Raw genomic sequence first — 533,928 nt, 5'->3', positions numbered from 1 at the left:
GAAGATATGTCACCTATGGAAAGTCTCGACTCATTCTGAATCATGCACGTATTTTGGAAGGTAAACAGTATGGCGGACTGGGGCGCCTCCTTCGCAGCTTATTACTCCGGAGTCTTTTTATGGAATGGCACCGACCCATTTCGCAGGGTTTCTCTCGTGTTTTGCATTTTGATTGCTCGTGGCGGCGTACTCACATTCGGATGTAGTGAGATACCGTTAAATAAAAAAAAAAAAAAAAAGATTAGTGTGATGCTTGGCCGGTTCCCATCCAGCAGGGTAGAGATTTTTGTTATATAAAAAAAAGTTGAATATTTTCTTATCGAGATGATAAGAGAGTTGATAAGGTCAATCTACACTTCCAGACAAGATATCATGGAGGAATCGGCCAGTTGGCTTCCTCAGCCTGTATCTTTTAAGAGCATATTGAAAACGAAGCATCAATCCCAACCTGTAAATCTGTTGGTTTGCTAGAAAATAAAAACTCATGCATTGCATTTGTCCATGCTCGAAGACGAGAACATGCATGATATATTTGGAGCCCCATATCACCCATCTATGTATGAGTTACACTCACCATCAGTGGCAAGACAAATACGTTCCAATCTAAACTACAATCCCCCCAAAAATTAACTATCATTAATTCAACATATTTGATGAGATTTGTTGCTGCCAATCTCAAATCGATAACATGGAATGCTTCTATAGATCTACGTGGCAATAGACAATGTTAGAGAGCTCGCGATATTAGCTCCGCCGAACCCTCCGATGGTTAAACTGAAAATAGTTTCTCGGAGGAGAGATGAGAAAGAAGATAAAAAGAATAAAGAGCTTAGTAATGCCAGTATTAGGGATGCTTGGGTCGTTAAGAGGACTCATATACTTTTTTTTAAGAGGCTTATAGCCTATATATAGCCGCAGAATTTCAAATATTTTGCGAATCGTATCTTAACAGAGCTATATTGTAACTATTTGGGACTACACTGCACCCCGACTTGATAGAGGGAACGCTCTTCCGCATAAAGTGAAAAATGAAAAAAAAAACTAGCTGAGATGAGAGGATTCAGGTTGGTACAGGATGGATGCTAAGCTGAAAGAGTGCTCAAGCTGTGAAGCTTCACCTCGTAGGTCTTTTTACTCTGCTTGTCTAGCTCCTCAACTAGATAAGATCAACCTGGTTTGGCCACGTGGAGCATCATATTAGCTCTGAGTTGGACCAATCTAGTCATGTCTTTTTTTTTTTCTAATAAAAAGGGGTAGGGGGAGGAAGGGACCAGCCCACCCCCACATAGCAGCCCCACGCACTGGGCTTCCGCCCCACCAGGAGAATGTTCGATATGGGTGGACACCGTTTTACTCAAACTCTCCCCACCTGAAGGTGAGTACGTCACACCTCGCACCATCAAACTACATGTGGAAGGAAAGCATAACCGCCAACGAGCCAACCGGGCGTGGGGCATCCGGTCCCCGAATTTAATCGACGCCCGCGCATTTCGAACCCGGGCAACTCAGACAGAATTATCGTCCCCTTACCACCAGGCTAACATCTTGGTGGCTAGTCATGCTATATTACCAGGCTTGTTTTCCACTACAAACAAATAAGATCCATTCAATATTTATAGAAAAAACTATACGGACATATACTTTTGTACTTGGATTGGTAGTATTTAAAAGGTCTTACATGCGAAATAAAGGTCATAACATTCGCCTTACTTCCACCACATGATCAATTGGCCTTGTTGGAAAATCAAAGGTCTTGAAGAATTCCACATGTTCTCGATGCAAATAAAAGAACAAAATCAACAAAGTGACTTGAAGAACATAGATGATGAGAATGGACCCCTCAGTCAAAGCGTGTCCCCAAGCGCGTGTTTTATTTTTTTATTTTTTATTTTTTTTTTTTTGCTTAAAACGGGTGCTTCAGACAATGCGTGTCCGAATGCACCCAAGAACATCAAAATACAAAATCTCGCGTAGTGTCGATGGCAACTCCCGCTCTCCTGTCCACAGGACGTATCCCGAATGGTGTGCTGCATATGCAGCTACCCAATCAGCCGCCCCGTTGGCCTCCCTGAATACATGCTTAGCCTCAAAGGCCACACCATCCCTCACCATCATCCTAATATTCCGGATCAAAGGATGGACAGTGCTCTCCCGCCGAATCCACCCTATGACAGTGGATGAGTCGCCCTCCAAGATGATCGAGCTAGCCCGCAGTACCCGCCGCGCATGGCAAAGGCCGGTCCAGGCAGCTCGCAGCTCCGCCTCTGGCACTGATATGTCGAATAGCCGGCAGCCGCCCGCTGCCACTACCCTGGAGTGAGGGTCCCGTATGACGAAGCCGGCACCACCTCGTGTACCACTGTCTAGTACCGAACCATCAAAATTGACCTTGAGGAAACTCGGGGGTGGGGGCTCCCAGGTGAAGAACACCGTCCGAAGAGCTGCCTGAGCAGAGAAAGAACCCCAGGTGTCCCGAGCTATCAAGGTCGTATCTGAAGGACTGGTAAGTCTGGACTCCATCGCCAATACTCGAGCAGACTCCGCAATGAACCTCGGCGACATCCTACGCTCGGCAAAGGTGCGAGCGTTCCTCGCCAACCAGATCTGGTGGGCGGTGCAAATCGCTCGGATAGCCTCCTGACATGTCTGGGGACTAACCAGCCACTGACGTATCATCTGTAGGAACAGTCCCCTCTCCCGCCAAACCTCCTCTGGGATACCCGTCCACTGCCATGTCAGCCTCGCCCAAAAACATCCAAATAGTACATGGTCAACTGACTCATCCGCACCGCAGGCCCCATACTCTGCAGGGATCCCCAAACCACGTCGGCTCAGCACAGCTCTCGTCGGAAGGCGGTCCCACATCACCTTCCATAGAAAAAGTGCTGCTCTCGGATGGAGCCTAGACCTCCAAATCCAGGCACCGTCCCATCCACTCTCATGCTCACGCTGAATCACCCGGGCCAGATCACCCAGCCTAACACTGGCCCTGCATGAAGTGCTCCAAACCCTGACATATGGGCCCTCGCATCCTGGTACTGGAAGAGAAAGGATCCTCTCGGCTAGATGTGCCCCGAACAACTGATGGAGTCTGTCCACGTCCCACTCCGCCCTTCCTGGTGCTAAGAGGTCGCACACCCGGAGCCCCGCTGCTGCGTGTTTTATTCGTTGCATGCTCATTTGCTCAAAATATACAAAAATTGCAGTTCCAACTATCCTTTAACCTTTATGTTGTGCTGTCATGTTCCAAAACGGCAGTTGCAGTAGAACCATCAATACGCACTAGAAGGGCATTAATAAAACAATTTTGGCATTGAAGATGAAATATCATGCATCTTGTGACAATGTTCGTAAAGTATTCTTTAAACTTTTATTGCCGATCTTACACAAGAATCTAGACCTAGCAATTGGACATGGTCTACATCCATGTATGGAGCTTTAGATGTCTTGCAATGAATTTTGTTTTATTTTAACTGGTTATGCAATTAATAACTTGATTACCATGTGAAAATGGGCAACCAATTTGGTTGTGCTTGAAATCACCAACAAAACAAGAGGAAAAAAGAGGTGAATCAGAGAGATATAAGATGATGACAATGATGATGATTACTTATGCGTTATATATTTTATTTATTATAATTAATTTTATGTTTAGCCACTGACAAAAAAATTGCATCATTTAATGATAATCGAATAATCAATTATTATGCATATAGGATGACTATTCTCAATTCCATCGCATCTAATCAACAATAGCATAATAAGGTACTAGATGAGTTCCTAGTAGATAATGCTCATGAATCATTGCTAGCAAATATATTTTGTTTAGTAAATATTTAGAGGTTGACTTGTATTGAAACACGCGATATCTTAAGCATAGACTAGGAAATTTGGAAGTCTTACTTTTTTCTTTTTGAGATTTTGAACATTATCTCACTACGACGAACTCTCACAAAAATAATTAATAGTTGTTATAATGATTATAATGGCCATTATTTTTCTCAAAAATTAACTTCTCAAAATTTTAACATTAGAATAATCATTGGAATAATGGTCATTATACCGGTATTATAATAAATAATGAATAATATTAGAAAATAATTGCATTATTTTCTATTACACTTTGTATTAAATAAATTAATATTTTTTTTGAACCATATAATCATTTTTGAAGGGAATTTTGAGAAAAAAATGAATTTTAAAATATTATTTTATATAAAAGAAAATATAAATAAAAATAGGTATATGTAATGCGCGCGGCCACACGCACACTCACACGCCCATCTCCGTTCTTATCCGGAGTCGGCAATATCTTCGTAAAGAACGCCGACTTGATATAAAGTGGATCTCACCGGTGCGGCCTCTTTAACCTCCGAAACCCTTCCATTCTCCCGTCTCTGCCATATCCCCAAATCCGTCGTTCTCCCCACCACCAGAGATTTCTCATCCGCCGCTCGCGGACATGGAGAGCCCTCCCGCGAACCGACTCCCGGAAGCGGACTCGTTGCCAGACGGCTTCGTCGAGAGCTCCGCCGAGGCCCCGGCGGCGCCGCCCGATTACATGGACGCGTTGCTCGATCTTGGTCCCTCCGGCGAGCCGGGAGACGGATCGTCGCTCTGCGGCGCGGCCAAGACCGTAAATCTCGACAGCGTAGCGGATGGGTTGGGAAGGTTGACAACTTCCACTGATTCCTCGTCGCAGAAAGACATGGGAGTGGAAGATAGGACCTCGATGCACGAACCAGGCAATGATCCCTCGGAGAAATCGAAGGAGATGAACGAGATCTCGGTAGCATCGTCTGCAGAAGAAAGTCGAGGGGACTGTCAGTCTTCTGAAGAAGGTTTTAAATTTTAACCTGCATCTGTTTTTTCTTGAGTAGCCAAGTGACTGGAAGAAAGAAGCAGGTCATCATTTTTATCTTTCTAGGGTTCTAAGACCAGTCTTTTTATCATTTTCTTGAAACGAAGTATGTAAATTACGTTAACTCATGATTACTTCTGTCGGAGAACAAACGGACACTGAGATTCGTTCTAGAAAGCTTGCTATACCTAAGAAGTTCTCTCAAAATGAGACCCATTTCCTTTTTGTCTCCCCTCCTGATTTTGGGATTATCTGATTTAATGATTTGTATTTGCGAACCCCTCCTTGTCGAAGGGATTTACTAGGAAAACAATGAGTTCCTAAGGAAAAGCTAAGGTCAAGTGACTTAATGGACATAGGAATACTGATTTTTATGTTTTACTTTATCTTATTTATTTTTTTTATTTTTCTTTTTTGAGAAAACAAACCTAGGAAGAGAGAGGTGATAATTTCAAGAGATTGTGGCTAATGTCAATATTTTGAGAAAGTGGTGGAAGTTTGTAGGGAGTTCGGAGAATTATTCTATAAATGTTTTAGTGAGGGATTTGGTGGCGGCCTAAAGATAAAGGATCTTAGCAAGCTGGATCCATTTAGATGATACAGAAAAATGATAAGAAAAGTTAGAGGTGCTATCTGTTTTGAATGAGGATATGCAGGATATGTACGGAGAAGAGAAAAGAAAAAGAAAAGAGAACTAAGGAAAGAACAGCTGCATGGATTGAATGACTAATCTGCATGGTAGTTCGTGCTTTTCATCATTGTTTGATTCTGATAAATATTGGTTGTCTCATATTAGAATAATAGATATCGGCCCTCATTCAAGTAAGACACTGACTAAGATAACATGCAGATTAACATCAAAATATTATTCTATTGATATCATCTTCAACAAGGTTAGCTGACGCTATATTTATATGCTGTGAGAAAGTGCTAGTAAATTCGAATTCAAAAAAAAGAGAGAAAACATTAACTGAAATTGGGAACACACGTAATGGGAAAATTTAAATGTGTCCACAATGGCCAATTGGAAAACTCCTTTATAATACTTTTTCGGTTGCATAAATAGATGTTTTATGAAGACATTTATAAATATGAAAGATCATGGATGTTTGAGCAAATTTTAAACAAGCTGCTTTAAGAAGGTACTTCATAGAGGCATCAGTTTTAGCCAAAAAAAATGACTCATAGAAATAATTGTAATTCTTGGTCAAAAAAGAAAAAAAAAAGAAAAGAAAACTAAAGACTTGTATATTAAGTGGCATTGGTGTTTGCTAATGAAGTAAGTATGTGGAGTTTCTTTTTTTGAGTACTACCTAGGGGAATGTGCTGCTCTATGTTTCTAGCCTTTAAGTGTTGAAGAAGCCAATGAATCTTAGCTAATGATTTTAATTTCACAGAAACTTACGTTGAACCGTCAGCTATATTGATTCTTGTGTTTTCTTTTCCATGGTTTTTGCAAATGCTGAAGGGTGCTTGGAGTTACACACCACCAATTCGAAGGAAAGATGCTCCATAGAATATGCTGATAGTTTAAAACATCAAAAGGTATTCACTAGTGTTGTACTTCTCTTGATGTGTTATGCTTAAATCAATTCTGCAATGCTGAGGAATAAAAATTAGTTGGAGATTGTCATGCACCAACTTATCTTTACCATGTTTCTTTCTAAATTTGTGGTTGATAGCATAGACAATTTAATGATTCATCATCTGTAGGTCTGGTTTAGCAGTGGTTTTATGACACTTGAATGACTCTTTTAATGATGTTTACAATGGTGATAAAATGCAATATGCTTGCAATACTGGCTGTAGCAATTGTATATTTGTATTAGCTTGATTTTGCTATAATATATTTTCTTTTTCCTTTTCCTTTTTTTCCTTTTTTTGGGAAGGGCTCTATTTCCCTTGCCACCTTGTTTCAGTGAGCTGGTTGTTGCCTATGCCTTCTCTCTGTGTTGCCTAGGTATTTTGGCTTCCTTGTTTTCTTCCAGGAGTTTTTTGGTCTATTTCAACATTTGAATTATAGGCTAATATCATTATGTACTACCTTATTTCTCTCCTAAATTTTTTTCCTCCCCAGGAGGACATAAGAATTACATGAATCAGTTTGTTGTGTTAAAGCAACAAGTCCTTTGATTTTTGCAAATTGTGGGTTCATGACATAGAAAATCGGCTATTTGCTTTTGATATCTTAACTTGTTTCTTTTTAAGCACTTTCAGCGCTTGAATTGCAGAGTGACATCAGTTTGTACCTCATGGTCTTTTCAGGAAAATACTGAAACAAAACGTAAAGCTGGAAAGCGTGGCATAAAGTCGGAAAAAGAGCTGTTAGAGTTTACTTTGAATTATCAGAAAGTTATAGCAGAAAGAGATGCAGGCAAGTGTTAAAATATTACTTTATTAACTTTTGAGATATGACATGCAATGTAACTGAGCCTGAACTAGAAACATTTAATATGATCATAATTCATCTTCTGTCCGTTTGATGGTGCCACCCATCTTTCACGAAATATAAATCACACTTGTGACAATAACCTTTTTTGTGCTCCTCATTTAAATGTTTGTTAAATCATCATGTATGACCCTTTCTGGTTAATTTTATTTTTGCAAAAAAAGAGAGTTCTTTTTGAATGTCTTAGTGGGCTTGAAGATATCATTTCAGTAGTGACCACAGTTAGTCAGAATTCCCGATCCTGGAATATGACTGTATTGGTGCTCTGTGAAAGTTGGAATCATAAAGAATGCCAGATTTAAATTCCTTCTTGGTCCCATATTTATCGGCCTGTTCTCTGATGTTTTTTCACTCCCTGCATTTAGTTATTTTAAGTAGAAAAGCTCATTGAATAAGTAGCAAAGCCCTCTATCTCCTGCCAACACATTTTTATTCTAATTATGTTACACCTGATTTTTTGTGTTCAATTTACTCGCATCTTGAAGCTGTTGCTGTTCGAGAAAGGCTTGAGTCACTTTGTAGAGAGCTGCAGCGTCAGAATAAGATGCTTATGGTACATTCTGCAATTCAAAGATACAATCAGATCATAATGGCATATTTTCTAATATGCTTTTCACCTATGTGTATACTTGCTTTACTTTTTTTGCAGGATGAATGCCGAAGAGTATCAACTGAGGGACAGAATATGAGACTAGACTTGTCTACAAAATTTAATGATGCAATCAAGGTATGCTCATACTATACAATCGTCATAGTTTATGCTTATCTCATTAAAAAAATACAGGTTGCATGAACAATAAAATAATAATATCAGCTACACAAGACAAACTCTGTAATGAAAATTTTGATATTCAAATGGTGACTTATGGGATACCAAAATACAGCAAAAGCACATTGCTACTGTATTTACAAACAATATTTAACCAATATGGGGTTATTGATGTAAAGTAGCAAAACAGCTATGTGTTTTGTTTCTTTTCTCTTCTTTTCTTTTTTATTAAATGGTTTGTATCAACGAGATGTAACATTTCAATAAGTTACCCTATGACTAGGTCGTATGTAGATCAAAGAAGAACAGCAAAATTGTAAAGGAAAAAAGAGGATCTCATTTGTAAAGCAGAAGCAGAGAGAAGATGGAGGACTATATGAAGGAAAAAGTTCTGCATCCAAAAACTGATTATCCTTGAATGTGTATAAGTGACCTCCAAGACCCTGAATCAAGATATTGGCCCTATAGCTTGTTACTGACAGCAAAACTCTTTCGAACATCCCTTGTGTAGATCTAGCCTTTCCTTCAATATTAGACTGTTGGGACCTCTTCTATAGTTTTGAATATGGCTTCTTGGGTCTCTGCCAAGTCAAGATCCCAAGAGAGGTTCCTGGAAAAAGAGGTGCCTTCTGAATCAGTTCCTATTTCTCTATGCAATGACACCCCATGTGCACATTGTAAACAAACTCAACCACATTTTCACACAAAATCAACTGCTAGGTGCAAGCATCCTTCTGAAGGTCATGGATCAGCATCCTATTGAAAACCACCACACACACAAATATAATGGAATTTAAGTCATATAAAAAACAATCAGTTTCTTTCAGACTCCAAGAGTCAAAATGATATGTATGAAAGCAGCTTCATTGTGAATGTTATATTCTTTGTCCACCCTATATTAGCCTTAAATTGCGAGCAAAGTCTAATTATAGGTTACTAATTTCTCATGAAGGTTATTGCTCAATCTTCTTTTCTAGTCACCTAAATTTCAGCAGAATTGGGGGCCTAACTTTCTGTATTTTTTATTGATCGATAACTTCCAATGTCTTCCATGGTGGCAAAGTATCTTGTGCATGTACCTATGGAAAAATATTTTGTGCAAATGCAAGATACTAGGCAGAATAATGAAGAAAAAAGGGTTAAGATTGTTATTAAAATTTTGAGTGTTTGAGGATAGGGACATTGTGATAAAGGCCAGCAAGGCCATTTATGCAAGTCTTGTGCATTGTGGAAGGAAACCATGAGCATACCTTTTAGTAAATGTATTTATACTGAGATCTGCCATTGTACACTTTAAGAGAAAAGGAAAGCAACCTAGATTTCCTCATTAGCACTAGTATATATGTAGACACCAATAAAAAAAGAAAAACAAAAGAAAGGAACATTAACAAGTAGAATTTTCGGGTATTTTCATTTCAGTGCTTGTTACAGGGGACAGAATTTTCTCTCCATGATACTTGAATGTTCGGTCTGCTCGGATAATTTCAGCTTCCAGAATGTTAAGGAAGTGTATTCTAAGTATTTTTCATGTAATCAAGTTTTTGTCATCTTTTACTTTCTACTTTGTTATTGTTGTTGATTGCTCTCTCTCTCCCTCCCTCGAGGTGGGCGGGCCATGGGAGGGTGGTACAAGTTTTGGTTTTATTAGATCCATTTTGAGCTCTTGTTGGGTTATTATTTGACATCATTTTTACTAGTAGATCGATATTCTGCTAAATTACCTGCTTCACTTCAGCAACATCACTGGCAATTTGTTGTTTAATGGAGAACAACATAGATGATACTGGTCGATAAATGGTATGTCTTCCTTTGTTTATTGCAAGATTACTTGAGGAAAAGCATACATAAAATTCACTAGGTAACTCCATGTTTTGATTAGAACCTCATCAACTTCATGTTGATTGTTTGCCTTGCCATATGCCTTTGACCCATTTCCAAGTTTTTCATATTATTTGCTTTGCATTTGTATTGTTCTTTTCTTATTGTTTCTCTGGTTTCTAGCAACTAATATTTCAATAGTGATCTCTGCATTGTGTTATAGGATGTAAGCATTAAGCTCGAGGAGCAGAAAGATGAGTGCCTTTCTCAACTCAAGGAGAATGAGATGTAAGATGTTATTTATGAAGGATAAAATATGTTTAGATTGAATACTTAACAGCAAAAATATGTTTTCATAATTACATTTTAAATTAACACTTTTGGAGAGTACTCTTTATCATCTTGTTTTGGCTAAGCATGAATTTTTTCAGTAGATTTATTAGTCACCACTATGAAGTGGATAATACTTGTTGATCATTAATAGAAGTTTTACCGTATACAATATACAAAGTTGATCTAATTAGGGAGAAAATATGTCTCTAACCGGTCTAGCCAGTTATCTAGCTTTTCCATATTAACAACCCCATCATATACAGGGATCTAGATTCGAGCCTCAACTTTAAAAGGTTGAAGAGAGATTTTTCATACCCGTAAGTCGCTCATTCTCATCCTCTTCGCTGGATGGTATTTCTTCATCTCGAGCCATAGGAGATAACTTCGCAACAAGAGTTGCTGGTGCTTGTGCTGAAGGTATCGCCAATCTCGAGATGATCATGATGAGTTGGACAATCTTCTTTTCTAGTTGTATGAGACATTCCTTCGTCTCATCATCACCCATTGAGGAAGAGTTAGTAGCCATACTCGTCTTTGTCCTTCGATGTGCTTGAAGAACGGATAACCCTTCTTTTAATTGCTTCTATTGCTCACACGTATGAACTATGAACAGAGGCTCCCACAGATATAGAAGACCGAAGCTCTGATATCAACTTGATCCAATTATGGAGAAGAAAGATTTTTTTCAACCCGCTCAACTTAAATCTCCCAAAAAAAACTATAAGAAATCTTAAAAGTAGGATTTAAAGTCTCCTTTTCTTTTATTAATTCTTAAAAAAAGAGGTGCATAGCCTCTATTTATAATGTGAGGTCCGCCTAATACAATTTGGGTCGGATTTCTTTTTCTAATCCTAATAATATTCTTTTTTCTAAAATAAACATTTCTAGTAGAAAAAAACTAAAAGACTCGGAGAGATAGATCTCGACTTCTACATCAACTTTGCCTTTAGTCACTCTGCCAGATTCTTATCAGATAGAGAGCTACGCCCGATCAAAGTCTTATCCGAAAAGAAAACTTTCGGTTTGACCGGTCTATTTCGGGGTGTAACGGTGGAATTTCATCCCAATTCAACCTCTTAGTTGTAGATCTCAAAAAGATACTCTATTTCAAGAAAAAAGATTATTTTAATCGAGTATCGTATGACCAAGTTATGGCCTCCGGAAGTTTGGCGGCGACTTGGCTTCCCGATTGGCAAATCTCGCTCTTGAACTTTGTCCAACCCCGCTCATAGTGGTCAAAGTGGTCCACGTCAAGTCTGAGGATTCTCCTGGATCAAAAGTACCAGAAAATTGGTCAATTTGATGGGTGGAACCACATAGCCTTTTGAACATCTATTAAAAGAATGGTCTGAGAATTACCAAATTTGATGTCATTATGAAGGACCTCGGACCAAAGCCTATTATTAAAATTATAATTTGACGTGTTTTTATTGATGTGATGTACAGTTTTGCTCAATGATGTGACGTCTGTGTCAAAATAATTGATGATTTTGGAGATTCCTTCTAACTTGTCCTCAGTCATCTCGAGAGTCATGATCTGTGGTTTTGGTTTGTAGATTGTAATCATTTCATGATTAACATTAGCCAAGACTCGTAGTGGAAGACATGCTGATTTTTCGTTTTTGAAAAAAAGAATTTGCATTTATCATTATTTTCCAATCTCAAATTGAAGAAAACTCAACTTTTCTGGGACATCAAACCTCCTAACATTTTTTGCTACGCAGACAATATTTGGAGTTGTATTCTCTGTTTTTCTTTCTTTAATCACTCTTCTATCTTTACTCAATGCTATATATTTGACAGTTTCATATCTAGTTCAGTCATAATGAATATGGAATATTCTTTTCCCAGCAGCAAACATCTTTCTTTTTTGAACAGATTATGCACCTGTCATGATAGTATATTTCATGTGACTTTTTAATCTCCATGGTGTTTGCTACTTTGGAATTTTTTCCCTTTGTTTATTCATTTTTTAGACATTTTAATATCTTTTTCCCCCCTATATTTCGTTCATTTAGGCTTTCATTATATTTCTCATGTTTCCTTCTGGACCGCACTAAGTTTTTTGAGATTCTTGTAGGCTGAGAAATAAGTTAAAACATCTTGCTGACCAATATGCTCTCTCTGAACAACAGTTCGCCCAGAAAGTAAGATCTTCTATAATTCTCACCAATTTTTAACATGTTGATTATAAGGCTGACTAGTTTTCCTGTTTAAAAAATTCATACACAGTTGAAACAGAAAACACTGGAACTTCAGCTTGCTGATCTGAAAATTCAAAAACAGCAAGAGAAGTCTACTCAAGAACAAACCCACATGCAATTGTATGCTGAACAAGTTGCGCAACTTATGGCCACCGAGAAGAGTTTGCGTTTACAGCTTGCAGCTGATGGAGAAAAATTTCAGCAATTTCAGGTACTTTTTTCATATCTAAGTTTGTCAATCTAAAGGTTCTTCAGACAAGCCAAGTGCGAGGTCTATGGTTCCATAAGAATTTTGAACCTTCTCCTTATTCACAATTTTTACATGAAAACACCATCTTTTCTAGCTCTGCAGTACCCTATTATTGCATTGTGTAGGTTAGAAGTCATCCTTAATTCCTAGTTATTAGGCACATCCATTTGGTATTCTTATTTCTATAGCACTGTCATATGGGCGTGGAATTTTTATGTTGCCCAATTTCTAGCTGAAAATTCAAATTTTTGTATTCGTAAAGTTTGATGAATCGGCAAAAAGGCAGTCAGTCACTGTCTAAGGTCATGAGCATCAAATAAGCACCACTTACTGAATAATTGATGTAAGCATGAGCACATCTGGCTCACACTTGTTCTGCATTAATTGATTAACTGGGAGGAGGAAACTCTAAGCACACTGGTTGAAGGATGTAACCTCTTTTTCTTTTTGAGAAAGATTAGGCTAAAGCCTGATCCCCTTCATTAAAAAGAAGGATGTAACTTATAAGTGCACCTTCCAGCCTGATTATCCTTATCTTGGAATTTGTACCATTTCCATCAAGCAACCAAATGTTTAGAATCTAAAACCACCAGCTGCATCATTATTCTTATGCTTGCCAGATAATTTGTCTTCTTTTTGCATGGATAAAGCAGGAATAAAACTAATTTTTAAATGTATACTGTCTCTTCAGGAAGCTTTGTCAAAAAGCAACGAGGTCTTCGAAGCATTTAAGCAGGAGATGGAAAAGGTATTTTTGCCTTTGAGTTGGGATTTCATATTTATATGAAGTAATAGACCCAAACTTTTTGAAGATATAATTTTATGTATATCTTCTCTCTTTTCCTCTCATATATATTAACTAAAATTGTTTCTTTGGCACTTCATATAATCAGATGGCAAAGTTGATAAAGGAACTCAAGAAGGAGAATGATTTTTTAAAAAGCAAGTGTGAGAAGTCAGATATTGCCCTTGTGAAGCTTGTTGAGGAGGTAAGCTGAGCATCCATGTTAAAATCAATTGCTAGTTTTTTGGGGTTTTTTAAACCCTCCAGATGTCACTAGTCACTATGCCACTGAGAATCCAATGATAATAGGTATTTGCTATGCAGAAAAACTTTGGTCCATTTTTTTTGCTGGTTCCCAAGTCAATTAGACATGAAATATTGTTGGTTTTGTCATCTTCTTACATTGACTATTGTTGCTGGTAGTATGCTACCAGTATCAAAGTAAATTTGTAAACAAAAAAAAAGGTGAAAGATTGTCTTTTTCGTAAAGAACTACCTAAACTTCAGGTCTCTAAGTCATTCAATGGCAAGTGTTCTCTTTTTTACCATCAATAGTTTTGTTTTGTTATGCCGGCTGGTATAACTGGCACAGAAACCATCCATAGCCCTTTAAGAATGACTTCAGAAATGTCATATTCCCATCATTTCCAAAAAATACATGATCTGTCAGAATGAGCATCTTCCCACCTACTCCACCCCGAAAATTATGCTTCATCTACCTCTACATTTTAAATTGCAATGCTTCATTTGTTCATGCATTTTCTGACTTCCTGCTCAGTTGAAGTACAATGCAGATGGTTTTCCACTTCTTTTTATGGTACTAAGATAGATCCCACCTTCCTTGGATGTACATCCAGATACCTATGTTTTTAAGTTTTTTTTTTTTATACTTAATAATCTGTTTGTCTTCCCTCCACAGATACCTGGATTCTATTCATAATTTTGCTTACAGATGGGCTTAGATTTATATGGGACCCTTTTAGCTAGTCACACCACAGATACAATATGGAAGCTAATATTGATATCTGAAGTAAGTATCCATCAAGAAGCGGTAAAAATAATGGGTAACTCAATGATGAAATTTGGTCATGCTCTAGAAAAATAATATGTACTTAGGGGAAAATTACAAGGTACAAGCTTTATCTCATATATTTACGGCCAATTTGAATGTATGATATCCTGCCAAAATACCCATGCAACTTCCTTTATTGCTTCTCGGAGTCTAATTGTCAAGTATTTGTGCCCTCTTATCTAATATTTTCTCGCATGTATCTGTAGCTAACCTATTCATTCAGAAGATGTTTATCTTGAAACTTTTTTCTTAATGTTTGAATTTGTGAAGAATAAAGGAGTGAAACATCAAAAATATATGCTTGAATCTTGATGCCTGTTTCTACCGGTGGAGAACCCAATTTAAAGGGGGGTGATACATGATTCGACATTAGGCAAATCTTACAAATCTTTTTATTAGATTATGGGAACAGTTACTTTTCTAGATCAAATATGGAAGCTTATGTTGGTAAGGAACATATTAACTCTCTCTAACACTAACACGGAATGTGAATATGAGCGATGTGATAGAACTCACTGAAAATCCTGGTGTAAAAATAAAACCTACTAGTCCAAATGTATTCATAGGGGATAGCTCATGCTTCATCTATTTTGGGTTGCCCTTCATGAACAAAGTGTAGATGTGATGGCTGCCTTTGTTTTCTTTTTTCTTTACAACAGCCATTTTCAGTTAGAAAATCATATGATTCGAAGTTGAGAATTTTCATGAGAGTGGGTTTTGTTGCCAAAACACAAGGAGTTGAGTATGAAGTTGAAAGTTGCAAGTAGAACTTATTTTATTTTTAAATCTCTTAAATCCATTTTAACATCAAGTGTGTTTGCCCTGCTAAAGAAAACCATGAAATTTGTCTTATAGTTTGGCCCTAACATTTTGTTTGTTTTCAAAGGTTCTAAGACTGTTGCATGCAGTTATTTTTCCCCTCCCTTTTGACAAAGGACAATCCTACTAATTCTACTCTTCTTTCTCATCTTCAAGCGTGAACTTATGAAGAAACAGCTAGAAAAAGTGAAGAATCAGAAAGAAAAGCTTGAATCTTTGTGTCGATCACTACAGGCAGAAAGGAAACAAAATTTAGCTGGCAGCAGCACAGATCCAGTTATTATGCAAGTCAAAGGAGCTTCATCAAATGAAGATTCCCAAAGCTAATGGATTCTCCCAGTTGTCACTAGCAAAAGCTTGCCTGAAATTTTAGATTTTCAGTGTCAGAATATAAGGCTATGGAGCAAAGACGGTATTCTAGGAGCTCTCAAATCTCATTATGTATTGAGATTGTTTTGTAAACCAATCATATTACGGGGAAGATATCTCAGTGTGAAAAATGAGAAAATGGATTTTTTGTGACAGCTTCATCCATAGAGTGAAATCTGCATGAATTTTTTTATATCGCTGTTGACAGATGCAAAGCTTAACTCGGCTACTGTTATCTCTAGTTGTTTCTTTTAAATTATTTCTGGTGTTTTCTCTCCTTATCCTGTCAGAAACTTGTTATTTTGAAGGGTACCTTGTCGGCTTGACCATTCCTTGATCAAGAGCTGTTCTTTTAGACCGGCTATTGGTTTATTAATTCTTGAAAAGTAAATTACAAAATCCATCCTGAGATTAGAGATAAATTATACTTACATCCAATAGGATGAAAAATCTATACTTAACTTTTTAATATTTATTTTTATTCAATATTTCAATCCATAATTTAGCAGAATGTTAGTTAAATCGTTAACTTTTAATAGGATTTAAATGCTATGCCAGAAAATTTGCAAATGATGGCAATAACTTTACAAAAACTTTCATAAGATTTATCTTTATTACATTACATCCAATATTTTGTAAAAATCTATACTTATACTCATTTAAATTAATAGCATAGATGAAACTGTTTATTTATTGGAAAAAGTCAAATTATCTCTATAAAAAAAATAAAGCTCTTTTTTTACTTTTCTGACTCTTAGAACTATTACTATATATTCAAAAGTCTTCTTCTCTTCGATATTAAGTGGCTAGGAGTTTTTTTCTACTTTACCACTCTAGCACAAGCATCACTTTCCAACGAGCATCCCTTTTCGATGAGCAACCAATAACAAACTTTCTTCCTAACTGGCATCCGACGATAAGCATCTTTCTCGACCAACCTCTATCTTTCCTGATCAGGTTTTGTTCTTCCTTCTTTGCCCATCACATCATGGAGATCGGAAATATCGGTATATTATTTGCTGATTTTGAATTCTACTTGTCTAATACAGTAGATATAATTTTTTAACATTGATGCTTTGAATGAGAATTTCTATATCTATATATGGAGCTATAATAGCTCTGGTAGCCCATCATCAAAAGAATCCAAATCAATACGGTTCTTTTTGGCGGGTGCATTAGTTGTGGTTGCATAATCTGGCTTGGACCATGGAAAGGTCGGCTCAAGTGACAAAACTCTTAATGTTAGTTCCCTGGAACAGAAAATTGTAAAGACATCTACTTGCTTGAGAGATCTAGATTGCTTATTCCTTAGCACATGGCTTTTTTCTGATAATTCATCAAGATCAAGCTCAGATCCATAGTGCCTTGCGACTGTCTCCTCCTTGAGTGGATGTTATATCACTTAAGGCTACTTTGGTCATTTTTTAAATTTTTTCCGACATAACATTTAGTCTCATTTAAGTTAATAGTTTGGCTAACATTCTGTTAGGTTATTGGTTAAAACATTAGATAAAAACAAACTTCAGGGGGATAAGCATAGATTTTTCAAACTATTTAATGTAAGTATAGTTTATCCCTAATCTTAGAAGCTTTTTATAATTTACTCATCACGCAAGAGCAATTTTGACTTTTTATATGAGATAAACGGATTCACTAACATCGTTAATTTAACTAGATTCTCTAGGTTTTACAAACCAGTGAGTATAAGTGTAATAAATGTAAACCTCAAGAGGATTTTTTTAATTTACTCATTCTTTAAAATGGGCATAAAATAAAAAGTTTTTTTTGCATAAATACCCTCCTAAAGATCGAATTTTGCATGAATGCCTTCCCAAAATTGATATTTGCATGTATACCTTCATAAAATACTTGTTTTGCTATTCTATTCTTTTTTATCCTTATTTTTATATATGTACCCATGCTATCTAACGTCGTTAAAAAATTAACGGTTTCAAATTAAAATGACTAAAATTTCTTAATGGGTACATGTGGAAAAAAAACATTTATAAAGCGATCGCGATGGAGGATAAAAAAGTAATTTTAAATTTTTATTTTATTTTTAATTAAAATAAATATGGTTTTTATTAATAGTGTTAAAAGAACCATTATATTAGGGGTATTTGTGCAAAAATAGTGTTTTATGAGGGTAGAGAAATAAATATAAATTTTAAGAGGATATTCATACAAATTTGAATTTTTAGAAGGATATTCATATAAAAAAAACTCAAAAATAAATTAGGTATATCTGATTTCTTTGATATGGGTAAGCTAGGGGAGTTCCACTTTCAATCCTTTTCCATATGTGGCCTCTCTTATAATAAGAGGTTTGCTTTATTAATTCATTCTTCCCTCTCATTTTCAGTATCATCTTCTCTATCACCCAAAGCCGAAAGCATTTGGAAATTTGAAAATTTTCTCAGAACTTATGGTGCTTAAGTGCTGCTGCTGCTGCTGCTACTGTTTTTGTGCTCAACAGCCTTCAGTGAAAGACAAAAGGATTTAAGCAAAAAAAAAAGACAAAAGGAGGGGAAGTCGAGATTTGGACAGATAAGTATACGAGAGCTTTTATACGAGTGCTTTTAGCGAGGACAAAAATGAAAGGAAGAGAAACGTAGAGCATTTATTCCTCTAGGTTGGGCCTACATGATCAATTGGTATGCAAGCCGAAGCCTGGTACGGCTGAGCCCAAGCATGTGCGATGCACGTGCATGTATGAACAGCTGTGATTGTGGTTCGACTGAAAAATTGGAAAAAAGAGACACCCAGGTGTGAGAGGAGAGGGATGTAGAATATATCTCTCTCGTGAAGAAATATTTGTAGAGAATTAATTTTAGTGAAGAAATACTTGTAGAGAATTAATTTTTAGTTAAATTAAAAGAAGTGTTGGGTATATAAAAACTTTAATTAGAAAAGGAAATTTTTTATTCTCATAGAGGAACTTCTTTTATTTCTGAGCCCCTGTTCCTCTCTCTTCTTCTTTGTCCGTCCCTTGCTCAGGCCCTAACTTTCATCCACCATATTTCAGCACTCAGCAGTGACTATCTCACCTCTCCCTCTCTTCTTGGCCCTCGAAAACGTCATCACCTGCTCCTTTCTGATCCCGATGCTTAAATGGTGGTGGTTGAGATTTATTTGAGAGCGTTGATAATGCTCGTGGTTGGAACTCTGTCATGAATCCAATGGCCTTGATAGCACTAAGGTAAAGTAAGTCATTTCACTTGGCTCTGCAATTTGACCTGTGACATTGGTTTTATGCTTGTGGACATTTCAAACGGTTTCATGCATAAGATATTCAGCATTGGAATCCTAGACAAAGGGCAATAAATTGTTGGAAGTCATCTTGGTTTTCGCTGTATTCAGCATATAAAACCTTTCATTACAATCATTGAGTGTTTCATGATCAAAGAAGTGACAAAAGAATACATTCGGGGTCCATCATTGAATTCAAGCTGTAGCTTAGCACATATATCAGTAGTTGTTGCTGCTTTTCATTGATGGCAACTTCATTAAAAGATTTTGGTACTCTTTAACTTGTATAATTTATATAGAATACCTACTCACGGAAAGGAGGGAAATGGAGCTGAGAGTGGTTCCGCTTGTGATTGATGCAGTTGCTAAAATTTTTAGCCATGACTGCATACAGTTATTATTGTCCGAAGTAAAGGTAAGTAATCTGGTTGATATTGGAAATTTACAATCTCTCTATGCGATCTGTTAAACACTTTCAAGTCTGTTAATTAAAAATACAACAATACTAATGCATCTTTCTACCATATCCCAAGATTAAAAGAGAGCAAACTCGAGCTTATCAGGCCAAATGCTAACATTGAATGGACTATTTTTTCAACCATGCAATTAGAGGCCAGAATGGATTACTTTGAAGTTTTCTGTCCAAACTGGCAGTACCGCAAAATTTGGGTTCCAGTAAAGATCAATGGATATAATGACAAAAAATAATGTAATACGTAAACCTAAGGGCAGTCCTTAAAATGTGGACCTCAAAGTTAATTATTGTAACAATGCGTTTCGCTATCCGACCATCGAGTCTTAAATAATAACAAATCAAAGCCATTTGGACTACCAGTCACAAGATCCTGATACAGACACCAATCCCCAGCTCTCTTCTGCATGCCTGTAAATACTCGGCCATGCGTGCACCATGAGCTTAGTGCCAAGACTGCTGCATTAGCTAGATTAGACAATGCTCCTTATCACGAATAGGTATGTCATCAGATAGAGTAACCTGCGTCAATATAGGAAAACCACTTGAATTTCAGCCAGATGTGATGTTTTAAATGATTGAACTTTGCAACCCATTATTTAGTAGGACTAGATATAGATATGCTAAAAGCGGTACATTAAATAATAGAACTGCTTATATCTTCCAATCCTCCCAAAGTCAAACACCAATCTAACAAATACTCACATGATCAGACAATACAGAATCAGTTGTCTTTAAGAATTTGTCTGACATTAAAATCTACACATGATTCAATTGAACTTTCAGAATGTGCCTGAGATCCAATATTTGGTCACTTGTATCTGAAACTTAGGATTCCCATTTCTGATTTTTCAGGAACTCTGGAACATCTATTAGGCTTTAAGTCTTAATAGATGCTTTTATAACTTGTTTTTCCCAGTCACCTAAGCTTTCAGATGTTTTTAACCTCCATCTTCCTTAAAATTCAGTCATTTTTTTCAAAAAAAAAAAGTGGATGGATTCAGTCCTGTATATAAGATACTTACGAAAAAAGTCATCTGCTGGATCCTAAAATCAAAAGTACATTGGATCTCTAGGATTAAACTTAGGTAGGAGGGACCTTTCTGTACATGGGATATGGACAGCAGAAGCTTCATAATTGATCTGGCACTGCAAATGTGCAATTTTGTGGGAATGCCCTACTTTGAAGGGGCTAACAATTGCAGCAGCTTATCTGTCCAACTCATAAGGCAGGAACTAATTGGTTGGATCGGATCCATAGATAGACTCAAAACCAATTCGGGTTTCATCCAAGTCCAGGTCCCAAGAAGAAGCCAAAATCAACTTTGACCAAACTTAGCGCTTACCAGACATGTGAGAAGTACACTTCAGATATACCAATATTCTCAAAACAAGCTCTCAACGCATGCAAAATCAAACATGCCCTTGATCGGCTTCATTTGACTGATGCACTGCTGCTGTGGCCAGTATAGTTATCAAATGCTTACAAATTTAAGGACCAAGCATAGTCTCCAAACAAATAGAAGCATTGAATTTTTATAGGATAAGATTCCACCTGCAGAATGCAGATACTTGGTGTGAAGGGCCAAATAATCGTACAATCTCCAGCACCCTGGCGACTGTAGGTTTGCCTTCAACAATCTCCAATCAGAAATACTCTGACTGAATTATATTAGCCGTCACAGTAGAACAGCTTTCTGACCACCATCAGCACTTGGTTCCCATTTTGTTTCTAATTTCATCACAGAATAATTGAGATCACAGAAATCTGTAGAAACCTAATCTATTGAAACTTGAAAGGAAATGAAAGTAACTTCAAATTTGTCATAGGGTCTTTGTAAAGAAGTTGACCATTTAGCAAAATAATTAGTACTTAACTCAGGCTTCAGTACACTTGACCTGCTTTAGTGCACAAAGAGCAATCAGGCATGTGCAATCTGGGTTGATATTTCTTCAACAAACTGTATATTTTCATTCGGCTCATTTATAATTCTAAAGCTCCCTCACTTGAATGCATAATCCTCCTAGGACAGAAAAACACCTTCAGTGCACCAAAAATGACTCCTTAGTCTGTTCAGAAAGAAACCAGTGTTTCAGCACTCCCAATGTCTGTTCTCTTCTTTCGAGACCTCTTCTATAATGCTTCAAATAACCGTCGTGGCCACTCTCATTTTAACCACCTCTTTCACTTTTCACAAGCAAATTAATTTTCCAAAGCATATCATGTTTCAAAATAAGTTTATGCTAAATACCCACACTAGAGCCAGAGTCTTGCTGCGTCTAGATTAAGCATCATAACTGAATAAGCTTAATATTATCCCCTCCCCTACAAATTTGATGTCATTAATTTGAATGTTCTGCAAGTGAATTTCCTGCAGTAGCTTAATTTCAAATATATCTAAAATTGAAAATCAACTGATGGGATACAAAAAATAATCAACCTCCCACCGTAAGTTAAGAGTTGCATCATTCAGACATCTAGACCCCTTAGGTTCTCCTTTTGGAATATAACCCCTCACCCTGTAAAGTTCGGAAGATATTTGAAATATTTCTGAAATTGAAAATTAACTGATGGGATACAAAAAAAAAAAAAATCAAACTCCCACCATAAGTTAAAAGTTGCATCATTCAAACATATAGACCCCTTAGGTGCTCCTTTGGGAATATAACCCTGACCATGTAAAGGTTGGCAGATATTTCTTCCTAGAGATTACAGCAGTAAGGACAGGGGCAAACTATACAAGTTAAATTCACCCACCACTATAGAATTTCCCTGTTCTTACTAGCCAAGAGATGGCCCAAAGTTTGCGAACTCTAGTAAACATGTACATGTTAACACTTGCAGCATACACATCCTCAAATAATTTATAAGAAGGGGTAGACAGAAGATTTACTGTAATTCATAGGCATGTAAATATCACACCATATCCTTTATGAATAATTCAATTAATAAGCATGCTACAAGTGGAAAAAAAGATTGTGCATGCATAGTTGATGGGCTTTATTTTGTTAGGTCAAGGACAAGATCCCAAGATTATAAGGCAGAGCTACTGGGACCTCTTTGTAACTATAATCTAGTCCCCATAGGCCAGAAAGAAAGTGGTTGCTCAACAAATCTAACCATGGGTCTCTTCAGCGTTGATTCAAACTCAGAGGAAATCCCAGGAACATCCCGAATAAAGGGCATCGTGGATGATACACCATCTATCGCAGTAAAATTCAATCCAACCCTTTGGAGGTCTGCATGAGTATAAGGCCGATATTCTGACCCTCATTAAAGATTTAATACGTCAAAGAAAATTGAAGAGGGTTGTGTAGTTGTAAAGGAGAACATACAAGTGGGATAGCTGACTTCCAATAACTCTCCTTGGAAAGCCATATGTTGCGCAGAAGAGAAGACATGATTATTTGACAATTGAGTTTGATATTTTTATTATAGTAGAGTGGAGACTAACACTGACACTTCAGTCGATGTTCTTATTAGAAGTGGAATGTTCAAGGAATCAGAGATGGTTAGTAACCTCAGTCTAGAAACAAGATTAGATTATAGTTTAACTGACTGTATGTCTGAATTACTTCAATGATATGGTTTCTGAATGGTGGTGTTTCTCTTTCCCCTTTATTCATTATATAATGAATATGTAATTTACATTTTTACTTACACATATTTTTGATTCATAGGACCAAAAATAACAACAATCATATCAAATGACATAGAACAAGAAAGAGAGACTTTGAACCAAGATTAAATATTTTAAGACACATTAATGTGGAGTAGAAGACAAAGCAAAAAGGAAAATGATACTTACAAAGGGAACAAACCTTGATGATGCTAAAAGAAAAGGCAAAGAATGTAAAATTATAAAATTAAAAATGAAAAGGGCAAACACCCAATGTTGCATGGAATAGACAAGAATCAGATTCAAACACATGTTCAAGTCTTAGACTTGGCTAGGGCAATAAAAGGAACTGTTCGAATATGTAGAAAAAAGTAATACGTATATTTATATAAAATAGTAAAAGATATTATTTGTTAAGGTCTTCCCATATAAATGTTTCCCATCCAAATTTCCTAACTGGCTTAAAGATTTTTTGAAAAAAAAAAACACTTTCCAAAGGTATTTCAATATCTACACTCTTAACTCTCTAAAAAAACAAAAACTTATTTTTAAAATTATTACAGTGAGTCAAACTCATAGTTGGAGCAGTCCAACTCTTTACCAATTCTTAAGATCTACAAATAAAAAACAAATGAAAAAACTGATAAGTATCCAAGTGTTTGATGCAAATCTGATTTGGATGCATATCAAAATGGATTCTGGGCACTGGACACAAGTATCCAGGTAACACAACGAATAAATAATATTACATTACACAAAATGTAAAAAGTCAATTTGTCCCAAAATATACAAGAGTAGTAGGTGGACTAAAACGAAGCACTAAAAATAATATCAGAGTCAGAAAAAGCATTATTAAAAATTACATAAAACGGAGAATAGAGGTCCATTTCAAGAGAACTAAGCAAAATTGGGGGAAAAAATGGGCAGCAAGAAAAAAGTGACCAAGTTTTCTTTATGTAGTATCACAAGCACAACACAAGCAGTTCGTAAAGAAATATTTTAAGTATTTTCCGGCCAAGTCGGTTTGTCCGCCAGCATGCATCATGCTGGGCCAATACTAGCACCCAGCACGAATTGGCATGCACCTATTGGACCCTTGTTTAAGTTTTACTAATTACAAAATGATATTTATATCTTTTTTGACATGAGAAGGTGCACATACATGCATGCTGGCAGGTGACTGGCACACCCACCGGCACTGATACTTCAAAAGAAGTGAGAAAAGTAACATCAAATGGAATAACTAACCTCTTTAGGATTTTTGCTCATAATATAAGATGCAGCAATTCAGGGAGGTGGCTAAATGACTAGAATGCCCTCTTAATGGTTTATTACTAAAAGATAAGGCCCAATAAGAGTAAAAGCAATACAAAATGGTGCTCAAGACATTATTTGTCCAATGTATGGGTCCAAGATGCTCTAGCATTTTCCACAAAAGTAGGTGATGCATAAATATCAATCATCCCCAAATTCCTATGAAGATCATTTTCTGCCACTAAGGGCTCGTTTGGTTTGCGGGAAAAAAAAGGGGGAAAAGTGTGGTCAACGGAAAAGTAATGAGATGCCTCTTGTTTGGTTGGAGTTTTCAAAGGAGAGAGACAGGAAAGTTATATTCCTATGGGAATATGATTCCCATATTTTATGGGAAAGTCTTTTCCATGAGAAACATGGAAAAGTTACTTTCCCATGAGGCGGGAATCACTCCATTTTTTTCTCTCCAAAAAGTCCCTTCAGCATTAAAGAAGCATTAAAGAGGCATTAAAGACCTAACTTTTATTAAGGGCATAATAAGAATTATACATAACTTTTCTAGATAAGTGGATGGCCAACCAAACATAAGCACTTTGGAAATTTGTCACTTTTCCATGGTCAACCAAACATGCCAAAAGTACTTTTCTAGGCATCCTCTTCCTAGGAATTTGTTTTCCAGAAATCATATTCCTAAGAGGGAAAATGCTTCCCGCGAACCAAACGAGCCCTAAGCCTTTGATGAAGAAAAAGGTGGCATGGCCTTCAAAATGAATAAAAGCGCCATTGACCTCTTTTTCCATCCAACTTTTCTCAAAAAAGGTGATAATCAGCTTCCATATGTCTTGGTGCATTTGTAGCAGATAGGATATGAAGCAATGTGAATAGCAGCCACACTATCACATTGTAGCTCTAGAGTTTCTTTTACATTCAACATTCGGCTGAAACTCTTGCATGAATTTTTATGCCTTAATTAACTCAGCTTTTGCCAGCATTACCACCACATAACTCAACCAAGCTAGTAGCAACGGCCAGAAGATAGCTGATAGAACTAAGTGGAATAATGACAAAAAGCCTTCTGAAACAACATAGCTTTGTATTAAGAAGATCATCCACAAAGACTGCCTTCATGAATAGCTAAGTGACGGAACGAGGTCCTGAAAAGAGAGAAACTTTAACGGACTTGTATTTGTATGAGAGATGGCTTGATAGGCATTGAGGAAAAAGGTCCTTCCCCCTTCTTTTATCAACAAGAAAAAAGGTTTATTCAAGGAACATATTTAAGTTATCGAAAACATGGTTAAAGGGCTATGTGTTGCAATTCAAATGAATCTTTATTTACAGAGGATCAAAACGAAGCACCAGCATAAGTTCCTATTTAACTTGTCATAAACAAATAAGATATTTAAAAAACCGGTTCCATCAAGTTTGTTGAATAATATGGTTTCAATTAATACATGAAATTTGCACTTTATGTGAAGAAATAAATGCCAAGAAGACCCCCTTCGGAATTAATGGAAAAGACATGAACTAACTTTTTCTATTATCATGATCCTCTCATGTAGCCAACATCTAACTTAATTGAGGGCCCTGGACGACCCAGATAGAACTTAAAAGATTATAAAGTTATTTGTACAAATCAACATGCTAGGCAACATAAAACTAGTTTTCCGATGATGAAAAATATGAGACAGATGTGTGTCAAAACCTGGAAGCAAAGAGTCAGAAATAAACATTTAAATGGATGCAAGAGCTGCACCAATTAGGAACAACGCGGTGGACGATCAACTGAAACTGGTTCTTTTACAGAAAGCACTTGCTCCTTCACATAAATTATGAAAAAAAAAAGAAAAAAGGAAAAAAGGAAAACAGAAAGATAAGATTCTGCAGACAAAGAATGCAATTAGTGGCAAGAATGCACGCGGACGACAAATTAAGAGGACAAATCCAAACAATTGGAACAAGGTTTGCTAGCTAGAGTCGTAGTTTTCTCTATTGAATGATTATATGCTTGCATAATAGTAAGATGTAGCACAAGTAGGTAGAAAAATCATCGCTCCACAACATACAAGCGCTATGCACAAAGCACCAGCACGATTAAAAAGAAAAAAAAAACAAAATGCATCGAAATGCAGCAAATAGATCCAACTTACAGCATCAATCCTGAGCCAGCTTCTTCCGAGCAGCCCTCGCATTATCATACTCAAACTGGAGCACATCCGGTATATGCGACGTGTCCTTGATGTACAAGAACCTCCCCACCGCACTCTCCTCGATCGCGGGGAAATAGTCCACCAGTATACCGTTCACGATCCAGAACCACCCCACCCCGAGCACCAGCCCTATCGTCGCCCCCGCGAACACCTAACCACCATTTCAAATGAGATGAACAAAGTCCATCATCAAGCCACAACCCTCGACTTGGGATGAAAACGAGAAGAGAAAGCAAGAGCCTGACCTGGGCGACGGTGTGGTAGCCCAGGTAAACCCTGGAGTACATGGTGAGCACCGCCGGGGGCCACGGGAGGACGGCAAAGAAGAGCCGGGAGTGGGGGGAGGAGGCGCCGACGACGCCTTTGTAGCAGAGGAGGGTGAGGTAGGCGGCGCAGAAGAACATGTACTGGGAGTGGGAGGAGGGCCAACCGTGGGAGTCGCACATCTCGAGGGCGGCGCAGGTGGCCGGGCGGGACTGCTGGACGGAGGTCTTGATGAGCTCGCTGAGGACCTGCGACACGAGGAGGCCCACCGCGAAGCACAAGCCCTGGAGCTCCCGCCGGAAGATGAAGTGGGTCACGAAACCCCCCAGGCTTATGAACACCGGGATCAAGGAGACCCAGGCCAGGAAGTGGCCCAGCGAGTCGCCCCGCCGGTACCGGACGTGGGTCAGGGTCACCGCCTTCAGCGCCGCCGCCACCGGCGGCGAGGGACTCGCCATTCCGTTTGAAGGCGTTTGCTAGAGTCGGCGTTGCAGATCGAAGAGCGATCTCGCCACCACTTTCTCTTTTCTTTTATTATTTTTTCAGTTCTAGGTTTAAAGATTCCAAGAGGTGAGGAGGAGAGGACGGTTGAGGTTTGACATTTCGGGAAGTGACGATGCAGTGGGAGGAGGGATGGAGGATTGGGTGTGGGGATACGGATAGAGAGGACGGTGGTTAGTGCGTGCGTCCGAGACACGTGGATTGGATGTGGAATTAGGTTCCGGTGGGGTGGTTGCTGGATTGGTGTTTTCTGTTTTGTCGTGGGAGGCGGAGAGGTGATTTGATGCCCTTTCCTGCGTTTGGGAGTGCCGGGCCATCCGGGACTGGGAGGAGTGGAAAACCGTTGGTTGAGCGGTGGTGGTCTCGCCGCGCATACGATGGTGCTGACCAATGGTTTAAAGCGAGGTCCCTGTCGACTTCTTAATTATTATTTTTTTTTCCTTTCCTTCGTACAGTGATCTCCAAAAGATTTTATGTTGAATATATGGGACAGATTAAGTTTTGATAAAAAAAAATGGTCATTCTGATCTCAGACTGTTTCAATTCCCGGGACCTCGATCTTAACTGAGATGAATGGCCTTCGCATTGACCGGTGTGTTGTGTTGGTCGGTTTACCCATGGAGTAACACTAAAGAATATTAAAAGAGTTGCAATTATGGTCTTGGCAGCAGTTGATCAAGCTAGACCATAAATATACAACCAGCAAAATTAACATTACAGAAATATTACAAAGAATTGTTGCCATATAAGTATTGTGCCTTCCGATGAATGAGAAGATGGATACTCACTCGTCCCATATATAGAAGTGGTCGGGGACCGTCAGATAAGCACTCTCGAGTATTCTTTCGTTCACTCTCTCTCTCTTCCATTATTGCTCTAGGTTTTTGCTAACTTAAGTATTAGAGGATCCTCCATCGAAAATCTTCTGGCAAGCGGACTTCTTTACAGATCGCGCTAAAGCATCAATGTTGGTCCATCGGCATCCTAAAGCTACCTTTTAGCTCTTCGCCAATCCGTCTTCATCTTGATATCTACTAACTTTCGCATAGCTCGGGCCTCTTAGCTCTTGATATGACCGACCTCAGCTTGAATTCTAGCAGCAACCAGTTCAAAACTTAAAATAATATTTTTATTGGTTTTGAGATTATATATATGTCCATATTCTTCGCTTCACATTTTTAATGGATCTCACAACATTATAGTTGTCGCTACGTGATTCTTCAAATGCTTGTTGATGACTAATTATTAGTCAGCACATGAAATTTACTTTTTTTTCTCTTCGTCCTTATAGTTATTTGAAAATCACAATTACAAGGCTTATGCTAATATCATCGAAATTGAGCAAGTTTATAAATATACTGTATAAACTTCTTTGCTAATGACTGGGATAGGAGGAAGTTGGGATGAAACTGAATCACAGCGAAGTCAAATTCAGGTTACTAGGTTCAACATCCAGTGATTCAATTGGTTGCCATCACCAAATTACCAAATTTATGTACGTATTGAAATCTTAATTACAAAAACAAAAAATATGGACTCGACACATCTCCATGGAATCCAGGTTTTACTGTAAGGGAATGAACATAGACATCATTTCTTGGATTTGATTCATAATTAGGTACATTAGTTAAGCATCATAGGTCAAAGTTTTATTGCGTGTTCGTAAAATTTCCTGGATATGGGCTCGATAAGGTCCACTGTCAATGGGATTCAGATTAGGATTGTCGAGTGAAGCTCCATACTGTTAATAAAAACACCCATCATTTCTTAAAGACATCCAGAAATGGGACCCCTCTTTGCTACTATAGTGCCTGATTTGCTCTTATTTCTTGGGAGCTCCCAACCCCTGGCCACTTTACGGTGAATTTTTATAGGAGCCTACCCTCTAAGGGCAGAAGTGCAGGAGTGGCATTTATGATCAGAGACCATTGCTTCATGATGATTGCAGTAGGAAGATGTTATTCCTTCGAGGATTCAGTGTTTGGGGCAGAGCTTAAGGCTGTATGGGAGGGACTCTTATATGTGAGACACGTACTTGATGCTAGTTGTATCATACTAGAGGGAGACTCAGTCATGTTGATTGAGTACTTACGGAAGGTGGGGTAGGGGGAGGGTGAGGAGCAAGTTGAGGGAGTGTCGTGCTGCCCAGGTCAGACACGTCTTTCGGGAGGTGAACCAAGCTACAGATTGGATCGCCTCATTTGTTGCCCATCACTCTATAGATTTTCTATGGACCCAACAGTTCTTTGTTCCTTCTAGTTTATGTAGTCTTTTTGATAGTGATACAGTTGGCTGTACTCATATCAGAGCAGTGTGAGCAGCCCAGAAATCAGGATCGTGATGCATGATCGCATCCAAACCTCACGATGATTAATCTTTGACGGATAAGATTGCAGCGTCGAACGGTCCTTGATCGATGAGTTCGGGTGCTGTACCCCCGTGCTCGCTCGATACTCATCTCGTCCCGGGTGTCACCGCCGGAATCCACGAGCATTCCATGGCCTCGACGGCTCTCCTAAACCCGGCTTTCGCTATCCGCCCCTCGCCTTCCCTTCTCCGCCTTCCCAAACCCCACGCCACTCTCATCTTCTGCGGCCCCCGGGACAACCGCGGCCCGCTCCGCCGCGGCCGGACCCTCAGCTCCGAGGCCATCCTTGCCATCCAGGCCCTCAAGCGCGCCCGCGGCGACGAGCACAAGGTCGAACACATCGTCTCCACCACTCTTAGCCGACTTATCAAGGCCGACCTCCTCGCCGCCCTCGCCGAGCTCCAACGCCAGGACCAGTGGCGCCTCGCCCTCACCGTCTTCGCCGCCGCCGGCCGCGAGCCCTGGTACAAGCCCGACTTCTCCCTCTACGCGGCGATGGTCTCCACCCTGGCGAGGTGCGGGGTGGCGGAGGAGATCGATGTCTTGGTGTCGAATTTGTTGAAGGAGAAGGAGATGGAGGGAGGGATCTCGTTGGAGGACATCCGGGGACTCACCCAGCTCTCGAAGGCATTGGTTGCGGCTGGGAGGGGGAAGGTTTTGAGGGACATTTATAGGGAGATAAAGAGAGGGGGTTGCGACCCCGATGAATACTTGTTTAAGCTTATGATCAGAGGGTTGAGGAGCTTAGGAGAAGGAGAGGCTGCCGACGAGGTGGAGAAGGATTACGAGGTGTGGTTTGAGGGTGGTGCATTGACCCAGCCGCTACCTGTTTGATGAAATGTTTCACCGAGCAGTAAGGTTAGCTGCCTTGTGGTAGATCTCCAACCCTGGTGCTCCTTCTTCCTGATGTGTGATTCAGTAGTAAACTCCAACCCAGAGATCAGTTGGTTGAGTAGGCTATATATATATATATATTCTGGAGTCATGTATAGATGGAAAACTTATTACAGCGCGATAAGACAATTTCTTTACAACATGTTGCTCTTCTTTTCCCTCTTTCCTGAAGAAGTCTAGATGCTTAGGATTTGATATGTTTCATGATAGTTGCATGTTTTGATTCCAAATGTATAGCTTTTAAGTGGATTCGCAATTGCGCATGGCTTATGCTTGCATGCCTGAGTCTACCTCCAGGTACTAGACTCGATACTGCAATGTGCACACTTCCAAGACACTTGGGAGCACAACTGTTTATTTCCTTAACATCTGCTTGTGGTCTTTAAGGTGCTAGTATGTATGTATGTATGTGTGTGTGTGTGTATGTATGTATGTATGTATGTATGTATGTAGAAGTGCGAGAGGAATGTGAAAACAACAATAGTTCCGCATGAAGATCTTTCTCTGGAATGTAAGAAGGATCAGTAAAGTCTAGAAGCAGGGAGAGGCCAAAGATTATATAAGAGCGTAAGAGGCAGATTTATTTGGCTTGGTGGAAACCAAAGTTAGGAGTGCAAACGCGGCAAGAATGACCAGATGCTTGGGAAAGAATTATAAAGCTATTAATGCGGAGAATGCAGCAGGGAACGGCAGAATTTGACTGATCCGGAATAGAAATAGCAATAAAATAAACGAGATACATATCTCTGCTGGGACAAAAGAATTGAGAAATTTTTTGTTTCTTACTTTTGTCTATGCCTCAAACCTATATATATGACATGCCAGCGAAAGAATATGACTGATTACCCATTTTTATCCATTTGAAGTACTATTTGCAGGCACATTAATTTGTTTACGTGATGCAGTTAGCAGAAATATGAAAGTTGGTAATAAGTCAGGAAATGAAAACTAAATATGCATGTCTTGTTTTTCTTTTCTTTTCTTTTTTTCGGGTGGTTGGGTGTTGTTGGGGATCTGATGGGTATTGGAGCAGAAAAAAACTTATGCAAGTAATAAAGTGAATCGAGGAAGATTTTTTGTTTTGATCATGTGACTCTTTTAGGTTCAACATGTCAAATAAATGCATAGCTTGCGACAGGATCTGGAGACCTGGCAATATCTTCACACATTCCTTAACAGAGTGCATGCGTTGATCCATGCTAACTTGTTAATTAGGCAAAGATTTCTCCGTTTGCTAGCAAATTTGTTTGAAAAATGGTGCAGCAGACCTTCAGCACTGAGATAACCTTGCAGGAGATCGTTGTCTCTATCTCTAATGGCCGGCTCATCTCTGGGCTTGGATGATTTCCATTCCTTCGTAAGCTTTCTTGGCTATTGATCAAACATGAAAAAAAAAAAAAAGAAACAAAGAAAAAGGAAAACCTCTAGGGACTCTGATTTGTTTTCCCACTTCATCAATGGGACTGTTTCTTGAGACCTATATTGTTTGTCTCAAGGATATCTCTTTCAAAATTGCGATGGACCTGTATGTGCCTCAGTCGTTTCACTTAGTATTTCCCATTATAGAATGACCTTCTGAGATGCAGTTGCATTAAACAGTTTGCTTTGCATGTACTAGTGATTTGTAAACAATAACCTTACAAATATAAGCAGTAGATGAAAATCAGTAGATTGGTGACTTTAAGTATCGCAGATTGTTTAACGTACCAATTATCTCCCATGGGGATTTCAGTATTATCTGTTTGGCCTGAGAGTGCCTATGAGCATCTTTCACCAAAAACAAAAAGAAAAGGATATTAACAGTACATGGAGCAAGTCTGTGGCCCCGGAACGCTAAAACAAGCCATTCATCGGTAAGTAATAATTACCTTACACCTTTCAAAACCAGTAAAATATTCTATACAACTTTACAGCATGATGTAGCAACGAACAATTGACCATATTGCAGATAATAAGTGATCCTATGTTCAAATTGGTGGTCGTATCCACACTATTTACTCGAAGGAAAGAAAAATAAAAAGAGTGGCGCTGTAATGGCATTCCCTCAAGCACATAGTAATAGCATTAAAGCAAGCACTAGCTGAATTTTTTAGCAACTCCAATCTACATTGATTTCCAACTAAGCATAGTTAATGCCAAATCAAACGGTAAACTTTCAAGGTTTCCGAGCTTAACATATAACCAGACCTCGAGAGGTAAAATTTTTAAAGTATCTGAACTAGACATACAACTAAACTGAGCATCAACACTATCATCAAGATTTCTCATTTTTGAAGGCAATGCTTTTTACTCTCCCGGAGCAGAGACCCCTTGCTTAAGCTTTTCCCTCTTCAACTTCTTTTTGGAGACAGGCTTCTTCTTCTTTTGTGGAAGGGTCTTTTGTGCATACATGTAGAGAGCATAGTTTCCAAGAAGGAAAAACAGCACAAGACCGCCAACAACGAGCAAGACCACCAGGCCTGGGTTCAACCCTTTTGTCGCCTCCTCCCTGACCAAATTTTCCTGCCCAAAAGTATGATGGCCATCTTGTCACAGAAATGAAGAATTAATAGAGAGGAATCAAGGAAAATAGAAATGCCTCTGTTCAAACCACAGCCACAATCATAACTCATTGCTAAATAGATGAAAAATAAACCATATTCAGATTTAGAGAGAGAGAGAGAGAGAGCACTCAGATAAATGAGATTAGAATAAAAAAGAATGAAGATCAAACATAATAAACCATGAGGATAAGGTATGAAAGGTTCAAATTATATTTCCTTAACTACTTAAAAGTTCACCAGAAACTAAAGGACAAAAAAAAGAAAAGCAAACCAAGTACAGATATTCAATTTCATTAAAGTTGTGGTAAGATCAGGGAAAAATTCAAATAGAAGGACCATAAATAGTAATGAAATTTCTTCAACACGGCTGTTTCTTCCAAGGTGCAAAGAAATTCTTCAAATCATGAAATATTCAAAGAACTAATGCACATAACTAATGGCTTTCACACCATTAACATTGATAAGTTAGAATACAACCTTCAGATGTAAAGCAAAATGATTCAGCAGAATTCAAGTGTACAATACCTTATCACAGTCTCATCCCCATGAAAATGGATATATGCATAACATGGAAAATTGTGGTCAGCAATCAACTAGCTGAATCAAAAACATTATGCACCCAGAAATGGGCATTGATAAAATATTGCAATCAAGTTTTTGGTTATGTCTGTATTTCAAGACTATAATTCCTTCTTCTGATAATACAGAGAAGGGCTTTACATCATTAGAATCACCAACAATGCAGCATATCAACAACCTTTTCCTGACTAGCTGTTGCAGCAAATCCTGTTGGGCTTTCTTACTAAATTATATAGAGAGAGAAGGTAGGTGGGGAAGGTTCCAATCACAAATATCCATGGGATCACAATGCAACAGATAAAAATTGGAGATCTCTAGATGGTTTGGAGATTTTTGAATGCCTGCAACCATTATACCAAAAAACTTTTATTTGAAAATGTCCGTGCGCTCTAGTACGGCCTCATTAGATCACCTCTCTCGACAAAAAAGGAAAAAAATGGCTGCATGAACTCACCACCTGGGCAATTCAACTCAAGAAACTTAACTCTGCAATGTGCACATTATGACGGGTAAAAAGAATTAACCTCTAACAAAATGTGCCTTACAAACTGAACCATTAGTTCTCAAACTATCAAATTCACAATAATTCCCTAAATTGCAAGCACATGATTAATAAGCAGTAGCTGCATTGAATGCTGAACATGCACAACCACATGATCAAGGATGATCATGAAACTATATTCAAAGAACAGAAAAGCAAATGGTTTCCAATCAACTCTGATTTAAATTTCAGCCAACTGATACATGCAATACCTTGTATGGGTGAAAGCACGGTAGCCCTCTTTCCCCTCTCCTCTTCACCCAAAGGAACTGTTCTGTTGGGTCTATGAAAGGACCTGTTCTGTTGCAGCTAAAGGGAATTTCCAAGAGGTTTTGTTTTCCTTTTTTGGCAAAAGAGGATTTATTGATGTGGCTCATTCACAATATGGCATATTATCTAACATAATGCACGATCAAGTTTCAGGTCTAAGTAATGGATATCTTCTCATGTTGATGGAGAAGTCTCGGAGTGCCGAATGGAGTAAATGGACTGTGGGGCAGAAAGACCTCTACTCAAGAATTAGGATCCCCTAAAAGGGATTCACAAGTCAAATACATTATCTCAAATTATTCAATTGCAGAGATTTAACGCAATCTAGTATGTGTATGCTAATTTTTCAGTGTACTACTTATTCACCTCTGAAATTTTAATAACCAGGACATACAGATTAGAGAGGTTTCTTCGGATGGAGGGGAGAGGAAACAGTGGTATGATTTAGGAAAACTTTTGTTCTACCTTTTGGGATGCTCCTTAGATTGCCGGAAAGAGATAGAGTGTGGGTGATGTGATTCCCAGGTGTCAAATGAAATGCAAGGGATACGGATTTTAATTTCCTTTACTAACCCATCTCACTTGATAGGGGAATACAAATTTTATTAGAATGAGAAACAAATCATAAATTCTTTACAACTTGCAAATTTAAAACCATCTCATCAACCTGCACTGTAGGTTGCAACAAAATTGTTGTGAATCCGAAGGTCCTCAGCTAAGTTAAACTTTCATGCAGTTCTTAGAGAGCAAAGTAGCAAGAGTAAAAAAAAAAAAGAGAAAAAGTTGTAGCGAATAGAGGATACAAGAGTATTGTCGAGAAAACAGAAAATCTTAATAATATATGTGTGAGAGCCCGTGCGGGCATGTTTAGTCCCACATCGGTTATTCGTCGAGAAAATCTTGGATACTTATACGGGACTAAGAAACGCAAAAAATATATCATCTGGCTAGCTTTTTTGGGTAAGGTTCTGGGTTGTAATAAATGTTTTTAGAGTGAACTCGGCTCGTAGCTTATGTGGACTAGAAAACACTATAGCACTAGTTTATGAAGGCCGACCATAGACCGATTGTGGTTAGATTTGAATACACTTGAACCCTTAGCCTGAGGACATTGGGGCTTGAATGGGGGAGTACGTAAGAACCCGTGCAGAACATACCCTCCCGCAAAATGCATCTTTAGGTGCACTGGACAGCTAAAAAAAAAGAGAGCTTGAAATAGCTAACATGGACACCTTTAAGAAAAATAATTTATTGGTGAGATCAAACCTAGCCAAGATTGGAAGGAGAATAACGATAATAAAAAACCTAGATCTTACAGAGGATTAGACTATAAGCATAGGAATTTTGCTGCGATAAAGAGAGATCAAAACGGATCGAATTACTCCATTTTACTGTTAATATAATTATAAATGCCAGAGTTAACTGTGCCAAATCATATGACCAATGTCCAGACATTTTTAAATGTTTTGAAGAAAATGTTTATATCAGCAATATTAAATTAGATCATCTATACGATCGAACAGATTATCCTAAAAAGAATAATAAGAATTCAATGAAATAAAAGAATAACGAATTACAACTGGATCTGGAAAGATTGCTCAAGATCGAGCACCGATCGATCCATGCCGAGATTTTAGACAAGCAAAAGGATGAAGAAGACATATCAAGACTCGTACCGCACTACCAGAGAATTGCTCGTCCATGGTGCGAGATCCCACCACGCCGCCTTCGATCCCTTCACTGCCTTCCGATTTGGACACAAAATATTTCAGAAATCTATATACACCGCATGAAAAGATTGGAAAAAAAAAACGAAAAACGAGAATCCCTAACCAGATCAGAATAAAGGAAAAACGAATCGGTGATCCTCGAATCAAGAGTTTTTGGGGATCAAGAATCTAAAGAGATTATGGAAGGGAAAATAAGGGGAGGAGAGAGAGGAAGTACCTTTTAGCTCCCGATCTCTCTCCAATGCATGCGTGCCCTCTTTCAAGTTTTCATTTTCCCCACCCTTTTTATTATTAATGCGGTGGCCGGGACACGGTATCCAACTCGGACGTGGTCCCATAGCACCGGATTAGTTCTCTAATTGCATCCGTGCCTTGTTTTATGTTTTCACCGGTTGGAGACCGGTTTGGGTTCATTGCACTCGATTTGATATGCATACATAAAATTTGTAAATGAGGATAAGTTTTGATTGGATTAAATTTTATAAACTTACCAAAAATAAATTTTTTATTATAAATTATAAGATTTTTTGCATGAATATCCTACTATATATCAAATTTTGCATGAATATCATTCCAAAGTGATATTTGCATGTATATCCTCGTAAAATATTTGTTTTGCTATTTTTTATTTTTTTATTCTTATTTTTGCGTATGTATCTACACCATCTAACATCGTTAAAAAATTAACAATTTTAAATTAAAATAACTAAAATATCCTTAATAGATAGATGCATAAAAAAATATTTATAAGACGATCACGTTGAAAAAATAATTTTAAATTTTATTTTATTTTTAATTAAAATAAATATAGTTTTTATTAATGGTATTAGAATAATCAGTATATTAAGAACATTTGTGCAAAAACAGTATTTCATGAGAACTCAAAAATAAATATAAGTTTAAGAGGATATTTACGTAAATTTAGATTTTTTTAAAAAAATTCATGCAAAAAAATCCTAAATTATAAAATTGATGATGCCCTGGTGCTTGGTGAAGCAGCAGTGAATGGCGAGTTTGAAAGACCTCGGGCATTTTGTATTTCTTTCTCAATATTTCCATATTTTTTTGGATACATTCTATTTATTATTAATATTTTCATATCTTTCTATGCCTTGCTTCTTTTAAAAATTTATAAAAGTCTTTCGATTAAAATTTTATTTATTACTCTAAACAAATATATCTTTAATATATGCGCCGAAGGCCCGAAGATGAAGGTACTGAAACTTTTTAATTTTTTCGAAACACTCACCTATGAAATTTTCTAAAAGAAGATTAATACTTAGCTTTTATTTTAATTAATTTGTGCTAAATAGATGACATATTTTTAATCTTTCGAAAGTCATTCGATTGTTATTTTATTGATTAGTCTATATACATGTCTCATCAATTTATGCGGTGCAAACCAAATGAAGATATTTAGGGAATTTTTAGGGAAAGATTGATAGATAACTTTATTTTAAAAAATATCTGCTGAATAGATAGCAGATTTTTACTATGAATATTGGGCAATATTTGCTATGGATACTTGGCAAGATTGTATGCAATCCCCTTTTTTTTATATTATATTTTCTCATGTCTCCCATCTTATCGAAGGAACTGATATTGGTGGCCCAGCCCACTTGAACATTGTCCGGGGGTCAAATTATGTGGATGCTATTCAATACTTGTGCCCCAATTTGAGTCCGTTGGTATGTGGCAAGTGTTTATTGACTGACCCCAAATTTTGTGTTGATGGTATCAAATGGGACATGTAAATCTTTCTTACCATTTTTTTCAGGGTGCAAAATTTACTTGCTTTTTAATTGCACAAAACTTGCCATGTATATATTACTAGCAAGAAAAAAAAATTATGTAGATGTGTATATTAGGTCTACCCAACATTGAAATAAATCACCTATGGTTTAGGTAGAGATAGCAATTGGATCGGGTTGGACCTAATGTGGATCGGCTTGGATACAAGGTAGATCAAAATTCACCGGCCCAAATCTAACTTATTTATTAAATGGGTCCAAAATCAAAATCCGATCTTGTTTTTAAATAGGTAATCTAACTCGACTTGCGGCCGTTGAACCGAGTTAAACGTGTTAAATTGTTAGTATTACCACCCCTAAGTTTAGATGGCTTCATACCCCAAATCTAATTTGCATCTATATTGATCAAGAGTTTGGGAACAAATTATACGTGATCATGTAGAGAAATCATGATTGGCCGTTGTTATTCAGATAAGAGGTCATATATGAGTGGTGGTATATCGCAAGAGTCAACTTATTAAAAAAAATAAGGAAGTTATTTGTAAAAATAATCATCCAAAAGAGTCACTTATATAATGGATCCATCAGTAACAAGTATTTAAAGGAAGTCATTTGCCAGAAATTACTCTCTCTTTTCTTAATGAAGGCAAGAATACTTCATTTGAGTCTCCTCTCCAATATACTTGATACTACAACAATACTACTAAACATCAATCGCCTCCTATCTTGAATTATATATCCTGCAGAACGTTTGGTTTGAACGACCCCTGTTTAGGATTTTAGGAACTGAAATTTTCCTTAATCGTAAGGATTTTAAAACCATGAATAGACTGGCTTCAATTATGCCCATAGATGAAAGATTCAACCTCTTCACCCATGGATGTGGGGCATTCCATGGTGTGGAGATTCAATATGGTAGCACGTGAATGTCAAATGATACATAAAGTGGAGATTCAACCAATTGTCATATAGATCTTGTTTGGTTCGCGGGAAAAGAGGAAGAAAAAGTGTAGTAAAAAAAAAAAAAGACCTTTTATTTAGTTCGAGTTTTCAAATGAGAAAAATAAAAAGATAGCATTCTCATGAAAATAAGATTTTCATATTTTATGGAAAAGAAAAACTCATGAGGAACATGAGAAAGCTACTTTCTCATCGATTGAAAATTAATTTTTTTTTCAATAAGGCATCAAAATCTATGGATAATGTTTTTTCCTTTATTAAGGATATAATAGATATTTTATACAACTTTCTCAGAAAAGTAGATACTCAACCAAATATAAACCACTTTTGAATGTGCCATTTTTTCATAGTCAACCAAACATACCAAAACTATTTTTCTAGACATTATATTCTTGAAAATTAGCTTTTCAGAAGGAAAAAATTTAGTAAAAAAATTTCTTTTCACAAACCAAACAAATATATAGAGATCAACGAACTCATGAAGCGGAGGTTCAACTTGCTCATATTGAGTTCGAGTAAGTTTTGATATTGACGCCGGATGCCTTTCTATCCTCAGGAGTCAAGTTACTCCCCTTTCCATTTGAGGTTAAATGGCAGAGTTGATCATGATCGAATCCAACCTATACGTTTTATCACAATCATTTTATTAACCAAATTTATTTGCTCTTTTCCTTATCTCTCTTTTTTTTTATTTTCTTTATATTAATTGCTCGGCAAAATTTTAAGTTCCTCTCTCGCTTGAGGCATAAAAAGAACTAGACATTCCTCAAGTCAGTTTAAATCACAACGAATCATGCTGGACAAAGTTAAAAATGTGAACATAGGGTCCGACCTAATCTATTAACTCAGAGCAAATGGAATTTTTGTTAGGATACACCTTCTTCAACTTTTGCACAGAAATAACCAACGATAACCAACGTTTTAAAAATTTGAATTTACCTGTCACCTCTCATCCAAAGTCTATAACATTACAAGCTAATTATCTGACCTCCAGGGGCAAGCATTAGCGACTTGCAGGCCACTCCCCACATTGTAGCGATCCAACTAAAGATTTTGATTCCAGTGGGGACAGCTATGATCATGATAGCTGCGGTGAAGTAGGTACGCGTATCAACGTCTAAGCCCACAGTAAACATATGATGAGCCCAAACAAGAGATCCGGACCTGTAATTAATCTGGCTGTTCGGGTTAAAGGGAAGGGCCTCGTCGAAATCATCGGCTTTCTGCCCAACGCCACGGTCGTGGCCCGGTTATTGAAGAGAATTTTCCAGCGGTGGATCGAGTATAAGGCCAGCGCTCTGGTTTTGTAGAATATCTAAGAAAACCAGCTTTACGAACTCTCATAGAGAGCTGCAAAGACGTCAGTCCAAGATTTCAAAACACCGGCATCCATACAATCGTAGGCACCAAAGACCAACTGCAAAAGAATAACCTAATTCTTTTAGTCAAGGTAGGGGTTCAGATCTCACCCTAGCGCTTGCTTTGTCTCTGCCTATGCTCCAGCTGCTGCCATCTTTGCTCCAACCTTTACCTCTGTGAGATCCACTGGCATTGGTTCTTGAACTGCAACTGAAAATGTAACCAAAAACTCTGCCTTTGCTGCATGCTCCGCATCACGACTTTTTTCCTAGATAGAATATTAGCGTGCCCTACCTCAAGCGCAACGAGGCATTGCTCGCACTTCCTTTCAAAGGGAATGTTAGCTCGGCGTGCACCTATGATTGGTTGCTCTTTGGTTAATGTCTCCCACCCGGGACTCGTTTGCACTTTTTTGTCGAATGCATGAGACATCCTTGCTTGGTATGCTTCAAGCGTTTGCTGAGTTTTTTAGTGAGAGCACCGCAGATCAAACCTTTAACTTTCGGTTGTTGGTTCAGCTTCTAGCTCTAGTTCAGGCGGTAAGCCAGTACAAAAGGTGGGCTCTCCCAACCTACGGGCTTATAAGGACGGATCACGATACAGAAACAAACAAAGATGCCAATGTGAATGAAAAGTGCATTTCCTCTTGTAGCCGGTAGAAATGAAATTCAAAGCCTACGTTCTGAATTGCGTTTTTATAAAGGAAGGCCTCAAGCCAACTCATTTGAAAGAAAGAAAAAAATGGGTTATAACAAACTGAAGCTTAAATAAAAAAAAGGACCTTATCAATCCTATTCTAAACTCACTTCAGCTGCCAGTCCTTCCACCAGTGAATGCCGGCACGCGCTACTTCCCGAACCTTCGTGTCTAGGTCCTGCCAAAAAAGACTGTAAATGATTTACCATTTATCCCACTCATATAGGTACATTATCGGATGAATCGGATCGAGAAATAGATCGAAGCGCGCGAAATGGTCGCCGCGGAATACAGGGCATGAAGCTTTATGCTTTCAACTTCTAACTTAATGCGACCCGGACAAATGGAATGGGACCCACTGGATTCAAGAAGGCATTGTTGTCTTGTGACCAATCCGGGATATCTAATGAGGGTTGTGTCGCTCCCCGAGCATGAAAGGTTCCCTTGCGGTTGGACATGGGGTCAGCCTCTTTAAGCCATAACAGCTGGGCCACTTATCACATGATCATTTTACCCCAAGAAGGCTCTTATCTCTATCTGGATTAAAAATAAGGGGGTCCGTTAACATAGCGAGAAAAACGACACGTAAAATCTAATCTCACATATCAGTGATCTCGGGCTGTCTATGATTTGAGAAAATAATTTAATTAAGCAAATGCATGCCATCTATAGATTCTTCTCTATGCAAAGATAGTATGTTGGTTTGTTTAGTTAATTAAACCATAAAGTGGGACGACATAGAAAGCTTCCAAGAAAAGAAGTAAATCTCTAGTTGGTAGAAATGTTTAGCGGAAGTGAGACGCGTGTTAGTAGCAGTGCAAATAGGTCGGGTTGGCTCGAGTCATGAATGGCCTCGACCCAATCCGATTTCTTGTTCGGATTCTAATTTTAGATCCAGATCCAACCCAATAGAAATCGGGTTCGGTCAGATCCATCACTACAATTTTTGATCCAATGGATTATTTAGGTCGAGTCAGGTCCATGTATAATCCGGACCCAATCCAAAAAATTCGGATCTGATTCGGGTTCGGGTTGAGTCTGATTCAAGTTAACCCATTTTGGCTTTAGAACTTGTTTGCACCCCTGCGAGCTGTGGCCCGCAGGCTTAAATAATTTTACAGATTTTAGTCGGTTCGGGTCGTAAGATTGAACATCCAAAATTACCCGAATTTCAAATGGGTCGGATCGAGTCGGGTCTGAATCCAGTAAATCTAGACCTGACCCAAAAAATGGAACGAGTCTAGTTATAGGATCCGACCCGGCTCTAATTTTAGAATCCGACTCGGCCCCATGAACCCTCCAAAACAGGTCGGGTCGCGGGACAACCCGACCCATTTGTAACCTTAGGTATTAGCTATAGGACGCTTACTCTCGGGGTACATTGCATTTTACTCAAGAGTAACTCAGCGATGGTAATTGGATGGATTATGAAATGGGCATCGGTAACGGATGAACCCCAAGAAATCTGAAGAATGGTAGAAAGTTGCACCTCCTTTCGAGCCACGCACGGGTCGCCTCATATGTAGCGAAGCACTAAAATGGAGTCCTTTGGGCAAACCATAATACTGTTCCTCCTCCTCCTCTTCGTGACACTTTATTTTCTAATTTTGTTGGATTTATGTTTCGTAGCATGCATGGATCTTTCTATTTATCATCTTTAACTAACATGTCTAGAAATGTAATGCCGAGGTACTCGCCTGGCATCATGCATAGCTTTTTGGTAGGAGCAACACCCATGACCTCGGTCCAACAAGGGACGCAATAAAGATGCCAAATTTTGTGGCTGTCATGAATGCCATTTTGAGGGACGCTCCGGACTTTGATCATGTTATTTGTCGCAAATTCAACATTACCTCTTAATTAAAAGTTTTGGCATCCGGTCACAATTCACAAAGAATCCCAAGCATCAAGTAAAGACACGAAAGAATAGATGCTGTGACGTCCATGATCGAATCCACTTGCAGGAAACGTACAGCCAGAAAGCCACCATCAACCCGCTTATTTATTAGATTTGGAAGTTCTTAAAGGACGTGGCATTCAACATCGAGAAAACTATGGATAATTATGTTTTTATCCGTTTCTTTTGAAGGACAAATATCCTCTAATTTTTCTTTCTTTTTTTTATTCCTTTGATCTTTTTCTTTTTCCATTATGTATTGTGGCATGTTTCATACGCACCAGTGTACAAATTGTGTAGATTTATTAGTGCATTATATACAGGCAAAGTGCATGAACTATTTAGAAACAATGACCCCTTGTACTGTTGTAAAAAGAAATTCTATCTGTAGTCCAAAGATTGGAAGGAGTCTGAAATCAGAATACTTTGCACGATGGTATGGCCGGGATGGATCCGACCAACAAGTGGGCAGGGGTGCACATCAGGTCGTGCCTAAAAGTAGTAGTTGTTTGGCACAAGGAATAAGGAGGATCTCTAGTATTTGAAACCGGTCTTGTAGCGTGAATTAACATTATTCTTAAGCGAATTTTGCCCCTACTATGTTGTTGTTGGTGATCCAGCAAATTCGCTCCAGAATACAACAAAATCGAAATAAAATCTTAGCCAGCAAAACTAGAATTCTCCAGAACAACTGAATGAAAGATTTTGTAGAAGAAGTTATATTAATCTCTGAATTACATTGGCTATTTATAATCCTGAACTAAACTCTGAACCAACACAACTATTGGAACAGTGTCTGTTCAAAATATAATTGCTCGTGCAGTTATTTTGTGCAAAACAGATAAAACTTCCAATCTGAATTTTATTTTTTATATTAATCTTTGATTAATATAATATTGGCTTTTTCTCTACAAATTTCCACTCAAAAGTTACTTTAACATGTGTAGAATATGAATGCTTATAAAGTTATCTAAAAAAACTCTACACAAGCAATGTAGGACTAAAACTTCTCTCAAAGAAAGGAGACTTCCAACACCTTTTAGTAGATCACATACCTAAGACAAGCTGTCACCTCAATAAATAGATCAACATTGAAGAGACTTCCTGCCATGCACGAACGTGCATGAATTAGCTCTGGCGGAACGTTCGATACTAAGGTGACATGGTCAATAAGATAGGGTTATTGTTAGGTGGAGCTATTTCGTACACCAACTCTTGCTTCAATAAACCACTTGTATTGTTAGGTGCATTTCAGATATCATGTGTTTGGCAATTTTCCTCAGCCGATTTTGCATGACGAAAAAATTATTTAGTTATTGATTCAATAAATATGTACTAGTTGTTTTAAATTTATGTATTGCTTGTCTCATACTTATAGCCGAGAGCAAAATTATCCAAAAAAATTCTAAATATATATCGTTCTACAAAAAATAATTTCAAAATTTTTTTAATGCAAACTTACTTTGCCTTAGATCATTGTAAGGCAAAAGTTTTACAAAAATAAAATACATGTAAATCATCGGAAATTTTTGGTCCACACAAAATTAAAAAAAAGTAAAAAAAACTCCAAATTATTATTATTTATAAAATATTTTACTATTGCAGGAGTTTTCTACTTTCACGGTGGTGATAGTAAATACTGAAGAAGATGATGATCCAATAGTCGAAGCATGTCAACATGCAACTTGCCGCGAATATTGAATTCATATTAGATGACCAATTAAGCAATCAAATTAGAATACGTTACCTCAGAATTAGAATAGTCAAGATGCTAAAATAGTATAACGAAAAAATCACTATAAGATGCCACAATCAATGGCCGACCTCATGATTCAATGGGAGCAACAAGAATACACGAAATCATCCGAGAGTGCAATTGACTTCTTTTTAGGTGATATTTGTGAATGATTTAAATATTTTTGATAACATGAAGTCCTGGAATCTTACAAGAAGCCTCCAAGAAACATAGCCAGCCTGTGTAAAATTTTCAGGCATGTGCATGACAGCATGTTTCATTCGCACGTGCAAGGCCTCTCCCCTCTACATGGCAGGTGTGAAATGGGAAGCTCTACGCATGGATGAGCTGGAGATCAATTGTGACAACGAATCTGGACTTAAATATTAAATGCTCATTCAATGCCAAATATATTTATATACATGTATATATATCATCACCTGCCGTTCACTCCATGCCAACTCAGGCCGGCCCCGCGACGCAATCAAGTTTGACCGCGTGTTAACTCACCTCGCGCGTTTTTCCGCCAATCAACCGACGCGGCGCGAACAGGATGATACAGGGCACTATAGAATTAATATTATATAGGACATAATTTTTATTTTGTCATTTTTTAATATATAAATTAAAAAAATTTAAAAGTAAAATAGAAATAAAACTACTACTAACAGAGACTCCGCCTATCTCATAATTTTAAAAAATAAAAAAAATTACATATGCCAAGAAAGATGACCTATGGAGAAAGATTCTCCGCATCCTTTTTTTTTTCTTCCTCATCCAGCTTCTCTATCTATTTCTTTATTATCGAGCCCTCTATCCTATCCGGAAGGTCTTCCTTCTCACTCCGAGTCTTTTTCTTCTGCTGCAAATTTCACTATCTTTTTTATGATCTTTGCACTTAAGAGTTAGTGGAATCTAAGAAATGATATATAGGTAATTTCTTATATTAAACAAAAATAGAAAACTATATATTGGTACTGATGAGTACTATGTTCTGAAAGCTATGTATCAATTAACCTAAAAAACGATATACCAATTAACTAGATGTGTGTATTGCTTGCAAGATGATTAATTTGCTTGGCATATATCACCTGACTATATAATATGTATAGGTAAAAAGTGTGTTATGAAAACCGTGCATCAATTTATCCGAAGGTATGCATTGGATCACTGCTGGATTTATATCAAATAAACTTGCAGTATGTATCAGTAAATCGACAAGTGTGTATTACAAACTGTATATCGGTGCTGATGAGTACTATATTTTGAAAATAATGTATCAATTTATGTACAAGTGTGTATTAGACTGCGAGATAATTAAATTGTTAGGTGTGTATCACCTGACTATATAATATGTACTAATAAATCGTATATTCTGAATGCTGTTGATGTACCAATTTATTTAGATGTGTGTATCGAATCACTGCTAGGTATGCATCAAATAAGCTTACAATATGTATCAGTAAGTCGACAAGTGTGTCTATACTGATACCGATCATATAGTGTGTATTCATAAATCTGATATTCTGAAAACTATGTATTAATCTGCTTAGAGGTGTATATTTATTTTCTACATAGCTAATTTACTAAGTGCGTATCATCGAACCATGAATACCATATTCTAAGAACTATGTATCGATTTATCCATATGTGTGTATTGTCTTATTAAATAACTATTTTTTTTTTAGTGTGTATTATTTGGCCATATCATATATATCATAACTTCTTTTTTTTTTTTAATCATAGGACCAACGAGCTATCAGTAAAAAAAAAAATCTATAATTTTTATTTTTTTAAAAAAATAAATACTAAAAAAATATAGTAAAATAAGATATTCATCTCATATTTGTTTTTTCTCGCCTGCCCGCCCGATATGATTTTTGTTCGCGCGGACAACGGGACCAATGCCGTTGAACATCATCCATCCTTTTCCCTTAACCTGTCCAAAAGGCGCCTCCCCTGTTCCCATCCTGAGCTGCTCCATCATCCCATCCCCACCCACATCGCGCTCTCTCTCTCTCTTCCCCTGCTTTCCTTTCCATCATCCTCCTAATCTTTCTTCTACGTTCACCCACTCCTCAGTCAATGCCCAGCCCCATGTGCTCTTGGCCTTTAAAATAAATCCAAGAGGAGGAAGAAGAAGAACAACAACAATAGAAAAAATTCTACGCCAATTCTCTTCTTACTGCGGCTAAGTAAAATTTTGTCAGCCGCTCATTCCATCCTGTGTTTTTGTTTCTGCCTTCTATGGGCCCTACTGGCCTCGTCTCTTCTTCCTCCTCTCCTCCCCTTTTAGGGAGATCACCACTCCTCGGGCGTCAGAGACTTGGCGAATCCCAGGGAGGCAAAAGGGGCCAATGGGGGGCTCCTCCATGTCCTTCTTGCAGTCCTCTCTCCTCTCCTCCACTGTTTCCACTGTTTCTTTATCCTTCTTCTTGTCATTGGCTTTGGTGCTGAATTATGGGGTGGCCGGTGGTTTGGCGGCCAGCCAGGAGAGTGACCGGATCACCTGGCTCCCCGGCCAGCCCCCAGTGGGATTCTCCCAGTACTCTGGCTATGTTACAGTGGATGCCAGGGCCGGCCGGGCGCTGTTCTATTGGTTCATCGAGGCGCCGCCGGCCGCCCAGCCTGCGCCACTCATCCTCTGGCTCAATGGCGGGCCGGGTTGCTCGTCAATAGCCTACGGTGCTTCGGAGGAGCTCGGCCCCTTCCACATCCACCCGGATGGAAAGACCCTCTTCCTGAATCCATATGCTTGGAACAGCGGTAAGTTTCTGAAAGCTGCGATTTTTATGCGGACGTGTGGTCTGAATTCATGTAAAAATCTCTCCTTTTTGAGTCTTTCTGATTCGATGGGGTGTCGGCAGCGGCGAATTTGCTCTTCTTGGAGTCCCCGGCTGGTGTGGGCTTCTCCTATTCCAACACCTCGTCAGATCTCTATACTGCTGGAGACCGGAGAACAGGTTTGTCTCTTACTTGAATCCTATATTCCTTCTTGTGTACATCGATAGAATGATTCTGAGGTCATTAGTTAAAGCTTTAACTTTTCTCTGTAGCTATGGATGCATACAATTTTCTCGTGAATTGGTTTGAGAGGTTCCCCCAGTACAAATATCGGGATTTCTACATCACTGGAGAAAGCTACGCAGGTGTTCTGTCACTGATAAACGCCTTGACCCAATCTTTTTTGATCCATTTAAAGCGATCCATTCTTGCTTGCTGACTCGATCTCTTTCTAATTTCCCTTCAGGGCACTACGTTCCTCAATTATCTCAAATAGTATACAGGAAGAACAAGGGCATTCGGAACCCCATCATTAATTTCAAGGGGTTCATGGTAAGCTTTGGAAACCTTGCACTAATTTCTCCACTTGCTTCTGGTGCTTCTTGCAGTAAGTTCTGACGATTTCATTATTTTGGATCATGGATGAAGGTTGGCAATGGTGTTACTGATGATTACCATGATTTTGTCGGCACTTTCGAGTATTGGTGGACTCATGGCCTGATATCTGATGACACTTATCGTGATCTGAGGGTCACCTGTGACCTTCAATCCTCACAACACCCTTCAGCGGGGTGTCTGAAGGTTCTTGAGGCCGCTGCTAACGAGCTGGGGAACATCGACCCGTACAGTATATACACAAGGGCTTGCAATGAGACTACTACTCTTAAGCGCAAATTAAGGGGTCATTATGTGAGCACTTTGGACCCCATTTTTTTTCTAACCTCAAGGAGAAAACAAAAATCAGTTTGGCTGCTGAGTTTTATTGATCTTGTGATTACTTTGACACACACACACACACACACACACACGCACACAAAAAAAGAGTGAAAATGCTCAAGGCTGTGCCTTTGAAGTTTCAACATCTGCATATTAACATGAGATGGAAGCCAGTAGTAAACTCCTTGCAGAATAACTTTTGACTTCGGTCTGAGTCAATTGAAGTTGTTTAAGATGACGAAGATTTTATTTCAATTTAATTTTAGCCTGCATCTTATAATATGCTATTCAAACTCAGCCTTGGATGTCCAGAGCTTATGATCCCTGTACTGAAAATTATGCCGAAGTGTACTATAACCGCCCTGAGGTGCAGATGGCACTCCATGCCAATGTTACTGGTATACCTTATCCTTGGAATACATGCAGGTTTGTTATCTCTGTGGATATAATTGATTTACCTTTTTCTTTTGGTACTTTATGAATTCAAGAAGCTTTCTTTGATAAGTTGTAGTTACACTTGATTTCTTGTTGACCCCATGGCAGCAATATTGTTGGGAATCACTGGGCAGATTCTCCTAGATCCATGCTTCCTATATACCGAGAACTTATTGCAGCTGGCCTAAGGATATGGGTGTTCAGGTACCTTTTGTTCTCATTCATACATACATATACATGTATACACATACACATACATTCATTTGGAAATACATTCCTTAAGTTGGATAGATGGGTCGAGTCGTGCCCCAGGATTTTTGAAGCAATCTACAGTTGTCCATATGAAATTATGCTAAGGAGCCACCCTTAATCAGGCTTTTATGTAGGCTGGATGAGGAGGAACTGTTTCTGTGTTGTGTTAAATTTTGTCCAAATTGAACTGCATTAGATTTTTGCTGAGGATGAGGCTAACAGATATTCTTCTGCTGTAGTGTTTGTTCCCTGTTAGATGAATCAAAGCTTGTGGAATCTGGTATTGATGTATTCTACCTAGAAAGAGTAACCCATGCGTTTGATTCAAATAGAATGGAACTTGTTGAGTAGTTGGAGACGTCAATGCTTCTATCTAATTTTTACAAGTTTTAATATTAATCTTCATGGCACTGGCACTGAAAGTACCTGTTCTAATGAAGCACAATGCACAAGAACTCAGTGCATTAAAAAAATAGATTTAGAGCTTGGATCAGTTAATACTTTTTCGGAACAAGAAGAAAATGAAGAAAAATATTTAAAAGAAAAAGGAATTTCAGAAAATATGCAAGTGACACATAAATATAATATGCAGGAAGTCTTTCAATGCCCAATTCCAGCTTTCTGCATATGAAAGTAAACTACAAGTAGTTCCACATTTTTTACTAAGGATTTATTGATAACAGCACTAAGGCATAAACAGAGACTAACAGTGTATAAACAAACAAATTCAGGAATTAATATTATGAATAGTTGGAATAATGGATGCATGACTTACTAAACTTGAGGGTGCGAACCGGCCAAATTGGTAAAATCTCTTGTATTGATACAAACGACATGGATTTGATTCCGTCCTCACATTGCTATTTAGCGAAGCTTCCACTGATTTTAGTTCTTTTTTTCTTTCCAAGGGGGAAAAAAAAAAACTTAGGCCAATATAAGAAATATTTCATAAATTATTTTTCAAAATTTGGTCTACATTAAAAAAAAAAACTTTTTGATAAGATAGGCAGGGAACTTTTAAGTCTTAGTTGTTTTGCAAATATTAAAAAACATTTCAAGTACAACTACATAAGTTAATTTACTCCTCTTATACATGAATACTCAGAGTAAGATACTATTACATAATTCTTTTAGGAGATTGCGTATATAGATAATTAATGAGTATGCAAATACAACTTAAAATTGCAAATAACAAATTAAGCAACCAATAGCATGAAAATCTAGGGCAACTAAGACAACTAATAGCATGAAAAATCAAACAAATAGGAGATTATGGTTGCACGTGAGATGGTCCGTCCACAGTGAGAGAACGTTGAAGATTGTACCATAAATTTTTCATGTTCATTTGATTATTTTTACTTGTTGGCCGCTGCCATTTTGAGTCCTGTTTTTCACTCGAATTGTAATTGCATCTGTTTGGCAGTGGAGACACTGATTCTGTAGTGCCCGTGACTGCAACAAGATATTCAATCGATGCTCTCAACCTTTCAACTGTCATCAGCTGGTATCCTTGGTATGACAATGGAAAGGTTAGTCTAACAATCTAATTTTCAGATATTTCCATGCTATTGTTTAAGCTACAGGCATTACCTTTTATCTCCTTCCTCTTTGCTGTGTACTAGGTTGGCGGATGGACTCAAGTTTACGAAGGCCTGACCTTCGTGACTGTCAGAGGAGCAGGCCATGAGGTTCCTCTCCATCGTCCTCGACAAGCTCTTGTACTGTTTAAACATTTCTTACAGAACAGGCCCATGCCAGCTGAAACCTAAGAACTCGCCGTCAATTGAAGCAGGAAGAGAGCAGGAGGTTCAAAGCAGCATGAACATTCATTTCCACCAAGTGCCCACCTTTGGTGCTTGGTGAATATTTATATCATCTTTTGTCAGCCTTCAATTTATTGGTTTCCATATAGTATTCTCCAGTGTATCTGTATTTTTAGCAGCCATTGATATAAGTATGTCCATCAGGGCTGGACAATAGCAAGTTATAAGGAGGCCAGTGCAACTGTGCATATTTCTGTAGCTGGACAATAGCAAGTAAAAAGGAGGCTAATGCAACTGTGCATATTCTATACATGTATCAGCTAAGAATGAAGGTCTACTTGTATTTGAGTTGGTTATTGGAGTTCTCAGAATTTCCTCCTAAGTATGAATTATTTATTCTTTTTGTAGAGGATCTCATGATTTTGGATGACTAAAATCTTAGAAGTCATCAATTGGAATGTCATCGTATGTCTCTAACTATCATGCTGCACTAGACCAGATAAAATTCTGTTTCGTTTTGGAATCCATTATAAAGAATCGTGTTTATCAGCCTGAATTAAGTTTATCAGGTCCATGCACCATGGCTATGGAGAAGATTTTTTAAGACCATGATTCATTGCTGTTGAGAAGATTTTTAAGGCGACAGTTCATGATTCTATACCTTGCTCGTATTCACTGCATCACTCTACTAAACTTGTTAATATGAACTTGTTGAGGCTGCTGAGGAATGAGGAAGGTGGTTTTTACTGAAAACTAAAAAGACTTTGCCGTAATACTAACACCTGTTAGGGGGTAAAATTCAAAAAAAAACAAAGACCTTCGTGCCTGGCCTTATCTGGTCCCACATGCGGCCGGCCGGCCGGACTAGTTTGTAAATTGTAAGTTCAGATAAGTGTTAATGCATTGTTATATAAAACCCTCTATAGATCATAAATATTATAGATAAGTTCTCTTGGTTTATGGAAACTTTGAACCAGCCACATCAAATGGCGCGCCTGGAATTAATTCAAACTTCAAAGTTGACATAATCATTATTATATAAAACCCTCCATAGAACCTAAATACTTCAGAATTTTTTTTTCTCGCAGATTTTGTAAAACAATACTTTATACTAAGTTGGAACTACAATCACTCATGGAGCATGTGCATCATAAATAAATCCTTTAAATAACTTAATGCTAGATATACAAGGTTGATATCCTGTAAAGAGTCCCTATGAAATCTTCATTTGTTATTAATTTTTGGCATGACCATGAATGTGAAATGATGAGCTGATGATAGGGTTTAGATCCACCCTGTCCTGAATGCACTTCGGAAATAATATTTCAGAAAAATTAGTTCCAGCCTCCTGACTAAAGACTTGAGTTGACTAAACCCACAAGCCAAGCAGTTCTTTTTGTAGAAACAGATCTGGAATGGTGGATCAAGAGAGGTGCGCAGTTAGAGATCTACTCTTCCTCCATAAAAAACCGAAGTGATGTGTATCATTTGCAAGCTGAAGCTTGCTTGTCCAAAGCTCTCAAAAGACAATAAGCAATAGCTAGTAGTTCATCTGTGCGAGTAGATGGGTCATGTCTCCTTCCTATAGAACCACTGAACCAGAGCTCGCGGTCCCCCGACGAGCCCGAGACGGTGCATTAGCACTGTTCCGGCCCCAATAATATCGAACCATTACGAGAAGAACGTTTCATGCCTGCAACTCAATAATATCTACGACCAGTTTCAAACTAGAATTCAGCACGTAGTTGGTTAGTTCACGACAGACATCCGAACCAGTAATCTTTCTTTTGAGCGCCGTCGCGAGCGTATCCTCCCTCCCTTCCTCCCACGCACTTGCTTCGCAGCCGCCACGGATGTCCATCCCATCCCATCCCACCCCCTTCGCTGGTAATTACTACTTCGCTTCTTGTTTCTCTAATGAAATCTTGAATCTCTTGTAACTTTTCAATGGTGGGCACACCAGACCATGGTGCACAGAGTTGCAGCCAGTGTAGGCTTGACAAGCTCAAGTATTCAGCATTCTGTTACAGCTGCATTCTTCCACCTCGCCTTGGAGTGCCATGCCCAGGTACAGTGCCTCTTCTTGAAGGACCTCCTCAGCTTTCATTTGCTTTCTCATAATGCATGCCTTGGATCTAAATTATCACACTCTTTCCTATTTCTACTTGTCAGCCATTTCATAGGCTTCAGAGTGTAACAAATCAGAACCTCACCCAAAAAGACTAATTGGAAATTTTTTTTTGCATTTCTTAGTCCTGTATAAGTACTCAAATTTTCCCACCGATGTAGGACTAAACTGATGGGTGCTCACATAGGAGTGAGCTCAAACTTTATATGGGACAACACCAAATCAATTTTGAGTGATCTTTGTAAGGCTTATGGACTATCAAATGACCAACCAAATGCTGATTCTTGTAAATTCGATAAGTGTGACCCTTCCTTAGCTGAGGAGAAGGATCCCGAACCTGATGCTGGAGAGGAACTAATAAGATGTGAGACGAATAAAAATAGTCGTTTGGAATATTCTGATGACGATAACCCGCCAGGAGATTAAAGAGAGGAAGCATCTGACGAGGACATGGATATTAATAGCACTAAACTGAAAGATGGTTCTGGCAAAGAGGAACCTATGGATGGAAAGCCGGGCACTTGATCCATCTAAGGCTCCTTTGCTGAGAATAAGAATTCTGAGACCATGACCATTTCCCATGAAAGTGCGAAGGGATGTTTGGGGGAAAATGCATCTGGAAAAGTCGGCTAACAGAGGCACCAGGCTCTCCATGCAAATTTCATCTTTAAATATCAAGGCACAAATCATCTGACAGTTCTGTTCACAAGTGTCAGAGTTCATCTAAGAAAACAAAAGCAGAGTCTGAGTTCTCTGTTAGGGAGCAAATGAGGACTGATGGAGCCAAAAGTGGTAGGAGTGGCCAACTTAGGAGCAAAGACAGAAGACGAGAAGGGTACTAGCCCCGATTCAAGTCACTAGACTGAACTAATTTTCATGCTGCATTTCTCATGCTCAATGACTTATTTTGATCTTCTGTTCTATCACATGTTAGGTGACGATTTCAATTCCAATGTTTTTGGAGAAGATGAAATAACAAATCAGGTTTGAACTTTTTTCTCTCACACTTTTTAAGGAGTTATAGCTCACACAAAGATGCAATGCTAGATGTAGCTTCTCCACCTAGCTGGTTAAATATCATCCTGCATGCCGATTTAGAAAAGGGAACTAGGCAGTATAGTTTACCAAGAACTTTGTACCACTCTGAATTTCTCATTCCATAGACTTGCTGGCGAGATGAAATCATTCTAAATGATTCATAGAATACATAATTCTTGTTCTGCAATGAAGCATCATGTGCATTTGACAAATGGGTCCATTTAGAAGCATTTCTTGATAACTCCATTTTTACCCTTACCATCCTTTACTAATTAATAACATGTTATATTGTTGCTAGTCCCCTTATATTGGCTGGGTTTGCCAATTACTATGTTGCTTCGAAAGATAACATCTACCTCACTTTTACAGAGTGCTTAGCCATGGGACTTCAGATGGGACAAACCATGCAGAAGATTATAGCTGTAGCTGTGCCACTGATTATATTGTTTAGTGTGTATGGTTGTATCGTATGTGCGTGTGGAGTGTTTTGCAGTTTTAACCAAAAGTGTAAACTTGCAATTTGCATTTATGACATAGATTGATTGATTGGTGTGGATATGCTATTTTGTGTGGATTTGGCTTTTGTTGCAAATACACTTGATATATCTGAATGCACCTGTTCTTAGTTTATGAACACGATCCTTCTAGAAAACCATGATTGCCTAAGGCTACGAGGATTTTGTCGATGTTCTGTAACTATTCAATGATGCACTATGAATGACACAAGGTGTCATTTTAAGGTATCACTTTCTAGACGAAATCGCGCTATAACGCGATTTCTTCACTCCAACGAGGTCTAAATTTGCTTGTAGTTTTGGTACTCAAATTGAATTAGTAAGATGGTTTCCACTTTATTCTTGTTGATTTGTTGGACTTTGCTTAGTACTAGGTGCTTCGTGGTGAGCATTTTTATATCCTTACTTTTGAAATTTCAACTATATGCTAATAAGTTTGAAAAGAAGACTTATTCTTCACTTCATTCTATGTCCTTGTCAGTCATGTATTTAGGAAGGCCAGCTGAGCTGGTTGGCTCTCCAAAGAGGCTCTTACTCATTGAGTTACCTCTTGCTAAGGGAATGAACTTATAGCCACGTTTAAAATGAAGACTGTTAGTTCTGTTTTGTTTTATCACAATATCCATGAAACTACTTAGGCTTTGTCTTTGACAGCAGAAAGAAAAGGTTAAAGAAAGAGGTTTTCATTAAGCATTAATTTTGGAACTTAATAACTGCAAAAACATGTTGAGATGGCCTCTCTGATACCGTTCCTTCTATCTGAAATTATACTTCTGTTTTGAACCTTCTTTACAAGCTTGCCATTGCAAATTTGTTATCCTAGTCTTTTGAGGTAAGTTAACAGTTGATTTAGTTAAAAGGACATATGATTCTTCTCAGGAAAAAAAAAAAGCAGAGTGGAACGGTCACTATTGAGAACTATTAGAGGAGCTGCTTAAGATTTTGGATTGATGTCCCTTGGGACAAGTATCTTTTCATTCCTCTGCCTTGAAAATCCAACCAGGAATGGAAACCAAACCCACCAGCCACTGGCCCCCTATGTTCATGTGTCTAGAGTTGATTACAAAGCCATAACCAATCTGCTTCTTATTGTCAGGTGAAAGCAGTACCCATTTCAGTCATGCATTCCTACCCAAGTATAAAAATATAATGTTTATCATTGTTATAATGCATTTCTAGAATCTTGTTGATGGTTGGAATAATTTAGATTGTTATATGATCGTCACGAGTTATATGATGGCATAGGATCGCACTTATTAGAAGCTTTCCTATCATTTTGGTGCCACCTAAGCTTATTTAAGAGTGAATGGATGAAGCATATCTTAAAGATAAAGATGATGTAATTGTCTTCTTTTGCTATATCGTGTTTGACAAGCAGAATGTGTTGAGAATGGGACCTCCTAAAATGTGTAAGGCAACTTTATGCATATTATGTGGTATAGTACCTATAAGTGGTGATTATACTAAGAAATTAGCAAACAATTTCTTTTGTGAAAAGTGTATGGTAATCAGAAGGAAGCATACATAACAAACAAAAATAAGCTGCACCTTTGTTTTCATCCTTTTGTACTGTGATATTTATCCAAACTGAATAGCTTTTTGTTCATATAATTTTCCTTAAATATTGGAGCACATTTCCGAAGCTTATATGCCCTATGATCTATTTTTTTTCTAGCTTAACACATTTGCTGATAGGGGTTATGGTCGGAGGAAAACAAAGAAAATGTGCCCTTACCAATACTTGCACAAGCAAGCATTATTTCCAAACCCTTTCATGGACAGTGAGTCTCCCGACTAAAAGTTTTCAATCATCTTAGTTTTTGTGACTTTGACATGTTGACTAATCCTGAGACTCGCCTGTTTTCTGCATGTATCAGATTGCAGCTGATAGTTGAAGAATTGACAGAAAGGCCATATATATTGATGGCGTACATGATTTATTTTTTAATTCATACATCTCCTTAATCTATTCTTCAGAAGTTTTTTTTTTCTTTATCTGAGAATGGTTCTGCTTTTAATCTCCTTAGGAGTATCAGAAGAAAAAAAAGGTCATATTTCAATATTCTGAAAAGAGATGAACATAAATATCCTGTTTTCCAGCCAAAAAACTTACATTTTATGAACCAGACTGTCAGTATTAAGGGCTATATATGGACTAATATGAGAAAAATATCGGTCATCGGAAAGATCAGGCAAGAACAAGGCAATGGTTAAAAAGAAAATAATAAAAAATTGATCTCTTTGGGGTAAAAAGAAAAGTGATCTTTCAACAAATCTTAAAAACTCTAAATCAATCACAACTCTCACAAACACGGTGATGGATGGATTAGGATAGAATTCATGTCATAATAAAAATCTACCAATTTGCCCGAGCAATCACATATTACAAGAAATTAAGATACGATAAATCATGAGAATTCAAATACAGAAATCAAAGCAGTTGTATCATGGCATTACAAACCTGGCTGCATAATTGGAAAATTTGTATGCAACAATCCAACTCCGATGTGCTGAAAATTCCTGCAAAACACACAGTAACACAATATCACGTTTTAAAGATCCATACAAACAGTTCTGATTATTTCAGCAATGGTTGTTCTGTCCTGGAGGGATTGGTTATAAGGGCCAGATTCAGCAAGATTTAAGATTTGAAAAGAGCCTAATAGAAGCGAGCTACCTTACCAATCAAGGACAGTCTTCTGCGAAACTCCATGATCTTTGAGTTTGTGGAAGATGATTTCATAACTTGTGAAAAGTCCAAGAAGCTTACAGTAGATTCTCTTGGTCCAAAAACAGTAGAAGTCCCTCCATACTAGTTGGCACGCTGTACTCGACACCCAGAATCGGGCCCTTATCCTATCAAGCACAGGTCACTTCATGTTCTGATTCTTTAGAACGCTTGACCCATCCTAAAGCAGTAAAGTGATCACAGTGTGGTTCATTCTTATCAAAAGCATGCTGCTGAAACTGTGATCTTATCCCTAAAAGCATCATTATATGCACTAAACAATGATAAGAATCTCCACTAAGAATCCATAAAGTGAAAGGCGTAGAGCAACCTCCCTCCATTCTTTCTTAACATCCAAGTAAGAAAAGATCTGCCCACAGGGCACTCGAAAATTTAAAATCCTGTTCAGAATGCTCTGGACCAGGAAAAGGGAAGCATCATTACAACACCCTACAAAACTAGGAAAGGTGGCCCCTTTTTTTTGAAAAAAAAGAAAAACCGAAACCACATTACCAAGGCAGTCCAATCTCCAAGCTCAAAACAATATAAAGAAAGAAAAAAGAAGTGGAAAGTAATCCCCACTCCCAGACCCAGCAGTCCAAGAAAGAAAGCAAGCAAAGAAGCAAGAACAATACCAACCAGTCTGAGAGAGAGAGAGAGAAGAAAAAGAGGAGTTGAGATGGCTGTGTACCGATTCAGCAACACGGTGATCGGATACTTGAATCTTTTGACGCTACTGGCGTCGATTCCGATCATCGGAGGGGGGCTGTGGCTGGCGCGGAGCTCGGCGACGTGCGAGTCGTCGCTGCAGACGCCGCTGCTGGTGCTGGGTTTCGTGGTGCTGCTAGTGTCGCTGGCGGGGTTCGTGGGGGCGTGCTTCAACGTGGCGTGGGCGCTGTGGCTCTACCTCCTGGTGATGCTCGTCCTCATCGCCGCGCTGCTAGGGCTGACGGTGTTCGGGTTCGCCGTCACCGGCGGCGGCGGCGGGGTACAGGTGCCTGGCCGGGGGTACAGGGAATACCACATGGAGGACTACTCCGGGTGGCTTCGGCGGCGGATCACGGAGGACCGGTACTGGACGGCGGCGCGGGCCTGCGTCGTGGGCTCCAAGGCCTGCGCCAAGATTGCGCTCTGGACTCCCTTGGACTACCTCCAGAAGGACCTCACGCCGATCCAGGTAACCAATTCCTACGATCAGCTTTCACAACCGTCCGATCTGTTATTACTCCTGCACGTAGGACTCGGCAAGATGATCAAGATCTCGGCCTTTCTCTATTGAGATGATGCATAATTATTATTAGTCCTATTTTTTATCAATCGCTTGGTGGTTTCAATATTATCTTTTGAGACCATCTAATTTCAGCATCTGACCTAAGTTGCCAGAGATCTCTGCTCTTCTTCTTGTTTTTTTTTTTTTTAGTGATTCTAGATGCCGAGCGATAGTAGTTACATGAAGCTAGAGTTACAAGGATCCATAATAATATAATTCTGATTATTTTGCCAATTAATTGTGCAGCTGTTTGGCAGTTCTGGGAGCTGCTATTGAAATCTTGAGCTGCATGGTAAACTTAGGTGTCGTTAGGATAGCAACATCTTTTTGCTACTCATCACATCTTGGGTTTCTGATGAAGTCCAATTGTGAACATCTCTCTCTCTCTCTCTCCAAATTAGACACATTTTAATCTCACTCTTATGAATTATGAAGGCAGATGTTAGTGAGCCAGCTATTTTAGAGTTAGCTGCAGCTTTGCTTTGTTCTCAAAAATTGATACGAACAGAGGAAAGTAAAGAAAATTATAAGCTTCCTTGCGTTACTTTCGAGTTGGCCAGGATTATCATTTTTGTTTGTTTCTTGCGTAATTTGTGTTACTGTTGACTTAGCCATGATTGAGCTAATGCAAATTATATCTAGTGAGCATTCGTACGGACGTGTATTTAATCCTACATTAGTTATTTGTCGAAAAAAATTTGAATGCTTATATAAAACTAAAAAACTACAAAAATACCTCTCAACTAGTTTTTTTGGATGAAGTTCGAGATTGTTATAAATAGTATCAGAGTGAACTTGACCCGTGACCTATGTGGATTAGAGGACATCGAGTGGTGCTTGTGATTAGATTTGAATGAATTTAAATCTTTAGCCTGACGAGAAAGTTAGGACTTGAAAGAACAGAGAGAGACATGCACTCCAATTTAGAGGGAGAGGGAGAGAGAGAGAGAGAGAGAGAGAGAAAGAAAGAGTGAGTGAGTTTATGAAGAAGAGAGCTCAATATGCAGAGTATACAATCTTTTATCTTGTTCTATGTTGCATTGGCTGCATGCAGTCCGGGTGCTGCAAGCCACCGACGTCGTGCACGTACAGCGCGGGGACGGCGATGGCGGCACAGGACGAGGACTGCTACCGGTGGAACAACGCGGCGAGCGTGCTGTGCTACGGCTGTGACTCGTGCAAGGCCGGCGTGCTGGAGCAGGTCCGGCGGGACTGGCACAAGCTTTCCGTCCTCAACGTCGTCGTCCTCGTCTTTCTCATCGCCATCTACTCCATTGGCTGCTGCGCCTTCCGCAACGCCCGCCGGGCCGAATCCGAGCACCCCTACGGCGAGAACCGCATGTCCAAAATCCGACCCCGCTGGGACTACTACTGGTGCTCCAATATCATCATTCCCCTCCCTTCCTTCTTGCTCTCCATATCAACTCAAACTCTTCCTATATATTTGCTTGCTCACATTGGAATCAATTCAAATTTTACTGGATAATAGTACTTGATATACCAAAGCTAGAATGAGGGACCTCAATGGTTCTTTCCTTGCAGGTGGAGGTGGTGGCGTGACAGAAGGGAACAGCTCTATTAGCTCCCTGCTTCGCGTCTCTGCTCTGTGTCATGACAGATGGTATCATGAAGGCTGTGCTGGGTTTCTTTAAGCTGTAGATTTTGGTTGTGTATAGAGTGGTAGTGCTAGGAGACGGATGAAGCTCCATTGGGATGCATGCTGAGGAGGATTTTGGAAGGGAATGATTTGTTTGTCCAGGACTCTGCTGCGAAATGATGGTGATTGGCTGCATCGCTCATTAACATGGCATCTACATCAGATGGAGATAGTTGAGAGCAGGCATCGTCCCAAGTTGTGGAGAATGCATGCTGAGAATAGATTCCATATTGACAAAAGAATGGATGCTTGCTCCAATGTTGAGAACAAAATGGGCACAATTCTAGTTGGAGACCACGGATGATGTACAAATGCAGTTGTGTATGAGCTTTTTTTTGATGAAATTCCATTATCTTTTATACCCATCGCCATGTCAATAAGCTGATAATATCCTTCCATTCGGTGAAGCTGCGATCAGATGATGCTTTTCATCTCTTTCACCATCTTAATATCTGCATTATTACACGAGATAAAAACTGCATTAACCAACGTTTGCCATTACATCAACTCCTAGAGCTTATCAAAGAATTGCTGCCCATTCCTCTTTAAGTATCAATTTAAAAAAAAAAATCAAGAAAGACCCTGCTATCTTCAAACCATGTTACTCTATAATCCCTTGGTGAGATTACTACAGTCTTCACCGAGGAATGTAGTACAGTTCTCCCGCTGTGTGATAACTAAAGAACCGCAAAATTTCTCTCTCAAACATCCAAATGCCAACATTGTGAAATTACACAAGGAAACATTAGGTTTGCATTTAGCACTCAGACAAACAAAGAGCTCCTTCTCTTGCTGCCCTCATTCTTGGAAATGGGAAAAATGCAATCTAATCTAAATCGGAGCATCAAAATCAACACTTGCCATGGCAGCTCGCCCGCCCGCGACTTCTGAGAATACTGCAAAACCTTCATCATTCAACAGAAATACCCATCTGAAGAGGACCTCTCTAGTTAAGGTCAGGCTCCAAAGGCTGCAAAAATATTCTCTCAGTAATAGAATACAAATACCAAAACCACTGCAGGTAATCACCAAAAAAAAGGGCAGATCCAACCTACAATGGATGCAAATGGCAAAAGATAACAGCACAGATAGGCATCTGGGCTTCCAGTTCATGGGCTTCCCATATATTATGATAATATAGCAACTTAAAAAAAAGAAGATATAATTTGATCTAGAAAATGCATAAGTTAGCAACTATACTAGAGTGCAGAAGTGGTTCTCTCACATATAAGCAAGCAGCACAATTTTAAAGAAGCCTGCATTGCAGGTTTTCAGGTGTCACGACTGCACAGAGACTGGATCAGGACATCATCAATCAGTGAAAGCATTCTTATGATCTAAATGCATGATGGCATCCAAACCAGTTCATTAAGAACCCTGAATGTAGGGATAAAAAAGTAACAGCGCGCATGTGCATGTCATGTGAAACATAGAGAGACATATCCAAATTGTGATGCACAAATTATAAATAGTATCTTCAATGCAAGTCAGCAGAACATAGCCCAGTGGCGCTACACCATTTAATATGTATGGTCGTACCGAGTTGTTATCCAGCCATTGCCGCCTTCTTTGCTTCTTCAAGCTGCTGCAATTCTAACAACCTTTGAGCCCAAGCTTTTTCCCTTGCCACTGCAGCCATCTTCCTCTCAATCCTCTTCATGTCCCTCTTCTTCCTAGCCTCTGCCCACTGAGCTTTGCGTTTCTTTTTCTCAGACTGTTCATACACAAATACCAAAAAGCAATCGAATTAGCTAAGAGATTAGATGAAATGGTGTTCATCATCCTCATTACACTAGCAGATACGAATTTACACATGAATGATTTATCTAATAGAACAAAAAAAAAAAATGGCATACACATTTAACCAGGTAAGGCGGTATACTTTCAAAAGCCAAGGAGATGCAGGAATCACAGTTGACATATGCAATCACTCTTTCAATAGCTACTCATAGAAAGCTGAGTATGACTTTAAACTTGGGTTTTATATCAACAGAATGCAACATTTTATTCAACAAGAATACAGTTTATCCAATTAGTCGGCAAATCTCAGGCTATCAAATACTGTAACCCATTTTTAGCTGAACCTAAGGGCATTGGATGAAGAGTCCACTCCATTCCCCATAAAGCACATTGGATGAGTTAGCGACTAACAAGGTCAAATATAGAAGCATATTTAATGTCATATGACTCAAACAGACCATCTCATTTGGACAAAAACTTCAATTACATGCCACCTGAGAAGTCCAATCACACACCAATTTTACTGAGGAGCATATTCCTCTGGGTTTAGAAATAACACATCCAAAAAAATATTACCAAAAAATCAAAATAAATATGTATGCAAACGTTTTCATTATTTCCACCTTCTATACTCTCTTATAGTTTATCTTCTTAATTGTTATAAAATATGCTTCCTTGCTTTCCTCAGTCATATAGAGACTGCTTGCTAGTTTAGGAAAGTATATGTGCTCTGGTTGGAGAGTTCTTCATTGTCACAGATGCCTAAATTTTGCTGACACATATTCCAATGACTATGATATATCCAAGAATGACTTAGTGAACTGATCTAAGTCTCATCAAAATGGGAACAAAAAAATGATGTATACAAAGCAATAAATTTCTTTCAAAAAATTTTCTCCTAAAATTCCGCAGATATGAGAAAAATCGACCTGGCACATTCAATTTGTGCTATGTTATAATATATGGATTATTTACCAAGTCAACCGGCCAACCTTAGAACACACTTAAAAACATAGTTATAATAATTATATCTTATAAAAAATTAAGAATATGAACAATATAAGGATTTAATTGTTAAAGGTATCCGTAACAAAGTTAACAAAATATGGATATACCATATTTTGTAAGAAAATAAAATATTAGCAATCTTCAATAACCTGATACTTTGAATAAAACAAAAGTATAAATAAGATCATCATGATTTTACAAGATAGATTCAGAAGAGACGTCATCATGTGCATGTTGGCATTCAAAACTCAACAGGATATGCAACTATGAAAGGATATGCATTCAAAACGAGACCACAATGCATAAAATGAACAAAGCCTGGCAGATGGAACATCAACCAGATACAAGAACTGCCGAGACGGTTTAAAGCAGAAATTTGTTTAGCAGCAATTGCATGTGTTCGAAAGAATAACTAATTTTAATCCTAATGGAAAATGATAATCGATGGCATTGTGGTAGACAAGGTGATGATATAATCAACAATAATCAATCAATAATGGAATATAAATAAATACTACTCCCTATCACAAAAGAATAAAATCCACAAAATGAAATTATTTGGAAATGTACCAATATAAATGCCTTCAATTGCTTGATGCGCTTCTTTCGCTTCCTTCCCTGAACACTTCCTTCATTGGGTCGACTTCTAGGTATTGGTTCTCCAGGAACATACTGAACCCAAGCATAAGGGCCTGCAATTTTCATCCCAGCGTTAGTATATATATGTAGAAACAGAAAAGAAACAAATTTTCAGAGTCTAAAAGGATAGCATGTAACATATGGTAATAAAACCAGTTATAAGAGTTATGATTTAGCGGAAACCAGTGATGACTTAAAACGTGAATGCAAATTGTAGAAATTTCCCAATGATGATAATAGGGAAAAGGAAGACTTTTCCCACATTCAGAAAAGACTTTTACCAGGCTAGACCTGAAAAATAACCTCCGTTCCCAGTTCAAGTAATTGTAACCATATGCCTAACCAGCCCTTGAAAGAAACACAACAAGAGACTTCTGGAACATGTAATTAAATTATTGATAATATGCAGGTATGTGAGATATGCTGAAGGTATTGATTCTTCTAAACTCAAGAAGAAGAAAAAAGAGGAAGGAGTGTGAGACTTAAATCTATGAACCTAGACTAATGATAAAAAAGAAGTACTTTGTCCCTCAGGACAACTGGTATCAAGCATAATTTAACCCAGATGTCATCATACCAGATGCTCTGTAGAGCACAAAGCACCTCAAGATAAAGAAAAAAATGATAGCTCGCTTTCAGAGTGCCTCAAACAACGACGAACAAAGTTGTGGTAAGTATCAGCATTTTCAGGATATACATAAGGAGGTAATCAGATAACAACAACAATAATAATAAATAATAAATAACCGTATCCCAGCTATCTGAACTCTTTCATCTTTCATTATATTTTCAGGTTGAACCTCTGCAAATGAGAGCCTTCCGGTGCTTGTAGATTAAATTATGTTGTCAAAAGAAGACTAGAGATCAAAACAAAATTGTCAGAGTGTCGACCACATCGAACTGTATGATTTGGAACCGCCATATCTAGAATAGGCTTCAAATATTTTTAGTCTAATATTTTTCTGATACTACAAAAAACAAAACAAGTAGCATGGTTTGGTGATCAAGCAGCATCAAATTAAAGAAACCAGTCATCATACGAATCATGGTCACCACATGCAGTTTCTTCCTATATAAACATCCAATGAATTTTTTTTTTGTATTCAGTTTCCGTCAAACCTGACTCCATCCAACTGTCAAAAAAAAAATCAAAATTATTAAATTTTACAAAACAAAATAATATGCCTCAAATATGCTTCTTAAGATTATGCAGACATTAGATCCAGACTCATGGGAACAAGGTAAAAGAACAACTTATATTTAAAAAGTATGATATCTGGATTAGTTAAGAACATTCATCCTCCCACATTTGCGACGGCCTACAAACAAACTCTGACATGGTATCAGCCTATTAACAAACTTGGCTACCAACTTACATTAAGCAAAAGATCATGGTCCTGGCAAAGAAGGCTAAGGCACAGATTAAGAGAGAAGGTAATTAAACAGGTGAGAGGATTTAAATCCAGACCTGGAGGTCTGAGGCTGCTTCGTTTCCGTCGAGGCTTGGTTCCCGGCCTTCTCTTCGGGGACCGATTATCAGTCAAGCTGCTAAAGACTGCACCTGCTGTAGAAGTCGAAAAGAATCTTTCCAAGACAAGCCCCGGTGCACATCAGAGAAAAATGTTGGGCGAGCTCCACTGGCACGAGCAACAGGGAAAGGAGCGAAGACCTTTTCAGATTGTGGGAGCGAAAGCCGCAGAAAACATCGAACTGACAAGGGGCGAATGCTGTTCCGCAAAACTCCGGCTAGAGCCATCTTTCTTTCTTTCTTTCAGCTATTTATACAGTGCGGACCGAACTTCGGCTGGCTTTAGGTTTACCAAAACAGCAGCAGGAAATCTGACACGGAAACATTTGTCACATCTATAACAAAAACGCAAGCAATAAGGCATTGAAACAATAGAGAACAGATTGCTGAGAAGGGATTAGATATCCAAATTTAGATTATCGGAATGAACTGTCAAAAATATAAAGCACACATTGCTAAGATTACTTCGCATATCGATGGCAAATTAAATCAAAGGAGCCAACGGTGTTGTACGGGAATTTTCCTATGCGGACCAAGAAGTAACGTTATAAGGATGTTCAGGATAATCAAATACCATACCCAAGAATGAAACTAAATCATGAATTTAATAGACTTACACAGACGTGGGGGGAGAGAGAGAGAGAGGGGTAAGTTTTGGCCGCTCGCCGGAGCCGGGGAAGAAAGAAGGCAAGGACGAGAGAGTGGAAATGTTCGTCGTAGCTGATAGCGCTCGATGAACAATATGAGACTTTGTCTCGAAACCTAGGGTTAGGGTTGGGTTCTTCCTCACCTTTTTTTTTTTTAGCTAGCTACCAGCTACAGCCTCATAAGGGCTCAGCACATCAGCTCCGCAGGACAAAATCCGGGCCTCGAAAGGCCTGTACGGGCAGATAAGTTTTACTCAATATCCTCTCCATCCGTGGGAAAACCCACCAATATGGCAGCCCCTTTTACCTATGAGGGCTCGTTTGGTTCGCGGGAAGTATTTTCCCTCCTAGGAATATGATTCCTGGGAATCAGATTCCTAGGAAAAGGATACCTAGGAAAGTACTTTTGACATGTTTGGTTAACCATGGGAAAGTGACTAATTTCCAAAGTGCTTATGTTTGGTTGACCATCCACTTTCCTAGGAAAGTTATGTATAATTCCTATTATGCCCTTAATAAAAATTAGGTCTTTAATGCCTCTTTAATGCTTCTTTAATGCTGAAGGATTTTTTTGGGAAAAAATAAAAAAGGAGTGATTCCCACCTCATGGGAAAGTAACTTTCCCATGTTTCTCATGGGAAAGACTTTCCCATGAAATGTGGGAATCATATTCCCATGGGAATACAACTTTCCCATCTCTCTCCTTTGAAAACTCCAACCAAACAAGAGGCATTTCATTACTTTCCCGTTGACCACACTTTCCCCCTTCGTTTTTCTGCGAACCAAACGAGCCCTGAGTATGTCTAAGTACTAACAGACCAGATGATGACTCCATCGAGCAAATCAAGCGGAAGACATCCGGACTCTGCATTTAATAAACGCCCAAGCGTTTCGAACTCCGGTAAAATTTTAGCTCGTTATTTTCTTTAACCAGCCAAAAGGGCAACCAAAACCCACATCTGGCAGTTAAGTCAAATAGCCCGACCGATGCAGACTTATCTATGAACATCATTAAAAAATATGCATGCCAGAAAAATAAAATAAAATAAAATGCTGTTAATCCAAATAATTTATCAAGGTGAACTTTGAAAGAAGAATATGCGACAATTGATCTTATATCACCAACAAATATTACACATATCCTCTGCAACAAGCATGCGCATAACTCCGCATCACAAAAACCTACCAAAATAAGTTACTAGAAAGGATAAAAAATAAGAATAAAAATAGTTAAAACCATTTTCATATCCAAATCTATCCGAACATGAAAAAAAATTTAAGCATATGTATTAGTCAAAAAAAAAACATATATGAATATGAATAAACAATTATCCAATCCATATCTAATTCTATTTATAATTTTATTTAATTTTATATAATACTCATAATTTTTTTAAAAAAAAATAAACAACCATATTATCCACTTAATAATATTTTTAATTTTATAATTATAAAATTTAATTATTCAATTTATATTCAAATTTATATCCATATTTTTGGCATCCAATTTATATCTCTATTTATTTAAATTAAATATAAATATAAAATTTTACCTCCAACCAACACCCAATTTCATATATGTACTCATCAAATAAAATAAATATTAATATAAATATATTAATATCTGAACTGCATTTAATCTAATTTCAACCCTAATAAAAAGCCATTCACATGATTTCATGCCTTCCTTGTCAATGAAAAAGATTTTTCAGTCTCGCTATAAACCACAACCGAAGACTGATGAAGCTTGTTAACACCGCGGACGTAAAGGATCCTCTATAAACCACAACTGAAGACTGATAAAGCTTGTTAAATGGACGTAAAGGATAATTGCCTATACGCACGCACGAATGATTCGTTAACCACAGTTTAAATGCAAAAGGAGGACAAACTCTGCAATACAACAGGCACGAATGATAAAGGATATTAAGACAAAATGATGAAGTAAGAAAGGCCCATCTGAACTAAAATCCCGGGCACTCAGAGGGAAGTCAAAAGAATGGAAGGCAACTACATGAAAGACTAGAGAATATGAACAGGAAAGCCATTCACTCCCCCCTGTTTGATTTCATTCAAGTTACAAAAAGTAAATATGATACAGTAGGGCGTCAAGACCACGCCTCCTTCCGAAACCACCATTTTCTCGGCGACCCTTTCTACTGCCAGCAATCACCCACCCCTATTTTCCTATTCAAATAAGCGTATACTATCTCCCACCAATATCTCCCCTCCATGACTCTAATTCACCGCTAAGCACCTTGGCCCTTGCGGCATAATGCATTTTTAAGGCAGCCACAGGATCTGACACCCCTCCACCACCGCTGCCGCCGCCACCACCGCCGCTGCCGCCGCCGAGTATTCCTCCCCCCACCATGTTGGATCCTAACCTTGCAACCCTCCCTTGCTGCTGGAACCCTGAAACCGTCTCAATCCCATTCCTCTTCTGCAGCTCACAGAAGCTCTGAAGCCGCTTCTCGTCCGATGACAGGTGCTGCATATAAGACTGCTGATAGTCCGTCAAAATCCTATTGCGGCTGGGAACGCTCTCTTTGGCAGAGTAAAATGACATTCCTGCCAGTGATCCTTGATATTTTGCCAGCATAACAGCAGAGTCTGGCAAGGATGAGAACCCAGCCTGTATTCTATTCCCATCCCAGAAGCCATAACTTCTTAGCGGCAGTTCCCCCAGACCCCCGTGGCCACTACTTCCAGGCCTAGATGCAAACAGTGCACCAGCTCTTCCACCATTTGATGATTTCAAATTCGAAGACCAGTTCATTTTCGGCGAGGAGGGCTTGCTGTTGCAGTCATGTGAAGAAGAATTCGATTTTTGTGAGGACGACGGATGGCAGATAATTTTCCCAAACAGTTTGACATCCCCAGTTGGGTGTGCCTGCTCCTCAGGCTCAGAGCAAGAATTCTGAGAGCAATGTTTTAGCTGAGCTTCTGGTTGGGCCTCATTCCTTGGGGGAAATAGTACCCCTGGCGTCAAATGGGAAAGGTTTGAACCATTGCAATGGTCGCCATACATCTCTGATGTAAAGAACTGATTCGATTGGGAAACCCCATTTCTCTTGGGGTGGCTTTCCATGAAAACTGCATTCTCGCCGATCAGAGGATCTGCTTCTTTCTCGACAGGATTTAACACCTGCAGCGGATAACCTCTGAGAATATGCAAGGGCTGATCGACCTGATTCAGTGATGGATTTCTCATCATATGCAAGGGCTGATCAACCTGGTACAGCTCTCTGGCTACAGGATTCTGATGTCGCTTGTTCCCCTGCTCCTCAAAATTCGAAGTAGCCTGGGAAGCTACAAGACGGGGGCCCTCAAAGCAAGCAGAAGATGGATCAGGCAACAATGAGTTCAATGGTACAGAATGGGGATTCTCCTGCTTCAATGAGAAGCCCTGAGGTTTATTCTGTAGACATGGGAGTAAATCCAGTTGTATCTGATGGTGGTAGATGGGGGCAAATGTCGATCTGGGGCAAACATCATCTTTACTTCCTGGGTGCAAAGCATTTGCATCTGCCTCGGAATCACTTACAGAGCAAATTGTGCCACTGTTAGTTGCACCTAAGTCTACCGACTGCTGTCTATTCCTTGACCCAGTCTCAGGCACCAGTAATGAAACATCCACTTCCTTTTTCGACACATCAGCCGATCCTCCAGTGTCTTTTTGCTCGACCACATCATCAATGTGTGATTTGGACTCAACTTCCATACATACCATCAAGAAAGGTTCAACTGGTGAAACAATAGGACTCCTTCCCTCCATCTTCATTTCTGCATCAACACTCACTACAGCTTCATGCTGTACAGATGCATTACATCTTAATGCAGCATCAGCATCCTGCATAGCTTGAGGATTGCCCACTTCACTCGCCAGCTTATTATCATGAAGAACAGATGCCTGCTTATCAACCTTCCCTTCATCTTCCTCCAAATTTATTCCTCCCACCACATCCTGTTCACTTGATTTATCAGTTTCAGCCTGCAGGGGGGTGCTTGCTGCATGAACAAACCCTTCACTGCTAATGTTGGCCACAGACTGAGATACATCAGTATCCATTTTGGAACAAGACTGTGTACTGCAAATTGCTGAATCCATCTCAGCAGCATAAGCATCATCAGTATCACTCCTTCCTCCATTTGTATCATTCATTGGCATTCCCCCATTGCCAGTTCCTTGATAGATCACATCCAGACCAAGGCATTTTCTAGCTTTGCTAAAGAAGATCTTGCACTGCTCCCTCGATCTTGTCCCCACACACCGTGAGATCATGGCAAAATCTTTGCCATACATGCTCAAAGCTCGAATAAACATGGACTTCTCCTCATCAGTCCAATCACCTGAGTCCAATTCACCACAGCCTTCATCCGAACAAGTGTCGTCCTCATCAAAGTTCTGAGTAACTTCTGGAGTCAAGGGCCGCTCCTTTGCCATGTAGTTCATCTTCTCAACAGGGTCAACAGCACTGGTAACACAAGAGCTCATTGCCTCTAGAGCACCACATATGCCCGCCAAGACATCAGCAGCTACAGTTTCTCTCTCATGCCCCGGTATTTCAACACATCTAACCTTGTCCAATGATCCATAACTCCCACAAGACACTTTCAAGCCATGATGGGCTCCATGTCCAGCATACCTTTGTTGGCTCATTACATTACCATTGCTGTGTGCGGCTACCACTGACGCAGCCCCCAACATATCTAGCGAAGCAGCATTTACCTCGCGATTCCACTTCTTTCCTGATGTTCCAAGATAACTGCTGGTGGGTAAGCGTTGCCACTGCTTTTTAAGATTTAGCCGTTTCTTAACTTCTCTGAAACTTTCAGACTTATGGTTCTTGTAATAAAACTCAATGCAGTCTGCTGTTGTTTTGTGGTTAAGAAAAGAAGAAATCTTTGTAAAATCTTTACCAAATGTGGCAAGCATCTCCATGAAGACTTCTTTTTCTCCTTGCGTCCATGGGTTTATCATCGCTCTTTCCTTCTCAAAGGAATTTGGATCTTCTATTAATCCATTATGTGTTTTAAACTTTGTTTGCTTCCTCTCCTTCTCATCCAAAATTAGAGATGGCATCTTCAGATTATTCCTGTAAAGCTTGATTTGGGAATCTGACAGCAACTTGCTTGTAAATTCTACTATTTCTGTGGTTGGAACGAGAGTTAAATTACCTGCTGCAGGGAGAAAAAAATTAAAACTTCAGATGACAGGAAAAGATAAAACAACAAAGTGTTGCAGAATTTGACAAAATAAAAGATAATTCATAACAACAATCTCGACACTCAGTAAAATCATATGGAGATGGCGTACAACAAAAAGCACGAAAACAACACAGCAATTCAACATGGATAACATCATGACAATCAAGAAATCACCAAATAATGTTGTTACACAATGAAACTTATTAAAAAAACTGTGACCACAAAGACATTAATATGAAAATCTAAGCAAATGCATAAACACTCTTGTACATGTGAATCATCCTTGAAATAATTTAGAGAGAGGACAAGAAAAACACCGACCACAAGTCCTAAAGCAGATCAAGATGAGTAGTTTACATCACTTTATGCTGTCTCCAAATTTCCAGAAGTATATAATTATCTGATATGAAGATTCCACCTTACCACATTAAACTCATCATACTTCAGGAGTATAATATTTTATGTATAGCGCTAGCCTATTTATCACTTTCAGCTACATATACAGCATCTTATTTATAGGTGCTTTAGTCTACAGCAATGTCTGAAGTTTCAGCCGATATCTCTATCCCCAAGCCAAGTTTGACGATGGCGGGCATTACAATTATAATAGCAATAAGAACATCCTATTGCATATGGTCATCAGCAGTCTCAGATAGTTTTACACAACAACCATGAAACATATTTGTACACTATAACAATGAAAATACAACTTTTCACACATCCATCTTTACTGTCTATCATAAGTGCATTGCAGAGAGAATTTGGCCTATATCATTTCAAACAGCAGCTGCTGAAGTAGAGCCCAGACACACTAATTAATGTAAAAAAGTTTATAAACTATATGGAATTAAAATATAGCAGTGCATATAAAAATAGACAGAGAATAGTGCACAAAAGTGTGTTTTATGCAAGAAGCTAGAACATAAAACTCTCTTGTGACTAAACTTACCTGTCAGGTTGCCAGCCTCCAACCCACATAAGTAAACTCTATGACAAGACAATGTCCAGAAATAAGGTAAACACTGTGCACTAATATTTTCTGATCTCTCACATGCAATGACAACCATCAACTCATTAGCAATGAACATATGGAATGCAAACGTCCACCTAGAAAATATACAAAAAACTGACCAAATGCCACAAAAAAAATTTACTTCACAGCACACTTTATAACGCAAGCACACTAAAATAACACTCTAGGATATAATTGCTTAACAAATTATCCACTCATAACGCATGATTGCTAGTCATTCGAGCAACACCCATACACTATTGTCAAAATCAGAGGGGACAAACTAAAAGAATAAAACAACCATGGAAATACCTATCAGGAGGTTTTTTTAAAGAATTTATCAGTAAATATTTTTGACAAAATGATAAACAGGAATGTGAAAAATTCTAGTGTATTCCTTCTAATCTAGTATATTCCTTCTAAAACGTAATTTATCAGCAACTTTCACAAAACTTTGCAACACACTATGGACTACAAAACTTATAACTCGTGACACTGGAAATGTGAAAGCAGTGATATGAACTTTAGAGAAGTTTCCGATTGCATCATAAAATGTAAAATTGCTGGTGCAGTAAATGTATGATCAGAGTCTGCGTCCACAATATAACAATTAGTGATTAAAAAAATTCTTGAGCAAAATTTATGAATATATACCTTGAAATCATAAAAAAAAATATCGAAGGAACATCTGCCTATTCACATGTTTGGAAAATACCCAGTTATTCTAACTTGTGCCTTGATGCAAGACAGGTCTCTACTAAGCAGACTTCCATGCAAACTTCGTCTCCAGTACTTGAGATCAGCACAAGTTTTTAATACATTCTCAAATTTAATGTGTTTTACGCAGAAGCTTAAGTCACATATTTTCTTCTTTTCTAACCCTTATAAAGTTCTTCTCAAGACTTCCTTTGATCCTTGGTAACCAAAAGCATGTTATTGCTATCAGTTACTCATTACTTTGTATAGCAAAATAAATTTCAGACTTATCCAGTTTCAGATGTTCATTGAACAGCCTACATACCATGTGCAACTTAAAACATTACCTTTTTTCAACGACGACTATATATAGAAGAACTTCCGCTTAATAATAACCCACAAAATTAGGCAGTAGCTCTAAATCTCATCAGGAAGTTCAGTAACCAACTGATCAGATAAAAGCCATACTCCAAGAGGATCCTTGACCATCAAAATTTGATTTACAAAAAAAAAATACTAAAAAGAACTATCCACTCAAGCAATTTTAATGACTGAATCGCTTTGCTAAAGAGCTAGCTCATGTCCTTGATGTACCACATGCTATAACAAGAGAGTGTCTATTGCACGATGGCAATTGGAGACCTAAAATCCATTTATAGACAGTAAGATACATAAAAATAAATAGTCGCACCCTAACATAATGAACAACAATTAGCATATAACAACCTCTAAATCTTGCTCAAGTGAAAACTGATGAAAGAGCCAATCATCAAGGTACTTCAACGGTTTTAAATAAAGAACAATGGCACATTATTGCAAGGATGCAATTGCAAATAAGGAAGTGAAATTATACTCATGCTATTGCTTGGAACTGTTATTATATATTTTCAAAGCAATGTTTGTGCACGTGCAGAAGCACTTCATTACCATATTATTTTAGCTATGCTTGGTGATAAAAAAAATTCCATTTTAGAAGCATGCTACGTTCACAAGTACATGGCATCAAAAATTTATTTATGAAAAAGATCTCAATATCTGAAAAGCATGAGGTGAAATTGAAGACTGACCAGGCAATGCAAAACGGGATCGGATAGAACAACGTTGCTTTTGAGAACCACCCTGTGATGCACGACTACTTAATTCAAAACGCCTACTTGACTTTGTACGAAGTTTTCTTATAGAAAGCAATCGCAGATCCTCCTTCCACAAATGGTGGAGCGCCCTGAATTTAAGAGTAAGAACACGCTCTTTGAATTTCAGCAAGCGCTTGTGAATAGCAAGCTTTTCTTTGATTCTGTGATCATTTTGCCTGTGCGACAAAAGTTTATCTGATCCCCAAACATCTAACTGAGGTGGACTAGTCGGCCATGCCTTATGAAATACCTGTGAAGCTTTTTTTGCAGCATCCCTGTTAGAAGCCATAATTAAGGTTATTAAATTACAGTCTGTCTTTCCATGTAAGCTTGCTTCAGAGTTACCATTATCATTGCTACTTCCTGCCTCTCCACGACTCCCATCTCCAAGATCGCATACAGTTGCAGTTCTTTCCACATCATCTGATAATACAAAATGTTGGATTTCTGGGACCTTGAACCTGTCATTCTCAACAATCTTGGAGCATTCAGCCAATTTTTCAGTCTCATGATCACAAACTCCCTTTCTGGAGGATGCTGAATTGTTAAATCTCAATAACACAGCCTGTAGGCTATCCACATCTACACCTTTAAGTTCAGCATCATGTTCATTTAAGGCAATGGTAGGTAGGGCATCATTCTCTACTAATGTTACTGCTGAGGAAGTAAATTCATGATCCTTTGAAGGATTAGAATCTTTTGATGCAACATTAGATGATGCTATACAAAGTTCTGGTGCAATATTAGCTGGCGATGTAACAGAACTTTGACGAGGATCATTTTCTGGATCAGTATTGAGGGACTTGAGCTCATTTTCAAACAAATCAATTTCCCATTCAGTTTTCTCCAATTCCTTAGAAATATCTTCTTTTAATAACAGCAACTTATTCATAGCAGTTTGTCTTGAGAAAGTGCAATCCCCAGCAAAAGCATCATCAGGTTGCCACAAATCAGCAAGCAGGGTTGTCAGCATGTTAATAGGATTACCCTCCATATGACCTAACTTATTTGAGAATTCCTCAGGTGAAACCCCATAATGACTTGTATCATTATCACCATTCACTACCTTGCTGCAAGGCTTCTCCTCTATGCCTGCTGCAAAATATCAACAATTAAAAAAAAGTTAGATTCTCAATCACCACTGAGAAACAAGTATTTGAATGCCTCAAGTTAGTTATGTAATCAATTTAAATTAAAATTCCATAGAACCCAGAGAAGATCAGGCATGAGATGAAGATTAACCAAACTCAACTCCCACCACCATATAGCTCATAAAATTTTACTTGCATAACAGCTTTTTAAAGTTGATACATATATATATGGCATTATAAACATATCATACAACAGAAATATCAGCTCACATTAAAGCAGAAACATGGAGAGAGTGGTGCAGGCACTAACAGTTCTGAGGAGAAGGCATTTATTGAACAAATAACATTCAGCCTTTAAGATAATCATGAAGATGAAAATCAGTTATGTTCACAATCAACAACATCGTGTTCACTGTTTCTAATCTAAGGTAAGGGATGATGAACATCTGACAAATATGCTATAAGTCAAAAATAAAACAAAATGGAGTTGAAAAAACAAGCTCAAAGTGTAATTCTGTAACAATAGAAGATAAGATGCTCTGACAGCAAATAACCAAAGTATTAGTTAATCAAAGGCAAGTGTCAACATAAATAGTTTGGCTGCGCAGGCATCATTGTGTTTAATGTAACCATTACTTCACCACAAAACTGTAATGTTGTGCAATCATGATATCTAACCTGATTATAACTATCCCTTGCTTTAGCCTTTCATCATACAGAAGCACATCCAACTCTCACTTTAGTTTCAGTTTCAATTCTTCCAATTGCTAAGTACAAGATATGCCAAAATTCTATGGGTTGTGAAAAACATTTTGAATTTTCACAGAAATTAACTAAAATACTGAATCTGCAAAATAATGTTTTTGAAAATATTCTTAGCCACACAACAAAAAATTTGGATTAATTAACCACCTGACTGAAATTGTCCATCAATTTCACATGGACTTCTTTTGGGTCCCAAGCTGACTAAACTGGATCCGGTACCACAGGCACCACAAGCTGAAGGCCTTGAGTAAGAAAAATCATAATTAAAAAACAGCATAATACAAACTTTAAAAATAAGGGAAAAATTAACCTCGTTATAGACAGGAAGCTAAATTCCAAGTTTACAAGTTATAGCCACCATGCTTGCAAAAAGGAAAAACATTCCAAGTCCACAAGTTATAGCCACCATGCTTGCAAAAAGGACAGTTTTCGTATTCCAATCAAGGTCTCGCTATGATAGGCACCCACCGAAACCATTATTGACTGACATAACAGTTGTGGCGGCCATCATTTAACTCATAAAACAACTTGTTATTTTTTTAAAATAATCACTGAAATAATGGCTGTTATAACAGTGTATAACAGGAAACAATAGACAATAATTGGAAAAAAAAAAACAAACTTATCTTTTGAAAGTTGAAAAAATGATATATTTTTTGGGGCTGTACCATTGTTCTTGGAGGTAATTTTAAGGGAAATTTTGAAAGTTGAAAAAATAATGTAAAGAAAGTACAAGTGAAAATAATGGCTATTATTTATATTATAAAAGTTCATTATAACAGAAAATAATGGGGAAAATGGCTGTTATATGGTTATAATACCATTATTATTTAAAACCATCATTCCAATTGTTTACAACTATCCAACAAGAACTACCGGCAAATGAAACTGTAGGGGGGTGATGCCCACCAATCACTAAGCAAATGAAAGCAACCTGGAATTGGATACACAAGACAGGTGTATATGTATCACTTGGCCCAAAAATACTAATTATATTTTTCCCTCAACTAAATGTTATAATAAACGTCAACCTGCCTCCAGAATCGAGTCAAGTCTGGCATACCGAAAGAGCAGCAGCCAAACTAAGCACAATACCATAGAAATGGGGTATATCTACCGAACTTTCCCAATGGTAGAAGAATGAACCAGCCAAAGGCAGATAGTAATGGATTCACAATAATCACATTCAACATTTGAAGATGGGCAGCATAAAAATAGAAGAAATTTAATGCTAAACCTTTTTCAGCCACATGTAAAAGATGAAAAAGCTAATGAGGAATGTATACCAAGATCAAGAGGTTTGCATCAACTATCTACCATTTTGAAACTTTCCAGTTGATGGTGCATTTCAACAATGATTCATGGCAAAAAAATCAAGACCAAGGGGTACAAAATGAAACATCTATTTGCAAGCATCCAAGAAAAACTCCCAAAAAAATCTATCGGCAACCTACGGAACAAACTAACATATCAAGAAAAAAAAATACAAAAAAAAGGGAGAGCCTCATCTTGCCTGGAGATGAACTGCAAGTAACTGATCCTGGAGTTGCGGGAGAGGGGCATCCAGCAAGACCCACAACTTTCGGGCTTGTTTCATTAAGAGCTCCCTTGGCAGCAGTCCCAGAAACATCTAGAGATCCTTCCACCTTCTGCTTCTCATACTTTGCCAACCCCTGGCCCCACCCAAGACGCGGCTTCTTTTTAGAAGCACCCTCATCAGAAGGCACAGGAGACGTTACTGGAGATCGGATCGGAGTCTCCTTCCCAGTAGGAACCAACACCTCAAGACCGGTCTCCTCCGACTCAGATCTACCAGTCTTCGTGGAGGAAAGGCTACCGGCACGGCTCCACTTGAGGGGCTTCCACGACATCGCACCCAACGAATGGTCCCGATCGAATCTGTGGCCTGTGCCCGAGCCATCATCGACAGCACCACCGGTCTTATCATTCTGATCTTTTAAGGGAGGTTGAGATGCGGGGGAGATCGGAACTGCGACTGACCTCTGAGCGGTCACAGGGGGGTCGTGATGCTGCTGCCGAGAGAAGTCGCTGGAATCCCAATAAGGGGACCGCCGGAAAGATCCCCGGCTCTCCCTGCTGCCTCCACTGCTGCTCCGGCCGCCGCCACCACCATATCTTCCAGAAGAAGGCCTGAAGCCCTCATCTTCCAACCAAAATCTATCTGAGCGAGAAGGGGTGCACCCATGGGCGCCCGGATTCTCGGGATAAAGTTGATGGTAACCGCCGCCCTGCCGGTACTGACCTTTAGAAGAAGAAATTTTACCAAGAATGAGAATAATCATGAGGAAAACAAGATGAAAAAAAAAAGGAGATGAGGGACCCTGGATTTCTCAGATCTGCGTCGGTTTTGGGTCAGTACCTGGTGGAGGCCGACGAGGGGAAGCGCGAGGGAAGTCACGAGGCCCGTGGTACGGCTCCCTCCACCGAGTGGTAGAGGACGAGGAGCCGCCGCCTAGCGCATCGGAGCCCGCCCCTCTCTCGTGCTTCCTGTCCTTGAACACGAAGTCCTTGCGATCCCAAGGCACCGGTTCCGGAGGCATCAAATACGCCACTCACAAAGGGCATCGACGCCCCAAAAACCACGAGAAAAAAACTACGGACACCAGTCCTAGAAAGCCCTCTTTGATCCAAAGGCCTTCCTCGGAGCTACCTGCTAAAATTTCTCGGGTTTTTTTCGGTTCAAAGATCCAAATCCCGTCCGAAAACGGGCATCCACAAGAATTTTTTCTAGGGTTCGTTCCCGTGTCGGTGGAGCAAAACCGGATCTACACCCTCAAAAAGAACGAATCCAGATCAAAATCAAACAACAGAGAGCAAGAAAAGGGAGCCAAGAAGCGATTTTTCCTACCTTTGGAAGAACGGAAGAGGATTCGTGAAGCCTTAGAGGGCGAGAAGAGCCCGCCGGAGGAGACGGATGCGATCGACGTCGGAGGAGACCGTGCCGTTTTCCTTTTCGTTCCGTCCCGTCGCGCGGCGCTAGTAGGCCTTCGGAGGCGTCGTCTCTCTCTCTTTCTCTCTAGCTGTGTGGAAGGAAATGCGCCGAGCTGCGGCGAAAGCGGAAAACGTGAGCCGATAAAGGAGACAACCCAGCCTGGATTTCAATGCCGCTTCGCACAGGCGCCATAAACCCGAATTCAATCTCTCCTCACGTCCGCTAAAATTTCTATTATTAAAATAATATCCTCTTCCCCCACCATTATTCGTCGTCCCCTGTTTCCCCTCTCTCGCTTTCTTCCCCTGGCGTCATGCGGACTCCTCCCTCTTTCCCTATATACCCCCTCTCTTCCCGGAATTACATCCGAACCCCCAATCCCCGCGTGATCTTTCAGATATGGAGGGATTCTATGATCGAGAAAGGGTCATCCGTTCGATTCAACATTAGCGGCTGGGATTTCGAGACTTTCTCCGAGGCTGTTACCGAGGGAGGCGCGAATTGTGACAGGGAGCACGGAGGGGCCGTTTCGTAAATTATGGCTGGGAGGGGGAACCTTTCGGGAAGCGTGGGGGAGCTGCAAGGTTTCGGAATTCTTCCAAGGAGGCGCCCGGTCAACCGCAAGGGGACAGAGGATCGGATCCGGGTCGGCGACCTCGCGTGCGACCGCGGGGCGTCGCACACGTGCGAGCGCTCGCACCGCGCACGGAGCCCGGGGGCAGGAGCCCGGCTCGTGCGAGTAATCTCGCGTGGCGGAGGGTTAGGGCTGACGTGGCGGGCCGCGTACCTCACAGCGTGGGACAAGGGCGGCATGGGAAGTCCGGTCCGGCCAGGGGCATCTCCGGAACCCTCGTGACTAGTTTAACACTCTTCTTTCGATAATTTTATATTCAGTTTTTTCTTTTCATAAATACTTTCTTAAAAAATTAAATTTATCTAAACATTCTCCTCAATTTTATATTTATTTCTATATCTTTATGAAATACTATTTTTACACAAATACCCATAATTCTTCTAACACCATTAATAAAAATCATATTTATTTTAATTAAAAATAAAATAAAATTTTTGAAATTATCTTTTGCTCTTCATCGCAATCGCTTTATAAATATTTTTTTTATTCCTATTCATTAAAAATATTTTAGTTATTTTAATTTAAAATTGTTAAATTTTTTTATCTATGTTAGCTTCCATGGATACATATGCAAAAATAAGAATAAAAAAGGGTAAAACAGCAAAATAAGTACTTTACGACGATATACATGCAAATATCAATTTTTTGAGTGGATGTTTATACAAAATTTGATATTTAAAAAAGTATTTATGAAAAAAAACTCTTTTATATTATGTTTAGGATTTTTGAATTTTAAAGTCAGAGATTAAAAAGGTAAAGCTGCGCGAGAAAATCAAATCTTTAAAATTATAAAAATTAAAGGGACGCGAGATATTCTTTGTCTCGTTGACAAGCGTGGCGGGGACCACAGGCGGGGTGGTGCGAGCGACGGCTTTCTGCCATTCGGGTGGGGAAGGGGAGAGGAAACGGGAGGGAGAAAGCGAGAGCCGCGGCTTTGGACGGTCCAGATGGCACCGATCGCCGGGGGGAGAGACAAAAAAAGGGAAAGCGACGCTAGGGTTTGGAAAGGTTTTGCATTTTGGACGGTTTTGCCCTCGTTCACGATGTAAATATTTTGCTCCACGGTAAAAAGACGAGAGGTTGGAATCAATCTGTAAATGACCTCGCGAGCTTGCTTGCACCAAACTAGCTAGCTTGTATGTGGCTTGTTTTTTTATGGACGTAAGTAAGTTGAGAGTATCTAATTACTGGAGGTTGCTCTCCAAATATCATGACTTGTTAACACACGTCATTTCTTCTCCGTGCCTATGAGAAATATGCGACATAAGTGTCACTCTTCATCCAGGATTGCAAGTGATTGAAAGTTTAGGATGATCAGAAATATTTTTTTCTAGTTGTGTTTTTCTTATAATTTAAAGGATATATGACCATTTTTGATAAAAGTACCTTCATTTATTTTTTTTGTTTATAGAGAGAAAGAGTTGTTAGGGTGCTACCAATAAAGTGAGTATGGTCGTGATCAAATCTATTAAAAATTTTACACTCTTATGTGGCCCGCACATGCATGTCATTTCACCGAATATAATGGATTTTTAAATTCAAAATATCAAGGTAGCTTATTCATTTGAGCCTCATTAGAGTTCGAAGAGAATTTTGATGATGAATTATAAATTTGAAAGTAAATCAAATAACTTGCGAATGTTGATATATGCATATCCATGAATTGAGCATTATCATGTTGACTTGCATATAAATGTGGCATTCATTTATCAATGTCTGGATGGTGAGCTTGACCTCAATAATGCACAAATATTAAATGTCAGCTATATGATCACTTTTTACATGATAGAAAATTTTTACCTCATCCGGGAGATATATGTTAAATTTGTTTCTAGAAACTTGCTATGCTACTTTTCAAGGCTTTAATTAAGTTGGCTTCAAATAACTTCGAGTGTTCTCCATCTTTTGTATACAACAATAAGCCCTTCTTTTTATATGCTTCCCAATCTATCATTGTCATCCTTCTAACCGTCTCATTTTTTTTTTTTCATATGCTCTTATTAATGTCATTTTCTACATTCTAACTTTTTTACTACTGAAATGGCAAATTATGAAGATGGTTGACAAATTGAAAAATACAAAATTTTCAATTTTGGTGAAAATTTTTATTTTCTCCATGGAAACTTTTAATTTTCCTTTTTCTTTTTAGACGCTCTTCGAGTAAACAAGCATGGCTTCCAAATATCATGAAATTAGAGGTCGACTGCATGTTGATGAGAATTAGCTTTAATTTGAAATTGAATGTTTAGTTGTATCACTTTTACCAACAAAACGATGCATGATTTGTACGCGATATACATTCTAGATAATGGTTAAGAGGTATGCGAGGAAATATATGGTTCTAAACGGGAGGGCGGTGATATAGATTGATGAATTGTCTTCTTTAGTCCTAAAAGATATAACAAAAACTAGTTGCTTAAGGTTTTACATCTAAAAGTAATATCTTAACGAAAAGTGAGAAGATGGATTTTCAATAGTTGTTATCTAATTAGTTGTTGATTTAGGGTATCCAAGTCAAGTCGAAGATATCTGGAGATAGATTGTTAATTTAGTAACCTAATTTTGACTATTTGCTATGTGTTTATTTTTATTTTCATTGTTTAAGATGATTTAACAAGTATTGTCACATAATCAGCGTATTGATGATATTTGCTTTTTTCACATTCCATGCAACAATACTACTATATTTTATATGTCACTTTAGCAACTTGAAATTAAAAGCATTTGTAATAGAAGAGTTTAAATTCCCGTTACCGCTTTTGTCTTTTTTTATGCTAGTAACTCTACTTCCTCTCTCGATGCAAAGTCAAGAGGTCCATCTCAATCAAAAATATCTTCATCATCGACTAACATCACTTTGTACTACCTTCAATAAAGCCATATTTTGATGGGAAAGCACCATGATGAAGGCAACCTTTGTTGGAATATTCTTTGATCTCATATTGTGCTCGAGCTTGATTTATGCTCTTCTAGTCTATGCTCAGTCAATATTTCCATTCTTTTGATCCATTTATAATCATTTTCTCCTAATGTACTAGAAAACGCTAGCGGTAAATGGCGCCTACTCTAATTGCAAAAAAACTCCTCTTTTTTGGAAAAAAAAAGGACGGCAATGTTGACCTATTTAACTTGTTTTATATGATTCAACCATAGATCAGACCGGGTTATCTATTTTTTAAAATGATTAGGTTCGAGTTTGAATTTTTGATATGCTTAATAAAAATATCGAGTTCGGATCGATATATTATTAATTTATCATATACCCGATTTGGCCCTTATATTGTTTGACTCGACTCGATTGTCATCTTTAAGAAAAAAAGTTATGCACCTCTTATCTATTGCTTACTACTAGTACAACTAAAGTTTTGTGATACATAAACCACAATATATCAAAGAAAAGTTGCCCAATCAACTTCTTGTGCTTTTTTTTTTTGGTACAACAGCGGTTCACACCAATCAAGTGTAAGTATGGCCAACAAAATCAGAAAAGAGGAGACAACATAGAGGTTGAGGTACTAATGCACAGCTGTCCTAGATGAAACCACCAGAGTGGTGCGCCGCATATGAGGCAACCCAGTCAACAACACCGTTTGCTTTCTTGTAGACATGCGTCGCCTGATATGAACTGCACTCTTCTAGGAGTCTGTGAACGTCAGTTGTGCTTTTATCATATCTACTATCACCTTATATTTGCAAGACAAATAGCAATAGCATTTACCTTGTTGTATACATGTTGTATACCATAGTCATGTACACGTTGCAACCAAAAAGAAACCAATAACAGTAAGTTGGATGGTCCAAAAGGTCTTCTCACCCATAGTAAAATCATAGAAAGGGCGAGCGAGTCACTTTTAACAACCACCAAAATAAACTGCATCTCTATGGCCACCAAAAAAAGAGTGTTTAACTAATGGCCGGCATGGCAACGCAATAAAAATATTTCAGATAGAATTTAAGCATTAGAGGTCTAAAGAACCCATACACACCATATATACACACACACACACACACACAATATATATATACATACATGCATACATACATCTCTCTCTATATGTATATAAGCCGGTTACAACTGCAATTATAGAGCTAAATTTGCCTCCATGATCCATTATAATTGGATGTTGCCAGGTGGGTCGCCGTGGGTCGTGCATCTTTGATTGCGGCTATCTCAATCTTCGCGTCCATTAATAACACCAAGTTCAACAAGCTGCCTCCGGTTCAAATAAAATCCAACGGCAAATTCCAAACATCTACAAATCTGGAAGGTCCATCCGTTACTGTACTTATCCTTGTCTCACATGCTCCGCCGGACCACCAGAACGCTCTTCTTGCTAGACTCTTCCGACCGCCCGGCGAGGGGGAGATGTTCGGATCTTATGGTAACGAAGCGGTAAAAGAAAGCTAAATCAAAACCATCTTCCGTTCTCTCTCAAAAGTCAAAGCCATCTCCTTTTTCTCTCTCTTCCTGCCGTCATTCCAAGAAGCTCAACTATGGCGAGGGGTTCGCAGTCGCAGGCATCGTCGAACGCGGGGGGTGCGCGGCCGGTGACGGTGGGGCCGCGGGGGTCGGCGGCGGCGGCCGCGGGGATGCGGAGGAGGAGGCTGGGGGCCGGCGGCGGCGGCGGGGGAGGGGCCTCCGCTGGCGGGTTCTCCGGCGGAGGGAGCAACATGCTGAGGTTTTACACCGACGACGCCCCGGGGCTCAAGATGACGCCCACGGTCGTGCTGGTGATGAGTCTCTGCTTCATCGGCTTCGTTACGGCCCTCCACGTCTTCGGCAAGCTCTACCGCTATCGATCCACGGCTACCGGCGGTTCTTGATCCGCCCGCCGCCTGATCTGTCTGTAAAAGATCTAAGCTTTCTTGTTTTCGTTTCCTTCCTTTTTAGGTCAAGCTCAAGCTTTCCTTTTGGACGATCCTTCAAGACTGAAATTTTCTGTCCTAGAATAGATCGTTTCCAGTTCATGGTTCGATCTAGATCTTTCTTTATGCGATAAAGATTCTGTCTTTTTTTTGTGTCTATCATTTTGCTGATCGGCTTACGTTCTTGGATGGTGGATTTGCTTGCAATTTATGGATGAGATGATGATTGATAAATGTCAAAGGCTGTAGATATACCTGAATTCGGGCTGATGTATGTGTGGGAACGTTATGATGATATTTCTGCATATAGAAAATAAGCAATGAATTCATTAGAAGAGCATATTTGTTAATTTATCTATGAAGCAATAAACCAATACATTATTTTGCAGTCTTCATCATCTAGCATTTAATAAATCTCAACATTCATGATCCCCGTTTGCAGATCTGCTGGCTTTTATTATTATGGATCTGTTAATTTGACCTCCTTTATTTCTGCATTGATTTGTATATAACTTCGAATCTTAATGAACCAAAATCCTTTTATCATTTTCTTTCTCGTGATTCTGCTGCTCTCTTTGGGGGAGTTTGCATTTTTTTCCCCCCTCCAAAAGCCAAAAAATTATTAACTAGATATAGGTCAAGTAACAGCAGTTGCTATGCAAGTGATGAAATAATTTTGATGCAGTATTTGTTGTGAATGGTTCCCAGATTAGGAGTCCTGAATATTTAACCTATTGCTTATCAGCTTTAGATGCGAATGCGCTTTGCGACAGAGAGTGGTAGGCTTGCATTTTTGCATAAATTTGAATAAAGCAGAAATTATATGGGATTATTAAACTTCCCAATCTTTAGAGTGCAATGGCTTTTGAGTATCAAGGGCGAGGACATGCCAAAATGGGAGGCTTGCAAGGTTGTCACTGCCAGGTCACGTTTACCTATTGATATAAGAGTGTGATCTGAGAATCCCATCAAAGAGTAAAGAGTTTAGCTAAATGCCTATATCAGGAGGATAATCCCATGTAACAACCATAGGAGGTATCTATGTTGAAAGCAACAACTAGTAGAGTCAGGGGAATAGGAATTACTTCCTAATCATATGTAATTCGACCTAATCTATTGTCTGTATTCTATGGCTTGTAGGCTCTTCCTTCACTTACTGTGGTGAAGAATTGGTTTCTACAAGTGGATCTCCTACTACTCACTCCCGTATCCTAAACAGTTAAATGTATGGAAAGTGAGAAGAAAAGAATTTTACTTGCATGCAAGGCCCTCACATTTTTTCCCTTTTTACTTTTTATCTTCTTGCCGGCAGGTTTATATTAATGTTTTCTGCTTCCTCTCACCTGCTGGTGCATTGTTTTGCTCAATTTTTTTATTGATTTGTTTTCTCTTCTGTTGTTTAATATCTTTTGTCCTCTTCTGAGGTGCCCTTGCCTTATTATCCTCTTTCTAATTGGCATTTTGCTCCCTCTTTTCCATCTTATATAGATTTGTCTGTTCCCTTTTCTTTTTCTCTTTTAAAATAGAGTTTATCATTTTAAACAAGTAGTCCATTATTATGTTAATTTGAAGTATGTTACAGAGAAGAGTGTGAATGCATGCACAATGTATTCGGTAGAATTATGAATATTGAGATGGACGTTCTGTGAAATTGGGGAGAATAAAGAGTATGATGGAGGAGGAGGCTTATGGGCGGAGTTGCTGAGAACTTAGTTATGGAATCCATATATTGATGGTTTGGCCCCAACTACTGAGGGATTAAGTTAACATGGATAAGAGAGGAGGGGGGCTATAGAATAATGGACTAGAGTTGTCATGAATGCTTTTCAAAAGTCATTAAGTGGAAAGAGAAGGACTTATGCATCTAATCCTGTATAATTGGATAAGAATTGTTGCTAATTGTCATGGTATGCTTTCCTCTCAGACTTGTTCTTGACATGGTTTAGAGCTATTAAGTCAATGCAGGGGATCAGAATCCCAGATAGAAGGTTTCATCTAACATCTGTTGGAGTTTGCTTCTTGGTAGTGATTGATCTATATATAGAAGACCTATTGGTTCTAGATTACCAGGCCTTGAAAGAGTTTACAAAGAACAAGAAAGCAAAGTGCTTTACCAAAATTTTATAAGAAAGTCAATAGGACAGGAGATAGCATTCGTATGCTTCTGCTTTTCTATACACAATAAGAAAATCTCTTTAGGGAGACATAAGAATGAAATTTGGTAATGGATGCAAAATTGTTTTCTAAAAATGTCCGTGGACCAAGCTAGTTTCCATGCTTTAAATGAGTACCCGTAAAAGCAAATTAGACCTAATTGTTATGATGAAATTGCATTCAGTTCTCTGTTGACATTTTTGAACTATGTATGGATAAGTTCTTTGTTCAAGATGTAGATTGTCACAGTTTTTTTTGTCCCATTATCATCTTTGATTAAAAGAAAATGCTAATCACAAGTTCTTCCAGATTGCCTTTATGGAGTTCTGGAATTTCTTTTTGGTGCCGCTTTTCATTTCTTTAATCATATCAATTATTTCTTGCACACCCCCCTTCCTTCCACTCCCCCTCAAAGCATTTAAGTCTAGATTTTGACAATACTGTAAGTTTGTCAGAAGAAAAATATATCATATGATGGCAGTGGGAATAACTGCACTGTGCATGTGAATGTCTGGTTTGCTTGTACTCATAAGACTCGGACATGTACACAAAAGACAGAAACAGAAACATGCATGCACATCTACATTTTTATTTACTCTTATTGATGAGATCCTTAGAGATTTACCTGAGTATCATTTCTCCTGTTGAGGATGAAGGTGAGATCCTTGGGCTTTTATATTCAATTGTCATTTCTGTTGCCTGGAATAAAAGAGATATTAAAACAATTAATTGGAGCCATGTCCATTTTATTGATCATTGCCATAGATCTGTGACTCTGTCGGCAAGGTTTGCCATGTGTGATGTGGAAATGAATGCTTAACCTGAGATCAGTAGGGTGAAGAGGAGGCAGAGAGTTCTTTTGCTTGGCAACTTATTTTTTTCCCCTATAGTATTTTGTTTTGCAATTTTTCCCCTGGTAAGTCTGCAGTATCTTTCCCAACTTAAATTAGTCCTATTATCCAGTGTGGTCTTTTGCATTCTATGTAGCTTTAATTTTCCACGTTTCGTCGTTGATCCCTCTTTGTGCATTTGGTATTTGAGTTTTGTCTGATCTCTGTTTTGTTATTTTACTTTTATCTATATAGCAGTTATGTTCGAAAACACTGATTCTCTATCTGGTTAAAATTGTTCTTTTGCCTATTAAAATGTTCGGATCAGATCGCTTAGGATTATCCTAATCTTTGTTCCTGCCAAATCTGTCATCCTAGACTGGATCCAATTTTTTTTCCATCAAATCTTGGATTATCAATCAATCGATGATATCATCAAATATACATCTCCTAGAAATAAAAAGAAAATCTGACCATTATATTCTCATACCAGGTATCTTTTTTTGGTTCACATCACCTAGCATTACCCTACTTTTAGTTTTGCTTTCATTTTATTAATGCTTTTTGAGGGAATTCATTTTATAAATGTGTTCATTGAATAGAAGCCTGACCTGCATATTATCTCAAGCGCCCTTGCACCTTCTTTGAGTCCGCACCTTCCTCAGAAACTCAGGCATCCAGACCGTTTTGTTCGGCCATTCCCTATGCTCTAAAAATTTAGGAACAGGCTCCTGAGATTCAAATACAGCGAAAGCCCAGGTGAGATTGGCTGCCAATCACCAGCAATAAGGCTATCGGCTTTTGTAAGCTGCCAGCTAGCTTGATGGTAAGATCTTTTGGTGGTTATGCTTGAGACTTCGGAAGTGATTTTGGTCTGCCTTAAAAAAAAAAAAAAAAGGAGCTGAGTAGCCAAAGATCATTAAGATTTAATGTTTCCTTTCTTTCTTTGCTGCTTTTTTCCCTGAGGGCTGCAGAAAAACTTTTTTGAGTATGTTGGAGGATTTATGCCATCGATCATTGGATTCACTGTTGCATGCATGCTAGCCAGTCAGCTGTAAAATCTTATAAAGATAACAGAAAATGGCTGCAGCTGAAAAAGAAAAATCTTCACACAGAATGAAACTTTTATGAGTATGGATTGCCTGGATATCATGAAAGAGTTTGCATAAAGCTATTTCATGCGTAATTCTATGGAAATCTGCTTTCTCTCTTCTTTGATAATAGTTTGATATGTCTACACAGCTAATCTACGAGCTCTTTGCTTTTTTTCTATAATTTTGCCATATTTCTCCCATTGTCCAGTCATCTTTGATCTATTTTACATGGAATACTACTGTAAAGGTATTCCGGTAAAATATCCTCTCATTGCTTTCTGGTTTTCCAACCATCTGCGTTTCCACCAATAATAACACAGCGAGTCTCTATTACTGTATGATTTATAGTCTATTGATTCTCTGTTCTTTCACAGGATACCACGTTGATTGGGGTGGTTCTCTTTGACAAAAAAAAAAAAATAAAAAAAAAATGAAACTCTTAAATCATTTCAAGTATTTCTTCATCTCACCACCATTTGAGCAGTAGCACCACTTAAAATTTTGCAGGATTGTGCGCGGTGAACGTTGCGGGTCCACCGTCGCCAACTTGTGAGCCTCGACGTAAGCCGCAACTCCGTAAAGTGGAGGGAAACATCTAGCCGTTTAACTTTCAACGTAACCTGGAAGTCCTCGTTGAACCTAATTGCCAATCGGTCTACTTACGAAAGCTTTTTGGTAGGTTGAGTACATGGTGGCTTCACGTCTCCGATCTGGATTGGCTTTGCCATTCTGGATGTCTTGGTCCCCAGCACTAATAGCGAGGTTGCTTGTAGGAGGTGAAGAGGTTTTCTTCTTCTTCTTCTCTTTCTTTTTTTGGGTGGAGGAAGAGGTTTTCTTGTTTCAAGAGTTTGTTAGGCCAAAGTTAAATATTTAATAACAAGAAAAACCTCATAGTCAAAGATACTATTGTTAAATAACACATCTTTTCCTTATATAGAAGTCCGACTAAATATTGATCTTTAGTGCATCTTAGTGTTTATAAGCCTGGGGCAGGTTCCTCTGGTAGTTAAGTGTTCTCCATCATGAGTTTGCAATAAGTGGTATTAGAGCTGTGCTCAATGTCTGACACAATTATTATAAAATTGCAAGCTTATTTCTAGTTGGGAAGTGCCATGTTGGCTTGGTGGCTAGCTTAATTATAGTTTCGGATTTTTACATTTGCATATTAACTAAAAACCACTCCAAAATCTAAATTTTATGATCTGCATTCTTGAATTATATTATCGTCATTTTTAGCCATCTAGATGAAATCAACAGTTTCAAATCTCAATAAAATTAGCAATTTCAAATCCCAATTAGTCGAGGCTTTGGTTTCTGTATTGCGAAATCTTTATGATATTAATATATATAAATTTAGATTCCAATCACAATTAAGATTAGATAGATTAGAGCATATGCAAACCTAACGTGAACAAACTTCTTAGTAGATTCAAGCAGCTAAAGACATGATCATACTCGACTCAACCGATTCTCAACTTTTCCATCTCTTCTACGGTGTCACCAACGTGCTCAAAGCCATCTAGTTTACATATTACCGACTACATAGCGAAGACTTTAGGTGCCATAAAATCCAAACTTTTTTTTTTTTTTGAGACACGCCAAGAACCATATAATTATCACATAATGATCCAATATCTAGCGATCCCAATTGAATAGAAAAAATCATATAAATGAATCTTTAAGAATGACCATCATTTTGTTAACCTTACAATTTATCAACTACATCTACCAAGGCTTCTCATCCTTCAATCAACATCTTCCAAGATTTTTCAATGCCCCAACCGGGACTACTTGCTTCAAATCTATTTAAGTGGGCTGGTCTTGTGACAAGTGAACACCTGGTTTTCCCTGAATCCGGACAACACGGGGGAAGGGAAGCCGACCTTGTCCTATCTGAATCCACGTGGCACACAATCATTGGTGTCTGCGACGTGTAATGGTGAGAATCCGGAGTACTAACCAGGCGTATCAGCATCCGCCCGTCCGATTCCGAATCGGATCCCGAAGGTTGAAACAACAAGCCTTCAACGGCGGCATCCGGTCGCCGGGTGGGCGGGTCTTCCGAATCGTTTGGGGACTTGGATTTGGGGCTTCCTTCTTCTCTTCGCTTCGGAAACGGGAAGGAAAAGATGGCGGCGAAGTTCTCCGGCTCTGGGGGACTGGTCGTCGTGCCTCTTCTCCTCCTCTACTTGTGTTGTTCCTCCCAACCCCCCCTCGTCTCTGGCCAAGGTAGGCCCTTTCCACCCCCGTCTGATGAATCTATTGGGATTTCGTTTTCATGAGCTGATCCGGGATTGATATGGATGATCTTTATGTTAGATTGCTGTAACTAGGATGGTACTTTTCAGGAAACGATTCCGTCCAAGATGAGGGTGATATACCGCTTTGGATCTTTGAATTTTCACTGTTTTTTAGGTTTCTTTAAATCTGAAAGATAGAAGTTCAACAAAGATGAATCTTGATTCTTGAAACTCTGGATTCCTATTCTTGATTTTCTTGATTCAAGTCGATCTGGTCGATTCTTTACCATCATTGTTCCTCATTGGACAGTTTACGCAACTGCATTGGTTGTTCGTGGGTTAATATGGGACGATTTCAGTGTTCTGAACGTATTGGAATTGATGAGAAACCTTCGAGATTCGGAATTAAAGGCGTAGGTTGACCTTGTCTGCTGCCATCGGTTTTTCTTTTGATCGGAAAGGAAGGTATGCTGGTATTGGGAGGCGGATATCGCTGGATTTTGCTTTCTGGGCTGAGTTTTGGAATCTGTTTCCGTACTGGGATATTTCTGTGATAATACAGTTTTCCGTCTTATCTTCTTGGATCTGAAAGGGAACCATAGCAAGACTGATCTCTAGAGTCTTGCTTTCTATCCACTTTCTTGGTGCATAACTCTGTTACTCTTTCTCATACTCAAATTCTCTTCCATACCTGTTCCTGATTCGAGTAACCTTCCATAGGCCTCTAACGTAATCCTAGAAGCTAGCTAGCATGGTTAAAAATGAAGCATTAGGTGTTTCTTGTCTTTACCTCCCTGAGACATATCTAACTGCATTGCAGCAAGAGGATACCGCTAGAAGCACTCAAAGATTTTATGTCAGCAATCCCCTTGGGCCAAAACTAGCTAACATGGTTAAATATGAAGTCTCAGGGATTTCGTCTTCTCCATCCCAAGACATATCTAACTGCCTTGCAGCAAGAGGATACTGCTAGAAGCACCCAAGGATTTCATGTCAGCAGACATGGTTAAATATGAAGCATCAGGGGTTGCCTGTCTTCACCTCCCCAGGTCATTTAACTGCCTCGCAGCCAGAGGATACTGTTAGAACACCCAACAATTTCATTTCAGCAAACATGGTTACTATGAAGCCTCAGGGGTTGCATGTCTTCACCTCCCCAAGACATTTAACTGCCTCGCAGCAAGAAGATACCGCTAGAAGCACTCAAAAATTTCATGCCAGAAAACATGGTTAAATATGAAGCCTCAGGGTTTGCCTGTCTTCACCTCCCCAAGACATTTAACTGCCTCGCAGCAAGAGGATACTGGGTACCAATAGAAGCACTCAAAAATTTCATGCCAGAAAACATGGTTAAATATGAAGCCTCAGGGTTTGCCTGTCTTCGCCTCCACAAACATATCCAACTGCCTCTCAGCAAGAGGATAGCGCTAAAGGCACTCAAAGATTTCATGTCAGAAATTTCCTTGGGTGTCGCACATTTAGAATTTCATACACCTAGTTACCAACTTGAGGATGCTTTATGCAAGCAGTAGATACATATCATTAGCGACAAAAATCCAAACCACTTGCTTCCTCATAGTGCTACATCATTCCTGATACACATTATATAACTTCTATGTTTTCCCGAAACAACACCATCTACATTTCCTCCCTCAGGGTTTTGTTTTATGCTTAAAAATGATGAGGTATTGTAATTAGCCACTCCCTTCTGCCTTTTTTAAGTTTTCTATTGCGTCAGTTCATTTTTCCAACTTCATGGCCTCTCTTACCCGCCCAATGTTACCTGGACAGTTCAAATTCTGAGTTTTTGCTGTAATTGGACACTTAAGACACTTGGACACTTTGTTACTCTTCTTGACAGTTCAAATCAGTGCACCATTATATCATCATAATTACAACTCAACTTTTGGCACTTATACCTAGAAATTTATGAGCATGGTACACTGTACCAATCGGTATCAGTGCGTACTAAATATACTGTACTGTATTGGTGCCGAACCGGCATATGGTACAGAGGGCGTATCGAGTGTCCGTATGCCAAATGACCCTCATACACCGAGCATACTGACATTGTGCCAAGTTATTTCCAGTACGGAGTTCGGTGCCGAGACAATATATCTTGTATACAAGTCTAACATCATAGAAGCAAAATTTTACGAATTCTATTGTGCAAAATAATTGGTCCAACAAATTAGTCTTTATATGCATACATGTGTGCATATCCATAAACATATCTATATAGTATTGGACGTATCCAATTTTTTTTTTAAGATTCCATGTTCAATTGGGACAACCATGTCATGTATCCAGGTAACATTGATCCCCACCTAAGAAGCCTTGTAATAAGATTAGGAAGTCAGCCAGCAAAATCTGTTTCACGCACATAGAGCCTATCATGGGAAGTGCCTTCTTTTGCTTTAATAATGCATTCTATCGAGTGAAGCAATCTTGCAAAAGGACACTCTCCATTTGCAGCATTGTGAACTTGAATCCATTATTCTATATTATATATGCATTTGAAAATAGTTTTAAGTTTTCATAACTTTTCTAATTAGATTATATGAATAATAATATAAAATGCCAGTTTCTGGACATTTTGTACCATTCTTTCCTCTTTAAAGATCAGTATATATACCTTATTACACAGAGTAATGTCAACGAACTTTTTCTTTAAGTTGTTTTTTCAAATTTTGTGACGGATATGTTGATATCTATTTTGATATTATATTGGCTTGTCTAATATGCAGAAAGCCAAAAAGATGATGCTATGAGTTTATTGAAAAGAGCTTCTGACATGATAAAGGTGAAGCAGTATAATGATGCACTTGGACTTCTCAATGGCGCAATAGAAGCAAATCCATATCTTTCAGAAGCTTATTCACAGCATGCATCTGTTCTTCGTCACTTATGCAGGTGTTTTTCTGCTATATGTAATTTTTGACAACACTTGCATGTATTTGAAATGTCTGACTTTTTGTTTGCAATGTAGTATCCATGGAAATTGGGGGGGGGGGGGGGGAGGCGTCTGTGCCTTCATTTGGTCTTTTTTCCCCTCCATTTTTCTACACCAGAGGCCTGAGGTCTTTAATATGAATTCAATGAACTTTGTCAATTCAGAAATTATCAGTCCAATAACATTTTATGCATGTACAACATGATGTTATTTTGCTTGGGATCCTATGATAGGGGCATATAATTCTTAACCCATGGATTTGATAACTCCAGGTGTTGATACAAGTAGCTATACAGAAAAATTGAACTATCAATTTTACCTTCATTTAAAACCCGTGCATGTTGCCATTAATGCATAGAGCTGAAGAATATGACATTATTCTTTGTTTGAAAAGGTTTGAAGTCAACTTGAAGGTTTTCTGATGTCAAGCTACTAAATATTTTGAGTACATTGACAAAATACCATCACATAGCAAATATTGTTGATGTAAATTGTGGGTTGTAGCATGCTCTATGTGGTGTGCTTGATACAGTATAATGATTTCCCCCCCAAAAAAATAATAATTGACCCATTCTTCATGATTATATAGTTGACCGTATGCAATTGACACTCTCATGTATACTAAAGTAAATGTATATTAATTGATAATATAAAGGACAATGTTATAAAGAAAGAAATTGTTTAATTGGGAAGATTTAATCTGACAGAATTGTCTTAGGGCATGTCTCACTTGTGCAAAACACTATGATTTTAAAATAAATGCTATCTAACTCACGTATTCTGATGCAGATTTGAGGAATCTGAGAAAAACTATAAAAAATTTCTAGAGCTAAAACCTGGGATGTCTTCAGTGGAGAAGGAGCTCTCTCAGTTATTGCAGGCCCAAAGCGCATTGGACTCCGCATACAATCATTTTGAGTCTGGTGATTTTTCAAAAGCTTTGGATTATATTGACAAAATTGTCCTTGTCTTTTCTCCAGGATGCTTACGGGTACCATTTATGGATTACTGATGTTTGTCTGTGCTTGTTAAATTAGATAGAGATTGTACCAATAAGCTGCAATCTTACTTCAGTGAAGCATGTCCTTTGCAGGCAAAAATTCTCAAGGTGAAATTGTTGTTAGCACTGAAAGACTACTCAAATGCTATTTCAGAGATTGGATACATACTTAAACAAGATGAAGATAATTTGGAGGCACTACTGCTCCGTGGCCGTTGTTATTATTATCTCTCAGACCATGATGTTGCTACAAGGTTTGATTCATGAAACTTCCTATACAGATGTATGTTAAAAGTTTCAAACTTTGTGTTATATGTGCACTCTTTTGCACTTTGCTGCAATGATGTTCTCCTTTTATTTAAGCTGCAGTTATTAGCTCAACTCTGCAGACTATCACTTCCAAACATTTGCAATGTCTAATGTCTACACATGTTTAATATTCTGTTGCATATTAGAGCTAATTTATTCTAGTGCTTTTGGTATGTCAAGAAAAAGTGAACAAAAAGAACATGACAAGTTGTCCATTGTTCAGAAGAAAGCTTAAGATGCAGGCAGTACTATATCTATGTTGGTAACTATGCATATTGTTCAGGCACTTTCAGAAGGGACTCCGTCTAGATCCAGAACATAGTGAACTGAAGAAAGCATATTTTGGATTAAAAAATCTCCTAAAGAAGACTAAGAGTGTAAGGCTATTATTCTGGAGCTTCTATGTGAATCTGAATATTACCATTTTATTGTATATTCATTAAATGTAAGTTGATGGGACTATTGCAGGCAGAAGACAATGTTGCGAAGGGTAAGCTACGATTGGCTGTTGAGGACTTCAAGGCTGCCCTTGCAATGGACCCCGGTCATAGTGCTTATAATGTACATCTTCATCTTGGTTTATGTAAGGTCTTGGTTAAACTTGGTAGAGGAAAGGATGCTATCAAAAGTTGCACAGATGCACTGGAGATTGATGGAGAGCTTGTTGAAGCATTGTCTCAGGTTTGCTATGGCGTTTCAAACTTCAGCATCTTCTTGGAATGCTTTGTTCAGTCTTTCTGAACTAAATGCGTCCTAAGCCTTAACAGGATTTGGTTGGCTTTTGGATGGCCTGAAAACTTTGATATCTAGATCCTAACATCATTAGGTAGCATTTTTGTGCTATACTAGTGCCATCAGCTACGCTAGTGCCATTTGGTCCGGAAAATGAAGCCAGTCTTTGTGCAAGGTTGATGCAGTAATCACCATAAATATCCATGTATTACATTGTGAATCTTATGAAGACATTTCATAAAAGGTTAAGAAGTCCTGTTCTAAATAGTAATAGGTCTTGTTTAAGGACAGTTTGTTTATGAAATACGAACTTGTGCAGAGGGAATGTCAGGCCTTGGCATGCCAGCTCCTATCCCAGCTCTTCAATTTAGGGATGTGAGCATAGTGACTATAAGCTTATGTATCCATTATCTGCTGTAGATTCTGATTACCCTAATTCATCTGGAAAGTTGACCTAATTATTGCATACCCCTATTTATACTCACTATTATGCCTTGAGATGATTTTTTATTATTCACAACCACAAAACCTGCAGTGTTCCACTAAGTTTGACTGTCACAATCTGTTGTAATGAGTGTCTTAAAAATAATGGAGCCTTCATTTAGTCAGTTGTGTTGGTGAGGCAACACTGCTATAACTATAACCATTGAGCCTTTTCCCAACTATTTGGAGAAAAGTTATGGACATATTTTTATGACTGGCTGTCTAACCTGACGTTCACCCTCCTCCTTTCTCATCCAGGCTTGGGACTAGCCACGATGGAGGCAATTTTTTCTCCAACCTCCTAGCTGGCATGCCTTTTGCTAAAGGTGGCTTTCCTACATCATTTTACTATCAGCACCCATCTGATTGTCCCTTTATAATAATCATTCTCCCTTTAGTCTAATTCTGTTTGTTTTGCTGCTAATATCCAGATAATTGTTTCAAATATATGGGTTTGAAACAATTTTACCATTCTGTTTACTTTTCTCAAACGTTGTTGCCCTGCTGCAATACTTCTGCTGGAAAAGGATAATGATGGTTCAGTAGATTTTGAGTTGAAAATGGGTGAGCCATTTCAGATGAGTATATTTGATATGAAAGGAAGCTCTTGACTATTTGCTACAGCATATTGTACTTACCCAAACCCCAGACTGCTCCTTCCCCAAGGAAGAAAGTTTGTTTTTCCATATTTGAATGTATGTGCAATATTTTATGTGATTATGGTTTGGCCATCTAGTAAGCATGCTGCTATATATAGATAAATATTTGTGTCCATGCATCCCCATGTCATAACATAAAACCTATAGGTACATCCCCTAGTTATTATTATATTTTTTCTTCTTTTCAACTTAACATATTAGAAAGAAATCATGCCAGCATGTAAAGGAAGCAATAGTCTTTATTCTATCAGTTTCAAAAAACACTGCAGCACCACCTACAAAAACAGCCTAAATCATTTCTGAGTACATTCTCAACGTGGTGCCTGCTCATCTAACTCTTCCATTTATTGATAAAAGTTTAAAACTTTCCACATGTAAATTTGGAGGAAAAAAAGAAGCAAAACAGTAACATTCCAAATTTATAATGTTTTGCATGAGTCCTTGAGGTTCATATTTATAAATGCACTGTCCATTAGTTTGTGCTGCCATTTTCTTACTCTCTCCTGATAATGTTTAAAAGAAATAAGATCTCATCAATCAAAAGTGGTAGTGTACTCATCAACTGGCATTAATAAAAATCAAGGGAAAAAGTCTAGTCCTTAACATTTTACTGGCTGATGAGCTCTCACATATCAATCAAGTAGTCCTTCCTTTTTGAGCCAGACATTTAAATATAAGTGTCAAGTGCTAGCACCAATCAACTTTGGTATGGAATGTGTAAATAGATTAATTGGAGTTTAAACTATCTGTTTGCTTTCGAAGAAATGAGGTAGTAAAGTTTTATCACAATTGACCTTTGTGGAGCCAGAGATGCAGAGTCAAGTGAGCTATATATGTTAAACTTGAAGTATCTGTCTGTTTTACTGCTCAACATTCAGGACACCAATACCACCTAGTTTAAATGATTTTCACTGTTGCAGAATTGAAATAAGGGCCTATACATTAATGGGCCCTTTTGCCTTCCAAATGTAGCTGGTTATGGTCTTGCATTTCTTAGAATATTGTTGCTTGAGAAGACCAATCTGTTGAATAGCAATCTAATGGCTTTTTTATAATTTTTTTATGGACATAAATATCATGTAAGCAAAATAGGATTAGGACTCTCCACTATGTGAATCCTCTACTAACCTAGTGGTTTAAACACCATGAACGTCTTTAGTTTTAACAAACTTAGATGATGGAAGTTCTGGAGGTTAAAGTTTTGTTGGTCCTTTGCCTTTCTGCTAACATTGAGTGCAGGCATCTTCTACTATTCCTTACAGATAATAACTGCTCCATGAGTCTGATCCTGTCCTTTCGGAGAAATTGTTTATGCATCTAAGAAGGATGAATTTGCGAAGATACAAAATACTTCTGTGATTAATTTTAATTACTAGTTGGTGCCACAGTTCATAGTCTGTCTAATAGATGTGTTAATTGTGAAATGGTAGAGTTTGGATATGTCAGAATTGCCTAGCACATCATGAATACCTTGTCTTCCACAAGTTATACATCTACCATGACAATCTTTTGTGCTTGAAATTGGTGATATTTATCTGACAGGCCTAGCTGTCTCTCTGCAGAGAGGCGAGGCTAAACTTATAGCAGAAGATTGGGAGGGAGCTGTAGAAGATTTAAAAATAGCTGCTCAAAAATCTCCACAGGTTCGTTATATAGTTCAAATTTTCATTGAGCATTATTGGAAATAATATAACTCTTTTTTTACTACTACTACTTTAGAAAAAAAAAATCCCTTTTCCTCTTTTCTAATTGTTGGCTCCCTGAATACTTGACATTGTATTGATTAAAACTCTGTTGATTCATGTTGTGGTTACAATACTTTTCCTACTACTTGATTTAGGAATTAGGGTATCTATAGCATGATTATTATGTGGATCTCGAGCTCTTCTTTATCTGCTGATTGTTTCTCTCATTCTATATGCTCTCTCTATTTAAAGTTATTCTTTCCCCTGAATTTGTTTCAAACTAATTTGAATAGATGGACATTGTCAACTTGTAATAATTTACAATTTTTCAGGATATGAATATTCGAGAAGCACTTTTGAGGGCTGAAAAATCACTGAAGTTAAGTAAACGCAAGGACTGGTACAAAATCCTGGGGATTTCAAGAACTGCTTCTATTACAGAGATTAAACGGGCCTACAAGAAACTTGCTTTACAGTGGCATCCAGATAAGAATGTTGATAACAGAGAGGAAGCAGAGGCCCAATTTCGAGAAATTGCTGCTGCCTATGAGGTAATATAAACATAATATGTTAGCAGTAGTCTTGTTTATCAGCTTTTTAGCGGCTGTACTAAAGATGAACGTCCCGTGTTTTATCATCCAACAATTAACCATCTTTATTTTAATGCATCATATTGAAATGCATGAAATTGACTGTGCTTGTATCTATGCCCAATATTGTAACAAAATCCAAAACAGCATTGTCTTCCATCTGTTTTGCAACAAAGAATGCTTAAACTTGTATATTGTAGGTGGGCCAGAATTTTCAATGTTCAAAATTATTTGAGAAATCTGTCCATATGCTGCCAATTCACTTTAGAAAATTAGATAAACCTTGAAAGAACGTAGAAAAGGCAGCAAGATCAGATAAAATACCTCTAGAAGTATGGGGTTATGGGGGGGAGTTGAATTTGGTCAAACAGCTAACGTGATATGAAGGATCGTTATGGTCTTTAAGCTTGTTGAACAAGTCCTATCTGAAGATATAAGATAGTTTGTTATTTTCAAAATTCAAGCACTTGCAGTATCCAAGATGACGTTGTTTCATTTTATCTGGCATTGCCTGCCCCATTTTATTGAGGTGCTTAGGTTCGCCAATTGTTCTTGCTTCACTTGTCTTATTCAAAATTTGCTTTGAAGCCGTTCCTATCATATGCATCATATTTCTGTTTTATCTTTGTTTGATTCAGAATCTTTGCTTACCTGCTATTCTGACTCTTCTAATCTCCCTGCAAAGGTACTTGGTGATGAAGAGAAACGTACAAGATATGACCGAGGTGAGGATGTAGAGGATATGGGTATGGGAATGGGAGGTGGAGGTTTTAACCCTTTTGCTGGTGGAGGACAACAATTCACTTTTCACTTTGAAGGAGGATTCCCAGGTGGAGGATTCCCTGGGGGCGGTTTCCCTGGAGGATTTGAGTTCAATTTTTGATCACACCCATGTGTTATTTCATTCTTTACTCAAGTTTCTCAGATGTTTACTGACCCAAAGAGGTGCTGCAGAAGTCGGAGGTTGAGCAACGAAAGGAATTGAGACATAATCGAGACAATGGAATATTTGAGTTGGGTGCTGACTGCTAACAGGTATTGGATTTTGGAGGAAAAACCCAAGTGAGGCTTGTTAGAAATGAGATTGGGTGGGAATTAAGTTAGAAGATGTTGCAACCCATGGTGCCAAAACCCATGTTGTTTATAATGTATTGATTTTTTTTTGGAAGAAGGTCTCACTTTGTTATAATTACTTTCTGGGGATGTCCCAATGGAAATGCTGACTTGTATAGAATTTGCATCAGTAATCACATAACAGTTCTTATTCCAGAAGCATAATGGTAGTGCATGCCTTTTTTCCTCTCTCTGTCTCCCATTGGATCATTTGTGTTCTCATGGTTATATATTTGATAGATCTTCGACTTGAGGCAGAAGGCAAACCAAGCAGCCTAACAACTGGAATTTTATCAACACCTTGTTTTTTACCTTGAGGGAATCAATTAGGACGGTGGATCACCTGCAGGTCGTCTTGCACTCCTGCGAGACCCACAGTAATAGGTATCCTCTGGCTGGGAAGAAATTCAGGAGTCAATTATAGTGTTAAACATCACAAATTGGTTCGCCCTTGGGTTGTTAAAGAGGGTTAGTAATAATAGTACGGTATTGCCATAAGGTGCTGTCACAAGACTCACAACAATTCTCATAAGAAAATAAGCCTTCTATCAGTCTTATGATGCCTCACCACCTCCCTCATCTGTAAAAGACCCCAAAAGATCATCACTTATGAACCAAAATACATTACAATATATCCTAATAATGGATAAGCCAAGCCATGCAAGAGGCTTGAGGAATGCTCTAATCCTTTAAGCTGCCGCTGCCTTTTCTTCTTCTTCTGCTGCTGCTGCTGCTGCTGCTTCTTTTTTATAAATTAGTAGCAGTCAGAAGTCAGAACTCAATTTTCTAGTTCATGTTTCTTCCAAAGCAGGTTCTCAGAACAAACAAGAGTTACTGCTCTTCGACAAAATCCTATATTTTAGGTGTCCTTTTTCCTAATGCTTCTCCTAAAAAAGATACACCGTCCAATTCTGTGTGGTGGAACAAAAGGATCCATTTAACTGTTCATGAACATGTAGTTTAACAGAGATCCGATAATTACATGTTTGACATTCATGAATATTATTTAGAAGGAAGACAGTAGCAAGGAAACATGCATTACTGTTAGCATAATCCATGGACGAGGAAGCAAGTTCATGCAAAACATCGAACATTATCGGAGCATTACTACACAACTTAATCACAATAGCATGCATCAAACCTCCCATATCATTCTTTCCGATTTATCACCCATCCATTGTATTCTCTCTCTTTTTTTTAAAAAAATTATTTTTAATCACCATTTAGCATTGCATCCTGTCAGAAGCGGCCTTGCAACTGTACATATTATTTTATGGGATCTTTCTGTAATTTTCATATACTTATAGCAAATTTGCACCATTAAAAATAAAGAACTCCACCGGAAACAACAGATATTAGAAAATAAATAGATCCCAAGAGAAACAAACCATTCTTGTGTTTATTTTCAACATTCTAGACTATATGAACTTGTTTAGATAAGAATTAGTAAATGAGAAACAATATAGAACATGATTCACTCGAAAAACTTTACCAGCTTCTTGTTCCAGTATATACCTCAAACAAGACTCTTTCCAATTTGATGATGTTGTATTCTTGGATAAGCATGGTATCTAGCGTATAGACACAAGTCAGCAATTGAGCAGATGATGAACAGGACCACCCTTTTTTTGTGGAATATTAAGGAAAAAATAAACAGAAGAGGATGACCAACCATTGTTTACAAGACAGCCCAACAAACTAGGCTGCCTGCCTATTTCCATATTTAAAATCATATCAACAAATCTGTACAGTGAAAATATATAGAAGAAGAGGAGACAGAATAACTGAAGGGTAGAAGGCAATCCATCATCAAGAGCATTCAACCTCCCTCTGTTACTGCACTGATGCTTTTTGTGAAAGAATCCTTGCACCAATGTTAAGGCCATACCTCACTGTATTTGCTAACATTCTAAGCAAACCAGTTGCAGCATCTTATTAAGTTTGGTGCTGGAGACCACCCCACCACCAACCACCTGACCCCTCCACTCCCTCTTCCCATTACCATATAAGGCCACCGTAGCTGCAGCCACCAATGCAGAAGAAGAAGAAGAAGAGAGAGAGAGAGAGAGAGGATAAAGAGAACCTATCACAAAAAGCTGATATCTATAACCCTTCTTTATCCCCTCCCTCTTGAAGCCAGGAAGAAGAGAGCAAGAAAATCAATGGAACATATCACCATCTATGCCATTACCCTGCCCTTTCTCCTCTTCATGACTCAAACTTTAGCTCAGCCTGCAGCAGCTCCAGCTCCACCAGGCCCAACAAACATCACGAAAATACTTGAGAAGGCAGGGCAGTTCACTACATTCATGCGGCTGCTTAAGAGTACCCAAGTTGGTGACCAGATCAACCAGCAGCTCAACAACTCCAACTCCGGCCTCACTGTTTTTGCACCGTCTGACAATGCCTTCTCCAGCCTCTCTGCAGGCATTCTCAACTCCCTTACCGACCAGCAGAAGGTTGCACTAATCCAGTTCCATGTGCTTCCTTCCTTCATCTCGACGACTCAGTTCCAAACAGTGAGCAACCCACTCCGAACACAGGCTGGCGATGTAAACAACGGGCAGTTCCCACTCAATGTGACAACCACGGGGAACACGGTGAACATAACAACAGGGATTGTCAACACCACAGTGTCCAACACCATCTACTCAGATAACCAGCTGGCTGTGTACCAAGTTGATCAGGTGCTCCTCCCATTGGATATCTTCGGACCCCATGCCCCCGCTCCTGCACCTTCCATACCTAAAAAGAAAAAGGCTGCTCCAATCGCTGAAGGGCCTTCAAGCACTTCAAAAGATTCTGCTGCTGTCAGTTTGAATTGGAGAGCATCCGCAGCTGCCATTGCCTTTGCAGCAGCTGTGACTTCTCTCTGGTGGAGTCTCTGAGTGTTACTGCTATTCTTTTCTATCTTTTGCTGAGTGGTGGTCTGTGTCGGGTATGAAGGCTTGCATTTTTCAGGTGTCCTTTTAACTTTGCCTTGTTTCATCACTGCCACAGATTTTGTAATGCTATTTCATTTATGTATGTGCTAAAATAAAGATGAGAGTAATAACGTAAACATCATGTGTTCGTATAGCCTATGAATATCAGAACTAATTTGGGTTATGAGATCTATTTGACAAAGTACAGGTAACTGATCTGCTTTTGGAAACTCAGTTGACAGCTTAACTCCAGTGAAAGACAAGAACATTTTGGTCAAACCTTGTAGAAAGTAGGTGTAGATTTAACCTGCAAACTCGATATGCTACCTAGTGTCAAGAGTATAACAAAGTTGTCAGCAGCCAAATGTAAAACATTCTAAAGTGCTGCCGGTATATAGAAATGGAAGTCAGCAATATCAGCTCATTTTTTAATGTGTGCACCGTGTAAGAATCTACAAGGGTGAGATAAAGAGCTCTGACATGGGTATTTCGGATCTATAACTTTTGCAGTCTATAGATCATTTAACCCTCTAGTAGTTGGTTGGAACTTGCAATCAACATCCAACATCATCCCCTAATACCTGAGAGGTATCTACTGAAATCATTCATAGTGCCATTGCTCTCTCTCTCTCTCTCAATAATGTTCACATGAATTGAGCATTCAGGATATGATAATTTTAGTCTCATAAGGTGCATCTAGTAGTTCAATTGACATTTTTAGCGGCATTAGGTTCAATTTGAGGTCATCTTACTGTAAAAGCTAAATGAAAGCAAAGGTACTGCAATACAAGAAATTGGTGGTCATTCTCCTATATATTTTAAATATCTCATAAGGATTTTGTATGGCTTGCTCTCTACTGGATCTTGGGAGTATTTTCACATAGATTTGAATATGAGAGCATAATGGTCATAATCTCTTTTAGCCGGGAAGGTATCATCAACATCAAATTTAATCAGCATTTGAGTATGTACAATGAATAACATCCATTTGATTGACATCAAAGTCTAAAAGGAGTGATATGACCTCCTTAAGATGCCAACTCAGAAATGATAGCATGCGTGCTCAAGTATACAATGTAATGGCCCAATTTCCCTTTAAAAAAATGTATAATATAATGAATTGCAATAGCGATTGCTAAATATTCTTTGTAGCATGTGTGGCTCATGCACAAACATAAAAAAATTAGGCATGCCATTCCTAGTTTGAAGATGCCAGATTGCTGACCCAGCCTGATGAAAAAATTGGAGGATTGATAATAAGCCATCCAAAGGGGTCAGACAACCAATGCTTGTGCATTCATTATAACCAACACACCTCATTGTGAGCTGGTTATGGCAATTAATGCAATGAACTGTGATCGAAGACTTGAGATTTAATGAATGAGGAAAAGGACTCAGACCAACTCGAATAACATGAAGTCCTCATGTATATTACCATGAATCAACAAAAATATAAGGTTTCATGTCATTCCTCATGTCTTTCATTTTAATTATTAAGAGCAAAAGTTTATGCTGTGGAAAAGCTAACTCAATAATGATGAAAGTGCTGATCAAATGTTTCATGGTCAATAAAAAGCAAACAAGTTGGTATGAGTTGTCAAAAGTTGTCATTAAGATATCAGTTGTCAAATTCAAGTTGTTGACATGTCATCTCCAAATGAACTGATCACATGTACATGGTGTGCAGGTTGTCCTGCCTACCAATCAAGAAATCTGTCACAAGATGCCACTAAGGTCAATGAATTGCAGTTCAGAAAAACCTTTTAAGTGCAGACCTGTGACAGAAAAATCCACAGATTATCAACACTAACCTCTATAAGGTATAGATCCAGACCCCACAAGCTTAGGAAATATACAATCTTAGCAATGTCGTGTATGTGAGCAAGGGATAACAAATGAAAAACCCCATGTAAATCCATCATCTTGGACAAAAGCAATGCTGAGAAAGTTCAAGGCATAAAGATCTTATATCGACAAGTGACAACATGTGCTTTACAACATATAGGCTTGATTCATGCATACAAGTAACACCGTCTAAATAGTCTTGCTCTCAAAGCATGAGCAAAGTTGACCCAGGCAAGAACATCAATGCATTTAATAGTACAAGAAAATAATAGACATGCTTGTAGCGCATGTCTACAACATATGATATTTGATAAGTTTAACAGGTAGGATGAATAAACTAACAAGAAGTTGAGAATGTTGTATCAGATATGAATATGCTGTCTAGCTTGCTGGTGATAAATCACAACAATTGATAGCCTTGAAGTTTCTCTCCATAGATAATTTGCCCACACCTTTTTTTTTTTTAAAAAAAAAACTTTTTTCTAGGTGTATTCCTCACCAAGTTATAACCACTACAACAATAACTGCCCAACTCTTGATTAAACATTGTAACTGCTCCACTCTTTATCTTTGTTGCCAATCTCAAGCTCGTTTTTCCACTTCTCAAGATCAATGTAACAAAATGTGAAAAAGATAAACTCCTGGACTTGGATTGGACCCATTTGTTACAAAATAACCAATGCTATTGGTCAGGAATTAGAATTCAAATCGCATCCACACCGAAAACAAAATACTGCTCTGTTGTATCCAAAAAATGAAATTGTAGAAGAACAGAAAACACTGAACAGCAAAACTAAATATGCCAATCATACTAAGAACTTTTTTCTTTTTTCTTTTGTCATTGAAATCATCATGAGCACAAAATCAAAAGGCAGATTAAGACCACAACAGTAACCATTTATCCATAACGAATGCAATCGTACAAAGAGGTCTTAAAGAACTACAAAGAGAACAAAGCCTTTTGTTTACATCTTGCGTCCAAGTTTCTTTCTTTTTTGCTACAACCACTTCAAGAACCAACCTCCACATCATGTGCGAAGAGGAATACCTGACTCTTTGGCGGAGGAGGGCTTCAATGCATTAATCTTGATATGATACTTGCTCCAGCTCGTCCCCATTTCCAGAGCTTGAAACCGAGCTAGCCGATCCAATGGGAGAAGCGCTGCCCATGAAATTCCCACAGTTTCGGCGGTGCAAGTTGGTCCTCCCGCCCGAACAGCCCCCACAAGTGCTTGGCGTTGCAGCAATCTGGTCTCGTCTACCGAGAAGAAAGATGCCATCTTTTTCACGATAACCCTCCCACTCTGCGTCGATGAATAATAGCCGATGATCTTAGCTCACGAGCCCATCTATCTAAATATTTAGAATTTAAATAAATTCTTAACCTGGTATGTAGGTCCTTCCATACTTTTTATCCACAAAAACTTTTGTATTATGAGTCCCGAAAAACATTTGGCTCATGGAAAATTTTTTTTCTTACCGAAATATTAGTCCCAAAAGGCCGATGACTAAATAATTTTTATTTATTTAACTGACCATAAAAAAAATAGAATGATCCGTCGGGTATCTATTTTTTAAAAAATTCTATAAAATACCTGCTATATTTTTAATAAAGAAGAAAACTATTCATTATATTTAAAAGCTTAACAATATTTTTGGAAAAAAATATCTAATTTTTAATTGGAAAAAATTGAACTTTTTTTATGTTCCATATAGATTCTTTTCTTTATAGAATATGAGAATTTTATTTCTATATAAATTTCCTTTTTTTTTTTTTTTAAACTCCAAGCAAATATGAAGCATTTCTCCGTTGTCCTTCTTTTTCTACCAGCCAAACGAGTCTTAAATGATCAGATTTTAAATAAGCTCTTAACAAGTTGAATAGATGCCGGTGGTATTCGGTCAGAGGAGCTCAAGTTCCATGATAGAAACGGCAGAATTAAATCCTCCACCTTATACATATACCAAGTGGGGATAGAAACAATAAACAAGAGTACATCTCGAAAAATTATTACGCGGATCGGATTTATGAAATGAATCCATTTAGGGTTAATTTTACCCTATTATAATTTTTATTAAGTGTTCATCTTATCGATCCACCATGGATAGACTGGCGGGTCCGGACACCGATATACAGCTAGACTGCCGCGTTTCATTGAAGCCCACGTCGACCTCCAGGCCCAGGGCTATCTCAAAGCTATGGCCCATGACAGCAACAGCATCGCTGTCATAAAATCGTCGATAATATCGAATTACATGCTCTATATTTCTATCATCACATGCTATGGGCCCCAATAATAATACAAAGTAGTTCTTCTGGTATACGGCACAAATAATTGGCATATTAACGGCGCTGATGCGAAGCATCAAGCTGTGAGCCAAACGTGTCAGGCGTTTAACCGTTGATATGCGTTCAGGAAGATAAATAAAAGGATAGCTTCGAACAAACTCTTCGAATATCGCGCCGGAGAAACATTCTCTCTTACCAAAATATAAAAGGCGAAAAAAGGAAAGAAGCTCTTCGGGCAGTTCGGGCAGTTATTGCACGTCCTTTCGACGCCGCTCTCCCTTCCTCTTTTCTCCCGTCCAGCTTCCTCCAAAGCAGTAGATAAGAAGAGAAACCGGAAGCAAACAGCAAGGGAATCGGAGGAGAAGAAGATAAAAAGAAAGCCGATAGAACGAACGAACGAAAGAAAGATAGGGAGGGATCGAGGTAGAGGAGGAGAATGGAAAGCTACAAGTACTGCTTGTGTTTCTCGAGGAAGTTCCGGTGGGTTGAGGCGCAGCCGCCGGAGGACGTGAAGGAGGCGTTCACGGCGTACGCGGAGCGAGGGTCCCACATCAACGCCGAGCAGCTCCGGCGGTTCCTCGCCGACGCCCAGGGCGACGCCGGTGCCACCGCAGCCGACGCCGAGCGGGTGATGGAGCAGGCCTACCAGCTCCGCCATCGCCACACTCTCGTCAAGCTCTCCAAGCCCCTGCTTGCCCTCGAGGACTTCCACCAATTCCTCTTCTCCGAGGACCTCAACCCTCCTTTCCGATCCCAGGTCCCTCCTCCTTGCCCTTGATTGATAACTATGAAAGCTCGCACCTTTCCGAACGACTCCGGTCCGTCGTCGCTTGCTGGATCCGTGTTTGGATCTGGAGGTGTCGATGTTGGTTCTCGTCTCGTTGGAAGGGTTTCTACGAATCCAAATATTTTGGCCAATTTGATTGCTTTCCGTTATCTATTTCGTGTATAAGGTATCTAATTGCTAATCTATAGATCATAAATTTAATCTTATCAGAGTTTAATTTCTATATATTCTAATTAAGGAAGCAAGAGGGTGAGCCTTGGCACAATGACGAGGTTGCTCCATTATGTGCTGGAGGTCATGGGTTCAGAGCATGGAAATAGCCTCTCTACATACAGAGTTAAGGCTAATACATCTGACCATCTCCAGATCCTGCAATAGCGGGAGCCTAATGCACTAGGCCACCCTTTTTTTCCTCTAGTTAAGGAAGCAGCTTAGATGAATGAGTGAATGGAATTTAAAGCATACATTCGCAGTATTTAATGCATATTAATATGTGAATTCATGATTGCTCTTGATTGCTTATTGGATTTTTTTTTTTGCTCCTTCAAAATTTTTAACGATTTTGTTGGGACATATGAATATGTGTTTTTTCTTGAAATTTTTGATTTGAGAATCAAAGTGGAAGTCAACTGGCTGATGGTACGCCTATCAGTATTTATTTATTTGGTTTTTGGTTTTTACCTCAACTACAATGATTGTGAGTAGTAAACAGTGGTAGGCTGTTCATGAATTCTTAACAGTTTGAGAAAAAACAATCTGTGAATTAGGGAATAGAACACTTCTCATGATAGATATTTCCATCAAGATTAAGTTAGTTCATTACTGTAGATCCACATTGTCATGGCGTAACAGAGTTTGCCCTTGCCAACAACAAAGTTTAGAGGTGTTGGATTACTTAATCGACATTTATGTGCAGCTAAGTACAAGGAAGTCCATCATATTTAAGAGTCTTATGTCCTTGCTTCAGGTCATCTGTAAAGGCAGCAAGAATCATCCTGGAGATGCATGTATTTATGTTTATGCCTTTTGTGATTTGTTGGGCATTGTTCCATACTTCCTTGGAGGAGGAGGGAAGAATAAAAAGAGAGATGTGATGCGGGTTCCTAACTTTCAATTCAGAATATGATTAAAGACATGGTTGGGAGTATAGGGATGCTACGTAATAGAACTTGTTTCAAGATGAGATGATCTAGGAGGATCACCAGATCTGTGATGGACTACTTTGGCCACCTCGGGTAGGTTTGGGAGCAAAGCTGGCTTGATCCGAGGCTGAATTACGTATCAAACTATCAAAAGTCATAACTTTACCGTATGACATCCGATTGAAGTGTTTTTTTTTCGAAAAAAAAAATTGGGTTACTTTCCAAGATCTACAAGGGTGCGGCAACCATAAGAGATTAATGATACCTAGCTGATAAAAATATTACTTCCAATTCAGGTAAAACTTTAAATAGGCATATCTTCCAATTCGGAAGGAATTAGATGATATGGCAATATATAAAGTTGATATAGAAGTCGAGATCTAGCTCCTAAAATTTTTTAACTTTTTGTGATTAGCTCTACCAAGCACTTGCTATTTAGAGAAAATTGTAACATCTTCTAACTATAAGAGGAATTCCTATATGGCTGAACTCACTAGTACAAATAGCGGACACTGTAGCAATTTTATTTGTCTTTAATGAAAATAAAAGGCTTAAAACCATGTTTTTACAAATTCTTCTTATTATCTAATATTTTATTTTAAGAGATTCAAGTTGAGTGGGTTAAAAAAAATTCTTTCTTCTTCCCAATCGGATCATAAGGTTGAAGGTGTTCTTTCTTCTCCCTGACTGGATCACAAGGTTGAAGGTGTTTTGTGTTTTGCTGAGGCCTAACATTGGTTGTAGCTATCTATGTGGTGCCTTTATAATCTTTTGTTTTTTTGGGGTTGATTTGGGGTGGGGGGGGGGGGTCGTCTCTCTCTCTCTCTCTCTCTCTCTCTCTCTCTCTCTACATTCAAGCATTCTCACGTATTTAGAGCATTTGTTTTGTGTAGACATGATTTAGGCTTGTTACGCATGGATTAAGCTAGGTATTTTTTCAAGATGTGGCTGATATTTGGTCATCTGTATGAATTAAAATATGTTGCATTTACCATCATTTTTGAATAATAGAGGTGGCAGTTTATGATGATCATAAACAACCTTTTAGTTGTATTACATAGCCATGTGTATCTGGACCATGACAGCTGTAGAGGGGCATATATTATCTGATACGTGGCTGACCTAGTCTTTTTTATGTGTCTCCTTTGGAAAATTTATGCAAATGCTCATTCTGGCTAGCATGTACTCATTTCCCCCTCCTGTTTCTTATTTGCGGGTAATTGTGGAAAGCTACCAATCATTTCAAAAGAAAAATGATGCAACAATTACTTGTATCAACTACTCAAGGAATATGTTTGAACGGAGAACCTCCATTCAACGAGGGGTGCAAACATTGAACTATAGCCCATTTTCTGGTTGGCATGGACAATTAATTAACGGACTTTTCTATATGTTATTCAGGATTGAAATACTTTCTCCTCTGTTTTTTATGTTTAATCCTTCAATTTTTTTCTTAATATATTCTGTGATAGAAATGAAATAAATCCATTATTTGAAATTTGAGATAATTAAGTAGACTAAAATTTCTCATTATTTTGTGAAAAACTTGTTTGCAAGTTCTATAACTTTATTAGACAAGCAGGATGTGTTGCTCATAGTATAATGTTAGTGGCATCATAAGATGATACAATGTATGCATGTGCACTGGACCACACGTGATATGACATTTTTCATGTTTATACATTCCTTTTTTCGCTAATTGACAATCCAACCTGTTTGCACAGATACAAAAGGCTAATATTACCTGCAAACATTTAACTAAGTAGGCCACACATAGAGATTGGTTTATATGTCAGATAATCCTTGACAGGAAATCATTTATCCCAGGTTCACCAAGAAATGACTGCTCCGTTATCCCATTATTACATATACACAGGCCATAATTCATATTTAACTGGGAACCAGCTCAGCAGTGATTGCAGCGATGTTCCGATTATAAAAGCACTGGAGAGAGGTGTTCGAGTGATTGAACTGGATATCTGGCCAAATTCTACAAAAGACGGCATTAATGTTCTTCATGGGAGGTATTTACGCAATGTCCATTACCGCATTCCTAAACCCTTTTTTTTTTTTGGTTAAAATTGGTTTGTCATCTTGAACAATGCAGTCCTGAGTGATCCTTGGATATATCTAAAGAAATATGTGAAACACTAATCAAGGCAATATAGATGTATTCTAGCCACTCAGTTTGGATAGAATCTCAAATGAAAACTATTCTTAACTTGGCAGTGGAATTAATTGAATACTGCAGTGCTTCAGTCTTTTGGCTTTTGTTGTTTCAAAGAGGACTCAAAGACCCTATCTCTTCTAGCGGTAGCTTGATATGTAATTAGCTACTATAGACAACCTTTTGTACATATTTTTATCCTTTCCTCGCTTATTAGAGAACTGTGACTTTTCAAATCCAGACTTCGGTCCCAAATGCTTGATGGTAAAGAATCTGAAGGATCCTAACAAGGATTGAAGTACCATACTGGTACTAGTTGGGGGCCAGGTTGGTATAATACCGGTTGGGGGACAGTTTGTGGTGCCAATACCCATAGTAGTGCCCAATGTTTCTTTCGTTCCTTCTTTCTATCTGTCTGCCTGTTTCTCTGTCTTGCCTTTTGTCCTTCTTTGTTTTTTTTCCTTTTCTGTTGTTTTAATATAAATGTAAGAAAGAACTTCATATGGTTTGTTTGTGCACTTAAAATTGCATTAATAAATCACTGGTGGGTGCGATTGTAGCACAACCATTAGCCTGAATCACTATGTAATTTAGACATATAAAAAAACATGATCTCTTGTAAAATACCTTGCCACTTAATCTCTTAAAAGATAAGCCTGCTTTCTTGCCATCATTTGTCTAGACCATATAAAACCAATTATTCCCAACCCTTTCAGGATTGTGGTAATACTAGGAAGCCTACCATTCAGAAAGTTCTCGTATGGAGATAGGACAAAAATTTTATTATCAAGCATCTGCAGTCCATATGAGATTAAGATGGGAATCATTGTCCATGTGAATTTTTTCTGGAAAGGAGCTCTCTTGCTGAGTTTCTTGGTCTAATATGTATTATTGAAAATAAGTGAGATGGATGAATTAGATTGGTAATATTCATGCATATTGTTCTTCCGGTATTGTTCATTGGGTTGATTCTCTAGCTGGAACCAGTGTATAAATGCCACTTTCTTTTTCCCACAATGAATGATTGAAGAAACAATTTGTTAAAAGGTTGTGGACAAATAATACATTACCGAGCAATTTGTTTCACGCAAATATCCAAATGCTTTGAATTCTTTACCTAATATGGCGACTACTGCACATATAAACAATCCAATTTCCTCTGGTAGTTTACTCTAGTTTTTTCTTAACCAGATGAACTGGAATTCAGATGTAGACTATTACTGTATCCTTTTAAGGCTGTTTGGCATTTTGCTTTAGTTGCATCAATCTATTGATAAAAAACTACATATGAGATGTCAATAATACAAAGTACTGAAACTGTGCTTGTTATTACTCTGCAATCATGTTGCCAAATATTATCTTATTCAATCTGTTGTAATTTACAGTTGCATGTTTAACTTTGTAGGACATTGACTACTCCAGTGGAACTTATCAAATGTTTAAGGTCCATTAAAGAATATGCCTTTACTGCATCTCCATATCCTGTGATCATAACTCTAGAAGACCACCTTACTCCTGATCTTCAGGCTAAAGTAGCTGAGGTAAATCTTTTTTTTTTTTCTTTGCTAATTTTTTTTAGCAAATATTTTTTCCTCTGAATCGACATTTGATTAGATAATTGAAATTTTGTCTAGATGGTTACCGAAACATTTGGAGACATGCTGTATTACCCTGACAAGGATTCAATTGAAGAATTCCCTTCACCAGAAGCTCTGAAGAGAAGAATTATTCTTTCAACCAAACCACCAAAAGAGTACCTTGAAGCTAAGGATGATAAGGACAAAGATGGTGCACCTCAAAATGGGAAGGTTTCGAATGAAGAAGAAGCATGGGGAAAGGAGGTCCCTGATCTGCAATATGAGTTGGAATCTGCTGATAAGGTTATAAACTTCCAATGCGTTTCTTTAGTTGTTCTATTGCAGAACTAATGCCTAATAACAAACTAGTTCTTATATTATCATTCTGTAGCAGAATGAGAATGATCAGATTGAAGATGAGGAAGACGATGACGACGACAATGATGACGACGACCCCAAAGTGCACCAGAATTCAGCACCTGAGTACAAGCATCTGATCACTATCAGGGCTGGAAAACCTAAAGGTCGGTTAAGTGACTCATTAAAAGTGGATCCTGATAAAGTTAGACGTCTTAGTTTGAGTGAACAAGAACTTGCAAAGGCAGCAATAACTCATGGGGCTGATCTAGTAAGGTATTTTTTTTAATATTAAGAATAGTTTAATTATTGGAGATTAAAGTGTCTGGATTATTCAGATGGATGAGTTTCTTTGGTTGTCATGATATAAAGTCACCATATATCAAGATAATTCAAACTCTAGATTATCTTTAATATCAATGAGTTAGATGGTTGCTAGGTTTACTGTTTAAAATATCTTAGCCTATATAGTGATTGCATCTTTAACTGGATGTCAACTTACGGCTTTTCTTCTTAGAACAATCTCTGCAGTTGCTTAATATGCTTGGCTTTTTCTTCTATTTTTGTAGGTTTACTCAGAAAAATCTACTCAGGATATACCCAAAGGGGACACGCTTTAATTCTTCTAATTACAATCCATTTATTGGTTGGATGCATGGTGCTCAGATGGTTGCATTTAATATGCAGGTTGGCTTCTATGCTCAAGATATAGAATATAATACTAGTAAACATCTTGCTGTTAATTTAGCTGATAAATTCTTCTTGTCTAATGCATGCATCAGTTATTTTATGGGACTTATTTTATAATTTTTATTATGTAACAAGATATGATAAAATACCTTATATATCATACCATTGGTTCTAAGGAGGAAATGTATGCATTTGTTGAAAACAAATTTTGGAATCTGGTGGCTTCATAGCCGCTCCAAACATGCTAGTAGGTCAACATAAAAAAATAAAACAAAAGCTTAGCAGGCTTCTTAGATGTGATTCCATGCTTTTTATCACAAAGAGGAAATTTTGGGAAGAAATATGATTCAAGAATTCATGAGGAAACTGCTTTGGATGGAGAAAGAATTAGCCCAAACATCCATCTGGAATATTTCTAAAAAAAAAAATTGTAGTTCATAAGTCAGCTCGTAGGTGTACAGATTCCGAAAATTTCATATATAATTTGAGATTTGGCCCTGTTCTAACTGAAATCTCTTCAAATAAGCCTTTCAACACATCAAACTAACAAATTCGAGTTCTGGACTATGACCGCTTATGCCATATTACAGAGTTGTGCTACAAATAGGATCTTACAGATAAGCAAATAGGATCTTACAGATAGCAAATTTAAGTTGTGCATAAGTTAACCGACTTTGCAAGATTATTCTTAGTTATTTCTCTCCCGTTTCCTTATAAGAGGAACTTTCATTTATGCAAGACTTCGACAATTCTTTTCTTAAAAGTCACACTCGATTTTTTATTCTCTTCTGAAAGGGATATGGAAGATCACTATGGTTGATGCATGGATTCTACAAAGCCAACGGGGGATGTGGTTATGTAAAGAAACCTGATTTCTTGCTGAAGACTGGTCCGAACAGGGAGGTTTTTCATCCTACAGCAAATTTACCTGTGAAGAAAACTTTGAAGGTATGAATCATTTAAAGATTCAAACAAATTTTGAATATCAATCCACATCTTGTTTTCCCTTTTTCTGAAAGTCAAAGTTCGAATTTCTGTGGTCCGACAGGTCAAAGTGTACATGGGAGATGGTTGGCGTAAGGACTTTAGTCAGACCCATTTTGATGCATATTCCCCTCCAGACTTCTATACAAGGGTACTGAAACTAGATTCTCTATTTTGGTTCCATACATTTTCTACATCATATTCTTCTATATGTCCATTTTTAGCAATCCATTGCATCTCCATTGGATGAGATGTCGGGTGAGATAAACAACAGCGTCTTTTGCCACCAAACTTAGAGAGGGGGACATGCAAACTAAACCTGTCTAATGTTGCTTGTTCAAAAAAAAAAAAGAAAATTATGCAGCAGCTGATTGATTAATTACAGGTAGGGATAGCTGGGGTTCCAGCAGATGCTGTAATGAAGAAAACAAAGGCAATAGAGGACGACTGGACACCAGTTTGGAATGAGGAGTTTACTTTCCCATTGACCGTGCCCGAACTGGCTTTGCTTCGGATTGAAGTACATGAGTATGATATGTCTGAGAAGGATGACTTTGGTGGTCAGACCTGCTTGCCGGTATCAGAGTTGAGACCAGGGATCCGAGCTGTGCCTCTTTTTGATCGCAAAGGAATGAAGTTCAAGTCCGTAAAGCTGCTTGTGCGGTTCGAGTTTGTTTGATGTTTCTGTTGAATGTGTGGTTGTGCTATATCCTTGGAGAGGGTCGGATGTTGTATTATGGCATACTATTTTGCAGATGGATTTCATACTCTGTGTAAACATAGAATGATGTTATCATGGTGAAGTGGTATCATTGCATTATTGATGTACATATGGTAATAAATATAGTAATACTATTTTTTTGGAACTTTATGCAGGGTTTTTAAATGGAATCTGGCCAATCCATTGTGCGACCACACCGAGATGAACTAGGACCATATTTATCTCGGATGAGACGGAAGGTGTGCAAAAATTGAAAACAAGCAAGACATTTCAAAATCTTGGTTTATATTTTGAAAGTCAACCAATACATTGGGATCAAGATTGACTATTATGTTTTAAGCATGAAATTTTGATACCTCAACAATTATGGGATTCATTTGAGATAATAAAATAAATATGAAAAAAAAACTGAGTATAGCATCAACTGACATCTCAGGATATATGAGGTTGTACTGGCTGAGGTAATAGGTGTATGAGATTTTATCATGTATTTTATCGATGGCGGAGATGAAAGCCTTGACTTCAGGTGGAAAGCGTTTTGGTAATAATTTGATGAACTAATAGTTATTCTCCATGTCTTTTTAGCTTTCCTCTGGTGGTGATCTAACCTTCTTTCTCTTGATAGATCCTTCAGCTTGGCTGCTCGACCCGGCTATATTTTTAGTGAACTGCCTGTGAAACAGTCTATAGAATAGTTTTGGCTATTGTAAAATAGACAATTTGCTGCAAGTAGATTTTTTATTCTAGTTTGCTGCAAGTATATTTTTGGAATCCTTTATGCAAGTAGATCTGACAGTTATTCTAGTTTTCTTATTTTGTAGTGGCTATATGCTAATCTAAATTACACTTTGCAGCCGGAGTTTAATGGTTTTGAAAACTTTGAATTTTCAGAATTCTATAAGAAAACTCATACCAAGAAGAACAAAGAGTGGATTGATCCTATTTGCGCCGTGAAACATGTAGGTATCTAAAATTTCAATAATCATTTAAATCAGTTTCTACTTTTGCAAGGTTATATACATTTAATTCTGTTGTTACCTTTGCATTGACAGTCAAAGATGTTGAGCTTGCGAGAAGAATCTTCCCAATCCGGTGTGCAAAGCCTTTTGTTTACATCTTGCGTCCAAGTTTCTTTCTTTTTTGCTACAACCACTTCAAGAACCAACCTCCACATCATGTGCGAAGAGGAATACCTGACTCTTCGGCGGAGGAGGGCTTCAATGCATTAATCTTGATATGATACTTGCTCCAGCTCGTCCCCATTTCCAGAGCTTGAAACCGAGCTAGCCGATCCAATGGGAGAAGCGCTGCCCATGAAATTCCCACAGTTTCGGCGGTGAAAGTTGGTCCTCCCGCCCGAACAGCCCCCACAAGTGCTTGGCGTTGCGGCAATCTGGCCTCGTCTGCCGAGAAGAAAAATGTCATCTTTTTCACGATAACCCTCCCACTCTGCGTCGATGAATAATAGCCGATGATCTTAGCTCACGAGCCCATCTATCTAAATATTTAGAATTTAAATAAATTCTTAACCGGTCCTTCCATATTTTTTATCTATAAAAACTTTAGTATTATTAGTCCCCGAAAAATATTTGGCTCATAGAAAAAAAAATTTCTTACCGAAATATTAGTCCCAAAAAACCTTGACTAAATAATTTTTATTTATTTGATTGACCATAAAAAAAATAAAATGATCTATATTTGGCCGCATATCTATTTTTTAAAAAAATATATAAAATACTTACTATATTTTTAATAAAGGAAAAACTTTTCATTATATTTAACAGCTTAAGTTATTTCTAGAAAAAAATCTCAATTTTTAATCGGTGAAAATTAGATTTTTGTATGTTCTATATAATTTTTTTTTCTTATAGAATATGAGAAGCTTATTTCTATGCAAAATCTCTATTTTTATTTTTTAAAAACTCCAATTAAATATAAAATATTCCTTCGTCGTTCTTCTCCTCCCACAGGCAAAATGAGTCTTAAATGACCAGATTTTAAATGAGATCTTAACAACTTGAATGGATGCTGGTAGTATTCTGGTCGGAGGAGCTCAAGTAGTCAAGTTCCATGATAGAAACGGCAGAATTAAATCCTCCATCTTATACATATACCAAGTGGGGATAGAAACAATAAAGAAGAATACATCTTGAAAAATTATTACGCGGATCGGATTTATGAAATGAATCCATTTAGGGTTAATTTTACCCTATTATAATTTTTATTAAGTGTTCATCTTATAGATCCACCATGGATAGACTGGCGGGTCCGGACACCGATATACAGCTAGACTGCCGCGTTCTGCTCGCACCTAGCCGCTGGTCCCGTCACCCCCCTCGTCTTACCCGACGACCCCGACCCTCTCGTATTTTCCTCTGGCAGCACCGAAGAAGCCGGCCCAAAACCCACACTATGGACATCATATCCATCATCGAAGCCCACGTCGACCTCCAGGCCCAGGGCTGTCTCAAAGCTATGGCCCATGACGGCAACAGCATCGCTGTCATAAAATCGTCGATAATATCGAATTCATGCTCTATATTTCTATCATAGATGCTGTGGGGCCCAATAACAATACCAAAGAAGTTCTTCTGGTATACGGCACAAATAATTGGCATATTAACGGCGCTGATGCGAAGCACCAAGCTGTGAGCCAAACGTGTCAGGCGCTTAACCGTTGATATGCGTTCATGGAAGATAAATAAGGGGGTAGCTTCGAACAAACTCTTCGAACATCGCGCCGGAGAAACATTCTCTCTTACCAAAATATAAAAGGCGAAAAAAGGAAAGAAGCTCTTCGGGCAGTTCGGGCAGTTATTGCACGTCCTTTCGACGCCGCTCTCCCTTCCTCTTTTCTCCCGTCCAGCTTCCTCCAAAGCAGTAGATAAGAAGAGAAACCGGAAGCAAACAGCAAGGGAATCGGAGGAGAAGAAGATAAAAAGAAAGCCGATAGAACGAACGAACGAAAGAAAGATAGGGAGGGATCGAGGTAGAGGAGGAGAATGGAAAGCTACAAGTACTGCTTGTGTTTCTCGAGGAAGTTCCGGTGGGTTGAGGCGCAGCCGCCGGAGGACGTGAAGGAGGCGTTCACGGCGTACGCGGAGGGAGGGTCCCACATCAACGCCGAGCAGCTCCGGCGGTTCCTCGCCGACGCCCAGGGCGACGCCGGTGCCACCGCAGCCGACGCCGAGCGGGTGATGGAGCAGGCCTACCAGCTCCACCATCGCCACACTCTCGGCAAGCTCTCCAAGCCCCTGCTTGCCCTCGAGGACTTCCACCAATTCCTCTTCTCCGAGGACCTCAACCCTCCTCTCCGATCCCAGGTCCCTCCTCCTTACCCTTGATTGATAACTATGAAAGCTCGCACCTTTCCGAACGACTCCGGTCCGTCGTCGCTTGCTGGATCCGTGTTTGGATCTGGAGGTGTCGATGTTGGTTCTCGTCTCGTTGGAAGGGTTTCTACGAATCCAAATATTTTGGCCAATTTGATTGCTTTCCGTTATCTATTTCGTGTATAAGGTATCTAATTGCTAATCTATAGATCATAAATTTAATCTTATCAGAGTTTAATTTCTGTATATTCTAATTAAGGAAGCAAAAGGGTGAGCCTTGGCACAATGACGAGGTTGCTCCATTATGTGCTGGAGGTCATGGGTTCAGAGCATGGAAATAGCCTCTCTACATACAGAGTTAAGGCTAATACATCTGACCATCTCCAGATCCTGCAATAGCGGGAGCCTAATGCACTAGGCCACCCTTTTTTTCCTCTAGTTAAGGAAGCAGCTTAGATGAATGAGTGAATGGAATTTAAAGCATACATTCGCAGTATTTAATGCATATTAATATGTGAATTCATGATTGCTCTTGATTGCTTATTGGATTTTTTTTTTTGCTCCTTCAAAATTTTTAACGATTTTGTTGGGGCATATGAATATGTGTTTTTTCTTGAAATTTTTGATTTGAGAATCAAAGTGGAAGTCAAATGGCTGATGGTACGCCTATCAGTATTTATTTATTTGGTTTTTGGTTTTTACCTCAACTACAATGATTGTGAGTAGTAAACAGTGGTAGGCTGTTCATGAATTCTTAACAGTTCGAGAAACAAACAATCTGTGAATTATGGAATAGAATACTTCTCATGATAGATATTTCCATCAAGATTAAGTTAGTTCATTACTGTAGATCCACATTGTCATGGCGTAACAGAGTTTGCCCTTGCCAACAACAAAGTTTAGAGGTGTTGGATTACTTAATCGACATTTATGTGCAGCTAAGTACAAGGAAGTCCATCATATTTAAGAGTCTTATGTCCTTGCTTCAGGTCATCTGTAAAGGCAGCAAGCATCATCCTGCAGATGCATGTATTTATGTTTATGCCTTTTGTGATTTGTTGGGCATTGTTCCATACTTCCTTGAAGAAGGAGGGAAGAATAAAAAGAGAGATGTGATGCGGGTTCCTAACTTTCAATTCAGAATATGATTAAAGACATGGTTGGGAGTATAGGGATGCCACGTTATAGAACTTGTTTCAAGATGAGATGATCTAGGAGGATCACCAGATCTGTGATGGACTACTTTGGCCACCTCGGGTAGGTTTGGGAGCAAAGCTAGCTAGATCCGAGGCTGAATTACGTATCAAAACTATCAAAAGTCATAACTTTACCGTATGACATCTAAAGTGTTTTTTTTTTTTTGAAGAAAAAAATTGGGTTACTTTCCAAGATCTACAAGGGTGCGGCAACCATAAGAGATTAATGATACCTAGCTGATAAAAATGTTACTTCCAATTCAGGTAAAACTTTAAATAGGCATATCTTCCAAGTCAGAAGGAATTGAATGATATGGCAATATATAAAGCTGATATAGAAGTCGAGATCTAGCTCCTAAAAAAATTTAACTTTTTGTGATTAGCTCTACCAATCACTTGCTATTTAGAGAAAATTGTAACATCTTCTAACTATAAGAGGAATTCGACCTGGATTCTATATGGCTGAACTCACTAGTATAAATAGCGGACACTGTAGCAATTTTATTTGTCTTTAATGAAAATAAAAGGCTTAAAACCATGTTTTTACAAATTCTTCTTATTATCTAATATTTTATTTTAAGAGATTCAAGTTGAGTGGGTTAAAAGAAATTCTTTCTTCTTCCCAATCGGATTATAAGGTTGAAGGTGTTCATTCTTCTCCCTGACTGGATCACAAGGTTGAAGGTGTTCTGTGTTTTGCTGAGGCCTAACATTGGTTGTAGCTATTTATGTGGTGCTTTTATAATCTTTTGTTTTTTTTGGGTTGATTTGGGGTGGGTGGGGGGGGGGGATCGTCTCTCTCTCTCTCTCTCTACATTCAAGCATTCTCACGTATTTAGAGCATTTGTTTTGTGTAGACATGATTTAGGCTTGTTACGCATGGATTAAGCTAGGTATTTTTTCAAGATGTGGCTGATATTTGGTCATATGTATGAATTAAAATATGTTGCATTTACCATCATTTTTGAATAATAGCGGTGGCAGTTTATGATGATCATAAACAACCTTTTAGTTGTATTACATTGCCATGTGCATCTGTACCATGACAGCTGTAGAGGGGCATATTATTATCTGATACGTGGCTGACCTAGTCTTTTTTATGTGTCTCCTTTGGAAAATTTATGCAAATGCTCATTCTGGCTAGCATGTACTCATTTCCCCCTCCTGTTTCTTATTTGCGGGTAATTATGGAAAGCTACCAATCATTTCAAAAGAAAAATGATGCAACAATTACTTGTATCAACTACTCAAGGAATATGTTTGAACGGAGAACCTCCATTCAACGAGGGGTGCAAACATTGGACTATAGCCCATTTTCTGGTTGTCATGGACAATTAATTAACGGACTTTTCTATATGTTATTCAGGATTGAAATACTTTCTCCTCTGTTTTTTATGTTTAATCCTTCAATTTTTTTCTTAATATATTCTGTGATAGAAATGAAATAAATCCATTATTTGAAATTTGAGATAATTAAGTAGACTGAAATTTCTCATTATTTTGTGAAAAACTTGCTTGCAAGTTCTATAACTTTATTAGACAAGCAGGATGTGTTGCTCATAGTATAATGTTAGTGGCATCATAAGATGATACAATGTATGAATGTGCACCGGACCACACGTGATATGACATTTTTCATGTTTATACATTCCTTTTTTTGCTAATTGACAATCCAACCTGTTTGCACAGATACAAAAGGCTAATATTACCTGCAAACATTTAACTAAGTAGCCCACACATAGAGATTGGTTTATATGTCAGATAATCCTTGACAGGAAATCATTTATCCCAGGTTCACCAAGAAATGACTGCTCCGTTATCCCATTATTACATATACACAGGCCATAAATCATATTTGACTGGGAACCAGCTCAGCAGTGATTGCAGCGATGTTCCGATTATAAAAGCACTGGAGAGAGGTGTTCGAGTGATTGAACTGGATATCTGGCCAAATTCTACAAAAGATGGCATTAATGTTCTTCATGGGAGGTATTTACGCAATGTCCATTACTGCATTCCTAAACCCTTTTTTTTTTGGTTAAAATTGGTTTGTCATCTTGAACAGTGCAGTCCTAAGTGATCCTTGGATGTATCTAAAGAAATATGTGAAACACTAATCAAGGCAATATAGATGTATTCTAGCCACGCAGTTTGGATAGAATCTCAAATGAAAACTATTCTTAACTTGGCAGTGGAATTAATTGAATACTGCAGTGCTTCAGTCTTTTGGCTTTTGTTGTTTCAAAGAGGACTCAAAGACCCTATCTTTCTAGCGGTAGCTTGATATGTAATTAGCTACTATAGACAACCTTTTGTACATATTTTTATCCTTTCCTCGCTTGTTAGAGAACTGTGACTTTTCAAATCCAGACTTCGGTCCCAAATGCTTGATGGTAAAGAATCTGAAGGATCCTAACAAGGATTGAAGTACCATACTGGTACTAGTTGGGGGCCAGGTTGGTCTAATACCAGTTGGGGGACAGTTTGTGGTGCCAATACCCATAGTAGTACCCAATGTTTCTTTTGTTCCTTCTTTCTATCTGTCTGCCTGTTTCTCTGTCTTGCCTTTTGTCCTTCTTTGTTTTTTTTCCTTTTCTGTTGTTTTAATATAAATGTGAGAAAGAACTTCATATGGTTTGTTTGTGCACTTAAAATTGCATTAATAAATCACTGATGGGTATGATTGTAGCATAACCATTAGCCTGAATCACTATGTAATTTAGACATATAAAAAAACATGATCTCTTGTAAAATACCTTGCCACTTAATCACTTAAAAGATAAGCCTGCTTTCTTGCCATCATTTGTCTAGACCATATAAAACCAATTATTCCCAACCCTCCTTTCAGGATTGTGGTAATACTAGGAAGCCTACCATTCAGAAAGTTCTCATATGGGGATAGGACAAAAATTTTATTATCAAGCATCTGCAGTCCATATGAGACTAAGATGGGAATCATTGTCCATGTGGATTTTTTCTGGAAAGGAGCTCTCTTGCTGAGTTTCTTGGTCTAATATGTATTATTGAAAATAAGTGAGACGGATGAATTAGATTGGTAATATTCATGCATATTGTTCTTCCAGTATTGTTCATTGGGTTGATTCTCTAGCTGGAACCAGTGTATAAATGCCACTTTCTTTTTCCCACAATGAATGATTGAAGAAACAATTTGTTAAAAGGTTGTGGACAAATAATACATTACCGAGCAATTTGTTTCACGCAAATATCCAAATGCTTTGAATTCTTTACCTAATATGGCGACTACTGCACATATAAACAATCCAATTTCCTCTGGTAGTTTACTCTAGTTTTTTCTTAACCAGATGAACTGGAATTCAGATGTAGACTATTACTGTATCCTTTTAAGGCTGTTTGGCATTTTGCTTTAGTTGCATCAATCTATTGATAAAAAACTACAAATGAGATGTCGATAATACAAAGTACTGAAACTGTGCTTGTTATTACTCTGCAATCATGTTGCCAAATATTATCTTATTCAATCTGTTGTAATTTACAGGTGCATGTTTAACTTTGTAGGACATTGACTACTCCAGTGGAACTTATCAAATGTTTAAGGTCCATTAAAGAATATGCCTTTACTGCATCTCCATATCCTGTGATCATAACTCTAGAAGGCCACCTTACTCCTGATCTTCAGGCTAAAGTAGCTGAGGTAAATCTTTTTTTTTTCTTTGCTAGAAATTTTTAGCAAATATTTTTTCCTCTGAATCGACATTTGATTAGATAATTGAAATTTTGTCTAGATGGTTACCGAAACATTTGGAGACATGCTGTATTACCCTGACAAGGATTCTATTGAAGAATTCCCTTCACCAGAAGCTCTGAAGAAAAGAATTATTCTTTCAACCAAACCACCAAAAGAGTACCTTGAAGCTAAGGATGATAAGGACAGAGATGGTGCACCTCAAAATGGGAAGGTTTCGAATGAAGAAGAAGCATGGGGAAAGGAGGTCCCTGATCTGCAATATGAGTTGGAATCTGCTGATAAGGTTATAAACTTCCAATGCGTTTCTTTAGTTGTTCAATTGCAAAACTAATGCCTAATAACAAACTAGTTCTTATATTATCATCCTGTAGCAGAATGAGAATGATCAGACTGAAGATGAGGAAGACGATGACGACGACAATGATGACGACGACCCCAAAGTGCGCCAGAATTCAGCACCTGAGTACAAGCATCTGATCACTATCTGGGCTGGAAAACCTAAAGGTCGGTTAAGTGACTCATTAAAAGTGGATCCTGATAAAGTTAGACGTCTTAGTTTGAGCGAATGAGAACTTGCAAAGGCAGCAATAACTCATGGGGCTGATCTAGTAAGGTATTTTTTTTAATATTCAGAATAGTTTAATTATTGGAGATTAAAGTGTCTGGATTATTCAGATGAATGAGTTTCTTTGGTTGTCATGATATAAAGTCACCATATATCAAGATAATTCAAACTCTAGATTATCTTTAATATCAATGAGTTAGATGGTTGCTAGGTTTACTGTTTAAAATATCTTAGCCTATATGGTGATTGCATCTTTAACTGGATGTCAACTTACGGCTTTTCTTCTTAGAACAATCTCTGCAGTTGCTTAATATGCTTGGCTTTTTCTTCTATTTTTGTAGGTTTACTCAGAGAAATCTACTCAGGATATACCCAAAGTGGACACGCTTTAATTCTTCTAATTACAATCCATTTATTGGTTGGATGCATGGTGCTCAGATGGTTGCATTTAATATGCAGGTTGGCTTCTATGCTCAAGATATAGAATATAATACTAGTAAACATCTTGCTGTTAATTTAGCTGATAAATTCTTCTTGTCTAATGCATGCATCAGTTATTTTATGGGACTTATTTTATAATTTTTATTATGTAACAAGATATGATAAAATACCTTATATATCATACCATTGGTTCTAAGGAAGAAATGTATGCATTTGTTGAAAACAAATTTTGGAATCTGGTGGCTTCATAGCCGCTCCAAACATGCTAGTAGGTCAACATAAAAAAATAAAACAAAAGCTTAGCAGGCTTCTTAGATGTGATTCCATGCTTTTTATCACAAAGAGGAAAGTTGTGGAAGAAATATGATTCAAGAATTCATGAGGAAACTGCTTTGGATGGAGAAAGAATTAGCCCAAACATCCATCTGGAATATTTCTAAAAAAAAAAATTTGTAGTTCATAAGTCAGCTCGTAGGTGTACAGATTCCGGAAATTTCAGATATAACTTGAGATTTGGCCCTGTTCTAACTGAAATCTCTTCAAATAATCCTTTCAACACATCAAACTAACAAATTCGAGTTCTGGACTATGACCGCTTATGCCATATTACAGAGTTGTGCTACAAATAGGATCTTACAGATAAGCAAATAGGATCTTACAGATAGCAAATTTAAGTTGTGCATAAGTTAACTGACTTTGCAAGATTATTCTTAGTTATTTCTCTCCCGTTTCTTTATAAGAGGAACTTTCATTTATGAAAGAGTTTGACAATTCTATTCTTAAAAGTCACACTCGATTTTATCGTCTCTTCTGGAAGGGACATGGAAGATCACTATGGTTGATGCATGGATTCTACAAAGCCAACGGGGGCTGTGGTTATGTAAAGAAACCTGATTTCTTGCTGAAGACTGGTCCAAACAGGGAGGTTTTTGATCCTACAGCAAATTTACCTGTGAAGAAAACCTTGAAGGTATGAATCATTTAAAGATTCAAACAAATTTTGAATTTCAATCCACATCTTGTTTTCCCTTTTTCTGAATGTCAAAGTTCGAATTTCTGTGGTCCGACAGGTCAAAGTGTACATGGGAGATGGTTGGCGTATGGACTTTAGTCAGACCCATTTTGATGCATATTCCCCTCCAGACTTCTATACAAGGGTACTGAAACTAGATTCTCTATTTTGGTTCCATACATTTTCTACATCATATTCTTCTATGTGTCCATTTTTAGCAATCCATTGCATCTTCATTGGATGAGATGTCGGGTGAGATAAACAACAGCGTCTTTTGCCACCAAACTTAGAGAGGGGGACATGCAAACTAAACCTGTCTATGTTGCTTGTTCAAAAAAAAAAAAAAAATTATGCAGCAGCTGATTGATTAATTACAGGTAGGGATAGCTGGGGTTCCAGCAGATGCTGTAATGAAGAAAACAAAGGCAATAGAGGATGACTGGACACCAGTTTGGAATGAGGAGTTTACTTTCCCATTGACCGTGCCCGAACTGGCTTTGCTTCGGATTGAAGTACATGAGTATCATATGTCTGAGAAGGATGACTTTGGTGGTCAGACGTGCTTGCCAGTATCAGAGTTGAGACCAGGGATCCGAGCTGTGCCTCTTTTTGATCGCAAAGGAATGAAGTTCAAGTCCGTAAAGCTGCTTGTGCGGTTCGAGTTTGTTTGATGTTTCTGTTGAATGTGTGGTTGTGCTATATCCTTGGAGAGGGTCGGATGTTGTATTATGGCTTACTATTTTGCAGATGGATTTCATACTCTGTGTAAACATAGAATGATGTTATCATGGTGAAGTGGTATCATTGCATTATTGATGTCCATATAGTAATAAATATAAAAAGTCCATTTGTAAGAGCTTTTGAATCTCCTCATCTTTTTTTTTTTGGAACTTTATGCAGGGTTTTTAAATGGAATCTGGCCAATCCATTGTGCGACCACACCGAGATGAACTAGGATCATATTTATCTCGGATGAGACGGAAGGTGCGCAAAAATTGAAAACAAGCAAGACATTTCAAAATCTTGGTTTATATTTTGAAAGTCAACCAATACATTGGGATCAAGATTGACTATTATGTTTTAAGCATGAAATTTTGATACCTCAACAATTATGGAATTCATTTGAGACAATAAAATAAATATGAAAAAAAACTGAGTATAGCATCAACTGACATCTCAGGATATATGAGGTTGTACTGGCTGAGGTAATAGGTGTATGAGATTTTATCATGTATTTTATGGATGGCGGAGATGAAAGCCTTGACTTCAGGTGGAAAGCGTTTTGGTAATAATTTGATGAACTAATAGTTATTCTCCATGTCTTTTTAGCTTTCCTCTGGTGGTGATCTAACCTTCTCTCTCTTGACAGAGCATTCAGCTTGGCTGCTCTTCCTGGCATCCAAGTGTTCCTGTTTCAACTCGCCTTCACCTCTCTGGCCATGATCTTGAGCTGCATCATACCGGCGAAAAGTAAGATTTGGGATAGCTATTCCTATTCTCAAGTATTCTTATTGTTCAAGAAATAGTAAGATAAGTTGGAATTCTGTTCATTCAAAGATGATATGACATATAATTTAGAAGGTGCAATGGAATTAAATACTGCTCCTCTCAAGGAGCAAATCATTTTCCACCCCTTCTCATGGTGCACTTAATTTTAATTCTAATCTCAAATAATTTTGAATTGATGGATGATGTTTGGCACAGCTAGGTGCCATCCTCCTCGGCTCCTCTCCAACCAACCAAACAAGGTCTTACCATGAACTGAATCGATGAAAAAAATTAATTTATTTGATGCTGATGGCAACTGATTACCTAGCAGCAGCACAAGCCATTCTCATTGTGCTGCCACGTTTCCACTGTGACAACTACCTGAATTAATTAATATTATTTTGTTTACTTCCATGGATGAACACAGGATCAGAGTCATGAAATTATACTGCAGTGGGTCCTCTATCATCTATATGCAGAGATATTCCATGGAGCAAGATTTAGGTTCTTCTACACTTGGTGCCCGTCGAATTTATGTCCTTGTCGTGGCCACAAGTGCGTCTCCACCATCCGCGCACGTCCATATCGAAGATTTTATAGCAGGCATGGAGACTGCCACGTATAACTAATCAGTCTTGACTTGAACTACCATGAGGTATGTGACACCTGTTGTTGTGATTGTAGAAATGCTTCTTGTTTTTTATTTTTAAACAGGCACTAACCTTGACCTTTGAGGCTTTACTGTGAGGAAGAGAGTTGATAGTTAGTTCAGCCCTTTTCATAGGAACTGCAATTCTGATGGCCAGGGCTTTCCTCCTTAATCTCAAACAAGACTTCGGCCCGATGGGAAGCAGTTCATTTAGATCATCCTATGATCATCAGTGTCTCTCTCTCTCATTTTTTTGATGGAAAAGGAGGCTAAGCAAGTAGCCACCCGGCCTTTATTATTACGTATAGATAAAAAAGCTGTAAAAGGAGGAGGTGATCAGTTCACCAGTTGCAAGTACAGAGGGGCAAGAGAACATAAACAAAATGGAAGCAATTTGACGGAGGGCTACCAAAACCAATCAAAGTGCTGACTAGCCTAACCTCCACAACCAGTTTATTAGATCAGATTTTCTGAACATCAGAAATCCTGAAAGCAGGGAACATCTGAAGTCGGTCAATCTTCGACAAACAAGAAAACCAGATAGATTCAAATCAGAATCAGCACTACAGAAGCTCAAAATTGGGACATGAATCGTTCAAATCTGATAGCTCTTCATCCAGGGAATAAGATAAAAATGTTGCAGTGGAACCATCATACCATAATAAAAAAATCGACACTCCAAAGCTAGCCTCCAACGAACATAGTCCTCAGCCTATGATCACCATTGTTGTAGGTGCGCTCTAGCAAATCTAACTATTTGGTCACATGATTCACGACAGCCATAGGAGTTGCAAGTACTTTGCCACCAGATGCAACCCGTTTATGTTTGTAGTCATTGGATTGTCAGCTATTTTACATCCATGACGACATTAATTCTAGGCTATCGTGACCTAAGCAGCCTCCTTGCATTGGATGGTTTATCAAGGGCTTATACAATGCTGTGCTTTTTTCAAGCTTTCTTATGAATTTCTAAAGGAATATTAAGTTCGAAGATTGAGACTTGGGAGTCGATGGTGCAGGGTGTAGTTCATTCCCATTATTGGAGGCAAAATATCAAGGAATTCACACTAGATGCGACTCATGTTTTGACTAAAGTGTAGGCAGGAAATCTTACATCCGGAATGTGTTCCACGCGCTGTTTTGTTGGATAGCAAACTGATCATGATGTGATTAATTAACATTGCATTGTTGACAGCACATTGTTTTGTTCTACTTTTCTAAAGCTTTGACTCTTCATTGCTTTAGGGGGAAGTATCTTCCTCCTTTACACCTCACAAAAAACAATAAAAAAAGACTTCTCATTGCTTTATTTATCAAGGCAGGAAGATGTAAGCATCAAAACATGTCTCACAGGGATAAGCCTAGCCTACTATAAATTATGCAGTCTTTTATTATTGTCTTGTTGTTCTTTCTTTGATTCGCCTATCTTCCAATGCGTAACAAGCTAAGGAAAGTGATTCCGGGTAGGTCATTATTGGAATGTGGATGGTAACGCAAGAAATTTGAAAAAAAGTCAGATGCTCCGTGGAAAGTAGATTGAAGCAAGGTTGCAAAAACAATATTCCTTTCTATCCACGCTTGGAATCCTTTTTTCCACTGAAGCTGGTACTTCTTTAACCTTTCTAAGATTAATTTTATACGTTTAGTTTTTGATATGATTAATTAATTATATCACTTCCAATCAGATGAAATTTAGACTCCCCATCTTTACTGTATTTAATTTTGAACTCTAGAATCAATCTTGTTTAGAACAGTCAAACAAAAGTTTATCAACTTATGCAAAATTAATCTTCATGGATGTTTAAACTCTGCACCAACTTTTTGAGAGGAGTGCGAAACGTAAACTTCTACGTGTACGTACATGCCGAAGCCACTTGCATGCGGAATAAGCCGCACTGATCGATGGAGGCTCCAACTTTTCTGAAGGAAAAGTTTGTGCTTCGCGTTGAGAGCGAGGTGACTTTCTCCAACACAAGCATCTAAGTTCGGCATCTTCTTTTTGTGATCACCACTCCTACGGTCGTCGGATGAGAGAATAAAGGCCTTCGTAGGTCATGGATGTACGGTAGTATATTAGCCAATCCATCGTATGGGATAAAGCTTTATTCTGTATGGCCCACATGGAAGGTTCCATATGAGCTCTAAGTTTACACCTGCCCCCCCTCAAACACAGTACATCTACATCCATATCTTTACTCCTGTAATAAAATAGATAAATGACAAATATGAGGAATGATTTCTTAAGTTTTCTAGGAGTAAAACTAAGAGATAATGTTGTCACGCCGTCACAAAAGGTGGCACTTGTGCATTGGATGCGTTATCCGTTGTCTGTATTTTAATTTTCTCATGCCATCACTCTGAGTTGTCCTTTCCGAAGCTGTCGATCGATGACTAGGCATAATAAGTCATCAATGTTCTGAGCTCAGCTATTACGTATAACAACAATACATTAGTAGATAACCATAAAAAAATATCTATATTCAATATTGTCGCTCTTTATAAAATAAAAAAGTTAACACAGAAATAACAAAATAATATTTGTCTTGAATCATAAAAGAGATTAACTAATTATCATTATTTGTACGCTAGAAGATTACAACAATCGTCACGTGGTAACTCAAAAAAATTACTTGAAAAAATCATTCAACTCTCTTGCACCAATCACTTTGCTTCATTACGTGTTCATGATAAGAATACAAAAGGAACATTGCGGATAAACCAATTACTAAGTCAAACTAAAGAAAGCAGTGATTAAAATTTGAGTAGGTTCAGCTTGGAGATGATTTTAATGTTGCAATTTTTTGTATTAATACATTAATACCATCAAAATGTACAGCAACTTATGTCTGCCGTGAAGCTAATTAGATGATGAATTGAATTGCCGAACATGCATGGATAAGAATATTGGCATGAATTCCGCAACCGCAAATCTACAAAGCTTTCGGGAGATGCCATGGACTTCAGTTTACGAGAAAGATTATTTTGGATTTTTTTTTTCTAAAGTGTTGCCTCCTAATGCAACACGCGCGCACAAAAAAAAGAAAAAGCCATGCAAGAAATTGCGCTCCGGCCTCAAACGACCGTTAACAGCAAAAGTAAACAACGACAAAACGCCAACGGAGGAGCAGAAGCGAATGGCGAATAAAAACAGTACCAGAAGCATTGATGGCTGCTCACCGAAAGGAAGAAAAAAAGGGTAATATCTGCTGGTCTCAAGCCCCAAAGTCCGGATTCCGGGCCCGGAGCAGCGACAGCGACGGCCGGCCGAGCACGGCAGACGTGACCGTCCGCGGAGGGAAAGGCATCCTCTGGAACCCACCCTTCATGAAAAAAAAAGAGAAAAAAAGAAAAGAAAACCAAAGTAGTCCACCTGCCACTCAACGCTCCGATACCCGTCCCCCTTTATTTAAACCGTCCTAACCAGCTCCCACAATGTGACGGCTGCTTGATATCCCACATTGGGGATGACGACGTATTATAGAGTTTGCTTCTGCTTCCGGCGACGGTTCCTGCCGGCGACGAACGAGCCGCCGGCGGGGGTGAAGGAGGTGTTCCAGAAGTACTCGGAGGGTGGGGTGATGGGGGCGGAGCAGCTGCAGCGGTTCCTGGTAGAGGTCCAGGGGGAGCCCAAGGCCACCAGGGAGGCCGCGCAGGCCGTGATCGACGGCATGAGGGAGCTGAAGCACCTCGGTGTTTTCCAGAAGAAGGGGCTCTCCCTCGACGCCTTCTTCCGGTACCTCACCGGCGACGATAATTCCGCTCTCTCCCATTCTCTTGGAGTACGTGCGCCTTTCCCTTCTCCGGACTGGATCCTAATTCTATACGTGTTTTGCTTTTGTTAATTAGGGCTTGGTTCTTTCCTTTTGCCGAGAAAAGATCGAATCTTGGATGGTTGCTAACTGCATGAGACCCGGCAGGGTTTTAGAATGATACCTGCGAGTCTAACTAAGATTCGAGGACTATATGTTTTTACTTTGTTCTTATTAACAAAAAAGAAAACCAGTTCGTTTTCTTAAAAGAATATGGTTTTGGATGCCTTCTTGGCTAAAGTTTGTACTTTGGTGCCTGCCGGGTACCACATGGCACGGGACAAGGAAGGGTGCAAAACTGGGCTGGATAAAGGATATTGGTGGGTTGGGATGAGCCTCTGGGCCCAGCTTCAAGCTATAGCTTGATCTGGGGCATAAACTTGGTACTTGTGAACTGGTTCTGCATGCATGGATGTGTATCTCAGAGTTCCAAATGTAAATTGTTAGAGATTAAAGGATGCACTTACTAGCTGAAACTTAGAACAACTTGATCATCAACGGGGGAAAAAAAGAAGAAGGAAAAACAAAACAGAGAAGCAATTAGAATAGCTAAAAGCGATTTATATTGCATCTTGGTATGGTGATGAGGAACAGGACAGGACCTCGTCTCTTTAGGCGTGTTTTGGTTGCCTGGCAATGAGAAGACCATATATTGGAGTTCAGCGGCTGCACAGGTGATTTAATTTACTAAGACTGCCTTCCCATTACCTTGCAAGTTTAGTTTATTATGGTATTCCATGTACAAGATAAAATCAACATCTTTCTAGATATAGATGGATGTGCTGAAATAACACATATTTGTGAAGAAGAAGATAAGAGCTACTGTGACAAAAATAATGAGTTTATTAGTGCTTTGTTATGTTCGGTCTACTCCAGGAAGATCAACAGGCAATATGTTGGTGTTCTCATAGGGTCGTGCTAGACCTATTCTTTAACAGAACCTGCCTTGCGAAGCATGCCAGCTGTTGAAAACCCCTTGCAGACATTATTTTATCAGCTGTCTGATGCATAATTAAAGGGCAAAGTTTGCCAGTGGAAGACTAGACTTGGTTGTTTGTGATGTATTTGCAGCAACAAGCCAAAGATCATTCACGGGAGTAGAGTTTATAGGGAGCCATTTACGCATCAAGCGGTTCACTCTGGCAAAGATTAAGCAATCTGATGATAGTCTTTTGTAAAATTGTGATGAGAATTAAGCCCAGGCCACTGCTGCAAGAAGACATTTATTTCTTATAGATAGAAGATGATTGGATGATCTAGATGATTGAGATGAGTGCTGTTTGGAATGTTTCAGGTAACAATGACTAGATGCCATGAGGAATAACTTAACCTTGAAACAAGCTAAATTCAAGGGGGAAATGATGATGTGCCCACAAGGATTTCAGTGTGTGAATAAGTATTCTATTTTGAGACACATAAATAGGTAGTCTTTGTACTCTGGATGTGAGATCTTTTCAAAATTGCAAGACCACTGTCTGTCTACTGTAGAGATTTCTGTTTCTCATAAATTTAATTGTAGAAACTATTAATTATGAACTTTATTCTGTTCATAAATCTATCAACTTATGCATGTCAAACCAGCTTCTTTTTTTTTTCTTCAAGTTTTTCGAACTATTCAGCATTTAATAGCTTGGGCATATATATTTTTGTTCCAGGTTCACCAAGATATGAGGGCTCCCTTATCCCACTATTTCATATATACGGGCCATAACTCTTATTTAACAGGGAACCAACTCAGTAGCGACTGCAGTGACATCCCCATCATAAAAGCACTGCGAAGAGGAGTGAGAGTAATTGAATTGGACATATGGCCAAACTCTACAAAAGATGATGTGGAAGTCCGTCATGGGGGGTACGCGATCTGTCCAGAAAACTTTTAATGATCTGTGACTCTACTTTTATTGATCGAACTTTTCATATTGCATCCATGCTGCGACTAATTTGTGTAACACCTATGAAGTACTTTAGACACACTTAAGATGCCATGGTTTGCCATACTGACCCATACCACCCAATAATGGGTGTGTCATATGTACTAGTAAAGTACCAATATAGTACCAAGGTTCGATACTGCGTAAGGACCAAACAGGCCTTTACGAGTGTAACAGATTGATTCCACCTAGTTTCATATTGTACTGATCTGTATTGTTCGGTTTCGAGTGGTACCGACTGCATGTGAGAAAAGGGTCTTGCAATCCCATGCTAGTACGAGGGTGTACCCTACCGCACCTTTGCATATATGTGCGTATAGACTATATACAAATACGGTGTTGGGAGTATAGATAATTCTTATCCATCAGTTATCTTTTATAATATGTAGTGGTGAAAAAAAACACATTCCAATGCACAGGCTCCCACCACTATAGGACCTGGGAAGAGTCAAATATACATAGACTTGCTCTCATGTGCCAAGTGCTTGTTTCTGTGTTTCGAGTCCGTGACACCGAATTCACAATAGATCAACCTTATCGTTGCGACAAGGCCCACCCTCTCACAATATACAGTTGTAAGATAATCTGTATCAGTACCAATAATATATATGTATAAAGTTTTTGAAAGAGTGTGCAAAGGGTTGATCTCCTTCTGCCTTCCCTTGTTCTTCTATGCAGCCATTCTAAACCCAGCTCAAACTCTTTACTAGGTTTGTCAAATTGACCAATTTGATGATTCTATCCGGGAATTAAAGTCTTTGGGGGCCAAGGCTCATGCGACCAAAGATCAGCCGCTATTGGGGTTTTAAATCCCCCATGACCTTCTTAACCTTTTTTCTGTAGTCTTGAATGTTTAGAAAGCATGGAAACCTCAAGCAATTCAAGAAAATTGTTTTGGTTTTTTTTTCCATGATTTTGGTGTGCTAGACTTTTTGATTGGGACTATGCACTTCAGTGCCCCAACATTTATCATGTAATGGCCTCGTTTTCCTACATTTTACTAAAATTTCCTGTTATCAATCATCTTAATGTTTTTGCTTCGATTTTCATGTTGGAACCCACATGCTGGCAAGCTATCTTAGCAATTCGTAGGAAAGATGTCAGTATCATGCCTTGAGCTTGTAATGGACCTCAATGCCTTTTTACCCATATGAATTCCTTAAGTGATAAGCAAATGAATAAGGGTTTCCTTTAACTTGTATTTCCGATCCTTTGACTTGACCTATTGGTTTCTATAACAGCCACACTTCTTTTTTCTGTGGACCAACCGGCTATCTATAAGTCTTGTCATTGGTTACACCGAAGAATTGATCTATGGACATGTTTTGTGCACCAGAAAGCCAACCTAGTTCTGGTATGAGATAATGTCAACATAGACCACTTTGTGAATGCTATTGAAACACTTGCAGTAAGTGTCAGAATGGTGTGAGCCTGATGAGGTCAGGTACCTTCCATCAGAATGTAATCACTCTCTAGACACCTGCGACCTGATTTGCAGCCAACTCAATATAGCAGAAGCAGAAGCCATGTTACCTATTTCATCCCCAATGAAATGTGTGGTTGTCTCTCTTACCTTTTTGCTCAAAAAATTAGAACAAAAGGCAGAAGCAGACAACTACTTTGTGGAGAAGGCTTGACAGACTTCTTGACCTCAATCCTTTTGTTCTGTTTGTGAGCAAATCTAAAGCATGTAAGCTATAAATTTTGATTTTGAATTCCCTGATTGAGTTAGTTACTTAACCTTTCAGCATGCATACATATTCTCAAACTTTGCTTGCATTTGGCATGGAATTGATTCAAAAATCATTATATTTGCATTATTTGTTTGTTGTACATCTGTTGTACCAATGTTGACTATGGAAAAATTTAACCATGGCATGGAGGTATAATATGCTTAACTGTTGCAAGAATAATGGAGGTTTTTTGATGATTCAATTTGTTGTGACTTTATTTATTTGTGACTGTAGGACACTGACCACTCCTGTAGAACTTCTCAAATGCTTGCAGTCCATTAAGGAGCATGCTTTTAGCATATCTTCATACCCAGTTATAATTACTCTTGAGGATCATTTGACTCCAAAACTTCAGGCTAAAGTAGCTGAGGTAGATGATAATTTTTTTTGTCAGGCCTTTGTGTGTCAAAAATCCCCTCTGATCTTTCTTTTTTTCAATATAGATGATAACCGATACTTACGGAGAAATGCTGTTTACGGCAAAATCAGAATTTTTGGAAGAACTCCCTTCACCTGAGGCATTAAAGATGAGGATCCTAATATCAACCAAACCACCAAAAGAATACCTTGAATCCAAGATCATCAAGGAAGAAGACCAAGCAATACAAAAAGGAACTGAAGATGAAGCATGGGGTACAGAAGTCCCAGATCTTAAAGCTGAAATTGGTGATATAAGTAAGGTGCAATAAGAAAGCAAAATGTTTGCTTAGTTACTACTCAATTTTTTGTCTGTAATTTTGCAACTTTGATGGATTCCTGTTTTACTTGCAGGTTGAGCATGTGCATAGTGAACACCACCATGAAGAAGAAGATCCTGATGAAGGTGATAAAAAACCACATCAGATAGTTGCACCTGAGTACAAGCATCTAATAGCAATTGCTGCCAAAAAAAGAAAGGGAGAACTAAGTGATGCATTTAAGGTTGATCCTGATAAAGCAACTCGTCTTAGCCTAAGTGAGCTAGTGTTTGAGAAGGCTGTAATTTCTCATGGAACTGAAATTATCAGGTATCGTGGAAAGAGAAAGGGTGTTTTTAGGTGATATTTCAGATGATCTTTTTCTTGTATCTTGGTGTGAGAATGCATGGGCCATTGGTTGCATACCTTCCATTTAAGTCAAATAGTTAAAAAGTGAAGAGACTGCAGGTTATCTTAATTATTGCATGTTTCAGTGTTTTTATCTCATGGAACTAAATTTTGCCTTATAAATTTCTGCATAAATCTTTTTTCTAGGTTCACTCGAAAGAATCTATTGAGGATTTACCCAAAGGGTACACGTATCACCTCCTCTAATTACAACCCATTGCTTGGTTGGATGCATGGAGCTCAGATGGTTGCATTGAATATGCAGGTATTAATTCTTCTCTAGTGATCCAGATTTTTTTAGGAAAAGAAATACTGCATCAGGCTAACCATTTCTTTATTCATATATAGGTTTTGTTCATGTTTGTTCTCGAAATTCATCATGCTATAAATATGAAAATACCGTACCAGGGCTCCAGATGGTCCTCCTAGGTGTATATAGTGGGATGGCCACGTTTTGCATGAGGATGAACTCTAGTACTTACATGGCTACTTTTCAGGAAACTGTGTGTGAAATCTTTTTGGATCTCAGCAGTTTTCTGGCTAGACCATCTTTCCATGAAAACATTAATTCCTTCATTGCATTGAGGAACTGGGTTTGATGATAGCCATATTTAGAGCGTTTGCTGATGATTGCAGAACCAAAACAAAGGTCTAGGAGATTTTCAAGGCCATTTTAAATAAGTTTACTTTTATGAGCTTATGATAGAACTCAGTTTTATGGACCAAAGGATGGTGATTATTCATGCTGCTTAGATGCTTTTAGGAGCCAGAGTCAGCCTTTCACATTGATGGAGGTACTGAAACCTTGAAGACATAGAGATATAAATTTGATGGCAAAGTGACACTTCTTTTGGCTTTTCAATTACCTATTATGATTGTGATGATCAATCTTCTGTATATAGATATTTATTGATATTATATTAGATTGCTGGAAGTCTGTGATATTGGAGAGCTTTCAATCAAATAACTACTGTTGAGATGACCACATCAATTTGCCATAAAAATGCACATCTTTCTGAGTCTGATATCTGAACCTTAATGGTGATTTTACTGTGTTGGTCTTTCACATTTAAGAATTATGATCCCTTAGCTTGATGTATCAGGGTGGACTTGGTGCATATTTTTTTATTTAAATTATAAGGGAGAGAAGTAGAGTTTCTTTAAAACATTTCATTAGCTGAATAAGGTATATTTTGAGAAAAAAAAAATCTGTCGAGAAGAGAACTATGATACTCTACATAGTGCAGAGTAACATATAAGCTATGAAAGTAGAATGACCAAAGATGAAACACGCCAGTTCTGAACGAAATCAGTTGATATGCATGCTAATATGCTATTATTCTTTTTCCCAAGAAAATATGTCATAATATTTGACATCTTATAGAGCACCCTAACTTGAGCATCTCTTCCAAATTGTACACCATCCAAACTCTCTGATGTAATGAAAATTTGATTCATTTCCTATGTATCAGAGCGTAGAGCCTGCATGGAGGCCTTTAATCCTAGTGGTTTTCTCCATGGTGCCTCTGCATTGATTCCTACTTGCTCATATCTGGACCTGCTTATGGTTAACTTTGGCAGAGTTAACTTTGATTTGTAGGTCTAACGCGAGCATTGCTTTTGAATTATTAACTGCGGTCCAAATCTCTCTCTCTCTCTCTCTCTCATCTCTCTCTCTCTCTCTCTCATATGCACGCGCGCAGCATGTATGGACAGCAGAATTTTTTGTTTTCACTAGCTGATACTACTAATTCTCATCCCTTTTGCAAAGTCATCATTGCATTGCTGCAGTAAATTTTAATTAGCACCACATTTGGTGAAACTTCCAAACAATGAAGTTTGTGAGGTTTTTATATCCATTATAACTCTCTTTTATTGATTGCTTGAGAAGGACTCTTGCAGAAGAATCTACACCATTTGCATCCGAGTGGTGTAGCTATTTGCTTCTCTAAAAATTCTTTGATTCAGTGCTGGTTTCTTAAATTTAATCTTCAACCTTTCTGAATTAACTAATCAAGTTTACCAACAAAACTGATATTGGTGCAAGCTAATTGCATGCAAAAATTTGACTTCAATATTCACTTTTGTTTACTTGATCATGTGTTCCATTATCTGATAGGGGTATGGGAGGGCACTCTGGTTGGTGCATGGTATGTTTAGAGCTAATGGAGGGTGTGGTTATGTAAAGAAACCAGATTTTCTGTTCGATAATGTTCCATATCATATCTTTGATCCTAAAGTTGCATTGCCAGTCAAGAAAACATTGAAGGTGAACCCTTGTCTCTGCTTTAAGTTTTGTAAGTTCTTATTTACGTTTTCTTGTTCATTCACATCCCAGTTAATGCCACCATGAAACAGGTGAAGGTATACATGGGAGATGGATGGCGCTACGATTTTCATCACACACATTTCGATACATACTCACCACCTGACTTCTACACAAGGGTAAGATTTGGAAAATAAATAATGTTATATCAATAGATCTCAGGTAAGATAACATACCATCCCTTGTGATCGAGATCACAGTTTACCTGATTTAGCCAACTTGCAATCTGCATGATGTGATAAACACAAAGGGTTTGAACATGAAGGAGAACTTATACTATAAGTTGGTCATATTTTCAATTATAAATGTTGTAAATGAAAGCTGATGGACAAGCAATCCATCCTTGTGCATGTAGGTTGGCATAGCCGGAGTCCCAGCTGATACAGTAATGAAAAGAACAAAAGCAGTAGAAGACAACTGGACGCCAGTTTGGGATGAGGAGTTCCAATTCCCCTTGACTGTTCCAGAACTTGCCTTGCTTCGAATCGAAGTTCATGAGTATGATATGTCTGAGAAGGATGATTTTGGTGGCCAGACTTGTTTGCCTGTGTGGGAGTTGAGGCCGGGGATTCGGTCTGTCCCGCTCTGTGACCGCGAGGGAGAGGCTCTGAAGTCTGTAAAGCTACTAATGCATTTCGAATTCCTTTGAGATCTTTGTGGATCCTTCTATCTGTAGTAATGAAGACCGATGTGTATATACGAATGCAAGGCTTTCGACCTCCTGTTCTTGTGCTTGAACTATTGTGCTATTTATTCTTAATGAAGATCATCTTCTTCAGAAAGTCTAATTTTGGATTACGAGTCTATTTTTAGAGGCAATCAGCTGCTGATTCAGTCGCTCTCAGTGGTACATTTCTGCAGTAGGGTGCCATGTTTTCTATTTGAAATTAGTAATGCTTCTGTGCTTTTCTGAGACAGCTTGATACTGCAACACTTTTATCTTACAGATGGTGGTTAGAAAAGTTTTGGTCTTCATCATTGAGCCCATCAACCATTCGCACAAGCCATTATTGTTTGACGTGCCGATACTCGAACTCATAGCCATGTCTCAGAAAAGATATGATTTCGGCAAATCTGTACATATGCCGGCTTCGTGTAACGCCGAGTCGCCAACTTTTTTTCACCTTGTGCATTCTTTTTCTCTATTCGATAAATTCTGCAGGGGCGGTTCCTCACTTCCTCCAGTTTACGGTAAAAAAAAAATTTTAAAAAAAAAGAAAACAAGAAACCCTGGGAGGGATCGCTCGTTAAGGGCATCAATCTCTCGTCGCCGGTGTTCTCATCGTCGTGAGAGAGAACCAGCGAGTTTTTTTTCCCTCACAATGGCCGCCGCCACCTCCGGCACGGCGGTGATGAGGACTCGATCTTCGCCGGCTACCTCCAGATATCCGGCCGCTTCGCCTCGGGCCTCTCCAAGATCCGATCTTTCCTGGCCTCCGCCTCCGGCCGTGGCCCCTTCCTCTCTCCTGCGTCATCGGCCTCTCCGACCCCGCCTGGTCCTGCTCCTTCGGCTGCGCTATGCCCTCTTCCACGTCCTCTTCATCCCGAGCTGGGCCCACCAGCCCTCCGGCCGGCCCCCCCTCCGCCATCCAGCCCGCCGCCGCCTCAACCGGCTGGCCCTGTCCCAAATGCCTACCTCTGCTTCTGGGCCATGTGTCGAACATGTACGGCTTTTGTCGTCAAGTCTTGCTGCTGTGGGAGCTCGAAGGAGGAGGTTCGTCTTGGTTGCCCATGATCTTATTATGAATTCAAAGTTTTAGTCTTTTGTTCATTGCGTTCAAGGAAATCATATGGGATCTCTGCCCCTTATACGAGCTCTCGCAGAAGTATGCTCAGGTTGAAGTCACCACTTTCATGAAAAAATGAGTTAAACAAAGAAGGTTAAGGTGTACGGCTAAGCATTCGTCTTATAGGATGAAAGCCATAAATGAGATGGTGAGAGTTTCTCAAGTTCATCCAATTGTTGAGTTGGAGAGATTTTTACAAGGATGAGTTGGAGGGATGAGAACATTGAATAGAATTTACTCATTTGCAATGAAAGATGGAGACAAACTAGAGATTTTTTGTGAAGTTCATCTACATGATAAGTCTAAAAAAATTGAGGAGTGCAGGCTAGCATATGAAAATTAAATAGAGAAATTAGGTTTCCATATGCTAATGGACCATGGAGCTCGTAAATAATTTAGGCCTTTTGAACTTAGGGAGCTTGCACTGGCTTAGGATCATGGGATTTAATTTGGAAATGTGAGAAAGAGAAAAAAAATGAAGTAAAGTGTGTCCAATGATTAGGGTCCTTTGGTTTGTAAGGCCCAAATGATATGAGGTGGATCATGCTAACCTCAATTGAGCTTGGAGCTGGGCTTGGGTAGGGGTAATGGGTTGGACTGCTTACCTAGATTGGTTATTTATCTTGGATAAATTATGGGTTGGGCTTCAATTGGTTACCAGGATTGACTTTGGGTTAAGTTGAAGGGAGATGTAGGTCAAGGAGAAGCGCAAGGATACTTCAGTGCTGATCATGATTCTTAAGATTTAAGATATTATTAAAAGACAATGGAGGTCGGTCTGCTTCAATGTTGTGGAGCTGGTGAGATCAAGGTATCTGTTGTTATTTGTTGCAGTAAGTTTACTTCCTCATAATTTCCTTTAATCCATCCATTTTTGCTGGATTAAGTACTAGCACTTGGAAAGACTTGAATACTGTTAAGCCATAGGGTTTTTTTTTTCACTATTTCCCAACAGTGAATGAGGAAAAGGAGGATGACAAAACCTTGGAGGTGGTTGATTTTACACTTCCAGAAAGGAGTCAGAAACTTCATTAGCATTGGCAATCCTGGAATTGAGTTAAACATGCAGATCCTATAACCACACCGAATTGAAGAGCTCCATGAACCTGCCTAACTAACCATCTGAGGACCCTGAATTGGTGGAATTGGGTATGAGGTACTGGCTTGAATCGGACGGCATGCCCAAAACACTTTATTTGGTGACCTTCATCCTTATGAGGTGGCGGTGTTTGAACCCAACCAGATTGCATTCAGGCTCATGCATGCTTCTTTGCTCATTTCAGTCATGCAAGCTCGATGATGATCAATCTTGGCTAAGACCCCCTCATCTTTCTGTATGTATGTATGTTTGTATGTGCTAAGATAGACGTACATCTAAGAGAGTAAGAGAGTCAGAAAGCAGCAAGTTCCTAAAAGCTCTCAGAGCAAGTATCACATCAGTTCAAAGCGCTTCACGAGAGTGGTCAGCTACGAAAGAGACTACCCAATCTACAATCCTATTCGTCTTCTGGCAAAGGCGGCGCTCTTTCTCACCGAAGTCTTAAGCCCGCTTGTTTTGATATTTTCTCAATAGGGAACATCTCTAGCTGTGTGAAGTGAGGAGCATGATTGCTATCCTATGTGGCTGTGCTACAAAGGTATCCTGTGCTCACTTTTCGGCACAATGTTTAAACATTGGGAGCAAAGCATATGTACATGTGCCGGCCAACTACATAGATTTGTTTATGTAAAAGAGCTGGGAGCCGCCTCTTCCCAGAGGAGGTTAGTGATGCCGTCACATGTGAGTATGCGATAGCCTCTGATTTGTCGATGGTCAGGATTCGGATTCACATCCGATAAATTCTTTTGAGTTAGAAATTTAAAGTTATGTACGTCAAAGTTATCTTCCGAACATGAGCTCTATAATGGCTACTTGTGTCCTGCAGCAAGAATCAAGAAGGTATCGATTTAACTCATCAGCTAAATTTCTTGATGGTTGTACCAGTACTTTGGTTTTAAATTCCACCCATATGATAGTGGAAGCTTTTTTTTCTTCTAAAAATATGATTCATGGGAAGCAAATTTCTAGGAAGAGAATGTCTGGAAAGTACTTTGGCATATTTGGTTGATCATGAAAAAGTGACAGATTTTCAGAATTCTTATGTTTAGTTGACCATCCATTTTTCTGAAAAAGTTATGTATAATTCTTATTATATTTTTAATAAAAATTAAGTCTTTAATACCTCTTTAATGTTAATGGGCCTTTTTGAAAAAAAATAAAAATGAAGTGATTTCCGATTCATGGAAAAGTAACTTTTTCATGTCTTTCATGTGAAAAACTTTTCCATGAAATGTGAGAATCATATTTTTATGGGCATACAAGTTTTCTGTCTTTTTTCTTTGAAATCTCCAACCAAATAAGAGGCATTTCATTACTTTTTTATTGATCATACTTTTTTTCTCTTTTTTTTTTCCCGAATCAAACAAGCTCTTGAGGGAGGGCTGCCTCTGTTTTGTAGCCCATTTTTACCAACCAAGAGAAGTCAAACGTTCAGGCTATCTCGTGGACTCGTGTGCATGGTCTCCATGATATAACTAAGATTTGAGCATGATTGCTTGTGATTCGCACAATGAGATCCATGCGGCAAGGATCGCACCTCATTGATGATGGGAAAGACTCGAGGATTCTCCGGTAACGTAGAAGAAGGGAGTACAGAGAAAGATACGGCTTGCATCCTTAGTTCCCGCTTTCTGGGTACTTTCCTTTTGACCATTGTGCGCTGCAGCATCAACTAGCCATCCCATCCAAGCAGTGGGACGGATGGTAGAACTTACAGCACCGTGCACATCTTGAAGTCAACATGGACATCTCGCCGTATGATCCAACAAAGGATCCAACCGTGTCTTGACTCAGTCTTCAATTCATTGCTGCAGCAGGCACATATGGAAGCCCCTATATTTAGGATCTGTTTATTTTCTCACTTTTATTTCCATTTTTCTTTTTTCAGATCTTTTCTGCCAACAGCTCTGAAAACTTTACATCCAAGTTCTTAGAGAAAGCAGAAAAACATGCTCAGGTAGTTAATTTTTCTTGGACTTTTTAAAATGAGAACAGAAGACAAAGGCAGTACCGAAGGGAGCTTTGTTCTTAGTGTTTTTTTTTTATATTATATTAGTTGCTTATATTAATCTTGCATGAGTACGATCAACTGAATTCATAAAAAGAAGATTACATAGTGATAGAGGAACAAAAAAAATTTCTTCAAAATATTAGATAGTAAATAAAGCGATTCAATCAGTAGCTTTGCTTATCTCGATCCGAAAAATATAATACTTCTCCGGTACCTCGGATGTCATGTAGAGGTAGATGCTCTGCCTTTTTTAAGCTACATGTTGCATGTCATATTTGAATTACCGGGTGCGTTCTAAGCTGGTGGGAGATCGAGTAGGTTAACTCGGTTTCTGCACCCCGGGTGGACTAACCTCCCTTCTGCTCAGAAAAAATTAAAAAAAAACTTGGTTTCTGCACCTTTTACCAGGTCCAATACGAGTAACCGCGGGAGGCAGGACCGACGGATTGGGTGGCGGCGGCGACGAGTTCGGCGAGCGGGCTGGACGTCGCATCCACGTGTCGCACAAATTATCCTCCACCAATTCCATCACCTATCAATAACTGCAAGTAGCTTCCGGAACCAGAGAGCACGATGCCGTCACCGCCCGGTTTTTAATAGCCTTATCCCATACCATTCCCACTCTATGCGGTACTTGCACTTGGTCGCCCCCGCTGATCCCTTCTCGGCTTTGACCCAATGGAAGCAGCCACTTTGACTATTGACCGGGCCAGACAACAATAAGGATTAGTCCGAGTCCACGCGAGAATATTATCTGATCGTAGAACCGGACAGTCTTGTAGCAGTTGGTCAGTCCCCCACTCTTGGTCGCGCTCGACGCTTCTCTAAGACCAGATAGCGATTTTATTAAAAGTTTAAAACTTTTTATAAAATCAAATGAAAACGAATTAGATGGTACGCTGCTTGGACGGTAGGGATATATATGATCGAGTCTCAAGATATGTGCCGCGCGTACCAATTAATTGGGGCAATGAAGGCCGGTGGACCTGGTAGCTTGTTTCCTGCCTCCATACCACCGTTTCTCATAAATTCAAAGAGAAAAGTAAAATACCAGTGGTGGGCTCCAACTTTTCTCAACTCTTTTATGCCTTCCCCTCCGTTGATTTGGCTCTCATGCCCAAATCTTTTCCTTTTTCTAATCCCTTTCCTCCCGTCCGTTTACGAGTTTTCTAAATCAACCCCCGCGTTTCCTTATACCTCGTTAAATTTTAAAATTTCTCTCTCTCTTTCTCTCAAGAATATTTGGTTCTTAAAGGCTATCCCTCTGTCGACCCTCTCCTCTCGTATGCTTTCCTGATGAGGGAACAACGAAGGGAAGGGTTGCGTGGTCTCTCCCCTGGCCTCATCAGGACCGTCTGATGAGGCTCGCCGTCACCGCAGCGGCGGTGACGATAGCTGCAGTCATGCTCGCCCTCTTCTGCACCGCCGCGGATGGGCTGGGCTCCGCCGCCACCCTTGCCATCAGCTCCGGCACCGGCACCGTCTGTGGCGTCCTCGCCGATGCCGCACCGCGGAGCATCCAGTGTGCCCGCGGGACGCGGCCGGCCTTCTCGATACCGCCGAGCGTCTCCTTCGACTCCGTCTCTGGCGGCCGGGACTTCCTCTGCGGGCTCAAGACCGGCGGCGACGCCTTATTCTGCTGGGACGCCAGCAACGCCTCCTCCACCGACCTTCCCCAGAAGCGCGTCTACAAAGGGCCCCCCGCGTTGACGAACCTCACCGTCGGCGAGGACCAGATCGCCGCCGTCGACCGGAATGGCACGGCGATCCAGTGGTGGCGGGGCGACGGCAGCTTCCCCCCCTCCGGCGTCAACGGGTCCTACCAGTCGCTCACCTCGGGACGCGGCTTCTCCTGCGCCATTCACGCCAACAACACCGTCCAATGTTGGGGAAGGCGCGGCACGGAGATCCAAAGAGATTTTTTGAACATGTCCATGGCGAGCATCGTCGCAGGGGACTCCCACGTCTGCGGTCTAAACACCACAGGTTTCTTGCTCTGCAGGGGAAATAATAGTTTTGGGCAATCGGACGCGCCCTCCGGCCCGGCATTCGAGTTCTCCAGCCTCGCTTTGGGGGAGAGCCAGTCGTGCGCGGTTCGGCAAAGCAACGGCACGGTAGTCTGCTGGGGCGGCGACGGCGGTGGGAGCGGGAGCTACTCTCCGGTAAACACTACTGCGTTCGTGTTCGTTGTGGCCGGGGACAATCTCACCTGCGGCCTCACCACGTCGAACTTTTCGGTGGTGTGCTGGGGGACGAACCGGAGTAATCCGGCGGTGACCACGCTTCAACTGCCGAGAATTCTTCCGGGTATTTGTACTGCTGATCAGGGTTCCTGCAAATGTAACACCTTTCCGGATTCGGCGAGTCTCTGCTCTGGTTCTGGAGTTATTTGCAATCCCTGCCCAGTTCCGTCGCCACCGCCCCCACCGCCGGCACCACCTTCGCCGCCGGCACCACCGTCGAGAAAGACTAGCAAGGGATGGCTGGTTTTCGCGATCGTGGGATCAGTCGGCACCTTCGCCGGAGTTTGTACAATAGTCTACTGGCTATGGAGACGGGTGTGCCGGAACAAAAAGGTCTACAACTCAGTACAGCCCACCATCTCCGCCGCCGGAAATGGAGGAGCCAATGCGGCGGCAACTTCGGGTGCCGGAGCTGGAGCATCGACCCTTTCAGGCCCTTTCATCTCCCCTTCGGGGTCCAGGTCCCGAATATTCCGGCGGCAGGGTTCGCGGGTCATGCGGCGGCAGAGGAGCGGTCCGTCGTCGTTCAAGGACAGGGCGGAGGAGTTCACCTTCGCGGAGCTCGACGCCGCCACTAAAAGTTTCTCCTGGGAAACCAAGATCGGCGCCGGGAGCTTCGGGACGGTGTACAAAGGCAAGCTCTCCGACGGGCGCGAGGTGGCGATCAAAAGAAGCGAGTCCGGTCCGAGAACCAAGAAGTTCCAAGAGAAAGAGAGCGCCTTTCAGTCGGAACTGGCCTTCCTCTCGCGACTCCATCACAAACACCTGGTGGGCCTGGTGGGATACTGCGAGGAGGAGGAGGAGAGGCTCCTGGTCTACGAGTATATGAAGAACGGGGCTCTCTACGACCACCTCCACTCCAAGGAGAGCACCTCCACCGTCCTCAACTCTTGGAAGATGAGGATAAAGGTGTTATTAGACGCGGCGAGGGGCATCGAATACCTCCACAACTACGCCGTTCCGCCGATCATCCACAGAGACATCAAATCGTCGAACATCCTTCTGGACGGGAACTGCGTGGCGAGGGTGTCGGACTTCGGGCTGTCGCTGATGGAGCCGGAGTCGGATGACGGGCACCACTCGGCGAGGGCGGCGGGGACGGTGGGGTACATGGACCCCGAGTACTACGGGCTCCACCATTTGACGGTGAAGAGCGACGTCTACGGGCTTGGGGTGGTGATGCTGGAGGTGTTGACGGGCAAAAGAGCGATCTTTAAGGATGGGGAGGATGGGGAGCCCACGAGCGTGGTGGACTACGCGGTGCCGAGCATCGTAGCCGGGGCGGTGGCGCGGGTGCTGGATTCCCGGGTGTCGCCGCCGGGGGCGCAAGAGGCGGAGGCGGTGGAGCTGGTGGCGTACACCGCGGTGCACTGCGTCAGCCTCGAGGGGAAGGAGCGACCCTTCATGGCCGACGTCGTCGCCAACCTCGAGAGCGCCCTCGCGCTCTGCGAGGACAGCCATGGCAGCATCTCCAGCGCCAGCATCTCCCTCGCCTCCGTCGATTGATTTTTTTTTTTCCCTTTTATTTTTCCCTCATTCTTCCTCCATTTTCCCCAAATATTTTGATTTCGATACCTTATTTTTGATGCTTGTAAATGAGTTTCTTCTGAAATCCGACCGTTGGAACGGTGGCTGCTGAAATTTTCTCTTTGTTTCCTCCTTTTTTTTTTCTTAAAAAAAAAATCCATGTAGTTGAGCTTTTTAGGTTAAACTAATACACAATTAATTTTCAGAATTTTGACTGTCAAATTTTTGTTAGATGTGGGGTTTGGGAAGGAGATGCCATGTTTGTCTCATGATTAGTACGGTGTCTTTGGCTTAAAAAAAAAAAAGAAAAAGAAAAAAAAAAGAAAAAAAAAGTGGGGATGGGTGCAGAGGAAGAAAAGTTGTCTTTGTGGACCTCTGCTTTGAATTTTTGTCAAAGAGAGTTGTTTGGACTGTTCATCTCTTTCTCTTTCCATCTGGTCCTGGTCATAGACAAAGGAGGGTCTTACTTAATAAACAGGGAGGGCCGACATGAGCTTATTTACTGGAAATATATGCTCACTTGACCGTGTGTGTTTCAAAATTGACGGCCAATGCCAACACCAACATGTCACGTTTCTAGTTTCACCTCTCAAATGATGGCAGCTGATGGTGCCTCTCTTTTGATCTGTCCAAAGTTCTTCAAAGCATACATCTGTTCTATAATGTTGTCAAAGAGTTTTTCAACTCGATCGACCCAAAACCTAAAGCCATCCAAAGGCATAGGCAGACTACGTCTAATCCCTACCTACTTAGAAGATCTGTCGATGTATTACCGGCATGATTGTTACTAATTATACATTTTTTCCCCTCCATATTATTTTGAGGAGTGGATTGTCTAATTAGCATATTTTAGTCTAATTATCTAACGCAATGCAAGTTAGTTGCGTCGACATGAGAAGGGTTTCCGATAATTTGTTGCCACAATCTATTATTGTTTTTCTGCATTTGAGGTGTGTTTGCAAGACCAGTGTCAAGCCTAAGATTTTCTAGACAACTTCTTCTTTTCTGATTTCATGCATCACAATCTTCTGACTTTCAAGTTAGTTTGAATTCCTAAGCATGGACTATCTTAAAGATTTGCTTCTTTAGAGTAGTTGTGCTACTTTTGCATTAGAAAAAGTTCATGATTCACTTGAGGCAGATGACATGCTCAAATTTATGACTTGAATTATGAATCTTTGACAATGTATATAAGACAGGCCGCCTTCTAAATAATTCAAGCTAGCTAAGTTGAATTTCATGATAGGCAATTTTGGGTTTCAAATTATATATATATATATCCAAATGCTGCTTAAGCTGGTCCTCTCACTTCGTACATCTAGCAAAGAGTATTATGTCACCAACTCGCCAACTACTTCGCTATAATACCTTTTAGTACTCTTGATGGATTCAAATGGGAACACAAGAGGCAGTGGAAACAGAAGGCCTCTTTCACACTACACCATTGCTCCCATTTGAGTTGTGCAACATATCACATTTTCGTAGGGTTAGGTAGAAACCACTCTCTAGTTTTCAGCATGCTGCTACTTTCCCACAGCAGTCCATGCTATATTTATGCATCTCACAAAGCTTTTAAGCGTGGGTGGTATTCTTTTCTCTAGAGTAGTAAACTAGAGAAGAAAAGGTGTAAGAGATTCTTAGGAAGGTATAACCCACTGAAACACATGCTTGTGAAACAGTGGAGCAATGGCGATAAGAAATTGCTTAGGCTTCGCCAAATTGAGCTTTATGTGGATCGAAACCAATGGGTGTGGGTTCTAAGATTTAGACCTACATCCTGCTGATTAACTTGGCAAACCGGGTCAAGTAAGGTCCCTTTCTAGATCCAGTTGATCTGGACGTATGAATTGATTAATTCTATTTTGAGCCTATTGGAGATTCTTTTAAGGTGTTTGGAGTAGATTCTTTTAAATGGTTTGTATTTGGAATCTCTCATTGAACAAACAATACAAATTTGAGAACAGAAAATAGTGAGCTTGAAGAATAATTTAATACTGCAAAAAAAACTCAAATTGAGAATTGAGGATGATCGATATGTATAATTGAGAAGCGTTGAGTCAGATGATTAGATCCAAAACCTAATGAAAGTTAAGATTTTTGGCTGAGTTGGGTTCCGACATATATAGCAAGTCTTATTCATACTTGGACTCTCCTAGGCAACTCTCCAAGTTATCAAGGAGCCACAATTAATGATTTTTGTGGAAAAAAATTGGCATGCCATGTGCACTGATAAAAGTTACAATGTTCAAACTGAAATGGAAGGTCCCATGCAGGCATTCTTTCCACACCATAAAAAAATGTACCTAAAACTAATGATTCCCAAGAATAAGATTCAGATCTTCAACTTGCAGCTCAGTTATCATCATATAATCTTTAGCTGCTAGAAAATAAAAAAAAAATAATACCTTGCAGCTATGACACCAAGGAGCTGATGCCACCATGAAAAAAAGAAAAAAAATGAAAAAAAAAAGAAGAAAGGAGAACATTAATAAATGTTGGTTTCAGTACAGTGGTATAAGTACAAATCACAATTAGGAGTTTACCAAAAAAAAAAAAAAAAGGGAGTTTACTATGCAGCCAATCTGGTACAAGTACCCAACAATAACACCCAACATCTTAAAGCATCCCTCATGAACCTTCAACAGCACACCGATTTGTTATTTCCACTATGAAAACTTGCAACATTAAGGAATATTGTGTAATGATTGTATGGCAAAATCAATAGAAATTGCTCCTTAAATGCAGTGCTATAAATACTATTTAAGTAGCACCAAAATATAATTGCATCACAACGTCGTATTTTAAATGGGTGGAATGAGGGCCAATTGAACTCCAAAGAATGACATGTTTGTAACAGTGCTTGAGAAATTATAGGTCTGAAATCCTTCTGGAGAAAAATGTACTCAAAGAAGCCGAAGAAGAACAACCTTAAGCTGATCAACACCATATATGATGACAAGAGATAAAAACTCCAACAATTTCTCTCTCTCTCTCTCTCTCTCTTTTTGAAAAAAAAAATCTAGTGAGGAAATTGCACTATACGGAGAAAGGGAGTTCCTGTTGGAGTTACGAGCCTGAAACCAAATGGAGATTAATTCCATAACATCGGAAATAAAAATGGATTTGAAGATTCAGAACCAACGGTAGTTTCAGTTATGCTTCGAGTTGAAACAGCTTGTGAATTACTAACTTATTTCTCGGATAAGTTTCTACTTGAATTTTTAAATTAAGTTCCTTAATTACTATAGCTTGCAACAACCCACTCCATAGTTTATGTGGGCTGTGTGTGGGTGGGTGGGTGCAGGTGTGTGTGGGGAAGCCATACAATTATTTGTAGCATGGTGTGGTTAAGTGTGAAACAAGAAGAAGTGAAAGAAGACAACAGCCTTGGTTTGTTTGATTATTTTCATGATCTTACTTGAGTGTGGGTTGTGATCCATCCTTGTACTAACCACCCAAGTCCAACTCCAGAATTGCTTGGTAGTAACTGTTGAGATAGCAAGATACTTAATGAAATATTTAACTTACATAAAAAAAAATTTAACAATTGTAATAAAACAGTAGCAAAGAGATATCTGGCCTGTGAGGTGTGAGAGGCACGCTAAAAGATCTCTTTAAAACTTTTAAAACTCATTCAAATTTCAATAGTAACAGTCACTAGTACATCATCCACCGGCAGCAGACCGGCCGCCTCCACTGAAATCTAAATTGCACTTCCTGAATCCCTACTGTCTTCCAACCATCTGCGTCAAAACATCTAGCCGTGATCAAATACATATCTACAGGAGAAATCCAAGATAATATCCCTAGAATACCTCAAAATGTATCACACGCTGGCCTCTAGGTTTTCGTAGAAACAGCCCAAAATGTAGTGAATGATACAAATGTTTTCTTTTGTGGGTGTGTGCCCCTGTATTTCTGTGAGACTGGGATATGATAGATTTGTCTAGCTCAAATGTAATGAGAAGGAGGCAAACAATTTATTCATGGACAGGTTGGCGTTAAGAAGAAGAAGAAAAGGAACCTATCTTCCAGTTGGAACAATTCAAATCAAGTAGTATAGCTTTCATCGCCAAGAATGGCATATCTTTTTGAGGGAAAGAAGACTAATGATGGCAATACCAAAAAGCAATTTTGTTGATGTGGAGGCAGCATAATGTAGAACTTGTGTCATAAATTCTTCTTTCAAAGAGAGGAACTTCCATGAAAGACCAACTCCTTCATATCCCCACCAAGACATCCCACACTATTATGTAAGGTCATTGCGCTATAATAACTCCATGCAAAAAAAGAAAGCCAGACATGTAAGCAAATTTTGATGCCTTCTCTACCTCCAATATTTTCGCATTTGTGATACCGCTTATTTGGGCCCGGTCTATTTGACCGCCCAGGGTGCTTGGCCCAAATGTGCGATGTGCATGCAGGAGGTAGGGAAGAAAACTCAGCCGGAGTCTTCCTCGTTCCTGATCGTGCCAGAGATTGGAAGTTCATCGTGATCCAAAGATCGACCAGATAAGGTCGAGATTATCTATTTAAAGACATTCCCCTCCTCCTTCGAGTTCACCCGAGATCAATCCATTGATCCCAAATGCCTCTTACGGTTCTTCTTCCTCAATTTATCGCTGGAAGGAGCTATCAAACCACCTCGTCGGACCAAGATATGTGCTCCTCTTCTTCTTCTCTTCTCTCCTCATTGGACCGAGGTTGGAATCCTTATTTTTGTTTATTTTGGCGTTGTCGGCTGCTTGTTGGTCGGCCATGGGTTCCTAACCCTGGGTATCATCTGCAACCACCCTCGTTCTTCCTCTTTCTTGGTTAGAGAGAAGCTTTCTTTCTCTCTCTTTTTTCTCTCACCCCCCATCCTTTCTCTCTCTTATTTTTCTCTCTGCAAAGTTTTTTTCTCTTGACTCAAGAGCCAGACATGTTGTTTGATCTAGGTTGACCCATGCTGCTGACAACCAAACCTAGACTCTCGATTGAACCCAGATTGAGATTCTCTCTTCTCTACTCTTTCTCTCTCTATAAAGTTTTTCTCTCCATCTGGACTTTTTCTCTCTAGAGTTGATTTGACCCCATAAGTACGATTTTTAGTGATTTTTAGATCGACCTAGGTGGAGGGTCCTGATCTAGGATTATTGGATGGCATGCCAATGCCCACCTTGGCCCTTACTAAATATTGTTAGGTTTGATCATCCCCGATCTCTATTGAACTATTTGTTTCCTAAGCCAAACATGATTGGATGAAATCACCTTGATCGGACCGACCCGGATGTCGGGCACCACTGCTTGGTTTGCCCTATAAGAATTTTAGAATTTAGGGTTTTTTATTTTTAAAAATAATTATGGTAAAATTTTAATGAAAAATATAACTTTTGAATATTAGGCTCCGAGAAAAAAATTTGGAATTAATTGGCGATAAAATTTGATTGCCTTCGCAAGGTAAGTAATGTAACTCTTTTTTCTAAATCTATCGGCAAATTATAGATATTTTTTTAATCAAATTATTCTTAATTCATGAAGTTGATGCATAGTGTTTTATTCTTATATATGCCTCCTTTTAGAATATTGTATGATTCTTAATTGAACGTAGTTAATTCGATATGTATTATATTCGATTGATTTCGATGTCGTATGAATTTATATATCTTACAATTTGAAACACTGAATATGAGAAAAGAAGTTTTTGATTCGAAATGTATATGGACTTGCAACCAAACTATGTATCAATATCCTAGAGTGGAGGTTATTTGCCGATATATTGATATCCTACCAATGAGGGTTATTCGCTAGCGTATCGACACTCTGCCAATGGAGATTATATGTTGGTATATTAACACTCTGCCGATGAGAGTTTTATATTGGCATATCAATACCTTGTCAGTGGGAGTTATATATTGGCACTTTGATGAGCTCATATTCTAGTCCAGCCACAAGGTATAAATGTGGTCATAGTTTATGACTGTCGAGATGAGCTTGATGGTTTGAAAGAAATTGGTTTATAAAAAAAATTTGAAATTTAAAATAACTGGATAGCGTATCGATTTAGTTTTGAATTGATGTATTTTGCATGCTTAATTTCAGTATATTATTATTATTTTATTGCTTATTTATCTAACTAAAATATTCATTGCTTGCTGGGTTATTTAGCTCATCATACGATTTCTTACCGTTTTTACAAATCCAAAGAATTAGCTTGAGTTGGGATTTATTATGGGAGAGCGATTAGAGACAATATTTTGATATCTTTATTTAGACTAGATTTTATTTTAGAGTTGATAAAATATTTTGAAATATTATTGATTTTGTAAGACTTTTAATTTTATGATTTAATTAAAATTTGAAAGTTATTATTTAAATTTTTTCTACTGCCTGATTATGATATCAGGCATGAATATGCGGCGGTTGCTGCGACTATTAACTCGTGTTCTCGGATCGGAGGAAGAAAGGAAGAGAAGTAAACCTCTAGTAGCAGGAAAGAGAAGTAGTAAGCACCTGATCCTCTCATGAAAACAGAAAAGAATAGTAAGAAGCCCAGGATCACAAAAGCACAACGCATGAAGGAGGTCCGTGATAGCTTCCAATAGAAAGATGAGGAGGCGAAGGTATCCTAGAAGACACCAAGGCTGGATTCTCAACTATGATCATCTTATGTACTCGAGATCCTTCGAAAGTTCCTTCAATTTCCATTACAGCTCAAATTCCTCGATTCAATCAAGCGTGTCAGCTGCAACACGTCGAATCTGACCTCCACCTAAACTATTTTGGCTAACCATAAAATCCAATCCAACTTCATTCTTTCGATTCAATAATTCAGCAATCCTGGCAAAATGAATGCATACGAGCGGTGAACCAGAATTCCCGTCCATTTATGTGAGGAAAACTAAAAAGGAGGGATTTCTACATCAAGCTGAGAAGAGAGAATAAAAAAGGAGGGATTTTTACGTTAAACTGGGAAGAGAAAACAAAAAAGAAGGGATTTTTACATCGAAGTGAGAAGAGATACTGGACCGAAGCAATACCGTGAACATATCGAAGGGATTGCTGGAGACGGAGTGAAGGCCGGAGATGGAGAGGTACGGAAGGAAGGAGAGGAGATTAGCCGGCTCCTCCATCTGAAGGGGACACGTGTCAGCACGTGGGCCAGTCCTATCAAACCTACGTTACAAAATTTATAGATGAGTCCCATTTTTAATATAGGCTCAAAATTTATATACAGATAGTACATCTTGGTTGAAATTTAAAATTACATGCCAACTGGGATATCAACTTCCACCCAAATGAGCAAGGCTTAATTTAAGGCATGTTTCACTGCATTTACAAGTGCTGGTATAAGTTATGATATCCTTGGGGGGAATCAAGACTTTTTTGGTGCCTTCTTTCTCTTTGGGATGAATGAATCTTGGGATAAGCCTCCTCCTCCTCCTCCTCCTCCTCCTCCTTCTTCTTCTTCTTCTTCTTCTTCTTCTTCTTCTTTATCTTGCTAGGAGGAGATCAAAAAGGAGAATTCCCCATGAATTAGAGCTCTCCTCTCTTTTTTTTTTTCCTACTCTAACCTGGATATAGATTCAAGAGGTTTTCAAAATTTTAAATGCAAGAGTTTTTTGTGAGGTTCAAAAAGGTCTCTTCTTGGCTCGGGTTAGGATGTGAATTTAGTGACTAAACCAGGATCTAATGTTCAAATAGCCAATTGTGGCAAGTAGCTGATCACTTTGATGCAATTTTAGGAGATGGTAGAGAGGATGTCAGGGTAGGCGTTGATTAATTTTTCGGAAAAGGTTTGAGTGAATCTGATTAGAAGTCAAAGCCAACCAAACACGAGCGTGTACGTTTTCATGAATTTGTACTAGTTTCGGGAATTCAATTGCCGCAACCAGAACTCTTATCCTATCCCGCGAGACAATATACTGGGACTCGTTAGCTCACTTCTAAAACCTGCGACCGAAAACCCTAGCCGCCGTCCCCCAATAAAAGAGAGAGCTTGGCGGATCCATTCCAGGGAAGAGACAACGAGAGGGAGATCGCCATGGTTTCGGGTTCGGGGATCTGTGCGAAGAGAGTGCTGGTGGACGCGCGCCACCACATGCTCGGCCGTCTGGCGTCGATCGTGGCGAAGGAGCTCCTCAACGGGCAGCGGGTGGTGGTCGTGCGGTGCGAGGAGATCTGCCTCTCTGGCGGCCTCGTCCGCCAGAAGATGAAGTACCTCCGCTTCCTCCGCAAGCGCATGAACACCAAGCCCTCCCACGGTCCCATCCACTTCCGCGCTCCGGCCAAGATCCTCTGGCGCACCATCCGCGGGTCAGTAAGCTCCCTTCATTCTCTCTAAATTAAGGTAATGGTCGGTTCTTTTCGGAATCTCATCCGATTTGATCGTTCTTTCTGCAGGATGATCCCCCACAAGACGAAGCGCGGCGCGGCGGCGCTGGCCAGGCTGAAGGCCTACGACGGGGTGCCTCCTCCGTACGATAGGATGAAGAGGATGGTGATTCCGGACGCTCTCAAGTATGAACGAGCTACTACTGTTATTCTGATCTAGAAAAAGTTTCCATTTTTGCCGGATCTATTGATGTTTTGCTGGTTTTCTTGTGTGCAATCAGGGTTTTGAGGCTTCAGGCTGGGCACAAGTACTGCTTGCTCGGGCGGCTTTCCTCGGAGGTTGGATGGAATCACTATGATACTATTAAGGTCAGACCATCTTCTCTATTAATTTCTTTGCGTGTTTAATTATTATCTGGTGAACTGTGTGCCGACAGTTAGACGTTTTTATAACTCCTCGTTGCTGCTGATCGTTTGATGTGGGACATGTCTCTGTGTATAATGGTCTTGTATTGGTGTACAGGTTTTGCAATATGTAGTTTTGCATTTTTTTTTCTTTTCTTGATTATTGTATCTTCATACTTTTACTGATTTGTTATGCTGATAACTTCTGCAGTAGCTTGCCCAGCTCTTTGAATATTTAAAAATGACAAAAGGTGCAATTATGAATTAAATGAACAATGAGCTTGGGTTTGTTGTATGTCTTCTTTTGTGGTCTGTATGTTTAGGATGTTATATGCTGATAATTTGTCAATTGGAGGGTCGAAATTGGGAAATTGGAAGTACATGCAAGTATTGATTTATAGATTTGGAGGTTGTTTCCTTTTTTAAATAATCTGTACATGTTCTCAGAATGGAATATTAGATATGTAAGATTAGTGAACTAATACTTTACTGGATGTTAGTTTTGGAGGATGTTGGAGTCTTGTAGGGGATCACTGAAAGCTTAATGACTGCTCATAGCAAGGGCTCTGTGGTCTGTATGGTTCAAATACATAATTTTTTTTCTTTTTTCATTTCGAGGTGATGGGTTGTGTTAACGATTCTCTTTTAGAAAAAAGGCAGTCTTGCTTCTTTTTTTTTTTTGTTTGGGGGGGTGGGGTGGGGGGCTATATCAAGTATTATCCAACTTCCATTATTTCCATTCTATCACTTCTAATAAAATTACAATTTGGTTTAGCTGTAAGAAATAACCTTGTGATATGGATTTCCATATTGCCCTTTAAAAAGTATATGGGATCTCTGGACATTATTTTTACAAATTATTACCAGATAAATTCTCCAGCTATTGGTATATATAATCCTGAGATGAAGATCTAGAATTTGATGCCATTGGGTGCTCAATATAGATGTCTAGTCATGCCAGTGCACCAAAAGCCAACCTTCCCCCCTTCCCTCTCTCCACCCCATTGCACACCAAGTACTTAATAGCACAATGATTTGTACAACTTCATGTAATGTGGGGCCAAAGTTACTTGCAGTGAAAACAGCAGGCTTTGAGTTAACTAGGATGAACATTTCTATTTGGGGCAAAATATTTCCATCAAAAAATTTGTGTACGAGGGTCTTCCCAACTGCATTACTCAGATATCGTCCCGGTTATATTGCAAGTCTAAAGGTCCATCATGTCATAGACAATCACAACTAAACATATTTTGGAATGTTTAGCCCTTGTCCAATTTTCATGCAGCACAAACATTGCAATTTTCTATGACAAGTCTATTACACCATTTTTTTTTATCATCTGGGACCAGCTATGTTTTCATATGGGATGAGGTTGAACAGTGCTACTTGAAACTTTGCTCTTGTTTTCTTCACTTTGGAGTTTATACACCAAAAATTAGTCAAGTTTCGTAACACCATATTTTAGCTGGATAGAAAAACCAAATAATTGTGGGATATGCATGTGGAAAAATATTTTATTTTGATAAAATGTTAGTTTATCCATTTGTCTTTTACATATTAATGTATATATATCATTTATGATTGAAATGTATCTTGCTGCTTAAAGGTAAATCTTTTTTTTTGTATAAATGGCTACAAATTTGAATTAACTTTTGCATTGTATGTTGATAGTAAGAGGTATTTTTTGTCTCTGATACCCATGTTACTGCAGTCGTTGGTTTTTTGAGTCAAACACCATTAAGTTATTTTGGCCTCTAAAAACTTTGGTCTCTTTTAGAGCCATTCGGACATGGCACATCATGTTATGTTAATAAAATGTACTGGAAAGTGGGTTAGTCCCAGCTTCATCCTGCTTGGCTAAGAGTCTGAAATAAGCTTCTTGGAAAGGGAGGTGTTCATTAAGACTATTATGTTTTTGATTGCTGCTGTGCAAGTTACTGGTGCGATGCTGGTTTTCTATTTTTGCTATACTTAAGATGGCATGTGGTAGATGTTTTTTTTTCATCTTTTGATGTTTATGCTTCACCACATGAATTTAAGAGTCTTGAAGGGCTTTTACCATTTTAAGTCTCATCAACAAAGGATGCCTATGATTCCTTCACAGGAGCTGGAGGCAAAGAGGAAACAGAGGTCTCAGGTGGCATATGAAAGGAGAAAGCAACTAGCGAAGCTTAGGTTGAAGGCTGAAAAGGCTGTTGAAGAGAAGCTTGGTTCCCAGCTTGACATCCTTGCCCCACTGAAATACTGAGACTGTTTTCACCGAGGTTTATTTTATGTGGAACAATGATAGCAATCCTTTTTGTTATTCACTATTTGGTCATTCTCTCTGAGTTGGAACTTGCAATAGTAGTCTATTTTGACTACGTTTACATGAGTTTAAGTTTGGACTGCAACTGTTGGCCCTTTCATGCATTGATTTTCCTTGCAGAATATTTTTCTCAGGTCTATTCCTTTAAATCAGCATTATTTGGAATACACCTTAGATTGTCTTATATAGTATTGTAGTAGAATGCTGGTAATGCAATTGCGCGTTCTTCTGATAATGGGCAACAACAAACTAAAGACCTGCAAATTTGGGCAGCTGGTCAAGTAACAGGTGCTATAAATTGTTAGGGGGCATGCTCTTTTTTTTTTCAGTGAACTTTGTTTAGCTTAGGAAAGGCGTCAGCCTATGTTTTCAGCGGATGTTATCTCATAGTTCCTTATCAGTTCAATTCCTGGAATTACTCTTTGCATTTTGAGCAATTGCTGGAAGCCTGGGAGACTGTCTTCAATGGCTGCTTTCGAGCAGGTCTACAGTAAGTGGCCCCAGGGTTGGCTGCTTTCAATTCCTATTGCTGCGCTTCAGTGTTCATCTCCTTTTTCACACTGCTATCTTTTGGGGCTCTAACCAAGGAAGGTCATAGATTTTGTTCTGGATGTTTGATACTTTCTCCCCTGATTTCCTGTCACTTTGTGGTTAGATTGTCTATGATTCCTTGTCACTTGGCAGCTGCTATTTCTCGTTGGCCAAAACTTGGCCTGCTTGTATCCATTTGACAACACTTTGTCCGTATCATCATCTATGTGTCTGGTTGCAGTTCTTCGTCAGAGAAAGGCGAGACGAGGTTGCAGTGTTGTTGTTGTTGTGTAGGCTGGAGGAACCTTCACCTTGCAGTAATATTGAAGCTGAGCTCCAGATTAAACCCAGCCCTACTAGTTACTCTTCTGGACTAAAGACAGTAATTGTTGGGAGATAATTCCTTCCATTTCTCTATCTCCTCGGTGATAGATGGTATATGTAGGCTGATTTTGGATAAACCTAACCAGCTTGCGGAGGGTTGAGATCCATTTCTCAACCTTTGGGTGAAAGATAGGAGCTACCTTTGCCTGTGGCCAAGCTCATTTTCTGTTTGTTGATGCTTCTCATGATTCATGATGGAGATCTTCATGCAGGAACTGAGCTGTTTCATGTATCACAAAATGAGTGGTGATTGAGCTCTCTTTGTTTCATGGTTCACAGAGTTGCTGATAGAAACTGGAGCTCTCCTGTTCATCCGTGAACAAAGGAAGTATGTCGATCAAATGCCGGACTCTCGAACTTGTTACAATTATTGTATGCTTTGTATCACAGCTAAATTGCACCATGCTGCTGCACATATTATCGCATGTATCATGCGAAACCTATATGCCAAGGCCTGCGTAGCATACATGGATGGTTATGATTGTTGCATGGTTTTAAATAACAAGTTTAAACATAATTTTAAATTATATAATAGTACAGTGATTGTTGAAGTAATGATTGTTATACTGATGTTATAAAAGAAAATAATAGAAAGTTAATGGCTGTATTTTCTTCATTTTTATTAGATAAAATAATGGATTTTTGAACCATGCAATTAATTTTGGAGAGAATTTCAAGGGAAAGAATTGAAATTAAAAAAAAGTATTTTATTTAAAAGAATGCACAACTGAAAATAATGATTATTATTTATGCTGTAATGCTCCGTTATAATAAAAAAATAATGAAATATAATGATTCTTATATTTTTCATAATATTTATACGACTCGTCATAGTTATCCCGAGACACGAGGCTGATGGTATTGATTTTTTTTTTTTTTTCGTTTTTAACTATCGGCGGTATCTTGGCCACTTCTCTCTCTCCAAGCACGTGTCTCACACATGCTAAACTTCCGGTACCAGACTTGGCCTATTCGCAGGATCCAAAGATTCAGATCCCCAAGATTCTACAAGCGGAAGCTTGAATTCGGTTTCCATCCAAAACCCTTTTTTCCCTTCTCCTGCGCCTCTCTCTCTCAACTCTTTACTCTCTCTCCACCTCTGAAACCAAACAAACCAATCCAAGAGGAGCAGTCGTAAAAAGGCACAGAGAGAGCATAAGAGCGAAAGATAAGCCAAAAGGGCACAGAAATTTAAAAGAAATGGAGAGGAAGAAGAAGAAAAAAGCCCAGCAGATAGAGATATAAAAAGAGGAGACGGAGAGACCGAGGTAAAGAGAAGAGAAAGAGGAGGAGATGGGGGTGGACTACTACAAGATCCTCGGAGTCGACCGGAACGCCAAGGACGACGACCTCAAGAAGGCCTACCGCAAGCTCGCCATGAAGTGGCACCCCGACAAGAACCCCAACAACAAGAAGGACGCCGAGGCCAAGTTCAAGCAAATCTCCGAAGCCTATGATGTCCGTCTCTCTCTCTCTCTCTCTCTGAGCCGTTGCTCTTCTCTCTTTGGCCAAAAACCCTACATTAAAACCCTGGAGTTCGACTTTTTTTCCTTTCTTGGTCCTTCTTGAAATTAGGTTTTGAGCGACACGCAGAAGAGGGCGATCTACGACCAGTACGGTGAGGAAGGGCTCAACGGGCAGGTGCCCTCGCCGAGCGGCGGGGCCTCGGGGTACCACGGCGGCGCCGCCCAGTTCCGGTTCAACCCCCGGAGCGCCGACGAGATCTTCTCCGAGTTCTTCGGCTTCTCCGGCCCGTTCGGCGCGGCAGCCGGTGGGGGCATGGGGGACGCCGCAGCAGGTGGATCCCGCGGCGGCGGTGCTCGGTTCCCGGGAGGCATCTTTGGGGAGGATATCTTCTCTGCGTTTGGCGGAGGGAGAAGGGGCGGGGAGGCGTCCGCCAGGAAAGCGCCGCAGATCGAGCGGACGTTGCTTTGCAGCCTCGAGGATCTGTACAAGGGGACGACGAAGAAGATGAAGATCTCGAGGGATGTGATGGATTCCAATGGGTGAGTCGAGTTGCTCAATTTCTTCGTCCGATGCCCAAAATACTTTGCTTCTATATGCCTTTGCTAATCTATTTCTGCGTATCTTTCTATTTTCTGTTATTGATGTGTTAATTCTCTTATGTAATAGTATAGCTTATGCAATGCATCATTTTTATGAGTTTTAGCTCAACCCAGGAATTAGGTTGATGGAGCTACCGTATTGCATTATATGATGTGTTCCTTTTTTTGTTCCAATAAATGTGGTTCAGACCCCTATGTCTCTAGGGGGAACGGAGTCATATTGTTCTGGTATAAGGGATAACTGGTCGATGATTTTTCTTGTATCTGCATGCACTATTCGATATACTTTAGTGCACTATAATGTATAATGCACTATAATGTATAATGCTGTTAAGCATTATTGCATTTCAGGTGGTTAAAAGCCATATACATTACATTGCAGTACAACATTATCAGTTTAATAAGTATATTTTTAGTTTTTCTACATGACACTGATTTCTGATGAGTGAAGGAATAACACTGATATATGTTAGGGCTACTGCACAAACTTTATTTGTATAACTACGTATTGCCTAATGCACCACAACAAATTGTAGCACTGTCGAATAACATCCTAGATACACAATTTAACATTCCACCTGGAACCAAATCCACTCACCTGTGCTGGGAGGTTGTCTATTGATGCATACTGGTTATATCTCACAATTCATTTACACCTATGTGCAAGAGGGATCAGGGTTGTATCTTTCATGTGAAAGAAGGATTTACCTTCTTTCGTGCAAATCCACCATTGGACCACCCACCATACAGATCTCAAAGCACTCCCAACTACATCCTTCATCCGCTTGCACAACTCTCAATGCGATTAGTGGATGATCCAACAGTGATTCATGCGAAGGAAGGTGAATCCTGCTTTCGTATGAAAGATACACCCCCAACCCATGCCTGGGTAGAGTTAGAGAGGTTACATGCTATAGGAACTATATAATCTATACTCAATGTTGCCATGGTATCATTGACATTATACTTTAGGGCAATATTGGAGTGGTAATAATCCTACATAACAAGGACACTTAACATTTAGGAGTGCAGTGGATAGATAACATCTGATAACAAATGGATAGATTACAGGTTTCCTTCACTTGTTATATCTTCAATGAGTGATCCATGGGAATGTGTGCTATTTTATGGCGAAGTGTTTTTTATTATCTTGATGATAGGATTATCTTGTATAGAGTCTTGATGTTGGGAGTATTTTGTGCAAGGTCTCTCAATTTCCATCTGATACTTGATGCTTAATGTCAAGGTACACATGTTTATGGTTTTCAAGATCTGTAGGTTTTTTGATTTTACTGCCATACCATATATGTTCTTTGATGTTAATATATGAGATAGAATTGTTAATACAGTGCATCCTATGACTATGTTTAGAATTTCTGGGATGTATAATTTGTCTGGTCAAATGTGCGTTTTAATGTTTAGGGGACACAAACAGTTTTTGATCATAAAGTGATCAAACATGCATCTGTATCGTTAGAATTTTGTTTGGGTACATAGCTATCCACGTTGGAGTGTGCCAGTGTTGGTACAATGTGGTGCATGAAACTGAATGCTTTAGGCATGGTGATGAGCTGGCTTGATTGTATGTCAATTCTAGTTGTTGGCCTATTAGAGATGGCATCACAAACTAGTCATTGTTTTTAGGTGAATGCTTACACTGCAAACTTAATTTATTCCTCCACTTCTATAATGCTTACTAAGTCATCCCACGCCAATTCTGAGTAGTAGGAATCTAACATGTAAGTTCCATCTTTATCTATCTATTGCTTCTGTTGATTTGTCTCTTATTGCTGATTTCAGTATTCTTATGCTCCCACTTCTCATCTAAAAAAAAAAAACTGTCCACCATTGCTACTTCCCTTTGTTAACTTAATTGTTTCAAAGAATTCATGCTTGCAAACAAATGATATCATGCCACTTCGTATAATTGTACTGCAAATAATATTAGTCATTTCGATTGGTTCACTTTTTCATGCTTCATTACTAGTGTATCTTAATTTATAAAATATGCTTTGTCCATAGCTAACAAAGCTCATTAAACTATCGTCTTCTTTGTTCTTCTTTTGCAGATCATATAGATTTATTGTGAGCTTCAATGAAAATGTGAAATCATTTTTGAAAAAGGTTATTTCAAAAAATGATTCAATATGTATAATTTCAGAATATTACATTTTGTAGCTCATATTCACCCATATTCTTAGCTTCTGGTACAAGATCCTGTGTTTTATCAGTCATGAGTGTTGATTCATTTTCTTTTCTTGCATGCCATTCTTTGTCACCGTTAAGTAAGCTTGGTGATCTAGTGAGCATGGAGTAGGTTTTGTTGGTGCCACAAATAACGGTGATAATTATACACATTTCATTTCAAACTCAACTAAAAGCCATATTTAGGCCTTTGATTCCTTGTGTATGAATAATCCTCTCACTTACTGTATTGAGTTCATGTGTGGGCACAAATATGGCAACTCATTTTTTCCTTATAATCCACCCATGTTGCTTAAATGGCAGTATAAATGTCAGTGTCAAACACTAGTACAAGGTGTTTCGCCGCTACAGTTTTACTTCGTATAAAAAAGTGTGCAGTCGTATGCATTGTTAAGTTTCAAATAATGATCAAAATAAGTAAGTGTTGTTACGTTTATTACTAGATATTACTAGTGAAGAGACAAGTTACATATTAATGTAAGGAAACATCCATCACTGATGCGGCCTAAATGTTGCAAAGATAAGCCATAGGAGGTATGTCTGATAGGTTTGATGGGTCAATCTGAGAACAGAATCATTGTAATGGTCCTATTGTTTCTTAATGTCTTTTGAGTTCCTTTGATGTTCAATGGAGCTTGTGGTTTAGAGATAATATATCAAGTTGAATTCTTTGAGATCTGGTTGTCAGAATCATGTGATTACACGAAGTATGAACAAAATGGATTTAGGAGTGGGGAACTGTTGTCCTATCTTGAATAGATAAAATATGTTTGATGTGGTCGTAATGTGCATTTAAGTTGAGTCACCAAAGCTGTTGCATATTGGCCCTTAAACATATCTGCATGGAACGTTATGATACAGGTCATCGCTTTAGTGATGTGGGCAATTCTCTCTGGCACTCAGTGGAGCCCCTTCATGTCTTGTAAATAAGTCATTGATATGGTATGCACCATATGATAAGGTATGGTGTTGGTTTTGGGTCCTGTTTCATTAAAGCAGTCATGCTGAAGCATTTTGCCCTTGAACTTGGTCAAAATGTTCTTTGAAATCAAATATTGGGTGAATAAAAGTTACTTGTGCTTAGTTCATTGCATTAACTGTGCACTTTTAATCTATATTGGCAATATCCTGGAGATGTATACAATTACAGGCTCCATATACTTGAGTGTGGTTTTCCGCCCAGTGCGATTGTAAAACAATCATACCATTTCTGTAACATCTTTTCTCTCCTCTTGGATGAGCTCATGATACAGGTTTTTCCATATTAGGTCCTATCACTATTCAATTTGGCCATATTAAAAAGGGAACTGCCTGTACTAGTTAATGGTACAGCTTTGGATCTATTGTTACAAAATTTGCTTGCCTTGTGCAATCTTTTCAGTTGATTTTAACTTAGTTCCTTGAGCTCTTCTCTGGTTAATGAGGTCTTCACAACTCTGGAGAGAAGCATGTAACTTGGGGTTACACATTAAAAAGGTAGAAATGAAATGCTCCAGTTTCCTTTTCATGATAATGTATTGATAAGTTGACGCTTCTCTTAAATATTAACAGTTCTTGATAATCTCCAGAACCAAAGGCTTTTCTTCAAGAAACTCCTGAATTCTACTCACCCCTACTCTAAATTTGTTCAGTTTAGATTGAATGTGGACTGCAGATAGTAGACCATAAAACTGTTGACTGGTGAGTCTAGGTCCATCGGCTCCTGTAATTGTTAATGTTACATGTGGTATGCAATGTGATTTTACACCAACCAAACTATAAATGTAGCTCTCCAGTTTTTCAAGTGTCATTATACAAGAGGCATGTGTGGTTACCACATAGTTGCTGCTGCATTAATTCAGTATACTGCTTAAATTATTTATTTCTTTAATCACAAAATCTCATATGCTGAAACATATAATTGGACTGAAAAGGTAAATCGCATGCCCACCATTTTCCCAATTACCTGTACAGTCATTATTGGAGTTTGTTCCAAGTTATTTATGTCGCTTCTGGATATATTGGTATACAGTGTACAATTGGCTGAACTCTAGCTGCAAATGAGTTTGAGAGTTGTTGTTGAGTTTACGTCTTGTGGAGTTTAATTACCTTGCTTTTTGTTGCTCCTTTATCCTATGTCTTCTATTTATCCAAAAAAAAGATTATATTATATTTATTACCAAATCTAAGAAAATACATATCCTCTGTTTTGAGTGCGAGTGCCTTTTTTTTCTGTTGTTGTTTTGTTTGTGCACCAGGATGTTTTTTTTCCTTTCCTTTTTTTTTTGTGTGCGTGTTGGGGGGGTGGGGGTTGTGGAGGGCGCTCCTGCATCCTACAAATATGTTTATACTTCAATTTGGGGTGGAAGGCCATATTGTGAATACTCACTGATTATCATAAACTGCAGCAAAGAGAGTTCCATAGGACTAGACCTTAGGGGGAAACCAATCATCTGGTTGATATCTTGTATATTTCTTTTGTAGGAGGCCAACTACTGTGGAGGAGATTTTGACAATTGATATCAAACCTGGCTGGAAGAAAGGTACAAAGATTACATTTCCAGAGAAAGGCAATGAGCTGCATAACTTAATACCTGCAGATCTGATTTTCATCATTGATGAAAGGCCTCATGGTGTCTTTAAGCGGGATGGGAATGATTTGATTGTCACCGAGAAGATCTCACTTGTTGAAGCTCTCACAGGTTACACTGTACAGCTGACAACTCTTGATGGTCAAAATTTAACCATTCCCATCAATACCATAATCAGCCCCACTTATGAGGAAATCGTACAAGGTGAAGGGATGCCGATTACAAAAGATCCATCTAAGAAAGGGAACTTGAGGATTAAATTTCAAATCAAGTTCCCCTCTAGAATTACACCAGAGCAGAAGGCTGGCATCAAGCGGTTGTTAGCTCCTTCTTGACTGGTGGAAATTTATGGCTTTATGCTTTTTCTTTTTTGTAGTTTTGTTGAAAATACAACTCTATATCGTGACTTTGTGGAGAAGTTCTAACAGTTGCAAGATGGTATTTATTTGTATTAACTGTAGCAGAACTGTCCTTACAGTTGGCTTACGAGTTGACAGTGTCTGAAGAATTTGTTCCGTGTGATTTTTTGACCCTGTGAATTAGAGAGAAGAATGACTCTTCTTTCATGGTGCGTGAATTGCCGCAGTGGAGCATTTAGAACTATGTGCGGAAGAAAAGATGATATACTGCAAATGTCAGGTTTCATTCAGATGCTCTTTTACTACTCCGTGGTAATTGCTTTTTAAGATTTGTTGGTAATTTTTTATGTATAAGCTTGGCTTTTTTTTTGGTAAGTTACAATGATAATCTGTGTCAGCAAGTTCACTAGCAACTATTGCGGAACCATTAAACTATGTCAGGTTGGTCTGTTACAGGAAATACCACAGATTTTGGGAGCATGGTTGGGTTGAAGGTACAGAAGGACTGAGGCAAAGCAGTTGGCAGATACTTGTGGCCATGCAGCTGGTGTATGGTAGGAGCTTTGTTGAGGTGAGACAAAGGTACCCATCCCAGCTGGCTGTGTCCTGAAATTTGTTACATGTAAAGAAGCAACATACATATAGAAGAGCATGGAGTCTTCCCTCAAGGACCATTTTAGAATGACCACGTAGAGTTTGATAACATTACTTGTATATTGCATCATTGGATTTCTCCTAGCAAGTAACTATAACCAACCTTTGCAAAATGTTTTCTCCTCAAGTTTTAGTAGGTTTATCTATCTGTCTTGGCTGGACATTTAGTTCGAGTATCGTCTCATTCTCTGCATAAATACATGTTTCTCATAAAAGAGGATAAGGTTAGTTTTCTCCAAGTCTAAAGTCTTCTAATCACTTCAAGGATCTTAAAATCTCATCACAGTTTTACGTATGGATTGAAATATGATCTTTAAAGTACGAGAGTACCTTCTGGATCATTCCATAAAGTGACTTCGGTTTGGTATATTTTTACAAAGACAAACAATGTAGCCTTCATCTGAGCTAGACATGATTGTTTGTGGGGCTGGGGAGAGCGGTCGCCGGGGGCGCAGAGAGACGAAGATAGAGGGGGAGGGGCAGACGAGAGGAGAGAATTAGGTTTTAGGATTAGAGTTTTAAGTTTCCCTTTTTAAAATTCATATAAACATTTATGCATAAAATTTCATATAATGAATAAGCTTGGCAGGTTAAAAAATAAGCCCGAGCTCGCCTTGAATACCGTCGGGTCTAAAAAGTTGAGGCTCGGCCTGATCTAAAAGACTGAAAATCTCAGTCCAAGCTTGGCAAAAATTGAGCCAAGTGGATTGAGTCTACTTTGCACAGGTCTACTCCAAGCTTGGCGTCAAAGAGGATTTTATTTTATTGATATGAGAACATTTGAATGGCATTTATTTTCTGTTCGTGGAGCTAAAACATGGGAGAGCAGGCTTATGTTTGTGGAGCAAAGTGAGACATGGTAGAGCAGCCTTCTATACCATGACCACCCTAGACGAGGGAATTATTGCTTGTCATACTGTCAGCATCCATTCTCTTATGATAAAAATTCTTTCTGACTAGACTAGGGACTCGTTTGGTTCGCAGGAAAAGAAGGAGGGAAAGTGTGGTTAACAGGAAAGTAATGAGATACCTCTTGTTTGGTTGGAGTTTTCAAAGGAGAGAGATGGTATTCCCTGGAAATATGATTCCCACATTTCATGGAAAAGTCTTTCTCATGAGAAACACAGGAAAGTTACTTTTCCATGAGGTGGAAATCACTCTTTTTTTATTTTTTTCCAAAAAGACCCTTCAACATTAAAGAAGCATTAAAAAGGCATTAAAGACCTAATTTTTATTAAGAGCATAATAGAAATTATACATAACTTTTTCAAGAAAGTGGATGGTTAACCAAACATAAGCACTTTGAAAATTTGTCATTTTTCCATGATCAATCAAACATGCCAAAAGTACTTTCCTATGTATTCTCTTCCTAAAAATCTGATTTCCAGGAATTAGATTCTTAGGAGGAAAAATACTTCCCGCGAACCAAACGAGCGCTGGGTATCCAAGGATGGGCCATGCCAATGTCCCAGGGCACTCTCTTCTGATAAGAACTCTTTTAGACCCATTTGGATCAGGGCCAATCTAATATAACCCAAATCTTGCTACTTTCGAGTAGAGCTGATCGGGCTGGGACTTAGACTGCATTCATTTTTATTTGAGCTTCAGATTGAGCTTATAGAAAATTTGGTATTTTTTTGTACCCTAATCCGACCCAGCTATACCTTATGGATCTCCTCCCCGGCCGCCCGCTGTGAAAACATCGTTCTTCTTAAGGAATTGGTTAGCTTCTGTCCGACGCAGAAAGGTCCACGTGGTATCTCACGATACGTGGTCTCCATCGGGTGAAAAGGTTGGAAAAAGGATAAAACTTTCCCTTTATTTTCTCCTTCTCCAACTCCACCTCGAAATCCTTTTTTTAATCGATCGAGCGCCGCTCTCTCTCTCTCCGCTGCTTTCAGCGAGCGCTGCATGCCTTCGTTCCCAATCTTCCGTCCTCCTCCTCCTCCTTCTTGTTCTCGTCTTCGGAGCGGCTGATAACGGCGGATCTGTCCCTCTGATCTCCGCCGTCAATCATGGAAGTGGGCTGGATCTCCTCCACTCCTCGCACCGTCGAGGAAATCTTCAGAGATTATAGCTGCCGGAGGACCGCCATCGTCCGTGCTCTCACCGAAGGTCGGACTTTATATTCTTCTCCCTTTGTTTTAGTGCTCGTAATCTTCTTTCCGCTAACCCTTCTTTCACCTTCTCTCAGATGTCAATGCCTTCTACGCGCAGTGCCGTCCAGGTGACCTCGATTGCTTCGATCCCATATCGGATCTCTCTTGGTTACGATTTTCTCAAATTTAGGGTTCATTTGTGCCGGAATTTGCGGTAACCGTTGCTACTTTTCTTTTCTCTTTTTTGCCCTTTTGGTTCCATGGGATAGAAAGGGAGAATCTTTGTCTGTACGGGCACCCGAACGAGACGTGGGAGGTGAATCTCCCGGCGGAGGAGGTGCCGCCGGAGCTGCCGGAGCCGTTGCTCGGGATCAATTTCGCGAGGGACGGGATGGACCGCAAGGACTGGCTGTCCCTAGTCGCCGTGCACAGCGACTCCTGGCTCCTTTCCGTCGCCTTCTATCTCGGGGTCCGCCTGAACCGAAATGAGAGGTGTTTGTGGTGACTTTTGGCTTTCGCGACTCTCTTTCCTTTAATTTGTTAGATATAGTTTTGCCTTGTTATTATAGTGTGTTTCTTTGTGTTTCATGATTTATGGAAGAAAAGAGATGTGCTCTTATGTTGCTGATTATGTGATATAGAGTGATGAGGATGGCTGGTTATTCGCTTGCAAAACTTTAGAAATTTTCTCAAAACCTGATTGTGAATCTATTGGATGTGGTTGTGCATATTTTTGTGAAAATTATTGAAGAAAAGTGGTGTGATAATTCTGGCGTGATGTAAATTTCTCATTTTTTCTACAGCTAATCTCTTGTACACTTTTACATATATTAGATTGAGGATGAGGATGCAAACTCTATTTAGTACAGTAGGAGAATCAGGTGCACCACTTCGATATTCTATTTGTGATAAGCCTTATACATTGTTTGTAGTTTTGTATTTTTTTTTGGATAACATGTAACATTAATGATCTGTCATGATAGTGTTAAGTGTCCTTTTATAATCCAAGTTAATAATAATGCATGTGGATATTGACGATAATGAATAGTTTGCCTGTATCATTATACATTGTTCTGAGGATGATAGTGTGATTTTTGTGGAAACTATTTATCATGTTCTGTTTTCTTGGGTGAGAGGTGACTATAACCTACTTGTCATGTACTTGTAATTAGGTGTGATTTCTTATGGAGATGGGTTCTGGTTAGGCCTCTCGGACCCTTATGTCATAATAAATTAAACAATAGTAACATTGATCAAGGTGGCTTGCCTATATCTTAGAGTTTACATTGGTATGTTGCCTTTGTAACTACTCAAGGAGGGGCTCTGGTTATTGCTGGTATAGGCTTCTTGAGGGCATCTACCACTTCTCCTTAGAATATAATTTGTCTGAATGCTAAGGTTGGGCATGAGCGTCAGTAACTACTCAAGAAAGGGCCTTTGCTGATGCTTACTGACCCAGGCCTCTTGAGGTTGTCTGCGTTTCTCCTTAGAATTTAAAGTGCTTATCCTTCTGACTTACTATTGGCATATATGTTTTGGTGCCTGTCTATTAGCTGGCTTCTGGTAGTAATAACGACCGAAAGGCTTTTACCATTACTAGAAATTGGTGCTTTTAAATGGTAAGTTAACTTTCATGGATGATGTTAGAGGGTTTGATGTAACTGTTACAGGATTGATTCAGGATAGGTGAAAATGATGCTGCCCTTTATAGAGTTGCCAGAGATCGAACCCACAAGAGGCCTACCTATCATGCCTCCAACAATTGGAGGATGTATTTATGTTAGATCCGTCTTCACAGCTGAAGCAAAAGTTTCTTTCTTTCAAATAGTTTTGCATACTAAGATGGATTGTGGTTTTGGCGTCCATCAAAATTTCTACTACTGATTTTTCTTGATTGTGGACTAGTCTTATTCTAAACTTATCGATCTTCCTATACCTCAAGGGTCTTCAAATGGCCACTCAGGTGTGAGTCTTCTAAATATGGTGGACCTCTAACACCAAAGTCGTGTGATGCTTCATTTTACTTCAGCGATTTGGAATTTGTATGAGTGTATTGAATGTATTTTCTTTATTCTTCTTTTCCAACAGACATCATGAGATTTCTCTTAGTGACCTTCTTGAAACTTCTTGACAGAAGGAAGGGCTCAAAAGAAGCTTAGAAACAGAGGTGTATATGAGTTGAGATAGAGCAACTGAAATGTAGCTCAAGTTTTTTTTTTTTTTTTTCCTTTAAAGATCTAGTCAAGTTTTTTAAATTAGATATACTCCGAGCTAGTTTTCCCACCATATCTCAATATTATAATTGAAATACATTTTTAAATGTGATTCATATTAATCTTTTATATCATATAGAAACAGTTTTATTTGTAAATAATAATATAATATATTGTCTGTCCATTTATTTCTATTTCAAACTTAATCGAGCTAGTCTTAAGCAAGCCAAGCGTAGCTCTAGCTTCACTGGGTTGCTAATCAAGCCAGCTGTTGAGCCAAACATAAGCTGCTCACGAACAATACTCTTGTTTGACAATCCTCCTGAGGTAGCAAAAAAAAATTTGCAACTTATTTTCAAACATTACTAAACTATTCTTATATTTGACATACATGAACTATTTCGTGCATTAAGTTGATCTCCTGTTGGTTTTTAAACTGAAGGGCAAATAGGGAGCAGCACCGTCTCTCAGGTCCTTTGTGGTTTCCTCTTTCTTTTTTTTTTTGGTTTGGGACGGTTGGGGCGGGGGGGGGGGGGGGGGGGGGGGGGAGTAAGACACTCAGTACCTATCAGGGAAGAGGGACATTCCAAGAGGGGTACAAGAGACTTAGTTGAAGGTCTCTCAACTTGTAGCTGATTCTAGGATTAGATCTGATGTAGATTTGGCACAAATCGCCTTTATGTCCAGGCTTTGAACCTAGATATAACTCATTTTCTTAACAGTTCAAAGTTTGGGTTGGCTTTATTTCAGTTGACTCAACTGTATTCAGTTAGGCCCAATTTGTTGGACAAGTAATTGAAATGATTGGAGTTTTCTAGGTTCGGGAGCCACAATCAATGAGTCCATGATATGGATCTAGCTCGCATTAATTATTAGCTCTACGTATTGGTACCAAATTTTCTGGTAAGAGCAACTCTACTTAAAAGAAAGAGCTCTTCAAAAGAAAGTTGAAGGTTAAATCGGTGTTTAGAAAGGACTGTTTTATTAGGTTCTGTATTTTAAGCTTGCGCAACATGGTAAAAACCGCTTCTGTTGGGTGTACTCATTAATCGTCCACGAGTAGGATGCATGCAGTCATATAAGGTATATTGGCTCGATGTTCTTGTTGGTGCCTGGTGTTGATTTGTTTGGAATTGCCAGATTGCAATCTGACCTACTTTGTACTTCAAATATGGTTGCAAACACTGTAGGATTTTATTAAATTATCTTTGCCATATCAACAGGAAACTTTTGTTTAGCATGATCAATGATCTTCCAACTATCTTTGAAGTGATAATGGATAGTGGGCAATTGAACGAGAGGTCTGGCATGGATAATGGAAGTAAATCCAAACTCTCAACAAAGGTAAGACATTTTGGAGGTCTTAGTAGTTATGTCTTTCTTTTTAGTAAATAAATTTGTCGATCATTCTTTGTTTCCTCAGAGGTCAAGCGATGGACAGCCAAAAAGCAATTCAAAGACAGTTGATGAGGGGTACGGTGAAGATGATGATGATGAACACAGTGAAACTCTTTGTGGCGCTTGTGGTGGCAGCTATGCTGCAGATGAGTTTTGGATTGGTTGTGATATATGTGAGAGGTGGTTCCATGGCAAGTGCGTGAAGATAACTCCAGCAAAAGCTCAGAACATAAAGCAATACAAATGCCCCAACTGCAATTCAAAGAAAGGAAGGCAGTAACTTAAAAATCCTGCTGTCCGGTATTTTGCCATTTCAGACCAGTAAATTAGCTTGACTTTGTTCTCGTTAACATTTATAGCTTAGGTGTGACAGTCCATATTTTGTATTGTTTTTCGTGCTCATCTAGAAAGAGATTTGTGCTATTATGATGCAGGAAGCTCCAGTCATCTATAATTCACAGTAACATTTGAGAAACGAATTTTACTTTTTCACCCTTTTATCAACCAAGCTTGACTATTTTGCATGTTTGGGTTAATTGTAGGAAAACGCTTCTGAATATCCATTACATCTGAACGTTGCTTAATTTTGTATTCTCTGTCAATAGCATGGAAAACAAAGATCTATTTATGGCAACTTATTTATACTTGGGCAATGACATAATTAGCTGCCTGATTTCCTACCGGGAGATATTGCAGGTTGATAGCTTCAAAATATTACATTTGAAAATTCAGTGATTTGTGGTAGTTTACCGAAAAGAAAGAAAGAAAGAAAGAAAAGAAGAAAAAGGACCCGTCCTAAATATGGCTCTCTTGATTTTATGTTGGTTGAAGACTTGGATGTGATCCAAAAAGAGTGCTGGGAGGAAGGCATTTACCAGGAAATGATGTATTCCACCCAAAACTATCCAGATTTGATCTCTGGTCACCTAAAGGTGGGCATGGGTCCCTCGACCTTGCATGAAATGGTTGATATAATCCTGAAGTCATTCGGAAAAGATGTCTCTCTATGGCTTTGAAAACCGAGATGGAATTTGTTGTTGTAAAAATTTCCCTTGGTTAGCTTGTAGCCCTCTGGGGAATGTCTGAAAATGTGGTTATAACTTATATGGTGGCTGGATAAATGAATATGGATTGGTATAAACCAATGCATGCAGTTCATACTCATAATTCACAGTTTAAGTTGTATAAGCTCTCTAGTGCATGCTCACATGCACACACTCTGATGACTCCGTTTATGATGTTAAAAGTTCTCACAACTTTCTTCACATGGTAAAGAAGACATTGCTTCAGGATTCAAATGGACACCATATAGGTACTTCGTGGAATCTTGTTGATCATAATCTCGTCTTCTTTGGAAGTGATAAGTGATCACATTTGGAGGCCAGCTCAGCCTGTTTCAAGATAAAGTGGTGGAAAAATTAAAAAGAAAAAGAAGAAAAAGGTGATGCTCTACCTGTTCATCGTTGCTTCTAAACATTAATTAGGCAGCACATGATTTGAAGGTGTCACCTCAGGGAGTTGGGGTGGCCATTGGGTCGGGTTGAACCAAATACGGATTGGATTGGATACAAAGGTGAATCTAAAATCTATCAACCCGAACTTGATCCGCTTGTCAAACGGATGAAAAATCCGAATCCAAACCTAACCTTTTTTTATTAAATAAGTAATTTAACCCAACTTACAGCAACCTGGATCAATTTAAAATGGGCTCAAGGGTTAAGCATCGCTATCCCTAAGGGCCAGATATTTTTTGTCTTCTTTTCCCTACAGCTATCGGGCCCGCAACCCCCAGGATATCCCTCTCGAGCGCCTCTTTTCTTGTCAGGGCCAATAAGGATCTGGCTTCCTAAATGGGCTGGACCCGGGATGCAGGTATCCTAACCCAGTATCAGCACGTAATCGACTCTCAGTATTAGGCCCTGTATGGTTTAGCGTAAGTGGGCTCAATGGGAGCCCACTTTTAGTCCCAAGGAGAGACGAAGCCCCTTGGGCCATTATATATATATATATATATATATATATATATATATATATATCTTTGTGAGACATCTTGCGATCCACCACTCCCTCTCGACCGATTCATTCAACTTCAAATGTCTAGGTAACAGGTCACGAAACAGGCTTTTAGACTATGTCAATTTAAATCCAATCTAATTAATAAGTTCAGTTATATTTAAAGCAATGAATCTGAAGAATGCCGTCCATTTGCCATGGTTAGGAAGCTCAGGAAACAGCTGTTTGTTGGTCCAGGCACCCTGTGAATTTTGTGATGATCGTGTGGACCTAGGTCCAAGGAAGAGAATGGGGAAAGTTGGTGGCTTAAATAGCAAGAAGATTACAATGAAGGGTAGTTAAGGCTATTAAAAGATGGAATCATGATCCTCTACAATGAGACTTTTGCACCAGAAATTCCTATACCATTGTGGATAGCCGCCACATCATTCATCTAAGATACAGGCGGCTCTCCACCATCGCAACATGCTGTATATTGCACTAATGGTGCCTTTGTTGTATCTGAGGAATGAATGAGGGCTAGCTGTCTTAGAGATGGATGATGTGGTGGCTATTCATAATAGTATAGGACCGCGGTGCAATAGTAGCACTGCAACGGACGTGGACTCTTAAAAGATGATGTTGTCTCCTTCATGACGCATTCATCGGTGGTGTGCTCGTCTACATGATGGTACCATTCCTACACGTTCTAAAAGGTCAGACACATTTAGTCAGCACCAAATAGCTGCACTACAAGGTTTTTAAGAATAGTTTTCCGCAATCTGATCATGGTTCACGACTGTCTGCTATATTGACTTGTATATATCCCTGTTACTTCTGGTTGGTTGGTTGGTTGGTTGGTTTGTCCTGTCAGGTGACGAGTTTTGTCCGTGAAGCTGATCCTCACATCACCACGGATAGGAAAAAGAGAGAGATGTGGGTGATGCCGATCCTGGAGAAGTTGCAAGGATAAAGAGGATGCATGCCGGCCACTAGCTGCACCAGCAAATGGATTCTATCATGCCGAAGTTACTGTGCGATTCAAGACCTGAAAGCTGGCACACATGTAAATGCTGCATCTTTTACACCGAAAGCCAACATGGATTACCATATAAAAATCATTAGGAGATCAGAGCTGACATAAGCTGTGGACGAAGCCATGTCGTAGTGCAGGCGTCTTTTTCTTTTGCTTGGTGGTCAGCAGTGCGAGCATCACACGAGAATATATACCAGTGGATTGAAATTTGAGAGCCCGTCTCATTTTTGATGCAGGAATCCTAGAACAGTTGGGGAACGTCACGTTGTTCTTTCATCGGTCTGAACTATTAGTTGGTCTGCTATCCAACTCATGTGTCCCCCCCATGAACTGCTTCCACCAAGTACACTTGTGGCTGAGAAGAAAGATCCCCTCCATGATAGAAAGGCAGAAGAGGCCTCTTGGCATTAGTGTTAGACGTTCATCCACTTGCCCAATACGGTGTGTTCGGCAATTATCACTTTGAGGAACAGTGCTGCTCTGCGGCTTGTGGGACTCGGTCGTTGAAGCATTTTAGCTTGTTTTGATTGGTCTTGTGGCTTTGTGAGGTTTATTTCTGGAGGTGGCACATGATGATGATTCGGTTGAAACTGCAAGGAGAGGCAAAGGAAAAGCATCAAAAGAAGGCCGGCCATCTCCAAAGTCAAATCAATGGGAGCTATGGCCGGTGGTCTATTGCATGCTGTGTGATTTAAGTGGCTGCTGTTTCTACGTAATCATTATAATCAAGAATGAGCTTTTCTATACTCGAGAGCAAGGAATTCCTGTCTACCGAGGAAACTAGCCGGTGGTTTTTTCCTTTCTTTACTTTTTTGGTAGATGATTGTGGTTTTACTGGGTGCCAGTATTACAGCTTCAGAGACAAACCTACTCGTCCCATCGTCCTTTGAGAGCCCAGCCCTCATATCATTCAAAAGAGCCTAATCCTCTGCCATGATTTGAGGACATCAATACAGATATATTTGTACCTTGTTTGCGTATCTTTCACCATGTTGGATTCCGTTGTATGGGGAACTGTATAATTATTTCCGCTGCAGGGAATTTTATGTTATAGGGCTGCAAACCACGATCGATGCAGGCATTTATTTAGTCCCACACCGACTATGTACTACGAAAATTTTGGATATTTATACAAAATTAATGAATCTAAATAATATCTTTTAATTAGCATTTTTGGATAGAGTGTTAGATATGAATAAGATGAGAAATTACTGGGTCAACACAAAGTTACTTAGTTCACTATGTCAAGTTCAAACTGTCATATACCTAAACATATTTGAGCTAAACTTTTATTAGTCACTTGAAATGGTCTTAAAGTGAAGTTCAAAAACTTCCTAGAGATGTTAGCACATTTTATCTCCTTAAATGGATATTAATTTGCATTAATTTTCTATATATTCCTTGGATTCTTATTTTTCTTCCCCAATTTAAAACGACCATGTTAAATTATTTTTCATTAAAAGTGTATTTAAGTCATTTTCAGGTTTGGAATCCTGAGATTTCCTTCTTTTGAAATATTGTTTGTTTTATTGTCTTAATGGAACGGGTGGCTCTTTTCTCGCTTTTTTCTAGATAAAGAAATCATTAAGAGAGAGGGGAAGAGAAATATGATGAAAGTTGCAGGTCCAATGTTTTGACAAGCGAGCTCTTCATCCATTCCAAAAAAAAAAGACAAATGAGCTCTTCATGACGAGCATGGAGACCAATATGTGTGATGAAATCCAAGGAGATCAATATTGCCCTTGCTCTATTTTTATTTTGGAACAACCCAAGAAGATGAATAAACTAGTCGACTAATGAACAATATGTGTGATGAAACCCCTTTCTTTAGATTGTTTGTAAGATCTTTCAAACATTTGGAAGCAAAGTTTGATTACGTCCTCTAAATCAAGGAATAGGAAATGTTTTGTGCAAATACTATTTTCAACATCAAAATATATATATAACCTACTCTCTGTTATGGTAGGTTATCAATCTACCTATTTTTCATTGGACAAAAAATACCCTTACCTATTTGTCTTTTTACAATCTCACATTAACTCACCCTCTCAACCCCCAATTAATACTCTCTCTCTCTCTCTCTCACACACACACACACACACACACATATATATATATAAAGAAACATACAAACAAACAAACAAACATACATACCTAGATGTATGTATGTATATATATACATGTATATATATGTACACACATACATACATACATACATATACATACCTATACATATATACATACATACATATACATACCTACACACACACACACACACACATATATATATATATATATGGAGGAGAGAGAGAGTATTAATTGGGGGTTGAGAGGGTGAGTTAATGTGGGATTGTAAAAAGATATAAAATATTCTTAAAAATTATAAAAAGTAAGGATATTTTTGTCTACGAAAAAAGGGTAGATTGATAACCTACTACCAATCCCCTATATATATATATATATGCAATATATACTTATTTATTTTGAGCAATCAAATATCCAGGATTTGAATCATGGATCTTCTAAAAGACAAGTCCTCAAGGATGAGGTGCTCACCAATTAAATACTCCATTCATTTATGGAGTAACAAATAGATAAGAACAACAACAATGCCAAAGAAGCCCCAAGTTTTTTTCTTTACACCTATCATCCTAAAAATTATCCTATCTCACGTTAAAAGATCCATATCCAACAAACAGGTGCGACTCCTTGCTAGCGACGGGTTGAGTTCTTCGTCATGTAGAAGTTCGGGTATGTCAAAGATATATTGAAATATATTTGGAAACTTTTGCTGTAAAAAAAAAGGAAGCTGCACATATCTGATAATAACAACAATATATCATGAAGTAGAAAGGAATAATGTTTAGAATCACTCAAGATTGTTGGAGGATGCTAGATAATTGCTCATGCCGACATTGGACCTAGCTAGACTTCATAGGGGCAACATGAAAAAACAAACCACCATATTTGAATAGCCCTTTAATTTCTTTTTTTTCGGAGGAAGTTTTATATGTTTATTTCTTCTTGGCCATATTTCTTGGCCATATAAACATATTTTATATGTTTATTTGAATAGCCCTTTATTTCTTCTTGCTGACATGCGAGACCTTATCGGCCATAAAATTGACAGCATATCTGAGACACCTACCAATACAAGAACCAACCATATAAAAGGGGTTAAGAATATTGTCACGCCTCGCACCCAACACCTGAGTTGGCTATGTGATGCGGTTGCATACTCTATAGCGCAAAGCCCTAGAAAATATAGAAGGCCTGAAAATTTATTACAATCTCGATATCATTGAACAATAATGATCTCAATTCATAATAATTAACAAAACTAGTACAATTATAAAATTTAATCATTCAACCAGTATCAGTGATGGTCTATCTACTCATCCTTTCACTTAATTATAGCCTAGTACCAAGTCACCTGCAACATTGACAGGAATAAAGAAGAGATGGTGTGAACTTTAGAGACCAGTAAGAATTCCCACACATTTATACCAACATAATAATATAAGTTTGACAATAGCAGGAAATTGTTACTAAAATCACAAACCGACTATCAAAAATACTCGAATAAATAGTATACATATGTACACCAAATATGAATAGAAATCCAACTACTCAAGAGTGATATATTATACGATATCTCATCAATCTTCAATAATATTTTTAAGCAGCTTTTCATTCCATTCCTATTTAACCCAATCCGGATCCAGAATCAATTATCTTTTCGACTTTGGCCAAATTTTGATCATATTTTTGGCCTATGACGGACAATCAATAGGTCACGTTTTTAGCCTGCGACGGGGCAATTGATGATAACGAAATCGGCCTAAAGTCCTTGTTCATTTAATCAAGTTCACATACACACATCAATTTATGTTATTTCTGGCTTTAGACTAACCACGGTCACGTTTCCGACCCAAGACAAGGCAATCAATAAGTGTCACATTTTCAGTCTATGACAAGGCAATCGATAAGTGTCATATTTTTCATCCGCGATGGCGCAATCAATATAACATGGTTAGTCCAGAGCACCACATTCATTAGTACGATTATGCAATTGCAAATTATACTCATATATGCATCTATCATGCTATCAATCACAAGCATACATGATCATAATATTATTTAATACGGAAACCATCACAAAAAATTTCTTGTATCTTACTTATCTTGATCATTAGCATATCAAATGTATGTGTACAAAATATCTATAATTATCCAGGCGAGTGTACAAGGATTCTTACCTCTTTGCTAACAACCCAAACAGACTAATCACCTACCCACGCTGCAATCTCTGGACCGAGGTGCGCAAAACCCTGCTTGACGTAAAGGGTCCACCACCAAGTAGTAACTCAGGACTACCCACCAATCTCTTTTAATCAAGAATTTTTTTGGATCAACTAGAGAGAGAAAACACCGAGATAGAGAGAGAAGTCATCCCCAAAACTTGAGACCCCTTGTACAGTCGTATAACGCCGACCTGGAATCCTTCCTATGGCTACATAATGCCGACCTTAAACCAATACCTGCTTGAAGCTCTAGGTCATACAACAATGGCCATGACTCTTTTAAGGATCAACTTGATTTTACAAAGTATCTAGACCCGCCATTGGTCCACTAAAATATGTAGCGAGAGAACGAGTAGAGAGAGAAAGAGTGATAAACCGAGAGAGAGCAAGAGAGAGAAGTGTTGCCCAGATAGACAACCCAAGAGGGGGGGTGAATTGGGTTTTAAAATAATTTTGCAATTAAAACGTTGTGGATGACTAATTAATGCTTTACCAAGATGGTTAATTAATTGCTATGTGCTGTGAATGAAATGAGAGTAAAAGAAAGAGATAAACAATCACAAACACAAGGCTTTTATAGTGGTTCGAAGCTAACCCTTGCTCCTACGTCCACTCCTCAAGTCTCACTTGGGAATTCACTATAACCCCTTGGATTACAGCCGGTTGTTTTACAAGCTCACAACCAAACTTGTTGTTTTACGAGCTCACAACGAACTCGGTCGGTTTTTCCTGGCTCACCGACTAGAACCACCCCGATTGTTTTCCCGGGATCACAATCGAACCCTTACACGTTGGTTTTACACTCGGCTCACCAACCAACCTCTACACCCTTGATTCAATCCCCCGATTGAACCAAGCAAAGACAATATGGAAAGAATAAGAAACAAACAGAAAAACTGAGCTTCTTAAAAAGCAGATTTGCTACAATATAAACTAGAGAGAAGTTAAGAGCCCTCAAACACTTTTGAGTTGGAGTAGAGTAGGGCTTCTTGAACTTTGAGTCTCCTCTGGAATGTCTGGTCGACTTGAATGCAGGAGGAGGCTTCTTTAAAATGCTGGGAAGAGGAAGTTGGATGGAGTTAATGGCGCTCTTTCTTCTTTTCGTTGAAGACAAGTATGCAGAGAATGAATGCTTGATTTCTTTGAATGGAATGGTGCTTCTCTGCCTTGCTACAGTCCTCTGTGGCTATTTAAGCCATCCCCCACGGAAACTAGCCGTTAGACACCTTTTTCTGCCCGTTCTGCACATTCTGCACAAACTGACAATATGTCCGTTGGGGGTCGGAGTCGACTCGCGCGATCAGGAGTCGACTCGGCTGTAGCGGGAGTCGACTCATGCTTTTCTGGAGTCGACTCGGCAACTGTTCCGGATTTGAATTAAAGTGGCCTCTTCGACTGGGAGTCGACTCGACTTGACCCGGAGTCGACTCGCCAACTTCTGGAGTTGACTTGGCATTTTCGGAGTCGGCTCATCCCATGAAGTCCACGGAGCCAATTTTCAACCTGGCCCACTCGAGTCGACTCGACAATCCTGGGAGTCGACTCGGCGCTCAGAGCCCGAACTCCCGATCTTCTGTCTTTTGGCTCGTCCAGTCTTGGAGTCGACTCGGACTGTTCTGGAGTCGACTCGGCTCTCAGTTTCCGAAACATGGCCTTCTGCCTTTTTGGTGTAGCGCTGCCTTGGGGTCGACTCGAGCTGTCTGAGAGTCGACTCGGCTCTCAGAGACAATAATTCGGTCTTCTGTCTTTTTGGGGTCGCGCTGTCTCGGAGTCGACTCGCGCATTGCGGGAGTCGACTCGAATCTCAGAGTCCGAAAACTGCTCTCTGACTTTTGCCTTGTGAACCACTGAGAGTCGACTCTCGCTTTCTTTGGAGTCGACCTACCAACCATCGGAGTCGACTCGCGTTCCACAAGAGTCGACTCGAATCTCAGGGTCGAAATTCGCTCTCTGACTTTTCTGTCTGTAACTCCTTGGAGTCGACTCATACTACTCCGGAGTCGACTCGGTAAACATCGGAGTCGACTCGGTAAACATCGGAGTCGACTCGCGCACTTCAGGAGTCGACTCGCTGACAGGTTTTGAGTTGATGCTTTCTGCTCGTCTGTCTGTTCTCAGTCGGAGTCAACTCGTAATGATCCGGAGTCGACTCGAGCTCGTGCCAGTGATTCTGATACGCTTGGAGTCGACTCGTAATACTCTGGAGTCGACTCGAGTCTCAGACTTTGGTTCAAACTGACTTCTTAACTTATCCAAAATATTATGAACCAAGTCTAGAAACACTTTAGACAAGATTTTCACTGAAACACTCAATTGAATTCATTAGTAAACAAGAGATATACTCAGATGCTTTGAGCTCATCAAAATCAAATAGGGTTATGATCAATCACTCCACAAGAAGAACTAGAGAGAGGAGAGAGAAAATAAGGGAAGAAGAAGAAGAGAGCTATGAGGCCCTCTCTGCTTCCCTCTCTCTCCTTTCTAAAATAGAGGAAAGCTCTCAACGGTGCTCGTGGTCAGCGACCCCCAGCGACCGACAACCCATGGTGGTGTCAGTGACGTGCCACACCTGGCAACGACTGTTGAAACAGAAGACAAGATGTATCAAAATAGGGAAGATTTTGCCTGTGATCAATCCAGCAATTCGCCGGCCAAATTCAAGGGAGAAAACGATGGTTGTAGTGGTTCCTGGGGTCAAGGGACCCACGGCCAACTAATGGCAACCAGTGATGATTGGCGCCGACAACACCAATTTTATCAAAGAAATAAGGGTTCTGATCCCTTAAACTAAGAAAATCAAGCATCCCCATAGTTGGAACTCTGGCCATGGTCTCCAGCCACTGTGAGGGATCGGAGGAAGACCCCAGCGGCGGAAACAGCTGGAATCAAGAAAAATATAAGTTCCATTAGTCAAAACATGAAAAATAGAGTTTTCTCCTTCTCAGCCAAAATCCGGCGATCATCGGCCGACATTGGAGCTCCCAACGACCCCAAAAGAAAGGAGAGGATAGCTCAAGGGGGTGAGGTCCTTACCTGGTTTTTCGATGATATTTGGCCGCCGAGTTTATAAGAATCGAGATATCAATTATATGATATTGGTTTGTATCCATCCAAACTAATTCCTCGGCCAACATATTAGAACTGATACCTCAGCCGAAACATTAGTCGGCCAAGATGAAAAGCCTTGGAACGAGTCTGCTAGGGTGGATCCTTCTCAATTAAGCAAGGAGGCCGCTCTAGCATGGATTTGTTTACCGTACTGAGCAATTAGGACCAACTAGATCGGTAGCACAAGTTAAAATCGCACCACGATAGGTATTTAAGTCAATTAACTTCCTATGCCTCGAACCCTCCTCACCGTCCAAATAATAATAAATGAACAACAATACAACGTCATGGCCTAAATGTAGTTCTCAAAGGATATTTCTCTTCATTGATGCGAGATTTCCAATTTTATCACAATTATTGATAGAGCTTTAAATCAAACGCCATCTTCTAATCAAAGTTGTCCTACTCTATCTATTTTTCTTTTTATTTTTTTATTTGAGCAATATCTGTTTTTTTATTAAAAAAAATTAACACTAGAATAATTTACTTAAATGGCTATCTTATCCAAACAAGAAAGTATATCATGGCCATCCCTATATGTTCTCTATGGAACAGAGCACATGTATTGTACATGCCTGTCGCATTCGTATAATAGGATATACGCATGCTTGCTTCTAGATGAAATAATAATAATATCATGCACCTTATGATGACGTGCGCACTTGCGTGTGGCTCATTGGTTCTTTTAAATTAAGAATTTCTTAACATCTTAATCATCAACTTAGACATCCATGACATCGTTAGATCACTATCAATCTGAATTAATGGACATGTTTAAGTTTGTTCGTTCATCATCATCAACATCATCATCTCTCTACACTTCTCCAATGGACTATGTATCCATATCTGCCATTGGATTCTAAGGGCAGGTTTGGTCTTTCTGATGCCCCAAGCTCAACCACCTTGAGGCGCCACATGCCTCTCTCGGGTCTTCGAGGCATTGGTCGGGGGTTGGGGAGGATCAGCTGGGATCTCATTTTGGGTAGGTGCAGGCCTGCTGTGTCTTTGTCATGGATCTCTCAGATCTCAATTGGACACTGTTTTGATTTGGAACTCTGGAGATTTAATTTGAAGCATATGGATTTATTCAATCCCTTCTTTTCTTCTTTGAACTTTGATCAAATTCATATGCATCAATCGGTCTCAAGTAATAACGGAGCTAAACATGATCAAATCAAAGCATGCGAATATTAACAATCTCGAAGAGGTAGACATGAATTTCAATTTTATTAGAAGTTTTGACTGTAAAACCTAACTTTAATTTGGTCATCGAAAGATAACCATCTATAATAATTATGAAAGGTTATGTGCATCAGCCGTCTAAATTGTACTTAGAATCGCCAATCTTTCGTAAGCCAAAGTGATCTTTATGAAAAACTAGAGATGACTATTGACTTGATGCTAGTTAACAAAAATTCTGAATGTCATTCTGGTCGGCTTGAAGTTACAAAATGGAATAATATAGTTACATGGGATGTTGTTTTTTGATGTGGGCTCCAAACATTTTTCTGCCCATGCACGTCAGTCCCTTTAAAGGCTACCTTGGCTGTTTCCTTCAGGCCACGTTGATAGCTGCTGCGCCCTTTACATGCTATACTTCCTTGGGCTGTGATGATTTATTCTACTCTTCAGGCAATTAGGAATAATTAGGATGCATAGGATGTATGGCTGCCGGGAGACCTATGACTTTGGCACTATATTAGTTATATATAAGCCTTAAAGTCCTCAGCACAGGATAGCAAGCTTACAGTTTTGTTTGTTACCTTATGCATCTTCTTTAAGACAAACATCATCATCTTTTCATCTAAATGTAAATTGGAAAAAGCCATTGGATCTCTCTAATGCAACTGGGCCCTCTTCAGCCTGGAAAAGTACTGAAAACTAGCGGCCAACCACATAACTCCAATATCTGCAAGCACGGGAATGTGAGCCCGATCGACCTGGCCAATTCAATTAGCCGTTAATGCCGTGGCAACCTAGTTAGCCAACTCATTCAACTCTAAGCCGATTGACCGAACCAACTCCGACCCATTGCATCCGGCCGACCTTCAAGAATCAACAACGTCTATGTCAAAGGGATGGCCATGGGCCCACCGAAGAAAAATAAGTAAATAAATAGGTATCCATGCCAACCTCCCACATACTCAAAAACATTCATGGGTCGGCCATGACCATGAAGCTATATGTGAAGACGCCGTTGAGGGGATGAACGGATTCAAAGGCAGCCAAGTTGGCATAAAGCCGTGCCGCAAATTGGTTCCTCCCACCCAACTGCTCTCTCCCCCATAACGCTAGCTGCTGGAAGGAAGACTAACAAGAAGTCATTATACCACGCGATTTTGAACACCTCTCTCTCTCTCTCTGTGAATTGTATCCCTCGAATCAGTGTAGGGTATAATTTCTCTGTTCTCAGGCTCGTGCATGTCGGCTTTGTCAACGTCCTAATCTTATGAGGACAAAGCCTTCTCTTGTTGAATAAAAAAAAAAATCCAAGACAAGACAAAGACGAGAGCATCCCATTTGTTATTCCGCATTTAAATCACGTTTGCGTCTACGTCCCTTTCGTCCAGCAGTACCACTCATAGACCTTCCACCTCTTCCACAGCATAGCTAGCCACCCCTTTTCCCCCTCCTTTTACTCTCTGCACCATTCCCCTTATCCCTCCTCCTCCTTTTCTCTCTCAAGTGTTCTTCTTCTTCTACGTCTCCCTCAATCTCTTTATATATGAGATAGATCCTATCATGGTTGGCCGAAAAAAGTCGTGCCATAGCATCATCCTCGTACTACCCTTTTGTACTTGTTGTATCGTAGAATCTGATCTCGGCGATCGGAGGAGTTGATATTTGCTGCGCATGGATTGCCTCCAAGACTGGCCCGAACCAGTCGTCCGCGTCCAGTCCCTGTCGGACAGCGGCGCCAACACGATCCCCGGCAGATACGTAAAGCCGCCCTCCGACCGCCCTTCTTCGGCCCCGTGCGCCGACCTCAGCATCCCTGTCGTCGACCTCGCCTCGCTCGCCGGAGATGGCACCGTCGACTGCGCGGCGGTCGTCCAGGCGGTGTCGAGCGCGTGCAGGGACTGGGGGTTCTTCCAGGTGGTGAACCATGGGGTGGACCCAGGTTTGATGAGAAGGATGAGGCAAGTGTGGAGGGGCTTCTTCCACCTACCCATGGAAGCGAAGCAGGTGTATGCCAATTCCCCGAAGACTTACGAGGGCTACGGCAGCCGCCTCGGGATCCAGAAGGGTGCCATTCTCGACTGGGGTGACTACTACTTCCTCCACGTCCTCCCCCAATCCCTCAAAAGCCATACCAAGTGGCCCGCCCTTCCTTCTACCTTGAGGTATTAACGAACCATGTTCTTTCTCGTTCTTTAAAAAGCATCGGATCGATTATTCTTCTTTCTCTTAAAGTTGAAGATGGCATATGTCCAACATAATGAAAAAGAAAGCAATATTAAACATACCGGTCGATTTGGATCAGCAGGGAGACTACCGACGAGTATGGACATGAATTGATAAAGCTGTGCGAGAGAGTGATGAAGGTGCTGTCGTTAGGCCTGGGACTGAACGCCGATTTCCTGCAGAAGGCGTTCGGCGGGGATGACGCTGGAGCCTGCATGAGGGTCAATTTCTACCCCAAGTGCCCCCAACCGGACCTCACCCTTGGCCTCTCCTCGCATTCGGACCCCGGCGGCATAACCGTCCTCCTGGCCGACGACCGCGTCAAGGGCCTTCAGGTTCGCCGAGGCGATGCTTGGGTCACCGTTCAGCCGGTTCCCGATTCCTTCATCATCAACGTCGGAGATCAAGTTCAGGTATAGCAATCACCTCGTGTCTCAGCCTGTCGCCATGACCGGGCCACCTAGCTACAAGGTTTTGAGTAGTTGGTCTCTATCCTTCCCTGCTGCTTCTTCTTTCTGTGATCAAAGCGCAGCGAGTGATCAAGGACGACTCGGACCAGCGCCCTGCAGTCTCCTCCTTCGTCCGTAACCAAAAGGCCAAGAACCTTTTTCTCGCTACGGCCGCTAGTCCAGTTCTGTGCTCTCACACGTCTCTGTTCGTCGTTTTCTTCCCCCTTGTCTCATCCCTGCCTCTAATGGCACTTTTCTATTATCAAAGCCCTTTCCATGAAAGCCCGCTTATTATAATTGCTTCCCAGGCTATATCACCTTAACGCTGAGGCGGATATGATCAGTTTCTCTTAATTAGAAAAATAACAGCGGGTTTATCTTAATTGGAAGATAAATTTCAGCAATGGACAAGCATCTCATTTTCCACGCTTCCAGAAGAGTTGATACTTCAAAGAGGCGAGGCAAAGGGTAATTTTTGGTTGGTTCTCTCCCTCGCTCCAAGTTCAAACACACGTGCTCCTTCCATTGTTTCAACGTACCCTTGCTCGTCCCCGCATGCCACGCCTCCCATTACTTGGTCCAACCCATATCCGTCATCAACAACGCCTCATGACATCATGGCTCCTCTAATTATTATTAGGAAATTATTAATTGAGTATAGCCTTTGGGACTCCCATAGGATGCGACACTTTTGGATTGGCCATGGCATGACACAACCTTACATGTTAAAGCCAAAATTCTAAATTAGACGTGATTCTAAAATCCATGTGACATTATCAACCTTACGATCGCACAGTTGTTTACTAAGTATATCAATATAATTTCTGGCAGGTGTTAAGCAATGCGACGTACAAGAGCGTAGAGCACAGGGTGGTGGTGAATTCGGAAGCGGAGCGGCTATCTTTCGCCTTCTTCTACAACCCAAAGAGTGACTTGCTAATAGGACCAGCCCCCGAGCTGGTGACACCCGATCGCCCTGCTCTCTACCAGCCTATGACATTCGACGAGTATCGCCTCTACATCAGGAGGAAGGGCCCTCGTGGAAAATCTCAAGTCGAATCACTCAAGGCTGCCCGATGATGATGATTCCTTTGATCTCCTCTCCTCTTGCCTCTTCTTTTTGTTTATCAAAAATAAGAGTGCGGCATCCGCTGACTTTTGGATGAGTGCATTTTTCATTAGGCTATCCATGCCTACATAGAGATAAATAGTGCGGCGGATTGGATGATTTCCTTCATGGCTTAGCATTTAAGAGATTTCATTTGGGACAACCACGCTTTGGCCTTTCCTGTATTCAAGAGCTGCATTCACACACATGTATGAGTAGCCGCTGTACCAAAAAATAAAAAACTAATATAAATGTATATATATATCCTGAGGTGGGGCCCACGAGGTGGTCTCTAAAACGCGCAAAAAAAAAAAATAAATGGAAAATTTTGATGGCCTGGGACCCACCGATGCTTGTGGCGTCGTTAGTAGTCCTTCCCTACGTGGCGGGGCCCACCGCGGGGACGCGGAAGCAATTATGGATGAGCTCCATTTGGACCACGTTGGATGCGTGCGTAAAAGGCTAGCACTTGTATCAGAGACCGCTCTCACCGTCCAATTCCACGTGAAACCAATTCCACCGACCTAGTGGTGCCTAATATTTTTTTAAAAAAAAATTCCCAACAGCCACGTGTAACATGATGGGAAGAGGCGAAATAGTCAGTTATCCGAGTTTTCCACAACCTAATTAATGGTAGGAAGTTTCCACGATGCTAACTCGCGGCACATCTTTTCTCCGGAGGTGCGCGCCGGAAAAAAAAATTCTCCCTATCATGGGGATGAAAAAATTAATAGATTTATCAAATTTTTTATGTATATTTAACTAAGGCTACAAATAGGTTGAAGTGGCCCATGACCATCTAACCCATGATCCAATCGGATCCAACTTGACCTAATTCATTTTGAAGAATCTGTGGGGTTGGATCGGATTCTAAAATTGGACCCATTTTATTTTCTGGATTGAATCTAGGTTTACTGAAATCTGACCCAATCCGATCCGGCCCAACCGATTTGAAACTTAGATAATTTTGGATTTTCAATCTTATGACTCGCTCCCACTTGATCCGACCAAAATCTGTAAAATTATTTGAGCTCGCAGGTTGTAGCCTGCAGAGGTGCAAACAAATTCTGAAATCATATATGGGTTGACCCGAACTAGATCCAAATTTTTTGGGTTAGGTCCAGGTTATACATGGACCCAACCCAACCCGAATGATGTGTTGGGTCAAAAATTGTAACGACGGATCCGATCTGATCCAACCCGATCTTCTATTGAATTGGGTTTGAATCTAAAATTAGAACCCGAAAAAAAAACTGAATTAGGTCAGAGTCATTCATGACCTAACCTAATCTGACCCATTTGCATCTCTACATTTAACTGATACTTTCAGAGCATTCTACGATTTCTATCGACCTCAACACCTGCCAAGATCTTTGGCCGTCAACCATCTTTAAAACTTTACAAAAATTTGGAAACTTGATATTTAGACTCACTATTGATGACTTGGGATGCGTATTTATCGTATCAATCCAACCTGCAATAAGCCCGTGAAGTTGAAAATATATATGGTGACATGTTTGCAAGAAACAAAAATAGTGATCCCGTGAAGTTGGAAAATATATGCTGACATGTTCATCAGAATATGGTCGCATGACAAGCTAGAAAAATAACCTAGCACGATGGGAAAGGATTAGAACCATAAAGTATGCGATTGTTCGAACTTTCAACTAAGCCTTTCGTTCGATATAGTATTACATCTGATAGTTTCTCAAGGTTGCTTCTCATTTATATGCCATGCGATTAAATTAAGTGCAGGATTTGGAAAAATTATTGTTTAGAAACTGCTATATCTTTATTTTATAGAAGAATTATAAAGAAATAATCTACTACAATAAAATCAAAAGATTGAAAAAAGTTTATTTGGATCGAGGCGTGTGATATACACTGCCTTAAGAACGTGATTCGCCTCCTACGTGCAGATTTGCAGCGATCTTGTTCCCAATGTACAACAATCCAGCTTAACCCGATCCTCCTCTAACCAGCACAATCGCTGGGAGGTTTGACCCGATTGTGGAATAAACTCTCGCAAGACAGAGTACCAGTGAGAAAGAGAGATTAGATCGAAAATACCGTATCTTTTCGGAAGCTAATGTTCCTTTCCGAGTCATATTGTTAGTAGAAGGGCATGATTCATGGTATACGTAAACGTATGCTAAATTGGAAGCAAGTTGGGCCCGGCACCCACTAGGTTATCTGACGATTCAATGAAGATTTCTCCAACTCCATTGAGAGGCCACCGAGTCATTCCGCTTAGCTGCCAGAGTATGGATCGCAGTAAAGGAGGCTAAGAGGAGTTGGGTCAATCCACGAATCTTTCCAAAATCTGACATTCTCTCCATTACTAAGTTTGAAAGAGGTGCAATTCTAGAAAGACTGGAGGCTTGTGCTTATCTACAAATGGAACAGTGGCAAAGTCTGATGGATATTCTCTTCCTAATCTTGCCTTCAAGAATTGCTGATTCCCTGATTTGGAAGCTTTCTAGCGATGGCTCCTTCATGGTGGACTCCTACAAATTCATCAACAAAGGCGGCCTCCAGGTCATTCAGAAAGCAGCGGTTCCCAAGAATATCGAAGTCTTTTTTTGGCTTGCTTTAAAAAAAGGAACTTTGCATAGAGGAGATATTAGCTAGGAAAGGGTGGTTGGTGAGCCATATTTTTCTTAGATGCCCTTCGATCAAAAGTATTTGAACCACCTTCAAAATTTGTGTCTATTATAGAGATTGCCAATCAATTTTGCATTCCTTGTGGACCACTTGGGAGGACAAAGAATTCTCAGTTTGCCTTGGGAAAATCTTGGGATCAGCATCTGATGGCTTTGTTTTGGCACAATGGCTTGAAGGGAATGGTAGGATCTTCCTTCGCAAGCAGCACTGTTCTCAGTCCTAGAGAAAACCCTCCACACCTTTCATCTTTTGGAAGAATCTTGGGTCTGCAAAAATTAAAGAAGTGCACAGAAGTATGTGGAGATGTTTTTCTTCTTTGGTGACTAAAACTTGACCTCGCACTCCTTGTTTGGAGGCTTCATGTACATTCTTTCATCCCCCATCTTCATGTACATAATTTTCTACTCTAATAATTTTGGAGGAAGTTGTTCGCTTCCTCCTTCTAAACTCCAAAAAAAAAAACAAAAGAATTCTTGTCTGGTTGTGAATGTAACCAGACAAGAAGGCTTCAGCACCCATTGAGACCAGCATGTGGCTGTGAGTGTCTGGTTGCCGAAACTTACAGATGATTCCTATCAATTTTTTCTTGTCCTGTTACGTGATGGAAGATGCCTCACCAAATCAGGCCATGCACAACCAAGACACGCAGCTAAAGCCATCACCAACAGAAGTATCAGAAGCTCACAAGAAACCCAAATTTGTGAATTTCTGCATTCAACATAAAGTGAAAGGTTAGTCAAGCAGCATAATCTTTACATTGAAAGAATACAAGGCAGTGGCACTCTACACATTCTGGCAGCAGACAGACAAATTATATGGAAAGGTCAATCAGGAGCAATCAAGCAAGACTCCCTCCTGACCAAAATAATCGAAAAAAAAAGAGTAAAAGATATGTGCGTGTGGAAAGGTTTGAACGAAACATGTAATCAGCAAACACTTTCAGTATTTAGAAAACCATCTTTCATGAATTCGATACTGAGACCTTTGAATTTCCACTTGAATAATGTCACAAAGCCCTTCTCCAATCAGTTCCTGCTCTCAACATATCTACAAACTCATCACAGCTTATCCGTCCATCCTGCAAAAAGTTGAAGAAGTATAACCCTGAGAAATGAGGGGAAAGAACATATTGTTCAGCGGCATAGAGATTTGGTTCACCTTGTCAGTGAATGCTTGCAAGAAGATATTAATTGCGATATCTGTGCTGTCAGCAGCTCCATTTTCCACCAAGCCTCTCGAAGCTCCTCTAGCTCAATGTAGCCATTCCCATCTTTATCAAAGTAAGGAAATGCCCTATCGAGATGTTCACCATTTGCCATCCACTGTAGATGAAGAGAAACGGCAACAGATTCTCCTTAATTAAGCACTTCTTTTTCATTGTTATCTACCTGTTTGAAGGAAACATCTCTGGTAAAAACCTACAGCTTTTTCTGCTGAGCAAGAGATGGTGGTGAAAGTCTGTACATTCTGTACAAACAGCATATAGATTGATGCATATACCCAAATCTAAGCACATTACTGACAAAAAAGTAACAAATAAAACAAAGAATCTTTTCCCAAAATGAATCTTGCTAAATCTTTTCCGATCATAAGCAAGATGCTGCAAAGAATTCTCCAAACGATGCTTCAATCAACTTCAAATGTTATCAGGATAAAAAATTTGGTGTTTGGTTGAGGATTCTAGTTATGTATCAATTAGTCATATAGGTCCAATGCATTTGGCATGGATAAATTACGCAAAAATTGCGGGCAAGTCAAGAAAATGTTGAAGATAAATATCTGGCAAGAAAGAAAAAAAAAGGAGGAATATGAGGACAATTTCTATAAAAAGGAGAAATTGACCTAATCAGCTAACTGGTTCCCTTTGGTCATATGAACATCAGATCAGCAACCACATCCAAATCCACTACATCTCAGCAACCAAATATAAATCCAGATATCTCTGCCAATGTATGCAGCTAGACAAGGCATTCAGCTTCAAGGTTTACGTATCAAATCACCAAATGCTCCAGGGAACAGCCTACAAGCTGGGAGGGTGACCAGGGCTGGTAACGATGATAAAGGCAATGCTTGGCTAATCCATTCCCAGCAGTTATTTCTTCTGGATATATTCTTCGGTTTACAGACATTTGAATCAAAATGTCTGTAAACCGAAGACTGAATGATGGTCATTGACAATATTATTATTCTTGATGATAAGGAGGCTAAAAAGGAAGCCACCCAATTTTTATTAATTTAAGGAAGAGAATGTACAAAAAGATGATCTGTTCCTAATTGGAGCAGTCACAAAAAGATTTACATGTCTCTGAACTTTCACAAGAACAAAGGAAAGGATTTTGCTCTACTACAAGGTATGCCCTGTTTATCAACTGATATGAGAAAATGAAAGAAGCATAGACTGTTTATTCACAAAGCAGAATATAGTAGGAAGCCTTTTTTAAAAAAAAAAGAAAATATTTATGTGACAACAGAAATAAAATTGAACAAGGGATATAAGACCAGGATGCAATTTTAACATGCTTTAAAAAAATAATCAGATGAATTTTACTAACGTAAAATTTAATATGTTTTTTTGAATCACATGTTCCTACCCTTTTCTGACAGATGATGGCATGAAGTTTTAATGGATGTTCTAACCAGCTTTAAGTCTATTGCAATAATTAAAATTTTTTGCTTCATGAAATTCATTTCAATAATAAGACTAAACATTTGAAAGCCAAGAAGAATGTCTACATTAAATTACACCAACATTAACAATAAGAAAATCGAGCCTATAATTTTTTTCAACTTATATAGTTGATTAACATTTTTGCAAAACAACATTTGGGAAACCCTTCTTTTCTATGTTTTCTATCTAAAATTCACTTTCTCTCATGATGTCTGCTTTACATGCTCTACATCCCATTTAACATCAATAGCTCAGTGTGCACCTGCCAAAAAGAAGGAAAAAGAATGTGTGAATAGACATTTTGCCTTCCTACCCGGGTGCTTCTTCAGAGTAGTTTATCATGGAAGTTTTGCAGATCCTAGTCATTGATGCAGTACATACTGTGCATTTATATTCATAAACACTAGCATTCATGTAGATGCATGATCTTCAGTACATGTTTCATCTTGAGTATCTGCAGATACAAGACATGGTTGTGTAACTTCTGTATCAATTTGAGCTAGAAATTAGCATTAGTGGGAATGGGATAGATTCATCTAAGTATCAGGTAATATGTAGTAATCACCATTGATGTCATTTGATCTAGATATTAGCGCAGTGGACATGGGATGGATTAGCCTCAGTGTCAGGTGTATGAATTAATCAACATCAACAACATTGCAGAACACTTTGTGAGTTTTTGGAAGCTTGATGTGCACAAACACATACAGATCTCCTCTTAAAGCACTAATCTTCTGACACCATACTAAAAGTTGGTCTAGGAAATTTGTCCCATGTTGTTGGGAAGTCATTTAAGTTTTTGTTGTTATGAAGAACTTTCTGAGGATTTTTAAGAGCTTGATGCGCACATATACCCAAAGATCTCCTTTAAAGCGCTAATCTTCTTATGCTACACAAAAGGAAGAACCAAAGAGAAGAAAGCTGTCCATGCTGCCGCTAAAAAAAGAGAGAGAGAGAGAACATGTTAGTCTGATGGAAGTCGTTTAAGGTTTCAAAGAAAAAAGTGCGTATTTGAAACACAGAGAAATTTAACATATCCATTTTGATATTTAAATTTCTTTTAGTGATATTATTTTCTTTTAGTGCCATTTATGGTACCAAGAAACTACTCTTATAAGTTGTTACGAATCCCCCTCCCACAAAAAACTCTCAAAAGAAAAAAAGCTCACAACTATATTTCATCATATCAAAGATAATAAGTTACCATTATCAGCTTGTTGGAAAGGTGGTCAACACATCTATGTCATTTGTCATTTTATCTGTTTTTTCCAAATAGAGTTACATAGAAGGATACGTATTTTAAATATTTTGGGAGCCTTAAGATGCATAATTTTCAAACAAACATCCTGTTGCTGCACATCTTTTAATATTTTATATTAGCAGGTTTAGAATCCAACCAACAGATACAGGGTATAGGTTAAACTGTTAAAGATTGACGTAATACATGTATAGGTAGACGTAAACTTACAGCTTCAAGCAGCATCTGCACTTCAGACTCCGCAAGCTCGGACTTGGATTTTGCAAGGCCAGTTTTTAGTTCATCACAAGAAACAATGCCATAATTATCTGTGTCAATTATCTTAAACATTTCTTTTATGTCTTCAACTTCTTGAACCTTCAGCAAAAATCATTGACACCAAATATATAGATGTTTACACAACAGGTGTAGGAACAAGAAGAACAGCAGGGAGAAGAAAAGAACTAATATTATAGGACCCAGAAGTTGAAACTTCACCAACCCTAATAGCTCTCCTTTTGAATCTATTCATCATCGGAAACTGCTTAAGTTGGCTTGACAACATCTCCAAGAGGAACATATATTGGCAATCCAAATTATAGATGTGCTCCAGAATGCTAGCAAACAGCTTCATTAGGCAGCATGCTTATTGATGGCAATTCATGGTACAGGCACTTGTTTTGCAGTTGGCCCAAGTTTTGGGCAGGCTCCAACTACGCCGGACCAGATCCTTGGCACTTTCTGAAATGTTTGGCCAGGGTTCACACTTAATAAGTCCACCGAGAATGGCTTGTGCAAACCCCTGCTCAGAGTCCATCAATATACTAGTTCAGAAGGCAGTAAATTTACATTAGAAAAGTAAAAAAAAATAAAAATAAAAAAGAACTGCATAAAATCTTATCTTCTCAAAAAATGTGGTACTAAAAGTGCCTCTTTACAACAATATAGCAGGCAAAGAGTCTTACCAGCCCAAAAGGGAGGACTCCACATAACAAAATATAGAGAATAACCCCAGCACCCCAAATATTTGTTTCTAGTCCATAATTGCGCTTCACTACTTCAGGAGCCACGTCAGGAGCCATGTAATAGGGACTTCCAACAATTTACGAGAACCTTTCACCTATTAGTTAAAAAACTAATGTTAAGGGAAAAGATACACAAAGTATTTAAACTACGAACACTCTGTATAAAGAAGTTGGATATTGACCGTTCATTTTTTTAGCACTTTGAGATACAGAAAAATGAATGTTTAAGAATGCTTATCTGCAGTTCAGACCTTTTCAGATTCATCCTAATTATGTCATTAACTCTAATTAAATAGAGTCCTACTTAAAATAAATGAATAAAGACATCGTGAGTACCAACTTTCTAAGTATCCCAAAGTGCATGAAACTTGAATATACCAAAAACCTCTCATTCAAGCACATCTGTACAATACAAAGACATAAGCACACAAAAATGTGTTCACCATTAGAACAAACAGGTTAGACAGCAACATGTTCTTCCATAGCAGATATTAAATAGTGTAAAGCTTTATCAAAATTCTAGGCACTACATACTAATATTCTTTTGCACATCAAATAGAAGACAGTTGATGTCACGCCCCGAACCCGGGGGCCCGGGGCGCGAGCAGACGCCGCGCACCTGCAGGGCGGACCCCGCAGGCACGCAAGGCAGATAAATCTAATCAACCATCAATAACTAATTAAAGATAACTTCCAGTTTTCATATCAAATGTCCATATATACATAAGTCAAAAGAGAAAGTCAATATCCACTAGCTAATTACATCATGATCACTCTATCCCGTAATCCCCATAATCATATATCATCACCTGCAAAAATGTAAATGGTAGGAGTGAGCTAACAGCTCAGTAGGCAACATCATGCAATAAAGTCATCATATAACATGTCATGATGCATATAAAAAGCAGCTAAAACTCATGAATCCAAAATCCACACGACAATCCGTAAATCCGATCCGAGACTCAAAATAACTCAACCGCATGACTACGGCCACATCACCCAGTGGCATGGTTACACCGAAGTGCCAATACAACTCTCCGAAGAGCCGCTCCACTGAGTCAATGCACCACTGTGCCGCACCCCCTGGTGCCAAACTCACGCTCCACCGAGCCGCTCCGAAGAGCAAAACGCACCCCTGTGCCGCCACTATTCTATCACCGGTGGTCGCGGTGTCGGAACTAGTTCCTCAGTACAAGTCGACAAGGCCAACGTATCATCCCATTGGCGGGGCCTAGACTATAGTCACGCGGATTTTAAAAATCAATAAATCAACTTTCCAAATTAAAGTCATAATCATACTCCCATCAGTAAAGCATATAACAATTTATGAAATTTAAATATTTAATTTTAAATCTAACACATAATGCCAATAATAAAACATAACATCAACATATGCAAGATACATGTTAAAATTCTACTTTAAAGCAATAGGTCACCTACCTGGGCTCGCTTAAAAATCCCTGCCACAGATATCACGAACCCCTGATTAAACATAAATATTAATTATTTAATTAATTAAGAAACATAATTTAAACTAATTTCAATCCTTAAACTCCTAAGCTCATAAATCCAAGAATGGGCCCCCAAAATCAAACATATACCCTAAAATCAGAATCCTTTAAACCCAAGTTAATTGTGGCCCAAAACAGATTAGGCCCAATTGAACCAAACCAGGTATCAGGTCCAAATCAGATTTCGGGCCCAAACCAACCCAGCCCACAGATCCAATTAGGTTCAACTCAGCCCAACACATATTAGGCCCAATTGAACCAAACCACATTACAGATCTAGATCAAACTGGCCCACACCAAACCAGCTCTGATCAGCCCAGATTAGATCAAGCTTAACAAACCAGATTACACTCAAATTAGACCAACCCAAGTCTAGACCAAATCCACAGTCAGAAGATGGTTCAATCAAATCAAAGTTCATTTGCGTCTGGTTTGTGACACCAACAGAGCACGGAAATTGATGCAAGGGAAACACCCAAAGTTCATTTGTGTGGTTTGAGACACCAATAGGGCACGGAAAACGATGCAAGGAAAGCACCCAGCCGGAAGAAGAAGAAGAAGAAGAAGAAGGAGAAGAGGAAGAAGAAGGAGAGAAGAAGAAGAAAGGAAGAGGGGGGGTGGCTGGTAGCCCCGGTCGGCCCTCGGCGGCCGACCGTGGCCCTCGGCGGCGGCGCTCGGCCAGCCGCCGTCGGCCATCCCACCTTCACGGGCGGCGCCGGACGGGAAGAAGAAGAGAAGAAGGAGAGAGAGAGAGAGAGGAAGAAAAGGGAGGAAAGAGAGGGAGACCGGGGCTGGAAGCCCGGCCCCCGTTCACCCACCTCCGGCCGAACCCATTTCGGCCGGATTGACCCCGGCCGGCCACCATCGGCCGGCCGAATCCCACAAAAAAAAATTTCCCAAAAACAGGGAAATAAAGCCGGTTGACATCCCTCTTTCTTTTCCCTTTTAAATCCATAAAAAAAAGATAGATGGTTGTCTTCCTCACCTCCGGTCGTCGACGATGGATCTCCGGCGGCGTTGGCGGCTCCGGCGACCGTCTCTAGAAGAGGGAAAAATGAGGAGGAAAAAAAAATGAAATGGGAAAGGATTGGGGTTCTCAGAGAAGAGAGAAAGGGAGAGAGAGAGAGAGAGAGAGAGGGAGAGGGAAGAGGGGAAGAGGGAAGAGGGGGGGGTGTGCGGAGATCCCGCTGGCCGTTCGGCCGGCGTGGTCGTCGTGGGGACGACCACGATGAACCAACTGAAGTCGGCACTCCTTGCCGACTTCAGTTCGGATCTTCACACTCTAACCAACTAAAAAGAAATTTCGTCCTCGAAATTAAAACATACCTCAATCCGAAAACAGGGCAGGAAACTTCTCTCTCATCTCCTCCTCCAGCTCCCAAGTAGCTTCTCTCTCACTGTGATTGCTCCACTGCACCTTTACATAAGGAATCGTGCGCTTCCTCAAAACTTGGTCCTTCCTATCCACTATACGGATAGGCTGCTCAACATAAGAAAGATCTGCGCGGAGCTGCAACGGTGCCACTTCAATCACATGACTGGGATCAGCAATATACCTCCTCAACATAGAGACATGAAAAACAGAATGAACCCCCGATAAAGCAGGTGGAAGTGCCAGCTTATAAGCAACAGCTCCAACTCTCTCGAGAATCTCGAATGGTCCCACATATCTCGGGCTGAGCTTACCCGAACTCCAAATCGCATTACCCCTTTAGAAGGGGACACTCTGAGAAAAACATGATCTCCGATTTGGAATTCCAGATCCTGCCTCCTGATATCAGCATAACTCTTCTGTCTGCTCTGAGCTGCCCGAAGTCGTTCTCTGATCAGCTGAACCTTCTCCACTGTCTGCTGAATAATCTCTGGACCCAGAATTTTCCTCTCCCCCACATCATCCCAACAGATAGGTGATCTACACTTCCTACTATACAACACCTCATAAGGAGCCATCTAAATACTTGCCTGGTAGCTATTGTTATAAGCAAACTCTACCAACGGCAAATGATGATCCCAAGAACCCCTCATGTCAATAGAACAGGCTCTCAGCATATCCTCCAGAATCTGAATGGTCCTCTCGGACTGCCCATCTGTCTGTGGATGAAAAGCTGTACTGAAGCTAAGAGTGGTCCCCAAAGCTTTGTGCAAACTGCCCCAGAAATGAGCCACAAATCGGAAGTCTCTGTCAGACATATAGATACTGGAACTTCATGCAGCCGCACGATCTGCTCAATGTACAACTCTGCAAATCTCTCTAGTGTCATCCCAGTCTTAAATGCTAGAAAATGTGCTGATTTGGTCAATCTGTCTACAATCACCCAGACTGAATCATTACCTCTGAGGGTACGAGGTAACCCTGACACAAAATCCATAGTAATATGCTCCCACTTCCACTCTGGGATCGGCAGGGGCTGAAGCATACCAGCTGGTCTCTGATGCTCAATCTTAACTTGCTGACAAGTTAAGCATTGAGATACAAATTGGGCAATCTCTCTCTTCATATTGTTCCACCAGAACACAACTTTCAGATCTCTATACATTTTTGTACTACCAGGATGCACTGTATATCCCGTACTGTGAGCCTCCTCCATAATTTCCTTCTTCAGACTAGGATCATCTGGAACACAAACTCTGTCAATGAACCTCAATGAGCCATCCTCATGTATATGAAAATCAGGCTGAGATCTAGACTCAACATCTTTCTTGATCTTCTGGAGCCGAGAGTCATCCACTTGCGCTGCCTTAATTCTGTCAATGAGTATAGGCTGGACTCGCAAGTTTGCCAACTTCAAGGTAGCATCCTGCAGATATACCTCTATTTCTGCCCTTCTCAGATCCTCCAGGATATTTCTCTGAGTAGTAATCAAGGCTGCAACATTTTCTGAAGATTTTCTACTTAGAGCATCTGCTACCACATTTGCCTTCCCAGGGTGATAATGTATAGATAAATCATAATCCTTCAGTAATTCCAGCCACCTTCTCTGTCTCATGTTCAGCTCCTTCTGAGTGAAAAGATACTTCAAACTTTTATGATCAGTGAATACCTGGCATGTCTCTCCATACAGATAATGTCTCCAGATCTTTAAGGCAAAAACCACAGCTGCAAGCTCAAGATCATGAGTGGGATAATTCTCTTCATAGGGCTTAAGCTGTCGGGAGGCATAAGCAATAACCTTCCCATTTTGCATTAACACACAACCCAAACCCTTCTTGGAAGCATCACTGTAAATGGTAAAATCAGTACCGGTAACTGGTAGGGTCAGAATAGGTGCTGATACTAGACGGTGTTTCAATTCCTTGAAACTTTTCTCATACTGATCCGACCATTCAAACTTTACTCCTTTGCGAGTGAGTCGAGTGAGGGGTCCAGCAATACTAGAGAAGCCCTCCACAAACCTTCTGTAATAACCGGCTAGTCCAAGGAAGCTGCGAATCTCAGACACATTACTCGGTCTGCTCCAGTCAACCACAGCTTCAATCTTCTTTGGGTCAACCATAATTCCATCCTTAGAGATAACATGCCCCAAAAACATCACCCTGTCCAACCAAAATTCACATTTCTTTAATTTACCATACAACTGATTCTGCCTCAGAGTCTCCAAAACAATCTTCAAGTGATGCTCATGCTCTGCCTGACTCCTTGAATATATCAGAATATCATCAATAAATATTATGACAAATTTATCCAGAAAAGGCTTAAATACTCTGTTCATCATGTCCATAAACGCTGCTGGTGCATTAGTCAAACCAAAAGGCATCACAAGGAACTCATAGTGTCCATACCTGGTACGGAAGGCAGTCTTGGCTATGTCAGACTCTTTTATCCTCAGCTGATGATATCCAGATCGAAGATCAATCTTGGAAAATACCTGAGCACCCTGAAGCTGGTCAAATAAATCATCAATCCGGGGTAGAGGGTACCTATTCTTAATAGTCACTTTATTAATTTCCCGGTAATCAATACACAGTCTCATGCTACCATCTTTCTTTCTGACAAATAATACTGGAGCACCCCAAGGAGAGACACTAGGTCGAATGAAACCTAGATCCAATAGCTCCTGTAATTGGTCCTTCAGCTCCTTTAGTTCAGCAGGGGCCATTCTATAAGGAGCTTTAGACAAAGGTGCAGTACCAGGGATTATATCAATAGCAAACTCGACATCTCTATCAGGAGGTAAGCCAGGCAGATCATCAGGAAAGACATCAGGGTACTCACTGACTACTGGTATATCCTCAATTCTCTGTTCAGACTGCTCAGAATCTGCAATTGCGGCCATAAAGATGGGAAACTCCTTTCTAAGAGATCTTATGCCCTGCATAGCAGACACTACCTGAGAAGAGACACCCCAGTCATCACCCATAAAACTGAACTCATCAGTACCCGAGATCCGGAAAGTCACCCTCTTCAGAAAACAGTCTATGGTAGCGTGGTATGCAGCCAACCAATCCATACCCAGGATTACATCAAAGTCACGTAAATTCATAACAATCAAATTAGCTCTCAAATCTCTATCCTCAACTAGTACTGGACAGGAAATGCAGATCTGACTAACTGTCATCGTAACCCCAGCTGGAGTACTAATACATAATTCCCTCTCTAAGGAAGAGTAGTGTAAATCGCACTTATGCACATATGAAGATGAGATAAAAGAATGCGTAGCACCAGAATCAAATAACACATAAGCATAAGTGGAAGATACTAACAGTGTACCTGTCACTACAGTGTTGGATGCCTGAGCATCCTGCTGGGTCAGTGCATAAACTCGTCCCTGGGTACGAGATCCTCCTCCCCTTTGCTGCCTGGGGACAGCTGACTGGGTAGCCTGTACTGGAGTGAAGGAAGTCTGTCGTTGAGGAGCTATAGACGTCGGTGGCCTCTGCGCGGATCTAGTACGAGGACAACTGGAAATCCTGTGACCCGGCTGACCACACCCGAAACAAACTCCAGAAAAAGTCTGAGTCTGAGGGCACTCAGCTATCCGGTGGCCCTGCTGACCACACCTGAAACATGCTCCAATACCAGGTCGTGTCTGACGACACTCAACAGCTCTATGTCCAGTCTGGCCACACCTGAAGCACACTCCTGATATCCCCCTGCGATCCGGTGCAGTCCTCCCATATGGAACTCGCTGCCCTGCTCCTGGACGAAACTGCATAGGTCGGCGCAGATGCCGCTCACCGTCAGAATCAAAGTCCCTGGTCCTCTTCGACTTCCCTTTCTGAGCATCCTGTGTCTCCTTCCAGATGATCTCCATATTTTTAGCTCTGTCAACTAGATCATCATAATCAGTCGAGTGAACAGCAGCTAAACCCTGACGCAGGCGAGGCCTCAGTCCTTCCTCAAATCTACTCATCCTAGATTTAGGGTCTTGGACAAGAGATGGTGCAAAGCGGGACAACCGATCAAACTCAGCCTCATAGTCCTCCACAGTCATACTCCCCTGAGAGAGGCTCAGAAACTCCCTCTCCAGCTCCCTGATACGACTGGAAGGGAAATACTTGGAGTAGAAGGCCATGCGGAATCCCGGCCAGGTCACAGATCCTGCATCCTGCATCATGGTCCTCTCTACAGACTCCCACCAATGATGAGCCCGGTCCTGAAGCATATATGTGGCAAATCTGATCTTCTCCTCCTCAGTACAACCCATGGCCCTGAAGGCCTTCTCCATCTCATCTATCCACCATTCGGCCTCTTGGGGATCGGTAGTTTCCTTGAAGGCCGGAGGAGCTAACTTCCTGAACTCTGCTATACTCCTCCCCTGATCTGAAGAACTAGCAGAGGGAAATAGCTGCTGTGGTCCCCTCTGCTGTCGGACTAACCCAACAACCTCTCTGATCAGCTCCATCACCTGGGTCGGACCTCCCATCCTGCTCTCCTGGCCATGATCTGGTCCATCCAGTACTGTCTGATCAGCCTCATCCTCCTGGACTCTCTCAGTCGGATGAGAAGTGGCTGGATCACTCCCGATAGTCTCGATCAGGCGGCGAGGTGCCACACGTGCACGGCGGGGCGGCATGCTGATACATACACAAATAACACAACATCAGGGTTAGATCCATCCACTGTAAAATTTTCTACTCCACTATCATTTCTTCACATGTGTCCCTATATTCCCTTTCTTTTCTTTTTTCTTTTTTTTTTTTTAAATAACACGTCATTAGTGTTAGATTCACCGACCCATAAGATTTTCTACCCCACTCTCATTTCTTCACATGTGTCCCTATATTCCTAAGTTTTTTTTTTTTAATTATTATTATTTATTATTATTTATTATTATATTTATTATGATTTTGTTTTAATGTCCCTAGTGATCTTTAACCTATGCTCTGATACCAATAAATCTGTCATGCCCCGAACCCGGGGGCTCGGGGCGCGAGCAGACGCCGCGCACCTGCAGGGCGGACCCCGCAGGCACGCAAGGCAGATAAATCTAATCAACCATCAATAACTAATTAAAGATAACTTCCAGTTTTCATATCAAATGTCCATATATACATAAGTCAAAAGAGAAAGTCAATATCCACTAGCTAATTACATCATGATCACTCTATCCCGTAATCCCCATAATCATATATCATCACCTGCAAAAATGTAAATGGTAGGAGTGAGCTAACAGCTCAGTAGGCAACATCATGCAATAAAGTCATCATATAACATGTCATGATGCATATAAAAAGCAGCTAAAACTCATGAATCCAAAATCCACACGACAATCCGTAAACCCGATCCGAGACTCAAAATAACTCAACCGCATGACTACGGCCACATCACCCAGTGGCATGGTTACACCGAAGTGCCAATACAACTCTCCGAAGAGCCGCTCCACTGAGCCAACGCACCACTGTGCCGCACAAAAAAATTTTCCCAAAAACAGGGAAATAAAGCCGGTTGACATCCCTCTTTCTTTTCCCTTTTAAATCCATAAAAAAAAGATAGATGGTTGTCTTCCTCACCTCCGGTCGTCGACGATGGATCCCCGGCGGCGTTGGCGGCTCCGGCGGCGACTACGGCTCCGGCGACCGTCTCTAGAAGAGGGAAAAATGAGGAGGAAAAAAAAATGAAATGGGAAAGGATTGGGGTTCTCAGAGAAGAGAGAAAGGGAGAGAGAGAGAGAGAGAGGGAGAGGGAAGAGGGGAAGAGGGAAGAGGGGGGGGGTGTGCGGAGATCCCGCTGGCCGTTCGGCCGGCGTGGTCGTCGTGGGGACGACCACGATGAACCAACTGAAGTCGGCACTCCTTGCCGACTTCAGTTCGGATCTTCACAGTTGAAGTGCCAAGTCTTGCACTAAAATGCAGTTTAGTGTCGTGCACCATGTCTATACCAGGTGATGGTGCTTCCAACCAATGTAAGCATAGCACTCTCTTTGAATGCAAAGGAATGTGCGCTTGTGCTGCATTGCGATTGCATCCAAGTGCAAAAGTGCTAGAACTCCTAAATTCTTAAACACTGAATTGTCCAGAATTATTTTGTCCAAGGGTCATTTATTATGGTACAAATTAGGAATCTTGGTGAAGTTTGCACAAAGCAGGGTTATGATCAAGTGGATCCTTGATCTATTGTGGCATGATGCTCAAACATGTGGAATGTTGATACATCTAATCCATGTGCTGAATGACAATATCAACTTCTTTTTGTCTAGAAACATGCGAGTATAGATTAATAGGCTGCTCTCTCTCTCTCTCTCTTCTACACACACATCAGAGAGAGAGAGAGAGAGAGAAAGAGAGAGAGAGCATGCCTAAACCCTTCCAAACCCCCATTTGGTATTATATGCATGATGTATAAGACTGGATATTTAATGCTTTGCAACCAAGAAGCCTTGATAATTTTCTATATTGGGCTCACCACATGTTAGTGACTGAACCAAGCAGTTTAATATGATATTCACCATGGATTGGTCTGAGTCCACAATGTCATGTAGTTTGAATATTTTTGTGAACATCCAGACCAGGCCCACAATCAATAATCACAACCGAAACAAATAATCATAACGAAGAAGACGTGAATGAAGTATTATTGTGAGACATTTATCAATCACTCTCTGCCAACAATTCTTACTAAGTGCTAGCTATACCAGCATTTTTGGAGCCTTTTCTCACAAAATATATACAAGCGATTAGCTTAGGTCTTCTCCACATCTTTTCAGACCCTCGGATATATAGTTCAAGTCACTCTCCTTTTCAAGGTTTTCAAAGACCTTAGCTTTAATTGCCAATACCGTTCGAGTTGGATCCCCAGCATTATAACCTCATTTGTTGCGAGCCCCATCTCTGCTTTAATGCAGCCAACTATGACTCTAGGCTCAATCCTTTCTAATATTTCCACAGATCCACCTTCACATTCTCAGCTATCCTTAGAACATTTTGGACCTTATTATTACTAATTCCATTGGTATCTCCTTTCCAATGTACAAACAATTAAGAGATTCCCCACATTCTGTTTTATTAGGAGCAGGCATTGACTCCACATTATACAATGCAGCTCCCAAAATCGAATTTTTTAAACCATAAAAATTCTTCAAAACCAAACATAATTCAAGCAAAATTATCAGACTCGCAAACAATAGAACACTCACCGGACTTGAAGAATATGGACAACCCGAAATCGATGGCATTTAGTGGCAAATTCTCCTCCTTTTTGGCAAATAGAAGGTTCTCCGACTTGAGGTCGCCGTGGCTCACCCCGCGCCGGTGGCAGAGCTGCACGACCTCACGGTCGTCCGGGTCACAGCCGCTGGCGTTCTTGGGGAGGGGGCGCGGGATGGCGGCCTCGCGGCGGACGTCCTCCACGTCGACGGCGGCGGAGGGGATGACGGTGAGGCGCTAGGGGCGGCCGCCGGCGCCGGCGGCATTGTGGTGGTGGGGTGGGAGTTGGCGTCCTCGCGGGCGGCGGCAGTCGCCCGTCCCCGCCGTGAAGCTGGAGTTTTTGAAGAGGGCGAGGAATAAAACAAATAGCCCGGACCGTCCGGATGCATCACGGCCGTTCCACAATATACGGAAGGCCGTGATTGCGGAGCTTGACAGGATCCGAACTCGACAACAAATAGCCCGAAAAGCGGCACCAAATAAATGCGTGAAGACCCAAACGACCATCCGGTCCAAGTTTTCTCGCCAGGGGTCTGGTAACGTGTGGGTTCTCGCAAGTTGAGAAAAAATAAATAATGATTGCAAACAAAGTGGATGCGGGTTGTGATTTTGTTTCGGATCTGGACTTTGGTTCTTGTCCCGAATCGGGTGATAATCTTAGAGTGATGGAAACCTGATACAAGTTGATAAGCATGTTAAGAGGTTAAAAAGGGTTAGCATCAGATTCAAGGCACTAATAGGTGTTCTTTGAAGGCCTGCTTGGATGATTTAGGTTTAAAAGACCCATCGAATTTTTTCTTTCTTTCTTTCTATAAATTTTGGATCGGCCCATTCCAAAGCTACTCCTAAGTATTTATAAATATTAGTTTAGCCCAGCATATAATTTTATAATTTTGCCAATTGTACTATTTCTATCCACTAATTTCATAAGATTTTTAGTCCAATTATCCAAATAAATTCTAAGTTTTCTTTTTTATTTTAATGTAGGTCTAAGGTACGAGGATGGGCTGCTTTGACAGGATCTGAATTCCTCAAACCAGGACTTGATATGCTCATTTTTAGTTCTAGGTTGAGCCATACATAACTTCTGTGTCCAGAATTATTTTGTCCTGCTTATGGATGGAGCCTTCCTCAGGTCTTCCTCTAGCAGCCAACTTGCATTGGCCACTCTCTTCTAGCCATATGTTGGTTTTATCTTAAATCTGAATTCATATGGTTACTCTCTAATAATACCGCTAAAACTAAATTTGTGAAGTTAATAAATTCACAGATTTTTTTTGTATGGATATCCTTCTAAATGTCGAATTTTGCATGAATATCCTTCTAAAATTGATATTTACGTATATACCCTCATAAAACTCTGTTATTGTACAAATACCCGTAATATAACAGTTGTTCTAACGGTGTTAAGAAAAATAATATTTATATTAATTAAAAATAAAATAAAATTTTAAAATTATGCTATTGTCCCTTTTTTCTTTTCCTACTATCGACATCGCGATCTATTTGCATGTCTACCCATTAAGGGTATTTTACTCATTTTAATTTGAAACCGTTAATTTTTTAATATCGTTAGATAGCATGGGTACATATGTAAAAATAAAAATAAAAAAAGGTAGAATCACAAAATAAATGTTTTACGAGGATATACATGCAACAATCAATTTCGAAAAGGTATTCATGTAAAATCCAATATTTAGGAGGGTATTCTATAACAATAACTTGATAAGAGCCATATATAGCTTGGTTTTGAACATTATTGTACTCAAGCTAGAAAATGCCAAACAACAATAATGTGGGAGGTGGTTTTCGTAACGTCTGAAGCAAGAAGAGTCTTCCCTCTACAAGCAACAATTATTTTAGGAGAAGCAATCCTTTATAGTATATTGAGTTGGACATTCAAATGTCAGTTGGATGTTACGATCAATTAAACATGATTATCAAAAGATACTGCTATGATTGGCCATCTAATACATCAGGTTTGATTTCAAACGAAATTGTAATTATATGCACTAAATTCAGTCATAGTCGATATCAGTTTAAAATTTAGCAAAAAAAGAGTGAGTAGACCACAAATAATGGAATCCTGAGTTTGCATCATTGGCACCATCAGTGGACCATGCATTAAAGGATTCTCTCTTATCATGATAGGGTTCTACGTCAAGTGCGAATACAAGTTGACGAGCTCACGCATCTCAGAAAGGTAATTCATTATTCAAATCATTGAAAACTCAACTCCTATAGATCCCATACCCGTGAAAAGTTTGGATCAAGTTAGTCGAGTTCTTGAGTTAATTTATTAATATAATTTAGTGAATCTCAAATAATCTAAAGTTAGAATCCTTCTTATCCTAGTTATCTTTATGTGCGACTATTGACTTATAGAACATTAATTTTTTTTAAGAAAAAAGAAAAAGGGAGGAGTCTTGCTCCACTAATTTCATTAACTTATAAAAAAATAATTAAATTTGACATCCTAAAATGGTCAAATTCACACATCAGTTGTCCTTACATAATTGATTTTAATGCAAGGTCTTTCAAGATTTTCATGATCTACTGAAGTTGGAAAGCACAAGCTACTAAAACTGCATTTATCCATTTTTTTTTAAAAAAAGGACCAACTTGTTTAATATATATTTAAAAAGTGTTTCCACGCCTAATCTAGCTCCTTGGCCTTTGTCATCCAAAGGATTAAAATGATTCTTTATCTAAACAGCCTTGTATACATTAAATATCTATATCTCTCTCCCCCTTTTCTTTTCTCATGCCAAACATCACTGCCTATGCACATGCATGCAAACTGTTCCATAATTTCATTTACTTTGGATATCTAAGTCGCATCTACTAATTAGAGCCACCAATTTCTATATATGATATCAACCAAAATTGATGGCATTAGATGCTTCGATTGTTTTCGAACATGCATACCAATGTTCATATGCTCGCTCTCTCTCTCTCTCTCTCTCTCTCTCTCTCTCTCTCTCTCTCTCTCTCTCTCTCTCTCTCTCTATATATATATATATATATATATATATATATATATATATATACACACACAAAGAAAGGAAGAGGGGTACGTACCAACCCATTACCTAGGTGGAGGCAAGACTGAAACCCTAGTCATTAATTATAACCAGACCTTAGTCACTTTATGTGGCATGCATTTGCATATTGATGCTAGTTCTTAAAGTCTCGCATGTCAGTTATATACGGAGCATTAAATAAAATTCAAATGGTGTGGGTTCTAGGAGCTATATATGATGAAGTTCTAGTCATGCATAGTTTAGATGTCCTAGTTTTCCAATTTGTCAAGGTTCATTGAAGCAATATGAGGTGTCGCCAACTGTTGCCACATAAGAGTAGGAGCAAAAGCCAGCTAATGTGAAGGCTGGACCTATAAAACCTTTTAAAATCAGCACCCAAGATCCAAGGCAAGTAGCCATGGTTAACCTAGAAATCAGTACAAGATCCGGCCAACGGAACCAAGCTAAGCTGCGTTCACCTCATCAGCCCGGTGCGTGATTACGATCAGAAAGCAAACGCCATTCGCAAATCCTCCGTTTCATACAACGCCTGTCCGAACCACGCGTGGAAATCCGCCCGCCACCCGCAGATATCTAATGGCGTTTCCAAAATCCACGCCGCAAATACTTAGCAACCAAGGCATGGCGAAAACGGTTGCCGACGCGGCTCCGGATCGTGCAAGAACGCCGTTCCATGCTGACGTGGGAAACGGCGATTGGCGCATCTCTCGGAGAGTAATCTGTTACGTGGCGGTGATTGGAAAGTTGTTTGCCAAACCAGCAGCATGCGGACGGGCGCTTCTTTGGTGAAATCAGCCGTCGCGTAAGCGTGACGCCACCCCGACGCATGCGCTCGCACAAAGCAATGGGAAAGCGAACGGTTTCCGCGTTGACAGATAGAATGCGACCACGACTTCCACGTCCCCACCTTCTTCCCCTCTCACAGATCTCTCGATTCCCCACAACCCCTTCCCCCTCTCCCCTTCATCGCCACCCCCACCACCCTCAGTTCACACCCTTTCTCGATCGATCTCCTTTCTCACTCACTTCCCTTCTCTATAACTATCTCAAGCTAGCTAGCCATGGAGCTGCACCACCTCTTCAACCCTTATTACCTCAACGTGAATCCCCCGACCGAGGGTGGCGACGGAGATCGAGATCGAGATCGAGATCGGGAGCGAGACCGAGACCGGTTCCCCCAATGGACCCACGCCGAGACCAAGGAGTTCTTGGCCATCCGGGCCGAGCTCGATCGGAGCTTCATGGAGACCAAGCGTAACAAGCCGTTGTGGCGAGCCATCTCCGCGCGGCTGGAGCAGAAGGGTTTCAACCGCACCCCGGAGCAGTGCAAGTCCAAGTGGAAGAATCTCGTCACTCGTTTCAAGGTGAACTCTGTTATTTCCTTTCTCTTTCTTTTCTTCCTTATTGGAAGTCCTTTTTTTTCCCCCTTTCTTTCTTTTTGTTTCTCATATCTGGCTTTGTTTTGAGCAGGGGACGGAGGCCGCGGAGGGGGAGGGCAGCAGGCAGTTCCCCTTCTACGAGGAGATGCGGATGATATTCTCGGAGAGGATGGAGAGGCTGCTGGCATTGGACAGAGACAAAGGGAAGGGAGTGCAAGTCCAGGGAGAGGAGTGGGGGGAGGAGGAGGTGGAGCAGGAGGAGGAGAAGGTGGGGGAGAGTAAAAAGAAGAGGAAGGTGGAGAGGAAGAGGGTATCTGAAGGAGAGGTGGAGAATGCTCTCAGGGAGTTTGCGAGGCGGCAGCTGGAAATGGAGGCTCGATGGATGGAGGCCGCGGAGGCGAGGGAGGCAGAGAGGAGGGCTAAAGAAGAGGAGTGGAGGAGAGCGATGGAGGCTTTGGAGGAGGAGAGGAGGGTGATGGAGAGGAGGTGGAGGGAGAGGGAGGAGGAGCGGCGAGCCAGGGAGGAGGCCCGGGCCGAGAGGCGGGATGCCTTGGTAACCGCCCTTCTTGCTAAGCTATCAAAAGAAGGGTTGTAGTTTTGTTAGGGTTGTAGCTCATTGTTAAGCAATATAGGGCTAGCTTCCGTATCGATCCTGGAATGAAACGTGGAAGGAAAAGAGAAACAAATTAAAAGGTTTGCACTTTGAACTTGGCCTTTGATTTTGAATCTAATGCTGCTATTTACTTTTGTTTTTTCTTTCGTTTCTCCTACCTTTGGTTAGTAAAGATGTTAGGGTTTATTAAAAAAAAAAAAAAAGGGAAAGAGACTATGTACTCGACTATCTTTGAGTGATTTGCTCAGAAAAGATTATCTTTGAGAGATGCTTTGCTCGCCATGAGAGAAGAGTATCAGTACCGTGATCTAGTACTAGAAGTATGCAAATGCTTTTCTTCCCACTAAATCATTTACCTTTAAGACTCCTGAAAAGGGGAAAGAAATAATGATCTTCTTTTATGATGGGTTAGCTCTTTAACAACACTGCTTTCTTAACTCAAACCAAAGCAGCCTGGATATGTTCTTTAGGGCTCATTGTATTCAGAATTTTAGTAAAGGCGAGTAACACTGGAGTATTACATGATACTGGAATCTCTAAACTATTGCATCGCTTATATCCACCTCCAAAGTTCTCCCAAAAGAAAATCTAAGATAATGTATATGGAGTGTGTGCGTGAGAGAGAGAGAGAGAGAGGAACACGCCTTTGTTTATGACATACATGTTCGGATACATTATTTTAGTTTATTCTTCTTACTTCTCTAGAGCTTATCTTAAGCTGAAATTTCTTTCTAAGGAAAATACCTTATTCTTGTTTTTTTTCCGGAATATTTCTTTCAGATAGGGTCGAAAACGTATGAGAATATTGTTTCATAGATTGGTTGAAGGATAACCAGCAATTCATATGTAAACCCATGCGTAATATAAACTTTGTGAGCAAACTAATATTGAGAACTTAGCAGGCGAACTAAGTAGAATATTAGATATGGACAGAACTATGGAGAGGTGCAGAATAAATTCGACAGCGGCAACCAAATGAGGTTTGGGAACTCTCACAATTTCTACTGATCACTTGAGAATATGGCATGAGGTGCGTAAAAATATAAGCCCAAATGAAATAATCAAATCTTTTTTTTTTCTTTTTCTAAAATAGCCGTCAAGCTCAGTGATCAAAGAAACGATAGGTTTTCAGTGCTGAAATATCTAGCTATGCACCAACATACAGAAGAATTTTAATTCAAAACAATATGGATATAATTTTATATGTTTGTGAAGTGGGGCACACACTTTCAAATACAAGAGAACTAATTTTTCTGATTGTTTTTCAAAGGTATTATATGTTAATTTTCGTTTAGTAAAATTTGTCTTCCTATTTCACATAAGCATGAGAGATGGGTAATGCATTCTGGTCTCAAGCCCACTTCATATAAAATGAGGTAGTGGTGGAATTCCATCAATTGATAATCTTGATAGAGTAAAAAGCAAACTCAAATAGGTAACTATAAATAAGAAGTGAACCAAATGATCATGTCTATGCATAACATTTGGTCAAATTAGTAAAATATTGTCAAAATCCTCAAGCAAAAAATGAATCTTAAAAGAGAAAATCTCGATGACTAAGATTAAATTTTGATTTTGTATTAAGAAGTACAGGATATACTTGATTAATTCGATTGACAAAATATATTTATATTTACTGTTACTGAATGAGAGACAATGATGGAAAAATGGAAGTGCAAATGATCAAATGGAGTGGCACAGTGATGCAAGTTTAAACAACAAAGACATAAAATTACATTGGCTATCATGGATTCCGACTTCTTTTTTCTCCTAAATTATCCATCAAGCCCTTGGTATCAAACATATGAGCCGACACTTAAAATTACAGGAGAGGGCCTAATGTTGATCAACATGAGTTGTAATAGTTGAGAGCATCTTCCTCATGCCTATACCGAGAAGGTTTCATGGGGGATGTTGTTTTGCACGACTAATTAACTAGATTTTGCAGAATAAAGTGCTAAATTAGTTTCAAAATGTACTTTTAGATGTACTAGACATGATCATTTGATGGCCAGTAATAAGAAGGAACCATGTAAGCAATTTGTGGACAACAATGAGTGGATATACAAGGTTACGAGACTTCAAATATCACATAGATATCCTACTGTGCTATTATTTATAATTTTTGCTGTTGTTTGTTATTGTTATTATTATTGTTGTTGTTTTTGTTTTCGTAAAAATTATTATTGCTGTTTCTTTTGTCTACGGATGTGAATTTAAGTGATAATTTTAATTAGGACATGAAAAAAAAAGATCAGAAGGAACGCTTCAGCTGTTTGAGTCACAAACACAAACAAGCAAGGAAATAAATGCAGACCAATAGCTAGTCCATATAAAAGATGGAAGAGTGATTTAGAAGTGAGTCACAAGGTGGAACTGTACACACTTCCTTTCTTTTCGATGTAAGACGGGACCATATTTGTCACTTATGTGTGCTTGATAAATAGCTTTGGGTAATGATTTTTATTGACTTTTTTTTTTTTTGTGTCAGCTCCATTTTTAACAAGAGATCCATAAAACGCGTTAGCATTAATAGGTGGAGTGGGGTTATGGGAATGGAGAATGATACAATGAGTGCATGACTGACAGATGACAGTGGCACGTAGGCAAGATACAAATGAGAGTCATGATTGGATCATGAAAGTGGCGAAGGAGACGGAGGATAGCCTCGTGAATAACAGGAGCAAGAAGAGGTCATCGTTCCGTATGAGGATGAGATCTTGAGATTACAGCAGTACAAAGTGATTGGGAAACAATGATGCCAGTTTTTTCACATGCTGTGTCTCAGGTACTCTTCTGGGAAAATGGTCTAATTTAGGATGAAGAAAGATTATGCGTGAATGGCCAACGCTTTATAAGAATAAATAATGCTTTTCAGTTCCCATGTTGCTTTTTTGCTCTGAAAAAGGGAGAAAAAACTATATTCTCTTCCTTTAAAAAGAAAAATAGTACTCACGAAAGCAGACAGGCACAGAAGTATATGAATGTAACGGTCGCAGGAGTATCCTTGATAGCTAGAAAAATTAATGGTTCTTTGTTTGTATATTTTGTGATCCCAAGGATGTCTTATTTCACCTAGGAGCCACTACTTTTGATTTTTTTTGAAAGTTAATCTTGATGGTAGTGTGTTAAATAGAGGTAATTTTGGTGGAATAAATTTTGTTATCCAAAATATGAGCGGAGCATTAATGACAGCAGGTGCCAGGTTGTTTAACACCATAGTTTCTATAAAAGAATATAAAAAAATTGTGGGTTGCACACGAAGGTATGCCATACACAACTAAAATTTTAAAGACTTCTCGTATCATTCTGAAAGTGGACTTTTTGACAGTTATTAGGTGGCTTTCTGGTTCAATACCTTCAAATATTAGTATGTATCATTTGAGACAGAATTGTTGGAGAATGAGAGCAACTCTTCAGTCTTATAGAGAAATTAATAGTGTTTGGATGGTGTCGCAATCATATGTCGCTAATTGTATAAAATTTACTCTATAGATGGCTATGCTAGATATTCTTTTTAAATTATTAGATATTTTAATTTCGGATGCCCATGGATATATTTGATTTAGGTTGATTTAATAAATTTGATTTACTAAAAAACAAAAAAAGACGAACTGACCTTCTGTTAGTTGCTTGGCACCCCTTTTGTAAGGGCTTACTGTTTCAAATCCTGGACTTCCCCTTTGAAGAGACTAGGGTTCAAATGCTAGTGGTGGCAAATATCACTTTGCTCCAATATACACTCAAAAGGTGAGAAAACAATATTAATTATAGATGCCAGGTGATCACTTCTCTTAATATTACACTTTTTTCTTTCCAACTTCTCACTTCTGCAATTTTGAACATGAGCTCCATGAGTGGATATGAGTAGTTGTTATTTTTTTGTTCTATATTTTTATCTGGTCATATTATGTTGGCCACTTCACATGATCGAGAAGATCGAACAATTTCAAGTTTGTTGAGAGTGATCAGGAAAATGTTTACCTAGCATTGGAGATGACTCAGTAAACAATATTGTGCAGCTAGCATTAGCCATATGCAAGATAGTTCATGTGAACATCTTCCTAGCCACTATACGATTTTTGACAGTGCCATTCATCAGTGCTCATCCACAAGAGCAGATATTCTCCAGCAGGAACCGTATATTGTAGGAACAATTGGTTTTATGGTCTTGCAAGTACTGAATAGAAGATTTCCATAAACAAGTACTGAATAATAAAGCTTGAGATGTTTTCACTAAGTAGCAAAGCATCCAGTAATATAAATTACAGCATTGCTCTGACCTTTTAAGGCATGTTTCAGTCTTTCATACTACCTGGGGGATTGAGTTAACCAATGAAATCAAGAAAACATTAAAGATATTAGTTTCTCCACTGTAAATCTAAAGTTCTAGCTTGACCATACGTCCATACTTTCTTTAACAGTTTACAAGCCTTAAATCTATAGTAGCTTGACTGTTTTCCGCAGTATAGATCAGTATTACTTGATCATCCTAGTTCCTGCCTCGAAGCTTTTCTCCTCTAAACATTCTTGTTATTGGGTGGACTACACCACCTAGTTTTGGACAACAGCAGACGAAATTGGGCAGCATGTCTAGGAGCTGTTAAGGATCAAGGGAGAAAGGTTCTTGTCCCATAATTTGCAGAATTATAAGATGCTTGTCTAAATAAAATTTTGCCCAGAGTTATAAAGGTTGAATTTCCTAAGTTGTTTCCTATTCATCATACTGAAAACTTATTTGTCCATGAGAGGGTGGCATAGTTTTTTAGGCCTGCCACAACTTTTATTCTCCATGATAATGTTGGTAGTCCATCTAAGAGGTCTTTGAGGCTCCTGACCTTTGCTACGTGTGTACAAAGAAGTTTTATTAAAGAGAAATATAGTCCCAAAACCAAATTAAAGATATAGTTAGTTGTTGTGGGAATAAAGGGTCCGAACTTAGTCCCACATCGACTAGATAACGGAGAGGTCTGTTCCTTAAATAGAGAGGGATACCCCTTTTTTTTCAGAGGCGCCCTCTGAGGAGGGACAAAGCCATGCGGGGTGACGGCACCCTAAAGAGCCCGTAAGGCCCGAGGATGACCGAACTCCAAAGCGGACAATACTAAGCGGGGATGAGCTCTACCGACTGAGCTGCAAAAGCCAGCGTGTATCTCTCACCATAGAGGCGCTTTTTGCGGGGCAAAACCGTATGTTGGGAAGAGACTATCAAACTCCCTTCAAAACGGACAATACCTTTGAGGAGAAGCAGTCGCTTCCGCTTTTTGAGACCAGTGGGGACTGAGATCTGGGGCTCGGGGGATACCTTCCGACCTTATCAATGGTGCTTTCGTTGAGAGCCCTTGACCCCGGCACAGATCCCTCCGCTGGGGAGGCTATATTGTAGGAATAAAGGGTCCGAACTTAATCCCACATCGACTAGATAGCGGAGAGGTCTGTTCCTTAAATGGAGGGGGGCTACCCCTTTCTCTTCAGAGGCGCCCTCTCAGAAGGGACAAAGTTGTGAGGGGTGACGGCACCCCAAAGAGCCCGTAAGGCCCAAGGGTGACCGAACCCCAAAGCGGACAATACCAAGTGGGGATGAGCTCTACCGATTGAGCTACGAAAAACATCGTGTATCTCTCACCGTAGATGCGCCTTTTGTAGGGCAAAACCGTGCTTTGGAAAAGACTATGAAACCCTCTTCAAAGCGGATAATACCTCTGAGGAGAAGCAATCGCTTCCACTGTCTAAAACTGATGGGGACTAAGCTCTGGGGCTCGGGGGGATACCCTTCGACCTCATCATTAGTCATTAGTCGAAAGTTGGCATAGATCAACTGCTTTTGATATTTGGAGAGTATAATATGTTGTAGTACATATCATTGTTGATTGTTGATCCTTGATTGAAATAAATTTTGCAATTGCATTGCAAAGGATCACAGGTTACATATAGAATCAAAATTTCACTTACAACTCCTGTTTGACAAGCATGGTCTCTAAATGGACTCAATCTTAGAATATGTCTAGGAAAAACCTAATCGCGTAACCTTTTGTTTGATGTTTGGAAGTGGGACTATGAGACTGACATAAAATTAACAATCAAATGTATTAAAATCACCATTTGTCCTAAAAGCTTAAGCTGATAGAATGAAGTAGATTTATTTATATATTTTTATATTTTTTTACACTCCTCCTCACATGTGGGCCAGATTTTTTTGTAATGGATAAGCCCAACATGTGAATTTTTTAATAATTGGGTTCAAGAGTGCGGAGACAGGGTTTGAACTTAGGACCTCTGCTCTGATACCATGTTAAAATTACCATTTGTTTTAAAAGCTTAAGCTAATGGAATGTGGTATATTTATTTATATATTTTATATTTTCTTACAAAATGGAATATTTTAGGATTGCTCTACATGTGCATCAATAAAGGTACATATTTGTTTGGTACATATTTGTTTGCAACATTAGATGCCACACTGGTCGCATCCCTCCTCTAATGTTAAGTTTAGACCTATGAGGTGTTGATCTAATCGAAGAGAATGAAGACTTACGGTCAATCCGCTTAATTTGAATCTCTCAAAAAGATTTAGATAAAGTTGAAAATTTACTGATCAAGGGGACCGAAGACTTACCTCAACCAACTCAACATAAATCTCTCAAGAGATTTAGAAAAAAAGTAAAAAATTTGCCGAAAGTATGGTCTAGGTACCCTTTTCCTTCATTGATGATTCATAAACTGAGATAGATAGCCTTTATTTATGCTAGTGAGGTACGTCATTGCACAATTCGAGTTGGATCCCTCTTCTGGTTCTAACGGGCACAACTTTTCTAAAATATACATGACTAGTAAAAATAAATATAAAAAAGCAAAAATTCTATAAGAGGCAGATCTCGACTTCTACATCGACTTTGTTTTCAGTCGCTCTACCTAAATCTTTCTAGGTTGGGAGAGACATTTGGTTCAAATATTTTTCGAAAAGAAAAGTTTTGGTTTGATCAGCTAATTTTAGAGTCCAAATGATGGAATTTTGGTATGATCTCTCAGTGCATGGTATTTTTTTAAGAGGACGTCATGTCATGGTGTTTGAAAAATTATCTATTTTTTTTTAATAAAAAGATTGTCTCAATTGTGCATTATACAACCAAGTACTAGTTTCCGAAAGTTTGGCATGCACTTTACCTTCTCGATGTCGCAGATCTCACTCATAAATTTTGTCCAGTTCCATTCATAGTGGCCAAAATGATCTATATCAAGTGTAGTTATCCACATAAATCAGTCGCATCTAAAGATTTGGACTATAGTGTACAGGCAGTCACCAACCCATGAAGGCCTTGATTTAATGCTTAAATCTGTTAAACTTGAAGATTAATGATGCTGAAATCTTAGCACTTGAAGGCTAAATAAGGCTTTCACTTAGCTAGTGGAGTGCTCAGGACCAATCTGATCTCCTAGGAGCCCCCAACCCCTGGCTTCCTTAAGATTAACTTTGATGGCAGTATCATTGATGACAAAGATAAAGATGGAGTGAGCTTTGTGATCAGAAATCATGAGTTCAGGCTTATTGCGGCCGGAGGATGACACGTCTTCAATGAGTCAGTTAGTGGTGCAGAACTGAGAGTTGCATGGGAGGGCATCATCTTTGCCAGATTGGTCCTAGGGGCAACCTATATCCATCTTGAAGGTGATGTGGCCCTGATGATCAACTGGATTTAGGAGAGTACTGACAGGCACAGGCGTCTGGATAGGCACCTGCTCCTGTGGGATATATGTGAGATTGTGGAAGGGCTTGTAGCATTCCAAGCCACCCATGTTTATCGGAAGGCGAATAGTGCGGCCGACTGAGTCGCCTCCTACGCGGCGCACCAGTCAGGAGGATTTCACTGGAAGAGCATGGAGTCTGCTCTCTCACCCCTTCGCCAACTTTTTCTTTTTGACTCTAATAGGTACTCATGTGCGTACGGTATGAGTTACCGTTGTATCAAAAACAAAAAAAAGGCTAAGTAATATCGGGCCTGCTTGATGAGCATTTGAATTAGCTTTGGGCCTCCCATGTTGGGCGTCACCCAGAAGCCCTTTAACTCACCTAAATATACTCTAAAAGATGGACACCACCTTGAAACAAGATTATGATTCTCCTAATCAGAGTGCACTGGACCCATGCATTACCTCCAACGCTCCTACAAAGGCCCAGGTGATCTTTTCAAGGAAGCCATTTGAAAGCCCATTAGAACTTAATCGTGAGCTTGTGCCCATCAAAACTGAATGGCCCCGCAATAACGTTAACCTTTGAAATCTGGGTGCAATTAGTTTTGGTCTTGTTGAATTGGCTTCAAATCTAGTCCCTCTAATTAACTAGCAAACCCATGCATTCAGATGTCCCCACTTCTGAACAGTAGCAACTGAATGTTCCACCGTGGACTGACATGGATCCCAGCACCAATTCAATCATCTAACACCAAGTGAGACCTCCAAAGTAGTAGATGAATGATGGTTGATTTCCTTGGGGTCTTTTGCACCAGAAACCAAATTGAAGAGGATCCGAATTAACTTGTGAGACATGAACATCTCTGAAGTTTACTTACATGAGAACTTCCATGAGACCTATCAATGTCTCTAAATGCATCATTCATCGTGCGCGATTCTGAAATCATTCGACATCCATCCTCCTTGAGAGAAAATCCTATTTCCACTTTACAGCAAGTGATCCTTTGTTTGACTGACATTCGAATTTTACTCCTTACATGCTAGATCATTCTACCTTTACATCCAACTAAGTCATGTTGTTACACAGAGTTAGGAGCCCCAAAAACCGATCTGACCTAAATATCTGACTAGAATATACCCTCTTTTGGGCTGTGCTTTGATCAGAATGTTTTTGTTTTGGGGTCAACTACAGGCTAAACTTTTCATATGACATCAAAGCAAGTCAAGAATGCCCGCCAACTCGAGTCATGGGTTAAAGTCCTGACTCGAGTTGGCTGGTTATATTCTTACCGGCTGGTTAATAAGATCATTGAACTTGGGTTAAATAAAAAGTAAATTCATGCTATTAATGGTTAGATGATTTAGAGTGCTTGTGTGATTAATTTGTGGGTAGATATGGATCAAGGGTCGAAAGCTGATGTTGGATCAGGTTACATATGGTCGAGATTATATATATATATATACAATATATCTACGTCAAACCCGACCTAATCTAATTCAATCTACTGTTATTTTTCCATGCAGCAGATCTGTTTTGCATGCAGGCTAAAAATTAAAATAAACTAAAATGGCCATAACAATCGAAGGTTCGGAGTAAGAAGACCAAATAATAAGGTATAAACATAAAATGACGATCAATCAATCTAGCTATGACGCAGATGTTAATTCTTTTTCTTGTGTTTGTTCTATGGTTTGTATTTTTCTATTCGCCTCTGTAAGCTTAAGAAAAAATCTGGATATATGGTCACCAGGAGCACAGCATCCACAGGTCTCAATCCATTGTCTACTGGCGCCAGGTCAGGATTAGATTCTTCTTCATCCGGATTGAGCTAAGAGTTGGCCGTGGCAACCATTCCACTCAACGGTCAACCTTTGGTGCATTACATTATCTTTCTTCTTTGCTTTAGCTAGCACGCTTCCCATTATCATATTGCTAAACATCCAACAAATAAAATTTTATGAGAACGAAATGCATCGTAATTAAGTTTTAATATCCATGATCGAATATGATTCGGATTCCACTCAGCCCATGAAAAAGTTCTTCAATACATATATACACATACAAAGACATCGAATGCTTCGTGTCTGATTTGTGGACGGAGAATTTAATTGTGCTTGCCCTCAATCTAAATTGAGACCTTCATGGCATGGACTTAAGTAGCCACTTGCTGCTGGAAGCAATCAATGGCTCCGGATGGATGGTAATACAAATACATCATATACCGCATGCACTTATGGTTTTATCGCCGCCTTTCAGGCTAGACATGATGCATGTCGAACGTATATCAAGTATGGAATAATCTAGACGAAAGTCAAGGTTGAGATTAGGTCATCGGACTTAAATGTCAGGTGCAAACATGGTTCATCTGAAGGAACTTTACATTGCATGCAGATTATGATTAATTCAAATTTTACGTCGATGTTAGGTTAATTTTTAATATTTGAACCAACTTAATAGGGGTATATAAATTAAAAGAAAACTAGATGGATGTCAACAATGTTCAGATGATTGGTACCCTGATGAGGGGGACATTACCATCATACTACTTAACAAAAAGGATGGTTGAACTTTTTTTAGTTAGTATTATGATATTTTTGAGACCATTTGTCGCTTCGATCTATTAATACATATTGTCATTAATTGCAGCCAAGTCATGAGCCTTTGGCTAGTTTATTAGTACTATAACCAAACCCTCCTCCTTCAACATGTATCTCCTTACTGGGTGAAATTTATCATGACCGAACTCTTATCCAATTCAACAAGAGTATTGGCTCTCATTTGCTCTGATTCTATCAACCCTGATCCACGTGATACTTGCTCATGTCCTCGGCTAAGTTTGTTTAGTAGATTATAAACATAGTATATAGCCGGTTTGCATGGCTTGAGACCCCACCTTAACTCTTAAATGAGAATCTCAATATCCAATGTGTACATCTGCTTAAAAAATCATAATATGATAGCTAATCCCATTACAAATTATACGCATTATTATCAGCAATCCAGTGGTATGCTTTAAAAAAAAAAAAGACAAGCACCAACAACCAGTTTGCACGGCTTAAGAACCCACCTAAAATATTAATATTAAAATTTTGATGGATCCTGATGTTTCTCACCCTATATCGGAGGATTTGAGGAGGATGATTGCCACTCTGAGCTCCTTCAAGACTATTCATGTTTATAGAAAGAGAGAAAAAGGATAACAGATTAGGTAGCTTCCTTTGTGGCTAACTATTCAGGCTCCATCTTCTGGTGGAAGTCGATCCAATTTTTTTTACTTAAGCTGTTATATATGAATGTAAGTGGATGTATTCATTATAACATTATATAATCATTCCACTTTAACGAGACAAAAAAAAATGCAAGCACTAGATTTTTAGCTCAAGGGACTAGGAAGTGGCTTACGTGACACTGTGACAGAGATTTGCTTGAGTAAATGTGGCTGCAAACTATAGCTATCATGGTAGGATTTATTGACCAAATACAAAGGTCTTAGTAACCATCACTCAAGGACCAAAATAAATAAATAGTACATGGAGCTCTAATAAAATGCCTAGCCAATCACAACTTTTGTTGTTTCATGCGCAAATGCCCCAATGGAGTTCAGAATCATTTTGATTGGAATGTGGAAGGTGCAATTTACAGGAAAACCCTTCTCTCTGGTATATTTAACCATTTCATTCTTTGTTTACATGCTCTGATCTATCTCTAGGAAAGAGGGAAAAATTTGGTAAAGTATAAAATGAAGAAACAGTAGACTTGAAAAATATTTTCACGCTTGTTATTTGAGAATGTGGTTGCAGAAATCCATGTAACAGAAGTGACATTGACCAATTCTATAGCTGCTATGAAAAAGCTATCGTTAATATAGTATGGTTGATTAGGTTTTCCTTCCTCCTTTGCCGTAGTCAAATTATTGTAGTTAAACATTTCTCACTTTCATGTTAATTTTAATTTAAAAAGATTAATAGTTTTATAGTATTAATTTTATCTACTTTAATATGATATCGTACATTTATAACAAATTAAAAGAAGTATGATAACATCAAGACACTTTCAATTTCCTGAAGTTACGACTAACTCTTCCATAAATTTCTCTTTCATGGAAGACCTTTTCTTTGATCGCTCTATGTGCATGTGTTAAAAAATATCTATTGTATTTAAAACTTGGATAGCAATGGAAATCAATATTTTGCACATCAAACTGCATTTTTGTGGCTAACTTACATGTTTTTTTGCTGGTAATAATGGTCGTGGCAATGCCTAACCATTTAATCTATTTAACTTGATTTAGCTTGTTGTAGATCGGGCTATTTAATAAAAATAGTTAAATTTTGGTTTGGATTTTTGATTCATTAAATGAATAGGTTGGGTCCTATGCAATAATGCGATATTTGTTTTTTATGAAGTGCTTTTGGAGTAGCTATAAACAACTTAAGTAAAAAAAAAAAAGAAGAAGTGTTAATTAAGCTATTTATCCTAATCATGACTAATTATCAAGAGATCTCCTTTCTAGAATGGGTTATTTGCATTCTATATGCTTATTAACTGTATTTTCATATCTAAGTGCATATATTGATTCATAGCTTATTCTTGGGAACAAATATGTGAAGCCATATTTGCCCTAGACAAATATGTGAAGACATTTTTGCCCTAGACAACTGGTTGAGTGGGCTTGGTTTAATTGAATTTAAAACGAGCTCCTTCCCTTTTTTTTTTTTTTTTTTTTTGGTCAAAAAAATAGGAGGGGGATAGACCAGCCCATCCACGTAGCAGTCCTCAGTAGGCTCCCTTTTCACCAAAAAATATTCGATACATATTACAGATTTTGTGTGTCTTCCCTAATTCGTGGGTTTATTTCATTAGACTCATCGTCTTACATATGAATATATCATTCCAGCGTCATCTCGGTACAGATTAAAGAAAAATATATCCACTAACGAGCCGTTGCGTTTCGAAAGCGGGCAGTCAAGATGAAAATGAACCCGCCAAAGATGAAAACAAGATGGCTTCCGTCACGTTGGAAATCGCACGGACGTTGAAATAAATAAAAATAGAATCCTGCTGATTGATGGCGACTGGGCTCCACGTGGCGTCACCTCGAGACAGTGGGGAAAAAGATGGCAAACATTATCTCTCCGTTCGTTGACTTGGCCACGACAAGGACGATTACTAGCCATTCCCGCGGTCCCGTTGCCGTTCGATCCTGACCGTTCGTTTTGTGCACCCCATCCATCATCATAAGCGAAGTCCGCCGGATCCATCTGGTTATTGTCACCTCCCGCTGCTGCCGCCCGTCTCCCTGCTCCCCACTTACGGCGACGTTTAGAATAACGCCCGTTGTAACGGTCAATATAAAGGGTTTATGATCTAAATAACACTTACGGTTTCTCTGCATTATTCATCTTATTGAATTTATATTGCTTAATAAGTTATAATTTTTATTAAGTAAATCTCATTTTTTTATACAATATTAGCTCAAAATGAGAAAAGAAAATATGATATAGAGAATAAGGCATAGACACGTGATTTTTCTAGATGAAGCATTTAGAATGGTGAACAATAAAAAAGGTCATTCAGTCAATAACGCTATTCATCTTTTTGTAGATATGTATGATTTGATAGAAATCATACTCATGAATATCGTGGAGCGGCAATCTAGAACTAGCGTCATGTCTCCAATTTCGAATCTATTTGATCATGGTGGCTGAATCTATTTCGAGGGGAATATGGTCTGCACTTAGCGGACGCGTAACTCCATTTTCTTTTTCGTAGCCTTATGGGGCGTGAAAGCTAGCCACTAGTGGCGTTGGTAAGGCCACCGAGAGTGTCCGGATCCGCACCCGCGTGGAGAGAGAGAGAGCATTTGGTCACGTTACCCGGCCTTGGAGCCAGTAGCTGGAGCAAGGCAGAGAAGAGCGCGTTGCATTTAATAATTTAATAACTTAATAATATTATAATAATAATAATTAAATTAGTGGAAGGCGGTATGGCGGAACCTGACGCTCATTGGGTGCAGTAACTGCAGTTGGGAAGGAACTGGAACGCCGACCACGCAACAACTTCCCACGTCACCCTTGTGGGGAAGCGCGCGACGCGTGAGCAGTGAGCACCCCACATCCGGTCAAATCGGCAGTGAAACGACACGTGTCCTTTTTCTTTTTAAAAAAACTCCACTGGGTGGGGAGATATCGGCGTGGATTGGACAGGTGGCGGGCGGATCCGTTCCTGCTCCCTCCGCCTTTAGTACCACCGGCGAGTGCGGAAGGAAAAAGTTCGGCACACCGTTTGCAGACATTAAGGGCCTGGGACCCACCTCCCTCTCTCCTGACATATTATCAGGGGCGGTGGATTAGAGCTTCATGTTTGGGTTGGTTAATTATGTCTTTTAAGAGTAATGAGTTACTTTGTTATTATTTATGTAAGTTCTTCAAAAAAAAAGAAAAAAAAGCTGGGTCAAGTTACGAAAAGGTTGGATCATGCTTGATTACATCAAAGACGGCTTGGATCTGCATGAGATGGGAAATAGAGTCATATTATTAAATAGAGCAATACTGGGTCCGCCTATCAAGTGGCAGCAGGCGTTGAGAAGAAGATAGGATATGAGCGAGTGACGTTAGACCGGACCCTTGAGAGTTGATTCCTACCAACGCGGACCGCATCCAGGAGTCCCGACAGTCTCAGGTTCTGGAATTCAAATTTGATTTACATTTGCATCTCACATAGCTGAAATGTGCGTTTCATTTTGATGACGGGGGGAGGGGAAGGGGAAGGCGGAAAGAAGGCAGCTTCGGAGCGTTGCCTTTTTGACCAGCACCAAAGGAAGGGAAAGAGAGACCCGACCTTCTTCCCCATTTCCCTTATCTCTTTCCGCCCCCCTTTATTTTATTCTCTCCCCCCGACTACAAAAGCCGCACCCGGCGACCAAACACCCCGCGGCCTCCTTCCCCTCTTCCCTCTCTTCGCTTCCCCTCCAAACTCTCTCTCTCTGTGGAGTCCTAAAAGAAGATATGTGCAGCGGCCCCCGGAAGCCCTCTCCGCCTCCGTCTCCCTCCACGGGCCCCGCCGACATGAACGCCGGCGGCGACCCGAAGAAGCACGACGAGGCCGCCGTCCTCCTCGAGCTCTCCGCCTCCGACGACCTTCACGCCTTCAAGCGCGCCGTGGAGGAAGACGGCCTTCCCCTCGACTCCACCGCTCCCTGGTACTGCCGCTCCCCCGGCCGACGGACGATGGGCTTCGAACAGCGGACCCCACTCATGATCGCCGCCCTCTACGGCAGCCCCACCGTGCTCGCCTACATCCTCGCCGCCCGCCCCGCCGAGGCCTCTCGCCGCTCCCCCTCAGACGGCGCCACCCCCCTCCACTGCGCCGCTTCCGGCGGCTCCTCCTCCTCTCTCGAAACCGTCAAGATGCTCATCGACGCCTCCGCCGACGTCGACTCCCTCGATGCCGCCGGAAACCGCCCCGGCGACGTCATCGCCCGCCACTTCTCCAACTCCACCACTCGATCCCTCGAAGTTGTCCTCAAAGCCTCCTGCCCGAGGGTTTCCTCCCCAGGAGGAGCAAAAGAAGTGGAGACGAAGTCCGGCGAGAAGAAAGAATACCCACCCGACATCACCCTCCCCGATATCAAGAACGGGATCTACAGCACGGACGAGTTCCGTATGTACACCTTCAAGGTCAAGCCTTGCTCCAGGGCCTACTCCCACGACTGGACGGAGTGCCCCTTCGTCCACCCGGGAGAGAACGCCCGGCGCCGCGACCCCCGGAAGTATCTCTACAGCTGCGTCCCCTGCCCGGAGTTCCGGAAAGGTTCGTGCCGGAACGGCGATGCTTGCGAGTACGCCCATGGGGTGTTCGAGAGCTGGCTTCACCCGGCCCAGTACCGGACCCGCCTCTGCAAGGACGAAATCGGCTGCAACCGCCGCGTCTGCTTCTTCGCCCACAAGCCGGAGGAGCTGAGGACCGTCAACCCCTCGGCCGCCTCCGTCACTGGGATGGTGCTCCCCTCTCCGAGGTCATCGTCGCCGGGGCTTTCGTCGTTGGACATGGCTACGGCTTTGATGTTGATGCAGCAGCCGGGATCGCCCATGTCACCTTCCACTTCGTCAGGATTGGGCGGGGCGACGGCCTGGACGAGCCAGCCGGGCAGCTTGATGACGCCGCCCTCCCTGCAGCTGCCAAATAGCAGGCTGAAGGCGTCGCTGAGCGCCAGAGATTTGAGTTTCGACCTGGATTTGCTCGGGCTCGAAGAGTACCAGCAGAAGCTGATCGATGAGATCTCGTGCACCGCCTCGCCCAGGGCCAATCGGACCCCGAACTCACGAGCCGCCGCCGCCGCCTCTCGCGCATTGGATTATAACGAGCTATTTGGTTCTCTTGATCCATCGCTGTTGTCTCAGTTGCAGGGGCTTTCTCTGAAACAGGCGGCAGCCGCCTCGGCCTCGGCTGGAGCTCAATTCCAATCGCCCACCGGAGTCCAGATGCATCAGTCTCCGTTACTTTCTGGCTATGGAGGCAACTTGCCTTCTTCCCCAAACGTGAGTGCCTCTTCCTCCTATGGGCTCGATCATTCGATGGCGAAGGCCATCATGAACTCGAGGGCTTCCGCGTTTGGAAAGCGCAGCCAGAGCTTTATCGACCGGGGCGCAACGGCGAGTCGCCAATCGACCCTCTCTTCGATGACGACTGCTGCAGCAGCAGCGGCTTCATCGGTTCTTTCCGACTGGGGCTCGCCGGATGGGAAGTTGGATTGGGGAATTCAAGGGGAGGAGCTGAACAAGCTCAGGAAGTCGGCATCTTTTAACTTCCGAAACAATCAGGCCGGAAGTGGCTTCGGAGGGGCGGCCCCGACGAGCGCGGTGCCGGTGGGCTTGGATGAGCCCGACCTTTCTTGGATGCAGTCTCTGGTTAAGGATGGACCGGCAGCACCTATTGGCCGGCGCGCCATGGAACAGCAGCAGAAGGGGTACCAACTCAACGGTGGTGGAGGCGAATTCCATGGATCGGGGCTCTTCTCTCCTTGGGAGGAGAAGATTATGGCGTAAACGCCATCAACCAATACTTTCCTGACAAAAAGTTCTTTTCTTCCTTGTGTTCTTTGAATCAATTATAATCCTAGCAGCGGCTGTCTCGTCCGGAAGACAACAAGCCCGAAGGGTATCTGAGCTGATTAGAGACCGTCCACATCGTTCTTTCATTTTCATTTATATATGTAGCTTAAAAATATGGATGTATATAGGTAGAAGATGGGTTTCCTGAAGATTATGAAGGAGCGGATAAACAAAGAGTTGCAGAAGTTTTTCTTCTTCTTATTGTTGTTGTTATTATTATTATTTTTACGGTCTTCTGCTAAAAGACCATGGAATCATGTCATCCCTGAGTCCTGTATTTGTTGTGCCGATCGCACTTTGTATGGGCCGGGGTTTGTATCGTATAAGATGTTTAATGTTCACAGTTTCTTTTATTTGAGCACACGTTTGCCACTTATCCTTCTTTATGGAACAATAATTTTTTTTTTTTAAGTAAATTGGCTACTCACACTGCTCTCCACAGCATAGCCAGCTATATCATTAGCAAGAAGGCTATATAAAGCAGAAGAAGAAGTATGCTGGGTCTATAGAAAATCTCCAGGATGATGAGCAGCAAATGAGGCGACTTAATTTGCAGTTTGGTTCGCCTCCTGAAGAATATGCCTGACTTGGACAACATGGTACTTCCGTGGAGAATCGGTTGCTTCCTCGCGCTTCTCCTTCCGTAATCGCTTAATCAATGCGGCTGAGTCCCTCCTCCAAGATGATGCGGCCAGCCTCTATTACACGTCTCGCGAAGAAGAATCCCTCCTATGCTATTTCGAGCTCCGTTCCAAAAGCTCGAGCTCCGTTCCAAAAGCTGAAGCCTCGAAGGAACGGCGTCCCTTTGCAGCAATCAACTTGGAGCCGTGATTTCTGATCACAAATGTCACTCCAGTCATATCATCATCGGCGAGCAAGTCCTCATCAAAATTCGCTTTAAGATGGCCAAAAGATGGGAGCTTCCAAGAAACAAAGACACTTGGGCGCTCTGATAACAAGAACAATAATCTCTTAATCAGATTTTTTTTGTTGTGTCCTTTTTGGTTTTGGCTACAGCTTTCATTTGTCATCTTATGTTTATAGTAGGGTATCTGATAACGTTGAATCCGCAAGTTTTTTATTATTATTATTGTTAGGTTGAGATGGTTTGGTCCAATAATTGCGTCCAGGCAGTGTGGTTTTGGCTTAGTAGAACTGCAATTTTCCTCCTCCGTCTGAACTGAATAATGATATCCTCCACTTTCTCCGTCTCCTCGGAATCCTTGAGCAATTTGAGCGGGCCCCATCCACCATTTCTTAGTGCTGCCAAAGTGGAAATATATTCGTTTCTATCGTGGAGTTTGGGTTCTTCCGGGAAAAAAAGGTTGCTCCATGATCATAAATCATAATCTTTTGCTGTCCCGCACCTTAGGTCACCTTTCTGCTGTCATTTTCTTAGGACACAGCTTTTGATTGCTTTGGACACAGCTTCCAGTCCATGGCAGGTAAGGTAGTAGCTGTAGGTCACAAGAGTTCCTGTGACTAAATGTTACCAGAATAAAAAACATCTGGGATTGGGTCATGTTATTCCTTGCTTAAGATAATACATGCATCATCTGGGATGGTTTTACCTAACCCGCAACAAATCAAAGGTGCATGCAGTTAAATTAGCCCGGAGTCCGATTTGAATACATATAAATCTTTATAAAAAAGTTTTGTAGCTTTTCACGGTCCGATCCATCCAATGCAACCTATCTAATTCTACCTGCTCTGTCTTGCTCCGAAAAAAGTAGGACATGAATGGGTAATGACTTTTCCGACCAATGCTCAATCCGAAGGATTTCCTTCCTCTTTTTTAAGAGGTTATTAACTAATAAGCATAGAAGGAATCGTTCATCGTCGATAGGATATGACATCAAAAGATCTTTCTTATGTGGAGTAACATAATTGACCTCATCTTGTTGAACCTTTCCAACGTCTTCTTCATACTTCTATTTCGCCTGCAGCTAGTTCTATATATCCGCATCAGTTAGACTGCAAATTGACAACTATTTGTGATGAACCGCATCTCCAAAAATATCTGAGCCATGGTCACGGTACTTCTATTGTGTGTGGAAGACATGACTACTATTTATCCAGTACCTAAAATTTGTTGTTTTCCTACTGCAATCATGTTTCAAATGCTACATGTCTCTTTATAATTGTTCAAATGATCTGGCATTCAACCTGGGCACTCATAAGATTTGGATTCCAAAATGCCTTGCCACAGTTTTTATCAGCCATAGTATTTTATACAAAAAATTTTAACTTTTCATCCACCCATCCATCCATCTATGAATACATACACATGCATACATATTAATAGATAGATGGGTAGATAGATAGATCGATAGACAGAAAGATATTTTGATTATTTTTTGTGCGTGTGTTTCTGTGTCAGTGTGATTTATTCGACCTACCAAATTCATTTTGCTCTGGAAGTCAGGTATATCAGGTATCCCATGTATGCAAATAAAAAACTCAGTCCATTTGAATAAGACACGATAATTGGAAATCGTTACTTTGACTATGAAATTTTCTACATCGGTTCACATGTCCACTAAAGAAATTTGCAGGGCAGAGAAGAAGTCCTATGTACAATTTCATTATGTAATGTAGTTAGGTAATTCGCATACTGCCTCGTAGAGAAGTAGATCAAGCATCTGTAGCCCAAGATCAGCTGCAATATCTCCAGCACGTTCTGGCCTCGAAGTTTCTTTCGTAATCCATGCAGAATTCTTGAGATCCTCCTCCGCTAGCCTGCAAATCTTTCCCCAGATGTCTGAAAAATCTGGACAAGCTTGCTCTTGATAACTCGATCTCTTGCGTTCCATATCGACTGACCTCATTCCTCCATCCCTGGAGAACGTAACAAGGCCCATGCTTGGAGATAAGCAGCTGGCATTCTCGAAGTTCGGTGGCAGCTTTCTTCTCGAGCTCTGCTGTATTGGTTTCTTCTGTTCTCCTGTATCATAGTTGGATTAGCTAAAATACTGTACTTCAGAAACTATATTTCACTACGTAATATAACGGTACCAGTAGATGGAGAGTTGGTGTCGATGCAGCAGTCATCGTCGATGTATGCGAGATCCAAAACTGAAACAGGGCTGGAATTCTGGGAGCTGCATTCCAGTTCCACTTTCCCTCGAGCATTTTGTGGCTTCTTTTTTACAGCATTGGACTTGTCTAAGATGATCGGCATTTCTCTTTGCTTCATGGGCTTAATGGAATTCGCTGCTTTGGTACCAAGTTTCCTCTCGGGCGAGTTCTCCTTGCGACAGTGCTGCCGCTCGACTCTCTTGTTTTTGTTCTTCTTTTCTCTGATTCTTCCCTCTGTTCTGCTCTCCCTTTCCACTCTAGCCTTGCGCTCGCTCTTTTTTCTCTCCTTCGTTTCTCGAGACTCCATCCTGCGTCTCATTCCATTGGATGCCATGGCCTCCTCTCTATCATCAGGCGTGAAGCTCAGAAGCAGGAAATCATCATTCTCCTGCCTCAAGTACGTCGGTGCCTCACGAAAAGACTGCGGTGTCCTGAACTGCGGGCTGTGGCTTCTCTCGGAGAGAAACCCGGGCCAGCTCTCGAGCGAGTTTGCAGACCGGCTTCGCCCGACCAACTCAGAAGCAGCGCATGGATGCACCGGCGTCGACTCTAAGCCCATTAAGCGCGCTACGATGCCAGGACTCGGCATCATCTCCCGCTCGGCCTTCCACTCTCGGCCAAAAGCAGCGTCGATCCCATGGCCTTCTTCGCCCTCTCTGCAAGCGTTGCCGCGGAGACTCCCGCAAAGAAACCGGCGCAGAATTCCCGACAGGCAGCCTGCAGCGGCAGCGTCATTTGAGCGGAAATCCAAGGAGGAAGAGATCTTCATGAGGAGAGGAATCTGGAGAAGGGAAAACGGGAATGATGGGCTTTAACATCAGTTGATGATGGCTAAAGAGCGAGAATTTGTAGCAAAATTTGTGCTGGGAAAGAGGGGATGAGGCAGGGAAGCACTGGGGGAGAGCGACGTGTGAGTGGGGTGAAAAAGTGGGGGCGGCACGGTTAAAAATTAAATAGATCAACTGAATCCGACCTATTTAGTAAGCAGATAATCTAACTCAATTTATATATTTTATTTATTAAATAAATCAAATTAAATTAAATAATTAAATATTTTTAATAAATTAAATAAATTTAAATAGATTTAATAGATTTAATAGGACGGATTAAGCCGATTAAAAATGGATTAAGCAAGTTTCAAACAGAATAAATAGATTAAATTATGGTTCGATACTACTATTAAACCGGTCAAGATAATTTGGACATACTAAAGATCTAAATTTGAAACCAACGCATTTATTAGTTAACTCATTTATGATCTAAATATATTAATATCAAATTTAAATTAACAAAGTGGATCATAAATTGTCAAATTTGTTGATGAGGCCAGCTCGTTTGAAGATAAATATAGTGGGATGGGAAACTGTCCTTGGTGTGAAAGGTCATTGAGGCGTGGGGCCATCGGTCTCCCACTTATCTGGCCATCTGGTCTAACATTTCCCATCTGTGTTGGGTCCAAAAAAAAAAACAAAAGGTAGAAGGGGAGGGGGGGAGAGAGAGAGAGCGCGAGAGTTGGGTGAGGATAAGGGTGGTCGAAAGGTTGCGACCCGACGGCGGCAGATTCGGGTGTGGCACGAGCCGATGTTTCTGACTCGCGTGATCTGGATGCAGTCAACATGGTGGGGCCCTCCCATTTGTGTCGTACAGTCAAAGCACCGACTCATGTCTTTGAATAATTGACCGGTCGCCGACGGGGCCGAGCCAGCATGAAAGTATGAAACTTGTGGTTTGGTTTGGTTTGGTTTTGGTTTATGGGAGAATTCTTTTGGGGGAAATAAGTGGGGGCACGTCGAGATTTTTTTGCTAAATAGTATGTCTCGTATACATCCTTGGAAACAGGCTCCGGCTTAAGTGGAACTTTTGTGTTGAACGAGACCTAGAAGGACACCCACGAAAAGAATTATCTTATGATTTATACAATGTATAGGCGTTTCCATCTAGGAGACCATGCGAAAGGAAAATTCCATTTATTAGTCTAAGGTTGGATATCTTGATCTGAAGAAGAAGAAGAAGAAGAAGAAGTGGCATACTTTTATTGTTCCTCAGGTGTAGGAATCTTAATCTAAAATAAATACATGGTTAGCTTGCTCATAACTAGATTTTACTATGGATAATGAGTATCTTGCCCGGGACATGCACTTGATGAACTATCGTAATGAAGTGGCAATTTTTTTTTAATTATCAGGCACTCCTTTTTTTCTTTTGTTAAGTTTGAAAATGGTTGTTGCATATAATTCTGAAGTAGGTCTTGTCTCAACCATAGAAACTCTCCATCTCTTCTGAAACATTCAGTATATCTTAATTTTGACATTATAGAATAGCAAAAATACTTGTCAACTTTTAAATTCATATGCTGCTCCAATTAGATTATGTCATTTAAAGCCCAACTTTCATTTTTATGGGAACCTTAGCCCATTGCTGGGGGAAACTAAGTCGGGCTTTAATTTTCTAATCTTAGCCCAGGCCTGGGTCGGCACTTGTTCACCTGTGGTAAGATCTAGTGGAGTAAAAATAGGATGCGGATGATGTTATTTGGGAGTTGGGAGAAACAGTTTGCATCTCTTCTCTGCTATATATATGCTATCTAGATTGCATCCCAAAATACATTTTTTTGAGAATACTTAGATTCTTCTAAAAGAAAAATTGAAGGACTTCAACCATAGACCAAAGTAAAGAAACTGGTAGGTGATCTTGGTGCAGCTGCTTGTGAACCATTTTGCTTTAAGAGAAAGATTTATTTCTCAATTTAGATTCACTAATAATTTACATGCAAATTCTTTCCAAAGGATTTCACATAGTGAGTCATGATTATTTGGAATTTAAATTTAGAAGGTGAAATCCAGAAGTCTTTTTCTCTAATGGCCAACTCAAATGATTTTCTTGAGTGACTGATTTATAATTAATTATGGCCTTTCTGCAGATATCAAGGGAAGGTTACGGGTTAAAGTCTCTAAGAATCTCTCACTATACAAGTGAGAGATGTAATGTTGCTGCACCTAACTACTAATCTCAACTTATTTTTTGCAGCTTGGAAAAAGAACACATAGAATGACCTTGCGCTTTGTCGCCCAACTTACTTTAATAGAACTAGTTTTAGCGCATGCTTGTGATTCATCTATCTCAGGTTCCGTATAGGTCCAAGCACGTTTGTAAAAGAAAAAAGTTTTGGTGTAAATGAAAGAAACCAATCTCAGAAGCAATGCTGGCCACCTGAAATTTTTTCCCTCGAGGGCCTTGCCGTCCAAGTAAGTGGCTTTGCCCCTGAATCGTGATTACTTGGCCATTAACACACAAACAATGCACTCAAGAGTTTATAAGTATTTTTGTCAACTTCTCTCTCGGTACAACGTGCAGTAAAGTAACTTCTGCAACTTTTTCTCTCCCATTCGTATTGTCATACTGATAAATAAGGTTACTGCTGACAAACAAAAGACTTTTGAGCTACCATGAGATCCAACTCTCCGAGGAACTGGCCCGAAATTTCAAAAATAATGAAACAAAGTTTGTGATAGAGCTCAATGAAGCAGCCAATTAGGTGTTTGGTTAAAATATATGACCAATGCAGGGGTTTGATCTACATAGCTAGCTTTCCCACCTGTGTTGGTCCATCAAAGCTTATCGAGATCACATTAGTAATCAAATACAAGTTTGTTTTCGTCAAGCGAGAATGTCATCAGAACAGCTCCTGCCACATGGAACAAGGGTGCATCTGCTTCTTGAGAGAGATGGGTGGAAACTGATGTATCCATCCCTTCACTATTTTTTTTGGTCAGCCATCAGCTTCAAGAGAATACTGTCAAGCGGGGACGAGAGGAATGAGTGGAGTCGACTTCCTCTCTCCCAGGAAACAACAGGTTAGGAGCATATCAGACTCAATCAACGGAAGCCTCATCATATTTTCATTCACCAATGATGAGCACACAAGACTTGGAAATGAAGGGTGTTAGGAACAGTTACCAGCAGACAAAAACATTATTTTGTTTTCCCCTTTCCTCTTTGCTTTGAAAGTTTCACATAAAACAACTATAGCTTTGCAACGCCGGTGATGATATTTCCGAGCAGCTTAACAAAGAATACAAAGTCGTGTTTGTTATATACCATAATAGATTCATTTGAGGATAAATTTCCTACACCTCTTTCCTTTTATTTGGAAGAGAAAAGAATGGATGGTAGGACTTGGAAGCTGTGCACAAAAATTCCAGCTTTAAGGAATGCTGGAGACAGGATCAGTTGTGAATCAGCTATCTTCCCATGCCAGTCAAGCAAGTTTCAATCCGATTTCTGAGGAAAACTATTTAATTCGATGGTCGGTCTGATAGTAGACGACATCTCCAGTATCACTGACATAGTGATCACGTCTCAAGCTCTTTGCCAAGACGCCAAATAGGTGAAACGGCAAAGGACCAGATTTCTCAGGTTCTCTATAGTACTTTCCGAGCACCGGCTTTGCTGCCTCAGTCTGATACATCAATGGAAGGTTTATGAGTAATTATGATTAGCATTCTTCTCGCTTATCTTTCTGCGGAATGTCGAAGAAAAGGCAACAAGTCAGTGCTACTCACAGCTTCCACTAGATGGTAATGTGGTATCTGAGGGAAGAGGTGATGTATCACATGAGTCCCGATATCATGGTGTATGTTGTTGATCCATCCATAATCCCGATCCAGCGTCGTCAGCCCTCCGCGGAGATAACTCCATTCCTGGAGGAGGAGAAGAGAAGTATTTGTTACCTCATAAACACAAGCGCAGTCAGGAATGAAGCAGCCCAGTACAAAAATTCACCCATAAACTAGTGTTACAACTTTGGCAGCCTAACATGTCTTACAGATTTACTAGGATTTGAAACTAATTCATTTTCTGTGACTGAACAGAGGAAATGGAACAATATGCATAACAAGATAATGGTTTAATATGCAATGCTTGCATATATGAAGGTGCAGAAACCAGTTTGCCATATACTACATGATGAATGCTTGCTTTAAGATGTTTATAAATTAAGCTCCTGAACATAATTGTGTTTTTTTTTCTTTCTAAATGGTTTGGGACTGATAGATGCACATTGCAAAGGAGGACAGGTATATGATTTTACACCTTTTCGCGATACCAGGGAAGTTTCTCATCATGCCCGTGATGATGCAAATATGTCACACAATCCAACCACATAACGAACATCTGCATCCAAAACCACAATTAATTGTTACAAAGTTCGCAACCAAATATTCGCGAATGCTTTCATCAACAGTATTCATATATCAAATAGTTGATAAGCCTACCAAATAGGGAATTCCATACAGTTTAATCATTGGAACAAGGCCAAATTTCCATGCTAATCCTGCAAGCGCCGCCGCCATTGCCGACCAGCAAACTGTTGATGTTACCACATCCTTCCTCTCTTTTGGAACAAATAGATCACTATCTGGATGGAAGTGAGAACCTTTCTTCCCTGGACTCCTTTTCCACTGTAAATGGACATATAGATTAAGAATTTAGTTAAACTGAAATCCAGAGTGTAAAAAGTCGATCCAATTGAAGTGAGGATGCGCGGGTGCTCACCAGGTACAAGGGATATGCAAGCATTGGGAAAGGCAATGTGAAACGCAGAATCCGAGTTGCAGAATCCAAACTCTTATATGACTTCTCAGGTAACTGCAAGTAATCCAAAGTGATAAAAACCCATCATCAGTTAAAATGTTCGAGGAAAACAGCAATCATTCTTAAAAGACAAGTACGAGCAAGCCACTAACAGGGTGCCAGGACTCGTCATTCTCGACGTGTCCATGGTTCTGGTGATGAGTCCTGTGACTAATCCTCCTGCAGAATTTAGCAGTAATGCTCCAATGTTAATAAGACAGACAAAGGGACAACAAGCAATTTCTTCTACTTCGATGAAATCCAGCTAACTTCCATAGCTCGGATTGGAAACGGGGGACATACCAGCCATGGTAAGGCACGAGAATGGACGAATGGAGCAAATGCCCAACCACACTGTTCAGCTTCGGGCTGCTCGAAAAGCTACCGTGTCCGCTGCCAAAGATTCAATCTTTATAAGAAAACAAAACGAGAGTTTGGCTTCATCTTGAAGGGAAAAAGACTAAAAATGCGATCTTGGAGGCAGAAATCCGCACCAGTCATGGCCAAGAACGAAGAAAGCCCAGAACATGGTGCCCTGAGCCACCCAATAGAGCGGCCACACCATCCAGTTATTGAAGTAGGCGGCGGCGGCCGTGAGCCCAAACACAACAACCACATCCCGGACCACATAGCTCATAGATCTCCAAGGGTCCTTCACCCAGCAGTGCTTGGGGATGGCCGCCCGGATCTCCGCCAGCCCGAATGGCGGCGGCATCGCGGGATCGAACTCCGACACCTCTATCTCACTCCCATTCGCCCGTTTCCCATTTACCTCCCCTCCTTCCCCCTCCTCCTCCGCCGTCGCCACCCTCAGCGCCCAGTCCCGGTGGAGCGCCCGACTTCCGAGGCAGGTCGGGCGGCGGCGAAAATCCACGTCGCGAGGGGGCGGACAAGGGAGGCTCCGCCGCGGCGGCTGGAGCCTAGATTTGGGCCGGGAGTAATCCGCCGGCAGCTGTCTTATACCACGGCATTCCGATAGAACCCAACTCGCCATCGGAAAAAACTAAATAACAAACCCTGCTTTCCCTCCTTCCGCTTCCTTCTTCCCAGAGTTTGAGCGTGTTTCGCGACGAGGCTTTTGAAAGGCAAAGGAGAAGGCTTGGAGGAGAAGAGATGAGAATCTAGCGGCCGCTCGTCCTCCTCCTACGAGAGCCTCTCGTTTGCCCCCCTCTCTCTCCGTGGCGAGTTGCCGTGGAGCAGGCGTGCGTTCGGATCCATGGATTTATAATCAAATCTAATAATATATCTATATATGATGATGATGAGATCAGCCTGTGGGTATTGGGATCGAGGGGAAGATGGACGGAGAAGCGGGAACAGCGTGGACGAGTAAAAATTCGTTCCTCGACGGCGTCAGCACGTGAGAAACGGCCGCCCCAGGGATTTTGATCATTTGACCTATTCTCTTCGCACGTGAGTCAGAAACTGGGATTCGACGCGGACGTGTTCGGCTCCGCAGTGGACGTGTTCGCATCCGGACCGTTGACCTCGACACGCATGCCGACGCTCATACCGTCGCTTGGGGTTTTTGGTGATTGCAGGCGATCGTCGACAGCCAGAGCATAAAATATAATTCTTGCGTTGAAAAGGTGATTCGCGTGGATCACCTTTTCTCCTGCGATGTACGATGTAGTGACGCGGCATAAACGATGAGGTGAAAGAGGCTGCTTTGGATCTCCACAGCGTGCTGTGGCTTGAAATGGTTGGGTGAAGAAAAAAAATCCCCACCTTGTTCTACTAATAAAACAAAACAAATGTCATGGGATCGCATGGTAGAATGGCATCATACGCGTCAGAAACAAGAGATAGGTTGACCAGGAAAACAATTTGTCAGTGATCTCCACCATCATCCATTACTGTTGACAACCTCTGCTGCTATCCACCGTCACTGCCACTACCATTACTTACCATCGTTAGTAATCTCCACTAGTATTCAAACCATCAATTTTTACTACCATCCATAGACACCAATAATCTTCGTTGCTACCCACTACCATCAAACAATATCCACAATTGTCTGCCACCATCTATAATCTCATTATTTTCTCATGAATAGCATTTACCAACAAAATATATAAAAAAAAAATCTTATCCACCTGAAAGATGAAAGATGGATAAATCATTTTTCCATCAGTCAAAAAAACAACTTTTTTTACTTATACCCCTAATTCTATTATAATAATTTTATATATGATATATAATATTATATAATATAGATTATATATAATCATATTTATATAATAACAGATATTATGAAAAATAAGATTACATCTTAGCATGTTATCCAGTAAAATAGTAATATAAAAGAACATGAATAATAAATTATGAAGCTATTTTTCAATGTATAAAATAATATAAATAAAATATTTTTCTGTCTAAAATATTGTCCACAAAATATTTATCCAAAAAAATATATAAATTTCTGAATAAATTTTTTCCTTAAGAACGGGCCTTAAAATTTTAAAGCATAACCTCTCTCTCTCTCTCTCTCTCTCTCTCTCTCTCTCTCACACACACACACACACACACACACACACACACACAATCTGCCTTTGGTCCGTCCAAACTCCAGAAGTATCAAGTATCATACAGTGTCTCACGCTGGTCAAACTTGGATCTCGTTAGGTTCAGCAGCTTCCTAAGCGAACTTCGGGAATAGTAAAAGCTAATTTGCTCACCCACCAACCATTTGATCTCGGCTCCACGTCGAATACTTTTACAGACAAACGAAAGGAAGCACTCTCTCTTTAGCTGCCAGCTCCACATAGCAGCATCGACCCAGAAACTCGAGAACCAACACAGCTGATAGCATGCATCATCGAGTCATCCCGAATCCCGCTGCCGAAAAAAAAAAAAAATTTCTTTTCCCCTTTTTAACCCGTGAGTTTTCTGATCCAACGTGCAACAGGGAAACACAAGGAGGAACGGGCCAAGTCCTAGTGAAACTTCAAAAGAACTGCACAAATTTCCAAAATAAAATACTTGTTATCTTGAATAAAATCACTGTTGTGGATGGCTACAAAAAATTGTATAGCTCATGGATTTCAATATATTGACGACTCGGACCTTTTATCTAACAGGCAAAGCCGATAAATAAACAATGTCAGATTTTGTAAACAGGTGTAATTCCAAGAAGATAAAAGCACTTCCTCATGACCACAGCCGTTGCCTCACATAACAACAATCTGCTTGTTTCTTCTGCTGAACCAACCACCTGCCAATTACCACAACTAAGCTATTACGAAGAATACTTGTTAGCAACAAATAATATTCTTAACATGCACAATGAGTCTCACTTTTTATCCTCAAGTACGCGATAGGGTGAACTAGGGCCTTACCAATAGAATCAGTTACTAGTGCTCTTAATCTTTTTTTCTAAGAATTCTTTCTATTATAGGAAATAAAAAATATTCTAAAGAAACATTTTAGTTACTATTTTTTAGGCCAGCCAACAATACAATCTGAATCAATCTGACATAAATGTATGGATAACTTCATGACTTCTCCCTGTTTTTACCATCTTTCAGCTGCAATCAATCTTATATTCTCTTCACCATTTTCTCTGCTTAAGTTTCATTCTTACCGTTGATCGCCTTCTTCCTATCCAGTTAAAACCCTACTCTGTCTGTAAAGAGATCATCAAGGTCTACAATAGGGATGGTACCTTCCACAAATAGCTCATAGATTAAGCATTGTAACTCCAAGTAGTCCTCGCACACCACAAATATCTTCACTAATATTTTGATTACGAGTACAATGCTGCATCTAACCAAATGCTGAGGAAAATACTTTGGTTGGATAGAGGAATAGATGTATCATCATTTTTAGGGCTGGAAGTGGGCTCGGGCCGCCCGCGGGCCGGGCTATGGGCTGAATAATTAAGCCCATTTCTATTTCGGGCCGGGCTCGGGTTGAATAATTAAGCCCATTTCTATTTCGGGCCGGGCTCGGGTATCTCATTGGCCCGGCCCGGGCCCGACCCAAGCCCGAGTGGGGGAGGAGGAGGTCGGCGGGGAGAAGGGGCAGTCGGAGGCGAGGGAGAGGAGGGAGGAGCGGAGGAGGAGGAGGTCGGCGGGGGAACATGTCGACAGCGAGAGGGTCGGCGGATGGGAGGCAGGGGAGGAGTTGGAGGAAGGGGGAGGGCCAGAGGGTGGGGTACTCGAGGCGGATGAGGGCGGCGATGACCTGAGCGAGCTTATTGCGGAGGAAGGAAGGGGATGAGGGTGGGAAGGGGCAGTCGGAGGCGAGGGAGAGGAGGGAGGAGCGAAGAAGGAGGAGGTCGGCGGGGGAACATGTCGACAGCGAGAGGGTCGGGGGATGGGATGCAGGGGAGGAGTTGGAGGAAGGGGGAGGGCCAGAGGGTGGGGTACTCGAAGCGGATGAGGGCGGTGATGACCTGAGCGAGCTTGTTGCGGAGGAAGGAAGAGGATGAGGGTGGGAAGGGGCAGTCGGAGGCGAGGGAGAGGAGGGAGGGGCGAAGAAGGAGGAGGTCGGCGGGGGAACATGTCGACAGCGAGAGGGTCGGGGGATGGGATGCAGGGGAGGAGTTGGAGGAAGGGGGAGGGCCAGAGGGTGGGGTACTCGAAGCGGATGAGGGCGGTGATGACCTGAGCGAGCTTGTTGCGGAGGAAGGAAGAGGATGAGGGTGGGAAGGGGCAGTCGGAGGTGAGGGAGAGGAGGGAGGAGCGGAGAAGGAGGAGGTCGGTGGGGGAAAGGCAAGAGTACCGGCCTCGCACACGATGGACCTCCGCGAAGACCTGGGTCTCTCCACCGCCGTCAAGGTATTCGCCCCTTGAATACCCACCTCTAGGGAATGCGACGAGGGAGAGATTCGAAGCGAAGGAAAGAGATTCGGGCTGGCCCAATTGGGCTCGGGCCGGGCTCGGGTCGGGCTCGGGCCGGGCTCGGGCCGGGCTCGGGCCGAGTTTCTGTAAAACTGTTCGGGCCTAGGCCCGGCCCGAAGCCCGGAAAATAATTTCGGGCTGGGCTTGGGTAGAGGTGTGGCCCGGCTTGGCCCGGCCCACTTCCAGCCCTAATCATTTTAGATAAACCTAGGGTGATCCTATTTTTTGCTTATATCAAACAAGAAAGATTTGTTCAAGTGCGACAGGAAAGCTGAAGCTTTCCTTTGCTATTTCATCAAAAAAATAAACAAATATGTTCTAATGACTTGAGGGGAAGTGAATTGCATGAATAAAAACAATAATTGGAATCATTACTGCATGCATGTTACAAACAGAGACAGAAGTAAACATACCGGACATCTGCTATAAAATCCTGTGAATTTTTCAGATAAGTTGTACAGGTACTCGCACAAAATATTTGGTAGGAGATTGGTGCAAGCCTCTTCAACAACCTGCAATAAAGTAAATAATGGCATATTTGTAACCATCAGAAGCTGAAATATCATCCAATAGTCATAACAATGGAACATTGAAGAAGCAAGTTAAACAAGCACATTATGAAGGTTAAATCCATGATTGCGGCATCAAATTTGGACATTATGGTATCATTTAATAAATATGAAGTACTATTTAAAAGATCGTATATACCAGCAGTAATAAGAAAATGGAATTCAAAAAAGATTTAATCATGGTAATGGTTTTAAGAGAGTTCATGAGAAAGGCTTTGTTTAAACATTGATTTACAAGATTTATCACCTCTATAATGAATAGACATTGGACATTATATGGTGTACTCCTTCAGCCAGAAAGGAAAAGAGTGCATGGGCAAGTGAAAGAAAGGTTATTTATGAACTCCACTGATCATGAACTGTTTCTATTATATAATTTCAAACAGTTCAGAAATGGTTAGAGAAAATGGCATCTTTCAATTTTCAAATACCTGTGTAAATTTTAGCAAACTGAGACCAGCTACTGCACGATGGTAAATTTGGTGCAGTCAATATGTTTATCATACACACACAGACACAAGTGTACTGATGCTCATTAAAGAACAACCCTGACTGCATCGATGTTAGTCACACATGCACAATCTGACACAAATGGCTCTGTTTTATGCAGAGGTGGAGCCCGCACTTTGCTTAAGGGAAATCAATAATTTTCCTTTTCTTCTCCCTGGAGGCCTCGGAGAATTAGACATTGTCACTAGGTCGTCAGACATTGTCACTCGGTCGTCGAAGAATTTATACAAATAACAGTATGGAGAGATGTTTTTAAATGAGAGTTCACTTCCACACAGATACCATTTGAAGTTTCTTTCTAGCTCCACAAGTGGTCGTCGGGCCTCAGTAGGGTTGCAACTTGGACTGTAGGGTTGAATAGAAGGCTAACCAAAGACAACACAACCAAACCTGTGCTTGGGATTTCTCTAAGCCCAATCCAATCCCATGCAAGCTAAATTTAGATCAGGTTGGGCTAGAGGATTTAGAGGATTTTTTAAGCTGGGAGCTCGGTCCAGTCTCCTATTCCCAAATGGAAGAGGCGAGAAATCCATTGCTGGCCAGAATTCCAGGATTTTTTTTAAGAAAAAATGGCACAATCTACCATGTAATCTAGATTTTTCCCAATATATTGTGCAAAGCTAGAAGCAAGATCTCTTTTCCTTATGGGATAATGGACGAAACAAGATCTCTCCATTTCCTCAAGAACACCTACAAACTGGACCATTCTGTCTGCCTCATAAAACATGTTTTTCTCTATATATATGGATATATTCTTTACGGTTCATATCATGCTGTTCAATGAGATTAATAGCCATCCATCTTCATATATGTGCATTGTATGTGCCAAACATCACCATGAAGGGAAATATGATCTTATATCTGAAGCTTAAAGATGCATACAAGTCCTACTCAAAGAGCCATGGAGGCTGGCTTCGCACAGCTGGCCTCCATAGCGACCCCACCCACTAAAGAAAAAAAAAAAGGGAAAGAACTCCAAAAAGGAAAATAACACATACTCTCCGCTTCAGACACAAAAGATGGGTTGGAATCCAATATCACGATTGCATAGGCAACTAGGTAAAGGTGTAAATTATAGTTATTAAGATTGCAAGAGATTAATCTAGCCAAGAGTATCATTGATCGGACTGGATTTGTAAAATAAAAATATATAATATAGAAATAATCAAGAATTATCTATTTTACAGAGAATTTGTAAGAAAAATTATATATCGATGTAAAATTATGTTATATGTATTGATATTTTTAAATATTTTACACAACAAAGTTTTGATAATATCAATAGAATAAAGTGAAATATTTCTTTTCTATCATAGCAAAAAGATTGATTTTTACAAAGAATTAATAAAAACATATAAAATATGTTGCTTTTATGATGTGAACAAGTTTTAAATATGTATAATAAAATATTAATAACAAAAGAAATGAATGTTGTCTCAGCTGCTTGAAATAAAAAAATTTTGAAAGAGAATTTTAACTGGCAATGCTATTCCCTCAATCATGTAAAGTACAGTAGTCATTGCATCAACTTTCCCCACAGATTATTAATCATTATTGCCTAACACAGGCTAGAACACTGCATATAATGAAACAAAGCCTGATGTTTTCCACTCCATCCTAGAAGTGTCCATGCTCATTTCACCCTACCATAATATGGACAATTCACCCGTCATAAAGCCCCTTTTGTTTACTTATGTTGCTCATACTGCTCATGGACTAATTGAACTATTTCTCTCACCAAACTGTGTCGAAAAGGTATATCTCCAATCAATATAAGGCTTAAAAGCCACCTGTTCCTTTGCATCAGTGCAACCATAAAAACAGAGCTCCTTTTCTTTTGGTTGTAAACTACATTGGCCCTAAATAATACTCGAAAATATTTCCTGGCTTCAAAAATTATAAACCAATCATGTGAGCTAAAATTTAGGTTTACTTATGCATGGCTCAAATAGAGAGGGGGGTCCCAATTCTTGAGGCTCCCGCCACAACAGGGTCTGGAAAGGGTCAAAAAACGCAGCCTAACCCATGTGTAGAATGGTTATTTCTGTGTTTCAAACCCATGACACGTAGGTCAATGGCGTCATCTTACTATTGCACCAAGACATGCACTCATATCTCAAATAAAAATGATATCTTATATTTTAAATATGTCATCAACAAACAATATATCTAAAAAAGAAAAATAACTAAAAGTTTATATACGACATAAATATTATAATTACATGGAAAGGCACTTAATAGGTCAAAATTTAAGGTTCTCCCAACTATTTTGGTTCATTTAAAGATAAACAATGGCATCGAAAAAGACAATAAGAACTGATGAAATTATAAGGACTGAAAAACAATAAATCATTTCATTCACACGTCCATACTATTTGTACCTCTGCAAATTTAATGAGATGAAGTCCCAAGATACGCTCATCTGGTTCACCCAGCACAATATTTCCTGTCTGCAAACACCAGTATACGCCTAAGAAAACATTGCAAGATATACGGTATATCAAAAGCAACTGCCGATACAGTTTTAAAGGATGAGGGAGCAGCAATAGTTACTACTTCACAAGTTTAACAGAAGACTTACTTTCTTTAGCTCTTCTACATCTCTACCAGATTTCCTTATAATGGAACAAATACGTGCATGCGCATACAAGAGATAAACAGCAGTATTTCCCTGCTCAAGGATGAAAATGGTAGGTAAAGGATTAGTCAAGAAAGAAGAAGGTAATTTCCAAGAAGCATTAAATTTAATAGTTATGTGCTTCCAAAACCAAGGACCATATACTCATTGGAATACACAATAACAAAGAAATAGGCAAATTATATATAAGATCAAACAGCAGGAGCAAGTTCATAGAAGCACAGGAATCCACAGAAAAGAATGTGGCGCTGGGTGGATGTTTGACAGTAAGCTTGCATGCAACACAGAGAGAGAGAGAGAGAGAGAGAGAGAGAGAGAGAGAGAGTGCCCACATGGCATTTCAGTATATTGGTATATTTTCAGAAGTTCTTAGTGTAGAAGATCATGAAGACAGCACATACACATGGACAAACTGCTTCGTGCCAGGAAACAGTGTACATAGAATATTTTACACCGAAATACATTAGATCTTCTATGTAATGTAATAAGCACACAGCCACCACCCATAGGAATCAAACATAATGACCATCAACCGACAGATGAGAAAGTCGAGAAAAAAAATCCAATGTTATCTAAATTACCTACCCAAATGATCAAAAATATGAAGATAATACTGTACCTTATCATTTAGCATCTGATCAAAACTAAATGTATAATTAGTCAGCCGATTGTTCTTCAGATCTGCATATCTGTTTCAAGATGAAATTACACTAATATCAAGATGTGAAGATAATTCAAGCCAACAGGAATTGAGATGCGCTGTCTGTTAAACTTTACTCATCAACCCAAAGTAATATAGCCAGCAGAAAAAAGAATTGGTAAAGCACTAGTTTCTAAATATTGTTTTCCCAGCCAAAAGGAAATATCCTTTCATATCAAAAAAATGGTAATAAGGAGAATCCGCATCTAGCATCATGACTAAAAAATAAGTCTCTGATATTTCCATTAACAAAGCAATTTGCTTACCAACTGACGGTTTTAAGATGCTTTATAGAGATTGTGTTTGAAGCTTAGAGACAACTTGCAAGAGTGCATATTCATATACTAAACAGGTATAAGTGCAGCAACTGAGAAAACACGTCGAGTAGCAACGTGTAAAAGCTTTGCCAGCAGGATTATCTATCTATAGAGGACAATTGAAGCTAGATGTGCAAAGACAAGTTTTAGAGAGCATACTTGATAGCGCCATAGCCAATTGCTTCAGCAGTTTTCTCAAGCTCCTCGTCCGTCCACTCTGCCATTTTACCTGATCCAAGGTAATGAATTGTTATATACCACTCATATATAACTTGTAAAATAATTCCAACATGCTTTGATTGTACTTGATTAAGCATCCAAAAAAAGGATGGTTCATACTGGTAAGAACTAACTGAATTTCAAGGCTTCGTTAAAAAAAACCAAATAAAGACAAACTGAAGAATAAGCCAGGCTATCTTAATACCATTCTCCTTGAGACGCTTCTGAAGTTCAGTTTTACTGCGACTTTTAGCTTCATCGAGTAACTCTACCAATCGAACAACTTCTGAGCTGCGAGTTCGAAAGCGTTTGCCATCCGATCCAAGAACAAGGCCAAACCCAACGTGGCTTGCTTTGGGATATAAATTTCCATCGGAATCTGGAAGCCAACCAGCTCGTCTAGCAGCCTGAAATACAGGATTACAGCATAAGCGTTATGACAACCATTCATTTTAGTTTATCAGGAAAAAGTAATATAATCATTACTACATAACTAAAATGAAACTTGAAGTTCATATCTAAGCATTAAAAGTAGACAGCTAACTGAGGATACTTACCAGTACTAAGCTGCAAGCGAGGAGAATAAAAAGATGATGAATTACATTACCAAGATGGATAAAAAGATATTATCATTGGCTAAAGAAAAATGAATTCACGATACTCACACTGAAAAACATATCAAAGTGCTGTGACTGACCCACATCTGTTACATATATTATCCAATTTGCTTTCTCAATGTTAAGACGATACCTTCAAAAGGTTAGAAAGCAATGTCAAATAGCCATCTTGACCATACATACAACTTCAGATGCACATCATGAATCAGATGAAAATTAGAAAGTTGAATGAAATAAAATAGATGTGTCATTTTCATGTAAAAGCATATAAAAGATGGAGCATCAGTAGAATAAAAAAATGTCGGTCCATGATAATTCAGCTAAAATGGACAAATCACAATTGAAATTCACCAAGGAATTAAAGCAATCCAGTAAGATATGTTACAATAATATCTGGCAGAAATTAACATGAATCAACAAACAAACAGATGCACAAGTTAAAAAACAATCACAAGTACTCCACAAGTTATACTGCACAAGAACTATCATTCTAGAAAGATTGTGGTTAACAAATAGACACATGCATTGGGTAGGAACCAAAAACAGTGCCACAATCTAGATTATCCCCAAGAGCTAAACACCTATGCATTTCAACTACCACATAACATCTATGCATCTATACTACAAAATATAAAGAGAGAATTATAGTCCCTGGAAAAAGGATATGACCAGCAAACTACCAATTTAAAAATTCACCCTTCTCTTCCCCACCCCAAACAAAATAAAAGGGACAAATAAGAAAAAGAAAGAACCTCACCAACCAAAATATCTAAAATAGCAAACACCCACAAAGGCCAAATCCAGAGAAAAAAATCTTAAATGGATGTCAAAGGGTTGGCTGCACAAAAGTCCCTGTCTGAAAGCAAAAGAGGACTTAATACAAATCAGTTTTGTGCACCATGTCTATTAAAAAGGATCATTAAACACTACAATCTAAATAGGAGCCTTGAGATGAGGGGAAAAAATCTTTAGAATAACTTGAGTAAGATAAGAGTGGTGAGATTTGACTGAAATGGGATGACAAGAGCCCCAACAGAATATATGTCCAACAGGTACAAGTAAACTAAATTGAACTGAAGCAACGATGATGCTAATTTTCAACAACAGAGGAAATCCTAAGAGCCCTTCAAATCAGCTCGAGCACCACGGGGGGCTTGTGACCATGAGAGGCTAGAAATAGCAATCACAGTCACCATAGAGACAGGCAATGAACACTCACTTTAAGTGCCAATAAAGCATTGATGACCAACACCATCATAAAATCATCCCCTAAACAACATTCAGAACCCTATAGTTCAGGCTAAATTTAATAATTTTCTTTCCACTGTTACAAAATAGGCGATTAGGTTTATGTGGCAATACGATGGAACTAAGTGATGGTCTAACTTGGTGAAAACACAGCCACAAACTTAAATTACTCAACAAAGAAAATCACAAATAAGTAGTCAGCTTCTAATGACACATCTTTGAGGTTTTCTTGAAGTTCGTAAGAAGAACCCTAGGCTCATTTACCATGCAATCAAAGGAATAAAAGTTGGAACAAATAAAGACCTACTACAGGTGTGCTATCTAAATAGGGATTCAAGCCCAAAACTTGCATTTGCAGATAACCTGTGCCCCATGAAAAATGCAGCATGCTTAAGGAAGCATGCACAGAGAACAAGACTGATGCAAGATCTTCATATGAAAGTCATATAAAGAATAAGGAATTTATATAAACAGCAAACTAAACATGTCTCTCACAATGTTTAATAGGATGCATGCTACTAGACCTGCCCTAACAATACTAAGTGGAATCATATGATGCTCAAAAAGATGTATACTAAACAAGTACGAGTAATACAGATAGAATTTATCAAGCGTCTATAACAATACTCATGGATACAGACATGATACATTGTTCTTTGGCTTGCTTGATACTCTAATCTTAATTATAAAAACATTATTCTAACAAACATCTAGCCATAGTTTATTAGGCTAAATAGGAAGAAGAAATACAAACATAAAGCAATTGTGACTGATTCTCAAACAAACTAACCAAAGAGCAGCTAAATCAGTTGAGGCATAGTTGTATCCTCCATCTCTCTTAACAACAATCAAAGGGATCTGATGTCCTTCAATGAATATCACACGTGCGCCATCACTTTCCTCGATCAACCCTTTATTAGACAGTTCCCCCAAAACACCTGGAATATAAGGATTATAAAAGCTTTCCCCCTGACAAAGAAATTAACATCTTAGATGTTGCTTTACTGTCCAAGTCTGAAAAAAATAATTCAAATGAAGCATAGCATGGAATAACAGAGACATAAAAGAATATAAACTTTTTACACGTCAATGACAGAACTGTTCTTATAAATGGGTCAGGTAACACTCATTTTGGCTCCTTAATAGTGTTAATGGGAAGGGGAGAAAACAATTGCTTCTTACATTAAGCAGCGTGCCTGTAAAGGGTATGTTTGTAGTATTAGAACATCCAAGCAGCAAAAGTAAATGGCATCCTGATTAAGGTAGAGTGTTGTTCATGCCAGCCTTGACGAGTATATTTCTGATTTCAGAAGGGGAAAAATAAACCATCACTTCTATTTGAGTCTCCATGTATCTGACTTTATTTAATCAATTAAGCATGCATCTAGACATTATATTACCATACTTATAATGATGAATTTCATTTTTATGAAGCTTGCCACAAGCACAACATAATAAATCAAAAGAAACAAACGATCTAAAAACAATCATGAGCATAAACTAAAAGACAAAACATGTCAAAATCCTTGATGTGGGAAATCAATCAATGGGTACTCTTAAAAAACTCCAATTAATAGTTCAGGCTACACCAGTGGCTAAGATTCTTGCAGCACTAAATATTCCTTCCAATTCATGTATCAGGTTTACATGTTAATTTCTTTGCAGTTCCTACAAAAAGACAAGGTAATTTTTGGAAAACAAAAGGCATCCTTTGAATAAATATCTCCAAGGCCCCTCCAATATCGCAAGTCCTTCCAAAACATAAACTTGATCTTAAGATCACAAACTTCATGTGAGCGTCACATATGCTCCAATTAGAAACCTATCGATCATATGCAAATAATCATGTCGAAACCCAAAAGCACAAATGTGGTCCAAACTCCAAACAACTCATAAATATCAATGCTCATACACAACAACCAATAATCATATTATCAATAACCATTTTTTGATATTTTTCATAATCAACTAAGCAAAATTTGAAAGCAAGCCAGAATTGCACCCAAAAAAAAAGGCAAGCAATTCCTTAAGTTCAACGTAAGCAACATTAAATAAATGATTTTTTTGCATATCACACTCAAGATTTTATCAGGATTAGGTATAACATTTCCCCTTTTTCCTCTTTACAAATCCATACTAATAAACTCAAATTGTATATGCAACGGTCCCACTAAATGCCATGGCCATCCACTCATCTGTTAGAGTTAACCTAACCACAGGGGATTCTTGCAAATACAATCAAGTTTATCTAGGTTGATTTGTATATAGGGATAAGAGGAAGTCCTATACATAATATTGATACAATCCTGGGTGTGATATGCAAAATTCCTAAATAACAAGATACTTTCAAAAGACAAAGCCAAGTAGTTCATTTCTAATTAAATATACCTTTTCCTCCAAATGAACCCCAAGGCACTGATACACCAGGTCAAATTCCTTCCTGCTTATTTCACATATTTTTTTCCAAGCATCTCTATATCTGGCCTCCCCACCCTGTGATACAACAGATCAAGCAAATAAGAAGATAATTGCAATCGAATAAAGACAACAAACTCCAACGAATAATATTATTTTGTCAAACAAAAATCCAAAATAGAAACCTTCACAAAACAAATTGCGAAAATTGTAATGCCTTCTTATTAACTCATATGGCAAGCAGTATCATGTCGCATAGCAAAAGCAAAATGTTCACCTGCAATCGAACCACTGCCTTTTGTGCTTTTTCCATGAAAGTCGAATCATCATCAAACCTACGTTTTGATGCCTTATAGAATTCCTGACCATCCAATGAGAAGAACAATCAGAGAATTCATAAGTCAAGACTGTAAAATACAAACTTTTAAATTGCTCATTGATACAATGGCTGAGTATGCATCCTGTATGCAAACCAGGCATTTGGGCCAACATTTGTATAACAAACAGTTTGCTTAATCATTGTAGACTTCTAAAACGAGTTAAATATTTTTTGTTTCTCTAACAACAAGTTTTACAAGAAAAAGGTGGTGCAAGTGAAAAAATAAAAGAAAGCATATGTTTCCATTATTCCATGACACTAAGATTGCAAAAGGAATAAACCAACCCAATACTGACCCCCTGAGGACCTAAACTTGGACCTATTGGATCAAAACCAGCATGCACAAAAATTAACCTAGCAAGACTATAAGATTTGGGCACCAAATAATATTTGACACAACACAATTGAAGTAGAAAAGGAAACAAAGCGGACATGCTATACTGCCTCTCTCATTTGCCAACTGGACCAAGTTAACTGTGATACACCATGTGCAGTCATAAAATATTATTACTGTGCACAACAGAAAGGTATTATGTTATGAAGGGCAGGCAACAAGAGTCTCTGCCAAGATGATGCTATACCATTTCTTTATGTATCTCTTGTTCTAAACAACTGGCCAACTTAAATCAGTCCATAAATAAAAGTGCCAAAATCACAAATTAGCCCTGACTTTGTTCATCATTTAATGACCCTAAGTCTGGCAGCATACACATAACCAGCTTCAATTATTTACTGTATCCAGCCTTGATGATATTACAGGATCATTTGAAACATTTTGCAGGGCAGGCGGGGAGAGGGGGAGAGGGGAGGATGAGGGGGAGGATCTTCAAAGGTCCAATTTCTCTACAAGTTGCTTGCGGTGTACTCTGCATAATCAGGAAGTATAAACACCCAAGCACATCCAAGTAAAATTAGAAAGTTTCAACCATTTAACTTAGGTGAATCAGAATTAGTTCATATTTATCACCGGATGCAGCAAAAGAAGTTATTTTCTCAATCAAAATGCTTGGTAGAACAGATTCATAAAGCATAATATTCAGGGTATATACAGCAGCAAGTGATACCATATAATTTGGCCAATGAAGCAATTATAAAAATGGAATTAGCAGAGGCACACAGCATAGAACAAAGTGTCTTTTGTCCCTAATGATGCACTTAAATTTTATATAGAAACCATGCAGCATTAAGACATACACATTATTATTCTTCCATTGTACATGTATGATGCTCATGCAGAGACGAGTTGCTCTAAAAGTAGAAATGTGATGAACCAGCTCTCTAACTGCATGTCAAAATGTCATGTAAGACATATAAGTCAGTAAATCACAGGGGTGACACCTACATTGCTAATATATGTAGTTTGACTATCCAGATTTTCAGCTACAAATTAAATCAGTTAAGCAAATCCAAACATTGATAAATATTTACTTAGAATGTTAATATGAACGGGCAGAGAAACAACACTCTTATATAGATCAAAGCCCATGCTAAAATACCAATCACAATGGTAGGTGTAAAACTCAGAAGGATGTCTTGAGAGAAGTGCTAATAGTAAGAATACTTAAAATTTTGTTATAAAAATAAAGTGTTCTTCTCTCAAAAAAAGGGCCTTTTCACTTATCTCAATTTCTCGTATAAATGCAATAGTACTTTTTTTAACATCATTATTAAACTAAATACACATATAAACTTTAAATGACTTCTAAATCTCCACTGAAGTATTAAAAAATTATGCGATTAATGTGTAGTAACAATGGAACCTGAAGTGAAACTTCTCGATATTGGTATCATTATTGGTGGCTTTTATTAGAATATCTAAAATATAAGAGGAAGCAGTGCAATATTCATGCTGTTTCACCATGACTAACATTCTACATCCTCTTAACTAGATTCAAAATTCACTTTCCAATTTCAACCAAAGCATGCATGCCACGGAAAGCATCACTCAGCTATTTCATGGATGTGCTTTAGAAAGTATACAGGTGTCTGGAGCAGTATATGATTTTAAGGCATGGCCAGATGTCCAGAACCACATAAAATAAAATATCCTGTCAGAACATGGAGCTATTATAACATCCATACGACTTCCCAGCTCACCTGGAGATCACCTATGGCTTGCTCACCAGCTTCCTCCCAGTTTGGGAATTTATCGAATAAATGTTCAATCAACATGCCAAACTGTAGAAGATTATATGGACAAATCAATCAGAACTATTACGATCTCATAGTTATGATTAGAAATGAATTAATGTGTGACAAATTGGTATTCATAAATCATGCTGACAAAATGACAAGAATAAATCATGTTTTCTTACTGACAAAGTTAAGCAAAAGAAAGTATCTCAAATATAGCTGATTTCAATAATACACTTTAAGGAACTATGTGTTTCCAAATATTTTATAGAAAACTAAATAACACACTAGAAGCTACAAAATGTATAACATCACTTGATTTTGCCATATATTTTCCCTTTCCTGCAGTTTTTAAACAGCATGCACATAAGACATGCCAACCAAGTCTTCAATAAGATAGCACAACTTACTGTTCCATGAGTAGCAACTTACCAGATTATCCATGAAAATATGAAGATTTTATATGTAGACAAAAAAAAAAGATTAAAAAGTCAAATGAATTGCAATAATGCAAAAACATCCAGTCTTGTGCTGACAATTAGACTGGTCAGTTTCACCACAAGGGTGAAGGCCTTGTTGAATTCAAGATACTTTATACAAATTGATTTTGCATGTGTAGTAAAATTATTTATTATAGGCAAGAAAAAAGGAATCAAAAAGAGTCCAGGATGAAGAATAAAAGAGATGAGAATTTGATTTGAGATTAAACAGTTGGTGCAAATATGGTATCATCATGGAACAAATGCATTTGCATCAGAGAGAGATGTCAATAAGATGGCAATGCAAGAGACCACTAATCAAAGATGTTTTTCAAATTAAAATACAAGAAGTTAATCTCCATGGATGAATATACTGAATCTCAAAAAGGTTTACCTGTGTACCCCAGTCACCCACATGGTTTCGTCGAAGAACCTCGACATTTGAGAACTCCAACATGCGAGCAAGAGTATCACCAATTATTGTAGATCTTAAATGGCCCACATGCATTTCCTTCGCAATATTCGGTGATGAGAAGTCCACAACTGCCTTGGGAACTGATAGAATTGGTGCCCATGTCCCAATGCCACTTAACAGCATCTGTTGTATACTCTGTACTAAGAAACTTAGATTTATCAAGACAAGTAATAAAAGATAAAGGTCTAAATATATACACATTATTTCAAATTTGTCCTTCTAACCTGAGCTACCCATTTGTCCGACAAAACTATATTCACAAATCCAGGTCCTGCAACAGAGGTGGACTCAATAATATCTGATGGAGGGAGATTTCTTGCAATAGCCTGCAAAAATATAATATACAAAGAACTGAAACGAGAGCAGAACAACCAACACCAATATTAAAGGGGAAAAAAAGAAAAGAAAAGCTATATTATAGTCACATGATAAATCATAATCATTTTATAAGTCATATATGTTGATTCTGCTCAACAATGTAAGTAGCACCTGGCCAACAGAATTGGGATTTTTGAATTCTGTCGACTTTCCTTTTATTCTTGACCACAGCCCCATCGCATTATTACTGCATCGGAGATAATAACAATTTACCATCATTTATTGATCAAAAGTAAATCCAGAGCATTAAACTGACAAATTCCATGTTACTTACAGTAATGATGCCATCAGTGATGAGGCAGTAATTTTAATCATAACTAGTACAGTTAACAGTTAACTTGATCATTTCCTAATTAAATATTTTGTCAGATTAATCAAAGAGAATGTTTTTAGTTTGAATGGCTAGATTTATAAAGTGTGAAGATCAAAGGGTAAAAAATGTACCACTGATAGTCGCCAAACTTTGCCGTGCAAACTTCAACCAATGGCTCTATATTTGGCTCATCTGGGACTGTTGCACTAAGGGATGCTTTGAATAATCTTGACAGCTGCTGTTTGACACTTCCAGCTCTATCTCCACCCTGCCACATACATGATCCAGCCAAGTGGAAAATAAATGTAAGCCATTGTCTTTAAAGGTGGTCTACAAGTAAACTTCCAAAATGAATTCAAGAACTTCAAATATCTGCAAGGTTTCCCAACGTGACCCATTAATAAAAAATTTAACAGCTATTATATGCAAAACTCAGCATCAGATGACAATAAGAAGCAATCAAAGTTGATCGCTTCGCAAAGTCTCTAAGAAAAGAATCAAGCTAACAGACAAAAAATAGAAATGGAAAAGTTATACATGCAGGAATTATGCATCATTCCCTCAGTTCTCATGCTTTCAAGCAGCCAATGTTCATTGCTTTGCAAAGTATCTAAGAAAAGAATCAAGCTAACAGACAAAATAATAGAAGTAGAAAAATTATATATGCTGGCTTTATGCATCATTCACTCAGTGTTCATGCTTTCAAGCAGCAATTTTGATCAAAGAATTAAAGTGGCACCCTGAAACTCTGCAATTGTGGCTTAAATCTAGCCTTGATATAGCCAGCTCCATAATCTACAAATAAATCCAGGACATGCTCTGACTTGTAAATTGGAAATTTAAATGGAGACTTCTTAAAGACAGCTCCCATCAGATTAGATGAAACAAAATTAAAAGCAAGTTAATATAACTGACAAAAGAAACTGCTTCCGAAGAAAGTAGGAAGCTATCAATTTGAAGTCCTAAATTAGACCAAAATAAGCTATCGGTTATCCATGTTTTCTAAGTTCATCACCAACATAAATCTGAGTTCGAATGCCCGCTGGAAACAAAAGATTAAAAAAAAAAATGTTAAACCAAAAGTCATAAAAATAAAGTATGAAAATATCCTGGTTAGTAGCATTCAACCAGAAGAATCAAAATCAAGTCATGGTTGGCACAAATCACTCACATCTTCTGCTGCTTGCCCTTGCAAAGGAGCAGAACCGGAAGCGTCACCGCTCATGGCTGATGGCAATTCTGTCTTCTTTGTCGCAAGAAACCTCCTAGAAGCCGCCCTGTAGTAACCTGTCTAGTTCCACCAACAAAGCACCAAAAGAATCCAATTAATACTCAAAAGCTAATCAATCTGGATCTTGTTTCAGGTATTTAACAGTGAGAATCAAACGAGGGTCCCTCCAAGGAAGATGACACCAAAAGCCGCATTCTAACCAAAATTAACTCAAGAAAACCCCCACATTCCCTATAATTTCTGAAAAAATTCCTCAAGAATCAGGCAAAGTAACAATAAAGATCAAGAAGACAAGACAGCAAAAGAAGAGGAAAAGAAGGGGAGTTTTCTTGGCGGAGAGGAGAAGGAAGAAGAGGGGAGAACGCTGTTTTTACCGGAGGGAGCGAGGGGGCAACGGCGGCGGAGGGAATGGAAGGAACGGGATGCGGAAGAGAAAGAAGAGAAGAGTGCTGCCGTCATCGTTAAATATACCCTGCCCACTCCTGATCCTAATGGGTTTTGGGGGGTTTCCGTGATTACTACTAGGGTCTCTCGGCTTTCTTCAGTTTCTTGGTATCCAGCTTATTAGGGCCACTGTGTACCATTTTTATGTGGACCAACATGTTCGAGTGCTGCTGGGCCGGATCATTTGAGAGGGACCCAATTGATGGATTCGACCCATCAGTATGAACAGGTAATGCAGCCCGGCCCAGAGACTTGAGTCATGTTTGGAAATGGAGCTTAGGTTCTATTAATCTAGGCTCTCATAAAAATCTAATTATTCATGGAATTGTATCTCGACGTGAATCAAATACTTGGATTTTTCTATGCTGCTTGACACCAATGATAAAAAAAGGGAAAAAAACCATTCAAGCCGGATGGTGAAATAATCTAATATTTTTGTTGCAGTAAATGGTCTTGTGTGTGTTTCTCTCTCACACGCGTGTTGGATCCCTTTAAAGGTGTATTGGATCGGGTTGGCACTGCAAGCGAGGCCTTCACCTTCTAGCTTGGAACAATGTCCGTCAGCCTCTGATACTGGTTGTGTAATCTATAGAGGATCAAAGATAGACGCACTGCCTTGTTGTTGAAGCCATTGGGAAGTGCTGCCGCCAAAATCCAAGGCCAACAGTGTGGACATGAGGTGAAGTTGAGGTCGACTTGTAATCTAAGGTGAAGACGTCGGATTAACTAAGATAGCACTGTGATTGGTATGTTGATCTGACCTAAAAAAATATCCACTTGCTGAAGATTTTCCGACGGAGGAACCCTTTGACACTCAATTCGGTCAAACTTAGGTAAACAGTGAGAGAGAGAAAAAGAAAGAAAATGATTTGAAAAGCTAGAATGATTTACCTAAAAGTTTCTCAAATCTCTCTATATAAGGATGGGATCAGCGTCGGATGAACAGGACTAGCAAAAACTGCATGGTAATGGCTCCCACATTATGCACATGGTGATAATTGGGTCAATCGTGCAATTATTGACCGAGCTGGTATAACTGTTGCTGAGACAACGAACGGTCTTTAAGGGTATACATGGTGCTTCTTTTCTGCTTGATCGAAGTAGAACCATACATCGGCTACTACCGAGGTACCACATTATTGTTATTATTATTATTTTTATTTTTATTTTTATTTTGGCTGAAACGAATGATTCATATCTAGTACGGATACATCCAAAAAGGTCAAAAGACAAAATATCTCGAAGCGCACCAGACAACTCCCTCTCTCCAACCCAAAGAGTGTCTCCATAGTGGTTGGCCACGTATGGACCACTCAATCTGTAGCCTCGTTTACTTCTCTATAGATGTGCTTAGCCTGAAAGGCCATCTCACCACAAACTATGGCTCAAATGTCTCGAATCAAGGAGTGGCACTCGCCCATACTGCTAGCGCTCCGCCGAACCCATCCAATAACCGTAGCCAAATCTCCCACAAGATACCACACTTCAAGCAATACCGAGGTTAATGTTCTCCGCATCAGGAAGAGCGCTCCTACAACCAGACTTCTGAAGTGGGACGGTTCGCGCCAAATGTGGTACATAAACTAGCTGGCCACCTATTCTTAGCAAGTGTGGAAGGTGCTCGCCTATCTGGAGATCCATTTGCCATGACCTGGAGTACTTCTCCAGACAATTTATCTCGACGTCGGGGAACGGTAATTCCATTTCACTCGTTGATGATCTTTTTGAAGCCAACTGGGATAAGGCAGCTCATCCAAAGGTTTTAGATTTATGGCTTAACGGAAAAATTTGGAACACGGATTTGCTATCCCAGCTTGCATACCTGGCTCAAACTTTTGCAGCCTTTCCCATTCCTCGGGGCAAATGGCTTGATAAGCTGTGCTGGTGCTCGTGAATGGTTATGCTGCCAAATCGTATATTCTGGATATTTATGTTGTTTAGTATTCCATAACATCCATGTCCATTTCTTGTCCACCGTATAACGGGGGGATTACAATTCCGTGCTGTCCATTTTGAGCTTTATTTACATTTCATAGCCAAATATTATGCAGTCTTAAACTATTACAACGATATGTGACCGAGAATGAAAATAAGCTGGTCTTTATCCCATCAGAATAACCCATTGATACAATAAATTCTAACATAACATAGATTTTGGGCTGATCTTCTTCACGCAACACTATCCTGTTGTTGTTGAACCCAGTTGCACTTAGAGTCTTTCAGTAGCCATCATCAATTCTATGGTCCATGCCCCGTATGCTCCGATCGCAGGATTTTAACTGAAATTAAGGCTTGCATGCGCTTATGCCACTGAAATTAAAGGCGACTTGCCTTTCCCAACACAGCAGGTTTGAAGCTTGCAATCCCTGTGATTTCTCTAGCTGTCACCAAACTGTTGATATCATAGGTGCCTTCATATGAGAAAACGGGCTCCATATCACAGAATGCCTGAAATCACAAAATTATAGGAATTAGACAACGTTCAAACTTCAGATATCATGCACCTTCGCCATAGTGTTGATGAAAGAACAATTTCTAGACAGCAAATGTTGAACACAAACTGTCAGTCCATAATTTGGATTTCAATCCCAGAAGTTTTATCTCCCGGTAGACATTGGAAGAAGGAAGATGAGGATTATTGTGGCAACAAAAGGAGTTGCACGTGTTGATTAAAATGGAATGCCAATAATTCGTAGGAGCGAATGGAGAGCAAAAATCATTAAGATGTTTATGTATATGGGACAAGACTTACTGGTTATGAAATTTTTGCAATTAAAAAATTACATTCCTCAGAAGAAAAAAAATATATAGATGATTATATCTAATTTAGAATATATTTTTTTCCCAAAAAGTATGTGTCATCCTAGGATAAGGGGATAACAGGATTAAAAGGCATTACGGATAAGTTTATATAATGTTAAAAAGGTTTCATGATATTCAGAAAGCTGTATATATTCTTTCAAAATTTTCCCAGATTACTCCTTCAACTTAAGGGATTTCATGCACTTAATTTCCCTGAACATGCAGATATCGAAAGTAGAAGCTATATTAATTGGTGCAAACCAGTGATGACATAAGATTCAGAATTGGAGGGGAAAAAAAGAAAACTATAGACAAGAATCTGCTGTACCTTTGCCACTAGAAAATCAGTCAAGATTCCATTGCCACCAAGTAATTCTCGACCAAGAGAGACAGTCTCCCTTGCCTTCAAGGAAGTCCATGCCTGAAGAACAAAAGTGCATGATTGCAGTGACTGATTGCTATGGAAATTGGTTCTATTAACAAAATGACAACCAAAAAGAAGTGCCTTGATCATACGCAACTTTTCCCAAGCTAGCATGACCTGGAGTCATCTTTCCAGATTCGTACAATTTGCATAAGCGCCAACCTATGAGAAGCATTGCTTGAATATTACCTAGCATGCGCACAAGCTTCTCTTGGTTAATCTGAAATGCCGCCAATGGAACTCCGAATTGCTTCCTCTCCTTTAGGTACCTATGCCATCTGATCTCTTAGAACATGCATATAAGATTTGCAGATATCAATTGAATTTGTTATACCTGTGGCACATGTCAAATACACCCATTGATATGCCAATAGGTTGCCATGCAACTATAACACGAGAAACAGCAAGGACCTGCTTCAAGCAGGCAGAAATATAAGTGCTCCACATCGTGAAAATTATGTATTCATATTGAAAGTGCAATTGCTATTTCTGGGTCAAAATAGCATATAAAAAGGAGCACAAGGGTGACATACATGGAGAGCAAGAGAAAATGTTATGTAAGGAAAAGGTGGGGATAAGCAATTTCAGCACAGACAACATTGATGTTGACCAGCTCCAAATCATAAAATACATCACCTACTAAAATTCTTGATTTTCTGCGATATATATTCGGTAGCTCGTGCCCCTTTTTTGTAGATATGAAATTCACCTTCTTAGAGTGCAAATCATTTGATCATTTTGATAAAAAGTGAAAACAAGAATACTGGTATGTCAGAGCAGATTCTGATCAGTCATCATGCAAAACTCATTCATATTTGGTTTAATGTTGATAGCAGAATCCAGTTTGTCTTGAAGCCTATCCTATGACTACCAAATCTCACTCCATGAAATTGGAGAAGAGCTGGCAAAGAACTCAACTCCACCCAGATTTGTTACAAAAGGCAAATCTGCTGCTTCGATCAACTCAGGCATCAAAGCTTACTACCTATTACCTGAAAGTTCTGAATAAGGCCTCATTTATATGTAAAAATAATAATGAGTAATGAAGGAGAAGCAAATAGTTTTTTTTTTTTAACAAGTCTACGAAGAACAAGAATTTATTTTCAATTCAGGTATGAGTTAAATCATAATGCTCAACTCAACTCAACTAAGCGTTATCCCCAAACTAGTTGGGGCTGGCTACATGAATCCTTTTCCTCCATTCCACACGATTTAGGACCATATTTTCTGAGAGGTGTTAAGATATTCAGTCTATTCTTACTCCTCTATACCATTTATTGATCAACCAAAACAAGCCAAAAGATAAATCATGGACCAGTACCTTGTTTGTATCCTGGAAAGAATTAACACCTGGCAACCTGTCTTCATCAGGAACAAAAACTTTCTTAAAGAGAATATCACAATTCTGAACAATCCTCATGCCAATTTTATTCTCAATTTTTGTGGTCCTCAATCCAGGGGCATCTTTCTTCACAATGAACCTGGAAGCAATAAAAAAAAGATGGAAGCATTTCACTGCAATAAATCTGGCGTCTCAAAGTGTTTCAGTTCCTTAATACCAGGATAATGAGTTTGCACTCCAAATTTTTTTTTGCGCAAGCACTAATTCAAAAGCTCCATTATTTCACTGCAAATGCACTCACATACAATTAAGAAAGTACAGTACAATTTACCCATTTATCTGGTTTGTGCTTGTGTTTCTAGCAAAAACAACTAACACATCAGCAAAAGTACTGTTTGCTATCCAACGCTTTTGGCCATCTATTATCCAACCTCCTGCAACCTGTTCCACCACAATATTTGACATACCATAAATACTAGGCAATTGAAACTGAGCTCATAAGGAACGACAGCAATTTGCAAGTATTTAGTAAACGATCGTATGTGGTATAAGATGGTATAACTAATCAATATAATACTTAAGTATCAAACCTTTGTTGCCATGGTTCTCAAAGAGCTTGCATCACTTCCATAGTCTGGCTCAGTCAAAGCCTGTGATATATAACTTGATTAATGAAAAACCATACTGATTCTCACTGAACATATCAAATATGTATTTTGCACTTACCCAGCAAGCAACAGTATGCAACTGAGCTAATGATGGTAAGTATTTCTGTTTTTGTGCCTCTGACCCACACAGTGCTATTCTTGACAAAAAAGAACAAGATATGCAAAGAAAAAACTCAGTTTTCAAAAATCTGTTCCTCAGCATTCTCATGAAACTAACAAGTGGCCATAAAATCTGGACATATCAACTGGAATTTTTACCAATTGTAAGCATGGCCAAGGAAGAATGTGCCAAAATAAAGGTGGAACAGCTTGCATCTACTCTGGCAATTTCTGCTGTAGCAATAGCACTTCCAGTAATAGAGAGCCCCGGGCATCCATAGCCCTGTTGAGAACAATGTCTAAAATGCCTCTTTGCACAGTTTTAAGCCTCAGTCAAGGATGAATATGGAACAGTACCTTTATAGTTCCTCCAGCAACACTCAAGGTAGCAAGCTTAGGAATTACATGAAAAGGAAACTCTGCCTTCTCCCAATACTAAGGAACAAAGTTTGTGCCAATCACATATATGGAAGCACCAACTCCAGAAACAGTTGTCTTACATTGAGGAGCTTAGATATTGAGATAAACAAATAACGAAGAAATACTAATATAGCAAACAACAAAAATAAACTAGCACTCACAGTTGATCTAGTCTACATCACCTGAAACTGAAGCTTGCATAGAGGTGTCAAAGCGGCAAATATGGTTACTTTAATATGCATAATACATCAAGAGCTCCATTCAATAAACTAAGCAAAGTGCTAATGAAGTGAAAAGGAAGGCAAATGTTAGGTGTAGGAAGAAGAATGCCAAGACTACATAACTTATGTCTGGGCTTATTATGCATAGCTGGAAAAAAAAAAGCATTACATAAGTTTTACATATAAAGTAGAAAACCCTCATGATATAACTTAACAGAGTGAAATACCCTTCTTTACAAGATACAAGATAAAACTAAACTAAGCGAAATAATACATGTCAAAAGAATTTAAACACACAAGTACACAACCAGTTGCACCCAATTCAAGAATTCTCAACTACACTTGGTAGCATCTTTTCATAGTAGTCATCAGTATCATTCTTAGTCTCCTACTGATCTTTTAAGCTCTTCTAGAAGATATCATTATAATTTTCGTAACTCATGGACTAACTGAATGTTTACAAGAAAATTATGTTCACAAGAAAATTATGTTCACAACCTGTCGACCACCTTAGTTGGATGAGGAAGGAAAAAAAGCAATCAGCGTCAGCAAAATATGATTGTTGATGCATCACTACATGTCTACAAGCTGAATTCAGTGATCTTGCAAAACACTATATCACAATCTTTTTCCTGTTTGATGTTTGAAGCACCAAGGTTATTGAAATGACAGTTAACATTTGACGCACTGACAGCTTGAGGTAGTTCAGAGTGCTGGATATTTTTTTCTTTTTTCCAGATTTTCCATGGGAATGGCTATGATATTTGAGATAATGGGAATTCCTTCAATGAGGTGCTTTCAGTTATTTACAGATTGAATAACCTAATAGAATCACTTTTGGAACTGTTCTTGAAAGTTCATAGGCTAAATAAAGGAGTTTCAAAAAGATTGAACCGTGCTATAATTATATTTCAAACAATGCATGTGTTTGAGCAGATTAATTTACAGAAACAACAAAAATTCTGTATCCTAATACTACCATGAATTACTACATCTAGATTCAGAAAAGCAGGTTGTATGGATGACATTCAAATCCGTGTGCATAGGCACTTATGTAGATTGTGTGAAAACAATAGCCTTGATGAAGGAAGAAAACATTAGAAATTGAAATATCTCCAGCATATAAGTTATGATGAATGGTGTCCAAAGCAAAAAGCATTTGGTATTTAGAAAAAAAAAACGCATGAAAAGAAAACAACTACCGGCGCTATTATGGGAGCTACTTCTTTTTCCATGACCTCTCGGACTTTTCTTTGCAAAGCCTTTACTTCAGGGCTTAACAGATCATCAAATTGGTAATAATCTGATGCTGCAAATGACAATGAAAATTCAATATGTTATCATGAAGTTAAATAAGAAAGGGTGGGGGGCAGAGGGGGGCAAAGGGGAGGGGGGAGATTTTTTTAATAGATTCAATCTGTTTCAGGTCCAATAACAACAAACATTTCGCCCAATTTAATAGGGCTTTATTCCGACCAAAATAGGATGTTCATGACAGGTCATAGTATGGTATTTAATTTGGACTCTCCAACGATATACATATATAGGATAACTTGTTCTTTTCTGAAGGTGATCTCCAGTAATTTGAGAATCTTGGTGGTGCAGGTTATGCAGCCTCCTTCAATTCCCCCTCCATCCCTCTCAAATGAGTTGAAGGCTCAAATTGCATTTCTTACATACAGATAAGAGTTTGTACAAATATATAACAGAATCCAGACAGGCCCTTTTTAATGGATCAGCTAAATAACACAATGGACCCCTGCATGCAATTGTCAATATTGATGCATTATTAAATCTCACGGAATCTTCATCAATAGTCCGAAACATTGCTAGATGCGAGGCAGCCAATATTCTAGGTAACAACACCTACACAAAACAAGCCCCTATGCCTACCATTTCATAGGGTAAAGATATTCACAAAAAAGTTTCAACTTTTGAACTTGACCATGAAATGCACTTTGAATTTCATGGGAGCGTCTTAAGCAATAGGACTTAACTTTCATGTAGGATTCACAAAGAAATACTGAACAGCAGAATGAGAGTCATGCGAAAGCCCATATATCAATTGTTTTGCGCTGATGATGGGGCAGATCTTAATTGTCAGTAATTAGTGTAAGCTATTGATAATTACAAATATTACCTGATGGAGGAAAAATTGATGCAGGTGTTGCCTGAGGAAATGCAGCAGAGATGTCTAGTGCTGGCAATCCAATACGTGAACTCGTAACTTCCTTCGAACAACTACCTGATGTGTGAGTGAAAAAACTCTTCATTTGACTGATTATACATGGATCAGTCGCTTGATCATTCAAATATTTATATCATGCAACAATATCATAGCTCTACCGCCAAATTGAGCACCATGGATTTGACTTTTCCATAAGAAGAAACATAGTGATACCAAACAAAGTAATCACATACAGCTAGCTATAATGTTCTAAAATCTAACATGATGTAGCATGCATGATGTTATAACATTTTCTGTCAAAAGATTGAAAAGGTCATGTTCATGACCACACACAGGAATCACTTGACGTTTGCACACAGGATAACCATGTGCATCAAGCAGCTTGTCAGATTTGCTTGTATCTCGAGAATAAATTTATAAGAAGTTGTCTCTTTGATAGGAGAGGTGAGCTAATTAAAGTTAAATTGAATTTAGATAAACAATGAAAGGGCAATTTCCTCAAATTTGAAAAGGCACACATATATATTTGCGGTGGAGATGTGTCTACTATTTTCTCTTTCTTGTCCCCTCTCTAACAAGTATAACTGCCAACTCTATAGCATTCCTTTGAATGTTAATTAGTAGACACTACTCAATCACCTATTTCGCTTTTATCGAAAGAAATCAAGCAATTCTCAGAAAACCAAGATACCTAGTGCCAATGCAATCCTTTCATAATCAGTTTGAGCCTTCCATTAATAAACCTCAAACAAGAACACTTGCAGTCCTGCTTCCGACTTTCACCACAGGACTTTCCCTTTAACTTGCCCCTGGATTTCTTTATAATAGGGTGAGGAATGCTATAACAGGATTTCTTTATAACGGGACAATTTCAGTAAGACAGCTGATGTGGCATGACTTTTGCATCAGCAGGACATTGGCTGGGTGGACAAAACTTACATTTTGATATCACGTACGAGCCTAGATAATGCCATGCTGATGCAAGAAAAGTAACACCACATCCCAAAAAGTGTTCCACCAAGAATTCTCCTTTTCTTATCAATCATCTTTACCAATGTTTTGGTGAAATCCATCTTAGTTCTTGATAAACCAGGACACAAGAATACAAACGGTTCCTCAAATCCATTTAGTTTTGCTTTGACTTGAAAAGCAACAAGTTGTCGCTGTTTTTTCATCATATCATTGCGACGATCTTTCCCACGTGAAGAAACTTTGTCTTCGATAAAAATCGATTCTTTTATATGTTTTTTCCTTCTCAAAAACCCATTAAGCTCGTCTCCTTCGACAAAGACCACTTTCCCCCAATTAAGTAACGTACTCCTATAATTCTAAAGTACAAAACTCTCATAAATCACACTGTTTCTAAATACATCAAAGATGGAACTTCCATTTCCCTATTAAACGATCTGTACCTGCCGACTAAATTATTTACAGCATCGGATCAAAGTCACAAGTAAAATCAAAATGAAGGCCTAGGCATCGCGGGATGAACAGAGGAATACGTCATATGACATTAAAGAACGCCAAACCTTGGTTTGGAGTAGAGGTGGCCATGACTGGAGCTCGGAGGATGGATCGAAGATCAAGATCTCACTTGGGCCTTGGTTAGATTGGAGGAGGAGGAGGAGAAGCGGGAGAGAGAGGCTCGTGGAAGGATTTAAGAAACGGTGGGGCTGGACGAGGCACAGAGTTTGAGGATGCGGGAGGCTGCGATGCCCAGCTCTATCCTACGTTTTCCGCGACCGGGACAGCGGGCTCCAATTTCTCGCTAGATTCGATGAGACTCTAGTTTACACGTCAACAGCCTCGGGCACGTGTTTAGTCAGACTCTGTCAATTGGGAAAAAAAAAAAGCTTCAACTTTATCTAAAGACTGTTAAGTCAATTAATACGTGGCACTTTGTACTTCGCAATAATAAATATGAGATGCACCAGCTTCTATTTTTTTTAATTATATTTAAATTATAATATAACATTTTGATAAATTATAATAAATAAAAAAATAAATAAATGTATATTGATTGTACATCAAATAATTAATTTTAATTACAGCCGAGCAGGAACCCTAAACATTAAAACTAGCATTCAAAAAAAAAAAAAAAAAATCTGCATCAAAAGAATCTTAACAAAGAAACTCTGAGCATTAAACATAGGTGTTATTATTTTCAGCCCGTACAATACGTAAGATATGATTTTTTTAATTATTTTTAAAATATATTACATAGACATATTAAATTATAATAAATACAAAATTTCAATAGCCAAAATTTTATATAATGAATTTTGATGATAGAGTAGAAACTTCCATCATTAGTACCAACTTGATTAATATCACCATCTACATGGAGAATGAAGAGCACAATCCTTGCTACAGAAATTATTGTAATTAACATTGACCCCAATAATACTGACTCATATAACGTGCTTTTTTTTTATTTAATATGCAATACGTGCTAATGACGTTGGTATAAGTGCACTCCACCATCATTAAAGTTTATTGCATAATGTATATTAGAAATTTGGCTATTGAAGGAGAAAGTAGACAACTGAGTTAAAAGACTGCTAATAGTATATAAATTTCTTGCCATTCCAACGCCCTTGGTTTATACCTCTCAGCAAAAACAAATCTACAGGCGCTCTATCTGAATGGTGACATGACTGATGCTACACTCCCTCCTGATATATCCTGTCGCCTCATCGAGTATGCGATCAGCGTCTGCCTCTGGTGTGATTGTTACATGGCAAGCTAACAGGACCTTTCCCATGGTGATGGCCCATATGTGCAGCTCGTGGATGGCAACCACACCATCCATCTTGCACAGCCCCTTCTCAATCCTCGTTGCATCAATCTCTCGGGGGGTGCTCTCCATGAGGACCTCCAGGATGTTCCCTAGCATCTTGATCGTAGTCAACAGCACTACAACAGAGAAGATGAGCGTACATATCAGATCGATGATCTTCCATTCAGGCTCGTACCATATGATAGCCCCTCCTATCATCACTCCAATGCTTTGAATGGAGTCTCCAAGCACATGCAGATAAGCACTGTGCACATTTATGTTCCTTTGCTTCTTCTTCTTCTTCTTCTCCCTAGTTCCCTCGAAACCAGAATTCTGATCCTGGGAGTCCTCAGAGTGCTTATGTAGTGGTTCATGCTCGTCCTCGAGTACTTCCTGCTTTGAATAATGGTGATGAGTTGGGATGCTAATGCCACGGCCATGACTATGCTCTGCACCATGTGAATGGTCGTGGTCGTGGTCATCGTCATGGTGAGAGTGATCATGGTCGGATGCACCTTGACCGTGACTGTGTCCACCATGACCACGACTGTCCCCAGCATGGCCATGATCATGGCCCAGCACAACAGCCATGACAATGTTAACCAACAAACCAAAGGCTGCAACAGCAAACATTAGGAAGCCATGGACCTCTCCATTGTCATAAATAATTCTTGCCATGGCTTCATAAACTAGTATGCCAGATAAAAGCCAGATCAGCTGAATAGAAACCAGCGCTCCAAGCATCTCTATTCGAAAGAAACCGTATGACTGCTGTGGTGTTGCCTCCCATCCTGAAACCCAGAGTGAGAACAAGGATATAGCAAAAGATGCAATATCAGAAAGGAGATGAGCAGCATCAGTTAAGATTGCAAGGCTGTTAGCTTTAATGCCTCCAGCAACTTCTACACTCATAAATATGATGCAGAGCACAACAGCAACTAGAAGCTTCCTCATGGATGCAGATCTCTCTTTGGCATCTTTTGAACTGGTTTTAGAATCAGAGAAAACACAAGCAGCACCTCCACAAATCTTGTTCCCGCATAGGCCAGACACCTCCACAGGCATGTCCACATTTACTTCAATGATCTGAGCTGTCTGGGAATTTGATGTTTCCATCTGAATTCATATGAGATAAAGCACTACAACAGTCAGTGCTAAAAAGAGTAGAACCATATCTTCTTCTATAAGGATACATCAAATCATATATCATTTTATTGCTAGCAAATAATGTGGAAAAATGAGCATTCTGCAACAAGAGATAGAGCATCGGCGAAAATAAGCATCGACATATATCATGAATGACAGGAGAAACTTTCTTTCAACAAAAAAGCAGCACTGGAGTGTAAACAGGTTTCAAATTATAAATTGTCAGTCAGAACCTCAAAAATGACAGAGCTTCTTAACAAACATACTATGTTTCCATAAAGAGGGTGAAAAACGAAACTGATTTGCATCGCTCAAAGCTGAATTCACCTAACAGAATCCTGTTGAGCTATTTTTCTCATCTAAATTAGTCCATAGCATGCTTGGGAAATGCCTTCCTTGCCCAAGTACTAAACAAGTGACTGATGGACCCACCTGAAAACAGAAATGTCATTACACATGCTATAATTGCATCTAACTCCACCCATATCACAAAGGGAGGTAACTCCATCATTTATCCTATTCCACAGGAAATGCAAAGTCAGTCTCAGAATTGAGTCCAAATATTAACTTCAAAGCAGATGAAGAGATTTCAAGTTCAATTTTGACTCTCCAGCAAGACAGAGTAGGAGACATATATTCCAGTTAACTTATAGAATATGGAAAAATTAAAAAAAACTCTGGAACAAATCAACTACCTAGACCTTGTGCACCAGGTTACTCCATCCAAATTTCTATTCAAAGTTTGAAAGCATCAGAAAGATCTCTGAGGTTTTCCTGCCTTTCAATTTCAAAAAAAGCAAACTCAATTCATGCATACAAAGTCTCTAATGGTCCAGCTCTTGATAATAAGTTTTACATTGGAATCAGGAGCTTAAATGGGAGCGTGAACGGCTATGAAATTCTATAGATTTGACGCTGGGTTTGGCTTCTAAACTGGATCCTATGCCTGTTTCTTCATTTCATTAGTTCAATGAAATGTTTGGTGTTCCCACCATTTTGCTCAAAAAAAATCTATATTGTTGCAATCAAAGTGACAAACAGAACAAATGCAACAAAAACAGCATGTTAATGGCTCAAAAACAGGCCCAACACAGTAATTTAGTGTTCATGCTTCAGTGACTGATCTGATGGTTCTCATGAGCATCAAGCAGTGGTAAACTAGAAGCTGACCATACGAACTTCTGTTTAAATGTAAAGCACTTAGATTTCAAGCACATAACTGTATTATATCCACTTCGATTTCAGGGAACAGATCTTTATATGCTTATATTAATAAGTGAACCATAAGGAAATTATGATGAGCTGATGCATGATCTGTCCCAGAGACTATCATGCACAGAAGGATGAGTACGATGAAAAATAAAATAGAATGGATATATTCCTTAAGATCAGTGTGATGAGGTCAAGGGAAAGCCTTGTTTCCATTTACCAATGCATGAGCAGTAGCTACCCACCTCGAATACATAAAATGCATCAAATGCTTCTTATCAGTTTTGATTATAACACCCTTTTGAAAAGCAAGGTGACATCTGTAGGGATATATAGGTGGGAACAAAGGCATATGCGAAAGGGATTATACCCCACTCACCAACAGGAAGATGACAGGAGGTACAAAAAAAGTAGAGATGGCCAAATCCATAACACCATGACAGGAAGAGAAATACAAAACCCTTAACCTCCCCATCAGATTATTCTGAAAGGATCCCGTCACCCAATACCACTCAATTTTAGACTTCCCTAAAACAAATTAGGCTTATTTTCCTACCGCATACCCACCATCTAGTACTTGAATTAAATCATTACTTGAGAAAACGTTTGCCATTAAACCCTAATTCGAAATACAAAGTTTGATAGACTGGGTATCGAGGAAGTGGACAAGAATCTAGAATAGTATGATAGTGATATATTCTTGCCTTTATCCTCTGTCATTTTTAATTATACAGATTATTTGCTAGTTAATATCCCTAGCTAACAACAGGCTAAGAAACAAGGAAATTCTTAATCAGCTTCTAAAGATCAAAATAGACATAAAAATTCCTTTTCCTTAGCCTCCCACGTCCAAATAGAGCCTTTAAACAGGTAAAGGCAAATGCATAACCATATAAAGCCTCAAGAAGCCTTCCTTCCTCAAACTCCACCATAATGATGGGAAAGAAACCATTTCATCTCCTTTACCATGGTACATCTTGAATTCAGTTAGAAACTGATATATCTAAGTAATTCCTACTTCCCTTCCACCTTAAATTGCAAAGAAATATGTGTGTGTATATTAGAGCAAATCTTCTCATCAAAAACTTGAAGTCAAATTACCATTTAAATTAATTGTAAAGAAGGGAAAACAATGACAACATAAGCAAAGCCTAAAGAAGCATAATAGCAGATCCAGAAGAAGTAAATAAAATCACATCATCCAACATCAGAAAACCAATTCCTAACAAGCGTATATTACTCATCAAGAACTCCAGAGGGGCAAAAAAAAAAAATAATTGCACTGTATTACCATGCTGAAACACATGAAACCCCAAAAAAACTAAGCAAAAAAGGAAACAAACTTCAAGAAACAATACCCAGAAGATAATTGCATTAGAGTGATCATGGTCACTCTCTGATGTCTGGAAAAACTACAACCCAAACTCCAAAAATAGAAAAGAAAAAACAGACGAATTCAAGACTTTCACGACGATTACAATGAGGTAAAGAAACGAAAAAGCGCACCGAAGTATACAAAGAATCGAAGACTGATAAAAAAGAAACGGTGGAAAGGAAGAAGTACCGAAGGAGGGTTTTCCTTTTTTTAGTGTGTGTTTTATTTTTCTTCCGTCGGCGATACGGGCTCGAGAACGAGTGTGTTCTGGGGCGGAGGAACGGCGAGGCGAGAGATTTCTGGGGGCGCGCTCGACATGCACGGCCACGGCAGACGAGGGAGAAAACCAACTCGTTTCGGAAACAGCTACCTTACAAGGCAAACCATTACACACACACACACATACATATATATATATATATATATATACCGCACTATAAAACCTGAAGAAACTATGCCCAAGGTGGCCATGAAGCGGACAAATTATATCCTACACTATATGAAATGCAGAGATACACCATATCAATCATGGATGCTCCTTTTGATAAATCAACCATCAAGACAAATGATTGATGAATGAGATGAGATACACAACAATCTTTTTTTGACATAGTGCATATGGTATAGAATATAATTTTTTATGGTATACCTAGTTTTAATAAGACAAGTTGGTTGATATGGTGCATATTATTCGATTCAAATTAAGGATTCGTTTGGCTTTTTTTTTTCCCATGCACTTTTTTAGTTTTAGTGGCCCTAGGTATCCCTAAAAGTAAACAATTTGTAGTTTTGATGGTCCTTGTAATTGTCCAAAATATCCCATTACAACTTCGTAAATGTGTTCAATTCTTCTCACTATAGATGGACATATTTAATTAGTTTAAACATAAAAGATTAAAATTAATTGCTTTATGATATATATAAACATGGAATCTCAGCTTGCCATAATTATCACTGCTTCACTAGCATGTCGTAGACACCGAATATGCTAAAACTTATTCTTATGGCCTCAACTCCATCAATGTATCTTCTTAAGGCGTCATATTTATTAAAGCCGAATTTGATATCTATAATTTTTTATTATTTTTTTCGAAGGATAAGGCCATTTTTGAGGACATAATCTAGCTTTGCTTAATTCATAGTGTGAACTTACATTTTTTCAGTCACCCTACTGTTTGAACCGAATTGTGATGATGGAGGTGTCTTAATGGTTACCATATATTAATTTTAGTCTACTTATGGTTGTCAATAAAAGTTGCCTTGATTTATTAGAAAAAAATCATATTGCTGATAGAAAAGATCTTTTCCTTTTTTTGTTTCAAAGGACTTATGAATTTCATTCTAAATCAACTACTTCGGTGCACCACTTCGGTTCATTTGGTCAGAATAAGTCAGATTATAGAATAATCTGATAATTTCTTGGAATATTTTAGCTAAAAAAATGATTGAGGGAGAAAATAAAATTTACCATATTTGGTTGATAGAAAAAAATACTCCAAAAATGGCATTTGAAAATGATTGTTATGTTTGATTAGAGGTAATCTTATATAGAAATATTATCACATTTCCAACGATACCTTAAATAAATGATTCAATTTATAATAGTTTTTTTTTTGTTTAGTCCATTTGATAGCTATTTATAGGTCACTTACATAACCCCTATCAACATGGACCATTTCCAATAGTGAAATATATTTATATGAGTTAATAAATATTTTTAAATTAATTATAATATATTAATTTTTTTATTAATAATTTTTAGTATATTTTTGGTATATTAATAAATATATTGATTATAACTTTTATAAATATATTTATTAAGAAATAAATACGTCAATTATCGTTTATGTATTTCTAGCATAAAGCTTTCGTTCTCAATCGCAGAGCGAGAGCCATGACGTTGTTACGTTTAAATATTCCTCTGCGCAGCTCAGCAACAGAGCCTTGTAGAGCATATATAACAGAGGCTTTGTAGTTCGTCTTAATTAACGAATAAAAACCCCAAGAAGTCTTCGACAAGATCGATCACCGATGGGACAACACCACCTTCGCGATCGTGAGACGTTTGAATGTTCCATATTGCTCCCATGATCGTCCCTGAGAAGCTGTGCCCTGATTCTGACTGCTGGAATCTAATGGTGACAATAAAACAAATGGATGCAGATATGGTAAGTTCACATCTTAAAGTCAGCAGTCAAGCAACGCTATTATGGAAGCTGGACCACATCAATTTATGTGACATGTTTCTCACATTTAGATGATTTCTTTTCTTTTTCTTTCTTTTTTTCCTTTTTTTTCATAAGGCCATGGCAAGCCAGCTCAAACATGAAATCACTTAAAGTTGCCTCGAGAATTCATTAATGAGGAGTTATCCCAAGAGCCTAACTCCTGAAGTGGGCATTCTTCCAGTAGACTCTCATTGCAGCAAGAGCCTCAGCAGTCAGCAATCACGTCAGCATGCATGCTGTTGATGAGGCCCCTGTGACTTTTTTAAGAAGTTTTCCCAGTTGAATGAACCATGAGATTTGTGACAGGTTCTCTGCATATTATGTGTCATCTTAGGTATGCTCTATGCCTCTGCATTCTTATATTGCATTATATGTACCACTATTGTGGCCCTACTACTATGAGCACCCGTGTAGACACGTGTTTAGTTCAACATCGGTTATTCGTCGAGAAGGTTTTAGGTATTTATATTGAACTAAGGAATCCAAAAAATACCAGTTAATGCATACAACACCTCCTCTCTGACTCTTGTTCTCCTCGTAACATGATGATTAACTCCGCTATTAGAACTCCAAGAGTGCTTATAACATGATGATTAACTTCTATATAGGCAGTTCCCTTTGTCAAGTAAGAAGTTTGCATCCTCACCATTAAATCATTAATGTATTCATATTGCCACCAGCATGACTTGATAGAGTATTTGTTGAATTTGTAATTTGAGCAGTACTGGTGGCTACCAGAAAGTTCTAGGTTTAACAAAATTTATAAGATTCCAATTTTCACCCGTGTCGCTTGCTCTATATTGGACTCATTTTTTTTCATCTATAGTGTCCGGTCAGATCAACCACTGCCGTGTGTCTTCTGGTTAATATTCTACCAGAACTTGATTGCTTTGTCTTCACAGTTGAAATCTTCGCATTGGATCCATAATCCAAACAAGACATATCTGACCATCATTTTTCTGCATGTTGGATCGAATTCTGCTAAGAAAAAGGATTTGCTAAATTATGGTGTCAGACCATTCTAAATTGCTATTCTTTCTCACTCCTCCACCTATCATTTTCATTTATGGTAAAAATAAAATTTATTAGTCACACATCGGAATTTAAGGAGCCGAGCTATCCTTGGTACTCGTCTAGCCGACCTCGCCAAACACATAATATGACCTCTCGATAGATTCGAACTCGCCAACAGCCGCACCCATGTATGCGCCCACGCCCTCTTACGTGGTACATTGCAATGCTACCGCGCTACGCTTCGATAGCTGGCCCTCGACAGTCAAAGAATAACACCATGACTACTCCGACCATACCCTGTTACGACTGCCAACATCTTACTGTTCTCAAGAACAGACGGTGCCACACGCCACCGGCCCAGTTGCACGCCATTTGACTCAGAGCCACCCCCCTCTCATGATGAGGGCGGACAATGCCTCTGTCATCTGGGCCTCTCCACCGGGACTATAAATAGTCCGGTCGGATAACTTCTAAGGGACTTTTAGCTGGACCAAGTTTACCCCACTTTAATTTGATCGTTGAAAGGTCCTCACTGAAAATACCGGTGAGACTTTGTACAGGTCCGCAGTCGCTGCTGCGCAGGAGGTGGCCCCCGTCTTCTTCTTCCAACCACCGGTGGCTCCCTCGACTCCTCCAACGTGGTCACCCTCGGGCCAAATTTGAACCACAACAGCGGTTATAGAACATTTTAAGATTTTTAGCTTTGACAGATTCTGATTTGCTAGACCTTTTTTTTGGTGGAGGCATCAGATATTTATTTCTTTGATTCATCCCCCTAATCATTCTTCGTGCTTAGCTCGGCACAGTTTTAATTGGAGCCTGTTGAGGATTCTTGGGGGTGACTTCCTGTTTTACTTGGATCATGGTTCTTGCAAACCAATTTTTACCAAGCGTTGGAACTTTTGAACCTTAATCTAGCTAACCTTGCAATCATGTGGGTGTATTTAAGAGTCAATGAGGTCTATTTCACTTTGTTTGTGAGCTCTTGATGGACATTTAATTGCTCTCTGTCTTTAATTTTTTGAAATATTCTAGATGATAGATTTTATTACTTGGTCATTGTTTATCAGTTGGATTCAATCACTCCATCTTTTTATGCGTTGGGACATATATTGTACCTTGCAACTTTGCATCAAAAAAAAAAAAAAAAAAAAACTGGTGATTGGATCACCCAAACTCAATTTTTAGATAATGTCGCTAGTCTTGGTAACAAAACTGAGTTTGATTAGTGTTCTTTGTCATTATGTCCACCACTCTGTTTACGAATAAAATCATGAATTCTTCTTTTATTGTAAAATTAGCAATCATATAACTTAAATCATTTTAATATAGTTAACTTCTCCTACTTTCCAAGCTTCACTATATATCATTATTCCATTGCGATACTTTCCTAGTCCCTTTCAGCTCTTCGGACTACTTTCCAGACTTTTTTATTTTACTAGCATCGCATGAGATCCTTTTCATGGGACATCTATTTCTATTTGAAACCATATCACTATCAATATTAAATTACAATTATTTCATGACTTGAATCATGTCGTCAATGGGGTATCATTTCCTCGCAATCTAACCTAGGCTTACTGTAGTCTCTCACGGATATATTAAATTGGAGTTTGAATCTTCCACAACCTTAGATTGTTATGGAAATTGGAGTCCACCTATCCTCTCTCATCTTTATCATATTATTATTATTATTATTATTTTTAACATTCATACAGTAAATCTCATATAGATTTGATATATTCAGAAGTCAAGCAACGTGTTCGAGGTCCAGGGTTCAGAGGAGGAGCAAATCCAGGGATGAGACAGAAATCTAACACTGTTAGGCAGAAGTCCAGCTCGCGGGATCACCCCCCAACAACTCCCGAAGACTAGGACATGGAAAGTCCATCCAACTGTGCTGCAGACATCATGACCCTCGATTTCGTAATCCCTACCCCATGATCACGCCCATTAAGTGGGCCCCACTCAGGCCTCCATTCCACCTGAAAGTGGGAGCGCGTCCAAAAATCATATGGCCATTAGGCTTTATTTGGGGAGTTTTTGAAAAGCTAAAAAGTGTTTTCTGTTCCTATAAAAATATTTTTAGATAAAAAATATTTAATAAAATTTTTAAAAAATTATTTTAGTTTTTTCAGAAAATTTTTAGTTTTCTAAAATTAGCTTTATTTTAGAGATTTTCAAAAAAAAATATTTTAAGCTTTGTTACAATAATATATTATAGAAATCGGACTTGTTGGCCCGTTAGTCCATAATTATTTGAAAATTCATCAAATTTCGCCGAGTCTGAACGTTTTCTCAAGATGATGATTTTCTCGCTCAGCTATAACCGTAGATCCTCTGAGGAGCCTTTCTCGCCTCTCACAACTCATATGGTCATTTTTCTAGCCCGTTGATCTTGCTATCTATTTGCAAGAAAAAATTAAAAAAATATATATTTTTTAAAACAAATGACTCATATAGTTCTAATACCAAATCTTAAAAAAAAAAAAGAGTTATGAAGCACTCTAAGTAGCGCTCTCTCTCCAACCTATAGTGCACTTTTGGAATAATTAGCTATATACGAAGTCATCTAGTTTGCGTTGCTTTTATATAAACATGCGTGATCTAGCGTGCTACGGGGTCACCAATTCGGATCTAAATGTTGTGAAGCAAAAATGGTACCTATGAGTGAAACTCAGGCTAAAAGAACATTGAATCAATATGAAAATAGAAAACAAATCATAAAAGTTTTTTTTTTTTTTTTTATCCCTATGATCCGTTGGGACTGCATAAGGGTTGGATTAACATGTACCGTTCCCAAAATAGACTACCTAGTTCATGAACCATGCGTATATTGAGTGGGTCCCACGCTTCATGAGCCCCACGTGGCTCCTGTGGGAGCGCATCGTACGGGGGTTATCCTGCTGCCCTGATGGCGAATCTTGGCGGGGCCCACCTACCACTACTTATTTCTCCACTCCCCTGCAGTAGCTCTTTCTTCTTCTTCATTTTTTTTTTTCGCTGAAAAAAAAAAAAAAAGAAAGGGACAAGCCCACTTCTGAGTAGCAGCCTCCACTGGCCCTCATCCCGCCATGAGAATACTCGATACGGACAGAAATAATCGTGTGTTGGGCACCCCAACCGATTTTATTCATACCCTCTCCACCTATGGGCCCGGTTTGATTACTCCTCTAAGCTCCGGCACGAATATCACGTATGAGTACGTCATATCTGGCATCATCAAGGCTACTAGTAGAGCGATACGCCCTTTTATATTTCGTATCCGAGCAGAAAGCATCCGATCTTCATAATTTAATCGACGCCCGTACATTTTGAACTCGGAAGTACTTGGTTGGAAGTAAGGCAACGCTCCAACAAAGCTACCACCTTGGTGGTACCTACCTGCCTCTTTGGCCTTCCTTCTCGGTTCGGCTTCGGTGCGTCTTGGGCCGCAGAGCGGGAGCGTGCGAGGAGCGGCGCTCGCGTATTTATCCTGATTCCATCACCCCGAGAGAGAGCCGGCGACGAAGAAACCCTAGAATTGCAAAACCCTAGCGTCCACAGCGAGGTAGTTCTTTTACATCTTTTCGTCTCTCTCGCTTTGATGGAATTCCGTTTGAGAAATGGCGCTTTTAATGGAAAGAATCGAGTATAGTTTTAACCAAGATGGAGCCTTTTCTCTAAAATCTTTTTGCTTGATTAGTTGTTGCATGATTTCATCTCTCTGTATGCAAGTTATGTTTTGGTTTTGACGGCGGCGAGCCTTCTCTTTGTGCCCCCCACCCTGGGGGAATTTGTAGTCTTGTTCTTGTCTGAGATAGAGGAGGGTGGAGAATTATGGCGATCGCTTCCCGCCTGCCTCCTGACCAGATTCGTTGGTCTGAGATGTTAAATTATCCTAGTGGTGTCGAGTGTAATGCTATCTTGAAGGAGAGGCGGCTAAAAGTGAGGGGGAATCTTGTGGGGTTTAGTGATTTGAAGAGGAATGTGGAAAGAAGGTCGGAAAGGCTGCATTTCAATGTTGTTGGGTCCAGAAGAGGGCAGCGGATGGTCGTTGCTGCAAGCCCTCCTACCGAGGATGCGGTGGTTATGACGGAGCCTTTGACAAAGGAGGATCTTGTTCAGTACCTTGCTTCCGGTTGCAAGCCAAAGGAAGAATGGAGGTATGCCTCGTGATTCGCTACAGAATCTCTGTCATTTCTGTTTCTTTATTCAATCGTGACATCGTCTCTCACGCATGCTGCTCATCCAAGTTTGTGCATATGTAACTTTAGATGTCATTATTTGGTGTCTCCTTACGTAGTTTATTTACATGAGCCATTTGATTTGGTATATCCTGCTCTTCCTTTAGTTTCCACATTCCATGGATAGAGAGAAAGAATCATTTTTGTCCAGTCGGCATTTTGTCCCAATTTGTGATTATGCTGGTTTTCCCGCATTTCCAGTATTCTCTAAAAAATGTGGTGTGTATAGTTCTATTCTGTGTTCCTTGTTGGTTTAGAAACGAACAATACAATGGGGATCCTGTTTCGTGCAGACCAAAGGTTCTACTGTCACGAGGTGCAGGGGGATTAGTGTAAATTCCAGAAATTACTGCAGCACGGGGATAGTTGAATGCAGGGTCAGCGGAATTGTCCCAAACCAGACGGTTCTGGCCATTGTGAGCCATACCAGCGGCTTACTGGTATGCCTCCGGTGATGGAAATGAAAACCATTGTCGGAGCTGGAGAAGAAAAAGGAAAAAGAGAGCGAGCAGAGGAGGGAGGGAGGGAGAGGGAGAAGGAGGGTGGTGGAAGGTCGGCGAAGGCCACGGTCGAATTCCTGCTTTGTTCAAAATAGAAGAATCGGCCACTGCCGGACCTCTGTTTCGTTCGAAATAGGGGAACTGGCTGCAGCCTCATCACCGCCAGTCTCCACCGGCCCTCCGCTAGCATCCACCACCATCCGCCGGCCTTCTTCTTTCTCCCCCTCTCTCCCCTCTTCTTTCTCTCTCTTTTTTTCTCTCTCCCACGGTCTGCATGCCCTCTCCTCTGTCGGTACAGGCTTGGCACGGCACGACGCGGTCTTGTACCAACTTGTGCCATCGGAGAACCGGTACGGTGCCCGGTACCATGCCCGGTACCGGTTCTGCCGACCTTGGTTGAATGTGTAGTTGTCATGCTAGCAAAAGTGGGGCCATGTATCTTTTTGTGTGCACATAGCGGGCACGTCATAGCATTTTCTTTTATAAATAGCCATGTTATTGGTCAATTATAATGGTTTTGAGTTTTGACTGTTGCAACATTGCTCTGCAGGCATATAATGAGTAAATGTGCACATATTATTTGCAGATTCTCATATAATTTTGTTTTGACAGAATTGGTACCGAGCATGAAAAATTTGGTTTTGAAGTTGCCACTCTACGCCCAATAAAATATGAACAAATTGCAGACTTGCTCAATGGTCTTGCGGAGAGATTTGATTGGGATAAAATAATGGAAGGAGATTATGTTATTGGTCTCAAACAGGTGAACATGTTGTTCTCTTTTATAGTGAAACATTTTTGCCAATTTTAGACACATTTGTTTCTTAAGTCTGGAACGTATTTTCAGCTTGTGTGAACATTGTCTTCAATCCGACTGTTTGCCAACTTCCCCCCGTTAATTGATAGTTTTCTGCCATCTCAGGCTTTGTATGTTTAATCTTGTAACTTTATTTTGGTCTCCTTACATGTACCTCATTTGTTTTCTTACAAGTCCAAGTAGATCTAAGCCTCTATTAATAAGGGTGCTTCTGATGGTCTTATTTATAACGATCATCCCACCAATCAGCTCTTTTCTTCAACTCTCTAACACTATGTTTGGGCGTGGACTGAGGGTTGAAATCGGAAAAAAATTCCAGGTTTGGCCCCATTCCAATATTTGGTTAAGCGACAAGTAATAGAATTAAAACAGGAGTGGTCATTCCCATTGGATATTTTTGGTAAGCAGAATTCATGGCATAAACAAGGAATTAATAATATTTGTGGTATGAATTTACTAGAAGCATCTATTGTATAGACTGGAAATAAATTACTTAATTATGACTTACATTACAAAACATTATTTAACTTCAGTTATATTTGTCAGTCAAAGATTTATCTGAAAAGTTCATGTGGAATTAAGGAGTTGGAGATTTTATACCACCACTACAGAGGGCTAATGTGTCTCACGAGCATTGGATTTGCTAGGCTGATTGAGATCTCCAAGCCCACCATGTTAATCGTGAGATTGTCATCAACAGGGGCGGAGCCGTGAATTTTCCCTTGGGGGCCAAGATGATGTTAGTAAATCATAATAAACCGATATGTGTTCCGCATTAATATATTCCAGTCGTTAGCAAATCGATTAGCTATATGCACATGTATGGGTATATGTTTGCATATTTTTAAAATTACAAATCCATGATATCTAATTTTTGTTTCTGTCCTACAGCATGTATTACTAGATTACTTTCATAATTAAAAGAATATATAAGAGGATAAAGGAAACAATATACAAGCATTGTAACATGGTTTCTTCCAACACAATAACCTAAGAGGATAAAGGAAACAATAACCTAGAAAAAAATATGGCATGAAAGCTAAAAGAATACAAGATTTCCAGAAATTGGAGACAATTGGAGTTGGGACAAAAGAGATGGCTCATAACTCATAGACATTACAAGCACACTCTTTTGCATGCTCAAGCCATTAACCATTCCTTCCTAGTTAACCTCCTTTGGTAATTAAGATATGGATTCTTTTTTTTTCGAGAAAAGGGAGGGGATTAGCGCCTACCCAGCCACCCAGGTGTAGGTGAGATTCAAATCTAGGTCATTGAATAGTATAGCTCAATAACTTTACCAACTACACTAGTTGCCACCCGTAAGATGCATAATCTTATTCCCTCTAAATTAGAAAAAAAAATCTGCCTTTATTCAAGCATAGGGTAGAAGAAGACAATGATGGACATTAAAATTGGTTAGTTGCTTAATATATGATATAGAACACATGATAAAAATACTTGAAGGAACTTGTATGCTGACTACAAATCATGATGTTTCTCTTTATGCCCCTACATTTCTGAAGGAATCCCACACATATGCCTAGTTCTAGAAATCATCAATTATTTGTTGTTGTGAATGTGATATAAAATTTACAATCAATCAGCATGATCACCTCTTTGGGGGAGTCAAGAGAAGCTCAAAAGTTTCCTTTTTTGTGATTGGTGGACAACGTATAAGGTGGAGATTAGAGATCCTTGTGGATTTGCAACTGCCTAGAGAAAGGCTCACTTAAGTAACGATTTTAACAAGAGTACTTGGTTTTGGGATGAAATGCTAAGTAGGATTTATTTGGAGGAATAATATTATCTAGATTTTTAGGTACTGTTTAAAAGGAAAGAAAAAACTGATTACTAGGAGGGGCCATAGGATAAATATGCTGTTAGTTTTGGTTTTGGGGGAGGTGGGGGGGCAATGAGATATAGTTAAGACTCAGCACAAGTGTATGTAAGGGGAACACGTGGATTTTTTTTGAATCTTGGGGCACCCATGGCTCCCCACTAGTCACCCCCCTCCCCAATTGGATGATCTCGATCTCGCACTGAGGGATTCTTTTCAATACATAACCCGCCCACGTCTATAATGATCTAGGATCTCATTCAAGAAAGCCAGCCAGAAGTTATTATTTGACTTCCTTAGTTCTTTATAAGTACCCAAGATCTCCCCGGTGCACAATTACACCCACACGGTCATCACAATATTCTCTCATCGAATTTGCATTCTTAGAACTCCTAATTTAGAGACCCCAAAATTGCCTTCTCCTTGTGACAAGCATTCTTTCCCATATTGGAAACTCCACCTAGTATGCGTTCATGCCTAGGAACACTCTTCTGTCCCTCATTGCATAGAGCTTACCAAAGGTTGCCTAACAGTAAAAATCAAGGAGAAGGGTGCATTGTGAAAAATTAAAATGGATAGGCGAATGAATTTGTACTACTTGGATTCGATTGCTTTGTCAAAACAAGAACTGATTTGATCATAAATATCAGTTTATGGGTGGCAGGAATAGTGGATGACCTCCGAGAGGTTTTGGAATGGGTGGTTGGAAACCATTAGAAGGTGAATCAGATGTGGCCACAGTGTGGAATGAGAGACATGGAAAACTCCATGTTGGAGGATGTTTCATATGCTGGAAGAGAGGGCACAACCAATTTGAGGAGGGACTTTTAAGCAAGTGATTGGTGCCCAATAGACAAGTAAAGATTCTCTAAGATTTTTCAGGTGACCAGCTGATTGGATGTGTTTGGAGATTTTGATCAACCTAGTAAATTAAATCATTATGAGAGGAGGCAGTGCGGATTAACTAACCGTAATGGTATTATGAAATCCCTTAGTCCAAAAATTAATCTCATTTAGAATATAACTAGCTAAATCAAACTATTTCTAGGAAAAAAAAAAGAAATTAAACATTAGAATGAAATAATCCATCTATTTCCCCACATTTCTGAATTCCTTATTTTTCATTCCCTTTCCATTCTGATTCTATTATGATTCCTTTTTATTCCTGTGAACCATAGTGCAAGTTTCCTCTTATGTGTTTGTTCATACCTCTATTGTTCACCATATGCTTGGTCTTGTGATACTCACCTGGCATGCCTTCTCTTTGTAACGTTTTGTTCCTTTACAACTTACAACTGCTTACCTGTAAGATTTTCTTGAAGGTTAACCTGCAATAACTAAAATTTAATGTCCTCATCAAAGTGCTTGATCTTCAATTTGATTTTAAAGGAAGAAGTTGGTTTCTGACTGAACAGGCAAAACAAAGCATTTCATTGGAGCCTGGTGGCCAATTTGAGCTCAGTGGTGCACCTCTTGAGACATTGCATCAAACTTGTGCCGAGGTTAATTGTCATCTTTATCAGGTCAGTTTTAATTAGTTTTAGCTTCTCTGTGCTGGAAGCCTGTTTGTCTCTCAGTTTGGTTTAAAGCATAAACCTTTAACAGCAGATAGTAGAAAATACCTTACATGCAATCCTCAATGACATCTTCATAGCTTCATGTCCAGTCTGTCTCATTAGTTGATCATCAACTAAAACATAACGCAAACAACTTTTAAATTCTGCACAGTTTTATCTAGTAAAGTTTTTTTCTATTTACCTGTGTATTTTCTTACTAAGAAAATTTGTTCATGTTGTTCATTTTAGCTTGTTTATACCCAACTTTAATTCTTTCTGTTCTTGTGTCTCCTTAATTTGTGACAATTCTTTCAGCAAAGAAGCATGGCTGCAACTATGCAGCAGAGGGCTTAAAATTCAGTTTCTGATAATTTTATTTAGTTTTCACTTTTCATTATCCTTTGCACTACTATTTGATAGGTGAAAGCTGTGGCAGAGGAAATGGGGATAGGCTTTTTAGGAATTGGTTTTCAGCCAAAGTGGGGACGAAAAGATATTCCTATAATGCCGAAGGTGCAAATTTCTTTTTCATTTTTATATACGACGTGCATAGATAATGCATGCATAAGAGTTTCACATAGACATGATTGAGTTTATTCCATCTCTGCTTTACTGCTAGTGGTTTCTTTTCTAATTGTTTCAGGTGTTCTGACAAGTAGGGTGTGTACCCTATCAAGTAATAGTTTATAAACCAGTCAATCGTATGAACTAGTAATTTTTTTGAGGAACAAAGTTAGATGTATGAATAATATTTGATGTTCCTATTATTGTTATTATTATATTTTATGTTTCTGAGTGATATTTAATTATGAATGTATAATGTTAGGTACTGCGCCTTAAAATTGTAAATAAATTATAGAAAGCCTCATATAAATACACCCGTATTGCAATTTATTTTTCCTATCTACCAAGGAGCTTTTTAGATTTCATGACAGTTCCTCTTATTGATTGCCTTGAGCAGTAATTTGACTACGATGTAGAGGTGTAGGCTTGAGAGCCATTTGCAAAACATATTCATGCTTTTATGATCACATCTTGAAGCATGGGCTCAACATGTCTCCCCCCTCTCCCAAAAGAAAAAGGAAAAAAGCCCACCCACCACCAACGAATGAAAGAAAGAAGGGCACTAACCAAATCTTGTTAATAAAATTTAGACTCTAAAGATGTTTTAAAGCATGAAAAGAATGTAATTGTGTTAAATTTTTATAACATCTCATAATCGTCAGTGGCTAGTTATTTTTCTTTCCACTATAATCCTTGTTTAAAGAGCCTGCTGCAGTACATTCTATGTTTTCCATGTATCATAACCTTGGGAATTATTATTTCTCCTTATCTGGTTATACACAATTTCTTGCTTTGGAATTTTCTGACTGATGTAAATTAACCAGTCTGTACTTATCTGTCTCCCAAGGTACCACATGGAACACTTTTCTCTGTGGACATGGTCTATTTAAATTTTATGTCTCGACTTCTTAATTAGGTTTTTGTATTAAGAGACTATTTTCTGCAGGGAAGGTATGAGATTATGAGGAACTACATGCCAAAAGTGGGTTCTCTTGGGCTCGATATGATGTTACGCACTTGTACGGTTCAGGTGAATCTTGTCTTCAGTTTAAAAACATTCTACGTCACATCTTAATCTACAGTAAAAATCTAATCTTTATGATAATTATGCTTCATAGCAAAAAATTCTTGCAATTGTAGAGGAAGAATGTTGTTAGCAGATTATTTATTAAGAAAGTAGTTCATAGAATGTTCTCTATTCTATAGGTAAACCTTGACTTCAGTTCTGAGTTAGATATGGTCAGAAAATTCCGTGCTGGTCTTGCTTTGCAGCCTGTGAGTATTTATGGCATATCTTCTGCCATTGAGAACTTCCTTTATTTCTTTAATGTTTAGTCTCTGACTAGTTCTTGAAACAGATTGCAACAGCAGTGTTTGCAAATTCACCTTTCACCGAAGGAAAGCCAAATGGTTATCTTAGTATGAGAAGGTCTGTCATTTTTTTTAATGAATTTTTCACTTGATATACTGGCTATGCAGATATCTTCTAAAACTCTAATCATTGTTGCAGCCATGTTTGGACTGACACAGATAATAATCGTACTGGAATGCTTCCTTTTGTTTTTGATGATTCTTTTGAGTAAGAACCCAACCCCCTTCCCTCTTCCTTCTTTCCCCCGCTTTTCCTCTTGATTTGGGCTTTTTGCAAACTATGAAATCTTTTCCAAATATTTTGACTTAATGTTTATCATTTTACTGGATATCTCTTGTAAGAGAATATTCTTTATGTTTAATGAGTAAATCAAATATATAGAGAAAACACTCGGATGTTTTATTTAACTGGCCTTTAAAACTTGCAAGTAGATATAATAAATTGTATTTAATTGTTAAATCCGTTCCATATGGTACTTATCTTGTCGATCTTGTTTGCAAGAGCAAGGACAAAACAACCCATTAGTAAAGCTGAATTGGTCATATGTTAATTTGTTAACTCTATTACCTTGAATGTAGTTCTTGACTGCAGTTGAGGATCTAGGTCAAATATTTAATGGTTACAAGATCTTTTATCGTCTAAATGAATTTTGTTGCCATCAAATACTTGACAATAATCATTTTCATTGCTTTCCTTTCCATATGATCCAATGCTTATGCAATTGCCATCTTCTTGTTGAAGCCTTGTTATTTTATCTTTGTTTGAGAGGACATCTATTTATCAGAGAGGTGAAGGGTGCTGTGCAAACTCTCATATTTAACCATCGATAGAAGGGTTGTCCTGTTGAAAATTTGGTTTTAGTGAATAGTCTAGAACTATAGATAATTAGATACTTCTTCCCCTTGCACTAGTCCCTTCATGCTTTCTGATATCACCATAAAGTAGTTGAACTATTATTATAATGATAATAATCACCAAACTTTACCTCTTATATTTGCTGCCTGATGTATGCGTTGGTTACATCTACCTTTCAAGGCTTTTACATCTATTCAATTGCACAAAATATTTGGAAACACTGTCCTGAAGTTTTTCACTCCAATGACACCTTTATTTTCCCTCTTTTCTTCCTGTTTTTCTGCTTGTCTTTAAGGAGAAGGGCTTCGTTCCAAATGCTATATGCTGGTCTTGTATGTATTCTGTGACCCTCTAATATAAGGGGGGAACATGAACCACTTTTATATTTATTGGTCATTGATTGCACAGTCAATATTAAAGACTGGCAGCTGCTTTTGATTGGAAAACTGGGTTGCTCATCGCACACTTTGCAAACTCAGTTTCATATATCACTACTAACTGCTACTCTATGCACCTTATATCACTACGCACCTTGATTGGACCTGTACGTTTTGTGGCTTGGGATCTGATCTTTTTATTTTTACATATTAAGGATTGTTCCCCCTTGCTGCTACCAGCTTGAGTTCATTCTGAACAAATTCTTGGTTGTTTAGATGCTATTTTGTTTCTATATTTTTCTTTCAACTAGAAAGTAAAGCAGCTAACGTGACACATTTTAAAAAATTAAATTTTATTGTTTCCCTATTACTTTGTTTTTTTATTACTAAGAAGGCTTATTGTTAATCAGCTTGGTTTAATTCTTGGTTTTTTTTCTTACAGATTTGAACAGTATGTGGAATATGCTCTAGATGTTCCCATGTATTTTGTCTATCGAAATAAGAAGTATATTGATTGTACGGGAATGTCCTTCCGGGTATCTTTTCTATTTTTAACCTCTTGAATTGGGTTGTCTTTGTGTTTTTTTTTTGTAATATTACTTCACAATTGAGCTGCAAGTTAAAATCTTCATTGCTCATTTTTTGTTGTATTAATTTGAAAAATGGTACTTATTACTTAACATATGTTATGTGCAGGATTTTATGGTAGGAAAACTTCCTTCCATTCCTGGGGAGCTACCAACATTGAATGACTGGGAGAATCATCTAACAACAATTTTCCCTGAGGTTTCCTTCATTAGACAATCACTTTGAGAATGATGAAACTTACTATTGCAGTATTTAAAGATCACCAGTGCAAAGTTATTTTCTTATTTGCAGGTTAGGTTGAAAAGATATCTGGAAATGAGGGGTGCGGATGGTGGTCCATGGAGGAGATTATGCGCTTTGCCAGCATTCTGGGTATTGTGGCTTTCCACAATGATTTTAAAATTCTATTCAAAGGATATAGTGATGCAGCTGGCTGTTACAGACTTGGCAATGCCCAATGCATGCTTGATCATAAATGTTGCACTGGGAACTTATTTGGACCAAGGTTTGTCGAACCGGTTCCGAGACCCGTACTGGTCGGCAGCCGGTACGGGTCGGTACTGGTTCGAATCGATTGGCTGCGGCAATTGCATAAGTGGCACAACCCCACAGCGGGGGCCCGGATCTGGTGCGAACCGAATTCGAGTCAAACTGGTTCGGTCCGGTTCCGGCCAAATTCAATCAGGTTTCGACCTTTAGGGGGCCGAAACTGTTTTCCATTGGAGAACCAACCCGGTCGGAGACGGGGTCGCCTCAGTTCAGGCGGAACCGGCCGGTTCGGCTCGGTTCAGCAATCATTGGTTTGGACTTAATTACGTTGATAATTTGCTCTGTAATATTTAACTATAGCAAGTCTGTTCTGTTTGCAGGTAGGGTTATTATATGATGAGGTTTCATTACAAAATGTTTTAGACATGACTGCTGATTGGACAGAACAAGAAAGAGAGATGCTAAGGAGAAAGGTATTAAAGAGAATTCAAATTCCCTACATCTGCATCACCATTATTAAGTGCATGTATCTGACAGCTTAATTATTTTTGTGTTATTTTATGTATTTCAACTAGTTTGTTTCCGGAACATACAAGGATAAGGATTCTAAAATTATTATTTAGCATGGCACCATCAAGTTGAGGATATATTTATGTAATTACAATATGCTAGAATGGATAGTTATACTCTATATTTGAATGTTTACCTTTTTTAAGAATCTGATCATAATTATGGGCTATAATAGGTACCGGTGACTGGCTTAAAGACACCATTCCGAGATGGACTGTTAAGACATGTTGCTGAAGAAGTTTTAAAGTTGGCGAAGGTTATTTAATTAGACACTTAATGGCAGTAAATGTTGATGGATTGCATAATATATGATTTTTCCTTAAACATCCTTTTGATAATGTCGCAGGATGGCTTGGAAAGAAGAGGTTACAAAGAAGCTGGATTTTTGAAGGAAGTGACTGAGGTGGTTAGCACAGGTAGCCCCTTTCGTCAGTTAATATATTGTTATAACTTGTAAATTGCCTGTTTCATCCAAATTAGCATGTGATTGATGGGATTAGTAAGTTAATTTGTTTACTTTTGAAATTTAAATAAGTGAATTGTCTTTACTCTGAATTACATTCTACGCTGGGGATTTGTTTAAGTAAACCGCTTGTCTTAAACTGGGAATAATATGCAATAATAACCCACACAAAAATTGGTTTTCTGCTCGATACAAAAGGTAAGGGGAACAGACAGAAAGGTGGAAGATGTATAAATGCTTCATTTCCTTGGGGACCGGGATAGTTTATTGCCAAGTTTTCATGAAGGGTATGGTGCAGGTTTTTGCATCAAATATTGAATTCGAGATATGCTGAATGTTTTGGTCCTGCTAATTGATTTTGTAACAGCATGTTTATCATTTTGTAGATAGTTTATACTCGTCCTATTTAGCACTCCTGATCCAATTAGTCATGTGACAGGAGTTACACCAGCTGAGAAGCTTTTGGAGTTGTATCATGGAAAATGGGGATGCAGCGTCGATCCTGTTTTTGAAGAGTTGTTGTATTGAGGTGTAAAAGGTGTCCTCTTTCAGGTGCTTTCTATGACAAGCGAACGACCGCTCCCGACTATATGAGATCCATGAAGGAACCAGATTTAGTGCCTAATAATCCTCATTTGGGAGGAAAGACCTTGTTGCTAGAGAGGGGCTGGCCCCTCTATGGGCAGAAAATTCTTGAAGTTGGAAGGAGATTTGCCAGGGTAATGGGAAAGTCTACGCTTGCAGAGAAATGCTCTTCTTTGGCAGTGGCCCTGCTTTACATTGGCAATATTGCAACCAGTTTGCTTATCCAATAATTGTAATCCATCTGAAGGAACCTTGCTAGATCTGCATCTCATGGCGGTGTCATTTTGTAAACTGTTCCACCTCAGCCATCATTCAGGGAAATGCATGCTGAAACTTATTCTGATGGGTATACTGCACAGGCTTTGTGGCCATGGTCATTTTCTTATAATAACAAAAAAATTACTGCAGATACAGATTTTATTCTTTGAAAGCAACCGAGCCATCAAATGCTACATAAAATGCTAACAGTAGGGTTCATCATTCCTTTGATATATTATCTATAATTCTCGATCCAGATATCAGATACCTGACATTTTTATTTGACCATCGTCAACCCCAGAAAAAGTGGCAAAAAAGATTGCAGCTGAAATTTACCCGAGCCATTGGATCAGATGGTCTTGGCAAACAAGGCCTGCTTCTTATTTTGAAGAAGTGAGAGCTGCAAAGTTTAATGCTGAACGATCAAGTGAGAAATCATGAGGCGACTGTTTAAGAAGAGATGGGGAATGTTGCCAAGTTCAATAAATATTTCTTGAATATAGATGGCCGCATTAGCCTAGCGGTGGCTTTCCATTGCTGAAAACATAGAGCAGTCTTCATTGCTTCAGGCTATTTTTATGTGTTTATTGGATATCATCAATACTTACAGTCCTACCGTACGTTAAGCAAAGAACATGAAAGGGAGAATGAGCCAATTCTGCTGTCATACTTCTACAGGGCGAGCCCGGGGAATGGTGCCCATCACAAAGCATTTTCCTGATCTCATTTTCAGGGCCTCTACAGAGATATCCATACTAGAGCAAATCAATCAGACTAGGTATGTTACATAAGTTGTTTCTCATTGAGTTTGAGCAAACCCATTAAACTCATACTCGTACCTACAACCATTGACAACCTTGCATCCATAGCCAGTAGCAAACTAAAGCCACCAAGTTCAAGCCGGGCCTCGAGTTGTTATCAGTTATTTATGGGGTTATATATCCTGAATGCGATGTGAGGTAAAAGGACAAGGCCGAAGCCCGACTAGTGGAGAGATGAGAGGGGGGAGAGCTATCACTGGTAGTTGCTCTTCCTTATGTCTCCCGTCCATGTTTGCAGAACCGCCATGGCCAACTTCACCACAGTAAAGACAGAAGAGGAAACCTTAGGACACTATAGATGGAATGAAAGGAGATGGTTCTTGACCGAGCCCAATCAAACCCGACCAATAACTTGTTGGGTCTTTATCTTTTTCCTTTCAAGCCCGTTTGGTTTGCAAAAGAGGCAAAAAAAGTTTGCTCAATAGAAAAATAAAAAAAATATTTTTTACTTGATTGGAGTTTTCAAAGAAAAAAATATAAAAGTAACCGTTGTAGTTCAAATTTGCCCTGTGAGTGACCGCACTGGAGGAGTCGGAAGAGCTGCCAATCGAGAATGAGATAAGATGCCACCTTCCATGCGCCGACATACCTGCACAAAGCCTTACTGGGTTTTCCGGTGAGTGCCCTCCGATGCTTAAGTTAACGTGAAGTATTTGTTTGCTAAAAGTTTTTTAAGTGTTACCTGATGAGGCTATTTAAAGTCCCTGCAGAGGTGCCCAGGTAGCGGAGGTGCGGCCTATCCTCATTATGAGAGGAGATGGTGTTGGCCAGGTTGCACGCAGCCACGGCTTGCTTGAGGCATACAGTTTGAGTTGTCCCTACGTGCGGTATGGCGCTGGTATGCGCCGTAGGGCATGACCCTTGTCAGCAGGAATGGCTGGGGCAGCAAGACGTAGTCCTTTATTGACGTGTCGCGGCGTGGCCATCAAGCAAAGCATAGTGTGGTGAGGTTGCCGTAGGGCATGACCGCGGTGTGTACTGGCCGAGCTTAGCTCGACCTTTGGCAGGGGTCGAGTTCGACTTTGCTCGCTTGGCTGGGTGCTGAGGTTGATCCGACATAGGGGGCCACGACAAATATTCGATGAGGTTGGCTCGGTAGGCATTGAGGTCGGGCCGACTTGGGGGCCACGATATGTTTGATGAGATCGGCCTGGCGAGCCCTGAGATCGGCCTATCCTCTTTGACTTGAGGTCTGCTCAGCAGAGCGCCTCCTTGACTTTGAGGTCTGCTCAGTAGAGCGCCCCAAGCTCGGGCCGGGGCTCGTCGTCGCATAAGGTGCCCCGAATTTGGCCGGGGCGCATCGTCATATAAGGCGCCTCGAGCTCGAGCCCGGGACGTCGTTATAGGCACCAGAAGAGGTTGCTGCAGGTCGTAGTGGAGAGATCTGGACGAGGTCGGCATGGCCTTCGACGATGTTCGAGGTTGGACCGGCTCTAAGCGGGACCGAGATCCCGCTCGGTCGGCGCCGAGGTCTACTTGGCCAGAATGAGGTGGTCCTGTCTTGAGCTGGACGATCCATTTTGCCTCCTATTAGTAATGTTCTTATGAAAATAAAAATCATGAAAAAAAATTCATGGAGGATATGAGAAAGCTACTTTTCTACTAGTTGAAAATTAGAATTTTTTTCAAAAATATTTTTAAACCATCAAAATTTATAGATAAGATTTTTTTTAAATTAAGTATATAATAGATATTTTATATAAATTTTTTTAAAAAATAGATGTCCAGTTAAATATAGGCCATTCTGAGGCGTGCTATAATTTTTTCAGACATATATTCTTAAAAATTATTATTTAAAAAATATTTTAATTTGGAAACTGGAGGTGTCTGTTTTTTTATTTTATTTTATTTATTTTATTTTAAGATCCGTATGCTTCATCACAGACCCGATCGATAAGAGGAGAACATTTGTCCACCTTCAAGTTCTCGGACGATGGATGGCAGTTTCTATTACTCCAGGAGTGCAAAACTTTAAAGGCGGTACTTTTGTTTTTTCTGTATTTCGTTACCAATGTTTTTTTAATTAAACTGATATTTTGACTAGTATTGAGTATCTGACCGACGAGTCGACGACCGCGTTCTGAAATTATATCTTTTTCTTTAAAAAAATTATTTTTTGCGAGAAAATAGGGGCCTGCGAGGTTCCATCCCTCTCGACCTGCACTCCCCCGCGACTCTCTCGATATGGAAGCGTTGAACCGGAAACTGCTCTTCTTCTTCGCCCAAAACCCTCATCTTTTGGAAACCTCAAAACCCTAAATCCCATCCTTTTTCTCGTTCATTAGTTTATCCCTCGAATGATATTTTCAGGCCTTTCATCATTGCCGCATATTCTCTGGGAATCGCTTCTTTTGATCCGTTTCCCATTCTTAGGGCATCCAATCTCGAATTTATCCTCTTCTTGATTGATTTCAATTTCCTTCTCAAGGACGCGAATCGTTTATAAAACCTTCTTTCCTTTGGTCATTCATGGGTGGGGAAAAACTGAGAGAAATATAGCTTGGAGGGCAAAAGTTTGATTTTTTTTTGGAAGCAATTTCTTAGTTCTTAGCTAAATCCCGGTTTTGCATCAATTGAATCGAGTATTTGTAGTTTGTATCAGATTGTCCTCGAAGTTTTGCTCTGATTAGTTTAATTAGGGAGGAAAGTTATTGAATGTGAAGCCTTTTTCCCTTTTTAGGGACAAAGATGAATTCTCTCCAACTCCAATCCTTTCAGGCCTCTTCCATTTCCTCAGCAACCGACCTCCCTGGCCTTTTTAGGCTACAGAGGGCGAGGAGGGTATCATCAGCTGGACTCCGTATTCCGCGCGTTTCCTCATGTCTCGCTTCGGAAACAAAGAAGAAGGCAGATCCTTCAAGCTCTGGGAAGCCGGTATCCAAGGAGACCAAAGAGGTCATGGAGACAGAAGGGAGCGTCTTTGTGCGGACATATGCTCGAGCACCTTTGGTGTTGAAGAGCGGCAGAGGATGCAAACTCTATGACGTTGATGGAAGAGAGTATTTGGACATGACGGCTGGGATCGCGGTCAATTCTCTCGGGCATGGCGACCCGGACTGGGTGAAGGCGGTGGTCGAGCAGGCCAATACTCTTACTCATGTCAGCAATGTCTTCTACTCAGTCCCTCAGGTAAGGCTTTCTGGCCTTGGAAAGGGTTTTATTGGCTGCGCCAAAATCTGGACTTGATAGTTATATATGAACAGTGATATATTCGTATGTTACACCTTCCAGGTATTTGATAAAAGGGTGCTACTGTTTCTTCATGAAAGGTTTTCATTTGTTGTTACTTGTGGACTGCATACCATATTTTGTCAATTTGGTTTCTTAACTATCAGGTGCATTAGGTTTCTTTGGATGTTTGAGTATGCATAACGGTACCTGGTCTTTCATTTTTGTCAGCCAAAGATATTAATTTTTTGCTTAAAACTGCATGACTAAAGCCACACTGTGAATAACATGCCTGATTCCATCTATTCAGGGCTACATTTGTAGAAGATATGTCGATAAATAAGTGCAATGGAGGTGAGAGTATGATGTTTAGTTAATGCAGGAAGTATCTGCTTGGAACAGGTTAGGCTGAGACAGTGCTACCTCTTCTGTTGGTCTATAGGCTTAGTGGTGCCAAGAGAAATTCCAAGATATTCCATGGAACAGAAGCTCCCTTGTTTTAATCACAAAAGTTTTTTTTTTCCTTTCCTTTTTTCTGTGGTGATGGTTGGGTGGGGGTAGCAGGGTTTGGGTGGGTAGATGAGCAGGGGGGCCTTCATCAATGGGAATTAGCTTTGTAGTTTAGGTGCAGATTATGCTTCTATATTTTAAGTTTGTAAGTCTGAGAAATTTTCATGATATTCCAGATACTGCAAGACTCTTTAACCAACAAATATGGCTGCACTATTTGTTTAATTAATTAAGAAGGCTGCATAATCTACAGCCACATTTTGATCACATTTATATTGCATAAAATAGAAACTATTTTATGAATGAAGAACTTGTATCTTCTTTTTGGACATCTTTTGTTTCCTTTTTCTGAGTATATTTTTTTACCTTCTTTTAGTTGCTGTTCATGACCGTGTTTGGTTTTGCTGTTAATAAGTTGATCCTCCTGCTTATCCTGCATAAAGACATAAGTTAATATGCAATTCCTTTGAGATACTTATTACCTTATCCAGATATTGGTGAAATAAAATATAACACCTTTGAGGAAATCATAATACAACTGTCTGCAACATTATTATCTTATGCGGGACTGTCGATTAACAAGTAGTGGTTCCTTTTTTAAGTCCTGTACGTGCTTTTCAGTTTACTGGCAGTTAACATGCATATATCATGTGGCATGCATATATCATGTGGCTGCAGGTGACACTTGGAAAATGCCTGGTGGAGTGCTCTTTTGCTGACCGTGTTTTCTTTTCAAACTCTGGGACAGAAGCAAATGAAGCAGCTATAAAATTTGCTAGGAAATTTCAAAGATACTTACATGCTGATGAGAAGCATCCTGCTACAGAGTTTATTGCTTTTACTAATAGTTTTCATGGAAGGACGATGGGTGCACTTGCCCTCACTAGTAAAGAACAATATAGGCTACCTTTTGAACCTGTCATGCCTGGGGTCACGTTCATAGAATATGGGAATATTGAAGAATTCAAGAAAACAATAAAATCTGGCAAAACAGCAGCAGTTTTTGTGGAGCCTATTCAGGGTGAAGGTGGAATATATAGCGCTACCAAGGATTTTTTGCAGACGCTGCGTACAGGCTGTGATGATGCAGGAGCTCTTCTGGTTTTTGATGAGGTATGCAATTTAAGTTATTGCTTTATATAAATGCTTACAATCTTTCTTTTTTTGCTTATTTGATTATCTTCATGTTACTGTTTGAGCCATTAATGCTTTGTGCCATCACTATGACCTGTTTAAATATATTAGGTGTTGTAGCTAACAAATACTTTTCTTTCTAGGTTGTGCCATCTATTGTACTTTTTGAAAGGTTATGATAGGCTAATCTTTATATCTGGTAACCTGAGGTTTGCAAATTTTTAGCCATAATGGATAGAACCTCTACAGCAAACCATTCTTTTCACTAAATAGAAAATGTGCATCATTTTGAGTGCTATATGAGAAAATTAACTTTCTTCTTTCTTTTCAATAGGATTGATTTTTAAAAAAAAGAAAAACAAGATATTTAAAGAAACTAACTTATTATTATTGGGCGTGGACGTATGTAATGGGAGATTCTTACTTTTTGGCAGATGTTTATCTGCCACTGTCTGTAGATTTGGCATACCCTGATGGCAGTGTTATTTACAGATTGATACTTGATCTGCTAGTTTATATCGATTGGTTAGCATTTTCATAAAATTACTTGTCAGAAAATAATAGTATAAATCACTAATTTTTGTTGCCTCGCGACATATAATTTTCCGAGAGAGCATTAAAAAATGCGAATACTTTTGAGTTCCTCCAATTGCTACTGGAGCCATCTTTTGTTGGACTAGTATCTAATAAATATAACAGAACTGCCTTATCAGTTGTCAAGTTTACCTCATATCTTGGCAGTCTGATTAAATGATGTAAATACAGAAGACTGAGACCTTATGCTAACAAGGAAATATATGCCATACTCATATCTGGATTAAATGTTAGGTAGAATTCACCATTTTGTGCCATGAAAATTTTAAATTAGTAAAAGCAAGAGTTCAGGTTTGCAGTTATGTACTATACTCATATGTAGATTGGTGCTTCCTTGTGACATGTCATTGTGCATAAACTTGCCTGGAGAAGAGTGAAAGCAAGCAGCCTATAGTGGGGTTGATTGGCACTGCTCAACTTGCAATTACCATCTTGTCTGGGTAGCTAGTCATTTGCTGTTATCATAGTTGTACCTGACCTGGTTTTGGAAGTTAGTTCTATTGTGACATCAGATCTTGTCTCCTTCCTTCTCCATCTGGGCTCTTGCCAAATCTAGGCAATTCTGGTTGTTTCCTGTTCAGTCACATAAATTGCGTAACCAACAGGGTCGGGCGTTCGCCTCCAAATGCCCGTTATGGTTTCATGGCTGAACCCTCTTCTCCCTAGAGTAACTGTCAAGAATTTGGTACCAATTTAGAGGATTACCAGTCATGAAATGTTCTCGAACTTTGATGGATCTCTCCTTGATCTATGTATGACTCTATGTGAACGGAATATGGCTTGTTGGTTAAGGTTTTAAAATGCAGTGGTCTGGCTGGCGTCATTTCCAATTCTAAATACCTGATCGTGCCTGTTCAATGATGCTTTTCTAGGAATTCCAATGTGAATGGGTACCAAAACAATGCCCTGTAGCATGGGTGGAAAGTTGCAAATCAAGAACCCAGGTTGTTAGGTCAGTATAATATTCATGAGACAGATTAACTTATTTTTGGTGATTTTATTATGTTATTAGATCTTGGCTGGACATGTTAATTTTGACACTCTCTTACAACTAACAATTGTAAGTTGTGCTCAGTGGTTATCAATTAAAATTAAAAGGCTATTCATTTCTGTACCCAAAACAAGGGGAGGGAGGGAGAGAGAGAGAGAGAGAGAGAGGATATCTGCAGAAAAAAATATCATCCATTGGCCTTTATATTTTTTATATATTTGCCAATCTTTTATCAATATTTAACTCATCGGGCTTGATATTTGAATGTGGCCTTAAGTAAACAACTGGACTTGAGCAGTTATGATAATAGGATTTGTGAAGGTTGAGTCCTATTAGGTGAGATAAGGTTGGCAAATGGTGGCATCTTCTGCAAAACCACAGGAATATAATTAGGGACGCCATACTATCAAATTTACCTATAAAAAATGATATGCAGATAGCTGTTTTGTTTCTGTCGAGAACAACTACAAATGGACAATGGGATGGTCATTTGCATGATATGTGGCAGTCCAGTTGCCATCATACTTAGAATGAAGTTTTGCTTAACCTGCTTGCCCAGATCATTAAACTCTGAATATGTTGTGGTTAAATAATATGAAAATTGCCATGTTCTATCATGACAGACCTTGGGATTTGTTTTATTTGTCCTACCCTTTCATAGTTCTATTTTTAATACTACTTGCCTGTTAGTCTGGATCTGTGAAATCTAGAACATTTTCATCTTTCAATTAATTTTTCCATTTTTATTAATACTATGCAGATCCAGTGCGGGTTAGGCCGAACAGGTCACCTCTGGGCCCATGAGGCATTTGGTGTGACACCTGATATAATGACCCTTGCCAAACCCCTTGCTGGTGGTCTACCAATTGGTGCTGTCTTGACAACTGAAAGGGTTGCAGCTGCCATAAGCTCTGGGGACCATGGAAGCACTTTTGCCGGTGCGCCTCTTGTATGTCATGCTGCCCTTGCAGTGCTGGATAAAATCCGAGAGCCCAGCTTCTTGGCTGGTGTAACCAAGAAAGGCCTCTACCTCAAGGAACTATTGATTCAGAAACTGGGAGACAGCCAACATGTGAAAGAAGTGCGTGGACTTGGGCTTATTGTTGGGATTGAGCTCGATGTGCAAGCTTCTCCTCTTGTCGACGCATGCAGGGATGCTGGCCTTCTGGTTTTGACAGCTGGGAAAGGAAATGTCATAAGGCTGGTACCTCCACTGATCATATCTGAGAAGGAGCTGGAGCAGGCAGCTGAAGTTTTAAGGGAATGTTTGCCTGTACTTGATGCTAATATACCAAATTAAGGGATAGACCCGGCAGGCTTGTAGAAGTTCTGTATTTTTAATTTGGTTTTATTCTTGGGAGGGGAGGGAATATGCAGTGCAGATGGTGGAAACTGAACTCTGATCCATGGAGTGACCATTGTGATCCTATGCATCCTAGTTGACCATATGATTATGGCGCTAAATATGCAAATGAAGTAGCAAAGTATTAAGAATCCTAGTATGTTAATTCTACAGATGATTATTCAGCCAAGTAATTGCTGGTACTTGACATTTGTGGTTGATACTTTCAGCTTGATTTATATGTGCTAGCACTCGTGATGTTAATATGTAATGCTGTCACGAGCCTATGTGCTTTGCTTCTGTTCTATTATGTAGATGCATTTATCAACACAAAGTCTCTCTGTAATGTGTGTTTTCTTAGTTTCATGATGGCATTTCTTCTTTTTACCAAAGTCTTAATTTTTTTGTCACCAGCCAAGCACTGAAACTTGTTTTGCCATCCTGGATCAACAAAGTTGCCCGGACAGGCGGCTGCTAAGCATGAGCATTTTTTCCGAGCACTGCATGCTTCCAACTTTTTTATTTCTTGTTTTTGTATTCTATTTAGATTGCATATAACTTACATTGCTATTTCGCAGGTGTGATGGGTAGCAGCAATCTTATAATGATACGTTTTAGTTAGATTGGCACATACAATTCAACATGACAGTGCATCAAATGAATGTTTGTGATCCCATCATGCAGTGCAAATGACTGATTTAGAGGTACTGTGTATTCAATGGATGATTTTGATCTCAACAAATATTTTCATTCAAGCATGTACTCAATAGATGGTTGTGCAATTCCAATTGTTTAAAGGCATTTCCGTAAATTGGCAGAACTGACCATTACCAAGTAAAATAAAACTAATTTGTAAAATATTAACAAATATCAAATATTGTTCAAAAAGAACACTATATTCTTCTATGAAGAAATTTTATATAAAGTGCTCAAAAATTGTACAGTCTAGATAAAACTATAAATATATTTTTAATTACTTGATGCATAGATTAGGGATCTCCAAATTACATAATTTTTAGTGTGTAAATAATTTAGATATAGTAAATTATTATTCAATATAGATTTGATTGGATATGCTTGGAGATCCATATGAGTGTAGCCTTATATAGCCTATGTTTCGATATGAAGTCCAGTAATGAAAAATAGGGATCTCTATTCTGCTGCATTTTGTGTTTTTCCGTACCTTTCAAAGCTACTCTGATCGCCTGGTGGGGATATGTTACGTTTTCTTTTATGATGTTATCAACGATCCAGATTCTCATTACTTAATTGGTTTGCCCAGGAATGGTTCTCATCTTATAAAAGGACATAGATGCTGAATCTGTGTCTCTTTATACTTCACGAATCGTGATTAGTGGGACCATTGATCATATTGTTAACTCATATGGATGGTCGATCCAGTAATCTGGAAAACATGGACAGCATTAGCATAGTGAGTGTGAACTAAAGGATGAGAGTCTCTGGTTCTGGCAAAGTTGGTGCCTAGGGTAATATTATCATGTAGTGCAGAGCATTTGAACTGTAAATGATTCATATACTTCTGAGGTAACCATGAAAATGGATGCGCATGAAGCAATCTTTTTAAAGAGCTGCCCTACTTCATCTAGCCTACTGCGCAATGGCTTCGTGTACTGTTCTAGAGAATTTAATGGAAAATTCACACCAAAAGATTTAGTGGTAGTGTAACAACTGGGGCCTGGGGTCCTCAGTCCTGATTAATTAGGTCACCTTCAAGTTTCAGTGATTGAGGTTACAGATCTTCTTTAAAGGTTCACTCAAGATTAATCAGTCCATGTTCATGTTCTTGAAGAGTATGAGGACAAATGGGCCAATCCTGCTGCATTTTGATATCTACTCCAGTTCCCAATAATTTTCTTAGTATTCTTATGGTGGTGGAGAGTATCATATTTTTCCATATGACAAAAGGGAAAAGTCTAAAGAAGTTCCATATATATTAATAATAATTTGGTACAACAATTTTTTTCATTGTCAAAGATTACCATTGCCACATGATTGCTTAGGATATAGTGTTTTTAATTATCAGGAGTCTTCTAATTGTTCACCTTCCCTAGCTTAATTGATAAGGTAGTAAATAAGGTGTCTTAGGAAATAAGGTTTAGTTTTCAAAGCCTGCAACTGGAAGAATCTTCTCACACATTTTACTGTTTTTAGTGTTTTGGAGTGTTGAGACACAACTGCAATGGAGGTAAATGGGTATAGCAACCTGAACTGAAACTGATAAGGGTGATTTGAGCAACGCAAGGAGTTTTCTTTCCACCCTTCTATCATAACCAGAATTTTAGTGACTATCAGAACAATATACTGAGGTTTATCTTTGGCATTGAGGGTGTCTGAATTGGCTTTTCATGCTTATGATGACATCCTGGGTCAGCGATAGACAACCATCTGATGGAGATAGTTCTGATAGGCAAATTGCCAAGGCAATCTAAGGTTAAAAAAAAAAAAAAGAGAGTAGGTGACTGAACACAGGTTATGATCAAGATGAAAACCCATTGGAGCGAGGATTGCTTCGAGATCAAAGGACTTGTTATGTCTGCCTTTATCAGGGCAAGCTTGGTAAGGTCTTTTTGTCTATTTATCCAGTACCACATAAGCATGATCGTAAATGTGTCGTTCTTTTATATTTACCTTGTTTTTTAAGAACTCTTTTTGGGTGAGATTATATTATGGTGAGAATGAGGTTGCAACATCAATAAATTATTTGTTTTGTTTTAAGGAGCCCAAAGAGCAGCATACCCTATCCTTTTTTTGCAATTTCGCACTAAAACTATAGTTTTAGCCATTATTGTTGTTGATTGATCTTTTTTTTATATAACATAAAGAAATACAAGATTCACCTGCTGCCTTGGTCCCACTTGATGCATGGAGTGCAGTCAGTCTGCGTAGAATGCTTGCTTGTTCACTGCATGGTGCCTATAAGTAGGTGGTTCTTCTAATGTGTACATCTAATCTCTTTCATGTATCTTTATAGTATTTACACAGTCTCGCTTGTATTGATTTTTAGAAATCTTTTAAAAATTAATCCTATTTATTATTGGTAAGCAGGGGAACATCATCTTTACTTTCTTATTCAGCTAAGTATCATCATTGTTACTGCTCCAGTTATGTTCAATAAAAGGCTCTTGCATAATTTTAACAATGAAGTTCTCAGAAAAGACTAACCAAATGTTTGAAACCAGAACATTGGCTCAAGGCTGTAAAGATTTTATACTACCTGCATTTAATGGAATTGTTTGGTTTCGGATGTCTCCAACAGCAGGTGTTCAAGAATCCCTTTGTTACCATTTATTCAGTTACCAAACTGATTGGATCTTCCTCATAAAGGCCGTGGAACAACTGATCGATATTGGTTCGTTGTGATGGAGCAGTGTCAGGTGGATGTGCCAAGTGTTTCAAGTGGTCTTTTCTCAGTTGCTGCAACATCACCTGATTCAGAACTGATTGCGACTCAGTAAAGAAAACATGGAACATCGAGAGTGGTCAGAAGGATTTAGAGAGAGAGAGAATGAATCTTCAGCTCCTAGTCCGGTACGTGAAGTTTAGTTTAATGAGCAATTCTACGCTATGATAAGCCTGTATCCGAGGCCATTGAAAGCTTGTTGTAGGACACAGGTCTCAACAAGAAGTTCCTCCATGCGGCAAGTAGAGCAAAGGGAAACATGATGGGATTGGAGATACGCTTGATGATGCTACTGCTGCAGTGTGAAACTTTGAGGAAGGATTTTCCAGAATGGTAAAGAACTTGTTGAAGATAAAACTCTGTTACCCAAAAAACAAGATAATACTGGTCACCATAAAGACCAAAGCACTGGTCAAATCACTAAAGTAGAGTTAAAAAAAAGTAACCCTCATCCATTTGACTGCCATATTACTTGTCATAAATTGAGAATCGATTAACATATATGCTGTAAAATTTTTCTTATTCAGCTGTATGACAACTTGTGCTCGTCTTCAGTACATTGTATGACAGCTCTCGGTTGTATTTGTTCTTCGTTTGAACTTCTAATGTTTTCTTGTACAATAGCAGTCTCCATGATTGTCTCCAGATTCTCATTTGTTAGTGCAGACTACTGAATGCATATTGGCAACTCTGATGATCATGAGCAGATCCTTCCATCGAAAAAGAAAGATGCATATTGGCATGATAATAAATTTCCCGAACTTCTTTGGAAAGAAGTATAGGGATTAGAGCTGCTGTCCATTACCCACAGCACGTCCATATGCGAATGTTTATTTTGGCATCACTGAGCTTATTATCTTGCAGTGTGAGAGGATCAAGGGTCATACATGTGCATCTTTGAGAAGGGAAAAAAAAGAGAGAGAAATTAAAATTTACATCAATAAAGGAACAAGAAAGCAAGGTAAAATTATTTGCCAATATTCCTCTCCTGCTGGGCTAATGGTGAAAGGTAGTGATCTTTTCTTCGGAGGGGACAAAAGAAAGTTGGGCAATTTTTTGATTCATCTGAAGATCAATCTTGACAAGAATGGGCATCTCCTTCTTTAATCTGAAGAGTAATCTCGACAAGAGAAGGGCTGCTAAGGACAATGGAACATTTAGTATGGTCACAAAGGATGATGTAGTTCGCCACTTCATAATTTACAGAACGAAATCTTCAAATCTACTTTTTTAAATCAAACGTAGTCTTGACTACTAAAATATGTAAACAAAAGGATTTACAACATGAGAAGGGAAAGCTGCTCGAATTATCTAACTGTAATTATTCTCATTAGTGCTTTTCCTTACTTCATATCACCCAAGTAGAGAAGCATGGCCATCTAAAAATAATATTTACACCTTTATTTCTGTATCATAAAATCCAATGCAATCATTAAACTAGAGAGCCATAGTCACCCAAATCCTTAAAGACACCACACGGTGAGGACTTCCATAATACCATCTAAGCGATGCACTGGTGAGTGGGGCGAGGGGGTCGCTGGATGTTGCAGAAGAAAAAGGCAGCAGCTGTTCCGAGCAACTGGGTCAGACTCTCGAACCTGAACATGATCAATGGCTGTCAAAGATGGGCCTCGGATATAGCAGTCAGCTACCTTAGTAACTTAAGGTGGCTGAATCAAAAATTGATCCTTGTCTTCGATATAACCCTCCATGAAAGAAACATATAACACTTCGCGAGAGAGCAGGTGTAATAGTGAAGAGTAGGAGAGATGAAGCTTTCAGTTGGTACGCTAAGCTTTCCATTTTGATGTAAATGAGCTCAAAAGGTGCTTGAAAGCAAAAAATTATCAGTGGTTGGAGCTGCATTGCCTTTTGAGAGCAGAAAATAATGAGCAATATTGGTGGGAGCAGCAGTCTACTTCGCTTTTGCTTTACTCTTACTCAATGACCATTAACGAACCCCACACAGCACATAATTTTTCTTCTCCTTTCTTTTTTCTCATCATTTCTGTAGCACCACCGCACCACCACCCTGATGTTCCCATTGCCTCTATATCCTTACACCGGAAGAAGCAGTCCTCACCTTCTGCCTCCACTCTGCGTCGATTCGATGAAGATATCAAGAGGGAAGCTCCCGCTTTCCGTCATGGCAATCGTCATCAGCGCCGTAGCATTGGTTGGGGTGATCTTCACCGAGGACCTCCGAGCTTTAACTGGTACGTCCATCTTTAATTAAGCTTAGATCTTGTTCTAGAAAGGATGCAGTTATCAATTCTAGTAAGGTGTCTTCAGGTAACTGCACCTTGTATCGAGTTCGCACCATTCTAAATGCTGCACTGTGATTTTTTATATGAATTGTTCTTGTTCTTACCAGAGGAAAAAGAAAAGCCTTCCAATGAAGATGACACTATCGATGAAGATAGAATCACATTCGATCCCAACGAGTGCAGTGTGATGAATGGGAAGTGGGTTTTCAACAGTTCTAGGAAGCCTCCCTATACTGATCAGACTTGCCCATATGTCGACAGACAAGTGGCATGTACGAGGAATGGAAGGCCCGATACGGATTACCTGTACTGGGAATGGCAACTAGATGATTGCAATTTACCAAGGTTAGTGTATTGAAATCACACTTAGCTATGCAGTCTTAGGAGTGCTTGGAAAAGGGCTATCCTTATCCATCATATAATGTAAAACATTATATCTCATAGATTTGATGCTGCTGCCATGCTTGAAAAGCTGAGAGGAAAGCGGTTGATGTTTGTCGGAGATTCGCTGCAGAGGGGACAATGGCAGTCATTTGTCTGCCTGGTGCAATCTCAGATACCGGAAGAACAAAAATCCATGAATCGCAGTCGAACTTTATCCGTCTTCAGGGCAAAGGTATTGCCATTTGACAACTCTTGAAGTAGATGGTGCTGCAGCTCTAGAGCTGATGCTGCTCTGACTAAGCAGGCTCTTCAATTGATTGATAGGAGTACAATGCTACAATCGAGTTCTACTGGGCACCGTTTCTTATCGAGTCCAATTCTGATGCCAACGTTATCATCGACACAAGCAGGAGAATTTTACATGTAGATTCCGTTTCCAAGCATGCACAACATTGGATAGGAGCCGATATCCTTGTTTTTAACACCTATGTTTGGTGGATGACCGGCCACAGGATCAAGTCTGTGTAAGTGCTGATTTCTCACAATGCTCTTCATTGGGTAATTTTTCTTCGCTGTGCAACGTTTTATATTTAAATCTAGCAAGTAAGCATACTTTATCGTGTAGTTATTGTGTCTTCATGATGTTACTGGGTTCAGGTGGGGTTCATTTGCTAATGGGGATGAAGGGTTTGAGGAGCTGGATATTCATGTTGCTTATAGAATTGGTCTGAAGACATGGGCCAATTGGATAGATTCTAATGTGAATCCAAATGTGACTAGAGTGTTCTTTACTACAATGTCCCCCACACACTTAAGGTATCTCAATTATTCCTGAGCTTTTAAGAAAGTTGATTACTGAAATGTGAGCTCAAAATTTTTGGTTTTTTTTTTCCTCCCACTCATTGCAGGAGCTCAGACTGGAACCACAAGAATGGGATCAAATGCTACAATGAAACAAGACCTGTCATGAAAAGAGGACACTGGGGGAGCGGATCAGACAAAAGGATGATGCAGGTGGTTGCAAGTGTTATCAGACGAATGAAAGTCCCTGTCGCTTTGCTGAACATAACACAACTTTCAGAGCACCGAATCGATGGTCATTCATCAGTCTACACAGAAGCGCAAGGACAGATGTTAACCGATAAGCAGAAGGCCAACCCAAGATACTACGCTGATTGCATTCACTGGTGCTTGCCAGGAGTTCCAGATACATGGAATCAGCTCCTTTATGCTTATTTGTTAAATGAAGAGCTAAACAAAGACATGTAACGATTCGATACAAATTTCATAGGTTTCTATCCATCCCAGTACCATAATGATTTAATGACATGATTACATCGGCTAATCAATATCATATGAAACAACTAAGACAATAGATTAAGCTACACCTAAAAATCAACCACCATAGATATCTTCTAAAGAAAATTAGGTACTGATGATGAGTCCTGCAGTTGCCGCTTCGACCATTCTTGGCTTCAAGCAGACCATCTTGGCAGGGGACTTCCTAGTGGCAAGAGAAGTAGGTAGAAGGAGATCATAGGCTGAAACATGAACACCAATTGCAGCTCTTCGTAAGGGATCAAGATTGTTTGACAACTAAGCATCCCACTCGATAGCCTTGGCGGCGCTGCAAGCCACACTTGGACCCCCAGGGACCGTCAATCTCACAGAATTCTGCAGCATCAAAATTATAACAAAATCTTGTCATGCTCTTTTAGGAATGTCTGATGGAAGTAGAAGATGGCCTTAAGGTTAACCACCTGCGGGGAAAAAACTTTCAAAGATCATTCTCTAGTAGTAGGCCTTTTTTATGGTGGGTGTATTTTGTGGGTATATGTGCTGCATCATTCAGTCTTTTTTTCTTTTTTGGCACATCGGCGGCTCACATGCGACGACGGATGTGAATGTGGCCAACAAAATCAAAAAACAGAGAAGATAATAGAGCTAACACCATCATTTTTTTTTCAGTCCTTGACCTGTGATGAAGATAGAAGTATCTTGGTGATAACAAAGCTAGAGACAGAAAACAGAGATAATAGAAAAATGATAGATAAAAAGATTACTAGACAAATTACATGTTTTGCTGCATAAGTCTTCAGTCCATCAATCCAACTGCAGCTAACACCAGCACTAAACTGCTCCTTCTGCCTACAGAGAATATGCTGCAGAGTCAAGAGATGCAATTCTGAGTTTCTTTGCTGTGCAAGATCATCAAATTTTTTAATATTATTACCTGTTTTTCCTTTAGAGACAACATGTTTTAATTAGTTATCTAGTTCTGATAGGATATTTCTTAAACGTTTCTGTTTAAATATGAAAAGTTATATCTCATAAAGAAAAGTTAGCATGGACGCTACAATGAAACGTTCTCAGGCCTTTGGCGGATAGGCGTTTTCATCATCATCAAAGGCTTTCCTCAATAGCCACTTCTCTATTCGCCCCACATCAGGTTTGATCTGCTCATAAATGCAGAGTGTTTACCACCTTGGAAATCACTGTAAGAATTTTGCCTAAAGGAAAAAAATAAGACTAAGTGGTTTATTGAACTTTCCATTTTATATTCAGGATCAGTGCTCATTGCAACACTAATGAATTCCTTATCCAAGAAAGGCACACGAGCTTCCACTCCCCATGCAGATGTAGCTTTACTAGCTCTTAAGCAATCATACAGGTGAAGAGGTTTTATCTGTAGATGACATGATACAAGTGAAATCATCATTAAAACCACACTTGTTAGGTGCCTTATGGAAATATAAATAGCCTCCAAAAAGCTCATCTAAGCCTTTGCCAGAGATCACCAACGTCACTTCTAGTGACTTGATCTTCCGAGCCATAAGAAACATGAGCATACTACCATGGTTGTATTGGCATCATTCATGTCGATGTGATAGATTTCATCCTCGATAAATCGATGCCATCCTATCAGTTAATATGAAACCCAGAATTCTTGTAATTTTCAGAGTTCACCTTTACAGAGAAGGCACATGAGGAGGCCTACTGCTTTCCAGTACCTGAACAGTGAAGTACTCATGGTGGACAGTTCCCAAATAATCAGCAACCTCCTTTGCAGCCAGCAAATCTGCTGAACCCTGCAAGAAAAGGGGGATATGATCAAAACTGCAGAACTTCCATGTTTCTTAGGAAAATTGAAGGAAAAAGATTATGGAGCCTTCTATCGACATCTAAGCCTTTTAATTCTTGATCTGATAGACTCGACTGATCGATCTTCAGACTTTATCTGACACCTGCATTTTAAACAGTGGAAGTTGGAGTCTGCATCCTGGTTCGACTCAAAATTTACATTTAGTTTCCACAGATGGCATTTTATTCTTGAGCTATTATTTCAGTAGCCATTTAATATTAAGTCTCTGATCCTTGCATAAAATGAGCCTGACTGTGTATTAAGGACTAATGTAAAATAATTAACTGTGCAAAGACCAGGTGTCTAATAGCAGTCAAGCAAAAGACCAGGTGCTAAGTTCCCATATAAGTACAGGTTGGTCATGAGCCAAAATCCCTTTCTTGGACATATGTCAGCAAGGATATGCAATGCCAAATCCAAATGATTCACCCAAATTCCTCTCTTTTTTTTTGACTGAAAACATGATCTAAATATCACTGCTACGCGACTCGCTACGCTTGATAACTTAATCTCTCTCTCTTTTTCTTTTTGAGAGAAAGTATGCCACTAACTATCAAACAGAATTACTTCAGTTTGTAACCTAGATTTGGTTCTCAAAATCTTGGTCTAGGTTATATAGTTCATCAAGGCACAAGATGTGTCATGGTAAATCTCGGGCTTATCTTTCATGCCATGGTCCCGAAACAAAATGTTAAAGCTATCTCATGACTTAAAACAGGTGGATATAGGTCTCTCTTAAAAGTATTTAAGCAGGTGGATATAGGTCCCTCTTAGCAAGTATTTAAACAGGTGGATGTAGGTCACTCTTAGCAAGTATTCTAGCACATTGGTTGCCACAAACAACCACTGATTCTTTCCTATTGTGACTAGCAAGATTGCTTTGAGTTGTTATTCAGTAGTAAACAAGCGAAAGTTATGCTGTTGCTGGAACAGAAAGCAATCATAGTTTATTGGTTATAGTTAGTATGGAAAGGTAAGAATGAAAAGAAAATAATATTACGTGTAATAGTGGGAAGTAGGAAAAGGATTAGCGTAGAAAACAATCTTTCAATTTAACATGTTCTCCACTGTAGAAAGAAGGATTCAGACAGATTAAATCTACGGCAATTCTTTGGACGGAAGATGCCAAAGCGTGGTTGGTTCAAGACTGATGCAGCAAGGGAACATGAGAAAAGTTCTGGAAAAGTAGTGTACTTGAGTGACCACATAGGAAAGCCAGTCTGAGCTGTGGCCAGTTAGTGTTAGGTGGAAGAGGTTCGAAAGTTCGAGTTATTGACAACTAGAAAAAAAGTATGCAAACAGCAAGATATGAAGGCGTTGGATGCTTGTAAGTGGTGTCTGGATTGGTTTCTTGCCTAACTACAGAGTCTTGGCAAGGCTAATTTGGAATTCATTCTCTAGGAGATTACATAGTTCTAACACTTCAAAACTATGTCATTACCATTGTATACTTCAGGCTAGTTCTGTGAAATATCGTTCTTCAAAACAGAAAAATATCAGGAACTAACATTCTCTATTGGATATGATCATGCATCAAATAGTTCAAATTGGGTTTCTAAGCTTGTATACAACACCAATACGATGCAGCAAATTTTGGAACAACAGTTGGATCATCCATGGGTCGCTTCGAGGCCTGTGCAGGCGGACGAACGATAGAGTTTGGAGCACTTTGAGATCTGCGATGGAAATATATACAACCTTGATAAAGAGCTAGGATTCATGGTCTTAACATTTGGGAGCACTGCCAAGCAGCAGGAAGGGACTGAAGAGTTTGTTCCATCCAATGCATTGATCACCATGCATTAATATTATACCACAGTTAATTAACAAGTATATTCCCATCAAAATTTGTTTAGTTTTACACCTCAGTTACGACTCTCATTAGTTGCAGCCTCGCCAACCGAGTGAGATGCGTCTCATCGTGAAAGTGATACTTCAATGAACGCGAACACGCTCATTGGGTCCTGACATTCCTCGAAGGTTGCAAACAACTGGTAGGAGAGGACGGATCCTCTCACTTCAGTTGGCGTTCGCTCTCACTTGAAAAGGGAGTGACTTCCCTCCAGCCATTCCTAAAAGCAGAACGCCTTGTAATTCCTCACATAATAAGCATATGATGAGTATATGAAAATTAGAGGGTTGCCTTGTTTTGACTTTGTTCAAATATAAAGCTACAGAGTAGTTTTTATACTGGAATTTATTAATCATTACTGTTCATCCATAGTCCCTCCTCAAACCTTGGTGAGATTAGTTGAAGGCTCCCACGAGCATGTTGTTTGAGGATGCGCTTCTGAATCAACCAGAATCCTCTGTGGTGCGCAGGCTGCATCATAGAGTGTTGTGCAGTTCTTGATGGCTGCTATGAGAAAATGAACAGCCATCAAATAATATATCTTATGTATGATAAGGTATGTGTTTGTGAACTATTTTGTTTGATGGCTGTCTATCTGCTTGATTACCTAAAAAGGTGTGGGTACAGCTTGCAGTACATGTTTGGTGCAGATCAACTTTATCTGAAAGGGAGTGGGCTTGTCCGATATTATGCAGGACCATCAAAGACCATATGATCTCCTTGGATGTCATCCTCCAACCCGAACCATTAGATTTAGTGAAAGAAATTTAAAAATATAAGAGTATTAACTGTGATACATCTGAACACTTTTTTGATGGGTATTACATGTGGTCCGTCCTCCAAGTGAGAATAATCTACTAAATGGATTGTTTCAGATTTGACGGGCAAATGAATTGATACTGACTGTATAATATAACTCCCATAGTTAGTGTGCTGATTATACTGCAATTAGAAGTGGAAACATCATCATGTCGGTCTTATAGGTTTTCAAGTTTGATAATTTTACAGACTCGGTCTCCTTCTTTCTATATTCATATTATACCTAATACAAGCGTATACCATCAACTCTATCGGTTATTCAATAATCTCAAAGGAATTAATGTTAGAACAAAATCAATTACTCAATAATCTCAAATCCGAACCAGTAGTTGATCATATCCGGTCATCAGGTACCCAATAGAAGTTGGGACCTGCATAGGATCCAAACCTAAGCTCATGGATCCGTCAGGGACAACAACAATCTTGATGAGTCCATGATGCAAGATAGAAGAACAGAGAAGTAGGAAGGAGAGAGAGAGAGAGAGAGAGAGAGAGAGAGAGAGAGAGAGAGGAGGAGGAGGAAGACTCAATACTTTCAAATTTTAAATCTCATTAATGCAAACTATCTTCACAATTACATAGCCATAAGTTTGAATAAACCCAAAATTCTAATAGGAATATGTGTAGAAATAAAATAGTGAGATGCTTGTAACATTCCAATCCTAGAATCTATATGTATAAATATGTTTTTTTTTAATTTTTAGATAAAAATGTTAATTTTTATATTTGTACTTTATGGAAGTGCGTCTAAAATTTTTTTAAAAAAATAGAAAAGTAACATTTCCACGAGAATAAAATTCTCATGTTTTATAAAAAAAAAAAGAATTCCTAAGTAATATGGAAAAACTACTTTCACACCCGTTAGAAATTAATTTTTTTTAAAAAATATTTTTAAGCCATAAAAATTTATGAATAAAATTTTGGTTATTATGATATAATAGATATTTTATACAATTTTTTTAGAAAAACAGATACTTAACTAAATATAAGCTAATTTGAAATATATTATTTTTTATAATCAATTAAATATGTCAAAGTTATTTTTTACAGGCATCATGTCATTAGAATTATTTTTTAAAAAAAAATATATTTAGATGAAAACCAAAAAAAGTCCTAAAAATGAGAGGTGACTGTCCGGCCATTGCCGTTGACCGCAGAACCATACACGAAGAACTAGCGTCCAATGAAAGCGAGAATGCTCCTGCCGAGGGGACCAGTTCCGTAGAAGTAGCATCATGCGCGACTTTTTGTGTATTATTTTTCTCTATTTTATATCCCAAATGAATCAGAGCCCAATTGCATTGCTTGCTAAACGCCGCAAGAGTCCACCCACCGCACTTGCTTCGCATCCGGCAAATGCAATCATACTGATAGCAGCTTCTTGTACCAAAGGCACCCACCGAATAAAGAGAACTCCCATTTCGTAAGCTTGCATGTTACTCCTTCACCTCCCATCGCCTTCTTCATCAGCTGGATTCTTAAAAGAGTGTTCTTTCGTTTAGCCTTTAGTGGGGACTGAATAAAGAAAAGGAATGCATCATCCTTCACCATCCAAATTACTAGACGAGCCCCTCCCTTGAGGAAGCCTCATCCCACCAAACCCCTTTATTGATATCCAAATTACTAGATTTTGACTCACATGACCAATCGTGGTTGGTTACTGGATGGTTATAGGTCAAGAGGGAGAAAAGATTTTCACTATTCAGATTAAGATAATTCAAAGATTTATGTTTACAGCCTCATCCCACCAAACCCCTTTCTCTATATCCACTCCTCCATCTCCTCCCCCGCTCTTTGGTGCTCTCCGATGCTTTTTGCTCGCCGGAAGTCATAATCGCCTTTCGTGCCGGAGCCGTTCATGCTGAAGCACGCGGCATTATTCAATGGCCGGAAGAACGGCAACCTCTCGATCTTTGTCGTTGTCTTCTCGGTCGTCCTCTTGGTCTTGTTCATGTACAACGAAGACATCAAGTCCGTTGCCGAGTTCCCCTCCTCCTCCAGCACTGGAGCCAAATCCCAGGAGGTCACTCACCAATACCAAGACCCCTCCTCCATCCAAGAAGACTTCCAGGTCAAGAACCACCACCAAGTTCGAAAGACCAAGAGCAATAAGAGCGCAATAACAGAGGCGGAGGCGCAGCAAGAAGAGCAAGAGGAGAGTCCCATCAAGGCGGTTTTCGCGGATGAGGACGGTCCCAGGGTTCAGCTACCGTTGCTCGAGGAGGAGGCCCGCGAGGAGCGAGCAGCCGAGTCCGGGCCTAAGGGGAGGAAGGTCAGAAAAGAGGAGAGCTTGGCCGAGGCGGAGTTTGAGGAGGATCGGGGAGCGGTGCTGGATAGGACGGTGGTCGGCGTGCCGGAGGGGTGCGACCTCTTCGCCGGCGAGTGGGTGTACGACAACATCACGCGCCCAATTTACGAGGAGCAGGACTGCGAGTTCCTCACGGAGCAGGTTACGTGCATGGGGAATGGCAGGAAGGACGATTCCTACCAGAAGTGGAGGTGGCAGCCTCGCGATTGCAACCTGCCTCGGTGAGTATATGAGCGTGTTTTAGTAATTAACATCATTGTTTTGATTTGGTTCGATTCAAGGACACGGTTATGAGTTGGAATTTGTTATGTGAATCGAGAATTTCAACTCGAGTTTATGTGATTTTTGTTTTTTTTAATTCTCCTTTAAAATATAAGGTTTGATGCGAGGATACTCTTGGAGAGGCTGAGAGGGAAGAGGCTGATGTTTGTAGGGGACTCGTTGAACCGGAACCAGTGGGAGTCCATGGTGTGCCTGGTCCAGTCTGCGGTTCCTCCAGGCAAGAAGACACTCGTTAAGAACGGCTCGCTCAATGTCTTCCGGGCCGAGGTGACTTATTTATTTTTGATTCATTGATATGGAAAGTTATCTGCAGCGATTTGATTGAAATTGTTTGGAATGCGAAGGAGTACGATGCTACGGTGGAGTTCTACTGGGCACCGTTCCTGGTGGAATCGAACTCGGACGATCCGAACTTTCACAGCATTCAGAACCGGATCATCATGCCAGAATCAATCAAGAAGCATGGGAAAAATTGGAAGAAAGTAGACTACCTCATCTTTAATACCTACATCTGGTGGATGAACACCCGTAACATGAAAGTCCTGTGAGTATTTGTCTAAGAAATTTGGTATGCTTTCATGTTCTGACGGTGGATGTTTTGTCAACGGCATTCTGCTTTGGAGTAAACAGGAGAGGATCATTCGATGAGGGAGCCACGGAGTATGATGAGGTAGACCGGCCAGAAGCCTACAGGAGGGTCCTCAAAACATGGGCTAAGTGGGTGGAAAAGAATGTGGATCCCCAGCGAACAATGGTGTTCTTCATGAGCACGTCTCCTAATCATTTCAAGTAACGAAAACATCTCTATAACTTGACCATTTAGGTGCATATTAGATTCTGTGCCGGCGTGTGTTTAGTTTCATACCAATTATTTATCCAAAAAAATTTGGATACTTATACATGACTAAAAAACCTAAAAAATATCTTCCATTCGATCATTATGGATCTGGATACCATAATTTTTGTCGTGAAGCAACCCTTGGTTGCTCTTGCCACGCTACATCAATTATTGACATCACATGTTATCTTGTTATCATAATCAATTAACCATAAAGTCTAGATCATTTGTATCTCTCGTTTGGGCCGAGTAGGATTGGAATAAATTATTACGTCTCATGTGATGCTCATTATAGGAGTGAGGCGTGGGACAACCCGAGCGGGATAAAGTGCGCAATGGAGACGAAACCGGTGATAAACCCGCGGCACGCGCTGGACCTGGGGACGGACTGGAGGCTGTTCGAGGTGGCGAGCAACGTGACGAGGTCGATGAGGAAAGTGCCGGTGTGGTTCGTGAGCATCACCGCGCTGTCGGAGCTCCGGAAGGACGCGCACACCTCCGTCCACACGCTGCGGCAGGGGAAGCTGCTGACGCCGGAGCAGCAGGCGGACCCGGCCAAGTTCGCCGACTGCATCCACTGGTGCCTCCCGGGCCTCCCGGACACTTGGAACGAGTTCCTTTACGCCCGCATCGTCTCCGGTCCTCGGCTCATCTGACCGATGATACCTGCACCCCTTTTTCTTCTTATAATTGTTTCCTCTTTTTTTTCTTTTTTTCTTTCCATCCTGTTCATATTTCCTATTTGAACAATTAGGCAGTACAATCAATAATATCATGAGTTACAAAATGGGCTAAGCCTATATTTATGGTATACTCAAAAATAACTTTAGAATGAGTCGACCTAAATCCCATGAAAAAAAAAAAAAATCTCAGCAATTTTTTTTTATATAAAATTTGGGCTGATCTATTTCAGAACTATTTTTAGATATTTTATAAATGTAGGCCTAAATCAGCCGGTAAATTATGATCGTAGTGATTGCACTGTCTCAATTTAGATATTTTATGAAATTTTCAGCTTAATTTTTTAGAAAAATTCAAACAAATTTTTATTTATATTTTAGCGTGGACGAAAGCTAAAGGGGAAAAGAGATTGTTACGCTATAGGGAAAGAGCTGGCGATGACGTCGACATGTTAAGCTATGGTTGTCACCGCCATGGGGGGCTGTTATGAATCACTTCCTCGGACTGTATATTTGATTTGCAAATGGAGAGGAGAATAAGGGCAAACGCTAAAGCAAAAGGTTAATTTTGCCTGTTACTCATTGCACAAATGGAGACTATTGTAAAATATATTTGGTGGAACTGCCCCGCTTAATCTTATCCGACTAAACAACCATGGAAAGCAAAAAATATATTAGAAAAAGAAATAAAACCTGTTGTGTGTGTGCGTGTGTGTGTAGAGAGAAAGAAAGATTTATTTTGGTTAATGTTTGTTGGACTTTTATCACTGAAATGGATATAGAAAAATCACCAAACTCAATGTGGAGTATTTTGCTACTACAAATAGAGTTGAATAGGTCCATGAGTAAAATTTGCCATACCAAAAAGCCGAGGAGTCAAATTTTCTAAAACTATAATTTGGCAATATAATGTCTCATTGCGATAATTTTTTTTTAAAAAAATGGATAACTTTTCTAGATCTACGATGTGGTACCTTCTGATGATTTGGCCCAAATACTATCGTTGTGCTCCGAAATAAGTTTGTTAAACTGAAATTTTATTTTGATAGATTCAAGTTAAACGGATTGAGAAAATTCTTTCTTCTTTTAATCAAATCAAAAACAGAATATTTTCTTTTCGGAGAGAGGGATGGGTTAGGGGTAAAGAAAATAGAATTGTAACAACTCGGAACCTCGCCCAAAAAGGTTAACCAAAAGGTATTTTTTGGGTTCCTTAGTGCTATATAGGTACCCAAGATCTCTTTGATTAATAACCGATATGAGATTAAACACACGTCTACACAAGTCCTTATATATCCCATATCGATTATTCACTGGGTAGATCTTGGATACTTATATAGAATCAAGGAACCCAAATAATACCTTCCAACTAGCTATTTTGGATAATGTTCTAAGTTGTTACAGAAAGTTTTTAAGAACTTATATGGAAGTTACGGCCCGCCACCTTGGCTCAAGTTAGAATAGATTCGTGGGGTTTATCAGGGTTAGTTTAGTTAGACTATGTCCGATTAGTTAGACACCAAGTGCATAAAGCAAGAGAATCACAAGGCGATGGTGCCACCTTTGAATCTACATATCGTTTTGCACTGAGCATGTGGTGCCATCTTCCTGGACACGATTTTAGGCTTGCGACTAGATTGTGAGATTGTAGGTTTAGGAGCAGTTGACTACTAAGAACTAAGTATGCTTCTTGTCCATTTATCCTCCAAAGATAGACATGAGCAAATTACATGCAATAATGCCTCTTGATGGTCTCACACGCCGACAGAGAAAAGGGTCATGGTGCATATGGTTTCCAGGTGAATTGCCCAAGAAATTTATACTAAGATATCGGTCTGCTTGTCAAAGAATTCCCACGGATGGTCAAGAAAGTGAACTTGATGTGAGACAACTAAAAACAGAGTAGATAGGATTAGAGATTGGAATCATCCTGAAGGTTTTGGAAGGGAAAAATCTCAAATAGTAAAAAGACTTGGACATAAGTAATGCAAAAGACATTTGAATCTGCTCTTGATTTCAAAGCGCCCAGACCTCAGTGAAAATTGCTAGTGGTGTGGGATCCATAAAACAATTCAACGATAGATATGATAGGGCTTTTTATTTTACTAAATTACAGAACCCCCGTAGAAAATACAGAAGATTGGATCAACCACACTATGAATGTCTCCCATCAATCGGTAGCAGATGCAAAACAAAAGACCTTCTTTGACTAAGGACAACTTTCTCATGGGATGTGCAGAGAAAACTTAAGGTAGATTTGCTTCGACACTCATTTCTTAGTTAAGATTAGAATTAGCTTAACAACTTTTGTCACCGGATGTGAAGAGAAAATTGAAGGTAGATTACGTTCAACACTTGTTTCTTTTTTTTTAATCCAGATCAAAATTTGCTTTTCTTTTAGTAAATCAGATAAATTAAACTATTCGAGTATAAATACAAATGTGAGAATCAGCAACCAAAATGTTTAATTGAACGAAAAGATTTGCTGAAGAATTTCGTAATATAGTTACAGTGTGATTGGCCACATAAGACGTCATCTAATTAGCTGCACTATTAGCTTTCCTACATATATATATATATATATGTGTGTGTGTGTGTGTGTGTGTGTGTGTGTGTGTGTGTGTGTGTGTGTGTGTGTGTGAAAATCTTAATAAAAAGTAATGTGTGCATCAATCGCCAACAATCTAAAGAAGGAGATGGAATCTGCTATCAGTAGACTATGAATCTGAAAGTCATTTAATAACTGTCAAGCAATCTCTCTCTGAAGAAATATGGGATGCTCTCGATGTCTCTATAGCTTAAATCAACCCCTCCCACACCGCACGCAGTTTTGTCATTGGAATAATCATATCAAAAATTTAGACACTATCTACAGCTACTAAAGCACCACAAGCACTCCTGATATTAAAGCTAGCTCCACCGAAAACACCTCTCTCGTGTGCATTACCAACAAAGTTGACCTCACAACTCAATAATTTGCTTAACCAATTGCTATAGAGAGTATCTCCTCTCATTGGCAAGATACAAAACTTTTAGAAAGAGTGATAGCAATCATTACAAGAACATAAAGACCATGTATGGGAAAACGCTATCAAATACCTTCAAACAGATTGTGCTTCATAATTGTCTACAGTCACATACCCTCGAACAACTTCTTTCTACTTTTTTAAGCACACATATGATTGATCAGAGATTTTGATGGTATTATGTTCATTTGTTAACTACTTAAAAGAGATCGTGTACATTATTCGCACCATTTTCTAATATCAAAGAAAGAAAGAAAAAAGAAATGGGAGAAAAAGTAGAAAAAAACAAACTCACTCCGGAGAGAACCCAGACAAAAACTCTGGTGATCCCCGATTACCTTCCGAGACCATGTGGAGCCGAGGCAGGCTCCGGTGGTCGTCCTCGGCGGGCCCCGCCGCCGCCCTGAACGGCCCTTTAATCGCCAGTCGCATCTGCTTCTCCTCCTCCTCCTTCTCCCCGTCGACCTCAGCCGCCAGTATGACGTCCGGCGAAGACGTCGACCCGCCGCGGCGGCGGTAGTACCCCGCCCCCTTCCGGCGGTGGTGCTTTTGCTTTCCACGCCGCAAGGACGCCCTCCGGTAGGTCTCTCCATCCATCTCCACTCCCCCGTCCTCGTGGCCGCCTCCGGCGGCGGCCGCTCGCTCGCGCTCCACCGACCGCGCGAACTCCAGCAACTGGCTAAGGGTTTTGCGGTGCATGTAGTAGGCCGAGACGGCCACGAAGGAAGCGCCGACCAGCGCCGCCATGGCGAGGTGGAGCGCGTATGCGTCCATCGCTTCGCAAGAAGAGAGCACAGGGAAGAAGAAAGAGTGGCGAATGGAGAAACAGCATCTGATTCATTCGGACGAGGGGAAGATGGGCCTATTTATAGACGGGGCGAAGGGTGAGAATCTTTTCATGGTCTCCATCGCGGAAAATTCTACCTTGGTCCGGTCCAATCCGGATAAATCATCGCCCGTCGATCCAAGTTCGATCTCCGTAACCAGCGGTGGAGATTTAACGGAGGGAAAAAGAATCCCAAACTCGGGAGATCGCGTTCGAGTTGGGCTGGAATCCGATGCGGCAGTGAGTGCCATTCCGCTGGGCGCTTAGTTGTTCCCATTATTTGTTTGTGCCGCTTCCAATTATTAGGTTGGGTTCCGTTAGTAATATATGCTCGTGTTGAGCATGGGTGCACGAGCGGAATCGGCGATTGGTGCCAGCGTTGCTTAGGAAAGCACGGCATCTTGGACTGTTTCTGATGCTGCTGTCAATTGCTCGTGGTACTGCCTCCAATGAATTGATAAAAAGCACTTTAATCTAGCCTTATCTCCATATCTAGGTCGAAATGTGATAAGTTTACTGTTGTAGAGATAAGAGATAAATAAATTACATATTTCATTATGGTGCTATCAAACTCACATTAATAGTTCTTGTTTTTTAATTTAGATACATCCATGGCATCCAATAAACTTAAGAATTCACTTTAACGGGGAATTCTAAACTATGACCCTAGCATAAAACTTACATGTAACATGGCCAACATGTTATAGCATCATTATACTGTATAAATGAGGCCATGTGATATGGCATTGGACTAAGCAAGTTAGTTACTAAAATCCATAATTTTTGGATTACCATGTCACGCCCTAAATTCGGAGTATGATATGGCATTGGACTAAGCAAGTTAGTTACTAAAAGCATATGCTTTGTCTCCCATGAATTAATTAAACGAATGCAGTAGCGTAGAAGAGATTAAGGTTGCATAGTGCTGCAAGAGATGCTTCTTTCACAATAATATACAAAAATGATTCCTGCTTTCTAAGATGCTACAAAGGAGGCAGGGAAATGAAAAAAGGAGAAGAAATTATTATGTTGATAAAATCCATCCTAGATCTAGGATGAAACATTTTAGGTGGATTTATTTCATCCTAGATTCACGGTGAATTGATTCATAATAGTCAATCAATTTGTAGATTCTTGTGAAGGAGATGGAAATAGTAAAGAGGCCTAAGGTCCTTTTCCTTCATCGATGCGCCATGGTTGTGCGATATAGCGTTCCCTTGCTTTTCTTTCATCATCCTTTGTTCCTTTTGTTCTTGTGGGCCACAAGAATCGGATTTAGTTGGTGACAGCGGTCTACGAATAATATTTGGATGGTGGCTGCCCGTGCTTGTTTGCCATTAATTAAGTTGGCCTTTTCTTTCCTTTGTGACGGCGCCGTTTTCCACCGGCTGTAACTATAAACCGAAAGGGTGCCCAAAAGCGACGCAGCGCCCGGCAAAACCCATTGGTTTTAAGGGATAACTTAGAATATGTTGGGGTGGATTTGGCTAGCATGAAATCTACGAATCCTAACCCATGAACCCAAAAAAAAAAAAGCAAAGAAAAAAGGTACCAAACTTAGTCTGTGGTTCTCCTTTTCTCTGCTTATCAATCATGAAAGCTCTTTCTTAGCCTCTCATTAAAAAAAATATTCAAAGCGAAAAGGCCTCCCCCAGATTGGCAGGGACGAGTAAGGTGTTCATGGAATAGGATAGGTTGCGTATTAAGATTGAGATCCTTGCAACCATAGTGGTATTTTGCCTGATTTATGTATTATAGATTATGGAGAAAGCTAAGCGATTATAAAGTTTCTTAAAAAAGACCAGACCTTTGGCTGTGGTATCCATGTTTTAACTTGGAAGGAGGACCAGATACAGTGGGCTTGATAAGATGCTCTCATGGGATGATGTATCTGTGCAACAAACAATGTCATTTGTGAAAAAAACAATCAATCTCGAGTGTTACGTAAAAAATCATTTTCTTCTCTGTGTACAAGCTTATATAAACAAAAGAAGGGTGATATATCCATTTCATCAACAACAACAAAAAAAAAACAATGCCATTTGCAGGGGCCCAACTTATTAGAAATTTAGCTTAGAGAAAATTTAGTGTGTGTTGCTCGATTATCTGAAACCAAATCCCGTAGTATATTTGTAGTTTGTTTCACTTACCCATCAAGGAGAACAATGTATTGCTGACTAGCCATAACCTGATACGAATATATTGCTGTCCAAAGACAAGCTCGTTGATATAGTCCCGCTGTATCCAAGCAGATTAGTTCAGACCAGAGATCTTGATATTGCATAGAAGTCCACGACTCTTTTTAAGAGAAACTTTAATCTCCGGATGGAGATTGAAACTTTAATTACCCAGGTTCAAATATGCACCAAAGAAGATTCAATCTCCGGAACTCTAATGGCTAAGCATATGGTTGTGACCACTGGGATGAGCCTCGAATCGAAGTTTGATATAACATTAAACTCAACTCCGAGTTTAAAAGAGAAATTAAGAAAAAGAGAGTTTTTTTTTTTTTTGAAGGGCCGCGTAAAAGAAAGTTGTGTTGCCAGATGAACCCTATCTAGCTAATTCGCTAGAAGACTCTATTGCATGCAGTTGCTCAGAGTTTGTCCCTCTTGTAATTCTTTATCACGGTCCATTTTCTTGCCACGTGGCTTACTAATGACCAACTTATGACGAGTTAGTCAAGTAGCCGTTGCTCCAAACATCAAGTTGGTCAAAGCTTGGTCATCTCATTAGGAGCCTGGAAATGGATAACCATCTCTAAATCCGTAAGACCCTATGGCATCTTATCTGACCTACCATCAGCTCCTAATCTCTCGCCTCATCTGATCAAGCTTACTACGTTCGCTGTGGCCGAAATCTCGAGTTGAGAACCAAAGCCCGGTTAAAAGTAAAGAACGGTTTCTAGATTTTCTTCATCTTATTAATCCATGCAATGATGAGAGGATCAGTTTGGGCTATCTGGGAAAGCACGGGCGGTTGTTCTTGACTGGACCACTGAATCTGAGACAAATCAGTTGTTTAGGTTGGAAATAAATAAATTTAGATTATACATGGATTGATATATATGATTACCAGCTTATCAAATAGGCTGGGTTCAGAGGAGGATGGCAATGGATCAAACTGAATTCGATCAGAATAGGCAAGGGGGAGGAGATGGATTATCACCCCAAACTCGAGCCTAATCGCAGGTTCAGAAATCAAAACTTGAATATGGTGTGTTCACAGCGAACCTTCGCCTGATAGTATATATTTGGTTGCATATGAACTAGAAATGACTCGTTCGACCATCAATCTGGACCAATTTGCAATGCAGTGTTTGGCTAAACACTGGGAAATATGGTAAACTCAGTGCAGGATATGTAAAGGATACGTTTAACCCATGCTTGACATCAAATATAAAACTGTATCTATGCAGCCGAGATGCACAAAGCGTTGAGCCATTGCCTTGGATACGAGAGAGAGTGGATTAGATACACTATACACACTATCAGTGCATTAGAACCAAGCAACAAGTCACACTATCAGTGCATTAAAACCAAGCGCAGCAAGTCACGTTCAAGGCTCACGAGGCTCAAGATGCCTGCTAAAACCCTACCACCACATAAACCCAACACCAAACAGGCAACCCGACGACACCAACTCGACGCAAACACAAACTAAACAAACTCAGCACCAAACAAAGGAAACCCAACGACACCAGCTCGACGCAAACACAAACTATAAACCCTGCTACCGACTTCCAACTACAATTAAACCATATCCTATTAGTCCACGCCCCTACAGTCGAGACACAGCAGCTCTAATTAAGGCCTAAACTTGGACCCGTCGATATCGATCCCTTCACGGGCTGCTCGCTCCCCTCCGGACTCGTCCATGGTGCTGATCCCGCCCTTGCGGCCCATCTCCCGGTATCCCTCCGTCCCCAGCTGCTCCCTCCTCGTTTGCCCTCCACGGCTACGACCTAGAACTCTCACCAAATAACAGCATAAGAAGAGGATGATAGATGTTAGAAGTCTCACCAGATAACAGCATAAACGTCAACCAAACCCCCCTTTTTTCGGCATTGCAAAAGAGTTATCAAATGCTTGAGACTTCTAACATACCTTCAGCCAAATGCTCTTGGGCCTCAAGGCTCTTACCTCCGGTCCCCACCTGGGACCACAGTCTCTCCTTGCTTCGCCCTGGCATCGAGCTCAGCCCTCTCCTGCTCAGTTGCCATTCTCTTGGCTCTTACAAAGCACTGCTCACTCTCTGAAAACCAAGCGAAAGAAAGGAAGACGTATTTAATCTGATGTCCAGCGACTTGACTCAACTTTCCTGTGTTCGACGCAGGGAGTTGGAGTGGTTACTTATAAGGGTGGAGGGCGGTGGGAGGTGGAAGGACATGCATGGCGCCACGTTATGGGTAGACGCGGAGGAACGGGAGGGGGTGAGAAATGTCGCGGTGACACGTTTGGTATAACGGTGAAACTTCGAAAGTAGAGACGAGATTGCATGCCTGCGTGTTGGTCGGCAGTGGATAAGTTTGGCTTGGTGACTCTCCAAAGGAGTCCTTTACGATCTTTTATTGGCCACACCTCGAATCGAACCCATCAGTTAACATGTCGAAATGCCTGAAAAATAGTGGAATAGTTTACGTGAGATGAGTGATGTGTACCTGGGTCCTCTGAAAGGAGGAATCATGATTCTGATAGAGTTGGACTCTTAAAAGTCCCAAATAGAGAAGAGGGCTGTCTCCTTGTCCGGATTTATCCAATGTCTTCCAGTTGAAATAAATCATTCTGTGTGCCACATGTCAGGCTGTAATTGGATTTCAAATTCAGACTACATCACATATATTACGAGTTGAAATCGGTGTTTGAAAGAGAGAGCTAATAGGTTTACCAAAAAAAAAAACAGAGAGAGAGAGAGAGAGCTAATATGTAGTAGGATTCGTTTAGTGTGGGACCTGGACCTTCCACACTAAATGTGGAGCCTCGTTGTGGAGCCTCGTTGTCCGCTCTCCTCTTCCATCTCTGGGTATCTGCGGAGATGAGCCAAATAAATTGCCCTGTTCATCTCTACCTCCACTGAATAGCAATCCATAAAGGAATAGATTTTTTTAAAAAAAAAAAGCAAAAAAAAGGAATAAGTTTAATTAGAATGTTGCATACTTGTGCCTGCGCAACTTGGTGCGATATGTAAAATCTGTAAATAGGATCATAAACAAATCATGAAAGGGTAGCGTACCTGAATCCATGGATGACTGAACGATCAAAACTTGTTTCTCCCTCTTGACACCCGCATTAATCACACCCGGGGTGGAGACAGGTTCTATGAATTTCTAATAGGCAGAGGGAGAGACCCATTCGTATATCCTACTATCAAGGATATGGAAGCTTCCATTTTTTTAGGAGTCAGTTACTATAACCATCCAGTAACTGACCATGTTATGGTCATGTGGGTCAAAACTAACATGACACTCCTTTATCATCTACAAAAATAGAACTCAAGCTTTTATCCCAACAGCAACAAAAGAAAAAAGAGAGGGAGTCTGGATTCTTGATCCCCAAGATGCAACCATATTAACAGTGATGGCAATCAAATGATTTGAAGAAGCTAGTTCTATCTAGGTTCCATACACATCGGGGAGAAAAAATCTTTTGATATCATTATATTGGTCCATCAGAAGATTTTATCGAGGATCACATGGAATTATATATGAAACGTACCAATAGACGATTTTTGTTATCAAGGAAGATCTTGACACCATCATGGAGCTAGAAATTCATCATCAACAAAGCCTTTAATCTATTGATAATTTGCCGATTGAAGCATGTATCATAAGCTTTTCTAGAAATCCCATAGCCAGGCAGCTCCCCACTCCAATGTTTCCCGAACCAATTGGGTTCAAGTTTAGTGGTTGTATCTCTCCGTGCCAGCTACACATATACCGAGAAGAAAATAAACGAGGACCTGATGTACAATTACACAACAATTATCGGAGTGAAGGTTCGTTCAGGACGGGTATAAATGTGCATGGTTTGGTTCAGGCAGCATGCATTAAGGCAGTTTGGTCGCAAGTGAAGCGATTTAGCACAAGTTAGCATGGTTCATGTCAGGCGGAGGAAAAAAAAAAAACTTAACTTGGAGCTAGATGAAATGCCGTTTTTACCAAAAAAAAAAAAAAAAAAAAAAAAAAAAACTCCGAACCCAGTGGCATAATGTTTGTTCCCCTTCTTGGGGCCTCTAACTGTTACTTAACCCGCCCTCTCCTCCAATGGTCAACTCCGAAATTCTATTACTCTCTTTTTTTATATCTTGGTCTCCCGGCTGTCCGCAAAAATGCAATCAACAAATCATCTCAACCCATTGAAATAGCAAAAATTGGAATTCACAAATTGACCAATAACCAAAAATTATGCCATTTCTTCAGCTAATTCATTGTTATTCGTGTCACCGCTCTTCATTTCGTTTAGAAGCTATCATCTGACTTTTTCTTAGTCTACATAGTTTTAAAAATTTAATTACAAGCACCACGATTCATAGCAGTATCTTCTAGTTCATATAAGTTATGGGTCGAGTTTATTATAATATCATTCATAACAATTCAGAAATTTATACAAAAGCTAGCCGAAAGATATTTTTTTTTAAATTCTTAATCCTATATAAGAACCTAATATCTCTTCGATCAATCAATGCGGAACTAAATGCATGCTTGTATGGTCCATACAATTCTCCAACCCTAGAGATATAAAAGGTCGCCTCCATGAGGGGAAAGGACGGCTATAAGGAACAATATCTTTCTCTGTTGCGATTGCGAACTCTTTGGTGTACTCGCCTTTCCGGATCCCTCTTTCTTGCAAGGGCTCCCTCGAAACCCTAAGCCTAAGCAACAAGGTATTCAAAGACGATGCCCTTGCAGACCGGAGCGCCGGCGAGAAATCGAACTCCTCTTGTAATGAGCGATGCTAGGGTTAGATTTTTTTTTTTCGGTAAACCAAACGAGTCTATAATTTTTTCTAACTAGGAAAACGAAGACTGATATTCGTTTGCGAGTTTCGTCGTGTCGTTCTTTTGCGTGCGAGACAAATTACCGGACAATCTCTCCATGTTTAAATTTTATGCGGACTCCCGCTCTGCTGTCCTTTTTTATTCCCAAAATCGATATAAGCGGCGGATCAAGAGTTCGCATTGAAAAAACTCCGCGAGGTCCGCATCTCTTGCCGAATGGTAGCCGTTCAAACATAATAGCGGGTGTGAGACCAACGGTCCTGATCCCTAGAAAGTTATTAAGTCCCCGTAACTCTACAGGCTGCTGGAAATCCTCCTCCTTTTTTCTTTCTTTGTACTCTCTCTCCCCTCACCGCCGCCCCCTTCGTCCCTGATGGCTCCAGCGGGCGGACGAGAGTCCTCCGCCGGGGACGGTGGTGGAGGAGGACGGAAGGCCGAGGCGGCGGAGGAAGAGTGGAGGGCGCGGAGGGAGTCGATCCCACCGTACATGAGGGCGGTGTCGGGGTCCCTGGGGGGGGTCGTGGAGGCGTGCTGCCTGCAGCCGATCGACGTGATCAAGACGCGGCTGCAGCTGGACCGGTCCGGGAACTACCGGGGGATCGCGCATTGCGGGGCGACGGTGGTGCGGACGGAGGGGGTACGGGCGCTCTGGAAGGGGCTCACCCCCTTCGCCACCCACCTCACCCTCAAGTACGCCCTCCGCATGGGCTCCAACGCCCTCTTCCAGTCTGCCTTCAAGGACTCCTCCACCGGTCACCTCTCCAACCGCGGCCGCGTCCTCTCCGGCTTCGGCGCTGGTGTCCTCGAGGCCCTCGTCATCGTCACCCCCTTTGAGGCAAGCCCCTTCTTCATTTTTCTTTCTTTCTTATGGCTACTTCTTCTGTCAAAATGATTCGGTTCTTTAAGGTTTTCCTTGGTTTCTTGTTTTTTCACCTAAATCTTTGCCGCGCTTCTCTATTAAACTTTTTTCAGTTCTTTGATCGTTACGTAGTCTTCTACTGGTTTCTTTAGGGTTCCTCACAGAACTCGATTGTTTCAGGTGTAGCGATCTTTGATGGGTTTCAAGAAAGATATGTCATGTATTGAATTCTACATATATTTTGGAGTTGGAGATGGGGGGAAGCAATGAAATAATGCTAGTCGGAAACTAAATAAAATTCTTTTGATTACTGTGGTGCTGAACTTTAGGGTTATGTTTTACAAGGTCTAACACATTAAAGGTGTGCAGTTTTACAAAGTAAGTGACCAGCCTGACCAGATGGCAAGTGATAGTGTAACTTTATTTCAGACGTCTGCCACCAGGACTAGCGATTATAAGCCGGAATGAACTCTTGCTGTTGTCCTTGTGTCGCATAACTTATGGAATAGGATCGTAATGAATTGAATAGACCGCATAGGATTCTCCAGTTTGGATCCATCTCTGACCTGAAATCTGAAAACAAATCTGGATTTACCAAAATTAGACCTCATTTTCCTAATGAGTTTTGAGTTTAGATTGCTTAACATTAGCAGACACTTACATGGCATTATCGGAAAAATCCTCAGGCCATAAATTAACATTACGAAAAAAATAAAAAATCCCAGGCAAACTTGACATTTCCAGTGGGTTTTAATCTGGTTAGTATGAAGGCTCCTGTATCTTTGCATATCAGCTGATGTTGCAATTTAGATTAGTTTGACGGATACTTGGTGGATATAGGTTCTTGTCGATACATATGCCAATGTAGATCATGGTTTTTAGGTAACAAATTTTGTGATGTGGTGCTTCTTACCATGTTTAACAGCAGTCTTGCATTGTAGATGCACCATCATGGAGAAAAGTCAGATTCCATCTGATCACAATTATTGATCCTTGATCTGCCATGGAGTTGTCCAGTGATTGGACAAATCATACAGTTCAAGATAGCTGGTTTTAGAGTTCATTTATGGACTGTCTAGATTGGGTAATCATGACTATCCATCTCAATCATGTTTAAAGAGTGACAGTGTAACACATCTTTGACATCATGCATCATGATTTACGTTTTCGAAACTTTCTTGATTTGCATGTTTGTTCTATATATGCAAGAAGAAATGCTCTTGAACAGGCATTGGTAATATTGAAGGTGCTGATGAGAATGTGCTTGCTATGCTTGCAAGTGGTCTTTTCATTCTCTATTGCTCATTCCATGGGAAACTTTGCAATTAGCAGTTGTACTATGTTTCAAATTTCAGGGACCTATTCAATTTTACCTTCAAAAAGGCCTTCTTTTGTTGGACTCAGATATCCAATGTTTGGATGGGCTAGAAAAAAATAACTGAAAAAATTTCAAATATGATTTCTTTTTGTTATAATGTTACCACAATATTAACTGGAATCATCTATTGTTCAACCAATGGCTATGAATGAGGCTATAAACTTAAAAGGGTAATCTTTTGTTTTTCCATTGTTGTTATTTAAAGATGTTAAGGTAAAATTAAGAAGGCACTGGAACTATTAGATGATGCATTTTAATGATCGAATTGATAAAATGAGAAAAACTCTCTTACTCGGACCTTACTGAGAAAGCGGGATATGGGTGATGCATGTCAATGATTGAATTGATAAAATGAGAAAAAATCTGTTTCTCTGACCTTATTGAGAAAGCGGGATGTGGTATGGTCATGCTACTTCGTTCATCTATTGAGATTGTCAATGTGTTTATGGATCAAGAATTGTTTTGGCTGAGGTTCAAGATCATAAGCTTCTCTGAATGATAGTTTATGCATGTCAAGGAGGATGATAATGCAACTAATGATAGGATTGGTGCTAATTTTCTTCAAAAGAATAAAGATACCGAGGGTTTGCAAAGGAATTCTATTCATTGTTCGGGTATGTGAAGAGGGTACGAAACTCTGTATTAGGCATTCTTGTTAAAGATGGTGATCGTAGAAATTGTTTTTTCCTTCAGGAAGGGGTACCAACTATTGTATGTGAAGAATATTTATCTGAGTAAAAGCCTTGTTGTTGGAATGGTGGATATGATATTGGCCCTTGTTTTAGAAAAAAAAATTGTAAGTGTTGCTTGCATTTAACTCTTTTCCCTGAGATGATTTTCTTTGACTTCTGTCTACCAGAGCAAGTTTAATGCAATTACATTGTCAATCCTGGATAAAGATTAAAGGTCCATGTGGAAGGGCATCACAATGTGAAAGATTTAGGGCATGGAAGGACATTCCAAGAGATAATTGTTTATATTTTCCCCTTCTTTTGATGCGGCATAGCAATTGAAACTGCCTTTTCTATCTTAAATTGTGTGGATCAGTTCGGGCATTGGATCTAAATAATTATTGCCCTTGGGAAAGAGGAAGTTCACAGTTTTGAATTGGAAAAATGATGCCTTCTTTTAGCCATTGCTGTCATAATAAGGGAAGTGCCTATATGTGAACCCAAGTGAAACAAGTCCCTCTTTTTTTCTTGGCAGGGAAGGAAAATGCATCATTACATAGAATTTATTTATCATTAGAAGGGAGATCAATCTGAAATAATGATTTGTAAGTCAATTTTGGTTTCACCCAGATGGAATACTAGTAACAGGGAGATCGTAAGATTAACGAAAATGAAAAAAAGAGGGTAAGGAATAACAAGTAGATAAATATTCCTCTTGTATGTTCTAGGATTGGTGAGAGCAGGTGGGATATGTAGATCTATTGCAAATTCACATAAAGGATCAGTTTTTGAGAGAATGGGAGTTAAGCAGTTCCAAAAGGCATGTGTTTCTATTAGGGTTACAACTTGGACAGGTTGGGTCAGGTTGAGGACTGACCTAACACAACCCAGCCTCAAATTCTCCCAATCCAACCAGAACTCAGACTGGGATTTATTCCATCGAACCAACATCATCTTCGGCTAAATCTGGTTTGGATCGGGTTAGTGCTGGCTTGGTTTGGATTTACTGGGTTAGGTTGGATTATTTAGGTAATTTAAGATTAGGGAAAGGTCTCGGACATTTTTGTGAGGTCGGTACTCGGTTGGTTGACATCTTATTTAGATGCAATTTTGCAACATAATTACTCAGTAATGCTAAATATATGGTTAACTGAAAAATATAAATATTTCATGGGAAACATATATAAATTTATCTACTTGTCTTGGGTCAGGGTGAGGTTTGAGTTGGGATTTTTGAGCAGCTTAGCTGGTCTGGTTCAGGTTGAGCCAAAGTTTCGACAATTTTTTTTTTGCTTCCATTTGTTTCATTAAATAAATGATATACTTCAAGTTTACAAACATGTTATATTAAATTCTTTAAATTCTTTATGTTTATTTTCTTTTCGCAGATTTTTAACTGCTATAGGTTTGTTGATATGGACTGGAAGAAATTAATGTATTTGATTCACAGTTATAGAAGACTAAATATTTTTATGTCATGAATACAGGTGGTTAAGATCAGATTGCAACAGCAAAAAGGTTTGAGCCGTGAGCTTTTAAAGTACAAGGGTCCTATACACTGTGCAAGGATGATCATTCATGAAGAAGGCATTTTTGGGCTCTGGGCAGGAGCAGCACCCACTGTTATGCGTAATGGAACAAACCAAGCTGCGATGTTCACAGCCAAGAATGCATTTGATATCATTCTTTGGAAGAAACATGAAGGGGATGGAAGAGTGCTTCAGCCATGGCAGTCTATGATTTCTGGGTTCCTGGCAGGGACTGTAGGTCCTGTCTGTACAGGGCCCTTTGATGTTGTTAAGACAAGATTAATGGCCCAAAGCAGATCAGGTGGTGAGGTCAAATACAAAGGCATGATCCATGCAATTAGAACAATATTTGCGGAAGAGGGACTGCTTGCTCTTTGGAAAGGGTTGCTTCCTAGGCTTATGAGGATTCCGCCTGGGCAGGCTATAATGTGGGCTGTTGCTGATCAAGTGACCGGACTCTATGAAAGAAGATACCTACAGAACGCTCACTTATGAATTTTTTTTTTACTAATCCGGCATCATCAGAATTCAAGAATAAAAATATTTTTTCCCTTTTCCTTTCAAAAGCCTTGCTGGGCTTACCCTCTTGATCAGGGATAAGGGGTAGGCTGAGGGTTAAAAATTACATTTGTTATTTAGGCAAACTTGTCAGTCTTCTCAATGCCAAGATAACTGCTCATAGATGTAGCTGGAATCTACCAGATATTGCTTGGCTTTCAGCATCTGTTTACGTTGTGGTGGCATCGGTGGCTTGCATTTAAATCAGTGCAGCTGTCTCACTACTATAACTAGAGTTCTTTGCTCCATGTTGTAGAATTTCTTTAACAAGATCTCTATGTTCAGGTATACCTTCACTGCTATAGACATGTATTCGATAAATTGTGATGATGATAAAATTTTTTTGGGTAAGCTACACCTTTGATTTTTTTTTGTCAAATAAGCTATTCAATAAGTGTTAAATAGCTTTATTGCGACTGTAGAATCAGTAAGCTACACTCATTCTTTTCAAGAAATTGTGATGATAACATGGTTTCATTTGAAAATTCATCAAGTTACTTGGCTTCTTGTGCATAAACATGTATTCAGCTGAGGTATCATCAGTGATAGGGGTGGATTTCACCTTGTGAATCAGTGCACTCTGATCGTTATAGCATCTTATATCAGCAGCAGCCATTAGGATAGATTTTTGTGTGCATTGTTGCTTGAAGTTTGCATGATACTTTAGCTTACCAATATTTACTTGATCATGCTTGTCTTATTTGGTTATGCCTCTAAAGTAATCATAAAGACCATATATTGGAGTATCTGGTAAATGCAGCCAACCCTGCATTTTCTTCTTGCCATTCATAAAGCTTGTGTGGTTAGCTGATTAAGATATATGTTGATGAGCATGCACTGAAATCAAAACTAGCTTTGGTTTTAGCCTCTCGCTGCGAAAAGTGAGTCTGATGACAGGCGTAGATGAGGTTGCTACTGTTTAACTCGTATAAAGGTTTTTTTTAATGGGTCATTGCTTGGTGCTATCTCACTGTGGCAGCAGCACGAATCACAGGATTCTCTGTATTGCCCTGTTGTGCGGACATTTAAAAACTGGGACGGAGTTCATGTTTCAGAAATAGGTTTTGATCAAATTGGACAAATAACAATTCCCCAGGAATAAAGTGCGATTAGAAACCGGCCTTTTGCCCAGATTCCTGAGCAGTTCAGTTGTGGGCTAGAGTCAAATTGTCCGGTATCGTGTGTATTATAATATGTTATGAAAATCAACCAAAATTTAAAGAAATATCAAAAGTTTGGAAGGGACGGTCAAGAATAAAGTCAGGGCTTGGCTTTTAAAACAAGAGGGTTACAGAAAACGACTTGAAAGTGGTGAGGAGCAGCGTGAAGATTGAACAGTTTTGATCTAATGGTACGCATTAAGTAGAAAAGAATTAGCAAATACGGGCAGGAAAAAGAGGGAAGAAAAAATGGGAGCAAAAGATCTAGATCAGATAGTTCCTCTGGAACTATCCAGCCTTCAACCAAGGCATGGGCACACTTACGCTTGCATATGCACCTAATGGGATTATAAGGAAGAGGTAACCATAGGCTTGGCATAAACTTAAAAGAGGAAATATATACAGCTTTCTTTAGAAGGCTAACTAATCTTCTTGATGACATTTAATCGATATCGTCCATGAATAGTTCCATTCAGTATGTAATTTTGTTGTTGACATATATTTTATAGCTTGCCCACGGAAGAAACTTGATGTAAAACTTGTAGAATATAACATCATGAAGATATTGAATCAGTACTGTTGCTTCCCAAAATCTGACCTAATGGAGTTGGTGGAGCTGGTGCTAGTGATTGGTCAGCTCTGATAAGGTTAGTCTACACATTGTAATATTTGATTTGCAAATAGAAAGATAATCAGATGTTGCGGGAACTCATCCGATAAGAGATTCTCTAATGCTTAAATTAGACAGAATGTTAGTGCAACAAAATTTAATTAAAGAGAAAGGAGAGTTGAAGAATATGAGCTACAAGCTTTAAGCAAGGTAAAAGATCTTATACCTAGAGTCATCTAGCTTGGCTTATATAAGAAGAAGGGCAAGAGTTTGTGTGATCTGATTGCGAAATTCTTAGACAAATTGTTAACTCTCTTTCCTTATTTGCTGCCTTGAGGTTGCGCCGATCTATAACTGTTCATGCTATTTGCTCGAAAGTCCGCTTGTGTGCTGATTATGTGCACCACATGTTGCTCGGTCATTGGTCAGCCGAGCTGGCAGTTGCGATTTTAATGGGCATCCAATTTGGACCATATCAAACACAAAAGTTGATAAATCTTGAGAACATTGTTATATTTTTAGTGCTTTATTAAAATATCTAGCAACCATTAGAAGAGATTCCAATAGTGATTCTTGTGATATTTAGTGATTGCAGCTTGTGACATTCAGAACAGATCCAAAATGCCTTTGACCACTTTGATCCTTGTAGAAGGACATAAAAATATCAAAACTTGAAGGTTTTCCAGGATGATAAGATCTCTAGCAAGTAGCAAGTTATTCCCTCCCATGACTAGGCCTAATTTTTTTTCACAAACACTCCAGTGGCTTCATGGAAGTTTGACAGACCAAATTGTGAGACTTGATGTCAGACCACTGTTTTCTTGCAGTAGAATATCCAGGAAGTCAAGGTTGGCACTTGGCATAAACGGGCAGAAACAGTTTGGCCAACCTGAATTCGGGATCAAGTCAGGCTATGCGCGAACCCGACATGGGATCCACTCTTTGCTGTGAATCCGCGGCGTATGTGGTTTGCTCGTCTTGGAGCATGTGCCGGCCCAGTTATCCGGTCAGATTCGTCACGTGAACCGGGAGAGATATGTCCCTTTTCCTAGAAAACGACTCCCCAAAAACGAAGGCACGAAGGCCTCTCTCTTTTTTGACGGCCGCAACCACACGCCAAGGCCAGCACGAGGGAGGTTCGCCTCTTGTCCCCACCTCTATTCTAGCTTTCAATGTCACACAACCAATGCCATATGAGATGAATATAAGAATACGAGATTATATACGATGGCTGTTAATCACGAGGTTGATGTTTGAAATCTTTCCTCTAACATCAACCTGTTATTGTCAAATATTTGTGGTCTTTGCATTCTGTGGGAAGATGAGAAGGCATGAAGAGGGACCCTCTTATACCTTTAAGCCTTTTTTTCTTTCTTCTTTTTTTGTGGGGTTTGGCTATGGTTGCGTATGAACTTTATGGATATTGTGATTACGGTGGTGATAAGCTGAAGTTGCTGCCTGGCTCAGGTACCTCATGTTTTCTTGTTCCATTGTGGTCCTTGGAAGAAGACTAGTGGAATGGATTTGATGACCACTTTGTGCCATTTTATCTCGACCATATCCATTCTCCTATCCACTCTATCCATTATTTAGTCATCATCTACTTGGTTGTAGTTTGACGTAACTGGAGTGCATGAACCAACCATAAATACCGAGAATGAGTTCATAGGTACTAGTGATGATTTATCCATGATAGAAAGGATTGCACGCAATAAGGATCAGGACTTGATAGCCCTTTCTGGAAGGAAGTGGTTCTTACTTACTTGCGGGGTTTGCTTTGCAGTTTGCCCAATCTCTTTCATTTTCTCCCCAGAATCCATCCTTAATCTCGAAGCATTAATTGTGGTTCTTTATATAGCCCTCTGCTGTTGTTCTGTTCCTGCCCACAAGCTTTTCCAAGCAGCCAGATGGACCGGATCATGAAGCATTAAATCAAAGGCCCACTTTTAAATAGATCTCTCTCTCACACACGGCAATTGGAATTGCACGTATTGGCGGGTGTTCGTTAGTCTAGATTTTTTCTTTCTTTCTTTGCTGAATGCCACGAACTTCCTCTTCCAATGTACATGGTCACGCGCACCGATCCATAAATATCACCGGCCAGTCTGGCCAAATCGCCGGACCCAATTCGCCCTTTCCACTGCGCAGATGCGGCGATTGGTTCGGTCCCTGTCCCGCGGGGTAAGCGCGCGCCTGCCCCACCCGTGCCAATTTAATACTCTCGGTGCGTGCTTCCCGAGAACACCCGCCGTTCTCTCGTTTCACGGGCCATGTCTCCCCTCACGCACACCATCTCTTCCTTTGAACCAAAAAATGATCATCCTCCCTCATGTCATCGTCTTTTTTTTAATCAAGCCATGGACCCCCGCCATCTCCATGGTGTGCAACCGCCGCATAGTGGCTGATGTTAGCCGGTCGGACTTTCCGGCGACTCGGTTCGCCTTCGCCTCTCTGTCTCGCCCTTCCCCAACATTCGGCCCGGTGGTCCGCTCGCTGCCCAGTATCCAATCTTACATTGCGATCTAATCTTCTTGTATCCGACACCAATGGTGGTGTCATGTCATCCATTCAACGAAATTTAGGAGCCTCCTTCTCGTTTTGGACCGTAGCACGTGCATGTGCCCTTGGATCTAACTCGACAAAGAGGAAGAGGCGTCATGCATTTATCTTGGCTAGCGCTCGTGCACGTCTCCTCCACCCAACTCCCACCGCAAAAGCTCTCGACCAACTGCATCTCGCCACGTCTTGACACCCTGTGGGGCTGGATGTATAATTGCTGAGACACGGAAGTGGAGACTTGCAAGTAAATCCAAGGCCTAACTCTCATTTACCCCGCCATGTGGACGGCTGTGATCCGCTTCCACCTCGGATAAGGATGATGATTTGACGTCTCCTCTCAATAAACCGTTCGGTACACGTGGATTTATTTAAACTAGAAACGCTGTCTCCATGTATAAAGGCTCATCCGCTGTTCGAAAATTGTGACGCGCAGCACAAGCGCTCTGGTTCGCCTCGCTGCTCCTCCTTTTTCTCTCTGTTTATTTCGGAGCTCGAAGAACAGTTTCAAATGGAAAGAGAGGTTGGCGTCTGTTGTAGGAATTGGGTGAGGGGGAGCGGCATCGGAAAGGGCTCGTTTGGCGCTCTGAGCCTGGCCATGGACACGTCCAACGGTCAAGTTTTCGCGGTGAAGTCTGTTGATTTGAATTCCTCCCCTGTTGCTTCCATTGAGGCTTTGGAGAACGAGATCCAAATCCTCCGCTCCCTAAGCTCGCCTTACATCGTCTCCTACTTCGGCGACGACACCACCCAGGAATCTCCTATCGCCACGTGCCGGAACCTACACTTGGAGTACATGCCCGGCGGGACTGTCGCAGACTTGGCAGCCACGAATGGAGCCGTCGGCGAGCCGGAGGTGCGGAGCTACACCCGATGCGTAGCCCGCGCGCTGCACCACCTCCACTCCTTCGCCGGCGTCGTGCACTGCGACGTCAAGGGCCGGAATGTGCTGATAGGCCCGAGCTGGGGCGCGGCGAAGCTCGCCGATTTCGGCTCTGCCATGAGGATTTCCGATGGCGTGGAGCAGTGGACGTGGGGAACGCCGCTGTGGATGGCGCCTGAGGTTGTCAGAGGCGAGCGGCCCACGCCGGCATCCGATGTCTGGTCCCTCGGGTGCACGGTCATCGAAATGGTCACCGGAGCCCAACCATGGCATGATTCTGGACCAGACGCTCTGCTCCGAATCGGTTTCAGCGCTGAGGTGCCTAAATTCCCAGATCATCTATCCAAGATCGGTCGAGATTTCCTCGACAAGTGCTTGAGAAGGGATGCCACCGAGCGGTGGACCAGCGAGCAATTGCTGCAGCATCCCTTCCTATCCGACGACGACATGAGCGCCACCGGGCCATCGCCGAGGAGTGTGCTCGACTTGGCTACTTCGGAATTCTGCGACGACGATGATTCCAGCAAGGAAAATGATCCTCGGCCCAGTTCTGGCCATGGTACGGATTCTGGCGAGGTCATGGATCGTGGGAGGGAGAGAGTGAGGGAATTGGCTTTGGACAGAACGACGGTCATGAGCTGGGAGAGCAATGGGTGGGAGATGGTTAGATCGGCGGGCGAGCCCACTTCGGTGGGGCATCGGGAAGGGGGAGGGTTATGCCGGGAATATTTGGATTGTTTTGGTGGGGAACCGCCGGAATGGAGTGGGAGCGACGGTGAGGCGAGTTGGGGTTGGCTGTCCGATGGAACGAGATGCTCTGCTTCCCCTTGTCGTTGTTGTGGAGTAAGCTTGGCGTTTGTTCTTGGTTGGTGCGATTCGTTGTTACTGCATACGGTGCTGGTTAATGCAATACCTTTTTTCTTTTCTCTGGTCTTCCACACTTTTTTTCTTGCATTGATGCGTACTTCTCTCGTGAGCCAGAAATCTTTTGCTCTCCTGATGATTGATTCAATGAAAATAACCGGATGACCCTTGTCTCCTATTGATCCAGGATTATCCACATCGAACCTATGACTAAACCATTCTATTTTTTTATTTTTATTTTTTTGCATGTGTACCTACGCCATCTAAAGCCGTTGAAAAATTAATAGTTTCAAAATAAAATGACTAAAGTGTCTTTAATGGATAGATGTGTAAAAAAAATATTTAGCCGAAAAAAAAAGATGATCACGATAATAAAAAATATTTTTAATTTTTAATTTTATTTTTAATTAAAATAAATATGATTTTTAGTAATGATGCTAGTAGGTGGGTATTTATGTAAAAATAATATTTTATAAAGGTACAAAAATAAATATAAATTTTAAAAAAATATTTATGTTAATTTAAATTTTTGAACCTGAGGCCTCTTCTACGGGAAGCGAGGGACAAACCAGCTGAGGTAGGCTTTACAGAAAAGTAGGCGCTATTTTGTTAATTGGCTTGGTACGGTCCAATCGAAAGTGGGCTGGTACTTCCAATAGCAGCACGTAACTGAAGCCTCGTTAAAACTGAAATAAATGGGCTGGGCTTGGGCGGGATCACGTCTTGCAAATATTTGTAAAGCAGATGCGTAAGTGCACATCGGTCTTGGATTTCTCATCTGATTTCTTTTAAGGAGCTCTCGGTGTACGCAAGACATTCGTTACTCTTTATATCATGATAACTTTGCAGCATCTGATTTCTTGTAAGGAGCCTGTGTTAGAGCGATCCTTGCTCCAATTCACTTCGAGGATGACCGAGTTTAGCCTTCCGGGGTATTCCTAGAGCCAAGATACTCTGGCTGCCCCGACTTCAATTTGAGTTCAATGGGACCATTTTGCTGTCATTGCATTTGGCGATGCCACCCTTCTTACATGTTCACTTAGATTAAAGGCTTAGTTGACGGCCTATTTATTTGGTGTGGGACCGACTATAGCGGTCATATTAATTCTACTAAGTTATTTAGAATCGAACATTCAGTAATCAAATCATTCATTCCATAGATCTTTTAAAAAAATTGATTAATCAGACGAGAATATTTCAAAATCAAAAGAGCGATCGAGTTGCAAAAATAATTTTTTTTTTACCTTCTTGTAACATAACGAACATAAACCAATTGAAGACGCTTTTATAGAATCTATATCTGCAACAATTTTCACTTCTGATTCTGGAATGAATTTATAGTTGTATAACCATGAAAATAATCTAATTTGAGCCTAGAAACTTGACAAAGTTTATTTAAATATGTTTCAAATTTTTTTTTCATACTTATTTCCAAATCATAAAATAAATCTAAATAGATTTTATTTTCTCAAAAGTTAATACTAATAATATTATTATTAATAGTGCTATTTTTTTTTGGATTAAAATGGAGGTATTACCATCCGGTACTTTATTGATATGGTAATAAATAGTAATAAATAATAGTAGTAAACAAGAGGTGGTGGCTCATCTATTTAATTACCCTTGCGGACGGGGGACACTGTAGCCACCCCCCACCGAATCGGTGGACGTTCCTTGATCCTGAGGTGACAAGTGATCCATCGATCAGACAGCGTTGACTGGCGAATTGGTAGATACCTGTACTTCATGATTCACTACAGTGTTCATATATATTTACCCCAAACTCACAAGTTTGTTTTTTAATTATTTTTTGTTGACGGCCATCTTAAATATCGTCCATTTTTTCAACTAATAAAAATTTATTTTCAATTAACCTAAAAATCCAAAATGTTGACATATAACAATAATCACGGCCTTGGAATGATTTTAGATTTCCCTGGCGACCTTCATCTTGAAATAACCTGATTTCCGTCAATCCAAAATTATCATATTTAGTATGCTATATTTTAGCAACAAAATTTTTTAGAATTTTCATGACTGTTCTTAATATATGTCATAAAAATATATTTATTAATTATATAATTATATTATAATAAAATAATATTATATTTATTATATTAATTATTGATATAATTCATAAAATTATATTCACTAGTCCTATAAATTATTAATTATATAAAAATATATTAATTATAATTATAGAATTAATATTTTAATTTATAATCATGATATATTATTTTTTAATACTTATATTTATTTTCATTAAAAAAATAAGGTAAATAGAAATAATATATTAAATAAATTTATTATATAAGTATAAAGTACAATAATATATTTCTACTATAATTTAAAATTCTTATTAAATAATAATATAATAAATAATATATTATAGTATAATATATATCATGAATATAAAATATATAATATCATATATGATGTAATATAATATATTAATAGTATGTTCATATATTAATTTTTTGCTAAATTAAAAAAAAATATTTTAATCTTTAAATTTTAGGTTTAGATCACTGCTCTCAAGTGACCTTGGATTTCCAACATCAAATATTTTATCACTGGATTGTATGATAATCTAAAAACTATGCTATAAAATTACCATAGTGCAACCAAATATAATTATTTTATTATTTTTTTAATTTTTTGGGGGGCTGGTCACACTATAGTAAAAGCCTCCGCGCGATCTCACCATCTCTACCGATATCACAATTGATACTGGGTCGATCACCGCTAAATGCCTCTACGTGACCCACCGCTTCTCCTCGCTCTCCCGCTTCTCTTCTTCTCGACGAAAGGTTTTCGAGCTGCGTGAACCCTAGCCCCGAGGAAAACGCTGAACTTTGGATGCCGATCCGGGAGCCATGGCCGCGGCCAACCCTCCGATCACCATGGGAGAGTTCCTGACTGTGAGTTCCGCCCTTTCTTGATATCCTCTTGTTCTCGCAGCGGTGTCTTTTTGGTCTTTTCGTTTTTTTTGCTGGTTTTGTTTCATTTTGAATTCTTTCCCGACGGAGAATTTGAGTAAAGGCCGGAGAAGCGTAAATCTCGATTATTGTATTCTCCATTTGTTCTGCGGTGAATTCGTTGGGGAATCGCGAATCTGTTCAGATCCATCGAAGGGCATGATTCGAAACGCTCGTGAACTAAACTTTGAACTTTTCGTGGAACTTTTCTTGGTTCTTGATTGTTTGTTTTGATTTGCGTTGATGCCAGCTTCCAAATCTGGGGATAAAGCCACATTTCATCACTTTTATGCATGTAACGATGGAGCCAGAGAAATACACATAGGGAGACTTCTCTGCAGAACAGTGTTGTTATCTCGACATGAACATGCCGATGCAGCCGTTGAGGAGCCCTGTCACTGGGGACTCGGCATTGATGAATCCAAACAGCAGGATTCTTGCTCTCAAAGGTTTCCACTTGCTGTCTTTGTGATCTAAATTTGCTGGATTTGGGAATGGAGTTGCTTACTCTATTGCTTACTCTGCTAGATGGACTAGAGATGATGGACTAGAGAATAGAGATACTTTGATATAATTGGTCTCACTATATTGTATTCTTTATTAAAGAATGGAAAGATATATGGAGACACATCTATTAGATTAGCGCTTGGTAAATGGAGTAGAGAGGTGTTTTTGGGGTGTTATGTGACAATGCAGATCTTAGCAATTTGAGGAAAAATCTGTATCATGTCAATAAGGCTCAAATATTATGGCTCATAATGTTTCGTGATAGGGATGGGTACAAAGAAACAAGGTGAATGCGGTAGAAGTGAGAATGTTGGGATGGATGTGAGGTAAGGGTGTGAAGGATGAGTGAGGAACAAGCGGGTTAGAAGAGAGGTGGGAATTACATGATTAGCTAGAACGTTATAGAGAATTATTTGAGACAGCATAGACATATGCAACAGAGATTTGGGGTTGCTTTCATATGGCGAGGTGCTCAAAATTTATCAAAAGGCTTAACAAGGGGGTAGGGGGATCTGAGGTAGTATGGATGTGAATTGTGATGCAGGACTTGAGAATATGACAATAATACTAGTGGAGCAAGCTTTCAAGGATAGAGATATAGCCCTTTCCAGTAGGTTTCATGGATAAGGATGCCTAAAGATGAAGCATATAGTTAGGGCAAGGCTTGATAGTTGTGGCTATTCTGGTTGTCAATGATTTTGCTTATTGCCAACGATGCTTATTCTATCTGTTTATACCCTCAATTATTTATTTTACTAGGCTATTACATTTTTTTACTTGTATGTGTACTCAATTTATTGGTTATTGATGTAGCTAAACTACCGGGAACTACTCGGGACCACATACAAATATTCAATATTGAGGCAAAAGTAAAAATTAAATCACACAAGATTCCAAAACAGGTAAAATTGCTCTGTTAAAAACTTTTGATGACTATTTTAGCTGCTTATTTTCCTTGTTTTTATGATTTATCCCAAATTCAGATACATTAATTCTGTATGGATTTGGATGTGCAGGTTGTCTTTTGGAAGTGGATCACTTCAAAGATCACGCAAACCTCAGTGTATCATTGGTCAATAGAAGGTAATGATCCATGTAATACGCAAGGTTATGCAATTAGATTGTTACATATTAATTTATTGACAGTATAAGTTCTATATTTTTAAGGAGTTGCTATCATTAAGTAGCATGCCTGCATATCAAATATGCAGGTGACTCAAAGACCTTGAAATGTAGATAGAACAGCTAATTTGGAAAAATAGTGAGATCATCAACTATCGGTGTGGCCCAACTGAAAAGTGGCTGGTTCTGATTGGAACTGCACCTGGTGCTCCTGAGTTATTCTGATTTTATCATTGTTGGCCTGTGTTTCAGTATTTCAGAATAGTATGGGTTTTTATGGTGGTTTGATAGACATTTTTTATGGAGTTCTGCTTGGTCTGTGCAGTATCATTTCATTTTATTGTGTCCCTATCTGCATCTATCAAAATCTACCATTGTTCAAGTTGCGTATCATCTATGAAATAAATTGGAGGTACAAAGTGAGAGTTACAAGGGCATTTACTTAAGTTTGCTTGTTAGAAGGGAATATTTACTTTTTACCATTTCTAAATCAGCCAATTACATACAAATTGTGCCTTCTTTTTTCTCTGTTTTTTTTTTATTTTTATTTTTGGGTGGCGGTATTGTGTGGATATGGGCAATTTCGAGTCATTATTGCATGGAAGTGAACAATCTGATGAATATTTTGGGGCTTCCATGGAACAACTCCATGCTAAAATAATTTATGGCATAATTCATGATTGCCACCTGTTAAAAATGAAAATTCACCGAGACTGATGATACATGCAAGTATGGGGTAGAATTTGTGGAGCCTTACTGACATGGTGAAAAACTAGGAGAGTCTTACCCAACTACTGCTTTTTTAATCGAACATGCTACCAAGTACCATTGGGTCTAATCTTTGAATATAGAGTACAATCTGTGTGGCTCGCTCAAGACTTGAAGACAACATAAGCTTGCCTACAGGTCTACTTAGTTTCTTTCTTTTCATTATTCAGCCTTGGTGTTGGAACAATCACATTGTCTTTGATAGTGATTTTGTCAATTTTACAATCTCAACCACAAGAAATTCCCCTTCATAATTTAGTGGATGTCATATGTTGCAAAGTCACTAGCTTGTGGACCAAAAACTATTTGAGTGAATATTGGCTTACCATCATAGCAAAGATATAGCTGTTTGATTATTTAGGAGTCAGGATCAATACAAATGACAGGCCCGTTATTGGAAAATATCTTGAATAGGTATGACAATTATAGGTCGCAGATTTGACATTGAGTTGGGTGGACATCGTGAAATTTCAGTTGCCAATTTTCAGCACCATTCCTCCATTTTCTTGTTTTGACCTTACAAAATCATCTTCGTCTTTGTATGCTTTTAGCCAACCTCGGAATGGTAATTGTGTCAGAATTTAGGCATTGTCCCCTAGATTTTGTAAAGAAGCAATCTACTGGTCCTATTCATTCCATAAACTTGGGTCGGCAAAATGTGGTCTTACAGAAGTCATGCATTGCCATCTTCACATGTAGTGGAGGGTTTGGCGAACCATTTTCGTATATATTGTATTTTCATTGGGATGATTTTGATCAGTATACCTAATTTTTTTCAGCAATGTTTTAGATCATCCTTTATTTCACTTTCTATACTAAACTTGATATTTAGCTTTGTCTTCTACCAGTTAAGTGTAAGGAATTGGAGCGTAACTCTCATATCTCTGTGGCAAAGCTTTTCATGATAGCATTTTTATTAAACTAGGCAAAAAACATTTTCGTAGCTTTAGTATTGAAGAAAAATGTTTCGTGAGAAGATTGCATTAGAAAGTAGGATGGGTCTCTGAATTTAAAAACTTATCTGCAAGCGCGCTTATTGAGTTATCTCTATTCTTACTTGTTTGCTTCAAAGACCTATGCCGGACGTGTAACTTTGAAGCTGCATATGATAGAACTTGGTACCTAGCCCGGTTGATCTACATAATTACAGCATATTCTATTAGATCGAGATGCTTTTAAAGTAATTTGTTTCATATCTTAATACTTACCACTTATTCTTGGTATTGCTATTGCTACCTCTTGTAGGTTACAGCTAAGATTCAAGAGTTTTTTTTGGGTATGCCCAGTTGCTGCCTCTTGCATTGCCCCAGGCATGGGTGGACCTTTTCGCGGCCGCACCACCAGTGGATGGGATGGGGATGCCTCCAATGCCACTCTTTGGCACATCTCCGTTGGGAAGTTACTAAAAAATTTGATGTTTGTCCACAGTTGTGTTAGGTGATACACATTTGGTACTGGTGAACAATTTATAATTTATTGCAGCAGCAGGTGGTCAGTCAAGAAAAAGTATAACAACATTTGTAATTTTAATATAGGCATTGGTTTTGCATTGGTACCCGGCAATTTTTTTGGGTGCCGTGCAATACTGTGCTTAGGATTCTGTTTGGTGACTGATCTCTTTTTGATGTAACTGGTGACTGATCTCCTGCGATGAGCAGATGCAGCTGAGTTTTGTGAGAGCATAGTCAGTAGCTGGTTTCTTGTGTATAGGTGGTACTCAATACTTTCATTAAATGGTATATTTTCTACTTATTGCCTATGTTGCTTTCGAAAGCACCTTTAATTGCCGTATTATTTCCATTTTTGTTGCCTTATCTTCTATTTTCCAAGTGAGCAGATAAGTTGACCCTACACTTTGTGCCTCATGAGACATATTGCTAGATATTTTTTTTCATATTCTCCTGCTTCAATGAATAGTTATGAGTACCGTTTGAAGTTATATGCATTCTTTGTTCTATTTGTTTCGCTTGACTATGTATCAGGGATGGTGTTGATGCCTGGCCTTTCTACGTTAAATTTACAGGATCGGATGGCTTATAAAGCCATATCTGATGTACTACAGTGGGAAAATGAGCACTTGGATTGCATTCTTTCTGCGGACTGCAGCATTGCTCGAAGAATTCCATCATCTAGAGCATTGGTAATGGGCCACTGATATCTCTTTCATCATTCGCATGCTTGACGGCCTTGAATGTTTCGGTGATGGTATGCAACCGGAAATTCTTCTCCGCCATAGTTTTATTATTATTGAAGTCATTGTATGTATGCTTAAAATAACTAGATGAAGAATGTTATTATTCAGGGTTAACTACAAATTGAACTTGTCCTTTGAAGCATTTATATTGATATATCATCTCATTGCTCGGATCTACTTTTGATGAGCCTGCTAGTAAAGATGTGTTGCAACGGAAGAATGGTTTTCTCCCCAAGGAAACATGATATCTCTGCAACAGGAGGATAAATCACACCCTACAATGAAAAGGCTATTTCATACGCCTTCTGTGTAAACCTTCTGTGGGAGCGAGCAGACAACTTGTAGAATGGTTATAGCTTAGTTTGGGTTCGGCTCCTGGGTCTGCATGTGGTACTATTGAGTCATTTAATTTCCAATTTGGGCGGGCCATCGTATTAGAATCGTCATTCCCATCTCATCTCTCAGAGCCATAGCTGAGGTACTTTTCTTGGTTCCATCATTCCCATCCCATTTAACGGAAGTGAGGTACCTTTATATGAGAGGCGTGTCTGTGTCTCGAGGAGGATGGTGGATGTGGAACTAAACTTCAAATTAATAACGGTTTGCAGGTTAAACAATTTATGTACTCCCAAATTTAGTCCTTGCTCCCTGATTGGGTGTCCATTGGAAGCCCTCATGAGTTCCCCATATGGATGGATAAAATTGTGCATTTGGCAGCCAAACGCACACTTTGGCATGAAATATGTTATTTTATATTTTTGGTACATCAGCTATTCACACTAATTTCGTATGAGCACAACTAGCTAAATTTATGAAAATAAGATTATACAGTAGAGAAGGAATAGACACATGTCAAGTACAGAGAATCTTTCTAAAATATTAGACAGTAAATAAGGCGATTCAATCAACAATTCTATTCGCTCCCTTTCTTATTGGTTAGAGGGAGCTCTGCAAATATCTCTTTGGGGGCCATCCGACACGTTTGTACGCGTGAAAGGATGCAAGATGGCTAACTGAATCCTACCGCCACCTAGCGAGACCCCGGGTCGGGACGGGGAGGGCGGGGGGCACCGTTTCCACGTGCACCACGCGTGACGTCTCCTTTTTTTTTTTTTTTTTTGCTTAAATGTGACGTCTGCTTCCCTCGGCCCTATATACGCACAAAGAAACGGCGTGTTGCCCTAAACTGCCTCACACTCTTGAGTCCTTTTCGACCCCGTTCTTTCCTCTCTTTACGGGCCGAAACCCCAAAATTGAAACCTTGCCTCCATTCCCTTTTATGCCTCTAAACGAGCGGAGATCGCCGCGATAGACTTGTCTGCATTGAATTTCTAGCGCTGAGAGTAGCTTCTCTCCTCTCCATCGTTGCTGAAGGTCTGTACTCTGTTGATATTGTTGGTAATGAATTTACCCTAGGTTTTGGTGGTTCTTTATATGCAGCGTTTTCTTTTGTTTGAATATGTTCTTGGAACTTTTTCTCTTTGTGTCGGCTAGGGTTTAGCTGGCTTGGAGAGATGTCGGACGACGAGGCAAGGGAGGAGAAGGAGTTGGACCTCACTTCCCCTGACGTCGTTACCAAGTATAAGTGTGCCGCCGAGATCGTCAACAGTAATAATCTCTATTTCTTGTTTCCCCCCTTTTTCTCCGCGTCGGATGAGAAAAATCGTGTCACTTTTCAATTTCCTTGGCTTTTTAATATGTCTTCTTGTACAAATTCGATGCGAACAGAGGCTCTTCAGCTGGTCGTATCAGAGTGCAAGCCGAAGGCCAAAATTGTAGACATTTGCGAGAAGGGAGATGCCTTCATTAAAGAGTTAGGCTTTTTTTTTGGCTAAATTTGCAAATAATTTAGATTTTGTGTTAAATGTTATCTAAATTTGTGGAATCGTGATGTTTGGTTAGGCAAACTGGCAACGTATATAAGAACGTGAAGAAAAAGATTGAGAAGGGTATAGCATTCCCGACATGCATCTCTGTGAACAACACTGTTTGCCATTTTTCGCCGCTTGGCAGTGATGAGACTGTTTTGGAAGCAAACGATGTAGTAAAAATGTATGATAACTGGGTCGTTGTAATCGTCAGTTGTGACCGTTTGGTGTCAATTTAAAATTTATGTGTTTCTGCTGCAGAGATATGGGTTGTCATATAGATGGATTTATTGCTGTAGTGGCCCATACACATGTCCTTCAAGATGGCTCAATCACTGGGAGAGCAGCGGATGTAATTGCAGCCGCAAACACTGCAGCAGAGGTTGCTCTGAGGCTCGTGAGGCCCGGAAAGAAGGTATTTGCTATGCAAAGTAATTTACAGAATTTCAGTGTCGGGTATTTATTAAAGAAAGTTCTTTTTTATGATCTCTTTCGGAAAATTTGCTTGTTCAGGTTCCTCTTCTAGATCATTCCATCCATTGCCTGATCAAGATAGAAGATTTTTGTTTTTGAGTACTCTTCCACCTTGCTATTAGGATATTAGTACTTAAGGGCCATCTCTTGCCTAAGTGGTCAAACTGAACTCCCATTTGGAGGAACTTATTTTAGCGACAATTCGAGACATTATGGACCTAAGTGAACATTTGTTCGAGCAAACCTACCCGAACTTGCAATATTTGATTTGGTCATCCAAGCACTGATTCAGAAAGTCGTGTGTGCAGCTGCATATGTCAGTGCCTCCCTTGATCATAACACATTCCCTTAATGCAGTGGCTACGTGCAGCAAGGCTGCATGTGAGCTGAATATGCATTCTCTTTTAGCGCTATGTACTTGCATATGCAATCTGTGTAGTAATATGCGGTCACATATGCAACCTCCTCTTATTTGAGCTTGTGCAAGTGGCATGGATGTAGTTGGTTGCTAGTTGGATGTGGGTATTGCTGGTAATATCATAAATATTGCTATTAAATAATATGCAATAAACATTAAGTTGTAATTGTTAGTTATCATTTATGAATATTGCTGTTATTACTATTGTCAATATTTATATTAAAACTATTTATTTTTAATATATTTAAAAATGCTTCATATTCTCCTGAATATTGCATATGGCTCTGTGCAAATCTCTTGTCTGTTTGTATACCATGCCGCTTTATGTACACTATGTCCAAGTTCCCGATTTTCTCCCCCAATCCCTTTCAAGCCAACTTGCATGCTGAAGGGTTGCATTTGCTTGACAATGCAGAAAATACCAAATTAATCATAGTTTGAGACCTAATATTTGTTGGGTGAAGGGATTTTAAAGGTTTTTTTTTTTTGCTATCCTAACATGTATATTTTAGTTGATTTTCAAAAGAAATTGAGGAATGAACTCAACCCATGCATTTGCTCAAAAATATACATGAATGATCAATCTATGCTCTCAATGCTTGTCCATTGATGGATTTTTGGTTTAAAACTTGGTTTCCTTTTGCTTCCCTAAGCTTTTATGCTATGTTTGGTTTGTGGAATGAGGGTTTGAATGGAAAAGGAATTCCGGCCTTGGCCCATTCTAATATTTGGTTTGCACAAGAAGTGAAATCATGATTCCTTTGGAATCATCATTTCTTAAATAGAGGAATTGTTATGCCGTTTTTAAGTGGGAGGAATGGTCCTTCCTATGGGAATGGGGATAATTAACATTTTTGGTCTGATGAACTAAAATGATTTGTGTTATAAAGAGAGAATGAATGATATATTTGATATGAAGCAATGGCATTTATGGTATGAAAGGGAATAGATGATTTAGTCAGTATTCAAATTTTAAAATTATTTTTAGAAAACGTAAAACAATGACCATTATAACATATATTGAAGTTTGTTATGTGTGTGTATATCATTGTGAGATGCCTCCAATAAATACCCTTAGGATTGTTGTATCTTGCTTTCTATCAAGCGTACTTTGGTTAGATAATCAGGCTGATATTTATCGTCTTTTCCATATATTAATATTTTGATATTATTGTATGGTGTCTATTATTTTTTACCTTAGAATTGGACTGAAGTGATGTTGGGAGGACATGAATACTCTAAGTGATGAAACTTATCATACGCAACGGACTAATGTCCAAATGATGCTTCTGTCATAGTTACACTGATAGAGTACCATGTTCTTGCTTTCTTTCTTTTCAATTTTTTATGGCTTTTGTTGGCTGAGTAATTCTTTTTTCTGTCCTTTTTGTTTTGTCACTATAATATTTTGGAACATGTCCAGAATGTTTTGTGAAACATACAACAATATTATACATTTTTTTAAAAAAATAATTGGAGAGTGCTTTTTTTATTATATCAAAATATTTTCCTAGTTGATATTATTTCATATTAACCTTTTGAGGGGTCAATTTAGTAAATGTGTAACTTTCTGCCTTGTATCAGGTTTATTTTGTTTTAGGAACGTGTATTTTTTCTTTTTGAAGAGTTACTATTAATAATGGTCTAAATCATCATGTTCTTTCCAACGTTGAATGAACCAATAATGAGCATGCACTGAGGGACTTGCAAGAAGTGGAGTATTCTAAGGATTAACCTAAAGCTATGCACTGCTTGGGTTATGTGGCTTCTACTGTTTGCTTCCTCTTAATGAAATGGGATTTAGAGAGAGAATTCCATGGTTTAAGGAAATTATTTTCCTTAGTGGTTAGCTTGGAGAGAGAGAGAGAGAGAGAGAGAGAGAGAGAGAGAGAGATTGGATGGTAGGATTGGATCATGTTTGATTTGGGGCGGAAATGATATAGTAAAGGTTGATTATTGTTATCTTGAGGGGTGGAGGCAAAGGAAATCTTAAAGGGTAAGGGAATCTTCTAAGGGCAGAGGAATATTATGATGAGAGATTTAGATTCAAAAGGATAAATTGCTTGGTAAATGTGAAAGGGTGCATGGATGAAGAGTTGTAGGCATAGAGCATGGTCCTAGTTAGGAGGAATAAGGTTGCTTTACAACCAAGATTAATTCATTTGTGTTGAAGGGGAAAGATGGTGTGGTGAAGGTTAGCTAGGTTCAACTAAGGGAGTCTAAAGGGCTTCTAGAAGGCCAAGGTCATTGCCTAAGGGGTTAGGAGGATGCATGGATGAGAGTGGTTTAGTTAATGGTAAAGGAATGTGTAGGGATAAGTGGAAGTTGGGACAAAATGGATGATGGATAAAAGGATATTTAGATGAAAAAGATACTTAGGGGCCTAGAAATAAAGGACACAATGGAGAATGATGACGGGAGGTGTCATGTTGCTTAGCTGTCACTAGGCTGTGGATGGGTGTAGAAGTGGGTGTGATCACAGGTTTGTGGAGGATTGATGTAGGTAAAGATGTGAGGCCATAACATGCTGTTCAGTATGGCAGTTAGGCTTCTCATGGGCTTGTGGGTCATATAGCTCTAAGATGTTTTGGACCTATTGGGCATAGAGAACAATTTTGAGTTTGGGATTTTGGGGTTAGGTGGGGGCATATGGCACAGGCGGATGTGGAATTTTGGAAGTGGTATAAGTGAAGCCAAGGGTGACTAATGTAAATTTCAGCTAGTGTGATTTCCAAATCCCAAGTCCCAAGTTGATGTTAGATGAACTTTGTAAGGTTGGTCCGATGGAGCTCCAGGATAGGTGAGGTTGGTTGGTTGGTTGAAATTGGGCTAAGGGTTTGGTTTGGGTCGGGTCCAAGTTAACCTTCCATATTGGGGAGAGATCCTTATTGGATTAAGGAGAAAAACAAGGTCTCGGAGTGTGAGTATGTGTGCGCGTATTACTTAGAGTTTTCAGCAAATTGTATTTTAGATTTGAATTCAGTGCTTAATGATTTTAAGTGACACCTTTCTAAGTTGTAAGCTTTTAATATTCCCTCCTATTATATTGCTTCTTACAAAAACCAGAAAGCAAGCAATTTAGTCTAGTGGAGTTAACTTTCAGCCAGAGTAAGATATGATTTTTGAGTATTAATCATTTGAAGTGATTTGTATATAGATGAATATGCTTTAAATATAAGTTGTATGTCTTTGTCATTGACTTACAAATTACAATGATAAAAATGTGTGAAGTGGATCAATGTGGCATAAGTACAAACGTAAGTACAAACCCAAAGCCCTAATCCCTAAACCTTGAACCCTAAATCCCTAAACCTTAAACCCTAAACCCTCAAACCTAAAATCTTAAACCCTAAACCCTAACCCTAAGTCCTAGGGGTCTTGAAGTTGACATGCCACTACCTGAACCCATTTATAAATTGGTTGGGCCTGATTTTTGGATCTTTGTTGAGCAAGTCCTCTTCTCAACTATGACAGGTTAATTTTCAAAGGTTGCTAGCAAACTCATAAATAATTATTATTGTTATGGTACAGGGTGGCATATTGATTGAGTTTGAAAGTTAGCGTGTTAATATAAGTTAATGCAAACCCTTTATGATGTTTTTTTTTTGGGGTTCAACTGCCCAATCCTGTTGAAAATGTTATTGTTCAAGATTGCTTAACTACTGAACCAGTATGACATTTTTGTAATTTAATTTGACATCTGAACAATAATATGTTTTCTTGTAGCTGCTATTCACACCCCCCTCCTCCCCTTTTTTTTTTGGTCCCACAAGGGGGGGAGCGGGGCTGTCATGCGATCACCTAAAAAATTAAGGAAATGCTTTTTTTCTCCTAATTTATTGCTTGTGATGTTCTCAAGAGCTTTCGTTCCTATCATGCTATTTCTTGTTTTGTAGAATAAAGATGTTGCAGAAGCTATTCAGAAAGTAGCTGCTGCCTATGATTGCAAAGTTGTTGAAGGAGTGCTTAGTCACCAGATTAAACAGTTCGTCATTGATGGAAACAAAGTCGTACTTAGTGTATCTAATCCTGATACCAGAGTTGATGATGCAGAGTTTGAGGAGAATGAAGTCTATGCAATTGATATAGTCACTAGCACAGGTGAAGGGAAGGTAATATTTATGCTAATCAATATCATATGCTGTATTTCTGCTTCCTTTGTTCTGACATTGTGATGAGAGACTATCCTTATGTGCAGCCAAGGCTCTTAGACGAGAAACAAACTACTATCTATAAAAGAGCTGTGGACAAAAATTATCACTTAAAAATGAAAGCATCAAGATTTATTTTTAGTGAAATAAATCAGAAGTTTCCAATCTTGCCGTTTACTGCAAGGTTTGCTATTCTTGTCACGTGGTCTTATATCTGAAGTTTTCTTCTTCATAAACTTTTCCCTTTGCCTCCTAGAGCATTGGAAGAGAAGCGTGCTCGGCTGGGACTAGTAGAGTGTGTCAACCATGATCTCTTGCAGCCATACCCTGTTCTGCATGAGAAGCCAGGTAAAGATTTACATTCATGCAAACAGTTAAAGCATCCAAGTAGGTTGAACTCTCAGTTTTGCTTGGTTATGCCAAGAATAATGATACTGCTGGTTATGGAACTATAGTAGATGCCAAAAGGCAGTATGATATTGTATTATGGTTAGTGACTGCGAAAGGATTCATCGTGTGAAATTGATTTCTACTAAGGTTTTTGACTTAATGTAGCAGAATTGGTACTTTTAATTGCTGATTACCTCGTGTACCCACTGAATTTGAAATCTAGATGTTGCTGGGGCTGTTAAAGGAGTAATGACTTTTCTAGTTGGAAGCTTGTCCCAATTTCTGTAGCAGGAAGCTTTGTAGTTTTTCATTCCGAAAAACAGGTTGAATAGAGTCTTTTTAACCAAATTGTGGACTGCTATTCCTTGCAGTCTTTGTTTGTTCTCTTTTTCATATTATTAGGAACCAACTACACTTGTTATTCTGATTAAACAGGTATGTTTCAGATGGTTGATGTCATTTAAATTGACGTACATTGCAGGAGACCTTGTTGCTCATATTAAGTTCACGGTATTGTTAATGCCAAACGGGTCTGACAGGATAACCTCCCATCCATTGCAAGAGTTGAAACCTACCAGGTCCATTGATGACAATCCTGAGATCAAGGCATGGCTTGCTTTGGGCACAAAAACGAAGAAAAAAGGTGGAGGAAAGAAGAAGAAAGGTGTGTGATAGGGTGATTGATCACCATTTTCTTTTAGGTCATGTTTATTCATCTTGAAATTCCTTCTATCGTTTTATGCAAAAGTGACCGTTCTCAGAGTTTACCAATATGACATTGCACTTAAGAGTTGGAGCTGCCTATGTGGCTTGGTGTATACTGTTTCTTTCTTCTTTTTTTATGCTTTTGAGAAGAAGTCTGGAATCTCTGGATCCTGGTTTCTGTTTTTTCTTTTCTTTTTTTTTTTTTTTTTTTAAAGAAAGGGTCTGGAATCTGTGGAACCAGGTTGTTCTGTTGAAGACTAGAATCTGGAGAACATTTGAAGCTGTGTATTTTTTGTATCTTTACTCGGCTTATAAAATGCTACACTTAGTAATTCAAATGTCTTTCATAAAAGTGAGCAAAAGACTGAGCATTATGTTACGTCCAACTTGGATCTTAACTGCCCATTTTATCTCGTGTAGGTAAAAAAACTGAAGCTAAAGATGATGCAGCAGAGGCAGAACCCATGGATGAAGCATCAGATGGTCCAGCTTCTCAAGGATGAGAAATTACAGTTTTGGTGTTTTCTTCATTTGCTATTAGAATTTTCTAGGTGCCTTCCCTGTCATCTCAAGATTTTCATCACATTTGGATGCAAAAATTCAGGGTGTTCTAAACATGAGAAAAGATTGCTGCATTGAGGAGGTCAGCAAAGCGTCTGCAGGACTATGGCATGGTGGCACAATAAATTCTTTATAATATGCTGAACGAATTCTTGTGGGATGTGTTAGTTTAAAAACAAAAAAAAAGAGGTGCTAATTCTCTATTTTGTGTGGGATGTTTCCTGGATATCTCTGGCTGAATTCCTGTTGTATGATGAGCAAAAGAGGTTGTGGAGGCAAAGCTATTTCATTTTGACGCTCATTTTGCTGTTTGTAGGTTATTTCAGTAATGCTTATAGCCTTCTTTGTGGAGTGCATTTGCCCAGGAAGCAAATGCAAAAGTATGAGATGAGTGAAATTAATAGATTGAACAGAGTGCTGCTTGTAAAATCCACCAGAGGGGTTCCTATCGCCATGCGAGCCCTAACCAGCCTGGTTTAGCTGGTGACCAGGGCAGGCTGCACTGCGGGGTCCTGCAAGCCTCCCTTCTTAATCCCCCGCTGCTCTCTTGTTTCTCGCCCTTAACATGGCAGTGTTATTTTGTGAAAAATCAGTATGGATTATATGCAGTGTGTTGTCAATATGTTATAACTTTGGGTTGCTATATTTACATTTTCTTCAATTAATATAAAGTTGCCCTTTTGAACTTTATTCTGCCTTAATTGCCTCTCATCCATTACTTGGACAATTTCTTAACCTTTCCCCTTCTCCTTCCTTGCACATCACCGCATCGGCCACACCGCCATCTCGAACCGTGCGATTTGGAGTATACCGTGTCATACTAATAGTAGATTGAGATGGTTAGAGAGGAGAGAGAGTAGGGGAAAGAAGAAGAGAAAGGACAAGAGATACACAGAGGATGACAGCCGATCGGCGGAGGGTGGGAGAGCCACACGGAGGGGCAAAGGAAGTGTTCTATCTCTGTTTCTCTATTTCGTTTGAAAAAAGAATCCTATAGGAGGTCCTCCGCCAACCTTCTCTTTTCTTTTTGCTCTCCTCTTTTTTCTTTTTTTTTTTGATTTTTCTTTTTTTCGGTTTTTTTCAGTTTTATTTTTTACCTCCTCTATTGTATCGGTACAGATCCAGCACGACATAGCATGGGGGCACACTGACCCGTGCAGTCAGACAATCCTGGGCCCGGGGTCTTGCATAGCAATTCTTGTTTAGGATAGATGTTTCTTTCATTAAGATTGTATTTGGAGCTATAGTTGAATTTTCTGACTATAAAGAAGTCATGCAAGAGAAATATGATGATCTTCACTATGTATATATAACTGTCTTCTGTTAAATAACAGTTGATGGATAGGACATAAGCAGTAAATTCTAGCAGCCCCTGGTATCTAGTGGTAAGCATCTTTGCGTGACATCAAAGCACTCTGTTCCGGAGGAAAAAACCGCATATATATTCCTAGCACGTACCCCAAGCCCGCTTTCCCTTCTAAAGAATTATTTTTCATTCCAGTTTATTACAGAGGCTGCATGAGTGCCCAAGCACCAAAAATCTCTTCCATATAATGAACTTATAATGGGTGATTTCTAGTGACTTCCCAAAATTTGTCTCCATGTTTGTTTGATGATGTGCAACCCTTACAGTTAAAAAGAGTTAAACATAACTGTGTGTTTTTCATTGCTTGCCTCCTGCTTAATATTCATTTAACTTTGATCCTTTGTTTTTTTTTCTTTTTCAGATTAATATTCAATTCAGTTATCCATGTATTCTCCAGAGTATGAATCTACTGTATAAGCACGTATTATCATTTTTAAGCAAGGAAAATATAATTATTTATCTACTCTCTTATATCAGTTTTCTTTAAAATAAATATTTTAATCATACAATTTCCATATGCGTTATGTACCCCGTCAGCCCATTAGTTTTCCTCACAACACAATATCAAAAATTTTACGGGGAGCATCCCTTAAACATATTGTATATGTAATTCTTTATTTCGTGCCACGTGTATGTTTCACAAATTTTACAGGTACACGTGCCTCAGATAGACCAGACCCCATCCACTCTGTCGAACGATATTTATTTCCATCTTATTTTCGGGAATCTTAGAAATGTCAGGGACGGCCACATAATATTGAACAAGACAAGGGGTTAATCATAAATTTCTCCCGCCATTCCAACTCTAGCCATCTAACTTCTGTATGATAAAATAAAACCCTAGCACCATCCCCTCACTCTCACGTCACGCTTGCCTGCCCATCGCTGCTCGCGTCTCCCGCTGCAGCGTATTTCGTTTTCTCTTTCGATCTCCACTGCTCGCCGCCATGGCCAGCACGGATCCCGAGCGCAGAGACGAAGGGGAGACTGAGGCCGCCGGCGGCGACGACGAGGACACCGGCGCCCAGGTCGCCCCCATCGTCCGGCTCGAGGAGGTCGCCGTCACCACCGGCGAGGAGGACGAAGACTCCCTTCTCGACCTGTAAGCCCCGATCACCTCTCCTCCCCTCACGTCCTAGTTTTTTTCACGTGAGATCCTAGGGTTTCACCTTCCAAAGATGATCGGTTCTTGATTTCAGGAAGGCGAAGCTCTACCGATTCGACAAAGAGGGGAACCAGTGGAAGGAGCGGGGCCATGGGAGCGTGAAGCTTCTGAAGCACAACGAGACGGGAAAGGTCCGGCTGGTCATGAGGCAGGCCAAGACTCTCAAAATCTGTGCCAATCATCTAGGTCTTTGTCTTGTTCCTGTCTTATTCCTTTGATTAATGATTTAATTTTTATCTCTGATGTATGGAATTGTCCCTTGTTTTTTTGCTTGATTTCTGGTCGGCAGTTCTTCCAACGACTAAGATGCAGGAGCATGCTGGGAATGATAAATCCTGCGTGTGGCATGCCACGGATTTTTCCGATGGCGAACTGAAGGAGGAGATGTTTGCTATTCGCTTTGGATCTGTAGAAAGTGAGTGTCCTTTGATTTCTATGTTTACTTTCCTCACAGTTGTAAAATAGGAACTTCTTCTAATTGGGTGCTTCTATGTTGAAGACTGTGTAGTCTTAGTTCTGCCTTCTATTCCCGATAGCAGGGAGGTGATTGTAGAGTTTGTTTAGTAGTATCTATCTCAAGTTTGCTATCTATTTAAGTGCCTGATGCATGTGATAATATCGGGATGGACTGGTTTCTTTTTTCCCCAGTGTTCAGAATATTATTCCTATGTTTTCAGGAGCACATAAATATTCCCCCCCCCCCCCCCCCCCACATCCAAAGTGTATTTGCATAAGAAAAGTTTGAGCGGACAATAGGTGTCTAGGGCTACTTGGACGCATTTGAAATTTGTTATGCGAGCATTATAGAAAAGATACAGGTGGGTGCTTGTAAATTATGGTAATAATGTCGACGTCCTGAACTAGTATGTAAAACTAATCTATGCGGTTAATCTCTAGAAGATTGCAGCATATTTGGAATCTTTGTAATAATTGTAAACCATTTCTGTGATACTGTCCAAATAAAATCGTGATGCCATTGGTAATTGATATCTTTTATTTCAAGGCATTGCTTGAATATGTTATGCCAGCTGTATTCTCAATATGATGAGCTAATGAAAAAAATCTTTTTGTTTATTTAGTCTTATCGTGGAGGATACTATTTATCTTGAAATATAATTTTAGTAGGAATTTCTCTTTATTTTTTTATATGAGTTATGCCTTGACATATTTAATAGCTACTGCTTTTAGTAAGATGGAAGGAAAATGGTTATTACTGGCAATTTTAGTAAGTATACATATTCAGTTGATAGCCTCTGCCTATTTAGATTCATAGTCAGAATTATAACCAAAAACCTTACAACATATGTTGGTTTTTTCAATCCTTGTCTTTGTTTCATTTGTATTGTTGGCTTGACAAATCCTTTACATGGCTTCCATGTTGGGTTCTTGCTTCTATTCATTTATTACCCCTTTGAAATAATTAAACTCTTCATCATGCTTAGAGCTGTCTCTCGCTCTCTCTCTCTCTGTTTTGTTAATCATATAGTTTTTCCATGTATAACGATAAGTATCAATTTCTTTATTTCTTAATCTTCTCCTGGTGCAATTTTTAAGCTTCCTGCAGTATATTCATGTATAATTTTATCAGTCAACCCACCTTAACTTTCACATGTTTGCAACTTCCATTGCTTTTTGACACCTTTCATTGCCCAGCATTCTGATTTATGTGACATTTCCCATGCTATTTGTACGGATTCTCGCTGGCATATCCCTTTGCTTTGCTATAACTCTGTTATTAAAATTCTTTAGTTTTCTTCATTGTTTTTGCGCAATGGATCCAGAATTATTTAACTAGTTACTTTGCTGTGTCCAAGATCTGTTGGTTTGTGGTTCATCTCCATGGTATCTCTGGGAGTTTATGTGTATTTACTTCTTATTGTGTCTCCACATTGGATATATGTTAGACTTGTGTGATAACTCGTCATGTTTGCTATGAATGAACTTCAAGTGTGTGACCATGCAAACATCCTGTGATTTCTTTCCTAGGTGCTTATCTGGTGTTTTATGTTTCATTCTAAGACTATTTAATATTCATGTGCAATTGATCACCATTTCGCTAAGTCTAATCATGATCCAACCAGTACTATATTGCTATCTATGTTTGTCTCCAGTTTCTGAGGCATAATATTGTGTATATATATCACATTTTATCTTGGAAAATTGAATATAACTATCCTTCTTCGCCACACAATTTCATGCAATTTTAGATGTCATTCTCTTTCTGATTAATTTGTTGTTTATGATACCTACTTAGACATCAATAAATGGAACAGGTTCTTGCTATACTTTAACTCTTGCCATTATTGTCATCAACCACACCAGTAGAGTGGTTTTCTTATTGATTCTTTTACTTTCTTTGTTGTTAATTTTTTTTTTATTTTGAAAATTTAGTGAGTAGGAAGCAAATCATCCAAGAGGAGGGGATTAAGTTTACACAGGACCAGCTAAATAAATATGGGCCACATCGTGTGTTTTGGGCAAAAATTAGAATTTGTTTATGTGATCCAAATTGCATTAAAATCTTAAATCCATATTATGAGCGGCCAGTACCTAGGATGTTATGTATTTATCCATCTTGGCATATTGTGTTCATTAGAACACCAATCTCATAATGGATTTAGTCAGTTCAATAGGTGTTGAACTTATGCCACACTTCACCATTTCCTCATACCTACTGGCATTACTTTTCTGCGAGCAAATAAATGCAGTTTAGCCTCCATCTGGGGGACAGCTGCTATTCTGCTTTGTCTCTTGTGCAATTAGGAAGCTACTTAAAGTTTTGTCAATTCTCAGTTTTTCGTGCTATATGAGGCCTATTACTGTATTTGTTGAGCATTACAACCAAGTATTTGGATGCACTGTTTGTATATGGTCAGTTTGTTGGAAGATGTGATAAAGAGGTGGCAACATTTGTCTTTTAGTAGTTTCTATCACTTGTATAAACGTAAGAAGCAAGCATCGGTCCATCTTCTTTGAATCCATTAAAGAGATGATGTGGTTATTTGAATATGGTTTCAAATGGTGTAACATCATTATACTTTCTCAATTTAAGCTGTCTTGTTGCTGTTTGCAATCAAAATAATTGCTCAAAGAAACACAGTGGTTTGCTGTGAGCTATGAACTTATACTTGCTGGAAACTCATCTTCTGCTAAAATTATGGGTCACTGAAATTTGTATGAGGAACTATTTACGTTAAATTCTATGCAATTATATGCTGCAATGTTTTTGCAAACTGAACTGGACACAGTCATCTCTTGTCTTGTTCATTGAACTTTTATGTATGGGTTGTTAAAATGATTGTTTAGATGCCTCGCAACTACGATGACAACTATGTTTTATAGGCATGTATCGTTCATACAATTGGAGAAGCCATACGAGTTAAACTGGTGATATAAGATACATATCTGTAAAGGAGCTAGTAATACAAAGGCTTATGAGTCTTTTGGGGAGTTTCTATTCAAGTAGTAGCATTGTCTTGTATCACTAGTATTGACTTTATGATTCACACCCAAGAATCTCCTGATGAAATGGCGTGCTTGAATGAACTAATATATAGGTGAGTGCACAAGGTTTTGCATTTTCATTGTGAAATTAGTATTTTTATTTTACTATTAAGTAGAAGGATTATGTTATTTGTTCTCTTAGGAAAGTGGGTTCAAGTCAGTTTATGCATTATCTGTTAGAAGCCGGGTTGCTAATAAGAAATGCCTTAAGGTTTTTTTATGAAAATCTTTTAACTTTAATCTTTATTAGCTCTTAATACTCAAATCAGTCTTCCATTTCATGGGTTCCTTTTTAGAAGGTGTTACTGCTGCCATGATCATAGCCAACAAACCTGGTCCTTATGGGTATTATGAGAAATTCATGCTAGTCCAGAATCAGGAACTAGATGGATCATGAGCTATTTCAGAATGTTGTTCAATGATCTGTTTTCTTTAGGCAAGATGTAATTAGGAAAAGTATGTGGTTAGAGGTAGAGATATATATCGGTAAATCTTCTTAATTATGCTTTGTGGAACTTTCAAAGCTATCTACTTCATCTTAAATTGGAAAATTCTTCATAATTTGCATCATAAGACTTTTTCATTAAATCAACGTTTATATGTTACTATAATATACAAAAGGTTCCTTTTCCTTATATTTTTGTCTTCCAGAAGGTATTGTGGGTAAGCATTTCATTTTTTCTAATAAAAACTTTGATTTAAAAATGGGTTTCATTTGCTCACCTATGACATGGAAGTTGCACTTGTAGTATAATGATTCATTCCTCTGTTGGACCTGTTCAACCTAATTGTTGAAGAACTGTGAAATGTGTTAGAAGCTTTAAGGAAGAAAATACAAGGGAAGGATAGGAAGAATGAAAGGAACAAATACTTTTATGAAGGATTACTTTCTATTCAGTTTTGGTGTTTCTTCTTCATAATCTGATGCCCATGGTGAAGATTCTCAGCCAGAACCTTTGAGATTGGATTTGCAGCATGTATACAGTAATATTGCATTTGCAACAAATAATTGCAATCACTACATGCTGTGTCTAAGTGAATATTTTACAAGAGAAAATCAGTACTGACATTCCAAGGACATTGTGTTTTCACGATAATTTAGGTGGATGCATGAGTAAATTGAACAGATAAAATCATACAGTAGGACTTCCAGGTTGCAGAAATGATGTATAGATAGCCGGAATTTGAGTTTGCTATGGTTATGTATTTACAAAGGGGGACTGAATTATGATTTCTAAAGGAGAGGGGTTTGGATTTTCCCTTGATGATCAGAGAGGAGATAAATCTAGGAGTGCATGATGACAGCTTTGATGAATGACTTGATGGCATCACTGGATGACTCGGAGAATTATTCGGAAAGCCAACCCTTGATATTTACATTGTGCAGCCATGTGTAACGGCACTTTGGAAGATCATTTGTGATTCTGTCCTCAAGGATTCTAATTCTACTTAAGCATGACTTTTAAACATGTTGAAGGTAAACTGAGAGATGTAGAGTTGTTTTGCCCTGATAAGGAAAACAGGTCAGCTTTGAGGCTGAATCCTAAACTTTAGCTTATTGGATCCACATAAGTCAACCAGCTTTGCAACATTAGTTGCAGCTGCCCTGCTTTTGTAGTGCATGAGTTTATGATTTTGCCCAACCTGTTGTGTTTTGCTTTCTGTTTTTCTTGATTTTGTGCTGGTTGACTACGTAAATTCTTGCAATTCCATTAGTTGCATTCCTTTATATGTAGTGTTGTATCATTTTCTTGAAACTTGTATATTCCATCAATGATATAGTCTGTAATTTTTTTTTTGTAAGACTGCAAGAAATTCATGGAAAAGGTTGAAGAGATTGCTGAATCACTCGGCAAAAATGAAGAGAAAGAGAGTAAGGATGCCTCAGCTGCTGCAGGTCTTATGGAAAAGTTGACTGTCGGTGAAAGCAAAACCGAGGAAAATGCAAAAAAAGAGGTGCCTATTGCTGCTGATGAAAAGAAGGAAGAAGAGAAACCAAAGACAGAAACAAAAGCTGAAGAACCATCTTCTGCAGCTTAGGCCTGATGGTGTTATGCTTTTGAAGAGCACATTATATATTTTCCTCACCTTCTCTTTAGGGTTTGTGGTCTATCTTCACAAACTTCTTAGTTATATCAGAGACTGGAAAGTGGGACAAAATGTGATCAGATAGAATGGCCGAGTCAGTCTGTCTTCAGAGTCAGTTGTCTGAAATCTTGTCATGTAATTAGTTGCTCAAACTTTCAATGCTCTTTTTTTTTTTTTTTGGTAAAAATGCTCTTTTTAAAGGTCAGGTCTGGTGAGTGAGGGAATGGTTGGCATCTTGGATATATTTGTTTTAATGTTTGTTTGGTTTTGTGATGGTCATCTGTAAGTTTGTCCAGTTTTTGCGTATTGGGCTGCATGTCTTTTGATTCTCCATTTTGATATCTGAATAGGGCTTCAATGGGAATGTAGTGCAATTGTTGGAACACTTCAAACTTTCCACATTGGATTGGAAATAAAATGATGATTTTATTTGAGTCGCTTTTGATCAAAATTTTTTGCTCATGCTTAGAATTCCATCATCCAAGTTGGTTATATACCCATCCAATATTTATCTGAAATTTCAGCCTTTCTTCTATATCCCCTTCCTTTTTTTCTTAGACATCCATTATAGATGCCAGATTTTAGTTGGTAATTACATGCTCTTGTATCTGCCATGCTATATATAATGATAATGTGTAATGTTTTTAGTTTTTCTTTCCAAAACTTTTTTTCGATTCCACCTATGGTATTTCAATTTATTTTTTACGCCTTTGATATCGTTGTTTTGCTTTAGAATACTGGTAGTACTGTTTATTCGGGATCTCCATACTGCTTATGGAGCTTGATGATATTTTGTCTAGTCATAAGCATTAGGCCCAATTTGGTATTGCTTTTGAAGGGGCAAATAGTGCTTCTTAGTGGGCTAAAAGCACTTTTGAATGATTTTGTGGTATGTGATAAAAAGTTTGAAACAGCTTTCTAATTCCTCTAAAAACTGAAGATAGGAAAAAGCTTCAATTGGGAGTGTTTAGGCACAAGTTCTGTTTAAGACATTGAAATTTTTTTTAAAAGAAAAGCTTGCCAGAGAGATTTAGGTTCAAGTCTCGGCAAAAAAAAATAATAATAATTTAAAATATTTTTTTATTGTGATGATTATTTATGTTTTTTCAATGTTTGCAACATGAATATTACAAAATATTTGTGCACATATATATTGCTATTATGGCTGTGGATATGTGAGCAATTGTATTGCCACTTTATATTTGAGCGAACAAAGTCAAACATTTATGTGATTATAAGAATCAAGAACTACCTAATTTGCTATGATGATATTTTTTGTTGCTTGATAATTACTGATAAAAAAATTTATTATTTATTAAAGTATTTAGATTGTAATATAAAAATAATTTATAAATTAATAATATTTATAATAATAGTTTTAATAGTATAATGATTATATTATATTATATTATATGATAATATAATAATATAATAATATTATAAATTGAGTTTTTGATAGTATGAACAACCAAGTAATTGAAATATTATATGATTTTCTTTACTATCATTTTTGATATTAAACGTGCTTTTTTAATTTGATTACCAAATAAATGTTAGAGTTTCATTGTACTTCACAAATGTAGCTAGCAAATAGTAAACAACGTTTTACTAAAGCTTTATTAACAATATCTCTATTACTAAAAGCTTTATAGATAAAAATTTTACTATCTACAATAATGCCAAATGGGGTCTTAGTTTGGCAATGCAGTCAATGGTGCCATTAGTTCTGTATTAGGTAAAAATGTTAGTGGTCAAAAATATTAGAGGTGGAGGTCAAAGGTGGTGCTAGCAGCGATGACGACGAACCAGCATGAAAATGAATAAACTGATTCCTTTAACTTGTTTATCTTTAGCACTCTCTCTTGTCTCTCTCGGCTTGTTTAACTTTGGTTGATGCAATAGCATGCTTATGCTTTGATAAGAGTTTGTTCAGCCAAGGTCGTTTAATGAACCACATCAGCAATAGCATAGCCATAGTAATTCTATGATATCCAATCATATATATTTGATCCTAATTTCATGAGTTTTGAACAATTGCAGACTTCTTGCAAGGAAGATGATTCTCTGATTTCAAATCATGATTAAATGAAGTTCTCAAAGCAGAATGTAAAATCAAGGATCCAAAATAAGTGTTGTTTGACTTTTTTATGAAAGTCTTGATATTTCCATATATGAACATTTATAGCTTCACCATTGACCTCAGTTGAAAAGCTACATCTTTCATGAGAAATTATACCCTACATCAGGTACATCACGCTAGTCAAATCTTTTGTTTCTGCGAGCTGCATCTCATTTTGGAGAAATTATTAGATGAACCAAGTTCAGTAGATTAGTCCAATGGTCTAAAATTGTTGCATTATCATCTCAGATTGTTTGTGTGGTTCACTGCTGAGATGATGCACCTGATGCAGAGTATAATTTGTGCCGTCCTCTTATTTTAGATTGTCTATGTGGCTCATTGCTGATATGATGCATTTGGTGTAGGGTATAATTTGTGCACCTACCACCCTCAAAAGGTGTCTCTCATTTGACCGCCAAAAGCACTCCCGAAGTCCCTAGGGGCGGACATATCACCCCTTAATCATTATTTTCATTAAATCAAGAACAATACTACGATTTATTACACTAATCTCCCTTACGTCTTTTTATTACCCAAAATACCTCGGATCGGCTGTCGAAGGAGGGCCTTACCGTGAAATACCCAAAATTTGTGGTTCTTTTTATGTGTGTTATTCTTTCTTCCTTTCTATTCCGAAATTACACCTCGCTCTTCTTCGTTTCCGATCCTTCCATTCGAAAGACTGATATACACTGCTCCTACCGATAATAACTCTAATAAGTAGGAGAAAAAGAAAGGGAGGAAAAAAAAATCCAAAACCCCTATTCTTCTCTCGCGACGATCGCCTTCGTTCCCACCTGCTCTGAGGTGAGTCTCGTCTTTGATTGCTTCTCTTTCAGATTTTCTTTCTAAGCAAAACGCTGGAATCTTATCTTTTCTCTCCAATCTCTTCGATCAAATAGATGAAGTTTCCTCTTTTTTTCGGGCTTTAGTTGCTTTTATGATGGGTTTTCTTAGTTGTGATATATTTACGTCAGTGCGGATTCATCTTCTGCTAGGGTTTTTTGTAGCTTTGATTATGAGAAATTTTGATGCGGTTTGAGCTGGTTAGGGAATTTATTTTTAAGGTTTTCCAGTTTTATTTTTAAAGCAGTTGATGCTAAAGATCGGCAGACAGTCACTTATTAACGCGTGCTTTAGAGGGTTCATGTTATATGAGTACCTTTAGTAGCTTTTTTTCATCTTTGTTAAATGGTATGCGATTGTACGTTCTCGGGTTTGATTTGATAGGGGCAAGGAGTATTGTAAATTATGGGTTTCATGTGGGGCCAAACAGAGTCGGATTATGATAACTGGGCTATGTTAATGCACTACTGTTTTCGTGAGAGTGATTCAGACCTTCTGCGAGAAGATCGAATGATTTTGTTTTGTTATGTTCTTTTTTCTTTGTTCTTCTACTCATCATGTTAATTCGCTTGCTGATATGTTGCTGTTCGGAGAGTGCTTGGTAGGCTATTATGGAAGGAACTTTCTATATGTCAACTGAGTCCGGTTTTCTGTTGAATCTGTTCGTCATGACTAGAGATCCACTGAAAAGCCAGGAAAAGAAAAGAAAAGAAGATAACAGTTATTCTGAATTAGAGGAAAAATCATTGAACTATAATGCACTGTTTGTTTTTTAGTTGTCTTTTTTGTGCTGTAAATTCCATTTCAGCACATTTTACTTTTCACTTGTTTCTTCTTCTGTCTTTCTCCTTGCCTTCAACATCTAGGTGTGTCTACCTAATTGGATTTGGTGCTTTTAGATTGGGGCTTGAAGTTCATAATGCTCTTTTTTTTCTGAGCTTGCATTGATATTCGACAGATGTGCTGGTTTTTCTGTTCAGCCTAGCCATCCTGTGATCTTGGCTTCAATGGTTATAAGCTTTTGGTCGTTCCTTCATTTCATGTGCCAACCTCTTTACCATTTTAGTATGTTAGAGACCCTGAAGATATCAAAGGAATGGCAGCTACTAGCAAATTCCATTTATCTTCCAGCAGCCCTGATGGGACCACCTACATGAATGGGAAATATGGACCATATGCAGCTGGTTCAATGGAAAGGTCAGGAAGCATCCGTGAAGGCATGGATAGCCGACTCCCATCGTCACTTCCAAGCACATTGAGGTCTGGTTTGGTATCATCCCAAGGTGACACAGTCGCTTCGTTTCAGTCTCTTCTTGTTGACCTGAGAGTGATCGATCAAAAGCTCCCTCGAACAAGCGACCTTGAGATGGGCTCTATTGTTGGCATCTCCTCAGAAGAATCTTTGCCTGCAACATTTAATACGAGGCATTTAACTTCTTCATCCATGGAGGAGATCAAACGCACAAAGAGTAATCTTCATGAGGGCACTACAAGGGCAAGGTATTTCTGCCTCCCTCCTTCCCTCTCTCTCTCACTCTTTCTCCCTTATAAAAAAGTTTTACATTATTAAGTAGCTGAAATATTTATCCTAATGATATTTCACAAATTTCTTCTTTCTTTATTGACATTATATGGTTCAGTTTCCATCTTTATTGTGATGTCAATGTAACAAACATGACTTTCCCTACTTATGTTCTTATGATTTTTTCCCACATTGTGCCATGTGATTCTAGTTGACGTTTTACTTTCCTCAACTAGTTTACATTGGACTCTGTTTGCTCATCCATTGCTATCATAACACTTTTTGCCATTTATATTTTTACATCGTGGATTCTTAGATCAAATGAGCTCTAAGTTAGTCTCCGATGTTCGAATTGATAGGGATCGAGCAAAAGCCTGCAGTGAGGCTGCTTTGAAAATTGATAAGTATTGCAACACTCTTTCAAAAAAACATTCCAGAGCTGATACTTCATCAAATGAGCGGTGTGGTACATCGACATCAAGAGGAAGCATCCCTAAGACTAACCCTCAAAGCCATCTGACTTCACGTGGTCTCGACCTTGGGCCTCGGAAATCAGAAGAAAGGTCCAAGAGCACTGTACCAAACAGACGAATTCGAACTTCTATGGTGGAAGTATGGGTTTGTATCTCCTTCTTGCCTTTCCTTGATTGTGATTATGTCATATATATGTATTTTAGTTGCCTGTGCAGACAAGAATATGGTTAGTTCATTTGTCACGATACTTTATTTTTCCATGCATTATAAATGGTACATGTTGTTAACTGATATATTTTGTAAATTCTCATTACGTTTTATGTGCAGAAGAAAATGAAATTGTTTTTTCTTTACTGTAATATCCTGTTAATCAATTTCTTGATTCTTGAAGAATAGTGCCAAGTAGGATTAACTGTTATAGGTTATTTGCTCTGGATTCTATGCAGGTTGAGTTGCACTATAGAAGTTATTTGTCAATCTTTGCATGGAGAATCTCCCTTTTATAGTGATTTCAGATCATCTGTTTCTTTTTTACTGATGGACTTACGTATTATATTGATTGGTTAGATGGATGTAAGGGCCAATGGTATTGTGAGACCATCTTCACCGGTGAATAAGGATAGAGATGCCAGTATACTTGTAAATGATGGCATGGCATTATCAGAAGACAAGGGCCGAGAAATATTTACCAGTGTTGATGGCTGGGAAAAATCAAAGATGAAGAAAAAACGCTCTGTCATAAAGTCTGATGTTTCTGCAATTGCACCTTTGACTAGATTGCCGGATGCTGATAGAGAACCCAAACGAGGAATGCAGCAGAAGCTTGGTACTGATGCTCGACCAAGGGCGAATAATGCCCATGGCTTCAGGTTTGATACTATACCATGCAACTTGATTGCACCTTGTATCATTATGTCATCACTTATGAATCTTAATTGTTTGATTAAGCTTGTTAGTCGCTTGATAGAAAAAACTTGTTGCAATGTTGAGATAGTATCTAAGTCACATTTAGCTTCAGCTCAAGTTTTGGAGTCTCGACAGGATGGGGGGCATCTTGGCCATCCCATCTCATTCCTGTGAGATAATGGGACCTGGGATGGATGCAAGGCTCTGAAACCCATATCCGCGGGCCATCTCACCCATCCTGCCTTCGTACCAAGTAGGTCGCACACCGAAATGGGCGATTCGTCCATCTATCCTAGTGGAGAGAAATTAAAAAATTAAAATAAATCTTTCTCCAACCAATAATCATATCTTTCTTCTCAAAAACCTCAAACATTCTCGTTGAGCTACGTCCATGACTTCCATTGTCGGAGGTGCCTTGCCATTGCCACCGCTAACTGCTGGTCCACCTCGCGATTGAGGGTGCCATCAAGGAAGCAACAGAAGTTGAGAGTGGATGTTCCAGATCCAGCGACCAACATCCTCCGTGAGTGTCGAAGGGGTAGAGAGAGGAAGAAGCGAAGTGATCCATGGGAGGGAAGGAGGGAGGAGGAGAAGCAAGGAAAGAAAAAGGGGGACGGAGAATGGAAGCTTTTGGATGGGGCAAGAAACTTTTTTTCTGTTTTTTTTTTAAAGTACGCAGATCTAAATGTTTTAAGTTAATCATTATCTACGCTTTTAGGTCATGCTTAGCGGTTGGCTCGAGTAGTTAGGGGGTGAGACTTAACACCATGCATATGTCTATGTGCACGAGTTCATAAATTTTTTTCCGCAAAATAATATTATATAAAAAGCCAAAAAAATTAAAACATAAACAATATTAGAAGATATTAATTTTTTCCTCAAAATAACATTATTTTAAAAATAAAAATATAAAAAAGGAATATATTATATATATAACATCATATATTCTTAAAAATAATATTGTATAAAAATAAAAAAAAATGATCATCCTGCTTTTTAACAACAATAATTTCAAACTTATAAGAATGGGTCACTATGTTAATTGATTGGTGAAATAATTTAAGAAAATTAAGCAACAATAAAATAATTATGTAGATACACTTAAGGTTATTTTGTTATACAATATGACAGTCTTGGTTACCTTATTGCCACTCATGTGGCACCTAAGCATCAATTTGTAAATTTCAACACTAGAGTACTAAAGGTGAAGTGAGTGGTTATGTGACTGAGCTTTGTGCAGTAATTATTGCCACATTTTCCATCAAATCGTATCATTTTTGTCTTATGAAGCGCTTATGCAGTATCATTACTAGGTAATCAAAGAAGGATCTCCAATATTCTAGAAAGCCACGATAAATTATAGTGTCAGTTTAAAATATATGAACTAGATAACACATTCAGAAAGTGTCAGAATATTTAATCATAAAGTTTTAGCACATGATGGATCAATATAAATAGATTGCCTTAGCTTACAAATATTTGTTGTAATGAAATCTAACAGTAGCAAATCTTAATGCAACCTAGTCAACATTGATCAATATTAGCTGGCATTGTTTGATCAACAAAGAAACACTAATAAGCAGTATTCAGATAATTATATTTCCATTTGTATAGCTTCTCACTGTAGATAATTATATTTCCATTCAGATAATAAGCAGTATTCAGAAACACAGTCAATTTATCTTAAATATATTACTTTTAAAGTTCAAATATGTTTCAAAATAAATAAAACAGTAAAACTTCACAAATAAATTAAGAAAGAAATGAAAAATATAAAAAAAGCATCCTAAGCAAGTACTAGGATGCTCGATCGGGATGGCTGCTAGAAGGATACAGGACGGGGGCATCGTGTTCTGTGGGGAAATTGGGACACCTATGTCCTATGGGACCTTGCTTCGGCTTCTTCTCATATCTAGAAAATAAATCTCTTTCCTAAAAAACATTATCTATGAGCTGTATTAAAAGATTAAATTAAACTTGCCACATTGGGCAAGTGTCACTAGCATCATTACGCAGCTATGGCAATTATTATAAAATTTTTGGATAGGGCAATACACTGCTTTAGAGAACATGTATGCTTATTGTTTCTACACATCAAGGGACATCTTTCAAGTTTTAGTGACAATTAGACCCATGGTGCCAAATTCCTGTCTGAGGTAAGGCAAGAGGTGGGCCTAAAACTATAGACACAGTTGGCTCGTAGGTAGTCTACATTATTTGCTGTGGGTTAAGCTCCATTATCCCTCCCAAGATGCTGTAAACTTTGAAAGAGTCTAGACAAAGTGGGAAGTTAACTTTTGATATCAGAAGCTGTGTCAATTGCTAGAGCAAAGTTAAGCCAAGTAGCCAAATAAGAGGCATATCAATACATACACACATGTGAAGGGTTGGACTACACACTTTCTATTTTCATACTGTATTTAGCCATTTTTCACAATTTAAGTGCACTCAACTTTATTCAAAGAAAATTGCCAATAATTTAATGAACGTACCCCATTCCTCTACAAGTATATTAGCTTCTATGCACACATGTAAATAGATAGATAGGAGGACACCCATATATTTTCAATAGACATGCCAACATGTATATGTTCACTTAAGATTTGTGATACATGTGCTAATTAAAGAAAATATATAGGAATGTAATTGTAGTTGAATTTTTTATGATGCCTACATTTTGTTCAAAATGGTAGGATATATTAAAATATATGTTATTTTGCTATTATTTATAAAGAATGAAAAGATAGATGGGTTGCTCTAGTAAAACTAGAGTGAGGTGGATGAAATGTTGATATAGTTCGTTTCAACTGTAGTGTGTTTCATGGGGTGCCTGTCTTCAGTCATCTATTATCACTCGAAACCTGGCTTGTGTGATTCGGTCTTCTGAATTAATCTGGCTTAATCATCTGGGATTCGCTTATTTTGTTGGATAAAACAGTATATATCTTTTCTGAGAATCTTAATATTCAGGTCAGGGCCTGCTTCTGGAGTTTCTGGAGTTGGAATATTAGATTCGGCTTCTCAACAATCTGGTCTCGGTATGCGTCCCTCAGCTAGAAATGATCAAGACAACTGCCCTCTTACTAATGATAGAAGAGATCGGCTTGCAGGTCTAGATAAAGATGGTTCCCATCTTAAATCTGTTAACAAGTAAGACATATCCTTTTCATATATTTGTTGCCAGAACCCTCACTATAATGTTTCTGTCATTTTTCTCTTGCTGGAAATGACGTTTATTATCTTCTAGCTGCCGTCACTTAGAATGTTTGTTGATTTCTCTTTACATATAACCTGCATTTATCTTTCTATATAATCTGACATCCTAATATTATCTTTCTTTCATTGTATCTCAGGCCTAATGGCCATGAAGATAATTTTTCTGCTAGTCCTAACTCCATAACAAAGCTGAATGCGCCTGCCCGGGGGCCACGATCAAATTCAGGTTCACTGTCCAAGGCATCCCCAAGCATTCATCGAGTGGTGGGAAATTCTGATGATTGGGAACATTCTCAGAGTATAAACAAGAGTAGTTCTGTTGGTGGGGCTGTCAATCACAAACGCGGGGCAGCTATGTGCTCTGCATCACCCCCTGTACAGTGGGGTGGACAAAGACCTCAGAAGATCTCACGTGGTGCAAGACGATCAAATTTTTCTCCTCTTATATCAAGCCACGATGAAGCACCTGCATCAGATATGGTAGATAATGCAGGCATCCATCAGGCTGGATTAGGATTGACAAGACGCTTATCTTCTAATGGTTCTCAGCAAATTAAATTAAAAGGCGATGGTGTACAAACTGCTGGTTTATCAGAAAGCGAGGAGTCTGGAGTTGCTGATAACAAGTCAAGGGACAAGAGTAAGAAATATGAAGAGAATATTGGTCAGTCCGTGCATAAGTTTGTAGGACTTGTGTTGCCTCCAAGAAAGAACAAGGTGACTGCTGATGAAGATATTGGAGATGGTGTCCGGAGACTCAGGAGGATTGGACGAGCTTTTGCTCCGACAAGGTCTGGCATGGCCGGGCCAATTGAGAAGCTAGACAATACTGCCACTGTGAAGCAACAGAGAAGCACAAGAGTTGGTTCTGAGAGGATTGAAAGGTAATGCGGGATATCCTAGCCTATTAACTGGCTGCTGGTAGTCAATTCATGTTCTACTTCAGTTTTCACTGAGATTATGCTATTGATGTTCTCTGTCCCAGTAAACCTGGTCGCCCACCTGCCAGAAAATTGTCTGAGCGGAATGGGTGCACACGGCCACGGCATTCAGTGAACAGTGCACCTTTGAAGTTTTTTGGTACTTTTCTATGTATTGAACGGACAGAGTTGTGGAACAATGTTTTTTCAATTTCCCCATGCAAGTTGTGGAACAATGAATTTTTAAATTCCCCTAAAAAATGAACTTATTATTGACTATTTGATACTCTTTTCAGGACAATCAGATGATGACCATGAAGAGCTTTTAGCTGCTGCGAATGCTGCTCTGCATACAGGTATTAATTTTATATCTGTAATGCTTGGGTATCTTCTTTTACCCTTCATTGTGCAAATAAAGTTAGAACTTTGCTTCAGGGAGTGCTTGTTCCAGTCCTTTTTGGAAGCAAATGGAGCCAATTATTGGTCTTCTTTCTTCAGAGGATCTCACCTATTTGGACCAGGTTGTCTTTCTGTCTTGTTAAGATGGCTCCTAGACTAAGTTTATACATTTAATTTTGATGTTCCAAAATTATTATTACCAACCAGATTTGTTGGATGGACGAGTCTTCTCCAAGTCCTCTTGTTGCTGGGAACGATGGTCAGGACTTGAAGGTATTTTATTTGTTGTTGATCAAAACAATGGAACTTGTTTGAAGTTTGAACTATCGGGTTTATGGAGTTATTTTCAATTGTAAATTTCCAGCTACCATATTCACATGATTCTAATGCATTTGGGTTTTGAGCTGTTGACAACCTAATGCGTAAACATTTCTTTTGGCAATTTTATTGGACTGCATTTCTTTGTTTTCCCATGAGTTAGCATTGCTACTAATACTGATGAGCATTGCTACTTTTAAGTTGCTATTTTTCTGGATTCCAATATAAATTACATACAGAGAAGTTATGAATAACTGCATTGTTTTTTTGTTCATACATCTTGTCTATAAGACAATAACTTAATGTTCTTTCATGTCATTTTTATCTGCTTGATAACAAATTCTTATCACCTTCTTTTGCAGGGTGATGTTGAATACATATCCTTACCATCAACTCCAGTTGCTGCTGGCAGAGATGATTTCAGTGCCATCTCAAATGGAATTACCTTTAGTGCACGTGAGAGGAAACCAGAGCTTGCATGGGAAACAGAGAATGTTGAGCCTTTCCTAGAGCAATTAATACAGGGAATTGCGGGTCGAAGTGGGGTTTCAATTTGCCAAGCACTTCTTTCGGCTATAATTGAAGAAGAAGAGGTTGAAAATATTAACTACGACAACAGCAGAGAAGAATACTTGCATGAGTCTCATGGAATTTATTTTGGGGCCGAGAGTGGATTGAAATCAAAGGGTTCAAATTTTCACTCATCGAGAACATTTCTAACTGCAGAGAGAGGCCCTTCTAATGGCTTGAACGGAAATGCTGGGTGGAGATACCATGATGAATTGACACATGAGAAATTAGAAAGTGGTGTTATCTTATTAGACTCTAGCACAGTATGCACAAAATTTCAATATAACCAAATGTGCATCGATGATAGAATCCTCCTGGAGCTCAGTCAAATTGGACTTTATCCAGACCCTGTGGTGAGTATCATATCCAATATCTCTCAGTTGTCTTTTGCTTCCAGTACAAACTTTTGGGGTTGCAAAGGTGGCTGTAAGCATATGCTGGTCGTTGCAATGTTTGTATAAATGCTGACTTACTGAATTTATTGCTTTTTGCTAGCATGCTATTACTGTTATAAACATGCCCTGGATTTTCCGTATTTCGGGTCACTTCATTATGGTGTTCTATCCACTGCCATTAAAACTTATTTTCTTTAAATCCTGTCCATTTTTTCTGGTTTTTTTTTAGTGCAGCTTCAAAATTTTCACCATCACCTTTTCCACTATCGGTGCACCACTCAGCTTTCTCTAGATTATTGTTATGTTTTCTATCAAATCTATTTACCCCAACATTTTCCTGTCTTTTTAGTAGCTGTAACTTTCTGATTTATAAGTTATTGAAAGGTTTACCATATTTATTGTAGTCTTCATGCAATAGCGACATAAAATTCAAAAAATAATAGAACCTCATTTAATCCATATAGTTCTCTTAAAAAACAAAATGTTTCTTCATCATCCATTTCTTCTATATAGTAGGTTTGAGAGCTCATAATATGTAATCAAGGACAGCTCTTGGTCTTTAACAGAGATTGAGCCTGATATTTATTTGTGAAGGTAATTGCATTACACAGACATGCATTGAGTGGTCAAAAATGAACAGTTGAAATAACATGAAATAATGATTTTTTACTACTTGATGTATAGGTTAGGGTCTCCAAATCATATTATGTTTGGTATTCAAGCAGGTTAAAGGTAGTAGATCATATAATAGATCACATCCGATGGCTCAGAGTGTTAGCGTCAGACCTCACATTCACTATATGCACCAAAAAAAATGAACAACTCAAATAACATGAACAATGATTTTTACCACTCGATGAATAGACTAGGATTTCTGAATCACATGATTTTTGGTGTACAAGTAGTGTAGAGGTAACATCTGATGGCTTGGATCATCAATGTCAGACCTCCATCGTTTAGACTGACCGGATCGGAGTTAAAATTCACTTATTTTTAACTCCTTATTTTCTAAAATGCAGTTTATCTATGTTTTTGTTAGAACCTAAAAAGTACAAGACTGATTTTTCTTTGGCATCTATACTAGCAGCTTTGCCATAGTTGTCATGTTCTATGCCCCTTATTAGCTTTATCAATGATCTATACATTGTTGAAAACAGAGTGGAACTTGTTCTGGTTTCCTTCATTGATTTTGTAGGGAGCGCTTTTCTGTGAGCTGGTTTGTTGCATAAACAATAGTCATGATGGTTTAAGACATAAGTGTATATTGCCGATTGCATTTTAGTTACCTTTCTGCAGAAGTATTGTTTAGCTGGCTTAATCATTTTGCAAAAAATTATTCTAGTGTGACATTGTGCTTCCATCTCGTTTCAGCCTGATTTAGCGCCGAGTGAAGATGAAGATATTAATGATGAAGTCAATAGATTAGAGGAAGAACTCCATGAGAAGGTATGATTGTTCATAGTTATTCAGCCTCTTCTTTCTCAGTTTCTTTAGAAAAGATCTCCTCTGCTAGGTAAAATCATGTCAATATGTGCCATGCACTGACTGCTGTCCCTCATTGCTAGGTAAAATCATGTCACTTTACCCTTTGTGGTATGACTCAAGGAGCAACATGCATTTCTTGCTTGGTGCTTTTCCAGGATTTAGTGGCATCTAGTTACTTTTCTTCTGACTAGTGCTGGAGTAGCTAGTTATTTAAATGCAATTTACTGCTTATTCTTGACCTGGGTGTATGATGGCAGTTGTTACGGAGACCTGCTAAAAAGGATTTGATTCTGATTTGGCAAAGTCCAGGTCGAGCGAACGTGACCTAGTTCAGAATGTTGTTTGTTAATGCAATGGCGATGTCTTACCACCAGCTTTATCTTTGTCTTCGTTCGCTTTGCCTTTGCTGACAATGTCCTTGATTGTTCTGAGACCTAGCCCAAACTCAAAACCCTAGCTCTAGGTAGGCTAATGATGGCATTGTTTGGGGAAGGAAAGGAGGAACCAGAGGGCTGGATTGGAGAAGGGAGAAAGAGGGAGAGAGAGAGAAAGAGTTTGTCTCGTAGTTACATATGGAAGTGGGTTGGTTAAAGTGTTTATTTTAATTGTTATTTTTTTCCATTATTTATTTGCTCTTATTCAAATTGAACCAGAAAGATAGAAGATCAGTATGAGTTTTCCCATTCTCGACCCAGTCAAATATGGGTAAGGCTCGAGATGAGCATCTTTTAGCCTGAACCACATCCAACTCAACCAAACAAGAGTTCTTTTCCTTTTTCTTTTCTTTTCTTTCTTTTTTTTCTGCATAGACATTATTCTACACATGTTTGGATGAGCTAAGGAGTCCATCAACTTGATGGCTGATGGACAACACATATATTGAGAAGGGAAAGCTGCACCTCTACTAGAACCAAGGTTTTATGTCTACTGCTGATGCTACTCGACGAGGTTGAGTTCTTCCTGCATGTGGAAGCTAATGGGTTGCCAATGACAGATCACAACTAGATTTTGACAATCACTTTGTTATTGTCAGCAGTTATTGAAGTCATTAACAGTGTTACTCATAATTATGCTCAAGGCGTATAACTACTTGACTATGTTGCAACATTATGGAAGAATTTTGTAAAGTGAGGTCTACCATGAGCCATTTAGATTGGACCAGGGGTTGATTTGAACGGATGAAAGGTTGATATTAACTCTTCGCTGACACTTTGTCCCAATAACCCACTATAAAGCTTCCAACCAAATTGAGGATAGGTGCCCACATTGGTGGTCCTCATTTCTCTCTTCTCACACCTCTCTCATAACTTCTGCCCTTTCTCACGTGCATGACAACAATGCTTGCTAGATCATGGTGGCATCTCTCTTGGTAAGCCATCTCTCTTCTCCAGCATCCTCTCTTCTATATTTTCATCATCTGGCCTTCCTTTGCAATACCTTTGCTTGTTTAAAACATTATTTTCATTCTTCACTGTATCTATTTAATATCACCCTACTCTCTCTGTCACTGTATCTCCGTCGCTGTATCTATTTGAGACTGTATTTTACTTTAAGGATATCGATGCTGATTAATACTTGCAGTTCCGATTCTCGGCCCTTCACTAAATGGTCTTCAAGCACTTGTATGGTTGCTTTTAGCTGTAGCCTGCATCATGTTCGGTAGTGGAACCAATCAACAAACCAGGAAGAACTTGTTCTCGTTTTGCCGACTTTGGAGGATTCCTCAATCACAAAAAATTCTAACATGAGTGCATAGTGTTTGCAGCTTGTAAATTTTATGCCCTCCAAGTTGAATCTCCTAAAACAGGAGAACCGACGATTTTCGTTGTGGAAGAGACAATGGGAGCTAAAAGATAGGTCTTCAATTTTCTTTTGCTCCAAATTCTTGAATTATAATTTATATTTTGTATCATTGGAATGGTGAATATAAGATCAGTCAAAAGTTGCAGTTTCTGTAGAAGTTCTCATTCAGTTGATTAGGAAATTTACTGGCTAGTTGTTTATGTGCTCATGAGTCCTATTCTGAGTAGGTTTGGTGTCAAGAACTCCTATTTATTTTTAGACTGTCAAGGTAGTTCTCGAGTCATCATGATTGTTGTAATAAATCCAAGGGTCCGTAGATATTGGACTCTGTGGGCTTCTAGATTTTGTTATCTAAGAATTTATGGGTATATGATGTTGAGATTCCATCCTCCCTACTGCTGCTCTTCTTTCTGCTTTCTTCTCACAAATCCTCAAGCTCATCTTTCTTCATTTTCTCATTCTTCTTTTGCGATCCTTCCCCCTTTAGGTTTGCCATCTTTGTTTATCTGCTTCCTAGTTTTTCTCTTCTGCTTCCCAACTCCTTGTTATCTTCTCTAAATTGTCTCTTCTTTTATAACACAGGGCTTGTTTCCTCTATTAAATTATCATTCCTCCCATCATTTTTCATTGCATGGTTCCTTTGTCTGCTTGCTACTTGTCTGCTAATAGCTACTGTAGTTTCTTGACAGGTCAATTGCATACGACTAGCTTACTTCAATCAGTTAGAAAGAAGTGTTCTTACCAACTGAAATAGAGATGAAATTGTGCAATCTCGTTGCACATTGCTCAACTTTCCATCAAAATTGGATGTGCATCTTCCTCTCTGAGAATGTAATCCTGTTTCTGTATGAACAGAAAATCTAGATTTAGCGTATCATGTGCAAATGTATATTGTATCTAAAAGTCTAAGATGCACTTTTTCAAAATGTATGAACTGAAATGACTATACACAGCAATGGTATTTTTAGGTAGGTATACTGTTTAATTAATAGCTTTAACTAAAGCTTATGCTATCTTAACCTTAAACTACCGAGTCGGCTGAAATTTGTGCAACATACATTGTTAACATACTTGCTGTGCATGATATACTTTTAGAGAATTGAATAATTGCGATAGAAATTCCTTTGATGCTATTGGAGGGGAAAAACTTTTATGCCAGAAGTTACGTGGTTGCAATATCTATCTCATACTTTATACCTTCCAACATGTATCATGAAAATAATCTCTTCCCTGTTACATAATTTTTTCTGTTGATAAAGGTTATGAAGAAGAAAAATCGTCTGTTGAAACTGGAGAAGGCTGTTATGGAAGCAAGGGAGTCTCAACAGAGGTATGCTGTGAGAGCATGTTCATGTGATTGTTGCTTTTTGCATTTCTGAATTGTTCTCATATATCATTTGTACATACATTCTTATATACATATATATTGTTCTTTTTGTGTGTAGAATACTAGAGCGTATAGCTTTGGACAGACTTGTAGAAATGGCGTATGAGAAATATGTGGTAATTTCTGATTCCTCAATATCAAATAAATCTCTTAAATAATAATTATCGGTACAGCTCATTCTACATATTGGCTTTCCTGTGATGCATGTTTCCGGCTTTTGAATCTTCTGTCACATAGCTTGAAGTTGGAAAATGCCAAAATAGTCTGTTTTTTAACCATCATAATATTACACAAACACAAAAATCCTTATACTATTAGTTTTGGTTCATCAGAAAAGTGAGTGAGCTCGTAAGATATGTGAATAATAAGTAATAATTATTGCATTATCTAGAAGGTTTACTTATTCCAATGTCATCAGTGAGTGCTCCCATGGCACTATTTAAGATCAGATGCCCTGATCAAGACTAAATGCATGGCTAGTTCTGGTAGGCACTTACATGAGAGTTTTTAATTTATGAAAAATCTTTTTTATGTATAAGGAATTTGAAATACCATAATCTTTCTATAACACCTCATTGCATCCTGATAAAGACAAAATGCATCACTGTTCCTGTCTCCTGCCTCTCCTTTCTTTCTCATAATTGATATCACCTTCCTTATTCTAATAGTAGTTTTCCTTCTGCAATCAGAAAGGACATTAGTATAATATATGGTCGGATGAGTTGGGAATAGGAGATAGTTATATATTTATAAAAGGTGTAATGAGTGTGAAGTTGCAGAGTGGGAGATACTATGGAGATTATTTGATCTTTGATTTACATGTTAAACCACATCATTGCTTGAACAGTGGTATTCGTGTTAACTGATGCTAATTTAAGGTGAAGTATGGGCACTTTTACCATCTTTTGCAAGCATAAGCACTAATTGCTTGGAGAGTGCAACTCTTGCATATAGATGCTATAGCCCTGCAATGAAGGGACGTCATAAGGATTTTATTCTGAATTGCTGTGATTGGCTAATCATTGGAGAATGCTTCACACGACAGGCATATTGGGGTCCTAACGCTTCTAGTAGCAAGAATGTGAACAAGCTTAACAAACATGCTGCCTTGGCTTTTGTCAAACGAACATTAGCACGATGTAAGAAATTTGAGGACTCAGGGACTGGCTGTTTTGATGAGCCTCCTTTCAGGGATATGTTTCTTTCTGTATCTTCTTACAGCAGCGGTGCAGAATGTATACACATATCTGCGGGTGGAGAGGCTGCCAATCGTTTCACTGCCATGCTGCATCCACAAAATACTTTAGCAGGTAACCCAAATTCTATGCTACAATATTCAATCCGGGGCTCCATGCATGTACACTTAAGCCTGTAGATCATGCACAGACCTGTCTCAGAATTTCCAAAAGATATAGCTTCATCAATTTTCATGAAATTTCATACGTTGGTTGTATATATTCTTCAAGGTTTATGGTTAATATATATGAATCTAAATTGCTTTCTGAATGCACTCTGTACTAAATGATTAATGTTGCTCTCTTTGCAGATTCTAATCCTAATGCGACCTCAAAACCAGTTGAAAGAGTAGATGCCTGTGACAAGTATTCTGATGCTTTTCGGTCAGATAATCATTTCACAGAACAAACAGTCGGTAAAGAGGAGCAGTGGTCAAACAAAATCAAAAAGAGGGACTTGTTGGTTGATGATGTTGTTGGTAGAACCCCGGTCACTTATCTGAGAACATCTTCAGCTCTTGGGAATTCTCCTGTAAGTGGTATAAAAGGAAAGAGGAGCGAGAGAGATAGGGAAGGAAAGGAGCAAAACAGAGATGCAGCCTCAAGAAATAGCATTGGTAGAATTGGTCGTCCAGCTTTATCCAATGTCAAAGGTGAAAGAAAGCACAAGGCACAGCCCAAACAGAAGACAGCCCAGTTATCTGCTTCTGTCAACAGCCTTATTTCTAAGGCCGCAGAGTTACCTAATGCATTGTTGCCTTCGGACCTAAAATCTCGTGATATGATTGTAGGTGGAATTACCAAGAAGGATGATTTAGCTGTGCTTTCCAGCTCTGCCAAGATGCAGGATATGCCAAATGATGCTCAGGCCATTGACTTGCCCAATTTGCAACCACCAGAGGTAGATGTTGGTGATCTTGATGGTCATGGGCAGGATATTGGTTCATGGTTGAACATTGTTGATGATGATGGACTGCAAGACCATGATTTTATGGGTCTTCAGATTCCCATGGATGACCTTTCAGACGTTAACATGATAATATAAAGGTGGTATATTTTTATATTTTTCAGTGCAATATGCAGTTTCTAAACATACTGGCATTACCGTCGCGGTTTACCATCTGACAGCCAGTTCTGTAAGTAGTCTAAGTAGTCAATAGATTATTTCAGGGGCTTTTAGAGAAGTTTATGTGGAGCAAATTTTTTGATCGGTGTAATTTGCTCTTGTAATATTTTCGCAACCTTGATTGTGCATATGTTGCTCGTCAGTTTCTAGGTCGCAAGTGTGGCTGTTATCATCTTTGCAGGAGTTATATCCTGAAATCGTACATCCATTTATATCTGAAATAAAAAGCTACAATTAATGAAAAACCCTTTTTGAAGGAGCGGTGCCGTGCTCAATTCATAATCCAAATCAGATATTGTGCTTTTAAGAAATGCTGTATTGATTTTCCTATTGAACTTATGGAGCGAAGGGAAGTAAATAATTTCCATTTTTTCAATATTAATATTAGATTGGACTTTGTGTTGCCTAATCAGTATAAAGTAATCCTATATCAGTATAAAGTAATTACAATCAAGAGCAGAGAAACTCTGTAGTATGCTCAAACAAGTGTAAGGCTACCTGCATCAAGAAGTAGATCCGTGTGTCACAAAACTTCCACTACCACAGCTTTCATAACTGCCAATTGATATGTCCAGCCCAGCAACAATTTCAGTCATAAAGGCAACTTCGGAATAATTAATCAATAACATGGCAAACTAAGGTACGGTATATCCAGAAAATCTTTGGGCGGTCACTCAGCACTATCAGAATATGAGAATTGCAGAAAGCATGCAAATAATATTAAAATGCTAAGGATCAAAGGAACTAATTAAAACCTAAGAGCTTAGGCTGCGTAAACTGTGTTCACGACAGGATGCAATTTCAGAGACATGATGCAGGTTCAAGCCCTCTTCCAGCATAAGCCATTCAATCAGCTCAACAAACGAGCTGCAATAAGAAAAAGGTTTTTTCACACTCTTTGAACTGTGATGGGTACAATTACATCATTTACAATTACATCATTACAAGCACTCCTTTTATAATCATAAACACGGGCAAGCATCTATCAGAGACGCACCATTTGCATGTATTAGAACTTGAAACAGGCTCATTTAGACCAAGATATCATGGTTCAAAGTGTGATGACAAGTATCAGGACACAAATGTCTTTTCATAATATCTTATTCATAGATATCTAGGCATATGCCCCGCATAAAGAACTTTTCCACTCATAAATCTCGCACCTAACCAAGGGGCATATACCTGGATAACTAACTCCACTTGATTGTTTTTTTCCATTTTTTCATCTCAGCTTTTTATCAATTTCACTGAAGGGCATCCTGGATAGTGCCAGTTTTTGGCTTGGCTCTAAGAAGAATGTTGATTTCTATTTTAATTCTAATTATTGTAGAAAAGGCTCATTAGACTCTTCAGATTTGTCGTTTCAAGAAAAGAGCTAATCTCATACTATTAACTGTTGTTTTTTCAGAAGGCCTAGAAATTATCCTACAATTTTCTATGCGTAAAGACAACTCTTTGTCCACTTTTTTATCAACCACAGTAAAATCCAGTACCGAAAACTAGCCGATCATAGTTCAAGAATTTTACAGCAAACATAGACTAAATAGTAAAAGTCATAAATCACCCAATTTCTTATTTAAGAATCATGCAGCCAGTCATAATACAGCAGGCCCTCTTTCTTAGGAGCTAAGAAGATGAAGCACATAAAAGTGATAAAAGTTACCTAGATTTGGAGTGCAAAAAGGGAGAAAAACATCCTTTCAAATATAGTGGACAATACATGACTAAAGGAACTAAAAAAGATGAACTGAAATGCAAGTTGAATGTTGCCTAATGAGACAGATTTAACATTCACATTGATCTATCAGAAACAACATAGAATAACAGACAACACAATAGAAAGAAACAAGGTTAGTACATATTCATTGTTGAAAAAGACAAACATACCTTTGAGAAGTTCCTCTGGTCTGAACTAGGATGTTTTTTTGACAGGTCTCTTAAAGTTTGAAAAAGAACCAGAAAAACCTATTGGAAGCAAGCATATCAGCAGGCTGGAGCTGTTGCACCAAAAAAAGAGAAGATCCCTGGCCTATGGATAATTCATCCAGCAAATATTATTAAAAAGACACTTTCCATTAACCGCAAATCGCGATGCTTTACATGGTCATGCTATAATCAACAAGACCATGCAACACTAGCAAAGTATATCAAAACCACTATTCTAACATAATGCATGAAAAGAAGTTGAATACATTTGGATTAACAGGACTATCCAGTAAGTGTACCTAGATTTTTTCATAGCTTCATGCTGCTAAGAAAATTCCAGTAACAATAAAGTTCTAGTCTAAAAATTTGAAATAAATGAAAACAATAGTAGATTAGAACATAACCATAAATCTAACAAAAAGCATGAAACCTTAGTTGGATAGATTTAAATTAACAAGTAGTGGGTGGAACTATTGAGTAAACAGTAAATAAATGGCTTCCTGTGAACATTTGATGAATAAATGAGAATAGGAGTAGATTATCAACAACTGAATACACTGCATAGCACCTCAAATTTCCAAATGACCATGATACCAGAATGGATGATTTCCATAAAACACAGATCTGAGTAGCTTCCCTATTTGTAAATTTTTTGGAACTTGATCTCAACGAATGTCTGCTAGATCAGCATGAGAATCCTTGCCAATTTTTGTTTCAAAAAGAGGATTTAAAGTCCCAGCACTTCCACAACCATTCTATGCTTTAGTATTTGCCTCCCTTTCCTCCCATCGCATGAAAGAATATTGGTGAATTGCAATCCTTGTCCCTTCTCGAAAAAGAAAATGCAATCTTCGTCACAGAACAGTCAACCCTACCTGTGCCCATAAATCCACCACCCATTTTGTGGTTGACTTTAGACCCACCATCAGTGAGTAGTGACTCACCTGAGGGCATCTTCAGGTCTACCACTACCTTACCACGCCTTAGTGCTGAACAAAATCCCACAGAATGTTTCACTATTGGGACTCAATCCACAATCGCAGAGGTTGTCCAAGACCATTGATCGCATAGCACAAGATGGTTTTCTGACAACCCACTACTTGTATTACCTACCCTATCATGCAGTAAGTAGCTCATCCATTCAATCTCATTATGCATTCTTCTCATAGATCTGTCTGCTTTTATGTTCTAGATAAGCACAAGAAGACAGTACCTGTACATCTATGTACATCCTAGAAGTAATCCACTGACAAAATCCTGGTTCAAAATATTTTCAACATAATGCTTTGCAATTCTCTCTCTCTCTCTCTCTCTCTCTCTCTCTCTCTCTCCTCTCTCAATCCTGAGCTAACTTAATATCCTTCAGAACTCTATTATAGTGCAGCTTATTGCATCAATTAGCATCATATCTCTGCTGCATCTGGATTTTCATATGTCCCTATATGCTAACTGATGTTAGTTATTCTCAATTTCATTGACAGCCTTCACAATCAAATTTGTAATATGTATGCACATTCACAATTCATTATTCTTATGACCACTTCTCAAAACAATCTGACATGTGAACTATACAGATCAAACGATCAATTTAAGCTCCACTTTTCTGTTTCAATTAGTCATCTCTTAAGAGCACTTTACTTTTAGAATCCACGACATCATTTGTGAGCTTCTTACTAAGTTGCCTATATCTTCTTGTCCACATTAGACATGCATGTATAACAACCTATGCCATCAGGCCAAACCACCGAAATATAGTTCACATGATAATTATTCTTAAGAAAAACAGTGTGGCATATTTAATTTGACAAAGATAATGTTGCAATTTGGTGAACTTGATGTGTCCCTGTCATCTAGTTCAGAAATGGGACCAATTATGCTAAAACAAACATGGATGTTCATTGGAATACCAATTTAGGCACCAGAGCATCTTTTGAAGCATCAAGCACCATCCAATAACCACAACTGCAACTAACAAGCCTAGTTTGATGCATTAATTGATTGGATATATAGATCCTTTTTTTCACTGCTCTTTGAAATAAAGAATTGCATCCTATATACCAACTTGACATTGCCCTTCTTCAAATCTTTTTCACGACATCCACACAAAAAATCAATGTTTTATAGTCTTTGTTGAGACTCTTAAAACATATTCTAACTATTTCATTACCAAACCTCCCTTGCTCCTTGTTGAATGTGCTCATGTTATTAATTCATGACCATCTTATTTAATGGTCACGAGAAATGTTGTATCAACTGAATTGAATACGTCCTTTATTGAGTTGCCAATTCTCACAAACTTTGCCTATAATAACCTTCAATTCCTTTGGTTATGTTTTGTCACCTATCTGCCATATTTTTTCTTTCATAACTCCGATTCATACTTCACCATTATCCTGGTCGTAGCACATACCGCTATATCATTTCAAAGAACAAGAAATCATAAATCCATGGGGACTCTTCCCAAATGTCAATAGCCGATTCATTTATGTGAACCTGAAGACAAGGTCTGAAGGCAAAGCCTCAAAATAGGCTTATTCTTATAGTTGAAACACCAGCCATTGCATCTTCTTTCTTGTGCATGCATTCTTAGCTGCAATTATATAACTTGATACTTCTTGCACATTTGCACCCTACTCCATGTTTATAAAAACCATGTTTTAATGTTATTTTCAGTCGTTACTTAGCCAAAATGAACAGCAATACTTGCAAACTATTAAAGGATGGTTTTTCTGAGCAAGATTCGTCGTCTCAGTACCCGACCCCGTACAAATGCCACACTAGCACTGTGTCGATACGGTATGGTACGAGACTTTTCGGCATACCGACCCCGTACCAAGTGTTGGTACACTACCTGCACTGGGTACCAGTACTGAACCAGTACGGTATGGTACGCCGCATACTGCCCGGTACGACAAACCATATTCCTGAGCCTATTGTTCTCAGAGTTCTCATTCAACAATTTCTAGGAATATATTATTCATTTTATTTTGGTCTAACTGAGTATAGTTGAAGGTTAACAAAAATGGAGCAAATTGCTACACATAGTCAAAAAGTATTTGCTGCTACCATGGGAAGTACTAAGTTAACAAAATGAGCTGATGTTTTATGCAATTGGCAACTAAGAAATTGACTAGCCATAAGCAGTGTTCTCCACCATAACACAAAAAGGATAACTGAAATATCAAATGGTATTATAAAGCAATGTCAGCAATAAGGATGTTCGTTATTCAATCTTTCCTCCTTTATTTGATCAATTAAGTCCATCAATCAGTTTCCTAGATTTTCATGTTTTCATAGCTGGTGTAGAACCGGGTCCGGGAAGGATGACTGCAGTGGTGACAATGTACTCTTGGGATTACTGCTGTACGTTGTAGCTTTAAAATGGAAACAGAAGAAGAGGGAGAAGAGAAGGAGGAAGAGGAAGAGGAAGAGGGGAAGACGTGGGGGGGAAATTTTAATCACTTCATTAAACCCTAATCATGAAAATAGTTCCCTATATATAGGGCCCAAATATACAATTTGCATAAATCCCCTTACATAGAAATAAATCCTAATAAGCCCTAAAATGCAAATAAGCCCAGAAATAAAAATAAAATAAATATGCAAATAAAATGGTGGCCTAGTTGATGTCCCCATCAACTCCTTCCGGGTGGAAAAATAATGGACCAAATCCGAGTCTGACTCAATCCGGAGGTTCAAGATCATCTGGATGAAGGGCTCTGATATCCCCATCAATAGCTTTATGCAACAAATATCCTACATCATAATAAAAAAAATGGACCATACAAGAGTTGCTAAGAGAATACTATTTATATTCACTAATCAAAAAGGAGGGAAGGGGAAAAAATAAGTGGATGCAATAGATGCACAAAGACTTCAAACTGAAATATAAGACGGTTTAATGTATATAAACTTTATAAATTGCAGCTAGAAAATTTATTTATGAACTGCAAGTATATGATCTTAAGCCAACCCCATATAGTTGGCAAGAGGCTAAATGGTTATGGTTATAGTATGCATATGATCTTGCAAGAAAATCACAAGTAAAATTTTACCATTCTTTTGGATAAATCAATGCATGCAATTTTGGAGACAAGAACGGCCATTTGAAGTGCTATCTGTGCCAAGACATGCATAAATAAAAAGCAGAATTAGCAGAGGGATGCTGCTTCTCCTATTGAAAAAAACTCCCAAAAACATCTGGATTATTTTTGACGTATGTGTAACAGCAATTTCTTTCAGAGATGAATCTTTTCCTCATTGTTGATGCCTCTGCACAAAAAAATTATAGGATACTTACAAGATCAAAAAGGAAAGATCTTCGTAGACAAAAAAAGTTTGATGGATCTAACAACATCATATGATAATAAAACATAATCCAGCAAAGAAGTAATAAAATTACAATAATGATATACCAATGAATTTGAAACACATATAAGATTATCCAGATCAGCACAAAAACTTGGAGAAAGCTAGTAGTTCACTTTCTAGCATGGGTAGTAAGTTGAAGATTTGAACATCTTTGCCCATTTTCATGAGCTCACCTCTCAAGCTGCGCTCTCTGCTGAGTATTGTGATCATCCTTGATGTTATTGACCTAGATATTATCGTTTTGACCAAGTCTCTGACCTAGATTTAGCTTTTGCAAGTGCCAATTTTTGTGATTTTTCATCTTGACCATGTCTCCAACCAACACTCTCGCTCTTCCGTTTCTTTTCCTCATTATCTCGATCTTCCTCTATTGCATTTTTTGTCACATCTGCTCTCTCTTTTTACTCCTAAAATTGATAATAATATTATCCCCGTTATAAAATTTTAAAATAGTTTAGATCCATTCGAGCCACTGTATTCACTAGCCTAGGTTTCTATTATATTACACAAAGTGGCTTAGTTGTAGATTTTTTTACCCTCTAAGCACTTAACCATTTACATAGTCCATTCAAACTCATAAACCAATTTATGATTAGGGATAGAAGAACAGTTAGCAACTAAATTATGTTGACAAACATGATTATCACCTTGAACAGGGAACGGTGTTGACTAGAAAGAAAGAAGGAAAAGATCATTTGGATCAAAAAGATATCAGGTCGTGCAAGTAAAAGGAATCAACTGTAAACAAATAAGTGGAAGAGTAAGTTATGATCGATCACCAAAAAAAAAAAAAAAAAAGTCTGTATAAGGAAAAAAGAAACAATCATAAACGAATAAGTGATCGAGAAAGCCAAGAAAACAACTCACGGGCTATCGCGTGCTGCTCTTGAAGTACACCGAAGCCAGAATCCGGACATCATCACGGCAGGCCAAATCCCTCGCGGAAATTATCTCCTGCGTCCTCCTCCGTCAATGGGTCTCCAAAACGCATCTTCTTGATTAAAAGGAACGTAGAACAGCGAATGGAAGAAGAAAAACCCAAGAAATCAAGAAAGACGGAGAGAGGGCGAGAGAATACGAGGAGTCAGGAGCAGAAGGCGAGGCGGTTCTCGCACTGCGCAAGGGCAGCCTCGGCCGGCTTGCGGAGGGACTCGTCGGAGCACATTGAGCTAGAGAGAAGAGAGTAAACGATTTGGACGTCGGAGCACATCGAGCTATAGAGATCTCCACCCCTTGTTCTTGAAATGGGGGAGACGGGCAGCGAGCGATCGCATACTCCGAGACGATCGGCGAAGGGCGAGGAGGAAAGAGAGGGAAAGTGCTTTCCACCGAGAGCCGGAGAGGAGAATGGCGAGTGGGGTCGGGATTTATGGAAACGCTGGCCGCTGGGGTTGCGCCGGACAGAGGCGAAGGGGGCCAGCGCCAAGGGTTTTTAAAAATAAAAGAAATAAGGGACTGGCGTCGGTCATGGACCTCATGGTTTTAAAATGCTCCGCTGAGTTAATTGCTGTTCTACCCGAGAAGGGAACCGTAGGCTTGCTGCGATGCTACCTATAAATCGCCGGATATATGTAGTCGTTATGTGACTCGGTGCGTTTGAAGTCGATTCATCATACGATTCCCTGCAATATGGAAAGTTTTATGTTCCGACGAATCGGATTTGAGGGGCTTCTGAGTTCTGAAATTGTGAACTTCAGACTCCTAATAAGAGGGGAAGCTAGCTAGAACTAGGTTCTTGTGCCATTGAAAAAATAAGGAAGTGATTGATCGACAAAGAAAAATGGATAATTATTGAAAATTTTTTTCTAAAATCTCCCAAACAAAACTGATTCCAACAAGCAAAACATATAAATCATCTTGATAGGCGCATTTTTGGTTTTTTCTCGTTCAAAATATTTTTACGGCATAAGATTCCAAATTCTACATATCTTGATCAATCTAGATATTCCTTTTAAACTATTGGATTATGCCTCACATTGATCTCAAAGCACTTCGAACTTTTCTTTTATCCATTTGCACAAATCTTATGTCGGCTACTGCGCAATGCAACGGTGCACATCGCAAAGAAAAGTGAACATTCTTTCGCCCGGAAGATACAATCCAAACACCCCTAACTCTATTCCTGTTGTACTTTGTTCATAAGTAGACAACAAATTCCAAATTACGGACCTAAGCTCCTTTCAAATATCTAGTTTCAAGTAACTAAGAGCCTGAGTTATAGATCCATGCCCAGCCATGCAGATTAGAGAGGCTATTTGGGTCTCCCTAAGCACAAGAACAATCCCTCATTTCAATTGCGTGCAAGCATCATATATCTTGCGTGCATGGCTCAGCCTGGACTAAATGCTTCTCAGGCCGTAGCAGTGGCACCAACACCCTGCTCATTTATTCAGCATTGCTAAAGCCAAATGTGGTGCCTATATAATTTATATGTCAAGGTTTGAGCAACACTAATTTCCTGAAAGAATGGACTCCGTCCTTAACTGTTCAAAAACAGCGATCATTTGCTTAGATCTGCCTGGAGCAGGGAAATCTGGAAGGAAGTGATCATTGTGACTGCAACGATTATTTGCTATTATAATCAAAAGTAATAAATGAAAAAGGGACTGTTCTTATAAATCACTGTCTAAGGGAAAAATCTTTTTATCAACAGGCTTAGAAATAAAAGAGAATAGATAACCAAAGAAGAGAGTTCAAGGCATTTTGCCTACTAGATCAAGAAAGGGGGCTTTGATAAGTGCGTGGTTATCTAACTCAGCTGCTAGTTATTGGTTGGTATAAACCAATGTTTGTCTACTAATTCTTGTGAACTCTCAGATTTTCATATTTTTACTGACCGCACAAGATTGTTTTGGAGGATATCTTACAAATATAGAGTGATATGGGTTGACAAGAGTGTTGGAGTTTTAATTAAAAATAAATAAATATTTTTATCTCTTAAATTTTAGTTGTTTTAAATATTTTAAAATATTTTTTTTTTTGTGAGGCACTTTTTTTTTTTGAAAAAGTTGCAACTCTTATATATTGATTTTCAAAACATTACGTATCTTCGGAACCATCACGTCTCTTCGATTTTTCGAATAGAATCTATAAATAGACTCATCCGAAATTAATTCAAAAATAATCCAATCCCCTTCTCTCTCACTGGTACTCTATCTTCGGAAAGTTTCTTTCACAAACAAAAAGTTCTTCCACTCTTCAACTTTTTACTTTCTATTTTTTCTTTTTTTTTGGACATCGGAATGAGTCGGTCGGGCCAAACCTTCTTAATAATCGTGCTTATTATACGAGGATCGAGCTAAGCCAGATTGATTGTACTCTGCGGACGAAATCGTCGCAAATCTGCATGTAGAGGATGGATCATGTTTTTAAGGTAATGTATATCATCCAGACAACAAGCTATTTTCAATCTTCTAATTTTATTCTAGTAGAATATTTTTTTATAATATTTTTATAAAATAAAAATTTAACAGTTTTTAGGCATAATATTTTCAACAAAGAGCATATCCGAGACCAAAAAGAAAAAAAAAACGCATCTCACGTAGAAGGGCTCCATGCACTGTGTATCATGTCTTCCAAATGATTTCTTGTGTATATGTATATGCTTATATAATTACCTAAAAGACACCTACAAATAAATAAATATAAGTGATAGGCTGATAAAAGTGGGGTTTTTTAAAACTTTGATTGATGCCCTGGCGAGCGATTTCCGACCGGTTTCAGCTTCCTCTCCGGGTTCAACCGGCTTGGTTTTCGTTCCCAGATCATGCTTTCGGACCCGCTGTATGGCTGGCGTGTCGGTTTTTTTTTTTGGGTACAAAAGGCAAAAAGCTCCCCGTTTGTAGTAATTTTATTCATGATATTCTGGCCTCAGAAAACCAATCCCCAACGCCCAGGCGCTCTCCCCTTTGGCTCCCTCCTTCGCGGGTAGCAAAGTAGCAGATGATTGGATGATGGCTATCACAATGAACTCCCCGTTGAATTTCGGCACGGCGGTAAGCTCTGAGCCTCCTCACTCTCCGTTGCTGCTTTGGGTTTATCTCTCTGCTCTGCCCGTTTATATTTCGGAATGAATGGCAGGGTGGTAGGACGAGGGCGAAGGGGACTTTTGCTCTTTCTCTTCGCTTTCTGTTTCCTTCGTGGTAGTTTTATCTATATTTGGACATTAAAACTCTATCTTGCCAATGATATTATATTTTTATAATTGGAGATGGGACGAATTTAGACCGACTAGATCCTGTGTCGGATTCTATGTTTAATTGAGGGACTGAAAGATGACTAAAAGAACCGTATAGTGGATCGAATTTTATTGTGCACACCTTGATTTTGACCCGAGGGAAAGAAGATAGAACTGCGATGTTTTCGGAGGATTTAGATGTTACCACTAGGGGAAGAGCCATGGCTTGGTATCTTGATTTTGGTTCGTGATTTGTAGCATCGGTAGGGATTCACGTCTTGGAATCTTTTGGTTGGATTCTCATAATTGGCTTTACAAAATAAGCAATCGGCTGGCTATGTAAACACGCATGGTGGGGATGAGACTCTGTTGTACCATGGCAACACACGGTTTCCAAAATTCCTCTTTCTCTCATTTTTATCTTGGAAGATGGTTGCTGGTTTTGCGTACGAAGGCGGTCGATGAAATATCAAGTTGGAGTATGATGCCTTCCTCCCTCTCCATGCCCTCATGGTGAGACATCAATCTCTGATGGCATATCTACCTCTGGTGCCATTTTCAAATCTTCTTCTATCTTTGTTCTCAACATGTGTCAATATCAAATCATCAGATTAGTTGCATATAGTGACATGCTTTCTCTGTCAAATGCAAAACCCCTTCTTGTTCCTGTACCTTATTTCCTTCCTCTTTTATTCTTGATTTGATGGATAAGCTGGGATCTTATTATGAGGAACTAGCGAGCGTAATCTAGGGTTAGCCTAGAAGTCTAAATGACCTGATAAGTCTTACTTTGGATACTAGCAAAGCCCAAATTCATGTTTTTTTTTTTTTGGAGGGGGGGGGGGGGGGGGGGGGAATTTGTGGGGTGTGGAATAGGAGTACTTTATTGGCATGGTCCTATGTGAAAGGGGACGAAGATGTCGAAAATGATTTATTATCAAACCGCCCATTCCTATCATGCAACATTCTGAGTCCCAATTGGTTGGATTGGTTTTGTTTGCCAGCCAATATTTGTGATGGAGGTGCAGCTGTATGCTTGAAGCAAGAACAGCGATCCTAGAGTACCTGATGATGGAGGTTCTTCTCTATTTGTTACCTGTTATAGTTGATCTTTTATTTGATATTCGTATGAAGAAACTTTTTCTTAGGGAGGATAAAACAATTTCCTTGTGTAGTTTGATGGGTCCTTGTATTTTATTCTTATACTTATGCATTTTTGTTCAGCAATTTTAATTTTCCATTGAAATTTTTTCGCTTTGTTTGGTCCGATGTTATGTAATTATGAGTCTTTTATAATCATAAGGTTTGACATTTTCTTTTCTTTGGTGGCATGAAATGACTCAGCAGCTGGACAAGAAATAATGAATCATATTATGAAATAAAATACAATGCTCTTATGTTGAAGCCCACCATGTTAATTGAACTGTCCCAGTTGTGGTGTGAGTCATTTTTGACTTTTACAATTAATCCAGCTAGGTGAAGAACCTCCTTCATACAACCAAACTAGGGGAAGCATCTATCTTTCCAATCTCTTAGGATTTGGCTGCAAGCAGGCTCTAAAGTATTGTTCTGATCATTGTATACCGTACTGGCCTGAACCGGATGGTAAGGGACGTACCATACCATATGGTTCGGGACTAATATTCAGTACAGGTGGCAAACTGATACTCCGTACGTCAAAAAAACTTCGTACCTGTACCGACACTGTGCTAGTGTGGCACCGGTTTGGGGTCCGGTACCGAGATGACGAACCTTGGTTCTAATCATATGCGTCTAACCAAATGAAACATCCATCATTCTGGGACTTGGCTATCCTATCCCTAAGTTCTTCAATACCTAAGTTAACTACATGCCCGGAATGTGAATTCGGCAACATAGGGTTGTGCTACTTTAGCTGCATTGAGAAAATGAGATAATAAATTTAATTACTATAGTTTTTTCACATGGAAAATTCCTTGTTAAGCTTGGCAAGTATGATTTTCAGAGATAAAGGTGCGGGGCACTCAATAAGATGGTATGAACTTGTATACAGAAGGTTTAAAGGAGATCTTTTAGCCATGTTTTGATCCAATTAGGCTGGGTTTGAGACATATCTGAGAGTAGCAACCCTCTCACACTTCCTAGGCCACTCTAGTAAGTTCAATAAGACAAAAGGGGTATCTTTCTAAATGTATCTTCCTCCAATTCTCACTGCCTGATGGCTTCAGAAAACCAGTCATCAATGCCTGAGTGCTCTCCTCTTTCCTTCTCCTTTTTTGTGCTTTGCACTGCAGCAGATGACTGAAAGATGGCTATCACAATGAACTGTGGCATTTCAATACAATTGTAAACTTTGAGCCCCCCACTCATTGCTGCTTTTCATTTATGCTTGTTGGGCAATTCTCGCAACTCATTTACTTTTCTGTCTGAATAGTTGGCTGGTATGAGCAAAGGCAAGGGGCCCTCTGGTTTTCCTTTTCCCTTTTTGTGTTTTTCTATACTTGATACACTGTAACCATGTTTTGCCAAGGATTTAGGCTTTTCTCAGAGGAGATGAATTTGCACTAACCAGATCTTTAGTATGATTATATATTATTATGTTTAGTTGAGGGATTGAACAGAGATTATTATTGAGGGGTTGAACAAAGACCAAATAAACTGCACGGTGGATCAAACTCTATAATGCAGATATTGATTTTAATATAAGGGAAATAATGTAGACCTACCGTATCTTCTCAGGATATGGATATCAATATGAGGGGAAAAACCAAGGCATGGTATCTTGATTTTGGTTTGTTAATTGCAGTATCAATACAAATTTGCATCTTGAAAATATTTTGGTCGGATTCTTGTATCCGTCTCTCCATAATAAGCATCCCATTAGCTCTATAAGCCCATGTGTTGGGCATGAGACTCTTGTTGTACCATGGCAACATACACTTTCTCAAGGTTCCCTCTCTCATTTTATCTTTGATGATGCTTGCCACTTTTGTCCCAAGTCGACTGATGAAATATCAAACTGAACTCTGATGTCTTCCAACCTGTCCATTCATGGAAGGTGAGGTTGCAATTCTGGATGGCCTACCTATGTCTTTGGCCACTTTAAGGCTTCATTTTACTTTTCTCTTTACTGAGCTATTAGATTAGGTAAAGACCATTAGATCAATCTTTCTCTCTCAACCTCGAGCCCCTTCTTGTTCTTGTATTTTATTTCTTTCCTCCTGTTATTCTTCATTAATGTGTAAGTTGAGATCAGAATTTGTAAATGTGAAATTTGTTGTAAAGGAACAAAGGTCTAAAGATCCTTGAGAAAGGTCAAGAGAGGAACCTAAGTTGCTAGATTAATCTTACTTTGATCTTACCGAAGTCCAAAATCATGCTTAGGAGGGGAAATTGGACATTTATTTTCATTTTCCTTCATGAAATGGAAGGAAAAGGTTGAATTGACATTGTAAAATCACCTAATTGGGTCGTGCAGGATTGAATGATCAAGGATTGGAGTGCACAGCAGCAGATGAGTTGAGTTAGAGTTATCCTTGGCCAAGAAATATATGACTAATAGAATCTGAGGAATCTCCTAGTATCATAATTTGCCTCAACACCTCTGTCTTGTTGATGATATCTCAAGTTTTCTTTTGATTACTGAGAGAATGGAATTGTGATAAGCCAAATAATCTCTTGCCTAAAAAATTAACCCTTGTTCTTTATATATGCCAGAACAAGAGAGGAGCTTTACAATGAATGCTTGAGTATTTATAAATAGTGTAAATTGCCCTGGCTGGTTTGGTGTGAGTAAGAATGCACTGAATTTGGATCTGGAGAAATGTAATGCATGATAACATAAAACTTTTAGAGGGATGGATTAATATCTAAAAATGGTTTTGGGTGTCGATTTAGAGACAAAATAAACCAGATTGGGATGAGAGAGGTTTCAAGAGGTGTCCCTTCTCCAAGTGCTTAGGGAGGAATTGCCCCCTCAAAAGAGCTTTTTAGCATTTGATAAGAAGCTCATTCTCTTTAAACCTGTTCTTTTCCTTTTCTCTTTAAGTTCATTCATTCAAATTCCCTGAAACAAATTTCAGTACTTGATGACATCTATTTTGAAGTATCCTGCTATTTTTACAGGTAAGAATCCCAAGTGTCCAAGGATATTCAGCAGGGTGCAATCAGCCTTCAGTATGGATGAAACCTCCTCATGGGAAGGTAAACTTTGTTGAGATTCCATTTAGGCTATGTCTTGGGCCAAAGAGGTACAAAAAAGATGTTAGATGGCGCAAAGTCCCTTCGGCAACAGATAGTAATAAGGCAGCTGCAGAACCAAACACCACAGACTCTGCAAATACTGAAACAACTGTAACCAACAATCAGCTCCCATCATCTAATGTTCAGCTTGATGTGAATGGTAGTGGCAAAACCTCCCCTAAAATGCAGGAGCCCACACCAAAAAGATCACCTTTGACAGCAAGGGAGAAGCTAAGGGCGGCGCGTGTCCTCAGTAAATATGCAGAATCGCAGCCTTCCAAACCAAAACCTGGTAGTACAGTATTGGATGCATTAAGAGAGAGCGATAAAGGTAAGAAAAGGTCTGGCCTCCCAGAAGCTCCCACAGATCTATTAGATGATAGCAAGCGTGGGCTTCCAAAGCAAGGATTGACCTTTGATCTGCCTGGGGGCACCGATCTGTTCCTCATTGTCTTCTCTTTCGTCTTCATTAGCACAGTCATGTTTGCGACAACTTACGTTGTGTGGAGATCCGGTGCTATACATTTTAATGAATACTGAAGAGGAAGCAGCCTCTATACTCAAAACAGTGGAAGCAACCTTGCAGTTCTCTTCATATCCTGATAGCTGTTTGAAAGCAAAATAATAGGAGAGGTGATGGCAAGTACAATACTACTCAGTAACAGATTGTTTGTAATGCATTGGTGCTTGTCTGTAGAATCATTTTAGGCCATTGTGAGTTGCACAAGTACTGGCTTTACAATTCTTTACAATTCTATTGCTTAAGATGGCAGTGTGTCTGCGAAAAGAGAGTAATTGTAAATTTTACTCGACCTTTTGCATCTCAAGGTGGGAGAAATTATATATATATATATATATATATATATATATATATATATATATATATATATATATATATATATATATATATATGAAAACTATTAGCCAGGCAAGGCACAGCTCCAGGTATAGGGATATGTTATCATGGTTCTCTAAGCCACCGATTTATCATGTCTATTTATGGATGGGTACCCGTACCACCACTTTCCTGGTTACTTGTATGAGTTCCAAGTAATTGGGACGTAGCTCGCTAGCTGTCAAGTGTAACTATGTGGCCTGGTCAAAAGCATTGTGTGATACCTACGTGACAAGTATGTACATACTAAATTACATGTGAAAGAAGGGAACTACAGGAACCCAATCAATTTTAGAGTTCAAGATTTCTGAGAAGACTGCTGCAAATTTAAACACTGTAATCGAATTTGCAGCTTGTCCAGTTTCAAACAACCAAACAACTCCTAAATGAAAAAATATACTGAAACAATTTTAAATATCTTATAAATTTTATAATCGTACGATTATGCTTGCATTTAGATACGACTCTATTGCATCTGGATGCAGATAATTACCACATGGAATGAGGACATGATTTAATGAGGCTACAAGATACCAGTTGGCGTTCCACATTCCTTGCGATCCATCAAAGATGATTTGCATCTGAAATTAGACGAGACCAAACCTTGTGGAAGATATCCAGTGGATACGACATTCTAAACTCGAGACAGACCAACAATTCCTTAAAAAATTAAATCTTATATATTTAGAAAACTAAGTTATTTGGAAGTCTAAGATAAGTTTTTATATCTAACTAAGTTCATCCTAACAAGTTGTTATAGGATGACAGGAGAAGCACTATTTAATTCGGATATAATTATTCCGTAGCCCCATTCTGGTAAAAGTGCTTTTTAATGCAACGGTATGAGGAAGGATAATTATTTTTAATGGGTTCGTAGCTAATTGGGTTGGGTGTTCATCCATTGCCGCAACTTATGAGATTGGGCTATCTCTAGAACACTCATAAAACTAAGATACTAACACAAGGCTGAAAATTGTTAGCCCAAATGAACTTGACAATAACCAGAACTATATGTGTGGCATGTGAAATTTGTATCAAAGATCCTAGTTCAAGACTCTGATCACTATGGACTCTATAAATGGAATATGTTAACACTAAATAAAGGTTAAAACCCACAAGGTATCTTTACCTATTGCACAGCATTCTTAGTTTAGCTGTATTTTGTATGTGTTATACGATTTTCAAAATTTTAAATTATGTGGAGAGTTGTTAGTTTATTACTGAAATATTTAATTAATAAACCAACACAATTAGCCTAGGATAATTTGAGGAATAATATGCACAAGGCATCTTTATGGATTTATAGTGGCAATTTTCAGATTTACATCGACAAAAACTGCCTCGTAGGCGGAATTTTATTTTAAAAGTATGATAAAAATAAATGCCTTTTTTTTTGATAAAACAGATGAACCATATAAATCTAGTATAAGTACATTCAAAAAGTTAGAAAGTAAAATATTCCGAAAAAAGATAGCAAGGATGTATCATCCGTCCACGGTATCTTGCTGAAATAATCGGTAAGAAAGTATGGAAGGCGGCTCTATTCGCTTTGTTTTTAAAAAGGAGATTCCGTACAAAAAAATTGAAACTACCGACAAACGACTAATTGCGGGTTTTCAAAAATAATCCCAATAAATAGCCCCATAAGAAACCTGTGGAGAAGATTTTATTAAAAAATATATACAATCAAATAAAAAAGGTTGTGAATATAAAATTTCAAAACAAAGAGAAAAAAAAGAGAACAAATGATGAATTAATTGTATCTCAACCCAAAGCCATTTTAATAATAACATTCCTATATATGCTGCAAGAAGAGGAGAAACTCAGATTTAGAGGCTGCTGCTTGCAGGACTACATCATCATGACTTTAAACTCGTCAAAGCTAATCACCCCATCCCCATTAAGGTCAAACCTACAAATCATAGCCCGGCACTCCTCCAGCTCCCTGGACGCGCCCAGCCGGCTCAGCATCCGCTTCAGGCTCCTGGGCGTGATGCACCCCTCCCCCTCCATCTCGTACATCCCGAACGCCTCCATCAGCTCCCTCTCCTTCTCCTCTTCCTCCACCCCCACCAACCCCACAAACTCCTCCAGGTCCAGCAACCCGTTGCCGTCCTTGTCGGCCGACCTCACCACCGCCTCGGCCTCCTCGAGGCTCATCTCCTCGCCGACAGCCCTCATGATAAGTCGAAGCTCGGCCGATGAGATCTTTGCATCGCCATCCACATCGAATCGGCCGAAGACTCGTTCGAGTTCCGAATGATCACCGATCTTTTCCGAAGATGATGGATTGGGAGAAGGACTAGCTTCTTTCTCTGTCTTAGAATTCGAGCAGGAAGCCATTCCAATTAAGTATTCTCTGTGTTGAGATTTTTAGTGATTTTAGAGGAAAGAGAGGAGCAGAAGAAAGATTAGGAGGCAATTGGATATAGGTACACACACACACACACACACACACACACACACACATATATATATATATATATATATATATATAGAGAGAGAGAGAGAGAGAGAGAGAGAGAGAGACGTGCATGCAGAGTTTTGGAGAAAACGTCAGAGGCATGCACGGAAATTAGAAGTTTTGAAGGGGAGGGACGAGGTCGTACACGGGCTTGGTCGCTTTGACGTGGATATATACGTCTGGAAGGTTGGGAGAGGAGATTGGAGGCTGGCACGCGATGAAAGCCGTTTGAAAGGGTCTGACTCTGGACCCTGGGAATGGAGAGGTCCAAAATGCTGTGCAACTTTGGGACGAAAGGAGCAGATATTGGACGGTCTGGATTGCTTAATCAGTACCGGGATTTCTGGTGGGCCAACGAAACGGTCGAATGGCGTGAAGAGTCAAACTGATGCCATTTTCTTGACGCCGCTGATGATGCCATGATTGATGGCTGGACTGACGGTCGATCGTTTCCCACGATGGAATTGGTTTCTCGGAAGCTTCAATGATGGTTGAATTCGATTTGACTTCCTCGTACCATGGGGAACTGCGAGCGTGACGAGAAACGCGTCCAAGCCGTAGGAAGAAGTCGAAACCCCACGGGAGAGTAGTTTCTGTCATTCCTCGCGTCTTACCCGACGTTTTCCGATTTGAAGGTATCTAATTTGGTGATTTCCTCGTTTCCCACCTGATCAGTTGCCGGTTCCCAGTATATTTTGATGGGTTCTCATTAGATGGGTACATTCTTTCTCATTTTTAATGAAAAAGAATCTATGTATGCATATCGATCCCTATTTTTTAATTTTATTTTAGTTTCTGAAATTCTGTAATTAGTATTTAATACATCCCTCATGTTAAGAACAAAATATTTTACTTTTTTTTTTCAATGACATTAAAATCATATTTATTGGATATTTTTTGCCCCCGTTCTCAAGTCCAGAGCAACATTCCTTCTAAAATGGGAACATTTTTGGCCTATTGTAAGCTGGTTGAGGAGGACTACAAATGTAATTGTCGAGTTGTGCATTGAGCAGGTTTGGCTTGAAGGTGACTCTGTTACGGTCATTTCTTAGCTTAATAATTCATTCAAATACAAATTAAATCTTATGCCAGTTACATCTCTCATGTCTACCGTGAGCCTAATCAAGCAGCCGACTGTATGGCAAGTCATGTTCTGCGAGGGAATGTTGTGTGGACTCATGGGGATGTTCTGGATCCTCCATTTGCGGCCATCCTTCATGCTGATGGGTACAATGCTCATTATATTGGAAATGTATAAGGTCCTTTGTGATCATAGTATCAAGCCAGTTATGGCAGCAGACTCTTGGAAATTAATTTTGCTTTTACCTTCAGGTTGTCTTATTTGCTCTTTTGATACAGTATGCCTCTATGAATGATGTGGGCAAGCATTGGAACCTCTGTCTGATTTCTATCTTCATAAATTTATTATGCTCTGTTTCTCGAAAGGAAGGGCATGATCTTTCAATCTCTAGAATCTTTTATATAAATCTTTAAGGATTGTTTACAATGATCTTGATAGCCTTGCAGGTATTCCAGGAAGTTTTTTAGCAAATACACAAGGCAATATGTTCCTTTGGGTCCTCTTATTTTGTCTTCAGGCTATCATGAGATTTGCTAGGAATTACAACTACCTAGAATCTATAGGTCTGAATTTCTGTCAGCCAGTTTGCTTCTCCATTGTTTTCCAAATGGTGTCTTCTTTACCATATGCTAGGCTTAGAGCCAGATATCCTTTACTGCTGAATGGGATGCAGAGCTTTATATATTTATAGGACTTGTTTATATCTTTCTTTATTTCTGTAAGGCGGAAGCTGAACCTATTGGGAACAGGGGTTGTGCTCTTCTCAAGATCTAAGATTGTTGACTTATATGCATTGCCAATTTCAAGTTGGACTGAAGCAGTCGATTTTCACTGGGATGCTAGAAAGAAACGAGCATAAAAGGAAGAGATAGTTTTGAATTGTTTGGCTTGATTACTATTTGCTTGTATCTCAGTTCAATATATAGAGATTTACAAGTAACAGAATTCAGTATCTAAAGGAGTACAGTTAGGATTCACAACAGCTACATTTGTTACAGACGTTAGGAAGAGTTCGAATTTGTCAAACTGATTGAGATGGCAAAACTGATTGAGATTTTTCTGCATAATTTTTGCACTGCTCCCTGACTGGGCCTTGTGATACTCTAACACCCCCTTGCAAACTGATGGGGAGGGCATACACCATTAGTTTGTGACGCAAAAACTGAAATCGAGCTGTTGGATGACCTTTTGTGAATATGTCAGCAACCTGATCATGTGTGGATACATGCTTCACCTGAATGTCACGATTAACCATCTTCTCCCTAATGAAATGGTAATCGACTTCTATATGTTTTGTTCTTGCATGAAATACTGGATTTGAGGCTAATGCAATGGCTCCAATATTATCACACCATAAGATTGGTGAAGAGGCCAAAATAACATGTAATTCTTTTAGTAACATGCGAATCCAATGCATCTCTGCAGTTGCCAAGGCCATGCTTCTATATTCAGCTTCTGTACTTGATCTGGACACAATCCCTTGTTTTTTTGCACTCCAGGAGATAAGGTTCCTGCCAAGAAAAATACCATATCCACTTGTACTTTTCCTGTCATCTGGATTTCCAGCAAAGTCAGAATCACAAAATGCATTCAAAGTAATAGTAGATGGTGAATAATGAAGACCAAAATCAACCGTCCCTTTTAAATAGCGGAGCACTCTTTTGACAGCAACCCAGTGAGGTTCCCTCGAACTATGCATAAACTGACACTGTTGGTTTACGGCATAGGATATATCTGGTCTAGAAATTGTGCAATATTGAAGAGCTCCAACAACACATCTGTACTCAGTCGGATCAAGAAGCAATTCACCTTGTTGAGACGACAATTTCGTACCAGATATGATAGGACACGCCAATGGTTTGGCGCCAATCATTTTGGTACTTTCCAGCAAATCAGTAATGTATTGTGCTTGCCTTAGGTGCAGACCCAAGGTGTCTCTAGATGCCTGAACACCGAGAAAATAGCTCAACTCTCCCAGGTCCTTGATGTGAAAACTCAACTTCAACTGTTCAATAAACTTGAGAATTGCCTCTTTGTATGAACCTGTTATAATGATGTCATCTACATATACCAACACAAACATTTTTAATTTGTCAGTACAGTAGGTGAATAAGAAATAGTCAACTTTGGATTCAGAAAATCCAAAATCAAGAAGTTGCTGGGAGAGCCTACGAAACCAAGCTCTAGGGGCTTGTTTGAGCCCGTAGAGTGACTTGTGGAGGCGACAGACAAAATCTGGATTATTTTCATCTATGAAACCACGGGGCTGTTCCATGACTTCTTCATCTAGGACACCATGCAAGAAGGCATTGGAAACATCTAACTGCCTTATATTCCAACTGAAAGTCACTGCAAGTGCTAACACCAACCGAATTGTGGTAGGTTTCACAGCTGGAGAGAATGTTTCATAGTAATCTATACCAGAACGTTGATCAAATCCTTTCGCTACCAACCTCGCTTTGTAGCGTTCAATGCTACCATCTGGATTCCGCTTGATTTTATACACCCATTTGTTCCTCACAACATGTTTATTTGATGGTCTTGGACAGAGGGACCATGTTCCATTCTCCATCAATGCATCAAATTCACACCCCATAGCAGTACGCCACTCTGGTTTTGACACTGCCTGTGTGTAGCAAGATGGCATAATTTCAGGAACAATACTGGACAGAACTTTGAGAGGATATCGAGTAGCATAAAAGGTCTTATAATCAGGATACTGTTTTGGTTTGGAATTTCCAGTTTTGGACCGAGTTATGATTTCTCGATGGGTAGTGGAAGTTGTTGTGGTTTCTGTCGTTGGCTGAGTGAATGGAATCAAAACAGGTGGGTTCAACTCAGGCAGGGTAAGTGACTGTGAGGTTGGAGTTGAGTTGGACTCAAGAACTGGTATTCCTGCATGTGATGGAGATATATTGTTATCTCCAAAATTATACGGTGTAGATTCCTGTAAAATAGGAAGAGGCATATGTGGAATGGTCTCTGATTGGTTATCAGAATTCTGGTGCACAAGGATATCTTCATAAGAATTACTTTGCACATTTGACAATAAAGGAACTGAAATTGGTATAAGAGACATACCTGGTGACATATCACTCATTTTGACTGATGAGATTGAGCATTTATCCATTGCAGGAAAAGAGTCTTCATTAAATACTACATGTCTCGACACATACACTCTTCCTGTGTCCAAGTCTAAGCATCTATATCCTTTCTGTTGGCTGGCATATCCTAGAAACACACATTGCTTGCTTCGAAAGATAATTTGTGGTTTTCATAGGGTCTTAAAAATGGATAACAGGAACACCCAAAGATTCTAAGATCAGAATAATTCGGCATCTTTTTATGAAGAACAAAATATGGTGATAAATTATTCAAGATCCTCGTAGGTAAACGGTTTATTAAAAATACTGATGTTATGAAAGCATCAACCCAGTAATTATTCGGTAGGTGTGCTTTTGCTAAAAGAGATAAACCTATTTCTTGAATATGTCGATGTTTTCTCTCAGCAATGCCATTTTGCTGAGAGGTATGTAGACAAGTTAAATGATGAAGTATCCCGTGCATTGATAAAAATTCTTTAAATTCGTTTGACAAATATTCTCCACCGTTATCTGATTGTAATTGCTGAATCTTACAAGTAAATAAATTTTCGACAAGGGGAAAATACATCAGATTTATAACGCATGGGATACATCTATGTGAATCTGCTAAAATCATCGACAAATAAAACATAATAGCGGCAACCACCAACCGAGGTTACTGGGGATATCCAAACATCAGAATGGATGAGAGCTAAAGGTCTTGTAGATTGCCGTGTGGAATCACTAAAGGGTAGGCATTTAGCTTTTCCTAGTTGACAGGACTTACAAAAACTTAACTTATTGGCAGATTCCTTAACCGACAGATAACCAAGTAAATGGTCTAAAGTTGATTTTGAAGGGTGTCCTAACCTATCATGCCAATGATCCAATTGTAGTCTTTATTCCCAGCTTTGCAATGAGACATCGAAGTTTATTTGAAGCACTCTTGTGTCCAACAAACGGATAAAGGCCATTCTCAACCAGCCCGTGGAGCAATAGTCGCCCTGTCTTGTTCTCCTTTACACAAAAATCAACCCCAGTCAGTATAAAGTAACAATCATTATCAAGACAAAATTTATTAATGGATAAAAGATTGGTGGAAGCATTTGGGCAGTGAAGGATGTTGTTAAGATTAAAGGATGATTTGCCAATGTCTATGGAGGTTGATCCAGTGTTTTGAATCACTAAACCTGAGCCATTGCCCACCGTGACAGTGTCTTGACCTTCGTAGGGCTGCTGGTTTGTCAAATTTGCAGCATTGGCGGTGATATGAGCATTTGCCCCACTATCAGCATACCAAACTTGTTGATCATAAGTGTTGTTGGCCTCTGCTGCCATGGCTGCAAGATCAACTGGTTTGAAGGGAGTCCCAAACCTGTTTGGATGTCTTCATACCATAGACAGAAGATACTAGCTTTTCTGTAATTGAAGCCAGTAACCAACTTAAGACACAGGTGTCTTTCTTGAACCACACTGCGTAAGCTGGGTTTGATGTTCCATCTGGAAGAGTTTTTGCTGGAGCAGGATCAGCTCCATCCATGATGCCAACAAGATCGTGGCTCCTCAGAAAGACAAGGAATTGGATGCTCCATGGCAGATAATTGGAGCCGACCAATTTGTGAGACACAGGTTGAGAATTTGTCTAAATGGATGGATTTGGTAGGTTGGTAGATTCAAGTGAGGCCATTGGACTTGTGTTTTGATGTTTTGGTGCGGAAGCGTATTGACTAGGATTAGGCGTTTGCCTTTGAGGGCTCTGATACCAAGAAAGAAACGAGCATAAAAGGAAGAGAGAGTTTTGAATTGTGGCTTGATTACTATTTGCTTGTATCTTAGTTCAATATATAGAGATTTACAAGTAACAGAATTCAGTATCTAAAGGAGTACAGTTAGGATTCACAACAGCTACATTTGTTACAGACGTTAGGAAGAGTTCGAATTTGTCAAACTGATTGAGATGGCAAAACTGATTGAGATTTTTCTGCATAATTTTTGCACTGCTCCCTGACTGGGCCTTGTGATACTCTAACAATGCTATGATATGGTTTCTCTTCCTTAACACAGTCTTACTCGTTTATTTTCCTGCTCTTTTGCCTATTCGTACTCAACAGGGCCTCTCCATGTATCCTGAATTCAAGCAGCTACGGGAAATTGTCTGGAACTTTAATATTATAAAAGATTTCTGCTCTATTTCTCAGGGGAGGTTGAACGATTATTTTACCCTTGGAACGTTTGCCACACAGTTGTATGGGATGCCAAGGCCAAACTAGAATGTCCTGCAATTATTCAGTCCATATTAATAGCTGCTGCACCCTTTACTGTGCTTTCTTGGGCTGTCATGATCTATTCTACTCTTCAGGCCATTAGGATGCATAGGATGTATCACTGCCGGGAGACTATGACTTTGGTGCTATATCAGTTATATGTATTGTGGGAATAAAGAGTCTCGAACTTAGTTCCACATCTGTTAGATAGCGAAAAAGGTCTGTGCCTTAAATGGATGGAGGAACCATTTCCCTCGCAATGCGCCTTTTTGTAGGACAAAACCGTGCGAGGGGAAGAGGCTTTGAAACCCCTCCCCAAAGTAGACAATATCTTGCGAGGGATGCAGCCATTTTTCTATCTACGATCGGTGAGGACTAAGATTTGAGGCCTGCATACCCTCGACCTCATCATTGGTGCTTTCGTTGAGAGCCCTTGAGCCTGGTACAGACCTTCCCGCTGAGAGGGCTGATATTGTGGGACTAAAGGATCTCGAACTTAGTCTTATATCGGTTAGGTAGCGGAAAGATATGTGTCTTAAATGGATAGGAGAACCCTTTTCCTCGCAAGACGCCTTTTGTGGGGCAAAACCGCGCGGAGGGAAGAGACTATGAAATTCCTCCCCAAAGCGGACAATATTTTGTGAGGGACGCAGCTATTCTTCTGCTTACGATCGGTGGGGACTAAGATCTGAGGCCGGGGGATACCCTCGACCTCATCAACATGTAATCCTTAAAGTCCTCAGCAGGATAGTTAGGTTATAGTCTTTTTTGTTGCCATATACATCTCTTTTACTGTTGGATATCTTCTATCCCATGTATGTGTATGTGTGGGTTCTTATATTCATATGTGTTTCTCAGAGTTTGTAATACTTTATTTTGGAGTCAAGCTCACCTCCTTTTACTCAGACAAACGAAACCCGGTGTAAAAGTACTAAAAGCTAAAAGATGATAGTTTTTCTTGAAAGCAGATAAGATGATATAAATTGTGAAATTAATAATAATTGATAAATTATCTCCATAATTGGAAGGCGACAATGACAACAATTATATCATCAATACCAATAAAAATAAAAACAAAGCATAGTTATTTCGCTTGTTGTTGCTGCTAAATTTTGAGCCGAGATTGGTCATTGCTTGGTCTGCTATAAAGTCGGTGAGCATCGAAGAGACGTAAGGTCGGATAAGATCGAGTTAAGTAAAAATTGGTCGCCACTGAGGCCAACCTGCAAAAAGTCTACTTGCTGAAAATTTCTAACGGAAGACCCTCTAATGCTTAAGTCAGAATATTGGTGCAACGGTGTGGAATGAAGAAAAATTAGTAAAGGAAAATCTCCAAATGAGCTTATTCTTCGGGTTATCTCTTTATATAGAGTAAAATATGCATCAGTTACCTAGTTTAGCGCTACGTGCCTTAACTGTATGGTAACGGTTGGCTGCACGTTGACAACATAATAACCATTCTGCGCAAGTAGCATATGGCGATGATTGCGTCGATCGTGCTCTAACTGCAATCTTGGTTTAACTGTTAGTCTTTATTACTTCGAGCAAAATGGCATCTTAGTTTTCGCCGACGTCATTCATTTGGTTATGGCCGAAGTCAAGAATGTTGCTTCAAGCCGAGGTTAAGATGTCTAATATTATCTTCATCACTTATCATGTTTGTAAAGTAAAACATTTAAATGAATTAACAATAAATTCATGGATAGTTGAATGACCCGAGTAATTTAATTGCTCGACGATAACTAACCAAGCCACGTAACTGTTGAACAAACTAAAGCAATATCTAATGGGAAAAAAGGCCAGCTGGAACTAACAATGCCAACTCTGCATAATTTCTTGCTAAAATAAACTCTAACAATCTAATAAATGATTCTGTAAGAACTTCAGATCCAACAATGTAAACTAATTTGCCAACACTTATGTAGAGCAAAATCTCATGGTATAGGGTGAGATGACACTGTGCCTTTACGCATGTGAAGGGTACTTTCCTTGATAAGGGCATTCCATTCAAACAGCTTTCCAAAGTATATGCGAGGCGTCGAACCAGAAGGGCTTTGCCCGCACCTAAATCACAAGTACGAAGAGACGTTCCTTACCCAAAATTAAAAGACCGCATAAAGCGTGGATGCCTCAAGAATAAAATAAAATAGAATACCGGGAGCATACTACAATATTAAAAAAAAAATTGCATTCATTTTTTCCTAAATATCAAAATTTATATGAGCAACCTTCCAAAATTAATATTTATATTTATATCTCTATAAAATATTTATTTTGTATATATATTTTTTAATTTTTTATTATTTATATATATATATATACCATTTAATGTTATTAAAATATTAGCAGTCTAAAATTAAAAATAATTAATTTTTTTTTTAATGAATAGATATGTAAAAAAATATTAGATAAAAGTATATAGATCTGAAGTTCTAAAATATCAAAGAAAAAACTACTCCTTCAAGATTTCTTTTTTCAGAAACATTCACGGTAGCGCTGGGGCTGATGTACTTTATTTACATTTGAAACGCAAAGAGGGAGCAAGCGGTGGAGGAGATCTAATCCTGACGGCTGGATGCGGAGTCGGACGAGACGATGATGGGGATGGCACCGCCGCCCTCCGATCGCAGTCTGTTGATGTAACTCCTCACCTCCTCCGCGATCATCTCCCGCATTATCGACACCAAGCACATCTCCCGCATCTCCGCGTCCCACCGCGCCTCCCCCCGCACCCCTCCTCCACCGCCCCCGGCGGCGCCGCCCTCCCCCGGCGGGCTCAGCGTCAGCGACGTCGCCAGATCCGCCGCGATCGGCACCAACGGCGGCCGCAGGGGCGGCGGGGGAGGCGGAGGCGAAGGGGCAGGCATCGCCGCCACAACCACCGTCGCCACCTCTCTCCCGCTGACTTCATCCCTCCTGCACGGCCGCTTGCCCGCCGTCTCCGAGTCGGACTCATCGGGGTCGGCGGAATCGGCGGCTAAGGGAACTGGAACAGAAGCGGGGGTGGCAGGGGCGATGGCGGCAGCGACGGCACGGCGGCGGCGGCGGCGGAGAGTGGAGTTCCAGTGGTTCTTGATGGCGTTGTCGGTGCGGCCGGGGAGTTGGCGGGCGATGGTGGCCCACTTGTTGCCGTACTTGGCGTGGGCGGCGACAATGACGGCGTCCTCAGCCGGAGTGAACGGACGGTGGTGGACGGCAGGGCTGAGCTGGTTGCACCAACGAAGGCGGCACGACTTGCCGGACCGGCCGGGAATCCCTGAGCTAATCAGAGTCCAATTCCGGGGTCCGTGACGCTCCACCAGCCGCTTTAGCTGGGCGTCCTCTTCCTGGCTCCACGAACCTTTGATCCGCTGCTCTCCATCCACTCTCTCCCCTCCCCCACCTTCCATCACTACCATCCCCTCTTCTCTTCTTCTTGATCCTTTTCTTCTTCTCCTCCTCCTTATATTCTTCTTGCTTTCATATATATCAAAATAGTAGTAGGGTGAGAGGGGGGGTTGGGGACTGGCAAGAAGGGTTCGGTTCGTTGTTTTCGGTTTAGAAGAAGGGGGGCGAAGAAGAGGGAATGGGGGGGTTTCCGGTTTTGGGTTCCATCTTCAACAACCGTCTCGCTTTTCAGAAAGGGAGGGTTGGTTGGCTGGCAGGCATGAACCGTAAACCGCTCACCTGTAAAACCACCCGCAAAACCGCGTGGGCTACCTCTTCTATGCGCACTCCATTCTATTCAGTACGCAATTCTAGTCTAAGCTCTGAAAACCGAAAATCCGGGAAGGCAGCAGTTCTAGAAGTTTAAAACAAGGGTGTTTATATCAATCACCGTATATCAGTGGTACTGGACCGTGGGGCGCCAAGTACAAGGTGGTTACTGGACTCGATGTCCCTTCTAAAACAATGCACGAATTTCGTAACAGCATGCTTATATTTACTTTATTCCCCCCTTATTAGCCATATTTTACTATTTTAGTAATAAAATTCTTTTTTTTTTGACAGCGAAGCACGTTTCTTGCCAAAAAAAAAAAAGCGAAAAAGGAATACTGGCATGTTAATAGATGCTTCGGAGTTAGGACTACCTAACTTCTTTGTAAGCCGTCCATATAGTACAGCCTTGATATGGTAGACTTTAAAATAATAAATTTTGCATAGGCTGATCTAAGCAAAGTTAGAATAGTAACCATGTTACGATGCATGATCATACAGTGCAAAATTAGATTGATGCAACTTATTACTACACCACTATCTGCTCTAAAAAGACATTAGAGTGTGGCTAATATTTAAATCTACAAGGTTGGAAACTATCCCCTAGATAGCAGGTACGGCTCCGTCCTCCAAGACGAATTCCAGTACCAATTCAATGGCCGCGTTGCGTTAGTTATGACCATAACATGCTCTTCCCTCGTCTTTTCCACCAAACAGTATGGGAACCTAAACAATAGGCTGGTGAGATATCAAACACAAGGCGGTGAGGGGACCGCCATCATTTAATCGTCTTTAAAGAAGAAGCAGCTTCTCCAGCTCACTGATGTGGACTTTCCAATATACGTGTCCACCGATTCGACGGGCCCCGACGTTGTATCAAACAAATCAAGAATTCCACGTCCTCAGTCATCCTTCCCCCTTGCGAGCCTCACGCCGTCCTCTTGCTATCGTAACGCCGTCGTTCCGCTCAAAAAGGCCGGCGTAGCGGCTTGACTGAGTCGTAAGGGCAGACATACCAACTTCACGGCTTTACCAACTTCAGAAATTAACGGCGCTCGTTTTTTTCTTTTTTTCTTGCAACCGTTTGATAACATTGATCTTTAATTACGCAATCAGGAGATATTTTAATTTAATCAAAGGTTATGGCGTTTATTGGCTCTCATTGTACTATCACCGTCAGATCATGATCAGACGGCTGGTGTGGCGTCTCTACGTTGAAACTAGTTTACCGAAGGGTTGGACTCGCTTTTTCGGTTTTGATGAGATCGGATCTGGACGGACGCGGATATGGTCATCGGACAGCTGTTGCAGGGTCCCATTCGGGGACATCATCGAACGTCTACCGTTTGATGTGGGGCCCGAAGATATTAACTGTCGGATCACGACAGGCTAGCAGGCGCTAACGGCCAGATCGCGTCGGCGTGTTCGAATGTCGTTGTCGGGTCAGATGCTGCGCGAACGGAACACGCCGTTGGAGGTGACGTGGGCCGGTCAGCAGTTCTGTTTGAAGCGCGACAGATGAGGAACGGCAACGTTTTGGATACGTTATAACAACTCTAGAAGAACGTATTAAAGGAACTCCAAATCGAACCCTAAACAGGTGCGAGATGGATAGAGAGAGAGAGAGAGAGGAGACACTCTATCTAAGGTAGTAAGGTGATCTAATACACTGCAAGTGTGGCACCCAAGTGGTCGAGTTTGTGATTCTTTTCTATTTGTATAGGAGAATAACTTCCTTCTAAAAGTCCGGTGATGAGATAGGAGAACATCCAAGAGCAACAGCTATATCCCATTGGCATTTTAAAATCGTAAGGAAAGACCGAAAGAGGGAGGAAAAAATATCACCAAGCCCGTTCTTCTGAGAATAAAAACTTTATCCAAAAATTTATATTTTTTAGATAAATATTTTCTAAATAATATCTAGATAAAAAATAATTTATTCATATTTTTTTATGCATTGGAAATAGCTTCGAAATTTATTATATATGTTCTTTTGTATTACCTCTTTTCCCAGTTAGTTTCTATCTATATTTTCTATAATAATATATATATATATGTATATATCTTATTATAAATATTGTTACATTATAAATAATAAAAAATATTTAATAATATATATTATTATATTTAATAATATAATATATGATATGATATTATATATTTTATATTATAATAAATAGTATTGTAATATATATGATATATTATATTATATATTATTATATCTTATTATATAATATCAAGGTTAGAGTATTTTAGGAACAAAATTAAAAGATTATTTTATTTGTTGATGGGAAAATGACTTACCCACCTTTTAGATTGGTAGGACTTTCATCTTCTTTTATGAGTAAAAGCTATTCATGGAAAAATAATTTATCCATTTAGAAAAGTATGAGAATATGGGTAAGTTGGTAAATAAAAAATTTAACTAACTTTTTTCATGATATTTCTCCATTAAAAAAGGGGCCCTTAAGCATTTTCAGCCTATTGTATTTCTTTATGTAGTGCTAGCAGCCATAGATTGTGATGGTTACCATATTGAAGGAGATTATAATTTTTAAGATACGATAAGAAATTAATTAGCTGTTGCTTGTATGGTTAAAGATGTCACGATCATATTTTCATGATAAAAAATTGATTATATATTTGAAAAGAATTATCATTTGAGTATTTGTCTTGTAATTTGAAGGGCTGGTCAATGTTTGATAGTTGCTGTAGCCACGGTTTTAAAATTCTGTGTTTCTCTTCCGTGTCGAACTTTGAGGGCTCACACGGCATTCGTACTTACCTGTGAAGATATCGAGAAAAAGGTGCTCTTTTGTCAAGATGAATAATGAAGTGATAAAGGTTGTGAAACGCCAATTTAATCGGCTAGTTCTCTTTAATGTTTCTTGCGCCTCTCTGTATGTCCTCACTTGTTGGGTACAATGCTCATTGAAAGCGGCAGATGTTTGCCTTGTATGTGTGTGTGTGTGTGTGTGTATATATATATATATATATATATATATATATATATATATATATATATATATATATATATATATATATATATATATATATATAGTGATTTTATATAGTTTATTTTGTCAATAAATATTCAACAAGCTGCACAATGCTGCCATGTGAATTGATAAATTTGAATTATGGTTGGATTATGCTGTATACATCATGAAAACAATTGAGAACTGTTACGGGGGAACTAAGCCGCCATGCTCCACGTGACCGGCACGCGCGCCCATGAAGACTACGGTTGCCCTTTGATCCAGCAATCCGACCCCGAGTCGGACATCTTCGGCTCCACAGCCCGACCTCGAGTCGGTTGCCCTTTGATCCAGCAATCCGACCCCGAGTCGGACATCTTCGGCTCCACAGCCCGACCTCGAGTCGGCTGCCCTTCGATCCAGCAGTCCGGCCCCGAGTCGGACATCTTCGGCTTCGCAGCCCGACCCCGAGTCGGCTGCCCCTTAATCTAGCAATCCGACCCCAAGTCGGATATCCTCAGCACCGCAGCCCGACCCCGAGTCGGCTGCCCCCTGATCCAGCACTCCGACCCCGAGTCGGAGATCTCTTGATAACGACAGGCTGCTTCCCAGAGGCACGCCGAGGCCTCCTGCTCCACTACTCCCTGCAACGGCTGTATCCGATGCTGTTCCACGATCTCCTGTATCAGCCGTACAAAGCGGAACTCCACTACGCCCTGTCATGGCCGTACCCAGCGCTGCTCCACGACGCCCTGTAACAGCCATGTCAGTGGCCACCCCATCGCGCCCCACGATGACAAACCCCCCTGAGAGACCCCCCAGCCAGGTATATATGCGGCTGGGGAGAGAAGGGGGGGTAAGCAATATCTTCCAGAGCACTCTCTTGCTTGCTATTATCATTTCTCCTCCTCCTCCAATCTCCTCTGACTTGATCGTCGGAGGGCCCCCGCTACCCCAGTGGTGGTGCGAGGCTTGCTTGCAGGTTTCCCGGTGGAAGGCGGAGCACAATCAACATCGACCAAGGCAGCTCAGACGGAATCCCGTTCACACCGCTGTGCCAATCGTTCTCGGTTTGGACCACCAGCAACAGTTGGCGCTAGAGAAAGGGCCCTGATCTCAGAGCGATCGTAATGGCACGGCGAGGTGGTCGTGGAGCTTCCAATGCCTCCGGTCGCGGGGCCTCTCGCGCCTCCGGCCGGGAGGCCGCTGCGTCTCCAACACATTCTCAGCAACACTCCACCATTCCACCCCCCATTCAGATGGTCGAAGCCGCTCAGTTCGACCAGTTAGCCCAGCAGGTTCGCACCCTCGCGGAGGCAGTGCAGAACCTGCAGGGTGTGATGTCTCGAGCGCCACAGCGGGCCCAGGAGCCGCTGCCCCCGGAGCGCTCACCTGTCTTCCTCAACCCGCGCTCCTTCCTCTCCCATGGGGAGGAGCGCCGGCGCGAGGAAGGTTCTCGAGCACGGTCCATTCTGCCAGGACCTTCTCATCGAAGCTGCGCGGGGTACGAGAGGCGGACCCGGGCGCGTTCTCCGACCCCCCAGTCCTCGAGGGGCCCGCACTCCAGTCGGTCCCCCTCACGCCGCTCCTTGTCTCCCACCCACCGGTCGCGCTCCCTGGACCGGCGGGTGGACGATCTCCACAGACAACTCCAGGTCCTGAAGGGCCACTCCAAAGATCTCTTCGCCGACTTGGAGATCACCTCCCAACCGGCGCTTGCCTCGAGGATCCTGCGGACCCCAAATCCGCCGGGATTCAAAATGCCGGCGATCGAGCCCTATGACGGGGCGGCGGACCCGCGGGATCACGTGGAGAGTTTCAGGACTCTTATGCTCCTCCATGGAGCATCAAATCCCCTCCTCTGCAAGGCCTTCCCGGCGACCCTCCGTGGCCCAGCCAGGGCGTGGTTCGCCGGCCTGGAGGCTGACTCTATCCAGTCCTTTGACCAGTTCACTCGCCTCTTCATCAGCCATTTCGCCGTCAGTAGCCGGCGGCGATTGGTTTCCGACTCCCTCTTTGATGTCCGGCAAAACGAGGGAGAAAACCTGCGGGATTACCTTACCCGTTTCAACAAGGCTACATTGGAGGTCCGGAACCTGAGCCAGGAGGTGGCTCTCTCAGCCCTGAAGCGTGGCTTCCGGAAGGGCAGACTCACCTTCTCCCTGGACAAACGCCTGCCGCGGAGCTTCCCGGAGCTGTTGTCTCGGGCGAACCAGTATGCAGACGCCGAGGAGGCAGCCGCCCACCGGAACAAGGAGGCCGCCGAGGCCCCTCTAAAGCTCGGGAAGAAAAGGCGAAAAGAGGCACCCCAGAGGAGGAGCCCGACGCCTCAACATCGGCGCAGAAGCCCGTCACCGGCGAGGAACCACGGCGTCCCACGCCCTCGTTCTCCGCATCGACGCTTCAACCGGTACACCCCACTCCTGGCCCCCCGGGCCCAGATCCTTATGGAGGTCAAGGGGCGGGAGAACCTCCCGGTCCCGAGGCAGATGAAGAAAATCCCTGGGAGGAGGCCCTCTCGGGCGTACTGTGAGTACCACCGAGACCACGGCCACGACACCGAAGACTGCTTCCAGCTTCGGGACGAGATCGAGGCTCTCATCCGCCGAGGGCGTCTCGGTCGATATGTAAACGACCGACGTCCCCCCGCAGACCCGCGTCCGGCCGACCCGGCCCCTCAGGAGCCTCGGGAGCAGAATCGACCCGTCGTGGGCGTAATCCACACCATCACTGGGGGCTGTTCTCGGCCCGTGAGGAACGCAGGGGGCTCGGTGGAAGCATCAGGGGTGGCCGTCGCGAAGAGGCAGCGGGTCGGAAATGTAATCACTTTTTGTGATGAGGATGTAAAGGGGGTTCAGACCCCCCATGATGATGCCATGGTGATCTCCCTCACTATGGCGAACTATGATGTAAGGCGTGTTCTTGTGGATAGTGGAAGCTCAGCTGATATTTTGTTTTACGAGGCCTTCCAAAAGATGAGCTTGTCCCGACAAGTGTTGCACAAAACATCCACCCCCCTCATAGGATTCACTGGAGACGCTATCTCGGCCGAAGGTGTCATTGAGCTGCCTGTGACTGCGGGCGTTGCACCCGCAGAAGCCACGGTGCGGCTCGGGTTCTTGGTCGTCCGTGTTCCCTCGGCCTACAACGCTATCCTCGGACGACCCGGACTGAACGCCCTTCGCGCAGTAGTCTCTACATACCATTTGCTAATGCGGTTCCCCACGGCGGCCGGGATTGGAGAGGTCCGAGGTGACCAACCGACCGCACGGCAATGTTTCCTAGCAACTCTCAAAGGGAAGAAGCCCGTGGAGGCCCTAAGCGTCGAGTCCCTTGACGCCAGAGACGAGGTGGCTTTGCGGCACGGGGAGCCGGCCGAGGGTGTGATCGAAGTTCCCCTTGAAGAGGGTCGCCCGGACCGTACGGTCCGGGTCGGTGCCAACCTCGACTCGGAAGCTCGGCTCAGGTTAGTGGAATTCCTCCGAGCCAATGCTGATGTATTTGCCTGGTCGGCGGCCGATGTACCTGGGATCGACCCGGAGGTCATTTCTCACGCCCTCAACGTCGACCCGACCCACCGACCAGTGAAGCAGAAGAAGAGACACTGTGCCCCGGATCGGATCCGGGTGGTCGAACAGGAGGTAGACAAACTCTTGGATGCAGGCTTTATAAGGGAGGTGAGCTACCCCGAGTGGCTGGCAAACGTCGTACTTGTCCGGAAGGCGAGCGGGAAGTGGAGGATGTGCGTCGACTACACCGACCTGAACAAGGCGTGCCCCAAGGATAGCTTTCCGCTTCCACGGATAGACCAACTGGTCGACGCGACTTCCGGATATCAGCTGCTGTCTTTCATGGACGCCTTCTCCGGCTACAACCAAATAATGATGGCTCCACAGGACGAGGAGAAAACTGCCTTTATAACAGACCGGGGGCTGTACTGTTACAAGGTAATGCCTTTTGGTCTGAAGAATGCTGGCGCCACTTACCAGCGCCTCGTCAATAAAATCTTCAAGGAGCAGATTGGCCGGAACATGGAGGTGTACGTGGACGATATGCTGGTGAAGAGTCGCCATGCGGACCAGCACATTGCGGATCTGGAGGAGACTTTCGCCACCTTGCGGAAGTTTCGCGTGAAGCTGAACCCAGCGAAGTGCGCCTTTGGTGCTTCGGCCGGGAGGTTTCTCGGTTTCATTGTCAACCAGCGGGGGATCGAGGCCAACCCGGACAAAATCAAGGCCATCCAGGATATGTCCCCTCCGACCAAAGTGAAGGAGGTTCAGGAGCTCGCTGGAAGGGTCGCCGCGCTCGGACGATTTGTGGCAAAATCGGCCGAACGCTGCCAACCGTTCTTCAAGGTGTTGAAGCGTCCGAAAGACTTCCTTTGGACGGCCGAATGTCAAGTGGCATTCGACCAACTCAAGGAGTACTTGGCGTCTCCTCCCCTGCTGTCCAAGCCGCAAGAGGGGGAGATGCTCTACCTCTATCTGGCGGTCTCCCCAACCGCAGTCAGCGCAGTACTGGTTCGGGAAGAGGCAAAGCTCCAGAAGCCTGTGTACTACATCAGCCGGGTCCTACGGGATGCCGAGACACGGTATACGAAGGCGGAAAAGATCGCCTTCGCGCTGCTCACCGCGGCCAGGAGGCTTCGCCCCTATTTCCAGGCTCATCCTGTCATCCTCTTGACCGATCAACCACTGCGGCAGATCCTCAGCAATCCTGAGAATGCGGGACGGCTGGTGAAGTGGGCAGTAGAACTTGGTGAGTTCGACATCCGCTACCAGCCCCGACCCGCCATCAAGGCCCAGGTGCTCGCGGACTTCCTCGCTGAGTGCACTGTGCAGGAGGCGGAACCTAGGCCGCCGGAAACACCCAGCCTCGACCTCCCAATCTGGACGCTTCACATTGATGGGTCGTCGAACCCCGAAGGTGGAGGGGCCGGGCTGGTCCTTACCAGTCCCGATGGAGTGATAGCCGAGTATGCCTTGAGGTTCGGATTTCCAGTGACCAACAACGAGGCGGAATATGAGGCCCTAGTCACAGGACTCAAACTCACCAAGGAGCTCGGCATCCGGCGCCTGAAGGTCTTCACCGACTCCCAGCTGGTGGTCGGGCAGGTCCGAGGGGAGTTCGAGGCTCGGAGCCCGACCATGCAGAGCTATGTCTGGAAGGTGCAAGCACTCATTCCCGACCTCGGCAGTGTTGACATTCAGCAGGTCCCAAGAAGCGAAAATGCCAGGGCCGACAGGCTGTCCTGCTTGGTGGGCACAGACGCGCACAACTTGTCGAGGGCGATCTACCTGGAGACCCTGGATGCCCCGAGCATCGGCGAGGCCGGAGCGGTGATGGCGATTGATCCGGAGCCATCTTGGATGGACCCGCTCGTCGCCTACCTCGCCGAAGGAATCCTCCCAGAGGACGAAGATCAAGCTCGGCGACTCGTCATGAAGTCCGCCCACTACGTACTCTATGAAGGGAGGCTGTATCGGACCTCGTTCACCGCCCCCCTCTTAAGGTGCCTCCGCCCCTCGGAAGCGGCCTACGCCCTCAGCGAAGTCCACGAAGGCATCTGCGGATCGCACCTGGGGGCTAGGTCCTTGGCGCATAAGATCATGAGGCAAGGCTATTATTGGCCTACCTTGTTGGAGGACTCAAAGGATCATGTGCGGAAATGCGACGCCTGCCAGCGCCACGCCAACGTCCAGAGAGTCCCTTCTGTCCCCTTGGCGCCAATCACTGCACCCTGGCCCTTCGCCCAGTGGGGAATGGATATCCTCGGACCATTCCCCGTCGCTTCAGCTCAGCGGAAATTTTTGATTGTTGCAATCGACTACTTCACCAAGTGGGTGGAGGCAGAGCCGCTGGCCACTATCACGGAGGTGCAAGTCCGGAAGTTCGTGAAGAAGAACATCATTGTCCGATTTGGGGTACCTCGGGTCCTCATCTCGGATAATGGGCGACAGTTCGACAACAAGCATTTCCGTGACTTCTGCGAGGAGTTCGGGATCGAGCATCGGTTCACATCTGTGTCGCATCCCCAAACCAACGGCGAGGCCGAGGTCACAAATCGGACAATCCTCCAAGGAATCAAAGCGCGAATCGGTCGGACGGGGCAAGCTTGGGTCGAAGAACTCGAGAATGTCCTTTGGGCGTATCGGACCACGCATCGGACCCCTACCGGGGAGACGCCTTTCAGCCTAACCTATGGCACGGAAGCCGTTGTCCCCGTGGAGCTCGGACTCCCCTCACCTCGGGTGGCCGCGCACCGACCCGAGGCCAATTCGGAACAACTCCGAGGGAACCTGGATCTCTTGGAAGAAGCGAGGGAAATGGCGCAGGTTCGGATGGCGATGTATCAGCGGAGGGTGGCCCGATATTACAACTCCAAGGTCCGACCGAAGCTTTTCAGAATCGGAGATCTGGTGCTAAGGCGAGCTAAAGCATCTCGACCTGCGGAAGGTGGGAAGCTAGCGCCAAATTGGGAAGGCCTATATAAGGTTCGCTGGGTAAACCGACCTGGCTCCTACCAGTTGGAGGCCCTAGATGGTCGAGAAATTCTAAGGAGCTGGAATTCCGCTAACCTGCGGATGTATTACCAGTAGAACGACGATGCCAGAAAGACAGTTCAAAAATGTATAACGTTTTGCATTTCAATAATTTCTGGTTACAACGGCGTGCTCGTGTGATTACAAGGAATTCCCAGAGGGGAATTAGGGTGTAAAGAAAGTAAAGAAGAGGTGGAGACTCCGAGGAGCTGAAGATTTGGGATCCCGAAACCTCCATCTGAAGCGGCTGCAACCCCGTCGGAAGTGGGTGCTTCTAACCGGAGGCACCAACGACGCCTCACGAAGAAGACGAGGAACCACCGCTGGAGAAGCCGCCGCTGCCCCCAGGGGAACGCCGCCTCCAAAGAATATTCCGATCCTCCCCAGTGTCAGAGGAGAGAAGGAATACGAGGGAGAAGAGCATATGGAGGCGCGGTCCCGGATCGAGCGTCTGGTGCAGAGCTCAATCGGGAGGCTGAACTTCAAGGAGGGGAGACGTGATCCCGGATGAAACGCCTAGAGCGGAGTTCCGCCGGGGAGAACCTCCTTGTTGATCCCAGATGAAACGGCTAGTTGGCTGAAGTCGCGAGGGGCGCGCCTCCCGTTCCTTCGGCAGGAGTCTCTCAGCCATGCGCCAGAGAGAAGGTCCACGATCCATGGCAACTTGAACAGCTCCGGCTTGGCAAACTCCATCGCACCTGCACCTGTATTTATAGCCAAACTGCAGCCCCCCGGTCGTTCCGATGCGGGTGGCTCCCATAAATGCGGACGCATTGAATCCGGAGCCGTTCTGGCTCTCGAGGCGTATCTTCCCGCGATTTCCTAAGCGTCATTCTCCTTAATCGCATTCTTTGTGCAGGACACTCCGGGTGGCACGTACCCCTAGGTCCACATATCTCCGCTCGCGCCCAGGTCGCGTCCGCCTCGAAGAACGCGCGCATCGCGGCCGCTTAACTGACACTCCTCGCAAGCAGCAACTGGCGATCCAATTTCCCAGGTAACGCATCAATTAGCGTTTAATGCCCTTCTGGTGTTCCCCAGGCAACGCTTGGAGAAGAGGAGAAACACGATCGCAGCTGGCCACGGAGAAACCCCGTCGGGCTGCAAGCGACAGGCGCATGGCCAACGAGCGGAATTTCCCGAGGCACGGCCCTCGGATGCCAGGCTAACCCGATGACCATCCCGGGAGCAGACTAGCCTGAAGCCCCGACCGGTCGCCTTGGCTTGCGCCAGCCTTGGCCGACCAACGAGCGGAATCTCCCGAGGCTCGGCCCTCGGATGCCAGGCTAACCCGATGACCATCCCGGGAGCAGACTAGCCTGAAGCCCCGACCGGTCGCCTTGGCTTGCGCCAGCCTTGGCCGACCAACGAGCGGAATCTCCCGAGGCTCGGCCCTCGGATGCCAGGCTAACCCGATGACCATCCCGGGAGCAGACTAGCCTGAAGCCCCGACCGGTCGCCTTGGCTTGCGCCAGCCTTGGCCGACCAACGAGCGGAATCTCCCGAGGCTCGGCCCTCGGATGCCAGGCTAACCCGATGATCATCCCGGGACCAGACTAGCCTGAAGCCCCGACCGGTCGCCTTGGCTTGCGCCAGCCTTGGCCGACCAACGAGCGGAATCTCCCGAGGCTCGGCCCTCGGATGCCAGGCTAACCCGATGATCATCCCGGGACCAGACTAGCCTGAAGCCCCGACCGGTCGCCTTGGCTTGCGCCAGCCTTGGCCGACCAACGAGTGGAATCTCCCGAGGCTCGCCCCTCGGATGCCAGGCTAACCCGATGATCATCCCGGGAGCAGACTAGCCTGAAGCCCCGACCGGTCGCCTTGGCTTGCGCCAGCCTTGGCCGACCAACGAGCGGAATCTCCCGAGGCTCGGCCCTCGGATGCCAGGCTAACCCGATGATCATCCCGGGAGCAGACTAGCCTGAAGCCCCGACCGGTCGCCTTGGCTTGCGCCAGCCTTGGCCGACCAACGAGCGGAATCTTCCGAGGCTCGGCCCTCGGATGCCAGGCTAACCCGATGATCACCCCGGGAGCAGACTAGCCTGAAGCCCCGACCGGTCGCCTTGGCTTGCGCCAGCCTTGGCCGACCAACGAGCGGAATCTCCCGAGGCTCGGCCCTCGGATGCCAGGCTAACCCGATGACCATCCCGGGACCAGACTAGCCTGAAGCCCCGACCGGTCGCCTCGGCTTGCGCCAGCCTTGGCCGACCGACGAGCGGAATTTCCTGAGGCCTAACCCTCGGATGCCTGGCTTAGTGCCGGAAGAATTTCCTGAGGCCTAACCCTCGGATGCCTGGCTTAGCGCCGGAAGAATTTCCTGAGGCCTAACCCTCGGATGCCTGGCTTAGCGCCGGAAGAATTTCCTGAGGCCTAACCCTCGGATGCCTGGCTTAGCGCCGGAAGAATTTCCTGAGGCCTAACCCTCGGATGCCTGGCTTAGCGCCGGAAGAATTTCCTGAGGCCTAACCCTCGGATGCCTGGCTTAGCGCCGGAAGAATTTCCTGAGGCCTAACCCTCGGATGCCTGGCTTAGCGCCGGAAGGACTTCGAGAGTTAGGAGTCGGCAAGACGCTCCCAAGAGTTAAAAAGAAAAAAAAGAGGAGGACGAAAGCGAGATGAAGAAACATTCGACTTGTATTAATTTTCATTGTTTCAGGGCCAAGGCCCATACAATTTGGCAAAACGCCGACATACAAAAAAAAAGAGGACAACGAAAGGTACAAGAGGTCAGCTTGGAGGAACCCCCGGGTCGGGAGCGTCGGGCTCGTCCGCAGGGGGTAGGGAGGCGGCAGGAGAATCAGCAGGCGATGGCGCCGGAGAGGAGTCGAGAAGGGAAATCCCACTCAGGTCAACTTCGGGGTACTTAGCCGACACCCTTGCCAGGCCCTCCTCGAAGCCTAAGATGAAGGATTCGGACCCCGCGTCCGACGCGTCACGGACGAACTCGTCAGACTGACGATAGGCCCGTACCGCCTCCGACATATCACGGGTGAACTCGGCGGACTGACGATAAGCCTGTACCGCCTGGCGCCCGATCTCCGCACTCTTCTCGGCCAGCGCCGCCTCTGCTCGCTCCGTAATCTGAGCCTTAGCCTCCAAGACCTTCGCCACAATCCGGTCTTCAGCCTCGGAGGAGACCCTCAGCAGATTAGCCTGAGCCTCCTTATGCTTCGCCTCGGCAGCAGTGCGAGCGGCCTCGGCTTCCTCCAGGCGCGAACGGAGCTCTTGGTCGTTCGCGCGGGACCTCTCCAAGGCTGACTCCAATTCGCCCAGTTTGGCTTCAAGAGACCGGGTTCGGTTGCGGGCGCTGTTGGCAGACCACTGAGCCTTTTCCCACCTCTCTCGATAGTCCGCGACCTTCCGGGACGACTGGGGTACACTAGTACAAAAGGAGAAAGTATGGAGAGCCCTAAGTAGAAGAATGGGGTAACTCACCGGAAGAGAAGGAAGAACGGCTCCGAGAGCGTCAAAGGAGAAGCAAGCGAACAGTCCGACGGCAACAACGGCAGCGCAAAGGGGAAACTCGAAAATGTCTGTAAAGAGGAAGACGGACGGGGGAGGGCCCCCGGTTAAATAGGCGGAAAGGCGGGTGATGCCTCGATGACGCCAGAGGACGCCTGGCCGCCGAAGGGTCGCTCGCGCCCCAAAGGCGAATCGACACCATTGAGGAAGGATGTCCGCCGAAATCCTCAGACTGCCAGGTCAGCAACAACCGCCATACGCCATAAAGAAGGCGGGGAGCTCGAAGCGCGCGCGCCTCTCCAAGGGATGGCGGCAATCTCGAAGCATCACTCCCTTCACCCGTTCCCCTTCTGGTTCCAGGCTCGGAAGTGGGGGGCTACTGTTACGGGGGAACTAAGCCGCCATGCTCCACGTGACCGGCACGCGCGCCCATGAAGACTACGGTTGCCCTTTGATCCAGCAATCCGACCCCGAGTCGGACATCTTCGGCTCCACAGCCCGACCTCGAGTCGGTTGCCCTTTGATCCAGCAATCCGACCCCGAGTCGGACATCTTCGGCTTCGCAGCCCGACCCCGAGTCGGCTGCCCCTTAATCTAGCAATCCGACCCCAAGTCGGATATCCTCAGCACCGCAGCCCGACCCCGAGTCGGCTGCCCCCTGATCCAGCACTCCGACCCCGAGTCGGAGATCTCTTGATAACGACAGGCTGCTTCCCAGAGGCACGCCGAGGCCTCCTGCTCCACTACTCCCTGCAACGGCTGTATCCGATGCTGTTCCACGATCTCCTGTATCAGCCGTACAAAGCGGAACTCCACTACGCCCTGTCATGGCCGTACCCAGCGCTGCTCCACGACGCCCTGTAACGGCCATGTCAGTGGCCACTCCATCGCGCCCCACGATGACAAACCCCCCTGAGAGACCCCCCAGCCAGGTATATATGCGGCTGGGGAGAGAAGGGGGGGTAAGCAATATCTTCCAGAGCACTCTCTTGCTTGCTATTATCATTTCTCCTCCTCCTCCAATCTCCTCTGACTTGATCGTCGGAGGGCCCCCGCTACCCCAGTGGTGGTGCGAGGCTTGCTTGCAGGTTTCCCGGTGGAAGGCGGAGCACAATCAACATCGACCAAGGCAGCTCAGACGGAATCCCGTTCACACCGCTGTGCCAATCGTTCTCGGTTTGGACCACCAGCAACAAGAACCATATATATTGAAAGAAATCGAATAGCCTTATCAATCTACACCATCGGTTGTCACCATCCTTTAGTTCATTCCTACTACAATGGCCACGATGCACCGTTGCAGAGTTACCATAGTACATCATTAGCAATAGAATAGCCTTATCATCATCTACTTAGGTTCCAAAACTTAATCCACACTCCTCAAAAACCGAGATATAAATGTGCTATCTCAATCTGATGCAATGATGATCGAGGCCCCATACTATTTGACAATCTTTTGATGTACATGCTCGCTAACCTCCCGAGGAAAAGACCAATCTTAAAAGTGAAAAGTATGCCAACTTCATCATTCGATCAATCTATAATTATCCAAACTGCATCATTACTATCAAGAGTTCTACGCAAACCTATCATAAAATCCATAACGACGTGCTCTAATTTCTACCCAGGAATGGACTTGGCTCACTATTTCTCAACTGATAATTAGGCCATATGCGTAGCCCCTTTAACTGTAGTGTAGGGAGGCCTCTGGTTGCTGACGCGTCTAAAACACAAATCCTCCATTCCTCCATCCACTTATCCATTATTTCTTGTTGCAGTGTTGCTTGACATCAGCTGGGGGTCAAGTGAACATGACTGGAACTTTCCATTAGCAAGGATGATCTCATTGAATTGAGCTTAGGTTTGAGAGATGCCGTAAAATCATGGGTCAGAGCCTGTTTCTGGCCAAGTTCAAAGCCTTTAATGGACATGGAATCGCTTTTGAATCTCACTTTCCTCAACTTCGGTGGGAGAATTTATTTGTCCATAGGATATTTTGGTATGTGGCAATCTATAGTTTTATCAGCATGGCATCAGATAGGTGAAAGGCCTCTGCATTTGAGTTTAGAGGTTCCACATATTTGATGTGGTTTACTCTAAATAAAGGTTCAACTTCTGAAGAATGCGGCGATCTAGCTCAACCTTTTAGAGGTTTAAAGCAAAACATAAAATACGTATACTGCTAAAAAAACACCAGCACTTTGTAGTGTTTGGTCTCTACAGAAAATTAGTCAAAAGAAGAAGGAAAATTTAATAAAAAATTAAAAAAATAAAGAGGAAGAAAACTATTAAGGACTCCATGGTTTGTAAAAAAGTATTTTTTTATTGTAATGTTTTTTCTGAAAAGATCATACCTGGATATATAATATCTATTTATGTATCTTTGGTTGGCCATGAAAAAGTAATATATTTAAGAGTGGTTTATGTTTGATTTATCATATATTTTTTTGAAAAAGTTACTTAAAATATTTATTATATTTTCAATAAAAAAATTATTTAATTCTATTTGAAAGCTTAAAGCCACTTTTAGTTGAAAAAAAAGTTAAATTTTTAACATATAGTAGAGTGACTTTCTCAAGTCACACTTTTTGAAAAAAATATAAAAATCTTATTTTCATTAAAAAAATTATTTTTTTATTTTTTAAAAAATAATTAAATTTTTAATATTTTTTTCTTGTTTTATTGATCAGGCTTTCCTTTCAATTTCTCTGAAGTCTGAACCAAATAAGTTCTGCAATCGTAGCCATAACAGCGATTTTAAAACTTTGTTTTATTTCGCCAAGAGCAGCCACCTGTTCGCCGCCGCGATACCAGATTAACGGCTACGATTTGCAGTTACACCCGAACCTTCTCGAACGAGACACTGTTTACGGCCGTCTTCTCCTCCTTCCTTGGACCCTTGCCCTCACCGGCGCTGTCGCGGCGCACGTACCCAAACCGTTGGCAATGGAGGAAAAAGATTCGCCGACCCTCCAACGTACCATGAACCTCTGATATTGTTCCCCTTAAAAATTTTTGTTTATGTTTACATTTTCTCCTTTCCGTTTGCTTTCAGAAGAACAAGAAGAAGTGAAGGGGAAAAGGAAAACCTTGGTGGTGATTCTGATGGGTCCCCCAGGCAGCGGCAAGACCACCTTCTGCAACGACGTCATGAGCTCCGCCCGCCGTTGCTGGGTTCGGATTTGCCAGGTCTCTTCCCATCCATCCCTCGTTTAGTCACTGTATATGATACTGTTCCGATCAAAATTTGCTCTTTAATTGGTACAACCTGGGCTTTGATGCCCTAGGGAGGGACTCATGATGGTGTTGCGTTGATTTAATCGTTTGATTACGCCCAAAACTAGATGTTACTATGTTAGATGCTAAGACGACAACAATGTGTCGCCCTTTAGATATATCGTAAAGAATGGGCAAATTTAGCTATATGTTAGACTCCTCCTAAGAAATTTTGCATACTAATTCCTTTCTTTGTTAATGATGCCAAGTGCGGAAAATTTACAACCATGATCAGCTGATATTGCAAAACAGATAGATTATGAGGGTAAAGTGAATGCTAGACCAAGTGTCTATCCACTATGGTGAAAGGTTAGAGAAAAATGGAAATTGCAACTGAATGGCAGAGAAATGAAAGTCTGCATTTTTTTTTAAACAAAAAAAAGATGCAAGATAAAGACTTATCTCAAGTAATCGGTCCAACCAATTTTTTAGAACGGCTCAACCTGTAAACATGCAGATTATATGATCATAGGGTCATGATGTTCAGACAATTCCTTTATCCACAACTTACCGGCATACCAAGAAACTGACATGTTTTCAAAGTGATATGGTTGCATGCTGTCTCTAGGATACCTAATTACCAAGTTTATGTTCCTTGAGATAGGGTTTAACATGATAAATATGAAGGGCCCTGTCTTCATCATCCTCTTCCATTCAAAACTGAATTAGGCCTAGTTCTTTCGCCTTCGATTTTGTTCAGTTGCTTTTTCAGGATCTCATGGTTTCTCGTTTTATAATTCTGAATTCTGATTGAAGGATGCTGTTCCTTATAATGATCATTGTACCGCAACTTACATTATATTTCATTGCTTACCATTTACATGCAGTTATTGGCTCATTGCTTATAAGAACATGTTAGTTAGTGATTTTCTAACAATACCTTATCATTGGCCTTGGCCATTTCATCTTTATAATAAGGTTACACCTAAAAGGCTTTAGCTGCCCATCAATGGTGACAGCCACCCTGGAGACAAATATTATATGAGGCGTGGGGGCTTTATATCGACAATAGGGAGGATTTTTTTTTTTTTTGGGTGTCTATAGTTGAGACTGGTTGTAGATGAATCATGTAACCGAACGTTTCTGCTATCTTGTTTGTTCTTTTCATTCTTTTTGTTTCACTAATGGCAGTAGAACCTGTATACTGTGTTGACCTATTAGTGTCAGCAAAATAAACTGATTTTATAGGTTTACGCGTGTAAAATTTACATACTTTTAATGGATGAATATATGAATTGTTGTAAAATGTAAATGTCCTAATCTTGTTTGATTGTATTATGATCCATACCAGAAAATAGGACACCTGGGCAAGTTAAAATCACATTTTCTCTGAGGATTTACATTCTACTAAATTTGTAATTTATTCATGCCATGGAATAGATCTTCCATCCATCTGGCCATTATCATGTCCTACAGTGAGTGCACATGGCTTTTTTTTTTTTGGAATTTTTTTTATACAAATTTTCTGAACTGATTGCCATCATGGGCCATCTTTGCTTGTTTAAGTCTTTTATTTGAAAAGCCTTTGGGTTCTGAGTATTTTGCTATTAGGCTATTTATATGTTTTATTTCTAATCATATATCTGTTTCTGTGATATGGTCCATCTTAGTTGTGTTTCAAAACTGAAAGATTAATCTTTTTTACAGGATACTATTGCAAATGGAAAAGCTGGAGCAAAATCACAGTGCTTAAAGAGTGCAGCTGATGCACTGAAGGATGGTAAAAGTGTTTTCATTGATAGATGCAACTTGGAGCGAGACCAGCGTGCTGATTTTCTGAGGCTTGGAGGAGCACAAGCAGATGTACATGCAGTGGTCCTTGATCTGCCTGCTCGGCTTTGTATTTCCCGGTCAGTGAACCGGACAGGGCATGAAGGGAACTTGCAAGGAGGAAAAGCTGCTGCTGTCGTTAATCGCATGCTACAAAAGAAAGAACTACCCCAGCTGAGTGAGGGATTCTCTCGGATTACATTTTGTCAGAACGAAAATGATGTTAAAAATGCTGTCAAAATATACAGTGCACTGGATCTGTCTGATACCCTTCCATCTGGAGTGTTTGGCCAGAGGAGTAAGGATGCAAAAGTCCAGCTTGGGATAATGAAATTTCTGAAGAAAGTAGAAATACCAGAGAATGAAACATCAGGCAAATGTAACGTGATAGATGACAATACTTGTCAAGATTCTATTCCAAGACAAGAAACTTGTGGAAAAGATCTGTGCTCCATGGAACTTGAAATGGAAAATAAGGATAAGAAAGGGAGTGACTCTTTGGAGAAATCTTCTGTTGGTGATCTTTCCTCGAATGATGTTCATACACTAGCTTTCCCATCCATTTCAACAGCAGATTTTCAATTTGACCATGAGAAGGCATCTGACATTATAGTAGAGAGCGTTGCTGATTTTTTGAGAAAGGTTGATAATGTCAGACTTGTTCTGGTCGACCTGAGTCACAAATCAAATATCTTATCTTTGGTTAGGGCTAAGGCTGCAGAGAGAAACATTGACTCTAAAAAATTCTTTACATTTGTTGGAGATATTACTCAGCTGTACACAAAAAGAGGCCTACGTTGTAATGTCATTGCCAATGCTGCCAACTGGTAAGATTTCATAGTGATGGAATGTTGTCTTCTACTGGCTCCTTGGGTTTTGCTTTTATTGATGCTATTCATGTTATTTGGTGCGTATGTTCTGGAAATGTATTATGCTTCGACTTCTGCACCTATTTCAAGCTGATAATGTTGCACTTCTTTCATATTTTCTAGAATATAATGCAGTCATAGGTTACCTTCGTTGTTAATTACTTATGAATACATTAGTGTGTTATATGTGTCTTGTTAGTTCATAATTATGCTTAATACTTAAGAAAAGGGCTTGTTGGTTACGGTAACAGAATGTACATATGCTAGTATTTTAGATTTCTATACACTCGAATGCTTTAGGAAAAAAGAATGAGATAGATCTGCTTTAATTAATCCAAAATTGCATGATCAAAATGTATTAACAGATTGAATTTCTAAAATATGTCATGCTTCAGTTGATAGTTGACATCTGGAGTTTTATGGAAAGTTTTGTTGGGTAGTACATATTACATTTTTTATTGTATCACTTCAAGAGATTTCTATATGAAGATCAAAAAAGTTACATATTAAAATGCCCGTCCATGATTTGCTTTATAACCAGACTTTTCTGTATATCTTGTTTTTGAGAGAAGACTATTCTGTTTGTCTCATATTATTGCATTTAATTTTGTGAAGACTTTCTATGTTTCACATGTTACTAAATTGCATTGGTTTATGTGATTATAAGCTTTGTTTGATTGATATTAAAAAAAAGAAAAACGACATGACCATACACTGTTTAGAAACCAGGAAGTAACACCAACATCAACGACTGATGCTTTGTGCAGGCGGTTAAAACCTGGAGGTGGAGGGGTCAATGCAGCTATATTCAAAGCAGCAGGCAAATCACTAGAAATTGCAACCAAGGAACGAATCGAAACTCTTAGCCCAGGGAACTCTGTTGCAGTCCCTCTTCCCTCAACTTCTCCCCTGTATAAATTCGAAGGAGTGACCCATGTCATACATGTTCTTGGACCAAATATGAATCCACAGAGACCAAACTATCTTAAAAATAACTATGTCAAAGGATGCATGGTTCTTCGTGATGCGTACTCATCACTTTTTGAGCACTTTGCATCTATCTCAAAAAGCTGTCTTCAGAGGGAAGGCAGTGGAGATTCTAGATATAATCTTTCAGATCCACAAAGCAATCTCATGGAAGGAACTACCAGTGAGCAGTTTCCACAGAGTGATCAGAAGATCAAACGAGAGGACCCTTATGATTTTGAGAGAAACAAAAGATCCAAAGGAATTCTAACTGAATCAAGTTCAAAGGACAAATATAATATGCAGCATGGCGATCATGGATTTGCTGAATCTGGAATCAATTCTGATGCGCCAAAATCCGATGATGAGAGCAGAAAGACCGCTGTTGCTACGAAAAGAACATGGGGTTCTTGGGCCCAAGCTCTTTATGAGAATGCCATGCATCCTGAGAAGCACAAGAATGCTGTCATGGAGATATCAAATGAATATGTTGTTTTGAATGATCGGTATCCCAAGGTTTGGCATGTTAAATTAAACATTATGCTTTAACTGACCTCTACCCCAAGTTCGATCATGTTGTTGTTGTATTATATCTGAACTTTTGCTATGCAGGCAAAAAAGCATATTCTGGTGCTTTCGAGATTGCATGGTCTCGACTGTCTTGCAGATGTCCAGAAAGAACACCTTCCTTTGATGAAACAATTGCATGCTGTGGGAGTGCAGTGGGCTGAAAGATTTTTAAGCGAAGATGCTTCTTTAGTATTTAGACTTGGATATCATTCAGTGCGTTCAGAGTCAACATAAATTTCTTTATTTTCTTATTCTTTTCTTGTTTCAGTTGATTTTGGCGTAGTGACCTCAGTTTCTGTTTTGGCCATCTTACAGGTCCCATCAATGAGGCAACTGCACCTTCATGTTATAAGCCAGGATTTTGACTCGACGCACTTGAAGAACAAAAAACACTGGAACTCTTTTAACACCGCTTTTTTCCGTGATTCTACTGATGCAATAGAGGAGATTGATAAGTATGGAGCAGCAAAGATCAATGATGAGAAGTTGCTGACAATGGAGTTACGCTGCCACAGATGTCGGAGTGCACATCCTAATATCCCAAAGCTTAAATCCCATGTTGCTAATTGCAAATTTTCCTTTCCCTCTCATCTTCTCCACAATGGCCGACTTGTGTCGGCTTCATCAAAAACTGTAAGTGAAAAACCATGAACTCAATGGGTACAGTGTTTTGGACATTGGAGTTGCAGGTATGATGCCCTGGTTTTGTTTGTGGATACTGGGCTGGAGGTATACGACAATGAAATGAAACCATAATTCTATGGATAAGGAACAATTTTTTGGCTATTTACAGTGGGATCTTCGCCTGTTTGTGTTTCCGTACAGTTTGACACGCTAATTTCTTTCTTGTTAGGTTCCATCGCTTGATATATTTGAGGGATTTTCCTCTAGGTTCTATCTCCTCTCAGATTGCCTAATGGTTTTGCTTGTCCCCCTGGATCCATAGCGATGGGTCGGGCCAGGGTAAAGCAAGGCCCAAAAACCTTGTGCTTAAGGGTAGGCCCTTTAGGCCCACGGGATCGGGTTTTTGTTATGGTTGTGGATCTCTGTTCAGAAGCCAGTTAGCTGGCGAACAGCAGAGACAAAGACATCAGTTACTCTTTCAAGGTGGTTATCATCTTTCGTCCTTTTTATTTTTCGGCTAACTTTATGTCTCGTTCTGGCTGGGACTAGACAAGCTTTCAGAACTTACTCCTTCCTCTCCTATTCATTCCTAACCTTTTTTAAGGTGTTGCCATTCATACCCTAGCAAGCTAGATTTTCCCTATCCAATAGTCATGTAAGGCCAATACAGGGATTTGTCGCCAAACCTATAACAAGGTGTCTATCTCAGCTAGTAACTACATTTTATTCCGCTTCTAAGCAAAGATTACTGTACGATGACTTCAAGCAATCCTCCTTTGGTATCATTGTCATCTGTTGGCCGCCACATCCACATACCCTACCTTAGGAGAAATTATACCCTACACCAGGAACACCATATCAGCGGTGCACGACACAAGTCAAAATTTTCATTCCTGTAAACTCCATTCACGATAAAGTTCATCTTAGATTGCCACCCCCATCACCTCATTTTCGATTGTTTCTGTAGTGTAGTGCTGACGTGGTGCACCTGGTGTTGAGTATAATTTTTTCTGTTTTAGCCTCCACCAAGGCAAAAATAGATATTTTTTATAAAATTTGTTCTCTTTTGAGTTGTCAGTTCGCGAGGAAGGGCGGTCGGTTTAATATTAGCCGACGCGGTTTATCTGTGTTGAGTAAGTATTAGTGATGGGCGAAATGTAAGTTGAGCCTCATCTTGCGTGCTGGTAATTGATCAGCAGCACGTCGGAAGAAAGAGTCTGATTTGATATGCACAACTTGCTTCCTTGCATAGCTCGCTTTGCGTGAAAGTGTATGTGATAATATGCCATGCTAATAGTAAAAGGCTATATGATTATAATAGATACAACATTTTCTTAGTTTGTTTCTAAGAGGAGCCCTTTTTGATTTAGTTTTATTTTTTAATGCACCTCATAAATTTGAAAATGTGACATATATCATATTTGGCCTTAAAAATGGAAATGAAAAATTTGCCACATTACAGAGTTAACATGAGACAGATGATCCTTTATAGATATTCATGCTAAGTCGTTTCAGAAGCTTAGACCATGCCATGTCCAAACCTGATCTGGCCAGAAAGTAAGATTTATAGAACAAACATTGCTTTATTAGTGAAATTCGATAACATTTGAAAGACAATGAGAACTTATCTTGACCTAATTAGACCAATCTTGCTTTAAATTTTCTTTGATTTGGACCTCCATTGTAGAATTTTTGACATCTCTAGTAAGCTATAGAGTATTTCTATACCCTCAGTGTCCATTCCTTAAAAGAACAGAGTTTCCAGAAGAAAATTGCTACCGCATGAATTTAGCTATCTGCAAGCAAGAAAACAAGAGACATGTTGGTTGTCGCAATATCAAAACTCATGGTGGGGGCAACAACAGCAAGAATAAAGATTTAAGCCATGCAAGATGGTCCTCCAGATAACAACATTAGCATATATTCTCTACACTGCCATGAAATTGTTGCTTCCCAAAGAAAAAGAAAAGGGAAGACAAAGAAAAGAAAAAGTTTCTCCATCTTACAGATCACTCTCTTATCTTGAATCCAAGCAATCAGTTCAATGACCAGCTTTTTCCCTTCTTTGCTTGGCACGTTTCCATGTCTGTCGGCCCTTATTCTTCCACTTATCAACACCACCAGGTTGACGTTTCTCCTCAATTTCTTGGACCTTACGTTTTCTGCAAGACATCAAATACACTCATATGAACAGAAGAATAAATAATATTTCACCAAAACATATAACTTGCAAATTTACTGAGTTTATTGGCCTAATACCCTGCTGTAACAATAAAAAAAAGCAGGACAAAGTTACCATAGGAAAGTGAATATGATACAACGTTTTCAGTTACTATGATCGTAAAATTGCATTTGGAGTCAGAGACTCTGTAGGTACGACAAGCACCATGATTGCCAACTCCATTCATATAACTTTGAGATAATTCACCTCTATGAAAAAACAGGCTGCTTTGGGCATGCTATCCTGCTGCAATATTTCAAATGGCATGGATGTGCAATCACAAAACCTTTTACACCAAGGTTGGGTATGGAATTCTGCAGGCAAACTTCCACTTGGAATTCTAGATTGTAATCTAAGTTTAATGGGGAATGTTGTCTCACCTGTAAGCCTTAAATGCATGATCAGATAGCAGTTCATCCGCCAATGTTGCCTTTCTCTCTTTCTTCTTCAGCCTGCCTGAGAAGAACTCAGATGCAGGTTCAATAATGGTACCCACCTAACAGATTTTGACCAAACATATTAATCATTTGAAATGAGATGAAATTGGTGACTGAAGATACTTTTCAAACAACTGCAGAAAAGTAAGGCAACTTGCCTGAAAATACTTCGGGAGGGCCTTCGATTTCTCTCCCCTTTTGAAGTGCCTTTTTGGATCGATAGCACTCCTCAGCTGCAGCATGAATAAAATGTCAAAACTCCAACGTAGATAGAGTGAAGTAATTAGAACCAACCCATGCATTAGCCCTGTACAGTATCTTGATAATTCTCAGACTAACATTAAAAAAAAAAAATCTTGAGTAAAAAACTCAAACACAATGTTCTCTAATACCAAATTTCAATGTTATGGATGAATAAACTATAAGCACAATAAGCACTACACATTCCTACAGCATATATCTTTCTAGGCACATATCCAATTCGAACATCATATTTTCACTTTTTTTTTGGGGGGGGTGAACCAGCTTCTCACTACACACGATGAGAAAGCCCAGAACCATTTTCACATATTTCAACTAGAATAAGATGATAAAAGTCCTTGCTTCTGCCAATGTACCAAAAAAAAAAAAAAAAACCTAGTACTTAAATCAGAATCAGAACATGCCGTCTAACACCAATCTTCAAGGTTTCTGACCCGAACAAGTTAATAGTTGCAAAAGCACATCCTATGACAACTCAGGAACTACAATCAAGAATGTAAACATAAATTGTCTAGGGTGACCAACACCCTATCTGAGTTTAACATCATAATCTGATGAATAAGATAAATGGAATTGCCTAGCATCATAATCTAATGGACCAGATAAGAGGTTTGCATATCAAGCTCTAAGACATCCAGAAGCAGCCTCAGGAGAAAGGATCTATTGTAAAAACTCATTCTTTTTCTTTTCTGTGCATGCGCACATGCCATATGGTGGCTTCCTTTTTTTTTCAGAAAAAAAAAGGGTGTGGGGAGTGGGGTGTTCTTGTATAGATAAGAAACTCCCAAGCAGCCCAAATCACGACAGTCCAACAGCCAGCCTACAAAAAGAGGGGAATGTAGCTATATATCTGCAAATGTTATAAACCCCCGACGATCACATCAAAGACTGCAATTTCTCCAAAATCTCTCAGCACACTTAATGATTACTGATCGGACGTTACGTTATCCATCCCTGCTAGGTGAAGGATTCTTCCAAGCCATCAACAACTTTTGAGTTGTGCAGGTGGCAGTAACAACAGCTCAACCTTATATAGGTAACAATGTCATAAATATGTCAGAATCAAAACGAAGCATAAGATAATATAGTCTCAGCAAGATCCCAGAGCATCACTTTCTCCTACAGAAGTAATCCCTACCAAAGCTTCTCCTAACAAAGTTCCTACATTTAAAAAAAAGGACACAAACAAGCTAGAAAACTTCTTTTGAGAACAATATGACACCCATCCACAATTAATTTGTACAGCTAACATAGGAAAAAACCACTTGCACAGACTCCAAACCTTTTCATCTTCAATTATATGGTTTATCTTTTACTACTTCAGAAAGATACTTAGATGACTTCCCCAATCATAATTTGTTCAAACTTCCACAAGAAAATAAGCCACTACACACTTTAACCCTCTCTTGTCCTACTACAACACCGAAAGCCTCATATTCACACTACAAAATCAGAGAACTTATCGAACAAGCTTGGAAAGTTTATAATGAACCAATTTTCATCCATGCTGAAAAATGTTTTACAAGAACTTCTGCAAGCCCAAGAAACTTAAAGCATGATGTTTCGATTTTTATTAGGAAAAAAAAAATCTAATGCATCCAAAAGGTTGGAAACATGAACGGCGCAGAAAGCCCCAAAATCCATGGTAGGTTTTCAAAGACGAACCGATCAAGAAATCCACGATTTTGATGATTTTTTTCTTTTTTTCAAAAAAAGGAGTTTATGTATAAAAAGCATACCTTGAGAATCTCAAGATCTTTCTTTAGCTCCGGAGTGATAGTAGGAGCAGGCATATCAAACCTACGCCACAAATAATCATCAACAACTCTAATTAATGGAACAAGATTAGCAGAGTTTGGCATCCGCTTACCAGCTTCCGCCAGCAGTGTCTTTAACACTTTTCTTCAGCAATTTATTCAGCTTTCGCGGATCGCTGGGAGGAACAAACAATCCGTCCACGAGCTCATTGCCAGGTCTCCAAACAGAGTCTTTCGCTGGAGCGCGTGATTTCTCGGAGCTGTTTTTGTTTCCATTAGTTAAAGGAGGCACCTTTGGAGCCCAAGAAAGACCAATCGACGAATTTTCTTCTGGCATCCTGATCGATACGAAGTTAAACGAATCAAAAAAAAGGAAAAAGGTTGTAGGGCAGAGTGCGGCCGACGGTGCTTAAGTGCTGGGGCAGATAGAGAGAAAGAGAGAGAGGTGGGGGACGTACCTTGGCAGCGACGGCGGAGGCGGCCGGCGACGAGCAGGGACGGAGACGGGCCGAGGCGGCGGAAGACAAGGGGTAGGGTGAGGAGAGGAGAGAGAAGATGTCGGGTTCGGTGGAACGTTTGATGAGCGTGATTTAATCAAGTGAGAATTGACAAGGTATTCTGATGGATGGCCATGATCTGATCAATTTTAAATGCTCGAGGTAGATTTAGAACCACCTCTCTCCACGTAGGACAAAACTCGGATCTCCAAGCAAATCAGACTAGCGCTCACGGAACCATAGTACCGAGTAACAAGCCCAGTTTGAAGGTCAACCCCTTTCAGAATAGACTCTGTATCTCTTGGCTTAAGTGGTAATAAATCATACCATTAACACTAAATCATGAAACTTGTGATTTTCTATAATTGAATTTGCATACTTAATTGTCTTAGGGAATTTATAGGTACCTCAATGTCATGGAAGTTAAAATTTTGGTCAAAATAGAGCCTTTGGCATTCTACTCTATTAAGACCTGTTGGGTACACCAAAAACTATTTCCTGAAAAACTAAAACGAGCGATTGATTGGATCATTGGCATATTAGATCGATTAGATCTATCAGTAGATTAGGCCAACTAAGAGAGTTTGCTTTAGTAAAATATCAATAAAATTTCTAATAGGAACAGAATATTAAAAAAAATAACAAAGTAATTACTGGGAAATAGAGAAACCAACCAATAAAAGGTTGATTACATTGAAAAAATAATTAGGTATAAAACCATCACCCAAATGTGAAGGGGCATCTTGTATGAGTGACAAGAGAGGAACCATGATCCGCTATACTTATATATACATACATATACATACATATATATATATATATATATATATACACATACATACATATACATACATACATACATACATATATATATATATATATATATATATATATATATATATATATATATATATATATATATATATATATATATATATATATATATATACATACACATACATACATATATACATACATATATATACATATACATATATATATATACATACATACATATATATATATATACATACATATATATATATACATATATATACATATACATATATACACATACACACACATGCGCACACGCACATATGTATTTCAGTCTCTTGGTTTTTATTATTATGCATTCAACACTTTCGAATGACTTAGTTCAAGCGACTCATAAACCTCATGTAAAAAAGACAAAATTGCCCCAGAGTGATGAGTAAATTATATAAAAAAATTCTGAGATTAGGGTTAAATTATACTTACATCCAATAATTTGAAAAATCTATACTTGCCCTTCTGAGGTTTATTTTTATTCAATACTTTAACCTAACAAAATATTAGCCAAATCGTTAATTTAAATGAGACCTAAATACCATATTAGAAAAAAAAATTATAAAATGACCAAACTAGCCTAAAGTGATATAACATCGACCTAAGGAGAAGCCATGAGGCGCCATAGGTTTAGAGCTTGATCTTGATGAATCATTAAAAAAAAGCTATATGCTAAGAAAAAAAACAATCTAGCTCTCTCAGACAAGTGGATGCCTCTAAAATTTTCTGCTGTAGAAAATTAGTATCAAGAGTTTTATCGCTTGAGACAGCCTTTTCATGGCCGAAGCCAGGCCATTGAACCGCAACTAGTGCATATTCCAAAAAGGAGTTCTCTCACACGTACTAATTTGGATCCTTTTGATGATAGGTTGCCAAAGCTATCATAATTCTATATATAGACATAAGAATTTTAATTCACAACGACAACATTCCCAATCTCCGTGACATGGTAGGCTGGAAAGCAAGAACAAAATCTGATCAAGAAGAACGTTCGTTGCCAAATACTGATTGAAAATTAAGGATGCTTGTCATCGGATACTGGTTAGGAAGAAAGCTTGTCGTTAGTCTCTTATTGAGAAGGGACGCTCATGGTGGGAGGAGAGGGGCAAAACGAGAAAAAAACCCTAACTACTCAATCTCCAAGAGAAGAAAACTCATAAAGACGGAAGACTTTGAAAAGAACGGAGAGCCGAAAAAGGAAAAGAGGAGCCTTACTTCTTATTAGGGTAATTTTGATTTTTTACAATAGATAAATAGTTTCACTAATGTTATCGATTTAACTAGATGAAACTATAGATTTTACAAAATATTGAGCGTAAGTGTAATAAACGTAAATCTTAAAAAAAAATTGTAAAATTAATTTGAAAATTTTAGGAAAAAAAATCTGATATGGCACTTAGATCTCATTAAAAATTAACAGTTTGACTAACATTTTGTTAAGTTATAGATTAAAGTATTAGATAAATATAAACCTCAAAGATAAGCATAAGTTTTTCATATTATTGGGTGTAATATAATTTACCTCTACCCTTGCTCACTACAATCATTAAAGAGTAAATTATAAACAAATGAGTATAGGAAGCAGCATAGTTGATACAATACAAACCAAGCTTCAGGGCTAGGGTAACTTTCAAAAAAGATCCATGGCTGAAAGATAATAGAATAAAATAATATCCCGATTTCAAAACATACACAGTTACTAGCAACAGTCGCAATCTCAATAGTAGATTCTACATCTTTATACCATGTTGGTATGTCCGATATCATGGTCCGATACTGGTACAGTATGATACATTGGGAACATATTGGTAGGGCCGATACAGTGCACCGTCATCACTAGCAACCAACCTCCACTTGCTCACACAGTTAAATTATTTTCAAATAGAGTGCTTTTGCTAGACAGATCAACTAGGACTTTGCACAAAAAAATTGTAAAATAAATTAAGAATTTAAGATATGAACCTTGACATCAAGCACCTCTCTTTGATTGCAAGCCTGTAAAAAAATTTTGACCTCCAGGCAGCCACTAGGGACCAAACTAGCAACAGTAACATTCCAGTCCTAAAGCAGTCACAACGATGGAACCCATTGAGAATGATATACCAGCGAGAGTTCTGCAAGATTTGAACCACACCTCTAATTCTTGCTGGAATTTAAATGAGATGATAATTAAGCTCTGAGAACTGCAAAGAACCACACTATTATTCCTGACAGGAAGGATTGAATACCAGCAAGCATGTTTAGATAATGCCTCAGTCTGCACAATATTCGTCAGATAAAAATACAAGATCTGAAAATAGTAACAGAACTAGCTAATGAAAATGTGGTGCAAAAGCATTGAACTAGACTGTGATGACATTGCAGATGCCTTAGTGATCCAAACGTAGCCTGATCAACATACATCTTGAGCTCAACTGTCCTGTTTTTTCAGAAGGGATGCCAGCCCTATGGGCCAACTGTTGGTAGCTGATGTTTCCTGCTTAGAGGTAACATCCGAAGACCTGCAACCAACACGAAATAAGGACTAGTGGAGGACCCACAACACCAGACAATGAAAAATGAGCAAAATATTGTGGCAAAAAAGAGATTGCATTAGTTTAAAATGTAAGAATGATATGAGCGGAAGTTTTTAGCCACAATAATAACTGATGGATCACGAACTCCTGTATGGGCAATCCTTCTAGAGATATCCTTTAGATCCTGAATCAAACTATTGAAAGATAATAATTGAAAAGGATAAAGCTCGCATTCTGGTTACATCAACAGGCAATCTACAAATATAGAAGCCAACCCCTACTTGCCTCCTGAATAGCTAGTGAAATGTATGATGATGCCATGATCTATGTAAATATGTACAACAAACTTGTCACTTATTCCAAATTGCCTCGTGAAAGTCTGTCATCCATATGGGCAACCTCATAGAGGCAACTTATTACAAGAGCCCCTCGAGTTTTTACTTCTAATTGGGACCATAGTCTGGTCCCCATTAAGTATTGATACCTTCTGGCTTGCCAGGCGATATGCAAAAAAGGAATATGCTTGCCCTTAGTTGCATGTCGCTAAAATACAGGCTTAGCATCAGTTGGAGGCCCCATTTGGATGTACTCCTAAAGAAAAGAGAACATCTGAACATCTGCAATCAAGATTTTCAATGCTAGTTAGTCTGGTACTTAGAACACTCGAGATTAACTAAATTGTTTTCACAACATGATGTCCATGCTTGCCAGTACAATGCATCTCTCTCTACCCACCCAATTTTGTTGGTGCGAGTATGCCAAACCCCTACTAGTTTGTTATCAAATCTAATGACAGGTGGAGCAAATTGTTAGTCACAAACTCACAAATGAAATAACTATTTCAAGAAAAATCTTGATTTAGAAATTATATTAACCTGGTCAATGAACATCTCAATGTTATTTTAATAAAAGTGCCATTGGTGATATAATTAAAGAATTTGATAGAAGCTTAAAAATGGTAACTCAGTGAGCAGTATGTTAGGCACCTTTGTATTGCATCTCCCTCTTTTATTTGGTACTAAGCTTTTATCATGCAGAATATAACTAAACACCAACAAACTAATTTTTCTTTTTTGAAAAGAAATGTGCAAGTAAAGCATAGGATAATATTATAAAAAGACAAAAATAAGAGAACTGGAACTAATATACATACACAGGAGGCAGTGGACCCTCATAAGCAAATGTTGATATGCCTTGACGCTGCTTATGCTTGGGATTGGCAGTGCATAATACATAGACTCTCCCACGACGCTTCACTGTCCTACAAAACTCACAGAGTTTCTTCACTGATGACCTCACCTTCATGGCTGTTCAATATCAGAGAGTAAATAAAACTCAGCTTTAAAAGAAAATGGAATATTGATGCAACAATGTGCAAACCCCTTAGGCCTTTCTTTTAAATTATGCAACGTTTCTTAATAACTGAGTGATTTTAATAGTCCAAATGGCTGTTCAATATCAGGGAGTAAATAAAAGATCAGCTTTAAAAGAAAATGAAATATTGATGCAACAATTTGCAAACCCCTTAGGCCTTTCTTTTAAATTATACAACTTTTCTTAATAACTGAGTGATTTTAATAGTCCAAATTAACCTCTATCCAACTACTAAGACTTCAACAGTTATTTTTATCTCCCTCCTCAATGAAGGATTTTATTCGCCCTCAAAATCAACGAAGATAAATAAACCATAAAATAGAAAAATAGCAAATAAAGGTCCCAACTACAATGAAAATTGTCAACATACAAAACAACATCAAGAAAAAGAGAAATGAAATCACACTTCTATGAGAAAAAAAAGCAGTCAAAAATGCAAATATTCGATGAAAGCATATGCCAGCACAGGAAAAAGGATACAAAAGAATTTGATACTTGTCTGTTCTTGAAAGAATGTGATTTTGTATAAGTTCACTTTAAGTCAATTATGAAATCAAGGTATTTACTGAAGTTTCAAATCTCAAGACTCTTAACATCTTTCATGTGGTTCCATTGATGTGACTAAATGGACACCTTCTGTTTTTTAACTTTTAATATTGTTTAAGAAAGCTTTCCAAGGCAAACCTTTCCTCATATCTTCAAGATATATCTAATCAACATTTGTAGTCATTATACGGATGGACAGCTGGCTTTTCAAAAAACAGCCTACTCTTAAAACAGGTCATTTATGCTTGCAAATTCAAGCTATAAGCAATTCCATTTCCTGAGCATTAGATCATGATTTTTCATTTTAATCTTGATTTGAAGGACGTCAAATTTCTAATAGTGTTTGTGGTTACAACTTCTTATCAAATAATATGAGACTTTCGCTTTCAAAAGTGAATTACAGTGGTCAGAGGTACTTGCATTAAAAAGTCAAGACACTGAAACATCATTAAAAGTGGACCAGAATTTATTCACCTTATCTAATTCTTATGCTCTCTCAATGGTCATTATTTGTCTTCATCCACCTAAGACATTCATTCAAATTGCAAACAATTGTTTTGTGCATTCATTTTAGCTTTTCCTCTGTATGGTTTGCATAACAGATAAATGATATGAAGTACAATCATAAGGTAGACAAGCATAAACACAAGTTCTTAACAATCAAAATTGCCAAAAAGTAACTCCATATGGATAATTTAGTGTGATGGCGAGCCTATGACAATAACACATCAATAATACACAATTAGCCGCACAAGTAATTTTACAACAGAAGAAAAGGCTATCTAAAATACATGCTGAATGAATAGGCAATAAATTTTCATTAACCACACATAATAAGAATGACCATGAATATGTAATGTTATTATCATTATAACAATAATTCCCTAAATGCATGAGAAACCAATAAACAACATGCTTACTATCAAATCCATGTCCTTAGGTGTGATGTGAATGAAACAGGAGGAAAAAGAAAACAGATGCTTATAAAGAAAGGCCATAATTTTAAACCCTAGGCTACAAGATTATAAACCTAAGGAAGGCAATTATGCAGTGTAAATGTCTTTCAAGTCGAAAATCACAATCTGTTTCCTTAAAGGATTAAAACATATGCGATGATATGAACGGAATGAGAAAATAATCATAGTATTAATGAGATCATAAGCAACAAATCCAGCAAACAGTGATGACAGATTGCAGCACCAGAACTATAACTTTCCGACACAAACACTCATGCACAGATGCACCCCCCGACAGACACCCCAGAGAGAGAAAGCCAAAAACTAGTGTGTAACAGAAATGATGAATGCACAAAACTAATCAGAAAAAAGCATACCCAGAAGAGAATGGTAATGTAAAGTGAGAGATCTAATGGACATGAATGAGATTATCATTATCTACAACTTACGATCTTACAGATCAATACTGATAATAACCAGCAAGGAAAGAAATTTAGATGGCCATACGTGAAGTGCCGAAATTATGAATATTCAGTTCATAAGATGGAATGGGCAAGAACAACAAATGATACCAACATCACCATAATCATCAAAAACAGATAAAATCACTGATTTATAATATATGAGCATTATAAGAACAAATCATAAATGATCTGTCCTTTTTTTTCCAAATTACATGAACTTTGTATGATTTGAGACTAGATAATAAAAGTACCCAACTACCCAAAATATAATAACGTTAAAGCTTATGATCATAAATTGATCGACAGATATCAAATAAATGAGCACGATCCACAATTTCTAATCTAGAAAAAAAACTTTTTTAAAAAAATCTATGGTCTCTTAAGTGTCTGAAACGCTAGATCGGCCGGTATTCATACGTAAATCTACCGAGATCAACAAACTAAGAATTCAAATCTAACAAAAATATCTGTACAGATAGAGGAAAAGAGAATTAAAAAAAAAAAAGAGAGAGCACCAAGATATAGGGCTAATCAAATGAACCACAAACCTAATATATTTAACCATCTTTTACTCAAAGATGGATCAAGCGGCAAGCCAAGATCAACAGATACTTGTGGGAAACATAATACGTGCCAATAAAGTTAAAGACGGAAAAAAAAACAGCAGACCGCGGGGTATGGGGGAGAGACAAAACCTAAGCCCTAGATCCGATCAAATCACAGACGAATTAAACACATTTATGAGAAAAAATATAGAACAGGGAAATGAGAATTACCATAGATCGAGTGGTGGAAGACGCGGATGCCAGAGCAGGAAAGCGTTTCGTGGATGGAGATGAGCCGGCGGTTGTCGCTGATTACCGTACTCGTGGGCAGGGCGATCGGTGCGGTAACCCTAGGCGGACAAAGCTGGAAATGGGCCGAATCAATAGATCCAGCCCAATTGAGGGCCCACCACTATAGCCTTTTGCATCCTGCAGATACCGGGTGCAGCTGTTCTAGTGATAAATTTCACGGTCAAGTCTATAAACTTGGAAGTTAGCAGAACTTTCCTCGTTACGTTGGTTTTGATAGGTAGGTTAGCTATGTCCTCTCGAACTGGATCATCATTTTCTTCTCGGCGGAATAGCCTGTGCGTTGACGTCCACGGTCCCAGTATGCTCCTCCCAAAACTTCCACCATCCCTCTCCTCCCTCTTCCTTCCATTCTTCCAGTCTCCGTCACGGTCATGGACTTCACCACCCTCTCCGTCCCACGGCCATCCTTGTGCCTAATCCTTCTCCTTATACTATCCTCAGCTTTCTCCGCCGTTAAGTTTTCTTCCGTGGCCCAATGCCTCCCGGACCAGAGCTCCGCCCTTCTCCGGCTGAAGGAAGGCTTCTCTACCAACACGTCCACCACCAACCTCGAATCTTGGAAGTCCGGCACCGACTGCTGCGACCACTGGGAGGGCGTTACCTGCGACCCGGCTTCTTCAGGTCGGGTCACCGCTCTCGACCTCAGCAGCCGCAACATATCCGGTAGGATCGATCCGATCCTCTTTAACCTCACCTCCCTGACTTCTCTCAACCTCGCGTACAACCCGTTCAACCAAAGTCTCCAGTCGCCGGCGTTCAATAAGCTGGCTAATCTCACCCATCTCAACCTCTCCAACGTCGGCCTCTATGGCCAGATACCGTCGGGCATCTCTCGGCTTACGAAGCTGGTCTCTCTCGACCTCTCTACTTTCTTTTTCGACGAGGGACCTTCCACATCACTCAAGCTTCGTGATCCTGATCTCAGGACCTTAATTACAAACCTCAGCAATTTGAGGGAACTCTACCTCGATGGCATCAACATCTCTTCTGATGGTTCCGAGTGGTGCACAGCAGTGTCCGACTCGACCCCTGGCCTCCAAGCGCTGAGCTTGGCATACTGTTCGCTCTCTGGTCCAATTCATTCATCGCTCTCCAGGCTTCGGTCGTTGTCGAAACTTCGCCTTGATCAGAATAGATTAAATTCCAGTGTGCCGGAGTTCTTTGGCAATTTCTCTTCTTTAGGCGTGCTAAGTCTCAGTGCTTGTGGGCTCACAGGATTGTTTCCGGCAAGGATCCTTCAGCTCAGGAATTTGGCGTTGCTTGATGTGTCGGGCAATACTGATCTTTCTGGGAATTTGCCTGGGTTCCCCGAAGATAGCACCTTGGAAAGTTTGGTCCTGTCCAACACGAACTTTTCCGGGACTTTACCTGGGTCTATTGGCAATCTCAAGTCTTTGACGGAATTGCAGCTTTCGGGTTGTCGATTTTCTGGGGCCATACCCTATTCTTTTAGCAACCTCACCCAGTTGGTCCATCTGGACCTCTCATTCAATAATCTCAGTGGCGAGCTTCCTTCGATGGTTCGATGGCGAAGCATTTCAGATGTAGTACTTAAGAATAATAGGCTGAGTGGATCGATAACTTCCTCTCTTGGCGACCGAGTGCTTCGCAATCTCACAGTGATTGATCTAACAAATAACTCACACTCTGGTGAGATTCCTGTATGGCTGTTTTCCCTACCATCTTTACAGAATTTGCTGCTTAGCCAGAACCAGTTCTCCGGACATCTCCAAGAGTTTTCAGATCCTTCTTCCACGTTGTCAAATGTTGACTTGAGTAATAACGAGCTGCAGGGACCAATTCCTAAGTCGGTCTTTCGGCTCTCAGGGCTAAAAATTCTCAATCTTGCATCAAACAACTTCAGCGGTACGGTGGTGCTAGACTTGCTCCGGAACTTGAGGAATCTCTCGATTCTGGATCTCTCAAATAATAGGCTGTCAGTAATAGATGGAGATGATAATTCTTCGTGGGCTTCTTTCCCTAATATCAGCACGTTGAGACTGGTATCTTGCAATCTGAACAGGCTTCCTGGTTTTTTGAGATACCAGGTTGGAGTCGGCACCCTGGACCTCTCAATGAACAGCATTGGCGACAGTATACCCCAGTGGATATGGAGTATTGGGAACTACAGTTACAATTATTTGAATCTTTCTTTTAACATGTTTACCAGTGTGGAGGGACCTCCGCCCGATGTTTCCGATATCAGTTCAATGATCCTTGATCTTCAAGCCAACATGCTTCGAGGACCTATTCCTCTCCCTCCGCAGAACACCATTGTTTTGGATTACTCCAACAACAGCTTCGCGTCCTCTATCCCATCCAATTTCAGTGCATATCTCAGTTTCACCGTCTTCCTTTCACTGTCTAGTAACAGACTCACAGGAGAAATCCCTCCTTCCATTTGCAATGCGAGCTACCTCCAAGTCCTTGATCTTTCAGACAACAGTTTTAACGGTTCGATCCCATCATGCCTTGTGGAAGGCAGCAATGGTTTGGGCATACTGAATTTGCGGGGCAACCGGTTTCAGGGAGCCTTGCCTCAGAATTTTGACGAAAACTGTACTCTCCGGACAATAAATCTCAATGGTAATCAGCTGAGCGGGCAGCTGCCCACATCCTTGGCCAGGTGCAGAATGCTAGAGGTTCTAGACCTTGGAAACAACAGCATGGTCGACTCCTTTCCATACTGGCTGGGGGAAATTTCTACACTGCGCGTCCTTGTTCTGAGGTCCAATGAATTCTATGGCCATGTTGGTCCTCCTGCAGAAAACAATGGAAGCAATGGCACATTTGAGATGCTGCAAATATTTGATCTGTCTTCCAATAACTTCAGCGGCAGATTACCCCCTGAATGCTTCAAGAATCTAAAAGCCATGATGGGTGGTTCAGATTTTAATCGCTCCACTGTGGATTACAGGTACCTGCAGTTCGGCCAATCACCCTACTATCAGAACAGTGTCACAGTATCAGTCAAAGGGCTGGAGATGACGCTAGTGAAGATCCTGACCATCTTCACATCCATTGATGTCTCTCGTAATCGCTTCGAAGGTGGCATCCCGGGGGAGATTGGGGAACTCAATTCACTGGTGGTGCTAAACATGTCGCACAATGCTCTTACAGGTGAAATCCCTCCTCACCTTGGGGACCTGCTGCAGCTCGAGTCTTTGGATCTATCTTCAAACGACCTCTCAGGCGGGATTCCCCAGCAGCTGACTTCTCTTACTTTCCTCTCTTCTTTGAACCTCTCATACAACAATTTATCGGGAACAATACCAAATAGTACTCAGTTCTCTACATTCGCGAACGCTTCGTTTATAGGGAATGAAGGATTATGTGGGAGCCCATTGTCAAAACAATGTAGTAGTCCAAGCACAGATCCTTCTTCAAGCTCCAATCATGGAGCTTCTGGAGCCCAAATTTGGAGTTATTTTGGTTCCATCATGATAGGATTGGGTTTTGGAGTTGGCTTTGCAGTGGTAATGCTTTTCACGGCCTGGAGGGTTGGGAGATGGTGGCATGAGCATCCAGTTGACAGGTAGCTTAGCCTTCCGTTTGACATCTACACAGACTTACCCATGAATAGGTATCAATGACAGTTGAATGAACGAAAAAGAGGCTGCCTTCCCAAGCTTTCGATCTTTCAGTGATTTGGTCCTTCTCATGCTTACTGTTGTGTCAGGCTAGGAAGATCAGCAGCAGCATCCATTACAAGCTGAGAATTAGCACGAAATGGTACTGAAGAGGAATGTGGAAAGCCAAACTAATTTTGCTTATGTGAGGATCCGTGCGGGCATGTGTTTAGTCCCACATCGGTTATTCGCTGGGTAGATTATGGATACTTATACAGAATCAAGGAACCCAAATAATAACTTCCGGCTAGCCATTTTGGGTGAGGTCCTGGGTTGTTACAAATGGTATCAGAGTGGACCTGGCCCATAACTTATGTGGACTAGGGGATACTGCAATATGGATCCATTGGAGCTAACCATGAGCCGATCGTGGTGTTTGTGATTAGATTTGAATAGATTTGAACCCTTAGCCTGACGAGGACGTCAGGACTTGAACGGGGGGAGTATGTGAGGATCCGTGCGGGCGTGTGTTTAGTCCCACATCGGTTATTCGCTGGGTAGATTATGGATACTTATACAGAATCAAAGAATCCAAATAATACCTTCCGGCTAGCCATTTTGGGTGAGATCCTGGGTTGTTACAACTTATGTTAGTGTTACGGGGGAAATAAGCCGCCATGCCCCACGTGACCGGCACGCGCGCCCAGGAAGACTACGGCTGCCCTTTGATCCAGCAATCCGACCCCGAGTCGGACATCCTCGGCTCCGCAGCCCGACCCCGAGTCGGCTGCCCTTTGATCCAGCGCTCCGACCCCGAGTCGGACGTCCTCGGCTCCGCAGCCCGACCCCGAGTCGGCTGCCCTTTGATCCAGCAATCCGACCCCGAGTCGGATATCCTCGGCTCCGCAGCCCGACCCCGAGTCGGCTGCCCCTTGATCCAGCGCTCCGACCCCGAGTCGGAGATCTCTTGATAACGACAGGCTATTCCCCAGAGGCACGCCGCGGCCTCCTGCTCCACTACTCCCTGCAACGGCTGTATCCGATGCTGCTCCACGATCTCCTGCATCAGCCGTACAAAGCGGAGCCCCACTATGCCCTGACGTGGCCGTACCCGGTGCTGCTCCACGACGCCCTGTAACGGCCATGTCAGTGGCCACACCATCGTGCCCCACGATAACGAACCCCCCTGAGAGACCCCCCAGCCAGGTATATATGCGGCTGGGGGGAGAAAGGGGGGGTGAGCAATATCTCCCAGAGCACTCTCTTACTTGCGATTATCACCTCTCCTCCTCCTCCAATCTCCTCTGACTTGACCGTCGGAGGGCCATCACCACCCTGGTGGTGGTGCAAGGCTTGTTTGCAGGTTTCTTGGCGGAAGGTGGAGCGCAACCAACACCAACCAAGACAACTCAGACGGAACCCCGTTCACACCGCAGTGCCAATCGTTCTCGGTTTGGACCACCAGCAACAGTTGGCGCTAGAAGGAGGGCCGAATCTTAGAACGATCGTAATGGCACGGCGAGGTGGTCGTGGAGCTTCCAATGCTTCCGGTCGCGGAGCCTCTCGCGCCTCCGGCCGAGAGGCTGCTGCGTCCCCAACGCACTCTCAGCAGCACTCCACCGCCCCTTCTCCCATTCAGACGGTCGAAGCTGCTCAGTTCGACCAGCTAGCCCAGCAGGTTCGCACCCTCGCGGAGGCAGTGCAGAATCTGCAGGGTGTGATCTCTCGGGTGCCGCAACGGGCTCAGGAGCCGCTGCCCCCCGAGCACTCGCCTCTTCCTCACAACCCGCGCTCCTTCCTCTCCCATGGAGAGGAGCGCCGGCGCGAGGAGGATTCTCGAGTGCGGTCCATTCTGCCAGGACCTTCTCATCGGAGCTGTGCGGGGTACGAGAGGCGGACCCGGGCGCGTTCTCAGACACCCCAGTCCTCGAGGGGCCCGCACTCCAGTCGGTCCCCCTCGCGCCGCTCCTTGTCCCCCACCCACCGGTCGCGCTCCCTGGACCGGCGGGTGGACGATCTCCACAGACAACTCCAGGTCCTGAAGGGCCACTCCAAAGATCCCTTCGCTGACTTGGAGATCTCCTCCCAGCCGGCGCTTGCCTCGAGGATCCTGCGGACCCCGAACCCGCCGGGATTCAAAATGCCGGCGATCGAACCCTACGACGGGGTGGCGGACCCGCGGGACCACGTGGAGAGTTTCAGGACTCTTATGCTCCTCCATGGAGCATCGGATCCGCTCCTCTGCAAGGCCTTCCCGGCGACCCTCCGTGGCCCGGCAAGGGCATGGTTCGCCGGCCTGGAGGCTAACTCCATCCAGTCCTTCGACCAGTTCACCCGCTTCTTCATCAGCCATTTCGCCGTCAGTAGCAGGCGGCGACTGGTCTCCGACTCCCTCTTTGATGTCCGGCAAAACGAGGGAGAAAGCCTGCGGGATTATCTCACCCGCTTCAACAAGGCTACACTGGAGGTCCGGAACCTGAGCCAGGAAGTGGCTCTCTCAGCCCTGAAGCGTGGCTTCCGGAAGGGCAGACTCACCTTCTCCCTGGACAAACGCCTGCCGCGGAGCTTCCCGGAGCTGTTATCTCGGGCAAACCAGTATGCAGACGCCGAGGAGGCAGCCTCCCACCGGAACAAGGAGGCCGCCGAGGCCCCTCTAAAGCCCGGGAAGAAAAGGCGAAAAGAGGCACCCCAGAGGAGGAGCCCGACGCCTCAACGCCGGCGCAGAAGCCCGTCACCAGCAAGGAACCACGGCGCCACACGCCCTCGTTCTCCGCACCGACGCTTCAACCGGTACACCCCACTCCTGGCCCCCCGGGCCCAGATCCTCATGGAGGTCAAGGGGCGGGAGGACCTCCCGGTCCCGAGGCAGATGAAGAAGATCCCTGGGTGGAGGCAGAGCCACTGGCCACCATCACGGAGGCGCAAGTCCGGAAGTTCGTAAAGAAGAACATCATTGTCCGATTTGGGGTACCTCGGGTCCTCATCTCGGATAACGGTCGACAGTTTGATAACAAGCATTTCCGAGACTTCTGCGAGGAGTTCGGGATCGAACATCGGTTCACGTCCGTGTCGCATCCCCAAACCAACGGCGAGGCCGAGGTCACAAATCGGACAATCCTCCAAGGTATCAAAGCGCGGATCGGACGGACGGGGCAAGCTTGGGTCGAGGAACTCGAGAATGTCCTTTGGGCGTATCGGACCACGCATCGGACTCCTACCGGGGAGACGCCTTTCAGCCTAACCTATGGCACGGAAGCCGTTGTCCCCGTAGAGCTCGGACTTCCCTCACCTCGGGTAGCCGCACACCGACCCGAGGCCAACTCGCAGCAACTCCGAGGGAACCTGGATCTCTTGGAAGAAGCAAGGGAAATGGCGCAGGTTCGGATGGCAATGTATCAGCGGAGGGTGGCCCGATATTACAACTCCAAAGTCCGACCGAAGCTTTTCAGAATTGGAGATCTGGTGCTGAGGCGAGCTAAGGCATCTCAACCTACGGAAGGTGGGAAGCTAGCGCCGAATTGGGAAGGCCCGTATAAAGTTCGTTGGGTAAACCGACCTGGCTCCTACCAGTTGGAAGCCCTAGATGGCCGAGAAATTCCAAGGGGCTGGAATTCCGCTAACCTGCGGATGTATTACCAGTAGAACAACAAGGCCAGAAAGACAATTTGAAAAGGTGCAACACTTTTCATTTCAATAATTTCTGGTTACAATGGCGTGCTCGTGTGATTACAAGGAATTTCCAGAGGGGAATTAGGGAGTAAAGAAAGCAAAGAAGAGGTGGAGAATCCGTGGAGCTGAGGACCGAGGATCCCAAACCCTCAACCCAAAGCAGCTGCAATCCCACCGGAAGTGGGTGCTTCTAACCGGAGGCGCCATCCAGCACCTCACCAAAAAGACGAGGGGCCGCCGCAGAAGAAGCTCCCGCTGCCCCCAGGGGAACGCCGCCTCCAAAGGATATTCCCATCCTCCCCAGTGGTAGGAAAGAGAAGGAATTCGAGGGGGAAGAGCATATAGAGGCGCGGTCCCGGACTGAGCGTCTGGTGCAGAGCTCAATCGGGAGGCTGAACTTCAAGGAGGGGAGATGTGATCCCGGATGAAACGCCTAGAGCGGAGTTCCGCCGGGAAGACCCTCCTTGTTGATCCCAGATGAAACGGCTAGTTGGCTGAAGTCGCAAGGGGAGTGCCTCCCCTTTCCTTCAACAGGAGTCTCTCAGTCATATGCCAAGGAGGAGGTCCGCGATCCATGGCAACCTGAACAGCTCCGGCTTGGCAAACTCCATCGTACCTGCACCTGTATTTATAGCCAAACTGCGGCCCCCTGGTCGTTCCGATGCGGGTGGCTCCAATAAATGCAGGCGCATTGAAACCGGAGCCGTTCCGGCTCCCGACGCGTATCTCTCCGCGATTTCCTAAGCGTCATTCTCCTTAAACCGCATTCTTTGTGCAGGACAATCCGGGTGTCATGTACCCCTAGGTCCACATATCTCCGCTCGCGCCCGGGCCGTATCCTCCTCGAAGAACCCGCGTATCGCGGCCGCTCAACTAACACTCCTCGCAAGCAGCAGCTGGCGATCCGATTTCCCAGGTAACGCATTAATTAGCGTTTAATGCCCTTCTCGTGTTCCCCCAGGCAACGCTTAGAGAAAAGGAGAAACATGATCGCGGCTGGCCACGGAGAAACCCCGTCGGGCAGCGAGCGACAAGCGCACGACCAGCGAGCGGAATTTCCCGAGGCTCGGCCCTCGGATGCCTGGCTAGCCCGATGATCATCCCGGGAGCAGACTAGCCGGAAGCCCCGACCGGTCGCCTCGGCTTGCGCCAGCCTTGGCCGACCAACGAGTGGAATGTCCCGAGGCTCGGCCCTCGGATGCCTGGCTAGCCCGATGATCATCCCGGGAGCAGACTAGCCGGAAGCCCCGACCGGTCGCCTCGGCTTGCGCCAGCCTTGGCCGACCAACGAGTGGAATGTCCCGAGGCTCGGCCCTCGGATGCCAGGCTAACCCGATGATCATCCCGGGAGCAGACTAGCCTGAAGCCCCGACCGGTCGCCTCGGCTTGCGCCAGCCTTGGCCGACCAACGAGCGGAATGTCCCGAGGCTCGGCCCTCGGATGCCAGGCTAACCCGATGATCATCCCGGGAGCAGACTAGCCTGAAGCCCCGACCGGTCGCCTCGGCTTGCGCCAGCCTTGGCCGACCAACGAGCGGAATGTCCCGAGGCTCGGCCCTCGGATGCCAGGCTAACCCGACGATCATCCCGGGAGCAGACTAGCCTGAAGCCCCGACCGGTCGCCTCGGCTCGCGCCAGCCTTGGCCGACCAACGAGTGGAATTTCCTGAGGCTTGACAACCCTCGGATGCGAGGCTAACCCGACGATCATCCCGGGAGCAGACTAGCCTGAAGCCCCGACCGGTCGCCTCGGCTTGCGCCAGCCTTGGCCGACCAACGAGCGGAATTTCCTGAGGCTTGACGGCCCTCGGATGCCTGGCTAGCCCGATGATCATCCCGGGAGCAGACTAGCCGGAAGCCCCGACCGGTCGCCTCGGCTTGCGCCAGCCTTGGCCGACCAACGAGTGGAAGGTCCCGAGGCTCGGCCCTCGGATGCCAGGCTAACCCGATGACCATCCCGGGAGCAGACTAGCCTGAAGCCCCGACCAGTTGCCTCGGCATGCGCCAGCCTTGGTCGACCAACGAGTGGAATTTCCCGAGGCCTAACCCTCGGATGCCCGGCTTAGCGCCGGAAGAATTTCCTGAGGCCTAACCCTCGGATGCCTGGCTTAGCGCCGGAAGAATTTCCTGAGGCCTAACCCTCGGATGCCTGGCTTAGCGCCGGAAGAGTTTCCTGAGGCCTAACCCTCGGATGCCTGGCTTAGCGCCGGAAGAATTTCCTGAGGCCTAACCCTCGGATGCCTGGCTTAGCGCCGGAAGAATTTCCTGAGGCCTAACCCTCGGATGCCTGGCTTAGCGCCGGAAGAATTTCCTGGGGCCTAACCCTCGGATGCCTGGCTTAGCGCCGGAAGAATTTCCTGAGGCCTAACCCTCGGATGCCTGGCTTAGCGCCGGAAGAGTTTCCTGAGGCCTAACCCTCGGATGCCTGGCTTAGCGCCGGAAGAGTTTCCTGGGGCCTAACCCTCGGATGCCTGGCTTAGCGCCGGAAGAATTTCCTGAGGCCTAACCCTCGGATGCCTGGCTTAGCGCCGGAAGAATTTCCTGAGGCCTAACCCTCGGATGCCTGGCTTAGCGCCGGAAGAATTTCCCGAGGCCTAACCCTCGGATGCCTGGCTTAGCGCCGGAAGAATTTCCCGAGGCCTAACCCTCGGATGCCTGGCTTAGCGCCGGAAGAATTTCCTGAGGCCCAACCCTCGGATGCCTGGCTTAGCGCCGGAAGAGTTTCCTGTGGCCTAACCCTCGGATGCCTGGCCTAGCGCCGGAAGAATTTCGGAAGCCAGGAGTCAGCAAGACGCTACCGAGAGTTAAAAGAAAAAGAAGGACGAAGGCGAGATGAAGAAACATTCAACTTGCATTAATTTTCATTGTTTCAGGGCCGAGGCCCATACAATTTGGCAAAACGCCGGTATACAAAAAAAAAGAAGACAACGAAAGGTACAAGAGGTCAGCTTGGAGAAACTCCCGGGTCGGGAACGTCGGGCTCGTCCGCAGGAGGTAGGGAAGCAGCAGGAGAACCAACAGGCAATGGCGCCGGAGAGGAGTCGAGAAGGGAGATCTCGCTCAGGTCAACTTCGGGGTACTTAGCCGACACCCTTGCCAGGCCCTCCTCGAAGCCTAAGACAAAGGCTTCGGCCCCCGCGTCCGACGCGTCACGGACAAACTCGTCGGACTGACGATAGGTCTGTACTGCCTCCGACATATCATGAGCGAACTCGGCGGACTGGCGATAAGCCTCTACCGCCTGACGCCCGATTTCCGCACTCCTCTCGGCCAGCGCCGCCTCTGCCCGCTCCATAATCTGGACTTTCGCCTCCAAGACCTTCGCCACAATCCGGCCTTCCGCCTCGGTGGAGACCCTCAGCAGCTCAGCCCGAGCCTCCTTGTGCTTCGCTTCGGCAGCAATGCGAGCAGCCTCAGCCTCCGTCAGGCGCGAATGAAGCTCCTGATCGCTCGCACGGGACTTCTCCAAGGCCGATTCCAATTCGCCCAGCTTAGCTTCAAGAGACCGGGTTCGGTTGCGGGCGTTGTCGGCTGACCGCTAGGCCTTCTCCCCCCTCTCCCGGTAGTCGGCAGCCTTCCGGGACTGCTTCTCGGCCCGCTCATCCGCCTTCTTGACCTCGCCCTCGAGACCCGAGGCAACCTTGAGCTGCTCCTGAGCCTCCAACAGTTGCTTCTCGAGGGCAGCAAAGCCGAGTGCCCGCTCTTCGGCCTCCCGGAGCCTCGCCTCGAAGTCCCCGGTCGTCCTGCCTGCCACAGCCTGGCCTCCCTTTTCCACTGCTTTCAGCCGGTCCTCGGCCTTCGCCAGAAGCCCCGCCTGTTCCTTGTAGCACTCCTCCAGACGGATCATGTACTAGGCGAGCTAAGAAATAGGAAAAATAAGGGAGTCAGGCGGAGAACAACAGAGCCAATAAATGGTGAAAAGCGGCCAGAAGAACACTCACCGACATGAGACAGACACAGCTGGCAGCCCCAACGTCAGAGACCTCCAACTCCCGGACCCGCCGACGGTCCTTCTCCAGCAGCACTGTTTCGATGAGATTTCGGGCGCCATCGGTAGTGAAGGCAGACCCCGATTTCTCCCCAGAGCCGGACGGTGGTTCTGCAGCCTTACCCCTATCCATCGCCTGGGGAAGAGTCCGGCCGATCGCGCTCGGGGCGGGGGTCACCCCAGGAATTGATAGGGTCCCGCTCGGTCGGGGCCTCGGCGCGTCCCTCCTCGAGTCATCAGGAGCCGACCGAGTCGAAGGCCGGGTCGGGGACCGATCACGTCCGACCCGTCCGTCTCGGGCAGGCTCGGATGATACCTCCGGAGTAGCGGCAATCTTACCACCGGAGGGCTGATACAGCGTCAGCTGCCGGTCCGTGCCCACGACGTCTCCCTGATCGGTGGGCCCGGACTCGTCGGTCGGCGTCGGAGGCACCTCCTTACGAGACTTCTTCGCCGGTGGGGCCCCGCTCGGAAGAGCTCGTTTCCTCCTCTGGGCTGCTTCCAGCAGGGACGCCCTACCAACAGCCTTTGTCTTCACCGACCGCATGACGTCGTCGATCTCTGCAAAAAGGACGGGATAGTCGGAGACGGAGAAACCAAAGGAAAGAACGGGACGAAAGAAGGGAAAAAGTCAAGAAAGAATCGGTGGCGGACTCACGGTCGGTGGGGACCGAGCTCAGACCGACATTCACCAAAGTATCCTCGGAAATAAGGCGGGCCACCGGGGGGAGCTGGCCCTCGGCAACCAACCCCTTCAAGGCGGCCAAGCCATCGGACTCCTCCCTTGACAGTCTCGATAGGCCGATCGGAGACTTCATCGGGGTCTCCCAGGTCGCCCTGATTTCCCAAGAGGGATCTGCATCAACAAAAAAGAAGCGCTCCTTCCATTTGTGAATGGAGGTAGGAGCCTCCTTGACAAGGCCGCATCCTCGCCGCGCTGCGAAGCACCACCACCTTTTGTCCTGGGGGTGGCCGCTCAGGCTGTAGAACTCCCAAAAAACATTCAGGGTGGCGGGGATCTCGTGCATACGGCAGAGAACCTGGAAGACCGTCAGGGCCCGCCACGAGTTCGGCACCAGTTGCGTCGGTGCCACTCTTAAACCCCGTAGCACCTGCATGACCAAGTCCGAAGGGGGAAAGCGGAACCCGGCCTGGAGAATGCCCTCATTGATGGCGATCTTCCCTGGAGGAGGATGGGACATCCTCTCCTCAGGCCCCGGGAGCGTGGCGTTGCAGGCCTCGGGAAGGTGGTACCGAGCCACGAGTCTGTCTAAGTCTGTGGCGACCAGCTCCGACTTAATTTGGTCTGCTCTCACTTCGCCCATTCCTAATGGCCAATAAACCTACGGTCAGGACGGGGACAGGAAGGGGGGAAAGACCGGAGCGACTGGAGTACACTAGTATAAGAGGGGAAAGTATGGAGAGCCCTAAGTAGAAGAATGGGGAAAACTCACCGGAGGTAAGAACGGCTCCGAGAGCGCCAAAGGAGAAACAAGTGAACAGTCCGACGGCAGCAACAGCTGCGCAAAGGGGAAACTTGAAAATATCTGTAAAGAAGAAGACGGACGGGGAAAGGCCCCCGATTAAATAGGCGGAAAGGCAAGTGACGCCTCGATGACGCCAGAGGACGCCTGGCTGCCGAAGGGTCGCTCGCGCCCCAAAGGCGAATCGACACCATTAAGGAAGGATGTCCGCCGAAATCCTCAGACTGCCAGGTCAGCAATAACCGCCATACGCCATAAAAAGGGCGGGGAGCTCGAAGCGCGCGCGCCTCTCCGAGGAACGGCGGCAATCCCGAAACATCACTCCCTTCACCTGTTCCCCTTCTGGTTCCAGGCTCGGAAGTGGGGGGCTACTGTTACGGGGGAAATAAGCCGCCATGCCCCACGTGACCGGCACGCGCGCCCAGGAAGACTACGGCTGCCCTTTGATCCAGCAATCCGACCCCGAGTCGGACATCCTCGGCTTCGCAGCCCGACCCCGAGTCGGCTGCCCTTTGATCCAGCGCTCCGACCCCGAGTCGGACGTCCTCGGCTCCGCAGCCCGACCCCGAGTCGGCTGCCCTTTGATCCAGCAATCCGACCCCGAGTCGGATATCCTCGGCTCCGCAGCCCGACCCCGAGTCGGCTGCCCCTTGATCCAGCGCTCCGACCCCGAGTCGGAGATCTCTTGATAACGACAGGCTATTCCCCAGAGGCACGCCGCGGCCTCCTGCTCCACTACTCCCTGCAACGGCTGTATCCGATGCTGCTCCACGATCTCCTGCATCAGCCGTACAAAGCGGAGCCCCACTATGCCCTGACGTGGCCGTACCCGGTGCTGCTCCACGACGCCCTGTAACGGCCATGTCAGTGGCCACACCATCGTGCCCCACGATAACGAACCCCCCTGGGAGACCCCCCAGCCAGGTATATATGCGGCTGGGGGGAGAAAGGGGGGGTGAGCAATATCTCCCAGAGCACTCTCTTACTTGCGATTATCACCTCTCCTCCTCCTCCAATCTCCTCTGACTTGACCGTCGGAGGGCCATCACCACCCTGGTGGTGGTGCAAGGCTTGTTTGCAGGTTTCTTGGCGGAAGGTGGAGCGCAACCAACACCAACCAAGACAACTCAGACGGAACCCCGTTCACACCGCAGTGCCAATCGTTCTCGGTTTGGACCACCAGCAACAGTTAGAAATAGTTTTCTAATTGATAGATAAATTAATGACTTGTAAAATATCATTCTGCATAGGTGTTCAGGTGGTTAGTGGATGAAACAAATGAATTCTCCTAGTGTTGGCCGTGTCCAACTTTATAATTCCAGTCTAATTCTCCTTGTTTTAGAGTCGTATGTTACTGAGCACTGGCTTTTATACTGTTATGGAGATTAAATACAATTCTTCCGAGTCTCGCTGAGTCCTATGCCAAATGTTCCGCAATTCTAAGACCCTTCTCTTGGGCTGTCAAACAAGCGAGCTCCTCATGAACAGCTTGTGTTTTACCCAAATTTTGGCTTGTTTGATAAGTAAATTAGTGGAGCTGTCAAACAAGCGAGCTCCTCATGAGCAGCCTGTGTTTTGCTCGACGTTTAGCTTGTCTAATTAGTAAATAAGTGAGGCTAGAGCTGGAGCTAGATTTAGCTCGTTAAAGCTTGAGTCAAATAAGAACAAGATAAAAATAAGTAAATAATATATAATAATAAATATTATTAGTTATTAACTATAGGTATAAAGATTTTTTTATATTATAATTATCAGAACAAAGCAATATATTTTAAATAAGTATTAAATTATAATAAGCTCACAGTATATTTATTTCTTGAGAGATTCCAAGCTTTTAAGTTGGTGTGGTTATCTTGGCTTGTTTACACCTTTGCTTCTTTTGTCTATCATCAATGTGCTTTGTTGTATTAATATTAAATATCTATTATTTTTTAAAAAAATTATAGAGACATTCCTTCAAATTCGTGACATTTATATTTAGATCCAAAAAATTTAAAAAATATCAATTAGACACCAAAACTTCAAATTCATTGCAATATGACTTAGTTATCTATCTTCTTCATAAAACGTTGTCACGTGAGGGTCATTTGATAACCAAACTTTTGTAAAATTTTAGAATCACATTTTCCACTAATTTAGTAGAGGACTTTTGTTTTGGCGCTGTGAATTGTGAGAGAGAGAGAGAGAGAGAGAGAGAGAGAGAGAGAGAGAGAGCAGAAGGAGAGTCACATGAACAAAGTGCTTTGAGTTCTGTGTAGGTTTGAGATCTATACAAGCGGATGAATGATAAAAGATAGGGCGCTTTGCAATGCGCATAAATAGATGAATACAAAGGATGAAACCCTTTGAGATCTATGCAAGCGGATGTATGATAGATGATGAAGTGCTTTGAGATCTGTGCAGGCAGATAGATGATAGAGGATAGAGCGCTATGAAATCTATGCAAGCAAATAGATGATAGAGAAAGTGCTCTGAGATCTATGCAAGCGAATGAATGATAGAGGATGGAGTGCTTTGAGATTTGTGCATGTAGATGAATGATAGAGAATAGAGTACTTTGAGATATGTGTAGGTAGATGGATGACAGAAGATGGAGCGCTTTGAAATTTATATAGATAGATGGATGATAGATGATGGAATGTTTTTAAGATCTGCATAGATGGATGGGCAAGAGAAAATGGAATGTTTTGAGATCTATGTTAATGGATAGATGATAGAGGAAGAACCTTTTTACGATTTGTGCGGGCAGATGAATGATAGATGATGGAGTGCTTTAAATTTTATGCACGTAGATAAATGACAAATGATGGAGCACTTTGAAATTTGCATAGGTGAATGGATAACAAATAAAGTGCTTTGAGATTTGTGAAGGAAATGAATGACAAAGAATGGACAACTTTGAGATTTATGCAAGCAGAAGGATGATAAAGGATAGAATGTTTTATCTATGCAGGTAGATGGATGATAGAGAATAAGCGCTTTAAGATATGCGTGAGTGGATGAATGATAGAGGACAAAACGCTTTGAGATTGAATGAAAACTATGATCTAATCTCTATGAATCAAGGATATTTTGATCTTTTTTCTCACTCTGTTATCTAGATAGACAGCTCATTTATATTGCAATGAAAATAAACTTTTGACCGCTAGTTGAAAATTTTAAAGCTTTTAGAATTTAAGTGTAGCTAATCTAAATTTGGAAGGATGGCTCTATAATTTCTTAGCACTTGCTCTAATGAGTTGCTCAAGCTTTTACACCTTTTTGCCATAATTTTTTTATTAATACTTTTTGCTGAAGTCTCATCTACGAGAAGTCTAAGTCAAGGATCATATATTATACTGTAACTTATGAATGTCTAATACCAATAATCCAATAACAGAAGACAGCCTAAGGCCTATTGACTCTTCACAGGAGCTTAATTTTTTTTTAAAAAAAACTACAAATGGTTACCCACAAGTGAAAAAGAAATTTTAAAAAACAGCCTGGGTTCCCATTTTAGAAGCCCAAGATGAAACCTGACGTACTTTTTTTTATATATATAATAATCTCGGTGGAAGGGCACCAAACAATTCACAGCAATTTCAAAACCGCCAAGCAACCACGAAAGTCTTCGCGGAAGATCTAATCCAGCGGGGGGTCCCGAACCAGTCACATGGAGAACTATGCTGGGGCCCACGGTGAGATGATGGACTCGGCGAATAACCCCCACCTATACTAGTTAATTTGACCACTTCATTCTTTTTTTGACTTTTTTGTTACCCCACTGATCATTCGTTGTGGATATCAAGCAAACACATCACCGTCCATCGATTTTTACGAGGATCATTCCAGGTTGCACCCCAGCAGAAGGCGGGACTAGAGACTTCCGAAATCCGTTTCTACTTTCTCATCTCCACGACTGACGGTCGCAGACTCAAATAATGGAGCGTTAGTCCTCGGATTCCACGTATGCGAGTCATCGCTTCCGGCCGATGTTTACGCACCTTCGTGGTCCGTGACCTTCCCCAAATCCAGATCCGTGTTTATATTTGCCAAAATTCTCTCCCCAAAGTCTTCCACAAGCACCAAACTCAACTCTCGCTGCATCATCCCATCGACACTGGCCGGCCAAACGCGTTCCTCTCTCCATCTTCTGTCTTTCTTCCTATCTTCGCTTTTCTTTCGGCGACCGTCCGTACCGACGGTCGGCCACTGCTTGGTGGATGGATCCCTCTTTTTCTGAAAACATCCCACCCTCCTTCTCCTCTGTCTCCAGTTCTCTTCCCCGATGACTAATCGTCGCCGACCTCCCTCACTCCTCGTCCTCTCGCCTTTCCTTGTACTCTCCTCCTTAACGATCTTCGCCGGTAATTTAACCGCCGTGGCCCAATGCCTCCAGGACCAGAGCTCCGCCCTTCTCCGGCTGAAGGAAGGCTTCTCCACCAACAGGTCCACCACCAACCTCGAATCTTGGAAGTCGGGCACCGACTGCTGCGACCACTGGGAGGGCGTTACCTGCGACCCGGCTTCTTCGGGTCGGGTCACCGCTCTCGACCTCAGCAACCGCTTCATATCCGGTAGGATCGATCCGATCCTCTTTAACCTCACCTCCCTGACTTCTCTCAACCTTGCGTACAACTTGTTCAACCAAAGTCTCCCGTCGCCGGGGTTCGAGAAGCTGGCCAATCTCACCCGCCTCAACCTCTCCAACGCCGGCCTCTACGGCCAGATACCGTCGGGCATCTCTCGGCTTACGAAGCTGGTCTCTCTCGATCTCTCTACCCTCTTTATCGAGGAGGGACCTTCCACATCGCTCAAGCTTCGCGATCCTGATCTCAGAACCTTAATTGCAAACCTCATCAATTTGAGGGAACTCTACCTCGATGGCATCAACATCTCTTCTGATGGTTCCGAGTGGTGCACAGCAGTGTCCGACTCGACCCCTGGCCTCCAAGCGCTGAGCTTGGTATCCTGTTCTCTCTCTGGTCCAATTCATTCATCGCTCTCCAGGCTTCGGTCGTTGTCCAAACTTCGCCTTGATCGGAATGGATTGAATTCCAGTGTGCCGGAGTTCTTTGGTAATTTCTCTTCTTTAACCATGCTTCGTCTCAGTGCTTGTGGGCTCACAGGATCGTTTCCGGCAAGGATACTTCAGCTCAGGAATTTGGCGTTACTTGATGTGTCGGGCAATACTGATCTTTCTGGGAATTTGCCTGGGTTCCCCGAAGATAGCACCTTGGAAAGTTTGGTTCTGTCCAACACGAACTTTTCCGGGACTTTACCTGGGTCTATTGGCAATCTCAAGTCTTTGACGGAATTGCAGCTTTCGGGTTGTCGATTTTCTGGAGCCATACCCTATTCTTTTAGCAACCTCACCCAGTTGGTCCATCTGGACCTCTCATTCAATAATCTCAGTGGCGAGCTTCCTTCGATGGCTCGATGGCGAAGCATTTCAGATGTAGTACTTAAGAATAATAGGCTGAGTGGATCGATAACTTCCTCTCTTGGCAACCGAGTGCTTCCCAATCTCACAGTGATTGATCTAACAAATAACTCACACTCTGGTGAGATTCCTGTATGGCTGTTTTCCCTACCATCTTTACAGAATTTGCTGCTTAGCCAGAACCAGTTCTCCGGACATCTCCAAGAGTTTTCAGATCCTTCTTCCACGTTGTCAAATGTTGACTTGAGTAATAACAAGCTGCAGGGACCAATTCCTAAGTCGGTCTTTCGGCTCTCAGGGCTAAAAATTCTCAATCTTTCATCAAACAACTTCAGCGGCACAGTGGTGCTAGACTTGCTCCGGAGCTTGAGGAATCTCTCGAATCTGGATCTCTCCAATAATAGGCTGTCAGTAATAGATGGAGATGATAATTCTTCGTGGGCTTCTTTCCCCAATATCAGCACGTTGAGACTGGTATCTTGCAATCTGAACAAGCTTCCTGGTTTTTTGAGATTCCAGGATGGAGTCAGCACCCTGGACCTCTCAATGAACAGCATTGGCGGCAGTATACCCCAGTGGATATGGAGTATTGGGAACTACAGTTACAATTACTTGAATCTTTCTTTTAACATGTTTACCAGTGTGGAGGGACCTCCGCCCGATCTTTCCGATATCGGTTCAATGATGCTTGATCTTCAAGCCAACATGCTTCGAGGACCTATTCCTCTCCCCCCGCAGCACACCATTGTTTTGGATTACTCGAACAACAGCTTCGCGTCCTCTATCCCATCCAATTTCGGTGCGTATCTCAATTTCACCGTCTTCCTTTCACTGTCTAGCAACGGACTCACAGGAGAAATCCCTCCTTCCATTTGCAATGCGAGCTATCTCCAAGTCCTTGATCTTTCAGACAACAGTTTGAACGGTTCGATCCCATCATGCCTTTTGGAAGGCAGCAATGGTTTGGGCATACTGAATTTGCGGGGCAACCGGTTTCAGGGAGCCTTGCCTCAGAATTTTGACGAAAACTGTGCTCTCCGGACAATAAATCTCAATGGTAATCAGCTGAGCGGTTCGCTGCCCAGATCCTTGGCCCGGTGCAGAATGCTAGAGATTCTAGACCTTGGAAACAACAGCATGGTCGACTCCTTTCCATACTGGCTGGGGGAAATTTCTACACTGCGCGTCCTTGTTCTGAGGTCCAATGAATTCTATGGCGATGTTGGACCTCCTGCAGAAAACAATGGCAGCAATGGCACATTTGAGATGCTGCAAATATTTGATCTGTCTTCCAATAACTTCAGCGGCAGCTTACCTCCAGAATGCTTCAAGAGTCTAAGAGCCATGATGGCTGGTTCAGATACTAATCGCTCCACTGTGGATTACAAGTACCTGGAGTTCAGCCGATCACCCTACTATCAGAACAGTGTCACAGTCACATTCAAAGGGCAGGAGATGACGCTAGTGAAGACCCTGACCATCTTCACATCCATTGATTTCTCAAGTAATCGCTTCGAAGGTGGCATCCCGGGGGAGATTGAGGAACTCAATTCACTGGTGGTGCTAAACATGTCGCACAATGCTCTTACAGGTGAAATCCCTCCTCACCTTGGGGACCTGCTGCAGCTCGAGTCTTTGGATCTATCTTCAAACCTCCTCTCAGGCGGGATTCCCCAGCAGCTGATTTCTCTTACTTTTCTCTCTTCTTTGAACCTCTCATACAACAATTTATCGGGAACAATACCAGATACTAGTCAGTTCTCTACGTTCACGAACGCTTCGTTTTTAGGGAATGAAGGATTATGTGGGAGCCCATTGTCAAAACAATGCAATTCTGCGAAGCCTCCTGCAGTGCCAGAGTCCTCCAAGTCTTCGATAGATCTAAACTGGCAATTCATATTCACGGGATTGGGATTTGGAGTGGGATTGGCTATGGTAGTGGGGCCTCTTATGGTGTGGACTAAGGGGAAGAGGTGGTACAACAAGCTTGTTGATAGACTGCTTTGGCCCGTTATTCCTCGATGTCTTTATGACACCTGTGGTGATGGGAAGGTGGGGGATGAGGACATGGTCGATGACTCCCTGGACATGGAAGAGGAGGACAGAAGGTTCTGCGTCTTCTGTACTAAATTACAGTTTGTTGAGGGTCGAGTCATAATCCATCATGTCGAATGCTCTTGTCTTCGATCGGAAGAATAATCTCTCTCTCTCTCTCTCTTTGTTTTTGTGTATATAACAGCAGTCATATATAACATAATAGTAAGCTGCGGCAAGTAGAAGGATGGAAGATGGATTCATTTGAAGAATCTTCAATTTTTTTTACCCCCTTTTGCACTTTTTATTTGTACTTGTTAAAGCTCTTCAAACCTAAATTTTGTTGACTTACGAGCAGCTCGCCGACTTTGACCAATGGATCTCTTCATCGACTAAAACGAGATCTCACGTTGGAAGCGTTTCTTAAAACCGTGGGAAGCGTTTCTTAAACCCACGAAGTTCTCTCTCTTTTGGCTTACCGACGATCGTCAAACCGCTGCCCAACGGCAAAGCTGACCGTATGAACACGGCCGGGTTTCTCTCAAGTCATTGGAAAACAAAACCAAAGGTTTGGTTGAGATTCTAATTTGTGCGTGTCGCCGTTTCAATTCATCCCTCTAGATTATTATATGTGGGTACTTGGTCTTTTGGGCAGCATACTACGGCAAGTCTGACGGACACAAGTCTTTTAGATAATTTAGTGGCCCTTGACCCAAGCCCGAATTTTCCATACTCTTAGAGGGCGTTGTGACGTTTGACAGCGTCCATTGCATTGGTGCATTGGTTCTTTATTGAAAAAAAAGCGCAATGAGATAAAACGTTGCGGGATTCTCTAAGAGCATATTGATTTAGCAAGAAAGAGCTAGAATGATCTTAACCTTTTATAAATTGTGGTACTTGTACATATATATTGATACAAGAGCTTTTCTCGTTTTTTAGAAATGGACATGCTAGAAAGCTTGCTTGACAAGTCTAAAAAGAACAAGAGGCAGATGAGCAGGTACAACATCAATGTTCAAGTAGCCAGGAAAAAAGATAATTGAAAGAAAGATGATCTGAATAGCGTAGGTCCAATTTTTTGACTTTTGAGAACTTTCACTATCATCATATTTTCCGTTCGAATGTAGATGGACAATGATATAGCCGTATATTCTTAGAGCAAGATTCGAGAGTATATAAAAGGTCTACAAATTGAACACAACCTTAATATTATTGGGCAATGATATCTTTATTTCAAAAAAAGATAAAAATAATTTCACCATTAACAAGTAACAAAGGTTATCCAAGTATAAATTTCAGTTATTTGACATGTATTAGTGATGTTTTATTCATTCTTTTTCTCACTAATAATCCAAAACTATAACCAAGTTTTAAGTATTCTGCGACTTCAAAAGGAAAATAATAGCATGGCTAAACAAGATGACACCGGAAAATTGGAACAGGATTTCCACTGGACTCTCCCATCCTCCTGCCCTTATCCGTGCTGCCTTTCCTCCCCTAAGTCCCTCCCTCTTTCAGCTGGAAGTGCAATGAGCTGACCCGGGTCATGAGGTCCCACTTGACAAGCTGCCTATGGGGTTGGTTTTACAATGGGCAGGGCTTGATTAACGCCCGCAGGCAGTGGGCTCACTCATGTAACGTATAATCGTTTGTTTGGGCTTTAACAAAATGTTTACAAAGTCCAATTACCGTGTTTTTTAATCATCAGGAAAAGTTCAAGAGATGCTTTCTTGGAACTGTATCAAAAAAAGTACTTTCTGAAGGATAGCGAAGATAGGTTTCTTCCAATGTATCCAAGAAAGTAGTATGAGCTTGTTTTTACCAAATTTGGTATAACTTTGTTCAAATTATATCCTGTAATTATCATATATTGTCGAGAAACAAATCCAAATCCATACGTTTTTTCAGATGGGTTTGTTAATCTCTGTACGTTCCTGAACAGAGAAATAGCTTTTGAGTGCATTAATCATATTCCAGCAAATTTATTTTAGTTGGTAACCACATGAAGATTTCATTGTATTGTAAAATATAGCATATCCAACACATCAAGATGGTACAAACATAGTATATGTCCGACCCATCAAGATATCATACCTTTTTTATTCACAGGGTAGCTCATCACCGCAGAAAGGCATTATTTTCTCTTTTCTTTTTTCCCTTTTCCTTTCCTTCTTAGCATCTTTACAAAAGCCGCCCACAGCACCAGAAGACCCTACTCTGCTTTACGGATCATGCTATTAACTTTAATTCTGACCACTTCGACCACAAAGCAATAGAAACTCTATGCTCAGCCTCAACTTTGGTATTTTTCAGTGTTCCTAACATTTCAGATCATTCAGGCATAATTATTGCAAATTTGAAATTAGAGTGGGAGAGGAAAGATGAACATAAAATGCAACAACCATATTGCCAACTTCAACAAATCCCATTGGATAAAATTAGCCCTTGCTTAGTAGCATGATCCGTGTGATAGATGGTTTTTGTCAATAATTTTGAATATTACACCATCCGATATAAAACTATATAGTTTGCATTTCCAATTATAATAATATGGTGAAACTACAAGCTCAAGATCTATGCCCAAAGTGCAAGTACAGACATTGAAGCAGATCCTAGCACTAATGCAATGTAACAAGCCTTCTTCAACCAAGTCTCCAAGGACATTGTCTTGTTCTGGAAGAAATCAGCAGCTATGAGATCCACAAGAGCCATGTATACAAGTATTCCTGAAGAGAGAGAACCCAACAAACCTTCCAAGATGAGGGCATTGGGGCTGCTATCATCGTAGCCCGTCATATAGAACACCATCATTCCTAGCACTATCCCCATTGGTGTGGTCACCGAGAACATTAAGCACATATACCCCACTGTCCAGAAGCCAAAACCAGCCTGCCATCATCAATAACCATCTGAATCAGTCATCGAGCAAAATGAATTTTTATGAAGGAAACCAAAAAAAAATAGTTGCTGTCCCATTATTTCTGAGGCTTTAGACATGCTACTAACAATAATATGCACTTAGATGCTCTAATGAGTATGGAGTATGAATCTCTCAGATAAGAAGTCCATAGAGAAATTAATTTACCAGCACTTGCGAGATTAACCACCTGAAAAAAAAGCATGTTGCCCTGTCGACATCAGTACTAATAAAGCATAAAATGATGTTATGAAAGCTTATTCCACCAAAAGAAGGTGAATAAAGAAGTCCACTGATACAGTATCACAACTTTCTAACTTGGTTGCAGACACGTAGATTCCAATTCCAGGTTTCTTTATATGATTACATCATATCTGTGGCTTTGATGGAAGAAGGAAACTAGAAAAAAAAGAAGAACGTGATGCGGAAAGCAAGCTGGAAGTTGGCCACGTGGTGGCATGGCAAACTGGGGAAAGGATTAGTTTGCAATGACGTGACTCAGATTATTGTCTTCACTCCCTTTGTAATTTCCCCAAAGAATAAAAGAGGTAGAAGGCTTTCACCGACAGAAATGAGAAGGAGAATCTTTACTAAGTTATCATCCATATCCAGGTTAAGAAACAAGGATATATCAAATGGAGAAGGCCAGCCATTCCAATCAATCATAGTAACTATAACAACCTAAAATCTTATCCAAAAAAGCTAACCGAAGGCCCGGAAGGTATTATTTGCATTTCTTGATCCTATATAAGTACTCAAAATCTATCCAGCGAATAACCGATGTGGGACTAAACACACACCCGTACAAGTCATCACATACTTCTCCCGTTTAAGCCCTGGCGTCCTCGCCAGGCTAGAAATCCATATCTATTCAAATCCAATTACAAACACCATGATTATCTCGTAATTAGCTCAAATATCCCTATGCTGCAGTATCCCCTAGTCTACATAGATCATTGGCCGGACCCGCTCTCATACTATTAACAGTTCAAGACCTCATCCAAAAAGACTAATCGGAAGATATCATTTGGATTTTTTGATACTATTATAAGTTTCCAAAATCTATCCAACGAATAATCAATGTACAACTAAATACATATCTACACGGATCATTATAGTAATCCCCTACACCATCCAGTTAATTACTCTTATATATCTCCTAGAAAAAAAAGGCATTCTTTATATGAGCTGAAATCTAAGGGCACCTAAGAGGCTAGGACAAAGCTTCCCTCCATTGCCACAGTGGAGTATACATATTGCAGAGGCGTGATTGGCCGTTGCAAAAGCTTTCGCACTGGATTGGAGGTAAAATTAAATTTTGCGTTTATGAGTGTTTATTTTCACACATCATCAAGTGAGAACTTTTTTAGACCCAAGACAGCCTAGTTTAAAATTATATATCTCAACATAAATGACCAAGGTTGGTGCATATAATAGCCTTTTTTTTGGAGTGGTGCAATGTCATATAATTATTAACAACAGACTTAAGGATTAAAAATTTCAACTCGATCATTTGTTAATGGTCCCTATTCCATATCCTACAAACACGCAGTGGCATCACAATCATTTAATATCATCTTTGGACTTTAATAAAATCCCCGAAAATCCCATTCTTACCAAACTCTCATAGTATCATTCTAACCCATAAACCGATGGTAAGATAGCTCAAAATCCCAGCACTACGCGAGACGAACCCATGAGTCAACTCAACAAGAACCCATCATTTATGAGAAAAATCCAATTTTGTCGAGAAATCTAAGAAATAATGATGGCTAGAGTTACTAATAGTGACAGTGTTTTTCAGTTCAAGATCCAAAATTAGGGTTTCATTATTGTACCTGGGCGATGCATCCGCCGAGGCCCATCCCTTCGAAAATCTGGTGGAAGGCGAGCGCAACAACAAGCGGCCGAATAGAGCACTGGTTCTGAGACATCCCCATCGTGACCCCAATAATCACCGAGTGGAATATAATCCCAATCTCCAAGACCTGCGACACCAACCTCTGCTTCAGCTTCGCCAGTCTCTCCTCCTCGTTCCCCTGCTCATCCAAATCTTCGCGGTCCCCCTGGTGGCCGTGGCATCCGGTCATCGGCACCACGACCGCCGCCACCGGCCGTAATTTTCCACCGCCCTTTTCTTCCGAGTCCTCGGGATCGACCGGGTCGTACTGCTGCTTGGCGGCGGCGGCGGAGGCGTGGGAGGTGGCCGAGATGTCGACGAGGAGGGCGAGGAGGGCGCCGAGGAGGGAGACGAAGCCGGAGAAGGGGAAGTCGCGCCACGGGTGGCGGGAGGCGAGCTGGCAGTCCGCGAGGGCGTCGAAGGCGTCGGGGAGGACGTGGACGAGCGAGGTCGAGAGGATGACCCCAGCGGCGAAGCACTTGATGAGAAGGAGCGAAATCGCATAGGCGGGCTTCCCCTTGAAGAGGCGGGCCAGCATCACCGGCGAGGATATCCCCACCGCGCTCGTGAATAAAATTATCCCAATCGAGACCCACTTGAGGTGGGTCGCAGCCACGCCGTTGCGGCACCACTGCTCCCGGCCATCCGCCTCCCCGAGCCCGCACCCCGCCATCCTTCCAGTCCGACCCTTATTCCAATCTAATCCTTGGAATAAGTTGGCTATTCTGAGAGAGTGAGAGAGAAAAGAGAGAGAAGGGGAAGGGAGTCCACGAAGAGAAAATGCGGGTCAGCAAGGTTTTTTTTCTCGCTGTGGCGGGACCCAAATGATTCATGGATTCATTAAGGGAAGCGATGGATTTAGCAAAAAAAAAAAAGGGAGCGATGGGACGTGAAGTTTTTTGTGAGAGAGGGGGAATGGCCACCATCGTGCAACGAGAAAGTGGGGATTAAAGGGATGGTTGTTATTTATGGGAATATACGTGGAAGTCTTGGGATATATTTATTTTAATGCTTCGAAGCTGTTCGATGAAAGGATTGTGTGGTGATGAGATAGGGTTGGCTAAACGGGACCGGAAGTTATTGATGGATGACTGGTTTATAACTTTATATGGAGGACAATGAGGGATGGATTGCAGGGAAACTGTGAATCAATAGATTGCATAGTGATGGCAGGATTCAACCAAAAAAAATTGATGATCCAGACTGGTACCTTCAGAAGCTCTCCCCTGTTATACTATGGTAATTATCAAAATATATTTATATTAAAATTATCATAATTCTTTTATATTGTAGAAATTTCAAACCGTATATTCTTAATTGTTGAAGGTTAAATAATTGTTAAGAAGGTTATGATGCTTAAGAATATTTTTGAAAAAAAATCATAATTTTCATTCCACAGGACATTAGCTTTTTCTTGTTATGTATGAATTTTTTTTTCATAAAAAACTCATTTGGTTCATTGAAAAAAAAAGAAGATGGAAAGTGTGATAAAAAAGATCTTATATCTTCTTGGACTTTCGTAGAATAGAAATACGAAAGTAGCTTTTTTATAAAAATAATATTTTTTTATTTAATAATAAAAAAATTCATGTGGGATATAGAAATGTCTAATTTCCATGAATTAGGATAATTTTTATTTCAAACATACCCTCGATAGAATAGAATAATTTTTTTTATTATGGATATAATAGATATTTTATATAATTTTTTAAAAAAAAGTAAATGCTCAACCAAATATAAATTATTATGGAAAAACTAGGATATCATATACTCAACAGCGTCCTAAAAAAAATTTATAATGAGAAAAAAAAAATCTCCCAAACTAAACAGAGCCGTACAAGAGACAAATTAGTTTGCAAACAGCTAAGAGGTCCGGGCCTTGGCATAAGACTTCTATTTCAAATAGGTTGCCAATGTTGACCATTCTTTTATGAGCCTAATAGGATTTCCTGGGTGCAATTCCGAACAAAAAGAACGGCACATTGCGATCTCAACAAGCCCAGCCCAGTCCCATTCTCAGACTACCCATATCTACCCATATTACCAATCCAGACAGTGTGGTTACCGGGAAGCCCAAAACAGTGCAGCCCGCAGCCCAAACACGGTAAACTTTAAAGTAGAAGGATTGGAAACAATCAACCTCCAGATTCGACCAAACCGAAAACCAGACCTTTTTATCTTCTCCTCCTCATACATCTCGACCAAAAGAGAAGGGCTTTGGTGGCCAAGCCCATCCATGGCTAACCCTGGCTCCCTCTCTCCGGAATGAAGAATGTGATAATTTTCGAAAAATAAAGCACATCAAACACAATACGCATCAATCTGTACATAAGCAATGGATGAACACATCTTCGCTAGGTATCCAAACAATCAGAGAACTTGGAAGTCTCAACAACCAGAGGCATCACTGCATTAACAGACATACCACAAGGAGCAACATAGAGAACTATCCACTGCTTAGTTTGAAAGCTCAAATCGCAGCAACTCGGAGACATAGAGAGGGAGGACAAGTGAGGTAAAGAAAGAAACCACAAGCATATTTTCAGTTACAAAAACACCATCTAAACTCCCCCTTATTTTGTGAAAAAAAAAGTATTCTGCAATCATATTATAAATGATAAAACGTATATCAAAAACACATAATCATATTCCGATATTAACAATCCCAGGTAAGGACACAAAGAGAAAGGCCTTCAGGTATCATGTGAGAAATGGATGGTATGATAACAAGCATTAAACCGAAGCGACTACATGCGGTACGCATTACAAGTAAATACTAAAAAGTTTACAAAAGATAATGTCATGAAACTGAAAAACACCAGTACTAAAATATGGAAGGAGAAAAAAAACTTGTGACTTTACTTTCTTGACACTACTGTGGAACTTTTTTGAGGAAATGATTACTTCAGAATTAAAATGTTGCGAAAAATAATAATACAATAATACATCTTGTGTGATGTTGATGAAAAAATTGGTTGGTGCATGAACAAACTAAACTATTGGAACCATGAGCGATGCATGTCATGCATGCTAAGAATGGAAGAACTGTAAAATACAAGGGCTGTTATTGTCTTGGTTGCTTCAAGGACAATTTGAAGAAATATCAGAAAGTCATGTTATGAATTATCACAAAACAGTTGTTTAAAAAGACCTGTTAAACTCTGAAAAATATGGATTTCCTGACTTAATGCTACTGAAGACAACATTATTAAACTGTTTTATTAAGGGGGAAATGGATCGAAGAAGACACAGCCTTCAGGTGCTCAATGAGCTAGCTATTGATTGCTACGGATGACCAAAAAGTAGAACGAGATAACATATTAAAGTTAAAACCATGCCACAAGAATCATTTGTATCCAAAGAAAATTTTGATCAATTCATTGTATTTTCAAATCAGGCAGTTTCATATAATAACACTAGAAATAATTACTTTCAGTTAACCCTTGAATGGCACAAAAAAGAAACCCAGAAAGAAAACCTTTTACATGTATTATAGTCATCAAAATGTCTTACTGTTTTGATCAAGATCTTCACAATCTAAACCATTTCAAGTGGTTATTCTCGTTGCCCAAATTGCATGTTTATACATTTCAAATTTTTTCTTTGTTTTCCCTATAGACTCTACTGTTGTGCTCCGGACTTGCTGCCGATGTCCTCCTTTGAAGAAAATCCTACTTGACATACTTGCACCTGCAAACCCCTGTTAATTATAATGCTCACCTTTTAATGAATAAAACTCTGACTCGTCCAATAAGTTAATTAGGTGATAAAACATGCTCAAGATTTTCTACAGGCGACAACATTGTATGGATCAATATACTTCTTTTCAAATTATGGAAAAGAGTCACGAACAAACTGACAAAAAATATGTTTTAGAAAACATTACTGGTGATCGCAAACATTTATATGGTGTAATGGCTATGCAGGATACAGTTTAAAGGTAAAACTAAAAAGATTAAAAAAAAATAGAGGCAAACCTAAAAAGACACTGACAGCGAAATAGTTACCACTAAAATGGTCATAAGAAGAAAAATTACCACTATCACAATAAAGATTGCATAGAGCTCTCTAGGTGAGCGACATATAATTTTATGTATCAGGCAACATCGATGTACTTAACCGAGTTTCCAGAATAAAAGAACCTTGCCATGAGGATATTAATTTCAAGGCCCTCCAAATTTGTATTTAACAATCCCAAACAACTGGACATAACTTTTCTTAAAGATGAACTAAATATAACTTTCCCTCCTCAACACTACCATTTATCTTTTAAAGTGAATAACCACTTCATCAAGACATTATTTACTTGTCATTTTGATCAAATAAACAAGCACATGAATAGCATGGAATGGAACTCATCAAATCACATAAGACTGTATTTGAACTCAAGGTCTGGAAACATGTCATGATTGCCTTGTGATATATATGGTAAAGATGCAGCCACCTCATTTCTTGACATGTTTATGTTGGGATATTTACCATCCAAGAGCAGCCTTCCAGTTCTTCCAGAGCCCGCTATAAATATCAGAATCCAAGACTTCATATTGGATTAGAAACAAACCGAGATCTTGAGCTAGTGTTGGCTGCTTTGTTGTCTTACAAAGCGCTTTCCATTTGATTAATTAACCAACCACCTTTGATGGTAAAGGTAATGGCTATTACCCGCTCTCTACTCTTCTTGATAGATGATCGATCGTATCCCATTCTTCCAGTATTGGAAAGCGGCATCCTCCAAAAATTAAAGGGCAAATAGCAACGATTCATGCATACTACAAGTTCCAAACTTCCCTATAAATTTCAACAGATCAATGAGAAAGCATGTGTAACATGATCCAATTCGCTGTCAAAAATGATAATCTGAACCATAGCACATATAGTTCAGTTGCATCTTCATAATCGCAACAACCTCCGAGATTTCACTTGAAATTCTAGCATGCTGTATTTATGATGGTGGGCAGCAAATTCCTCCAGAAAGTCTTTATTTTGTCTCATCAAGATTCATTACAAAATTTAGTAAAATAGTAGAAATGCCATCACTTCAATACCATGGGAATAGCATCCAAACGAGCCTCAATCTTAGTAAGGAGAGTAACGACCAGAATGATAAGAATGACAAGGTCTGCAAAAATAACCAAATTTGAGATATATGAAAATTGAAGGAACAGAAGTATATGACATGACTCAAGACAACATGGTACGAGTACTACCTTTTATCTGGACCCAACATGGCCTAATCCAAGGAGTAGTGCCAACATCACTGCATAGCTAAATCTCTGAGCCCAGGCAATAGAAACTTTAAGAGGCAGTATATATATGTTCTCTTCATACATATATAACTACGATCGAAACTGCAGCTCTAGCTTGCATGCCCTCTTAATCCTATGTCATCTGGTGCAGTCTCCTCCTCATCACTTGGACTGCTGCTTGCTTGCTTTCTTGATCATAAACTTACTAGAAGGTTGGAAGTGTCAATTTTTTGCTCGCAGTACAAAACAAATAGCAAAGTACTTCAAGTCTCAAAGTATAAAAAAATTATTAATTAAAAAAATAGACAATGCAGCAAACATGATGATGCAGTTTAAGAATACTTCCAAAGCATGCATGCATAGCAGAAACCCTAATTCTCCCTATATCGATCCTATAGTAGTATCAGCAGAGCTATTTTGTTGCTCTTGTTCATCATAGATCGAAGAAGAAGGGATCTCCATCATCCCACAAGGAAGAAGCTGCTTCAGCATAATCATCATAATTCCACACCGGTGATGACACGAGCGGCATTGATGTCGTGGCCTCCACCGGCGCCACAGGCTGGTTGGAGAGCGACAGGCTCGAGCTCACCGACCCGGCAAGGGAGCTGATGTCCTCGTGTACACCAGTATCGGCCCCGACGACATGGCTTGGCCCAGACGCAGGCGCAGGGGCCGGCACCACCGGTCCATGCTCCACCCGTCCCTGCTCGATGGGCACGCAGTACTGATAACCGCCGCCGCTGCTGGAGCCGATTGGCCCATGCGCGATGATGGTACTCTCCGTTGGGTTGGAGTACATTACAGGAGGGAAGGCATAGGGGGAGGATGAGGAAGGGAGGAGAGGGAAGGGGAAGCCCGAGGGACGGGGGAGAAGAGGACGAAGGGTGGACGTCGAGGAGGACGAGGAAGATCCACCGCCTGTCGCGGCGGCGGAGGAGGGCTGGAGATTCAGCTGCGCGCGAGGACCATAAAGAACCAGCGCCGCACGGTCGTAGGCCCTGGCTGCATCCTCGGCGGTGGAGAACGTCCCGAGCCACTTCCTCGTCCGCTTCCTCGGCTCCCGAATCTCCGCCACCCACTTCCCCCAGCTCCGCTGCCGCACCCCCCGGTATCGGAACTTCCCGTTGTCCGGTCCTCCCTTTCCCTTGCATTTCCTGCTGCTGATGCTGCTGCTCGAACTCCCTCCGCCGCCACCGCCGGAGGCTTCGGCGGCTGCGGCTGCGGCGGTGGCGGAGCTACTGGTAGTGGTGCTGCTGGGGCTACCGGGAATGGAAAGAGAGTACTGTTCTATCGGGGGAGGAGGCTGCCCACCATCCATTTCCGGAAATACCCGAAAGAAAAGAAGGGAAGGGGGAGGTGGTTGGGCGCAGAGGGACGGCAGCCTCGGGTGATGGGAAGGAGGAAAGCTCTCGGGAGGATGGGATGGGAGGTGAGGGGCGGAACGTTGCGGTGGGGTAGGATCCTTTACCTCCTCTATGGAGCGGAAGGGCGGTGGACATATATCGCGCATTAAACTAATAGAAAGACGCACAGGAAAAGTCCTCCTCTTGGGGTTCAGCCTTTATTGCTTGGCAGATGAGTGAGAGAGATTAAAGAATAGCAGCACAACAGATATTTTGGTACTAGTAGCTTGTAAGGGCTTGCCAGTTTTGGATTCTTCCAACCTGCACTCAGTTGCTTGGTTGGAAATTAAGTGTATATAATATATACACACACACACCCACATCTACAAACAAGTTCGTTTGGGTCTTCCCTAGCTCTTCTTCAATGATAGTATCTGGACTCAAACCTGCTATCAATGCAGTCTAGTAAAGTAACAAAACAAGCGAGACCGAAACACAGCAAGAGAGAAGAAAGAAGTGATCAAAGAAGCCAAGAGTCCGTAGCAGTGGTACTTTGGGTTGGGGGTGATGTCATACCTTGGAGTTTAAAATCTTGGTAGCATGGAGAAGATGAGTTGAGAGCGCGTGCATGCGAGAGTCATTCGGCTGAGAGTGATGTTAGTGAGATGCGCGAAGAGGGGGGGCCTCGGGAATAAGCGAGGTCGTCTCCTTCGAAAGGGACAGTAGAATTTAGGCGCGGTCTCAATTAATCACCTTGGGACTTACACGCTCCCCAAACGTGCTCTTCCCATTCGTCTCCCCTTTACGTAGCCATTGGCATCTCTTCCTCTAAAAAAACTAAATATTCTCGGCCCGCCGTAATATGAGAGGTTGCGAGGTGGATTTTGCCGACCGGGAATGGGCTTCTCGGGTCTTATGACTCTTATCCCGTTGGGTTGCCGCCGTATGCTGTTGTGAATGGATAAAGTTGGCAGCTGGGAATGGCGCAGCGGAGACGCAAACAAACGTTTAATTTCCCAGCACAGATATATATTTTTGGACGCAGACGAAGCAAACATTTCCCAGCACGATATTTTTGGTTGCATGGAAATGCGACAATATGCACCATGGTCTTGATGCTATAACGAGATTAATGTGTTCTGAGTTGAGATTTATTAGCGTTAGCATTTTCGATCGCATAATATCTATCTATGATACAAGAACTTCTTTTTCTTTATATTTCTGAAACTTTTTTTTCTTGGAACAACCTTCAGTTTTCTGTTCCGAATATTGGGATTTATATATGAACCATCTCTCATATGCATAGGACGTGTGACTCTGGTTATTTCTTTGTTGTTAAAACAGATATGAGCATTTAATATTTCTCTTTATTTTCAACACAGAATTTCAAGATGATAAACTTACGAAAGAGTGGAATATAGATGCTTTCGCTTCAGTTTCCATCACATATGCCAAGAAAGGTGTATTTATATGCAACAAGAACATGTCAAATGAAATGTGATCCACAAAATTAACGTGAAATATAGGCCAACGTATGTGCTAGAGGAGATCAATAACAATTTGGTAAAAGTAGAGAACAGGGCAAGATAAATATAGCTAAATTAGATGCGTTGAAGGACATCTATTAGCATCTCCTAGATTCATAGGAATGCCCTTACTCAAGCATGCTTTGATGTTTTGTGCATGAAACCTCTGTGCAGCTTTAGTTAGATAGACCGGCTAGAGCTTGTCGACCCTTCAAAAGATTTTATATCCATATCAAAGAACCGTCAGAGCTACTCTTATAAACTAACTCGGCACCGAGGCGGCATTTAGCTTCAGAATAGAGCATGCATAAGGCCTCGAAAAAGCCCTATCACTGCAAGATAGGTTTATTACTTTTTGTTATTTCAGAACAAAACGCAGCCAAACAGATAAATCACCCGCATTATGAGCTTTATAGTATTTTTTTATTCTCATGTTTCAAAAATTTTAGAACATTTAACATAATTCTTCCTTCTCTTTAAGAAGACCTGCATGGTTGATATTATACTTGACAATGGTCAGCATTTCACTAGGACATGCTGTCTTGTGATCTGTGAGTTCGAATTATATGTTAACTGAGTCAGAACACCAAGTTAGCCTGGACTTGTGTCAAAAGTAGTCAGTAATTGCTACACACGTACATTCAAATTCATCATCGAATACTCAGACTGAATGCTACGCATTTAAATGGCATATTATATGAATGTAATATATACAAATACTAGGGGGTCCTGTGTAAAAATATTAATGTTAATCTTGTGCTAGTAGTCGTGGCACATAGCTTACCGGGATTAGCACAAACTTAGGGCTTATGTTGCCAAAAAAAAAACTCGAGATTCTTTTTTTTCCTGATCTAACAAGGATTGGGCACCATGGCCACCTTCCCTCTCTCCTCCATCCTCACCGTGACACACATATTTGTTCATCTTTTTCTTGAAGGATGAGAAAGAAGATATAGCGCCACTAAGAAATTTAAGTCACTTATAGAGAAAATGTAAATGATGAGAAGAAATGTTAAAGAATATCGACCATTTTTTTTCTCACATCATGCGTACCTAGCATTGATATATGTAATTAATCTCGATAAGAGCCCAACAACTAAATTTGTTATTAATGCAAGCAGCAACAATAACCTAATAATCTAAATCGAACCGGGTTAAATCCAGTCCACCCAGATGGTTTGGATTAGGTTTTAACTCGGGCCTAGTATAGGTTAAAATTGTGGAGGCAATTCCGAACCTAGTTGGACTCAAGTGGATTTGTCAATCAATCCAAGCCAGCTTAACCAAAGCTAAAATTTCCAGTGCAGGCTCTGGCTTTACTTTGGAGGTATATACTCTATAATGAGGCTTTCAACTCAATGCAATCCAGGTCCGACCCAAACTACAACGCAGGTTGACCGTAATTATATATGATATGAAGCCAACTGAAACTTAGCCCAACTAATTAGTTTTGATCTAATTCAATTCAAAATCATATGACAGTTTGAAATATGTTTCCATATTTTGGAGTTGGTAGGCTGTGGAGAACGGGATTCCATAATATGAGTCGTGCTGCCGGGAGACAATACTTCTGTAAATCTCTCAAAACATGCGAGTCCTATATAAAACTCGAGATGTTCATCTCCTTCTTTATTGATCAAAGGATTTCGATTTTCTTTACCCAGGATATTAGATTCCACGAGCCAACTATATGATCAAAATATATTTTTAATTTTTATGACATATTTTCGAATCCTATCCTTATGCAAGCCACGTACCAGGTAATACCAGGTTCAAACTAATGCGAAAGTCCTACCATGAGTCGTGAGCGACATATTTTACATAATATCAACAACGTTCAGGGTGTTTTATGTAAAATTGCTCCCATCAAGTCTTCGAGGCTTCAACAGGTCTCGGCATGCTTGCCGGGAGGACTAGCTCAGATATAGTTCGGGCATGTTTACAAATAAACCCCTTTCATGTATCAAAATTATGGAGGAGTCTCTTATGTCAAAAGTTTCCTACTCTTCTGCCTCCTCTGCTTTTACATGTAAGTCGGACTTCCATTCAATTTGAACTAGTCCGGAGAATTGGAAGATTTAATTTTGATTTAAACTTTTTTTTTTACTTACATTCTTTCAAATTAGAGGTGGATATGACTTGATTGTTTATTTATTGTTTGAGTCCAAGTAGCCTTTACCTTGATCTAATATACCCAAATTGCGATTCTCACCCCAGACATACGATAATTGACTCCGTACTTCTAAATCTGGGCCGTGGATGCAAATTTTGCATCACTCCAATGTTGCTACCAAAAGATGTCATCTAGATGCTGCTGAAAGTAGCAGCACAATGTTGCATCCCCCAACCTTACACCTGAAAGAACTACTTTGGGGGGTCATGATCGCTATAGCTGATGGTCATCCGTATTCCCTAAATTATTGGAATGTTAACTATTAGTTTGTTTCCTAATTTCAGTGAATACATGTCTAAACTTAGAGCCAATATGTTGTATATCATTTGCAAAAATGTAGGTGTAAGATTTTTGTGCAAGATGAGCATACAAATGTTGCTCGAAATCCTCCACCAGAACATAGCTAGTCTGTGCTCGTGTGACTTCCTCAAGCATCATATTATGCAACAGCTGATAGAATAGCTTAGAAAAGATGCTGCATGGACTTTATCTGATCCAGGAAATAACCTCAGGAGGAATAGCCACATCAGATCTAACCATGAAGGGGTATCCAATTTCCCTGGTTTTCATCTCACACATAACGCAAATATTAAGGGCCATCTGGTCCTGCATTTGTTTTCAAAAACTCAATAAGAAGAATGAGCTAGAATGGACGGGATTTGATTGAAAGCCTTTTGTTTTACGCCATGGACTGTAAAATTTTGAGAGTTTTTGGAAGAAAAGATCTTTTGCTTTCTGCTTTCCAAAAAGAGTGAAAATACAACTAAGGGATAACCAAAGCTTCATGCAAATGCTATGTGCAATATCAATCTCCATCTAGTATTTGATCACTCTACCAAGAAGCAAAAATACAAAAACAAATGCCAAACAGGCCCTAAATGTCCACCGAAAAAAGGAACAAATATTAAGTACTTTCTAGAAACTAATTAACATAGTTCTGCTAAGCTGCAAAAGAACAACTTAAAGGCTTATAGTGACAATTTCTATTTCACTGAAAAAGACCCTGATCCATAACATAAAAACAAAATTCTTTTAGGAGCCAGATAAGATTATTCACAGTAAAGCAATCATGTTGAGGGACCAAAGAAGTCAGGTTTCCCTTTACTATCATTACATCCATACATATATATATATATACACACATACATACATACTATAGTATTTACTATTACTTCCTGGTGCCCCCTTCCCTTTCTCTTACACTTTAACAAAGTCGCAGCATTTGGTTCGTTGAGGAATGGTACAAAGGTTTTTTTTTTTTTTAATAAGTAAGGTACAAAGGGTTTCATAAAAAGAATCCGTGGAGTCTTTTGGCTTTTGATACATCCGGTTCATCCACCGACAGAGTGTAGATGTAGCTGATTTTAAGCTTTCCTTTATCCAAAATAAAGAGAGAAAGCAACGCTAATATCATCTTCAGCTCCTATGTTGGAGAAGAAGCCCATGGAAGACCCGCACAAAGGAGTTATGCTATAAAAACAGAACAATAGAACAGCATCAAAGGTATAGACAGTAAGCAGAATGACCTTCTTTTCATGTCTTTAAAACTGAGATTTGTATGATTTAATCTCACTGCTCCTCCTCCTCTCCCTCCTAGATGATTTTTTATTTAAAAAAAAACAAACTCACTCTAGCATTGTGATGCGTGAAATGGTTCCTGTGGTTCTCATGATGGACTTAATGATGTATAATATCAACATTATATGAGAATTTGCTTGTAAAAATTCTGCATTAAGTTTATACTAATCTCGTCATGCAGCATGCTGGGACTAGTTCAAGCTTATTTTCACAAATACCCCCTTCATAGAAAATTCTTGCATATTTATCTCTTCTGAGACATGCCCTTTCTACTATCGTGTACTGTTTTGTTTGAACTAGTCTCTGCGGGACTGTTCAAGCTTGATGTGACTATTTTTAAATGCAACCCTCTTTAGTAAGTATATATTGCAGTGAAGTCACATACAGAACGCCATATAAATTTTCTACATCTGCTATTCTATAGCCTTAAAATCATTCTGACATCACACATATTTTCTTGAAGAATATTGAAATAGATCCATACGTTAAGAAATACACGAGGAATACACTAGCCAAAGTGGGGTAAACTTTAATCAGATGCAGTCTGCAGCTGAAGCCATTCACATTTTCTTTCATGCGCATTGAGTGTGCCTAGATTGATGTGGACGCGCAATATAATATCTTCTCTCTTCTCTACATACATGTTTTCTCTGCATGTGTATAAAACTACACTCATTATGAGAATTATACTAGCCAAAAGTAAGGATGTATCTACCGAGAAACAGAAAATAAAAAGAAAGAGAAGTTTTAGTTGGATGCGTTTACAGCCATTAATGCATTCTCCCACTCGTATAGCATGTGCTTAGCACTGGCCCTCTTAATTCAGCGAAAAAATAAAAGGAAAAAAAAAAGAGGCAACTCAGGATGGGTTAACTCAAACATGATCCAATCAAACACAAGGTCAGGGTCAGATTTAGCTATATCTAAGTCTGGCATAGGATGAAAATGTGAGTCCAATCTAAGGTCTAGCTGGTTTAAGATGAAGGATTAGCAACATAAGCCAGCCTTAACCCAATCAAAACTTCTTTAGTTCTCTCCGACCTACTTGAAGCACATTTTACCATGAAGCTCCCAACCCATAGTGACAAAAATCCAACCAAAATTACAATGTAGGCATAGAACTAAATTCATATATGGTGCGACCCAATTGAGCCTCACCCAACTTAATCTAATCCAATAAAAAAAATGTGTAAAATTTAAAGCCAGGCTATCTTCAAGTTAGGGTATGGGAAACTCAATGTCAAGTCAGGTGGTCTCAAATTATCCCTATAAGTCCCTCAAACTTATCATAATCGCCAAATGATCTCAAACCATAATAATCTGCTTCACATACATAATCCGCCTCATATATGGGAAACTTACCCTCGTACAGCCCTCCAAGAATAAATGGCTTCCCATGGGAGCACATACAACAAATTTCAAAGTTATTTGGCCGCTAAAGTTTCTCCTACTATAAGTTAGTTCTCTCATGTATGAGTGCTTCCACCAAAATGGAACCTCAGCATTTCCTTATCACTGAGGTAGAAGGGTAAGTTATAGGCCTGCAGACGTTCGTGACCTCAACTGGGATATTTTGATTAAACATAATTCAACACACTTCAGCAATTTCCATGACAAACTCCAGAAGTGCCGTGACGCTTGAGTTTGATGAGTGAAGCTTAGGCAGGCATTGCTCCTGTACTTTGCCTGGTCTATAAACAGAGTAAACATGGAACTTTGTCAAACTACAAAGCTTTAAACCAGTTATTCCATAGTTCACTCTGCTGGCTCTAGGATTTCACATTAAAAATGCATTTTTTTTCGCAAGCATAAATATATCTAGGTGGCTTTACATTTGTTTTGCAAGCATACAACTATCTAGGTGGCTTGTATTGTCAAAAATTCTTATATGTCTATGCAACAATGAATTTAACACTCGTAACTTTCGGTTATCCTGTCACCTTTCCATGAAACTGTAATGACAATCATTAAGGCTAAGTAGGCTAATTTTGCAAACTAGAATTCAAAGGTAATTGGGAAAAAAGAAAACCTAATTTTGCTCCAAAAAAAATTGAATTTGTTGCATTAACATGCTGCATCATAATTCTTTCAGAACTCTGAATTATACAAGGCAGAAAGTCCCCTGCTGGACCAGAGATGAAAGAGACATCCAGACCATTACATATTGATAATGTAAAGTTTGATCTAATCTCCTACAACATCATCACAGGAGGAGATGATACATTAACATATTTGGTAGATTGGGCTTCCTGGATCTGACTGTGAGTCCAATCTAACCTGGCAATAATAGTATATAAGTTATTTCCAGAATGCGGTAAAATAAAAACACCCAAGCCTATTACCATTCATGAATACTATTCTGGATTTACTGCTTTAACATTTTCCCTGCAGAATATTTAATAATAGAAGCAATAGCATATGCGAATTTCTAAGAAAATTTCTCCTCTACAAACTACCTAATACATGAGCTACGAAAGATTACTGAGTTTTCTGATAAGAACATCTCTTAAAAGGATCAACTCACCAAACTAGTCTTTTAAAATGGATGATCCCTTATATTATAATTCACCAACTGGGTTCAGATTTGTTGATAGATGAAGAGGGTGGTAACCACATTTGAGTGTTAAGCTCCTAAAAGTTATACAAAAGAAGCCTTTTTTTTTTGGTTTAAACTACTTTGTCAACTATAGAAACAGGATATTAGACCATCATACCCTGTGTAGACCACTCACCTGACAATTTTGATCACTAGAAGATTAGGAATTAAGAAAATCATCATACTGGCTTTAATTGAGTTTATTATCTAAAACAACAGGTGGAAGAAAAATAGGAGATAAGCAATTAACTCAACCAAAAGAGGACTGTCCTCAAACACGTGACCATGCTGAAACCAAAACAAAACATCTCCATTTTAAGAGAACTGAGGAAAAGTGCAGATTATATATTACAGTATGGCAGTAATTCTCAATTTATTCCAGCATAAAGGGGACGCAAGAGAGGCACATTACCATGCAAAAAAAAGGAACCTGTTGAACAATCATTTTTCGTGAACAATAAAATCAGTAAGGATCTAGTAAAACCTTGGCAGAAGCTTCATGGCTCCCCATATGTGTAGTCAGCATACTCCTCCCCAGCACCACCAGTGGTTCCATTTGGAGCTCTGTTGGTATTGGTGGCATTGGAATAGGGAGCATAGACCGATACCGGACTACCACGAGAATGCCTGGTCCTTGCAATGGTACTGCTCCTCGTAACCTTTCGAGCCTTTCGACCCTAAAATGAAGAAGACACAAACACAAGGGGTTAAGACACATCAATAAAAAGCGACAGCAAACCACTGAAAAACGAATCATCATCATATTCATGGTTACATGGATTTGAATTTTCTTACTCTGAATATTGGACAGCAGCCGTGCATTTTGTGTTTATATGACTGTATATTTATACTAAAGAGCCACTAAGAGAACATTGTGGCATATGTAGAGAACGAATATTTTGATTTAAAGTTTGAATACTAGCATGCAAGAGCATATATATATTTTTGTTTCATAGAGATGACCTGGGAATTGCCAAAGGAGGGCAGCATATCATAGAAAACCAACCTTTCCCATGCATTTCTCCAAGTGCGGAGCGAAACGCCCAGCCACAATTGGCCGCCCGCAGTTCATGCACTCAAAGATCTCATCAGCAATGGCGGGATGCGTCTGCCCAAATATATCAACAATATTCTTACCATTCGCTTCACTGCTGCTGCTAGGATCTGCAACTCGGGCCTGCACCGAGAGCCTCAGCTCCTCTTCCTCTTCTTCCAGGTTACGGTCGAGGCCAAGCCTAGCTATCCGGTGGCACTCTGACGCCACATCCACGATGATGGAATCCAGCAAGTCCTCGAAACAACGAGAAGCAAGCTGCACATCAAACCACAAGGTCCACAAACAAAGCACCAAAATCGTAATAGATTAAACTCATCCAATTTGATCACAAAGCCGACCACTTGCAAAAGTTTTAACATCCTTTGCAAAGAATGCGACAGTTTTAGCTCACCTGAGATCGAGGGGATGAGTTCCCATCATTGGATGCTGCCATTTTTAGATCAGGGGTTTCGGTTACCACCAAGAATACAGAGGAAGAACTGTGTTTTCGCTTCAAGTCACGAATTTATAATTGGATCCATCCCTTTGGTTCTAAACCAGGGCAAAGTTAAGGCATTCCATAATTAATCCATTAGAGAGAAATTATAAATCCATATCCTTATCACAAAGAATCCTCGGGCATTAAAATAATGGAATCGAATAGAGTATATGTGGTTAAAAGAATAGATTGGATAGATCGAAGCTCACCTTCTCCTTATACTCGGCGGACGTCGAGCTTCGAGAGTTGGGATCTATCTGCGACGAAACCACCAAGTTAGGGATTTTATGGACACGAGAAAGCAAGCGGCGAGGGAGAGGAAGAGGGGGGATTCGTTCGGAATTGGGAATTTCGCTGTAGAACGAGAATCTTTCATTTGTTTAACCTTATTAAGAGGCTTCGACAAAATTCGGAGCGAGTTGAGACGCCGTGGAAAGGCGAAGATGGCAAAGAAACGCGTAAATTTTTCCGTCCGCTAGATTAGGGTTGCATCGGACAAGACAATGGAGGCATGGTCCGGCGTACACTGGAGAGTTGCAGGGAGAGTTGGGACGCCTCCAGGTGCAAATCCTGAACCGACCCAAACTGGATTATGTCCTGTTGCGGCTTGAAATTGGGTCCAGATTTGATCCACTTGTATCTTGATTTCCAAACTAATTTTGGAGAAGTTCAACTTAGTTTCTAGTTTGATTTTGTGATCCATGTCTAATTTATTAAATGGAGTCACCATTTTCATTTGGGAACCGTGTCCAATCATTATTTGGATATGGATTAGATCAAGCTTAGACGGAGCATCACTAAATGGCCCTAAAGCACACCAATTTCCCAAGAAATTAAACTAGCGGTTGATTTAGTCACTAGCAACCTAGATCAAGCAGATCGATCGATAGAATTAAGTTGATCAGGGAATGGTCTAGTTTTGAGTTGGTAAAAAAACCTAAAATTTTCAGTGAAATGAGCACAAAGAAGGGAATAAGATAAAAAATAATAACTCACAAGCAACTAGACGTGCAAAGAAATTGAAGATAGATTATTGGAATACATGCGATGAATTATTAGAGTATACCATGATGGCTATCCTTCAAGGTGAAATGAGACTTCACATTGGAGAACTGGATTAGTCAATAAGAGTCGACGATGCAAAATCTTTGTGATGCTTGATAGCTATCCTCCAAGATGAAATAAGACTGCCTGTTAAAGAACTTTAAAGCAAGATCAGAAATGCAAGATCTTCTCTATGCCTATTGTGGTATATATAAGAGTCATAAAATCTATATTTGATGATTCATGCCAACATGTGTTTAGTCGCATTTCGAGCATACGCTAGATAGATCTTAAGTACTCATATACGACCAAGGAACTTAAATAACACTTTTTGATTAGCCTTTTTTAGGCGAGAACCTAAATCGTTACAAATAATATCAAAATGGACCCAACCTATGGTCCATGTGAACCAAGAGACACTAAAGCACAGACTTATTTGAGTTGACTACCGACCGATTATGATGTTTGTAATTAAATTTATGGTACTTATGATTGGACTCGAATGAATTTAAACTCTTATCTAGGGCTTAAATAAGGGGGAGAATGTGAGAACTTACACTGAGTATATGTTGAGCCCTACATTACTATGCACGATAGATATTGAATACTTATGCAATACCAAAAAATCCAAATAATACTTTTTAACCAGAATTTTTTGGTGAAGTCATGAGTTGTTACACTTTATCTATGTCAAGCTAGTCAAATATCCCTATAGAAAGAGTATATAATCAAATGAAGCCTCTTTCCCTTCTTATAATGCAAATTGGTAGTTGTTTGCAGCAACAATTATCTTTGGTTTATACCCTATCTCAAACCTATGGATTACCGTATAGGTGGCAGCTCTAAAGTAGGAATAGATAGGAACCTCCAGCCTTGAGCCAAGACCAAAGCCAATATGGTTGCCCAAATAACTAGTAAAAGGGATGCTTGATAGAACTAAGCAAACAAGTGAGGCATAAGAAGAGCTGAACAACTAGCCAAAGACACCTTGAAGCATGGGAGTGAATGTTATAGGCCAATTAGAGGGAGACAACTAAAGTTCTCATTTGGAACAAGCTGAATGAATGCAAATGACAAGGTTGATTAGATATAATTATCAATCTGATGAGTAGTACAGGATCTAGCTGTTTTGACAAATATGAACAGTCGGAGGACATCTAGTATTAATTACTAGAACTATCAGAAGTGGAGATCAGTTGTTGACCTTTGCTAAGAGTTAGTAGCTATATGTAGGTTGTCTTCTAGCATAAATAAACGATTATATTCTAAGAGAAAACATTCAATATAGCAATCAATCCTATTTTAACTTTAATTATCTTTGCATTATTTTCCCTCTATTCTGCACTTAGGTTATCAATATAAGTCTATCTTAGAAGTAGTATTAACGCAGATTTCTTCTATCGTAGCCCCCCGCTACATCTATTCCTACCCGATCAATCTATCTTTAAATGGATGGTGTGATGGTAGTAAAATTCTTGAAAGCCAATGCATTTGGACCTACATTATTCAAATTATCTTTCTTTCGATTATCCTCTTTTTAGCTATTCAAATGCCGATGGCATAGTCACGCGAACTTGCCACTCTTCCTCATCAGCCAACAAGTTCTTTGGCATGCCTGTGATAACTTTCTTTTATCCAAATAACTTCCCTTCCACCCAATGTGAAAGTACTCACATCTACCATTTTCGAAAAGTGACCAACTATGATCAATCCAAGTGTCAAGACAAAAATGATTGATTAAAACTTTTGATGTAATATATCCACCATTTTATTGAATTGAATCAGAATCACTTCAAATTAAGTCAAACCACCATGAACTGGGCCAAGCTACATGCCCTGGTCCGGTATACAGTATTACCAACAAACTATGTATCCGAATCAGCTTATTAGCCAATAAAACTTCATAACAACACTGAATGACATCCTGTTTCTACTTATAAGAGTGATAACACATTGAATTATATACTAAAAAAAACACATAATGATTTATATCGACATAATGCATTATATTTACACCCAAGAAGACATCCATTAGGAAACTTTTTCATCCATTATGTGCAAGCTACATTTTGTAACTTTCTCCTTGAGGTTTACAGAATTAAGAGGATGATGTCCTCATTCAGGCCGAGTCTATATGCCTGATCAGAATATGAGCCAATAACTTATTTTTCATGACAAGATTATTAGGAGCCTTCAATTTTGTCTCCTTTCAATATTCCTGATGATGATGGTTCGCCTGTGGAATCAGGAGAAGCTACTGCTGATAAAGGTTCTTTCTTCAACGAGGTCGGCATTCCTGAAATTTCCTGCAAAAGAAAAATTTCTTCTATCAGTTCACATGAAAGAAGGAGAAACCAGTAGAGAGAGCAACCCTGATATGAATTAAAATACCTTAATACTTGTTAATGTTATGTATATCTATTTTCTAAAAGATAAGACAGGTGATGGACAATATTTTGCACATCTTTATAATATAAGGACCCTTTTTTGGCATAGTTATGTTCTTGTTCCAAAGTCCATACTTAACTGGAAATAAAAATGATGACTACAATTTTAAATTTGCAGAAACAATAAACGACAATTGAACAGATGTAGAGGAAGATGGCCATTGGGCCCAGCTGATGGCAGATATATTCAGTGTTCTGACTCGTAACACAATATTCCTTGGGACTTAAGGAAAAGAAAGAAAATACAAAACACTAGAAGACGCGTCAAATACATTCCACAAGACCGTCCAGAAGAATGGCCTGGGAGGTGGAACAACTAGTGGAGGGACTGCATCTGTGGGTATCAGACCAATGTTAGCGGCTATTGCCTACTCAAGATCCCTAAAACTCTCTAGCACACTAAATCCTACTTAATATAAAACTCCAATATCTGGATTCAGATAAATTTATAGTCCTGTATTGGTGTGGATCATAAAATTATCCTGACCACAACCATTCCCCGAGCTCCAGTTCTATAACCATAAAAGAAGGTTCACTTGTGATTTCCTCACACAGCTCTCAGACAGCAAATGATCATATACTGATGCTTCCTATGAGGAATGGAAGATATGGATAACATTCACGGAGATGAAAGAAAATGAAGCTTCTATCAACATAACCAAACAGATCGAGAGTCCCCAAGCATGACAGAATTTGACACGGCGTATCCTCTGAGGTTGTTCCTTGCAAAGCTGAATTTCTTGACCTGCAAAGTTTTGAGGGATAAAATACGACAGGACCTTCTGAAGCCCTTCCAACAGAACCGACAGAGCGTTCTACATTCAATAACTGCCACTGGAAAACTTGTACCAAGTTCCCATAGAATGTATGGAAGAAGCCTACTGCAGAAGGCAGCCTTGGTGTCTTGGACAAGTCCTTGGCAGATTGGCACTGAATAATGTGATCCCTGAATTCATCATATAATTTATAAGATCCACATGTTTCTGATTTTGGTTGTGCACAATGATCTATTCTATATTTAATCCAACCAGTGAAAACAGCATCCCCGAAAATTCAAGGACAGACATCTTGCCCTGGCATTTTCTGATATCATATTTCTTAGTAGCAAATCATCTGCTTCCATTAATTCTCAAGTCTCTCGCAACATAGTAATGATTCTTCCATAATGCCTTATAAGCATCTGTAATTTTCACTTGTTGAATTCTGAAGCAAGCGCATTGAGTATCTGAGGTAATCATGAAATAAAACCAGACCCACAAAAATGACAAACGTATGCAGGCATCAAGTGTTGTCTAGTAGTCTTGGCATGTGGATCAGCAGTTTGACACAACTGCTAGAAAGATTGAGTTTAAATTGGAAATTGTGGAAAATCCTATGACATAAGCAATGATTGCTTAACAGTCCCAGGGTAAATTACTAAAACTCCAATATATTTTCTTTTAAGTCTTTTCATAACCAGTCTTTTGCCATGCGTCAACCGTCTCCACCTTCCGAGGAGTAGGGACTATCTGCCGGGAGCCAGACACACCAAGAAAAGCTTGAGTCTTTCTATAGCTTCAGCAACTTTTACCGTGCTTAATAGATAAATCGACATACCTCAGAAAAAAACATATGCTTTGGAATCTATTGACCCATAAGCATGATCCTTGTTGTTATGCACAAAGCTTTAAATATCAGAAATATCAGAAAACACAGCATTGTAATTGTGCAGGATACAACATATATTATATGATGCAGGACCATATGAAATTTCAATGCCACCTATGAAGCCAAGGTACGGAAAAGATAAGGTAACACAACAATAAGTACATACCTTCATCAAGTGCAACCTTAGATCACTTGGTCGAACTCCCTCCCCAATGCACACCATGACAAATTGTGAATATTGTAACAGAACATCAGCAGCAGCTTGCTTTTGTTGTTCAGTCTGCATTCATATGTTACATTAGTTAGTCTAACAGGGCACTGAATAATTCGATTTTGAGATATATATACAGGCAAAGGATAAATATATACAAGAGTGTTTTAAAAAATTAAGTACAACAATGCAATCCAAAAATTTTTGACCTTGCTTTATTCAAGCCCTCAGCAAAATCAGTTTTTCCAGAAGGGCAGCTCAATAAACTTCAAAGTCAGTGATATAACATGCCACCTTTTTAATTAAGTAAACTGTCTTGTATCACCAGAGTCGAACAGACTTGGATTCTTATAACTCATTGATTAATATCTAGGCAACCAATGAGATTGAGATTGTGATCACCAAAAAAGGTCTAATGTCAAAGCAACTTTTCAATGAAGAATGATCAAACTGTTATTTTGGCAGTGTTTTAAATCGAGTGCATGCTGTCACATATGCACCAGTCCACGTGTATTTGGTTCCTAATCTGCACAGCATTGCCTATATGCAGTACCACATGCAGTCATACCACATATGGACTAAAAGGCAGCCCTTCGCATTCCATAGACACATGCACCCCCCTTCCCCTCCACACCCCCCCCCCCCCCAACCCCAACCCCAACACACACACACACACACACATATATATTTATATGGACCTATGAAGGTTAAGCAGGTTAAAGCTGATGGTTAGATTTAATATGGATTTCAGGTGGGCCTGCTACGAGTATTAATAGTGATAAAATGTTGATTATATCATAGCTATTGCTATTTGTTTAGAAACTTAGTAATAAGTACTAATTATTAGTTGTTATTGTTATTGATATTGTTATTATCCATCCATAAAAAAAATATCATTATTGTTGGACTTATTATATTTAATATATTATATTTATTTTTGAATGGTTAAAAAATAGTAACTGCATATACATCTGCAAACTGTATATGCACTATGTGGTCCCTTAATCCCCCTCATACTGCAGGTGCATGTTAAAACATTGTATTTAGGCTATATTGTTCTATCATCATGTTTCCATCTACTTTAGACATGGAAAGGGCGAAGTGTTTGAACCTCATATGAACCTAGCTAATGTAAAAAAGAGTGGATAATTCATCTATCACTTAAAAAACAATGTAACATATCATTTTTCAATATATTTCCAGAAGAGCCATAATAATTTTTGTCATCCAATCATTTCCTATACAAGCTTAAACTGTAGTTAATTTCTTTCAATAACCATACCATAGGTTACACTAGGAAGTTGCAGAATAAAATCAGATACAGTTGTGAACAACTCCTATATTTGTTTTCTCTAACAATAAAATCAGACTCAGGTGGAACTCACACTGTGACATGGAAATATTGCCTTCAGCTTTGTATTTTCATTAAGAGATAACTAATAAAACCATAAGTATTCTATACAATCTAATTTTGTTGTCAGCAAGGGATGACAGATAGAATCAGAACCATTTCAGCAATTGGACCAATTGAAAGTTTGAAACAAATATCTGTTTAGGGGAAAATAGTCAAACAATTTCTCCTTTACATGGCCTTTGTCCTAATGCGCATCCTCTCCACAAGAAAATCTATATGATATGAAGTCATGATCTGCTCCCACTTGGGAAATGCAATAAGCATGTGCTGACAAGCAGATGAGTTGATGGATCGTGTGACAACCAAGCAAAACTTGCAAGGATTTATATCCATCCAAGGATTGTGGAGTTTGTAGAAGGAGAGAAATTTGATAACTAGTTGCAAAGTACAGATCATGAAAATCAAGATTAGAAGAACCAAACGATCTAGAAACGTTCTGGCTTCTATTCTAGGTCTGTATATCCAGCTGTTTGAATTCTGAAACCAAGACAAAACAATCACATAGCCATCATCCCTCATAATGAGTGCAACACAACAAAAATTTCCACGGATCACATACTACTATCAAAAGGAATCGTTTGAGTTCTAACAAACATGATTGTCCTGCTTACTAGTAACCAAGCATCAATTATTACCACTTTGGTGTGGACAATACAGCTCTCCAAATGAAGCACTTGTTCTAGTGATGCTTGAAGCAACTGTATGCTCACAGTTGAGCCTGCGATTTCTTTTTCAGCACAAGGTACCACCACCCAGAAGATAAGCATCCCTAGATATTCTATCACATCTATAATCACAAGAAGTATAACAATTTAACACACAACCTCGAATTAATAGAATTCCATGCTATGAAAAGAAAACTTATTTATACTTCTATTACAGTAAATCTTCTATTCAAAGGAAAGCTCTTCCCATTTATGGTCCAAGACAACAACAAACACCAATCTTGATCGAACTATTCCGTCCAAATCAGGGATCTAAAGCCTAAAGCAATTCAGATTTTACCTCGTAATCATCCTCCACGATCGACCTCGGTGTCCGCCCCATCTCCTCCTTGCCCCTCTCCACCCCCTCTCTCTCTCTCTCTCACCCCTGTTTCCCCGTCTTCTCCGCAGCTTCAGCACCCGGCTAATCTATGATAAATGTAAGCGACAACTTAACGCCCCTTCGCGATCCCTTTCCCTCGCCGCAGTCCGGTCACGCGCCTTGACATGCGTTCTGCTGTTCTCATGAACCATTGTGTCTTGACCCGCTCTCCCCAAAAGTGCAAGTCCGAGTTCCCGGAAGCCGTGTACGTGGCGCCAATATTACCCGCATATTGTAACAGGATCAGTTATGTTATAGTTCTCTTAAAGAACACTGGAACGCCTTCTTTCACTCCCGGTTCCCGAGATCTGAGTAGGGTCACCGCCCCCCGGTTAGACTCCGTCCGCGGTCAGCAATCTCTCACGCTAAGTTGGTTGCACGGTGACGTTACCGTCGGGGGTGGACAGATGCGCGGCCGACGGCTCTCCGCGCCCCTCCTCACCGACCCGGTGGGGACTGCCCCGCTTTCTTATCCCCCTGATCCCGGCGTCTCCTAAAAAAACTTCCCCACCACCATTCCCCCTTCTCATCTCGAAACCCTAACCCTAATCCTTACTGTCGCCGGCGGGTTCCGATCGATTCATGGATCCCGGTCCTCAGGGGTACCGCCACCACCCTACGCCGCCGACGCACGCCGGTGGCGCCGGAGGGAGGGAGGACTGCTGGAGCGAGGGAGCGTCGGAGGCGCTGATAGAGGCGTGGGGGGACCGGTACCTCCAGCTGAGCCGGGGGAACCTCCGGCAGAAGGACTGGAAGGAGGTCGCCGATGCCGTGAACGACCGGCAGGAGGTTCTCGGCAAGCCCCGGAAGACGGACGTCCAGTGCAAGAATCGGATCGATACCCTCAAGAAGAAGTATAAGCTCGAGAAATCGAAGCCCGGGCTGTCGCAGTGGCCCTTGTTCTCGCGCCTTGACCTCCTCATCGGGCCCAACTCTGCTCCATCTATCAAGAACCCGAATCCTTCCTGCGTCCCCTTCATCAAACCCCACTACCCCCAACCCAATTCCCGCCGGCACCCTTCCCTTACCTTTACCATCAAGCCCCGGAACCCTAACCCTAATGCTGCCGTCTGCTCGGACGGGTCGACGAACTCGCCGGGGTCCTCGGAGAGTTCCCGTGGAGAATTTGGCCGGGTCGGGGATGATAATGATGAGGAGGATGATGACGATGAAAACGAGGAGGATGACGACAATGGGATGTTTGATGTTGGGGCTGCAAGAAAAAAGCGGCGGAGGAGTTGGGCGAGTTTGGGCGGTGGTGGTGGGGAGGAAGGGGCTTTTGGGGAGTTGGCGAGGGCCATTGTGAAGTTTGCAGAGGTTTATGAGAGGGTGGAGAGATCAAAGCATCAGCAGATGATGGAGCTGGAAAAGCAGCGGATGGAGTTTGCGAAGGACATTGAGTTCCAGCGGATGCAGATGTTCATGGATGCTCAGCTTGAGCTCGACAAGATGAAGCGGCCCAAGCATGCGTCGGGATCTGGTGAGCAGCTGACACTTTTAGTTCGCCCTTGAACTTTTCTCTTTAATTTTTGTCACCATGATCTTTTTTTCCTTTGATTTTGGTTTGTTCTCGGTTTCTTGTCTTTCATTGTCTGAATTTTTGCGTTGGTGAACAATAGTTGCATCTATGGAGTAGAGCAATTCTGATATTTAAATTGAATGCCTTTTAAGAAGGGCATCCCAGAGCAAGAGGCTTCGGCGATGGGTTCCTTACCTCTCTATATATAGAGAGGTTGTTTCTGTGTTCTAAACCTGGGACACCCAAGTCATAATGAAGTAAGCTTACCATGGCACCAAGCACCCCCCCCCCCCCCCCCCCAACCCTTAAATTGATGCCTTTTAATTTAATAAATTAACTTTATATTTCAATTCAAGTAGCATGCCTTGCAATTTATTAGACTCCTCAGTTTTATTCGATCTGCTGTTGTTCTATTTACATTTGAAAATTGAAGAGGAAAAGGATGTTTTTTGCTTCTGTGAGATATAACTATTCTCCAAACAACTTTTTTTAGCTTCAAGACATATAATTATATATTCATAAGAAAAAAATCTACCACTGCGCTAAAATATAAGGATGCAAGAACTGAAATATCAGCTGAATTTACCCCTGAAGGAGAGTTCACACACTAAATGTAACCTGAGACTAAATATAGATGAAAGAGGCTGTAATGGACAAAAAGAAAATATCTTACATTAGATAGGAGGGAAAAAGGTTTAGGGTAATTAGGTTTGGTTGTTTGGCATGGTTTGCATATGGATATGGGAGAGTGTTTTCATGCAGAGTAAGAATAAAATGGCTAAACTGTCTTGAGGGTAGAATGGTTAATGAAACACTTGTAATGGGAACTCATCGTTAAGAGTCGTCAAATAGCAGTTATTTCATTATCATTTCGCTCACTATGATGAAGAAACTGAGCAAAAGACCCATATATGAAGCTTTTTTCGCCTATTCGACTCTTGTTCAAAGCTGCTCATGATGATCTTTCAGAAGACACTATAATTTGGTTAAGATAAGACACCGATCGTCATAGTCAACAACAATAAATTGCTGGATGTTTCAAAATAGGTATATTGCTAAATTTTAGGGTGGTGTTAGGGCATGAAACCGTAGATTGCAGTCAAGGTGTATGCCTAGAACTCGCTCATATATCACTGTAATACAATATCCTTGTTTAAGCACATAGAGATTAAAATAATAGTCGTGGACAACCACAATAAAGCAGTCCACTTTTTTTGGGAATCACACATGAGGCAATAGGCTGTCTCTCTTGTCATCCTTTCAGTAAACATACCATTGAATTTTACCTTATTGTTGGTCCTCCGTTGAATTTTTCTGTAGTGCCTGCCATAAATGGTTTCAAGATTTCCATCATTTAGCTGGTCAAGTTTCTTTCCCTCCTTTCAAAATATTGTTTGCTAAGTCAGTAAGTCATTTCTACTGCAGGATATACGCTTCTTTTGAGTCTATCAAGAGAAGAAAACAATGTGGAGTGTAAAATATATATATCACCTTTTGTTGGGTCTTCCTGGATGAACCATACTGTAACAGATGAATTGATGATCTAAACCAATTGTTATAATTTTCTGCTCTTTTATGTGAAGCTGTGAACATGGTGAGATTGCCATTTTTGCTTTCCTGTTTTCCTTTTAAGGACCATTTTCTAATTTTCCTCATTTTTTTGCTGCTTACTTTTTACAATTTTGAGCATTTTTTATCAGCATCCTATCTCTAGGGTGTCTAACAATCTCTGTTGTGGTGCTCCTATGCCGTTATAGTTCTATGTCTTATATTTGTTGCTCCAATGTGGCCAAATTGGTTGATCAAGGATGACCAACAAAGTAAAGGAAATAATTGTTGGAATGTCGGATTGTATAAGATCTGGCTCTTCCTGTACTTGAGACCTTCTATAATGTATTTTGAATTTGTAATCTCTTTATACTAGTAAGGCAAATCAATAGAAAAGACATTTCTAATCTAGGAAAGTAACTTACTAAGGCAATTAGAATTCTGGGGTTGACAAACAGGAGGCCTTCTTTGCTTCAAAATCCCATGTGACAATCCATGTTAACTTACCATCTTCCTCTCCTTTCCCACTTTTCTTTCCCCCTCCTCTGCAGCACACGGGTCCTTTGCTTGTGAACAACTACTTAATGTGGAAGAATCAAGAGTTTACAAGTTGTGTTTAGTGAGTTTGCTAAGTTTCCTTAATATAGTGGTTCTGATACATTTTTAGTTTTTTATATTATGAGGGGGATAATCTGCCTTCATTGAGCATTCTTGTTGTTGTCTGATGGGCTTCCCTATTGTTACCAGATCTATAGCAGCATATGGTTGTTGGAAATTTAGCTTTCTTTTCCTATGTCAATTAGGAATTCTTTGCATATTAGTAAGTATATCCTGCTCATGTATTATGTAATTGTCCTAATTAAAGTTGAGAAAAATAACATAAATATCCTTTCTTGCTCATGGAATTCCTTATTAACACTTCTTTGATCTCAAGTTCTATTCTTTGTTTGGGTAAGGGTAGTGATTGGAGAGTGGGATAGTTTTGATGCACGACTATCGAGCATATTCTGCTTATTCTTCTTTGTAGGGTAAAAGATCAACCTCAGGATAATGTGCATAGGGGTAAAAATATACTCTATATTCCAGCAATGGCTTGATGTACTTGGCTGCCCAATTTAGTTTGCTCTAGCACAATGTGCTTATCTGGACTCAGCCAGTCAGCCTAATTTGGTCCAAGTTTTTGAATCTACACCTTTGGCCAGCAAGTTAAATTGGGCCTAGTGTCGCTGCTGTTTTGTGTATTTGATATTAAGTATATAGCTGATCTGTGGCTAGGACTGCAACTGCAATCCTAGATCAGCTTATAGGGCTTGTGTAAGCATCATCTTTGTTAAAATTGGTGCCTTGTTTTAGAGTACCGTACTGCTTATACTATTTTTTCCTTTTCCAGTTCAAAAGTAGAGTATTTCTATTCTATACAATTCTATCAGGTTAGAAATTTTTAAATAGTTTGTGCAGCACATTTTTTTGACTTTCACATGCCAATATGCTGGGACTGTGGGACACCCGTTACATATTTTCTTCTAGGATGGGCATCAATCCTTGTTACAGTGGCTTTGTCTTGGCATGTTGACTGGGTGCCTATCGGGGATTCCTTCTCCAGTCTACCAAGCCCTGCTATGGTTGGGGATGGGCTGCTTCGCTGACATGAATGAGTGCATTTCTGCACGCAACTGCTATCTCTCTCCTTGAGATCCTCCATAGACTATAATTGTATTCCTTAGATCAAGTCTACATTAAACTGACCATATCGCTGCTGTCGCTATTAATTGCTGATAAGTCCGCCGGCTAAGATCTGTCGCTATCAGTTTTGTCATCACTTCTTTCCTTGCCAGTCTTCAATAGAATCTTCTGCTTGCCTGTCTCAGAGGCATCGTGCTCATTCAATATCTATGTTGGCATTTACCTTGTTCCTGCTGCTTTACTGATTTTTTAATCTGCACATGCAGCATGAATCACTTGAGCTAATCTGAGTAGGCTGATTCCTGTGTTTTGTCTGATGTCTTCCAAGACATCAGCAGCTACCATGGACTTTTATTTTTTGAAAACAACCTTCATGGTCACTCTCTCTCTCTCTCTCTCTCTCTCTCTTCCTCGGGCCTTATTTTCTTGATACATTCAGGAAAAATGTTATAATCCCTTACAAGAAAAACATCTCTTTCTATGTGTGCACGTGTGTGCATTCGCGTGGTGTGTTTTTGTAGCAAAATGTTCTAACACCTTGCGAGAAAAATATGATTTGTTCCAAGGTATGCTAAACAGTATCAAACCAGACAGTACAGAGTGTATCGTATCACATCGGTACCGAACCGATACATGGTGCCGGAGATGTACCGACACTCGGTATGCCAAACTAGCCTTCGTACTCAGTGTATTGACACAGTAACAGGGTAGCACCGGTATGGGGCCCAATGTTGAGACGGCACACCTTGGTTTGTTCTCTCTCTCTCTCTCTCTCTCTTTGTGTGCATGCATGCATTTTCGTGCTTGCATTAAATGCAGTGTTTGGTTCAGTGTAGCAATAGTAAGTATAGCTTGATGGTGTTAAAATTTGAGTGACACGAGGAATAGGAGGTTGGACCACTTCATGTCCGACGTACACTGAAATAGATGATTGAACATCTCTCGATACTGTATGTCTGTAGCATGCAGTGGTTAAGTTGGAACAATTAAATTGATTGTTAGGTGGCAAAACTGTTCTTAGATAGGCTTCTTTTTCCTGTGCTAATAAATTTATATCTCAAATGCTTTTCTTCTAATGTGATATGTGAATGGGCAGATACTGTTTCAAATCAGGTGAAACAGTTGTCCTATAAAAAAAGGTTTGGAATGTCAAGTACTCTCCCTGTAACACCAAGCATTAGAGCTGATAGAGAGAAAGAAAAACTTATCAGGATTCATCAAGGGGATAGAGATGCCTTCAGTTGCTCCAGAAAAAGTTCTGTATAAGCCGGATGGATCTCACTCAATTTGGTACTGAAATCACTGAATGTGTGGCAGGTTTTTTAGTGATAAGAGAGCATTAACTACCTTAACCATCAGGTCTTGTCCATAGTAGTGTTTACCAGTGTGCCTAATATTATAGCCTATATTTATTCTGAAAATCTTAATTAGCTGCACCTTTCAGTACCATCAATCAGCATTTCGCTTCTGATGAAATGGTGCCTTAAAAGGTTTATGGATGATATCTTAGGGATCTTTAGGTAGCAATGCTACCAGCAGAAGCTTTGTGATATGAAAGAGTGAACGGATGCCATCTTTACTATCCACTAGTTTTTTTTATTGAGTAAATTACAAAACCCCACTGAGATTACGGAGTAAATTACACTTACATTCAATAGTTTGGAAAACTTACGATTATCTCCTTGATGTTTATTTTTATCTAGCACTTAAACCTATAACTTACCTTAAATGGGATCCGAATATCACATCAGAAAAAAAAAAATCAAAAATGACTAAAATAACCTTAATAGTTGTTCAAAAGATACAAGCAAATAGGTCATCCTCCTTCCCATCTAAAGGAAATTTTGACTTTTTACATGAGGTAAATAGTTTCATTAACGCCGTTAATTTAACTTGGTGGTAAGTGTAGGTTTGACAAACTATTGGACGTAAGTGTAATAACGTAAACCTCTAGGAGGTTTTTGTGATTTATTCTTTTTTAATATTATCGAATGCAATTATGGTTATTTTTTCTTGAAAACTATCGAATATCTGTAATTGGCTTGCTGTGTACGGATTTTTCCTGATGCACGATCATGTGTCCTGTATTCGTAACATGCCCCTGAATTATCTCATAGATTGCTTTGTGCAATGTTGTTAACTTACTATTATCTTTTATGATCATCTCTGCTATGAAACATTTTGGTCGGTCAAATTGGGATCATGTCAAGCATCATTCTGACTCGCCTTTTTCAGGTAAAAGGCTATAGTGGAGAGTTCGAGCTCCCTGTTTGCAGTGCCAGCTAATGAATTGATAATTTGATATTGATAATGCTGTTGTGGTAGCTGACTTAGCTAGTACTCTGCAGCAATCTTAAAGCAGCAGGTGTCCATCAGATTTATGTTGGTTACAGAAGATTGTTTAGCCATGTCAATTAGTATATCATCTATGCATTATTTCTTGGTGTAATTTACCATAAAACATCAGCGGCGTTGCATTCATTATTCATAGTATTGAATCTGTGCAACAAATTTTGATGTGGATCCGCAGGTGTCATATATTAAACGGATGCATGCTGCTCTGCACTGCCAAGAACAATTGTCTTTATTTTTCCTTTCCTCACCATTTTGTTTCCTTATTTATTGTAAGGTGGCAATAATGACTCATCACAGGGTGCACCTTCTGGAACTTGATGGTATCCAAAAAAAAAAATGATCCTGAAATGCTTGACCTGCCCCTCTTCTTTTGGAAGATCAATCCATCAGAGATGATGAGCATATCACAGCCTGCCTTTTCCTGCAAGTTCGATGGCCCATTGGTTTGTAATCTGTTCTAGAACATCTTTCCTTTCAACCTTGCCAAACCTCAAAGCAGGCTACGAAATCAAGCAGTAATAACCAATATAGAACACTGGTCCGGACAGCACTGGCGAGCCAATCAGCAGCAATATAGCAATATGTGGAAACCAAACAGAAGGTGGCATCAACAGAATGTCAGTTGCCTATCAGCAAATTTTATACATCTTAGTTTGTTATCTCTAATGTAAAATTTTCGGTCTTTGAGCTGTGTCCCTGAGCGGGTACTAATTATGTACTCAACAATAGAGAATTTTCAGTTATTAGTCACAAAATATTTGACTAAACTCTTTAAGGATGTCGGTAGAATCCTAGAGCAAGATGGCTGGTATAGAAGCAACGTAGCAACGACGCAGGCGCATATGTATATACCGTGGGATCTAAGCTTGGTGACCATCTCTATATTGACACAAATGAAATAATCTGTGGAAAGGTCGCCATGGTCTCTAGGAAGCTTCTGTTATTCGTCAAAAGCTTGTAGAATCAACAGGCATACAGCATGACAGGATCGTATTATAGGAGCCAAAATTTTTAGATAACAGGATCGTACCATAGGAGCCAAAATTTTTAGATAAAGAGTGTCCTGAGACCGAGGCAACGAAGCCGATCACTGGCTGTATTGCCCAACCTAAACAAATCAGCCACTGGACTCTGACCGAACTCATTTTCACAGACAGATTAGATCCCATCAATGCTTGGACTTCCAGCCAAGCTGGTGCAGGTTATTAGCAATTACGGGGAGTTGAAGCTGCATTCCAACTGATTGGCTTGGTAAAGCCACCGCATGTTGAACTCTCCTATATCAATAAAGACATTGCCTGGTTCACAATTACCTTAAAGTCATGTAACTGATTTTATTTGCTATTAACATTAAGGAGGCAGGCGCCATGGCTCAAACTACAACTTACTTCTCTACTCATACTACTCAGAAAAAAAAAGAAGCTGAAACTAACATGCTTAAATAATGTAATTAAACACAGTCACATACTACAGTTCTCTTCTTGGTTCTTCCACTTGATTCTTCAGCTTCCAGATACATTGAAGACTAATCCATGATTCTTCAGCTTCCAAAAAATTACAAATTATTTTTTCAACACATCTCAGTGGGCTCTTCAGAACTCTCCTCTTCAGTCTCAACATCGTCAGTGTCGAGAAAATCACGAGACACCTTACTAGTATATTCCCACGGGGCGAAGTTTGACTTTGATGAAGACGCAGGATCATCGTAGTAGCACGTCGGGCAATCTATATTATGCTTGATGTAGTATTTCATGCAAACCTCATGGTATGTATGGCCGCACGGCTTGCGCTCCACCACCTCGCTCGGCTGGAACTCCGCCAGACACACCATACACTTCTCGCTAGGCTCCAGGATATCTGTCATCACCTCAAACTCTGCCTTCAGAGCCACCGTGTCGAGTGGAGAGGCTACTGCATCCTTCGCATGTGCATGAGCGAGATACGATATGACCCCCTCAAAGTAGCGTTCTTTCCAGTCATCGGAAAACGGTCCACGGAGAACGCTAGCGACGGCTTTGGACGACAGCTCAAGCGATAGGAAGCCGTCGAGACTGAAAGCCTCCAGCTTCTCGGTAGTAGGAACCTCAGTCACGGTCTTCAGGATCTTGTATCCGTCCTCAAAGCACAGGAACGTCCGGCGTGTCTCCTTCAACAGGACTTTGAGCGCCATCGTGTTCCTCAGTATTCGGTCGACATGGTCTCTGAATCGAGTCACCGAGAGGTCGAGAGTGGTTTCTTGACGTCGGTGGAGCTGCATGATGACCAAGGAGAGAGTGGTCGACGAACAAAGAAGGGGAAGAAAGACGGGTTACCTACAGAAGGAGAGTGGTCGACGAACAAAGGAGGAGAAGAAAGAAGGGTTGCCTACAGAAGGAAGAGTGGTCGACGAACAAAGGAGGAGAAGAAAGGAGGGTTGCCTACCGAAGGCTATGGTGGAGAGAATATATAGGACGCGTTTAAAGACAGTTTTCCTAAATCCTAATATAAGTAGGAGTAGCAATTTAAAGAGTAGGGGGAATAGGAAATTAGCCAAGATATAATCCACTTCCGAGTAGGAGACCGACTTAGAGTTATCGAGGGGCACCGAGAGTTGCATTGAAAACTGAAAAGAGGAGATGGCCGTTAATTGATGGCCTCGACTTTTGGGTTCCCACATTCAATGGTATAAGATCTTGCGGTTGAACGGATCGTTCGGTTATCCATTTGACATTGTGGACCACGGGAGCACAAAATCTACAGTGATTTAAAGAAAAAAAAAGGGGAAATTAATCCCCCACGCTCTAGAAGACTCCACTATAACAATAAATTCCTATTGAGTAGTCTCGTAACGACTAGACCAACAATTTCAGTAAATTTAATTTCCGATCCTTAAGAATATTTCTTTTTTTTTCTATGAGATAAAAATACCCCTCCCTCATAAATACTCGGTTTCTTCTTCCCAAATTGAAACTTACCTTCTTCTTCCCCCATTACGCCTTCCTATCCCACGCCGCGGCCGGCGGCCGACGGCCGCTTCCCTGTCCACCGCCTCGGCGCCTTCCAGTCTGCAGTCACACTCATCTTCCTCCTCCTCGCCGCCGCCACCCTCCTCCTCCCGCACGGCCGCACCCTCTCACTCCCGACCTCCTCTTCCTCCTTGCTTCCCTCACCTTTGCCCTCCTCTCCGCAGCCTCCGCCCACTCGGCCACCGCCTACCAGACCTTCGACCTCCAAGCCAAGTGTGACTCCCTCTCCACCGCTGTCTCCGCCGCCGCCTCCCTTGCCTTCGCCCTCCACCCGCACTTCTTCCCCACCGTCGCTGCCCGCGAAAGAATCCAGAGAAGAAAGAGTCTCGGCTACGCTTCACTGGCCACGTCGCCGAGCCACCACCGGCCTCGCAGGAGGAGAAGAAAGGAGGGAGGAGAAGAAAGAAGAAAGAAGAAAGAAGAAGCTTCAGGAAGAAGAGAAGAAAAGAGAAAAGAAAAGGAAAAGAAAGAAAAATAAATAAATAAATACATATATATATATATATATATATGAATGAATCAATAAATAAACAATTAAGATAATAAATAAATATATTTTAATAAAATAAAATAATAAATAAAATAACTAAATAAATAAATAATGTTTCGACACTCTTTCGGCGCCGCTGGCCTCGCGGGAGGAGAAGAAAGAAGAAGAGGCTTCGGGAAGAAGAGAAGAAAAAAAAGAAAAAAAAGAAAAAAAGGAATAAAAGAAGAATAAATGAATAAATAAATAAATAAATGCATAAATAAATATATATATATGAATGAACGAATAAATAAATAAGATAATAAATAAATATATTTGAATAAAATAAAATAATAAATAAATAACGATCTGGCACTCTTCCGAGAAGAAAGAAGAAAGAATAAGAAGCTTCGGAAAGAAGAAAAGAAAAAAAAGAAAAAAAAGTACAAAAAAGAAAAAAAGAAGAAAAAGAAAAATATATATATATATATATATATGAATGAACGAATAAATAAATAAATAAATAAGATAATAAATAAATATATTTCAATGAAATAAAAAAATAAAAAAATAAATAACTAAATAAATAAATAAATAACGATCGGCGCCGGAAGAAAAAAAAGGGAAAGAAAAGAAAAAAAGAAAAATAAAGAAAAATAAAGTTAACTCACCATTGCAATGATATAGCATAGCATACATTTAAGTAAACTTGGTACGCAGTTAATCAATGTTTGAACATTTAATCTAGCCTGGCACACAGTTAAATAAGTTTGAAACATACTTAATCTAGCCTGGCGCACAGTTAAATCATCTTGGAATATAATTAAGTCTTCTCTGCACACAGTTAAATCTTCTTTGCACATAATTAAGTTAAGATGACTTAATATTGCAAAAAGTTTGAAATCAGTTAACTCTTTTTTTGAGTAGTTAATTCTTAACTTAATTGTGTGCAACGAAGATTTAATTGTGTGCACAGAAAAGACTTAACTGTGTGCATAGAAAATTTAACTGTGCAAAGAAGACTTAACTGTGTGCAGAGAAGACTATATTCAAAGAAGATTTAACTGTGTACAAAGAAGACTAATCTATGTACAAAGAAGATTTAACTATATGCAGAGAAGACTTAACTATATTATGAGATGATTAAACTGTGTGCCATGCTAGATTAAGTATATTCCAAGCTTACTTAACTGTGTGCCGAAAAGATTTAACTGTGTGATATTGATTAACTGTGTGCAGAGAAAATTTAAATATGTGCAGAGAAGACTTAACTATATTTATGAGATGATTTAACTTGTGTTAGGCTAGATTAAGTATGTTCCAAGCTTACTTAACTATATGCCAGGCTAAATTATGTGTTCAAACATTGATTAACTGCGTGCCAAGCTTACTTAAATATGTGTCATGCTATATTATTGCAATGATGAGTTAACTTTATTTTTTTTTCTTTTTCTTTTCTTTCCTTTTCTTTTTTTTCTTTTCTTCCGGCGTCGGAAGAGTGTTGGATTGTTATTTATTTATTATTTTATTTCATTAAAATATATTTATTTATTATATTATTTATTTATTTATTCATTCATTCATATATATATATATATTTCTTTTTTTTTTATTTCTTTTTTTCTTTTCTTTTTTCTTCTCTTCTTTCCGAAGTTTCTTCTTCTTTCTTCTTTCTTCTCCTCCCTCCTTTCTTCTCCTCTCGCAAGGCCGATGGCGCCGGAAGAGTGCAGGATCGTCATTTATTTATTTAGTTATTTATTTATTTATTATTTTTATTTCATTGAAATATATTTATTTATTATCTTAATTATTTTTTTATTTATTCGTTCATTCATATATATATTTATGCATTTATTTATTTATTTTTTCTTCTTTTATTCCGTTTTATTTTTTTATTTTTTTCTTTTTCTTTTCTTATCTTTTTTCTTCTGTTCTTTCCGAAGCTTCTTCTTCTTTCTTCTTTCTTCTCCTCCCTCCTTTCTTCTTCTCCCGCGAGGTCGGCGGCGCCGAAAGAGTGTCGGATCATTATTTATTTATTTAATTTTTATTTATTTATTTTATTATTTTATTTTATTGAAATATATTTATTTATTATATTAATTGTTTATTTATTTATTCATTCATTTATATATATATATATATTTATGCATTTATTTATTTATTTGTTTATTTTTCTTTTCTTTTTTTATTTCTTTTTTTCCTTTTTCTTTTTCTTTCTTTTCTTTTTCCTTTCCTTTTTTCTTTTCTTCTTTCGGAAAATTTTTCTTCTTTCTTCTCCTCCTGCGAGGCTGGTAGCGCCGGAAGAGTGCTGAGGCCGGCGGTGGCTTGACGACGTGGCCGGTGGAGCGCGACCGAGACCTTTTCTCCTCCGGATCCTCTTGCGGGCGGCAATGGTGGGGAAGAAGCGCGCGTGGATGGCGAGGGCAAGGGAGGCGGCGGCGGAGAGGGAGTCGCACTTGGCCTGGAGGTCGGAGATCTAGTAGGCGGCGGTCGAGTGGGCGGAGGCTGCGGAGAGGAGGGCAAAGGCGAGCGAAGCGAGGAGGAAGAGAAGGTTGGGAGTGGGGGCGCGGGAGGAGGGTGGTGGCGGCGGCGAGGAGGAGGAAGATGAGTGCGGCGGCGGATTGGAGAGCATCGAGGCGGTGGACGGGGGAGTGGACGTCAGCCGTGGCGGGGGATAGGAAGGCGTAATGAGGGAAGAAGAAGGTGAGTTTCGGTTTGGGAAGAAGAAACCGGGTACTTATGAGGGAGGGGTACTTTCGTCTCATAAAAAAATAGTTGAAAATGTGCTGGACCAGTTGTTATGAAACTAGTCAACTGGGATTTACGGTTATAGTGGAGTCTTTTGGAGGGTGCGGAAGTAATTTCTCCAAAAAAAATTGTTTGAACGGCAAATTTATCTTATTGCCGAGATCTATTGGCAGGTTTTAGAATCTAAAATACGATCAACCATACCAATTATCTGGTATAATTTGACATTGGTTTGGCGCCACATTGGAGGCACATGCTTTTAATTATTTCAAATCATTTACAAATATTAATATATTATTTTATCGTCTCACACAATCTTAGGACTCAATTCATGCATGAAAAGAATGGGGTGAGTGTGGTTAATTGAAAAACAAACAAAAAACACCTTTATTTTGTTGGAGTTTTCAAAAAAGAAAAATGAAAAAAGTGGCATTTCTATAAAATAAGATTCTCATGTTCTATGAAAAAAAATCATGGAGGACACGTACGAAAAAGCTACTTTTCCAATGGTTGGCAATTGGAGTCCTTTCTTTTTCTCTAAAAGTACCCTTAAGATATCAAAACCCATGTATAAAGTCTTCCTCTTTATTAAATGTATGATAGGTATTTTATACAACTTTTTTAGAAAATAGATTCTCAACTAAACTTAAGTCACTATAGGATATACCACTTTTTTATGATTAACCAAATATATCAAAACTATCGCAACAAATTAATTTTGGTTTTCTTAATAAAAAACAACTTAATGATAAGAGTGACCGCTTTTGTTTACATGTTTAAAGGAAAAAGAAGTTTTAAAAGAGCTGTATGGTTACCATCAAACAAGGAAAGTATACGTACTAATGCAAGACATGACCTAGTATAAATGAAATAGCAGGAAAATAAAGCATATGAGAGTCCTAAGTGGTCCCTAAATCTTGTTAAATAAAAACAAAAAAAAAGAGAGGAAAGTTCACTATAATTATTTATTAGTACAGTAGACTATTCTTACAACAGTGCCATTGGCCATCGAAATCAATGGCAGGAAGCTCGGCAGATAGGCAGGGGTAAGTCGAAAGTCGGTGTAGGAATCTCGTCAACGGCATCCGCTCGTTCCAACTTCATACGCCATCATTGAATTCCACGACGAAAAAGGCACGCAGGTCAGACCACGTGCTCCTGATCACCAATTTTTTCCAAGGTCTCTTTGAGCTTGGCCTTCGTTTGGAACTTGGAAAAGCTTATATGGAAGTCTCTGAAGAATCCTATTGGGCTCCAAAACCTACGTAGTGAGTACAATACAAACTAAAAGAGTAGCAACTAGTGCGTGTGGGCTATCTTCCAACCTTCCTTCGGACAAGTACCACAAGATCTCACTACATTCAACTCATATAGTCAGATCTAGAGTACTTGTCCCTCTTGCATGCTCCCCACTGTAGTCTCTCTCTTTCAAACTGATTAGCTTTGAGGCTCTCTCGGCATCTCTGGAACATCCTTCCTGTTTTGAGAAAGGAGAGATCAAGGCGAGGGATAAACTATTGTCTGCCTCCTCAGCCTCCCAATCTCTTTTCCTCTTCTCATGCCTCGATGCGATGTTAAGCGATAGATCCAGATCCGGCCCGTGATCGTCGTATCTCCATCTCATCATGCGTTGCCCTCCCAGGCTCGGTGATGGTGTCGTTCTTTGCTGTTCAATCTCTTGGGTGCAGGTCTTGCTAAATCGACCAGCCTGCTGGATTCCTCTTTCATGCAACTGGGATATGGAGTAGGGTTCTACTCCTCTTGGTCTGAACTGGTGTCTTCCAATTTTATGATCATATAGCTGATGGAAATCTTCAAATGTTCCGCCCTCGCTGCTAGCTCGATCGTTTCGAGTAAAACTGCCCATATGGATATCCCGAATGCCCATCACATTCACACCTTGATGACCTCTGAAGATCATCTCTGCAGCTGAACTGTGAAGCCCCAGACTCATGGTATCCCAATACCCATGACCATTCAAAGAAGAGTCATATCTGGTTAGGAATAAGGATATATAGTATGTCATGGGATTGCTTAAGTTGAGCATGTTTCTATAACAATTAATGAAGGATGGTTGTAATCTAATGAACTAAATAAACCTTGAACAGGTATGAGGTCTTTGATGAAAGTCACGTAACATGGGAAGATGGTTAAAGCTGTCTGCGTACCGCTCCCTGTCTTCAACCATGTTCTTCGAATCATTTGTAACTGCATGATACTTCCGTTTTAGCAAAAAAAAAAAAAATCATCTGTAACTGCAATTTTAAAGGTGAGCCTTAAACTATGTATATATCATCCATGAAGAAATAATAAATCCTATTTTGAGCTTTCTTATAGTGCCTTCCATCGAGAATTAGCTTACCTTGACCGGATTCATCAATCTTTTTGCTCCTATACATCTGACATCAAACAAATTTCACCATTATAAAGAGAAGGAAATAGGAAATTTAACATATATGAATAGTAATATCAGATTAGTTGAAGAAATTACTTGTAAGTGACTCTTGATATGAGCGATGCTAAGGCCCTTGATGTTCATCGACCGGAGAACTGACTTAGGCGTTGCTCCTGCACCTCAAGAGTGAAGAAGAAGACGAACAGATTGATGAAATCTTAAAATAGAAAATCGGTAAGAATCCATATCTTATTGCGCATCAGAAAGTATCATGATCAACTCACGATCTTGGCCACCGAGCCTCTCGACAGCATGAACAAAGCAACGATGGAGATCCGGTGTCCATCGTAACCTAGGATTCTTCGATCGGATGTATTGCCGTACGGATCCTGAGCTCCCCTTCTTCTTGCTTTCATCAGTCGTGCTATTGCTCGAGCTTCCTCCATGTCTTGGGTTTTCATCACCATCCTCCTCATCTTCTTCTTTGTCAGTAGATTTCTCAGAAAATTTCTTTGCCATCATACTTCCTACTCCTTAGTTCTCACTCAAGGATGAAATTAGCAAGATAAACCAAGAGGTAGCTCTAACCATCTCCAATTGCCCGATCACTTCCTCTAGAATCCAAGGAACACCTGAGACTGGATTGGCCCACCGATCGATGGTGATCCCATCAAGCAAGCGAGATGGGTTAGATCATCAATTCGCCATCATATCATCTTAGCTGACATCTGGAGAGAGAGAAACAAGGAAGAACCTCCAAAAACCCTAATCCTAACGCTCAGAGACAACTCTTTCTCTCTCTCTCTCCCCCCATTCTATGTATAGCCTATGCATGAGTGGGCATGTGTTGATATTGGGATGTTCACACGCGGAAGCTAATTGCTTATGCGCGCATGGAGTTGGAACACCATGCACCCATACATACGCATACATGTAAGCCTTGGCAACATCAACACATGCGCATGCATGCATGTATGGCTATGAGAGAGAGAAGGGTGAGGTGGAGGAGCGGTGGGAAGTAGGAACTCTGTGAGATCACGTTGCTGACTCTTTGATGCGAGCTGTCGGCGAGACCGAGACCTGAAGATAGATGTCACTCTCTCGTCGAGAATCACGGAATTAATCTAACTTGCCCAAAAATAATCTCGCAGCATTTTTTCTCCACACCTCTCGTCATGTTGGCTAATTACATGCAACTTATCAGTTCCATTATTTTTCAACGTAGAATACTCATCCTCCACTTATTATAACAGGCTAAAAGCAGTTAGTTTTACAATGTTAGGCCACCTGAACAAAGAATAATCTCACGGCTCAGAGAGTTTGTTGAACGTTATTCTCTGCTCTTCCTTGATAAAAACATCCCTACTATATCAACTCAAGTAATGCCTTTTTAGCTCACAAATACCTGATCTTGAAGTTACGCTCAGTGCACACACAGGCATTGGAAGCAAATCAGTGCATGGAATGACTGTGACTCATGCGATGATACTGGGATTCACTCCACAGCCCAAGTGGCATAAAATTATTGCTTTAGCATGTACTCATAAAATAGATCGTCATAGCCTGTCACTTAGCTAGCTTGTAGCCACTTCCTATGGCCAAATGCAACCGGTAATTTCGGAAGTTTAATCTTAAGGCATTCTTTCCGCTATACAATTTTGTAAAACATTGGAATTCATTAAGGGAGACATGTTCCTATTCTATAATTAGACAAAAATTCTTGAAGGTTATCAAGCATTACACCCAAATATGTGAGGGATTCACAATTTGGAATTTTTTTCCTCTAAACCTCCTAAAATCCATAACCATCCAAATGAGAAGCCAAAAAGGAAGGAGACCTTCTGCTTCATGTGCAGACAGATCAATCATATGGCGAAGGACTACTACCATAAAAAGACTGAATCTTGGAAGAAAGGATTATCTAAACCTCAAGCGAACATGGTTGAAGATGGTTCTGGATCTTTCTTTAGGTTAGAAAATCAAACCCTTTAATATTCTGTGTCTATTCTTCTTGTGATTGGTTGCTTGATTCTGGAGCTAATTTGCATGTTTATTTTGATCGCTCCTAGTTGTCTACCTTTCAGGAGTTAAGTAGAGAAGGTGTAATGCTTGATAACGGCTCCTCAGCACAAGTGTTAGACAAAAACTTCGAAGGAGACATGTTCCTATTCTATAATTAGACAAAAATTCTTGGAGGTTATCAGCATTACACCCAAATATATAAGAGAGAAGTGAGGGATTCGCAATTTGGAATTTTCTTCTTTGCATGTTAATGTCAAGAACATTCATATGTTGAAAAATTCATGTAATATATTTATGGCTGATCGCTATCTATCTTTTTCTCAAAGAAAGATGACAATTTCCTAACATATTTGGGTCGTTCCGTCCCCCTTGGCCAGCCATTCCAGCCCATCCAATCAAGTCAAGGATTAAAACCAGCCTTGCGGTCTACCAAGAAGCCAACTGGAGCGGTTGTTTATCCTCCTTTTTCTTGAGAATAACCACCCGAAGCTGTCAAAGATTTAAATCCTGCATGGAAACTGGTACCGAGACTCTTGAGTCCATCACAGCGCAAACCAACAACATTTTTTTTCTAAGTAGGACACCCAAATGATTGAATTTGGAGTCCGGGACCACAGAAAAAAATTCCACAACTTGAACTTGCCCGGTGCGGCTAGTCCTCGAACCTATCACATCTGACAACCACTGCTTTCAGAAGCGGCAATATTATTCAACCTCTTTAAAACTATTTAACTTGATTCAACTTGTTGCTGCTCGAATTGGGTTACTTATTTAATAAAATAATTTGATCCATATAGCCCAATGTACACCAAGATTAGAAGGGCACGGAGCTCTTTTTGGATGGAGATTTAATCATGATTGTTGTGGTCCCTGTTTGATGACTTTCTTTGACTTATAGGAATGTGAATTGTCCTTGTTTTGGAAGCATATTTACCATATTGGTTGGTGGTGTAATGACCAGATTATGTGCCATTTAGTATCTAGTTTTAAATATGTTGGTTTGGTTTTGTGTCAAAGTTCATATATTCTTTGTTTATGATTTTTTTTAGCCAACTAATCTTAACTGGGGCTAGTTAAGGGACAACCACTACGTTTGCAGCAATAACATTCTTGGTCCCGGCCGGAAATTAAGCAGACTTTGTGAGACAAAGTATCAGCAGGTTAACGTACGATAACTTAAAAATAGCGTTTATGAGGGTTGGGTACGGGTCCATGGACGCGACCCGCGTAGGGGCCAAAGCTGCACCCAGATGAGATGGGGAGGGATTTCTTTTCTTGAGCTTTGTGGAGCCTAATTTGTGACATTCTTCGAGGTCCTTTGAACTTTTGGAAGCATATTTACCATATTGGTTGGTGGTATAATGACCAGATTAGGTGCCTTTTAGTATCTAGTTATAAGTGTGTTGGTCTGGTTTTGTATCAAAGTTCATATATTAATTCTTTATTAATTTATTTAAATTGATCCAATTAATCTTAACTGGGGCTAGTTAAAATGATGCATGTTTAGGGGTTGAAGGCGCTTGAAATGTTCGAATCAGGTAATGGCTTATTTCATTTTCAGGAGAAGGTTGGGCGTGCATGGTGGAGTAGCTTGAAACTTCCGGTTGTATGCGCAACATGTGCAACCCGAGTGCCCCCCTGCCCTTTTTCTTTTTCCTTATGCAAAAGAAGATTTCTAAAAAAAGGGAAAAAAAAATTAAATAGCTAGAAGATAGTTTGCATGAGAACATATGCCAACCATGTTCATCGTCTCTAGTGCATACGTCACATATACCTAACTCGTTCTCTAAACTTTTGCCTTGATGAAAATAACGCAAGCTGCCCTACTTTCTTTACGTCTTTGGATATGTTAAGGAATAATAGTCCCATATCGGATAGATTAAGGACTCTTGTGGTTCTTATATACTATTGCACCGATCGATCTATCTAAATGCTCAAAATTTTATATAGAATCTTAACATGGCATCAGGTTTTCAGATAGGATCTTAACGTACAATGTACTCATTGGCACAATGGCCTAATATGATATCACAAGGCAATAATATTGACATTGCAGAAAAAAAATGGAATAGAGTTAGTTATTCTTCCTGGGGTAATTATAATTTTTTACTATGTGTTTTTATTTGGAATAGCTCTAGAGTTGAGAGCATTTTAATTAAGCAAGTTTGATAATAATTACAGTTCTAAATCTTATTCTTGCTTTGCTTTAAAAAAAAAAAAAAAGAATTGCCTGAGAATTTTGTAGTATTTCCATGGGAGAATTTCAAAAGGACGACACCTTCACTTTCATTTCACACCAGATGGTCTACTACAGAATAAATATCATATCACATCTTGAGGGATTCAAACATGAATCCTTGCATCATCGTTATATTCATTTATTGTCCGATCTCCATGGATGTGGAAATTAATTAACACTCCTCCAATCACCATCCAAGTCTCACATAAATATCTTGGAATGACAAATGACTAATACAAGTTACCTAACCCTTTCTTCTGGAAGGAAAACACTGTTACTGCTTTCCTCCATGCGCATTACATTAGCCTAGCTTGTTTAAATTTTTGATAAAAGCAACATATTAGAAACCACCAATAGAGCCATAGGAATTACTACCACTCGCATCCAATTAATTGGCGTTGTCACACGCTTGGATGTGAGTCATACTCCTGTACATAAAATATTTTATCTTTATCTCATGACCTATATCATACTTTATTCAGCCTAGTGATCAATTATACAAATTAACTCTTGATTTTATTTTAGAAGACTAAATTTCTTTACATTTTGGAAGAAAATAGAGAAGACTTAAGCTACAATATATTCCCCTCCCTTCCTTCCACTCGGCTCTCAGGATGTTGGGGTCCATGTTTATAATCAATGGAAACTACTCTTTGTCTCCATTTCAGCTCTCTTTTCCATCTCTATCCTCTCTCTCTCTTCCACTCGCCTTTGGTCAATTGAATTGTGTCTCATTAGTCATCAAGATGCGGGATCCACAAAATTTTGGATCGAAAAATTGTGGGTACAAGAATTCGTTGTAAAATGGGTTTGAATTTACGACTGCAAGTATAGCTCCAAAAAAAAAAAAAAAAAAAAAAAGACAATTGAAACATCATTCAAGGCATGCAAATATATTTAATTAAGTAAATATATTATGTTATAAATTTGATTATTTTAAAAAAGACGATGAAAGAAAAAAATATACTTTACTTTATGAACGATTAAAATATCAATAAAATCATGCCTAACTCTTTTCCTGTCTTGGACAGGGAGCATTTTGATCCGCCCAATAATAAACAAATTCTGACAAGTTGGTCCCAACAACAACTAATAGTCTCAAAAATTACACACCGTATTGGAGAGAATTACTAGATCCGTAGTGAATAACTTAGCAATCTTTGGTGCTCGTGATTTAATTAATACATATAGTTTTATTTAGCATAGAATTACATATAATTGGTATGCTTGCGTGTCGGTATGTTATTTTAAAAAAATAAAAAAGTAAAAAAGTGGGATCCACTTGCCCTCGCTTTCCGCAAAAACCCTCAATAGAAGCTGACGGGTTTGTCACGGCATGCATAAAAAAAAGAGCATAAAACCGTAGGATAGATTCTTCTCATCTGGTTTTATTCAAAAAAGAAAGAGCCCAACGGCTCATTCCGCGCAACGTATCGGGTCGGATGAAGGCTTGTATGACGGGTGAAATTAGGCTTGCGGAAGTCCACTGGTTACCTACTCTTGCCAAAATGATCCCATGCGTTCCTGAGAAGATTTTAGAACTTAGCTTTGTTTTTGGCGTTCTAGAATGTGACTGCGTCAGGGCAATTGTTTGGTTGAAAAAAGTTAAAATCTCAGATATAAAAAAAAATAGGTGACTACTATTCTAACTGTTTGATTAGAATGAGTCTTATTTTCATTCTGATATCATGAGGAATAGGAATGGCTATTTCGATTTCGATTCCAATCTATTCTGATTTCGATTTTGACTTCGGTCATGAACCAAACAAGCCCTAAAGTTAAATAGCACTGGACATGTTCACTTCATCGTCCGCATGCATGAAAAGTATGTGGTGTCATTCAAAATCAATGATATAAAGATAAGGTTGCAATGCGAACTAAGGTATAAGGTTGCACCCCTCTTCTGGGATGTGTTATTTTCTGAGTATTTTGCTAAAATGTCCTTAAGGTAAGCTCATACTAGGTGCAGACTAAACTTCCAATCACCAATTAGTGCATGTTACTTCGTCTATGATGCTATCGTCAACTCATTTGTATGTTGCGAAAGTCGTGCTTGGTAGTAAGGCTCGGTCCAATAAGCATCTGCCATCTCCTCATCTTTTAAGAAACTTCCTCTCAAGTCAAGAATTTGAAGGTTTCAAAACTACTTCAATAGAGGTTATGTGTTGTTTGAAAAGTTCAAGGCATCAAGGAAGAATCAAAAGCATGCCAAAAATTTATGAGATGTGAATAATAACTTGGGTGGAGGGTAGGGCTTAATGCGACGGTAAGGTTGCTTCATCATGACTGTTTTTATGGGTTTAAAATATGGAAAGACTCTCTGAAATTAAAGCTTCATACATTGCAGTAGAAGTTTTGTGCACCTAAATAACTTTTTTCAAAATAATAAATAGGGTCAGTTGTGTAAGTTCTGTAATGTAGTAGACAGTCGTGGATTCTCAGGTCATGTCAAGAAATCATTTGAATTATGGTCATGCATGTAGAAGTGAAGCAAGGAACTGGTTTAGTTTGCAGGCAGAAATATGCTATGGTGTGCCAAGTGGGATCCAATGTCTCCCATGAATTACACCTTATGGCATCCGGTACACATGCGATGAAAGTGATTCATCAGGAGCATGGGAACTCAATCCATTGCCCCATCTCACCATCCACAACTAGTTATGAGCAGCCTAAACTGTTCTCCAAAAAATATTCTGTAATACACTATTGTCATAGACAAATCATGATATCTCAGTAATTCTGGGTTAGCTTCATGAATTAGATCTCCATGTTTTTTCCTCCATTGCCGCATCCTTTGCCAGAGCTAGCATTTTCCAATTCTCTTTATAACTATTCCTCAAAGTATTCCCCCCACAACTAATGGAAGTCACTGTAGTATATCTTTTTCTCTTCTTTAAGCCTAATACATAAATTTGAGTCACAAGCAAATGTCTTCAAATAATTTTTCTGCAAGTATCACACAATTGGTTATAGTATATCCAATAGATCAAAGCTAAAATTCACTAAACTGCATTCAGTGAGTTTGAAACCTAATAGGAAAACTAACTCAGTCAAGATTTTTATTTTTTTTGTGTGTGTGTGTGTAGAAGGGAGGTAAGAACACCACCCGCCTTATTGCAGATTGAAAAGAGCTTTTCAGATATAGGATGTAATTACAGCGGCAGTTGCAAAGAACTTTTGATTACAGGGGTAGATGAAGTTTACCCATAACAAGATAGTAGGAGACAAAATAACACTGCAATACTGACTGACAAAAAAGAAAGCAACAGGGTAGGTGAAAATTCTATTTAAACATGGAGAAGAAAACTTCTATGAAGACAGCACATTTGAAATTCGACATTCTAAAAGATAATCTTCAACTGAATCCAACTCTAGTCTTCTGAATTTCAAACATTAGAAAATACAGTAGCCAATTTTTTGATTTTTGTGCCACAAGCTGCCATGTTCAGTTAGCTGTTTGTTACTACAAAGCATCGACCAGTTATTAAACAAACTGAGACCCTCTGAGGCTATTGTAGTCATGGATTTCTGCTTGTTCAGAAAAATTCTTGAATTCCTCTCTCTCCAGATGTCCCAATTCATGGCAGCTACAAGCATTAGCATCACACAATGAGTAGTACGTCCTTGGAAAGTTCCTTCTGGTCCAACCCACACATAGTTCTTCAAAAGATTTGAAAGATGGCAAAACTCCCATAAGCAGGCATAAGGATTTTCAAATAGTACAAAAAAACAGGCAATCAACAAAAAGTTGATCGAGAGTTTCAGTTGCAGGCTGGCAAAAAATATAGCTTCCTAATTTTTTCTGGAGCTTTATACCAATTACATCTCTAGCATTCAACTTGTTGTTCCAACACAGCCACATAAAGTATTTTATTTTGAGGGGGGCACACAGACTCCAGAGGGTGCTGGCAAATCTGCATTTAATTTCTCTTGTGTTGATGAAAAGATAAAAAAAAAACAAAATAGTATGTATTTCAATTTTTTGCATTAAATTTATACATTGTATGAGAGCATGGAATATTAATAAATCACATACCTAATTTCTGACCGATGCTCGACTCCTTAATATATCAGTTCAGCAAGATACAAATCCAACCCTGTAAACTTTTAGACTTGAATTTAGATTTCAGAATGGCTTCAAGTCACTCTTCAACTAGTAATCTACTTGGGGGCATCTAGGGCATCCTTCTGTGGGTTAGGTATCTTAAGAAAGAATATTTTTGGAGTGTCATATTAGTGAAATATGCGAGGAACAATAATTAGTATAGTTGTTAGTGTAAGACTCTAAGAGGTATATTGAATTGGCCCCGGTTGGTCTGGATTTTATATAGCTGGTCTGGTGTGGAAAGATTCACCAGCACACCCAACCTGCAAAGGTCAACAAAACAAAGCATATAATATGGCGTATGGTCATACGTGATCCCTGTGAATGCGGATCAACTCAAGGATTTCTGCCTCTGTACTCTATCATCCATGCATGTCATATAAACCATATAGCCATGATGCCGAATGCCAAATCTCCATCATGCCATGCCCATGTCATGCTTTCTCCTCCTATGTATAGTATTGATATTTTGGTGCGAGCTCCTATAGACTATTTCTACTGAGGCAGTGATGTGTACCAATTCAGCTCATTTTCTTAGTATAAGGTGAAAAGATAGTTAGAGACTCGAGGAATTTAATTAAAATTTGGCATATGATTCGATTATTACCAACCATGTACTTTTAGTGATCTTTCAAAAAAAAAAAAAACACGTATTATATGGCGTTATTAGGTATAATTTGATGAGGTTAGAATCTTGTCTACTTCAAATTCTTTTTGCATGATCAATGAGAGTGGGCTACTATATGATCATTCTATTATTCTTTTTGAGGTATTCTGCATGTGATTTGTTGGGTGAAGCTAATCGTTCGCGTGCGGAATTTATTGGTTTGCTTGGCATTGGGAGAAATTGATATGTTCCCTGAGGCTCTAAGCCTTTCCTTCGATTAATATTGGTTAATTCATCAGTGACATTGGAATAAACTTGATCGTTCTATTTGGCTACCATTTATCACAGTCTTCTTCCCCTAGGGAACTTGTGAAAACTTAGCCATATCTTCTTATTTCTTCTCAGATTAGAGCAATTCCATATGGAGATTGGCGTTGAAGATATCATTTGTATGAATCTTCTGTTGTTCTTTACTTTTATTCTCATTCCTTTTTTAAAGCAATAATATTTGATTAAAAAGTTGTAAAGATTTTACAAACGACTTTAGAAAGTAAAAGGATTTCATTATATATGAACTCAGTATAGTTCATTTTAGTTTTCTCAGGTTTTTGAAAACAAAAAACAGAAGAAAAAAAAGCAATATGAAATGGGCCATTATTTGCCCGGATTCAGATAAGCTTAACACACACCTTGTACATTATTTATTTATTATTTTTAAACCAGAAGGCTTATACATCAAATTCTGTAATCCTCTTAATTGATATATGACCTCCACCACATCATCCTTACAACCCTCAGGATCTGCGTGTCAATTAATTTATCTAGATTAAACCCAATCTTGTGCCTGCTTGTAGAACCATATGGGCCTAGCATAGAGGCCGACATTCAGAAAAAAAAAGAAGGAATGCAACTTATCAAACGGCTGAAGTGGGAGCCGTTCATGTTCACTCCAATTTCAGATTCCAACTCCTTCCGACCAAATATGGGATTTTATATGCTGGTACTATAACCGATATCTTGGCCATTACAACTATTTTGATCACCCCGTAATAACGGGTATATGAATTATCATAATATATCATTTATTACAATATAATATAAATAATAATTATTATTTATATTTCTAAAGTAAAATAGTAGTTTTTTGAAATATAAATTTTATGGAATAAAAGTTAAAGAGAGATAATTTTGATGTTTTCATTTATCGTGGAACAATCATTATAATGATTTTGTAAAAATGTTAAAAAAATAAAATTATTTTTATTTAAATCAATAATGATTATTGTAATTATTATGGCAGTCAATGTTTTTTTTAAGTATAACAACAGCTTACACATGTCGGGTATGAATATAATCAACAAAATCAGAAAAAAAATAACAGGAAGAAAGCCATTTTAGATAAAATCTTTGAAATGATGGGCCGTTTTGGGAGAATACAGTTTTCCCCCGGTAATATAGTAACCCCGCCACTGGATGGCCGCATGGCCGCCGACCTCGGACGACTGAGGTCGGCGTCCGACCTCAGAACCTCCGACCTGGAGAATTCCCGACTTCAAAGGTCTGTCCCTGTCGACCACCTACTACGGTCGAACCCCTCCGAAGTCCGGCCGAGGGCCATATCCTGCCACTGCCCCAGCAATTAATGCGCATGGCCTCTGCAGACCCCCGGTTCACTCAACAATTAATGTGCCTCTCCGGCCTGCTCAGCAATTAATGCGCACCTCCGGCTTACTCAATAATTAATGCGCACCTCCGGCTTACTCAACAATTAATGCGCATGGCTCCTATTGTCTACGGACCCATGGCTCTCCACGACAAATCAGCTCAGCGGAGTTCAATCAACCGTGATAAGTCTCTGATCTCGGCCTCACCTCCGACACCAATGCAATAATTCACTTGATCACGTGCCAGCTCGGGTCGTACGACGGCCTCATTTCCGACATTAATGTAATGATTCGTCCGATCGTTTGCCAGTCCAAGCAACATGCTGAGCCGTACGACGGCCTCGCCCCATCACATCACAGGTACACCAACCCTCCTATAAAAGAGAACCCTCGCTTCTCAAAAGGGGGGGAGGACACAGAAAACTAAAAATATACTGTCTGTCTTCTTTCTCCTTTGAACACTGATTGCCCCCCTCTGACTTAAGCATCGGAGAGCCGGCGCCGGAAAATCCGGCCACCGGCTTTTCTGCAGGCACCCCGACGGAGGACGCCGCCCGCCGACGGACCACCACTCTCCTGCGCCCACCGACCGCTCCCTCTCCTCGACGGACGACCGCCTCCGGGTCCAATTTCCAGCAACAGGCCGTAAATAAAGTCACTTGGTCAATCGCACTGTTTGCCCTCTATCAATGACTTTGGTGGGCTCAATTATAACGGTTTAAGGCGTTATTTTACGCCTTGCCACGATTCCAGTCTTCCAGATAAAATTCAGGGGCGTGCGTGCAGGTCGAAGCTTCAGTCTTCTGGCGCTTTTCCGGACACGGCTCCACTCCCTCTGCTCCAGAAAAGAGTTCGAGAGAAGAATAGATTATTTTTTTTTTAAAAAAAAACTCGAATTAAAATGGCTCTCCTCTTCCCAGATTCCACCGACGCCCATTTCTTCGCGAGGGTCTTCTCTTCTAAACCCTAATTCTTGCCCCATGGCCGAGCTCGAATCGCCCTGAAGTCATGGCTCTCGCTCCTCCCATCGGTTCCTCTCTCCCTTTCTCCTCCTCCTCCTCCCTCTCCTCCCGCAGCCGTCTCCACTTCCATCGATCCGATCCGAGATCTCTTCTCTTGCCTCCTCTTCTTCTCAGGGTTTCTGCATCAATATCCGATCACCGAAACCCTAGCTTTCAGGATTTCGGCGGAATTGGAATTGCTTATTCTCTAACGATCAAGCGGCTGCGGTCTGTTCGATTTGATCGGATTATGACGAGTGATGAGGAGGAAATGGGGGAGGGGTTCTTTGAGGCGATCGAGGAGCTGGAGCGGATGGTTCGAGATCCCTCCGACGTTCTTGGGGAGATGGTGGAGCGGCTTTCTGCCCGTGAGCTTCAGCTGGTGCTGGTCTACTTCGCCCAGGAGGGGAGGGACTCGTACTGTGCCCTTGAGGTCTTTGACTGGCTCCGGAAGGAGAACCGGGTGGACGGGGAGACGATGGAGCTGATGGTGTCGATCGTGTGCGGGTGGATTGAGCGGCTGATTGGTGGGGATCATGCGGTGGATGATGTGGTGGCGCTGCTCAACGAGATGGACTGTGTTGGCCTGGAGCCGGGTTTCAGTATGGTGGAAAAGGCGGTTTCTTTGTACTGGGAGAGACGGAAAAAGGACCAGGCGGTGATGTTCGTGAAGGATGTGATGAGAAGAGGAGGGGTCGGGAGTTATAGGATTGGAGATGGTGATGAGAACGAAAGAGGAGGGCTTCTAGGGTTTCTTGCGTGGAAGATGATGGTAAGAGTGTCAATTTTAAGTTCTGCTTATGATTCAGCATCAATAAGTATGGCTTATTTTAACAAGATTGATGTTTATCAGCTGAATGATTAGGTTCATTGCTTGATAACTTCGCTTGAATCACTGTAGCTGTTGACCATTAAATTAGTAAAATTTGAACTATCACTGATAGGGGTGAAAATGTTCAAAAGAAAAGGCCAACTGTTCTTCTATCTTAAACACTAGAACAAGTGGATTAGAGCACATTACCCTATAGGTTGTGAGATCTTGATCATTTATGTTTCTAAGAGACCTTTCAACAGAATAGCAAGTCACAAATAACTTTGTAATTTTCCTTTCTCTCTTTTGGTTGCCTAAGTTCATGTTTGCTTCATCTCTGAGTTTAGATCAATTTATGTATTAGTATTTAATGACAATACATCCATTTTGCCCAGTCACCTCAAGACAAGGAGAGATTCGTGGCAATGTTCTTGATATTGTTATCCTTTATGATGGTTTCTCTAATTACACTTAAAACCATAATACAAGCATTTTTACCCCCTTTATGGGTGTGCTTCCACAAGGAAAACCAACCAATAATTGTAACAAGTAGAATCAGTGCTGTGCTTTGATCATAAGTTCGGCAACAATCCTCAAAATCACTTTAAGATTGAAAAAAAGGAAACCTTATGCCAATGAGTGATGAGAATAATCTGACTCAACAAAGTAAATGTCATACTCAGAAATTATGTGCCGTTGGAAATCAGTTGTTTCTGTGCAAGGATTTTTTTTTTTTGAGCCTACTTAGGTCCTACAACTTCAGCTAGGATATAGTTGTCACAACCCAGGACCTCACCCAAAATGGCTAGCCGGAAGGTATTATTTGGGTTCCTTGATCCTGTATAAGTACCTAAGATCTATCCAGCAAATAACCGAAGTGGGACTAAACACACGCCCGCACGGATCCTCACATACTCCCCCCGTTTATGCCCTGACGTCCTCGTTAAGGGTTCAAATCCATTCAAATCTAATCACAAACACCACGATCGGCTCGTGGTCAGCCCCAATGGATCCGTGCTATAGTGTCCTCTAATCCATATAGATTATGAGCCGAGTCCGCTCTGATACCATTTGTCACAACCCAGGACCTCACCCAAAGTGGTTAGCCGGAAGGTATTATTTGCATTCCTTGATCCTGTATAAGTACCCAAGATCTACCCAGCAAATAACCGATGTGGGACTAAACACACGTCCGCACGGGTCCTCACATACTTTCCCCGTTCAAGTCCTGACGCCCTCGTCAAGCTAAGGGTTCAAATCCATTCAAATCTAATAACAAACACCACGATCGGCTCGTGGTCAGCCCCAATAGATCCGTGCTACAGTGTTCTCTAGTCTACATAGATTATGAGCCGAGTCCGCTCTGATACCATTTGTCACAACCCAGAACCTCACCCAAAATGGCTAGCCAGAAGGTACTATTTAGGTTCCTTGATCCTGTATAAATATCCAAGATCTATCCAGCAAATAACCGATGTGGGACTAAACACATGCCCGCACGGGTCCTCACAATAGTAGTCACATACTTTGCAATGAGCATTTGACCCTCAATAAATCGATAGAATTGGAAGAAATAGAGGGCAAAAAACTTCAAAAGCACTTAGTCTTTCCTCATATTCTGACCTGCTGACTCATCCCAATCTGATTGACAAGACAAGGAAGACTACCCAACATCTCATTATTTTGCAAAAATAGGACATCAAGAGGTTGAACTAGATAATACAATTGAAGAAAGTTTGCACCCACACATCGTACTTGTTAGTAATATCATAATTAAAGGATGATCAAAATTCTATCTTTGTTCAAAAAGAAAATTGCAGAACCTTCTCAGGCCACAGAGCAAGTCCTCTTTACAGAGTGCTCTATACCCTTGACCGTACATTTGCATTGCTTGGAAGAAATTTGGATTGCAAAGAAAGAGAAATTCTATCTATGTCTACAAGTAAGATCTTCTTGTTTGGCAATTGGAACATGTCTGGTTCTTTCACTGACCTAATATCAATCTATTTTAAGGGTATTATTTTGTCTTTAGAGTTCTCAGCCCTGGCCTGCCGCATTCATGTTTGGAAGTTCCTTGCGACCAAGCTCCTTTTTATGGCTTTAATTACATTCTAGCTATCGTGAAAAAGACAATAGACAACAAAAATGTGAATGTGAGAGAATAATTTTGCTGAGTGTTCTTTTCTTGTGAACACGTGCATTTTCTATCTGGAACTCTCACCCAGGATCAATTTCATAATGTAATATTGTGCTGTGGCCTTTGTCATGAATAGCTGTGAGAGTATTTTAAAACACTTTGGATCTTTAGTTATATTAGAGAATATATAGAAGCTATATTAGGTTCTTAAAAGGTGGTTATTTTGGTGTTTAGTATTTTGTGTGAGAAAGTAAATCTTATTGTTGTCTAGCAATATGAAGTGCCATTTTTGAGATCCATTTTTGAGATCTTCAAGAATATAATTAAATATGCTTTGAGTTTGCTTAAGCGATTCTGCTGTTGTGATATGTATAGTTTGGTGTATTTGGATAGGGTCAGTTAATCCTGGAGTTCTTTTTATGCTTTTATACTGGATTTTATCATAGTTCAAAGTTCTCTTTGTATTACTTTTGAGTTATCCATTTCTTCTTCTTTTTTCCTGCCTTCGCATTAAACTCCCTGGTTTGGAAAAGCCGAGAAACTTTATTACATGTTGTACCCAACATCTTCTGATGCACATTTAAACCAAGCAAGAAAATGTCAAGCGGGAATCAGATAATGGTGCAAGGTTCTTTTCCTTTACTTAACACATTGTACCTGTTTCACATTTCTGGAAAGTTCTGTATATTCATCTTTTTTATGTTGCATCTCAGTGATATGCTATAATATGCTTTCTTAAGATATCTTTGTTGTTGAAGAGAATGTTATATTCAACCATTTGTATTTGACAGAAACTTCTAAATGGTTAGATTAAATCAGCGATGATGTTCTTTTCTTTAAACCCTTTGTGTAAATTTTATTACCAGGTGGATGGAGAATACATTGGAGCAGTCAAATTGGTCATCGAGTTTAAGGAGAGTGGATTGAGACCTGAGGTTTACAGTTACCTTATTGCATTGACAGCATTGGTTAAAGAGCAAAAGGAGTTCTCAAAAGCTTTACGTAAGTTGAAGGGATCAATAAAGTCTGGCTTACTAGCTGAAATCGATGATGAGAATTTGCACCATATCGAAAAATATCAGTCAGATCTTATAAGTTATGGAATCCGTTTGTCAAATTGGGCAATGCAAGAGGGAAGTTCTTTGATTGCAGGAGTAGTTCATGAGAGGCTCCTTGCTGTATATACTTGTGCTGGTTGTGGTCTGGAAGCCGAGTATGAGCTATGGCAAATGAAGCTTTTGGGCAAGGAGCCCGACAGGGAGCTTTATGATGTTGTTTTAGCCATTTGCGCTTCTCAAAATGAAGTCGGTGCTGTTCGTCGGTTGCTAGCTGGAGTGGAGGCTATGAGTGCAGGGCGTAGAAAGAAAACACTATCATGGTTATTGAGAGGTTATGTCAAAGGAGGGTTTTATTTAGATGCTTCAGAAACTCTCATACAAATGCTTGATTTGGGGTTATGGCCTGAATACATAGACAGGGCAGCTGTGTTGCAGGGACTAAGGAGGAGCATACAGGAATCTGGAAATATTGAACCTTACATCAAACTTTGCAAGCGCCTATCTGATATGGATTTGATTGGACCCTGCCTTGTATATTTGTACATAAGTAAATATAAGCTGTGGATTGTAAAAATGCTCTGAAGGCTTCGATGAGAGCTTCTGCCGACTTGTTTGGTTGATTGTTCTCTTACCAGCCAAACTTTTCTTAAGCATTTTGCTGGACTTGTATAGTAAGGATGAATGAGGACCGGGAGTTACAGGGTTTTAGTAGGCACCAAACATGGATCAAGATAAAGTACTTCCAAAAAAAATGTTACCAGTGTCTATACAGGCATAAATAAAATATATATAGTCTCAGATTTTTGTAACTTTGCCTTCTATGATGTTGAAAATCTCAGATTTCAAATGTGTGAGTTGTCTGAAATAATCTTCTGGATGGCTCTATTAAGTCTCCCTAAGGTTGAAGCTTGATTATTAAGTCTGCATTGTACTCAGTATGGTGATGTCTTGAAATGCCAAACTACCCTGTTTCCCATTTTGTGGAAAATCAATCGGCACAGAGGCGCAGGTATGTCCTCCCTTCTTCATAATTTCCCTTCCTCTAACATTTGTGAAGTGCTACTGATATTTACTTTATATGTATCGCTTCTCCACTTCCTGTTGCTATTTGAATATGCTTCAGATATTCTCAATCATTTTATTTCAATGCATGAAGTTTCTCATCTCCATTCAATTTAATCCTGATTTTTCTCCTTTTAGGAAATCCATGTAATGCTGCTTTTCTAAGTTGTGCGGCTTAATGACATATACTTGATCCACAGTTGTGCATTAGCATATCTCTCTTTTGTAACTGGTGAAGATGAATGATTATTCACTGTTCTCCAATTCATGCATAAATATGGTTTTCCAGCAACCAAGCATAGTGCAGTCAGCAAAAATATGGAGAAATCATCATTTTATGGTCACTATAATACTTGGAAAGCTAAAAGATTGGTAAGGAGGAGGAGAAAATCACTTGTTCTGATTATGTCCATTGTTTGATTTTGAGACAGCAAGTACTTAACCATAACAGTGCAAGCATTTAACTCCCAGAGTCTGGAGATGCACCATCTAATTGTTTAAATCGTCACTCTTTAAAAAGATGACTGTAATATTTGGTGGGTGACAAATGATAAACACATAGGTCTTTGAAAACTACTTGAAGGCTATAATATCTTTTGAAGCATTAGGGCTTAATGAAAGGCTCACTTACATGTTGACTATCTATAAATAATACACTTGTATGTTTACTATCTATAAATAATACAAAAATATATAAGGCTGAAAATGACATCGGTCTAACAAAAACTGTAATTTTAACCAGGGTGACATTTTAGTTTGATGGGTTAGTGGAAAGCCACATGATTTTGGTGGGCTATTACTTGGCAAGCTTGTGGGACAGTTCATTTTTTGCTCTTTTTGTCAGATCACTGTTCAATTGAGTTGGGAACATGAACAGCTATAATGTTCGGCTCTAAGACCTTTTGTAACTCGATTACAGGGAAACCAAGATGACTCACTTTGGTCATTGAAGTACTTAATTTAAGGTAGCAGCAGACAATAAACTGAAAGGTAAATGGTCAATCTTCTTACACCTACACGGACATAGCTTGAGGCTGATGACTGGCCAGTTCTGTCAAATTTGTCAAGATTGGTTTTCTGTCTAAGATCAATGATCTATGGGTTTGGTGCACTGTCAAAATTAAGAAAATGTTAGGCACTTTTACTACATTTTAGATCGAGACAAGTTTAAAGTTTAAACCATGTATGGAAGCATTACTTTGTGGGTTAGAGAACCTGTACGGAGATGCCAATCTTGTCACTCTCTATTTAACCTTTGTTCTAGATTGCCAGTATTAGCTCATCCTTACCTTTAAGATAACTGTATCTTGCTTTCCATTGATGCTAGCATACTTTCTGATGTAGAGAACTTCCTGTATGCCGTTCTTATAATTTCTCTTAGGTCTTGGTTATGATCTGTTATCAGATAACAGCTTGGAGTTGCATCTCTACTCTATTTACCATATTCCAATTCGTCTCCATATTACCATCTGTCCTTCTGCTATAGCATTGAGGAAAGCAAGCAAAAAAGCTACCTCCTTCCATGATCAGTTATCCCTCAACTCTAAATGCATCTGCCTTTCATTGTTAAATTCTAAATTTTCCCCTGCTACTGAAATGCTCTTATTTTATCTGATCCTGTACCTTATTTCCCTATATATATATTATATATATATATATATATATATATATATATATATATATGAGTTTGTTATTAATCTCATATTTATTGGTTCATAATTGCTTCAGGTCCAACTTGACTATTTACTTTGTTTGTCACAAGGTGTAATAAATAAGGGCATTGCAGTGCATGAGGCTTTTGCCATATGAGTCTGAGAAGGGTCAAACATATGCAGCCTTATCCTCACGTAAGGAGAGTGTTTCTATGATTCAAGCCCATATCTAGGTCACAATGAAGTAACCTTACCATTGTGCTGAGTCCGACACTCTTATTTGTCATAAGGAGTAATAATCATCATTATCAGAGAAGTGGTTCTCTAGAAGCTTTTCTTCAATCCCAATTTTTATTTAATGATTATATAGCCATGTTTACATCTGTATGTAACACTCTATTTCTGGGATTTGAGCAACTCTAAATGTGCAAAAATGTGAGAAATAAAATATTATATGATTTGAAGGTTCCCTGCTTATTCATGCAGTTGTATAAGACTGGCAGTAGATATGTGTGCATATATGCACTTGTGATGTTATGTTATGCAGTGGTGCATGTTCCTGGAAGAAGTCCCATTACTTGCATGACCATGTTATTGCATACGTAGGCATCTGTGTGGTCTAACCTGTTTAAGAAGCACCTTATAAGGTCTGAAAAGTGACAACTCATCTTTCGAACATTTTTTTAATATTGCAGGACTGAAGATATGCATCAAGAATATCACCTGTAAAGCAACGCAGGACTGGAGATGAACGGCAGTATATACGTTCAGTTGTATGAGGGAGAAGTTCCTTAAAAGATGCATGTTAATATGTTATACATTACTGAAATTAGTGGATGCATTAAAAAGTGGGAAAAAAAGAGACTATTTTGGCTAATTAGATAAATTATAACTGAGCTTATATTGAATATTTGGTTACCAGATCGAAATCTAAATTGACCCTCTGGTGTCCTTTCTAAAAGAATATTTTGGACAGTTAAATATATTTTTTACTCGATACATTCATCTGGATTCATCTCCCTTTTTAAAAAGATGCCAAGAAGAGGTCATCAATAAAATGCGTGATTTCACCAATCTTGAATCAGATTAAGATCACAGCTTCTGGTCATGCCCTTTTTTCCCATGCATTGCGCTGCACTTTGCCTTGAAGTTGATCTATGACCTGTGACGCCTCCAATAACAACTAACCTTGATTCTCAGCCACAGGAGAGTACACAAGAAAAACATGCGCGGGTGGCAGAAAACAAACACACACCAACAGCAGATGGAGGTCGATGCCTGGGACTCTTCGTCACTCGCATTCCCTGGGCAGGTCTGGTAGCTCTTTGATTGACTTGTGGGGGCATGCCAAGCTGCTTAAAGCCGCCGTCTGCATGACTGTAAAAGGCCGCTTTGGGCAACTCTCATGGCTCGTCATCATTTGCGTGGCCACATTACCACCAGCCACCCGGCCAGCCTAGTAGACCAGATGCAGTTTCCAATAGCGCAGTCAATGGAAAGCTGTCATATATCTTTGACTGTAAGTATTTCTTAAAACTATGAGGAAAATTAGCACTTAATCATATGCGATATTTTCTTTTCATCTTTCGTTAGCAGTCCGATCGAAATCATTATGAGAATGGATTTGTTAGCAGTCAACAGGAGAAAGAAAACTCATAATGACACGCCCTTTTCTGATACACCTAGTAAAAGAGCACTTCTATCAAAAGCAGTGCATTTATCGTAAAGAATGGATTAATGTTGAAGTTAATCCGGCTTTGATATCCGACCTCAAGCTAAGCGAGTCTTCGAGAGATTCTCCGCGACCCATGACAACGTAATCTCTCGTTAACTGTGTCATGTCCGGCTAAGTTTCTAGCCTCTCTCCTTTTTTTTTTTTTTTTTTTCTTTTTTGCTAAAAAAAGAGGGGTAGGGGGGAGGAAGGGACCAGCCCACCCTCGCGTAGCAGCCCCCACTAGGCTCCCGCCCCGCCAGAAGAATATTCGATGCGGGTAGATTCTGTTTTACTCATATCCTTCCCACATGAAGGTGAGTACATCATACTTGGCACCGCCCAGATATAGGTGAAAGGAAAGTATAACAGCCAACAAGCCATCCGGATGTGGAGCATCCGGTCCCCGAATTTAATCGACGCCCGCGGATTTCGAACCCGGACAACTTGGACGAAATTATCGCTTCCTTACCATCAGGATACCACCTTGGTGGCCATTGCCATCCTGCCTTCACTAATAATAATAATAATAATAATAATAATAAAAAGAGGCAGGATGGCAATGAAGACTATGAAAGTTGATAACTGCATGACACGTACCTCAATTCCTAGTGGGGTCCGCAGAATGGAATCTCGAATGAAAGTCATAAATAAAAAGAATTCCACAATTATAGCTATAAGAAGTGATCATGGTACAGAATTTGAAAATCAACATTTTGAAAATTATTGTAGTGAAAATAGAATTAAGCATAATTTTTCTGCATCTAAAACTCCACAGCAAAATAAAGTAATAAAAAGGAAAAACATAACCTTGAAAGAAATGACAAGAACTATGTTGTGTGAAAGTAATTTTCTAAAATACTTTTGGGCTGAAGCAATTAACACTTCATATCATATCTTGGACATGATTTTATTAAGAAAGAAAATCAAAATTAAACTACTTCCATTTACATATCTATATATCCTTATAGATCGTATCATCAATAATCGTCATTTGCCTTACTTTCCGTTTTATTTAGTCTTCTATTAGTTATCACAGTATTTCTTACCTCCTCGGGACGTGGAACGAGAGATGCGGAAGCAAAGACGAGAGAGCCAACCCGACTTCCGCGCCCCTCCTCTTCTGGCGGAACCAACCCCACCACCATTACAGCCATTGATGATAGAGAGAAATTCCTCCCTTGCGAGAGATCATTGGAGAGAAGGAGAGGGAAAAAGAGCTTCGTTCGAACAACCTCCTCTCCTCAACTACATCTGGTTGGCGGCCAACATTCTCTCGTTATTATTTTTACTTTCCAATTTCTTATAAAACTATTTCCTATCAAAATAATTACAGAATATATATATATATAAAAACAAAAACAAGATTCCCTCTCTTTCAAGCCTGCATCACCATCGCCCTTCCTTCTCCAATTTCCCTCTCCTCCCCGGCGGGGCTTGCAGGCTCCTCTAATCCCTATTTTGTTATCTTTTCATAAATTTAGTGGTTAATGCCTTGAGGAAGGGAGAAAGGAGGAAAAGAAAGAACAAAAAGAAGGGAAGAAGAGAGAGGGGGGAAGGAGAGAAAATGCAGAACAATTTCCTGACCAGCATTCGGAGTTTAAAGCTGATCGACGGGTGCAAAGGGACCCAAGTATACGCCCTCAACCCGTCCTCCTCCGGCAATGGCGGGGGCGATAAGAACCACCTCCGGCCATCCTTCTCCCTCCGATCCAAATCCGTCCAGCACCACCACCACCACCACCACCATTCCTCCTCCCTTGTCTTCGAGAATCTTCTGCCCTACGGCCTCCCTTCCGCCGACCAGATCGACCCCCCCATCGACCCCTTCCTTCGCCCCGTCGACCCCGTCTCCGCCCTTGCCGCCTCCTTCCGCCGCCTCTCCGACGCCGCCGACCCCGCCACCCTCTGCGACCTCTACCTCGAGCAGCATTCCTTCCTCCGGCCCCTCGCCGACCTCAAGCTCCTCCGCCGCTCCCTCCGCTCCGCCCGCCTCCACGCCCCCGACGTCCACCACCGCCTCGTACTCTCCGCCTGGCTCCGCTTCGAGCGCCGCGAGGACGAGCTCGACCCCTCCACTCCACCCCTTGCCTCCTGCTCCGGCACCAGCCCCGCCCTCGAGTGCCCCCGCGCTGCCCTCTCCTCCGAACCCCTCTCCCAGTCCTCCCCCTGCCCCTGCCGCCGCGCCGCCGCCGCCGTCAAACCCTCGATCGCCGATGAGGAGGAAAGCGATGTCTGGTTCTGTATCGGCGACGAGGAGGTGGCCTGCGTGCGGTGTCGCGTGGCCACCCTCTCGAAGCCCCTGTCGACGCTGCTCTACGGCGGCTTCGCGGAAGCCCAGCGGGAGCGCATCAACTTCACCCACAACGGCATCTCCGCCCGCGGGATGAAGGCCGTGGATGTCTACAGCCGCACCGGCCGCCTCGACGACTTCCCCCCCGACACCGTTCTGGAGCTACTCGCCTTCTCCAACAAGTTCTGCTGCGAGGGGCTCAAGGCCTCCTGCGACGCCAAGCTAGCCTCTCTCGTCCGCTCCACCGATGACGCCCTCCTCCTCGTCGACTACGCCCTCGAGGAGACCGCCCACCTCCTCGTCGCCGCCTGCCTCCAGGCCTTCCTCCGCGACCTCCCCAAGTCCCTCGCCGATCCCGACATCACCTCCGTCCTCTGCACCCCGGAGGGCCACGAGCGCCTCGCTGCCGCCGGCCACTCCTCCTTCGTCCTCTACTACTTCCTCAGCCAGGTCGCCATGGAGGAGGACATGAAGTCCAACACCACCGTCATGCTGCTCGAGAGATTGGGCGAATGCGCCGCCCCTGGGTGGCAAAAGCAGCTAGCTTTGCACCAGTTGGGCTGCATCATGCTCGAGAGGGGCGAGTGCAAGGACGCCCAGAAGTGGTTTGAGGAGGCCGCCGAGGAGGGGCACGTCTACTCTCTCATCGGCGTCGCCAGGGCCAAGTTCAAGAGGGGCCACAAGTACACCGCGTACAAGCTCATCAACAGCCTCATCAATGAGTATGAGCCCGCCGGGTGGATGTACCAGGAGCGCTCGCTGTATTGCATTGGGAAAGAGAAGATGGCAGACCTCAAGACTGCCACCGAGCTCGACCCAACGCTCTCCTACCCTTACAAGTACCGGGCAATTGCGCTCATGGATGATGACAAGCTCGGTGCAGCCATTGCAGAGATCAACAAGATTCTTGGCTTCAAGGTCTCGACCGACTGCCTTGAGCTCCGGGCATGGTTCCTTCTGTCGCTCGAGGACAATGAGGGGGCGCTGCAGGATATAAGGGCTGTCATGACATTAGACCCCAACTATATGATGTTCCATGGGAAGATACATGGGGATCAGCTGGTCGAGGTTCTCCAGCAGCACGTGAAGCAGTGGGATATGGTGGACTGCTGGATGCAGCTCTATGACAGGTGGTCTGCAGTGGATGATATTGGTTCTCTCGCTGTTGTTCATCAGATGTTGGCAAAAGAACCTGGCAACAGCAGTTTGCGGTTTCGGCAATCTCTTCTACTATTAAGGTAGGCACTCTTGGATCATTTGCTTGCAATGAAGCCTTTTTTTCCCCAGCATTTGCATCCTTTATGTTTGTGAATTAGGCGCTGCTGAATGTTTGATGATGATCACAGTCATGTCATGTAACACTCAGGTGAAAATTAAGGAATCTGACTTGGCGATGAATTGTCTTATGTCCAAAATTTATCTTTGCTGCCCAAGACTTGTAATTTTTCATTTGATCCTTTGAAATAGAGTGTTTTATGTTGGTATTAGAGAAGCTGTCAATAATACAAACATCTATTGACTAAATGGTAAATAGAGATGGATTCTACAGACAAACTAAACAGTGAAGACTAGGATATACCTACCATTGATTTTAAATATATTATTTGACTTTAATGCCAAGATGGCTACTGGGTTGGTCTGGTCGATGAGGTACGGAACCAATCTTCAAGATGATTTATTTGAAAAAGGTGTGCATCTTTTTATCACTTTGCTTGCCTCTCATGCTTGGGCGTATCCTATCATATGAATAGGGTACTGAGTCCTTCCTGGTTTTTTAAGTTATATTCTGAATGCTATTTTAAATTATTTTCTCTTCCTGATTGCAATTCTATTTTTCATTATATTAACGAGTATTTCTTGATCTATTCACAAATCAGAACCTTAAGATGATGATGCATTCAAGATGTAGTTAAATGACAAATGCATACTCAACCTCAGTAGCTCACTCAATGTTCACATTCCTCCACCCAATAATAGTCAATGTGATTATTCAAGAAATCTCATATCTGTTGGGGTATAATAGCCTTCCTTCATAAATGCATACAGATTCATTATCTCTCATAAGTTGTCAAGAACGTGTTATCTATGAGTATTTACCTACCTGTCGCCTTCTTCATATCCTCAAAATGGATTTAGCCGTATTATGATGCCTTTGATTTATAAAGAAAGAAATTGCAATTTCTCATGTCATAACTATGACCTTGCTTTGCAAAAGGCCGAGAAAATGCTTACTCCCATTTGTTTTTTTTTTCTTTCTTTACTCAACTTCTACTGACATTGGCAGATGCTGAATTCCAGCACACGATCATCTCCATCCTGATACCAATTTAGAGCAATTTGCTTCCCATGATTTCAATAAATAATTTGAATTGGCACTTTACAATACAGTTTTTAGGCTGGTATAAAGAATAATATTTACCAAATTTTAGTTTAGCTTTATATTGTGAGAGGTTTATTGTTAAAACTATAGCCAATAATAATCCATGAACATTGTACTTGTTTTCTTTTATTTACCAGCTGCAGCTTCATCAAGCCAGATTTTGATTGGAACCATTTGCGGGAATTTATTAAATCCAAATGGTGTTAAAGTCAACTAGGAAAAGTAACAAATTATGGTATTACTTGTACCCAGAGCATACTAAAGCATGCTGGATATGTTTTTATTTTTAGGTTAAATTGCCAAAAGGCTGCAATGCACAGTTTGCGGCTGGCCAGAAATCATTCAACCCATGAGCACGAAAGGCTTGTCTATGAAGGATGGATTTTATATGACACTGGTCACCGGGAAGAAGCATTAGCCAAGGCTGAGGAGTCCATTGCCATCCAGAGGTCATTTGAAGCATTTTTCCTGAAAGCTTATGCTCTGGCAGATACAAGTCTAGATACTACATCTTCAGCATATGTTGTTCAACTGCTGGAACAGGCCAATAGCTGTGCTTCTGATAATCTTCGGAAGGGGCAAGTAAGTACTAAATAAAACATCATTCACAAAATATATTTGCTCTATCATTCATGTAAATTCTATTTTTAATGTCTGTAAAAAAATTCCACTCCAGGCATACAATAATATGGGAAGTATATACGTCGACTGCGATATGCTGGATGAAGCTGCAGAATGTTACTTGAAGGCCCTTGACATAAAGCACACACGTGCACATCAGGGTCTGGCGCGTGTTTATTACCTCAAAAATCAAAAGAAAGCTGCTTATGATGAGATGACAAAGCTGATTGAAAAAGCAAAAAACAATGCATCAGCATATGAAAAACGTTCAGAATATTGTGATCGTGACATGGCAAAGAATGATCTAAATATGGCCACAAGGTTGGATCCAATGAGGACTTACCCTTACAGATACAGGGCTGCAGGTGAGTTCCTGATTGGTGTGCTCAAAGCTTTTTCTTAAGGAATTTTTGTTTTGGCCAATTATTTTCTTAATTTGATTTTCAATGTAGTTTTTTTTTTCTTTTCTTTAAAGTAAATGTACCCAATGCAATAGTCTTGCTGAATGGAAGAAAGAAAAATAGACAGAATTCAGGAAGACAATATCTTACTTAAGATCACATTGCTGAGTCTTGGATCATGCCTTCTTTGATCCTTATCGCTGTTTTTGATGTTGTAATCACATCTTTTATAGAAGGAATCTAGTTACGAATTTGTTTGTAATGTTCATTGTATTTCTAAACTGTACTTCAGATCATTTTGCATCCACTTGGTCTTGGATGAGTTTATCATCATCTTCTTTATCTCTGATACAAGTCTTTTCAATAGCTAGTTATTGTTCTGTGTGACCTAAGGGGCCAAATTGATCCTTAATACTTCTCCTCTCCTTTACCTTCACTGAGTCTAGTTGGAAATGGATGGTCTTGGTCACTCAAGCTGCTTGGTGTTCCTTTAAATTATTTTTTTCTATTGATTAAGCCTGTGAAGTTTCTGACAGTAGGTAACATTGAGCTTTCATCTCTTTGATGTATTGTTTTGCTTGTCTGCATGTCCAGCAGACTAGTTTTCCTTCACGGTGATACACCATGATTTTCCATGTGACTACATCCCAACTTTGGATGGCAAATTAATTGGTGCAAGCAACCAAGTTGTTGGTCCAAATACTTTCATTTTCATCTTGAGAGCCCTGATATACTGTATAACTTTATGGCCCACCACCTCAGAAGCATCCAAAATGAACTCAATGTAGAATTTTTTTTTCACCTCATTAATTTTTTTTAAATGCTTGAAACAATATCTAAAGAAATTGCAGACAACTATTGATTAAGTTGCGGAAGTAGGTGGGTTAAGGACGAGTTGGTTCTGCTGATGCCAATTTGCATGCATTTACTGGCATCATTTCTTCAGTAGTAAATAAACTAGCACTATCAAGCCTCTTTCCAACCTTTTGATGGTTATGGTTATACTTTATCCACTGGTTGAATAATAGGTATCAGCAGATGTACTGCAAACTAGCAACACCATTTCTTCAATTTCATCACTAGTGAGTGGTCATGCTCATTTAGAATAGCCAGACCAAGACTACCTGCAAGACAGAAGATATCCAGGCCAAACAAAATATTTGCCTCTACTTTCTTTTTGTTGTTGTTGTTGTTCTTTTTTTTTTTTTTGTTTAATTTAGTGATACTTATTTTGCTATAATTTTCCATAATCTGTAACTTATATGTGCAGTATATTAACTGCATAACATATTTGGGCTGCTAAGTTCAGCGCATGTGGCAACATGTGTATGGCACAAGGGATTGATACTTGGACTTTGCCTTGCTTTCATGACTCATGTCAGTCTCAAAGAAACATGAAGTCTCACGTGAAGCATAAATTGCTCTTAACCACATTAAAGTTGATCGAATCTGAATATTCTTTAAGCAAAATTCATTTTGTGGACATTTGCAAGCATTTTTGCATTCAACCTAGTTTAATATATTTTAAGTTGTACATCTGTTTAGAAGGAACTGTGACATAAATTTTTCCCCTCTCTAGTACTGATGGATGACCACAAGGAAGAGGAAGCGATTGCTGAGCTCTCACGTGCTATAGCTTTCAAGCCAGACCTCCAGCTTCTACACCTACGTGCAGCATTCTTCGACTCAATTAGGGATGCAGAAGCCACAATCCGGGATTGTGAGGCAGCACTTTGCCTTGACCCCACCCATAGTGATACTCTTGATCTCTACAACAAAGCTTGCGGACGAGCTGATCCACTGAGTAAGTAGAGTGTGCCATTGTTGTGTGTGTGCTCGACTTTCGAGAGTTGAGAATGCGGCTTTGGTTGCATGCTCTTAACAAAGAGGTTAAGGATGAAGGATACTTAAGAAGAGCAGGGGCAAGGCAATGAAAGCAGTATGTATATATCGATACAAGAGTCTTGAAATTTTTGAGGGTAAGACAACATTGGGCGCACTATTGGGAAGACCAGTGCTGTGAAATTGCGTGCATATCAATTTGACTGATGGCTGCAGCAAAACTGATGAACTTTTCTTGAGGTTCATCTATGTATTCTCTCGATGATCCTCTTCTTTTTTTGCCCCAAAACTTTGATTGGTGAAACAAATTTTCCATGAGTAAGAGAGGCCAGATGAATATTTTTCCTTTGTATGCGTCTCTTTACAATCATCTGAAAAGAATTATCGCTCTCATGCACTCATAAAGTGAAGAGGACTATTCTTTTTTTGTTCCGCCCCCCTTCTCCCCCCCCCCCCAACCTTCTTTTTTTAGCCCTTCAGGTTGGAGTTAGAGAAGCACTTTCTAATGTTTCTCTTGGTTGGAATCAAAGAGGGTTTTCCTTTCTGTGAAGAAAGCTCATCTGTTTTAAAATTTTTGTGACAGCATAGAACCTGAAGAATCTGTGGGGTGGACTCCTTAGGTCTAACGTGGTTTGGCACAAATTCTTTAATAAATTGGATGCCCAGACTCCAAGGCCTATTTTCAGCTTTCTCTTTAATTATTATAATGATTAAGACTCCATTTGGTAGAGCCATTGATAGTAGAGCTTTCAAAAATAGAATTTTTTGAAGTAGAACTTTTATAAAAATCTATTTGCTGTTTAATAACTATATTTCTGGAGCGTTGTAAAATTTTAATATGTGTTTGGTAAATAATTTGAGAAAATACTTGTGGATGACAAAATGATCATAAAGAACATTGCATAGTATTATACAATAGAACATAATAAAATATAATATGTATTAATACATAAATATATGATATAGTATAATATTATTATAATGTAATATAATATTATTATAATATATT

General features: G+C 40.2%; 49 protein-coding genes, 4 long non-coding RNA genes and 7 pseudogenes across 114 annotated transcripts; 34 read left to right on the top strand and 26 right to left on the bottom strand.

Annotated features, from left to right (window-relative positions):
* The first annotated feature begins 4,274 nt into the window (after positions 1-4,274).
* LOC103706666 (alpha-taxilin-like protein) lies at positions 4,275-15,921 on the top strand. Its single transcript, XM_039133036.3, has 11 exons — positions 4,275-4,841; positions 6,330-6,406; positions 7,127-7,235; positions 7,796-7,863; positions 7,960-8,037; positions 10,121-10,185; positions 12,311-12,377; positions 12,463-12,645; positions 13,376-13,432; positions 13,578-13,673; positions 15,516-15,921. The coding sequence occupies exons 1-11, from the start codon at positions 4,463-4,465 to the stop codon at positions 15,684-15,686; spliced, it is 1,350 nt and encodes a 449-aa protein (XP_038988964.2). The 5' UTR covers positions 4,275-4,462; the 3' UTR covers positions 15,687-15,921.
* Positions 15,922-26,283: 10,362 nt separating this feature from the next.
* On the bottom strand, positions 26,284-27,369 carry LOC103706667 (lipid phosphate phosphatase gamma-like). The gene is made up of 2 exons (XM_026804503.4): positions 26,776-27,369; positions 26,284-26,681 (listed from the first exon to the last, which is right to left on the bottom strand). The coding sequence occupies exons 1-2, from the start codon at positions 27,250-27,252 to the stop codon at positions 26,475-26,477; spliced, it is 684 nt and encodes a 227-aa protein (XP_026660304.3). The 5' UTR covers positions 27,253-27,369; the 3' UTR covers positions 26,284-26,474.
* A 2,335-nt stretch (positions 27,370-29,704) lies between these two features.
* On the top strand, positions 29,705-30,715 carry LOC103700440 (protein THYLAKOID ASSEMBLY 8, chloroplastic-like). The gene has a single exon (XM_008782383.6). It carries the CDS (start codon positions 29,712-29,714, stop codon positions 30,495-30,497), a length of 786 nt encoding a protein of 261 aa, XP_008780605.5. The 5' UTR covers positions 29,705-29,711; the 3' UTR covers positions 30,498-30,715.
* Positions 30,716-32,616: 1,901 nt separating this feature from the next.
* On the bottom strand, positions 32,617-36,573 carry LOC103706669 (DNA-binding protein S1FA-like). 5 transcript variants are annotated; one of them, XM_088713422.1, is made up of 3 exons: positions 36,438-36,573; positions 36,167-36,230; positions 32,617-33,045 (listed from the first exon to the last, which is right to left on the bottom strand). In XM_088713422.1, the coding sequence occupies exons 1-3, from the start codon at positions 36,556-36,558 to the stop codon at positions 32,844-32,846; spliced, it is 387 nt and encodes a 128-aa protein (XP_088569548.1). In that variant the 5' UTR covers positions 36,559-36,573; the 3' UTR covers positions 32,617-32,843. The 5 variants fall into 5 exon arrangements, with proteins under 5 accessions (XP_088569548.1, XP_008789075.2, XP_008789076.1 ...); XM_008790853.5 differs by having other exon boundaries at positions 32,617-33,059; positions 36,167-36,234; positions 36,438-36,560; XM_008790854.4 differs by having other exon boundaries at positions 32,617-33,059; positions 36,438-36,497.
* A 10,011-nt stretch (positions 36,574-46,584) lies between these two features.
* LOC103706670 (serine carboxypeptidase II-1-like) lies at positions 46,585-51,195 on the top strand. Its single transcript, XM_039133032.3, has 9 exons — positions 46,585-47,384; positions 47,486-47,581; positions 47,675-47,767; positions 47,869-47,954; positions 48,051-48,311; positions 48,637-48,764; positions 48,882-48,977; positions 50,449-50,554; positions 50,648-51,195. Exons 1-9 carry the CDS (start codon positions 46,976-46,978, stop codon positions 50,792-50,794), a joined length of 1,422 nt encoding a protein of 473 aa, XP_038988960.3. The 5' UTR covers positions 46,585-46,975; the 3' UTR covers positions 50,795-51,195.
* Positions 48,580-65,964, bottom strand: LOC103706671 (uncharacterized; annotated as a pseudogene). The gene is made up of 6 exons (XR_016398897.1): positions 65,657-65,964; positions 64,980-65,374; positions 63,443-63,564; positions 61,664-61,838; positions 57,152-61,094; positions 48,580-56,989 (listed from the first exon to the last, which is right to left on the bottom strand). The product of XR_016398897.1 is annotated as an uncharacterized LOC103706671 (transcript).
* On the top strand, positions 57,877-60,489 carry LOC103706672 (tetraspanin-6-like). 2 transcript variants are annotated; one of them, XM_008790863.6, is made up of 3 exons: positions 57,877-58,374; positions 59,522-59,841; positions 60,010-60,489. In XM_008790863.6, the coding sequence occupies exons 1-3, from the start codon at positions 57,877-57,879 to the stop codon at positions 60,047-60,049; spliced, it is 858 nt and encodes a 285-aa protein (XP_008789085.2). In that variant the 3' UTR covers positions 60,050-60,489. The 2 variants fall into 2 exon arrangements, with proteins under 2 accessions (XP_008789085.2, XP_008789084.3); XM_008790862.6 differs by having other exon boundaries at positions 59,522-60,489.
* Positions 65,965-67,626: 1,662 nt separating the features above from the next.
* On the bottom strand, positions 67,627-78,757 carry LOC103706673 (Duplicated homeodomain-like superfamily protein). Of its 8 annotated transcripts, none has more exons than XM_008790864.6 (5): positions 78,464-78,757; positions 77,975-78,380; positions 77,108-77,857; positions 73,673-74,833; positions 67,627-70,870 (listed from the first exon to the last, which is right to left on the bottom strand). In XM_008790864.6, exons 2-5 carry the CDS (start codon positions 78,153-78,155, stop codon positions 67,893-67,895), a joined length of 5,070 nt encoding a protein of 1,689 aa, XP_008789086.4. In that variant the 5' UTR covers positions 78,156-78,380; positions 78,464-78,757; the 3' UTR covers positions 67,627-67,892. The 8 variants fall into 8 exon arrangements, with proteins under 8 accessions (XP_008789086.4, XP_008789087.4, XP_026660305.4 ...); XM_008790865.6 differs by having other exon boundaries at positions 67,627-70,867; XM_026804504.4 differs by having other exon boundaries at positions 73,673-74,830; positions 78,464-78,744.
* A 4,783-nt stretch (positions 78,758-83,540) lies between these two features.
* On the top strand, positions 83,541-84,204 carry LOC120112903 (uncharacterized). The gene has a single exon (XM_039133030.3). The coding sequence runs from the start codon at positions 83,676-83,678 to the stop codon at positions 84,003-84,005; it is 330 nt and encodes a 109-aa protein (XP_038988958.1). The 5' UTR covers positions 83,541-83,675; the 3' UTR covers positions 84,006-84,204.
* Positions 84,205-90,086: 5,882 nt separating this feature from the next.
* On the top strand, positions 90,087-100,045 carry LOC103706675 (dnaJ protein P58IPK homolog B-like). Its single transcript, XM_008790868.5, has 9 exons — positions 90,087-90,354; positions 93,113-93,278; positions 94,108-94,309; positions 94,412-94,572; positions 94,911-95,004; positions 95,096-95,308; positions 98,064-98,144; positions 98,519-98,737; positions 99,462-100,045. The coding sequence occupies exons 1-9, from the start codon at positions 90,255-90,257 to the stop codon at positions 99,657-99,659; spliced, it is 1,434 nt and encodes a 477-aa protein (XP_008789090.4). The 5' UTR covers positions 90,087-90,254; the 3' UTR covers positions 99,660-100,045.
* Positions 100,046-101,908: 1,863 nt separating this feature from the next.
* LOC103706676 (fasciclin-like arabinogalactan protein 11) lies at positions 101,909-102,950 on the top strand. The gene has a single exon (XM_008790870.6). The coding sequence runs from the start codon at positions 102,052-102,054 to the stop codon at positions 102,775-102,777; it is 726 nt and encodes a 241-aa protein (XP_008789092.3). The 5' UTR covers positions 101,909-102,051; the 3' UTR covers positions 102,778-102,950.
* A 4,162-nt stretch (positions 102,951-107,112) lies between these two features.
* Positions 107,113-115,518, top strand: LOC103706677 (phosphoinositide phospholipase C 2-like). 4 transcript variants are annotated; one of them, XM_008790872.6, is made up of 9 exons: positions 107,113-107,705; positions 110,705-110,901; positions 112,450-112,585; positions 112,679-112,924; positions 113,016-113,254; positions 113,548-113,665; positions 114,464-114,616; positions 114,717-114,803; positions 115,038-115,518. In XM_008790872.6, exons 1-9 carry the CDS (start codon positions 107,385-107,387, stop codon positions 115,329-115,331), a joined length of 1,791 nt encoding a protein of 596 aa, XP_008789094.4. In that variant the 5' UTR covers positions 107,113-107,384; the 3' UTR covers positions 115,332-115,518. The 4 variants fall into 4 exon arrangements, with proteins under 4 accessions (XP_008789094.4, XP_008789093.4, XP_088569492.2 ...); XM_008790871.6 differs by having other exon boundaries at positions 113,013-113,254; XM_088713366.2 differs by having other exon boundaries at positions 107,182-107,901.
* Positions 115,519-118,103: 2,585 nt separating this feature from the next.
* LOC148699676 (phosphoinositide phospholipase C 2-like) lies at positions 118,104-129,092 on the top strand (annotated as a pseudogene). Its single transcript, XR_016398900.1, has 13 exons — positions 118,104-118,696; positions 121,694-121,890; positions 123,439-123,574; positions 123,666-123,911; positions 124,000-124,241; positions 124,535-124,652; positions 125,452-125,604; positions 125,705-125,791; positions 126,024-126,630; positions 126,827-126,931; positions 127,016-127,116; positions 127,351-127,394; positions 127,562-129,092. The product of XR_016398900.1 is annotated as a phosphoinositide phospholipase C 2-like (transcript).
* Positions 129,093-130,922: 1,830 nt separating this feature from the next.
* On the top strand, positions 130,923-139,449 carry LOC103706678 (phosphoinositide phospholipase C 2-like). Its single transcript, XM_039133027.3, has 9 exons — positions 130,923-131,562; positions 133,248-133,444; positions 135,491-135,626; positions 135,700-135,936; positions 136,028-136,263; positions 136,489-136,606; positions 138,461-138,610; positions 138,700-138,786; positions 139,023-139,449. Exons 1-9 carry the CDS (start codon positions 131,248-131,250, stop codon positions 139,314-139,316), a joined length of 1,770 nt encoding a protein of 589 aa, XP_038988955.3. The 5' UTR covers positions 130,923-131,247; the 3' UTR covers positions 139,317-139,449.
* A 5,037-nt stretch (positions 139,450-144,486) lies between these two features.
* Positions 144,487-147,539, top strand: LOC103706681 (putative serine/threonine-protein kinase-like protein CCR3 pseudogene; annotated as a pseudogene). The gene has a single exon (XR_015974339.2). The product of XR_015974339.2 is annotated as a putative serine/threonine-protein kinase-like protein CCR3 pseudogene (transcript).
* Positions 147,540-153,566: 6,027 nt separating this feature from the next.
* LOC149751070 (uncharacterized) lies at positions 153,567-154,422 on the bottom strand. The gene is made up of 2 exons (XR_016398815.1): positions 154,354-154,422; positions 153,567-154,153 (listed from the first exon to the last, which is right to left on the bottom strand). It is a non-coding gene; the product is annotated as an uncharacterized LOC149751070 (long non-coding RNA).
* Positions 154,423-154,661: 239 nt separating this feature from the next.
* On the top strand, positions 154,662-158,445 carry LOC103706684 (large ribosomal subunit protein uL13w-like). Its single transcript, XM_008790883.6, has 4 exons — positions 154,662-155,629; positions 155,717-155,833; positions 155,929-156,016; positions 158,157-158,445. The coding sequence occupies exons 1-4, from the start codon at positions 155,358-155,360 to the stop codon at positions 158,298-158,300; spliced, it is 621 nt and encodes a 206-aa protein (XP_008789105.1). The 5' UTR covers positions 154,662-155,357; the 3' UTR covers positions 158,301-158,445.
* Positions 158,446-158,587: 142 nt separating this feature from the next.
* Positions 158,588-168,920, top strand: LOC103706683 (uncharacterized). Of its 4 annotated transcripts, XR_005514567.3 has the most exons (6): positions 158,588-160,733; positions 160,851-161,281; positions 166,010-166,068; positions 166,660-166,755; positions 166,932-167,046; positions 168,788-168,920. XR_005514567.3 is itself a non-coding variant. In XM_039133025.3 (5 exons), exons 1-5 carry the CDS (start codon positions 160,569-160,571, stop codon positions 166,982-166,984), a joined length of 804 nt encoding a protein of 267 aa, XP_038988953.3. In that variant the 5' UTR covers positions 158,588-160,568; the 3' UTR covers positions 166,985-167,363. The 4 variants fall into 4 exon arrangements, 3 of the variants coding, with proteins under 3 accessions (XP_038988953.3, XP_088570051.2, XP_088570050.2); XM_039133025.3 differs by lacking the exon at positions 168,788-168,920 and having other exon boundaries at positions 166,932-167,363; XM_088713925.2 differs by lacking the exons at positions 166,932-167,046; positions 168,788-168,920 and having other exon boundaries at positions 166,228-166,765.
* Positions 168,921-168,969: 49 nt separating this feature from the next.
* On the top strand, positions 168,970-173,356 carry LOC103706682 (PHD finger protein ALFIN-LIKE 2-like). Its single transcript, XM_008790878.6, has 5 exons — positions 168,970-169,244; positions 169,324-169,356; positions 169,498-169,720; positions 172,665-172,785; positions 172,865-173,356. Exons 1-5 carry the CDS (start codon positions 169,145-169,147, stop codon positions 173,117-173,119), a joined length of 732 nt encoding a protein of 243 aa, XP_008789100.3. The 5' UTR covers positions 168,970-169,144; the 3' UTR covers positions 173,120-173,356.
* A 12,298-nt stretch (positions 173,357-185,654) lies between these two features.
* On the top strand, positions 185,655-188,503 carry LOC103706685 (jasmonate-induced oxygenase 1-like). 2 transcript variants are annotated; one of them, XM_008790884.6, is made up of 3 exons: positions 185,655-186,623; positions 186,764-187,097; positions 187,965-188,503. In XM_008790884.6, the coding sequence occupies exons 1-3, from the start codon at positions 186,133-186,135 to the stop codon at positions 188,211-188,213; spliced, it is 1,074 nt and encodes a 357-aa protein (XP_008789106.4). In that variant the 5' UTR covers positions 185,655-186,132; the 3' UTR covers positions 188,214-188,503. The 2 variants fall into 2 exon arrangements, with proteins under 2 accessions (XP_008789106.4, XP_008789107.4); XM_008790885.6 differs by having other exon boundaries at positions 185,657-186,623; positions 186,767-187,097.
* A 2,696-nt stretch (positions 188,504-191,199) lies between these two features.
* LOC103706686 (calcium-dependent protein kinase 3-like) lies at positions 191,200-206,504 on the bottom strand (annotated as a pseudogene). Its single transcript, XR_016398833.1, has 6 exons — positions 205,920-206,504; positions 195,776-195,930; positions 195,313-195,612; positions 195,042-195,188; positions 192,064-192,293; positions 191,200-191,983 (listed from the first exon to the last, which is right to left on the bottom strand). The product of XR_016398833.1 is annotated as a calcium-dependent protein kinase 3-like (transcript).
* LOC149751069 (uncharacterized) lies at positions 196,030-203,460 on the bottom strand. Its single transcript, XM_089928071.1, has 2 exons — positions 202,055-203,460; positions 196,030-196,644 (listed from the first exon to the last, which is right to left on the bottom strand). The coding sequence occupies exons 1-2, from the start codon at positions 203,358-203,360 to the stop codon at positions 196,631-196,633; spliced, it is 1,320 nt and encodes a 439-aa protein (XP_089784197.1). The 5' UTR covers positions 203,361-203,460; the 3' UTR covers positions 196,030-196,630.
* A 3,379-nt stretch (positions 206,505-209,883) lies between the features above and the next one.
* On the top strand, positions 209,884-221,686 carry LOC103706687 (trihelix transcription factor GT-3b-like). Of its 5 annotated transcripts, none has more exons than XR_015974346.2 (3): positions 209,907-210,337; positions 210,444-211,045; positions 214,618-221,686. XR_015974346.2 is itself a non-coding variant. In XM_008790886.6 (2 exons), the coding sequence occupies exons 1-2, from the start codon at positions 210,035-210,037 to the stop codon at positions 210,945-210,947; spliced, it is 807 nt and encodes a 268-aa protein (XP_008789108.4). In that variant the 5' UTR covers positions 209,884-210,034; the 3' UTR covers positions 210,948-211,059. The 5 variants fall into 5 exon arrangements, 1 of the variants encoding a protein (XP_008789108.4); XR_015974345.2 differs by having other exon boundaries at positions 214,595-221,686; XR_015974344.2 differs by lacking the exon at positions 214,618-221,686 and adding an exon at positions 213,457-213,932.
* A 3,486-nt stretch (positions 221,687-225,172) lies between these two features.
* Positions 225,173-228,129, top strand: LOC103706688 (zinc finger CCCH domain-containing protein 33-like). The gene has a single exon (XM_008790887.6). It carries the CDS (start codon positions 225,663-225,665, stop codon positions 227,700-227,702), a length of 2,040 nt encoding a protein of 679 aa, XP_008789109.4. The 5' UTR covers positions 225,173-225,662; the 3' UTR covers positions 227,703-228,129.
* Positions 228,130-230,255: 2,126 nt separating this feature from the next.
* On the bottom strand, positions 230,256-231,757 carry LOC103706690 (uncharacterized). Its single transcript, XM_008790888.5, has 2 exons — positions 230,784-231,757; positions 230,256-230,712 (listed from the first exon to the last, which is right to left on the bottom strand). The coding sequence occupies exons 1-2, from the start codon at positions 231,613-231,615 to the stop codon at positions 230,354-230,356; spliced, it is 1,191 nt and encodes a 396-aa protein (XP_008789110.4). The 5' UTR covers positions 231,616-231,757; the 3' UTR covers positions 230,256-230,353.
* Positions 231,758-234,876: 3,119 nt separating this feature from the next.
* Positions 234,877-237,612, bottom strand: LOC103706691 (omega-3 fatty acid desaturase, chloroplastic-like; annotated as a pseudogene). Its single transcript, XR_016398818.1, has 8 exons — positions 236,972-237,612; positions 236,781-236,870; positions 236,591-236,657; positions 236,400-236,492; positions 236,120-236,305; positions 235,938-236,018; positions 235,409-235,546; positions 234,877-235,305 (listed from the first exon to the last, which is right to left on the bottom strand). The product of XR_016398818.1 is annotated as an omega-3 fatty acid desaturase, chloroplastic-like (transcript).
* A 1,262-nt stretch (positions 237,613-238,874) lies between these two features.
* LOC103706692 (arginine--tRNA ligase, cytoplasmic-like) lies at positions 238,875-256,539 on the bottom strand. 4 transcript variants are annotated; one of them, XM_039133022.3, is made up of 19 exons: positions 256,317-256,539; positions 255,883-255,998; positions 254,843-254,979; positions 254,510-254,585; positions 254,245-254,346; positions 253,940-254,155; positions 253,031-253,111; positions 250,832-250,915; positions 250,528-250,632; positions 248,930-249,108; positions 246,940-247,024; positions 246,480-246,681; positions 246,215-246,284; positions 245,658-245,727; positions 244,982-245,071; positions 244,782-244,850; positions 241,735-241,833; positions 239,544-239,691; positions 238,875-239,433 (listed from the first exon to the last, which is right to left on the bottom strand). In XM_039133022.3, exons 1-18 carry the CDS (start codon positions 256,399-256,401, stop codon positions 239,581-239,583), a joined length of 1,977 nt encoding a protein of 658 aa, XP_038988950.3. In that variant the 5' UTR covers positions 256,402-256,539; the 3' UTR covers positions 238,875-239,433; positions 239,544-239,580. The 4 variants fall into 4 exon arrangements, with proteins under 4 accessions (XP_038988950.3, XP_088569779.1, XP_038988951.1 ...); XM_088713653.2 differs by having other exon boundaries at positions 255,883-256,002; positions 256,317-256,500; XM_039133023.3 differs by lacking the exon at positions 238,875-239,433 and having other exon boundaries at positions 239,443-239,691; positions 255,883-256,002; positions 256,317-256,500.
* A 1,843-nt stretch (positions 256,540-258,382) lies between these two features.
* On the bottom strand, positions 258,383-266,317 carry LOC103706693 (acyl-coenzyme A oxidase 4, peroxisomal-like). 2 transcript variants are annotated; one of them, XM_008790894.5, is made up of 13 exons: positions 266,080-266,317; positions 264,503-264,607; positions 263,565-263,671; positions 262,079-262,156; positions 261,881-262,004; positions 261,681-261,754; positions 261,545-261,604; positions 261,286-261,395; positions 260,934-261,093; positions 259,947-260,023; positions 259,710-259,881; positions 259,517-259,609; positions 258,383-258,834 (listed from the first exon to the last, which is right to left on the bottom strand). In XM_008790894.5, exons 1-13 carry the CDS (start codon positions 266,102-266,104, stop codon positions 258,703-258,705), a joined length of 1,317 nt encoding a protein of 438 aa, XP_008789116.4. In that variant the 5' UTR covers positions 266,105-266,317; the 3' UTR covers positions 258,383-258,702. The 2 variants fall into 2 exon arrangements, with proteins under 2 accessions (XP_008789116.4, XP_026660309.4); XM_026804508.4 differs by having other exon boundaries at positions 259,802-259,881; positions 266,080-266,309.
* A 716-nt stretch (positions 266,318-267,033) lies between these two features.
* Positions 267,034-271,451, bottom strand: LOC103706737 (metal tolerance protein 1-like). Its single transcript, XM_039133020.3, has 2 exons — positions 271,249-271,451; positions 267,034-268,445 (listed from the first exon to the last, which is right to left on the bottom strand). The coding sequence occupies exon 2, from the start codon at positions 268,443-268,445 to the stop codon at positions 267,177-267,179; it is 1,269 nt and encodes a 422-aa protein (XP_038988948.3). The 5' UTR covers positions 271,249-271,451; the 3' UTR covers positions 267,034-267,176.
* A 6,232-nt stretch (positions 271,452-277,683) lies between these two features.
* On the top strand, positions 277,684-289,533 carry LOC103706699 (glutamate--cysteine ligase A, chloroplastic-like). 2 transcript variants are annotated; one of them, XM_039133019.3, is made up of 16 exons: positions 277,684-277,851; positions 278,084-278,446; positions 279,640-279,790; positions 283,100-283,207; positions 283,661-283,753; positions 284,751-284,834; positions 285,011-285,079; positions 285,163-285,233; positions 285,315-285,383; positions 286,851-286,944; positions 287,105-287,194; positions 287,288-287,368; positions 287,866-287,958; positions 288,231-288,311; positions 288,402-288,471; positions 288,958-289,533. In XM_039133019.3, the coding sequence occupies exons 2-16, from the start codon at positions 278,121-278,123 to the stop codon at positions 289,044-289,046; spliced, it is 1,569 nt and encodes a 522-aa protein (XP_038988947.3). In that variant the 5' UTR covers positions 277,684-277,851; positions 278,084-278,120; the 3' UTR covers positions 289,047-289,533. The 2 variants fall into 2 exon arrangements, with proteins under 2 accessions (XP_038988947.3, XP_038988946.3); XM_039133018.3 differs by having other exon boundaries at positions 277,688-278,446.
* A 2,534-nt stretch (positions 289,534-292,067) lies between these two features.
* WIN1 (HOPW1-1-interacting 1) lies at positions 292,068-298,255 on the top strand. Its single transcript, XM_017842693.5, has 3 exons — positions 292,068-293,311; positions 294,539-294,973; positions 297,340-298,255. Exons 1-3 carry the CDS (start codon positions 292,871-292,873, stop codon positions 297,877-297,879), a joined length of 1,416 nt encoding a protein of 471 aa, XP_017698182.4. The 5' UTR covers positions 292,068-292,870; the 3' UTR covers positions 297,880-298,255.
* Positions 298,256-301,773: 3,518 nt separating this feature from the next.
* On the bottom strand, positions 301,774-303,238 carry LOC148699675 (uncharacterized). The gene is made up of 2 exons (XR_015974275.2): positions 302,318-303,238; positions 301,774-302,237 (listed from the first exon to the last, which is right to left on the bottom strand). It is a non-coding gene; the product is annotated as an uncharacterized LOC148699675 (long non-coding RNA).
* Positions 303,239-303,269: 31 nt separating this feature from the next.
* On the top strand, positions 303,270-305,322 carry LOC103706701 (putative xylan O-acetyltransferase 8). Its single transcript, XM_008790906.5, has 6 exons — positions 303,270-303,558; positions 303,717-303,954; positions 304,054-304,225; positions 304,318-304,517; positions 304,651-304,809; positions 304,902-305,322. Exons 1-6 carry the CDS (start codon positions 303,378-303,380, stop codon positions 305,260-305,262), a joined length of 1,311 nt encoding a protein of 436 aa, XP_008789128.2. The 5' UTR covers positions 303,270-303,377; the 3' UTR covers positions 305,263-305,322.
* A 5,853-nt stretch (positions 305,323-311,175) lies between these two features.
* ESK1 (trichome birefringence-like protein (DUF828)) lies at positions 311,176-314,021 on the top strand. Its single transcript, XM_008790908.6, has 5 exons — positions 311,176-312,335; positions 312,492-312,663; positions 312,741-312,940; positions 313,027-313,185; positions 313,530-314,021. Exons 1-5 carry the CDS (start codon positions 311,665-311,667, stop codon positions 313,888-313,890), a joined length of 1,563 nt encoding a protein of 520 aa, XP_008789130.4. The 5' UTR covers positions 311,176-311,664; the 3' UTR covers positions 313,891-314,021.
* Positions 313,854-317,788, bottom strand: LOC103706702 (uncharacterized). Its single transcript, XM_088713404.2, has 2 exons — positions 317,279-317,788; positions 313,854-313,972 (listed from the first exon to the last, which is right to left on the bottom strand). Exons 1-2 carry the CDS (start codon positions 317,712-317,714, stop codon positions 313,854-313,856), a joined length of 555 nt encoding a protein of 184 aa, XP_088569530.2. The 5' UTR covers positions 317,715-317,788.
* A 3,447-nt stretch (positions 317,789-321,235) lies between these two features.
* LOC103706704 (em protein H5-like) lies at positions 321,236-322,109 on the bottom strand (annotated as a pseudogene). Its single transcript, XR_015974372.1, has 2 exons — positions 321,873-322,109; positions 321,236-321,730 (listed from the first exon to the last, which is right to left on the bottom strand). The product of XR_015974372.1 is annotated as an em protein H5-like (transcript).
* Positions 322,110-325,073: 2,964 nt separating this feature from the next.
* Positions 325,074-330,059, top strand: LOC103706705 (mitochondrial succinate-fumarate transporter 1). Its single transcript, XM_008790910.5, has 2 exons — positions 325,074-325,597; positions 329,158-330,059. The coding sequence occupies exons 1-2, from the start codon at positions 325,136-325,138 to the stop codon at positions 329,692-329,694; spliced, it is 999 nt and encodes a 332-aa protein (XP_008789132.4). The 5' UTR covers positions 325,074-325,135; the 3' UTR covers positions 329,695-330,059.
* A 3,312-nt stretch (positions 330,060-333,371) lies between these two features.
* On the top strand, positions 333,372-336,016 carry LOC103706744 (mitogen-activated protein kinase kinase kinase 18 pseudogene; annotated as a pseudogene). The gene has a single exon (XR_015974430.2). The product of XR_015974430.2 is annotated as a mitogen-activated protein kinase kinase kinase 18 pseudogene (transcript).
* A 2,596-nt stretch (positions 336,017-338,612) lies between these two features.
* On the top strand, positions 338,613-342,962 carry LOC103706706 (clathrin heavy chain 1-like). Of its 2 annotated transcripts, XM_026804513.4 has the most exons (5): positions 338,615-338,751; positions 339,059-339,257; positions 340,129-340,217; positions 340,332-340,398; positions 342,451-342,962. In XM_026804513.4, exons 2-5 carry the CDS (start codon positions 339,170-339,172, stop codon positions 342,459-342,461), a joined length of 255 nt encoding a protein of 84 aa, XP_026660314.4. In that variant the 5' UTR covers positions 338,615-338,751; positions 339,059-339,169; the 3' UTR covers positions 342,462-342,962. The 2 variants fall into 2 exon arrangements, 1 of the variants encoding a protein (XP_026660314.4); XR_016398885.1 differs by lacking the exon at positions 339,059-339,257 and having other exon boundaries at positions 338,613-338,751.
* Positions 342,963-344,551: 1,589 nt separating this feature from the next.
* Positions 344,552-352,169, top strand: LOC103706707 (ERBB-3 BINDING PROTEIN 1-like). Of its 2 annotated transcripts, none has more exons than XM_008790912.6 (10): positions 344,552-344,773; positions 344,894-345,007; positions 345,128-345,212; positions 345,302-345,451; positions 345,529-345,682; positions 350,056-350,271; positions 350,358-350,494; positions 350,567-350,658; positions 351,182-351,364; positions 351,826-352,169. In XM_008790912.6, exons 2-10 carry the CDS (start codon positions 344,914-344,916, stop codon positions 351,906-351,908), a joined length of 1,194 nt encoding a protein of 397 aa, XP_008789134.4. In that variant the 5' UTR covers positions 344,552-344,773; positions 344,894-344,913; the 3' UTR covers positions 351,909-352,169. The 2 variants fall into 2 exon arrangements, with proteins under 2 accessions (XP_008789134.4, XP_026660315.4); XM_026804514.4 differs by having other exon boundaries at positions 344,588-344,797.
* Positions 352,170-352,818: 649 nt separating this feature from the next.
* Positions 352,819-360,526, top strand: LOC103706708 (ran-binding protein 1 homolog b-like). The gene is made up of 4 exons (XM_008790913.6): positions 352,819-354,434; positions 354,532-354,683; positions 354,787-354,912; positions 359,806-360,526. Exons 1-4 carry the CDS (start codon positions 354,280-354,282, stop codon positions 360,039-360,041), a joined length of 669 nt encoding a protein of 222 aa, XP_008789135.1. The 5' UTR covers positions 352,819-354,279; the 3' UTR covers positions 360,042-360,526.
* A 2,158-nt stretch (positions 360,527-362,684) lies between these two features.
* Positions 362,685-379,055, top strand: LOC103706709 (uncharacterized). Of its 6 annotated transcripts, none has more exons than XM_039133013.3 (16): positions 362,685-363,015; positions 364,013-364,554; positions 364,936-365,194; positions 365,618-365,919; positions 368,927-369,106; positions 369,310-370,056; positions 370,158-370,252; positions 370,389-370,448; positions 370,528-370,613; positions 370,699-370,764; positions 371,172-371,732; positions 373,146-373,220; positions 376,322-376,392; positions 376,508-376,565; positions 377,495-377,759; positions 377,996-379,055. In XM_039133013.3, exons 2-16 carry the CDS (start codon positions 364,151-364,153, stop codon positions 378,727-378,729), a joined length of 3,963 nt encoding a protein of 1,320 aa, XP_038988941.3. In that variant the 5' UTR covers positions 362,685-363,015; positions 364,013-364,150; the 3' UTR covers positions 378,730-379,055. The 6 variants fall into 6 exon arrangements, with proteins under 6 accessions (XP_038988941.3, XP_038988943.3, XP_038988945.3 ...); XM_039133015.3 differs by having other exon boundaries at positions 362,812-363,015; positions 364,035-364,554; XM_039133017.3 differs by having other exon boundaries at positions 362,812-363,015; positions 364,936-365,188.
* A 5,812-nt stretch (positions 379,056-384,867) lies between these two features.
* On the bottom strand, positions 384,868-386,327 carry LOC103706710 (uncharacterized). Its single transcript, XR_016398886.1, has 3 exons — positions 386,186-386,327; positions 385,975-386,098; positions 384,868-385,008 (listed from the first exon to the last, which is right to left on the bottom strand). It is a non-coding gene; the product is annotated as an uncharacterized LOC103706710 (long non-coding RNA).
* Positions 386,328-388,950: 2,623 nt separating this feature from the next.
* LOC103706711 (uncharacterized) lies at positions 388,951-394,360 on the top strand. The gene is made up of 2 exons (XM_008790916.5): positions 388,951-389,102; positions 393,389-394,360. Exons 1-2 carry the CDS (start codon positions 389,058-389,060, stop codon positions 394,043-394,045), a joined length of 702 nt encoding a protein of 233 aa, XP_008789138.4. The 5' UTR covers positions 388,951-389,057; the 3' UTR covers positions 394,046-394,360.
* Positions 394,361-396,115: 1,755 nt separating this feature from the next.
* Positions 396,116-396,865, bottom strand: LOC103706745 (putative calcium-binding protein CML19). The gene has a single exon (XM_008790956.5). The coding sequence runs from the start codon at positions 396,741-396,743 to the stop codon at positions 396,252-396,254; it is 492 nt and encodes a 163-aa protein (XP_008789178.1). The 5' UTR covers positions 396,744-396,865; the 3' UTR covers positions 396,116-396,251.
* A 7,915-nt stretch (positions 396,866-404,780) lies between these two features.
* Positions 404,781-406,951, bottom strand: LOC103706746 (uncharacterized). Its single transcript, XM_008790957.6, has one exon. The coding sequence runs from the start codon at positions 406,688-406,690 to the stop codon at positions 405,851-405,853; it is 840 nt and encodes a 279-aa protein (XP_008789179.6). The 5' UTR covers positions 406,691-406,951; the 3' UTR covers positions 404,781-405,850.
* A 15,737-nt stretch (positions 406,952-422,688) lies between these two features.
* APTX (APRATAXIN-like protein) lies at positions 422,689-428,209 on the top strand. 2 transcript variants are annotated; one of them, XM_008790918.6, is made up of 6 exons: positions 422,689-422,949; positions 423,028-423,161; positions 424,896-425,845; positions 426,655-427,369; positions 427,466-427,636; positions 427,739-428,209. In XM_008790918.6, exons 1-6 carry the CDS (start codon positions 422,919-422,921, stop codon positions 428,072-428,074), a joined length of 2,337 nt encoding a protein of 778 aa, XP_008789140.4. In that variant the 5' UTR covers positions 422,689-422,918; the 3' UTR covers positions 428,075-428,209. The 2 variants fall into 2 exon arrangements, with proteins under 2 accessions (XP_008789140.4, XP_008789139.4); XM_008790917.6 differs by having other exon boundaries at positions 422,859-423,161.
* A 1,596-nt stretch (positions 428,210-429,805) lies between these two features.
* LOC103706714 (rRNA-processing protein fcf2-like) lies at positions 429,806-435,311 on the bottom strand. 2 transcript variants are annotated; one of them, XM_089928183.1, is made up of 8 exons: positions 434,279-435,311; positions 433,182-433,996; positions 432,837-433,061; positions 432,706-432,766; positions 430,864-430,938; positions 430,649-430,764; positions 430,054-430,209; positions 429,806-429,843 (listed from the first exon to the last, which is right to left on the bottom strand). In XM_089928183.1, exons 3-7 carry the CDS (start codon positions 433,058-433,060, stop codon positions 430,089-430,091), a joined length of 597 nt encoding a protein of 198 aa, XP_089784309.1. In that variant the 5' UTR covers position 433,061; positions 433,182-433,996; positions 434,279-435,311; the 3' UTR covers positions 429,806-429,843; positions 430,054-430,088. The 2 variants fall into 2 exon arrangements, with proteins under 2 accessions (XP_089784309.1, XP_089784308.1); XM_089928182.1 differs by lacking the exon at positions 429,806-429,843 and having other exon boundaries at positions 429,919-430,209.
* Positions 435,312-436,320: 1,009 nt separating this feature from the next.
* LOC103706747 (Ribosomal protein L36) lies at positions 436,321-440,810 on the bottom strand. Its single transcript, XM_008790958.5, has 3 exons — positions 440,681-440,810; positions 437,718-437,871; positions 436,321-436,549 (listed from the first exon to the last, which is right to left on the bottom strand). Exons 2-3 carry the CDS (start codon positions 437,867-437,869, stop codon positions 436,459-436,461), a joined length of 243 nt encoding a protein of 80 aa, XP_008789180.1. The 5' UTR covers positions 437,870-437,871; positions 440,681-440,810; the 3' UTR covers positions 436,321-436,458.
* Positions 440,811-440,959: 149 nt separating this feature from the next.
* On the top strand, positions 440,960-454,889 carry LOC103706748 (receptor-like protein 42). Its single transcript, XM_089928180.1, has 2 exons — positions 440,960-444,535; positions 454,659-454,889. The coding sequence occupies exon 1, from the start codon at positions 441,133-441,135 to the stop codon at positions 444,298-444,300; it is 3,168 nt and encodes a 1,055-aa protein (XP_089784306.1). The 5' UTR covers positions 440,960-441,132; the 3' UTR covers positions 444,301-444,535; positions 454,659-454,889.
* Positions 454,890-457,299: 2,410 nt separating this feature from the next.
* LOC103706716 (receptor-like protein 7) lies at positions 457,300-461,213 on the top strand. The gene has a single exon (XM_008790923.6). The coding sequence runs from the start codon at positions 457,737-457,739 to the stop codon at positions 461,088-461,090; it is 3,354 nt and encodes a 1,117-aa protein (XP_008789145.4). The 5' UTR covers positions 457,300-457,736; the 3' UTR covers positions 461,091-461,213.
* A 2,118-nt stretch (positions 461,214-463,331) lies between these two features.
* On the bottom strand, positions 463,332-466,508 carry LOC103706715 (zinc transporter 6). The gene is made up of 2 exons (XM_008790922.5): positions 465,681-466,508; positions 463,332-463,814 (listed from the first exon to the last, which is right to left on the bottom strand). Exons 1-2 carry the CDS (start codon positions 466,413-466,415, stop codon positions 463,500-463,502), a joined length of 1,050 nt encoding a protein of 349 aa, XP_008789144.1. The 5' UTR covers positions 466,416-466,508; the 3' UTR covers positions 463,332-463,499.
* Positions 466,509-471,288: 4,780 nt separating this feature from the next.
* Positions 471,289-472,615, bottom strand: LOC103706749 (uncharacterized). The gene has a single exon (XM_089928181.1). The coding sequence runs from the start codon at positions 472,499-472,501 to the stop codon at positions 471,422-471,424; it is 1,080 nt and encodes a 359-aa protein (XP_089784307.1). The 5' UTR covers positions 472,502-472,615; the 3' UTR covers positions 471,289-471,421.
* A 4,434-nt stretch (positions 472,616-477,049) lies between these two features.
* Positions 477,050-482,324, bottom strand: LOC103706717 (SAGA-associated factor-like protein). 6 transcript variants are annotated; one of them, XM_088713940.2, is made up of 6 exons: positions 482,128-482,324; positions 481,952-481,999; positions 481,656-481,795; positions 481,214-481,519; positions 480,692-480,884; positions 477,050-477,503 (listed from the first exon to the last, which is right to left on the bottom strand). In XM_088713940.2, the coding sequence occupies exons 3-5, from the start codon at positions 481,695-481,697 to the stop codon at positions 480,705-480,707; spliced, it is 528 nt and encodes a 175-aa protein (XP_088570066.1). In that variant the 5' UTR covers positions 481,698-481,795; positions 481,952-481,999; positions 482,128-482,324; the 3' UTR covers positions 477,050-477,503; positions 480,692-480,704. The 6 variants fall into 6 exon arrangements, with proteins under 6 accessions (XP_088570066.1, XP_008789148.1, XP_008789149.1 ...); XM_008790925.6 differs by lacking the exon at positions 477,050-477,503 and adding an exon at positions 479,645-479,888; XM_026804516.4 differs by lacking the exon at positions 477,050-477,503 and adding an exon at positions 479,645-479,888 and having other exon boundaries at positions 481,952-481,995; positions 482,128-482,280.
* Positions 482,325-484,656: 2,332 nt separating this feature from the next.
* Positions 484,657-489,671, bottom strand: LOC120112900 (uncharacterized). 2 transcript variants are annotated; one of them, XM_088713943.2, is made up of 3 exons: positions 489,141-489,488; positions 487,047-487,160; positions 484,657-485,092 (listed from the first exon to the last, which is right to left on the bottom strand). In XM_088713943.2, exons 1-3 carry the CDS (start codon positions 489,270-489,272, stop codon positions 484,970-484,972), a joined length of 369 nt encoding a protein of 122 aa, XP_088570069.2. In that variant the 5' UTR covers positions 489,273-489,488; the 3' UTR covers positions 484,657-484,969. The 2 variants fall into 2 exon arrangements, with proteins under 2 accessions (XP_088570069.2, XP_038988939.3); XM_039133011.3 differs by lacking the exon at positions 489,141-489,488 and adding an exon at positions 489,511-489,671 and having other exon boundaries at positions 484,745-485,092.
* A 103-nt stretch (positions 489,672-489,774) lies between these two features.
* LOC103706718 (trihelix transcription factor ENAP1) lies at positions 489,775-497,463 on the top strand. 8 transcript variants are annotated; one of them, XR_016398842.1, is made up of 4 exons: positions 489,776-491,071; positions 491,263-491,367; positions 492,536-492,704; positions 496,577-496,943. XR_016398842.1 is itself a non-coding variant. In XM_039133007.3 (3 exons), the coding sequence occupies exons 1-2, from the start codon at positions 490,174-490,176 to the stop codon at positions 492,655-492,657; spliced, it is 1,020 nt and encodes a 339-aa protein (XP_038988935.3). In that variant the 5' UTR covers positions 489,777-490,173; the 3' UTR covers positions 492,658-492,704; positions 496,577-496,943. The 8 variants fall into 8 exon arrangements, 7 of the variants coding, with proteins under 7 accessions (XP_089784241.1, XP_088570064.2, XP_038988935.3 ...); XM_039133007.3 differs by lacking the exon at positions 491,263-491,367 and having other exon boundaries at positions 489,777-491,071; XM_089928115.1 differs by lacking the exons at positions 491,263-491,367; positions 492,536-492,704; positions 496,577-496,943 and adding an exon at positions 496,994-497,463 and having other exon boundaries at positions 489,775-491,071.
* Positions 497,464-503,859: 6,396 nt separating this feature from the next.
* Positions 503,860-506,295, bottom strand: LOC103706719 (uncharacterized). 4 transcript variants are annotated; one of them, XM_017842677.5, is made up of 5 exons: positions 505,598-506,295; positions 505,410-505,492; positions 505,281-505,317; positions 505,018-505,126; positions 503,860-504,912 (listed from the first exon to the last, which is right to left on the bottom strand). In XM_017842677.5, the coding sequence occupies exons 1-5, from the start codon at positions 505,833-505,835 to the stop codon at positions 504,285-504,287; spliced, it is 1,095 nt and encodes a 364-aa protein (XP_017698166.3). In that variant the 5' UTR covers positions 505,836-506,295; the 3' UTR covers positions 503,860-504,284. The 4 variants fall into 4 exon arrangements, with proteins under 4 accessions (XP_017698166.3, XP_017698168.3, XP_088569740.2 ...); XM_017842679.5 differs by having other exon boundaries at positions 505,410-505,486; positions 505,598-506,204; XM_088713614.2 differs by having other exon boundaries at positions 505,087-505,126; positions 505,410-505,486; positions 505,598-506,134.
* A 6,550-nt stretch (positions 506,296-512,845) lies between these two features.
* LOC148699674 (uncharacterized) lies at positions 512,846-513,885 on the bottom strand. The gene is made up of 2 exons (XR_015974487.2): positions 513,611-513,885; positions 512,846-513,488 (listed from the first exon to the last, which is right to left on the bottom strand). It is a non-coding gene; the product is annotated as an uncharacterized LOC148699674 (long non-coding RNA).
* A 2,748-nt stretch (positions 513,886-516,633) lies between these two features.
* LOC103706720 (pentatricopeptide (PPR) repeat-containing protein) lies at positions 516,634-524,152 on the top strand. Of its 2 annotated transcripts, none has more exons than XM_008790936.6 (3): positions 516,634-517,723; positions 520,766-521,966; positions 523,782-524,152. In XM_008790936.6, the coding sequence occupies exons 1-2, from the start codon at positions 516,959-516,961 to the stop codon at positions 521,537-521,539; spliced, it is 1,539 nt and encodes a 512-aa protein (XP_008789158.4). In that variant the 5' UTR covers positions 516,634-516,958; the 3' UTR covers positions 521,540-521,966; positions 523,782-524,152. The 2 variants fall into 2 exon arrangements, with proteins under 2 accessions (XP_008789158.4, XP_026660322.4); XM_026804521.4 differs by having other exon boundaries at positions 516,676-517,723; positions 523,748-524,152.
* Positions 524,153-524,584: 432 nt separating this feature from the next.
* Positions 524,585-533,265, top strand: LOC103706721 (ethylene-overproduction protein 1). The gene is made up of 6 exons (XM_089928114.1): positions 524,585-525,190; positions 526,402-526,639; positions 526,867-528,913; positions 530,346-530,637; positions 530,732-531,041; positions 532,657-533,265. Exons 3-6 carry the CDS (start codon positions 526,950-526,952, stop codon positions 532,887-532,889), a joined length of 2,799 nt encoding a protein of 932 aa, XP_089784240.1. The 5' UTR covers positions 524,585-525,190; positions 526,402-526,639; positions 526,867-526,949; the 3' UTR covers positions 532,890-533,265.
* Positions 533,266-533,928: the final 663 nt, after the last annotated feature.

This window comes from Phoenix dactylifera, chromosome 17 (assembly GCF_051530095.1).
Source record: "Phoenix dactylifera cultivar Ajwa chromosome 17, Ajwa_hap1_PhDact_Kaust_v1.1, whole genome shotgun sequence".
Taxonomy (NCBI): domain Eukaryota; kingdom Viridiplantae; phylum Streptophyta; class Magnoliopsida; order Arecales; family Arecaceae; genus Phoenix; species Phoenix dactylifera.
The sequence above is the reverse complement of the archived record's forward strand: the minus strand, read 5'-3'. Positions and strand labels throughout refer to the sequence as shown.

Coding starts and splice junctions, on each gene's coding strand:
- LOC103706749 (XM_089928181.1), bottom strand. CDS start 472,501: ATGCGCGATATATGTCCACCGCCCTTCCGCTCCATAGAGGAGGTAAAG.
- LOC103706707 (XM_008790912.6), top strand. CDS start 344,914: ATGTCGGACGACGAGGCAAGGGAGGAGAAGGAGTTGGACCTCACTTCC. Junction 345,008..345,127: donor TGCCGCCGAGATCGTCAACA/GTAATAATCTCT, acceptor CGATGCGAACAG/AGGCTCTTCAGCTGGTCGTA. Junction 350,272..350,357: donor CTAGCACAGGTGAAGGGAAG/GTAATATTTATG, acceptor CCTTATGTGCAG/CCAAGGCTCTTAGACGAGAA.
- LOC103706711 (XM_008790916.5), top strand. CDS start 389,058: ATGATGGCTATCACAATGAACTCCCCGTTGAATTTCGGCACGGCG. Junction 389,103..393,388: donor CGTTGAATTTCGGCACGGCG/GTAAGCTCTGAG, acceptor CTATTTTTACAG/GTAAGAATCCCAAGTGTCCA.
- LOC120112900 (XM_088713943.2), bottom strand. CDS start 489,272: ATGCTTATCTTCTGGGTGGTGGTACCTTGTGCTGAAAAAGAAATCGCA. Junction 487,161..489,140: donor GTATTGTCCACACCAAAGTG/GTAATAATTGAT, acceptor ATATGAATGCAG/ACTGAACAACAAAAGCAAGC. Junction 485,093..487,046: donor TAAGGTTGCACTTGATGAAG/GTATGTACTTAT, acceptor TTTCTTTTGCAG/GAAATTTCAGGAATGCCGAC.
- LOC103706682 (XM_008790878.6), top strand. CDS start 169,145: ATGGAAGTGGGCTGGATCTCCTCCACTCCTCGCACCGTCGAGGAAATC. Junction 169,245..169,323: donor CGTCCGTGCTCTCACCGAAG/GTCGGACTTTAT, acceptor ACCTTCTCTCAG/ATGTCAATGCCTTCTACGCG. Junction 169,357..169,497: donor CTACGCGCAGTGCCGTCCAG/GTGACCTCGATT, acceptor TCCATGGGATAG/AAAGGGAGAATCTTTGTCTG.
- APTX (XM_008790917.6), top strand. CDS start 422,994: ATGTTTACATTTTCTCCTTTCCGTTTGCTTTCAGAAGAACAAGAAGAA. Junction 425,846..426,654: donor ATTGCCAATGCTGCCAACTG/GTAAGATTTCAT, acceptor TGCTTTGTGCAG/GCGGTTAAAACCTGGAGGTG. Junction 427,370..427,465: donor TGAATGATCGGTATCCCAAG/GTTTGGCATGTT, acceptor TTTGCTATGCAG/GCAAAAAAGCATATTCTGGT.
- LOC103706693 (XM_008790894.5), bottom strand. CDS start 266,104: ATGGCCACCTCTACTCCAAACCAAG. Junction 261,755..261,880: donor CTTGGCCATGCTTACAATTG/GTAAAAATTCCA, acceptor TGTCAAGAATAG/CACTGTGTGGGTCAGAGGCA. Junction 259,610..259,709: donor GTCATGCTAGCTTGGGAAAA/GTTGCGTATGAT, acceptor TTTGTTCTTCAG/GCATGGACTTCCTTGAAGGC.
- LOC103706714 (XM_089928183.1), bottom strand. CDS start 433,060: ATGCCAGAAGAAAATTCGTCGATTGGTCTTTCTTGGGCTCCAAAGGTG. Junction 430,939..432,705: donor AAGATCTTGAGATTCTCAAG/GTATGCTTTTTA, acceptor TTCATGCTGCAG/CTGAGGAGTGCTATCGATCC. Junction 430,210..430,648: donor CATGCATTTAAGGCTTACAG/GTGAGACAACAT, acceptor GATGTCTTGCAG/AAAACGTAAGGTCCAAGAAA.
- LOC103706717 (XM_088713940.2), bottom strand. CDS start 481,697: ATGGCAGCATCCAATGATGGGAACTCATCCCCTCGATCTCAG. Junction 481,520..481,655: donor ACTCATCCCCTCGATCTCAG/GTGAGCTAAAAC, acceptor TTTGATGTGCAG/CTTGCTTCTCGTTGTTTCGA. Junction 480,885..481,213: donor TGGAGAAATGCATGGGAAAG/GTTGGTTTTCTA, acceptor TCTTCATTTTAG/GGTCGAAAGGCTCGAAAGGT.
- LOC103706748 (XM_089928180.1), top strand. CDS start 441,133: ATGGACTTCACCACCCTCTCCGTCCCACGGCCATCCTTGTGCCTAATC.
- LOC103706670 (XM_039133032.3), top strand. CDS start 46,976: ATGGGGGGCTCCTCCATGTCCTTCTTGCAGTCCTCTCTCCTCTCCTCC. Junction 47,582..47,674: donor TGCTGGAGACCGGAGAACAG/GTTTGTCTCTTA, acceptor TTTTCTCTGTAG/CTATGGATGCATACAATTTT. Junction 48,765..48,881: donor TATCCTTGGAATACATGCAG/GTTTGTTATCTC, acceptor ACCCCATGGCAG/CAATATTGTTGGGAATCACT.
- LOC103706709 (XM_039133013.3), top strand. CDS start 364,151: ATGGCAGCTACTAGCAAATTCCATTTATCTTCCAGCAGCCCTGATGGG. Junction 369,107..369,309: donor CATCTTAAATCTGTTAACAA/GTAAGACATATC, acceptor ATTGTATCTCAG/GCCTAATGGCCATGAAGATA. Junction 370,253..370,388: donor TGCACCTTTGAAGTTTTTTG/GTACTTTTCTAT, acceptor TACTCTTTTCAG/GACAATCAGATGATGACCAT.
- LOC103706672 (XM_008790862.6), top strand. CDS start 57,877: ATGGCTGTGTACCGATTCAGCAACACGGTGATCGGATACTTGAATCTT. Junction 58,375..59,521: donor AGGACCTCACGCCGATCCAG/GTAACCAATTCC, acceptor GGCTGCATGCAG/TCCGGGTGCTGCAAGCCACC.
- LOC103706667 (XM_026804503.4), bottom strand. CDS start 27,252: ATGGCGAGTCCCTCGCCGCCGGTGGCGGCGGCGCTGAAGGCGGTGACC. Junction 26,682..26,775: donor GCTACCACACCGTCGCCCAG/GTCAGGCTCTTG, acceptor AATGGTGGTTAG/GTGTTCGCGGGGGCGACGAT.
- LOC103706688 (XM_008790887.6), top strand. CDS start 225,663: ATGTGCAGCGGCCCCCGGAAGCCCTCTCCGCCTCCGTCTCCCTCCACG.
- LOC103706669 (XM_008790853.5), bottom strand. CDS start 36,558: ATGGGACCACGTCCGAGTTGGATACCGTGTCCCGGCCACCGCATTAAT. Junction 36,235..36,437: donor GAGAGATCGGGAGCTAAAAG/GTACTTCCTCTC, acceptor CCAAATCGGAAG/GCAGTGAAGGGATCGAAGGC. Junction 33,060..36,166: donor AGCAATTCTCTGGTAGTGCG/GTACGAGTCTTG, acceptor ACTTTTGGGCAG/GAAAATTTGGTCAGGGAGGA.
- LOC103706718 (XM_089928115.1), top strand. CDS start 490,174: ATGGATCCCGGTCCTCAGGGGTACCGCCACCACCCTACGCCGCCGACG. Junction 491,072..496,993: donor CAAGCATGCGTCGGGATCTG/GTGAGCAGCTGA, acceptor GACTCATCACAG/GGTGCACCTTCTGGAACTTG.
- LOC103706676 (XM_008790870.6), top strand. CDS start 102,052: ATGGAACATATCACCATCTATGCCATTACCCTGCCCTTTCTCCTCTTC.
- LOC103706687 (XM_008790886.6), top strand. CDS start 210,035: ATGGAGCTGCACCACCTCTTCAACCCTTATTACCTCAACGTGAATCCC. Junction 210,338..210,443: donor ATCTCGTCACTCGTTTCAAG/GTGAACTCTGTT, acceptor TGTTTTGAGCAG/GGGACGGAGGCCGCGGAGGG.
- LOC103706666 (XM_039133036.3), top strand. CDS start 4,463: ATGGAGAGCCCTCCCGCGAACCGACTCCCGGAAGCGGACTCGTTGCCA. Junction 10,186..12,310: donor CAACTCAAGGAGAATGAGAT/GTAAGATGTTAT, acceptor AGATTCTTGTAG/GCTGAGAAATAAGTTAAAAC. Junction 13,674..15,515: donor TTGTGAAGCTTGTTGAGGAG/GTAAGCTGAGCA, acceptor CTCATCTTCAAG/CGTGAACTTATGAAGAAACA.
- LOC103706715 (XM_008790922.5), bottom strand. CDS start 466,415: ATGGCGGGGTGCGGGCTCGGGGAGGCGGATGGCCGGGAGCAGTGGTGC. Junction 463,815..465,680: donor TCGGCGGATGCATCGCCCAG/GTACAATAATGA, acceptor TGATGATGGCAG/GCTGGTTTTGGCTTCTGGAC.
- LOC103706673 (XM_008790864.6), bottom strand. CDS start 78,155: ATGCCTCCGGAACCGGTGCCTTGGGATCGCAAGGACTTCGTGTTCAAG. Junction 77,858..77,974: donor CCCTCGTCGGCCTCCACCAG/GTACTGACCCAA, acceptor CTTCTTCTAAAG/GTCAGTACCGGCAGGGCGGC. Junction 70,871..73,672: donor ATCCCGTTTTGCATTGCCTG/GTCAGTCTTCAA, acceptor TTCTCCCTGCAG/CAGGTAATTTAACTCTCGTT.
- LOC103706677 (XM_008790871.6), top strand. CDS start 107,385: ATGGAAAGCTACAAGTACTGCTTGTGTTTCTCGAGGAAGTTCCGGTGG. Junction 114,617..114,716: donor CTGTGAAGAAAACTTTGAAG/GTATGAATCATT, acceptor GTGGTCCGACAG/GTCAAAGTGTACATGGGAGA. Junction 114,804..115,037: donor CTCCAGACTTCTATACAAGG/GTACTGAAACTA, acceptor GATTAATTACAG/GTAGGGATAGCTGGGGTTCC.
- LOC103706720 (XM_008790936.6), top strand. CDS start 516,959: ATGGCTCTCGCTCCTCCCATCGGTTCCTCTCTCCCTTTCTCCTCCTCC. Junction 517,724..520,765: donor TTCTTGCGTGGAAGATGATG/GTAAGAGTGTCA, acceptor TTTTATTACCAG/GTGGATGGAGAATACATTGG.
- LOC103706745 (XM_008790956.5), bottom strand. CDS start 396,743: ATGGCTTCCTGCTCGAATTCTAAGACAGAGAAAGAAGCTAGTCCTTCT.
- LOC103706683 (XM_088713924.2), top strand. CDS start 160,569: ATGGGGGTGGACTACTACAAGATCCTCGGAGTCGACCGGAACGCCAAG. Junction 160,734..160,850: donor AAATCTCCGAAGCCTATGAT/GTCCGTCTCTCT, acceptor TCTTGAAATTAG/GTTTTGAGCGACACGCAGAA. Junction 161,282..166,009: donor GATGTGATGGATTCCAATGG/GTGAGTCGAGTT, acceptor TTTCTTTTGTAG/GAGGCCAACTACTGTGGAGG.
- LOC103706701 (XM_008790906.5), top strand. CDS start 303,378: ATGTTCCCATTGCCTCTATATCCTTACACCGGAAGAAGCAGTCCTCAC. Junction 303,559..303,716: donor GGACCTCCGAGCTTTAACTG/GTACGTCCATCT, acceptor TGTTCTTACCAG/AGGAAAAAGAAAAGCCTTCC. Junction 304,518..304,650: donor GGCCACAGGATCAAGTCTGT/GTAAGTGCTGAT, acceptor TACTGGGTTCAG/GTGGGGTTCATTTGCTAATG.
- LOC103706747 (XM_008790958.5), bottom strand. CDS start 437,869: ATGAAGGTGAGGTCATCAGTGAAGAAACTCTGTGAGTTTTGTAGGACA. Junction 436,550..437,717: donor GAGGGTCCACTGCCTCCTGT/GTATGTATATTA, acceptor TGTTGGTTGCAG/GTCTTCGGATGTTACCTCTA.
- LOC103706746 (XM_008790957.6), bottom strand. CDS start 406,690: ATGGTAGTGATGGAAGGTGGGGGAGGGGAGAGAGTGGATGGAGAGCAG.
- LOC149751069 (XM_089928071.1), bottom strand. CDS start 203,360: ATGCCGCCCCGCCGTGCACGTGTGGCACCTCGCCGCCTGATCGAGACT.
- LOC103706702 (XM_088713404.2), bottom strand. CDS start 317,714: ATGGACGCATACGCGCTCCACCTCGCCATGGCGGCGCTGGTCGGCGCT. Junction 313,973..317,278: donor GCTCCACATGGTCTCGGAAG/GTAATCGGGGAT, acceptor TTGTTCAAATAG/GAAATATGAACAGGATGGAA.
- LOC103706708 (XM_008790913.6), top strand. CDS start 354,280: ATGGCCAGCACGGATCCCGAGCGCAGAGACGAAGGGGAGACTGAGGCC. Junction 354,435..354,531: donor GAAGACTCCCTTCTCGACCT/GTAAGCCCCGAT, acceptor TCTTGATTTCAG/GAAGGCGAAGCTCTACCGAT. Junction 354,684..354,786: donor AATCTGTGCCAATCATCTAG/GTCTTTGTCTTG, acceptor TCTGGTCGGCAG/TTCTTCCAACGACTAAGATG.
- LOC103706690 (XM_008790888.5), bottom strand. CDS start 231,615: ATGAAGATCTCTTCCTCCTTGGATTTCCGCTCAAATGACGCTGCCGCT. Junction 230,713..230,783: donor CACCAACTCTCCATCTACTG/GTACCGTTATAT, acceptor ACTATGATACAG/GAGAACAGAAGAAACCAATA.
- LOC103706678 (XM_039133027.3), top strand. CDS start 131,248: ATGACGACGTATTATAGAGTTTGCTTCTGCTTCCGGCGACGGTTCCTG. Junction 135,627..135,699: donor TTCAGGCTAAAGTAGCTGAG/GTAGATGATAAT, acceptor TTTTCAATATAG/ATGATAACCGATACTTACGG. Junction 136,607..138,460: donor TGGTTGCATTGAATATGCAG/GTATTAATTCTT, acceptor ATTATCTGATAG/GGGTATGGGAGGGCACTCTG.
- LOC103706675 (XM_008790868.5), top strand. CDS start 90,255: ATGGCGGCGAAGTTCTCCGGCTCTGGGGGACTGGTCGTCGTGCCTCTT. Junction 90,355..93,112: donor CCCCCTCGTCTCTGGCCAAG/GTAGGCCCTTTC, acceptor TCTAATATGCAG/AAAGCCAAAAAGATGATGCT. Junction 94,310..94,411: donor TTTCTCCAGGATGCTTACGG/GTACCATTTATG, acceptor TGTCCTTTGCAG/GCAAAAATTCTCAAGGTGAA.
- LOC103706719 (XM_017842677.5), bottom strand. CDS start 505,835: ATGATGGCAAAGAAATTTTCTGAGAAATCTACTGACAAAGAAGAAGAT. Junction 505,493..505,597: donor GAGGCTCGGTGGCCAAGATC/GTGAGTTGATCA, acceptor TTCACTCTTGAG/GTGCAGGAGCAACGCCTAAG. Junction 504,913..505,017: donor AGACCTCATACCTGTTCAAG/GTTTATTTAGTT, acceptor ATTCCTAACCAG/ATATGACTCTTCTTTGAATG.
- WIN1 (XM_017842693.5), top strand. CDS start 292,871: ATGAATTCTCTCCAACTCCAATCCTTTCAGGCCTCTTCCATTTCCTCA. Junction 293,312..294,538: donor TCTTCTACTCAGTCCCTCAG/GTAAGGCTTTCT, acceptor ATGTGGCTGCAG/GTGACACTTGGAAAATGCCT. Junction 294,974..297,339: donor CTCTTCTGGTTTTTGATGAG/GTATGCAATTTA, acceptor AATACTATGCAG/ATCCAGTGCGGGTTAGGCCG.
- LOC103706684 (XM_008790883.6), top strand. CDS start 155,358: ATGGTTTCGGGTTCGGGGATCTGTGCGAAGAGAGTGCTGGTGGACGCG. Junction 155,834..155,928: donor GTGATTCCGGACGCTCTCAA/GTATGAACGAGC, acceptor GTGTGCAATCAG/GGTTTTGAGGCTTCAGGCTG. Junction 156,017..158,156: donor ATCACTATGATACTATTAAG/GTCAGACCATCT, acceptor ATTCCTTCACAG/GAGCTGGAGGCAAAGAGGAA.
- LOC103706692 (XM_039133022.3), bottom strand. CDS start 256,401: ATGACGGCAGCACTCTTCTCTTCTTTCTCTTCCGCATCCCGTTCCTTC. Junction 254,156..254,244: donor CGGACAAATGGGTAGCTCAG/GTTAGAAGGACA, acceptor TTCTTAGTACAG/AGTATACAACAGATGCTGTT. Junction 247,025..248,929: donor ACTGATTTAGCTGCTCTTTG/GTTAGTTTGTTT, acceptor AACCTTTTGAAG/GTATCGTCTTAACATTGAGA.
- LOC120112903 (XM_039133030.3), top strand. CDS start 83,676: ATGGCGAGGGGTTCGCAGTCGCAGGCATCGTCGAACGCGGGGGGTGCG.
- LOC103706685 (XM_008790884.6), top strand. CDS start 186,133: ATGGATTGCCTCCAAGACTGGCCCGAACCAGTCGTCCGCGTCCAGTCC. Junction 186,624..186,763: donor GCCCTTCCTTCTACCTTGAG/GTATTAACGAAC, acceptor GATTTGGATCAG/CAGGGAGACTACCGACGAGT. Junction 187,098..187,964: donor ACGTCGGAGATCAAGTTCAG/GTATAGCAATCA, acceptor AATTTCTGGCAG/GTGTTAAGCAATGCGACGTA.
- LOC103706716 (XM_008790923.6), top strand. CDS start 457,737: ATGACTAATCGTCGCCGACCTCCCTCACTCCTCGTCCTCTCGCCTTTC.
- LOC103706705 (XM_008790910.5), top strand. CDS start 325,136: ATGGCTCCAGCGGGCGGACGAGAGTCCTCCGCCGGGGACGGTGGTGGA. Junction 325,598..329,157: donor TCATCGTCACCCCCTTTGAG/GCAAGCCCCTTC, acceptor TCATGAATACAG/GTGGTTAAGATCAGATTGCA.
- LOC103706737 (XM_039133020.3), bottom strand. CDS start 268,445: ATGGAAACATCAAATTCCCAGACAGCTCAGATCATTGAAGTAAATGTG.
- ESK1 (XM_008790908.6), top strand. CDS start 311,665: ATGCTGAAGCACGCGGCATTATTCAATGGCCGGAAGAACGGCAACCTC. Junction 312,941..313,026: donor ACCCGTAACATGAAAGTCCT/GTGAGTATTTGT, acceptor TGGAGTAAACAG/GAGAGGATCATTCGATGAGG. Junction 313,186..313,529: donor ACGTCTCCTAATCATTTCAA/GTAACGAAAACA, acceptor TGCTCATTATAG/GAGTGAGGCGTGGGACAACC.
- LOC103706721 (XM_089928114.1), top strand. CDS start 526,950: ATGCAGAACAATTTCCTGACCAGCATTCGGAGTTTAAAGCTGATCGAC. Junction 528,914..530,345: donor CAATCTCTTCTACTATTAAG/GTAGGCACTCTT, acceptor TTTTATTTTTAG/GTTAAATTGCCAAAAGGCTG. Junction 531,042..532,656: donor TTACAGATACAGGGCTGCAG/GTGAGTTCCTGA, acceptor TCCCCTCTCTAG/TACTGATGGATGACCACAAG.
- LOC103706706 (XM_026804513.4), top strand. CDS start 339,170: ATGAACATGCCGATGCAGCCGTTGAGGAGCCCTGTCACTGGGGACTCG. Junction 339,258..340,128: donor CAGGATTCTTGCTCTCAAAG/GTTTCCACTTGC, acceptor TTATTGATGTAG/CTAAACTACCGGGAACTACT. Junction 340,218..340,331: donor CACACAAGATTCCAAAACAG/GTAAAATTGCTC, acceptor TTGGATGTGCAG/GTTGTCTTTTGGAAGTGGAT.
- LOC103700440 (XM_008782383.6), top strand. CDS start 29,712: ATGAGTTCGGGTGCTGTACCCCCGTGCTCGCTCGATACTCATCTCGTC.
- LOC103706699 (XM_039133019.3), top strand. CDS start 278,121: ATGGCGATCGCTTCCCGCCTGCCTCCTGACCAGATTCGTTGGTCTGAG. Junction 279,791..283,099: donor ATGTTATTGGTCTCAAACAG/GTGAACATGTTG, acceptor CTGACTGAACAG/GCAAAACAAAGCATTTCATT. Junction 283,754..284,750: donor ATATTCCTATAATGCCGAAG/GTGCAAATTTCT, acceptor TATTTTCTGCAG/GGAAGGTATGAGATTATGAG.